Source organism: Schistocerca gregaria, chromosome 1 (assembly GCF_023897955.1).
Source record: "Schistocerca gregaria isolate iqSchGreg1 chromosome 1, iqSchGreg1.2, whole genome shotgun sequence".
In the NCBI taxonomy this organism is placed as follows: Eukaryota; Metazoa; Arthropoda; class Insecta; order Orthoptera; family Acrididae; genus Schistocerca; species Schistocerca gregaria.
In genome coordinates this window covers 159,970,434-160,541,491 of record NC_064920.1, presented here as the reverse complement: position 1 = coordinate 160,541,491, position 571,058 = coordinate 159,970,434, and the positions used below count along the sequence as shown (strand labels likewise).

The window sequence follows — 571,058 nt, the reverse complement described above, 5'->3', positions numbered from 1 at the left end:
TTGGTTCTGCTCGTTTACGGAAGTCTTGGAAAGTCTCCCAGTTATGACGGAGGGGGTGCAGTACTCAGCGCTCCCAACCTTGCAGTCAGCATCTGCTCGCCGAGCACGTTTGCTGTGAAGCCCTGGCTTAGACACTTTCAAGTGGCGGAATACAAGGATCTTGTATTACTATCACTTACCAAGAACTTAGAAGCTCCACAATCAGAATAAATACTAACCTGTCAAAAGAACAGTAATATATTGGTATCTTAGAATTAACATCGAAGGAAAGTGAAACTTTCATGTACATGTAGAACTCGTCTGCCAGAGAGGCATTAAAATCCTAAAGCAACAACTGGCAAAAAACTTTTCAGCTGCCAGTAAGTGCAAAAAGAACATACCACAAAGCAAACTCACTCGCTGTTGTGGGCTACTGCTCGAGTGTCTGCCAGAAAGTTAAAGACAGCACAGGTTCTACGGAGAGTACAGAGGAGTGTACTCCTGTGCGTTACAGGAGTGCTGAGGTGCTGAGGGTGATATTAGGCTTGTTATCTCTAGAGTTAGCAGTAAGAAAGAGAAGTGCACAATACAGGCTAAAAAAGGGTGAATGTTACGAGTATAAGGTAAAAGAGATACTTGGCACATGAGTCTTATCGAATAAGGGAATAAAGGAATGCATTAACAGAGAAAGGCAAGAAGTCTGGGACAGGGAAGAAACATGGAGGAGAACCCATTAGTTCCTTCCCAATACAAAAGAAGAAAGGAGTATGTCATACCTCCACCCGACTGAGAGAGCTATACACTACCTGTCGGGACATTGTCCATATCCCAGTATATCATACCTCCACCCGACTGAGAGAGCTATACACTACCTGTCGGGACATTGTCCATATCCCAGTTGCTTACTAAGGTATCGCAACGCACAACAGACACCTGTGATCATGTCGTACGGGAAGTGCCATCAGACATGTCATAGACAAGAACAGATACGCCTTTGGTAATACAACGGTCTATAACGTAATACGTAATGAGAAACCGTGGTATAAGCTGATCTTGCTGACAGCTAAAACAAAAAATTATGAACTGAAAGCCTACGTGGCTGCGAGACAACCAAAAATAGGCCATACATCATGGTAACGAGACGCGCCACGGCAGTACATCCATCTACAGTAAGGAGACGAGCCTCAGGGAGGACCAGGAAGGATTCCCTGAGAACCTGGCAGCCAACTCCCAATCCCTTCACCTTGGGTGGATCAGCAGCACAGACTCTTTGAATCCCGAGCGGTACCTAAGCCTGTCGGGAGCTAACCATCCAGACAAATGAAACCCTGCCTTGATCTGATACCAAGTACAGTAGTGTAGTACGGTGTAGTGTTGTGTAGTGCTGTGTAGTGTAGTTTTGTGTAATAGTGCTGTCCAAAAGTATTAATTGCAAAATTTGTGATCTGCTAAAACAACATAGTGTAGCAGACCAGTAGCGTGTGCCTTGTGGATTCCGAATGAACATATATCTGTGCGCCAGATGGCCAAATGGCAGTACGTAGTCTTTCCTATTCCTTTTCATTGTTATTATCCTTTTTGTATAGATCTTCTACGTAGATTTTTTTCCCTTAATCACCATAATGGTTAGTTATACTGACACATTCAGAATTATGTCAAAACACTATCTAATCTGAAACTTCCTGGCAGACTAAAACTGAGTGCCGGACCGAGACTCGAGCTCAGGACCTTGCTTTTAGCGGGCAAGTGCTCCACCAACTGAGCTACCCAAGCACGAATCACGCCCTGTCCTCACAGCTTTACTTCTGCTAGTACCTCGTCTCCTACCTTCCAAACTTTCCAGAAGCTCTCCTGCGAACCTTGCAGAACTAGCACTCCTGAAAGAAAGGATATTGCGGAGAGATGGCTTATCCACAGCCTGGGGCATGTTTCCAGAATGAGATTTTCACTCTGCAGAGGAGTGTGCGTTTGCACTTGCCCGCGAAAGGCAAAGGTCCCGAGTTCGAGTCTCGGTCCGGCACACAGTTTTAATCAGCCATGAAGTTTCATATCAGCGCAGACTCCGCTCCAGAGTGAAAATCTCATTATCTAATCTGCATCTACAATAGATACTCGCAAGCCGCCGTGCGGTGCAGTCAGCTTCAAATGCCGGTCCTCTAAATTTTCTGAAGAGTGTTTCTCGAAAAGAACGCCGCCTTCCCTCCAGTGATTCCCATTTGATTTCCCGAAGCATATCCGTAACACGTACGTGTTGTTCAAACCTACCGGTGACAAATCTAGCAGCCTGTCTGTGAATTAATTCAGTGTCTTCCTTCAATCTGAGCTCGCACTGATCCCAAACATTCGAGCAATATTCAAAAACAGACCACTGTCCTATATGTGGTCTCCTTAACAGGTAAATCACTCTTTCCTAGAATTCTCTCAATAAACGGAAATCGACCATTCGCCTACCCTATCACAGTACTCACATGCTCCTTCCGTTTCATATCGCTTTGCAACGTTCCGACCAGATATTTAAACGACGTGTCTATGGCAAGCAAGACACTAGTAATACTGTATCCGAACGTTACGGATTTGTTCGTCCTACTCATCCGCTTTAACTTGCATTTTTCTACGTTTAGAGTTAACTGCCATCCATCACACCAACTGGTAATTTTGTCTAAGTCGTATCTTCCTGCAGTCACTCAGCTTTGATGTCCTACTGTACTCCACAGCATCATCAGCATAAAACCGCAGATTGCTGCCCGCCTTGTCCACCAAATAATTTATGTTTGTAGAGGACAACAGCGTTCCTATCACACTCACCTCCTGGGACACTCCAAAACGATACCCTTGACCCTGGTGAACGGTCCGCCCCGATAGCTGAGTGGTAAGTACGACGGACTGTCATGCTAAGGGTCAGGGTTCGATCCCCGGCTGTGTCAGAGATTTTCTCTGCTAAGGGGATAGGTTTTATGTTGTCTTCATCATCATCTCATCCCCATCGCCGCCCAAGTGGCCGAAGTGGCGTCAACTCAAAATACTTGCACCAGACGACCGGTCTACCAGACGAGAGGCCCTCGCCAAACAACGTTTCATTTCTGATGAACACTAGCCGTCGAGGACTACATATAGGGTTCTACTACTTATGAAGTTTTCGAGGCTCTCACATATCTAAGAGCTTATGTTCTGTATTCATGCCAATCCAAGTGCAATCTTCAGTCTGTTCTTGTACACTACTGGCCATTAAAATTGCTACACCACGAAGATGACGTGCTACACACGCGAAATTTAACGGACAGGAAGAAGATGCTGTGATATGCAAATGATTAGCTTTTCAGAGTATTCACACAAGGTTGGCGCCGATGGCGACACCTACAACGAGCTGACATGACGAAAGTTTCCAACCGATTTCTCATACACAAACAGCAGTTGACCGGCGTTGCCTGGTGAAACGTTGTTGTGATGCCTCGTGTAAGGAGGAGAAACGTGTACCGTCACTTTTCCGGCTTTGATTAAGGTCGGATTGTAGCCTATCGCGATTGCGGTTTATCGTATCGCGACAAACTACTCGCGTTGGTCGAATTCCTGTTAGCAGAATATGGAATCGGTGGGTTCAGGAGGGTAATACGGAACGCCGTGCAGGATCCCAACGGCCTCGTATCACTAGCAGTCGAGATGACAGGCATTTTATCCACACGGCTGTAACGGATCGTCCAGCCACGTTTTGATCCCTGAGTCAACAGATGGGGACGTTTGCAAGAGAACAACCATATGCACAAACAGTTAGACGACGTTTGCAGCAGCATGGACTATTAGCTCGGAGGCCATGGCTGCGATTACCCTTGACGCTGTATCACAGACAGGAGCGCCTGCGATGGTGTACTCAACGACGAACCTGGGTGCACGATTGACAAAACGTCATTTTTTCGGATGCATCCAGGTTCTGTTTACAGCATCGTAATGGTCGCATCCGTGTTTGGCGTCATCGCGGTGAACGCACACTGGAAATGTGTATCCGTCATCGCCATACTGGCGTATCACCCGGCGTGATGGTATTGGGTGCAATTGGTTACACGTCTCGGTCACCTCTTGTTCACATTGACGGCACTTTGAACAGTGGACGTTACATTTCAGATGTGTTACGACCCGTAGCTCTACCCTTCATTCTATCCCTGCGAAACCCTACATTCAAGAGGATAATGCACGACCGCATGTTGCAGGTCCTGTACGGGCCTTTCTGGATACAGAAAATGTTCGACTGTTGCCCTGGCCAGCACATTCTCCAGATCTCTCACCAACTGAAAACGTCTGATCAATGGTGGCCGAGCAACTGGCTCGTCACAATACGCCAGTGACTACTCTTGATGAACTATGGTATCGTGTTGAAGGTGCACGGGCAGCTGTACCTGTACACGCCATCCAAGCTCTGTTTGACTGAATGCCCAGGCGTATCAAGGCCGTTATTACGGCCAGAGGTGGTTGTTCTGGGTACTGATTTCTCAGGATCTATGCACCCAAACTGCGTGAAAATGTAATCACATGTGAGCTCTAGTACAATACATTTGTCCAATGAATACCCGTTTATCATGTGCACTACTTCTTGGTGTAGCAATTTTAATGGCTAGTAGTGTATATAGAAAACAGACTAAAATAACTTAGAAAATAAATAAGCAATTACCTTTCACTCGCTCATTAAATGTACCGACAAATTGCGATACAATATACATCTTTTGACAGACCTGCTTCCTCAGCCAAGGTCACTAATACGTACCCCTCGGTAGCGCTCTACTTGGAGGGAAGGAGGTTAGAATCCGGTAATCGATGAAATTTTCATTGCCAGTCTTTAGCCGGCAAGTGGAGGAGACGTGATGGAGTCAAGTTGCAGATCACCAGTCTTTGCGCCAATGTCGTTGATTAAATTGCCATCTTCGCAGTGTCTCATGAAGTGAGGCCATGTGACACTGTTGACCGTGACCCGAACTTCAGAAAGAGACGTTTAACTCGGCGGCGCTCTTGGTGTTCATTGCAACACAAACTCAAAACGCATCCAGTATAATCACAATAGATTCCATGGCCAACACCTGTACTTCACCTGCACATGCGGAAAGCCTTTCGATAACTAGCACGTGCACCTCAGCGCTGTTTTTGGCTCTCCGATTTTCAGCCTGGTCATGTGGCTAGAGAGGTCAAGTTACAATATGCACAAAAGGCTGCCATCTTCAGTTCCTGCCTAATCACGTATTTGGGAATAAACAGCCATGCGTTTGTGACAAGCGAGGAGTTATAAATGTCATTGCTGCTTGTTTCACTTGCAGCAATTTAAGCTGTACTCTTAGGTTCCTGCCTAACCACACTTCTGAAACCGTTACACATTCGGAAAAAACGGCCAAATATTTGAGACAACTAAGAACACAAATATTATTGCTGGTCTCAGAATCTGAAAGAAACACTAAGAGGAAAAAAATAAGGGAGCACCCCTCAGGACAGAAATACTCTTCCTTCATCTCCGTTACTTGAGATCTGTAATGACGCGACCACGCTGAATAATGGCAATTGGGTACAGTATTATCATTCTACACCACTGGCCATTAAAATTGCTACACCAAGAAGAAATACAGATGATAAACGGGTATTCATTGGACAAATATGTTATTCTATAACTGACATGTGATTACATTTTCACGCAATTTGGGTGCATAGATCCTGAGAAATCAGTACCAAGAACAACCACCTCTGGCCGTAATAACGGCCTTGATACGCCTGGGCATTCAGTCAAACAGAACTTGGGTGGCGTGTACAGGTACAGCTGCCCATGCAGCTTCAACACGATAGCACAGTTCATCAAGAGTAGTCACTGGCGTATTGTGACGAGCCAGTTGCTCGGCCACCGCCGGCCAGACGTTTTCAGTTGGTGAGAGATCTGGAGAATGTGCTGGCCAGGGCAACAGTCGAACGTTTCTCATCCAGAAACACCCGTACAGGACCTGCATCATGCGGTCGTGCATTATCCTGCTGAAATGTAGCGTTTTGCAGGGATAGAATGAAGGATAGAGCCACGGGTCGTAACACATCTGAAATGTAACGTCCACTGTTCAAAGCGTCGTCAGTGCGAACAAGAGGTGACCGAGACGTGTAACCAATTGCACCCCATACCACCACGACGGGTGATACGCCAGTATGGCTATGACGAAAACACGCTTCCAATGTGCGTTCATCGCGATGTCGCCAAACACGGATTCGACCATCATGATGTTGTAAACAGAACCTGGATTCATCCGAAAAAATGACGTTTTGCCATTCGTGCATCCAGCTTCGTCCTTGAGTACACCATCGCAGGCGTTCCTGTCTGTGATGCAGCGTCAAGGGTAACCGCAGCCATTGTCTCCGATCTGATAGTCCATGCTGTTGCAGACGTGAACTGTTCGTGAAGATGGTTATTGTCTTGCAAACGTCCCCATCTGTTGACTCAGGGATCGAGACATACCTGCACGATGCGTTACAGCCATGCGAGTAAGATGCCTGTCACCTCGACTGCTTATGATTCGAGGCCGTTGGGATCCAGCACTGCGTTCCGTATTATCCTCCTGAACCCACCGATTCCATATTCTGCTAGCAGTCATTGGATCTCGACCAACGCGAGCAGTAATGTCGCGATACGATAAACCGCAATCGCGATAGGCTACAATCCGACCTTTATCAAAGTCGGAAAAGTGACGGTACACGTTTCTCCTCCTTACACGAGGCATCACAACAACGTTTCACCAGGCAGCGCCGGTCAACTGCTGTTTGTGTATGAGAAATCGGTTGGTAACTTTCGTCATGTCAGCACGTTGTAGGTGTCGCCACCGGCGCCAACCTTGTGTGAATGCTCTGAAAAGGTAATCTTTTATATATCACAGCATCTTCTTCCTGTCCGTTAAATTTCGCGTGTGTAGCACGTCATCTTCTTGGAGTAGCAATTTTAATGGCCAGTTGTGTATTATTATTGATCTTACGATTTAATGAAGGCCTTTACCGCCAATGCAGCATGAACTGAAATTCAAGGGTGACTTGTGTATGACAAATCTTCAGTGCACCAAAAACAACTGTGGGGTGTTTGAGCTGGCTACCGAGAGGCTTTGCTCAAGCATAGATTAGATTAGATTAGATTAGATTAATACTTGTTCCATAGATCATGAATACGACACTTCGTAATGATGTGGAACGTGTCAGGTGAGGTACGGGTGCTGCCTGTAGAGTTTCGTCTATACTCACTTAATACAAATACAGCATAACTCTCACATATCGGCAAAGTGGGAAATTGAGATACACACAATCTTATAAAAAATTACTGGACACGACTATGTAATGTGGAACTGACCACTAGATGTCACGATCGGCGGACCTGCCATCATAAAAAACAGGCAGGGGGTATTGCATTGTCAGCACAGAAGCACTAACAGTACAATGGGATTTCGTGTTATTCAAGAAAAACATGCAAAAGTTACTTTAAATATGTTTCGTTTCAGAAACCACTTGGAATAGGGGATATGTCCCTTTTTACGTTTTTGCTTCAAATATCGTTCCTTTCATGTCTGTGAATATTGACCATTCCTCTTGGGACAACCCGTATACATGGACTCTCATGTGTGTTAAAATAACTGTTACATTTAGTGTACTATCCACCCAACGCAATTAAAAGGTGCATAAAGGCTACAGACACGCCAACAAAAGCAACTGTAAATGCAAGAAACATAGAAGAAGACATAATAGCACACCTAACAAGAACACTCACACAGCAAGAAAACATGACAGCAACAGCACAAGAAGATGACGATCAGAACAGATCAAATAAGAAAAATAAGAATTAAGAGCTGAACTCGAATGGAGACATGCTCAGTCATGAAAGCGAGTAGCAAGCTGTTTCACTGTGCCAAGAATGCAGAGAACAGAGTGATGCCTCGAGTCGTCGTGTGGTCTGCTCCATGCGATTGCGTGCATGAGAACTAGTTGTCTTGGAGAGTACCAGTGAGGTAGTTTGCAATCCTATCCTGAAGATTGGTGGGGAGCAATGACCTAGCGGGCTACCTTGCAATCTGACCCGTGAGAGTGGTGGGGAACAGTGAACTAGTGAGACAGCCTGCGGTCCAATCGGTGAGGATGATGGGGAGTGCTGAGTTAATAGGCAGGGAATAATGCCTGGATCGCTTTGCGACACAGCTTTTATGGTCGCTGGCAACCCATTACAAGTGTGACGCTAAGTCAGAGTATAAGAACTAATAACTCACTCAAAACGTTTATTGAGTTTATGAAATTTTAGATATTCTTTTGAAATCAAGAACGGAAACATGTGTTTTCTGGATTAATGTATCGTTCTGAAGACGCTGACTTTCGTTTGCCTCAGTAGCCGCATGGTCAGCGTGGCAAACGGCGAATTAACGGGGCCCACGTTCGATTTCCAAAAAAGTCGAAATTTTTTTTTCCACTCACAGACTAGGAATTGTGTTGTGCTTACTTTCACATCGTCATAATTAGCATTATTATTGAAATGGCTTATTGGATATTGCCCGACATCCAATAAATGGAAAAAAACGGAGCTTTCTTTATTTTCTATTTTCATGGATGATGAAAGCTTCGGGTGCTAATAAGGTTGCAAATTCATATGTGCATGTGGTCTATAACACATTTTTTGTAGCTTGGGAAACGTTTTCTTAAGGATGTGACGTAGGGCGGCATTGCAACAGCCGAGCGCAGAATTTCCTTCCCGTTCATTACAGCTACCAGAAACGCATTTTAAAATCAGATGAGTTACCATCAGTTTTCTCCGAATAATCCACTCATTAGAAAGATCGCTCTCTGAATCAATTCAGGAGAATGCCTATCTCTAATATACGCAGCTGTTTTGTGATTTCTTGTTCTTTTTCTTTTTTTTTGCATTTTTCTCTTTTCTAACATATTAGAAACCCAATGAGAATGAGTGCGAATGTATGTGATGAAACTAAATAAGAGATTTTTTTTATTTTGATCTGTAACGGCCTTGACAATGGACTATCGTGGAATGCTTGTACCAAACGAAGAAGACACGTTCTTTCAATGATGCAATGCAACGGAGCGCAGACGTCAGCTATAAAAATCGGCACAGGGAACAGAAGGGGCTCTGGAGACAAGTAATGTGGAAAGTGGATCTTTTAAATCAGGAAAGGGCACTCTTCGTTGACCCACGTTCCTGGTTCACATATTTACTTAAGGTCGGGGACGGCCTTGTCACGCGAAGGGACAGCAGCGCTACTAGCTAATTTCAATGCTACGAATACGCATGTAGAGGTGGAATGTTTAGTGGTAGGATCCGTAGGAACTGAAAAGTTTAAGATTTTGTTGGACACAGGGGCGCAACTGTCAGTGGCTATGAGGAATACAATGGGACGAGGGAAGTTAGACCCACCACGTTGTAGGTTGCATGGAGTGGGGGATAAGGAGTTCACGCCTTTGGGGTCGGTGACAGTTGACTTTCGCATACGGAAAGTCCGATTTAATGCATGCATTGAGGTAGTACCATGGTTGAGCGAGGTCTACGACGTGATCCTAGGAGTAGATTTCTTGCATCAACATCATGCCAAAATTGACATTGGACAACGAACTGTGGAAATTGGTGGAATGTTATTTGAGCTAGGGGAAACTGTTGTCAATGCAGAGCTGTCGCGAGAGGCGTACAACGTAATGGACAAACCAACTGAAACGCGTACATTAGCATTAAGGCCTAATTCGCATGAGTGTGGATAATGAAGTGAGTGAGGATAATGAAGATTTGGGTTCACTGGGTTGTTTTGTGAAACGTAGTGTTGTACGCGTTCGGGAGGGGGAACGACGGGCGAGTAGTTCCCGTGAACGTGGATAATTTTAGCACTGTAGACGCGAATTTGAGGAAAGGAGGTTTAGTAGCAAATCTGGATGTGCCAGATGACGAAGACTGGTGTTCGAGAGGTAGGCGAAGCGATCAGCCACTAACTGCCGATAGAACTGCATTGCGTGACAGAATTAAGCATTTGAAAGGAGGAAAAAGAGAGCACATGGAAGAATAATGGTGTGAATTTAAGGATTCGTTTTTTTCCACAAGGGCCGTTGGCAGTAACTCCATTAGTTCAACATAGGTTACCAATAGGGAACGAAGCAACTGTTTACCGTAAACCATACAGAATACAGAGGTATTTGCAGCAGATTGTGGAGGATTTCATTGCTCAGCAGCTTTCGGACAGTATTATAGAGCACAGTAGTACCTGCTGGGGGGCAGGTATTGTCGTTGTGCCTAAAAAATCTGCGGATGGAACTAAGAAATACAGGTTCTGTTGTGAGTACCGATACCTCAATAATAAGACAGTAACGGACGCATGCCCATTCCAAATATATCAGAGACTTTGGATCACTTAGGACTGTGCCAGCGCTTTTCTACGATGGATTTGACAAGTGGTTATCATCAGTTAGAGGTAGCTCCAAAGGATCATCCAAAAATTGCTTTCTCTACACCGGGAGGCCATTACCAGTACATTAGAATGCCATTCGGCTTGAAAAACGCTCTGCAACGTTTCAGACGTTTCTAGACAGCGTCTTGAGGGGTTTGAAACCACGGCAGTGTCTTGTCTATTTGGATGACATTATAGTGTTTTCAAGTAGTATGGAGCAACATAGACAGCGGTTAAGGGAAGTCTTTGTGAGGTTAAGAGCAGCTCGTTTGACGTTGAGCCTAGAGAAGTGTCAGTTTGCATTAGAAGAAGTAATATATTTGGGTCATATTATCAGTAAGGACGGCGAGCGAACAGATCCGAGGTTGGTACAGGCTGTAAGGGATTTTCGGGAACCAAAAACAGTTAAGGACGTGCAGTCATTCATCAGACTTTGCAATTTCTGTCGAAAGTTCGTGAAGGGTTTTGCAGATTTTGCACAGCCGTTGACGCGATTCTTACGAAAGGGTGTGAAATCTGAGTGGACAGTAGAGCGTCAAAAAGCGTTTGACAAGCTGAGAGAAGTAATAAATTAAGTCAGGTTCTTGTGTTTCCATATTTTGAAAAGCAGTTTATACTTGCATGCGATGCGATGAATCAGCGTTAGGGTGTGTTCCTAGTCAGGAAGTTGATGGGAAAGAACATTGTAGCGCAACGCTACTTTTTAAGAATTTTTGTAAAGAACTATACCCCTTGTAATTGTTTGTCAAGATCGTTCTCAGAATATAGTTAACTTCTACCAGATTAAATGCATTAAGAATTTTCTATCCCAAAATCATTCACGTAAATGCTTTACGGAATTTATTGTTATCTTAAAAGAAAAGTCTAAACTGAGCTTCAGCTTTTATCAAATCTAAATTAACTTCAACTTAAAGAATTCCAGTCACAAAGTATTATGAAACTCCACCAGCAGCTTATAATTATGTTAAAGAGAAGTAAGTATATTCATTCCACAGTTTGCTGTAGCAGTCAGATGGCGATCCAGTATAAATAATTAAAGGTAAGAATCAGTCTTAATAATTTCAGGTAACGACTGAGGGCCACGGCGACAACACATTTTATGTTTCGTCGTAATAATCAGCAGGTAGTCTTGACAGAGCAGCAGTTAAAAGATTTTAAGAGACGCAGCGTTCAGTCAGCAAGCAAACGTTCATCCAATATTAGATGGGAAGGTTTCAACATCCTGTAGCCTATGTGTCTAGGCAGTTGAATGCAGCAGAGAAGAATTACTCAACAACTGAGAGGGAGATGCTTATCGTAATCTATGGAATCATATATTTTAAATGTTATTTATATGGGAGAAGATTTCTGGCAGTGACAGATCATGCTGCATTGAAGTGGTTGTTGGGGTGGAAGGATCCGTCCACTGCTCGTTAGATTGGCTGTGAGGTTTAGTGAATTCAACTACGAGGTGGTGCACAAGCCTGGGAAGAAGCACGGTAATGCGGATGCACTAAGTAGGAAGGTGGCAAAAGTAGTAGTAATAGGTTATGACCTAGCAATATGTCAAAAATTACAGGACGCCGACAACGATTGTAAATTGTATCGGACACAGCCACAATTTAATATGTACGACGGTCTTCTACGCAGGGAAACAAAGTTAGGGCCAAGGGTAGTAGTGCCAGCGAAGTTGAGGGATGAGGTTTTAAAGGAAGCACATGATCACGTGTTATCCGGTCATGGAGGGTGTAGAGCGACGAACAGGAGAGTGGCGGAGAGCTATTGGTGGAAAGGTAGGAAAGGAGATGTGGATCGGTATGTCAACAATTGTATTCCATGTGCGCAGAGAGCAGATTTGACTCGGAAACAGATACAGCTACAACGATTACCGGAAGCGACATGTCCATTTTCATTTCTGGGGACTGATCTCTTGGGACCTTTTAGGCGAACACCATTAGGGAACAGATTCGTTCTCACAATAATAGACCATTTTTCGAGATATGTGGAAATGGTGGCTATGCCAAATCAACAGGCAGCAAAGGTCGCGCAAGCGTTAGTAAATAACTGGATTTTTGAAGTTTGGTGTACCAGAGACAATAATTATTGACCAAGGGGCCAACTTCATGTCGGATTTAATGAAGGAGTTGTGTAAATTGTTGAACGTAAAAAAGTTGAGGACGAGCGCGTTGCACCCACAGGCCAACGGAAGGACAGAACGGGTACACAGAACAATAGGGAAGATGCTGAGTTTTTATGTGAATTCTCATCATCATCAGTGAGACGAGTATTTGAAGCATATTGTATGCGCATACAATGCAAAAGTCCATACAAATACCGGTTTGTCTCCATATGAGGTAGTGTACGGACTAAAAATGCAGTCACCATTTGATTTAGTGAAGCTACAGAAAGGAAGACTGGTGAATCTGTACGTCAATTCGCGAGAACAATTCGGGATGTTTGTAAACGGGTACAAAAAGTGAATACAAAGGCTTTGGAAAGGCAGGAAGACGCAGTAAAGCGGAAAGGAAGTTAACCGCAGTATGAAGTGGGGCAATGGGTAATGCTGTCCAGCCCCTATACGCAAAAAGGGAAAACGAAGAAGTTCCTCACGAGGTATCAAGGGCCATACCAAGTTGTTGAAACCAAATGTCGCGTTAATGTTAAGCTTCAGCTGCCAGCTAGAGCAACGATAGTACACATTTGGCAGTTACGGCCATTTAAGGGTTGCCCGGATGTGATTCCAGGCGTGTCACAGGAAGGAAAGAGGAAAGAGAGTGAAGAGAGGTGCTACGTACAGAGAAAATCACGAAGATAGAGTACAGCATGAAGTACCGTATGCTTTGCGATCTAGAAAGTTGTAGAGTACTTGTAGTTTTTTTGTTTTCTTGTTATGTATCTTTGGGTTTGTGTAGGTTCATTGTGTTTTTATGTGTTGTATGTGTTTTCCAGTGTTGTAAGCCTGCTAGAGGCAGCAGGGAGGGAGGAAGGGTGATGGTGGTCCCCGTTCTGAAGTCACTGAAAAGGGAAGTGTAGCTTCTGACGTATGTGGAGATATAAATGCGTCGGAGTAAAGCCGCAATAAATATGTTTTGAACGATGTCAGAGTCGTACTATTTCTTGTTTAAATTTTTAGTTATCGACAGTAAAGTCGAGTTTATTGCACCAGTTCATATAATGTAAATTTAAGGATGAAATTAGTCAGGCGATCGGTGTTGAGTTTGGATCAAAAATAGGGAATGTTGGAGGAAAATCTGTGAAGCTACAAATATGGGACACGTGCACGGTGCAGCTATTCTTAGCCAGGGGGTGAGGAATAAACTGTCCAATGGACATCGTGGAGCCAAAATTGAGCTTGCAATGGGTCAGGATGCATTGGATCTTCTCCACCTACAAGAATTTGGTAGTAGAGCCAGGTCTGTTGAGATCCGTAAACCAGTTCGTTTTAGAGCAAGAAGGCGCATATCAGCCGAACAGCTTGTTCAACATGTCGCGCAGTATAGGGAAAGACAATGGAAAATAACGATCATTTAAACCACCTCTGTGCCAAGTGTCATCGTAGCCTTTGTTGTGTGTTGTTTTCTTTCTGATCAGGCGGAGAGCCAATTCCCAGAGGGATATGAGGATAGTCCAGGTTCCAGTAGATTGGATACCGAGGGTGTAGGTAAGAGGTTGAACGAGCGTTCAGCGGAGTAGTCATCCATTAAAAAATTTTTTTATGATTTTCCCCTCATGTCATATCCTTAGGAGCACTCGACCATGTCTAAGTTTTCTAATAGTAAGTAAGCATGTCATACATGCCAATCCAAACAGGTTTAAGAGTTAGTTATAGGACGACCCAGAGATCGGGTCTTTCCGAAGAGGGGAAAATGTAGTGGCACCACTGTTTAGGAAGGGAAAGTTAGTTTTGTGAGATATTCGAGTTACAGCCAGATGCAGGCCGGATTGCAGTAAGTTACGCATACCAGCAGTTGAGAAAGGAAATAGAGGCCATGGGGGTTTATAACTGCTGGGGAGGGCGCACACAGCACTTTCCATGGTGCAAGTCACTGGTAGAAGAGGGCCACTGGACAACCTAAGTGTTATGCGTACGTGATGTGAGGCGATACACTTGGCAAAACAGAGGCGCACAGCCGAGTATAAATAGGGGCCCTTTTCTAATAATATTCATTCAAGTGTGGCAGCTCTTCAAAATGGTTCAAATGGCTCTGAGCACTATGGGACTTAACATCAATTGTCATCAGTCCCCTAGAACTTAGAATTACTTAAACCTAACTAACCTAAGGACATCACACAACACCCAGTCATCACGAGGCAGAGAAAATCCCTGACCCCGCCGGTAATCGAACCCGGGAACCTTGGCGCGGGAAGCACGCTACCGCACGACCACGAGCTGCGGACTGTGGCAGCTCTCCTGGACGGCGAGGCGTGTCACACTGCCGGGCTACTCACAGCAATAAATGGGCGACGGCATCCCAGTCCACGGTGGGTCGTTGGTTCGACCCTCTGAGGCTGATGTAGGGACCACAGCCAGCCAGCGGCGGGCCACTCTTTGACTCGTTACCGCGGGTAGTCGTCTCGGCTCCCCACACATGCCGGAGACTTCCGAAGAGAGGGTCCCAGATTCCGACACCGGATCGCGGGCGGTCGTTGCTGCCGCATTCTCAAGTTAGGCCAGCGAGGAAGAAGCAGCCATGGGGCTGACCTACGGCTCCAGGGGGAGCAGCGCGAACAGGGATGGCGGGTGCTGAGTCGGCTGCTGGCGCAGCCATCCTGACGTAATCAGTACTCTGCAGCTGGCGTACAAGGCCAGCACAACACAGCGTTGCATTGCACAGGCCTCTGGGTGTCTCCTCAGCATTGCGGGGCCCTCTGACGCAGACCGAGGTGAACAGAGCACTGTAGTGGAAACAAATAAATCATTTAGAAAGTTCCCGCCGAGTTTTAATACGGCACCTCCTGGCACCCACAAACTGCATTTGGCGTCTTCCCGCTACATTTGGTCATCCTGATACATTCGTTTGCAGAAGCCACCCACAACAAGTCAAAAAATGAATTGTCATGTCAACGTAAAACACCACTTGTGCGATGGCCTGCAAAAGCCCTTCAGCGTGAACGTCAGTGTCTGCAGTGGCACCAGCGTGGCAGCATATGCAAATCAGGCGCCTCATGTGCCCTCTCCAGGAAGGCTACGCAGCAACAGCATTCTCTCCGCCCCTGGCATAACGGACGCCGACGACAGCGCTCGGGTGCCACCAGTTCTTCAGTGCGACAGCTCAGCTCCACGGGTTTCAGCGAGGTGGCGCAGTGGTTAGCACAGTGGACTCGCATTCGGGAGGACGACGGTTCAATCCCGCGTCCTGCCATCCTGATTTAGGTTTTCCGTGATTTCTCTAAATCACTCCAGGCAAATGCCGCAATGGTTCCTTTGAAAGGGCACGGCCGACTTCCTTCCCCGTCCTTCCCTAATGCGATAAGACCGATGACCTCACTGTCTGGTCTTCCCCAAACAACCCAACCCCCAACCCTCCACGGGCTTCAGCTGTCAATGTCTGCGAGAACCAGTGTAGATAGAAAGATAGTTTGCTGTTGAGTTGAGAAAAGATTTTATTCAGACACTGGGAATGTTTGTTACATTCTATACGACTGTTTCTCAAAAGATAAGTAAATGTGTTTCACTACTGAATGATAGTACTGTCTACTGACATTACGTAGTGTGCCCAGCTTCCCTGGTCTGTCTCCTGCTTCCTAGTCTACGAATTACTGTTATGACCACCCGAGGTATAACATGAGTAGCTTTTTCTAAGGCTAATTATTGTTCCACATTTCAGGTTATATTTTTCCAAATCAGTAAATAGCAAGTACTACACACTTTTAAAAATATCCTATTTGTTAATTCATGGTATAATCTAATTCTTCAAATCAATAAATATGTTGTTCTACACACTTTTAAAAGTACCCTATGCGTTAATTCATGGTGTAATATAATTCCTTTCCAAATTCGTTCCAATTCCGTCCAGCCGTTTATGAAAGAGCAATAAACAAACTTACACACAAACTTTCGTATTTATAATATATTTCGGTCTCGTAAACAGAAAATTAAATTTTAACTTTTTTTTTCGAGTTGATACTTAAAACGCTACGCCTACCTCCCGTATGTGGAAAAAAAGGGAAATGGAACACCTGTAGACCGCCACAAGCACGCGATGTAGGGTGGCTAGTAGCCAGAGAGAAAGAGAGAGGAGGAAAGCTGGGAAAATGTATGCAACGGCGGCTGCCCAAGTCGTTGCGTGGTTTGCTGGAAATCGTGTCAGCTGCGCTCACAGCAGTTCTCAGAACGACCTCTTCGCGTCACTCAACCGTAAGGCACGCGGCTCACAGTACGTTGCTCCCCCACCCCCCCTTCCTCTCCCCCCCACCCCCTTGTATGTGATATCCTGCCATCACGCAGTCAACCGACCCATTCTTGCCAGATACGCTGCGACAAAAGAGAGGAAGAATAGAGTTATTAGAGACGATACTCATTCGTGGTCATTAGAGGCGCAGCAAAACATCGGATTGTAGAAGAACAATGGGAAGGTAATCGACCGTGTTTCGAAAGGGACCATCCCGTCACTCGCCTTTAGCTAGGGCCATTCACTCCAGCACTCTACAAGGAACGATATTTCTTATCTCTTGCTCCAGGCAGCCGGCCGGGGTGGCCGAGCGGTTCTAGGCGCTACAGTCTGGAACCGCGCTACCGCTACGGTCGCAGGTTCGAATCCTGCCTAGGGCATGGATGTGTTTGATGTCCTTAAGTTATTTACGTTTAAATAGTTCTAATTCTAGGGGACTGATGACCTCAGAAGTTAAGTCCCATAGTGCTCAGAGCCATTTGAACCATTTTTTTGCTCCAGGCAGCACGGACTCCTGTTATGACCGGGTACAATTCAATTCACAAACCAATGGCAGTTTCGGTTGGTAAATTTCTGCTTCTAAGGACATTTGTGAGCTGTTACCCAAGCGAAAGTTGAGATGTATGAAAACTGCACCAAGTAAATTTTGCACCCAACCAGAAATCTGTGAAATTTTCACTCAGTATATCTGGAGACTACCTGCTCGCTACGTCACGGTCTACTTGCCCAAAATGGTTCAAATGGCTCTAAGCACTATGGGGCTTAACATCTGAGGTCATCAGTCCCCTAAACTTAGAACTACTTAAACCTAACTAATCGAAGGACATCACACACATCCATGCCCAAGGCAGGATTCGAACCTGCGACCGTAGCAGCAGCGCGGTTCCGTACTGAAGCTCCTAGAACCGTTCGGCCACAGCGGCCAGCGGCCTACTTGCGCCCCGTGTCCTCGCTTATCCGACTGCTGTGGAGTATTGTGCAGTCGTGGGCGAGCCACGTCGACGCCGCCATGCAAATGACCAACGTAAACACAATATCGTACTGCCGAAAGAAGAGGAAGGACGCCTCCAGCCGTCTACATAACTTCCTACCATATTACCTCTTACATACGCATATGGTATTGGCTCTACTGGTTTTCAAGTTTATTTCCTTATTTTCCGTCTTTTGTGATGGATACATCTACATGATTGATCTTAAATTCAAGCTTAAGTTGCTGGTAGAGGGCTCATCAAACCACCTTCAAGCTACTCCTTTACAGTTTCACTCTCGAATAGCGCGCCAGAAAAACGGACAGCTAAATCTTGGCTTGCGAGCTCTGCTTCCTCTTATTTTGTCACGGTGATCATTCCTCCGTATATAGGTGGGCGTCAGTAAAATGTTTTCTCAATCGAGGGAAAAAGTTGGAGATCAAAATTTCGCGAAAACATCTCGTCGCAACGAAGGACGCCTTTGTTTTAATAATCGCCACCCCAAGTCGCGTTTCATATCCGTGCCACATTCTCCCCTATTTAGCCATAATGAGCGACGAGCTGCATTTCTTTGAACTTTCTCGCTGTCCTCCATCAATGCTATGTGATAAGGACCCCATACTGCGCAGCAGTAGGACAAGCGCAATGCAGGCAGTTTCTTTAGTACACCTATTGCAGGCTCCCAGGTAGATGCCATTTTCCTTGACTTCCGGAAGGCGTGTGATACAGTTCCGCAATGTCGCCTGATAGACAGAGTAAGAGTCTACGGAATATCAGACCAGCTGTGTCGCTGCATTGAAGAGTTTTTAGCAAACAGAGCACAGCATGTTGTTCTCAATGGCGAGACGTCTACAGACGTTGAAGTAAGATCTGGCGTGCCACAGGGGAGTGTTATGGGACCATTGCTTTTCACAATATATATAAATGGCCTAGTAGATAGTGTCGGAAGTTCCATGCGGCTTTTCGCGGATGATGCTGTAGTATACAGAGAAGTTGCAGCGTTAGAACACTGCAGTGAAATGCAGGAAGATCTGCAGCGGATAAGCACTTGGTGCAGGGAGTGGCAATTGACCCTTAACGTAGACAAATGTAATGTATTGCGAATACGTAGAAAGAAGGATCCTTTATTGTATGATTATATGATAACGGAACAAACACTGGTAGCAGTTACTTCCGTAAAATGTCTGGGAGTATGCATGTGGAACGATTTGAAATGGAATGATCATATAAAATTAATTTTTGGTAAGGTGGGTACCAGGTTGATATTCATTGGTAGAGTCCTTAGAAAATATAGTCCATCAACAAAGGAGGTGGCTTACAAAACACTCGTTCGACCTACACCTGAGTATTGCTCATCAGTGTGGGATCCGTACCAGATCGGGTTGATGGAGGAGATAGAGAAGATCCAAAGAACAGCAGCGCGTTTCGTCACAGGGTTGTTTGGTAAGCGTGATAGCGCTACGGAGATGTTTACCAAACTCAAGTGGCATACTCTGCAAGAGAGGCGCTCTGCATCGCGGTGTAGCTTGCTGTCCAGGTTTCGAGAGGGTTCGTTTCTGGATAAGGTATCGAATATATTGCTCCCACCAACTTATTCCTCCCGAGGAGATCACGAATGTAAAATTAGAGAAATTCGAGCGCGCACGGAGGCTTTCCGGCAGTCGTTCTTCCCGCGAACCATACGCGACTGGAACAGGAAAGGGAGGTAATTACAGTGGCACGTAAAGTGCCCTCCGCCATACACCGTTGGGTGGCTTGCGGAGTATAAATGTAGATGTATATGTATTGAATCTTAGAAATGTTTTGACAGTAAAACGCAGTCTTTGGTTCAATTCCCTACAACATTATCTATGTGATCGTTCCACTCGGGCATGGATGTGTGTGATGTCCTTAGGTTCGTTAGGTTTAAGTAGTTCTAAGTTCTAGGGTACTGATGACCTCAGATGTTAAGTCCCATAGTGTTCAGAGCCATTTGAACCATTTTTGATCATTCCTGTTAAGTTCATATGTCTTATCTCTAGATATTTAGCTGAATTGATAGCCTTTAGCTTTGCGTGATTTATTATGTAACCGAAATTTAACTGATTCCTTTTAGTACTCATGTGGTTGATTTCACACTTTTCATTATTTAGAGTCCATTGACACTTTTCACACCATACAGATACTTTGTTAAATCATTTTGCAATTATTTTTAATCTTCTGATCATCTTATTATATGGTACCTGACACCATCATCTGCGAAAAAAATCTAAGAAGCCTGTTCAGATTGTCTCCTAAATCATTTATATAGATTAGGAACAGTCAAGGTCCTATAACACTTCCTTGGGGAGCGCCAGATATCACTTCCATTTTACTCGATGTCTCTCTGTCAGTTACTACGAACTGTGACCTTTCTGTCAGGAAATCACGAATCTATTGGCACAGCTGAGGCAATACTCCATAAGCAACCAATTCGAAGTCGCTTGTGAGAAACAGTATCAAATGCCTTTTCGTAATCTAGAAATATGCAATAAATTTGACGCCCCCTGTTGATATTATTTCGTAATAGTTGTGTTTCACAAGAATTATGTGGCAATTTTTCAATCAATCGCTTTCTTGCGGGCAATTCGAACACAGTACATGTTTCAACATCCTACTGCAAATCGACGTCAGTGATACACGTCAGTAGCCCAGCGGATTATTCATATTTCCATTGTTAAGTATTGGTTGTGACCTGTGCAACTTTCCATTACGGATGTTTCGTTGAGCGGGCGGTTGTGTATCACTGCTAAATATGGAGCCATTACGTCAGTGTACTTTGAAAGGAATCTAACCGGTGTACAGTCTGGACTTGAAGCCTCGCCTTTATTAAATTATTTGAGTTGTTTCGCTTTACCGAGGATATCTACTTATTCATGTTGGCAGCAGTCATGATCCGAATTCTGGAATATTTATTTTGTCTTCATTGGTGAAGGAATTTTGGAGAACCGAATTTAGCAAATCCTTTTTAGTGGCACTATCATCAGTAACATTATCATCCATACTCTGTAATAATATGAAAAATCGTTATGCTTTATAAAATAAAATAATTATTCTTTTCTTACGTAAGTTAGAGGTTACATGACTTGTGATGACTACTCGGTTCTTTTAACATAAAATTTTATAATGTTCATGTATCTTCCACTTCGCAATAACGACTATGCTCTGCAGAATTTTCCACGAATATTGCTCTTACATAATTCTCACACCACTGCAAAGAGAGGAGATATCAGTGTCAGAGGTGTTGGTAAACAGCTGAAATCGCTAAAACTTAACAAACATTCATCACTCGATGAAATCCCTATCAAATTCTTTACCAGATTGAAAGGTTTTTTTTATCAAAAATTGTACTGGTGTAAGTTTTGCTATAAAGAATTGTATTTATTACTAGCCTGGTGATGTACGGAAATGTGTAAATCTCTGTCTCTTACAATATTATCGTTAGCTATACTTTTTTTCTAAAAATTGCAAGGCAATCTAGTGAAACTTTGTTGTTGTCATGAAATCTGGTATGTAGCAGTACAAACTGTATCATGAAAACTCTTATTCCGACATGCCAGTATTCAAATCTTTTCTGAAATCTCCTACTATCAGACATGTCAGTATTCTGATAGACAACGAAAACAGAAATTAATTATTCTTTATATAAATCATAAAAAATGAATTCTGTAATATCTGACTGCGATTATTTCAAAATATTCAACAACGTTTCCTAACAATAGTACCGCAATGCTCCTCCACCCAACAGACAACTTACCTCGTCTTACCGCTGCAGCTGCATATATATATATAGTATCCAGGAATGCGTGACAATAATTCAGCCGGCTGCGGTGGTCTCGCGGTTCTAGGCGCGCAGTCCGGAACCGTGCGACTACTACAGTCGCAGGTTCGAATCCTGCCTCGGGCATGGATGTGTGTGATGTCTTTAGGTTAGTTAGGTTTAAGTAGTTCTAAGTTCTAGGGGACTAATGACCACAGCAGTTGAGTCCCATAGTGCTCAGAGCCATTTGAGCCATTTGAACCAATAATTCAGAAGAAATACTGTGATCCATGCAGAGTGCAATGCATGGTCACACCTACTGATTTGATTTTATTTTAATGGAAATTAAATGATCGGGGGGGGGGGAGGGGCAACAAGCCTTAAGCAGTGATGAATTCCTCTCAGTTGATCAGCCGAGTGTTGGCGTCGTCATGGCGCAACATTTCGATGAGTTTCGTACCCATCATCCTCAAGCGAGATGTCGGGATGCTGCGTTGCACATATCTGTATAGTTATTTTACCGCTCTCCTCTTCTGCAGGCGGGCCAATCACGCGCCTCCGGAAACGGATGCCGAGCGCAGCGACCGGAGGTGGGGGACCACGGTGTGGCTCTGATGCGGGCGTCGAGTCCTGTGGTTGCTGTCGATTCTCTCCGCAGACGACACCACCTTCACAATGAAGCGTTCCTGACGTATCTTCTCAATTGCGGATCTTCGCCCCCCCTACCTTTTACAAATCCCTTCAAATCCTAGAACGCCAATCGCTCCGCCTAGCCTATCGCATCAGTCTCCCATCCCCCACACGGGTCCTCTATGACCTTATTCCGTTCCCGCACCTCCTCCTTTTCCTCAAACGGATACGGATCCTCTACACCTCCTGCAAACTTGATCCCCCTCACCTGCTTGTCTCTCTCATTCTCTCCCAACCCCATCTGCTGCCGCGCCTGCATTCCCACATCCCACCTGCTCTCCATGTCTCCACTCTCCATACCCTCGCCCAAGGCGGCTTCCACCAGCTCCCTCTCCCTGATGATGTCCTCATCCCCTCCATCTACCCCTCCTACTAACTTTGATCCTACTCTACCGCACCCTGTGTTTTTTTCCCAAGAGCACCCTCTCTCCCTTCTCTCCCTCCTCCCTTTCTCCCTCCTCCCCCCGGGCTTTCCCTACTGTTGTGTACATAGTTCCGCGTAGTCAGCGCATACACAACTTTCCCAATAGAGCGCGCCCCGCTAAGCACAACGTGATGGCGCTGTCTAAGAGATGGATCAAATTCTACTTCTGCCGATGGGCGTATTAATAAGCAGCCAATGAGACTGCTGCTGATGTAGAACCTTTTCTTCTCGCAGATCACACTCACGCAGTGATACCTGAACGCTCGAGGTATTATAATTAGTGTACAGACCTCCGATTAGTCAGTGTGCGTTAGTCTGCGTTTGTCTGCATTAGTCTATAGTCAAGTTTCAGTCTGCGCCTAATAATATAACCATATTCCTGTACATAGCCATGAAGATAAATGAATAGACACTTTGTCAAGTATCAGAGATGTGTGAGAATAAGATTAACGTACAAAGACAAAAGGAAATTCAGATTGTCAATTGTAAACAACATCCAGAATGACATTACGTAATGTCTATGTTTTTTATTATTTTAATAAATGTGTGTGAAAATTAATCAAGTTCTGTTTGAAGTTGGTCACCATCAATCTGCTACTCTAAGCGTGCAAGTGGCAATTCTATCGTCTGACCTAACGGCAGAAGATAAACACGCCACGATAAACGAGACATATTGCTGACACTCGCCTACTTCGCTAGAGCGACAAGTCAAATAATCTGATGGTGCGTGTACCAAAGGTGTTACAGTACTCACACCACACCTACCCCCTACCTTCTTTCCTCCCCCTCCCATCTCCTCTGCCACTGGCATCTACACCCTTCACTCTCCCATCCTTTGTCCCCTTTTGACAGGTCCCCGGGCTCGTTCACGTATTGTGAACTTTAGCGCGCCAGAGATCATCGCCTATTGTTTGCATGTGCCGTTGTGTTCGTGTTCCAGTGATTCATCGTTCGTGCTCCATAGTTGGCGTGTGCCATCTCTGTCGTCTCTGTGCGTGTCCACGTTTCTGAACGTTTTTATTTTGGACACTGCACCCGTGAACCCCTCCGTGTGTTTTAATTTTGTATATGTTTGTATATCCACCATGTCTGTTCTGCAATTGTCACCTTTTCTATCATTAGTCATATCTGTGGCCGAAGTGCGGCGTAGTACGCCGCTGCTTGCTTACTTATATCAGGTGTGAAAATAATCAATAAAGGGCAAACAACGACGGCATGTACTCATGTCAGTTTTATATTCAGACAGACTGTAAGTAATGTACATTAATCTTCAATTTTTATAATTCTTAATTAAATGTTTGTATAATTATCTATATACACCCTGTGCTTAATTTTTGTATTTTTGTGTTTAGGTAACTTTTGCAGTTTACTTGAAAATGGCCATAAGGCCGAAAAGCCAATAGCAACAATAAGTATTTTATACAGTCAACGGCGACTATGATGTCTTTTAAGAAATACTGTTATGGTCCATCACACTGGCTTCCCCCTCACTTCTCACAATATCATTTCTGCTGATCAGCAACAATCACACCACCCTCCATCCACTCGACGTGCTAGGGAACAACCCAGCCATACCCAAACGGTTCAAATGGCTCTGAGCACTATGGGACACAACATCTGAGGTCATCAGTCCCCTAAACTTAGAACTATTTAAACCTAACTAACCTAAGGACATCACACACATCCCTGCCCGAGGCAGGATTCGAACCTGCGACCGTAGCAGCAGCGCGGCTCCAGACTGAGGTGCCTAGAACTGCTTGACCACAGCGGCTGGCTAGCCATGCTCAACTTATGCTGTGGTCACAGTGGCACCGATATCGACGTATTCCGCTGACGACCGAAGTCGGCCGAAGACGGCCAATCTTTTCAAATCAGTATGCCACTACGTGCGTGGTCACAATGAAGCCACCTCATCGCACGAAGGCACAGATATCGCATGACGATCGGTAATATTCAGGTGATTTTGTTTTCTTTATCCGTATTAGCGGCCACAGCACGAAACTTGGACTGTGAGAAAATGATAAGTTTATTCAAAGAAGGTGTTGGTGGCATCGTGATGACGAAAAATGTCATAATCACCATGTTGTTGTTGTTGCTGTTGTCTTCAATCCTGAGACTGGTTTGATGCAGCTCTCCATGCTACTCTATCCTGTGCAAGCATCTTCATCTCCCAGTACCTACTGCAACCTACATCCTTTTGAATCTGCTTAGTGTATTCATCTCTTGGTCTCCCTCTACGATTTTTACCCTCCACGCTGCCCTCCAATACTAAATTGATGTCTCAGCATATTCCCTACCAACCAATGCCTTCTTCTAGTCGTGCCACAAATTTCGCTTTCCTCCAATTCTATTCAATACCTCCTCATTAGTTATGTGATCTACCCATCTAATCTTCAGCATTCTTCTGTAGCACCACATTTCGAAAGCTTCTATTCTCTTCTTGTCCAAACTGTTTATCGTCCATGTTTCACTTCCATACATGGCTACACTCCATACAAATACTTTCAGAAATGACTTCCTGACACTTAAATCTATACTCGATGTTAACAAATTTCTCTTCTTCAGAAACGCTTTCCTTGCCATTGCCAGTCTACATTTTATATCCTCTCTAATCCGACCATCATCAGTTATTTTGCTCCCCAAATAGCAAAACTCCTTTACTACTTTAAGAGTCTCGTTTCCTAATCTAATTCCCTCAGCATCACCCGACTTCATTCGACTACATTCCATTATCCTCGTTTTGCTTTTGTTGATGTTCATCTTATATCCTCCTTTCAAGACACTGTCCATTCCATTCAACTGCTCTTCCAAGTCCTTTGCTGTCTCTGGCAGAATTACAATGTCATCGGCTAACCTCAAAGTTTTTATTTCTTCTCCATGGATTTTAATACCTACTCCGAATTTTTCATTTGTTTCCTTTACTGCTTGCTCAATATACAGATTGAATAACATCGGGGAGAGGCTGCAACCCTGTCTTACTCCCTTCCCAACCACTGCTTCCCTTTCATGTCCCTCTTATAACTGCCATCTGGTTTCTGTACAAATTGTAAATAGCCTTTCGCTCCCTGTATTTTACCCCTGCCACCTTTAGAATTTGAAAGAGAGTATTCCAGTCAACATTGTCAAAAGCTTTCTCTGAGTCTACAAATGTTAGAAACGTAGGTTTGTCTTTCCTTAATCTTTCTTCTAAGATAAGTCGTAAGGTCAGTATTGCCTCACGTGTTCCAGTATTTCTACGGAATCCAAACTGATCTTCCCCGAGGTCGGCTTCCACTACTTTTTCCATTCATCTGTAAAGAATTCGAGTTAGTATTTTGCAGCTGTGGCTTATTAAACTGATTGTTCGGTAATTTTCACATCTGTCTACACCTGCTTTCTTTGGGATTGGAATTATTATATTCTTCATGAAGTCTGAGGGTATTTCACCATATGGTTCGGAATGTATGGACTAAAACTGCAGGTTTATTAGAACCCGCAAGTATGCAAAATCTTTATTGGAACTTATCGGTGTGAATTATAAATTCTAAAAATAATTTGTTCAAGTGAGGAGGGCGGCGTATCTTATGCTTAAAGGTACTGGGGTTTGCCAAGTGAACGGTAGCTGTCTACCGACTATTATTACTGTTTACTGGCGTTTTTATGCCAACAAGGTGGTGATTCTGAAATAAGAAATGTGGTGTACGTATTTCCACTTTTCAGAACTTTACACTGATGAGCCAAAGCATTACGACCACTCGTTTATCAGCTTATTTTTCCGTCTTTGGAACGAAACACATCACAGTCTGCCTATCAGGGAGCCGACAGTTTGCTGTTCAGTTTACGGAGGTATGTGGCAATAGGTGTCTACTATGCACAGGTAAATAACGGGCCTCTGATTTGCGCACGTGGTGATGGCGCCCGATAGCGACCCAGATGGCTTTCACATAAGGCGAATTTTGTCTCTGAGACTTCAACTTGAATTCACTAGAATGCTCCTCAAGCCACTGGTAGCACGATCCTGGCTCCGAGAAACGGACAATTATACTGCATCGCTGTTGGGAAAGACATCAATCAGGAAGGGATGCAGGTGGTTCGCAGCTATCAACGTGTCTTCAATTACCGTCACAGGCCTCATGCAAGCACAAGAGAATGTCTCCCATAACATAAATGCTCCCACCAGCCTGAGTCTGCGGCGCGCTGTACCTTTCGAGCCACTGTTCACCTCGAGGACGGCGATTGTGGAGACCACCAATGTGCAGCAAAAACGTGATTCACCTGAAGAACCGACACGTTTCCATTGATCGACGATCGAATCCCAATGGTTCCGTATCCACTGCAGTCGTAATTGACGATGTTGTTGGGTCAACATGTGAACATGTAGGGGTAGTATGCTGCGGAGCTTCATATTCAACAACATACGATTAACGTTGTGCTCCGAAACGCTTGTGGGTGCACCGGCATTATGCTCTGTCGGCAGAGATGCCACAGATCAGCATCTCTCCTCGTTTACAGAGCAGACATGCCTCCAAACCCCACGTTCTGCGAAGAGTCGTGGACGTCCAACCATTTAGCGCCTAATGGTAGTTTCACTGTCCTATCTTTTTCCGTAGATGCTCACGACAATAGCACATGAATATTCGACCATCTTCGCATTTTGAGGGTACTCGTTCAGAAGCTCTGCGTAATAGTAATATCCCCTCAGTCAAATCGCTTATCTCAGTGGATTTTCTCCATTTGTAGCCCATATCTTCGCTAGGGTAATCCCCCATCCGTACCTGGTCCTCTTACATACATTTGTTACCGTGCCGTGAGCCCGCAAAGCCATAAGGCGGCACCGCAGTGGGCAATGGCCATGATGTTTTGGCTTATCAGTGTAGGTGTCCAGGGTATCTAATTCTAAATTTTATGCTTGTCTTTCACACATATGCTGACTGACAGCCATTAAAGGTTAATCGACATATGTCTGCACAACTTCAAATAAGTTCAGCAGAACAGTGTGTTTGTATCCAGAATGAGATTTTCACTCTGAAGCGGAGTGTGCGCTGATATGAAACTTCCTGGCACATTAAAACTGTGTGGCGGACCGAGACTCGAACTCGAGACCTTATCTGGAAACATCCCCCAGGCTGCGGCTAAGCCATGTCTCCGCAATATCCTTTCAGGGGTGCTAGTCCTGCATGGTTCGCAGGAGAGCTTCTGTAAAGCTTGGAAGGCAGGAGACGAGGTACTGGCAAAACTGAAGCTGTGAGGACGGGGCGTGAGTCGTGCTTGGGTAGCTCAGTTGGTAGAGCGCTTGCCCGCGGAAGGCAAAGGTCCCGAGTTCGAGTCTCGATAGGGACACAGTTTTAATCTGCCTGGAAGTTTCAGTGTGTTTGTAACTTGCTTTTCAAGGTCACCACAAATCATCTGGAGTATTTGCTGTCTGCACAAACTAAGTTATAACGGCGTCATGGCTGATGGGAGAGACTGTAAATTGGAAAGGCCTTTACGGTCACTCCCATGAGACACAGGCCTGAGTGTTAGCTTGCGCGGACAGTAAAGCCAAAGATTCATACGAGCAACATTTCTGGATAACGATAACTAATTTCGACAGGTGCGACATTAAAAGATGCAGGAGTCGTGCTTCGGTAGCTCAGATGGCAGAGCACGCCCGCGAAATGCAAAGGTCCCGAGTTCCAGTCTCGGTCGGACACACAGTTTAAATCTGCCGGGAAGTTTTAGGAGAGACATTTTGATATTTGACATCTGGTGATTATCTCTTTCCAATATTTAGGCCTATACCATGTTCTGAAAAGTACAGTTTCGAAGTTTTTGGGTGATATATTAGACGTTGTTATATACGTAATTTGGGACGTTTCTGCAGCAGATTTTTGGAATATCAGGTAACGATTCGTTCTGATACTTCATTTATGGGATATTGCAAGATATTTTTATTAATAATTATAATAAGCAGTTTCGTTTCTTCCAAAAGAACGGGTGGTTTCACTGTGAAACCATCGGGATATAACTACCTTCACAGGTAAATATCAGGGCAGATTTTTTTTCTTGATAGATCGTCAGTATGGATAGTAGACCACTGTCAAGAAGCAACCAGCGATTTAGAGTGTGTGATCTCAGCACTGATATGCTAATGGACATACTAGCAGAAATTCCTAGTGATCCAGAGTCGAATGCTTCAGACATTGAAAAGTGAATCGGATGAAAATGGTTCCAATTGCTCTGAGCACTAAGGGACTTAACTTCTGAGGACATCAGTCCCCTAGAAGTTAGAACTGCTTAAACCTAACTAACCTAAGGACATCACACACATCCACGCCCGAGGCAAGATTCGAAACTGCGACCATGGCGGACGCGCGGTTCCAGACTGTAGCGCCTAGAACAGCTCGGCCACCCTGCCTGGCTGAATCGGATGAAATTGAGCAACAACCACGAGTTACTGTACCTGATGAGAACATAGTTCAACGCCCAGGCAATGTGGGTGAAAGTGTTTCTGTTGAGAGTGACTCTATTCGCGTTAGTGAAGTCAACAACGACAGTGATGTGTGTGATGATAATGTAGAACTAATAAAGCATATAGAGTGGATGCAAGACATACATACAAAAGAAACTATTGAATTTTCACATTAGTGGTTCAAATACTCTTTCTGATAAAACAAGCCCCTCTGAAATATTTGGCTGCTTATTTGGTGATGATTTCGTACAAATTTATATGCGACTCAGAAACTTAAAGGTTCCACCACATTCAAACCAACTGATACAGAGGAAATGAAGAAATTTATTGCCATCAGTTTATGAACGGGGATCAAAAAATGTCCTTCATGTAGGTATTATTGGTCTTCTGACCCAGCTCTCTGTGATTCACACATTTCTGCTCTCATGCCTCGGAAAAGATTTTCATGGTTGCTACGCCATATACACACGAATGATAAAAATCAGCGGCCAAAAAAAGGAGATGAAGGGTATGATAAACTGTTCAAGATACGCCCACTGCTGACCTAACTAAGCAAGACCTACTCTGAAAGTTATTTGTCAACAGAACATCTTGCTGTGGATGAATCTATGATTCGATTCAAAGACAGGCCAAGCCTAAAGCAGTATATACCTCAGAAACCTATAAAACGTGGATACAAAGATTGGGTACTGGCAAATGAAACTGGCTACATTTCCAAATTTCAGATCTATACTGGGAAACTTGGGCAGGAGACAGAAGAGTGCTTCGGTTCCCGAGTTATAAAACATCTTAACTCCGAACTTCCAGAAAATTATCACAAGTTGTATTTTGATAATCATTTTACTTCTGTGGCCCTCATGCTTGATTCGAGAAAACAGGGAATATATGCCTGTGGAACGGTGAGAAAAGGGAGAGCTGAGTTCCCAAATGACTTTGAAAATGAGAAGCACATGTCCCGGGGAGAATGCAGCAGCCAAGTCATCGCAGCAGTGATTTGGAAAGATCGCAAAATCAGTACAGTTTCTTTCAAATTTCCACAATATTGAAAATGTATGCACAGCTTCTCGAAAATTCTATGATGGTAGCCGTGCAGAAATTTAATGCCCAGATGTAAAAGATTACAATGCTTATATTGGGCTTGTGGACAAATCTGAAGTGTTAAAATCAGTCTATGAGATTGATAGAAAGAGCAGAAAGCGGTGGCACAAAATTTTGTGGCACTTTCTTGATGTCACTGTTATAAATTCCTACATCATTTATAACGAACATTGCAATAACGAACAAATATCCTTGAAGCAGTTCAGACTCTCTGTAATTGCATCGACTCATAACCGCAAGAGGTCCCAGATCAAGCAGAACAGATTCAGGCCATTCGTTGCACCAGAAAAGCGCTATGAGAATGCGTCTCATATGCCAGAAAGAGCCACATGGAGTGGTTTAGGGCGCCATGTCACAGATTGCACGGCCCCTCCCGCTGGAGGTTCTAGTTCTCCATCGGGTATGGGTGTATGTGTTGTTCTTGCATAAGTTTAAGTAGTGTGTAAGTCTAGGGACCGATGACCTCAGCAGTTTGGTTCCTTAGGAATTCACACACGTTTGAACACTATTTTGCCAGAAAGAGAACCATCCCGACTAAGTGCAAGCTATAGTACTCCTAAAGTACCACATCACGCATGATCTAAGTGTTAAACATGAAATGTTAGTTTGTGTACAACAAAAACAATAAACTGTTTCACTGAATTTCACAAAAAAAATGTTGCCATTAAAACCATCTAAATTCACTTTGAATCCACCCAAAACATTTTATTATGGAATTCAAATTGTATTGTTTTTTTACCATATTATTGCTTTCTGTGACAATAAAGATGGATTTTGAAAGAAATTTCTATATTTTTCTTCCTATGTTTATTCTTGGGCCAAAGAGGTATTCTTAAAATGGAGTTTCATTGAAACTACATGTTTTCAAATATGAAAAGCGACGAATACAGCTTGTTGGCTTTAAATGTAGAGCCGCTTCTGACGCTAAACGGTGGTGGGTGAAGGAAAGTGGGATCACAAAGTAAAAGCGTTTCTAACTTTTATGACATGGCATACTTCATCTCCTATATTCGTAAAACTTGTCTGCTGATTCCAGTAACTGAGGGCAGAGTGTACAGTACTCGCCACATTCTTCTCGAGTCAGATACAGTTAATTTACATGCTTTAGGTACCTTTTTAATAGCAAGCTCCACATTGTAGCATTCGTCTCCCACCGAAGAGGCGACATGATATCCATACCAACATTGGAGCTTAAAATCTACGCTACTTCATACATAGAACTTATTCTAACATAACATAACGTCCTCGACGCCGTCAAAAATTGACGAAGGAGATCGGACGCACTGTGGCCAAACTGTCAGCCGATGTTGTCAGATGGCCTCTGGTGATGGCATCTGAAGCCCTTTGTTGGTGCCACTGCGAATGCAACCTTAAAGCCATGGTCACAGTGGCACCGATATTGGTGAATTCCACCACCGACCAGCATCAGCCGAAGATGGGCGACTTTTTCAAATTTGTACACCACTACGTTTGTGGCCACAATGCAGCCACCTCATGGCCCGAACGTACAGACATCAGACGACAATCTGTGACATTCAAATATTTGTTTTCTTCTGTCAAATTGGACGAGATTCTCACACTCGAATGTGGAATGTGAGAAGTTGTTAAGCTTAGTCCAAGAAGGGATTTTGTGATATCCTGAGGATAACAAATTTCATAATCGTGATACAGTTTGGAGTGTACAGACTGAAATTGCAGCTTTATTGGAAACCACAAGCAGGCAAACTCTTTATCGGAAATTTTATCCGTAAATTATAACCTGAAAAACTATTTGTTCAAGTGAGAAGGCTGGCGCACCTCATACTTACTGTCACAATAGTGGATCTGTTTTGGGTTGTAGCCAGTGGGCAGTAGCTGTTTACAAACAACTATTACTGCTTACTGGCGTTTTTATGCCAGTGGGGTAGTGATTCTGTTACATGAAATGGTTTGCAAATGTGGTTTAGATGATTCCATCTCTCAGTGCTTTATGTGTCCAACTATCTTATTCTAAAATTTATATTTGTCTTTCACATGTACGCTGAATGACAACCATTGATGGTTAACTGACGTAGTGGTAAGTCTGTTTTGGCGAATTTATTTGAAGTTGTGCCGAATCTTTGTAATCTTGAGTTCCAATGTCGGCACATAGTATCTCGTCTATGTAGCAGAACATTTCTCTCTTCATCTCAAATATTCATAAAATCTGTCTGGTTAATCCAGTAACTGAGGAAAGGATGTACAGTGCACGCCACTTTCCTTTTGAGACAGGTACAGCCCATTCATGTGGATTCAGAGTTTTTTAATACAGAAAGCCTCATAGCAGCTCTCGTCTCCAAGTGCAGGGGCATTGTGGCACCCATCATGCTGAAAATGTAGCGAAATGGGTGGTCCAGGGGTTCCAAACCCCCTGTCACCTAAATGAAATTACACATGACATGGTTGCCATGTAGTGAAACTGAAAGATATTTTGATTGCCAATCATATGATGAAGAAGGGATATGTGCTATCGATAGCCCACAAGGCCATTGACATATTTAAACTATAGATTTATCGATAGCACTATCAGGTATGGCCCATCCATATTTAAACCAAGACCAATTACCATACATTGTTGCTCTTAATGAAGATCAGTTGTAGTTTTGTTCAGTTCTTACTCGCAGTTTTTGTTTACTGATTTTGAGCTGTGCAGTATTGTGTTAGTTTTTAATTACGAGTAAGTTCGTAGCAGGAAAGAAGCGAAAACCGATTTTAATTCGTCCACAATCGTAATGGTAAGTTAAATATATGTGTGCATCGCTATAATAGCCTAATTATCTGCCTTAAGCAGTTTAATGTCAGCACTCTAGTCTTTATTTGGAGACTAATAGAACTTCAAGATTATAGTATTTCAGTATTTCCTAAGGCAGGTAAACATCATTATAAATAACATTAAATTAAGATCAGTGCATAAAAACACAGTTGGATTTGCCTGTGTTGTCCAAAAACTGTGTTGATCGAAAAAAATTCGCCAAACGGCGATGGTGGCATGACTTTAAAAAATTTACTCAGAATTATTCTTTCATTAGTAGCCCAAATGGCAAAATATCGCCCAATCTGGTCACCTGGGTTGTATCTAGTTGTAAAGCCAGTTCTGATATGTGACCATGGAGGAGGTTTTGTGGAGAGTGGAATGGACGTGTGACAACAGCACATTCTACAGTTGATTGGTTTCTAAAAGGTTTTTTTTTTTTTTTTTTTTTTTTTCCAGGATGCTTCAATTCGTCAGAGCCCAGAGCCGACTATGCCCTTCGTCCCTGTCTCACCCTCTGGCCTGCCCCCGTAACAGCCACAATCTATTTACACTTCTGTAATACTACAATAACTGAAGCTTTTTCAGATGTTCTATGATTATGACCAAAATGTAATGTTAATAAGTTGTAGAGCCAATGATATGAAACATTTTTTTTGTTACTTTTGCAACATTACTTATATTGATTTGGGGAATAGTTATTTCTTTCTCAGGGAGACAGTATTTAATTTTAACGATGGTTTCCGTAAGATGTTTACAATATGCATAGTTCAGCGAAATTTACATGAAAGGAGGCTATCGATCGTCATTTTGTGCTATGTATCTGTGCATAGAGATGGCTCAGTTGTGATATGGCTATGCATTACGATATCTTCAATTTTTACTTCAAGAATGATGTTCTACTACGAAATGTCTTATTCATAATATCCTTGGAACAGTCCAGCTGTCACAACTCTAACGTATTTATAAATAAATGTCATATAAATGACAATGTATATTTTACATCGCAGAGGAGTTAATTAGCATCGAAGACTGGATAATCATATTATCATGGATAAACACAAACTCATTCCTGAGATCGCAAGCATTAGAAGTGTAGTTGAAATCAATGTGTGAATCAATGTTAAGACCTAAAAACTGTAGCTACAGTTTCCATTTTGTTTCATACATAAATTTGCTTGCTATATTTCAAGCTGCCTGATGAAATAATTATTTAAAAATAAGTTCTTCATCACTTAAGAAAATTGAATAATTTTAATGAAATGAAGATACGTTGATGAAATTTCGGACTGAACTGAGAAACGTGGTTGCTTTGATCTGCTGAAGGAATTCTGATTTGATTTCAGATATGTCATAAATTTAAGCACAAGATTGTAGTATGAGAAAGATACCTGTTGTTAAAAGAAGTTTTAACCTATTTCACTTTAAAAGTTATTCAGCCCAACATTAAGATTTTTCTGCTTTTCAATAGTGAACTTATATTGGAAGACTGTGCTGTGATTTGTTAGCAAAGAGGTACTACATCATTTTTGGCAATAAGGTTAAGCTATCATATTGCCAAATAAGGAAATATTTAATTTACATATGTATTGTCACAGAAAAAGTTGAGTAGCACTGTGGTGTAGTGGTTGTGATACTAAACTATTGCATGGAGGATCGTGAGTTCAAAACTCACTGTACAACTTTAATTTCTATATTCGGTCCGAGTACATTCAAGAAGTATCCACAAATGTCAAGAATCATTGTACTGGAATGTTCTGTAACTGTATGTATACTGTATGTGTTCTGGCCGGAGGACGTTGGCTATGTGCTCTTGTATGTGCATGTGCTGAATAAACCTTCATTAAGTTAAGTTAGTGTTCGTCATTCAGCTAATTACACCTTCTTCTACGTGACATTATTCTGATGGATGGGCTGGGTACCGGAACTTGTTATAGCGCACATTATCGACGACACAGTTTGTCCCATCATGCCACGACAGAGCCGCCGTTTACTTGGCGAGAAACCCGAGTTCGAGCCATATTCAACAGATCACAATCTACCGGAGGCAGAACAAGAAGAGGACGGTACGAGGACAGCAACTGTGTGCCACCACATGAGACATCCTTCCTAGTTCTCTGGTGACGGTGGCCAAGATCCAGACAAGTGACTGAGGGTATATCAGTGTAGAACCAGATTTAACAAATGGGATGACACAGTGTGTTTGGCTAACCTATTTTTCTACTTGAAGGGCACTGCCAAGCGATGGTATGAGAACAACGAGGAGAAATTCACAAGCTGGGAAGTATTCCCGGCGGAACTGCGGAGGTATTTCGGCGACACACAACGACAGAAGTGCAAGGCTGAATATAAATTAAAGTGTGCCCCACAGCGTCCAGGGGAAACTACAGCATCCTACATTCAAGACATCTTGGAGCTGTGTAAAATAGTGGATCCTAGGACGAAGGAGGAAGATAAGGTTGCGCATCTCATGAAGGGTGTTGCTGAGGACATGTATCAAGCCCTAATACTGAAGGAATTTCGACAGCAGACGCCGTTATAAAATGGTGCCAGTACATCGAGACAACGCATAAAAAAAGAATTACACGCAAGAAGTTTGAACAGCTTCCAACTGTCGTATCGATGTCTTTGATGGAGGAAACAACTGATTTCACAAGTGTCCTTCGTCAGATAGTGAGAGAGGAAGTTCAGAAGGCACTTGGATTGCACAGCGAGCAAAAAACGGAGGCGCTTCAAGATGTTATAAGGGAGGAAGTGAAACAGACATTGAACTTCGTCCTTCATTCCCCTTTAAAACGGTGAAAAAGTCGAGACCCAGGCGACGTTACGTTCCTACAACGCCGCATGAGTAACCTGTTTAAAACCAAGGTAGACTGACGTCTGGAGGACCCAGGATAACCAGGCAGCATGTTTTCACTGTGGACGATTGGGACATGTGGTGCGCTATTGTAGAGAAAAGCGGCGGGTATTTGATGACGGCCGCGCCAGGACACAGCAGACCGATCTTAGCCAACGTCAACTCCGGGACGACGAAGATGAACAAGAAGATGTGGGTGCAGGACGACGTAGGTCACCATTGCCACAAGTTAGCAGCTGGAGAGGACGTTCCCCAACACGCCGATCAAGGTCTCCATCGCCGTTTAGAAGCTCCAGCCGATCACCTAGCCGCCGCAACCAGGAAAACTAATGGGTGCGACCTTCCTTGGAAGTGTGGCCGCCAAAGAGAAAAATCCTCCGTCGTCGATCACTATAAAAGTGATAGGAAACTACGTCGATATCATCACAGATGGTCGACCAGCCCAATCTTGTGTGGACTCTGGGGCATCATATTCAGTCATTTCAGAGAAGTACCGTCGCCCCATTGCAGGAAACTGTATTCGTCGACAGCAAAACATCTCTGTTGAAGGTGTCTAATGGGAAACATGTAAAATCTACAGGAAGATGTACCACTCATTTGGGTATAAGTGGCCAAACACAGCCCTTAGAATTCATCATATTAGAAGACTGTAGTCTTGATATCATTCTCGGATGGGACTTTTTGAAAGCTTCTCAGGCAATTATAGATTGTGGTTGATCGAAGATGCTAGGCGAGACGAGATACTGTTGACAGGAAGATGCACATCCAAGTGTGTGGAGACTATGTGTACTGGTTGAAGTGATCATTCCTGCAGTCAGCGCTAGAAAGGTAACTGTCATGTGTCATGCCATGCATCAACCCCTGGATCTTGTAGTAGAATGCAAGAGAAGCATACCACTGGAGAATAACTTGGTCATCCCGGCCTCTGTCGTCTCATTTAAGAACGGATTCGGTGAATTGTGGATAGTTAACTGTCTCCGAGAACTGCAGATCCTTCCAAGATGCATGTGCATAGCAAACGCTGAGACGTTAATTGCAGAACAGCTGAGCGTCATAGAAACCTCCCATACCGAGTCTGTGGGCGAAATTAGCGCTACCACTACGAGACAAGATCTTCTAGCTTGACTGTCACCAAATCTCACTAAGGAACAACAGAAGAAGCTACTTGTCATTCTTCAAGAGTTCTCTGAATACTTCAATCCACAGGTGAAGAGCAAATTAGACAAATCGACGGTGAAGCACCGCATTAGCACTGGAGACCATCAACCAGTAAGCCAGACAGCATACCGTGTGTCAGCAACGGAAAGTCGAATAATTTGCGACAAGGTAGAGATAATGATGAAGAATGACATCATTTAGCCTTCGCAGAGCCCATCGTTGTCAGCAGTTGTCCTTGTCAGGAAGAAGGATGGCAGTTGACGCTTGTGTTTTGATTACAGGAAGCTTAATAAGATAACTAAAAAGGACATTTACCCTCTTCCACAAGTTGATGATACACTAGATTGTCTGAATGGGGCTACGTTTTTCTCAACAATGGACATGTACTCAGGATATTGGCAAATCGAAGTAGATGACGCTGATCATGATGAAACTGCATTCATCAACCCTTAGGGCCTGTATGAGTTTAAGGTAATGCCGTTTTGTTTGTGTAATGCACCAGCAACTTTTTAACAGGCGATGGATAATCTTCTACATCACCTGAAGTAGACGATGTGTCTTTGTTATTTAGATGACATTATAGTGTTCTCAGAGACATTTTATGAACATATAAAAAGACTGAGGGCCATTCTTAAGTGTCTCTGACAAGGTGGACTGAAACTTAATCCAAGAAAGTGTCTCTTTGGAGCAAAAGAAATCAAAATACTTGGACACCTTATGTCAAACAAAGGTGTGCAGCCAGACCCAGAAAAGGTGAGAGCTATAACGGAATTTCCTATACCTAAAAGTATTACAGATATGAGAAGCTTCCTCGGATTATGTTCTTATTACTGTCGTTTTATCAAAGACATTGTATAAAAGCCAGGCCTCTTCAAGAGTTGTTAAAAGGTGATGCTAAATTTATCTGGGGTGGTGCTCAACAAGATACTTTCGAAGTGCTGCAAAAAGCTCTGAGGACTGATCCTGTACTTGGTCTATATGATGATAGAGCACCTACAGAACTACACACAGATGCCAGATCGGTGCTGTTCTGGTGCAAATTTCGGATGGCAAAGAGAAGGTTATAACCTATGCTTCTAGGACACTTACAAAAGCCAAGAGAAACTACTCAACTACAGAAAGAGAATATCTTGCTGTGACCTGGGCCATGTGCAAATTTCGACACTATCTTTATGGGAGGCCATTCACAGTTATTGCAGACCATCATTCACTTTGTTGGTTGACAGGTCTTAAGGATCCAACAGGACAACTCACCAGGTGGTCACTATATCTTCCAGCGTATGACATTGCCATAGTGTACAAAAGTGGTAGAAAACACCAAATTGCCGACTGTCTCTCAAGAAACTTTGTGTAAGACCGTCAAGACTTTGATGAAGATAGTGATTGTCTCGCTGCATTCCAGGATCTCTCTGCTCAGCAGAAGAAGGACGCCAGATATTTAAAATTTTGCTTGCCTTAAATCAGCCAGAGGATGTGAAAGGACAATTTAAGGTAGTTAATGGATTGCTTTGCAAGAAAAAATTTTTTCCATTTGGAATGAGGTGGCTACCAGTGATTCCTAAACACATGCACTTAGATGTTCTACAGAAATCCCATGACACACATGAAGCTGGACATTTAGGATTTATTAAGTAATATGATAGAATCCACAAGAGATTTTTCTGGCCAGGTTTATTTACGAGTGTCCGTCACTATGTGTCACACTGTTGAGAGTGCCAGAGGAGAAAGGCAGTTCCTCAGAAACCATCTGGCCGACTCATACCAATTCCCCAGCCGAAACGCCTTTCCAGCGTGTTGGGATTGACCTCCTTGGACGATTTCCAATGTCTGCTAGTGGCAATAGATGGATTATTGTTTGCACTGATTATCTGACACGCTATTCCATTACAAAAGCCGTGAAAACAGCCGAAGCATCCGAGGTAGCCAAATTCATCATGGAAGACATTTAAACATGGTGCTCCAAAGTTGTTAATTACGGATCGAGGATAAGTTTTCTAACCGAACCTTGTAACAGAGATAAATCGTAGGCACAACATTACTCATCACATGACGACTGCCTACCATCCACAAGCTAACAGGCTCACTGAACGCCTTAATAAGACCTCGTCCGACATGCTATCAAATGGTTCAAATGGCTCTAAGCACTATGGGACTTAACATCTGAAGTCATCAATCCCCTAGACTTAGAACTACTTAAACCTACCTAAGGACATCACACACATCCAAGCCCGAGGCAGGATTCGAACCTGCAACCACAACAGCATCGCAGTTCCGGACTGAACGACATGCTATCAATGTTCATCAGTGTTGAGCAGAGCAACTACGATGAGGTGCTATCTTTCGTGGTGTTTGCCTACAAAACCGCCAAACAAGACACCACAGGATTTACGCCATTTTTCCTGGTGAATGGGTGTAGGGCGACTACGATGATGGACACTGTGTTTCCATTACATCCTGATGACGTGGATGACGACTACATCGGCCAGGTGTTAACCAGAGCTGAGGAAGCTCGGCAGTTAGCTCATCTCCGCACACTGCAGGCTCAAGAAAACGATCGCCTAATGTATGACACGAGCCACCGCCCTGTTGTCTACCAGCCTAGTGACCTCTTCTGGATCTTCACTCCTGTTTGGAAGGTTGGTCTCTCTGAGAAGCACCTAATACGCTACTTTGGACCTTACAAGGTTGTAAGACGGTTGTCTGATGTTACTTATGGAGATGAAGATTTCGACCCAGACACAAGATGACAAAAGATCAGATATACAGTCCAAGACCTTCGAATGAAGCCCTACAAGTATCCTGCAACCCAGGGTAAATTCGAAGCTCCAACGACAGGCAACTAGAGGAGAGATGACGTATAGCGTAGCGGCAAAACATGTTCTGAGAAGATCACCGTCAGGGCGAGCATCAGTCATTGGGAGACAGAGTATGCAGGGCCGATGACTCGTTTCCGGACTAGGAGTACATAACACCAAGGCACTGTTCTCTTAAGGAGGGAGGACAGTTGCAGAAGAAGCTGAATAGCATCGTGATTTAGTGATTATGATACTGACATGTTGCATGGAGGATCATGATTTCAAAACTCACTGGGACTGTACGATTTTAATTTCTATATTCGGTTCGAGTACTTTCTAGAAGTATCCACAAATGTCAGGAATCACTGTACTGGAATGTTCTGTAGCTGTATATTATTGTTGGTGTTCTGACCAGAGGCAGTTCGCTCTGTGCTCTTGTATAAGCAAGTGCTCTGAATAAACCTTCGTTAAGTGAAGTTAGTATTGGTCATTCAGCTAATTACACCTGCTTACTTTCTTGAATAATGGCCTCTACAAAAGAAATATGTAAAACTAAAAAACAAATAAATATGGTTTCAGAATAAAAAAAGATATGAGTCTTTTTAAAGTCCTCTTTAACAAATCAGACCCAACTTTGACAAAATCCTGGCTACATCCTTGGTCATGCCCACAGATTGTTAAAAAACACTGAAGTGCCAAAAAACTGGCTTGAACGTAGTGTTATAGTCGGCACACGAGTGACGGGGCACAGCATTTCCAATGTAGTGATGAAGTGGGGATTTTCCCATACGTCCATTCCACGAGTGTACCGTAAATGTCAGGAAGCATCAAATCTCCGACATGGCTGCGGCCGGAAAAAGATCCTGCAAGAATAGGACAAACGACGACTGAAGGGAATCGTTCAATGTCACAGAAGTGGAACTCTTCTGAAAAACTGCTGCAGATTTCAATGCTGGGTCTTCAACAAATGTCAGCGTGCGAGCTATTGAGTGAAACATCATCGATATCGACTTTCGGATCCGAAGGCCCACTAATGAACTCTTGATGACTGCATGACACATAGCCTGATCCACCGCCTGGGCCTATCAACACCAACATTGGGCTGTTGATGACTGGAAACATGTTGCCTGGTCTAACGAGTCTCGTTTCAAATTTTATCGAACAGATGAACGTCTACAGGTATGGAGACAACCTCATGAACCTGTAGGACCTCCATGTCAGCAGGGGACTCTTCAAGCTGGTGGAGGCTCTCTAATGATGTAGGGTGTGTGCAGTTGGAGTGATATAGGACACCTAATGCGTTTACATAAGACTCTGACAAGTGACACATACGTAAGCATCAGTATTGGAACAACCTGTGTTCTAGCGGAAAGTACTGTCACAGACACACCCTCAATGACATCAATCAAGATGGTGGATTTTGGCGGGAAGAAGGTCAATTGGGGTACCTCCACTAACCTACCCCCCCCCAACCCCCCAGGAAATGGTGGGAAGTTCAAATTCCAACATGATAATGCGTCACACCTAAGAAAATCGCGGGAAGATAGCTCACGTATGCTTTCGCTACCAATCTAAGAAAATTGTGGGAAAGAAGGGACACTTGTACTAACCTCAGCCACCGGACCGCCACTTCCTCCTATGAACTGCCGAAAAGTTTGGATTCTGATAGTAAAGAAAGGTCACTTCCGCTTTCGCTACCAACATAAGAAAATTGTTGCAAACGAAGCTCACCACCGCCACTAACCTAAGTCACCAGGCCGCCACCTCTTCCTAGGGGTTGATGGTAAAAGGACTCAGCCTGCACTAGGCTGATGGAGAGAGAAAGGAATGTACTTTATTTATTTGGGGGGGGGGGCAATTTATTTAGGGATGGAGTATATTTTTCACAGACTGTGGCATGTCCCACAGCATACAGACCTGCAAACTACTGTATAAGACTCCAGACACTTTTTAATTGTAAACAGTAAAAAATAACCCATTGCACAGCCTACAGACATGCGAAACACTCGTAAATAATCCAATACATTTACGGCCATATAGCCAAACAGCTCTTAAATAATAATAATCCATCTAAGAGACTCTGCTTGCTAATCATCAACTGTCTAAATCATACACCAGCCTTTATTTAAAGAATTAGAGGAAGCATCACCACCCAGTGTATTCGCCACTGATTCCAGAGCCGAACTGACTTAGTTCATACCTATGCCACTAGAGGACGCTGTAGTGACGTCAGGTGATGACGCAAGTACCGTAATCTAAGATGGCGCCACCTAGTGCGTTCACCACGAGCTCCAGACCACAACTGTCTTAGTACAGTTCGTCGCCACCAGAGAACGCCTCCGTGACACCAGCTGATGACGCAGGTACAGTTATTCCTGATGGCGGCAAACAGTGCGTTCTCCATGAGGTCTAGTACTCAGTACCACCAGCAGAGGACGCTGTCATCCTTTCCTTTTCGTGATGTAAACCAAGATAGTGAGGGAACATTGTGTGAAAACCACTTAGCTCGCTCTGGGCTGCTGGGGAGAGTAAGGATGGAGTGCACTCAATTTATTTTCAAACAACTTATTTAATCACAGAATATATCTATTTAACGACAGATCCATATATGCGATCATGACATAACATCTCGTTCTGTGTTCTAAAATTGATTGTAAATGTAGCACAGCTACCACCACCAAGCCCAAATGCATTGATCGGGACGTGTTGTATAGCACTGCACACGACTGTATCCAGTCACCTCCACATTTGGAGAACGTTTGCTCTGCTTTCTGTATGTCTGTGTATAGGCACGCCTCTTGGACAGTTCCCAAGATAGATAGAATTGCGAAAAGTGACGAGGGAATAGGTATATATTGACCGAATGTAGAGTCTAATGCAGTGAAATTGAGGAAATACTTTGTTATCTTCTGGTTGGCGCCAAACTATTTGTATATGGAACCAAGTATGCTGCTACATGAGGAATCCCGGAACACGTGGACATCAAAACGAAGGGAATAAGGCAGGCAGTTAAATTTTTCCCATTGAGGATGCATTACACTGTATGTCTATGGAGGCACCAGTGATTCCGGATGCAACAGTCACGTGACATAGCCTGCGCTCTACTCGTCTAAAGCTACGTGTTCTGTATGTTTTTAAAACACTGTCTCTTGCGATCGTTAACGGCAAACTTGTTGGCCATCAGAGGACTTCCGTCTCATGACTGAAGAAACTTGACACACTCCTCTAAAGTAGCTTAGATTTATGCGATCGTCCCTGTCACATCTTATGTGTAAAATCGAGACTTCAGGGTCATAACTAACTTAGCGGTAAGAGCTTGTGATGCGCTGCAATGTGTACACATTTGCCCGACTGATGCGACGTTTACAGAGTTAGTGACGGAATAACCTGTAATTTTCACATGTCGGACGCTGCTGCTATTCGTTTATCTGTTTCCTTGTAGGATGTATCCCCCGCTAGTAACTACCACTTTATGTAGGAACCATGGGCAGATGTGAACAGTGGACACTACATATCTTCGCAAAGCTACAGGGTATTTCAAAAATGACCGGTATATTTGAAACGGCAATAAAAACTAAACGAGCAGCGATAGAAATACACCGTTTGTTGCAATATGCTTGGGACAACAGTATATTTTCAGGCAGACAAACTTTCGAAATTACAGTAGTTACAATTGTCAACAAGATGGCGCTGCGGTCTGGGAAACTCTATAGTACGATATTTTCCACATATCCACCATGCGTAGCAATAATATGGCGTAGTCTCTGAATGAAATTACCCGAAACCTTTGACAACGTGTCTGGCTGAATGGCTTCACATGCAGATGAAATGTACTGCTTCAGCTGTTCAATTGTTTCTGGATTCTGGCGATACACCTGGTCTTTCAAGTGTCCCCACAGCAAGAAGTCACAGGGGTTCATGTCTGGCGAATAGGGAGGCCAATCCACGCCGCTTCCTGTATGTTTCAGATAGCCCAAAGCAACACACGATCATCGAAATATTCATTCAGGAAATTAAAGACGTCGGCCGTGCGATGTGGCCGGGCACCATCTTGCATAAACCACAGAAAAATCCTCTGTTCTAAGGAATAAACCATGTTGTCCACAGCACACTTGCACGTTGTGAACAGCACACGCTTACAGCAGAAAGACGATGTACAGAATGGCGCACCCACAGACTACGTTGTCTTCTATATCTTTCACAACACTTGCAGCGCCATCTGTTGTTGAAAATTTTAACTACTGTAATTTCGAAAGTTTGTCCGCCTGAAAATGTACTGTTGTCCCAAGCATATTGCAACAAACGGTGTATTTCTGTCGCTGCTCGTTTAGTTTTTATTGCCGTTTCAAATATACCGGTCACTTTTGAAACACCCTGTATATTGCGCTCCTATCATGCAAAGCAAATGTTTTACGATTCGATAAGATAGTTCAGCGTAGAGAAACTCTGAAGAAGGATGTATGTCTGATAGGCCAGAAAGGTATTCAATCAAACATTATAGCCCGTTTTTAATTGCAGAACGTTGTAGTCTTAAGAGTGGGTGTGTTTATGTTCTCTATATTACCAATACCTTCCATGTACAGGCTCTAGAACAATAATTTAGAATTGATAACTTAGATGATTTAGGTAAAAATGTGTCCAACTCAATTGACCTTGAACCTCATTGCTTATCAAAATAAGTCTTTTCTTGTTCTTCTTAATTGTATGCTATTACATTATGGCACTTTGAAATCTGTTACTATATATCGATAAGAAGTGCTAAGCTCTTCGACATGGTCACAACTCAAGAAATCTCGTGCACTTGGATGGGTTGGAACTTGGAAAGCTATATTCATTCACGAGGTGTGGAGTGTAGTGCTCTTCTTCTGATCGCTTGAAGATTAATTCTCTAACGGTGCTGCAGGGTGGGTTGGTCAATGATTGTATGAGGTTGGTCTTTTACTCTTAGATGGGGTGAATGCTCTGTGACTCCCATAGGCTGAGAGATAGATCGTAAATTAAACACTATGCTCGAGGTAATGAAAATATGTAGAGCACTGTCTCTTATACTTTGATCATTTACGTGTTCGAGAATTAAGAGTTAATGGACGTACTGCTCAGTCGTCTATCGATGTTCGCAATGACACTCGCACCGTGGAGAGGGCATGGTTTAGCTATGATACTGAAATTGGGCAAACATGCTGTCACATCATTGGCCGGTGCTGAACTTCGTGTAAAATTCTTTGCACTATCAAGTCAGTTGCTTAATATAACAGTACATCGACGGTGTCTTTTCCATCACATCTGCGCATTCGTTACCACATAATGATTGACTGACATAGCTTGTTTGAGTTGGGGAAGAAGTTTTGTGGATGGGTGACTTCTGAGGGTTGTTAGCAGCTAAACAGCGATAGTGTACACAAATGCAAAATTACCAGTAACTCTAAATGGAACGCCGAGCCATCATCTATTCCGTCAGGATGACATATGAATTTAAATGTAGAGGTCATGAATCACTTTCAGATGGTAGTTTGGAAACTTTCCACAATGCTGCCAAACTCTTCTACTTTCCTTATGTTGTAAGTGTGTTTTACTTAAAAATGATTCAGTGTTATGCTATCCGCTGTGAGAATATGATTTACATGGTGTGATCTCTAGTTTTCTGTGAGAGGTCGTGGATCAGAGCGTCTTAATGTCAGTTTATAATCTGACACGGAACTCGAAGTCGTGGCAGAAAACGAAATCTTTGGCAATGTAGAAAAGTGTGTTAAAAAACAGTGTATGAACAGGAGCAGAGGGAGCGTGTGATACAATACCTCGCTTAGAGTATAGGTGATGAAAGTTTAAAGTGGTCAATGCAGTGTGTGTATATTTAATATGATCGGCTCCACATAGGCAGCTGCGGTTTGATGTGTCGGACTTGGTGAACTGTTACGAATGCTGGGGTGGCTGCATGCTACACTGTTCTGGGCATGTATTGTGAAATGTCTTTCTTCGCGCTGAATGCCCACCATAGCTATACGTCATTGAACCCGCATCGACGCCTAGGTGACTTGTAAATAGGATGAGCTTTTATAGTTCATAATTTTTCAGTGTTGGTGTGGGTATTGAATAACGAAGATAGCATGTTGGGAATCTGCAGTACTTGTATCTAGTTTGGGTACGCACCACATTGCGCGCATTTCCACCGAATGTTCAAAACATGGTCCTGTTGCAGTAACTCAGCTCGATCTGTTTCTACGTGGATTACAGAAGGTGTTAGATATGACTTTCTCCGACTTAAATTGTAACTAGCACCAGTGGAAAGCTGTAGAAAAGTGTGCGAGTGGAGGATGTGTAGGGTTTGATTAAAACTGGGTTGTAATTTTACTGTAGCAGACATGTTCAAGGAAGGTGACTTGTTTAGAGATACGAGAGTGCGTGAAATATGATTGACTTGAGGGTGTGAGCCTATGCAAGTGTGTGTTAGAATGGACGTAATTTCTAACATATAGTGTAACCAGAATGAGATTTTCACTCTGCAGCGGGGTGTGCGCTGATATGAAACTTCCTGGCAGATTAAAACTGTGTACCCGACCGAGACTCGAACTCGCGACCTCTGCCTTTCGCGGGCAAGTGCTCTACCATCTGAGCTACTGAAGCACGACTCACGCCCGGTCCTCACAGCTTTACTTATGCCAGTATTTCGTCTCCTACCTTCCAAACTTTACAGAAGCTCTCCTGCGGATCTTGCAGAACTAGCACTCCTGAAAGAAAGTATACTGCAGAGACATGGCTTAGCCACAGCCTGGGGGATGTTTCCAGAATGAGATTTTCACTCTGCAGCGGAGTGTGCACTGATATGAAACTTTCTGGCAGATTAAAACTGTGTGTCCGACCGAGACTCGAACTCGGGATCTTTGACTTTTGCGGGCAAGAGAGCACTTGCCTACATCCACTCCACATGTCGTAGTTCACCAGCATCTATGGACCAAAGTCTTGCGTTTCTTACATCAAGGCGATCGGGTAATCGCTAGCACCAAGGCATTGGCCAGGAGTCATGTCCTTTTGGTTCGGGCTTACCAGGGACGTCACTCACATGGTTCAGAATTGCTGCACATGCGCCCAACACCTGTCCCGGCCCCCTCAAACTTTCCTCTCTTGGTCTATACTGGCGGGTCCCTGGGATCGCATTCATTTGGACTTCGCCGGACCCTTCCTCGGCTACCAATGGCTTCTTGTCGCCGATGCCTTTTCACATTTTCCATTCGTTATCCGTTGTACCAGCACCACTTCGGAAGTGACCCTCGCTGCTCTCTAGAAAGTTTTTTCCTCAGGAGGGTTGCCGCTAACAATTGTTACCGATAATGGCCCTCAACTCCGTAGCCAGGAATTCGCTATTTTTCGTTCTGCCAACGGCATCCAACACATCCTCACTCCGTCCTTTCACCCGCAATCGAATGGCGAGGCCGAACGCCTCGTCTGGACATTTAAAACCCAAATGACAAAATATGCCTCCGCCCACACTTTGGACGAGTCGCTGATGTCATTCCTCAGTTCCTATCGGTCGACGCCAATCGGCTCCCGTAGTCCGGCGGAACTTTTGCATGGCCGGCAACCTCGTACCTTTTTGCACCTCCTCCGGCCCGGACGCAAACAACGGGTTCCGACTGCACAGGCTCCCTTTGTTCCGGGATCCCTTATTTGGGCGCGAGCCTGAGAGCCGGATGGATTCAGGGGGTGATCGTCCGCATAGCCGAGAAAGTGGTCCGCCGGCACCGCAGCCAATTACAGCGCCAGTATCAGGCTTTTCCGACCGCCTCTTCTTTCCGGCAAGCTGCTCCACCACGTTCTTCCGGCCGCCCGGATGTGCTCCCTTCCACCCATGGTCGGCGTGCAGGGACGTCAAACCCCGTCCAGCAGCAACACCCGTCGTCTCCACAGCAGCTGCAGGCTCCTCTGCTGGCCCGACTGGCTGCGCCGTCCGCCATTGCTGACGATGCCCCCATGCCCTTGGCACCGCCGCCGCCGATGTCGCAGCCTAGCCAGCGATTCCTGCACGGTCTGCTTTCCGGGCAGCATCCTGCGAACGTCGATGAACCTATGCCCCTGGCGCCATCGCGGCCGGCTTCCCCACCTCTTCTGCGACGCACGCCACGCCATGCCCTACTCTGCAGGGGCGAGTTTTCACCGCCTCCTCCAAGAGGCCGCCAAGGCCAAGCAGGGTGACGTCGCCCTCCTCTCCACCCCCCCACCCCACCCCCAGGAAGGATGGTGTGTACTGTCTGACATCAGGTTCCCCTAAATGGCAGGCAGCACTGCATAACAGCCACGCTATGAGGGAAACAAACCAACAGCCAAACAGGCGAAGACATCAGGTAAACACACCGAAGATTCCAGTTGATTAATAGGAACCTTTCCTTGCAGAGGTTGCCGCGACATATCCGACCATGGATTCCTACACCGGGTTTCTGTTGGCTCCAGCTCACTATACAGGCAGACCTGTCTTCATCTGCTGCTAATGGCAACCGCTATAGCAGAGTCTCCGAGAAGATATCACTGAAGCCGCTATACTGCACCGCCGATCGACGTACCAGCCGACCGAGAGGGACCACATCTCTGGCTAGATCGACAGACATCTACATCTATTGTGAAGCCAGCTATTGTATTGTACAAGAAGTTACATTCAATAAACTGTTGGAGAACACAACAGTTGTTGTCTTGCAAACATTCCCATCTGTTGACTCAGGGATCGAGACATGGCTACACGATTCGTTACAGCTATGCAGATAAGATGCCTATCATCTTGACTGCTAGTGATACGAGGCCATTGGGATCTAGCACGGTGTTCCATATTACCCTCCTGAACCCACCGATTCCATATTCTGCTAACAGTCATTGGATCTCGACCAACGCGAGCAGTAATGTCGCGATACGATAAATCGCAATAACGATAGGCTACAATCCGTCCTTTATCAAAGTCAGAAACCCAATAGTACGCATTTCTCCTCCTTACACGAGGCATCACAACAAGATTTCACCAGGCAACGCCGGTCAACTGCTGTTTGTATATGAGAAATCGGTTGCAAACTTTCCTCATGTCAGCACGTTGTAGTTGCCGCCACCGACGGCAACCTTGTGTGAATGCTCTGAAAAGCTAATCATTTGCATATCATAGCATCTTCTTCCTGTCGGTTAAATTTCGCGTGTGTAGCACGTCATCTTCGTGGTGTAGCAATTTTAATGGCTAGTACTGTAATAAAGCCATTTTTTTGTCATGAATGAAACTTATTATTCGAACAACGAGGTGACTGCGTAAGTCCATGCAATGATTTCTTGAGGCGACGAACAGGCCCTGACCTGCCACCGAAATCTCCTGGCTGAGCTATGTATATTTTTGTGTCCAAGTCACCAAATAAAAATGCAATTCTAACGTCGAATTGACCAAGTTTCAAACTTTCTTCTGCTGCAGTTGCTATTGCAGCACGAATAGCATCATAACAAGCAACTGGACTAAAAGTTTCATCATGCTCAAGTCCCGCAAGTGAAACATTCCCCACACAACCAAACGATCAATCGATCCATCAGGTTTACAGTTAATATGAAGTACTCATAGATTATCAATAACACGGTTTCCTGTTGGCAGTTCTACCAAGTCGCAGGTATCATTTTCTTCAAATGCCTTCATTTCTTCTTTCATCACATTAAACCATTCATTGGAATTACTGCTTTTCATAGCTTCGTTGAAGTTTGTTGGTGCGAGCTCTTCATGGATTGCTTTTGTCAGGAAAACTAATGCATTTGCTTCTTGAGAGTGGTTAGGCTGATATCCTAATTTGAGTCACTAAATTTTACTGGGGAACGTATTTCGTGAACTGGACGTCGATTTCATAATTCATTCGAATATTCTTGCTCACTAGTTTCAATATGATCAACAGTAGATTCATTTTTCTCTCCTGTTACTTCAGGTACGGAATTAAATTCCAGTTCAACTGAATTTCTAGTTTTACATAGCTTTTCTGGTTGAAAATCATCATTGGTGATTTCATCACACGATGTTTTGATGGAATCCACACTTTGTAACCATCTTTGTCATTTACGTAGCCAATGAAATTACCAGGTATAGCCTTTTCATCAAACTTAGAACGAAATTTCTTTGTGAAATTTTGACCCAAATATTCGTAGATAGCTAAAACTGTTAAACACTTTGCCAGTCCACAATTCGAAAGATGTTTTACCTTCAACACTTGACTTCCCAGTACGACTGAGTAGAAAAATGGCTGTGTCACATGCATGAGCCCAAAATGATTTAGGTAACTTGCTAGACGTTAATATCGAGCGAGCTAATTGAACTATATGTCGATTTGCTTGTTCAGCAACACCATTTTGCTCAGGAGTATCTGGACACGTAAGGCGAAACTCAATACCACAGTCCCGTAGCCCAGTAGCTACTGTGTTACAATTACCCTCTCCTCCACAGCCAGACCGCAATACTTTTACCTTCTCTTTCCACTAACGACGGACACTGACGTGTACCATCTACAATGGAATAAAGAGAATGTTCCTTTAAATAAAGTTGAATGTGCCATTTCCATGTTTCCCACTGAATTTCATTTGTCAATTTACGAATGTCTGTACGACTAATATCGTCACTCAACTGAAGCGTTGTGATCGCCATTCCAAAAGTTTTGCATTCTCACGAATATCCTAGTAAATGGAAGAATATTCTGGTGAAGTAATACTGTAACTCTCAGAGCTTGAAGCGTTCAAACCTGGGCCCATAACATGTCGTGGGTGAATTTTTTAGCAAGAACACAACACTTTTAGGAATAGTGATCTTCTTCCTTTAATACCTAAAAGATGACTCATAGCAACAACAGAAACTTCATAGAGTAAAATCATGGTGAATAAAAGAAACTCTTAGAAGCAAGTAAATTCACAACACAGCACCAAGCACCACCATATGAGAGGAGAGGAAACACAGTTCCGATTTTTTACTTTACCATAACCATTTTACATGTAAAAGATATGTTTTTATGAGGTTTTTACATGAGTCACTTCTATGTTTCACACGTTTGCAAATTGGTTCAAATTCTGTAAAAATGTGGACAAATACAGAGAATTAATGGTCGTTCTATTGTTCTGTGAAAGCTTTATCCATTGCCACGATATAGCGGTCTATAGTTGCACATAAAATGCATTTAAAATCCGGTTTACGTGAATCCCACATCCTGAGACGGTTTAAAGTAATACAGGTGATAACAAAAAATATTGCTACAGTAGTTATAAGAAGCATTTGCAAAAATGTTTCACAGTTCACATTTTATATGCGAAAAATCACGCATTTCCATATTAAACTGTGTTTCATAAAATGTGTTGCTTTTTAAGTGCTGCATGTGGGTAGAATTTAAAAAACCGGTTATTGCAGTTGAGTATCGTTTAGTTGGTTATACATTAAATATTTTACTCGCCAGTGGCTCAAAAGCATCGAAACATCTTTAGACTTGCAAAACAATGCATGTAGCAAACCAGAGTTATGAGCAGCCCTGAACAAAATTATATACTGTCTAATTGAGCATTTAAAGCTTTATCTATAACCATACAGAAAACTAAATACCCCAAAAATCGCTATAAAAATAACTCTCGGAAAGAGGGTATCTCATTTACAATCAATTAAAAAAATGTTTTACTGTGTTTTCTTCAAAAACTAGCATGCTCTCTTGCAGAAAATTTATTTTCAGAAAAACAAGCTTAAATACTCCAATTTTCGTACAGGACTGAAAATTTGATAGCATTTTGTCTCGCATCATTGACTCACAGCTGTTCTGCTCATTTTAACTATTTACACTCATACTTAATTCGGACTTGTTGTTGCACTATTTTGTGCCAAAATTGTTCAAATCAGTGTTTCTACTAATAGTTTCTTAATTTTCAATTTTTATTAAAGAATAGTTTAAACAAACAATACAAGAATTTTAAATTAAGAAATAAGAACAAGATAGACGACTTTCAGGAGTTTATAACGAAATGTATTCCAAAACTAAACCCTTTTACATCCCTAACTCTCTACAAGAGATGCAATTTTCATTCTGGTCTTATATATTTAATCAAATTATGACACAGCAGGAGTAACAGATCTTTATGGAAAGTTAAGTGCAGAATTAAAAACAATCAAAAGACTGAGGACGAAATTGGAGAAGCAATGCAGAGGAAATGGAATATGGGATACCATAGCTGTAACATATTTGGATGGGTGATTCTTAAGGAGAAGTATCTAAGTCACTGTTTATAGTTTTGTGAGAAACAAAATAAACTTATTTTTTCTTATGTGGCATTAAATACTGTTTTGGTAAAATTACAAATTAAAAATGTACATAGGCCTACAATTAGGCACATTTTCGACGTGTAATGCCCAATAGGAAACCAGAAAAATTTGTTTTATCTTATTGACTTAGCGACCTTCCAACACTCAACAAAATTTCAAGTATGGTTTTGGTGCAAATAATGCAGTTTTTTTATTAAATAATAAGTAATATCTGCTATCTGTTAGCTCATAATATAGACACAAACCTTTAATAGTCAACTGATATTATTACTTTACAAAGACTTGTTTTACTGAACATTATTCATTACTGTCAAGAGAAACTTAAACTACAGGCCACTGTGAAAGTTGATCAAAAAAGCCTTTCTGTTTTCTGCAGTACGTGATATAACTTTCTTTTGCTATTTTACATGGGCATTCTTCCTTGTGGATAATGTTTGAAACTGGGTAAAGATACTACGCTAGTGTTCTTCAGAGTAAAGGTATTCAGTGTTAGAAAACCACCTAATCTTATGTCTTCACTTGTTTTTATAATACCTTTATGTTTATAATACCTTTAAGTTTTTATGTTCACGAGAGTACTCCAGATAATGATATTTGGAAATACTAAATTGGAATCTTTCATTTGTTGGAAGGTATCTGGTTTCAAGAGAGACAGGACTTCTTATAATGAATAGATCTCCAAGTAGAAGACCTGATGATCATGTTGGTCTTGGCTGGCATCATTGTCCCTGGACTTTTTTTTCGCCGTTAGTTATAAGCTCACTACTTCATGAGGAGTGTAGATAGTGTCACATTTCCTAATGGGACATTCTATTATACTGAATTTGTAAAAATGTCCGTGTAAAGGGAAAAACTGTTTAATCGTTTTAAACCTGCAAATATCGGTTAGATCAACACTAACTCTTGACAATGTATGGTACTTGCTTTGTCCAGGACAATTATCGGAAAATAGGTGTTTTTATGTAGTCCAACAAGAATAAAGCAAATTCAACAGGTCCTTTGTGGACCTGGCTTTCATGGTAGATGTTGTAATGGGCTAAATATGTTTTAGTATTAAAAAGACAACACAAACAGTCACTAAGTAATAAATTTTCTGAACAGGAATCTTCAACAAACTTATATGTTGTATATAATCAAATACAAGACCTAAGATATTTTCATTTTCTTTACTCTTTTTAGTCATTTCATTAAGGGCATATTTGCAATGTTAAACTCAAATGTTGGCAAAATAAATTTTGCAGTATCCCGTAAATGAGGACTATGCATTCACACCTTTTTTTCCTTAAAAAACCAACATGTGGCAGTTCGTGGTTTTCTGATCTTTAAGTTAAAATTTTCTTTGAAATATGCATTAATAAACACATACTTGGTATCTGAAACAGGATGTTTTACCTCATACAATTCATACGTTTTTTGACAGTCAGTTTAGATGGCAAACATTGAAGTTTGTATCAGATTCATAGTGCATTTTGTACCCAGGAAATGAGTTTATATATTCACATATCCTCAAACGTTTTCTTGCATGTCATAATTGTCATATGGTAATGTCTTTCCAGAAGTAACTGTCTAATATGTTTAATACGAGTCTCAGTCACATCATAGAGCTTAAAACAAAAGCCACCCCCTCTCAACAAACTTTTATCTTTCTTTCACGAAGAATTAACAGAGCATAGTACACAGTGAACAAAAAATTACATTACTGACAATTTTGTAGAAATTAATTCTTATGGTACGAAATGTTTGTCTTTGTTTAAAAGAACATTTTGCTGCCAACATTTTTTAATAAAAAATACTTTGGCAACTATTTAACAAATGAATTTATCGTTTTAGTAAATGATGTACACAGTAAATGATAGTACACAGTGAAACAGTTATGATTTCTTACATTACTAATATCTGAATGGCTTAGATCACACACTAAACAATAATATAAATATTAAATATAATTATGACCGTTAGGTTACAATATGTTTTTCTGAGGGAAAATATCAAATTTACCAAAAGTGATTGGACATAACTCCGTCATCTCTTGGTAACCATAGGAAACACTGAAGGCAAAATCATCATAATGTTCTTGTGTGATACACAAACTATTTCTTCTGCTTCTGGGAACACAGAACCAGTTATGGCTTTTACTTTTTCGAATGTATGAGACTTCATATTTATCACCAGCAAGTAGCTTCAACACTTAAGCAACAAAAATCGAATCAACTATAGTCACCACTCACATCATGGTTCAAATACAGAAGATATAGTGATAAATTCTCCTCTGATTCATTAGATGACAAATCGTCCCAATTTCTTTGTTCATCACTATTGCTGGAGCCCCTTTCAGTTTCACATCGCTTAGTTTTCTGTTTTTTGGCTCTCTTCACATTTCTTTTCTCTTTTCCTTCTAACTTTACCCTTTTCCTTAAAGCTTTTTTTCCCCTTCATTTGCACCCTTCTCATGTGTTAAAGTCAATATGATGCTTCCTCCTTGGGAAGTTCCCAGTTGCTTTCTTAGTAGGAGCTTTTGGGAAATCATGAAACTCCTTCAGTGAGAAATATGATTTGCTGGTGCTAGTATCATCAGTGTATAAACTTCTACTGAGTGATTCAGCATTTTGCACATCATTTTCCTGAGTGCTTGTCAGGGCACATGGCTATCTAAATCCAATAGTTCTACTGGATTAGACACACCATCAGAATTTAGAGAGTTGTCTGAAACTGCAATATAAGGAAAACCAACTCACTGAAGATCTTGGCATAAATGGATAAATTCCACATTTTCTAAACCCAGAAGTTTCATTTGTTGGTGTCACTGCCTTAAGATAATTTTTACCAGCACATTCTTTAACTTCGTAAACTATCATAGGCCTGAATTTCTCAGTGTCCATGAATGTACACTGTTTCACTGTGTATTGTAGTAAACAAGTGTTTCACTGTGTACTAAAGACACTGTAAACTAAAAAATTAGTTGAGATTCGTAACCTACATATCTACCGCATCTAAAACTCATTAGTATATCATTAAATGCGTATATTAGGCCCCAAGAGAGAAAATTCCTCTTTGCTGCAAGTATTATGTAAAACATAAAACCTTTAAATGGATATTAACTAAAATTTCTGACTAGCAGAAAGATTCAATAACATACACACCATTACAATCAAAGATGTCTCTCATAAAGGTCAACACCAAGGAGGTGTGGTCAACACATAGTGATACCAACATGAAGCAAAAATATTACTAAAAACAGCTTAAATGGAATTTCACTGTGTAACATGTTTCACTGTGTATTACTCTCCCCCACATGGATTTAAAGAAGACCATAATTCCTCATATGATGTAGCTTAACATGAGTCACTTCTATCATCCATCCAAAACTTGTTTATCTTTACATTGCAAATCAGCATGTAAAGAGCTGTATACCAAGGCTTTATCTATGTCTAACACTTTGTGAAGCAGTTTCTTTCTGTCCTAAAACCAAATAAAGAGATATTTAGGTGTAGGTAATGTATAAGATTGAAATGAGAGGTGATTATTTTTGTTCCCAGTAGTAAACAAACAGCCACATAGCTACAGACATTTACCACAAGAGACAAATTTTCTGTCTCCATACTAACCTGTTCATTGGGATAAACCACCTATTAGCCTATTACCCAATCATTTATCGCCACAACAAACAAAAGAAGCAAATAGAACCAACAGCAGAAAACAATTTGCATTGTAACCAACTCTTGAGAGTTGAAAGGGACCAGAGTCACTGACGGTTTTTGCTTATGACACTTACTTCAGAAAAGACCCTGGATGTAGCGTGTATAAAGAAAGCTTGACTGAGGCGCATTTTGACAGTCGAACGTGTGTAAACCCCAACAGATAGCGAAAATGATCTCAAAAAAATATGACTTAGTTATCACCCACTCATTTGTCTGTCTCCATGACTATTCGCAAATATCTACATCTACATTTACACTCCACAAGCCACCCAACGGTGTATGTCACCAGTCGTTATGCCCTGTAACCTGCGAAGTAAATTAATATGTGAAAACTACCATCACTTAACGAGCCACAGTGTCGACAATTTGGATCGTTTTTCCAGCCCCTTACAGAATGTTTGCAGTTTTCTTTTGCAAGGCTTGTTGTGAACATAGGTCACGGAATAATTCTCTACGATGAGTTAATGTGCTGAGCTGAAATATTCATTGCGCGACCGAAGCCGCTTGTCGCTAAAATTTCTTTCCTAGTCCGAACTATGGCGGGTCAGCAGTGAAGAGAAACTGTGTCGGGCGAAGGCACGAGATTTAGTTGAGTTATTGCATACACGGACATATGCGCCAATGCTTGGATAGTTTCCTCAGCAGAGTTAAAGCAGACTACCTGTCGTGTCGTCGTAAAAACATACTTAAATGTTCTGTGTGTATTTGAGCTACTAATATTATGATGAAAAATCTTATGACATTGTAAGATGATCCCTGGTTAATTCAGGAAGATATCTGTGCAGACAGATCGTTGCGCGTGGACCGGCTCCACTTTACACCATCCCACACACCCGTTTACATTCTGAGGGCGAAGGATTTCATGCCCGTTTAATGACTTACTAAACGGGTAGTCGTAGACAAATTGTTACTTTAAAAAAGTTGGTTTAAATAGTGTTAGCGTAACAGCATTCCTTTCCTCTTATGTAACATATTTTATAGTGATTCTATCCTTTACCCAGCTTTTACATGACAACTTACAATTTGCCAGGATGGTCTTATCCAACGACCTATATAAACAACATATGTATCGCCTTGGTCTTATCTAATTCATTGCCTGTGACCAACAAGATTGGCTGCCCTGCTTAAGGAAAACAAAAGCGAAAATGTCATCAAAGTACTTCAAAGGCCAAAATCTCTGAAGGACCTGTGGGATATGACGGCGTAACAATATGAGAATTGTTTATTTACAGTAGTTCTTGAACAGTTATTAAAAATGAAGACTAGATTTAGTACGTTCGATATCGTATCAATTGCCACTGAACTTCAAAGGTAGTTTCGTCGTTTTGTGTATTAATTTGTGTGTGACAGAATTCCAATGTAGGATGTATTGATAAAGTTTTATCCGCAAATTTTGTGTTTTAGGTTGATTGGCATGCGTGTGGCACAGGTATATGATATAGATAACAAGACATTTCTTATCAAGTTGCAAAGACCCGAGGAGAAATGTGTTCTGCTTTTGGAATCTGGGAACCGTATACATACGACGGGCTTCGAGTGGCCAAAAAATGTAGCTCCTTCGGGTTTCAGCATGAAGGTAGTGTTCACTTTAAATTAATTTCTTCCTTCACGCCCCCTCCTCCCTCTCTCTTCCTAATAAACAAGTGAAATGACTTAATTTTTCTGTAGATGCGCAAGCACCTGCGCAACAAGAGACTAGAACATTTGAAACAACTTGGCATGGACAGAATACTGGATCTTCAGTTTGGAACAGAACAAGCAGCGTACCATATCATCCTTGAAATGTATGACCGAGGCAATATCGTGTTAACAGACTGCGACATGACAATTTTGTACATTCTACGTCGTCATGTGGAGAATGAAGATGTAAAGTAAGAGTTATATCTGAACTACCACTTCTTTTAGAATCATAGATTGTTTTACTTTTAAGATATTCATATTAAGCTAGACCCTTTACACTCTGAAGGCGACTTCTGGGTATGTTTTAGCAGTATTACTATGCCTGTGTATAAGCGTTTTTCACAGTGCGTTTGACATACTAAAGCCAGTTGGTGTATGTTTGGTTACCATTTATTACTGAGTTTCCTCAAATCGAAGTAAGATGTGTGATTCATGAGAATTATTTCAGTAGAAAATCACGACGATTGTTTTAATTTCTGTAAGACTTTTACACAAAACTAATGAATGCTATAGAAGAGTTGTTATAAATTATGTTGTACATTGTGTAGCAGTGGGCTCAGACCAGATACATTTTGGATTAGACTGGAGAATGGCACTATCCTCATTTGTTGTCCCTAGACTACACTAGTTCATGCCAGAACACATCACTTTGTTGTATTTTTGTTGTGCTTGTTTGATGATTTAAGGCATCATTACTACTAACAAACTATAACTTGACATCTTATTTGTGGGGAGAGGCGAGGGTGCTTGGGATTTCCTGTGGGAAGAGGGAGAGGTTGGTAATGAGCTGTGCCTACATGCACTCCAAGTACCCAGTGCAGATAACATAAAGATGTGTTTGGAGCTTCCAGAAGCTCCTGAAAATCGTCTTTCTTTTCCAAACCGGACCAGCAACCACATCACCACCACTCATTTTCGAAGAAATCACAATGAAAATATCGCCATGAAACGCAGACAGCACAGCTCAGCAGCAAATCAGATGACACTGCTGTCAACACTGGCTAAATGTGCTACACAGTTGGCAACGAACATCTGCAGATACCTACAGCACCAAATCTCCCAACGTCTACTGTTGGGAGTCCATATGCCAATTTATAGTTCCCACATAGTGCTCTTATGTATTGTGATTACTATCTTTGCTCACTTTTGTGTTGTCGCTGAGTGTTGTTTACATTCTGTGTAGTATTATACGCAACCCATGCTCGAGTATAAATGTAAAGGCTCATTTGAAGAATGTGGATGAACCACATATTGTACTTATAAAACGGTGCTAACAGTATAGACAAATGTAAATAGAAGATCCCATGTAACATACATCCAATTTTTGTTGATTACAGAGATACAGCTGTTACAATGTACCCAAACAAATACAGAAGGTGTTACGCAAAGGAATATTATTAAGTTCAAAATTGTTTTTCTTAAATTTCACCTCTAATTTCAATGTACTACAGATTTCTCATAACAACTCCATGTGTGTCCGCGGCTCGTGGTCTAGTGGCTAGTGTCACTGCCTCTCTATGACTGTGTCCCAGGTTCGATTCCCGGCCGAGTTGGGTATTTTCTCTACCCAGGGACTGGGTGTTTGTGTTATGCTCATCATTTCATCATCATCACCATCATTTGCCAGATTGGAGTGTGTAAAATTTGATACTCATTATGGGCGCTGATGAGCTCGCAGTTGAGCGTCTCGCGAACCAAATATCATCACACATCCATATATAGCTCCTCTGAAGTCATTTGATGTTCTTTTATGAAGGCAACACTATTAATAATCTTAATGATCAGTTCTTCTCTTGTTTTATTTTCTCTTTGTAGACTTCACTTTTCAGCCACCTCCACTGGCAAATCCCTCTAGAGGGTTGAGGTACAGGACCTTAGTGGTCAAGAAAAGTGACCATTTCTGCCAATCTGTCTCTCAGAGAATGTGCAGGGCCCCCAGATTTTAGATTAGATTAAATTCAGGTGACCACAGGTGATAAATTCAGCTATGTAAACTCGATCACAACTTCACTGCTTGAACTTCAGAACAAAAATGACAGTTGATAAATACACCCATAATAAATGAAATGAAAATATCTCTCTTACCAATAAAATGATATGCTATATGGAGTCTTTTATTTAAATTAGCATTTACTACCATATCCTAAAATATTTAATTTTTCTACGGAAACACACTGTATCTGTTTAAGAATGATCAGTAGATACATCATTCAATTTAAATCATAATTCACTTCTCTGAAATTTATGAGGCTCTCAACATCATTTGAAATTTTGAACATATTATTAACTTTTATTTATTTATTTTTAATCTCTCTACGTATTTATATAAGGTAAACTCTGAGTCTATATGCACTATTACTGATACACAATTTTATAGATAATTTTTATCATGTGATTACTGTTATTGAATATATTCTGGTGTTATGATTACAAAGTGTGGAAGAAAGGAGCTCTTCACAGCTCACAAACTGCTGTGCAGAGAAAAGCATTGTGGGAGGAGGGGGAGGGGGGGGGGGGTTAAGAATAAGCTCTGCTCACCCCAGACAGTGCTGATTCTACTGTGGGGCTGTGTGTTTCAGACACATTTCACTCTGCAAACCATTGTGAAGTGCCTGGCAGAGTGTACTTTCCATAGTACTATTTATTAAGCCTTTTTGCCATTCCATTTGCATATAGAGCACAAGAACAATGATTGCCTTTGTGCATGCTGTTAGTTTAATATGGTCTTCACAGTCCCTATGGCAGCAATGTAGGGGGTCGTACAAAAGTAGAATTGATACACAGTAGTGATGAATGACTGTTGACATGCTTATTCCACATGATGATACTAATTATGTAGGGAAAATATAAATCACTACTTACCATAAGGATGACACATTAAGTTGCAGACACCACAGTTAAGACACTTACACATAAGCTTTTGGCCACAGCTTTTGTCATAAAAAGAAAGCGAAACACACACCATTCATTCACACGACCCAGTACAGCTCATGCACACATGACCAGCAACTCGTGGTAGCTTGGGCCCAGGCTGCTGGAGATAGCTGTCGCACGCGCACACGTGTGTGTGTGTGTGTGTGTGTGTGTGTGTGTGTGTGTGTGTGTGTGTGTATGTGTGTGTGTTCCCCCGTTGTAGACTGTGACATGTGTAAGAGTGTTTTAATTGTGCCTGTCTGCAACTTAACGTGTTACCTTTATGGTATGTGGCAATCTGTCTTTTTCCTACAGTGCTGATATTTCTGCCAGGAATTTTGATTGTTTAATGGTACTAATTGTTGCAGATATCATGTCAGTTCTCATAAACAGCATTTGGTTGCATTGTTAATTATTTGGGTCTTGTGAACAACCCCAGTAGTCAGTATGTTCCTTGAAATTTTTTTTTCATATTTTACACACAGGGAGCTGTGATATTTTTCGTCTCTAAGTTTCAGATATAGATGTTGGTTTGATGTTGTGTTTATAATATTTCTTTTGTGTTTTGTAGGCAGTAGCTTAGATGATTTTGTTTACTAGATAAATATAGCTCAATGGAAATGATGATGCATTGAGGAGGAACATTCTTTTGAATAGTGTGATATGCTAGACCTATACATGTTGGTCCTTTTTTTTTTTGTGAGGTTGTGGAGACGGGGTGAACTGTAGCATTGCCCAAGATCTAAGTAGGATTGGAAGGAAGTAGGTTTGGAATTTGGTTATGAATTTGCAACACCAGTGCATGTGTTATGACTGCATTTCATATACATCGCAGATTTCAGTTACATTTGCATCCTTGAAAAACCTCATTTTCACACTGTGATCTGATCATCTTAAGTTTTTAATATGTTAGAGGCATTAATAACAACAAAATTCCCATCTCAAAATCCACTAATCCCTTGGGGACCCTATTAAGAAGTTGTCAGACATTATTTTGGTAATATTTTTGTGTGGTTTGTGACGTCATCCGTTGGTCACTTCTTAAGGCTAATATCTCCACCGTGATCATGAGATCATTACTCTATCAGCATGGTGTCAAGTTATTGCTTATCCCAATTATTTTTGTAGCTTTGGTGATGTATCTTTACTTATCTCTGTATTGAAAGTAGGTAGTTCTTATCAATGTACAAATACTGATCTACTCTCTCTGATGTCCCCCTTCATCTTCGTCGAACCTCATCCTAATTACAGGTTGCTCTCTATCATTCTGAATGACTTGCCCTTCATTTTTAACTTTACCCACTCTATCGCTGTCTGCTTCATGATAAAGAAACTGTTAGTTTCAAAAACAAGATAATCTGTACCTTTTACATGGAGCTATCAGTAGTAGTACATGTTTCATCTCCTGAAAGTGTGTGTCGCTACCAAAACTGTGTCATAATTTACTAACTGATCTTCCCTCCTCTTTTGCTGAAGCATCTTACCCCGTTACCCCCATTTCTGATTTCGTTAAATATAATTGTCGCCATTTCCTTATGTAAGAACACCAGAAAAACAGTTTTGTTCTGGAAGCTGAGTATGTGATATTATGCATGAAATTTTTGCTCTCATGTACAATTTACACTGGTCAAAGCAATTAAGCAAGCACTCAGGAGTTTATCAAATGTTTTGGGAAGTATAGTAGAGCCACTTTGTATGAAAAACACAGAGCTGGTCACCAAAATAAGTGGCTTGTGAGAGTTTGTTGATTACTGGTAATTAAAATGATGATGACTTTTGACACTTCTGCACAGAGGAAGCATTGGGAGGCACTGCAGCTGGCTCACACCAAATGTTCCTCACTGACTTTAGGTGCATAGTGGTTAGTGGGTTATCAGTGAAGCATTGTTAAATATTAAATGAATGACAATACTGACCAAAGTACTGCAGTCGATAACTATTTTTATAAATACTCAAGTTAATGGTGTAAGCGGCATGATTCCTAGGTAAGGATCATCGGGTCAACGGAAGCGTCCGATTCCAACCGTCTGCTTTGAACCCTTGACATAAGGGTGTTATGGTGTGTGACGTCATTACGGTGAGGAGTTTATGAGTTGGTAGTTTTTGTAGATGATGTCTTGTTGTGTTTGATGATGCCCTGTGTGTGTGTCTGTGTGAGTGTGTGTGTGTGTGTGTGTGTGTGTGTGTGTGTGTGTGTGTGTTTTTCTTTGTTTGTTTTGTTTGCCTTAGTTGTAGGTGTAGGTTTTATCGTATCAATAGCCATGGTTGACCTGTACAGGTCAAGGAAAATGACCGATTCCAATTTTTGTAGTTTTATATGTAGGTATTGGTGTTCATAGGCACCATATTGGAGTCGCTTAGAATAGCCATTTCTGCCATGTTGATGACGTCATGGGTCAAAGCAGACGGTTGGAATCTATGACACTTCCGTGATCATGGATTAGCACTACCCTCTTGTTCGGAGACAGACCTGGCTGGAGCTGGAGCTGGTGTTGACCTTCACGGGTACATGTTTCATCAACTGTGTTCTTTGTATGGCTACTATGAGGCTTTGTATGTAATAGCTTCTTCCATCAGCATTTACTCCTCATTAACATTAAACTGCATGTTTAGTTATTGTTGCTTGCCACATAACTTTTCACCTAGGCCCATCTATTAGGACTGAAATGGGTGTGGTATGCAGGAAGCCTGATTATGCTACATTCCTTTGCTGTAACCAGTTCGTCGACTTAGTAACGTGGTATTTTTGACTTGTACAGTTCTACGAGTTGCATTAATTCTGCCTTATTCATATGAGGTTCAGTTTTCTCAAGTGGGATATTTCTGCATACATAGAGAAAAATACCTGCTTTCCTCCAGTGCGTTACCAGAACTTTGTTCAATACAACACTGTGGCATAGCACATTGTCAGTTACTATCATTGAATTTGGGGAAATATTTTGTAGCAGCAAATTGGAAAACCACCCTGTGAAATCTGTGGTGCTTATTCCCTTATGACAGTAATTCTTTCTTCTGGAATGAAACAGAAATAAAGAGCTTGGAACAATGACACAAACCGAACCATCGTGAAGGACGATTTTGCTGCCATCCTTACATACCATTGCTTTTGTTTTGTCTTTGGCTGTGTGGTCTTTCCAGCCTTTTAACAATGTGACATGCATTAGCTCATGTCTCCAAAAGCCACACAATGTCATTTGATTTAAATACTACTCACAGCAGGCAGCTATCGATGTCTGCAGGCCAGTGTGTTGCTTCTCTCGATGATAACAATCTGAGATGAATACTTTTCATGCTGGGAATCAAGCTTGTAATGACAGTTTAAAAGAGACAACTTACTACCATGAAATAAATATTATTTGCTACTATAACGAAGCTTTCTTAATGTGGTGCACTCCTTGTACTGATAACAACTACAGTTCAAACGTGCATCCAGCCATTGTGATCTAGGTTTTCCATAATTTCCCTAAATCGCTTAAGGCAAATGCCGGGATGGTTCCTCTGAAAGGGCATGGCCACTTCCTTCTCCATCCTTCCCTAATCCGATGGGACCAATAACCTTGCTGTTTGGTCCCCTATCCTAAATCAACCAGCCAACCAATATGAATCCTATATGTGTCTGTGTGTTCAATCCCAGTGAAATGCGTCTATCTTGGCTTTCTGTCTGTTGTAACTTTTTTTCTTTGCAAGTGTTTGCAGGAAAGAATAACCTGATGCTGCTTCATCATTCTTGTCTTCCTTCATTTTCTTCTCCTTTCCAATTTACAGCACCATAGGCCTAACAATTTTAAGTGTAGTGGCTTTTCTATCCATCACTCTTGAAACATCTAAACCTTTGCACTCCATGTCAAATCACTGTGTACAGAGCACACAAATTGTGGCCTTGTCTGCAGATTGAAATTCCCCTTCCAACTATTGATACCTTTCAAGCAGTGAATGTGTTCTCATTTGACCACTTTTATGACAAATCTCATTTAGACGCATATCATATTGCTACTACAGAAACTCTAATACACACATTCACAGAAAGCTTTAACACAGTTGAAACACCCCAACAAACAAAGAAGAAAATAAAAAAGAAAAGAAGCACCACACTTCACAACAAGAGAAGAGGAAAACAGAAGCAACTGATGTTTAACTTCACAGAATGCACTATATCCGCCGATCTGTTACTGGCATAGGAGGAAAGATGGGCTCATCATTGGTGTCGCCTGGGCGACAGCTTTGTGTCACTTCCACCAGACCAAACTGTCAAAAGTCCTAGTTATTTTAGTCGACAATAACTATGGCATGTCTGTTGCATCACATTACCACTTCATTGACAGCGTTATAAACTAATTTCCATTATACTGTATTCTGTAATCTCATGAGCCATTAGTTGGTTAAATACTGGTCAGTTCCCATGTGGTATGGAAAATGGCATTTGACAGTATCATAGTATGATTTCATGGATGTAGACTTGATTTCAAGAAAACTGAGGTAAAAAAAAGGTAGAATCTCCTGTGAGCAGCTTTTTGAAATAAATGACTGAGTTTAGGATGTTACATCTGATCGCCAGTTGAGATCAAGTGCAACTTTGTATAAGAGAGGAGTGTTATAGAATTTTAGTCAGAGCCTATTAGAATCATCCTCCTAACTCATCTTATGTGATTAGATTAGAGATTAGATTCAGTTTTCGTTCCATAGACCCAAAAAATGAGATGATTCTCATGGGTGTGGAACATGTCAAAAAGTATGACATAAAACATTTGAATATAATACTTACTACCCTGATGATTTGTCTGGAGATAGTTGAAAATAAGTTATACAATGCAGTAAGCTGGGACAGCTAATATTTTTTACAGAATTAACACACTGTCAGAATGAAACACTGTTATGCACTATTAATACAGTTATCATCCGCAAAATACCTAATCCTGAGCATTGTGACCAAGTGTTTTCAAAACTGAAATCTAACATATTTTTACTTAAGCTGATTTAACAGTCTCTGTTAAGATATCCATCTATGGAGCAGAAGGAGTTGCCTATCAAAAATTCTTTCAAACTTTGTTTAGACCGTGCTTTATCTGAAACCAAGTTTTTAGTGGTTGCTGGCAATTTATTAAAAATGTGTGTTCCTGAATATTGGCCTCCTTTTTGGACCAAGGTAAGGCCTTCATGTAGATTCTTCTTATTCCCAGTGTTGACACTGTGTACTGAGCTATTGTTTGGAAATAGAGATGTATTACTGGCAACAAATTTCGTTAAGGAATAAATATACTGAGAAGCAGTGGTTAGAATACAAAGTTCCTTGAACAGGTTTCTACAAGATGTTCTCAAATTTACACCACAAATGATTATCATTTTGCATCCTAAAAACTTTTGCTCGGTTTGATGAGTTGCCCCAAAATATGATCCCATACGACTTATATAATGAAAGTAAGGAAAGTATGCAAGTTTTTTTTAATATTTATATCTCCTACATCTTACATCATGCTCATGGCAAATACAGACTCGTTTAGGCATTTAAGCAATGCTGTGATACGCCCTTCCCAACTGAATTTATTATCGAGTTGTAATCCCAGAAATTTAACACTGTCAACCTCTTCAATCTGCATGTCTTCATACGTTGTAGTCATGCTGGAAGGAAATCTCTTACAGGTTCTGAACTGCATATAGTGGGTCTTCTCAAAGTTTAATGACAAAGAATTAGCTTTAAACCACTTATAAATGTCAGTGAAAATTTGATTGGCAGCTATTTCTAAATCTGTTACTTACTGCAATGTTTGTATCATCCTGCAAACAAAACAAACTTAGTATCTGGCAATGTAACAGATGAGAGGTCATTAATATACACAAGAAAAAGCAATGGAACCTTGAGGAACACCACGGGTAATTAATTCCCAATCAGATGAAGACTGACTGCTTACTGCACAGCTATTTCGCAACGACACCCTTTGTTTCCTGTTAGATAGATAAGACGCAAACCATTTTGCAGCATTGCCAGTGACACAATAATACTCTAATTTACTTGGGAGAATGCTGTGGTTCACACAGTCAAGGGCTTTTGGCAGGTCACAGAAAATGGAAGTAGTCTGTAATTTTTTATCTAATGAATTAAGTACATTCTCACTGTAAGTGTAAATAGCTTTCTGTGTATCAGAACCCTTCAGAACTCCAAACTGTGACTTGGAAAATATATTATTTGCAGTCAGATGCTTAAGGAGACACTTGATAACAACCTTTTCAAATATTTTTGAGAAAGCCGGCAAAAGTGAAATTGATCGATAGTTTGATGGTATCTCTCTATCCCCCTTCTTGTAAAGAGGCTTAACTTCGACACATTTTAGCCAGTCTGGAAATGTTCTGCTGATAAGAGATTGATTACACAAATAACTTAAGATAGAACTTAACTCACATGAGCACTCTTTGATTAACTTTGTTGTTATCATACCCACTGGAATACTTAAATTTTTAAGGATTTTTTGATGGATGCTACTTCATTGGGAGATGTGAGTGTCATTTCCATTTTACTGAAGTTATTTTTAAAGACTGGTCTCAGATACTCCATTGCACTGTTCACTGAAGCTGATAACCCCAAGATGTCAGTAACAGAAATGTAGTAGTTGTTTGAGAGGTTTGCAACACTAACTGTACTTGTTAACAAAGTTTCATTTATTTTTAGAGCTATCTGTTCCTCTTCCTTTTTGGCCCCACCTGTCCCTGTCTTCACAATATCCCATACAGTTTTTATTTTGTTACCTGATGTAATTATCTTTTTCTCATAATAAAACTGCTTTGATTTCTGGATTACTTGCTTCAATATTTACAATTTTAACCTCAGAGCTGTTCCTAGATAGTAGATAGTGTCTCCTTTTTGTCCCTCATGATATCTTTATTCCTTGTGTAATCCATGGTTTATTTTTTGACTTGTGTGTTAGTTGAGTTACCTTTAGGGGAAAACAATTCTGGAAAGTGGAGGCAGCTTTATTAATGAATGCTTTGTATTTTCCATTTGAGTCAAATGTATTGTAAACAACTATCCAGTCCATGCCTTTGAGCAATTTCCTGAACCTCTCAATTTTTTACTTATTTATTACCCTCCTGTACTCAGATTTAATAGATTTTTTATACTGACAAGTTTCAACATTTAACACAAGATGCTGCATGTCATGATCAGATAGCCCATTTACTATTGGTTTTGTAATATGATTTTTTTTCCCTAGATTTGTCTACAAAGATATTATCAGTAGCAGTCTCAGAGCATTTACATATCCTAGTAGCAGAGTTCACAGTAGGAACTAAATTGAATGATAGTGTTACTGACTGCAGTAATTGTTCACTGGCAGAGATTCTCAATACATCCATATTAAAACCCCAGCAACCACCATTTCCTTGTTTTTTGCTTCGAGATGGGACAGCAGAGCTTCCAGGCTTTTTATAAAGAGGTTAAAATTTCCTGAAGGAGATCTGTATATATTTACTATTATAAAGGACTTATTATGAAATACTACTTCTGTTGCACAAGCTTCTAAGTGCTGCTCTGAGCAAAATTTATTATTATCAATATTCTTGAAATCAAAACAGTTTCTGACAAATATGGCAACTCCTCGTTTCTCCATATTTCCTCTACAGAAATAAGAAGCTAACTTGAATCATGTAACATTTAACATATCTATACCAGTGGTCACATGATGTTCAGAGAGACAGATTATATCTACTGGTTTGCTCAACTGTAATTCTTCAACACAAATAAGCACCTCATTAAGCTTACCCCTTAGTCCTTGGATATTCTGATGCAGTAGTGATAGCTGATTTTGTGCACTGGCTGAATTACAACTGAATGAACCTGCAGCAGGCCTAAATGTGGATGACGGAGGTACATTTGAACACCTTTCTTTCCACAAAAGCAAACTGGTGCTTTTCATTTATTATGATGTTGTTCTACCAAGAACTGACGGAAGATTCTGTTAATATGACCTTTCTTTCCCTATATGAATCATTTTTCGTAGCCACCATGCCACATAAACTGTAATGTACAGAAATATTTTATCACATTTATGGTAATATAGATCTTGAATCTTTTTTTACACCCCTGTATGAGAGTACTCCTTCATTTTAGGATCTGCAGAACTCAGTATGTGAATGACTGAATGAAAAGTGCTGCACTTAGTGGCACAAAAGGACCAGTGCTTAATATTTTTAAATATTGTTTGGAAAAAATAGAAGTATTCATTTTGATGTCTTCAGACATTTATATTAAATTTCCTACTATCCCATTTACCTACATTGACAAAAAGAAAAGGTAGAATCATCTATGAGCAGCTTTTTGAAATAAAGGACTAAGTTTAGTATGTTACATCTCATCACCAGTCAAGATCAAGTAGGCCTACAACCTTGTGTAAGACAGGTGTTTTGGTGTGGCTATAACAAAGGTGCCTACCACTGACACGCCACTCACAGTCAAGTGGACAATTGCTAGGGATCTTGTTCTCACAGAGGAGACAGCATCTGTGGGAGAGGATAGTAATTTGAGGTACCTTTAGTGAATGTGGTATGTGTATATAGGTAGCTCTCCCAGCACACTCATTCGCTGCAGCTCTGGCAGCAGTCCAGATGATTTCCAGCTGCATTTAACTCATTTGTAGTGATATGAAATGAAGTCGTAAGTACAGCAGGTAGTAGACCAGTTCATTGGTAAGGTACAGGGAAAATAAAATAAGTGTCCAAAATATACTGCTTTCCCAAAGTGTGTGTGACTCATACCAAATAGGACTATAGTGCTGTGCACATTAAGAAGGCAGATAGTGGGGCGATGCACTGTGCAAGGACCAGTGCATCACGTGATGATCCAGCCAGTAGCATTATTCTGCCACATCTGTCCATAGCATTTACTTCAGGATATGTGTAGAGTATTGCACTGATTTTAGTTTTGGTATGTATATAACAAAGCTTATTAAATGTATCAAAAAAGAGCAGCACAAATGGTCACTGGTTTGACCTAAGGAGAGGGTGTGCTACTACATTTGGGAATCCACGGATGGAAGATGGCACTCTTTTCATGGGACACTATGAAGAAAATAACTGGCATTTGAAACTGACTGCAGAGCTATTCTACTGCTGCCAATGCACATTTCATGCAAGGAACACCAATATAAGAGAAATTAGGACTAGTATGGAGCCATAAAGATAGGTGTTTTTCTCTTGCTCTGTTTGTGAGTGGAAAATAAAAGAAAATGAGTATTAGTTGTGTAAGGTACCATCCACCATGTTCCATAATGTGACTTGTGGAGTGTGTATGCAGATGTAGGTACATCAAAGGACACTGATATTTTCTGCGATGTGAATTATGGGGTCCTGCCCACTCGTCTCGTGTAGGGTGCCTAAAGGGTGCTATGCACTCGGAATGCTGTACAACGATTCAAGCAAATCACATTAATAGTTTTTATTGCAATAAAGAAGATAGAGTTACAAGAATGTGTCGCAAGCGATGGGCGACAGGCAGAAAGTGTCTTTCTCGATATACTGTGTCCATACAAGTAGTGGATATTGATAAGTAATAACTGCTATTGTAGTGCTCTCCTAGTGCAGGTCTAGTAGTATGCAGCCGAGGCTGGCAGTAGCGGTGCTTGTATTCCCTTCTTGTAGAGGCCGCTCCTGTCATGGTGCGGTCCTTGTCAGCGGGCTACTGACTGATGTCGCCTCACAGCCTTCTCTGCTCTTGCATTCTTCGTCATTGTGCGGGCGCTTGTGGTTACACCGGTACATGAATAACAATGCCATTTTAAGAAAACTGTAATGTAGTCACAAGTAATGATTCAAGTCAAGTTGCTCTAGCGGGAAACAAAGAGTAATAGTGTGGAAAACCCATGAATGAAGCTGTCAGCAGTTGTCAGTTAAAAATGGTATTGTTGCATCAAACAATGAAAACTATAGCATGGAAAGTCAACAATGTAGAAAAAGATAGATTGCTATTTACCATAAAGGTGACACATTAAGTTGCAGGCAGGCACAATTAAAAGACACTTACACGTAAATTTTTGGCCACAGAGAGAGGAAGAAAGGATGCGTCAATTTATCTTAACCTATGTTAAAGATTTTCTGAGGTCACAAATGTTTTTGTCCCCTCTCAGTGAATTAAACAGTTGATAATACATGCTTAATTTTAAATAAATCCTGTTCTCTTTTTGTGTATCATTTATGGCACCAAATACTGGGAAGTGCTGTTTGCCTTAATAGTTTTAGAAGTTTTATGTAATGACCAACATTTGAAGTGAAACATGCATTACACCCAAAGTGTTTCCTTAAATGACTCAAAAAACTTTTGTGGGCATTTCCTGCACACTTTAAAGCAAACGGCACATTGTGTATAACAATATTGTTTTTATACGTAGAACAGTTACATGAAACAGCAAAGAAGGTACAAGAGGAATTTTGTTGCAGATGATGATTTCAGAATATAAAGAAATGTAAGCACATACTGAATGACTAAGGTAAAAAAGCGTTAAATCTGGAGATGCTCTTTTCACTGACTGACGCATCACAGCAGTTTGAACTAACAGTATTTCCTCTAGAAAGTTTTACTACTCAATTACCCAACACAAGATACTTTGAAACTGGTAGCATATATACTTAAGACATGGTCCTTTGTACCAAATATAGAGGTTGATTTTAAAACAAGCAGCCATCTTGAGTTGTTTGGCCCCAGTTTCTTTTTCATGGTCTCTTCAGTAACTACTGTGGTCATTTGATACACTACTAATCTTATTACAACAACACAGCTAAGGACTCACTTATGTTTTTTCTTAAACAATCGCCTTCTAGCTTACTGTGATGCATTACTATTTTTTTCACAGAAAGTAGATACTCATGTAGAGAATACTTGGGGAGTGCACATGAGGGTTTTTTAGGCTAGGTGGTTGCCTGAGGTACTCCGATGAACACACACCAGTCGATATTAAATCAGGGAAGTCAGACAGCATTCAGAGAAAAGACACTTCAACTGTCAATATTTTATCAGTAAATAGCAAAGTATTTATAACAAAGTTCCCAAATTTACTGCTCTCCAGGAAAATTCTTAAGCTCAAATTATTCTCGGGACTGAGCGCTGACTGAAACCCGAAGGGGAAAGCTTGGAGATATTTAGCAAGTCAGACTTTATCAACAAAGTCAGTATAGAAATGGGAATTAGCAATCATGGTGTCATTGTTGCAACTATTGTTACAAAAGTTAATAAAACAGTTAAGAAGGCTAGGTCAGTGTTTCTGCTAGAAAGAACAGATAAGCAGTCGTTAGTGTCCCACTTAGACAGTGAATTGACATTACTTTGTTCCAGTAAGGTGAACATAGATGAACTGTGGGCAAAGTTTAAGGAGAATTATGTGCCTAGTAAGTGAATTAAGGACAGAAAAGATCCACCATGGCTTAATAAAGTGAGGAAGCAAAGGCTATTGCAGTCTCAGTTCAAAAGAGAACACGCAGATGAGAAGCAGCAAAGATTAGTAGAGATTCATGCATCTGTGAAATGATGTGTATGAAGCATACAACTGCTACCACCATCATACCTTAGCAAAAGATGTGGCAGAGAACACGAGAAAATTCTGGTCCTATGTAAGATTGCTAATTGAGTCTAAGGCTTCCATCTAGTTACTTGTTGACCAGTCTGGCGTGGTAACTGAAGGTAGTAAAACAAAAGCTGAAGTTTCAAATTTCACATTCAAGAAATTGTTTACACGAGAGAAGCATACAAACAAACCGTTGTTAGACCATAAAACAGACTCCTATATGGACAACATAGTAATAAGCATCCCTGGTGTAGAGAAACAGCAGGAGGAGTTCAAAACAAATGTCATCAGGTCCAGATGGCATCTAAGTTCAGTTTTTCAAAGAGTAATGTATAGCACTGGTCCCTTATTTAGCTTGCATTTATCATGAATGTCTCACCCAGCACAAAGTCCCAAGCAACTGGGAAAAAAAGCACACGGGCTCTTGTGTGTAACAAGGATGAAAGAACACACCCACAAAATTACAGACCAATATCTATAACATTGGTTTGCATCAGTATTCTTGAACATATTCTCAGTTTGATTGTAATAAATTTTTGTGAGATTTAGAAACTTACATCCACAAATCAACATGGTTTTAGAAAGCATTGCTCATGCAAAACTCAGCTTTCCCTTTTCTCACCTGATATACTATGAACTATGGATGATGGATAACAGGCAGATTCCATATTTCTAGATTTCTGGATAGTGATTGACACTGTGCCCTATTGCAGGCTTTTAAAGAAGGTACGAGCATATGGAATAGGTTCACAGGTATGTGAGTGGCCCAAAGGCTTCTTAATTTATAGAATTCAGTATGTTGTCCTTGATGGCAAGTGTTCATCAGAGACAAGGGTATTGTTAAGAGTGCCCCAAGGAAGTGTGATAGGACCACTGTTTTTCTCTACATACATAAATGATTTGACGGACAGGGTGGACAGCAATCTGGGGTTATTTGCCGATGATGCTGTGGTGTACGGTAAGATGTCAAAGTTGTCTGACTGTTGGAGTGTACAACATGATTCGGACACAATTTCTAGTTTGTATGATGAGTGGCAGTTAGCTCTAAATGTAGAAAACTAAGTTAATGCAACTGAGGAGGAAAAACAAACCCACAACAGTTGGATATAGCATTAGTAGTGTCTTGCTTGACACAATCACATCATTTAAATATCTGCGTGTAACATTGCATAGTGGTATGAAATGGAACAAGTGTGTGAGGATTGTGGTAGGAAAGGTGAATGGTCGACTTTGATTTATTGGGAGGATTCTAGGAAAGTGAGGTTCATTATGACTCGATTGTTTGGGATCTGTACCAGGTCAGATTAAAGAAAGACATCAAAGCAGTTCAGAGGCAGGCTGCTAGATTTATTAATGGTATGTTCAAATGAAATGCAAGTGTTATGAAGATGCTTTGAGGAATCCCTGGAAGAAAGACGATATCCTTTTTAAGGAACACTATTGAGAAAATGTAGGTAGCCAGCATTTGATGCTGACTACAAAACAATTCTGTTGGCTCCACCATACATTGTACATAAGGACCACAAAGATAAGATACCAGAAATTAGGGCTATATAGACAGGCATATAGAGAGTCGTTTTTCCCTTATTCTATTTGCTAGTGGGACAGGAAAGAAAATGACTAATAGTGGTATGGGGTACCATTTTCCATGCTTCGTAAGGTGGATTGCAAAGATAAGATACCAGAAATTAGGGCTATATAGACAGGCATATAGAGAGTCGTTATTCCCTCATTCTATTTGCTAGTGGGACAGGAAAGAAAATGACTAATAGTGGTATGGGGTACCATTTTCCATGCTTCGTAAGGTGGATTGCAGAATATTGATGTAGATGTACCCTTGTGCATAAACAGCAAAGATTTCCTACCAAACCAATTTTTGAAATTAACTCATGCTGCTGGCACTTCATAATTTTGATTTGAAATGTGCACCTATAAACTCCAGCAAATATTAGATATTTGGTGGCCTGATCATCTGACAATAAATTCTATATTAATTTATCATAATTGTAAATTCTTTTGATTATTTGAATTAGTATTAGTTTCTGTACTCACTTCTGCAATTTCATACTCTTGATTGGTCTCTTAGGGACTTCACTATCATGTACATTTGTACCTTAACTATGTAATTGTTTTTATGCACTTTCAACTTTTACTTTCTCTCAAACATTTTGCAGATTTGCGATAAAGGAAAAATACCCAATGAACAGGGCACGAACTCATGAAGGAGCACCATCTCTAGAAAAACTTCAATCAGTATTTGCATCAGCCAAAGAGGGTGATAATCTAAAAAAGATATTGAACACAAACCTTGGTAAGTACTACATAAATGTGGTAATGATTCTATAATGAGGGTGTTGGTAGGAACTATCAGTTCCATAATTTTGTTATATGTTTATGTGAAAGAAATATAATTTTGACAAGTTTCAGATACTTGCAAAGATTTTTGCAATTTAATAGTGTTTCACATTACTTATTTCATAATAAATTAGTGTTATGATTTACAGTTACTGTAAATAAGTAACATATCCTGTCATATTAGTTCTCTCATTTAATTGGAGTGTGTTTGCCTTTATCATAAATTAACGCTACTCTCAAATTTTCTTTGTGCCTATAACCTGAAAAATGCTATGGAGAAACAGTAAAACTTGTACCAACTTTTTGCCATTGTAATAGATATCTCATTTATGGTTATAAATCACTTGTTGTTTTCGTTGTTGTGGTCTTCAGTCCTGAGACTGTTTGGATGCAGCTCTCCATGCTACTCTATCCTGTGCAAGCTTCTTCATCTCCCAGTTCCTACTGCAGCCTACATCCTTCTGAATCTGCTTAATGTATTCATCTCTTGGTCTCCCTGTACGATTTTTACCCTCCACGCTGCCCTCCAATGCTAAATTTGTGATCCCTTGATGCCTCAAAACATGTCCTACCAACCGATCCCTTCTTCTAGTCAAGTTGTGCCACAAGCTCCTTTTCTCCCCAATTCTATTCAATACCTCCTCATTAGTTATGTGATCTACCCATCTAATCTTCAGCATTCTTGTGTAGCACCACATTTCGAAAGCTTCTATTCTCTTCTTGTCAAAACTATTTATCGTCCACGTTTCACTTCCATACAGGGCTACATTCCATACAAATACTTTCAGAAACGACTTCCTGACATTTAAATCTATACTCAATGTTAACAAATTTTTCTTCTTCAGAAACGCTTTCCTTCCCATTGCCAGTCTCCATTTTATATCCTCTCTACTTCGACCATCATCAGTTATTTTGCTCCCCAAATAGCAAAGCTCCTTTACTACTTTAAGTGTCTCATTTCCTAATCTAATTGCCTCAGCATCACTCGACTTAATTTGATTCCATTCCATTATCCTCGTCTCGCTTTTGTTGATGTTCATCTTATATCCTCTTTTCAAGACACTGTCCATTCCATTCAACTGCTCTTCCAAGTCCTTTGCTGTCTTTGACAGAATTACAATGTCATCGGCGAACCTCAAACTTTTTATTTCTTCTCCATGGATTTTAATACCTACTCCGAACTTTTCTTTTGTTTCCTTTATTGCTTGCTCAATATACAGATTGAATAACATCGGTGATAGGCTACAACCCTGTCTCACTCCCTTCCCAACGACTGCTTGCGTTTCATACCCCTCAACTCTTATAACTGCCATCTGCTTGCTGTATAAATTGTAAATTGCTTACGTTCCAAAAAACTGCTGGTAATATTTGTAGCTTATCAAACTCGTAAATTAGAAGAGAATCAGCAAACTCAGTATAAAGGTATTTGTTTTCTGTTGTGTTAAATACTGTTCCAGGCATAAGTTGTTTGTTGACTGATATGTAAAATATTGTACCAGTTACAATGCAGCCCCAATGTGTTTGCTGTTCTCAGGCAGGAGATGAGTTGGTTGCTATTTGTGAGCAGTTGGTAATCGTCCTGACTTCCTATCATGCAGTTTAGAGACTGTTGTGAATGGGTGTGTTGGTAGTAAAAATGGCAACATTAAGTTTCTCAATAAGATCCTGAATGTGGGCTTTCCACAACAATCTGTGATCTGGACACCTAGAAATTGTAACTGTTCAGTTTCACTAAGCACATGCCCAGTCTGTGAAATTAAAACATCGGGTTTTGTTGAATTGTGTGTTAGAAACAGTAAAAACTGAGTCTTATTATGATTTAGCATTAGTTTATTTTCTACAGGCTATGAACTTAGTCATGAACAGCACTATTTGAAACAGTACCATTGTTGCACACAACATCCTTTACTACCAAGCTAGTGTCATCAGCAAACAGAAATAGTTTAGAACCACTTGTAATACTAGAGGGCATATCATTTATATAAATAAGGAAGAGTAGTTGCCCCACCACTGATCTCGGCAGCACCCCTCATTTGACTGTGCCCCACTCAGACCTCACATAATAGCCATTCTCAACACTGTGAATAATGACATTTTGCTGTATTTTGTTAAAGTAAGAGGTGAACCAATTGTGAGCTACTCCCCGTATTCTCCAATGGTCCAACTTCTGGAGCAATATTTTGTGATCACACCCAAACACGTTAGTTAAATCAAAGAAGATGCTTAGCAATTGAAACCTTTTTTTTAATCCACCCAGTACCTCACAGAGAAAAGAGAATATAGCATTTTCAATTGTTAAACCACTTTTAAAACCGAACTGTACAGTTGATAGCAAATTATGTGACATAAAATGATCAATTATCCTAAGATACACTGCCTTTAGCAAACACTGATGACATATAAATAGGTCTAAAATTGTCTACATTACCCTTTTTCCCTTTTTATAAAGCGGCTTTACTACTGTGTACTTTAGTTGTTCAGGAAACTTACCATTCTTAAAGGAAAAATTACAAATATGGTCAAGTAAGGGCTAACATGTGTAGCACAGTACTTTAATATTCTGCTTGGTTCTCCATCAAATCCATTAATATCTGTAGTCTCCAGTGATTTAATTATTGACTCAGTCTCCTCCTTTTTCTGTATCAAAGAGGAGTATTTCAGACATCAGTCTCAGAAAGGCATTTTCCAAGAGAGTTGTATGATTTCCTGTAGAAACAAAGTTTTTATTTAATTCACCAGCAATGCTCAGAAAGTGATTGCTAAATACTATACATATATCTGACTTATCAGTAACAGAAATATATTTGCTGCAAACTGACTTTATATCACCGGCCAGGGTGACCGATCAGTTCTAGGCGCTTCCGTCTGGAACCGCACGACCACTACGGTCGCAGGTTCGAATCCTGCCTCGGGCATGGATGTTTGTGATGTCCTTAGGTTAGTTAGGTTTAAGTAGCTCTAAGTTCTAGGGGACTGATCTCCTGAGATGTTAAGTCTCATAGTGCTCAGAGCCATTTGAACCATTTTTGACTTTATATCGTCAACTTTGTGCTGCAGACCAGACACTTCCCCCACAACTGACCATACAGCCAAAAGTTTCCTAATTGTATTGTAATCATTGGAGGAGACTTTAATCATGCAATGATCAATTGAGATTATTATAATTTTGTTAGTGGTGGGTATGACAGGACATCCTGTGGAACAGTACTAAATGCCTTAAGAAAACTACCTGTTATAGGTAGTTCCGAACCCCACTCATGATGCAAATATAATAAATCTAATGGCAACAAACAGACCTGACCTGTTAGAGGAAGTCCACGTCGAAACTGTTATCAGTGATGGTGAGTCAGTTGTAGCAACAATGAATACCACAGTACAAAGGGGCAACTAAAACAAACAGAAAGGTGTATGTTTTCAGCAAACTAGACGGAGAAGCAGAAATGTCATATCTCACTGAGGGACTTGAAACTTTTAGCTTATGACGGGAGCTTGTAGAGGGACTATGGCTCCAATTTAAAAGAATAGTTGCCTGTGTACTGGATAGATATGTACCCAGTAGAACATTTTATGATGGGTGAGATGCAGTCACTGTAAAGAAACTGGGGGGGGGGGGGGGGGGGGGACATCAAGGTCATTAGTAGAAACGCAGCCCGGAGCCCAAACTTAGATCCAGGTAAAGATGGAGAAGGAAATCAGCCATGTCTTCTCAAAGAAACCATCCCAGTATTTACCACAAGTGACTTATGGAAATCATGAAAGCCTAAATCAGGATGGCTGGATGTGGGTTTGAACTGGCATCTTCCTGAACATGAGTCCAGTGAGTTACCCAATGCACTAGCCTGCTAAAAAAAAAAAAAAAAAAAAAAAAAAAAAAAAAAAAAAAAAACAGATGTTATCCTGGATGGAGGGTCACCAACAGATGTAGAGGTAACTGCCCCCAGTGATGTGTGTTGGGTCCCCCTGCTGTTTGTGTTGTATATTATTGATCTTGTGGACAATATTAATAGTAATGCCAGACTTCTCACAGATGATGCAGTTATCTACAATGAAATGCAGTCTGAATGAAATGGTACAGATATTCATTCAGACTTTGATAAGATTTCAAAGAGCTGCAAAGATTGGCAACTTGCTTTAAATATTCAGAAATGTAAAATTCTCCATTTCAGAAAATAAAAGAAACATAGTATCCTAAGAATGTAGTATGAGAGTCGCAGTTGGAATCTGTAAACTCTTTCAAATACCTGGGTATGACACTTTATAGGGGTATGAAATGGAATTAACACATAGGCTCAGTCTTCCATAAAGCAGATATCAAACTTCAGTTTATTGATAGAATATTACAGAAATGAAATCAGTCTAGAAAGGAAAACTAAACTCCGTCCGAACAGGCCATGAAGGCCCAATTTTACCGACCAGCCGGTGTGCCATCCCCTCAGCACACTGTATTTCAGTTTACGAGACTGGAGACACTACTTCTCAATCAAGTAGTTCTTCGGTTTGCCTCACAATGGTTGAGTGCACCCCACTTGCCATCAGCTCTAGGCAGACCAGATGGTCACCCATCGAAGTGCTAGCCCTGCCCAACAGCACTTAACTTCAGTGATCTGACAGCAACTGGTGTTACCACTATAGCAAGGTTGTTGGCAATTTATATACGAGATTGCTTACAAATCACTCATGTGACCCACGATAGAATATTGCTCAAGTATGTGGGACCTGACCTGTACCAAATAGTACTAGCAGGGGATTTTGAATGTATACAGAAAAGGGCATCATGAATAGCCACAGGTTTGTTTGACATGCAAGAGAGTGTCATAGAGATGATGACAAAACTGAACTGGCAGGCTCTTGAAGATGGATGGAAACTATCCCGAACAAAATTTCAAGAATTGGCTTTAAATGACTAGGAATATACTACAACCCTCTCCATATCACACCCATAGGGAGCATGAGGAAAAGATTTGATTACTTACGGCATGTACAGTCATCGAACAATGGTTCTTTCTGTGCTCCAAATGTGAATGGAATGGGGAAAAAGCCCTAAAAATTGGTAAAGTAGGACATAACCTCTGCCATGCACTTCACAGTGTATGGATATAGTTGTAGATAGGCAATATTTGCAGATACTAATTTCATTTCCTTTTTGTGACCATTAAAGTAAACATAACATGTGATTGAACTGGGGAGGGTGATAAACCAAATGAAAACACAACTTCTAGTGCAGTGCTCAGATATTATCTTCAATTTATGCAATGTTAGTGGTGGTATTCACCCTAGCTTTTGTTATTCAGCTGCCTTGTGATGGTTGTGCATTGGCACATTCAGTATTGATAGAAAGTGTTGTTGACAGTGTTCACTATGTGTGTGATATCCATATGACTTTTCTTTCTAGAGGTTTTTGTGTGTCATGTAAGTTGTACTGAATAATAGCAAATTTAAAACGTCTGTGAGACTGGCTTCTGCTCTTCCAACCCAGTATTAAGTGGCTCACCAACACATACTGGTCTGTTAACAGGGAACAAGGTGGCACATAGGCTAGGGCACTGGATTGACATTTGGAAGGAGCAGTGTTAACACCATGGCCGTTTGATTATTTAGATTTAGGTTTTCCTGGGTTTCCTTAAACTGATGTAGGTGAATCCAGCATATTTCTTTGGAAAACAGCGTTGCCAATTGCCTCCCAATTTGTTCTTATCTGAGATTGTGTGTCATCTGTAAAAGACTGCACGCCATTAAAACCTAGTCTTTTTTTTCCTTTTTAGCCTGTTACCTTCCACTTGGTTTTAATTTATGCTCCTCTTTGTTCATGGTTTCTCTTCCACAGCATTTCTTCCCCCAGTGTTCTGTAAGGATTCTGCATTATAAATCCCTCCCTCCGTGCGTGTGTGGAGGGGGGGGGGGGGGGAGGAGAGGCTGCACATTATAATCTGCTATTTTATCCCTTTTTTAATCCTAATTTCTTTTTATGTCCTTTTTACCCCTAATTATCTATTAATGTTCCCCAAATTTTTACAGTTTTCTATTGTTTTTATTTCTACCTGTCTGCCTCCATAGCCAAGTGGTCACTGTGTCAGACTGTCTTATGGGGGACCTAAATTTGATTCCCAGTACTGCCAGGGATTTTTCCTTTGTGAAAGGACTGGACTGGGCTGAATGTAGCCTCCTGATGCCAGTTGAGGCCCTACCTGATTGAGAGGTAACAGCCCACCTTTTTTTTACCTATCTTCTTGAACTACAGACCTTCCCACACCCAATTAACAGTCTCTGCACCATGTCAAGCCACACATTCAGGGATATATGGCATATTTAAGTGGAGATGCAATGTCTCCGTATCCTGTACTTCTCTCCCAACTCTCCAGAGTCAGCCAACAGAAAGAATCAAATGATTTCAAATGGTTCATCTGCATAGAGGCTTACAGATTTGGACATTCCAACAGAGATGTACCCTGGACGTTATACAAATTTAGTTCCATTGCTAGCTGTGTCATTGTGAAGCAGAAATACAAAACACAAAAAAATATGAAAGCTCACTCATCCACTTGGTTAGTCTAAAACATGCTGTAAAGTTTACTGACATCAGGCATCCTTATCATTCATTATACAGTACTTCTGCTCTATATGTAGATCAGAACTATTCACAGAGAGGTGATAGCATGAGATTTGCTGTGCAAAAGCTCATTGCTAATAGAACAATACTTGTTGCTGAACCAGTTCACATCTCGTAAATTCGAATGCTAAAAGTACCTATATACCCTGACAAAATTTGTAAATGCAGTTTGCATTTCCACGTAGGAAATTATGTCCAATCTTCACTGCATCAGAAAATTGTGTTACAGTAGTAAATTGTGCAGCCGCAGCTATCTGGCTACATACTTGTTAAAGTGGTAGTAAAAATAATTTAAAAGTAATAATTTCACACCACTTTAGCTTGATAGATTTATTCAGTACCTGTATAGAAGTTAAAATTAAATACATTTGCATGTTTCTCAAAGTAAGTGTTGATCTTGTCATTAAGACAATTCCTGTGTCAGTCTTTTCTTTGATAATAGAGTCCGTATGTTTGAAGTAGTGTTTGTTTGAACTATAACTTTCAAAATAATCATCATGTATTTGTTTAGAATATGGACCAGCAGTCATTGAGCACGTACTACTTAGAGGTGGCTTTTCCAGTGGATGTAAATTTGGGAAAAATTTCAGTGTGACAGAGGATTTGCCAAAGCTTTGTGAAGCACTCACTGAAGCTGAAAAGCTTATGGAAAATGCTGCTAGGCAAGTTTCAAAGGTAGAACTGATTTTTCATTCTTGCTTTGATTATTGTGAATTCACAGAATTTTCAAAATTTGTTTTTCCATGAAGTGGTGTTTCTATGTGTATTATTTACAACTGTGCAGGGATACATTCTTCAAAAGAAAGAAAAACGTCCGCTACCAGATGGAGGCGAAGAGGACTTTTTTACAAATATAGAATTTCATCCAATGATATTTGAGCAGCATAGTAATCAGCCGCATAAGGAATTTCCTACCTTTGATGCTGCAGTTGATGAATTTTTCTCTACACTGGAAGGTCAAAAGATTGATATGAAAGCCTTGCAGATGGTGAGAATGTTGTCTGCATCTTATTAGTGTTTTTTGAAATTATTAAAGTTTGCACAATAAGCATGAAACAATTTGTTGATACTATAACCCTGTATGTAAATACTTGGCTAAGCGCAGTTGCACCAGGCCCCCGACACACTACACTTCAAATATTTTACAAATGGCATTTGCACAGGCTTGCTGTGTGGGCCACTTGACTTGTGCACACAGCACATCATCTGCTACACCATCTACCGAAGGTCTCCTCTTTATAAGCGCAGTGCAGCAGGCACTTGCTCTTATATTGTGTTCACACTTATTGTCAGCAACTGCTTGTATCAGTACTGTGATTGTTTCTGTGTTTGTATTCTGAGCTGCTGTTTGCTTGTAAGTGGAAGAAGAATGAACTAAGATTCTTTGTGGTCATGCTGCTGCTTGTGACTTACAGTATGATAAAGTTGATAGGAGAATATGACTGCATATGTATCCATGAAGTAAACTGGGTATAATGTGAATACTGTTAAACTTTATGCACTGTTCTGAGTTTGAGTATTTAAGAAATTCATAGTTATATTGATACTCATAATGTTCTTTTGAACCTCAAAGAAAATTGGTATACATGATGCAGGTTGGTAATTGTATAAATGTATTCTTCTGTCTTTATGTTTCTAACTACTTTAGCTCTCTGGCAACATTTTATTGTTATTATTATTATTGGTCACAGTAACTGATACACCACTTCTGTACCCCCATTACCCACTCCTGCTGACATCACTACTTATGCCAAAAGGGGCTACAGCAGTTGGAGAGAAAGGTGGCTGTGTGTGTGTGTGTGTGAGAGAGAGAGAGAGAGAGAGAGAGAGAGAGAGAGAGAGAGAGAGAGAGAGAGAGAGAAGGGGGAGTGAGGGGCAAGATTGTTTTTTCTTTCATCTGACAAAGAACTTTAGAATCTTCTCCTAAAGGTAAACATCCAGTAATCTAATATTAAATGTGCCTGTCTACTGCTCAGCGCCACCTCCATGTGCTGAGTAATATTCTATCCTAATTCATCACAAGTTATTCCTTCTTGGGTTTCCATTGTTTTATTTTTCCTAGTAGTCTCTCTTCCATCTTACAACCCAGTATTCTTTCCCTTTATTTCTGTTCACTGTTCTATTACACTACTCATTGTCTGTCTTTTATTAGTTGTAATTTTTAAGACAGTTCTATGTGCTTTTTATCCTTCACTATGAATCCCTGCTCCTTCCATCTGTGGCAAAACATGGAAAATTTCCCTATCTGTAACCAGAATCCGGTCCCACATACTGATCCAGCATTATTGCCTCACTCGTGGAATCCCTCCCAGATAGCCTTACCACAAAATCATCCATCTCCAGCTGTAATCCAGCCTTCCATGATGACCTCTATTTTTTCAAATTTCATCAGACTATAAACCTCACCAACCTAGTCCTGCAAAACCATATTACTAAAACCTAGCCTTCTTGCACTGTCCCTGCTCCAGCTGTAAAATGCTCCTCTTCTGGAAGGCGGACATCCTACAGCCCATCTCCCAGATTAACATTCTTACTCTCCAGGACCTACAGGAACATGCACACCACCACCTCGAAAAACTGTCCAATCTGTTCCCCTTGTACAAATCTTGGATGATCACTGCCCATCATCATCATCAAAAGAGCCTCCATCCAACCTCCCCCACACTCCTTCATAGTCACCAAATCCTGGGTTACTGACCTACTACATTTGCCACACTCTCAGAAACTTCCGCCTGTCACACTACAAAACCCAGAGCCCAAACTGATCCATAAACAATTACGAACCTGTCTTCCAAAAGACTAAGTAGCAGGCCTTTCCAAAGGCCTCAACATTTCCTGCCCCTGCTCCAAAGTCCAATCATAATGGGCATATTAAAGATCCTCTCTCCTTCTCCTGATCTCTACAATGGAAACACTTTTCCATCACCAACCCTACCACTCAGACTCATCCCAAAACCAGCCCTGCTGTAATATGTGATCCACCCTGCTGCCACTGAACCATCAATTGATAACTTTCCAGAATTTCCAAACCTTAAATATTACCTTGTCATCATTCCCCCAAAACCCTCAACATGAATACTAGCCTTACACCCACTGAAAGAACCACAATCCACCACATTAAAACTCTTCACAACCTTACAATCCTACCTGCCAACAAAGGCTCCACCACTGTTATGAACTGCAAGGATTGCATAGCTGAGGGCCCACATCAGCTGTCAGACAGATACACCTACTAGCCCTCCAATAGTGGCCCCATTCCAGAAGTCCAGCATGATGTCCAGTCCTCCTTCAAAACTGTAAGTCCCCTCTCCCATGAATTTCTCTCACTCCTCATCCCTGCTCTCATGCTTCCTAAAATACACAAACCCAGCCACCCAGGATATGTTCCTTTACCATCTGGCACTCTGCTCACCACTCTCTATGCCCCCTCTTGGTTCTACAGAAGAATGTTGGAAATTATGTGGAATGATAAGATAGAGAAATGAAGTCGTTCTCCAGAGAATTGGCAAGGAAAGGAATATATGGAAAAAAAAACTGGCAAGGAGGGGGGTCATTATGGTAAGACGTCTGTTAAGACATCACAGAATAACTTCCATGGTACAAGAGGGAACTGTAGAGGATAAAAACTGTATAGAGGAAGACAGAAAATCCAGCGAATAATTGAGGAAGTAGTTGCATGGCCTCACCACCATTGAACACTACCTTTCTCAGTGCCCGACAGACTCCAAGCCTACAACTTGCTGGTCATCATGACCAGCTATATCTTCACCCATAATTACATCTTCCTTGAAGGCATCGCCTACAAACAACTGGGAACCAGCTTTACACCATCCTGTGTCAACTTATTTATGGGCCATCTAGAGGAAGCCTTCCTAGCCACACAGAATCCCAGACCCCCACACACAGTTCGGACACACTGATATGTTCATTATCTGCAACTAGGGTAAGGATGCCCTATCCATATTCCTCCAAAATCACAGTACCTTCTCTCCCGGTCATTTCACCTGGGCCTTGTCAATAATTCACCTTCCTCACTGTCGATATATGAGAGGGGACCCAAAAGTAACCTGAATCGTAATGCTGCACATCGTGTACTTGTAGTAGCAGGTTGTGCCGCCAGAGGGTCGTAGCAGGAGCTCTGCTGAGTCATTCTGCCATGTGACGTCACCCAACAGTGAGAAGTGTGGCTTCTTTGGCAGTTCTTTGAGTGTGCATGCAGTGCAGACGTGACACAAGGAAGTGGCTTGTTCTTACGAACAATGTGCGGCAGTGAAGTTTTGTTTCTTGCTTGGCAAGAACGCAGCAGAAACTGTTGCGATGTTTCAGGCTGCCTACAAAGACCATGCTCTTAGTAAAACACAAGTTTACGAATGGTTTTCTCGGTTTAAAAAGGGAGATATGTTAGTTGAGGATCAGCCCCGTTCCGGTCTTCCTTCAACTACTCAAAGAAAAGACAACAACGGCAAAATCCGTGATCTCATCAGTGAAGATCGACGCAGGACAATCGACCAACTCGTGAACTTGTCTGGGTTGTCCTGGAGCTCAATTCAGCACATCTTGACCATCGATTAGGGGATACCGGAAATCAAAGGGATCGGCGCCTTCAAGCCTGTCTCGAAATTAAGGACATGTTCGAAGATGATCCACATTTTTTCAACAAAATCATTACAGGTGATGAGTCGTGCTATGGGTATGATCCAGAAAGTAAACAACAGTCATCACAATGGAAGTCACCTGGCTCACCTCGACCAATAAAAGCTCAACAAGTGAAATCGAATGTGAAAATGGTGTTGATCTGGTTTTTTTTTTTTTTTGACATCAAAGGGATCATGCACTCTGAATTTGTCCCTGAAAACAAGGCAGTAAACCAACAATTCTATTTGGAGGTTATGAAATGGCTTCGCAGAAGTTTGTCGTGAAAACGCCCGGCTTTGTGGGATTCTGGAGTGTGGTTCCTGCATCACGACAACGCTCCCGCACACACGGCTCTCAGCGTTCGCCAGTTTTTGGCCTCAACGAAGATGACTACCTTGACCCACACACACTATTCGCCGGATTTAGCAGCCTTGGACTTCTTCCTACTCCCGAGGATGAAAAGAGACTTGAGAGCGAAGCGTTTTGCGGATTTGGAAGACGTAAAATGCAATGTCATGAAAGTGCTAGCAGGTATCAAAGAGGCCGAATTTAAAAGGTGCTTCGAACACTGGAATGAACATTGGGACAAGTGTATTAATGCTAATGGAGAGTACTTCGAAGGAGATTAAGGTTGTATTTGAAAACTATAAAGTATATGCTTTCTAGAAAGAAATTCCGGTTATTTTTGGGTCCTGCCTCGTACACGTTCCGGATGGCTCCATCAATACCGCTGTCCACATCAAACTTAACAACCACCAGCAGTACCTCCTTTTCAACAGATTCTAACCATTCCACACCAAGAAGTTCCTTCCATACAGCCCCACCCATCGTCATCAATGACCAGTCACAAAGGCAAAGGAATACCACACTGTGACTTGGCGTCATCCAGGGCTGGGGCAACTGAATCACATTCTCTCTAGTATTTTGACTACCTCTGTTTGTGCCTCGAAATGAGGCATATGCTCCCACAATGTTGTTCTGCCATGCACTGTGAACCTACACAATATTCTGGTTCTGGTCCATCCCTGTTTCATTCTTCCTGCCAACCCCTTCAACTATGGCCCTTGTCCTTACAAAATACCGAAATACAAGACCTTAGCAATACATCCTCCCACTACCACTTACTACCTTCATGTCCTAGAAATTTCCTACAAGGCAGAGTCACTTGTGAAAGCAGGCACTTAGTCTACCAACTTATCTGCAGACACTGTGCAGTGTTCTCTTGGACATGGAGAAACAGCAATGTGTCCTCATGAATGGCCACTGCCAAATAGTGGCGAAAAGACAGCTTGACCACCAGTTGCCGAGCATGCCATGCAACACGATGTGGTTGGCTTCAATGACTGCATCACAGTTCGAGCCATCAGCTTTTCTAAATGGTGGTAGTTCTCTACGTAATGTATCCTTTGTTCCCATGACCCCCCCCCCCCCCCCCCCTGCTCTCAGCCTTCGTGAATGATGATCGAGTTTAGGCTCATTCTGTGCACCTAAATCACATATTCTGCAACACCCAGTGAACATTCAGTACTATTCTGTCCAGTATGCTCACATGGTTGAAGCCAATGCAAGCATTAAGCTTGATAATTGAGAGTTACATTGTGAATTTTTATTCCATTTGTTGCAACTTGCCATTGCTGATGGTGGTAGTAAGTGAAAATTGTACATAAGTAAGCAAGAGACGTAATTTGGAGGATACGTGCTTTCTTCAAGTGCAAAGCATTTGTATTTGTGTACTGCAACTGTCATTTGTAGCTGGCAACACTGTATCCCCATCTGTGCCTCGGCCTGTGTAAACCATCATTGTTTTGTGAAACTGGCTATAGTCCCTCTTCTCCACTCTACCAGCCTCTACTCCCTTCCCTGCTCATGCTTCAGCCTTAATCATGCCTCCTATTCATCTCTCCCCTCCTCTCCCCCCACCCCAGTGCACCTGCATCGCTCTTCTCCCTTTCTCTTTCTCTGCTAGCCTTATCTGGACCTCTCCCACACCCCCCTCCCCCCTGCAACCAAGCACAGCCTCATGATTCTGCTCTGCTATCCCTCCCCCTCCCATCCCCATATCATTCATATATTCCCACCATCCAGTGAGGGGTGTGTGTGTGTGTGTGTGTGTGTGTGTGTGTGTGTGTGTGTGTGTGTGTGTGTGTGTGTGTGTGTGTGTGTGTACGCGCGCGCGCGCCCACGTTCGTTCGGGCGTGCGTATTCATCTGACAAAAGACTTTGTGTCAAAGCCAAATAACATCCATAAGCCTATTTTCAAATATGTCTGTCACTACTCGGCACCTCCTCAGTGTGGTTGGTAATAATCTGTCCCATTTCATATTAAAAGTAGATTAAGGAAGGACTTCTCATGTTTACTAAACTTCTAATCAGCATTATCTAGGATACAGATAACATTGCTAACATAACCCTCCTGCCCCCTCCCCCCACCCACCCTCATACCATCACACACCCCAACAGCCATTCTTTCCAGTTTTTGCAATATTCTAAAAGTTTAGATTTTTTTTAATTCGTTAGGGTCATTATAACAAAGTTACATTATAACAGAATGTTTAAAAACATTAGATGAAAAACGATGTAATGCACTTAATAATATGTAATACCCAAATGCAAATTGCTAATAATGAGTAAGGAATGGAAGTTTGACAGCCATAGCTTGTCATAAAGAACCATTGCAGTTTTTAAAAAAAACTAAATTTGTGTTGGGTGGATCACGTAAGAATTCTGAGTCATTGCTGTATGTATGAACCTTCTGAAATCTCAGTAAATAAATCTTTAAGAATTCCTGCAGAGAATTGAAGGGGGCATGGTGGGGGAAAACCATGTAATTGGCCTTGAAAATGCAAGGTTTCTTTCTGACTACCTTCAGCTCTTGCACAGGGCAAAACCATGTAATTGTCCTTGAAAATGCAAGGTTTCTTTCTGACTATCTTCAGCTGTCGCAAAAACCTCGTAAAATACTTTTCAGAGTAATAGAGAAGAGAGTGTTACTCACAGGTAGATGATTTCTCTGCCTTGTGTTCACTGAGTGCCGCAGCTGTTTGTTAAATAGTGGTTTACACCACTTTTTTTCTAAGAAAGACTGTTGATGGCCTACATGGCATTGTTTTCTAAGAGGCTGCAAATAACATAAGTGGGAACTTCCTGGCAGATTAAAAGTGTGTGTTGGACCAAGACTCGAACTCGGGACCTTTGCCTTTCGCGGGCAAGTGCTCTGCCAACTGAGCTACCCAAGCATGGCTCTGGACTTGTCTTCACCTATCTTCCAAACTTTCTTCCAGAAGTACTAGTTGTGCAAGATTTGCAGGAGAGCTTGTGTGAAGTTTGGAAGGCAGGAGATGAGATACTGCCAGAAGTAAAGCTTTGAGGATAGATCGTGAGTCGTGCTTGGGTTGCTCAGTTGGCAGAGCACTTGTCCGCAAAAGGCAAAGGTCCCAAGTTCGATTCTCGGTCGGGCACACAGTTTTAATATGCCAGGAAGTTTCATTTCACCACAAACTCCACTGCAGAGGGAAAATTCCGTTATGGGAACATAATCGGGGTCTGTGTTTTGGTTTTATGCTAACTCCTTGTCCGTGTTAAGTAGGAGACAGAGTTGATAAGTGCTTTACATTATGGAAACTGAAATTTCTTTCGCAAGGAACAGCTGTCTGTAGTGTCTGTAATGGAGCAGAACTCACTTTCATGTAACACACTACAAACTAGAACAGAACACAGTGTTCAATAATTACACTTTGTCAGCCTCATTTACACTATGTGCTGTTTAATAATTTGGTAGCAGTAATGCTTACAGTCCAAAGTCTTTTTAATTTTTTACTCCAGGAAGAAGGAACACAGAGAAGTGAGTAGATGGTGCATACTATGTTAATAAATTGTGCTGTAAATGCCACACTCTTTCTCATTTGAGCTTGAAATTTGTGAATCAATTGCAGGAGCGAGAAGCTATGAAGAAATTAGCAAATGTAAGAAAGGACCACGATCAAAGACTTCAAGCGCTCGAGCAAACACAAGAACTGGATAAGCAGCGGGCTGAGCTGATAACCCGCAACCAACAGTTGGTTGATGATGCTATCATGGCTATTCGTGCCGCACTGGCCAATCAGATGTCGTGGCCAGACATACAGGCCATGGTAACAGAACTCCAAAACCGTCAGCATCCTGTTGCATGTGCAATTAAAGGACTCAAACTTCAAATTAATCATATCACACTGCATCTCAGGTAAACTAAAAGTATTTCCGTATATTTATTGTTTTTTTGTTGTTGGGCATGGTCCATAAAAATTAAACATTTTGTAGGTGAACTTTTTTAAATATCTGTTCTAATGTCCTTTAAATTTTTAATTCTGTTGACATTGTGGTTTCAGTGATCCATATGCTGATGAGGATTACTCAGATGATGAAAGTAGGGATGAAGTTCTTAAACCAATGACAATTGATGTTGATTTGGATCTGTCTGCATATTCCAATGCAAGGAGGTGACAATAAACATTCTTATGGTTTGTAACAGATATACAAGATGAAACTGCATATTTGAATCACAAAATTCCCGTCTTACAGGTACTATGAACAGAAAAGAAATGCTGCCAAAAAGCAACAGAAAACCATTGAGTCTCATAGCAAGGCCCTGAAGTCTGCTGAGAGGAAAACAAAACAAACTCTTAAGGAAGTTCAAGCAATGGTAAACATCAGTAAAGCACGAAAAGTGTATTGGTTTGAAAAATTCCACTGGTTTATTAGCTCCGAGAACTATTTGGGTAAGTGATGTAGAGGGAATATTGCAATAAGAGAAATTCCAGGCCAGAAACAATAAAGAAAAATGAGGAAAGACAACACTTACCTGTAGGTGACTGATGTTCATCACGCAGGTACACTTAAAGTAGAAAATCTATAACATTCTTGTAAGATCTTAAATGACAAAAAAGCATCAAAGTGAGTGTGTAACATACATCTTCAGTATTGTTCCAAGACTTACTTTAGTGCTGTAATTGTTTTAGGTGGTACTGTTTGACTGCAGTTCTTATATAGTACAGGGTGAGTCGCTAACTATTGCCACCAAGAATAACTCTGAAAGTATGATAGAAGCTGAAAAGTTGTGGGACAAAAGCTGCAGTGGACAATGGGCGTCATAATATGATGGTTTTTTGTTGCTATGTGGGGTCACTTCAGAGATATGAAGGTCAACTTTGTTGTTTTATATGGGATGCTATAGTTTGGTACTTATTTTCTGATAACAGCTATTGAGATGAATCCAATTATGTGTCTTTGAAGGTCACAAAGGGGGTATGAACGTCTATTTACAGAAGGTGTTCACAGTGATGACCATTGGTATCAATGCAGTGCTGCAATCTTCTTATTATGAATTGAATGGTATTCCTTATCACATCGGCACTTATCAGAGCACATGCTCTGACACTACTCTCTCTCATATCTTCAGGTGTAGGTGGAACATCTTTATAAGCAATGTGTTTTACGAATCCCCACAAGAAAAAATCCAGAGGCGTCAAGTTTGGCGAATGAGCCAGCCACGACACATCTCCTCCATGTCCAATCCAATGATTTGGGAATTGTCTGTGCAACTCATTTCTAGTCATCAGAGAAAAAGGTGCCGGCCATCCATCGTGTTGATACCGCATTCTGTTCCTTGTTTCTAAAGGTATTTCCTCCAATAACAGACCTAATGTTTCTTGCAGTAATGTGGTGTACTTCCTACCATTAAGATTTCCTTCAGTGAAATAGGGGCCTATAATTCTGTCCTCCAGAATCCCACACCATACATTCACCAAGCACAGTTTTTGGTGTGCACCTTGCCGCAGCCATTATGGATTTTCAGTTGCCCAATAATGCATGTTATGCAAATTAACATTTCCGTGGTTTGTGAATGTAGCCTCGTCAGTTAATAAAATCAAATTAATAAATGTATCATCCCTCTGAATCTGAATTTGAGTCCATCGCCAGAATTCAGTGTGACGCATACAATCCATACCAGTTAACTGTAGGTGGAGACTGATATGGTAAAGAATATTTATGGGGATACAGAACATGGACAACACTACTCTGGCTTATGCAAGATTCCCTTGCGATTTGATGCGAACTGACTCAAGGATCTCGAACCACAGTGGCAAGAGTACCAATTTCACTTTCCTTTGCCGGATATGTTTCCAATGTATTAAAGATCCAGTTGTTCTCAATTTATTGTACACACATTTTATGTGTAGGGTGAGTATGTTGAGGATATCTTTCAGCTTATAAGTCTCTAGCTCTCACTGAATTTTGTTGGCATTCTCCGTGAATGAGAAGCATGTCGACCTGCTCTTTGAAGGAATACATCATTCACATTTACCTGATTCGACAATACTAGTCATACTGTTCCTATTAGTGTTGTATTGCAAAACCGTTAAATGGTGTTTACATGTCAATGGCACATTAGATGGATATGCTGTATTCAGCAAATATTTGCTATTCGCATGATATACAAGAGAGAATTGTCTGAGCATGTGCTTTGACAAGTGCCGATGTGATAAGGAATATCACTCAATCCATGATAGGAAGATTGCAGCACTGCATCGATACCAATGGTCATCACTTCGAACACCTTCTGTAAATAGACGTTCATGCCACCTTTTTGACCTTTGTTGACCTTCAAAGATCTTACTGCTATACGTCATTGGACTCACCTCTATAGCTGCTATCAGAAAATTAAAAAAAAAAAAAGGTTGACCTTCATATCTCTGATGCGACCCCACCTAGCAACAAAAACCAACGTCATATTATAGCCCCCATTGTCCAATACATCATTTCTCCCACAAATTTTTCAGCTACTATGATACTTTCAGAGATGTCCTAGGTGGCAATAGTTAGTGACTCACCCTGTATAGCAACACCCTGAAGAACTAGATATAGTAAGAATGTGCTTCAGCCTCCTGGTTATCCAGTTCTTGTCTTTGCTCATGCACACAACATCTCTAATTGTGGTACTTTTTTGCTAATTTCTTCATAGCTTCTTGCTCCTGCAAGATATAATAAGAGAGTGCTAACTTAAATGTAGTTACACTGACAAGGCCACCTAGTAGTAATCTTAGTCAAATAAAGTGAAGCTCCTTCACTGTTGCCACCAGAAAATTACATAAAAGATGGTGATTTATGGTTCCAGCAGAATCCTTTAAAACATCTATCTTGGCATAAACCACTAAACAAAAAAAAGGTCTTGCAACTGTGGGAGAAATAAAGTCTCGAAGGCACTGGAAAGAGGTGTACCCATTGTCACTGTGTGACAATTATGAGGAACTTTGGATGGACAAGGGAAACTGGAGGAGACTCATATATGAGGTCTGTTCAAAAAATTCTGGAACATTCGTAATTTCGTGCCAATGGAGTGTTGGGGCGAAATGCGGTTTGCACCCCTGCACACGCCTGTGTTTGATATATAACTGCCAGAAGTTTCATTGTTGTATGTGTGTGAGTTATTGTTCAGTGCTGTATTGAGTAGGACATTGCATCACACAGCAAATTTCGAGATGGTGGAGGTTGAGGAGCAACGCTTGTGCGTTAAATTTTGTGTGAAACTCAAAAAAACCTTTAAGAGACACACCAAATTATGCAGGGAGTCTATGGTGATGAGTGCTGAAGCCATACTTATTGTAACGAATGGTTCACACAGTTTAAAAATGGCCAGATAGAAGTTAAAGATGATTCTCGTTCAGGATGCCCTTCGGCATCTACTGCCAATACTCATGTCAGCAACATCATCAAAACTGTGTGTACCAATTGAAGACTGACTGACTGAGAGATTGCAGAAGAATGTAACTTTTCAGTTGGATCATGTCATAAAATCTTGACACAGCATCTTGAAATGCATCGTGTTGCTGCCAAGTTCATCCCATGGCTCATGAGTCTGTGAAGAGCTTTTGGATCACGCAAATGAGAATGAGATGTTCCTTAAGAGAATCATAACTGGTGGTGAGATGTGGGTCTACGCTTATGATGTTGAGAGCAAGGTTCAATCTTTACAGTGGGTCGGAAAAGGTTCTCCAAGATGAAAAAGCTCGTCAAGTCAGGTCAAATGTCAAGGCCATGCTGATAGTTTTCTTTCACTTTGAAGGATTAGTTCATCATGAATTAGTGCCACAAGGATAAACTGTTAAACGATGGTACTATCGGGATGTGTTTCGATGCCTGAAAGAAAATGGTCTAGAATGTGGTGAAACAATTCATTCCTCTTGCATCGTGATAATACAATCATACATTCCTCCCTTTTGGTGCATGACTGTTGCACAAAAATTGAAATCACTGTGCTGCCTCATCCTCCGTACTCTCCAGACCTGGTCCCAGTGAATTCTTTTTATGTCCAGAGTTAAAAATGCCATTGAAAGAGCAAAGATTTGCAATGATAGATGAGATAAAAGAAAATTGGCAGGTGGCACTTTGCACAAACCGGTAAGAGGTGTACCAAGATTTCTTCCAGAAGAGGAAATAGTGTTGAGAGTAGTGTGTCAATTGTGGAGGAGAGTATTTTTAAGGAGACCATGCACAATGAGTAAAAGGTAGGCATAGAAATATTTTGTGATCAAAGTTCCAGAATTTTTACAATAGACCTCGTACATCATCTCCCAGTTTTCTGGAGATGTAGACTGATTATAAACAACATAGTCGAAACGCGGGTTCTGTGAAGTACACGGACAGTTGTATTAGTTTTTCTGACATCTTCCACATCCTAGATAATGTCCACTCTTCGGATCTAATCTAATAAGAACTACTGTAGAGTACCACATGGATCTGCAAATCAGTTTATACACAAATCTTGCCTTGACATGATATCAATGCTGCCTAAAATCCTTCTAACCTCAGGTACACTTAATAGACTTTAAAATATCCTTAATGGTACCAAAGTTCCCAATGGCTTTAATGCATATAAGCCAGTCCACACTGTAAAAATGGTGCTCTGCACCATACCAGATAGCTCAACCCGAATTCACTGAAAAGCATATGGTTTCATGGGAAGAGCTACCTTTGATAGCATTTGAGTGATCTTTTTAAGGGCCTGTATGTTTTGTGTGCCAGGTGAGGTGGCTCAGTGGTTAAGGCACTGGACATGCATTCAGGAGACTCAGAGTTCAAATCTCCATCTGGCCAAACAATACACATTTTCTGTGGTTTCCTGAAACTGAGTAAGGAAAATGTTGGGATGGTTCCTTTGGAAAGGCCACCACAGTTTCCTTCACCAATTCAAGTTTTTTCTCTGTCTTTAAAGACACCCATCCCCTTTTCTCTCTCTCTCTCTCTCTCTCTCTCTCTCTCTCTCTCTCTCTCTCTGTGTGTGTGTGTGTGTGTGTGTGTGTGTGTGTGTGTGTGTGTGTGTGTGTGTGTGGCAGGGGGTGTTACATTTACTGAGGGGACTGTGCCAGAATGAAGTGTTACGTCGTGTGAACTATGGATGTACTTGGATAAAATTTCACCGTCACTCTTAATTCTTATTAATCCTGACTTTCAGCCTTTTTGTTGTGAGTGATCTGAATGACTGTGCATTTCCTTTTCATTGCAAACATCTTGACTTTTGCATTTTCTTCTGTGCTAGTTGATAAGATGTTGTCTTCATCTGCTAAATGACCTAAACCATTTCTCCAGAAACATTCATTTATTGACTCTTATTTAAAACCATAAAATATTTCATAACAATTCTTGTTGATAGATGATTTCTGTAGTTCCCATGACATGATGCCGATTGTCACGATACTTATTGCTCTGTGCCAAACAACGCATCTGCGAAGTGGGACAACACTGCACAGCATAAATCAGCAGCCACAGCAAAGCTTGATAAAGCTGCTATCGTGATCCTGTCTTTCAGAAATGCTGCGTCCATCTGCACAAGATTTTATGCACAAATGAGATAAGATTCCCAAATAGTAGGCAAGTGTAAATTGACTATTTAAACTAAAGAATATCTTTATAGTGCCAATCATCATATATATATATATATATATATATATATATATATATATATATATATAGAAACTTCCACATGGGAAAAATATATTAAAAACAAAGATTCCAAGACTTACCAAGTGGGAAAGCGCCGGCAGACAGGCACATGAACAAAACACACAAACACACACACAGAATTACGAGCTTTCGCAACTGGCAGTTGCTTCGTCAGGAAAGAGGGAAGGATATATATATATAATAGACATTGTGCAACATATCAGTTTACCAGAGTGCAAGTTACACCGCAGAAAGTGTGTGTGTGTGTGTGTGTGTGTGTGTGAGAAAGAGAGAGAGAGAGAGAGAGAGAGAGAGAGAGAGATTGATTGTTGGAAGCACCGCTGGAGTTAAAACATTGTCATTGCAACTACAGTCTCCTTTTTTGCCAATATTAGTGACTTGCCCTGGCTTTGCAAGGGTGTCACTAAGAAACAGTGGCCTGATGACGTGTAAAAAAAAATAATAATAATTATCCAGAATGAGATTTTCACTCTGCAGCGGAGTGTGCGCTGATATGAAACTTCCTGGCAGATTAAAACTGTGTGCCCGACCGAGACTCGAACTCGGGACCTTTGCCTTTCGCGGGCAAGTGCTCTACCAACTGAGCTACTGAAGCACGACTCACGTCCGGTACTCGCAGCTTTACTTCTGCCAGTATCCGTCTCCTACCTTCCAAACTTTACAGAAGCTCTTCTGCGAACCTTGCAGAACTAGCACTCCTGAAAGAAAGGATATTGCGGAGACATGGCTTAGCCACAGCCTGGGGGATGTTTCCAGAATGAGATTTTCACTCTGCAGCGGAGTGTGCGCTGATATGAAACTTTGGAAGGTAGGAGACGGATACTGGCAGAAGTAAAGCTGTGAGTACCGGACGTGAGTCGTGCTTCGGTAGCTCAGTTGGTAGAGCACTTGCCCGCGAAAGGCAAAGGTCCCGAGTTCGAGTCTCGGTCGGGCACACAGTTTTAATCTGCCAGGAAGTTTCAATAATAATAATAATTATTATTATTATAAATTGTATATACAAACCTTCCCTTTGAATCTAGCTGTCTACGTGGTAAAATATTTGAAAATCTCTACAGTAGTTCCTGAGGTTAGTCTTCACATAGACAAACAAAAGCAGCAGGGGACTTTAGTAAAGTGTATAGATACCATAACTGTACGCAGGTGAGTAGGATGGGTAAATAACAGTGACCATGTTTCTTCACCCCCCGGACTATAGTATCTTCTTTTGAGAAGATTGCTGCTTCATTGTAGGATCAGAACAATACATCCACATTTCTTTGGCTGTTCTGATTGTGCACATTAAGTTTGACTCACTTTGAATTACTTGTCGTGCTCTTCAAAAGAAAGGATATACTTTGTCTCATGCTCTTTTTATGTACTTGAAACCATTGACATCTACCATACGATAGTTCAAAGATACTATGTATTTCACAGACTGCCTGCCCCAAGTCTTCACAGGTAAATTCAATTGTGATTATTGCGCCCTGTGCCTATTTGTTCGAAAAAATTTTTAAAGTGGTTAATCCACATAAAGGTTATCCCTTGACCTAAAGATGCCTCACCAAGATCCAACAGTAGTTAGCTTCAGCTTGAACACCTTCTTCAGCTTGAACACCTTTAGTACAGATCCCTTTCTTAGGTGAAGTAACACTTAGCGACAGGTGCCTATTGGCAAAAGTTAGTACCACTACCAGTTGAGGCATATTATTTAGATCCACGGAAATGCCTAATAACACCTGTTTAATGCAGCCAGTCATCACCACCTACTTTCATATTGTCATAATACAAGCTGTTACTTGTGCCTCTACTCCCTTCCTGTTTCATTCATGGTGTCCAACTGATCTTTGACACCATTTTGATGGCTGCCTCTTTCTCCTTCATATCTGCCTGTGCACAGTTGTCTAGGTATATGCTACTTTTTGACTTTTCAACCATTCCTAAAAAGTGGAATTTTGTATGTATATCCCACAAAAAACTCCTTTATGTGGGAAGTACAGAATGTGAGACATTTGGCTGCCACATTAGGAAAGATTTATTTGTTATAGCATTAACCTGCTCATAAAAATTTCATTGTCCTTTTGATTTTAAAGTTGGAAAACTACTTATAAAGTTTATTTAATTATTACGAAAAGTTCTCTTTCTCAATCCTGTATGGCAGAAAATTCTGCACAAGCAAACAAAAAGAATAATTTGACTGAAAACTAAGATAATCCAGTTTCTTTTCTCTTTCTCTCTTATTTCAGTCATTGGAGGTCGTGATCCAAAGCAGAATGAACTGATTGTGAAACGTTATATGAGACAAGGTGACATATATGTTCATGCAGATGTGCAGGGAGCAAGTAGTATTGTTATCAAAAATCCGTCTGGGCAGCCAGTGCCCCCGAAAACCCTCAATGAGGCTGGCATCATGGCAATGTGCTACAGGTAAGTGGACAGTCCTGTCATAGTTTATTTTGTTGTAATTTCAGAATAAGAATAGTAAATCAATACAGCTTGTCACACATTATGGATAATGTTGTAAAAATGAACATTTTATATGTCAAATAATAATTGGAATGCTTTAAATATTTAATAAGGAAACATACACATTTATGATTTCTACCAGGGAAGCATTGAACCAGTAATCAAAAATGTGTAGCCATGGGACTGTCAGAATTGGAGAAAGAAATTTTGTTATTTTTTTTTCTTAATCTTCAAAATTGTTACTGTAGAAAATTGAACCTTGATTGTATACATGATAAGAAAACTTAATATGAAGCTAGGGGACAAAAGTTGGTTGTTCAGTTCTGTGGAAAGCTCAGTTACTTACCTACCAAAAGTATGGGAATAAATAAAATCTTGATATAAAAAATAATTGTATGCAAACCGTTTCAGAGCCAGCGTAGCAGTTTTTCAATGCAGTACATGACAGAAAACAAACTTAGATAACAAGACAATCTTCATCCATTCACTACAGAAATTGTTCTACTCAAAAATTGTTCACCGTTTTATACTGCAATAAGTGCTGGCAGATCTCCACACTTTTGTATTTGTTCTCTGCTGTAAACTCAGAACTAAAGATTTAATCATGAATCCATAGAAAACAGCATATTCACTTTGAACTTATTGATTCATATGCACCATCTATAGAGCTTGTTGAATCTTCCCATTAGCATGGGATGTTGACGACCATCCTAGTACATTGTTATTTATAAAGTGACTTTTTAGGTTCTTTTTTTCTTTTTCACTCATTCACAGTTCTGTGAAATAGAACAAAGTTCCTGTATTGTCAAAAGCTTTGAAAGCATTTGTCTTAATTTTTTAGTAACATAGGAATCAGTTTTTACCTTAAATTTATGTTTCACTATAGACTTATACTAGGGTTATGATTTTCTCTCTCTGTTGTAATATTTTTTCATTTAATTATCTTCCTATGTTGTCTCAGGTAATTCTTCTAGGTCATTATTTATTTAAAATCAAAGATGATGTAACTTACCAAACGAAAGTGTTGGTATGTTGATAGACACACAAATAAACACACACACACACACACACACACACACACACACACACACACACACTAAATTCAAGCTTTCGCAACCAAAGGTTGCTTCATCAGGAAAGAAGAAAGGAGAGGGAAAGACAAAAGGATGTGGGTTTTAAGGGAGAGGGTAAGGAGTCATTCCAATCCCGGGAGCGGAAAGAGTTACCTTAGAGGGAAAAAGGGACAGGTATACACTCGTAACACACTCACATATCCATCCGCACATATACAGACACGGATGGACTTCTTCCGCGGGGAAATTTAATGCCCTCAGATTTCTCAGCAGCACCTTCTCGTCACAGACCACACAGCTATTCAGTGATTCTACAAAGCTTTGATTTTATCCTGCCTGGACTAAGGATTTGTCACTTATGTGTCAGCAGCACTATCAGTATTGAGCTTGTGCTTGACAGTGGTAAGTGGTCAGCAACTGGAAATTTCCATGTTAGTTCTGTATACAGCCTACTGGTGGAAGCTTGTACCCCACCACTGGGCTCAAACACCAGCAACTCTTGACGAACTATGTGGTCACAGTCTGTCACGGGTTTTCCCATGTGTTGTTACACGATTCTGTTCCACAACCACTTGCTCAGACTGTTCATAAATAGCCCAGAAATTGTTAGACCAGCTGGGATATGGTTGAAACTCTATACAAGGGCCTCCAACTGCCCACTTCTGTCTGTGTTTATGGAGTTCCCTTGGTGTACCTTCCTTCTCCCTCTCTCCCCCTACCCAGTCCAATAATTCAGTTGGACCACTTCTGTGCCACTAAGAAAATTACTGATCCCACCATTATCAGACCCATATTCCACATGCATCTACATAGGCGGATCAGTGATATAGTTGATTATGCATTTGCACACACGAGGGGCACGAACACTGCAGAGTTGGTGACCCTATCACAGCCTTTCCAGTATGTTAATCTCACCGCAAACATCTTCCTGATTTGTAGCGACTCTATGAGCTGCTTACATGGTATATCTCAGTGCTACCCCATAAATGTTTTGGTTTCTGACATCCAAGACCTCTTAGTTGACCTCCGCAGCTCTGGTGTGGCAGAAACATTCATCTGGACAATGAGCTACTTGAGTATTCTGGGTAATGAACTTCTTGACAAATTTAGCTAAAGAAGCAACCACAGGAAACAAACATGAATATGGAGTGCAGTGCACAGACTTATGATTTCAACTGCAGCATCAAATTTGAAAACCTGAGATACTGAATGTTAGGCTACACAAACTTTATCAAGCTGAGAGGTATTAAATGGACCAAGAAAGCATGGCATACTTCTCTCCAGGTCTGTTGGGAAGATGCCAGCGTACCATGCTGTATGCGTATCAGCCACTCTAGACATACCCACGAGTTTCTTGTGTGTCAAGAGGAGTCCAGTTAATGCATCTGTGGCGATCAACTCATGATAGCCCATCATCTTGCAGAGAGCACCCAGCTGGCTTACCTTAGACAAGTCACCAACCAGTCTACCTCCAGATACTTGCAGTGAGACAGCAGCTAACAAAGTCATATGTTTCTTGAGGGAAGGTGTATTTACCAATAAAATTTAATGCCTCTCAATATTCAATATCAGGGGTGGATGCGGAGGGACATTTATCTTTCTAGCATGTGTCCTGAGCGGCCTCTAACTACATCCTACCCATGCACTGTCATGCATCCTAAAATTTTTCTGTACTTATTTTATTTATCTCACTGTTTGAAGACTGTGCAGATTAGAGAACTAATTAGCTTATGTTCCCCATCCAATTTTAGTAGTACGGACTGTAGTGACCTTCCTTGGGGTGTCCTCGCAACGACTGGCTTCAATTTTTAGCTGTCTGGGTTTTATCTCACTTTTAACCATCTGACTTCAGCAACTGTCAAGTTAATTTTTAATCATGGCAATATGGTCACCAGCCCTGGAGCTGTGAGTTCTCCTTTTCTTGTTCCACACCATTTCATGTGCAATGAGAGACTGACAACAAAGATGTCTAATCCCTTCAAATCCATATCATCATTATTATCTGAAAGATATCATATTAATGATGTTGTAACTTTCTTTGCACACTTTGTGGTTCTTTAGTGGATACAGGAGTGAGAAACAGATCCAGTTCATTGACAGAGAATGCAAATATTAATTTAATCTACATCTAATATCAAATTATGAAAGTCATAAGTAACTTTGTTTGCTTTAGTTGTAACGTCAGTCGTTAACAGTAGATTTGAATGTTGAAATATATACAGATACAAAGGTTTACAATTCAGTCAGTATTCAATATAATGAATATTCCATAGATGACGAACCCTGACCGCAATGAAAGTTTGTAAATGTTATGAAATGGCAAACACACAAAAAAAGATATCTTTGCATCGATGTTTGAATTTAAGTAGACCCACTGCTGAAGCTCAGAAGAGGGGATGCTTGCACATTATTTGTAGCAGTGCAAGCATTCATAGCAGCACCCCTTGCTGTGGTGGTGGCGGCCGTAGACATCGTGGCGGCGTGATTGGCGGTGTGCGTTTTAAAGTGCAGCCAATGGATGGTGGCTGATACTGCCAATGGAACAATTTAACTGCCTTTGTTATACCCTAGTGCAGATGAACTTTGCAAACAAATTGAAGAATTTAATACAGCAAGTTTGAAAGATGGACTAAAAATAAATTATAAAATAATCTGCAATCCAGCATGCATTGGCACTGAAGTCCTAGAATCAGTTGAGAGTTTTTGTATTTAGGGCAGTTAAAGGCAACTGAATGGACAGCAGAGTAAAAAAGACCAAGGGTGATTATGGTTAACTAAACGGGGTTTTTAAAATTAAGCGTCCAATGTCTCTGAAACAAAGTTCATTACAATCAGTGTAGATTCCAGCACCAGTATCCATTTTTGGCAGTGAGACATGAACACACTGTTTGTTCAGTTATCATTCAAGAGATGTGAATTGAAAATTACTAGAAGAGACAGGAAAACAGTCAAATGGATCAGGGAGTAATCTGGAATGCAAGCAGTAATAGCATAACAACTGTAATAAAAATTAAACAGAAATATTTGGAACAAGGACTTAGATAAATGGATGGAAAATAGTCCAAGGAAATACTTTACTGGGTTCAGAGAGGCAATGGAAGACAGAGACAGTGATATGATGAAAGGTATATAAATGTAATAATAATAATAATTCAGAATTAAAGTGACTGAGTGTAACTGGAAACTATAATGTATGGAAAAATCCAGTGGAGTTATTTATTTAGCAGTATACATCAAATGGTTGATGATGATAAACACAATGATGCTATTAATTTAAAAGCAAATACTATTTGCATTGATATTTCAATGAATGACGACAATGTTTGGCAATGCAGTTTACCTGCAGTCCCACCTCCCAAAATGTTTGTCATTCCTGTGACAATGAACTCTAGTGTTCTCACTGTTAAGTGCTAAACAGTTGTCAGATAAATTATATTTAAAATAGGAAGTAGCTTTGGTGGAAAGGAGAGAAACTATTTTAGCTGTGGATCACTCATGCCTTTGTGTAGGTACATCTGAATTGTTTTATCATCCATTTTGTTAAAGATGTAAGGTCATGCCCTAAGTTTTATTTCTTGTTCTTTAGTGTAGCATGGGATGCAAAGGTTGTGACCAGTGCTTGGTGGGTACATAGTGACCAAGTTTCTAAAACAGCACCAACTGGAGAATATCTGACGACTGGAGCCTTCATGATACGTGGAAAGAAGAACTTCTTGCCACCTTCCCATCTAATCATGGGCTTTAGCTTCCTTTTTAAACTTGAAGACGATTCCATACAACGGTACAGTTTAAAATTAGTAATATTTTATTCAGCTTTTGAATCTGATGTTAATAATTGGAATGTGTAGTTTACTCTTCAGTTGTGTAAGATATTTGTTGCAGTAATATACAAAAATGAGGAAAACCAACCACTCTTGCACATTATTATGCACACACAAAGATAATACAGGGCGAGTCAATTGCTCCTACTGTTTTATGCAAACCACAATACTACATCTGGCTTTAAGAAACCAGGCATGAGATTTTCATATTCTTTCGCTTGCTACGTGCAGCCCATGTCCTACAGAAAAAATGAACAGGACCTTATTCTTTGGGGTTGTAATGGGATACATTTTATCTAGGGGCTATAGTTTTCGAGTTATTCAAGCCTTATAACAAACCCCTATTCCCACAGTCAGCCCCCACCAGTCAGCATTTCTAGCATGCTGTTCATGGCATTCCCTCCTACCACTGTACAACGTAAACTTGAAGTTTGTTACTGAAAATTTGTTACTGCATTAAAATTTGTTACTGCATGAATTATTTCCCACCTTCAACCTTTATTGCTCTTCATTGATTGGCCTTATTATGCCAACAGCTTAGTCAAGCACTTACAAATTGTAAAACTGACTTTTGTGTAAATTTTACCCAACAGTTTTGTGAATTTTAACAGAATAAAATAGATAATTACCTCATTGTATTCATGAGGCCTTCTGGCTACAAAACTACTGTGCTTCTAAGATTTAAGTTTGGATCAAATTATCATTGTGATTAGTTTTAGTGTAAAATTTACAAAAGTTGTTTTTCTTTCATTACCTTAGGGGCACATTTAAATTAATTACATTAACAAAATAGCTGGCTGTGCAGGGCAGCATAATAGCCCAATCAGTTAGAGACCAAAAAAAGTCATATATCAGGAATAGTTCGTGTAGTTGAAAATTTTTGTGCTGTGGTTGGAGGGAGTGCTACAAACAACATACTAGGAATCCTGACTGATGAGGGATGATTGTGGGAATGGAGATGCGTTTGAATGTCATTTTTATATTTTTTCCTGAATAATTCAAAAACCGTGGCCTGCAGCAAAAACATATCTCAGTACAAAATTTAACTAAATAGCATTTCGTACAAAAATGTCCTGCTCTTTTTTTCTGTAGGGCCAGTAGTTTGGGCATAATGAGCAAGAGAATATGAAAATTATGAACGTCAAGTTTCAATTCCAAGTACAACATTACTAAGCGCTGTGCATTTCAAAATACAATCATCAGACAGAAGCTGTGGAATGAAGTGTACAAGAAATTAATGACAGAAGTGTACATCTAAGTATTCCAATATACAGTAATTTCAAATAGTATCGTACACTACTGGCCATTAAAATTGCCATACCACAAAGATGACGTGCAACAGACGTGAAATTTAACCGACAGTTAGAAGATGCTGTGATATGCAAATGATTAGCCTAGCTTTTCAGAGCATTCACACAGGGTTGGTGCCAGTGGCGACACCTACAACGTGCTGACATGAGGAAAGTTTCCAACCGATTTCTCATACACAAACAGCAGTTGACCGGCGTTGCCTGGTGAAATCTTGTTGTGATGCCTCGTGTAAGGAGGAGAAATGCGTACTATCGGGTTTCCGACTTTGATGAAGGTCGGATTGTAGCCTATTGCGATTGCAGTTTATCGTATCGCGACATTGCTGCTCGCATTGGTCGAGATCCAAAGACTGTTAGCAGAATATGAAATTGGTGGGATCAGGAGGGTAATACGGAACGCCATGCTGGATCCGAACGGCCTCCTATCACTAGCAGTCGAGATGACAGGCATCTAATCCGCATGGCTGTAACGGATCGTGCAGCCACGTCTTGATCCCTGAGTCAACTGATGGCGACGTTTGCAAGACGACAACCATCTGCAAGAACAGTTAGACGACATTTGCAGCAGCATTGACTATCAGCTTGGAGACCATGGCTGTGGTTACCCTTGACGCTGCATCACAGACAGGAGCGCCTGCGATTGTGTACTCATTTCGAATTACTATATATTAAAATACTTAGGTGCACACTTATGTATATCTTCTGTCATTAATTTCTTGAACACTTCATTCCACGGCTTCTGCCTGCTGAAATTTTGAAATGCATAACACTTAATAAAGAATTGTGCGATAAAGATCTGGTTATATTTCAGAGTTGTGTCAAATTTGAAAATACATTTGTTATTAGAATAAAACAAACTGTTGCTTCTGTATATGAATAAAAGAAATGTGTTCAGTGTATTCTTTGCTCTTACTGTCATTCAGTGCTGTTGTTTAATCTCCCTTTACCTTAATAACTACAGACCTCATGTGTTCTTGTATTTCTTCCTATTTCCTCCAACATTCCATACTATTTTTAGCTAATATGTCTCGTGTCTCCCTCTGTCCTAATTGTGTATGCTGTCAGCATACGAATATTTGAAAATTACTGGTGGATGTTTCTTCTCATTTGTGCAGCATCTCGCTTGGTGTTCCCCTCCCCCCCTTCTTGGGGCTTACAGAAATGTATACTTGTCATTATAAGGTGGTGGTTCTTGATACCTTCTTCACTTCTTACGAACTTATCTCAACAGTAGGCCAACCCCCATTCAGCATTTATGTTACTTTTCATAGTGATTGCTCATAAAGACATTTTTAGATGAATGTCCAAGAAACTCATTTCTAAGCTCTGAGCAAAGCAGTTTGTATGACAGAACTTGTTCATGGTTACATTATTAAATATTTATGTGAGCTTCTACATCATACAATGTGAAAATAATAGAAACTGTAGACAAATCTGTCTGTGTGTATTCATTTGCCAAGCTTAAAAATAACATTGTTTATGGAAGCAGCAGTTTGTCTCAGACGTATAAAAATCAGTTTTCATAAATTAACATATGTTTTATGGCTGTGCAGTTAGCATGATGTTTTATTATTTAATAACAGCATCTGTCATAACAGCACAGTTTTATTTGATAATGATATCTCAGATAAAGATTTATGCATGTGATGTTCATTTTATCAGGTTAATTAATAAAATATACTGCTTTTCATAGGCATAAAGATGAAAGGAAAGTCCGAAATGTTGAAGACGATGCTATATCAGCAGTAACAGATATCTCAGCAGAGCAGGACCAAGAGATAGAACTGGTTGATAGCGATGATGAAGGTATGAGTGGGATTTCTATCCTCTCAAAACTGATGTACTTATTTGTGAAAGTTAAAGCTGCTGCTTCCACATAATTTTCTCTTTTCTTTCTTTTTTTATATTCTTCTACCTCCTTTCTTTACATATTTATTCCATTAATTCGTTTCTTTCCCTTTATAGATATTCTATCAGTTTTCAGTTACTTGACTATAATTTTGCCTGTGACTGTTTTAACTCTTATTGCTACCCTCTTTAAAGAAAATAAATAACTTTTTTTATAGTCCATAATGTACTATTTATATGTTGAACATTCTTTATTTCAAAAGTTACTTCCATACACTGTACTTGATTTGAGATTCTGATGAACTAGCTCTACTTAACAACTGTGCCCTCTTTCCATATCTTTTCTGGTTGCTCACTTCTTTGTAGTTTCCTTGAAATGCAAGTCCTAGTACCAGCTTTTGTGTGTTTTTGTTAAGTATTCATGAGCAATTGAATAGAGACATACACAAAGCAATGTACAGGACCTCCTCCCACCCTGATGACAACCACAGTACATTGTCAAATGAATTCCATAAGATACCAAATGTGTTGGGAAGGTGTCCTGTTATATGACAAGCTCTACCATGTCCTTTGTGCGGCTCAACATAAAATACCAAACTACAGATGCAGAGGTCTCAGGTTCGATCCCTGGTCACTCTGATAGTGTTTCTATTTTTACTTTTTTTTGTCTGGCAGTATTTGTTGAGGTAAAAAATGCTGAGTTGCCCTGCGGTTTAGAGTCCACATTAAACCATAGGTTCACTTATAACGGGCTGGGTAAATCAGTTCAGAACTTGAACGAAGGAAAGGGTATGCCACCTTCTAAAATACGTGCCTAGTAAAGCACTGTGGTGTTTAAACCAACCTTTCAGTTGATGACAAATTTACCTTTTTATCACATCCAAGGACTGTTCCTTAAACATTTCTAACACAATTTGGGAATGATGTGGTGGTGCATTTCTTGCTGAAGGTACAGAGACGATGAGACTTCTCAGTTCCCTATCTAAATCTTAGGTGGTCATGCCAGTTTTTATACAGGGTGTATATGACTCGGGACAACTGAGAGATCCGGGAAAATCCAGGAATTTTTTCATCCGGCAGAAAAACGGGAAAAACCTGGGAATATTTTAGTAGTCCAGGATATTTTTTTTGTTTTGGTTTTCAGTTAAATTTTGGTAATTTTGACTGGTAAGAAATAACGCTCTAACAAAGGATATTACTGCATCCCGCTACTGCAGAATAATACTGCACCAATAAAACATGAACGAGAGAAAAAACTAAAATAAAACCTAAGATGTGAAGGAAATGCGCCATGTACGCAACAAAACACAGTGCTCATATATGCATCTGCCAGTAGCAAAATGTGTCAAAGGCTTTAGGAAGACTGTGCAATGCTTCATAACAAGAAATTGCCTCCAGTGGGCATGACGTCCCAACTGTTTACGTTAGATTCGTGTGTGCAGTTGCGAGCGGGCCCATACACATGCGCAGTTGAGTCGCACATGTGCATACTCCTGCTTCTGGCCACAAAAGTGTGACTGTTAGCTGTATAAGCAAGATGTGACCCGGAAAAATTTTACTGGTGTGCGCAAGCTGCCATATCCACTGGGAGCAAACTGGGGTATCTGTCCCGGGCAGCAATTTTAGTCAAGCATTAATCGCCTTGCTGAACAATGAAGTTATTTTTGTCTGTTTACTAAAGAAATATGGTTTTATTTATCTTTTCCGCTGATGCAGTCAATTTATTTGAAACGAAGTGTTTAATTTTACACTATTGGCTAGTTTCAACTTTTCGCTGCATTTCAAAAGAGCATGCTTTTATGTTCTAGCACGTATCGCATTATGCCATAATAAAGAACAAAAAATGAGATAATACAGTACTCGTGCTCCAAGAAAATTTACAACCAAATCTGGACATACGAAGGTGCACTTTAAGCCGAATTAGGCATTTTAGTATGGTTCACGAAATTCCTCTGATGTCTTGTTTCTTTTATGACATAATATAAGATCTTTTAATGTTTTACACGTACGAACATATGGGCTTCCTGCGTCATAGTAGCTGCGCAAGCACGGTGAAGCCTGTTATCTGGCGCTCTCTGGCAACTGCTGAAACAAACCTCTTTCTAACAGGTCGCGGGAAAATATTGCGAATTATTGATTAAAAAGCATTACTTTCAAAGTAAATTTCCTTTTACGCAAGATGAACTAAGTGCAGAAATGTGTGATGAATTTCTTACATCACAGAGCCTTTGACTGTAATAAAAAAATCAACTATTTGATGATGACCATTTAGTAAAATATTTGAGCCCAGACGATCAGACATTCATGTCGGTATTAAAAATTTTACTGGCACGTTTGTGTGACGTATCTTAAAGTGTAACACTCGCAAGAAAGATCAACATGGTACTTGAAAGTTTAGCTTCTCTTGCAGCTTATTAATCATCAAGACCATTATTATATGTGAAAGCCCTGCTTTTCTTGTTGCAACACCATGTGTATTAATTTACACCATTAACTTTTCCTATTTGCGAGTATGTGCCACTTGTCAGTAATAATGCTATAAGCTGACTACATCACGTGTCTTAAGCTTTGAATGTCCGCTGTATCGGCTGGCGAGATCGCGTGACATGAGCTATGACTGGCTTATAAAATCGCATCGCAATCTCGCTTTCAATGCTTCGGAAAGTAGCATGCGGTGTTTGGTGGAATTCGAATGTATACTTTCGTAATAATTTCGCAGCTTATGGTCTCGCGGTAGCGTTCCCGAGCACGGGGTCCCAGGTTCGATTCCGGGCAGGGTCATGGATTTTTCCTGCCTCCAGATGACTGGGTGTTGTTGTGTCGTCGTCATCATCATCATCATCATCATCATCATCATCATCATCATCATCAACATTCATCCCCATTACAGTCGGAGGAAGGCAATGGCAAACCACCTCCACTAGGACCTTGCCTAGTAAGGCGGCGCGGGTCTCCCGCGTCGCTCCCCTACGCTCTGTAAAGAAGTATGGGACTCATCATCATCACTTTCGTAATACCAAAATGTGCAGTGTACGTGGCCTTTTTTTCTGAGTTTCGACTTATAAATGGCGAGAAATTCTACGCCGGTGTATAAAACCAATACCGTTCAAAGTATTGTAAGTTTTACAGTTTCGAGAAAAATTATACTGTCACTTAACACGGAAAAAGTGTATTTTCACCCGGAAGAACGTGTGTTTTTGCCGCGCGGGATTAGCCGAGTGGTGTAAGGGCGATGCAGTCATGGACTGTGCAGCTGGTTCCGGCGGAGTTTCGAGTCCTCCCTCGGGCGTGTGTGTGTGTGTGTGTGTGTGTGTGTGTGTGTGTGTGTGTGTGTGTGTGTGTGTGTGTGTCCTTAGGATAATTTAGGTTAAGTAGTGTGTAAGCTTAGGGACTGATGACCTTAGCAGTTAAGTCCCATAAGATTTCACACACATTTGAACATTTGAATGTGTGTTTTTAACCGGGATATCTGGGAATTCTTTTTGCTTGTCCACGTATACACGTTGTTATAGCACGAGTAGGGGCGTGGTGTACTTTGTACACCACTTGTAGCCTTTATGTCACCAAGGTAAACATGTATCATCAAAAATGTTGTGTACTCATTGTTTAATTAAACAATGATACAATGAACTTATGTTATTGAGTTAAATCATTGTTTACTCAAACAAAAATAAAATAAACTTCCATTGTACCACTCTGTTGCCATGTACAAGTGTTACCCCACAGTAATGACCCTCTCGGAATATTAAACAGTGTAGTTGCATCAGATGCCTGCACAATGCTACTAATTATCTAATTATCTAGTAGACAACTAGTCATTGTGGGATTGTGCTGCTAGTTTGGAATCTGGTCATTTTCTTGCACATTGCAAAATATTTCTCACCAATCTCCCTGTTTGTTTTGTATTACTGCAGCTCAATTGTACATATGACAACATAACTTATCATTGTGTTAGCTGAAGCAATGGAAAGGAGTAGATATGGGCTTTCAGTTGTAAAACAAAAGTGGAACAGTACATAACAGTGTTGTTTGTGGTTGGTACACTTTATACATCAGTGCTCCCGCTTGAGGGTTAATCCCACATAAAATTCTCCATGTGAGAATAATTCAACCATTTGCCAGTACAGTGCCTGTTAGTGTGGAAGACACATTGTTTCATTTGATTTTTGAAGTTCTTGTACCCTGCCATTATTGTTAGTTGCGCTCTTTTTTTTTATTGTCTGAGCCATGCCCGGCTCGCATTGATGCTGTTTGTTCTTTGATATTTTGTCACAATCGATTGACTACTTATTTCTCCCTGAGTTACTATCATAACAAGTTGCTGATTTGCCTCCATCAGTGGCAGCAGCAGCACTTATTGATACTAGTAGTGTGGTACCATCTTTAGAGTGACCACTATATTTCTGTGTGTGGCAGTCGGTCAGATGTGACAGAGCAGCGAGGAAGTCTCTGCAGTGCGAGGTCAGGCCGCGACTGCTGGCAGCATGCATGCGCGGTCGGATTGTGAGGCGCTAGCTGCGAGAGCTACAAAGTTCGTTGCCCACCGAATCTGGACACTGAAGTTGAGTGATCAGTTAACATGTTATAAAACCTCAACTGCTGTGTCATCTCTTCGTTCATTGTCGGTTGTTGCTTCCTGGGATGTTCCGGCTAGCAGCAATGTATGGTGTGTTGAAGTCGGCCAAATTTTGCAGCCATCTTCCTGTATGGTCTTTAACTATTAAATTGGTTGTTACTTACCAATGAAGTGCACCAGCGGTTTTTTCTGCCTTGTGGCCGTTAACGCCCCAGTTACCTGCCTTGGTCATTAGCATAGTTTTCTGGCAGTGTGTTTTTCCTCACTGTGTTAATGCTGTCCAGCACGGCGTGCAGTTTGACAGCCTTTTAGTTGTTTTTCATTTTTTTCTTAACGGTGGTTTTGTGCCTAGGCTGTTCTTAGACGCCAATTTGGAAGACGTAGTGCTGCTGTTATCTTCATCCTTGGCTCATACTTTCCATTGTTGGTTCTTCAGTCGTACCTGGGTCGAGTTGCCATCCGACTATTTAATTTTACTCTTGGCTGCCTGTCTCACTCCACCTTACGCTAGAGCTACTTCCACAGGCCGACCCTCGGAACACTTCTGAGCACCACTGTTCTGTTGTTTTTAGATTGTGATTATCCTTTTAGTTTGAGGTACTGTGCGAGGCCTTCAACCAACTTAAATTAAAAATTTGAAGATTGATTTGTTTTATAACTAAAATTTTGAAAGTTTGTTCCATCTGAAATTCTTGTTATCCAGGCCCTAAACCACTGAGCTGTTCAATGTTTTTTGAGTGGCCTTCAGTCGAGTATTTACATGAAATAATTTTTTTTTTTTTTTTTTTTTTTTTTTTTTTTTTAAGTAAGGTCTTCAGCTACATGTATTCTTTAAAGCAATTTTTTTTTATAATTTGTGTTCAGGCCTTTAGCCGTTCTTGTTTTTGGTGTGGTTTTGGGCCTTTAGCCCAGGAGGTATTGCAAGTTTTCTTAACTAGGCCTTCAGGCATATTGTTTTAATTTGATCCTTTTAAGGCAATGTGTAATTAAGTGGTTCTTAGGAAAATAAAAGTTTGTGTGTTTTGTGCCACTAACACTAACAGTAACTGAGTACGGCCCCCTCCACAACCATAACCTGATCCGCTCTATCACGCGAAACCAAATTTCACTGTCATTAATATTCATGGATCAGTGTCCACAAAAAAGATCTTTTTTGGTACAATTTTACAAATTTTTAAGTATGGTCATTAGTACAGTACTTCACAATAATTGACACTGTTAAAATCTTCTGTCAGGTGAGAACAATGGGAAAGCTCTTGGAGTCTCTGAACATAGCATATCACAGAAACCTGTTCATATGTGCCAGTTGGGGAGGTGGGATTACTGGTTTCAAGAACTGCAAGTAACAGTCTGAAGGTCATGTCTCCGCTAATGCACAGCCGTGGCCTGTGGGTTTTGCAGAATACGTTGGAAGCATCAATGGCCCATCATTAAAATACACTCCTGTGTAGCCATCTATTTCATTAATTCCTCAAGAAGCTAATCCAATTGTTGTAATGTGCAGGCATCCAGTAACTTGTTGTTGTTGTTGTTGTTGTTGTTGTTGTCTTCAGTCCTGAGACTGGTTTGATGCAGCTCTCCATGCTACTCTATCCTGTGCAAGCTGCTTCATCTCCCAGTACCTACTGCAACCTACATCCTTCTGAATCTGCTTTGTGTACTCATCTTTCGGTCTCCCTCTACGATTTTTACCCTCCACGCTGCCCTCCAATGCTAAATTTGTGATCCCTTGATGCCTCAAAACATGTCCTACCAACCGATCCCTTCTTCTAGTCAAGTTGTGCCACAAACTTCTCTTCTCCCCAATCCTATTCAATACCTCCTCATTAGTTACGTGCTCTACCCACCTTATCTTCAATATTCTTCTGTAGCACCACATTTCGAAAGCTTCTATTCTCTTCTTGTCCAAACTAGTTATCGTCCATGTTTCACTTCCATACATGGCTACACTCCAAACAAATACTTTCAGAAACGACTTCCTGATACATAAATCTATATTCGATGTTAACAAATTTCTCTTCTTCAGAAACGCTTTTCCTTGCCATTGCCAGTCTACATTTTATATCCTCTCTACTTCGACCATCATCAGTTATTTTACTTCCTAAATAGCAAAACTCCTTTACTACTTTAAGTGTCTCATTTCCTAATCTAATTCCCTCAGCATCACCCGATTTAATTTGACTACATTCCATTATCCTCGTTTTGCTTTTGTTAATGTTCATCTTATATCCTCCTTTCAAGACACTGTCCATTCCGTTCAACTGCTCTTCCAAGTCCTTTGCCGTCTCTGACAGAATTACAATGTCATCGGCGAACCTCAGAGTTTTTACTTCCTCTCCATGAATTTTAATACCTACTCCAAATTTTTCTTTTGTTTCCTTTACTGCTTGCTCAATATACAGATTGAATAACATCGGGGAGAGGCTACAACCCTGTCTCACTCCTTTCCCAACCACTGCTTCCCTTTCATGCCCCTCGACTCTTATGACTGCCATCTGGTTTCTGTACAAATTATAAATAGCCTTTCGCTCCCTGTATTTTACCCCTGCCACCTTTAGAATTTGAAAAAGAGTATTCCAGTCAACATTGTCAAAAGCTTTCTCTAAGTCTACAAATGCTAGAAACGTAGGTTTGCCTTTTCTTAATCTTTCTTCTAAGATAAGTCGTAAGGTCAGTATTGCCTCATGTGTTCCAACATTTCGACGGAATCCAAACTGATCCTCCCCGAGGTCTGCATCTACCAGTTTTTCCATTCGTCTGTAAAGAATTCGCGTTAGTATTTTGCAGCCGTGGCTTATTAAACTGATAGTTCGGTAATTTTCACATCTGTCAGCACCTGCTTTCTTTGGCATTGGAATTATTATATTCTTCTTGAAGTCTGAGGGTATTTTGCCTGTCTCATACATCTTGCTCACCAGCTGGTAGAGTTTTGTCAGGACTGGTTGTCCCAAGGCCGTCAGTAGTTCTAATGGAATGTTGTCTACTCCGGGGGCCTTGTTTCGACTCAGGTCTTTCAGTGCTCTGTCAAACTCTTCACGCAGTATCGTATCTCCCATTTCATCTTCATCTACATCCTCTTCCATTTCCATAATATTGTCCTCAAGTACATTGCCCTTGTATAAACCTTCTATATACTCCTTCCACCTTTCTGTCTTCCCTTCTTTGCTTAGAACTGGGCTGCCATCTGAGCTCTTGATATTCATACACATGGTTCTCTTCTCTCCAAAGGTCTCTTTAATTTTCCTGTAGGCAGTATCTATCTTACCCCTAGTGAGATAAGCTTCTACATCCTTACATTTGTCCTCTAGCCATCCCTGTTTAGCCATTTTGCACTTCCTGTCGATCTCGTTTTTGAGACGTTTGTATTCCTTTTTGCCTGCTTCATTTACTGCATTTTTATATTTTCTCCTTTCATCAATTAAATTCAATATTTCTTCTGTTACCCAAGGATTTCTAGCAGCCCTCGTCTTTGTACCTACTTTATCCTCTGCTGCCTTCACTACTACATCCCTCAGAGCTACCCATTCTTCTTCTACTGTATTTTTTTCCCCTATTCCTGTCAATTGTTCCCTTATGCTCTCCCTGAAACTCTGTACAACCTCTGGTTCTTTCAGTTTATTCCAGTAACTTACAAATGAAATACCTTTCCCCATGTTTTCATTTGTCCAGAAGTGATCTAAACGCTGTTTTGCTGTCTTTAGTTTATTTAAACAAGTGTTCATCATGAACCATATTAATCATGGAGCTAACAGAGATTGCAGCTGCATGCAAAGGGACGTGTCATCTATGTTGGATTTTAAACTGAACAATTTAAAACAATATACAAACTGTTCAAGTTGATAGTCTTCTACAGTATATGCAGAACCATTCACTGGTTTCCAACAAACTTTCAAAACATACAATTCTCCCTCAGCTGATTTGAATTTTCAGATCATTTAACATAAAATGTGAAAGTGGTGGCAGTTTTCTTTGTAAAAATCAAGGCCAAATCAAACAACCACCACTCTTTGTATTTACATTCATATGAAATTATAATTTGCTGTAATATAAATTGACTACTTATGTCTGTTCTAAAAATGATCCATGATACTGAATGAAAAGTCAACAAGCCAGAAGTTTATTTAAAAGTGGGTTAACACTCTAACATGCATTTGATTTTCCTGTACTACTCCCTTTCTTAGTGCTGTCTCCTTACTGGAGGTTGCTGACCACCATGGAGTACGTCTTCTCTCTTCTTGGCCATTCTAATCAATGAGGTAGGATCTGGGCCATTGAGCCACTTACGGGGATTCTGCTGTCAAAATACTCTTCTCTGACCAGATTCGCATTTTTAGTTTTCTTTGATGGTGATTTTTTTGAAATTGGACCTCTCATTTCCAAAAAATGAGTCCGAAACCCCTTCTTTCCTGCATTTTATTGTGACTGGCTTCAAATCATTAAAAAAAAAAGTGCCTAAAATCTGTGCTTTAGTGTGTTTGATGTGACTGACTTCAAATTGTTCAACTGTTTGGTGTAGTATGTCTTGACTGGTCACATGATCTACAGGTGGGGGTCTTTAACATGTGCCCACATTCATTTCGGATACCTTGAGCTCATTCATGGATGAAGTTTCTGCCAGTATCTCATCTCCTACCTGCCAGACTAAACAGAAGCTCTCCTGCAAACCTTGCAAAACTAGCACTCCTGGAAGGAAGGATAGTGCAGAGACATGGCTTAGGCAGAGCCTGGCAGAGGTTTCCATAATGAATTTTCACTCTGCAGTAGAATATGCACTCATATGAAACTTCCTGGCAGATTAAAACTGTGTGCTGGGCCAAGACTCGAACTCAGGACCTTCGCTTTCATGGAGTGATCTACCAAAGTACACAGCTTTATTTCTGCCAGTACCTTGTCTCTTATCTTCCCAAAAGCTCTCCTGTGGAACTTGCAGAACTAGCAGTCCTGGAAGGAAGGTTAGTGTGGTGACATGGCTTAGCCACAGCCTGGGGGATGTTTCCAGAATTAACTTTCACCCTGCAGCAGAGTGTGTGCTAATATAAAACTTCCTGCCAAATTAAAACTGTGTGCCGGAGTGAGACTTGAACTCAGGACCTTTGCCTTTTGTGGGCAAGTGCTCTACTGGAATAGTGTATTATCAACAAGTTCGAGGATCAGTAAAAGCCCTGTGTGTGGCTGAGATGTTATAATAACTCTGTCAGAAAAGATACACTCAGTAGTTATGTATTTCATGTGCACCTACATGATGACATTATGTGAACTAAAAATATGTACCAATCTATGGATGTATTACTTTATTTACACTAGTGGGATTAATAAATGATACAATAGAGAAAATTTTGAAGGTATTGATTGAAGTACTTCACGGATTTTCAAAGAATTATGCATTTCTTCTGTGCTGGTCATATGTGCATTCAAAACATCACATGGCAGCTGTTTGTTGACGGACATATTTCTGACAATGACAAAGCTTGTTTAAAGCCATAGGATATCACTCTGGGCTTTCTGTGGCCTTCTGGCCCAAGAATTTTGCATATGAAATGATAGAAATATGAATGGTGTATTCATAAGTTTCTCTCTCTCACTGTATTTAATGATGCTCTTCATATATTGGTGACGATGAGTTGCAGATAGGCACAACGAAAATACTTTTACAATGAGGCCTTCGCCAACAATAGACAAGACACACACACACACACACACACACACACACACACACACACACACACACACCTGCAGTCTCAGGCAACTGAAATCACCACTGGTTTCAGTTGCCTGCGACTGCAGTCATGTGTGTGTGTGTGTGTGTGTGTGTGTGTGTGTGTTGTCTATTGTTAATGAAGGCCTTAATGGGCAAAAGCTTTATTTGTGACAGTTTTTTTGTTGTCCAATCTGTAACTCAGTATCTCCACTACGTGATGTGTAGCAACCTTCCTTTTCGTAATATTGTTACATTCCTTCCTGGATTTTCCATTGTATGATTTAGTGACACTCCTCTATAGATTATCACTTGCTATCAAGCTCAGTGTTTTTCCCCCCCTCCACATTACACTATACTTGTGTTCAATAGGAGTGGGGTCCAAAGCCCTGTCTGGCCATCTAGATTTAGGTTTACCTAGATCACCTAAAGCTAGTGCCAGGATGTTTCCTATGAAACAGCAACTGCCTTCCCTAATCTGAATATGTGCTCATACTCGAATGTCTTCATTGTTGATGGTGCATTAAACCCTAATCTTTCATCCATTAACATTGTATTCATTTGAAACTTCCTGGCAGAATAGAATTGTGTGTTGGACCAGAACTTGAACCCAGGAACTTTGTCTTTTGCAGGCAATTGCTCAACTGACAGCTATGTGAGCATGGTTCATGTCCCCATGCCACATCTTTACTTCTGTCAGTACCACATTTCCTACTTCCAGACTTAACAGAAGTTCCCTGCGGTATCTTGTGGGATTCATTTCACTCAGAAATATGACTTTGCATCTTCAGAACATTCTTGGTTATCCTTGTTTTCTCCCCTCCAACTCTCTCCTGTCTTTAGTCAAATGAAGGACTCCCTAGTTCTGAAAGTCGGAATCCCTCTCCCTCTCTTTTGTGCTATTGATGGAAGCGTATCTGTTCTCCACTCCATAAGTTGAATTTTTTCCATCAAGATTTTAGTGGTCTTTTTTCTTTGTGATTTCTGCATGTTGTGTGTTATTGTAGGAGATGGTGACAAGTCTCATGAGAAACATGATGAAGCAGTTTCCCAGGAAAACAATGAAGATGCAGAAGACCTACAGGCTGATGAAAGCACAAAAGAGATGGAAGCTGTTGAAGCAGCCCAAGGAGATATGAATGATAGTGATGCACCAAATGAGGAAGATAATGCAGAGGGGCAACCAATGTTTCCTGATGTGGAACTCAAAATTGAGCACAGTCTTAACAGGCAAGCAAAAGGGATTAACACAATGAAAGTGTCATAGTTATCAGCAAAGTTGACTTTAATTACTTTAATCACTATTTCAGATTGAATCTTCATGTAGTAAATAAACCTCAGAATGGGGTAAATGATACAGATGATCAGAAAATGGCTAGCAGGCATCAAAACAGAAAGCAGAAACCAACACAACAGAAAAATGAAGGTAAACCAAAAACTAAAAAATGCAACTGTTCTTTCTTATGTACTACTACTAAGACGGTATGACTCATCCCTATGAAAATAAAGTAGTATTATTATGTACAAGTGTAGTATTAATAGTTATCATTAATCTCTGTAATTTTTGTCACAAGTTAGTTGCATTTGATCCATGTAATGTTGAAGTAATTATCATTATTGTGTAGTTGCTGAAGATTCTGACTCAAAATCTGGTAGCAAGTCTCAGCAACAGTTGAAACGAGGACAGAGAGCAAAACTGAAGAAAATTAAAGAAAAGTATAAGGATCAGGACGAAGAAGAAAGAAAGCTACGCATGGAAATTTTGCAAGTATGTATTATCCTACTTCCAGAATTACATTAGTGATTTACAGTGATGTATCTTTTACACACATTCTGCACATAAATTCTCTTAATATGTTTTTCAGTCAGCGGGCTCTCCAAAGGACAGCAAAAAGGGTAAAAAATCTGCAAAGGATGCTAAAGGAAAGAATCAGAAAAGTAAAGGCACTAACGGAGTTGTAGCTTCTGCTGAACGGCAGCAAGCCGAACAGAAGAGTCGGCCACGCCCGGCACCAAAGCCTAGCAATCAGGAGCATGGTGGGGATGAATCTGATGGTGGAGGTGGAGGTGCAGCGGAAGAAGTGGAAGTGACGGCAGCAGCTGAAGTGGACATGTTGGATTCTCTCACTGGTTGCCCCCTTCCAGAAGATGAACTACTATTTGCAGTACCTGTTGTAGCGCCGTACACTACACTACTTAACTACAAGTCAGTATCTATTAAGCATTTTATCAAAACTAAAATAAAAAATTAAAATTAAAAATATTTTCAATAGAGGAGAACTTCTTATAAGTTACCAAAACAGAACAGTACTACAGGCTTGTAACTTAAAGAAACACAATTGAACCTGTACCTTTCACCCTGCATAAAAAGTAGGGGCTAGATATGAAACAGAAAAATAGCGTGGGGAAACAAAGAGGGGAGTGATTAATGTGGTTTAAGTTTGAGAAGGTAGTGTGAGCGAAAAGCGTGTTGGAGCCAGTCTCTGTTTCCAGAGTTAAGGAACTTTAATATATAGATGACTTAAATGGTGAGAGGCCTCAACTGTTTAGTACAGATCATTTGTGTGTTTAAACTACGGTGACTTTGACCATGCTTGGTCGTACAGTACTCTCATACAGTTCTTGACCCGTAGTACTCAGCAAAGTAGTTGCTTATCCCATTTACTGAAATCAATAGACTTGAAGTTAGCATTGCCAAAATTTATTGCCAGCTGTGGGCACACAATGAATGATGTTTCATAGGAGACTGTAGTAAGACATTTTTTTGAAAAACTGAAGACTGACTAATCACAAATTCAAGATTGATGTTCTCTTCTTCTCCTTTATTAATTTGAGTTCACAGAATCTTCTATCTAGTGTATTCCGTGAAGCTGTGGGTGGCAATGAGGACACACTGTTGTGCCACCACTGAAGTCATAGCATTGGCTGCTGTGCCTCCAACAGTACCCTCAGTCCAACGAATGCCTGAAACAGAAGAAACAAAAATACAAACGGAGACAAATGTATACAATACATAATAAAAACATGGGTTTGCAGAATAACATCTTTTATAACATTAATCAGTACAAGAATAACACCATAACATGACATGTTTATTCATTCATACACAACACAGGGAGCATAAATTTTAAAATTTCTTCACCCTTTCTGTGTTACTGCTTATTGAACTTTTTGTCTCTCTGGGTCCAAAGTTTAAGAGTAGCTTTTTTCACTCTTCAACAGATGTACTTGCTTTGTTTCTTATTCCTTTTTTCTAATGCATAAGTGTTGAAAATTTGGAAATATAAAGGCTCAACTTGTGATACATAAGAGGCCTTGCGAGAATAGCAGAGTTTACATTGGCGAGACACGTTACATTGTTAAAAACAAGTACTATGAACGTGGCTGTGGCTGCTGTTAAGCAACTTGTTGTCATAACGCTGCCAATACTGGTACTGTGTATCCCTGTTGATTATTTTGTTCTCTACATGTATTTCAACTGCTTCTTTAATGAATGCTAAAGGATCTTGATCTCTAAAGAATTCATACTCTACTCTGTATCTAACGGTTGGCAAAAGCAGGTTGTTTTTTCCCCCCTCGCTGATCTAGTCTGGTGTGTTGTCTTTGTTCATATCATTCTTCTTAAAATATGTAACATGTTTGGATAGTTCATGATTCTCCATTCCAACAAAGTGTCTTATACTAGTGGCCCCCCTTAGTCCAAGATTGTCTTTTACACAATTTGGTAACAGGAGACACATTTCATTCTGCATTTCTTGAAGGGAAAACACATGCACGCGCGCTCACACACACACACACACACACACACACACACACACACACGAAGTACAAAGCAGGAAGGCTATTCTAGTTGAGTTTTCCATGTTATGTAAATGCCTACAATGTTTGATACTTTTGAATTGAAATGCACAGTGAATTTTCTTCTCAGAATAGCCATCTGAGCAAGTCTAGAAAAAGATAAGTCCTCAGGATATTTTGTTATGTAGTTCCAGTAGAGCTTGGGCTTGTACCCCAACAATATTTTCAGTGCCTTGTGTAATTTTCCATACTTTATGCATTACAGTGAGACAGATAAAATGAAAAACTGGTCAGTAAAATCACACTGTTTTATTTATAGTCTTAACTATATTTGCAGGTTCAAAGTAAAAATAACACCAGGAACAGGAAAGAGAGGAAAGGCTGCCAAAACTGCGCTCAATGTGTTTCTCAAAGATCATACCACAACTGCAAGAGAGAAGGATTTAATAAAAAGTGTTAAGGATGAAGACCTGTCCAGAAATATACCAGGAAAAGTTAAGATTTCGGCACCACAGTTGCAAAAACTGCGTAAATGATATTTTGTGAACTCTTTTCTGTATGTACATTGTACACGATCATATAGGAGAAAATTCTGATTTTACGTGTTAGAATTGTAAAAGGAAAATGAGATTATGACACTAAAATTGTTATGCGTACTGTTGGAGAGGAATAATGTCTTTCATTGGGTATAAGTTTTGGAAAACTTGAGCTTATATATATGCTGTGCTTCATAATGAAAATAAAGATTTTTTTTTTCTAAATGTGTTTTACTGTTGCTTTTCTTATATAGTAACATTTCAAGCACTATGACAAAGCCCTTTGCTGTACAACTAATAAATTTGAAACACCAAGCAAGAACAACATTACTTCCCCCACTTACTTGATACCAGCTAAATGGTAGAAACGGAGCATAAGAAAAGTTAGCCACCCTAAAAGACTAATGACTTAAATTGTCCGACAGTACTTTACCACTTTGGCCATGTGACTTTATGCCCTGTTGGTGGGGAGCAGTCCTGACTGCAACCTTATGTACACAGTAAAATATGCCATAAGGCACATACCTCAAAATTCTCACACACTACTGCAGAGATTGTGTCACTCTTTCAGAAAGAAACAAGATATGAATGAAGTGTTATGTCAAACATTTAAGTATAGAGCTTCAAGAGCCACTCAACAGGACAGGGGTTGTTACAATGCATCACCCCTCACATGGTAGGGTCTACCCCTGAATATTCCATGTAAGAGGTTACCTGCATGAAAAATTCAGGGTGGCCAGAGCATTGTCTATTCAATCCCTGTGATTTACAATATTTCCATTCCCCCTTTTTAAGGTAAATGTCTCCTAGAGACAGTTGCTAAAGCACTATATAAATAGCTGCAATAATGAGTGGAGGAACAGAAAATAGCAGATTGGGCAGCTACACATGGTAAAAAAATCAAAATGCTTGTGACTTTTTCATCAGAAGATGTGTAACCTGTTAAATGAGAAAGATGAGCTTCTCATATAACTACAGGAAATTAAAAAATCGAAAGGTAATTCTACAGATGTGTTACTTGTGTCATAAGACAACCCCATTAATATAGGGTTTTTCTGTACATTTCAGCAACAAATCACCCTAGTCTATTTGGTTTGGCTGAAAAGGCGAAAAGTAATCTTCATAGAATTGAAAAAGGTCATGCAGCCATCATTTTCAGAGACAAATTACTGGACAAACAATGGGAAGAAGTATACCAAGGACACACAGTAGAACTGAAATTTATAATTATTTCCTTAAATATTCTTGCATCACTAATTCTGTCAAAACAAGTCACAATCCTTTTGAGGCTCTGTACATTATTTCAAAATTGTGTTACCGACATGGTATTTGTAGTACATTGATTTTGTAAGGTGATAGAATAGCAAGGGATTGCCACTGTCTCTGTGCTTGGGTGTGGTAGTACATACAAGTACAAGGTACATTGTAGGGAGAGTTATTGTCAGTTATATATTTCATCCATTAGAGTAGTGGTCCTGTTTAGTCAATTTTAACAGCAAGATTTTACTCATTCATCTGTTATACTCCATTCACCTTCCCATCGTTTATCTGTACCACACTAGTGTATTCCTCAAGAAAATTTAAAACAGCCAGAAGGGTGATTTTTCTTTCAGCACAATTTCTGCAAATCCCATTGCTTGGTACGTGCCAACGCTAATTTATCACACCTTCCCTCGGGATTGGCGTAATAAGATCTGAAGTAAGCTAAAGATGCAATACCTACAAAAATGAAATACATAATAGAGAGAATCTCGGTATACTGAAATTTTGAATAAATTAATGTTTCGTCTTGTTCTTGAAAACTACATTGCTCTTGAAATCCGCCACCTTATGACAATGTGATGACCCTGAAGGGAAAAAATGAAACACTTCAGATAATTCTATATTGACAAGTTTATACAGGGTGTTACAAAAAGGTGCAGCCAAACTTTCAGGAAACATTCCTCACACACAAAGAAAGAAAATATGTTATGTGGACATGTGTCCGGAAACGCTTACTTTCCATGTTAGAGCTCATTTTATTACTTCTCTTCAAATCACATTAATCATGGAATGGAAGCACACAGCAACAGAATGTACCAGCGTGACTTCAAACACTTTGTTACAGGAAATGTTCAAGATGTCCTCCCTTAGCGAGGATACATGCATCCACCCTCCTTCGCATGGAATCCCTGATGCGCTGATGCAGTCCTGCAGAATGGCGTACTGTATCACAGCCGTCCACAATACGGGCACGTAGAGTCTCTACATTTGGTACTGGGGTTGCGTAGACAAGAGCTTTCAAATGCCCCCGTAAATGAAAGTCAAGAGGGTTGAGGTCAGGAGAGCGTGGGGGCCATGGAATTGGTCCGCCTCTACCAATCCATCGGTCACCGAATGTGTTTTTGAGAAGTGTACGAACACTTCAACTGAAATGTGCTGGAGCTCCATCGTGCACGAACCACAGGTTGTTTCGTACTTGTAAAGGCACATGTTCTAGTAGCACAGGTAGAGTATCCCGTATGAAATCATGATAACGTGCTCCATTGAGCGTAGGTGGAAGAAACTAAAATGAGCTCTAACATGGAAATTAAGCATTTTCGGACACATGTCCACATAACATCTTTTCTTTATTTGTGTGTGAGGAATGTTTCCTGAAAGTGTGGCCGCACCTTTTTGTAACACCCTGTAGACACCAGCCTGCCAAAATGTGTAATAACAGATTTAGAAAATTTGACGCTTCCTTAAAGCTACAGTGATTAATTTTGTATTGACTAAAAGATAGTGTCACTCAGATAAATCTTACAATAACTACAACTGGAAGCTAGTGCATGGGATATAGCACAGCATTTAGCTATACAGGGAGTGACAGTGTTAGTGGTGCATGGCCATCGCACAGCAGGGGAAGTGCTGTTATTCATTCGCCTACTCTGACATAAATTTAAGAACATTTTGCAGAAGTCAACACAGATTCCATAAACAATGATCTTGTGCAACTTGAGTCTCTACCCGTGAGATCCAGTGCAGCTTTGACCACACCCCAAGAAAGTATTATAGGCCAGTTACTCTGCACAGCATAATAAATGACATGGTGGATGATATAGCAAACTCTAAGAGGTTGTTTTTGTGTTGTGCTGTCATACTGAAGGTTGTCAACACCAGGAATTTTTTTGCAGAATGCAAGAACACCTGGTGCAAGGACTGGGAGCTGATCGTCAAAATGAACTAATGTAAATAGTAATAAAGATCCATTATTGTTTGATTCTATGATTGGCACTAAATCACTGAAAATAGTCTGATTTGATTTAAAGTGCACACAAAAAGAGAGAGAGAGAGTGGAAAGACATGCTAGACTGAAGTGCAATGGTGAATCTAGAGGTAATGTGGTTCACTCATTCAGCCAGTTCTTGAGTAATGCTCATAAGCTTGAGATCATCACAGAAACACTCGTCACCTCCATTGACAGAAATTACAAGATGGTCATTGTGCATCACAGCCAGGGCTACTGTTAATGTTCTGAGGAAACACATTCTGCGGACAATAAAGCAACACATTAATTCATCCCCGATTTACCCCATGAATTGTTCATGATTGTTGGATCAGAAAAATTTTGAGCCCATACTGAGGCTACAGTCAGTCATTCCTGAGCACCATTTGTAAACATATCTGGAAAGGTACCCAGAGTAATACACGCCACACTGTAAGGTGGCTATGCAATAGTACTGTAGATGTAAGTGCATATACCTTAATTACAGCCTCACATGCCTTACAAAATACTCTGCCTATGCCTTTCATGCTTGAAGACTGCAATGTCACTTAGAGGACAGAAGAAGAAATATTAATACCCGAAGTGCACTTGTCAACAGGCATCTGAAGCAGCCATCCCTTTTAAAAACTGTTGAGGGTTTGTATATGCTCTGGTGGAGAAGTGAATCAGAATGAGTCAGAAGCAACTCAAAGGTATTAGAATCCCTTTATTAATTTATTACAAACTCAAATCTTCATCTGGCAGTTATCATAAAGTGAGCCTCAATCAATCGACCCTGTGGCATCGAAGTATTGAAGTAAGGTAGAGGCTGCTGGTATGCTCAGTGTGGCCCAAGTATGGATGGTGAAAATTGGCCACTTAAAACTGATAAGGTATTTTAGATCTGAGCAACTGGTGTTCATTTGGTCTCAGTTATAACAGATGTTTTATTTTTATTTTTTACTAATAACTGGGAGAAAAAACAAAATATCAATTAGTCATAGCAGCAGTGCTAAATTATTGGTTTTTAAATAAATCTTCTTTAAAAATGCCTTATTTTTATTCATAAAATTTCCATTGCGTTACTAGGGAAAATGGGTAAAGTGGCAAGTGATATTTTAATACTAATGCAGACAGAAATGAGCAACAAACATAATTATGGCATAATAATTGGTACAGAGTTGCTGGGACAATAATGTACCTGTTACCATGTGGCATAGCCTATTGGATGGTGTGTGTATACATATAGGGTGTTATATTTGTTCCACCTGGTCTATATGGTAGTTTCTCCCTGTCGTCGTAAGACATTAATTGCATTACAGAATGGCACCATCCATACTCTGTAAGCATTTTATGAAGTGCGGTATCAATGAAGTACAATACCTCATTTGCTTTAAAAGATTAAGAATGGAGGGAGTCACAACAAACTTTTGATGCCATATAAGGAGAAAACTTAAAACTGTAAAGAAAGTAGCTGATCTGTTGCCTGTCTCTACATAATATGTCTATATCTGCTTGTAGGTTTTGAAACTGGACATATTAACATCAAAAATAGAGTTCTTCAAACTCAGTTTTCATCCTTTGGCACAAAATCAATAGGAGAATACTGGGGAATTATTGTAGTATTCAGCCACTTATCATTTTTCAAGAAAAGCAGCAAATGGTGAATGGGCTAAGTTCGCTCCTATTTGCTTGCCTTTGTCTTGAAACTGAGGGAGTCAAAATTTTTCAATTTTTATTCAATTTCTGCATTTATTACTGGAAGTCATAGGAATAAAAAACCAAAAATTGGTTATTTCAGAAACCGATTATCTGGAGAGGTTTTAGCACGCAGTTTACACTGCCCACGAAAAAAAGATATAACCAAAAACCGGTTGTTTGTGCGATAACTGCCATCCCTAGGCCCAGGCATGGCACAATCTTGCATTGTCTCGGCTGAGCTGCATTGGGACTGGTGGGACAGGCTGTCACCACTTGCTGACTAAGGAACACACTCCCAGCTGTGTCAAGTGTCGAACACAGGTGTCCAGGGAGTGACCACTGGACCAGTGGCTGGTTGGTGATGCTGATGCCCAGCACTGATCAGGGGCCCAGTAGCTCAGTGCCCAGGAGAGCTTCAGTTTGACCTGCGGCCCATCGGGCAGCGGCTGGAGGAAGAGGAGGTGGCTCCCGCTGTGACAGAGGACGGAACTGTTCCAGGCAGGGTTCAATAACCTTCCTCAAAATCACCCTCTCCAAACCTTCCAGGAATTTATGACTTCCAGCCTTGCTTCTCAATCCTTCTTTAAAAAAACCTTAATCCTACTCCCAACATCACCACTGCTGAAGCCCAAGCTATCCGTGATCTGAAGGCTGACCGATCCATCGTCATTCTTCCAGCGGACAAGGGTTCCATGACCGTGGTACTTGATCATCGGGAGTATGTGGCTGAGGGTATGCGTCAGCTTGCAGACAACACCACGTACAAAGTTTGCCAAGATGATCCCATTCCTGATGTCCAGGCGAAGCTTCAAGGAATTCTCAGAACCTTAGGCCCGCTACAAAACCTTTGACCTGACTCCATCAACCTCCTGACCCCACTGACACCCCACACCCCTACCTTCTACCTTCTTCCTAAAATTCACAAACCCAATCATCCCGGCCGCCCCATTGTAGCTGGATACCAAGCCCCCACAGAACGAATCTCTGCCTACGGAGATCAACACCTTCAACCCATTACGTGCAGTCTCCCATCCTTCATCAAAGACACCAACCACTTTCTCGAACACCTGGAATCCTTACCCAGTCTGTTACCCCTGGAAACCATCCTTGTAACCATTGATGCCACTTCCTTATACACAAATATTCCGCACATCCAGGGCCTCGCTGCGATGGAGCACTTTCTTTCACGCCGATCACCTGCCACCCTACCTAAAACCTCTTTCCTCATTACCTTAGCCAGCTTCATCCTGACCCACAACTTCTTCACTTTTGAAGGTCAGACATACCAGCAATTAAAGGGAACAGCCATGGGTACCAGGATGGCCCCCTCATACGCCAACCTATTCATGGGTCACTTAGAGGAAGCCTTCTTGGTTACCCAGGCCTGCCAAGCCAAAGTTTGGTACAGATTTATTGATGACATCTTCATGATCTGGATTCACAGTGAAGAAGAACTCCAGAATTTCCTCTCCAACCTCAGCTCCTTTGGTTCCATCAGATTCACCTGGTCCTACTCCAGATCCCATGCCACTTTCCTTGACGTTGACCCCCATCTGTCCAATTGCCAGCTTCACACGTCCATCCACATCAAACCCACCAACAAGCAACAGTACCTCCATTATGACAGCTGCCACCCATTCCACATCAAACGGTCCCTTCCCTACAGCCTAGGGCTTCATGGCAAACGAATCTGCTCCAGTCCGGAATCCCTGAACCATTACACCAACAACCTGAACACAGCTTTCGCATCCCACAACTACCCTGCCAACCTGGTACAGAAGCAAATGACCAGAGCCACTTCCTCAAATCCAGAACCTCCCACAGAAGAACCACAAAAGTGCCCCACTTGTGACAGGGTACTTTCCGGAACTGGATCAGACTCTGAATGTGGCACTCCAGCAGGGATACAACTTCCTAAAATCCTGCCCTGAAATGAGATCCATCCTTCATGAAATCCTCCCCACTTCACCAAGAGTGTCTTTCTGCCATCCACCTAACCTTCGTAACCTCTTAGTTCATCCCTATAAAATCCCCAAACCACCTTCCCTACCTTCTGGCTCCTACCCTTGTAACCGCCCCGGTGTAAAACCTGTCCCATGCACACTCCCACCACCACCTACTCCAGTCCTGCAACCCGGAAGGTGTACACGATCAAAGGCAGGGCCACGTGTGAAAGCACCCACGTGATTTACCAACTGACCTGCCTACACTGTGAAGCTTTCTATGTGGGAATGACAAGCAACAAACTGTCCATTTGCATGAATGGACACAGGCAGACAGTGTTTGTTGGTAATGAGGATCACCCTGTGGTTAAACATGCCTTGGTGCACGGCCAGCACATCTTGGCACAGTGTTACACTGTCCGGGTTATGTGGATACTTCCCACTAACACCAACCTGTCAAAACTCCGGAGATGGGAACTTGCCCTTCAGTATATCCTCTCTTCTCGATATATGCCAGGCCTCAACCTCCGCTAATTTCAAGTTGTCGCCGCTCATACCTCACCTGTCTTTCAACAACATCTTTGCCTCTGTACTTCCGCCTTCGACTGACATCTCTGCCCAAACTCTTTGCCTTTACAAATGTCTGCTTGTGTCTGTGTATGTGCGGATGGATATGTGTGTGTGTGTGCGAGTGTATACCTGTCCTTTTTTCCCTGTAAGGTAAGTCTTTCCGCTCCCGGGATTGGAATGACTCCTTACCCTCTCCCTTAAAACCCACATCCTTTCGTCTTTCCCTCTTCTTCCCTGAAGAAGCAACTGTTGGTTGCGAAAGCTTGAATTTTTGTGTATGTTTGTGTTTGTTTGTGTGTCTATTGACCTGCCAGCGCTTTTGTTTGGTAAGCCACATCATCTTTGTTTTTAGATATATTTTTCCCTGGTGGAATGTTTCCCTCTATTATATTTTTGTCTTTACAATATTTAGATTTGATCAGTTCAGTTAGTCAACTACTAGCAACCCCTTTCACACAACACCATATACCAACAGGTGATAATCTACCAGTCTATAGGAAACCACACAGAATAAGGAAATACCTATACCCACTAGTAGACAAATTTATACATCAACAATTATGTGAGGGCATTATCGAACATAGTGATAACCCAGGGCCAGCAAATATTGTTATTGTACCTAAAAAGTCAACTGACAGTACTCGAAAATATTGATTTTATTGTGACTAAAATTATTTGAACGCATGAACCACAACAGATGCATATTCACAAATACATTAGATAACCTAGGTGGCTGACTTTCCTTGCACATACCATGTACAATGTGAAATCTGACAGTTAACTCTTTGCCACTAGTCACACACATCACACATTTTTAGAGATGTTACTCTGTTTTATTGATCTATAGCAAAGGACACCACCATCTGATTCTTATTTTGACATTGGCTTACCAATGATCTGAGCCTATTTCACTTCTGAAGATGACAGTTTCAATTGTCAAAACCGATAAAGTAAATGAAATAAAGGATTTCTTGCACAGCTGGTTACTGAGTTTACCTTTGTTGTAATATTATGCAGCTGCTAAACTACAGCTATGAACAAAATCACAATCTATGAAGATGTAAGCATTTTTCAACAATTGATCTAAGAAGTGGTTATCACAAACTGGAAGTGTTTTGTAAAGACAGACTCAGACAGCTTTTACAACAACTTCAGGTCATTACCGATATCAAAGAATGCCATTTGGATTGAAAAATGCTCCGGTTACATTCCAGCATCTACAGATGAGACACTTCCTGAATTAAACCCAAGAATCTATATGGTATGTCTTGACAATATAACCATGTATTTGAGAACAATAGAAGACCATATTAAATGCATGGATGAAGTATTCAGTAGACTGAGGGCAGCACACCTTACACTTAGTATGCAGACACGCCATTTTGCTAAGAACAAGTATTATCTTGGGCACATGATCAGTCAACTTTGAGTGAGGATGACTTCTTGACTTACTTCTGCTGTACCTGATTTTCTGACATGGCAGACTAACAAACAGTTACAAATCATTTAATAGATTGTGAAATTATCATCATTAAGTTTGAGATGGGATTTGCTGAAACTGCACAGTTTAACTAAGTTGTTATGAAAAGACGTTAGTTTTCAGAGTACAACACAGTCTCAAAAAGCATTCAAGCAACTCAGGGATATATTAATATCAGATCCTATCATAATATTCCCTGACTTTGAACAGAAATTCATACTTTAATGTGATGCTTCCAACAATTCTTTGGGTTACATTTTAAGCCAGAATGTTGATGGGAAAGAACATCTGCTGGCATATACCTCCAGACAATTGAATAAGACTCAAACTAATTATTCAATAAATCAAAGAGCACAGTTATTCAGAGAATCTATTATTTTCATTGCTATTTGTGTGGTCAGAAATTCAAAGTGATACAGACCACATGTCTTTAAAATGTCTATTAGGGTTGAGAGATCTATCAAGTCGATTAATAAGATGGATGTTAAAATTAAGTGAATTGGACTGTGAAGTAATTCATAAGCCAGGAGTCAAAATACGAATGCTGATACCCTAAGCTGGAAGATAGCAGTTCTAGAAGTAGTAGGTGGAAACCAGGCAGATTCAATGAAGGCACAATCAGCTGACAGTGAGTGTCAGTTGTTTAGAACACAACCTCACTTTGAAACAAAAGAAGGTTTGCTATGCATGTCTATAAACGCATTGTAGCTCCTGCAGTGCTGAGAAAGGAAGTGTTATGTCAAGCACACAACCACATCTTATTAGGTCATGGAAGGAAAAGAACAACTGATAAACATGCAGCTGAAAGATTTCAGTGGAAAATGTGTCACAATGGTGTAGAAGAGTATGTAGGAAACTGCATCCCATGAGCACAATGAGCAGATTGGAGGCATCAGGAAATTCAGTTACAGAGCTATCAGAAACTGACAAACCATTTTCCATTATAGGATTGGATATTTCAGGACTTTGTAATAGAACATAATTGGGCAATAAATATGTCCTCACAATATTAGATCATTTTTCACAATATTTAGTTATGGTAGCCATCCCAGATCAGGAGGTGAGTATGGTAGCAAAGATCATGGTAAACAACTGGTTATCGAAATTTGGCATGCCAGAAACCATTATTACACACCATGGAACTAACTATGTACCTGAGCTAATGAAACAGTTAAGACACTGAAAATTAAGAAGATACATACAAGTCCATTCCATCCACAAATGAAGGACAGACAGAAAGATTCCACCATGCTTTAACCAAAATGTTAAACCATTACATAAATGTACAGCATTCAGATTGGGGTAAATATTTAAGTTTTGTCATCTGTGCATATAACTCAAACGGTTTCTCACTGAATTAGGTAATACATGAGCTAAAATGTTGTCGCCTTTTGATGTAGTTCAACCTGGACTGGTTCACAGTATGAATTAGTGAAAACTTTTGTGAAGAAATTGAGATAAATTTGGTAAAAGGGTAAAAAAGCAAGCCAACACACAAGCTTTAGAGAATGAAGAACATATTGGTCAACGGGTGAGTAAACTGCCACAATACAGAAGAGAACAGTGGATATTACTAGCTAATCCGTATACCCCAAAGCGAAAACTGAAAAAGTTTTTAACTAAGTGTCATGGACGTTACCAAGTTATAGAAATGATTTTGCCAGTCAACATAAAATTACAGTTGCCAACAAGAGCCTCTATAGTCCATGTAAGTAGAATCAAACTGTTTACAGGCGAGATTGATGTATTGCCACATATTTCTTCAACAGTTAGGAAAGAAGAAGAATTACCAAGGAAAAAGGAACATCAGAAAATGTAAATTATGCACTTAGGTCTAGGAAATAGCATAAAGTTTATGTAAAATGCCTATATGGTGTTTGTTACTTAGGTTAGTCTTAATTTTTGTTGCTTGTCATGTTCTGTGTTTATCTACTTGTATGAAGGAGGGAGAGGATTTGTACTGACCCTACTTCCTTTTCTCTCAGAAATTTGAGTTGCAACAGTTAACAGAAGTTATTAATGTTAATACATAAGAAATGAGGTTGGTTAGCTGCAGGAGGGAAGCTGTTAAAAACTACTTTTGGAACAGCAGATAATGAAGATACCGAGAATTTAAATAGCATAACTGTAAATGTACAAGAGTTAGCAGAAAGTACAAAATCAAAAGCAGACTGGCTCACAACAAGCATAGGAAACATGGAGCAGGGAATGCTGAATGTTACCTAACAACAGAATTAGAACAATATGCAGAACACCAGGGATTTCTTAAATAGTGATCTAGAGAAAATACAAAAGCCATTATGTGAACTAGATGAGAAATTGGTAACAGAAAGCATAGAGAGACTTTCCAGAAGGACTACCACATCTCATGCCTATAAACAGTGTGCTATCTCCTGGTATACTTTTCCTTGAGGATATACTTGAAAAAAGGACTTAATATTTTTTCTATAATACTTGAAAAACATTGACATTTTTTTATGTGATGTGCCTCAAGTGAAAAGGACATAGACAAAAAGTACATTTATTATCTGTGTAGACAATGATTAAAGAAGACAATGTACTCATATACTCTGTTCATTTTCATTTGTCTGATAAAATAGATGACATTGTACCTTTTGGTGTAGTACAGCTGCCCTAGAAAGATGCACTCTTCCTTCTCCCTGTTAAGAAGTGTGTAGTAAGTGTAAAAATCATTAATTTATTTAAATCTTTTCAGGTTGTAATATGTTATTTGTTATTACTGAAACCATCTTTTATTTGTAGGAGAGTTGTGCCCTTTCCTGCAGCTATTAAGAGTTTCATTAGTTACAATCTTACACTATTTTTGTCCGCCATTATGGTCGCTACAGCTATCTTTGGTAATTATGGATCTCCTAGCCCATTTATTACTGAGAAAACTAATTTAGACTATGTGTTTATGAAAATATTAAAGGGTCTCTGTCACTATTTTCATTTAATGATGCAAATTTTGCCTTACTGGGCCACAAATATTGAGTATGTTAGTTTTCACGTAGGTACATGCACACCAACCCTAAAGTTTCACCCCTCTTCAGCTGAGTGACATTACATTGAAATAAAAAGAGGAAACTATACATAAAAAGGGCAGAAAAAGGGAGACATAAAAACGTAATAAATGGTAAATGGAGACAATGGAGGTTAAAATATACACTGGTACCGGGGTGTTCGTCATTGGGGGGAAGGGGGGGGGGGGAGGCCAACATAAAGCTGGTGAGTCGCAGAACACTTAAAATACAATGGAGTCACACATACAAGTTAAAAGTTGGCCACAGTACAAAAACACAGAACAAGAGACACAAAAAACCACTGTAAGCGATGGAGCACACATGAAGAATAAAAGCTGCAAGGGGGGACATGCCTAGGGTGAAGGGTCCTGAGAGGAGGGATAAAGAGGGGAGAGGAAGGTGCAGTGGGGGAGGGGTGCTGGAAGGGGGTGGGAGGAAAAAAAAGGGGGGTGCACCAATAGGCAGGAGACAGATGGGGCTGGATATGGAGAGGGCAGGCACACCAGGAGGGAGCACAGACACAGAAGGGGGGCACGGAAAAGGGAGGGGGGTGTAGGAGGGAGAAAAACCATTCAGGAGAAGGAAGGAGGAGGGGAGAGGGTGCCCTGAGGAGTATAAAGGGGGAAGGTGGGGTTAGAGTTGGTATGAGGGTAGAGACAAGGTTGAAGCTCATTATCCGTGGGGGCGGGGGGTGGGGGGAGGGTAAGTGCTGATAAGTTGTGTTGGGAAAGGAGGAAGAGGGGGGTGTGGAGATGGAGAGAGGGTGCGACACAACAGTAAAGGTGCAGCAATGGGCTGAGCGTAAAGAGGATAGAAGACATCAGGGGATGCAGAGAATCGAGTCAGCGGATGATGTACAGGGCACGGATGTGCAAGATGTGGGAAGGAGATGAGGTCGTAGAGGATTTGAATGCGGGAAAGAAGGCAGATACCGAAGGCAAGGTGGAGTTCATATCGTTTTGGAGTGCTTTATAGAATCTGGGAGGGGCGGCAATCCAAGCAATGCTGACATAACAAAGGAGGGGGCAGATCAAGGATTTGTAGGCATGAAGGATGGTGGAAGGATGCACTTCCCATGTCTGGCCGGACAGGAGTTTCACAAGGTGGACTCTGTTGTGGGCTTTGTGTTGGATCGTAAGGAGATGGGGAGTCTAGGTGAGACGACGGTCGAGGGTGAGGCCAAGGTATTTCAGGGTAGAAGTGAGGTGAATAGGATGACAATAAATGGTGAGATAAAAATTGAGGAGCTGGAAGGAGCGGGTGGTATGACCTATGATGATTGCTGGGTCTTGGAAGAGTTGATGTGAAGGAGCCACGGTTTGCCCCAGGAGGTAAACTGGTCGAGGTGGATTTGAAGAGTATGTTGTGGCCGTTGAAGGGTAGTATAAAATTCCAGGAAGGTGGTGTCATCAGCAAATTGGAGGAGGTGAACAGGCAAGGGAGGTTTGGGCATATCTGCAGTATACAGGAGATAAAGGAGAGGGGAAAAGACATAGCCCTGGGGTACGCTGGTGATGGTATAGAAAGTATGGGAGTTGGTGTTGTGGATAGTGACATAGGAGGGATGATAGGAGAGGAAGGAAGCAACAAGATGGACGAAACTGGTGGGCAGAGCATAGGTCTGGAGCTTAAAGAGGAGCCCAGAATGTCAGACATGGTTGTAAGCATTCTGGAGGTTGAGTTAAACAAAGATAGTGGAGTGACGGGAGTTAAGTTGGAGAGAAAGAAGCTTGGTAAGGTTAAGGAGCTGGTCATCAGCTGAGAAGGAGGGCTGGAAGCCATGCTGGGTAAGAGTAAGGAGGTGGTGCTGATTAAGGTGGTGATGAATATGGCAGGAGAGGATGGACTCGAAGACCTTAATGAACATTGAGGTGAGGCAGATGTGATGATAGGAAGAGGTGTCAGAGGGAGGTTTATTGGGTTTTGGGAACAGCAGGACACAGGAAGTCTTCCACAGGTTAGGGTAAAAGCTCTTGGAGAGAAGGATATTTTACAGGGTAACAAGGGCAGCCAGGAAGGACAGGGCCGGGGGGGGGGGGGGGGGGGCAATTCCTTGAGGTGACGGTAGGTGGCACCATCATGACCAGGGGCAGTGTTGCATTGGGAGCAGAGGACTAGTTTGTGCAGTGATGGGAGTGCTTATGTCTGAGGGTGGTAACTGATCAAAGTACCGAAAACTAGGGACGAGTGGCAGGACAGAGGTATCAGTGTGTTCAAGGATGGTAGGGAAGAGGAAGTAATCAAAATGGAGATCGTCAGGAATGGAGAAGACCTCAGAGAGGTAGGAAGCAAAATGGATAAGAGAATAATGTGGGGTGGGATGGCTATCATAAGGCAGTGGAAGGCAGACCAGTACTTGGAGGAGTTGACAGGGAGGGTGGAGTTGAGACACGTACATGTCTGGTGCCAGCCCCAGCTTTCTTTGTTGTGAGGAGGTTGCGGATATGTCATTGTAATTGCCAGTGGCAGAGGAGTCTATCCCAATCACAGGTGCAGAGGAAGGAGCAGTAGAGCCTGCGGGTTTCACGGAGAAGAAGGACAGCCTGTGGAGGAAGTGTAGGTCAGTGAGGGTGGATGTGTTGGTAGGAATGTGGGCCTCCACATCGTCAGTGATGGTTTGCTGGAGAAAGGAAAAGATATGGGTGGCATCAGTGGGATGGTGAAAGGTAAGGGCATGGCTTTCGACCTGTGAGGCAATGGATTCCCAGTTTGCATCCTAGTCATTATGGCGGTAATCATGAATGGACTTTGGAGGGGCAGCAGGGTGGGAGGCAGGAGGGGGGTGATGGGTGGAGGAGATGGTGAGAAGGATGGGGAGGTGGTCACTACCAATGAGGTCGAGGAAATGACCAAGGAGGTTGGAGGAAGTGAGTACAAGATCCGGGGTGGTGTTACTTTCAGAACAGGTGTGCTGTGGCAGAGGAACGAGATCACTGTGGAGGGTGGCTAGGAACTGATGCCACCGCCAAAGGGTGACAGGGTCATGGCTGTGGATGTTGAGGTCGGTGGTAATCACATACGGAGAGAAGGTACGTTCACCATGGGAAATGAAATCATAGGGGAGAGGAGCTGTGGGATGGGCATAGATATGGCACAGGTGATAGTGAGGGAGGGAAAAAAGATGCTGAGGAAAAGACTTTTGGTCGGGCCATTGAGCAGGGGTTGTGGCTGGACAGGGATATGCTTGAGGTCCCCAATAGCAACTCCACCTCTTGTGTAGGGGAAGGAAGTTGTCAGTGCTGCGAAGGAGATAGGGAGAGGTGCAGACAACATGGTGTGGGAGGCAGGTTTCATTAAGGATGAAGGAGTAGACCTGGTGCTGGGACGGGACATGCATGAAGAGGTATTTGTTGGCAGGGAGGGAGTGAATGTTTAGATATAGGAGATGATACTGTCGATACACCTGGAGGTGAGAGGAGGGGAGGGAGTGGAGGGAGGAGGAGAGAGGGACTTAAATGAGGGTGTCTATGTGGGTGAATGTAAATTGGGGTCTGGTTGTGGGAGTAGGTGGTGTAGGTATTCAAATGTAAAATGGAGCAGACAGCAAGGAAGATCTGCTGGAGGGTGTGGGGGTGTTGGAAGGGGTGGTTGGTTGATTTGGGGGAAGGGACCAAACAGCAAGGTCATTGGTCCCATTGGATTAGGGAAGTGTGGGGAAGGAAGTCGGCTGTGCTCTTTCAAAGGAATCATCCCAGCATTTGCTTGAAGCAATTTAGGGAAATCACGGAGAACCTAATCAGGATGGGCGGATGCAGGTTTGAACTGTTGTCCTCCTGAATGCAAGTCCTGTGTGCTAACCACTGCGCCACCTGGAAGTGGAGCATACTCTGCAGGATGATAGTCAGGAACCGGATGATGTCATCAGCTGTAGGAGGAGGGTGGAGGGTTTGTTGGGGTGGGTGGGCTCATTGGTGGGACGAATGGGGACAGTGAGCTCAAGGTTGGTGGGTGGGAGTTTGGCTTTGCATTAGGAGGAGTACGTGGGGTGGGGTTCATTGAAGATGTTGCAGGAAGGAGGAGAATCAAGGTTAGGACACTGTTTGAGGAAGTGGGAGGCTTTACAGTGGGGGCAGGTGGGGAGAGGGGGGGGGGGGGGAGGGGTTCGTGCAGTTTTAGGTGAGGTGGTCATTGTAGAGGAGACAGCATTGGCAGCAGTAGGGTTTAGGAAGGGAATAGGACAGGTCAACGGGGTGTTGATGGTTGAAAATCAGGGCTCCCTGAGTGAGGAGGTGATCTATGGAGGAGGTGCACTTTGTAAATACATGCATGAGGAAGGTAGGGCTGGAGTAGTTGTAGAAACGGTGGGCTGAGCTTATTTACAGGACAGGGTGGGCATACAGTTCCACCAACACCTCTGCCTCCATTTTGTGATCTCGGCAGTGAGGGTTGGAGGACGATGAGGGGGTTGGGGCTAATGAGGAGAGGAGGAGGTAAGGAAAGGTGTGAGGGATGCATGTGGGCCAAAAGCGATGCAGGGAACTTTCCAGAGGAGATCAGTGTCGAAAGAGGGAGAGGAGGATTTGGTGAGAACAGAGTCTCTCCGGGGGTAAGTTGGGCAATGGGGGGCACTGGGGATGTACTTACGGATTTTGAGGGTGAGGGTGTGGGCGTCGAGGAATTTAGGATGGGGTTGGCAAGGACAAAGATATACAGGGTGGGAGCTGTGAGAGGGCAGTGTCTGGAGGGGGAGGAGGGATCAGAAGGAGGAGGGGCGGGTGGTGGTTCCTTTGAGGAGGGAGTGGAGGCAAGGCCGCCACTTCGGTGCTTGGGAGGTTTTTTGGCGAGAGTGACCTAGGAGGAGGGACTGGTTAGATTTGGAGGTGCTGGGAGGTGGCCCCCTCGTGTGAGGCGGAGGCACTTTGAATGGTGGTTGTGCACTTGGTGGTGGCGAATGTGGTGCGATGGGTGGTGACTCTGGCATGGGAAGCAGGAATAATCATAGCAGGATGAATGGGGAGTGAGAGAAAGTCTTTTCAACATGTGGTAGCGGCGGGAGGGGTGGGGGCAGGAGCAGGAGCAAGGGGAGAGGGAGGGAGAATGGGAGGGGCAGGAGGAGGAGGAGGAGGAGGAGGATGAGGAGGAGCAGGCACAAGAGCAGCATATGGGTGGGGATACAGGGGTAGGGAGTAGATAGGTAGATATAAGGGGAGGAGACTATGAAGAGGGCAGGTGAACTAGATGGGAGAAGCCCAGAGGAGGCACTCTAGGAGGTAAGGTGGGTGCAGGTGAAGGGTGGGTGTAAATGATGATGGTAGTGAGGGTGTCCACAGTGGAATGAGCTGTCTACCAATGACAGATGTTGCCACAGCAGGGAAAGAGAAAAAAATGGGGGAGAGGAGATGGCAGTGAGCACTGGGCAGCAGTGGCGGTGGCGGCAGTGGCGGCGGCTAGCACCAGGCGGTGGCAGTGATCACCAGGCAGCAACGAGCACCGGGCAGTGTTGGCGGCTGTGAACACCAGGTGGTGGTAGTGGCAAGTACCAGGTGGCACTGGACAGCAGGAGAAGATGGCAGACAGACACCAGCAGTAGACGGCGGACGGATGGCAGCAGTAGACAGCAGTGGCAGACAACAGTGGCAGATGGCAACAGGGGCCTCTTCCAAAAATGACGATTTTGCCCTGAGGGTAGCCCAAGCAGCAGAACCTTCCGATTTGGAAGTTGTAGGTCTCCAACGCACAGGATCATCCGATCTTGTTCATATGTTGTTTTTGCTTTCGTGTGCACTACTGTATCTGCATGCTAATGTAACTTCAATAAAAGGAAATAATTATAATCAATTATTTAGCACACCAAAGTGTTGGGAGTAATAAGTTTGTGTTAACGTTTTTACAGTTCAAAAGAGTGTAAGAAGATCTGTAATAAAAATAATTAATTGTATCTGTTTAAAAGACAATTTCATACAACACGTGTGTGTCTACACACACACACACACACACACACACACACACACACACACACACACACAGAGAGAGAGAGAGAGAGAGAGAGAGAGAGAGAGAGAGAGAGAGAGAGAGAGGCTCTCCATAATGTGGGGCCAGATAAGTCATAAGTTAACAAAATCAAATTATCTAATAAATTGGAATTGGCCACTTATACTAAACCATATCACAGCATTATTCAGAGAAGCTATCAGAGGTGAGCACAAATATCCATGTGTTTGCTTTCAGATCATTTACCAATAAGCTTATGCTACATGCGCACAGCTTATTTTCTTTAACTGGCTATAGATAACACAGCATGACTTATGTGGGAAATATCAGCTGCAACACAGTCTTCAACTCTTGCAGAAAATTTTATGAGTAACCCGATAACCAATTTTGTGCAAGTATTTGTGTGTCTAGTTATAAGTTTTTTGTGTGTGAAATTTAATAATAGTTAATCAAAAGCAAAAGGAAATCCTTGGCACTGAGCAGAATGACAGTGTACAGGAACAGGTAGGTTAATGATTCAGACTTTACCAACAACTGCAATTCCAAAATGGGAAGCAGAAACCCAAAGTATAAATAAAAGTATTCTGGATTCCTAAAAGGAAGTAGTAGACAAAGGAATACATTTATACTACATCCAGTAGTGAAAATGTTATCAATATTTCTGTGCAGGGGGCAGCATCAGCTGATTCTCTAAACAGAATGTAGCAGGAACAGATTAATTACTACCATGTTACAAACACTGGATGCAAGAGAAAAAGAGCGTAAAGAGCGACAGGCTCTTAGGGAAAAACAACTCCTGATCGAGTTTGAAAAGGAATGGGATAGGGCCAGTTGTACAATCTCTGCCTAGCAGCCCATTAAATTCAATTCTCGGAAGAGCATGAAAAATGAGTTGTACAAACCTGGAATAATGTCTAACCAGGGAATAGACTCAAAGTAACTTTAACCACAGATTCCTGGATGGTTAGCGAGCTTAAACAGGGAATAACTTTTCAGGATGTTAGGATAGTGACAGATGCAGACAGCGATGATGAGATTTTGGTTGAACCGTTCATGAGAATGAGGAAGGAAAAGAGAGAGGGACAATGCCAATTCTGAATTTATATCCAGATTTTGCTTATCAAAGGAAGCAGTACTTCGCCTGTCAATCTCGTACATGAGAAACTGGAGCATATGACAGACAGGTGAGGCTATCTCTCTGTTTTCTTAAATAATACTTTTTATTTGGAGTAATATGCATTCGATTTCAGTAATTCATGAATCCCGTCAGATTATTTTTGTAAATAAGGCACATTAAAATGGCAATTCATACAAAAATAGTCTTGTTTATCTGGCATATGCTACAGTTGCTGCAGTAGCAAAAAGCACTGCTCTGTTTTATTTATCAGACAGTGCCCTAATAGACTTAACCAAAACAAAAACCCACATCAGTTATGTGTACTATTTGCATGAAGAGCTTTTTCTGTTCTTGATGAAACATCAATTTTTCGTGTTGGAAAACGTTTTGATAAAAGATTAATGCTGAGTTTCATCATAGCAGAAAATATTGTTTCACTATGTTTTCTGTTGGGAATGCCCCTTTTCACAAACACCGCAATAATTTTCTGCCTTTTATTAAAAAATTTAGAATCACAGGCCATAAATGCCTCAGAGCAAGAATATCGTCTTCCACCCACAATTATTCACTGAAGCCCATGAACTATTTGTTCTCACTCTACTAAGTTTAGCACAGTATGATTAAGAGAAAAGTTAGCTTTTTTTAAAGTGATGCATAGCCAGCTATAGAACATAGCTGTTGTTTCTTAGATATTAGTATTATCCACATAAGCCTACCTATATTTACCATAAGATAATAGAAATTTAACAGGAATCTAGTTCCAGAATGAGATTTTCACTCTGCAACAGAGTATTCTCTGATATAAAACTTCCTAGCAGATTAAAACTGTGTACCAGACTGAGACTCGAACTCAAGACCTTTGTCTTTCATGGGCAAGTGTTCTACTATCTGAGCTACTCACGCATGATTCACGACCCACCCTCACAGCTTCAGTTCTGCCAGTACCTAGTCTCCTACCTTCCAAACTTCACAAAAGCTCTTCTGCGAACCTTGCAGAACTAGCACTCCTGGAAGGAAGGGTATTGTGGAGACATGGCTTAGCCATGGCTCAGCCACAGGTTCGCAGATGAGCTTCTGAGAAGTTTGGAATGTAGGAGACCAGGTACTGGCAGGACTGAAGCTGTGAGGGTGGGTCACGAGTCGTGCTTGAGAAGCTCAGATGGTAGAGCACTTGTCTGCGAAAGGCAAAGGACCCAAGTTTGAATTTCGGTCCGGCACACAATTTTAATCTGCAGGAAGTTTCAGGAATCTAGTTATTGAATCTGCATAGTTGTTGCAAGCAGAAGGACTGGAATGTTTTTAATTTTCCTTGAATATTAAGCTATTTTCAGACTTCTCCTTCACATAAAACTGTAGCTAGTTGAAGGCAACTTAAACTGAAATTATTGTACTTTTGTGAAGTACTGTTTCTCTGAAATTGATGACTTATCATGATTGTTTAATATAATAACAATTTTGATAGCACACTAATGTCTCTAGTTCACTCAGCCAAATCTATAGTAGAAAATATTGTTCACTCTTTTCCCCCATTGGGACAATAACAATCTCTCCTTTAGTAAATGCTTCATAGCAACAATATTGTTCACCACCTAGCTTTACTCCCATAAATATGTAAATTATTTGTGTTTACTCAAGCTAAGTTTAATACAGTAACATTAACAGATTCATATTGTTTTTTTATTTTTTTTTAAAAAAAAGGAAAGCTATAGCAGATAGCTGTTGTATTTGTCAGTCACTTGTATTATCCAGATAACCGCATTCATATGTATCATAAAATAATTCTCTTTGTGTTACAAGAACATGTTACACACAGATAATTTACTCACAGTTACAACACATGCGCGCGCGCGCCCACCCACCCACCCACCCACCCACACACACACACACACACACACACACACACACACACACAGTTATAATACGCTAGCAAGAATATAGCTTTATTTTATCGCAAATCTGATGTAAGTGTGGATACTGATCAAGCTAGACTGCATATTAAAATACAATTTGCAGAAGTGAAAATAAGTGTGCAATACCACTATTACATTGGTACATCCAATTAAATGGAATACAATCAGGAAATGGATATGGATACAAATTAAAAAAGTGTTATTACTTTATAAACAGAGATATTCTCATGTTATTATGTCTCTAGCAGATTTAAAAGATCATATTAGAGAAAATGTTATTCTTTGTCCAGCAAGGGGGGCACAAATGAACATCCAGTCATGCAAAGTACAGTTGTTCTTAGGAAAAATGGAAGCCATAGAGTTCAAGAAACAGTTTTAGCTCTTCTGCCAAAATTCCAGAAAATTGGAACAGAAAAACAATTTCACTTTCCAGTTACCCACGGGCACAACAACACTTAATGTGTTCCAACCAGTGTTGTATTGACCAGGGGAACAACCACACATATTACCTAAATAAAACCTAACCTTTTTTAATGATGATTTAGATTTCACTTTGCTACAATCCCTCATAAAATGGTCAAATTTGAGTCTATCAAATAATTCAACATGAGTTATAATTCCACAAGAAACATATACAAACCACAATTATTTTCATTGTATCAGCATCAAGCATAAATTTGGTTCTAGCGTTCATTTGTACAATTTCCTTTTGCATAAAGTTTAAGATGTCTCATTCAAATAAGTCAAAACGTACACCAAATACCTATGGAATGGGTACAAACCAGTAATAAGTAAAGTGATATAGTGTATGCAACAAGGACACAATGACAAAATAGCTTAATTAAGCTAATATTCAATGCTTAGATTGAGAAGTAATTCAGAAAACAGTACTAATTAGTTGTAAATGAAAGAAAGGGAAAATTCAGGACAAACTTTTTTAAAGAGGAGGTATTTGTTATGGCACAGAATAGTAAGAGGTAGAAATCAGGAAAAATTACTAAAAGAAAAATTACAAAAACTCATTCACATTGCCACAGGCAAAATCAAGTCATGCCAAAGACAGAGGCAGAACCAGGAAGCAAGCCAATATTTCGCAAGTGGGTCAGGTCATTGACACATTACAACACTGTCTGTCAAGTGAGGATAGACATTCTGCGGAAAGGAGACTGCAACACAAAACCAAAGGAAGAGAGGAAAGCATATTCATTACCTCATAAGGCATGTCACAAGAAACTCTACCTCTTTCACAAAAGCACATAGCAAGGAACTACCACAGCATTAACAGCCTGTAAAGTGAATATAACAGAATAAGGAGGACACATGCCATCATTATAAACCAAGCATTGCATCGTGATCTCTCACCAGCTCCCTTTAAATAACATTGCTCTCCAACTCTTGTGACGTGTTGGTCACTGATACTGATGGCATTCACAGTAGTAGCACTTGATGCCATGATTATGATATTGTACTGAATGTATGTCCTAGATGCTAAGGCACAGTCTATGAACTAGCCTCAGATGTACTCGAGATGATGACCTTCACCTGATGAACTTCATGCTGCTCACCATCTACCGATGGAGGTACTGACTGTCTTCTGACAACACCATATAGCAGGGTGCTGCCAGCACTGAACTTCAAAAGAAGCCATCAACAGGGCCTCTTGGGATCCATGTTCCCATTCAACACTCAGGCATCTCCAAGTGCTGAAACCTACCATCTGGTATGGAGGAGATCAACCGATCATATGACTACCAACACAATGAACATCACAGATGAGTCATCAATTCTCCCTGTTATTGTGTCTTGGGTGCATTCTTGCAACTGAAAATTTGATTTTGTACGTTCTTGGTGACTAAATAACTAGTGAATATTTGGCTGTTGCTATGAATATCTTTTTAATTTATCCCATTCTTCTATATCACACTGACATCACAATTTCCATTTCAGAACACTAATTCACATTGACATTGAGAAACTTAGAAATATACCTGCATTTCCATCAGAAGCATTCCCACTACTGCTAACATTCTGCAGTACTCACAATATTCCAAAGAGTTTACAAAACAAAAGAGCTTAAGAACTTTCTTGACCAAAGAAGAATCTTCACTAAAATATATAATTATTTTGTAAATGAATCCAGAAATAAATTAATAATTAGTGTTAGATTGTGCAAATAATAATATGAATTTTGAATGTGCCAGAAATTTCATAATTTCAAATATTTTTAATAGAAGAGTAATTTCAAATATTTTTAAAAGATGAGTAATTTTAACTGTACATACAGAGTACTAACAAATTAATTTCTTTTTACATATTTTAGCCTGAACCATAACACATTGTATACAAAATCATAGGAAGTTCATTCAGTTAAATAGCTGAGAATGTTCACCTATACCAGATTCAAGAGTTTACATGGTAACAGTTATTTCTATATATAAAAAAGGTAATGTTAGAGGAAGGTGTCCCATTACAATATCTCCCTCACAAAATTTGGAAACAATATGTTCACAATATTTTGTGACAGGCTATAAGGTTTGCCAAACAGTGTACAAACTGATGCTCAGTATAGAATATAGATGTATAGAAGTATCTGATATGTAAGTTATTACAGAAAATATAAGAAAACTATTTACTATACAAGTCATAATCTATAAATATATCAGGATATGGCATTCGGATTTTCAGATCTGTGGAATATACTGTCAAAAGACAAAAAATACAAAATCAAAACTATAACATTACACCACTAAACTATAGAAATAATTACAGAGACAATGTAAATTACTAGAACCATAAATTTTAAATTAACACCCATACAATCAAACCTTCAAAATCTTCAAAAGAGAAGAGGAAAATTTCAGAGCCTAAGTGTATGATGAGTGAGCTGCCTCAAAAAACTCACGATGACAGGTACGAACCAGAAGATTAAATCATGAGTAGGAATCAGTCAGCCACATAAACCATAGTATTTAAAGATATGTTGACTCTTGCAAACAAAATAATGGAAAAATATTAAGGCCTAAGTTTACAACATGGGGATCGACCCCTGAAGCCAAACCTCACCGGGTACAAACCAGCAAGAAATGTTTCAACACAACAAAATGGATAAAGCTCATAATCATCTCAATAAGTTCAATCATATGCAAAGAGTAATTGTAAGAAGCATCTAGTCTCAATCAATGGTTGTACACTCTCCTTGAGTACACAGTACATGCAGGAACACTCGCAATTTTTTTTTTTGATTATGGTTTTAGGGCATAAAACTGCTACGGTCATAAGCATCCATTCTGTGACTTAATGAAGGGTAAAAAACTGAAAATTAAATTAGCAGCAATGGGAGTGAAACTCAAGAAGAAGGGAAACTAAAAACGGAAGGATATCTTAGAAAATTGCTGTTGAAGGGGTTTGTTTTCCCCGAAAAGAGCTTTAAATGACCAATGTCATCTAACTAACACCGATAAACTCAAGGACATGATTGGCCGAGTGCATGACATCTGCTAAAAGGTAAGAAATACCAGGCAACAGCTGTAAATGGTTGCTTACAGATTTAAACATGGGCACTGAAGTGAAAGGTGACTCAAAAGATGTTGATGGCTAAAAATACAGGGCCCAATCAGGAGTCTAGTTACAATTACCTCCTCATGATGGCGAGCCCAGGAGGAAAAGGTCCAAGCACAGGTAAGAGGTTTTATGTCCTGTAATTTATTATCGGTAAGTGCAGACCAATGTGTGTGCTGTAGAAGAGCAACACAGTGACATAAAACACTCTGTAGATTGGCAGAGGGAACCATGCGAACAGCAGGCCGACGAAGAGAGACTACAGCCTTTGCTGCTATATCGACTGCCTTGTTTCCGCAGATACCACAATGCCCTAGGATCCAGAGGGATGCCATGGGGAGCCCCCCAATGTGGAGGCAGTCCTGAATCAGTGGACCAGAGGGTGGATGAGATAAAGAGCTTGGAGGTTGAGAAGAGAGCTGAGCGAATCCGAGCATATAATATGCTGTATCCCTTATGGCGATGGATGTATTGGAGAGGCTGGAGAACAGCATAAAGCTCTGCAGTAAAAACCGAACACTAGTTGGGAAGCTGAAATCTAATAGGGGTGTTGCCAACAAAATAGGCACTCCCAACACCAACAGTGGTCTTTGAGCTGTCAGTGTAAATAAATGTGGCATCCTCCATTTGTACACATAGAGCAGCAGCTGCCTGATGATAAACTATAGGGGGTAGGGGTACTATATTTGGGAAGCTTACAAAGGTCACAGAGAAGGCAGGTCTGGGAGCAAAGCCAAGGTGGCGCCATTCTCCTATTTGTCAAGAAAGTTTTAGGAAATTGGAAGGAAAGGGAATGTAGCAATTGACAGAAGTGGACTCCCAGTGGTAGTAGAGAGGAAGGGCGGCATGCATACCCTAAATCCAAGGATGCATTGAAAAAAGGGCATGGGTAGGATGAGCAGGTATGGAAGACAGATGACTAGTTAACAACTCAGAGGGACAGCTCACAAATTGGACAGCAGAGGTTCAGCAGTCTCAGCATAAACACTTCCCACGGGGCTGGTGTAAAAATCTCCAGAAACTAAACACAATCCACTTTGGTGGACAGAGTCTAGACGCCAAAGAATTTATGGTGTGGAAAGGAGTAAACTGTGCTTCCATAGTCCAATTTCGAGTGCACTTAGGCATGGTATAAGTGGAGGAGGACCATTCAGTCTGTTCCCCAGGAGGTACCACTCAGAACATGGAGGGTGTTGAGGGATCGCAGACAGTGAGACGAAAGATATGAAATGTGGGAAGACAGTTTTCCATCAAACATAAGTCCCAAGAATTTGATGGCATCCACAAACCAAAGATCAACAGGACCTAGATACTCCATACAATGCCAAAAATTTACACAGACAGTCTTTCTGGGAGAAAATCTGAAGCCGGTTTCGATGCTCAATGAGTGAAGGCAATCGAGACATTCTTGAAGATGTCATTCAAGAAGGCTGGTCCATAGAGAGCTGTAGTAGATTGTAAAACCATTGACAAAGAGGGAGCTCGAGACATTGGGAAGGAGACAATCCATAATTGGATTTATGATTATAGCAAACAGTAAAAAAAAACTTAGCACAGAGCTGTGGGGCACCCTGTTGCCTTTGGAGAAAGTATGGGAGAGAGTAGTGTTCATCCGCACCTTAAATGTGCGTACTGTCATAAATTCATGGTTGAAAAGGGGTAGTCAACCTTGAAAGCCCCAAGAGAACAGTGTGCGAAGGATGCTTGTCCTCCAACAGGCATCATATGCCCTCTCTAGATCAAAAAACATAGCGACCGTTTGGGGTTTCCTGAGAAAATTGTTCATGATAGAAGTGGAGAGAGCAACAAGATGGTCAACTGAGGAATGATGTTTTCAGAAACTGCACTGGGTAGATGTTAAAAGTTTCGGAACTCCAGCCACCAGCCTAAAAGGCAATTTACCATTCGCTCCAAAACCTTACATGCACTACTCATGAGAGAGATTGGGCGATAGCTAGAGAGGAGATGTTTGTCCTTTCGAGGTTTCGAAACAGGAATGATGATAGCTCCCCTCCATCTTCAGGGACAGGTATCGTCAGTCCAAATACGATTACAAAGGCGAAGGAGGTAACACAGACTGTGGTATGATAAATGCAGCAGCATTTGGACATGGATGCCATCCGGTCCTGGGGTGGAAGAGTGAGAGGAAGAGAGTGCATGTTGGAGTTCCCGTATAGAAAAAATGGTATTTATAGCTTTCACGATTTTGAGAGAGAAAGCAAGGAGTCACACTTTTGCTGCTTGTTTCATTAGAAGAAAGGCTGGTGGGTAATTTGAAGAGCTCAAACTCTCAGCAAATAGTTGACCCAATGAGTTATAAATTGTGCTTAGGTCCACCATGGTATCTTGCGCGACAGCCCAGAGATCAGGGAGAAACTATATGTGTCAGATAATCACCGAATTAGACTCAAAACTATAAATGAGGGAAAGAAGGTGTTAAAAGAGCTCGTAAAGTCCCAGCTTGCCTTCTTGCAATGGCATCATGCATGTAACTGCTAACAGCCGATACAGTTGTCCAACATAGGATGATGGCGGAAAACGCAAAGAGCATGTCTCCACTCCAGTATTGCGTCACAGTCCGCCTTGTTCCACCAAGGAACTGGGGGGCACCGGGGCAAAGGAGAGGTGCAAGGTATTGAACATTCTGTGGCTGTAAGAATAGCTTCCGTAACACGAGTGACCTGATCGTAGATGCTAGGAAATTGACTGACATCAAATGTTGCTAGAGAGGAGAAAAGTGTCCAAATGTCTTGGGAAAACTGCCAGTGTCTTGGGTGCATAGATGGCTGTAATCAAAGGATACATGGAAAATGGTCATTTGAGTGTGTATCAGCAAGAGCAAACCATTCAAAGTGCTGAGCTAGCCAAACAGTACTGACCAAAAGGTCAAAATGAGAGTAGGTTGACATAGAGGCAGACAAAAATGTAGGTTGTGCAGAGTTGAGGCAAACAAGATCCACTTGGAGGAAGAAGTCAATCAATAGGGAGCCCCTCTGACAAGGATCAGAGATCCCCAAAGCAGGTGGTGGGTGTTGAAGTCCCCAACTAGCAAATAGGGGGGTGGGAGCTGATGAAGGAGATTGGCTCTTGCCACTGGTGTGGACGATGGAATGTATATGGTTCAAAGAGAGAATATGTATCCAGAAAGGAAAAGACGTACAGCAACAGCTTGGAAGGAACTGTGTAAGGGGATTGGGTGATAATGGATAGTATCAGGAAGAAGAATCAGAAGTCCCCATGTGCCGGAAGCCGGCAACCGAGGGGAGATGAAACCGGACTAATTGGAAGTGAGGGAAGACAAAGTGAACAATGGGGACATAGCTTTACTTCCTGAAGGTAGAAGATGACTGGGGAGTAGGATCATAAGAGGATCGACAATTCATCACAATTGGAGTGAACTCTGCAGATATTCCAATGAATAATTGACATAGGGTGAACAGAAAATGAAAAAATCTCATCACAGTTGCTGTCAACTCAGTGAACACTGAGAGCCGGTGGCAAACAACATGGAACAGCTTTCAACCAAAGGCAGAAGATCCTGATCCATAGGTTGTTCAGTGGCAGCTCCTGCCGCCAGTGATCAGCTGATTGATCAGCCAACAGTGGGGCATCTCGGCAACACAGAAGACGGCTGAGGTGGCTACTGCTGGATGGCGCTGTAGAAGGGACATGCCATGGCATGGGAGGAGAGGAACTTTGTTTCTTGTGAGCCTTCTTGGGTGCAGGATGCTGAGATGATGGAGGAGTTGATGGTTGTGAGGTCTCGGTATGTAAAAAATCTTCATGAGTAGGCTTGTTTCTGGAAGTTGGGACATTCTATTTTGGGGACTGTGATTTAGCAGGAGCCAATGAAGATTGATCCTTAGAGTGAGCGGGTGACAGTAGGGAGCTCGAATAGGTGATCTTTGGGCTGGCTGATCTGACAACCATGGCACTAAAGGTGAGGCCACAACTCTGCATGGCTACCTCCTTAGTAGATCAAGGAGAGGCGAGGACCATGCTTTATTTACCCACTGGGAGCACAGTGGGCTTCCTACTGGTGAATCACTTATGAGCAGCAAAGGCAGACAATGTTTCTTTCACTCAGATTTCCTGAATAATTCATTCATCTTTAAAAATAGGACAATCTCTAGAGGAAGCAGCTTGGTCGCACATACAGTTGATGCAGTGAAGGGATGGGGGTGACAATCACCCTCATGGGTATCCCTGCCACAGGTAAAACATTTGGCCATATTGGAACATTACCGGCTGGTATGATTAAACCTCTGACACCGATAGCAACGCATAGGGTTGAAATTATCTCATATCCCTCTTTAATGTTTGATGGAAGTTTAACTCTGTCAAACGTCAAGACGAGAATGTGGGTGAGTACCAATTCCTTTTCAACCCTTTTCATTATTTGATGTATGGCTGTTACTCCCTGGTCAGACAGGTAGTTTGAATGTTCTCATTTGACAATCTATCAATTGATTGGATATAAACCACAACGCGTGATGAGTTTAACATTCGATGTGCTTCCACCAAGACTGGGTAGGTGTGTAGCAGTGTAGTTGAAAGCAACTTTTGTGCCTGGAGGACACTGCTTGTTTCTAACAACAAAGTGCCATTTTGTAACCGTGTACGAGACTTTACAGGACCTGCAATTGTGTCGACACCTTTCTGTATAATGAAAGGGTTTACTGTTGACAAGTCTTGACCTTCATCAGATCAAGAAGCAACTAGGAACCTTGGCACTGAGGGAAGAATTTTTGGAGGCTGAGACTCATCTAGCTTTCTTTTGTGGGCAGAAGTTGTAGAAGTAGAAGAAATCATTGCGAAGGTATCCCCTATGATTACCAGCGTCTCTGATGGCGTTCTCCTTCCTAGTGGGGGCTCTTTCTGAGGGCACTCCCACCTTAGGTGATTGTTCACACCTCAGGTCACACCTCCCAAGAAACAGAGGGAGGGACCACGGCACGTTCAGAAGGTACTAGCTTGGGTAATCACCCCTCCCTGGGCCTGATCTTTACCAGGGGGTACGTATGGGTTCTACTTGTCTACCTGGGGTGGGGAATTACGCATTACCCCATCATTGGCTATGCATGGGAATGTGTGGGTTGGCCTTCGGACACGCCCTGGGATGAAAGAAAGAGAAAGGGAGGAACAAAGAAAGGGAGAAATGAGAAGAATTATCAAATGCTGCAGTGGAGAAGAAGGTAAAGGGAAGAATCAAGAAAAAGAGAAGGACAAAGTAAGGACAGAGACTTTACGTTATAGAGATAGAATAAGAGAAACCACATCATACATTACCAAGCATCCTTCTCCAGACATAGACACAAAACATACTCCCAAAGAGAGGGAGAAGAGGAAAGGAAGGGACAGGGGGTAGGGGGGGGGGGGGGGGGTTAGGGGAAGGATCAAGACAAGGAAGGGATGTGGAAAGAGAAGGTATGCAGCTCAGATAGGAAGGAGAGCTGCACCAGCTCGGGGACCCATTCTTGCCCCACACACGTATCCACAAAAGAGTTGTGAACCCCCTAGGCGACACAATTGCTATGACCAGGGGTACCCAAAACAGTGCTAAGCATGAGTCTGCCCACAACTCAAGTTCCAATAAGATACAATATTGCAATACTAAAGATAAATACAGGTAAATAGAGTTGTAAATTAGCTTTGAATGATGACACAATCCAGTAACTTGAGAACCAAAATCAGTGTATGAAAGCAGACAAATATACAACTTGTTGTATTATCTACACTAGTGAATGTCTTCCATACTGTTTGCTAATTGTTCGTACAAACTAACCTATGTATTTAAAGACCTAGAAGATTCACTTACAGTTCACACACACCCAAACGCACACACACACACACACACACACACACACACACACACACACACACAGATATCAGTCACAACACAGAGACAGTTGACAGATAGATATTCAAGTATGTTGCCCAGCACCCACAACCTCTTGCAAGTTGACTGGTCCAGCAGGGTACAGCCATACAGCAGTGCGGGAATTGGATCTGCCCATATCTTTCAGTTTCCTCCTTAGAGTTCTCATCACATGCTCCAATGGATAGGTAACTGCCTGTCTAGGATTCTCATCAAATCCTCAAATATTGTTTTGTGTACTAATTATGCTATTCAATATGTCCTTTAGTAACTTTTAAAGTCAGTTATGTGGGATTTATGTCAGGTGAAATTAAAAAGTGTTCACATATGAAATTAATAAACAGAGTTATATGCAACAAAAAGAATGGTTTATCAATTTCTAAAGCACACACCTATTACAGAACACAACTATATAGTGAGTAATGGATTTTAACTCAGTCAATAGATAAGACAAACTTAAGAAATCACATCATCTTACATATTAAATTCCAGACAAATAAAACACACTTATCTAGTCTTATGCGTATATAGATAGATTTACACACAGTCAATGGATAAGATAGAACTCTAGAAACTATGCGATCTTATATACTACATTTGTGGCAAACAAAACACAATTATATAGTCTTAAAAATCTACAAACATAGTGAATATTTTATTCTAGACTAGGTATCATTATGCTTTCATGTTCATATAGCTTGTCCTCTATACTAAATGTTAACAGTACTTGACATTTTACATACTTGCTTTGTTTACCACTAGCTCAACTTATCGTTACAAGTGCAATGGACATTTCCACAAAATTCTTACTATACTGGAGCTCATCTCTAAACTGTTCAGATATACCACAAAATCAAACAGCTCCCTTCCCACTGATCAATCTTGATCTTAATGTAAGGACATACAAAATCTGAATCATCATCTCTGTTATTAGACACTTCATGTAAAAGAGCACTTTCAGTTGCATCAAATGCTACATTTATACTGTTTTTGTAGGATTTTGGCAATTTTACTAGTATCATAGCATTACTGTGGTTACACATGTTGTCATGAAAAGATTGAACACACTGAACGGATTCGGTATCATAACTAACATCACTTACTGCAGAAGGAACACAAAATATATTACTGTCAAAATTACATTTCCTACTGAAAATGAAATGAGCATTTGGTGTCATTGTCTGAGAGGCCCCTTACGTGGCAGGTCTGGCTACCTTGGTGCAGGTCTTATTACATTTGATGCCACATTGGGCAACATGCATGTTGGATGGGGATGAAATGATGATGAGGACAACACAACACCCAGTCCCTGAGCAGAGAAAATCCCTGACTCAGCCGGGAATCGAATCCAGGCCCCTTAGGACTGTAGTCTGTCATGCTGACCACATAGCTATCGAGGCGGACACATTGCCTACTTAGATATTCTTTCACTTCATTCCACCAATGTGGATACAAATTTTGACTAACTACAGATAACTTATTACTGAATGGACATTTATCTATGTTATCATCAATTTGGTTCCAAACAAATTTCAAAAAGTTTTCATCTTTATTCTCTAAGCTTACAGATAACTAACCTTTACTGTTTGGATTATTACTCTGCATAATATTAATGAAAAACTGCTTTGACTGGTCTGGTATTCCATGGCTCTTACTTACATCATCACAAACATCACTAACCTATTCACAAATAACTCTAAAACATCGTTATTCTTAAACTCCACAATTACCTGATACTCATCATCATCATCATCATCATCATCATCATTATATTCTTCCAAAATTATTTCAACAACAACGTCATTAACAACACAAGTCTCATCACCATCAAAGTCACAACTCTCACCTACATTCATTTGCAATAAGCTACCAGTCTCAGACTTACCAACCTCAGTTATTATGAAGCTCTCATTCTCGTCTACATCAAAAATATCACCTAATTCAAATCCATTACAGTCATCACCTGTTTTACATATATCATAATACTATTTTCTGACCAAGAGATGAAATCATTAGTACACATTACATAAAAATTCTCATTACTCTCACATTCTGTTTGTGATTAGTATCTACATCATTATAATTAAACATAGTATTCCAAAACTTTTGATCAACATAAATGAGAAATCTGATGTTCCTTCTGTTCAACCTCAGGTACCTGTGTCGCATTATTAGTACTGTTATTATTGTCTAATTGTAAGTGTAAATTGGGGGCCTTGTACTTGTTGTGTTTCCTTGCCCCAAAACTGTGGACCTTCATTGAGGCAGACTGCCTTTTCCCGAATGGCCACCTCTATGATTGTTTCTCCTATTAAATTGCCCATGGAAATCCCTATTATTCCTGTTCTGCTAATGTTCAAATTTTCTGTCTCTAATACCATTTTGACCCTGATAGAAATTACCACTATCTCTGCTTCTGTAGTTATTCTCATTGTGATCTCTATCATTACAATTGTTATGGTACATGCTTCTTTCTAATATCCTACCCAGCATGTTAACATATTGCAAAAATTGTTCAAGGCAACTGTCAGGTCTGTGTACTAAATCCCACTGCAGTGTCTCTGGTAATCTCCATTTTAGTTCATCAGTCAATGTCTCCTTGTCAAATGAAAAAGAAAGAAAGAGAAATCTATGTGAATTGCACAGAAAACATAGTTTTGGAGTATGTATTTTCTGCTTTGAAGATGTGTGTGTTTCACTGCACGTGCTCTCGCAGTAGTTTTCTGAAGCGTGGAGCCAACTGCAGATTGGTGTTGTCTACCCTCATAAGCACTGTGTGAAAGGCTTGGCGGTCAGTTTCTATGTGCTTCTTATGCCATATATGGAGACACAGCTGGTCTGACTCAGAGTTTTTAGTTCCTTCCACCTGAGAGGAGTAAAGTGCAGAACCTATAGAAGCATGATCTGCCATATAGCGATCATGTTAGAATACATCTGGGCGCAAACTTCTTGTAATCCAGTTTTACAAATTTTCTGCAAGTTAATGCTAATGCATTCCTAAATGCAAATTAATGCTTAATTAAATAGAATACTTAAATAATATACTTAAATATCATTATAAATAGCTATATATAATTTGAATATAATTATGCCCTTAGATTTTGAAACTAAGTGGCATTATTTCCATATTGGTATATTTCACAACAGAATTATTGGTACAGAACAAAAAAACTAACATATTCACCACCTATTGAGTATCTGTTTTCCAAACAACAGTGTAGTATTCCTGTTTATACTTGTTATGTTCGTGTAATACAGTTCTGTACAAACACGTTGTAGTTATTATAAGGTCAGGTAGTTGACTGTATATAGCTGTGTGCACAGTGTTATCTGTAAGGGAAAATTCAGTTGACTGTGAAAACAGCAAACATGAACAAAACAAATGAGTTATTAAAAATGCTATTTAGTGCCAAGGCTCTCAGTGAAAAAATTCAGATAAAAACATTATGTAGGCCACTCCTGAATCTAAATCTGCAGCAGCAAACAAAAAATTGATGCCATAAGTTCAATCCAGAAATTTACCAAAAGAGCAAATGGATTTGTGGCTGTGGAGAAAGCACCACCATTTTTTGTTTTTCTTGTTTGTTACTTGGGAGAGACTTTCGTTGGTGTAAGACCGGAATAACTTATATTGGGTATATATGGTCTAAAATGAAGTACATGAAATGTCAAAGTGATGTATGAATAAAGTGCTTAGTGTTTCATTTCTATGCAAAAACAACATTTAGCTGAAACTAGAAGACTGTTCAGAACAAACTACTGCAATAAATGTTGGAAGTGTACCATGATGAAGTACATAAAGAAATAAAACATGCCAATTATGTTGCAGTAATAGAGTATGAACCACAGATCTGTCTTGCGAATTTCAGTTGGTTATTGTTTTGCGTTATGTTGTTGAGGGAAAACCTGTTGAAAGATTTTGGAACTTTGTTAATCTAGAAAGTCAGAATGCTCATACTATAGCTGAGAGTATTCTGAAAGAAATTGAACTATGACCAAGCAAAACGAAAAGCTCAGAGCTATGATGGTGCAAACTTTATGAGTGGCATGTCGAGTGGAGTTCAGAAATTAATTAAAGACAAATACAAAATACAAACTAAACCATTGTTATGTGCATCAGTTCAACCTTATTATGTCTATGACAGCATCTGTTTATCGCAAATCCTGCATCTTTTTTGCACATCTATTAGATATGTCTTCTTTCTCTCCTAACTCGCCCAGAGATCAAAAGTGTTGCAAAGCATTAATCTAAAAAGCTTGCCCTGTGTGTGTGTGTGTGTGTGTGTGTGTGTGTGTGTGTGTAGCACAAACGGAATTACCATTCGCAAGTGGTAACAGATGTTTTCGAAAACAGAGAAGACCTTATTACTGTTATGGAAGTCATAGAAACAAGTGAGAGCATAAAACTATCTTCTACTACTGAAAAGGCTGGTTCTTTCAAACAAAGGCTGTAAGATAATGAATTCATTTTCTGGCTTTCATTTTTCAATATGATAGTGCCTCATACAGATGTACTTTATAATCATCTGCATAAGAAGAAGATAATAGAACTGACCAAAACAAAACAAGACATTCAGAACTTTAAAGCGGTAATGCAAAACATCAGAGATGACATTGACTCCATCCTTAATGAGATTAGTTTTGAAAATGACAAAACAATGGCTGCCAAGATGGGCATAAAAAAAGAGATGTTGGAAGTGTGCAATGCCATCCTTTCTGAAATAAATTACGTTTCCAGTTCACTGGTCACTTCATTGCAGGCAACTCATTTGACGTAAATCTGTTTCACAAACACATCACAAGTTTTCCAGCCAAATACCTTGAAATTACAGACACATATACATTTCTGGAAAAAAGAAAGTTGAAGGGTAAGCTTTAAGTGTTCTATGCTAGGTCTGTGTTGAGAGCAGTTTCGGGTGCAGTTTATTTCTTTCGCTGATTCTAGAGGATGAACTTTATGAGACATTCGATGAGACTGTTAAAGTTTTGAAACTGCTGGCCACGATGCCTCTCTCAACATCAGAGGCTGAGCGGTGCTTTTCAGTGCTCAAGAGAATAAAAACATTCCTACAAAATGAGTGCCTTAGGGGCGCTATCCTGTGAAAAGTCATTCGTGAGTAAAAATTGAAGATTTCAATTTGAGATTGCCAGATTTGTTTGCCAATTGGAGGGAGCGATAAATGAATTTCCAATAACATTCATACTAATTATTTTGAAGCTGTCTTCCCAAAGTCATGGAGTTGCTCCTTTTGGTGAATACAGTGTTTTTAGTTTTGAATGTTGGTAATTTGATTAAATTTGCTTCGCAAAATCCAGATTACAAGTTTGAATAATTTATACAGGTTCTATTACTTCTTGTACTAGCACTCATGTTGTAGTGGACACTTTTCTGGCAGGCAACTAAAACAAACAGTGAGGTCTGGCTGTCTAGAGGAGAAGAGCGGAGTCGGGGGACAAATCGTGCCTTGCTCTCACAGGGCTGGCAGCCTATGTCAGTGTTCTGTGCTGTGGAAGGCAGAACCTATGTAATAATGGAAATATGGATCACTGATTCCATCTGGTGTTGTAAGAGTCATATTCGAATCCTGTGACAGGGCAAGATTGCTCTCTGCACTTGATTCAAAATAAGAATAGGAAACAACCAGCAAGCACAACTCAAAGTAAAGCGGAGCACATAAATCATTCCGTAATAGCTAGAGCACAACTGCTAGCTCAGGTTGGCAGTGTCATTAACATGGAAGTTCAGAGCCAATCTCCACCAGTATCTTAAGCAACCACACCTCAAAATGACCGCCACTTAGAAGTGCCACGTAAGAGTGGCCACAGAGATGCTGTGAGCAGTGAAGAACTGTGCTGTTGATGTGTGTGCATGCACATGCATTTGTATGTGTGAGAGAGATTTTCAGAGTTAGTGTTAGGTTTTGTATCTCACACAGGCAAGCAAAAAAGATAGCTAAAGCAAGAGCTCTCTTTTCTCGCTCTTATACAAATGCTTGCTATCATATTCGCCAGGAAAATATCAAAGTGTTACTGTGCATAAGAAGGACGCTGTTGTAATAAGTGTTTATTTCTGATTCCCTGTAGTTTGATATAATATCTTATGAAATGTATGAATTATTGATAAAATTCCAAAATAAGTTCGATACTACCAAACTAAGTTTTGTTTTGGCACTGCCAATGGAATGAATCAGTGGCCACCACTGCCCAAGACAAGAGCTTCACCTTCAAGACATTTTTTTTTTTAAATCATCATCACTTATTCCTGACACAAAACTATCTCTACAGTGCTGTAGAAAATCCAGTGGATGTAAATTGTCTGATGGAAAACTTTTGATTGGAATTTTGGACCATGCAATACCATCATTTGAATACAGATAGTTGTGAATGCAATTTTCCTGAACTACTGAAATTTTTTGATCTAAAACATTTCCATTAGTTAGCATACTGTTTTCAACATTTAGCATACTGTTTTCAACATTTAAAATTTTTTGATCTAAACTACTACAATTCTGTTCCATTTTTTCCTCTACGACCTTCTGTTGAACTCTGCAGTCATTAACATTCTTTTCCTGTTGTGAAGATTGTGCAATTAACTCATTTTCCAAAACAATAAATTTACTTTCTGATACATAAACCTGATTACATAGTTGGTCTATTTGGTATTGTACTCTGTCCTTTAGTTAATTGTTTTCAGTTTTCAGTTCATTTAATTGTCCTTGTAATGAAGTAAATTTTTTGGTTAACTGATCATTAACTGCACTAAATTCACTATTATCATCATTTTTATTTATGTTAGCTGATCATTAACTGCACTAAATTTGGTGTTGTTGTCTATCTTCATTTCCTCTAATTTTACTAAAATCAACTGCAAAATATCAGTTTTCACTGTTTCTTTGGTGACTATGCTGTCACTTGGTTCAAACATGTCTAGGCTTCCTCCTACAGATTTCACTTCATTGCCACTACCCTCGTCTCTATTCATTTTCCTAGCAGTCACACGAGTCCAACCAAAAAAAAAAAATTCACAGATAGTTTGAACTTATCTTTCTTCTTACTGATGTCCCTTGTCACATTTGTAAAATACTCTTTCAATTCATCTGGTCCGTCATTGTGGCTGTTATCTCATCACTGTTGATCTGACTTTGTAGAGCAGCTCTTGGGTCTTCTTTCATCAAGTGATTGAAGTTTATTTACATAAAAATACACAAATAAGTGTCCTTTCTTTTTCTGCAACGGACAACTTCATTATCAGTCAACAGAACACAGCTGATACTCACACTTGTAATCTTACCCTCCTACACATCACCATTAAAATTCTCTGTTTCTAAAAGTTTCGAAAGCTTCAAGAGGCACAAGATATACAAAAGAAAAACTTTTTACTTATCTTCATTATCTCATTGTTGTTGGCCCCTGTTATTGTGTCTAGGGGTGTATTCTTGCAGCAGAAATTTTGATTTTGTAGGTTCTTTATACTAAATAACTGATGAAGATTTGCCTGTTGTTATGAATATCTTTTTAATTTACCCCATTCTTCTATATCACACTAACTTCACAATCTCCATTTCAGAACACTAATTCACATTGTTGTTGACAAATTTAGAAATATACACGCATTTCCATTAAAGGCATGTCCACTACTACTAACATTCTGCAGTACTCACAATATTTCAAAGAGTTTACAAAACGAAAGAACTTACAAACTTTCTTGACCAAAGAAGAATCTTCACTAAAATTTATCATTATTTTGTAAATGACTACAGAAATAAATTGAATAATTACTGTTAGATTGTGAAATTAATAATATGTATTTTAAATGTGACAGAAATTTATTATTTCAAATATTTTTAAAAGAAGAGTAAGCACAACTATATGCACACAGTATTAACAAATTAATTTCCTTTTACATATTTTAGCATGACACATAACACATAGTATACAAAATCATATGAAGTTCATTCAGTTGAGAATGTTCACCTATACCAGATTCGAGAGTATACATGGTATCGGTCATTTCTAGATAAAAAAAAAGGTAATGTTAGAGGAGGGTGTCCCATTACACATTCCAGCAGCCAGCCGTAGACCACTTCATGCTTAGCAATGGCCATGCCTGCTCTCCGGCATACTGTCATCCACCAGGGTCACTAAACCTTGCCTGGACATGCAACCACTGAGCTTACTAGACAGATGTCAGCTGGAATTCAACATGTAGCTGAATGAGCAAGAGCCGAGCCTGGTGGGGAAGAACACTGACTTGTAAACATCAAAAATAAATGATTGGATTCTAATAATATTTTACTAGCATCAGGTTCCCAACAGCTATGCTGACTTCACACAGAGGTTCACACAGCTTGGCTATCTGGAACTCTAACGGTCAGTTATTTTGTTTTAGTTCTAAACATGAAGTGCAGTCTTATGTTTACCACCAGGGTGAGTTCTATATTCACTAAGATGTGGGAAAGCATTCACTGTACATTGAGAATTTTTGTCAACAGCCAGCCCGTATTTCTGCCAATACTTATTAAAAAACCATGAAATGAGTGAACTGACATATAAATTTGAACAGGAACCATTGCTTATCAACACAGATATATGGGTGATGAACACTTTGACAGTTTGTTATGACTCCCTTCGACATATGTGACATGACAGTGAATGTTAATTTTTTAGAGGCTCCATCTTTATGGATCAAAAATCATACGTGAGGAATATCATTATTTTTGTGAATCGATTAAGTGACATCACATGATGTGTAAAATTTTCTCTTTTTCTCTAACCAAAGAAGATTCACTTCAACCCCTTTGGATTGAATGGTATTCCTAACATACATAACAACGAGAAATCCATCCAGCTATTCTAATGGAAATGACCATTTTGCACATTCCAGTTTCCACTCCTTCTATTAATTCCAACATTAGTAGAAACTGTTTCCCCCTTTGGTCCATCAGGAGCTTCAGTCTCAGTACCAACAAGCAAATTACTGAGAAATCATTTTTTATTTGAATTACAGTGACTTTTAGCATCTACATGCCTCAATTTTCCATAATTTAGCTAAAACTATACTCTGTTCATCATTGTTACCTTGAAAAATGCCAACAAAAGCAGCTGTGGCTGTACAACCATGAACCATTGTGGCAGAATTGCTGCTGCTACCTTTTCTATTACCATAACAATATGGTTACCCTTTGGATGAGGCGGCCCATATAGCTAAGAGAAATGAACATTATTCATGGAGTGTACTCGTCTGCAATGAAAATTGAGAAAACAAAAATATACATTGTCAAATGATAAAGGAGTGCCATATCATTGTGGCCTCACCATTATGTAGCCACACTTCTGGCTGTGACACCACTGGCACTCTCATCCTTGCCAACTGTGGCAATGTTTTCACCCTACATCCTACATCTGTTGCACCCGCTTCAACCTTGCAATGGCCGTGTCCCAGGCTGTGCTGAGCTGCACACTGCCATCCTCATTGAGTGTGTTTGTCAGATATTTTTGTTTCTACTGCAGCTTTTATAATGCTATTCCAAAATCCCTCTGTTGTCATAATGACAGATGTTTTGTCGAATAGAATTTGGTTTCGATTTTCTAAAGCGTGTTCTGCCACATCTGATTTTTCAGGATTGTGTGGGTGAAAGCATCTCTTGTGTTCCATCTGGTGCTGCTCCACAGTGCATACTGTTTGACCAATGCTGTAGCAGCCACACTGATGTGCTATTTTACACAATCCAGGCATTCTAAGCCCCAGATTGTCCTTCACAAGCCTCATGAGCTGTTGTATTTTTGATGAGAACCTGAATATTGATGATCTTTCCTGACACTGTGCCACAGAAAGGCAAAAATGCAAGTCTATTACTCTCTTCTTTGGTGGTATTCTTCCTGCATGTCTCACTATAAATAGCCTGTGACACCTGGTGGTGATTGTAGCCATTTTTCTGGAAGACTTTTCAAAGGTGGCTTAGTTCTAGTTGCAGTTTATCAGTGTCTGAGATGGCTTTAGCATGGTGGGCAAGGATGTTCAGAGTACCACATTTTTGTGACAGATGATGGGGGCTAAGGACGTGTAGATACCAATTTGTATGTGTAGGTTTCCTGTAGCCCATAAAGTGTAGGTGGTCTCAGTGCTAAGATAGGGAATTCTTAATAATGGCCTCTTCTAGTAATGACTGTTTTACGAGCTCTGATGTCTTCCTCATTATTCCTGATGTTGGGTTCCATGACACTTTCTGATAGGTATCAACCTCGAAAATCTGCAGAATTTTAGTGTCGTAGTCAGATTTACTCAGAATGATGGATGTTTGCCCTTTTCCACTGGTAAAACTACAATGAGGAGGTCATTGTGAAGTGCTTGAAGTCGATTGTGTACAGCTCTAGTCAAGTTAGGTGGTGGTGGTTTAGATTTTGAAATAATCCAGCAAGTTTCAAGATGAATTTATCTGCACTCTCACAAGGCATCTTGTGAGTAGGTTGTTCAACTCCACTTATAATATTACAGATAAGGCACTAGTGCAAAGTTAAGATTTTTTTTAACAGCTGTTAGGGTATCTGCATTGGTATCTCTCTCCATCATCTTGATGACAGTTCATCCAGTTGATTTTTGTTCTGCACCATGCTATTGTTGAGATATCCAGATGAATTGTCCCTTTTGTTTCACTGGGGTCTCATTTTGCGACAATGCTTGTTGTGCTGTAGTAGCCACATTGTACTATTCTAGTACCAAGAGTATCTCTGTCAGTTGCAGGTGGATAGCCAGTAGCTTGCGACTGTTTGAATCCAGCTGCCTCCTAGAGAAAAGTAATCTTTCCCATTGCAGTGTAGAGCTCGAACAATGATAAATCCTTCTGGCTGCCAAAGTGTTCATGTGATGAATAACAATGGCAAATTGTGGAATTGCATTCTCATCATGGAAGCCTAGCAGGCAGGCTACAGAGCTTAGTAGGTTAGCTTTCTTAACTCGCAGCTTTCCCAGGCATTGCTGCACCACATTTCCTCTGTGTAGATGTACAAAATATTTGAATGCATGGTCTTGTGGCAAGATGAATTAACAAAATCTTCTAGGGCTTCCAGCCACACCAGGTGGTTAAAATCCCTTGGCCTTTCGACCAAGCTCTCCTTGGCCGTTGTCAACTTGTAAGTGACTGCTTTGTCATCACGGCCTCACCATTATATAGCCATGCTGCTGGCTGTGGCATCACTGGCTCGCTCTTCCTCGCCAACTGTGGCAATGTTTTTGTCCTGCATCCGCTGCACCTGCTTCAGCCACACAATGGCTGTGCTGAGCTGCAAACCGCTGTCGTTGTTCATGATGTTTTCAGATATTTTTATTTCTATCCTTCTTTTATGACACTATCCCAAAACCCCTCTGTCCTCACAATGATAGATGTTTTGTTGAACAGAATTCGATGTTAATTTTTTTAAAGTTTGTTCTGCCACAGCTTATTTTTCAGGATAGCGTAGGCTTTTTCTGGAGAGACACACATGAAAATCACCACTGAACAAGAAACTTGCATTTTTGCCTTTCTGTGGCACAGTGTCAAGAAAGATTAGCCAAGTCTTGAAGAGATACATCATCTCATCAGTATTCAAGCCCCCAGCAAAAATATGGCAGCTCATGAGGCCTGTGAAGGACTATCTAGGGCTTAGGATGCCTGGAATGTACAAAATATCATGTCAGTGTGGTTACTATGTCAGCCAAACATTATGCACTGTGGAATAATGCCAGATGGAACAGAAGAGGTGCTTATGCCTACACTATCCTGAAACATCAGCTGTGGCAGAACATGCTTTAGAAAATCAACACTGAATTCCATCCAGCAAAACATCTGTTGCTATGAGGATGGAGGGATTTTGGGACAGAATCATAACAAAGCAGCAGAAATAAACATATCTGAAAACATCATCACCAAGGATGGCTGCTTGCAACTCAACACGGCCTAAGACATGGCCATTACGAGTTTGAAGTAAGCATGGTGGATGCAGGATGAAAACATTTCCTTAGTTGACAAGGAAGAGGGCAGCAGTGATGTCACAGCCAGTAGCATGGCTATATAATGGCAAGGCCACAGTGACATAGCAGTCATTTACCACTTTTCAATGATGGAGGAGAGCTCAATCAAAAGCTAGTAGGATTTCAATAACCTGAAATGACTGGAAGCTTGAGAAGATTTCATTAATTCATGTCACCATGAGACCATGCATTAATACAAAATATACAGTCTCAGAAACATATTATTTCCTACCATTTCCAGTTCTGAGTATACATGAAGATTTATTGGTTTCTTCGTCATTGCCTGCTGATCCATCCAAGCTCCCTGCTGTACTTAGTTTTATCTCACAATCAGAATCCTTTGTACTCTTCTTCAGATTCCACTTCTTCAGTATTATTTATCAAAGCCCACATCTGCTCATTCGTGAGACTGTGACAATGAGTGAAACTACACTACTTCACAGTACCTGCTTGTTCTGTTTATATGAAGTTTTATTCCACTAAAAGATGTCATACAGTTTTAGATCTGGATTGCAGCAGCAGACCCAATAAAAGTTGCCAAAAATGTCTAGCAGTTGGCACCACATGGTATACAAAATGGAATAAAAATGTCATGTTGGCAATTCTAGGTATTTCTTTTTTTTTTCCTTCTCAAAACCTATGTAACTTCTGGTGTTTACTTTTAATTCAAAATGAACTAAGCTAAGAAACATTAAAAGTCATAAACCTTCATGCAACTCCTAAAACAACTAGAAAAAGGAGAGAAGTTTAAATTTTGCTATGGGACAAAAATGTCCCATCAGTGATTCTAGGGTTAAGGATATTCATCTGTGATTTTGCACATCACTTCTTTTACCTTTTCTATACTCACGAATTACCTACAATTTTTTCCAGTTGCTTGAGACTTTGTGTGGGCAAGAGATTCACGATAAGTTCAAGCTAAGTAAAGGGCCAATGCAGTAGAGTACTTTTTGTAAAATTGAATTGGGATTCCACCAGGATCTGGTGATTTATTTGGTTTCAGCTCTTTTAGTTGTTTCTTTATGCTAGGGAAGCCTATTAGTATGTCCTCTATAGGGGAGCCTGAATGATGGTCAATTATTCCTACAATTCCCCTGCATGAACAGTTTCTTAAATGTGAAATTTAAAACTCCAGCTTTCGTTTTGCTATCTTCTGTTGGCACACTAGACTAGTCCATGAGGAACTGGAGAGAATCCTTTGACTCACTTAGCGATTTTACATGGACCAGAATTTTCTCATGTTATCTGCACAATCTTTTGCTAAGGTCTGACTGTGGTAGCTGTTGTATGCTTTACTCATTGATCTTTCTGCAGATGCATGAATCTCTGCTAACTTCTGCCTGTTGTCATTTGTGTGTTCTTTTTTTAACTGAGAGTATTTTCTGAATTTTGTTGCTAAACTAAAATGGGTCTTTTCAAAGCTTAATCCATCTACTTGGTAAATACTTCTCCAGAGCAAGATTTATAGTCCATTTAAACTTTACTCATAATTCCTCTATGTTCATCATAAGGGAAATAAATAGTGTCCACTCAGTGTCTATGTGAGATACTAACAACTCCTTATCTGCTCTTTCTAACAAAAATCATATCCTAGTCTCCTCGATTGATTTATTGGCCTGAATAAACATTGTCACACTGGTGACATCATGATCACTAATCACTGTCTATACTCAAACTATCAATAAGTTCAGGCCTCTTTGTAACTAAAATGTCTAGAATATTTCCATTGTGTCTGGGATGTCAAACTAGCTGCTGAAGACAGTTTCTGTGGAAAGTACCATTCTGGAAGAGGGATGTGTTGACTTGGGTCATATATAAGTTTCTGTTTTGTCTAGTAAAGTTTTCATGAATATCACAGTACTTTTTTAAAATCTACTGTCCTTATCTATTACTTTATTTAAAAGAATATGAAAGTTTTCATAATGCAGTAACATGGTACAAGAGGGATATCAAATATCTTAAAACAGTGCTTTACATAAGTCTCTGTTTGCATTCAAACATGATTTTACTTGCCGTTTTCTGTAATTTGAATATGCTGATAGCTGCTTTAGAATTATCCCATAATTTTAAGATGAGAATAAAATTAGGCATGATATGCTCTTTCCTATTTTCCTATTACAGCAGGATATTAGTGAGCAAAGAAGGTCACAAGTCTAGCTCAATTTTGCCTCAAGCATTTCTTTATGCTTATTTCATTTTACACTGCTTTGCAGCCATAATCCAAAGAATTTGGTTTCTGTACTATCACCAACTGGTTCATTGTTGATAGAGAGCAATGAGGTGTAGAAACAATTGTTCAGAAAATTCTGAAATTTGAGTGTGATATCGATTTTTCTCTCTCTCGCTAGTGTTTGAAAGCTGTTTTTTTGTGCCCAGTTACGAAGTTATTTTGTGGTAGTGTTTACTGATTGCTGTAATTCTTCCCCTTTGAATACAATTGTGATGGAATGTGCAAATACAATCATTTTAAGATCATCATCATGAAGCTTACATCATTTATGTACAGGAGGAACAGAAGGGATCTCATTACTGACCTTGTGGTACATTGTATTTAATTAGTAAGATCATCATCATGAAGCTTACATCATTTATGTACAGGAGGAACAGAAGGGATCTCATTACTGACCTTGGGGTAAATTGTATTTAATTAGAGTATAGTATGATTATTATTAATAAATAGTTTAAAGGTTGACATTAATGTGCTTGATGCAAACTGGCTGCTTACAATTGCTCAGAAAGGAACTGATACTACTGTTGGACAAACCTCACATACCATCATTTTCAAGCTTTGACAGCAGAATTTATGATTCACCATGTCTAAAGCTTTAGCTATGCTATGCTGCTTCATGTCCATAATTTTATTGCAGTCATAAATGGCAGTTATTGTTCACCTGTCGTTCCTGATTCTATGATGTTCATTACAGAGGATTTTATTTTTATTTACGTATTCCATTACTTTTACAAACATGACTTTATCTAAATTTTTGAAATGAAAGAGAGAATTGTGACAGGCCTGTAGTTATTTATATTATCTCTCCCGCCTTTTTTATGAATTGGAATTATCTTGGGTACTTCCAGTACACCAATAAAAGTGCCTGGTTGAAGTGAGCAGTCAGATAAGTTCTTTAAGAGTGTTGCAGGGACACAAACATGGGCTGCAAAAATTTGGAATTTTTTAATCCTTTCACTGCTTTCACTACATAACCTTGTGTGACAGTACTGACATGCACTATCTAGATATTCTTATTTTATCCTGACTGTATCATATTATCCACAATATTGGTGAAAAAGTTGTTAAATAAGTTGTCTAGATCTAAGGGTATTTTTTTCCTGTGATAGTGTTATATTTTTGCATGGTGCTTGTTTCACCAGTTTCTTTTTTTATTATGCTCGTAAATGACAATTAACTAGACATCTACTAAATAACAACAACTAAATAAATGACAACTAACAAGCTGCAAATACACTTCTCGGGTTTCATGCTGGATCATATTGTGTAACTTGCACAAAATTTCATTGATGCAACTGATCGACATCATCAGCTGATGGTAGCTGCTGCTGTCACCACTGCAAGGCAGGACTGATGATAATCGCATGGCAGCGTCGAAATTTATCATGCTGGGGGCAGGGAATATGTGTGTGTGGGAAGACACCTATAGTCGGAGGAAAGTGGTGCTCCTAGTGCCCCCTGCTGGGAACTGCAGGATGGCCATCCTTGCATGGGCTATGAGCAAAGGCTGTTCTGCTGGACCTCCTGTGGTTAAAAGCTGAATTACATCTTAGTAGTGCACTGCATTGCATGACGAATCAGAAGTTTTCATTTTCCTTGTTTTGATTTAATGGCAGCCAGTGCTGGATTCTAGGCGGCACTTAGTTGAAAGCCTGCATCCTTGTTGATCAGATTGTCCTCCATACGAAGATGTATTGGCCTCCTTAACAACACAATCCCAGAGATATGACACTGGGGATAAAATTTCAGTTTTTTCATAAAACATATGATGTTCCATGTCCAGACAATGCTCCGCTACTGCAAATTTATCAGGTTGCCCCAAACGTGTATGACAATGGTGTTCGACACAACATTCTTGCACAGTTTGGCATGTCTGCCCAATATAAAATTTTCCACACTGTCATGGAATTTTCTGGCAAAACATCTTACTGCACTGTTGGTACCTCTTATAGGAAAGTGTGATCACCATATCCAGAATTCAGAGGACTTCATAGGACACCTGAAGACACTTAAGCTACAAGCGTCGGATATGTCGGTTAGCTTCAACGTTGTATCTTTATTTGTGAAATTACCTCTACAAGACTCATTAGAGCTTACCAGCAGTCAGTTTGAGAAAGACATTGTGGCATTATTTAAACATGTGCCAACTTATTACCAGTACTTTGAACATGTGGATGGTGTCACCATGAGAAGTCCTCTGCCTCCCACGGTGGCCAGCTATTTTATGGAATACTTTGAGGAAAAAGCACTGCAATAGGCAAGTCTCAAACATTCCTGCTTCTGGCGATATGTAGGCGATACTTTTGTATTGTGACCCCACAGAACAGAGACATTACCTGTGTTTCTCCTGCATCTGAACTCACTCCATCCTAATACACAATTCACAATGTAAATGGAAAAGGATGGCATTTTACCATTCCTGGAAGTCACAGTCAGATGAAAAGCTGATGTTAGACTGGGATGTAGCGTCTATCACAAATCAACTCATATGGAACGATATTTGCAGGCCACCAGTTATCATAGCCCTGCACAATGCGATAGTGTCTTATGCTCTTTGGTGCATAGAGCACATGTGGTCTCAGATGCTGACAGTCTGCCTGGTGAGCTACAGCACCTAAAAATGGTATTCCAACAGAATGGCTATTCCGATATGCAGATACACCATGCATTCTGTTCTAAGCAAATTTAAAGTAAGGGTGTAAATTAAGATATGGAGGCAGCCACTACAACAGCATTCTTGGCCTATTTTGGTGGCATGTCTTCAAGAATAGACAGAAATCTCAAAAGGCACAATATCAAGTGTGTTTTTTGGTCATTAGCAAAACTGAGGAATTTATCGTGCTAAGGAAACATGATAAAATCCCATGCCAATGTGGAAAATCTTATACTGTGCAGACATGCTGAACTGTGCAAGAACATTGTGTTGAACACCATTGTCACACATGCCTGGGGCTACCTGATAAATCTGCAGTAGTGGAGCATTGCCTGGACACGGGACATCGTATGTTTTATGAAAAGACTGAAATTTTATCCCCAGCATCAAATTTCTGGGACTGTCTTGTTAAGGAGGCCACACATATCCGTATGGTGGACAATCTTATCAACAGGGATGCAGGCTTTCAACTAAACACTGCCTGGAATCCAGCACTGGTTGCCATTAAATCAAAACAGGGAAACAAGAACTTCCAATTCATTATGCAACGCAGTGCACTATTGAGATTTAATTCGGCCTTTAACCACGGGAGCATTTGGCAGCACAGTCATTTCCAATAGCACACGCACAGATGGCCTTTCTGTGGCTCCCAGCAGGGGGGCACCAGGAGCACTGCTTTCCTCCAACTACGAGTGTCTTCCCAAGCACATACATTCCCTGCTCCTGGCATGATAAATTTTGATGCCACCATGCAATTATCATCAGTTGTGCCTTGCAGCAGTGACAGCAGCAGCTATCACCACCTGATGATGTCGAGCAGTTGCACTGATGAAATATTGTGCAAGTTACACAATATGATCTGACGGCAAACCTGAGAAGCGTATTTGGAACAGATCCATCGGGAAAGCATGAAAAGTCACAACTAAGAAGCTGTCGGTCTGCACGAAAGGCCATTGCCGAACTGTGGCCAAGAGACAGCTGGACCACGCAGTTGTTGAACCTGGTGCCCAATATGATGTGCTTCATAGCCAATGACTGCTACACAGCCTGATTCTTCCTACCAACAACAGCAGATGGGAACTCTCCAGACTGTGTATTCTTCATCCAGTAACCACCACCCTGGCCTCAACCTTCACTAGTCCGAGTTCTCCATGTGCTTCCCTGCTCCTGCTCCAGCTCCTTGCATGCGTTCTATTCCACCAATGTATCAACAAGTTGTTTCACCTTCTCTACCTCTCTCCTCTCCCTTTTCTCCTCCCCATTCTGCTCCTCTTCCCTCACTCCCCAAACACAATGTCTCCATTCTTCACCTAGCAGCTGTACCCTGTACCAACCATGTTCCTACAAGCAGAAAACAACAATCCGCCAACCCTACCCTGCTATTCCCCTCCCTCCATGCTGTCTCCTTACTCCCAAAATCCATCCCAGATTGGTGCTCACATCAGATGCACTTGCAGTCCACAGTCAGGGCACAGCAGCCATGTGTCTGAGAGTTGTGCTTGTGTGAAAGCATGTCTGCTTTCTTTTACTGAAGAAGGCCTTTTGGCTGAAAACTTATGTGATTAGTAGTTTTCTCATTGTGCTTGTCTGCGACTCAGGGCTTCCTCTATGTGGTGTGTAGCAATCTGTTCTTTTCGTAACATTGTTCTTATTCCATGCTGTATTCTCCATTGTATGATTTTCTCTAAATAAGTCTGCTTTCCTCCCATAATTTCCTCTCCCTGCTGGATGAAAGAACATCTGGTCCATACTTAATCAGTTTTGATTCCTATTCCTTTCCCCAGATAAGCAGTATTTTTCTTTTCTATCCTTTATTGAATATCAGATGCAACCCCAGATGTAACTGAAAATTTTAAAGAAATTTTCAGCTCATCGGAAGAGACATTAATCATCCAACAATCAATTGGTATAATTACAGTGGTGGGCATGACAAGACATGCTGTGAAAGAATGCTACGTGTTTTCTCTAAAAGTGATTTGGAACAGACAATCATTTTGTGAATGTTGCAGTTCTTATTTCCGTGCTTGCCTAGAAAATTGAAAAGAAATTCCGCCATATGCAACACACTTTTGTAGTTTTGTTTTCACCCAGACATGTTTCATCACTTTTTGTGGTGTCTTCGGTGGGTTTATTTGTTAATTTTCCTTCTGCAAATTGTTATACATTAAATTTTAAAGAGAAACTTTTGGTATAAAATATTTACATTTGTAAAATGAGTGATTATTGAGTTTGCATGCAGTACAGAGATGAGACATGTATCACTGAATTAGTGCATTCTACGTATGTTGTATATTGATGATATATGTCTAAAGTTTCTAGTTATATAGTACATTTGGAAATAAAGTTGCATATGCATTTGTTTACATACTTCACATGAAGATATTGGATATTTGTGCCAGTAGCTCCGTGTAACAACAAAAGCACAAGAAATAAGCATGTTACCCTGACACAAACAAAGTACAAATACACTGAGCTACCCAAGCACAACTCACGCCCCGTCCTCAAAGCTTTACTTCTGCCAGTACCTCGTCTCCTACCTTCCAGACTTAACAGAAGCTCTCTTGCGAACCTTGCAGAAATAGCACTCCCAAAAGAAAGGATATTGTAGAGACATGGCTTAGCCACAGCCTAGGGGATGTTTCCAGAATGAGATTTTCACTCTGCACCGGAGTGTGCGCTGATATGAAACTTCCTGGCAGATTAAAACTGTGTGCCGGACCGACACTCAAACTTGGGACCTTTGCCTTTCACGGGCAAGTGCTCTACTGACTGAGCTATCCAAGCACGACTCACGCCCCATCCTCACAGCTTTACTTCTGCCAGTACCTCGTCTACCTTCCAAACTTAACAGATCCTTAAAATGTCCCGAGTTCGAGTCTCGGTCCAGCACACAGTTTTAATCTGCCAGGAAGTTTCATATCAGCGCACACTCTGCTGCAGAGTGAAAATCTCATTCTGAAAGTACAAACACACTTTATTAGATCATGTGGCGATTTTTGTGAATTTGCAGTGGTGCTTGATAAGTGAAGGTCAGACTCCGTGACGTTAGATTCAAGTATTGCTGTCAGATTGACTCTAAAGACTTTTTTTTCATTTTTAATAAAATAAGTTGGTATTCTATCACCCGAGACTCTCACACTTGCCTTTTCATCATTCACAGTTGATTGTACGCATGTTAGAAACTGTGACTGGCAGAGAAGAAAGCCAATGGCCACACCATGACAGCTTCAGAAGACATGCGGTAAGCAAACCTCCACCTGTTGAGTTACGGAAATTGTAAAAAGCTTGCTGAACCTTCTTGTTTTGAGTTGGTCAGTGGAGACCTCCACATGCAATAATTTGCAAAGAACTTGTGCTGCTAGCATGTTCAGCTGCTAGCATGTCATGGCAGGAACATTCCAAATTTCATCCTAATTAGTTAGGAAGAGGTAGGAACTGCTATGAACCCTCACAAAACTAAAAAAAATTATGGTCATATAAAATGTTGTCAGCGGCACCAAAGTTACTGTGCAGACACTCATGGATGACACAGAAAATGAAATTAAGGGTAGAAAACAAAATCAGCAGTGCAAAACTCCTGTTTAAAATGTTCCTTTACAAATGGGAGATACAGAAGTAGTTTTGCAGTTTCATTCTTGCATCACTGCAAAGATAAATGATTTAGATTTTAGCATCAGCAGTGCTGAGAAACAGCTGAAATCATCACAATTGAACAAGCCACTGGAACCGAATGAAATCCTTGTCAGATTTTATATAGAATTTGCAGCTGTGCTGGACCCTCTTTTAACTGTAACACATACCATACAACCCTCAACAACAAAAAAATGTGCTCAGTAGCTGGAAGAAGGCATGGGTCACATCCATCTATAAGGAAAGTAACAAAACCATCCACAAAACTATACTTCAAAAACACTGACATCCATTTTCTGTTGAATGTTATAACACATTTTAACATAATATCTTCAACTTCTGTAGTCCCGTCATCCTCAGTAGTGTATAATATTACAACACGTTGATAATTTTTACTTTTGGAATGTCAAAACAAGTGTTCGGTTTCTAGAGCTGTGAAATCCGAAAAACAAAATTTCAAATAGCAATTATAAAAAGAACGGTGCTAAAAATGGAACAAAAGCACAACATGTAAAACATCATCCACGAAACCAGCCAATGAAGATGCCTTGGCAAAGAATGAAGGCGAAATGCATATGGCACAAAAATTGTGTTTCAATCAGTTGTTATTACATGGATGAAAAATTAAAAATTGTCAACATACCATAACATAATGAGATATCTTGAAGATAAGGACCACCTCCATGCCATTCAGCATGGACTCCAAAAACATTGGTCATGTGAACCCTACTCACACTTTTGTCGCAACATCCTGCAAGCCATGGATGAATGCAGTCATGTAGATACAGTACTACTTGTCTCACAAAAAGCATTTAAGTCAGTACCACACCAACACTTATTAACAAAGTATCATAGTATGGGTTATCAAACAAAATTTGTGACTGGACTGGGGGATTTTAGAAGGGAAGGTCACAGAATGTTATCCTGGGTAGAGAGCCATCGGCAATGTGGAAGAAGGTTTAGATGCAGATCGCTGAAGTGAACTGGTACCTTTGTTGTTATTGTTGGATACTTCTGAACTAACAGACAATATTGATAGTAACATTGGGCTTTTGCAGATGATTCAGTTACAGTATCTATAATGAAGTACTGTCTGAAAATACCTGTACAAATATTCAGTCTTATAAGATTTCAAAGTGGTGCAACTTTGGTGAACTGCTTTCAGTGTTTGGAAACGTAAAATTGTGCACCTCAAAGGACACAGAAAAGTAGTATACTGTGACTACAATACCAATGAGTCGCAGCTACAACCAGTCAGCTCATAAAATACCTGAGTGTAACAATTTAAAGCGATATCAAATGGAATTATTATCTAGGCTCATTTCCATGTAAAGCAGGTGGCAGACTTTGGTTCACTTGTAAAATACACCAAAATGCACTCAGTCTATAAATGAGATTACTTACAATGCACTTGCGCATCCAATCTTAAAATAATGCTGAAGTGTGAAGGACTAGAACAGCACTAACAGGGATTATTAAATTTGTTCACAGATGACCAGCAAGAATGGTCATAGGTTTGTTTCATTCAAGAGTGTGTCACAAAAATGCTGAAGAACATGAATTCCAGACAATTAAAGATAGACAGACACATATCCTACAAAAACCTACTTACAAAGATTCAAGTACCAATATTAAATCAAAAATCTCGGTTTACGCTTCAGACCCACACATATGGTTTCAATATGAACTGTGAAGAAAAGATTAGACTAATTAACACTTGCACAGAAGCATTTAAACAATGGAATGGAAAGAAATCAAACATTGGAAAATCCAGAATGGAATGTAACAATATTATGAGAAGGGAAGTTGCAACTCCCCATATAGCGGAGATGCTGAGTCACATATAGGCACAACAAAAAGATTTTCACACTTAAAGTTTTCGACCAATGGTCTTTGTCAACACACACACACACACACACACACACACACACAAGTCTAGTCGTGTGTGAGAATTGCATTTGTGTGAATGTGTGTGTGTGTGTGTATTGTTAACAAAGGCCATTGGCCGAAAGCTTTAAGTGTGAAAATCTTTTTGTTGTGCCTATCTGCGACTCACCATCTTCACTATATGGTGAGTGGCAACTTCCCTTCTCATAATATTTAATGGAAAGAAATCCTAGTTATCATGGGAAACAACCTCTGTGATATCCTTCACAGTAGTTTGTATTATGCATCTATAAGGTTGTCAAAAACAGTCTGAAAAGCTTGTATGAGTGTGCAGTTTATGTTGTGCTGAGAAATAAGCATTTGGAAAAAAATTTGACATGTGCCATTTCCGAGTTATTTAGCACTGAAGTTAACCAAACATGCCATTGTGTGCACAAATTCAAATGGCCTGCAAGAGACGATGTCACCAAATGTATTCTTTGTATGGTTTCCTAAAACTGAATAAGAGAACAATACAAAATTTGGACATGGGACAGTAGTAAAGATCAAATCCAAGCTACAGGCTGAGAGCAGTCTCGAGCATTATCAGCTGTGGTATGAGAACAACTGCCACTAATTGTATCTGGCAGGTCACTTGCATCAACACGTGTAATGGCTTCATTGGCTAACTTCAATGGTACTTAACTCAGGAAAAGTGCCATGTATTGAATTTTTTTCTTAACATTTATTCCTCAGCATGATCTACGCTGCAATAGCCTTACAAGCTTCTCCACTATTTCTAGCGCCCTGTAAATGTAGATACCTGTAAGCAGACAGATTAGTTCTTATGAAACAGAGGCGGTACCGAGCAATAGATAGGTACAATGTAAGCTAAGAAATCTCTCTCGAGCTTTCAAAATGCTAAAAATTTAATATTCCAATTCCCTTATAGTGATCGAGAGACCTAGCAACGAGCACGATCATGTAAGGGCTGTACCAGGCAAGATGATCACTGCTGATCAATAATAGGATTCATTTAGTTATTGTGATCTATAGATTCCACTATGAAGGATAATTTTCAATGATGTGGAACGGCTCAAGGTGTACATCAACAAACTAGAAGCAGCTGTTAATCTGTACACTGTATTAATAATGAACTATTATCCCAATGTTTTATACTACGTGAGCTCACATAGGGTAAATTTAACACAGGAAAGCTGTGAGTTTGCTGCTGTTTCCTCAGTTTCACTACATTGCTACCATTTACCTCCTACTGGGACCATAATACTAAACTGATTAGGCTGGCATTTATCAACATAATGTACGTTTGTAACCATAGAGCTTTTAAAGTAAATATGCCCCATACCATACAGCTAATATGGTTCTTTTATCATTGATTTTATTCAGTTAATTTGTAGTAGTAATGTTTAATACAACTTTTTAAACTTATATTTTTAATCTATAGGGGTTTCCAACCTCTTGCTTCATGTCTGAAGGGAGGCATGTGGAAGACATTTGTACCAGATATGGAACCTCACTGAAGGTTATGCATGGCAGCAAGGTTTACTGAAAAAATATTTCTCTCTGTAGTTTCTGTGTAAGTCACATTTAAAGTGAAGCTGATTTTTTGTTATTAGCTACAAACAAAATTAAGGCAATTAGGAGTTACAGTGTAGAAAATAATGTAATACCATTCACTGACTTCAAGTCAACACAGTGAAAAATACATATTTGTGCAGAATATGTTTAAATGAGTTGTTATCCAGCTGGACCACATGAAATTTTACATACGACATTTCATTTAATGTATGATCATCAATGTCTATTGCTAGCACTAAGTCATTTTTGTTGGTTCAAAATTGCACAATTTGAATCTGTAAGATTAAAACTAAAACAATAGTTGCAGGTGTTTATCCTATCATCAAGAGGCACATATTAAAATTCTCATACAGGTCTTTAACATAACTTGAAGATTCTTTATGCAGGCCAAGAACAGGATCAAACAACTACCAAACTCTGTGGAAATTTATATTTTTATGTTTCATCATTTTTAGTTTACTTTTATTCCTGCAGTGTAGTTTCTTGATGTAACTCCCTGCTTTGTGTTATGGAGGTAAAATTCCATTGATGCAAGACTGATTTCTGTAGTAACACTATTATTATAATCACCCAACTAGAATTTTGGGTCTGTAAAATCAAAAGTTCTTGGTTAAGTTATGCTGTTTAGTTCTGCCACAGCTTAATTTGTGATATCACAGAGATTTTTCTCTGTGGAGAACCCTTATAAAAGTTGAAGTCAGAGGCAGTTAACAAACAAGTTCTGCTCCGATAAATGAAACCAGATGACTTCATCTGGCAAGTATATTTTTTAAAAAGCAGCAGCAACAGCAACAACAACAACACCACACACACACACACACACACACACACACAGCAGCAGCAGCCAACTATCATACCTCACTGTAACTGTAGTAGGGTGGAAGTACATCTCTATGATCAACATCAAGGTCTCTACAAGATTCAAATCAGGTCACAGAAGTGGTGGCGGTGCATCCTTTCAGAAATTGCCTACATGGTGTGATGGTCGACTTACAGGTATTGTAGAGAAACTATGCACTGTTCTTAGATTTCATCCAAAGAATAATACTGGCATTACTGACAGCTCCAAAGATTGGAACACCAAATGTTGTAACATCTAGAATACAGAAGCTGGTACCTAAGGAAGAGTGTTATGATGGAGTGAATCACCTTGTCGAAAACATAATGTATTCCATGTGGTAAAGGCATGAAATTACTTGTGTAATGTGCAAAGAAAGGTTACATCCTGACAAATGTGTTGTGAAGTACCACACTTCAGATTATGTCTAAACTAAGAAAATGCAGTTCAGAAGAAAACATTTAGTTTCTACATTGCACAGTGTTCCAGTTTCTGTATTTAAATGCCTGTGTTTACAAAAAACGTAATTGTAAGTGCATTATATAGTATTTCTTCCATGTTCACTTCTGTGCTACACATTACTGCTCTCCATATGATGTATGAAATGGTACAGTGCCTAAACAAAGTACAATTTTTAAAATAAAACAATGGAAACACCAGGTAGGAATATCAACAGGGTAGGAAAAGATAGATTGCTGCTTATTGTAAAGAAGACATGCCAAATTGCAGACAAGGCACAATTAAAATACACTTATGTAAAGCTCTCGGTCACAGCCTTCTTCAGTAAGGAAGAGAGACACACCATTCACACACATAAGCAATCACACCTCCCACACACACAACCACCAACCCCAGCACCTCGGGATGGAATGCCAAATAAAATAAGAAGTAAAATCATGTTTATGCACCAAAACAAGTTACAGACTAAAATATTAAATAAAGCCAGAAAAAAAGATGTCTGGGCAATTATGTATTAAGCAATGCGAGGAAATCATGGGAAACCTAAAGTAGAGTAAGCAAATGCATATTTGAAATGTGGTGAGCCTCATCAGAGGGCATTATAAGTTTATTTTTCTCCTTCACACCAGTCCTACTATGCATAGGAAAGAGTATATACGTCGGCAAGAAAAAAAGATTCATTGTTTTTCCTGACTAAAATTACACCTTTTCTCAGGTGAAAACATACTATAACCCTGGTGAGAGCACTTTTTCCATGTTAAATGACAATATATTTTATCTCGGAGCAGTAAAAGTTACCAATCCTTTGAATGATGAAGGTTTTATACACTGGCATAGAAATTCTCGGCACTTTAGAAAACAAAAGATCTTGGATGCGCAGCAAGATGTACAATGCATATTTTCATATTACGGGTGTATAAACATGAATTCCACCGAATACAGCACAGTATCTTCTGAAGCTTTTGTCACTCAGTCATAGCTCATGTCATATGATCTCGCCAGCCAATGACAGCAGATATATATAGAGCATAGGACACGAGGTAATCAGTTAATAATAACATCACTGTTAAGAAGTGCAAACACACAAACAGGAAAAGTTAATGGTTTAAATTGATACACAGTATAGTTACTGCAGATATAATTCTTTGCTGAGTGTGTAGTCTGGCAGGATGCTAAGCATGCAGCTTAAATTGCAGCAGCTGAATATTTCTGACAAGCACGATTACCTGGCCGAATACACGTTCCATTGAGCACTTTGACATCTCCATCGAAAAGCCAATTACATGCGAAATTGCTCAAGAACTCACTTCAGACTTTTTTATGGAGGATAATTATACTTTCTCCATTGTTATTGGATAAATCATAGTCTATGAAAGAACTAAAATAAATGTGAAAAACTAACCTTGAAATTTAGTCTTTTTAGTATCTGTTACCATTTAACATATATCAAACACAAATACACCAGTAAAATTTTAAATAACGGCATAAATGGCTGGTCTTCTGGGCATGAAATTTTTCTAAGTGGCTGGTCTTCAGTGTTAAGTTTTGAATGAGAGTCTAATGCTTCGTGATTTAAGAAATTCATCGCACATTCTCACATGTAACCTAAGTCACCTTACGTAAAAGGAAATTTACTTTGAAAGTAATGCTTCTTGGACCACCATTTGTAATATTTTTCCACGACCTGATCGAAATGTAAACAGTTGTGACATTACACTCATCGAAATGAGGCCAATGAACAGTTTGTTGTAACAAAGGATTGAATAGTCCTCAACACATTTTGCATTCAGCATGTGCTTGTGTCTGCAAAATCTGTTTTTCTGTTGGAAATGGCGCATTTTCTTTGCAACTAAAGTTTTATTTTGGTGTTATTCTCTCGTTTATGTTTCATTGATGCAGTATTATTTGGCAGTAGAGGGATAAAGTAAAATTCCTTCTCAGAGTATCAGTCCTTACCAGTCAAAATTATGAATTTTTAACTGACATCTAAAACATAGAAAAATTTCCAGAACTCTAAAAATATTCCGTTTTCCCCAGATTTCTCCCTACTGAAAAAATTTCCGTGGTTTTCCCGGCTGGCCTGGCGAATAAACACCCTATAGAACCGAGTTCCATTTCTGTTATTACAAGTAATTTTTGCAAGGGCTGGAATGGGTAACACTCAGCCTCCCGTGACAGTTTGAGGAGTTACTTGAGCAACTACGAGATCTGGAAAGCTGACAACAGCTAGGAGAATGGTAAGCTGAGACAGAGTACAGCTGAGGTCATACTACAGACAGTCAGCATCATGTGGCCCTGTGGGCCTGATGGCTGAACTATTCTACTAACTGCCAATCTAGGTAGTCTTTGACTTCCAGTATTGATAAACATACCCTGTTATTGTGCAGGCCTTCTGTTCTCTAGAGCTCTTAGTCTCTCTACTTAATTTTCACTGCAGCTTAGAGATTCTTATGTATGATGTCTCTACCTCCAGTCTATTTCATAAACCTATAGGTGGTAATTAGGTGATGTTTTATTATGTAATTGGAGGTGGAGGGAGAGGAGAAAGGAAAGAAACTGAGGATGTCAGGTGCATCAGGACTTTGTGTGGAATCGACAAGCGAAAATGTGTGTCAGACTAGGATTCGAGCCTGCAATCTCCTGCAATACTGCATTGACCACTGCACCATCTGAACACAGAGTTGGGGTGATGTTATTGGAGTAAGAGGGACATACTAGTGTTAAAATATTCCTGGCATTTTCTAAGATAAACTAAAACTGGTTTTCGACAATGACATAATTATTTCTGAAAATTAGTTCAAAAATTATGATAGTAGAACAATTACACTGAATACAAAGAAACAAACAAGCACACATTACGTAGAAATGGGACATATTTTGTGCTCTGAACTAACTTGAAGTATGGTGGAATTAACATGATTTATGCCAAACAGAGAGCAATAAATAAAACATTTATCTTGCTGAATCCATAGGACTACGCCTGCATACCAGCTATGAAGTAATATTAAAGGAAGAAAGAAAGATATAGGTTTAACATTCTGCCACTCATTAGCTCATTTGTGATGGAACACAACTTTGATTGGGAAATGATAGGGAAGGAACTTGGCAATGACTTTTCAAAGGAAACTTTCCAGCATTTGCCTTAAGCATTTTAGGGAATTATGTACAGCCTAAATTTGGATTAAATTGCTACACAAATAAGAGTCTAGTGCCTTACCATGGTTCCAAGTTACTCAATTAGCAATAGTCATTAAAAATATACAGACAGTGGTTATTCCAGTATAAAAATGGCACTGCAGTGCTGGAAGTAAAAACTATTGATTTAAGGGGATTGACATCATTATATCAATAATATCAATGTCATAGTAGTTATGTGACTAATGGTACTCAATACTAAATAATAAAGTTATGTATTAGTTTTGGGTTTTTAAAACTACATCTTCTGTAAAAAGCAACGATTTTCTATTCTTGACTTAGGGAAACATATTTTGATATTGAAGTGTTAACTTAGTGGGTTTTGTTTTATTCCTGAAACTACATTACTTGTGAAGATGGAATGCACAGATTGGCTTGCTTTTTATAGCCTCAGTTTACGTTATGTTTTCTGCTGCACTGTATATCTTTGGTGTGCTTTCTTTGTTCGTTGTAATTATATAAATTGTTTTTTCCAACTTTCTCACTTCACTCTCATCTAGTGTCATGTTCTTACACACAGATATGAGATTCAGGGAAACACACACTTCAACAGAAGATATAAACCCAGCAAGATGATTGTGTTAAGTATTTACTATCTTTTTAATATTTCATAATGTAATATGTTGCATGGTGAAACACATGTTATTTTCTTAATTATACCGGGAGATATTTTAAAGGAGACAGGACTGTCAATATTCAATCCTTTGATTTGAGCAATGTTTCCTCTGTAAACACTAACGCATTTCACATTGGTACAACCTCTTCTAGATGCTGTCTCCTCTGAAGTTCTAGGATGAATAGTGAAAATACCATCTGAACTAGTAACTGTTTTGAGGCTTATGATCTAACCATCATCTTACTGTTTATTCTTGAATGCTGTCAATTATATTTATCACCTAAATAGCAACTTCGGTTCTGAAATGCCCACTCCTCTATGAATTTTATGTTGACTTAAGTATTGTCAACAAAGAGTTGAAAAAAATCCGAAACACCATAAGTGTTAAGAAACATTTTTGTGCTCAGTATGTTCATGTGTTATTTGCAGATTTGAGAAAGTTTAGTGATACTCCTCGAAATAAATAATGAACATACCAAAGGTTAAAAATGATCCCTTCTAAACAGCAAACTCTTCCCTCCCTCCCTCTTTTAAGGGTATGACATGTGACAGCCAACTGATAGTAAGGGCACCAGAGAGAGAGACAGAGGAGGGAGGGGGCTGGGGGAACGGGAGGGGATGAGCAGGAAACTAGGTCATTATTTTTCTAAAATATTTTAAGCAGTGAGATACAAACAATTAAAATATTTATTTCGTTTACATCAAATGAATTCACAGTTTCTCTCAATGCATCCGATATTCACATTTTGACTGCAAGCATTTCATAAACAGTTCGTGTAACAATCATTCAACTCTTATATTAACAATGAACTTTACACAATATTCACAGTCTATTAACAGTTTGTCATGATGCAAAAACACAGATTCTACTAACAGATGAAGCCTTCCCTGTCAGTTAAACACCTAATCAATCAATTGTAAGTAGCATCACACAGTATCACACACAGACTGTGTACCAAAATGGAGTTGCACTCTGTAACAGCCTCTCCAAATATATATATAGGTCAAATACACAGTACCATCATTTCCATTTAGTCTGGTAACACATGGAAAATGACATATTCAGCAACTAAAATCGAGGAGGAAGCCTTTTCAGTAGAATTTTTTTTTTTTTTAATTATGAAATGGCGAGTAGAAAAAAAGAAAGAAAACAGTAAATTTAACAAGCAAGTTCAACACTGTTATCATCATGATCATAGTGAAGCAAACAAAATGACAATATAGTGAATTTACTTAAATGCAACAGTATGGAGATCAGAATGACTTCACTCTGAGAACAAGTTTTATCTTGAATAGTTCAAGTTACTCGATATGTATTAAACATTCATTCATCCACAAAATGTGAACCAGAACCATGCTTTTACAACATCAAGTGTATGAAATAATCACAGAAAGCATATTTAAGTTTCAATCAAAATTTAAAATAGTCCCAATTTTATGCCCTATATCATCTTCTCCAAAAGAGCTTAATTAACTAACTGATCACAACTTAAGAAGGTAATTTCTTTGGAACTGTAACACTTAAGGTTTTTTGTACACTTGACATTTATCAACTGGATCACAAAAGAATGTCTTCCATCAATCAAAAAGCACTTAAAAAGTGTCCACACAACCTCACAACACAAAATCTCACACTGGGTAATAAGCTAATTCAGATAACACAGTATCACATTTATTCCATATATACGTGCACACACGACCCACAGCCTAAATGAAAGATTTTCAATTGGGAAAGAGAAACCTTTCCAAGTAAATTAGTCACATGGCAACAAATGAATCAAGCAAGATTCTTCCACTGGCATATTTTGCATTCGAGTAAGTATACAAACATAGCCTCATAAACTGTTCTACTAAGCTGTAATACTGAAATGCAAAAATTTTACTCAAGATCAGTTATAAATAAATCAACTGAGAAGACAGGCTGTCACATTTATTTGAATTTTCTCCACGATTGTTGACTGGGATTTGCTTACAATTTTATTCCAAAATGCCCTCTCATTCACAAAACTGTGAAACCATCTTCTCCATTTCCATGTCCTTGTAGACCTCTGCTGGTACATTTTCTTCGGTTGATTTCTTGTGTGTGTCATCTGTGCTACTCGTGGCTCCAAATGGAAGAAAACCTTGACTAGGAGTGCTGACTACAGGAGAGGCATCTTTTGATTCTGACACACTCTGCGCACTGGAGGTAGAAGGCGGTGAAAGTTCCAGGCAAGAATCTGCTAAATCTTCCAGTCCCTCTGGAGTTTTTAATTTATTTAATTCTTCCTTTAGCTGTCGAAAATGTCGCTGCAAAAACAAAACTGGTTTTCAAAGAGAAGTAATGACATATAGTAATTGCTTATAACTATAGTGGGGAAAAGACGAATGACTTTCATGTCCCACTGATGACCAGATCATTAGAGACCAAGCACTGACTGGGATAAGGCAATGATGAGCCAGGAAAAGTAGCATGTCCTTTTCCCTTAGGTCCCCCTTATTAACCTTCGTTGATTTTGGGAAATGCAGAACAACTAATCTGGATGGTCAGGCAGGACTTGAATCCTGCTTCCCCCCAAATGCAAGTGCACCACCTCCAAAGGTTTGACATGATTTCAAACGAGGAATGTGTATATATCTCGAAATGTAAAAGCCATAGGAGGAACAGAATAGGATTTACAATTTAATATATTGCTTGCCACATAGCTTACTGGATGACAAATTCAACATTTTTCTTTAATGGGTACTTAACACTGGTTAAGCCATAAGTGGTGATGTCATAGCACACATCTTTTTTTTTGTTTTGTTTTTAAGCCTCTTTTCCACAGTCACGATTACATAAGAAATATACATTATATACTACCTTTGATACCATATGCATTTCACTTTATTTTAAAGGGCCTACAAGTGAGGTTCCCCCCCCCCCCCCACCCCCACCTCATTTCTAAAGTTGTTCTACAAAATGGATGTGGCCTAAATACGGGTGTTATTACAGTTGTGAAAGATGCTATTGTTTGTTTATTTATTCGAATAATCCTTTTGGAAGATAAAATACATCAACATTTGGTTTTCCTTCTTTATGTTTAATTTTGGTTGCTCCAAGCCTTACTTTTTTTGTTGAAAGTGTTGTTATTTTTCTTCCTGGTCCACTTCCTTTCAATTGCAGACATCTTTCTTCCCTGAAATTCTGCCTTTTGAGTTGCTTCTCCAAAAAGTGTTTTGTTATCTATTGTGTATATTCTAATTCCAGTGTTTTTCATAGCTTTGTCAATTTCTGTGAACGATGGGGGTTTGGATCTGCAACTGTTTAGCAAGTTGACAATCTGTCTGGTTAGTCAGTTGTTAACCATTAAGTATGTGTGTCCACGTAGTCTTGCTTTCCTTATTACATCAGTTAGCTTTTCCATTTTCAAACAGAGCTGCCTGTTTGATCTTAATTTGTATTGAGCATTACTGTTACTTTTACATCCCAGCATTTCCCTTTGAATTCTTTCAACTTTCGCCAGATTTTCAAGATCCCCAAATCTTGCTAGTTTAAGTGCCCCATACACTGTTCCAGGCCTGTCCACTGTCTGTTTGTGTATTAGTTTTGTGTTCTAGGAAAAAGACTTTTTTGTAGTATATTTTTTTAACATATGGAATGTCCCTTCCACTTTATGTACTCTATTTTCCATTGGTATCTTCTCTTTTGTATTGTCATTGTCCATTCTCGAGTCAATATAAGGTAGTGGTCTATATAGCTGCGACAACACTGTGGCATTTCCATTGAGATGTTTACAAAACTGCCTTACATGAATGGTTGAGGCAGGCACGAGAAGCTAGGGCGTCCCCCCACTGGAACTGTCTGGGATCAATTTACACATACTCAACTATAGTTATTTAACACAGTTTGTTTTAGACACTGTGTTGTTAAGAACTTTAAGATTTTTGAGAGGATATCTGTGATGAACTGTGTTTTTCAAATGATATTTTTAGTCCTATTTTGTCTGCTTTTTTCTGTTATTCTGTGATTTGTTCTTATCACTATCCAGTGTGTCAGTAATTAATGCCATATTGTCTGCAAAAGCTAGACAGTTTATGGTGGTTTTATCTCGGTTTCTTCCTAGTTGAACACCCTTAGTATTGATGGTTTCCCTCCACCTTCTCTAATGCATAGTTGAAAAGTAAGAGGTGACAAACCATCTCCTTGTCTTAATCTTGACAATTTCACAAGGCTCTGACAGTGTCCCCATAAATATTAGTTCTGATGTTGCATTTGTTAAAGTTCCTTTAATAATTTCTGTTGTTTTATAATTGAGTCCAAATTCCTTTATAATGTTGATGAGTGCATTTCTATCAATTGAGTCACAGACCTTTCTGAAATCTATAAAAGTTATCACAATTTCAAGTTTCTGGTTTTCCACATTTCTATTCCATTCTTTACATTTAGTATTTGCTCTGCACAAGACCTTCCCTTTCTAAATCGTGTTTGATGTTATCCTTGTTATGTGTTGGGTATGCCTTTAGCTCTCTTTAAAAGTGACATGAACAATATTTTATACATTTCTGACAAGAAGGAGACTCCTCTGTAATTGTTGGCATCTGGTTTCTTTGCTCTTTATGTAGTAGATGTATAAATGCTTATATCCATTCTGGTGGGAAGCTGTTTTGTGTCCAAGTTTTATTAATGATTTATGTTACGCACAGGACAATGTTGTCACTAAGTTTCCATAATTCAGCGACTAAGCTGTCTTCTCTTGTCACTCTGTTATTTTAATTTTTCTTCGATTTCTCTCATTTCCTCTACTGTTGGTGGCTTTGGGTCTGGTTGTATTTGGATTATGTTATCAAAATTAAGTAGTTCTTTTGGTGGATTGCAGTTGTGTAGTTCTCTGAAGTAGTCTGTAAGTATTTTGCAGTACTCAGTTTTATGATATGCAGTCTTGCATATCATAAACGTGGTGGTGTGTACTTCCTCAAACTATTTCACGAATATTTTTTAAAAGCCCCCTTGTGTTGTTCTGGTTAAAATATGACTGATGTTAGTTGATCTTTCATATACTGTGCTCTGATGGTCCATAACCTGTATCATATTCAAGTCACTTTTATAGGACGTGGCAACTAAACAATTACAAACAGAGCTTGGCTTTAAGGGAACATGTTAAAATCATATATTCATGTACATGTGACACCAAGGGGATGGACGTAGAAACAAAAGCCAATTTTAATGCAACACAATGGCACTTATGACAATGGAAATGTAGTAACAGATAATGAATACACGGCCATAGCACAAGCCTTTTAAAATACAATCTTGGTTAACATTATGAGACTCACTTTGACAAACAGAAAACAGCAATGGAATTCAACCGATGGAAATAACAACATAATGAAGTGCACAAGTTGCTGAGGAGATAAAGTATTAGAAATGTTCCTCCTACTGGTCCATAAGCAATCAGGCTTTATAATGTGCTACACAGACCGAACTTTATCATATGAAAATGTATTTACAAAGAGTGATATACAAGTTTTTTTCTTTTTATATTGGGTTTAATGCTTCAATGGGATTGCAATCACTGAGCACTGGCTCATTTTTCGCTGAATAAGGAAACAAAATGGAGATGCCTTTGCTGGACGTGTAATACCAGTGTTGCAAGAGATGTAATCACATTGTTCACATGGCATGTCTGGACTTTTCACATGAATGACTTGGCCAATTTTCAAAGTCAGCAATGAAACAAGCAGAGAGAGAGACAAACACTTTTCTGGGGGTAAACAGGATGGATGTGGTTCCTTGACAAAATCTTCATTTTTGCCATTTAGGCATTTTTCAATCAAGATGTACAGATAATGAAAATTAAACATGAACTCAAAAGTAATAGTGCTCAACTTCCTGAAAGAAATGAGTACATAAGTATTTAATTCTTTAGGGGGCACAAATAACATGTAATTTGGAGGGCTAATGCACCCTCCTCATTTAGATGTATATTTCTTTTATGTATGAGAATTTTTTGCAGCATGAAGTTATTTCAGAGATGCTCTCCACACACTACAACTTTGCAACAGGTGTACAGACACAACTTTCAGGTGTGGCACCTATGGAGCTTGTCCCACCACTTTTTGTTAAAGCAAGCATCTGATTTAATTAATATTATTATATGTTGCATAATCATACATTCCAGTGTGTTTAAAAATTCTCTCTAAAAAATCAGTATCACACTGTAAGATCACAGTGATAGCAATTTTTGACAACCACAAAATACAAACTCGAAAATAACCCACACATTTATCTTGTGCTGAGAAAAAGGTAGACAATGTCCAAAACCCAGACAAATAATTCATACTCTAGTCATAAATAAATAATAATTACTGAACTCTGAAAGCAAACTGTCTCATATCGCCAGACAAAGAATTAAACAATGAAAATTTTGATATGACTAATTGTGCGATGAGCCTATTGGCTCCTTTGTAATTAAAGCCTAAACTCGATTCTCCATAATGAAACATATGACAATAAGATTCCACCTGCTTATAGCTAGCTGTTCTTTCTTTCCATTTGGCATGTTCCATCTGATTTCATTTTGTGGTTTCCCACACTCATATTGTAATTTTTGATGCAGGCTTTGGACTGCTACTGGATGGCTTAAAAACCCTTTTTTATTTATTTCCTTTTTTATTTTCTATTTTTATTCTTTTTAATTTACTCTTCTTGAAACACACACACTTATTGACATACCCTAGCATTCCCTTGGTGTGTGACGTTTATCAATACATGGCCCTATGCAAATAGCAACATCACAGTCTTTGCACCTTAAGCGTGTCATTTTCTGCTTTGAATTAACAATGTACATTAAACATTGTCTCTGGGGAATCTCCTTTCTCTCTGCTGCTACAAGGAATCATGACAATGCTATCAAAATGGAGTTTCTTGCTTTGGTGTCTATGGGATCTCAGTTTTACTTGTTTGCCCATGAAATAGAACATCTTCTTGCATCATTTAATTGTCTTTCAGATGCCTGTACAGAACTTTACATCATGTCTGTCTTATCACCAGCACCCTTTGACGTATTTTATTTCACTACACGACTGGGTTTAATGTATTTCGGCCTGTTGTATATTCCTTCTTCTCTCAGTTTCAAAAAGATCTGGTTCATCTATGGTTCAAAGCATTCAGATTTCTTTGTTGTCCATCCATTTTATGGCCAACAGTGTTCCAAAGAACCTGAATTGTATTTCCCCTTTTTTTTCAGTTTGTCAGGCAACAGTGGTAAATGTTTACTGTTTCTGTGTGCTGTTGCTATGGCATTGGTATATTTCTCATGGAACCATAGGAATAATTTGAGGCCTGAATATCAATTGTCTGCATAAACGGCGTTACCTTTGTTTAGGTATGGCAGTTACAAATGCATAACATCACCTGATTTTTCTCCAGTCAGCATTTATGGATTCTATTTCTATGGTAGCACAACTGTAGAGAACAAAATCTAGAATATAATAACTTTCTACATCACAAAGACTGATACCAAAATGACTACATTTCTTTGATATATACTACTTAAATCAGATATTTCCTTTGAAAGGTGGCAGACTTCCTTCATCTATTACTAAATTTTCACACTGGTCTATGGCCTCATGGAATTTTTTTTTCTGGAGTGTTCTACAATGAGCCATAGTTTCACAAGCATATCTTAAAATACAGCTGAATTGTCACGTAAGTGCAATAAATCCAGAATCAGTTTATGCTGGTCTGCGGACATTGTATGTGAAAATACTGACATTTGAAAGAAAGCATCTGTTGACCAACAGTAATTCACTTCTGCCTTTCTAATTCTCCGCTTAAGCAGAGATCGCATCAAGAAGCAATAAACTTCTGCAAGCTTTATATGCCTCCATCATGCTAACCTGCTCGGTAAAGTCATCATTTTTTCATTACGGAAGTCTAAGTGAAATGCTAAATAATCAAAGTCTTTTCTTACGTCGCTAAATGTCTTCAAAAAATTGTGGTGTTTAATCACAGAATGATTGTCTGACAATCATACATTATTTTTCATGATGAAGTTGTGCTTATCACTTAATCTTCTTTTCCCTCTTCATCAGAAGAATCTTCTGAAAAAGTTCCTCATGGTGTTGCAGAATCAGCAGTACTTCCGACACATCCAGATATTTGCCCAAAGAAAGGACCAAAATATCGACCAAAATATCAATACCATTTTCGTCACTACTATTTATGAGGATTTCCTTGTCCAATAAATTACATTCCAACACTGCAAAGCCAATGCGGGTAAATGTTGTCATTTCACCAACGTGCACAAATGCAATGCACAACTGATAAGAAGAATGAATCCATGAGAAGGTAAAAGCTGTAACACATTGCGTCATTATCATGAACAGCAGATAATGACAGCAGTGGTAGGATTGTTGAAAAGCGGACAACAGCAAGTCATGGTTCCATTGTGGTCGTTCATCTGCTCCCATGCTTGGGCATACAGGAATGCTGTTAATCAGCAGGACTCACTACCTGCCCAGTGTAAACAAATGCTTGTAGCTGTCTGGGCTTTCTACCTGCTTGGCAAAAATGGAAAGGATTAACATCACAACACAAACGGCTGTGTTTGGAGCTGTGAAGTGACCAGGAAGCATGGACTGCTGATGAATGAGTTGACTGTGTTCAGTGATGAATCATGGTTCTGCACTACCACAGATGACCACTGTCATCAAGTCTGGTGGCGACTTGGGAGATGTAGCATTCTTCTAATGTTTTGGAGAGGCATAATAGTGTTACTCCTGGTGTCATGGTATGGGCAGCCACCAGGTATGATTTCAGGACAGGGATGCTAGTTATCGAGAGAAATCTAATGGCACAATAGTATGCCACAGACGTCCTGCATACTCAAATTACCTCTCATGTGACTGTTGGGAACTGATACAAAGAGAATTATATTTTTGATTGATTTAATGATGATATATGTGATCTGAATTACTGTGAATGCCTTGTAATATAAGTTGTGTAACAGTGTATAAACAGCTTTGTGATATACTGGAATCATTACTTACTACCAACATCATGAAATAGGAACTGACCGCTGGATTTCAATACCAATTTCTATGTCATGATGTCAGTAGTAAGCAGTGGTGCCAGTACAACATGAATCTTTCTTTACAATCCCAAAACTTATATCACAAGGAGTTTATAATAAGTCAGATCACAACACTGCAGCAATCAAAGATATAAATGTCTTTGTCAATGTTAACTCTGTGGCACAGTGAACAGCTGTTAATGGTTACTTCTTTGGTGGTTTCAGTTACACCTGAGGCTGAAAGTGCACACAATCCAATGCAGTTGACACTCCCTATGATTTTGTGACCTGCATGCATTTGCAGCTTCATGACCATTAAAAGCTACTACTGCAGTGAAATTCATGCACCACAGGGTCCAAAGAGTGTGACAGTATCGTGGTGCCATTTTTATAACAGGACAATGTTCATACACTGATAATATATGCCCTCATGAACTGTCTGCACGATGCTGAGGTATTCCCATGGCCAACGAGATTCCCAGATCTGCTCCTGATACTATGTTAGGGAGACCAGCTTGGACATCAACTATGTCCCAGTGCCAGTACATCAACGATTAGTTACAATGGTCATGGACCAGTTTGCCACAGGAAAGGATTACAATGACTTTAAGACACCCTTCCTAAAAAAAAGGCATTGCATGCATCCAGGCCTGATGAGGGTGCAATGTAATACTGAAAATTGAGTTCAAAGTGCCAAGTCCTTGGTAAATTTGATTAGACTGTAATCACTGAAATAATATCACATACTCTCTCAGACTGTGAAGTTTCATTTTGTTTTCCATTCCTTCTGGGCACTTCAATTTTTTTTGTCAAACAGTGCACATCCGACATTCAAATCACATGTATTTTGCAAAATCTTAATAACAACAGTAAATGAAATAAAAAATATGTAGTGAAACTAAAAATCTGTGCTACACAGCAATTACAGGGTGGGCAGAGGCTGAGGCTTGTTTGATGAACTTGAGAGAAATCAAAGAGTACTTGCTGAGTTTAATGAACTACAAAAATCAATTTTATCAATGGCAGATGGGTACCTCAGTAGTATTGGGTGAACAAAAATTCGTCATTGGAGGGGACTGTCCTATTACAAAGAACTGTTTATTCAGTTTTATTTTTGTTGTTATTCAGAAGAAAGTGTAAGTTACTGCTTGGTTAAAACAAGTTTTCGTGAAAAACTTAGGTATAGTGGCAGGGCAAGGCATCACAGAAATTGGTATCTAATAGCATAAGCTTTACGAGTTTGTCTTCCTACAGTGATGCATAAAAAAACGATGATTTGGTAATGTTTGAAAACTACAAGCCCTTTGGTTGCTTATATGTAGTTAAGTCAACCAGCCACACGAGTGTGGCAACAGGAAGGGAACGAAATTCAGACTGTCATTTTCCTTGCATGAATTTCACCCTCAAACTGGGAAATTAAAAATTTTTCCCGTGGGAAAAGGAAACACCACTTCAAATTGAACTGAATAAACAGATCAGATGCACTCTGTCACAAAAATGCAAGGCTACGCATGACAAGGTCAGTTGCCACCTTCCACTGGCAAGCATTATGTTGAACATTCATCTAAGTCCTAGCTTAGAGAACAGCGATTTTCGTGGGACTTTTTTTAGTCTTCCATTAATATTTCATGAAAAAGTGACAATAGTAACTGATACATTTAGAATAAGTGGCTGTCGAGGTAGTGACAGATCGCTAGGATTTTTTGTGCCATTGTTGATAGACGACACAGAGAGAAACAAAGGTTGTCTGGGTATTCTGTTCAAATGTTTGTCTCTTGAGTATTAGCATCCCCCAAATTCATCCTGGAAATAGAACTCTTTACTCACTGTAGATAAGCATTTGCTAATGACCGAAAGACAATGATATTGAAATACAACAACAAATCCAGGGCTTAATCAGAGTACGTACAAATATCCAAATAGAAAAGTGCAGAACGTGGGGTCCCAAACAAGAGTTTAGTAAACAGTTATTTCAAATTGCCTCCATAAATCACAAAATATCGATTATATCATATAAGAATGAAGAGTACATAAATCAGCAACTCAGAATTAATAACAACGTATTTGTATACCGTATTTACTCGAATCTAAGCTGTGCTCTTTTTCTGGTTTTTGTAATGCAAAAAACCGCCTGTGGATTAGAATCAAGTGCAAAGTAAGCGGAAGTTCTGAAAAATGTTGGTAGATGCCGCCACAACTAACTTCTGCCGTCGAATATATGAGCACTACACAGGCATGCTTTGCAGGCACAGAGATAAATACTGGCACAAAACCTCTGCGTCAGCAAATAAATTAAAAGAAAAGGTAGAAGAATGTAAACATAATGCTGTGTATTCTTTTGTGTTTTCTGCCATCTCATTTAAATCCTGTCTGCCTAATAAACTACGAAACTAGAGTGAGACAACAGCAAACATGGAAGAATATACATATCATGTCATGTTTATATTCATATTATTCTTATGCTGAATAGTGATAGTCAGAAATGAAGCACAGCAACTGACTAGAGTTTTAAATCTAAGATGACTAATTTCTGTGCAGAATGTAATGTACTAAAGAGGCGTCTGCAAAGATTTTCAAACGGAGAAAATTTTTCGATAAACTCTCGTTCAGAATATCTTCTATTATACGCAGTATATTATTTGGTTCTTGTTGATCCATTATAAAAGAAAGCAGCAGTGTAAGTAACAACACGTAGCAGTCTCTTGCCTTTGTTTCACTTACGAGGCAATTCCTGTCCTTTTCTTTATTGTAAGCAGCGGTAGCGCGCACAAAAGCGAGCCATGCCACGAGTGGCTACAGGTCGTAAACACTCGTATCAGAATGTGACAAACAATGCATGACACAGTACAATAATACATTTTCAGCTTAGAGTGACGTAAACACCTATCACAAAGAGAACGGCACTTATCAGATCAAAGCACAATAAGCAATTGATTCAAACCAGACGAAGCACGTGAAAAAGGAAGGGTACCCATATAAATACGGACGGAGCGCCTGACACATAGCAATGGCTACTTGGTAAATCTTAACTGTTAAGCTTACGACTCGAACCAAACTACTGTAGCTGTATCTTCATCCATTCGACCTAAATTGTGTCTCATGTTACAATGGACCAACTTTGTTTCGATTTGGAGGTGCGGCCTAAGACTTTTCTCTCGTCTTGAATTTCGAGTCTCAAATTCCAGGTGCGGCTTAGATAAGGGAAAATTTTTTTCCCTTGATGTCGAGTCTCATTTTTCAGGTGCGGCTTAGATTCGAGTGCAGCTTGGATTCGAGTAAATACGGTAGATGACAACCATACCTTTAAAGCCATGGAGTTTAGCGAAATGGCTCTCCCTGTCCGCCTGTCTCCACACTGAGAATCCATATCAGCAATCCAGTTCTCAATTTGTTTCACAATTTCATGCCTCTTCATCCAAAAGTGTGTGTGTATGACCTGGAAAGGAATACCATATAAGAAATATACAGCTAGAGTAGAGAAGAAATTTAAAAAATTACTGCATCTTTTCATCAAGAAATACAACACGTACCTCTTTGAAGCAGGGACACGGATTTCGAATTTGTTCTAGCATGGCCCATTTCACAGTTGCTTGGCATATGTTCGAATTGTACTCCCTTGAGCTGTGGTTGCCCGATGGTGTACCTCTTGATCGCTCATAGCCAGGCTCATTGAAGTAGGGCTCCGGAACAAGAATTAGTGACTGTATGGACACTAACACCTACAACAAATTAAAACACTTACTAAACATTTGCAATAAAATTGGTGGATTATATAAAAATGTAAAAATCAACTGAAACTAAACCAACAGTTTATTTTAATGAACCATACAGGGGTTCAGAAAGATTACAATGAAACTGGGTGCAGTAAGATTGTTTCAGTTAACTAGTATCGTGTTCTGTAAAAAATGCAGAGAGTACACTGTAAGAATGTTTAACATGTTCATTTACGGTAGCTTTGCTCATAACGTACTCACTGCTTTTTAAAGTAAGTACACACTTGATAAAATGTTAAGAACAGAAGTAGACACATTGAAATATCAGCATATTATTCCCAAAAGGATAAGAAAATTAGAATTTGATTTTGCAAAACTATATACTAGGGTTTGCTTTAAAATTCATGTAACTCGTAGTAGTGTGAGTTGTTAACTGCCAAAGGTGATAGTACTAGTACAACGGTAACAGTACTAATACAAAGCTCCACACTACATGTGTAACTTGTGGGTTTCAGTCAACATTCATGCTTTGCTCAGAAGCTGCCAATAACGAAGCTAAAAGCTTACTACTTATGACGGCTACAATGACAGTGTCCACCAAACAACTTCAACTTCATGACTTAACTGTTTTTAGTGACTTTTTTCCCCACAATAAAAGAACTGGCATAATTTCACACTGAGTTAGGTGGTGCACTGAGAAAGCACTCTACTTGCATACTGAGGACTGAGCTTCAAATCAATTGACATGACTTTCAGAATTTTGTATAGAGTCTGCATTAAATTGAAATAAATTTAAATGCCGTCTCAACAGCTGAAGTGCAGTATTTCATATGAAAATTGGCAGATGTAGTATGTCACTGGTAACTATCTCAGGAACACATACATTATACTTTTTCTGTCACACATTTACTATATTGGACTGATATGGAGATAAGCTTGTTATATTAGTGACACCAACAAAACAAAAAAAAAAGTAGTCAGAAAAATATGCAAAGCTTATCCAAGGAACACTAATGACCCTGTTTATGAAGTTGAAGACACTCACTTTTGTGATAGAATCATTGACAAGGAGAGATCCCCCCGTGGTGGGATCGACTTTTTGAAAGCAACGGTACAGTTATGTAGGTTAAGATCCCAGAAATCACACACTACAGCCGTTCACCCTGGTGGGCCCTCATTTGTGAAAAATTGACGAAAAAAAATTGAGAAATTTGTGTGACACTCAATAGCATTAAAAAAGTTGCATCATAAAGTCCTGTTGTATGGTGCAGTGAATAGGACAGTAGCTTCACATTCATGAGATTGTGGGTTGACATCCACATATCACTTTCACAACACATACTTCTTATTTTGTTTGAATTTCGTTATATTTATAAACCCTTCTTCCATTTAAATCTTCATCAGCATTATTTTGTCCATAGTGCAATAGATATTTAGGTCATGTAGTAAATGTTTGTATGACGATTACCAGGGATAAAAAAGGGAACAACTGGTAATGAAAAATACATTTTTCACACCACTGCACAGTCAATATACATTACTTGGTCTTTTGTTTTTAACTAATAAATTGGAATTTTCAAATAATTGAGTATTATAATAGATAAATATAATTAAATTCATATTGGAAAAAAAGATATAAAGAAGAAAATGAAACAAATGAAGAAAGTTCATTCATTAAAATAATGTGACAAAGGAATAGAAATAAAGAAAACACATTTAAACCAAGTAACTGAATAAAAATAATGGACAGACATTTAGATCAAGATTTACAAATAAAACAATTTTTAAAAAAAAGTCTACTGCACATTACCAGATCTGAACCCATAACCTCTAGAATGTGAAGCTTTTATTGTCTCCATTACACCATGCAACCAGACTACAAAATGTGGCTTTTCAACCTTACAGAAAAACAGGCAAAATTCTGAATTTTTTTCGTCAATTACTTGCAACTTGCAACATGGGTGAATGGCTGGCTCCAGCACCATGTATTTGGTTTCAAAAAGTTGATGCCACCGCTGGGGTCCTCTCCTTGTGAGTTTAAAACTGAAGAGAGCATTCATTATCACAAAACTCGATGCAAACTAAGAACTTCTATCCTGAGACACTGGCTTTCAACTCCAACATAAAAGTTTTTAAATAACTATGCCAATCTGCTATGTCTTTGCCCTCTAATAATTCTCAAGAAAGCCCATTCTAACAAAGCAACATGACTTTTTGAATTAAATAATGATGACATTGGGTTTTAAGAACGTTGTTGTTGTTGTTGTCTTCAGTCCTGAGACTTGTTTGATGCAGCTCTCCATGCTACTCTATCCTGGGCAAGCTTCTTAATCTCCCAGTACCTACTGCAACCTACATCCTTCTGAATCTGCTTAGTGTATTCATCTCTTGGTCTCCCTCTATGATTTTTACCCTCTACATTAGTACCTAAACAGCCCTGCCTTCTTATGATTAAGCTTGCAATTCATCTGACCATCTCAGAAAATTATTCCGTGATTTGTGAAACAAAACTTTTTATGGAAATAGTATTATTACCTGTAGGAAACTTGATGTCTGCGCATTCCACTTTTCTTCAGGGCGCCCATGCCAAGTATTAAGAACACTCAGACACACTTTGCCATCATTGTATAGATTTGGATTAAACCTTATTGTGTGATGACCAGTGGTTTCCAGATTAATTAACATTGGTGAGTTTGGATAATCAGGAGGAAAGTAGACATCGAATTCAAAGCAGCCATTAGCATACGGTGTCTCTGCAGGGCCTGTTATCAGGACCTGTAAAATAAGCATTTTCAAGTTTTCATGATAAAAGACACTCTTTCCTAAATTTTTTAGTATATAGGACGTAAAGAAAATTATACTTTGCCCGTGCAAGTTTCTGCATGTCACACAGAAAAGTTGTGTTATTACATCATTTCAACTTTATTGCTGGACCAAAGTCAGTGCACCGTAATGGAAGCACTAATGCTGTACCTTGCCCTCACATGCAGCTGTCCCAAGATTATACTCTAACCGTACTTTGAACACAGGACAAGACCAACAAATATTACTATTTCTGATAACCAGTGTCTCAATCAATTTTTAAAAAGAGAAGAAGGATAGAGAGGAAAAAATGAAGAGGGGGGGGGGGGGGCGAGTAGAAGGGGGTCAGGGGTTGTAAGGGTTTAGTTTCAGTTTCAGTCACAGGTCTTTACTGTGAGCACAGTATTGTTGGAGGCACATGAATCTTTACCCTCAAGTGGGCACACCATTTTTCATAACACAGGTGGGTGCGTGGCGCACTTTGTACACACACATAGAATGGCTGTCTTTATGTCACAAAGGTAAACAATATAATCAAAACCACATTTCAATTTTAGTTTATTTAAACAATGAGAAAATAAACTTATGTAATATGTGTTAAACCACTGCTTTATTAAACAATAATGAAATAAATTTCAACTATAACACTCTGTTGCCAAGAACAGGCACTACAGAGTCAGTAATGATCCACTTGAAGCAGTGCAGTTGCGTCAGATCCCAGCCAGCTGCTTGTTCGATCATTAGTTATCTTGTAGACAACTGTCTCAATGTGGGATTATGTTGCTACTTCATAATCAGGGTAATTTTTTTGCACGGATTGTACATTTTTTCTCACCTAGCTCACTTTGTGTTTTATATTACTGCTGCTCACTTGAACGTATGAAAGCACAATTTATTGCTGTGTTATCTGAAGCAATAATGAAGAAATAGGTACGGGTTTTCAGTTGTGAAACAACAATGGAACCACACAAAATCATTTTAGTTTTGGTTGGTGCACTTTATACATAGAAGTGCCAGCTGAAGTGTTAAAGCTGCATAGGGATAGTAAAACAATTCAAAGCCTAGCAGGAACTATCCCAGGTTATACTTGGAGAGTGACTACGTGCCAACTAATAAAGCATAATTTAACAATAGATTACTACCTATCATAAAGATGACACTTCGAGTTACAGGCAGGCACAACGAAAAGACTGTTACACATTTAACTTTCACCCAAACGGCTCCTCAAAAAAGTAAACACACACACACACACACACACACACACACACACACACACACACTGCTACCATCTCTGGCATCTGGGACCAGAGAGCAACTGTCTTGTTGAATGGTTGCAGCAATCTGGAGGTGGTGGGTAAGGGGAAGGGATAACACGGTATGAGGAGGGTGGGCATGGGAAAGGGATAGCAGGATATGGATATGGGGGGGGGGGGGGGGGGGTTGAGAAAGAGCTGTCTGGCACAGTGTGCAAGGACTAGGAGAAGGCATGGAAAGTCTGCCACCAGGTGTAGCATCAGGAGGCTGCAGGGAGGGAGGGGACAGCGAGTGCAAAAGGAGAGGAGCAGTGAAGGGGAAAGGCAGGTGGATGTGTTGCCAGAGGGCTGTAAACAAAGATGTTAAGGGGATGTGAGTAGAAAGGAGGCGGTACACCAGAGGGGGCAAAAACGGTTGTGTGTGTGTGTGTGTGTGTGTGTGTGTGTGTGTGTGTGTGTGTGTGTGTGTGTGTGTGTGGACAGTAGGTTACCTTAGATTGGGGCCAGGATAATTTTGGGAGAGGAGAATGTGCTGTAAGGGTATCTCCTATTTGCACAGTTCAGAAAAGCTGGTGGTGGAGGGAAGGATTCAGCCACTGATATAAAGCATATGTTCAGCTGCATGTTGTGCCACTGGGTGGTCTATCTGTTCTTGGCCAGTTTGACAGTGGCCATTCATCCTGGTGGATACCTGGTTGGCATTCATACTGAATAAAAAGCTGTGCAATGATTGGAGCAGAACTGGTATATGACCGGGCTACATTCACAAGTGGTCCAACCTCCAATGGGACAGGATAAGCCTCTAGCTAAGTGGGTGGACTGGGCAGTCTTGCACCTGGGTCTTCCACAGGGATATGATCCCTGCGGCAAGGGTTAGGATTGCGAGTGGCATGGGGATGGACCGGAATGTTGTGGAAGTTTGTTGGGTGATAGAACACCATTTTTTTTTTGGAGGAGAGGAGGAAAGATCTTGGGTAGGATGTCCCTCATTTCAGAGAATGATGATAGCTAATCAAAACCCTGATGAAGACTAGGCTTCATTCTTTCTACTCCGGGGTGGTACAAGGTGATGAAGGAAGCACTCCCTTGTAGCTGGTTCTTGGAGGTGGAGGAGGATTGGAAGTGTGTGCCAAAATGGCGTGGGAGGTCCGTTTGCAGACTAGGTCTGATGGATAGTGCCCGTATGTGAAAGCTCTACTGAGACCCCTCAGCATACTCAGCAAGAGTGTCCTTGTCAATGCAGATATGCCATCTCCAGATGGTCAGGCTGTATGGGAGGGATTTTTTGGAGTGGAAAATATGACACCTGTTGAAATGTAGGTACTGTTGGTAGTTGGTGGGTTTAATGTGAACAGAGGAGTGGATGGAGTCATCAGGTAGGGTGGTCAATGCCCAGGAAAGTGGCATTTTGGGTTGAGGAGGACCAGATGAAGCAGATGGGAGTAAAAGTGTTGAGGTTGTGAAGGAAAGACCACATGATTTGTCTAGTTTGATAATGTCGCCATGAAGAAACTGTTCTACCTGAAGTAGACATAAATATTCAATTGTAAATATGACGTATTTGTTCATCAAATCGCCATCTGTGAAGGAGTGCAAGGACTTTTGCTCAAAGTAATGCAGTTTTGTAGCTCACCCAATCGACACTCTTATTTTTCTTGCTCTTATTTCTTTTCTTCAGAGAGGTTCCTTTTACATTTTAAAATATCTTTTACGTGATAGACGGGTTCAACTAAATTAAAGTATGATGGCAACTTGAATTCTACTGACAGTAATTTGTATACAATGTGGCCAGGTGGTTCAATAAACAGTCAACACAGCATCTACTAATGACAATATGAGACCCAGTAACTGAAGCCAGAGGTGCGTGACAACGAAAGACGGCACACACAGGTGGCACTTCACATACTTATCAGGGGATCCACTTTATTAAAATGTAAGGGGTTCTTTTCCTCTAAGTTTCAATATACTGTGAAGTGATTTCTGAATTACAGCAGATTTTGTCAGTTAAGATAGTGACAACATTATCCCATTCAGATATAAAACTTGTTCAGGTAATTTAGTACCAGTAAATTACCAAAAGATAAAATGAAAGCCAAATAATTTATCATTAATAACAAGTTACAATATCAATTTTTGACATCACTTTTGACATCATTATTCATTAGGAGATTGACAGAATGCCTCTCACAGATGGTAATGTTAGTTGAGAAACAATTGTAAATACGATGGTACTGAAATTAATAGAATTAAGACAGGCAATTTTAAACCAATCAACAGAAATTAAAGTGATGAGCAAAAAAATTACTCAGACAGATAGCTAATTATTGCATAGAATGGTCAAGGTAAGTTCTCAATTAAACTTGTACAGCAATTAGAAGATTATGTAGAATTGGTGAAAGAAAGACTGGAGTGAAGTGGAACATTTATACATGATTACATCCATACAAGATAGTATACTGAGTGGAGGTATTGGAAAAGTAACTGTTCGACACAATGGGTAACTTGGAATCAATAACAAATGAAATGTTTGTGAAGGGTCATCATTGGCCCAAAATTTATTTACATTAAAATGGAGAAACATGGTCAATATTGACTAATAAAGCATTTAGGTATACAAGTCAAATAAACATGTTGAAAATTGCATTTTTTCTAACCAGATATACACAAAATGAACACTGAAAACTATCAACTTATTTAGAACACATTATTTCAACTTTACTGACATCTATCTAAGATACATATTTACAAATACCCAACATACCTTCATTATATCAAGCCTGTCGGTGTCGCAACGAACAAACACAGAACTGCTGTACGAAAGTGGGAGTGACGTAGACAGTGTTACTGTCTCTTGCGCCAGTCGCTTCATGCGAGCTGGGTGACTTCTTTCTCCAGCAGACCTCACATTCGATTCAAAATGGTATGAGACTACAAACTGATATCCTCCTTCGCTACTTTCTGTTATCATTTCATATGTATCTGTAACATATAATGATAAAGTATTTAATGAGATTTTTTAAATCATATTCTCACATTTATATTAACTTCTAATGCATTTTCTACGTACAGTTCAGTTCTAAATTTAGAAAAAAATATTACTTGGGAAACGGGAGAGAAGAATAGTGCTTATGGAGACAATAAAGCAACCTTTATTTGAAACTTTTTTCTGTTAAATAGTTGTTATGTTATTTAGCTGACATTGTATATATTACTGTATTTATAGTATGTCTTACTTAGACTATGTACAATTTGGCATTGAATTGCCCTTGCATTTATTGTAAGTTTAAATTGAAACCTGTACAATTTGACACGTTCCATATCCTTGTGATTGACTCACTAACTGGATCTATGGAACATGAAATAAATAAATAAAGCACATAATCAGTATTTATGATTTTGCTTCTAAAACAGAGTGAGCAACACCCTAAGTTAGCAGTTTCAACAAAGGGAGCAACAGCCTAAGTTGGCACTTTATCATATCAAAAGAAAATTCAATAAAGAACACTATAATTATGAGACAGAATTGGTGTCCAGTACTTACATTTTGGAAGCAAAATATGCAGTATTCCTTATAGATATATGAAAAAGTGACACACTACCTAGCTTTCAGAACTAGTAGTCCCTTCGAGAGGGAGGGAGGGGTGGAGGGAAGAGGGGGGAGGGGTCCAGGGTGGTTACAAAGGGAGGCAGACCCTAGGATGTGGGTTACACCCAGCAGTGGTGAGAATCTCCACTGACACTGGGCACAAGAAACTCAGCCAATCTTCCATGAACCTGGAAGTAACTGCAAAGTCCTCACTTTTTAAGCATACTACTCCAAATGAGAACAGTTCTATGAATTACAGTAACAGATGTGTGTTCTGGTTAACTCCAGATAACAGGCATTAAATAACATTTGCAGCACACCAAGTGAAGTGTTTCGTTGTTAGAGAGAATTGACGAAATTTTGTGTCATAAAAGATAAAAACAGGAACAATGAAGAATTTTCCAAATTGATAAAAAATTTCATTGCACTGGCTCATTAATTTATGCTATAATTATTAAATGGGACAAGCAGTACACAAAAATAAGTAACATGGAACCGTATCTAAACGGCTAACTCCAGTGCAAGAGAAACTTAGGTTAAAGGTAAATGCATATTTACTATCTTTTCAGCATTAGTCGCATTGCCAACTTTAACTCCTAACTATCATTATAAATGCTATCACAGATCTCCGACACTTGACCATTGTGTTCCTCACGAGTGGTTACTAGCTTCTTCTAGTAGCCATGATCCACAGAAGGAATATACTTTTGGGGGGGGGGGGGTGCTTGAGATCTGCCCCCTCTCCCTTGCTCATGGCATGAATTCTTGAGTTTAGCGCATCATGGTTTATATTTGCAAATGCAGATTGGCATCCTGTTGCATATTTCTTCAAATTAGCGATAACAAATGGAAAAAGTGATACTGTACTGAAGAATGTAAGGTAGCAACCTCTTCAATTTAATTTAGTCTATGTCACGCCAGTTTACAGCTAAGCCATTGGCTGTCTTCTTGCAGTTTATCATGGTGTCTTCAAAAATTTTTATAGACAAAAAATCATTATAATTCGTTTTATCTACTGCTAACTGGTCCTTTGTTTTGCAGTAATGGATTACATTGTAACAGAGTTTGTTGGAGTTATTTGGCAGATAGCTGCATCCAGGTATGAAAAACTGCAAGTCAATAATACCCACTTTAATTGCAGAACTTTGTAGCACCTTCATCATTGTTATTTTGGTTTCGATTCTGATCAGTACATGAGTCTAAGTCAGAATATACTTGTGGTCTTTTGCATTGTTTGTTATGTGCTGTTTTAGGCATGTAGCTGCTTTTTGTGACATCAAAGAACCTTCTGTTTCTGGCCTCATATACATAAACCCTCTGTAGTTACCAAAATCATCACAGCGAAAATTATATACATAAAATTTCCATTTATCACATTAATTTGATTTTTTTAGCTTTATGCTATGTACGGGTTTTACTAAGATGCAATGCTCACATAAAATCAGTATTGAGGACGCTAAATGTAATACTTGAGATTAAATACGAAGAAGCAAATGTCATGGCAATACAAGTAAGAAAATTTGAGTTAGTTGCTTTGTCCTCCGAAAGCTGAAACATAACATTCAGTTGCTCTGCAAAGCGTTGTCACCTATCCATGCAAGAATTAATTAATGGAGCCAAAAATTGTGACCACAGAGGTTTTTATAATAAAAAGTAGAAATATTATAAACAATGGAGTTCATCAGTTTGGCCTCTGGGTGGCACAAATATCTCTCTGCTTTGGTCAATGTATCAGCTTTAGACCATCTGCTGATCAGATGTTCTACTCTGTCTGACCTTCCTTGGAATAGACCTGCATACACCCCCCCCCCCCCCCCCCCCCCCTCTCTCTCTCTCTCTCTCTCTCTCTCTCTCAAGATTGGTTAGTACCAGACTACTGGGGCCACAATATATGTTAAACACATACCAAATTGCAGTCTCCTCATTACTTCAAGGTACCTCTCCTCATGGGACCTTAAAGGAAGGTCTATATTACTTAAATGAGGCCCTTCTCTCACAACAGAACTCTCTTGGCCATCTTCCATTGTCAGTCTGTCTGTTGCAGCCTGAAAAACATAAAGAGACAATAATTTCAAAAAAGGTTATGCATAATAAAGAAATTTTTAATGACCACTACTCCTGTAGGCTTTTATTTTTAATGTTGCTATCCCACCAGCAATCTACTACAAACGGAAACATACTTGGTCATTATATTTCACTTGCAAGCAGTCATTCCTATCTTAAATACACTGAAGTACCAAAGAAACTGGTATAGGAATGCGCATTCCAATAAAGAGATACGTAAACACACAGAATACGCCACTGCGGTTGGCAACGCTTATATAAAAACAACAAGTGGCTGATGCAGTTGTTAGATCGGTTACTGCTGCTACAATGGCAGGTTATCAGGACTTAAGTGAGTCTAAACGTGGTGTTACAGTTGGCACACAAGCGATATGACACAGCACCTCTGAGGTAGTGATGAAGTGGGAATTTTTCCATACAATAATTTTCACAAGTGTACTGTGAATATCAGGAATCCAAAACATCAAATCTCCGACATCACTGCGGCCGGAAAAAGATCCTGCAAGAATGGGACCAACGATGACTTAAGTCATTCAACGTGACAGACATGCAACCCTTCCACAGATTGCTGCAGATTTCAATGCTGGGACATCAACAAATTCAGCGTGTCAACCATTCAACGAAACATCGTCAATATGGGATTTCAGAACCAAAGGCCCGCTCGTGTATCTATGATGACTGCATGACACAAAGCCTTACGCCTCACCTGGGCCCGTCAACACAGACACTGGATTGTTGGTGATTGGAAACATGTTGACTGGTCGGACGAGTCTAGTGTCAAATTGTATTGAGTGGATTGACATGTATGAGTATGGAGAAAATCTCATGAATCTATGGACCCTGCAAATTGGCGGGGGACCGTTCCATGCTGGTAGAGGCTCTGTAATGGAATAGGGCATGTGCAGTTGGAGTGATATGGGAACCCTGATATGTCTAAATACGACTGAGGCAAGTAACATGTCTGATCACCCGCATCTATTCATACCCATTGTGCATTCTGATGGACTTGGGCAATATAGTAGGACAATGTGACACCCTATACATCCGAAATTGCTAAAAATGGCTCCAGGAACTCTCTTCTGAGTTTAAACACTTCTGCTGGCCACCCAGCTCCCCAGACATGAACATCATTGAACTTATCTGGGATGCCTTGCAATGTACTGTTCAAAAAAGATCCCCACCCCTCGTACTCTTACAGATTTATAGGCAGCCCTGCAGGATTGATGGTGTTGGTTCCCTCCAGCATTACGTCATACATTAGTTGAGTCCATGCCACGTTGGGTTGTGGCACTGCATGCTTGCAGGGGTCTACATGATATTAGGCAGGTGTACCAACCAGTATCTTTGGCTCTTCAGCGTAATTTGCTGTTCCACTGTGAATAAATTGCTAAGATATCCAAAGATGAACAAAATGGTAACAAAGACTGACATTTCAAATTTAAGAGGAGTGTGTGCAGAGTAATAATGTGGCTCACATTGTTAACGCAGAAGATTACTAAAACAATGTTTATAATCAGTTACAAGGAAAGCATCAACACCTTGTCTATCTGTCAAATAAGGCTAAGTACACTGTTTCAGATAGTATACTCGCAGAATAACATCCCTCTTCCTCCGCATTCTTCTTCACTTTAAGGATAGTGGATTCTTTTAACCTACAAATGATGATAATAATAAAGCATTTTTATTCATTTTTTTTTTTACTTTTTTTGGAATCATTTCAGGCTGTGGCAGTTATTCTAAGATTTACTTCAAATTCAATACTTCGGTATAAACATGCCTTTCAACACTATCCTTGAGATAAATGATACCACAGCAACGCAGGGCCACTGAAAAGGTGGCTTTATTGTTATTAAGTATTCAACGACAAAGTTCCCTCTTGTATCAATTTTTTTAAAGATTCGAATTCAATTTTAGCTTCTCCAGTTTCACCCTAATATTCAATAATAGCTTAGTCCATAATTTTCTATCTGTTCTATTCCCTTCCCAGTGCAATTACATCTAGGGAATGGCAGCCAAAAAGTATTCTTTTTAAAAACTTTTGCTGGTTAACTCTGCCAGGACCAGGTGAAAATCTAACATTATTTTCTTATAAATCTCAAAACTCATCAAGAAAAATTTACTTTAATAAGTAAAATACATAGTATTAAAGGATGTGCAACAAGAGACGATATATTCACATGAGAGTTTATGCTCAGTACTTTGAGCTCAATTCATATTGAGACCAAATTTAAAACATACACATTTAAAAAATCTTTGTCTGGCCTGGAAACTGCGTCCTAGGCTCAACAACAGCAACAAATGTTTCCATTTTTGTGTCATTTATAAGAATACTGTCATGAAGTGATTTATGCAAATATGCAGAACACAAGCTAATGTTTTTGTTATTAAATAGCCTACACAATGAAAATAAAATCCCATTTACATATTTATACTTTTGCAAATTTAGCTGACTCACTTGGATTACAATAGTTTTCTATGATTAAATTTGTAATTAACCAAGTGTATTAGTAATTGAAGTCATGTTTGCTATTTATACTTTTTCAAACAATGGAAAATCCAGGATGGAATGTCAGTGTGGTTTCAGCTCTCTGAGACTGCAGATGTGTGTGCAAGTTGCGTTTACGTGTGTGTGTGTGTGTGTGTGTGTGTGTGTGTGTGTGTGTGTGTGTGTGTGTGTGTGTGTGTGTAGTGCCCTCAAAGGCCTTAATGGCCGAAAGCTTTAATTGTGTGAATCTTTTTGTTGTACCTATCGCGACTCAGCATCTCCGCTATATTGTTACTTATACTTTTACAGTTCATGCTGGAGATTCATCACTCCAAAATATAAAACTACATGGTACAACATGAGATACTTCAAAGTCAGTCCTCCTCCTCCTCCTACATCTCTGTAATCCTCACAACACATATGTCCCTCTCAGTCTGTCCCATCTTTTCCACAACCCCAATCAATCCCTCCTTCCTTCTGAGGGTAGAGCATAACCAAGTCCCACAGCTAGGAATAGTATTTTCAACTTTTAAGTGTTTCTATCACTAATACCTGGAATTTGGCCTCCAAAATGTAAGATCTGGCCAACCATTCTGTTAATTTTTATTAACAGTTCTTTCAGCTGATTTTTCCCATTTATACTATTGATAACTTCAGACTGTCCTTAGCATGAATAGTGAGTAATCCAAGCATACAACCATTTCAATTTTTAATTAATGGAAAATCCAGGATAGAATGTATCTTATGGAAAGGATACTTGCTACTCAGCATATAGCTGAGATGCTGAGTCGCAGATATGTATGACAAAAAGACTGCCATAAGTGAGCTTTTGGCCAACAAGGCCTTCAACGGAAATATACAATGCACACAAACACACACACACACACACACACACACACAACCATAGTTTCTGGCAGTTGAGGCCAGAATGCGAGCAGCAGAACATGACGGGAGAGGCAACTGGGCGATGGGGTCAGAAGGAAGCTGGAGGATGGAGGTTAGCAGGGTAGGGGTGGGGGACGGTAAAGTGCTGCTTGTGGGAGTGTACAGGGATGAGGTGGAGAGAGGGCAGGGCAGCTAGGTGCAGTTAGAAGGGAGAACGCACACAGGGGACGAGGTGCGGGAAACGGAAAGAGAGAAGTAAACGGACTGTGGGTGCATTGGTGGAAGAGAGGGCAACATAGTGCTGGAATGGGAACAGGAAAGGGCTACATGGGTAAGGACAACGACTAAAGAAGATTGAGGCCTGGAGGGTTACGGGAACATAGGATACATTGCAGGGAGATTTCCCACCTGCGAAATTCAGGAAAGCTGGTGTTGGTGGGACAGATTCAAATGGCACAGGATGTGAAACAGTCACTGAAATGAAGAACATCATGTTTGGCAGCATGCTCAGCAATGGGGTGGTCCAGTTCTTTCTTGGCCACAGTTTGTCAACGGCCATTCATGGGGACACACACCTTGCCGGTTGTCATGCCCATGTAGAATGCAGAACCTTGGTTGCAGCTTAGCTTGTAGATCACATGACTGGTTTCACAGGTAACCCTGCCTTTGATGTGATAGGTGATGCTTGTGATTGGACTGGAGTAGGTGGTACTGGGAGTATGTATGGAATAGGTCTTTTATCTAGTTCTATTACATGGATGTGAGCCATGAGGCAAGGGGCTTGGAGCGGCGGTTGTGTACATATGGATGAGGATATTGTGTAGGCTCAGTGTGCAGTGGAATATCACTGTGGGAGGGGAGGTAAGGATAATTAGTAGGACATTTTGTTGTGTTGGCAGAAGAGCCAACAACGTGTTACTAGAGGTGGCCGAAATGCACACATTTTAGCTCAAGCAGGCTGGCATGAGGAGGGAAGGACTATACTGACGTGAGGTCTGGAACATGACAAGGAATGAGAATTCAGAAAGCGGACGTAATTAGTTTGATACTTAACTTTAATCCATTAATGATGAACGTCGCTCTTGACGGTACATGATTCACAATATTATCTGTTCAGATTATAGTAACTGAATATGGCGCCTTTCTAGGTCATAGCAAATGACGTAGATGAAGGCTATGCTAAACTGTCGTCTCGGCAAATGAGAGCATATGTAGATAGTGAACTATCGCTAGCAAAGTCGGCTGTCCAACTGGGGTGAGTGATAGGGAGTCGCCCTAGACCTGACCTGCCCTGCCATGTGGCGGTGCTTGGTTTGCAATCACTGATAGTGGCGACACGCGGGTCCGACGTATACTAACGGATCACCGATGTATACTAACGGATCACGGCCGATTTAAAGGCTACCACTTAGCAAGTGTGGTGTCTGGTGGTGACACCACACATTTAGCATTTCGGGGCACAATGAGAGGTAGCCAAAAACCTGCCAGAGACTTGATTTAGCTGCTCCAGTCATGGGTGACACTGAACACAAGGAGACTGCTCCTCTGCGGCTGGATGGTGGGATGTTGGGAGGTGGTGGGTGACTGGAGAGATAAGCCATGGGAGATCTGTTTGTGTAGAAGTGAGACCTGCAGCATATTGCCACTGCAGATGCAACAGCCAGGCTGTTGGAAGGGACTTCTTGGTATAGAATGGGTGGCAGCTGCCAGAGTGATGGTACTGCTGGTGGTTGGTGAGTCTGATATGGACGGAGGTACTGATGTAGCCGTCTTTGAGGTGGAAGTCAACATCAGGAAGGAGGCTTGTTGGGTTGAGCAGGGCCAGGTGAAGTTAATGGGGGAGAAGCTGTTGAAGCTCTGGGCAAATGTGGATAGAGTGGCCTCACCCTTGATCCAGATCACGAAGATTTCATCAATGAATCTGAACTAGGTGAGTGGTTTGGGATTCTGGGTGTTTAGGGAGGATTCCTCTAGCGAGCCCATGAATAAGTTGGCAAAGAATAATGACATGCAGGTCCCCATAGCCGTACCCCAGGTCTGTTTGTTCAATAGCAGTAAGGCCATAGGCATTAGGAGTGTGAATGTAAAGGGAGGTGGCATCAATAGTGAGGTGCTGCGCAGCATATGGTAAACGTATAGGAATTGTGAAGAGTCGGTGGAGGAAATGGTTGGTATCTTGTATATAAGAGGGTAGCTTGTAGGTAAAATGGTGTTGGCTTACGAGAGCTGAGATTAACTTGGTCCCACTCAACCCAACAACCCACCTTCCTCGATGGCTGGTTGGTTCAAACGGAGAGGGGACCAAATAGCAAGGTCACCAGTCCCATTGGGTTAGGGAAGGATGGGGAAGGAAATCGGCTGTGCCCTTTCACATGAACCATCCCGGTATTTATCTGAAGTGATTTAGGGAAATCACGAAAAACCTTAATCAGGATGGCCAGATGCGTGGTTGAACCACTGCCCTCCCAATTGTGAATCCAGTGTGCTAACCGACGCCAACTCACTCAGTAAATTCCTCAATGTTGACCTCTGCCTCAGAGATGGCTACATCAGTACCTCCATTCATATCAAGCCTATCAACCACCAACATCACTTTCATTTTGACAGCTGCCACCAAGAATTCTCTGCCATACAGCTTAGTCACCTGTGACCATCGCATCTGCAGTGACAATTAGTCCCTCTTGAAATATACCAAAGGTCTCACTGAGGCTTTCACAGACAGTAATTACCCTTCCAACCTTGTACAAAAACATATCTCCTGTGCCTTATCTCTCCAGTCACCCACTACCTCCCAAAGTCCCACTGTGCACCCACAGAGGAGAAGTCTCCTCGTGACTCAATACCACCCAGGACTGGAGCAATTAAATCACATTCTCCACCAGGATTTCAAATAGCTCGTGTTGTGCCCCAAAATGAGAAATGTCCTACCCACTATCTGTCCCACCCCTTCCACAGTGGAATTCCGCCACCCACTGAACCCACACAGTATCCTCGTCCATTTGTACACAAGCCCTGCTCTTAACCCCTTGCCTCACGGCTCATATCCACGGGATACACCTAGACACAAGACCTGTCCAATACACCCCCACCACAACCTACTCCAGTCCAGTCACAAGCATCACCTATCCCATCAAAGACAGGGCTATGAGTGAAACAAGTCAGGTGATTTACAAGCTAAGCTGCAACCACTCACTATGTGGGCATGACAACCAACAAGGTCTGCAAGAATGCCCACCGACAATCTATGGCCAAGAAACAGTTGGACCACCCCATTACTGAGCACACTGCCCAACACGGCGTTCTTCATTTCAATAACTGCTTCACAGCCTGTGCCATCTAGATTCTTTCCAGTGACACCAGCTTTTCTGAATCACACAGGTGGGTACTCTCCCCCCAAAATATCCTACATTCCTGTAACCCTCCTGGTCTCAACCTTCTTTAGTCACTGTCCTTATCCATCTACCCTTACCTGTTCATAGGAACAGGAAGCACTATGTTGCCCTCTATAGCACCACCCTGCTCACAGTCGTTTTACTTCCCCTTTTTTTCTGCTATCCCTCCCCCTTACCTTCCGACTACACCTACCCTCTCTCTACCGCATTCCTGTATGCTCCACAAGTTGCAGTTTACATCCCTAACCCTCACCCTGCTATCCTTCCCCTCCCTGCCCCCGCCTCCTCCTTACCCCAATGCCCAGTTGGCTCTCTCACCATAAACTGCTGCTCACGGTCTGGCCTTAACAGCCAGACACTGTGTGCGTGTGTAGAGGTTTTGTCTATTTCCTATCAGCATCTCAGCATCTCCGTTTTAACTATTACATCTTTATCAGTTATACTCTTCAAAGAAATGTGTGTTCAAAATACATCTGATATGGGTCAAAATGTTCAGCATTGCCACCTGCATGCATGACTGAAGGGGTTGTAGATAAAATGAAGCAAGAGATTTGTCTCAGAAGTTGTCGATCATTCAATAGTGCTTAAGACTGTGACAACTATGCAAATCCAAATCATAAATCAAAGACTGATGACATCAAGTAAACTAAAACATTCATTCCTTAGAAATATATATGATGACGAAAATTGTATGTATGATCAACAGTGGCATACCTGTACAATATTAGCAGTTTCTTGAATGTCTGGAATTAAAAGTGCAAGACCTTCATCCTGTTCAACTTCTTCCTGCAGTTTTGCGTTACTTCGAGATTTTCCATTACCTTTCGATTTATTGAGCCTTTAAAATATAAAAAGATTGAAAATGTAAATCAAACAGTAGTTAAAGAAACAATACATCACAAAAATATCACAAGAGAGAGATGACAATCTACAAAGCAAGTGACTCTGAGACAACCTGCGAAGCAGGTGTCTCACAAGATAAATTACATATTAACTCCATCACTTTCATACAGTCCTGAGAGAAGTTTACAGTGTCTCCTACTATTACAGTATTTGTAGTTGGGTCGAACAAAGGATGTCTCCCCTTGTTCCTACCATATACAAGGGCATCTATACTATACGGAGAGGGAAGAGGGTGCAGCTATAATTACCCTTGCAAGAAACTTCTCTCTATTTCACAAACAAGTTTCAGTTGTTTCATAGCAGCATCCACAGAGAAATATTTAACTTCAACTGTTCATAAAGATATGTTTAACTGAATAAAACTAAAAGGTATTATCATATTAATCCTGAAGAACACAGATTGTGCACCAAAATATGTAAGGTTGAGAAACCAGTAACCAGTAAAACCAGAAATAAAGTAAATATTATAAATATTATACATAAATCTTAATGGAAGCAATGCTTGTAATAGCATTAAGAACGACTATAATTGAACTTCACAATGTTTATTAACTTTGTCAACAATAGCATAATAAGCAGATTGTTGAAAATGGTGGCAAAAATATGGAAGGTATTAGGAATTCCCTTACAAGACCGAAATTTATAAGAACACTATTTTCACAGGAAGCATTACATTTTACGAAGAATATATAACTGACTTCACTCCTTTACATTGATCTGCATTACCTGAGCACAGGCATTACATGAAAATAATGGTTTATCCAATATGAACTATAATAATTCATGCTTTGTGGAACACTGACACTATCAATATTTTTGAGATTTCAGCAATGCAATCACAGCTTTAATTGGAAAGAAGATAGTTTAAAAATAAATGGTACATAGGTGTTACCAGTGAATAAACTTCAACTGTCACGTAACTAAATGGGAAAACAAAAAATGACCAACTATCGAACTACAGCACCTGTATTATAAAGGAAGCTAAGAGCTATGATAGCCCAACAGACTTTGTCAATAGTTGTTAAATGTGTCAATAAAATGTTGTGCAGTATGAAGCAACACACCTGAAAAATTATTCTTTCAATAACAGTTCAATCTACAGTCTTAAGAGCATTAAGTTGGTTATAGTTTCCCACATTTGACAAACAATAAATTATTCGCTACTTACAAGATAGGAAAGGAATCATTGCAGAATAGATCTCAAAAACAAAAGAACCGCTATTACTTCATCAATCATACATAAATAGATGCAATTAATTTCCTCCACATTTGTAAACTTGCTTTTTTTTCCCATGTATGGCAAATGTTTTATTTAGTAGCTCATTCATAAATTAATGATAAACTAAGAGAGCAATTACTAACTTCAGGCGGGAGGCATATGTGTCAACACAAGTACGCATCTTGGTAAGGAGGCACACGACAGAGAGGTCATCATGCTGTCCGCCATCATGCGGCAGCAGCAGTGTCACCAGCTGAGGGCTCAGGGCCATGGCACGCAGGAGCTGTAGCACTGCACGGTACAACGGAATATGTCGCGCCATGTCCAACACTGAAACATATTAAAAACCATTTATAGGTAGCTGAACAGCAATAATAACAAGGTTCAATCCCAACACTATCACAAAAAATACCTATACCATTTGTCATATGATGCACATAAACCACACACACCAAGTTCGATAACTTTTCACTCATTACAACAAGGATCTTGGAATTTTAATAACATAACCAACACAGCAGAAGAAATTTTCCTTGATGGTTTCCACACCAATGCCCTAGCAATGTATTTGGTAGAACCAGACACGCACTCACTCGTAAAGTAAAGGGAGGGGGCACTGATGCATTACTCCATAAAATTCTTGTTTCACACAACTGTGTCAAGGTATAAATAATAATAATGTTCTCAGATTGAAAGTCCAATTATACCTTGAAAATCGCATGGCACCAAAAGGGTTAATGTAATAAATCTAGAAAGCCTTAAAACCCTGATATTCATTTTAAAACACTATGTACTTAAAAAGCACTACACGCTTGGGCTTTTTTTTTTTTTTTTTTTGTACTTGTTTACAAATGTGGCACATTTCATTGTGTTTCAATATTGGACAAATTACTGAAGCCGCAAAATGAAATTTGTTTACACACATTGCTCTTGACTTTTTTGTTGGTGCATTACGGTAGGCAGTTTATAGTGCACAGTTATTTTCCGAAACGAGAAATATACTTCCGAGTATGAAGTCTTTATTGCTCTCCTTCCCAACATGATGTTTAGTATTACTTTTGTGCTGTCATTCATATATTGTTAATAACAGGACATTTACACTTACAGAACCTCATACTTCTATAATACCTGAAATAAGAGAATTTATATATTTAGCAAAACTTATGTGACATCTATCAACTGTAAAAATAAAAACAATAATCAAATAAAACAACAGATAAATATCCAAGAGAAAAAGAAATTTGTCAATGCAAATAATTAGTCATAGGTTATAATTGTAACCTGAATCATTCCTCAGATACGCAGAGACTGCTGGCAAGAGACAAGACTGCTTGAGGAGGTCGTAGAACACCCGAGGTAGTTGTGGCTGTTCCTTTGTACCCCCTTGGTTTTCATCTTCATCTTCATCATCATCGTCATCGTCATCATCGTCATCATCTTTACTGGACAAGGATGTTGGAGCTTGACCACCAGGATTGATATAACTTGAGAAGACCTGTTCGAAAGATAAGATTTAAATAAACCAAAAAATGCAGTGCAATATCATAATGGCATTGCTCATAAAAATACTACCATGCCTAGCTGCAAAACTGATTTTAAAAAGAATCTAATTAAGCAAATTAGCAAATTATAAAACGTTAAGTTTCATGTCAATTATTTTTAATTTGAAACAGAAGCAAGTTGACTGCAGATTGCCATCAAACTATCTCCTATCTGACTGAAATTTTGCACAGATGTCCCTTAGAGACGAAAACTATGCTGGGCAAAATTTCAGCTCAAGATATAAAAAGTTCTTTCTTTGACAAGGCTTTGAGAAAAGGGATGCAAAATGTCTTGCAATCTTGGTGACAGTTTTGGCCAAATTTAAGATGAATTACAACTGAAAATAAGACAAATAATGCAAGAGAGATCTTCAATCTGTACTCAACCCAACATTAAAATTTCAGTGCTATGTCATTTTCCATTTTAAAGAGAGCAAACGATCTTCTGTGCCATTTGTAGCTGGGAGAGAGAGAGAGAGAGAGAGAGAGAGAGAGAGAGAGAGAGAGAGAGAGAGAGAGGGAGAGAGAGAGACCCGACATTTCATTTCACATCAGAAATCAGATATGAAACAGTCTCCAACTTCCACCTACCCACAAATTGCTAGAAATTTTTTGTGAAAAAATTGTGAGTCCACTGAGGTGGGTTATGGACACTGTAAATGAGGTATTTTCAGACCTTCAGGAACCACATTCAGTGACGTTCACCCAAAAACAGAAATTTTCACTTTGCCCTCACAACTGAAACTAAGATGCCCAGCTTCAACATGACTTAAAGGACTAGTCTGTTTATATATGGTAATCTGCTCACCACAAAACCAACAGTACGCCTGCCTTGAGCAGAAGTGGAAAAATATGTGGCATCTTTTGCACTAATGAAGGTGTATACGTGGATACGAAAAAAAATTTCTCAGATTTTTCTTGAATTACCCGGTTACAAATACACTTTCTCAAGTGATGATAAACTTTTTCCTGGATGAAAGTACATTTTTCCCATGTTAAGTGATGATCTACTATCCCTTAGGGCTGTAAAATTTATCAATCATTTGAATGCCGAAGGATTTATACACCAGCACAGAACTTTCTGGCACTTTAGGAAATGCATCCCAGCAAAAAACCCGCATTTTGTTAAGATCTTTGATGTGCAGCAACACACACACTGTATATTTTTTCTTATTACAAAAGTGTAAACACTAATTCCAATAATTACCATTACACCATGGTGGTTTCTTAAGTAATGAAAGTGAGAATCCAACACTCCTTTTTCACCCATTCATGTGATCTCACTTGATGACAACAGATATTCAGAGCATATGAAACGTATGTAGTCAGCCAATAGCAGCATCACTGCTAAGTAGCACTAACACAAATAGAAAACGTTAATGATTTAAAATCACCAAATAGCAGAGATTCTGGCTCACAGATAGGCACAACAAAACGAGTGTCAACCAGGTAAGCTTTCAGCCAAAAAGATGTTCATCAGAAATAGAACACACACACACACACACACACACACACACACACACACACACACACACGCACACACACACACCTATTTCGCGTAAAAGGAAATAAACTCTGAAAGCAAGGCTTCTAAAAAAAACCATTTGCAGTATTTTCTCACGACCCGTTACAAATGTTGTGACATTACATCCATCGAAATGAGGCCCAGGAGAAATATAGGTGTGTGTGTGTGTGTGTGTGTGTTTCTGATGAATGCCTTTTTTGCCAAAAGCTGACTCGGTGACAGTCTTTGTGTTATGCCTCTCTGCGACTCAGCATCTCCGCTATACATACGGTGACTAGCAGCTATTCTTTTCATAACACTATCATGTTCCTTCCTGGATTTTCCAGTGTTTTATTCTTTTTAAATTAATATACATACAGTATAGCCACATGAAAAGCTAAGCTTTCACATATACCGATTATCAACAATTTCTGCTGTTTTTACCGAGGGTGTTGTTAGGCAGAATCCCAAGAGTACCAGCTTAAATTGCAGCAGCTGAATATTTCTCATAAGCATAATTATAAATTTCATTGCTCTGTACTGGACATTTTGGTGGGTTACCTGGCTGAATACGTGTTCTGTCGAGCACTTTGATTGTTCCCACAGAACAGCCAGTTACTTTCATGTATATCAAACACAAATGCGCCAGAAAATTTTAAATAATGTCATAAATGGCTGGTCTTCTAGGCCCAAAATTTTTCTAGGTGGTTGATCCGCATTGTTTAGTTTTGAATGAGAATCTAATGCTCCAAGATTTAAGGAATTCTTCACACATTCTCATATCTAGCATAACTCATCCTGCATAAAATGAAGTAAAATTTGAAAGTAATGCTTCTAAAAACAATCGTTTGCATTATTTTCTCATGACCTGTTAGAAAGGTAAACAGTTGTGACGTCACATTCCTTGGTGGTGGTGGTTAGTGTTTAACGTCCCGTCGACGAGGTCATTAGAGACGGAGCACAAGCTCGGGCTAGGGAAGGATTGGGAAGGAAATCGGCCGTGCCCTTTCAAAGGAACCATCCCGGCATTTGCCTGAAACGATTTAGGGAAATCACGGAAAACCTAAATCAGGATGGCCGGAGACGGGATTGAACCGTCGTCCTCCCGAATGCGAGTCCAGTGTGCTAACCACTGCGCCACCTCACTTGGTCACATTCCTTGAAATGAGGTCCAGAAGAAAGATGTATTCAAAGCAGTTTGTTGTTCCGAAGTAGTGCATAGTCTGACACATTTTGCTGTCAGCATATGTTTGTGTGTGCTCTGTGTTATGTTGTTGTAAATTGTGCATTTTCTTTGCAACTTAAGTTTTATTTTGGTGTTATTCTCTTGTTTATGATTTATTGCTGCAGTACTATTCTGCAGTAACAGACTAAAGTAAAATTTTTGATTATAATATCAGTTCTTACCAATTAAAATTACAAAAATTTAACTGAAAAGTGAAGTAATGAAAAATTACTGGAATTATAAAACATTCCCAAGATTTTCACGGATTTATCTTGGAAGAAAAAAATTCCCAAGGTTTTTCTGGATATCCTGAGGTGTGTACACCCTGACTAACTAATGATAGAGACAAAAGTACTGTTCTTAGTCAAATTTGGAGGGAGGGGGGGAGGGGAGGGGAAATCCCCGAGAATTATAAATATGATAAGGGAGATGGTCTCAGGAAGCACCTGATAAATTAATGCTGAGTAGGGGAGGGAGAGGGCCAGTAAACCACAATAATGACTTTTCTTTCCTGTCAGCCGAGCTACATACCAGCCATTAGAGGTAGTTTAAATGCAGTTTTTAAACATCAATAACTTATATGAAATAACAATCATATTATTAACACACTTTGAAATATTAAGTATTATAGAATTTTTGATTTATAAAACTCAATGAAATTAAATTTCAGTTCTATGTTAAACATGCATAATTCCTTAAGATTTTATGAGATTCTTGAAATTCACTTATTTTTTCAGGTAAAATGCAATTCCCTGAAAATTTAATGCCTCACTGCTACTCTGCACTTCTTACATCCAACAAAGCCTGTTCACTAATGATAAAATAAATTATTTAATTTTATTTATCTTCATGATTACAGCCTATTATCTGAAAATATAAAATACGCCACACAACTGACATTTTCTTGGATAGTAATAAATGATGTATTAACTATCTATTTCTGATTCTTAATTTTCTTTCAAGAAAGAAAAAACTATAACTGCTTCTACTACTACAAATCTACAATGAAACCCTTAACCATTTACCCAATTACTAATACTACCACAAGAACTACAGAATTTGTTCTCCATTCATTTATTTTAGTACATATAACTTGTAGATGGTTGTTTCTGCTACTGGATCCACCCTGATACTATCCATCACCTGGGCACAGGGCAGCACGTCAGCAGCACTTTCCTCCAACAGCACGTAATTCCACCCACCATCAGTTACGTCTTAAAGTCCACACTTCCACGATTACTTGCACCAACGCAACATAGATTCTTGCGACAGTATTTCATTCGGTGGTCACTGGCATCTGTTATCTTTTCTCCACCTGCAGAGTATGTTGTCTAGCGTGGACAGCAGCATGCTGACTTATGGATGAATGCCTCGTGAAGTCTTCCTTAGCCTGCCTGGATACTATGGCTACAGTATCATCCAAGATGCATCACTTTGACTCCCTCCTTAGAGCTACTTTGGGGTCCAACATCCTTAATACCTGATGTCCATTACCCATTGCATCGTAGAATGTGCAGTCCCACAATGTGTGTTCTGGTGAGCCCACACTACCGCAGGCATAATTATCATTCATCTGTCTGCTGATTTTGTATAGGTATGTAGCATAATAGACACGGCCAGTGACATTACGTGTCAATCCCCTTGGCGGGTTAAGAAATCTCATTTTTTATCTCTTCTTGATATTAAGGAGAAATTCATATGTTCTAGTGCTTGTGCCTGAAATGCCCCATTCATTTTACCACAGCTGTAATATGTGATCTTTTATTGCCTTTTTTGAATTGGCCTCAATTACAAGCATCCTTCATACTTCAATTTGATTGCATTTCTTTAACCAGTAAAATGCTGCCCTTTTCTTAATTTCCAAGTCCTGCAAGCATACTCCTAGAATTACTAACGAAGCATCATTTCGGGTAGTGCAGTATGTGCTTGTTAATCTTAAAAACACTGCTAAAATGACCTGTCAGATGTTTTTCTTTAATCCCAGAAATACGTCCACAAGGAAACTTTCACTCAGCTGAAGAGTGAAACTTCCATCCACATTAAATCTTTGTTCCAAATACAAACACAGAACATTGCATTCCAGGGAAATGCTCTTATTGATTAAGCAAGTGTAGCTTCTGGGTGTGTGTGCTGGTTTGGCACAAAATTTTAATCAGACATTAAGTTCCAACTCAATCGTCACTCAGAGAGAGAATGAATTATAAATGTATAACATTCTACGTACTAATAAACCATACTTTATGAAAACACTAGCAAACAGGAAGCTTTCAGCATTAATATAAAAAGAAAAGTAATTTGTTTTGTACTGAACAACAGAGAAAATGAATACAAAATGCTTAGTATCCATTTTTGTTTACCCCTACTCTCCACCATGCACAATTTATTTACCTGCAGTAACACAGTGACATGTTCCTCTTCGCTCCGCTGGCGCAGGAGAGCTTGTTCAACATTCCATGACTGTGCAGTGCTCCCTGTTCCAAAACCTGTTCCCTTTGCCCAATACAAGTGAGATTTGTCATCAGACTTCCCTCCACGAACATGGGTTTCACCACCAGTTGCTGAAGCTTTTGTTGCTGCTAACACCAACTACAAAAAGATAACAATACAGAAGTAGAAAAATGTTCATTAATTTAAATTAATAAGTGCAGATATGAAACCAATCAAAAGGCAATTACACTGTGACAAGGCAGTGTGGACCAAAATACTCAGTAAATATCTCTAAACAGCCTTTGAAATTTTGTCAGTGGTTTTCAGGTTCACCCTGTATATGTAATACTCCTATGACACATTTCAGGTTAACCCTGTATATGTAATACTCCTAAGACACTTGAGTTCGTACCACAACAGGAGTGTGCTGTATATTAACTGCAAAATGTTCTTTCTACTACATGCATAGTAAAATTTCACAATGAATGATGGAGACATAAGAATGTTGTCACCTGTTATGAACTGGTGAATGGAGGCCAAGTCTTGCACTATCAAGCAATTGGGACGAGTTTGTGTGATTGCAAAGGTGAAAAGATCACATAGAAAGAGAGAACAGAAAAACTGCACTGTCTCCCTATCACAAAAGATAATTGACTAACATATTTACGAACTGAACACTACCAGGCCAACAAGAGAAAATTATTCCAGGAGTGCTAGTCCCACAAGGTATGCATCAGAAATTTTGTTAAGTATCTGTGCAATATACTTTCTTTCAGAAGTGTTAGTCCCATAAGTTATACAGAACTTCTGTGAAGTTTTTAAAGGTAGGAAAGCTATACTAGCAGAAGTAAAGCTATGAGGACAGGTCACACTTGCAAACCTGTCAGTGGAGCACTTCCCTGTGAGCGACAGAGGTCTTGGATTCATTTCCTAGTTTGGAACAGAGTTTGAATTGGCCAAGATGCCTTAGTGTCATCTTCGTATGAAAGGAGAGACTATTACTGTAGGGCTTTTCGAGACAGTTACTGTAGGCCTTTCCCTGGAAGGTGAAGGATCTCACGTTAACGTCAGAAGAGGAACACAGTTTAAACTGAGACACAAACCCTGCACAGTCACTGAACAACAATTTGAGATAGCTGCTAATGAATTAGAAATGCTAACAAGTTATAATCATCTTGTGTGTGTACTGATCATGTAGTGGTAGCATGAATACCTTTTTCAATAACCTGACCAAAATTCAACACAAGTCTCAACAATAAAATCAGTATAATTTTGTAAGGAGACACACACACATAAAAAGTTACAGATGAACTGAGTAGCATCCTCAAACACCTTTTGCTGTTTGCAGTGCAGCAAGGGTAACAAAAGATCTTGTGGCCACATATACGGGTAAGAAAAAGTGTGATGTAGCTATAAGCAGACTGGAGAAAAATTTATTTGTGTAAAGAATACAGGCAACAACTATTATTTATTTTTTGTGAGTAACAAAAATATTTATTCCAAATATTATTTATTTGCATGAATAAAAAGTCATTCATTACCTGTGAATAACTAGTGATACAAATAATATATAAATTAAAAATTCAGGGCCATTTTTTGGCTACAGTTATCATTTATTAAACAAATGTACTTTTGTTGTTTTCAAATTACTTTTCAGACCAACTCTCTCTTTGCAAAATATGTTTTGCACATGCAAAGAAGAGTGGTATATTATATCTATCAAAATCAACTTTATTTCAGGACACCAATACAGGACATTCAAATCATGATCTAATTCATTTAAAAATGAGATTCAATTTTGCCCCATCTTTTGGCAAATAACTCTGCTGTGATTCCACATTAGCTACACCTCCCAAATTGCATTCAAAGATGAAAAAAATACATTTTCTTTTGTCGTCATACATGACTTTAAACTCTTGAGCTGATTTCTTCAACATTTCTTTGGCTATTATATGTCTTGGTCACGGACAGCAATAATGACAAACTATTTGTTTTTATTTTGTGTAAAACACTGCTGGAACAGTTGCAGTTGGTATAGAGAGGAAAAAGTATCCTAATCATATCTTGGCACTTTTTTTATTAAAAAGTTGCCAGCACGCTGCAATCTATATACTCAAGCCTACTGTATCTTCCAAAATTTTTCAATGTCAAAGTTCTGTGTAACTGCATAGATCATCATTGAATTGATAAACTATTCCATTTTTTATTGGAAAAGCTACTCAGAGCTAGCCCTGAAACATTTTCAAGCAAATTTTTAGGAGACCTTAGATTTAAAGTTAAGTCATTAGCAATCACAAGTTCTTACTTTGTACTGAGCAACGTGGCGAGGTGGTTAGCAAACTGGACTCTCCTTCAGGACGACGGTGGTTCAATCCCGTGTCTGACCATCCTGATTTAGGTTTTCCGTGATTTTCCTAAATTGCTCCAGGCAAATGCTGGGATGGTTCCTTTGAAAGGGCACAGCTGACTTACTTTCTCGCCCTTCCCTAATCCAATGACACTGATGACCTCGCTGTCTGGTCTCCTCCCCCAAGCAAACCAACCCTCTTACTTTTTTTCACTTTTTTCATAACAATACAAACCAAAATAAAATGCATAATTATATCAATGGGATACTCATATCAGAGTGTGTTAGCTATCTTGATACAATGCAGGAAGGTATTTTAGATTGAGAGTTTCTGTCAGTAAAGTACTTCTACATGCTAGCAGGTGAGGGGAAAAGTATAGGCAAGTGCAGAGTTAGATGACTTGGGCTGTGTCAGTAGTGTAACTGCTAAGTCCATCCGCATATGAAGTATTGTTATATTACACATATTATGGTGTGAAGCAAGTAATGCTGTGCTTAATCTACAGGTTGCTTTACCAGGCACTGTTCTATTGGAGGTGGTATGCCCTTGCCTTCCTCTGATCTGTGAACCAACATATTTAGCATGTTACAGGGGGTTTATAGTTCTACATGTACTCTGAAATGGGGTGTAACTTGATTTGGCATTCTTATCAATGTTAAGAGGTGACAACAGTGACAAGTAACAGAAAAAAATCATAGAACTGATGGGGTTAAACCCCAGACTGTTATCTTTGTATTCTGGAACTCAATCCACTGAGTCACTGATACAGACTCCTCTCAAAACCATTAAAACTTGTTATTCATTATTTAAGTTACAAGTAATAAACCGCAAATAATTATCTGTATTTGCAGAGAGGACTAATCATTTTCTTTGCAAATAACTTATTTGTGAATAAATTTGTTTGAACAATATAGCTAGTAATTCTGTGTGTGTGTGTTTGTGTGTTTTGTTCATGTGCCTGTCTGCCGGCGCTTTCCCGCTTGGTAAGTCTTGGAATCTTTGTTTTTAATATATTTGAATAATTATTTAGATAAATGTGTATTCAAATAATTCCCATCTCTAGCTGTAAATGAGCAATGAAACCCCATTTCACACACACACACACACACACACACACACACACACACACAGCGCAAGAACTAAAGCTCAGCTGGGGTGAGGAGGGGGTTTGTGATGACTGGATTGGATGGGACGAGAAAGGAGGAGGGGAAGGGGGAGAAATGGTAGATAGCAAATTGGTTGGCTCGTTGGAAGAGAAGGGCAGCAAGGGAACACCTTGGCACAGGAAAGAGTTGTTGTCTGTGGCACACAATTCGCTGGAAAATAGATTGAAGGGGGAAAACAGAACAGAGGAAGGTGGATACTGTGAGAGGAGAGTGTGTGTGTCGAACAAGTGAAATGGTGGACTGGGGGAGGGGTGGAAGTATGTGGTTTTGGAACTAGACATGGGGAGACTGAGGCCAGGAGGATTGTGAGTCAAATAATATGTTTGTATGCATCAGTTCCACTTTTATAATTCAGAGACACTGGGAGAATGAAGGTTGTGAAGCGGCCACTGAAGTCGAGCACATTGTGCTTTGCAGAGAGCACCCACCACCAGCTGGGCAACTCTGCTCTAGGCTACAATTAAGTAGGTGCTATCAAATTCAGACAGATGGTTGACTGGTAGCAATGGCCACATAAAAGACCAACATGGCTGTTAGTGCTGTATTAGCTCTGAAGGAGGATATTGTTCGAAACCTTAGCAACATTTTCAATCTTTTTTTATGTGGCTACTGACCTCTAAATGCTTCATTTATATGGTGAGCAGTTACCTTTGCTCCTTCCATTATTTGTATCCCACTCTGGTCTGTAAAAGACTTAAGTTTCAAAATGCAAGATTTTTCATGAGAACTAGCCCAAAGTTGTAACGAAGTGCAGGTGCAAACTAATGTAAATGATGAATTTTCTGAGTTTTTAACATTATTTAAACTGTTTGTGTGTGTGTGTGTGTGTGTGTGTGTGTGTGTGTGTGTGTGTGTGTGTGTTTTCTGAATCCTGTACGTTTCCAGGTTTACTAAATACTTGATGGTTTTTCAGTATTGGAGCCACCTGTCATCCACAAACACACACAGTATTTCATCTTGACATCTGCCATACGTCTTAGCTGAACAGTCTAATGAACAATATCGGCTGCAATCCCAGAACTTCCATCAGGAAGTATGTGTTGTTTCTTCTTTGTTGTGACAGACTGACTCGCCTCACTGTAAGTACTGCAACTTACATTCTCTCTCTGAACTTCTCTGTGATAAAATCAGGAGAATGGCCACACAACAAGTTGTCACATTATAAAAAAGAAAACATGAAACAGTTACCTCGTGCTGCACTCCTGGAAGCGTGATATCCTGTGACTGATGAGTGAAGATGGCAAGACATCCAAGCAGAAGATGGATTGCACCTATTTCTATTGTTGTTCGCCTTAACAGAGCACCACCAGTTGTTGCAAGTGGAGTGGAATCAAAAAGCTGCCGCAGCACTTGGAAAGGTAACGTATGCAAGTGGTTCGCTACTGGGGAACTAAAGATGTCACCTACACAAACATAGACATTATGTCACTTCACATTCATATAGGAATTCCTTTTAAAATCATTCCCTTCCCCAGGACTTACAAATACAAAAACTAACCTCCTTCTCCATCATCAGTAACACCAAGAGCAAGTCGTAGCAAACACTGTGCTTTCTTCTTATCTTTTAGTAAGACCTCAGCATATCCTGGTAGCCGCAGGAAGAGACCGAAGGCTGCGAGTGAATGCGGAGGTACAGATGGTGGTGGCAAAGCAGTTGTTCGCCCTCCGGCTCCTCCTGGCGATGAACTGCCACCAGGCATGCTTTCATCAAGGTCCTGTACCACATGAACAAAAAATTCCCAATCAATACAAGAACTCATTTTCGACCTAAATGCTTCACAACATGAATAAAAACTAATTTTGCCACTCTTTTTAGAAACACGATTGGCCACTAGCAATGCCAATTATTAGTTGTTAATTGACTTAAGCTCAATACTATAATATTAGGGTGTTTTATGGAAAGATTGAAAGAATAAGTGTGTATGTAAGAAAATTAAAATGTGGAATTAATTTTCAATAAACTGTTTGTACAGTACACTAATACAGGTAATAAATGTGGAAAAGACTGTATGTTTCTACAATAAAGCACAAGACTATTTCTTTTGCTTGTCCTCCCTGTTATGCTAGTAAGTGAAGTTAACGACAAATACCTTACTCATGTGAGGTTCTTGTGCTTTATGTATTTAACATATTTTTATTTTATTTATTTTTAAATATAAACTCTGTCTTTCACAACTCCAGTGCTGCTAAGGTATACTGTTTTTGACAACTAGGCATGTTTGAGAAGACCATATGAAAACAAAAATCTCCTCCTGATCTCAGGGAATCCAATTCTTCTTCAAATAATAAAGATTATTGGACAGTCAGACAACAACAAATGACCATCTTTAGATCTGTTCTACACCATGTACTAATGTGTCAGTAGGTTTTGTACAGTAAAGCCAGTTGCAACTGTGTGTACAAAGTGGTCCATTTTACACCATATTTTAGTTCTATGTGACGATGCTTTGCTTAGTGTATTTATATGTTTCGAAAGTGACATTATGGCTTTATAACATCAGGACATGGTGTAGAACAGATCTGAAGATGGTCATTACTGACTGAAACTGGTCGTCATCAAAGGAATTGAGGGGAGGGGAGGGGGGTACCTAGATCACTGTTTATATTCGCGACTATGTCGCAGCTGGGGAACCTATGTAAATATACAGCTGTTACTTTATTTTATTATTGCATACGCATAATTTACTGCAAATCCCTGACATATTAGTGGTATTTTAAAGATGTTATAAAGTGTTTTATTTGTTCTCTTCTAATAAAAAATGCAGAAAAGTGGTAAATATTTTTCTTTGCCATGTGATCTGTATTTTCAGTAACTTTCACTTTTAATTTTATGCAGATTATGTTGTTTCTACGGTATCGGTAAGCCTTTCATACTGTTCAAAGTCTTAAGGATAAATGTTCATGCACATACACCTTCCTTAATTCAGTAAATTTTTCTATGAGTTCAGCATTACCGTTATTACAGAAATATTTTAAGCACATTCATGCTGATAATGTCTGTTGCAAAAAAAAGGTAGGTACCTATAAAAGATGAAATGTTTCTTCACTAAGGACATTAGTATAAACTGTGTTTTTTGCATGTTGTTCTTAGTCAAATATATTTTAGACAATATTGCATAACTATCAATATTAATAGTGCTATAATTCTTGTAACTTCATCAACAACAGCTGGGGTCCACTTATCAAATCATAGCCCCTGCTCCTAAAGTCAAAATATTTTTATGCATCTCTACCATTTTTCTTTACGTCCTCATCAAAACCAACTCCAACCACTGGTCCTGTGTTAGTGAAATTTTGTCATTTCAGCCTATATTAAGTGCTTCTGGAGAAGAAATATAGCCTCTTTCCCGCAAATTAGACAGACTTGTATGTTTTGACATTACTTTATTCTGCTGTAGACTCATAAAAAGATAGTAAAACTTGTTTTCCTTTTCACATTACACCAAATGTCATAATTAGTCCACCTAGCCATGCTAAACATTTTAACACTTAATGGAGCTTACTGCTATCTAAAGGTGTTCCATGAAATGAATGCTGGAATAGAATAAAAGAAGTCATCCGCACAGCTGCAACTAATAATCTATGGAGAGTGAAGAGAGGCACAAAGAAGTGGTTTTCCGAATAAAAAAAAAAAAAAGGTAGATACAACGATGAAAAATGCACCACATTGTAGAGCCTATCAAAGAATTTTTTTTATCATCAATACACCTCTACATGTGAAACATTTGTAGCATGAATAATATTGAGTCTATATTAAATTTCTTGCCATGGTTCTATGTAACACTTCCTCTGTTATTGTTGTAATCACATTAATGATACCATGTCGCAACGTAGGATTATTGTCCAGTTTGTTTGGATACACACGGTCCTTCACGAATCCCCACATGAAGAAATCAAGCGGCATAATGTCGAATGAACGTGGTGTCCAGGCAATGGGTCCTCAGCATCCGATCCAATGATTGGGAAATTTCCTATCCAGGAACTTGTGAACAGCTGTTCACCAATGTGGCGGAGCTCCATCTTGTTGAAAAATGATGTTCGGTTGCAAGTCTTTTATCGGAGGCCACACAGACTACTCCAACATGTCCAGATACACTGATCCACTCAACTGTTTGTTCCGCATAGAAGAACGGTCCAACAACCTGTCATGCATTAGCCTGCACCAGACGTTTAGTTCAGGGCTACCATGAACATGTTGAATGACAATATGCGGATTTTACGAACCCTAAATCCGAACATTATGCCTATTAACCCTTCCTGATAGATGAAAGGTTGGCTCATCTGAGTACAAACATCTTTCCAGGAAGCTGGCATCCATATCAATACGCTGCAGCATATCCGCAGCAAATTGTCGTCGGCTTGATTTGTCATTCAGTGTCAGATGTTGCAGAATTTGCACTTTGTAAGCACACATACGAAGACGCTGGTGAACTACACGATGCAATGTTGACCGAGGTACATCAAGGTGCCTAGATGCTTGATGAACTGACGTATGCGGGCTTCTGAGAAACATTTGCCTGATGTCCTCCACTGTCTCTTCTGAAACTCTGTAACGTGAACTGCCAGAATGTTTCACAGAACACTTCCTGTTGCTAGTAAGTTGCTATACCATTCCTTAACTGTTTTCACATCAGGTGGATCACATTCATACACACGACAATAATTTCTTTGCACAGTAATCGGCGATTTTGTTTCTGCAAAATACACAGCTGCATGCGTGCTCTGCTGTGGAGTCGCCATTTTCAATTCATGCAACCATGCTGCACTCTGGCGACGATACCTGGCACTACTGTTGCAGGAATATAAATTCTTTGAGATGCTCTACAATGTTATGCATTTTGCACTGCCGTATCTACTGTGGTTTTTCTCTCCTGGGTCCTTGAAATCAGGGAGGCCTGAGTGGGACACCCTGTAAGGTGATGAAGGATAAGGACTGCAATGTGATTACTGCACCATGCAAAATTTTATCAAGAAGCAAGGAATATTTTGACACACTGGTGAATTGTTCTGATTCAGAATCACCAACTACAAACACCCACAGCAGCCCTAATAATGAGCTAATTCCAGAACCAACGAATGAATAGGCACATGGAGGTATCAAACACCTAAAACGTGGCAAGACTACTGGGAGTGATGGAATTTCAGCCAAGATACTAAAATATGGAGGAAAAGCATCGCACAGATGTTAGTATCATCAGATGAAAGTAATCTGGAAAACAGAGACCATACCAACAGAATGGAGAGTGTGAGTAATAGTCCTGTTATATAAAACATGAGACAATGAAGACTTCAGAAACTATGTGGGAATATAATTAGCTAACAGCCTGTAAGACTTGTTTACTGGTAAACTGCTTGAATCCATACACAGAAAATGTGTTTAGTGATTACCAAAAAATGGTTTTCCCAGAAAATGACCCAGTACTGACAATATATTTGTTATCAAAACAATAAATGAAAATGTATGGGAATTTAACAAAAGACACAGTACTTGTTCATTGATTTTGTCCATTCACAGGCAAAGGCTGCGGAATGTAATGACATCCTTGTGATTTCCAAATTAAATTTGTAAATCTTTGGGAAATGTATATGAATAAAAACATAAGAAGGTTTTTGATAAATAGAATAAAATCCTACCATTTTAAAAATAAAACTGAACTAAGAGGCGGAGATGCCCTGTCACTTATTCTCTTTAGGGTAGCTTGAAGATGGTTGTGAGGAAACTTCAACTAGTAACTGATGGGATACTCCAAAGAAATACAGTTACGTTTTTAGTGCGTGCAGATGATATGATGCTCACTGGAAAAATTTAAATAAAGATAAAACACTTATTTGTGGAGGTCATCAAAGAACCCTCTAGATTAGCCTAAAAGTAAATGACCAGAAAACAATAGATATGACATTTCAAAGACGTTGAGATGAACAACATGCTCAATTGCATCAAATAATCATGAAACATACTTAATGCACTGAATAGTTGAAATTCCTCAGTGCAATGACAGACAGACAAAATCGGAGACAAGTAGAAGTGGAAATGAGATTGCAATATGCTAATAGAGCCTCCTACTCCATTCAAAAACTTTTAGGATCTAAACAACTGATAAGGAAAGCTAAAATGAAGCAATGCATATCAACGATGTAAATTCCTGAACGTATAATACAGAAAATAAAGGAATGGCAACTATTCACCTAGAGCTGACTGACGTGTGGTTCATAGAAACACGCAAAAGCAAACACAATGTATACTATCTTTCAAGCTATTGCTTGTTCTATAGTAAAAGTACACACATTCACACACAGAACAACACAGACATCAAAATGCACACAGCCGTCATCCAAGAAAGCTTCAATCGGCAGGCCACCTGATGAGAATGAAAGAGGATCCTGGAGTACAAGGATAAATGAAATTAAAACAATATGCAACAGGTTTGGTGCCACACAACATTTCCATTTCAATTGTCAGGAAACAGCGTAAGGTAGAAGCATTTGGAAGCAACAAGTGAGATTGGCATGGGTGTCTCCCTTAGAAGCAAGGGAGAAAGAAAGAAAAATGAACTAGGGAGAAAGAAAGAAAAATGAACTATCTCAGTAAAGATAAATACAACATTCAAAAAATATTGATGGGAAGGTGTCTCACACGCAGTGCACATTTCACAGCATAGGGTGGCATATGCTATGAAACACATTTGATGGGTTATTTCACAAACAAAATGTAGGATATCACAGACCATCACAGCTAATAGTGATCATACTATCTTCTGGGTTTGATGAAATCAATATTAAGAAAATATTTAGTTCACAGTTGGATAAAATAAATACATGGAGAAGCCCAACATCTATAATGATTAATGAGTTTATCAGAATCTTTTGTAACTATATATACAAGACAATTTATACTTGCTATCAAGTTCATAACTGCTTAATCACAAAAAATCATCATATAAATGGCATAACAAAGTATTAGTCATAATTTTTACCTCATAGATGTCATCCACTTTGACCCACTCAGCATCTATTTGGTCTGGCGTTGAAGCTGGAACTTTGTCAGGGGCAGCATACCGCAAAGTGTCTGGATAAACAAGTGGAAGGTGCTGTGCTAGTAGGGCAAGTCCCCCCATTTCAGTAAACACCTGCAATGGAGTAGCCAGCCCAGGCAGTTGCAACAGACGTTCTGTCTCGGCTTCCACTGTATTACCTGGAAAAGAACAAAATAGTTTTAACATTATTTGTATATGTGGCCTAGAAACAGAAACCCAAAAAACACTGACTATATATAAACACTTAATTTATAAGTGATTTATTTCATTATTTCAGAGCATCAGTGCAAGATTGAGTCACAAATTTATTTAATCTGTAATGATGGCGGCAATGCACAGCACAATACACCGACTGGCTCAGCAGGATATTAATTAATTCTTCTAACAAACTGTGCTTCAATCACTAAGTCAGCCAGGAGAAACAGTTCCATCTCATTTCCTTTGTAGAACTCTTAATCAAGCAAGAAGTTTTACAAGGCTCTGACTTCCACTGATATCAAGCCCGTGATGACCGCAAATGTGATGTTCGACATAACAATAAATTTTGATGACACTACTTGTCTCACATTTTCCAACCTTTAGTTTGCAGCACTGTTAGGTTACAAGTGCAAAACAATACTTCTCAACAATACAAATGGAGAACCTGTTCTATATGTCTCCCTACCGTATCTCCAATCATTCATGCCATACGTGTCTCCACACTATTCATGAATTACATAATTTTATTTTCTTAGTGTTTTCAATTATCTTCAGATTCTTTCGAGTTTCACATCCTGACAAGAAAACTACGGTATGAAAGTCTTTCACTGGCAAGCTAATAACTTTTCGCATTACCCCTTGTATATTTTCTGGAAATGAGGAAAGCAGATTGCATTGTGGTAATGACATGGTGTAGATCAGTTTAGGCAAGGCTACACAGGATCTGAACAGAGACAGAGAAATTCAAACACACATCTCACACCATTCTTTAAGGACCATATAACATTAAGGGCACTATGTCTCCTAACAACTGCCTGGAGTGCAACTGCGTTACTATTTTGAGGATATTTGCTATGTTGTTATACATAATTTACTTAATTTCTATATGAAGTGTGGTGCAGTTAGATAGCAGGGTAGGGATGGGGGAAGATGCTGTGCTGCCTTTATGAACATGTAGAGATGTGAAGGGGACAGAACAGGGCTGCTAACTACAGTGTTAGGAAGCTGTGCTGGAGTGTGTGAGGGGGAGGGAGATGAGTGAAGTAGAGAAGAGGAAAGGATCTGTAGGTCCATTGGCAGGATAGAAGGCATGTGTACAATATAGTGAGAGGCACAGAAGGGGATAGGCAGGTGGAGGGCAGGGACTGGTGAAGATTCAGGTCGGGGGGGGGGGGGGGGGTTATGGAAACAATGATATGTTGTAGGAGTAGTCCCCATCTGCACAATTCAGAAAAGCTGGTGATGGCATGGGCTGTGAAGGAGTCATTAAAGTCAAGCGCATCATGTTGGGTATGTACACTAAGCAATCATTTGCTTGGCTTGCATGGTCCCATAGAACTTAAGAAATAAAAAATAACCAAATTTCATACACTGGTTGATGGAAATGCTCCAAACACAATGTGCTTCAATTTAATGGCTGCTTCACAGTCTGTGCCATTCTTCACATCAACACTGGCTTTTCCGAACTATGCAGGTGGTAACTCTCCGTATACAAATCCTTTGTTCCCATAACCCCCTTAGCCACAACCTTTGCTAGTCCTTGTCCTCCACCTGTCTGTCTCCTTTCCTACTCTCACCACAATATTACCAACATGGCTTTTATCCTGCCAATGCCACTAAAAGTCCTTTCCTCTCTTTCACTTCACTTCCTTCTACCTTCCCCCCCCCCCCCCCCCCCCCCTTCCTGCATATACCCACAGGCAGCACTGGCATCTTCCCCCACCTCTACCCTGCTGTCACTCCCCCTCCCTGCCCCATATCGCCTCCTCACCTCCACAATCAACCTGAGTAGATTGCTGCTCATGTCAGACACAGTCTGGCCCCAGCACCAAGAGGTAGCGGGCAAATGTGTACGAGTTGTGCTTGCGTGAACGTGTACGTATTTTGTACTTTGGAAGGAGGACTTGGGCTGAAAGCTTAAATATGTTAGTCGTCTTTCTCATTGTGCCAATCTGCAACTCAATGCCACCTGTGAGTGGTAAGTAGCCTTCTATTATCTCTATTTATTCTATTGTTCAACAAAAATTACCAATTTTTGAAAATATAACTGGATAAATAAGAGGAGAAACACATACCTATATAAAAGTTATGGAAAAGTGCAAGCTTTTGGGGCCAGTGGCTCCTCCTTCTGGCTGAAGAGCAAGGAAAAGGAATGAATGAAAAGGACTTGTGAGGTTTAGGAAATGGGAAGCGTCACAGAAATGTCACCCAATACTCTGGGCCAGGACAGCCTTACCAGACCTACTCACCTCATCCATTAAGTCTCCACTGAGCCAGGTTTCTGTGTGACTTTTCCCTAACTCTGATCATTTACTAAATCTCACCATCCCTCTTCCTTTCCTTTCAACCCTTCTGCCAGGAGGAGCAGTCACAAGCTCCAGAAGCTTGCACATTTCCATAATATACATGCATTTTATCCTGCTGCACACTTGGTGAGTAGATTTTTTTTTATCTTTCCACATTGTCCCCCCCCCCAAACACACACACACACACACACACACACACACACACACACACACACACACACACACACACACAAAATATCATACCTTTTGCATTTTTCTCTGTAGTCTTTGGAAAGTGATGAAGTTTGAGTTTAAGACATGGTGTGCTAAGTGAATCACCATTCTCAAGCACAAGTGTGAGCAACTGAGAAACCTGCAGCTGCGATGGCAGTGGGACTCCCGGGCATGCCTCGTGCTCCAGGAACTTTTGTGGCTGTACAGGAGACACGGAGGTTGTCTGGGAGGATGCCTGTGATGAATCTGGAAGGAAGAAAGCACACAATATTAGGCTCAGAACTATAAACTAAGTAACCGAAACTGGTAAAACATATAGTAGTGCAAATATTTCCCATACATCTAGATTAACTTTATTATTGAACATAAAAAATACATACTTGGACATGAAATGCTGATGTTTACATTCCACTTCACTGACACCATACTACACACTACACAAGATCTTGGCTTACCTGCTAAACTTGATGATCTCGATTTCTTGCCAGATATGCTGCGTGTTGCAGCAGCAACAGTGTTCCTTGCGTCTTTTGTTCTTTTGTCCTTGGCAGAGACACCAGCTTGTACAGACAGTTGATCAACCATATAGATACCTAATTCCCAAAGCTCTTTCTTCGAACCAATAAGACCTCCTGAAACTGGTGTTGCAGTTCCCCCACTCTCTGGCGATTTTCCTTCATTTACAACGGGTAACAGGCTCCCTGCAACTAAAGGTTAGGGCTTTTGATCAAAACATACAGCAAAGATATACCATTTTCTGTAGTACACTTTACGCACAGCTGATAAAACAAACAAAATGTAATTTGAAAATGAGCAGCACATTGTTAATAACTGTGTTACACTAATAATTTCAAAACAAAATTAGAAATGGAAACTTGTTATCTCTTTGTGATACAGTTAAACTTGCTCAAATCGGCACATATATAATTCAGAAATCTACCCAAACTGTACAAGTATTTCAGTCCCAATGCATTCAGTGCACTTTAATATGCTGATTTTTTTGTATAAAGCTGAACAGGCCTAACATGGATATGGAAAGCAAATCTTAGAACATACTTAATAATTCACTTTATAATGTGGAAAAGAGCCTATACAGTACTACTGTATTACAGTTCATTAGTTATTCACGACCCTACAAGGACGTTACTTTTAACACCTCTGTTAAGTGGTGTAAAACCAAGAAAAGTGATCCAACACATCTCGGTGCTGCTGGTGTGGACATAAAACTGAGACACACTGTGCAACAATGAATAAGTTGCACTCAGTGTCAGTACAGTACATCAAAAGAAACAGTTCGCTTCTTGGCACTCTGTCTGTCAGCTTTCTCATTTTCCTCATTACTGATGCACGCCAGCGCATACAGGAACATTGTTGCGCATCTACCAACACACTGCTGTTAGGTGTGCAGTGAAAGAGGTGGGTATCATTCTGTTAAACAATGGTTTTACCCGGTAAGATCATTATTTTCTACCAGTTTCAGTTGACTAGTAGCACTTTAAGAGATAAAATAACATGATGTTGAACAAATGGTATGCATCGTTAACACTTAACAAAAAAATTAATGTGATCGAGGTGAGTGAGAAAGACAAACTCTCTGTGTGTGGAATTATGTTGTGTTTCAAATGCAGTGAAACACAAAATTTATGAGACTTTAAGAAACAAGGATAAGATTCGGGATGAATATATGAAAAAGACCGGGCAGATGAAACAAAAGGCTAGAAAGACCAAAAATGAAGAAATTAATGAAATAGTGTGGGAATGTGCAGGCAAAAAACTTTCCTTTACCTGGACCCATGCTGCATAGTGAGGCTCTGAAAGTCACTAAAAAGCTTGGAATTAAGGATGGCTTGACAGTTTCGAAGCAAGGCACATCATCTGGAATTAAGTGTGTTGGGAAGCTAAGGATGTGCAGGAAAGTGTAGTAACATAAGAGAGGACAATACTGTCCAACTTAATTGTGAACTATGAGCTTAAAGACATGTTCAATGCCAATGAAATGGGACTGTTTTACTGCGCACTGCCTTCAGAATCGCTAACAATTCCAGGTAAAAAGTGCACCGGCAGAAAAAATGTCCATGGAAAGACTCATTGTACTGCTGTGTGGAAACATGTGATACGGAGAAGCCACTGGCGATTGGAAAGGCAGCAAAACCGCATTGTTTCAAAAACATACATGTCAGTATGCTTCCAGTCACTTGGTGATGCAATAAAAAGACGTGGATGGCGAGTGGTTTTATGGAAGAATGGCTGGGCTCTTTGAATGTCACAATGAGAAAAGGAAATCAACAAGTTCTCCTTTTCCTAGACACTGCAACCTGCCACCCAAAAGTAATGTTATCAAATATGAAATTGACTTAGTTCCCTCCAGGTTCAACCAGCCTCACACAACCCATAGACCAGGGGGTTATTTACACATGCAAGTGTCATTATAGGAGATTACTGATGCAGTATCTTATTCTTAGTGGTGAAGAAGCCGAAAGTGTGTTTGCTCTTGCACAGTCAGTTTCTGTCGTGGATGCAGTAAATTGAATTGGCTTGGAAGAAAAGGAAATAAAACCCAAAACTGTCACCAAGTGCTTCAACAAAGCTGGGTTTGGGCAACTCAATCTACTTTCACTTCCACAACATATTTAATAGAAATTCGCAACACAGAGGATGATGATGATTAAGAAGAAACAAAAGAAGAAGACCAGGAGTAAAATTATGTCCCTAGAAAAATTAATTCGCCTGAAGAAGCCATTGCATGCATGAACGATGTTATCCAATTTGCAGCACACACAAATTCTCCCAACTTGTTGGAACTACTGTATGGTGCAAATAATTGCTAAGCAAAAATAATTTTGAACAGGAAATTAAAACAAGTTTTCCTCCTTGATATGTAGTGAAACAAGTGGAATGTAAAGCAAATAAACCTGGGAATAATATGTACATACAATAACACTGTGCAACAATGAAAATTTAAATTGAATGAAACTAGCAAATTCCTATCAATTCTAATGTGCAGATTGCAAATATCATGAAGACAATTCAAAATTAGCTCTAGTTTTCATTTTACGCTGTGTATTATGGTGAAATAATTATACACGGATTTTTACGTTAAGTTTATAATCAAATATTATAATGGTTTGTCAGATTCATAATAACTAGTAACAATGGATTATATTATTGTCCCTGGTTTTACTTGTGTGCAATATTTTGGATACCAATTTAGTGATTTTTTGCCTCCCTCGTCTTCAACTTCAGTGACTTTATTAACGCATGTAATCATTTTTGCACATTTGTTTCCATATTAACTACCAGCTGTTCAGTTGACTGCTATTGAATTGAACAAAAATGCCAGAAGATTGTGTTAACGGTGCTGACACATTTTGCTATGTGTGTGGAGAAGTGACATCTGCTTCACAAAAACAGCAAATAACTCCATTGATTAAAAAAGCTTACAGTTGTTATTTTGGGTGCAAAATAGGTGACCAGGATAAACCCTGGACTGCACATGTGATCTGCAACACTTGTGCCAGCAATCTCAGGAATTGGATGCATGTAAAAGGACATTCAATGCCCTTTGCAGGTGCCCATGATCTGGCATGAGCCAACTAACCATGTCAGTGACTGCTACTTTTGTGTGGTTCCTTCTATCAAGAAGGGAATATTTAAGAAGAAGAAGCAGACAGTGATCTAGACTAACATCCCACCTGCCATATCCAGTTCTACATGAAGGAGGATTGCCGATACCTGGACCACCAACGGATTACAAGATTACTTCTGATGGGGATTCTGAATGTCCTGAACCTGTACATCACAAGATCCAGAGATTCTTCCAAATGTATCAGCTGATGTTCCACAAACATTGTCTCAAAATGAGTTAAGTGATCTCATTAGAGATTTGGGCTCTCTAATGCCAAGGCTGAGATTTTAACATCAAGACTGCAGCAGCACAATTTTACTGGAAAGCAAATGTAAATGTTTCATTCTACCGCAGAAGAGAGCAACAATTCACTCATTTTTTTAACATGCAAGATAGTCTTGTGGCATGTGTAGACATAAATAGTCTAATAGAGTCTCCCAGAATTAATTATAATCCTGATGAGTGGAGACTCTTTATTGATTCATCAAAGCTGATCTTAAAAGCAGTGCTTTTACATATTGGTAATGAGCTTCCTTCTATTCCACTTGGGCCTAGTGTGCATATGAAAGAGTCATACCAAAACTTGAAAATTTTACTTGAAGCCATCAAGTATAATGACTCTCAATGGCAGATTTGTGGTGACTTGAAAGTAGTTACACTGCTATTAGGTATGCAGTTAGGGAGAATATTACGAGTGAACCTGTAGTAGACCCTAAAAACATTCTGCTCCTGCCCTTGCACATCAAGTTGGGTCTCATGAAAAACTTTGCTAAGGGAATGAACAAAGATGGTGACATATTTAAGGCCTTCAAGCAAAAATTCCCTTACTTTCGTGATAGTATAGTAAAGGAGGGCATCTTTGTAGGCCCACAGATTTGAGAGCTTTTTGGAGACTGTACTTTTGATGGAATCATACAAGATGATAAGAAGCAAGCACGGGAATGTTTGACAACAGCCTGTTTACAGTTCTTAGGGAACAAACGAGCAATGAATTATAAGGAGATTGTAGACAACATGTTGTCATCTAATAAAAACTTAGTTGCAAGATGTCATTGAAAATGCATTTCTCACATAGCCATATTGACTTCTTATCTAAAGATTGTGGTGCCATAAGTGATGAACATGGGGAGCGATTTCATCAAGATATTGCCATATTTGAGAAGAGGTATGCTGAAAAGTGGAGCCCTAATTATTTTAGCAGATTACTGCTGGACTGTCATAAGGGATGTTCCCGAGTATGGGTATAAAAGTCAAGCACAGCGAAAACGGTTATCATCTGAATTTATCTCTGAACAAAATATGTAATTGTATATACTGTACATATGGACATTTAACATCTTTAATCCTTTATATACATTTGTGACCAGATAATTTATATATTTTCTTTTGTGCTTTACATAGTTCTGATACAAAGTAGACTTACAAAATATTTTCATTCATATAATATTATCTTCATTTTTTCTTAACATTTTACTTTTGTACCTCCAGAATTGCACTGAAATTTATCAATGCATAGCCCGTAACATAATTCAGGTAATTATTCACTTAATATTTGTTACGCTGAATCTGGGAACATGAATGTATATTTGGTTAGTGAGTTATTTATACCAAAATTTAGATCACTTTTTTTTGAAAAGCGAGAGCTAGATACTTATGAAGATGATGATTTTTTATCATTTTATACTGAAATAAACATAACTAACTCAAAATCATGCAATTTACACACTTTCACTTCAAATTTGTTGTTCAGTGTAATAAACGAATTTAAAGTTTGAGCAAAAATATATGCCATGTTATTTATCAATTAGACAGATTAGTGTAATAGTCCAGTGTTTTATTGTCCAATATACAGTAAATGAATATTTACTGTACTGGAGTGAAGGTACATAAATACAGTATATGCATGATTAAAATTTTTTACTGTACTTGTGTGCATGATACCTGACAAATTTTACATAGCCCAGTGAGTTTTTTGTAATCTGGAAACTTGTCCAATTTGGAAAATTATTTTAGTCACAGGTTGTCACATGTTGAGCAAGTTTTACTGTAGCCTGTGGTCCTAATGGTAATTCGCACAGTGGGAAGACATTGCATAAACACAAAGAAAAAAATTGTTGCTTTCTGACCCTATATATCATTGATTATAGTCTTCTAGAGAAAGTTTTACAAACAATAAATATTAGTTCTATCTCAATGTGTCCATACTACCAGCAGTATTTATCTACCTTTTTCCCCCCTTTTCTGTACAACTTCACAGCATCTTAATTTCACAATACATTTGACTGTTTTGAAATTCTAGAGCCTAATTCTTGCTCAGTTTACTAATGTACAGAAACAATCATATGGTTCATTATTTCCTATGATATAATAACTCTTAACTTTACATTGATTTTCACCCTTTATAATCCTGTCATCAAATGCCATAAGAAACTGTATAGCTTTAGTGCGAACTGTAGTTTTCTGAGAAGCAGCACTACCTACTGTATCATACACTATGTTACAATTTTTATATAAATATATAAAAATGAAAGCTTATTAGAAAAAGATTTCTCAGATCTGTAAACGACTGCAAGAACAAAAATAAGAACATACACAATTATCTCTAATCCTGCCTCACAAAATAAAAACATATAAAAGAATGTAACAACATGTCTTGCATACCTAATATACTCTTGAGTATTTCCCCACATGTTGTCTGTGTACTGAAATAAAACAGCTGCTGCTGATGACCAACACCATATCGTGGGTGATATGGTGCACTAGTTGACAGACGCACACGCTGCACAGAGTAATCCGATTTGATAAATAAAAGTATCTTCTCATTCTCCAATAGCAACTGTAGGATTAAGCGGCGTGTGAAACCAGAGATGCCATGCAAGAATGATACATCTGTGAAAAAAATTTGTATCAACATAACGCAAAATTTTTGAAGTGACTATGAAAAACAGTACATGGAATGGAAATTGTATTTTTAATTTTATTGCTGTAACTTCCTCTTCAGCACAAAGCACGATTTCTGTTCTGCACACATTAATAAGGTTACACATTAAAATAAGAATTATTTTTAACTAATTAGATATATTTAACAAAGTACAAACACTTTCAAGAGAGTGCCCTGCACCTCAAATTCACATCACAATCAACAGCCCTTTTGGCTGCAGAAACTTTACCGGAAATCACTTTATAATCCATTTTTCATAAAACACAATATCACAAATAGTATAGTTTTCGAGTCTAAAAAATAAAAGTAATTATTTTTCAGACTAGCAAAGAAGTGTGTGAGTTTTGCTGAATTTGCAATACTGATGCCAATTCTTGTAGATTACTTTCTCCCTGGTTTGAGATTATGAAAGTGTCATTTGTGACCTGTGACTATACAGAAGTAAGTGCCATCTTCTTCTGCTTAACAGAAGCAAGGAATTGTTGCCTGACAATCTTTGAGCAATAATGGCTTTTTTCCTTATGTTTTCTAAACACATATTTTGAAGCATTCTGACTTAACACCCCCCCCCCCCCCCCCCCCCAAACTGCCCACCACTTTTTTTGCTGCCTTATAATTCTGTATTATTACGATTGTTTACTGCTGTGGAACAATTATATATCGCACCTCATAACCTATCTTCATATTTTAGTATTTCGTCTGTTTATATTTTGACTGATATATGCTGTCTCACAAATGCTTTACAAGTGCACTGAACTGCTCTCTTGTGGAAGCTTTCTATCTGACTTGTTATCGATGTTGCATTCGGACAAAGTATGTGATCAAATACTGTTGTGTGTGTGTGTGTGTGTGTGTGTGTGTGTGTGTGTGTGTGTGTGTGAAAGAGAGAGACAGAGAGAGAGAGAGAGAGAGAGAGAGAGAGCTCACTTAATACATACCTTGAATTGTCTTCTGTTCGTTGATAACATCACACAGTACTTTGGACAGAAGCCTTTGGTTTGATGGGTGGCACCAGCAACATTGGGACAAGAACTTTATTGTTGCAGATTCCAGCGCAGCATATGATTCACTTCGCAGTTCACATCTGTGATATGAAGATGAAATAATTAGTCAAAGGAAAGGTGGAGATTCAGCATGAAAGAAGCAACTTCAATATAATAATAATAATAATAATAATAATAATAATAATAATAATAATAATTACATTGACTCAGGATATGTGTATTAAATTCCTTACAGGAATGTATTAAAACAAAAGTGTGTTGAAATCTTAAGCACTGTAACTAACAAATAAATATACCACAACTGAGTACTATGAAAACAAGTGTTACCTTTTAGGTATCCTCGAGCTAGTAGAATCCACACCACAACTTTTTGTGCAAAGTAAATGAAGCAAGGGCAGCCAGAAAACAGAACCTTCTGACGAGCCCAACCAGTCACGCATTTTGCCTTCAGAGCATACTTCAGCAAAAAATTTTAATATCACTGTTATAGTGTCTACCTGCAGCATGTGAAGTCCATCTAAAGGATGACAAAGAAAGAAGTAGAGGTATATACAGGAAACAGCATTAAACAGGTTACTACACAATACAGGGTGGCGAACGAAATGTGTTACCAATTGTTTCTTTCACAATTTACGATGCACATTAGATATCCCGCTGGGATCTCTACAGCAGTACCAGCAGAGCTTGGAAAAACAAATGAGTTACGAAATGACGTGTAATTCACGATACTGCCGCTAGGAGACTAGTAAGCAGCAATGGCTGACAATGGAAGACTGACGACACAGCAACGATTGGCAATTGTGTTACTTTTTCATGAAACGAAAAGCCTTGTTGTGACTCAGAGGCGTTTTCGACAACAGTTTAACACACGATGGGTTCCTTGCAAGAAGATCAGCCACATTTGTACGATAAATTTGTACAGGAAGGAACAGTATTGGAAGTGAAGTGGTTTCGGCCTAAGCCTGTTTGTTCACTGGAGAATATTGAAGCGATACGAGTTGCTGTACAGAGAAGTCCTGGGAAATTGTGTAGAATAGCAGCAGTGTAACTGGGAATATCCAGACGCTCCGTTCAATGCATTCTGAAAAGTGACCAATGCATTCTGAAAAGTGACCTCCATATGTACCCATACAAGATGACCTGTGCACAGAAACTCGCTGAAGAACACAAGCAGCAGAGACTATGGTTTGCTCAGTGGGCGGAGGATAAGGAAGAAACTCTCAACAACGTTTGGTTTTCAGATGAGGCGCATTTTCATTTAGACGGTGTGGTTAACAAACAAAATGCACGCCTTTTGGTCCACTGAAAACCCACAAATGCTTCATGAACGACAACATTATGCTCCGAGGATTACAGCGTGGGCAGCAATTTCCAGTCACGGACTTATTGGACCCTTTTTCTTTGAAGAAACTGAACGGCGAGCGTTATTTGAGCATGCTTTGCAATAGCTTCATTCCACAGCTTCTTGCTACTGGGTTGCCCTTCAACACGCAGTGGTTCATGCAAGATGGAGCAAGGCCACATACTGCAAACACTGTGTTGGAGTTTTTACACGAGCATTTCGACATGCGGATCATTTCACTCAGGTTTCCAGGTTACTTCAATGATGGATAAAATTGACCCCCAATAGTCCAGACCTCAATCCATGTGAATTTTTTCTTTAGGGGGCACCTAAAGGAAAAAAAATTTCCCGAAATGTCCATGTTATTTAATGAAGCTCAGAAGACCTATTCTTCAAGCTTGCAGTGAAATTACGGAAGACATGCGCCATAGGATAATCACTAACTTCAGTGTTCGTTTGAAAGAAGTTAGGAAATGAAATGGTGGACATATTGAGCATATGCTGAGATAGAACAAATCTCCTTGGACGGCTCTTCATTGTAGTGTAAGTTCCTTTCAGATTGTATTCACATTAAAGTTTATATTCAAAAACAAAATGGTAATACATTTCGTGCGCCACCCTGTAGGTACATAGTTCTGTACTGGTTCATTATGAGCAACTACATAAATATCTAAGAGATTGTAAAGCACTGTGAACACTCAGAAAGAGTGGTAGGTAGGATATATAATATTCGGAAATCGTGTTTGACTGCAAGACATAAGAAATACTTGTAGTGTGACTACACAAGGACGTGAATAAATTTAACTTATATCTTAAAGTATTGTTATACAGACACTACAAAAAGTTTCAGGCTGAACGTATTGACGAGAGTACATGTTATTCAATTAAAGAATTTACAACCTCTTGCATTAGATGCTTCATGCTAAATTATATGGCAGCAGAGAGTTCTAAATACAAGAAGCATTTTGTGGTTTCATTAAAATCATTAGGAATTTATTTGCCAACTTCTAATTTTACTTCACAATAAAACAGATCTATGAACAGAAACACTGAGGAGCTAGTTTTTACTGATTGCAATACCTTTCCTTTTCCTCTAAATGTCTAAAGTAACCAACGAAAAACATGTATCCGTAATGCCGGAAAATGAATGTTTAGTTAGGACACAAATTTAAAAAAAACTTACTTATTAATTTACTTACAACCATACAATTTCAAGACACATTTCTTAGTGGAATTAATCAACATTTCAAACTTATATCAGGCAGGAACTACAGATTAGACAAAATGCAGATTTTTTCAGCAAATCGCACAGAAGAAACTTCTCAGATTGTGAGCTGCTAATGAAGTAATATTGACACATTTTTCCAACACTTCTTCAGATAAAGTAAAGATGATAAATAGGAAACTATCCAAATGTTTCATCAAGACAATGCAGTCACTTGGGCGATGACCCCCGCAAGATTTATTTACTACTTACTAGATGTTACAATTTTTTGTTGATGGCATGAGAAGCATAGAAATTTCTTTTCTTGACAACTATTTTTATCATACTCAGTGTGTCTTGGTTTAGTGCCTAATCATAATATATACTCATCACTTATATTTATACAGGATGTTTTATTTAGAGGATACATTATAAATGTGCTTGAGCAATGAAGTGAGTTATTCGTATTGTTGTTTCGCACTTAAATACATTTATAGTGATACTGCTTTCAGCCTATGCGTTTTTGTCTATAATTCTTAAACAAAACTCATTCTTTATTCATATGATTATCTTTATAAAAGGGACAGTCAAACCTAGACAGATGGAAAAAGGTAATTAAACCTTTTTTGCTTCCAAAGCAATTGCCATAATCATTAATAAACTGTTAACACATTTATCATGCTGTGAGACAAAGATGTTTATTCCTTGATGGAAAAGTATTTGTAGTTGTCTTCCAAACAATGCACCTCTTCATCTGAAGCAAGTCAAAGCCATGAATGTCTTTCTTCAGGGCTCCCAAACCATGGAAATAGTAAGGGAAGAGACCGGGCTGTATTGAGGATGCATAAGGATGTGTGCAATTTCCATATTTTTGGAACCCTGAAGGAAGACATTTGGGGCCATCGATTTGCTCTGGACTACGAGGAGCATGCCTATAGGACAGTCACAGTTCTACATCTACATCTACGTCTACATCCATAGTCCGCAAGCCACCTGACGGTGTGTGGCAGAGGGTACCCTGAGTACCTCTATCGGTTCTCCCTTCTATTCCAGTCTCGTATTGTTCGTGGAATGAAGGATTGTCGGTATGCTTCTGTGTGGGCTCTAATCTCTCTGATTTTATCCTCATGGTCTCTTCATGAGATATACGCCGGAGGGAGCAAAATACTTCTTGACTCTTCGATGAAGGTAGGTTCTCGAAACTTCAACAAAAGCCCGTACTGAGCTACTGAATGTCTCTCCTCAGAGTCTTCCACTGGAGTTTATCTATCATCTCTGTAACCCTTTCGCGATTACTAAATGATCCTGTAACGACACGCGCTGCTTTCCGTTGGATCTTCTCTATCTCTTCTATCAACCCTATCTGGTACGGGTCCCACACTGCTGAGCAGTATTCAAGCAGTGGCAAACAAGTGTACTGTAACCTACTGCCTTTGTTTTCGGATTGCATTTCCTTGGGATTCTTTCAATGAATCTCAGTCTGGCATCTGCTTTACCGACGATCAACTTTATATGATAATTCCATTTTAAATCACTCCTAATGCGAACTCCCATATAATTTATGGAATTAACTGCTTCCAGTTGCTGACCTGTTATTTTGTAGCTAAATGATAAGGGGTCTATCTTTCTATGTATTCGCAGCACATTACACTTTTCTACATTGAGATTCAATTGCCATTCCCTGCACCATGCGTCAATTCACTGCAGATCCTCCTGCATTTCAGTACAATTTTTCATTGTTGCAACCTCTCGATACATCACAGCATCATATGTAAAAAGCCTCAGTGAACTGCCGATGTCATCCACCAGGTCATTTATGTATATTGTGAATAGCAACGGACCTATGACACTCCCCTGCGGCACACCTGAAATCACTCTTACTTCGGAAGACTTCTCTCCACTGAGAATGACATGCTGTGTTCTGTTATCTAGGAACTCCTCAAGCCAATCACACAGTTGGTCTGATAGTCCATATGCTCTTACTTTGTTCATTAAACGACTGTAAGGAACTGTATCGAACAAATAATCTTACAATTTTATATGATAATTAATTGAAACCCTCAGCTGGCAACAGGTGTTGTTCATATACCTCGATAGAGACAGCTTGAAATGTGTGCCCCGACCGGGACTCGAACCCGGGATCTTCTGCTTACATGGCAGATGCTCTATCCATCTGAGCCACCGAGGCAACTGCAAAACACTTTTCCATGAAGCCTCTGACTACCTTACATCGCAGTGAGACAACAATGAACAGCTTACTTACTTTGTTTCCATCTGTCTCATTTTCATTCCTTGCATGTACCACAAGAAATACAAGTAACATTAAAGAATAATTAGAGGTAAAATAAGAAAATCTTGCAGAAGTATGTGCAATGAGGTGAAAACCAGAACAAACTGCTGGATAATAATTATGGTAGGATGGTTGACTACAATTTTTGACAATGAAGGATAATCATGTCATCAGTACTGCTTTCAAGTGGTCACCACTGTCAAAATATTCTCAATAATGACCCTGTGTTTGAGAGTCCTGTTTAAACTTCAAGGAAAAATAGGACATTTACATTCCATCTTGTTCTGTCTATTGTAATCCAACTTTACTTGCATGAATAGCCACTGCCAAACTATGAAAGATGCCAAACATGCTGCACACACAACACAAGTGACTTCAACAGCTGCTTCACAATCCGGGCCACTTGGATACTTCTTTCCAGCACAACTATCTCTGAAGTAACAACAAGGAAAACTCTCCATTGCACGCCACTCAGATTTAATGGCAAGATGGCCCTGTGGATAGCCCGCAAAAAACTGAAGACAGATCAAGCATGAGAACAGGAAGGAAGTGAACTGAACTCTGAAGAAAAAGTGAAGAAACACTGAAATAGTCCACAGACTACAATATAGAGCTACCTGACAGAACAAAGGTGTTATGGTTAAGTGGTCACCGTGTCGAACTACCAAGCATGTGAGCCTTATTTGAAACATCCTTGTCTCATTTATTTTTATATACTTTTTCCCCCCAACAACATTTGAACTGCGAATCTGGTCACTGGAATCTTTGTTCTCTTTCTTTAGCCTTGGCAGATGTCTTATTATACACTGGTTATAGAATATGAGTCATGTGGTAAGAATAAGTTACCATTGCAAGTAAACATGATGATTAGCGAGAGCAGATGAGATACCACATATATGTCTCACAGAAATGAAAAAACAAATGCGTGTGAACTATGCTACAACAAAGGAATTCAAGAGTCAAACCTTCCGAAATGGAACACAACTTCAGAAATGTTAAAAACGTAAGTTTAGAAAGAGCACAGAGGAAGTGTGTGATTGTGAAACAGTTGCATAATTTGTTGCAGATTATGTGAAAAACTATTGTGTTGTCATCATTACCTCGGGAGTGATCATGTTCATATTCATAAGAACACCTAAATTGCGCAAGGAGGCATATCTCACTCACTCGGCATGCATACAAATGAGGTGCATTGGTAAGAGATTCCTCTCATATGACACACATACTGTCACTAATGTCATTTATGACACACCAGACATGTTTTCTGTGGAGGACTTGGTTGACTTGTCACCTTGTCATCAAACATTTGCGGTTATTTTACGCATTGCTCCATCTAGGAATTTCCATTATTTTATAATCCAACTTAAAGACTTCTATAACAGTTGCAAGTTGTAAGTTGTGATCACAGTTTATTTACACCATAGGCTAAATTGTTGTATCTGCCAAATGAAATGATTTGAGTGGTAACTCACTCAAACAGCAAAAGGGGAGGCAAAAGGGGAGGGGCATGAGACAATATTACAGTATTTACTCAATTACATGATGGTTTTTTTCCCCCAAATTTGTCATTAAAAAAACTATAGGGTCTTATATTTGCATTTAAACTATTGCTGCTGAGGTCAATGTTTTTACACTGATTGATAGACTGATGTAGTGGCCACCTTACATTTACAGGTGAAGTTCAGGCTACTAGGGTCACATGTGTTCTATTTGAACAGGCATACAATAAAAGTTCTCATACATGTATGGAGACCGTACACAAATGTTAATACAGTAGAACCCCTCTAATCCGACCTTGGATGGTCCATCACTCCGGTTAGTCTGATGATGCTTAGGCTCGTGAGCCCGTGCCGACTTGTCACTGACTGGACGCCTGTCAGGCCATTGTTGCGGTGTCTGTCGCTGTGCTTATTGTTATACTGTACATTATTGGGCAGTTTTATTCTTTGTTGGGACTAAAAAATGTCGTCGTTTGCTTTATTCCCTGTCCTCTACAATACTTATTATCGTAGATTCATTGCGTGTACAGTTGTCTGTTTTTCAACATGTCTGAATTCAAACGTAAACACACAGCTCTTTCACTAAACGAAAAATCACAGTGCTACAATGGCTGGATGAAGGATAACACTCCAGAAAATTGCAAAGGAATGTCTTTTAGTTCTTAAATCGTTTAATTTTTTTGGTACTAAATGTCTGTTTATATTTTGTGCAATAAATAGTAGATTTTTTGGATAATCCGACCTTTTTTTCGTTCCGACCATGGTTCCGGTCCGGAAGGTGACGGATTAGAGGGGTTCTACTGTAGTGATTTTTCAGTGAAGTTAACGGTGAAAATGTTGCCCTTCAAAAACATTACTTGATTTTATACATTAGTCAATATTTAACTTGATTGTAAAGAGACTGTAGTGATTTACCAAATGAGTCGTAAATGAAAAATTCGTTTGCTGTTCACATATTAAAATACCGGGTAAGACAGTTACAGAAATTTCATCACCTTTAGAACAGGATGGGTACATTCAGATGAATCAAGAAAGAAAAATAATCCAGAATTAAATATCTAAATAATGAAATAAACCATAATAAACCGACAAATTCTTATCATGCAAATAACAAATTCTTATCATGTGAATAAATTGCAGCAGAGAGACTTAACCATGGAGATAGTATGGAGATAATATAACAAGACATTCCTAGATCGCGGGATGAGCAAATGTTTTAGAATTTTACACAACTGTGATTGTGATCTCTTATTTATGTATTAGTTGGTAGCGGTACATATTATCGGCACCACTGAAGATATTGCAGCCTGTGTCCACAGATGCTCAAGCACAGCATTACAGAAGAGTTGGAGGGGGAACAGTGATACCGGCTGAGAACTAGGACAAGTGCGGGGAGGTGAGTAGTGAGTGTGCTGCTAACCATGGGAACCTATATGATGTACTTAGGCTTTTGATGAACATCTGCCATGTTTAAACTGCAGTTTGCCTGGATCTATTTGAATTGGCCTTAAAATTGGACAGATACACAAAAATGGTATACATTTGTGCATAAGATGTAAAAGTCTACATGAGGCCAGTAGCATATTTCCATGTTTCCTGCAAGAATGTTGTTACTTGCTGAGAGGTATGGTGGGAATGATAGGGGGTGTGTCAGCTGCTGTACTATGCAGCCATTGAGAGAATGACAGGTACATGATTGATATGTTTGGAAACAAAAGAACATTGTAACATTCTCACACCCATAAGGTAGCAAAATTCAAGGAGGAGGTGGGAACAGCTGAGTTCTCAGGTTCCACTGTAACTACAACCTCAGATATCGCAGTGTGTTTGGTAAGAAAAGTGAAATTGACAGTTAGGATATAAATTTAACAACTGTTTTATTAGGATGATGATTAAAAATGGTGATACCACAGTAAACCATTTCTGTGTGTTTATTTTTCACATATTATCAACATGCACACAATCAATAAATGGCCTACATTTAAAATAGATACAATACTAACTTTTAGGCAGATATTTAATGTCAATAAAACTCTCTGTAATTCTGACTGGTCAGAATATGTTAGAAATAAATTTTTCTCAAGATGCCTCTTAAAAGAAAATAAATATGGAGGGGAACAGGGGGGGGGGGGGGGGGGGGGGACGACGACACACCATTACATTCACGAAGTATACTTAGGTCAAGAGGGTAATATATTCTGTGAAAAACGGAGTGGGCTACAGTTATTACCAAGAAATTGCTGCTGAATGCCGAATACACTACGAGTTATTTGATGGTGATCTGAACTGAAATTACAAATACAACAGAGTAAGAGTTATTAACTGTGAATTATGAATTTAAACAGAAATACTGCAAAGCGCCATTCTCAACAATGACAAAAAATATAACCTGTTTGGAGTTAGACTTCAAGAAGTACAAATTTCCTCGTTATAGTTTTAGGAAAACAGTTATATATAAGCGAACAAGAAAATTCCAAGATTTGCATATTTTACAACGTAACTTAAGTGGTTAGCAGATAGATCTAAACTTCTTAGTGAATACTTTTTTGGATAATATAAATAAATAAACAAATAAAAATAAACTACTCACAGAAATAATAATAAAAACAACTGTACCTTGAGGAAAACTGGTTGCATTATTGCAGCAGGAAGTCCCATCATCCATATCTGAGACCAATGAACTAGGATCACGAAACCCGGCCTTTCTTGACGATGACTGAGTCCCTTTGTCTGCATTGTCACTTAGCTGCTGTTCCTCTTGATGACAGAAATCTGGTGAATACATGAAAAATATAAGTCTGCCAGCTTTTGCAACAGTTGCCAACAGAAGTAAGATCCTGTGGATAATTAGGCTGTATTGTTTTCCTCTCATACTACTTCAACAACTCTAGTGTTTCAACTACTTCACTGGAATCTTTTGGGGATATCTAATGCCCACAGGTAACCGTACACTGTCAAAATCCAGTGCTGCATTCACATATAAACAGATATTCTCCTGCAGTGTTTCTAAGGTGGGGAATTACTGAGTGCAAGTTCCTCAGGCTTTGATTAGCAGGCTGATGTTTTGGTTAAGGACTGACAGTAGGCAGTACAAGAATGACAGCCTTACAGAGCAGAAAAATAGATCTTCATCCAATGAGTTATAAATACGTGTTAATGTCAGTTGGCTTCCTGTATACTCTGTGTTCCAGAGTACTTTTAAGGTCTTTCCAATCTTTTGTAACCAACACATCTAGGAACAAAACATCTTTCTCACTCTCCATCTCCAAAGGAAAGTTAATTTCAGGGGGGACAACATTAAAAAAAAAAAAGTGAAATCCAAGCAGTTTTTTTACATCATAGGAAAAACAAAATTATCCGCATAATGGAGATGACAGGCCGGATATAACTCAGCACTGGTTATTGCATGTCGTCCAAAATGCTTCTTTACTGCACACATTGTGCACATGCAGGACGTGCTCGGCTATCCCTGGCCGCATGCAGTATGATTATGTATGCTACAACATAGTTCCCCAACTGCCTGTCGTCAGCTATTTGTCCACCCGAGCCTGTGGGTGCTTGGCTGCCTGCAGGCAGGCTCTCTAGTTGGACCCACCTATACAACTGGGTAGTTTGTAAAAATATGATTTGATATCAAGGATATTTTTTTAAGGGCACTAAATCTCTACATAATGTGTGCAATACTTCACAAATAAGTCTATTTTCCTGTCAAGGTGTTTCAGCTTCTCTGATATACATATGATATCTCTCATCCGCAACAAGTTTCAGCAGATCTCCTTCTTTGTGTATCTTTGGTTGTATGTATACTAGGGCAAAACAGGGAATGTGGGCCACCAGAATCTTGATTTTATAACTAAACATTTTTAAGCCTTGTAACATATTTTTTTCTTCAATTTTATAATAATCTATACCAAAAAGTCATTTCTTTGCTGCTTCAGTCACTTATTTTAAACGTCACTGTTCATATCAATAGTTGTGCTACCATAATCAAATAGATTAAGATGTTTTACACTGCAGAATTCAACTGTGATATCCACATGTGTTGTCCATTTGGTGGACAGGGATGTAGCAAGAAGTTTGTGTGCCATTTTGCACTAGTGAATAAACATCAGCGTAATTTACAATAGTAAAAGAAGTAATGTACATAGAATCTAATCTCCTGTTTATCTAAATATACTATGTGATCAGACGTATCCGGACACCCACAACAACATACGTTTTTCATAGTACGTGCATTGTGCTGCCACCTACTGCCAAGTACTCCACACCAGCGACCTCATTAGTCATTAGACAGAGTGAGAGAGCAGAAAGGGGCACTCCGCAGAACTCACAGACTTCAAACGTGGTCATGTGATTGGGGGTCACTTGTGTTATACATCTGCACACGAGATTTCCACACTCTTAAACATCCCTAGGTACACTGTTTCCAATATGATAGTAAATTGTAAACATGAAGGGACACATACAGCACAAAAGCGTACAGGTCGACCTCATTTGTTGCCTGACAGAGACCACCAACAGTTGAAGAGGGTCGTAATGTGTAATAGGCAGACATCTATCCAGACCATCACACAAGAATTCCAAACAGCATCAGGATCCACTGCAAGCACTATGACAGTTAGGTGAGAGGTGAGAAAACTTGGATTTCATGGTAGAGTGGCTCCTCATAAGTCACACATCATGCCGGTAAATGCCAAATGACATCTTGCTTGGTGTAAGGAACAGAAACATTGGACGATTGAACAATGGAAAAACGTTGTGTGGAGTGACGAATCAGGGGACTTGCACCCCTTGTTGTTTTGCATTGCACTATCACAGCACAGGCCTAAATTCATGTTTTGAGCACCTTCTAGCTTCCCACTGTTGAAGAGCAGTTCAGGGATGGTGATTGCATCTTTCAACACGATCAAGCACCTGTTCATAATGCATGGCCTTTGGCAGTGTGGTTACACGACAATAACATCCCTGTAATGTACTGGCTTGCATAGAGTCCTGACCTGAATCCTATAGAACACCTTTGGGATGTTTAGGAACTCTGACTTTGTGCCAGACCTCACCGACCAACATCGATACCTCTCTTCACTGCAGCACTCTATGAAGAATGGGCTGCCATTCCCCAAGAAACCTTCCAGCACCTGATTCAACATATGCCTACTAGAGTGGAACCTGTCATCAAGGCTAAGGATGAGTAAACACCATATTGAATTCCAGTATTACCAATGGAGGGCACCACGAACTTGTAAGTAATTTTCAGCCAGGTGTTCAGATACTTTTGATCACATAGTGTATATTTCAGTTGACAGTATGTGAAGCCCAAGCCAAAGTTGTTACATCTTCCCCTATTATTCTGCAGTATCCATTACCATCACCATGGTGTCTTTCCACTGGACAGTTGTATTTTGTGCAAATTTCTTTAAACATTTTGACTCAGTACTGAGCTAAAATCATCTTGACTATTATGTGGATGAAATATCAGTTACATGGCTACATCATATAAAAGTCATGTACATTCCAAAATTTATTTACTGGCATCTGATCTGAAGACACACTGGAAGTATACAGGACGCCCAACAACACAGAAATGGTTAGTCGTTACTTCCCATCCACCAATCAGCTCAAGCAACGCTAAACATGGTGTCTTTCAAGCTTTCTGTATTACAAACAATGAAAACTTTGAATCTTTAAGTGTCTACTTAAGGGACACATTAATGCTAAAGGTTATGACAACAATGTTACAGATAGCAACTTCCAAAGGTGTTGTTCTAAAATCTGGAGCCTTCTTCCTACTTGCTAAGGGTATCATATGTCTGCAGGGTAATGAACAGTGTTGGTAAAATTTCAGAGAAACTGTATAAAAGCGACATTTCTTCAGTCAATATGAAGCAGAGGACATTCTATGGCCTAGCATGGAACCCTTCATCTTCACACAGTCATATTTCTTGAAGTGATCTGAGATTGTGGTAATGAGTACGACGCAAAGAATGAAATCCACGAAGTCACAGAGATCTCTAACAAATAACTTCATCTCTGCAGAGATGATGACTACAGGCTACCAGATTTGTGGCTTATGGCCACCAAGGAAGTACCTACCAGGACAACATGTGAAAGAAACAAACTATCTAAGACATCTGCAGTGACATGAAATTGAACTATGGCATTCCTGTTTTTACCAGTACAGTTTGGCTTTAGAAGTTGTTTAACAACTGCAAATGTTATATTCTCTTTTCTCTGTGAGGTATGGGGTGGGTTAAACAAAAGGTTTCAAACACTTGGCATATTTTTTTATTTAACTAAGGCATTTGATTGTGTTGATCACAAAATATTACTCCAGAAGGTGGACCATTATGGAATACAGGGAGTAGCTCACAATTGGTTCACCCCTTACTTTAGCAACAAGAAGCAAAAGATCATTATTCATAATGTTGATAACGGCTGTGATGTGGGGTCTGAGTGGGGTACTGTCAAGTGGAGGGTGCCCCAGGGATCAATGTTGGGGCCACTCCTGTTCCTTATTTATATACATGATATGCCCTCTAGTATTAAGGGTAAATCTAAAATATTTCTATTAGCTGATGAGACTAGCTTGGTAGTAATAGATGTGTGCAACATTGGCTCAGTTTCAAACAGTGGAGTACATGATCTAAGTTCATGGCCTGTAGAAAATAAACTAATGCTAAACCACAGTATGACTCAGTTTTTACAGTTTCTAACACACAATTCAACAAAATCTGACGTTTTAATTTCACTGAATGGGCATTTGGTTAGTGAAAATGAAAAGTTCAAATTTCTAGGTGATCAGATAGGTAATAAGCTGTCGTGGGCAGTCCACGTTCAGGAGTGATTGTTCGACACAAAAATTAGTTTACTTTGCTTATTTTCATTCACTTATGTTATATGGTATTATATTTTGGGGTAACTCTTCCCATTCAAAAAGGATATTTTTGGCTCAGAAACCGCCAGTTCATGCAATAAGTGGTGCAAGTTCATGAACTTCTTGTTGACCCCTGTTAACAAGTCTGGGTATTTTGACATTGGCCTCTCAATATATATATATTTCTTACTGTCATTTCTTGTTAACAATATTAACTTATTCCTAAGAATATGCAGCTTTCACTCAGTTACTACTCAGCTAAAATCAAACCTGCATTTGTATTGGAGTTCCTTAACACTTGTGCAAAAAGGTGTGCAGTATACTGCTGCACCCATTTTCAATAAGCTACCACTCGAATTCAAAATCTTAGCAGTAATCCATGTGCTTTCAAATTGAAACTGAAAAGTATCCTCCTTCAATTCTGTCAAGGAGTTCCTTGAAAAATTTACCTGATTCTTATTGTATTGTTGATTGCGTTTACTTAACCTTATGGACTGACTTTTTTTGGCTTCATAAACATTTATTTTTATCTGTTATTACTTTTATGTAGTAATTTCATGTACTGACATGTTCCATGGCCTTGGAGATTTGCTCCTCAATTTGGTTCTACGGAACTTGATGTGGTTATTTAAAAAAAACTTCTGCAACACCAGAATGACAGCAAAGAAGGTGTACATTGCAGAGTTATTAATTTTAGAAGCATATGAATTGTTTTATTTTCATGGTGCTATATTTGATCTTTTCTACATTTTAGTAGTATTTTTTCATATATAGAAGAAGTATGAGTTTCTATTTTGTTTTCAGTTGTTATTTATTTGTTATGTTTGCACATATTGGTCCATGTATGACAGTGCACCATACCAATATCCTTCAAAAAGGCGCACACGAAAATCTAAGTTTTCATGCAGTCATATCACGGGTTCCATTGATCACAGATATGAGGTGCCAAGTGTTTTGAATAAGCTTTGGCCTAGCAACTAACTGTATATCTATTGGAATAATGGGCATACTGTAGCTATCCTACAGTACAGAGTCAAAATTTAAACATGACACATTTCCCCGCCCAGGCAAAGTGAGCAAATTGGTCGGTTCTTTTGCATTGGGTGTGGTCTAGGGTGGGCCTTCGATAGCTTATAAAACCACCATTTGTTGATGGGCAGTTCCTGAGAAAACACCAAAAACCGATAATTTTTTGGTACCAAAAATACCAAGTGTGGAAGTGGCCACTTCTATAATTTCTATTCATGGCATGTCGTCACAATTTTTACCACATGTTTGTTCTCAAGATGATGTTTTAGGAGAACCTTGAAACTTTTTTTTAATATCATTATCCCATTACTGAGATCGAGAGGTTGAACATTACAATACTTATGAGCATAAAATATGCTTGTAATATCTCGTCTGTGGCATAAATATAGTCTTAACTGACACAGTGGAAACATGGTAAGGGTTCTGGGGTCACCAAACTATGTTTTTAGTTCCCATGTTTTCACTTTATGGTGCACTGTCTCTGTATGATGGCCACTGTAGGTGTAGTTTAAAAGTGTTGCACATTTTTAAGTGAATTATTGTACAGCAGACTTGCACTGGGCGAGAGAATTTTGTGTCAACTGTACTGATTCATTGTTTACATGTATATCGAAGAATGTAACTGTGTCTAAGTATATAAATAAACTATCAAAACTTTAGTGTTTTGTTGTTGTGGTCTTCAGTCCTGAGACTGGTTTGATGCAGCTCTCCATGCTACTATATCCTGTGCAAGCTGCTTCATCTCCCAGTACCTACTGCAACCTACATCCTTCTGAATCTGTTTAGTGTATTCATCTCTTGGTCTCCCTCTATGATTTTTACCCTCCACACTGCCCTCCAATACTAAATTGGTGATCCCTTGATGCCTCAGAACATGTCCTACCAACCGATCCCTTCTTCTAGTCAAGTTGTGCCACAAACTTCTCTTCTCCCCAATCCTCTTCAATACCTCCTCATTAGTTATGTGATCTACCCATCTAATCTTCAGCATTCTTCTGTAGCACCACATTTCGAAAGCTTCTATTCTCTTCTTGTAAAAAACTATTTATCGTCCATGTTTCACTTCCATACATGGCTACACTCCATACAAATACTTTCAGAAATGACTTCCTGACACTTAAATCTATACTCGATGTTAACAAATTTCTCTTCTTCAGAAACGCTTTCCTCGCCATTGCCAGTCCGCATTTTATATCCTCTCTACTTCTACCATCATCAGTTATTTTGCTCCCCAAATAGCAAAACTCCTTTACTACTTTAAGTGTCTCATTTCCTAATCTAATTCCCTCAGCATCACCCAACTTAATTTGACTACATTCCATTATCCTCGTTTTGCTTTTGTTGATGTTCATCTTATATCATCCTTTCAAGACACTATCCATTCCGTTCAACTGCTCTTCAAGTCCTTTGCTGTCTCTGACAGAATTACAATGTCATCGGCGAACCTCAAAGTTTTTATTTCTTCTCCATGGATTTTAATACCTACTCCGAATTTTTCTTTTGTTTCCTTTACTGCTTGCTCAATATACAGATTGAATAACATTGGGGAGAGGCTACAACCCTGTCTCACTCCCTTCCCAACCACGGGTTCCCTTTCATGGCCCTCGACTCATAACTACCATATGGTTTCTGTACAAATTTTAAGTAGCCTTTCGCTCCCTGTATTTTACCCCTGCCACCTTAAGAATTTGGAAGAGAGTATTCCAGTCAACATCGTCAAAAGCTTTCTCTAAGTCTACGAATGCTAGAAACGTAGGTTTGCCTTTCCTTAATCTTTCTTCTAAGATAAGTCATAAGGTCAGTATTGCCTCAAGTGTTCCAACATTTCTACGGAATCCAAACTGATCTTCACCGAGGTCAGCTTCTACTAGTTTTTCCATTCGCCTGTAAAGAATTCGTGTTAGTATTTTGCAGCTGTAGCTTATTAAACTGATAGTTCGGTAATTTTCACATGTCAACACTTGCTTTATTTGGGATTGGAATTATTATATTCTTCTTGAAGTCTGCGGGTATTTCGCCTGTTTCATACATCTTGTTCACCAGATGGTAGAGTTTTGTCAGGACTGGCTCTCCCAAGGCCATCAGTAGTTCCAATGGAATGTTGTCTACACCGGGGGCCTTGTTTCGACTCAGGTCTTTCAGTGCTCTGTCAAACTCTTCACGCAGCATCGTATCTCCCATTTTATCTTCATCCACATCCTCTTCCATTTCCATAATATTGTCCTGAAGTACATCGCCCTTGTATAGACCCTCTATATACTCCTTCTGTGGTGTCACCGCCAGACACCACACTTGCTAGGTGGTAGCCTTTAAATCGGCCGCGGTCCGTTAGTATACGTCAACCCGCATGTTGCCATTATCAGTGACAGCAGACCGAGTGCCGCCACATGGCAGGTCTAGAGATACTTCCTAGCACTCGCCCCAGTTGTACAGCCGACTTTGCTAGCGATGATTCACTGACAAATTACGCTCTCATTTGCCGAGACGATAGTTAGCATAGCCTTCAGCTACGGTATTTGCTATGACCTAGCAAGGTGCCAGTATCCGTAGTATTGATATTGTGAATCATGTACCATAAAGAGCGACGTTCTCCATGAATGCATTAAAGTTAAGTATTCAACCAGCTACGTCCGTTTTTCTCAATTCTAATTCCCTTGTCATGTTCCAGAACTCACGCCAGCCTGCGTGAGCTGAGACGCGTGCATTTCGGCCTCCTTTAGAAAAACACGGTTGGCTCTCCTGCCAACCACAACATTGGCGACGAGGCAAATCAATGTTGCCCCGATTTACTTGTGTAATGGCTTTGCCACAATCTCCAGATGTATTGTCCGAATTTTGTCGCTTACAGAATCAGGAGTCAGCAGACGCAGGCCTTACTGGATGCCCTTGGACAGCTCGTCCAGGGTCAACGTGCGATGCAAAACGATGCGGCAGCAGCCGCTTCACCGCTAACGCAGCCACAACACGCTGTTGCACCAACATTTCGACCTTTTGATGCTGCACTGGAAAGCTGGACAGAGTGGTCATGCCAATTTGGATTCCATCTTGCCGCATACAGAATTCAAGGTAACGAGCGGTAGCCTTTCCTCCTTTCTTCAGTAGGAGTGCCCACATACCGTGTGATAATCAAATTATTTCCCCGACGCGACGTCGCAACTCTGTCCTATGAAGAAATTTTGTCTGCATTAGATGCATATTTCAAAGAATCAGTCAATGTAGTTGCCAAACGGTATACCTTCTTTCGTACAAAACGTACTAGGGATTGTGCTTTTGAGTGTCAATGTGGACTCCCTTATTCAGATACTATGGTTCGTGATGCAATGGCACAGAACGTTTCTGATGTTCGTATAAGGGAACAGATTTTGAAACTAGTCAATCCCTCCCTTCACCAAGTGATGGGCATATTGGATCGGCAGGACACACTTGACTTTGCTCAGGAATCATTTGAAACTTCGCCAGCAGTGTGTCAGGTTAACCGGCCCGCTGGGCGAGTTGCACGGAACAGTAAAAAGTCCTCACGCCTGGTCGCGCCGCTGCCGCCAGGCTCTCAGCCACGTGCACCGCACCGGCAAGCAAACGCAGTGGTCAAATCATGCCCGCGGTGTGCTACTAAACATTCCCGTGAGAACTGCCTGTCACGCCAAGCTATTTGCTTTTATTGTAATAAAAATGGACATGTTCAGAGTGTTTGCCAGAAAAAGCTCAGATCAGAAGCTCAAACCCGTTCCAGGCCCTTTGCTCCGCGCCGGAATCGGAATCGAACCAAGAATACTCAGGCTCGCGAACTTTCGCCCATGGAAATTCATGTAGTTCATTCCACTCCGCTCAGTGCCCCTCCCTCTAACAGTGACTGTGTTCGTCCCAAAAATAGTGTGCATCGACATCACCGGAACTCCCGTCAAGTCGCAAGTGATTATGTACCAGTGTCAGTTCACGTTGCATGAGACAGTCGCTCTTGTCGTCAGCAGAACAATAAATTTTTTGTAGACTTGGACATTAACGGCAAAGTGATACCATTCCAGATCGATACCGGAGCTGCAGTTTCACTGATCAATCAAGACACTTACAAACTGCTGTGTACACCTCCGTTGCGTGCCACACATGTTAAATTAAGTAGTTATTTAGGTCACAGTATCCCTGTGTTAGGACAGTGCCGCCTTCTTGCAACGTACAAAGGACAAACAAAACTTGTGTCATTTTACGTCCTTCGTTCTTCTTCTGCAGTGAACTTGTTTGGTTTCGATTTATTTCAGTTGTTTAACTTGTCTATAGTCAATCAGGTCCTATCAGTGAACCAGACTGTGCCTTCAGACAGTGTTTCTCGTCTATGTGAAGAATTTGCAGACATTTTTGCAGTGGGCCTAGGTTGCGCTCAGAACTAAAAAGCACATTTGGAACTGAAAATAAACGCGCAACCGAAATTTGTCAGAGCGCGCAATGTTCCCCACGCACTGCGTGATGAGGTCACAAAAACATTACACGAATTGGAATCACAAGGTGTACTTGAACGTGTGCAGGCTTCTCTCTGTGCATCACCCTTAGTAATTTAGCCAAAACCTTCCGGAAAGTTGAGACTTTGTGTGGACTTCAAGGCAACAGTGAATCCACACCTAGTGATTGCAACTTTTCATTTGCCCCGCCCGGAAGATCTTTTTGACAAACTGTGCCCGGGTAAATATTTTTCGAAGTTGGACCTCGCAGATGCGTACTTGCAAATACCGGTGGACGAAGAATCCCAGAGCGTTTTGGTGGTTAACACGCATCTTGGGTTGTATCAATTCAAATGACTGCCATTCGGGTGTGCATCCGCCCCTGCATTGTTTCAGCAATATCTACAAACTGTTTGTGCGTCGGTGCCTACTGCAGCAAATTATCTGGACGATATTGTGATCTCTGGAAAGACGTAAGAAAAACATTTGGCCAATCTCAGAACATTATTTCATTTCAGGTCTTGAGACAAAATGGTCTTCGCTTGCGGAAGGACAAATGTGTGTTTTCTGCTCGGGACTTGCCATACCTGGGACACGTACTCAATGCCCAAGGCATACATCCCAGTCCAACGCACCTTAGTGCCATACAAGACTTGCCTTTGCCGCAGAATTTGAAGCAGCTACAGAGTGTGCTAGGAAAAATCAACTATTATCATAAATATGTTCTACACGCCTCTTCCATTTCAGCTCCGCTTCATCGCTTACGCCGTAAGGGTGTTCCGTTCGTCTGGACGACGGAATGCGAACGCACCATTCACCAGTTGAAATAGGCGTTGCTTTCCAATACTTGCCTTACGCCATTCGATCTCCAGAAGCCCCTCTTGTTGATGGTGGATGCATCGGATTTCGGGATCGGTGCTGTACTTGCGCACAAAGATGGATCGCACGATCGCCCTATTGCCTTTGCGTCCAAATTGCTCTTATCTGCTTAAAGAAATTATTCATAGATAGAGAAAGAAGCATTGGCTCTTGTGTTTGGTGTTACAAAGTTTCATGATTTCTTGTATGGTCATCACTTTACCATAATCACGGACCACAAACCTTTGACATCGCTTTTTCATCCGACCAAGCCCGTACCTCCACGTACAGCGCAGAAATTCATTCGCTGGTCTATTTTCCTCTCCCCACTACGATATCTTGTATCGGTCCACTGCTAAGCACGGAAGCGCCAATGCGTTGTCCCGCTTGCCTCTTGCTGAGGATAGGGCATTCGATTCCTCCGAACTTGCTTGCAAGTTCATTGATGCGGAAACCGATGATGTGGTCGAATCATTTCCGATTGATTTTTGTCGTGTAGCTACAGACACAGCTGCCAACCCTGTCCTTGCTCCCGTTCTGCGTTTTGTTGCTATGCAATGGCCCTTATCAAAGTCAGGGATCGGGGACCCATTGGTTCGCCGATTTTTTGCTCACAAGGAGAGACTTTTTGTACGACGTGGTGTTTTGCTGTTGCGTTCTGATAATGATCAGTCCAGGGCCGTGGTACCACATTCGTTACAGTCCTCTGTCTTACAGCTTCTCCACAAAGGACATTCTGGAATGCTCGATGGTTGGTAGTGGTAGATTTATTCAGTAATTTTCCTTTTGTTGCCCGGATGTCTTCCACGACGTCATCTGCTACCTTCCAAGAGTTATCCGCTATCTTTTGCATTGAAGGTCTTCCACAGACTATTGTTTCCGACAATGGCCCACAATTCATGTCAGCAGAATTTCAGTCATTCTGCAAGGCCAATGGTATTCAACATCTGACGTCCGCGCCGTTTTCGCCACAGTCAAACGGTGCCACTGAACGATTGGTCAGGACTTTCAAGTCACAGATGTTGAAGTTGAAAGGGTCGCATTCTCGGGATGACGCGTTCTTGCTCTTGTTGTCCTCGTATCGCTCTCAGCCCCGAGATGGTCGCTCGCTGGCTGAGTTGCTCCACAGTCGTCATCATTGAACCTTGATATCTTTGCTACATCCGCTGCATCAGGTTCCTGTGCAGAAGCAGACGCCATCTTTCGCTCCCGGCGACGTTGTCTACTATCGCCAATATAGAGGTTCACGGCGTTGGCTCGAAGGGCGCATTCTTCGCTGCCTCGGACGTGCTATGTATCTGGTTTTGGGGGCCTCTGGTGAGGTGCGTCGGCATCTCAATCAGCTGTGCCTCTGTCGTTGCACGGGATCTGCTGCTCGCCGTCTGCTTTCAGTGACGGTGCCGTCCGATCAGCGCCCCGGGGACCCATCTACTGGCTCACCTCAGCCCCAGGTGTTACTGGCGCTGCCTTCTATTTTGCCCCATGACGACGCGCCACCGCCACCGCCACCGCCGCCGCCGTAGCCGCCTGTTCTTCCGCCGGCGACACCCGCAATGGACGCGTCGCTGCAACCGTTGGGCGCCTTCCTGGATCACGCGCCGCCGATCGGTTCGCGTGACCAGTTGTACTCCGACATGGAACTCTTGCCTGCTCCGGACCATATGTCGTCTTCACCCGTCGGGTGCCCCGGCCCGATGGAGGTCTACCCTTCGGCCCCTCCTGTCTCTCTACAGGCGCATACACCTTATGTTGGCGTGCACCCTGGAGCAGGTTTTCATGCGTTTCCTAGCTCCCCACGGTCCAAATGGCAGGGTGCGAGTGGCACAGCCTGACCTGTTGTTAGGCTCCCCACCTCGTTGCATACGTCAACAAGCGATCATCCCAACGGCGGGCGGAAGCCTTATACCACAACCGTACGCCAATTTGCGGGGGAGGAATGTGGTGTCACCACCAGACAGCATCTATTAATATCTGAATATGAATTTTTCTATCGACATAGACAACAGAACTTTCTGATTAAGAGTTTTAATTAAGTGAGCATAGGTATGTTGTGCATTACACACTTAAGGCAGTTCTGCAGCTATATTCCAGTACTACAGCCTCTGAATGACATCTTGGTCTATTGCAAAAATATGAGCCAAGGGGGATGGGAGCAAGGGTGGGATAGGGATGGACAAGGATACTACATATTTTGAGTGGGCGGCAGAACACTTTGTGGGAGAGGTGAGGTGAACAGTGGATAGAATGTTCCCCATTTCAAAGCACCACGAGACATGTGAAACCCTGATGCAGAATAGAATTCAGCTGCTCCAGTCCTGAGTCAAGAGAGGACTGCTTCTTTCTAATTGTACGGTGGGTATGTGGGAGGTAATAGGGGACTAGGGGACTAGAGAGAGAGAGAGAGAGAGAGAGAGAGAGAGAGAGAGAGCTTGGGAGATGTGTTTCTGAACGCAATTGGGAGGATAATTTCGGTCTGTTCAGGGCTCATTGGGCGCCTTGGGATATTTGGAGAGGGACTGCTCATCACTAAAGATGTAATGGGCATGGGTAAGCTAGGCTGTATGGAAGAGAGTTCCTGATATTGAATAGATGGTAGCTGGTGAAGTGGATGCATTGTTGGTTGTTGGGAAATTTGAAGTCGACAGTGGTATTGGTGTTGTCATTCTTGAGGTGGATATCTACATCTAGGGAGGTGGCTGCTTCGGCTGAGGAGGAGCATGTGAAACGATTGAAGAAGGTGTTACGAGATTCTGGAGAAATTTGGATAGGGTGTCCTCATCCTACACGTGATCATGAATGTCATCAGCATACCTGAACCAGGGGAGGGGGGGGGGGGGGGGGTCTGGGATTCTAGATGGCTAGAAAGGATTCTCTAGATGGCCCATGAATAGATTAGCATAGGATGTTATGCCCTTCTAAAGGGTTTGTTTGTAGGTGATGCATTCAAAGGAGGTTAACCGAGTTGTTAAACATCGATTAGAATGAACAGGGACTGCGATTGCTGTGTTCGGATGAGGGCTGACCTGGCATCCCTTTGCTCACAGCTGCAATCGGCGCTGACTTCGGTCGCGCAGCTTGAGGCTGTTGCCAATGGGCACCACTGTGGGGAGCCAGACTCGGGTATCACGGGGATGTCAACCTCGTCCCGTCTGTCCCCAGATCGGTCTGCCGCTGTGGTTGCCCCGGTTGCTGCCCGCAGTGGGGCTGAGCCCTCGCCTGTGGTTGATTGGGAGGTCGTTCCAAGGTGTGGCAGGCAGCGAAAGGCGTCCCCGGAGGCTGATCAGAAAGCCTCCCCGGCGCATCTGACAAACCGGTTTCAGGCACTGTCTCTGGCTGAGCCAGATGCAGCTGCCGGCCCTGTTTCAGAGGATCATTCTCAGCCTTCAAGGTCCGGGCAATCGCAGAGGGTGGGCTTACTGGTAGTTGGGAGCTCCAATGTTAGGCGCATAATGGGGCCCCTTAGGGATACGGCGGCTAAGGAGGGGAAGAAATCCAGTGTGCACTCCGTGTGCATTCCGGGAGGAGTCATTCCTGATGTGGAAAGGGTCCTTCCGAATGCCATGAAGAGCACAGGGTGCAGCCAGCTGCAGGTGGTGGCACATGTCGGCACTAATGACGTGTGTCGCTTTGGATCTGAGGAAATTCTCTCTGGATTCCAGCGGCTATCTGATTTGGTGAAGGCTGCCGGTCTTGCTTACGAGATGAAGGCAGAGCTCACCATCTGCAGCATCGTTGACAGAACCGACTGCGGACCTTTGGTGCAGAGCCGGGTGGAGGGTCTGAATCAGAGGCTCAGACGGTTTTGCGACCGTATTGGCTGCAGATTCCTCGACTTGCGCCATAGGGTGGTGGGGTTTCGGGTTCCGCTGAATAGGTCAGGAGTTCACTACACTCAGCTGGCGGCTACATGGGTAGCGGAGGCTGTGTGGTGTGGACTGGGCGGTTTTTTAGGTTAGAAGACCTTGGGAAAGTGCGGGATGGGCTGCAATGTCAAAGGGTGCTTGGCAATTACAGGACGTGCTTGGATCAAGGAACAGTCGGAATTATAGTTGTAAATTGTTGTAGTTGCGCTGGAAAAGTCCCTGAGCTTCAAGCGCTAATAGAAAGCACAGAAGCTGATATCGTTATAGGTACAGAAAGCTGGCTAAAGCCTGAAATAAGTTCTGCAGAAATTTTTACGAAGTCTCAGACGGTGTTCAGGAAAGATACATTAGGCAGAATTGGTGGTGGAGTGTTTGTGTCTGTCAGTAGTGGTTTATCTTGTAGTGAAGTCGAAGTAGATACTCCGTGCGAATTGGTGTGGGTGGAGGTTATACTTAACAGCCGAATTAAGTTAATAATTGGCTCCTTCTACCGACCCCCAGACTCCGATGATACAGTTGCGGAACAGTTCAGAGAAAGTTTGAGTCTCCTAACAAATAAATACCCCACTCATACGGTTATAGTTGGTGGGGACTTCAACCTACCCTCGGTATGTTGGCAAAAATACTTGTTCAAAACCGGTGGTAGGCAGAAAACGTCTTCCGAGATTGTCCTAAATGCATTCTCCGAAAATTATTTCGAGCAGTTAGTCCACGAACCCACGCGAATTGTAAATGGTTGCGAAAACACACTTGACCTCTTGGCCACAAACAATCCAGAGCTGATAGAGAGCATCATGACTGATACAGGGATTAGTGATCACAAGGTCATTGTAGCTAGGCTCAATACCATTTCTTCCAAATCCATCAGAAACAAACGCAAAATAATTTTATTTAAAAAAGCGGATAAAGTGCCACTAGAAGCCTTCCTAAAAGACAATTTCCACTCCTTCCGAACTGACTATGCGAATGTAGACGAGATGTGGCTCAAATTCAAAGATATAGTAGCAACAGCAATTGAGATATTCATATCTCATAAATTGGTAAGAGATGGAACGGATCCCCCGTGGTACACAAAAAAGGTCCGAACGCTGTTGCAGAGGCAACAGAAAAAGCATGCGAAGTTCAGAAGAGCGCGAAATCCCGAAGATGGGCTAAAATTTACAGACGCGCGAAATTTGGCACATACTTTGATGCGAGATGCCTTTAATAGGTTCCACAACGAAACATTGTCTCGAAATTTGGAAGAAAATCCGAAGAAATTCTGATCGTATGTAAAGTACACAAGAGGCAAGACGCAGTCAATACCTTCGCTGCGCAGTGCCGATGGTACTGTTATCGACGACTGTGCCGCTAAAGCGGAGTTATTGAACGCAGTTTTCCGAAATTCCTTCACCACATGAGTTTCTTAGAAGTAGATACCTTAGGGGTTGCGAAGCAACTCAAATCGCTTGATACGGGCAAGTCTTCAGGTCCAGATTGTATACCGATTAGGTTCCTTTCAGATTACGCTGATACTATAGCTCCCTACTTAGCACTCATATACAACCGCTCGCTCACCGATAGATCTGTACCTACAGATTGGAAAATTGCGCAGGTCGCACCAGTGTTCAAGAAGGGTAGTAGGAGTAATCCATTTAACTACAGACCTATATCATTGACGTCGGTTTGCAGTAGGGTTTTGGAGCATATACTGTATTCAAACATTATGAATCATCTCGAAGGGAACGATCTATTGACACGTAATCAGCATGGCTTCAGAAAACATTGCTCTTGTGCAATGCAGCTAGCTCTTTATTCACACGAAGTAATGGCCGCTATCGACAGGGGATCTCAAGTTGATTCTGTATTTCTAGATTTCCGGAAAGCTTTTGACACCGTTCCTCACAAGCGACTTCTAATCAAGCTGCGGAGCTATGGGGTATCATCTCAGTTGTGCGACTGGATTCGTGATTTCCTGTCAGGAAGGTCGCAGTTCGTAGTAATAGACGGCAAATCATCGAGTAAAACTGAAGTGATATCAGGTGTTCCCCAGGGAAGCGTCCTGGGACCTCTACTGTTCCTGATCTATATAAATGACCTGGGTGACAATCTGAGCAGTTCTCTTAGGTTGTTCGCAGATGATGCTGTAATTTACCGTCTAGTAAGGTCATCCGAAGACCAGTATCAGTTGCAAAGCGATTTAGAAAAGATTGCTGTATGGTGTGTCAGGTGGCAGTTGACGCTAAATAACGAAAAGTGTGAGATGATCCACATGAATTCCAAAAGAAATCCGTTGGAATTTGATTACTCGATAAATAGTACAATTCTCAAGGCTGTCAATTCAACTAAGTACCTGGGTGTTAAAATTACGAACAACTTCAGTTGGAAGGACCACATAGATAATATTGTCGGGAAGGCGAGCCAAAGGTTGCGTTTCATTGGCAGGACACTTAGAAGATGCAACAAGTCCACTAAAGAGACAGCTTACACTACACTCGTTCGTCCTCTGTTAGAATATTGCTGCGCGGTGTGGGATCCTTACCAGGTGGGATTGACGGAGGACATCGAAAGGGTGCAAAAAAGGGCAGCTCGTTTTGTATTATCGCGTTATAGGGGAGAGAGTGTGGCAGATATGATACACGAGTTGGGATGGAAGTCATTACAGCATAGACGTTTTTCGTCGCGGCGAGACCTTTTTACAAAATTTCAGTCACCAACTTTCTCTTCCGAATGCGAAAATATTTTGTTGAGCCCAACCTACATAGGTAGGAATGATCATCAAAATAAAATAAGAGAAATCAGAGCTCGAACAGAAAGGTTTAGGTGTTCGTTTTTCCCGCTCGCTGTTCGGGAGTGGAATAGTAGAGAGATAGTATGATTGTGGTTCGATGAACCCTCTGCCAAGCACTTAAATGTGAATTGCAGAGTAGTCATGTAGATGTAGACTGTGGGTGAGGATACAGTTGGTCATGGTGGCCAGGAAGGAGGTTTAAGCTTTGAGGTCAGTCAGGCATTGGGAAAGATAGTGTTCAATAGTGTTAAGGCTATGGGCATTTGGAATGTTAGTGCACAGGGAAGTGGCATTGACATTTGTATGCAGGTCTCAGGCCTCCTGGTGGTAAAGGAACAGGAACTGTGGACAGATGGTATAGGAAATGATTAGTGTCACTTACATAAGTGGGTAGGTTACACGTAATGGGCTGAAGTGCTGGTTCACAAGGGCAGAGATTATATCTGTAGCAGCACAGTGACCAGTCATGATGGTATGTACCATGTGGTTGAGTTTATGTACTCTAGGAACCAGGTAGAAAGTAAGACTGTGGGGTTTGATGGGTATGAGGAGGGAGATAAGAGTGCCCAAAACTGTGGAAAACGAGATGGCACCAAACTCACAAAATTATATTGTTTCAATAGTTCTCATCCTGCCAAAACTCACAGATGCAAAAACTATTTAACTAGTATTTTATGTACACTTACCAAGAATTATACGTGTTAATACAGCAAGCAGCCCTGAATCCAGCAACTGCTGAATAGATGGTGGTGACTGACATGCCATGGCAAGAGTCATCAGCTGACTTTCACTACGCTGCATTTTGTCCATCTCATGTGCCATGATATGATTGTACCATTCTCCATTTTGTTTATCATCTGCTGACTCCAGGTTTGAGTCACTGACACTTGGTTTACTGAAGTAGGACTCCTTTCTGTAGTAAACATTTAACCACAGTAAAACATGTTAAAGAACAGGTGAATGCTATGGACAGGGGAAATAATCTGTGTTTGATAAAACATTGCAGATACAACTGGTGGTGAGAAGTGAATGAAGAAATGCATGATAACATGGAAAGCAAAATAAAGTAAATCTGCTGTTTAAATAGGATAAATTGATATTTAGTACCAAAAGGAAACTGTGGAAGTGCAAGGCAACCAAATGGCTCGTCAGTACTTACCTTCATAAGGTGAAATTCTAAGAATTGCTAGTAGCCATGTGCAGAAGTAGATACATATACCAAGTCAATGATAGATACATAAGAAGACTATTTAAACACACACACACACACACACACACACACACACACACACCACACACACACACACACACACACACCTAACTGAACTGCATCATTACACTGGCTGATTACTTTCACTAAGGACTTTCCATTAATGTATTTAAAAGTAGAAACACCTAATCCAGCTTTTGAAACTGTTAATTCCTCCCCCTGAAAAGGAAATTTGATAAATTCCAAAATGTTGGTCAGGAGCAGTAGCATTCAGATGCTAGGCTGGGAGGGCTCACCTTCAATGGTAAGTTAGCCCGCAAGACAAACTGTATATTGGCCACTTAATATTTGACTACCAGTGCAATAAAGAGTGCAGTAATTCTAACTAGCTCAATGAAATGATGATGCATCTATTGGACTGATTCATTTGTCTCAGTAATGAATGATATAAAACAAACAAACCTGTTATTCAGTTCTGTAGCCAACTGACGAATTCCTAGGTCAGACAATAATGTTCCAGTTCTCTGCAACAACATTGGAAATAAACTATGCCTGATGTAGCACATTGCACATAACAGAGTATCAATAGCTTTCTTCAGTGCAGAATGAGATGGCAGGCTCAGTGTCCACTTATACACTATCCTGAAATTGGAAAGCAACATTTTACATCAAATACATGGTACTACTCCGAGTTAAGCAGTTCATATCCTGTTCACTGGGAAAGGAAATTTCACTTACTGAAACAATTCTGGGGTCACCATTGAGTACAGATCATAATTTACTCTTCTTTCATGAGCAGCCCACAAGATAGCAGCAGCACTATGTACATAGGCTGATGATGGCGACCAAATTTCTGTACTGGAAAAGGACTGCTCTTGAGCCTGTCGAAAAAGACCAACACAGTATTGCTACTAAAAGAAACCGGTAAGCAAGATGTTACACAGCTTTGTACACTTAAAAAACACTGAATGAAGTGCGTATGAACTAGAACAAAGCTTTTACAAATTTGAGTTCCTAAAAAGGAGCATAACATACATGGAGTAAAGAGAACAATATTAATTGGGATACAATAGAAACTATGCAGTTATTTGAAGATTCGAACTCCCATGCTTCAAATTTCTGTCTGCAAGTGAGTTAATGTGTTAAATAACTGACTTATACCCATAAGCGAGAAAAAATTTAGAAAAGTTTCGAATTAATGTTTAAAATATGTTAGAAGTCAATAAATGCTCTGCTTGTCAAATACTGGAGCAATACAGTCTGGATATTTCGGAGTGCCATTAGTTACCCTGTTTCAAGACATGTACACAGTTTCTAACTGTAATACTCGTCTTACTGCATGAAAGATTTGACAGAAGTCTACACCTCTTAATGAGTAGACTGTGTCAGCATTTTAAATTTCTAAATTCAGTCAATAATAATAATATAATATATCGAATGTCAAATTTTTGCTGCCATTGGAAGGTACTGGATAGGCAACCTGCAATCGGGACAGGATGAACTAGCCACAGTTTGCTACCTACCACATGTCTACATCAACATATATATTCTGCAAGTCACTGTGCGGTGCATGGTGGAGGGTACCACATATCACTTCCAGTTGTTTCCTTTTCTGTTCCACTCATAAATAGAGCTAAGGATAAGCATCTACATCTACATCTACGTCCATACTCCGCAAGCCACCTGACGGTGTGTGGCGGAGGGTACCCCGAGTACCTCTATCGGTTCTCCCTTCTATTCCAATCTCGTATTGTTCGTGGAAAGAAGGATTGTCGGTATGCTTCTGTGTGGGCTCTAATCTCTCTGATTTTATCCTCATGGTCTCTTCGCGAGATATACGTAGGAGGGAGCAATATACTGCTTGACTCTTCGGTGAAGGTATGTTCTCTAAACTTTAACAAAAGCCCGTACCGAGCTACTGAGTGTCTCTCCTGCAGAGTCTTCCACTGGAGTTTATCTATCATCTGCGTAACGCTTTCGCGATTACTAAATGATCCTGTAACGAAGCGTGCTGCACTCCGTTGGATCTTCTCAATCTCTTCTATCAACCCTATCTGGTACGGGTCCCACACTGTTGAGCAGTATTCAAGCAGTGGGCGGACAAGCGTACTGTAACCTACTGCCTTTGTTTTCGGATTGCATTTCCTTCGGATTCTTCCAATGAATCTCAGTCTGGCATCTGCTTTACCGATGATCAACTTTATATGATAATTCCATTTTAAATCACTCTTAATGCGTACTCCCATATAATTTATGGAATTAACTGCTTCCAGTTGCTGACCTGTTATTTTGTAGCTAAATGATACGGGATCTATCTTTCTATGTACTCGCAGCACATTGAGATTCAATTGCCATGCCCTGCACCATGCGTCAATTCGCTGCAGATCCTCCTGCATTTCAGTACAATTTTTCATTGTTGCAACCTCTCGATACACCACAGCATCATCTGCAAAAAGCCTCAGTGAACTGCCGATGTCATCCACCAGGTCATTTATGTATATTGTGAATAGCAACGGTCCTATGACACTCCCCTGCAGCACACCTGAAATCACTCTTACTTCGGAAGACTTCTCTCCACTGAGAATGATATGCTGGGTTCTGTTATCTAGGAATTCCTCAATCCAATCACACAATTGGTCTGATAGTCCGTATGCTCTTACTTTGTTCATTAAACGACTGTGGGGAACTGTGTCAAACGCCTTGTGGAAGTCAAGAAACACGGCATCTACCTGTGAACCCGTGTCTATGGCCCTCTGAGTTTCGTGGACGAATAGCGCGAGCTGGGTTTCACACAACCGTCTTTTTCGTAACCCATGCTGATTCCTACAGAGTAGATTTCTAGTCTCCAGAAAAGTCATTATACTAGAACATAATACGTGTTACAAAATTCTACAACTGATCGACGTTAGAGATATAGGTCTATAGTTCTGCACATCTGTTCGACGTCCCTTCTTGAAAATGGGGATGACATGTGCCCTTTTCCAATTCTTTGGAACAGCTGTCTGAAAGTCTCCACAAGAGCCCTGATTTCACTCATCTTCATGGTCCTTACATGATATGTACACTAGCAGCAGAGCTAATCTGCAGTTGGCCTCAAACATTGGGTCTCCAAATTTCCACAACAGTACCTCACGAAAAGAGCGTCATCTTCCCTCCAGGGATTCCTATTTCAGCTCATGAAGCATCTTCATAGTGCTTGCATGCTGATCAAACCTAGAGGTAACAAATTTAAAAGCACACTTTTAAATTCCTTCGACGTCTTCCTTTAATCCGAGCTGGTAGAGATCTGTAACATTCTAGCAGTACCCAATAATGGGCCGCTCTAACATTATATACACCGCCTCATTTATAGATAAGCAAAGTATTCTCAAAAAAGTTTGAGCATTCATTTTTTCCTACTGCCAACCTGACATGCTCATTCTATTTCATATTGCACTGCAACATTATGCCTAGATATTTAGTCAATGTGACTGTCTCAAGGAGTACAATAATAATGCTGCACTCTAACATTAAAGGATTGTTTTTCCTACTCATCTGCATTTTTGTAGAGTTATAGCAAGCCGCCATTCATCATGCAAAATAGAAATTCTAAGTTTCTTGTATCTTCCTACAGTCACTCAAGGACACCATCTTCCTGCACAACAGAGCACCAACAACAAACAGTAGTGAACTGCTGTTCACCCTGTCAGTCACATCATTCATGTTTATAGAGAATAAATAGTGATCCTATTACACTTCCGTGGGGCACTCCTGATGACAGCCCTGCCTCTGATGAATACTCACTGAGTAGGACAACATACTGGGTCCTATTACTTAAGAAGTTTTCGAGTCACTCACACATCTGGGAACTTATTCCACATGCTCGCATCTTTGTCAGTGTCTGTAGTGAGGCAATGTTTCAAACAATTTCTGGAAATCCAGGAATACAGAATCTGTCCACTGCCCTTTATCCATAGTTTTCACGATATTGTGTGGGAAAAGGGCATGCCGAGTTTGACAGAAGCGATACTTTCTGAAGCCATGATGATTTGAGGACAGAAGCTTTTCTGTCTCAAGCAATTTTATTATATTCAAACTTGGAACATGCTAAAGAATTCTGAAGCAAACCAACATTACAGATATTGGTCTGTAGTTATGTAGGTGTATTTTTTTACCTTTCTTATATGCAGGAGGCACCTCCACCAGGTGAGAGATTCACGACACGTGAAGCTAAAAGGTCATGTTGGAGTGTACTCTTTGTAAAACCAAACTAGGATTCTATTTGGCACTGACAACCCACTTGTTTTCAACTCATTCAGTTCCTTCTCTACACCAGTGATGCCTATGTCAAATTATGTTTGTACTATCCTCCTGTGGAAATAATTGATTAAACATAAAATATAAAACTTCAGATTTTCTTTGGTTGTCTTTTACTGGCTTCCCATAGTTGTCAACGAGTGACTGGCTAGCTGTCTCTTGGCCGTAGTTCGTTGGTTGCCATTCATGCAGACAGATAGCTTGTTGGTTGTTATGCTCATGCAGAATGCAGCACATTGGTTGAAGATTAGCTTATTGATCATGACTTGTTTCACAGGTAGCCCTGCCTTTGATGGGTTAGGTGTTGCTTGTGACCGGACTGGAGTAGATGGTGGTGGGAGGATGTATGGAACATGCCTTGCATCTAGATCTATTACAGGGATATGAGCCATGAGGCAGGTGTTCTGTGCCTTATCTCTCCAGTCACACACCACATCCCAAAGCCCCACTGTCCAGCCACAGAGAAGCATTCTCCTTGTGACTCAGTACCACCCAGGCCTGGAGTAACTGAATCACATTCTCTGCCAGTGCTTCGACTGCCTCTCGTCATGCCCTGAAATAAGGAATGTTCTGTCCACTATCCTTCCCACCCCTCCCACAATGGTATTCCATCATCCACTGAAGCTACACAGTCCCCTCATCCATTCCTACAAAATCCCTGCTCCCAACCCTTTGCCTCATGGCTCACATCCCTATGATAGATCTAGATGTAAGACCTATCCCATACATCCTCCCACCACCACCTGCTAAAGTCTGGTGACAAGCATTGCCTATACCATCAAAGGCAGAACTACCTGTGAAACCAATCATGTGATTTATAAGCTAAGCTGCAACCAAAGTGCTGCATTCTATGTCGGTATGACAACCAAAAGCCTGTCTGTCTGCATGAATGGCCACTTACAAACTGTGTCCAAGGAACGGCTGGACCACCCAGTTGCTGAGCACACTATCCAAAACAACATTCTGCAGTTTAATGACTGCTTCACATCCTGTGCCACCTGGATCCTTCTTACCAACAGCAGCTTTTCTGAATTGCACTGGTGGGAACTATTTTTGCCTCCTGGCCTCAACTTCATCAGTCATTGTTCTTCAGCCACCTATCCCCTCCCCTGCTCCCGCTCCACAGCCTTCTATTCCACATCATGAGCACCCACAGTCTTTTTACTTGTCTCCCCCCTCCCCCCTCTCTCTACCTTCTGTCAAACCTCCCATCAAGTGCAGTTGTTCACTGTCTGGCTCCAGCAGTCAGAGACAGTGCTCAAGTGTCTATGGGCTGCATTTGTGCGAATGTGTGCTCAAAATATACCCTAATGAAGTACTCAGTGCTGGTGGTACATCATTCCTCACGTAGAGAACTGTACAATGCACACTGGGGAGCAGTATTTCCCAATACAGCGTAAAGCAGAGATTCTACTATCATCGTGGTAGAAAACAATCAATGATAACTCATTTGGAAAGATGCTTTTCTGCCAATAAGCATCCCCAATGCATATTTAGATGAGCATATTGCAGCTGCAGGTATGTTTCACTGTGTGTGCATACAACAACATTCACGAGGAAGTATATTGTCTATCACTGTCTAACAGATGAGTTACCAGTCATCACATCCACTTTTGCAGTCTGTTTCTACAATTTAGTACTCTAGCAGTTCCCTATGGCTCTCATCTATCTATCCATCTATCCTAGCTGCATCACTTGGGCAGCTTCAGAAGCCATATGGATTTGTTGTAATGAAATGTGATATTTTACATTCATTTATTCATTGCAGTTTGACTCATCAAAATTTATTTTGCACTTTTCCAATGTTGTGAGCCCAGACGCAGTTTACTGTGGGAGCACCAAGCACCTGATGGACAGCATACAGACCACATGTTCTCGCGGGATGTGCACGGCAATGGAACTGCCTTCCAATACGTACACACATTGTGTCGCAAAGTATTTCCTTTGCTTTGCTGTCCTGCCCTGCCATCCGTTGGCTTTGATCTGGGCTTATATCATTGCTGTACTGCCATTTTGATTGGGGGAAAAAATTACTGCTGACTTTTCACACACACACACACACACACACACACACACACACACACACACACACACACACACACACGACTTGTGATAATAATCTCAAAATTATTATGCACTGTCCTAGTGTTGTGAGACAAATTTCTATAAACCATTACATGATAACATAAAAAACACAATGGAATCACACATAGCAAGAATCTTATTCATAGTGCTGAACACTTGTTAATTGAAACAATTTATCCTGTATAAATTAATGTAAAATGTGAGGAATTCTTGGAAGGGGTGATTTAAGGATAATGGTGGAGGATCACATACAGTGTTCTTAACTTCACATCTAAAGCACTCTACCCTCTTGAACTATCTGTATTATCTAAGGGTCTCACTTTCAGCCCTAAACCTGCATTTGATCATGCTGCTTTGGTGAAGGGCCTACTTTCCTTCACATGTAATATCAATTGGAAATATCACTTTACAACCAAATCCCAAAACCTTTCCAATAGCAAGCCTGATGCTGAACCCTGCCTTGAACAGTTCAGTTCACGATCCCAACTTGATCCAGCACCACTACCTAATAATTATCCCTTACATGCCTTCAAAGAATTCCTCACATCCAGCAATGCTTCACAACCCTTCCTCAGGTCCCTACAACCTGTCCCCTGCAGAACTCCAGGCTCTAAGTTCCCAAAAAGCAAGTGACTATCATTAGCCTCCCAGCAGACAAAGGATCTACCACTGACCGAAAGGAGTATGTTAGTGAAATCCTATGCCAGCTCTCCGACATCTCTACACACAGCAACAGTCACCAAGGTCCCATTCCTGTGATTCAAACTGACCTGCAATCCCTCCCTAAAACCTCAGGCTCCTCACAAGAACTAACACCTCGATCCACAGACCTTCTCACCCCACTCAAACCATGCACCCTCACCTTTTACCTTCATCCTAAGACCCACAAACCTAATCATTCGGGTCATCCTATAGTTTCTGTCTTCAGAGTACCCACCAAACATATGCCTTAGTTGATCAGCACCTGAAACCCGTAATACAAAGAACCCGCATATCAAAGATACCGACCATTTCCCAGATCGTCTGAAATCTGTGCCCGTCCCATTCCCACCACACACCTTGTGTGTCCCATTGATGCCACCTTCCTCTATACTAACATTTCCCATGTACATGGTCGGTCTGCTGCTGAAGATTTCCTAAATCAGCATCCACCTGATTTCAAACCTGTGACATCCTTCCTATTCATCTTAATCAACTTTATACTTACCAACAACAACTACATGTTGGGGAGGGAGGGAGGGGGGGGGGGGGGTGGACAGACTTATAGACAGATCAGGGGTACAGCCATGGGAACCAGGATGGCTTCTTCCTATGCCAATCTTTTCATGGGTCATTTGGAGGGGGCTTGCCTGGGATCCATAAGTCTTCAGCCCCTGCTTTGGTTTAAATACATTCATGACATCTTTACCAAATGGACTCTTGGTGAGACCGACCTGTTATAATTCCTGGAATCTCTGAATAAATTTCACATGGTCCTATTCTGAATCCCATGCCACTTTCCTTGATGTTGATCTCGTCCTCACTAAAGGCCAACTACACACTTCTGTCCACATTAAACCTACCAACAAACAACAGTACTTACATTTTGACAGTTGGAATCCTTCCCAAGTCAAACAATCCCTCCCATAGAGCCTTGGCATTCAAGGCAAACATACAGCAATAAACCACCATTCTCACCTCAGCCTTCACTATACGTAATTACCCCAACAGCCTAGTTCAAAAGCAGATTTCCCGGGCCATCACATCCAATCCTGGTACTGCTAATACCTCCAAACACAACTTTGGAGCACGCCACTGGTGACTCAATATTATTCTGGTCTGGAATGCATTAATCAGCTACTTCAACAGGGCCATAACTTCCTAAAATCATGCCTTGAAATGAGATCCATTCTGTCTTAAATCTTGCCCACTACACCTAGGATAGCTTTTCATTGCACTCCCAATCTCCACAATATTCTTGTAAGATCCTGTGCTGCTCCTGCACCCATCTCCCTACCCTATGGCTCCTATTCCTGTGATCATCCCCAATGCAAGACTTGCCCAGTGCATCCTCCTACCACCACCTACAGCAGCCCTGTCATTGGCAAAACATATACCATCAAAGGGAGAGCAACCTGTGAAACAACACACATCGTACACCAGCTGTTATGTAAACACTATTTGGCCTTTTACATTGGCATGACTACCACCAAATTATCAATTAAGATGAATAGGCATAGGAATAGGGTGTATACTGGCAACATGTTATTGCCAAGCATACTCTACAACATAACAATTGTGATCTTGGTGCCTGTTTCACCACACGTGACATCTGGATTCTTTCGACACACACCAGTTTCTCTCTTTCACCCCTCTACCTTCCCCTTCGACCCTTCTGCCTTCACTGGCTCCGAAAGTTTGCCTAATTATAACCCTCTTTATGTGGCACTTCTGCTGTCGCTTGGTGAGTAGTTTTTTATCCATCCCATTAAAACACAGAGGATGTTACGTATTTTATTATTCACGATACATGATTCATCACATTCGACAACGTACTCCGGCTAAAGCTTCTTCCAAGCAGAAGGGAGTTTTCTCTTGGTAATCCCTTCCCACCCCTTTTCGATCATCTTGATGCACGCAATGATCTTGAACTGGTATTTCCAAAACTCTCAGACACATTTAACCTACAATTCAGGACTTTACACTTTGTGAAAGCTTGCAGAGTTTCTGAATGGTAAACAGGCAGTAGCTTAATTGTCAAATCATGGCTTCCATTGGCACAGAATAGCAGTGTGAGATGGTCTTTCATTGGCTTGAGAGTGGGCAATATTATCCTCTGCTGTTATAAAGGTATCCTTTAGCATATTTTTTCAGATCAGACCCACCTCATCACAACTAAAAACCCATTGCAGCAGATAACACTCAGAATCTAAGATCATCTTTAAGTTGCTGATGAAATTCTCTGCTGCCTTTGAGTTGGAGCTGGCTGCTTCACCATGCCTCGCAAACCTGTGTATGCTGGTTCTTTTAAGGAGCAACCTTTCAACATCATGCAGAATATGAAACCGTTGCACAGCTACTCTTATCACTCCCTTTGAAGCACCTATATCCTTAATCCTGTCCTTGTTCTTGAGGACAGTGCAAATAGTTGATGCACACTGACTGTACAATGAAGGGCCAAAGACAGGCATGCATATTCAAATACAGAGATATGTAAATAGGCAGAATACAGCGCTGTGGTCAGCAACACCTATATAAGACAACAAATGTCTGGCACAGTTGTTAGGTTGCTTACTGCTGCTACAATGGCAGGTTATCCAGATTCAAGTGAGTCTCAGTGTGGTGTTATTGTCGGTGCACAAGCAATGGAATATAGCATCTCCAAGATAGCGATGAAGTGGGGACTTTCCCATATGACCATTTCACAAGTATACCACGAATATCAGGAGTCTGGCTGACATCGCTGCGGCCAGAAAAAGATCCTGCAAGAATGAGACCAATGAGGACTGAAGAGAATTGTTTACCATGACAGAAATGCAAAACTTCCACAGATTGCTGCAGGTTTCAATTCTATGCCATCAACAAGAGTCGGTGTGCGAATCATTCAACAAAACATCATCAATACAGGATTTAGGAGTCAAAAGCCCACTCGTGTACCCTCGATGACCGCATGACACAAAGCTTTACGCCTGGACTGAGCCCATCAACACCAATAATGGACTGTTGATGACTGGAAACAGGTTGACTAGTCGGACAAGTATTGTTTCAAATTTTATCGAATGGATGGACATGTACTGGTATAGAGTCAACCTCATGAACCCATTAACCCTGCACGTCAGCAGGGGACTGTTCAAAGTGGTGGAGACACTGTAATGGTGTGGAGCATGTGCAGTTGGATTGATATGGGAGCCCTGATACGTCTAGATACGACGCTCAGAAGTGACATGTACTTAAGCATCCTTTTTGACCACCTGCATCTATTCATATCCACTGTGCATTCTGACGGACTTGGGCAATTCCGGCAGGATAATATGAGACACCACACATTCAGAATCGCTACAGAGTCGCTTCAGGCACATTCTTCAGAGTTTAAACATTTCCGCTGGGCATCAAACTCTCCAGACACGAACATTATTGAGTATATCTGGTATGCCTTGCAACAAGATGTTCAGAAGAGATCTCCACCCCCTCGTACTCTTACGGATTTATGGACAGCCCTGCAGGATTCATGGTGTCAATATCCTCCAGCACTACTTCAGACATCAGTCAAGTCCATGCTAAGTCATGTTGCAGCACTTCTGCATGCTCGTAGGAGCCCTACACTATATTAGGCAGTTGTACCAGTTTCTTTGGCTCTTCAGTGTATGTGCATGCTAAATCTGCAATGCTCACATCTCATTTGCGTTTTTCAATGATTTTACATTTCGTTTCTAAGGTAATTTTCTCTCTCTTATAGTAGTCTTTTTGTGACTTTCTCATTTGGGGGCATTTAAAAAAAAAAAAAAAAAAACCCACACAAACCCACACACCTGTGTGCATACAAGTTCAGAAAACTGTGAGATCACAAGCTGTGCTAAGATGGTAGCAGAAAGAATGCTAAACCCAGACTGCAGTATGCACTAAAGACACTGTCATGTGTCACTGCTGACAATGAAAGGTATACGTATTGTTGAACATTCGCCCTCCGCGTGCACAGGTGTTAATATCATACTAAATCGTTGTCACTCATTATGCAAATATCTTTTTTAAGAATTTGTTTTGCTTGTTACATGAATTGCACATTATGGGAGGTGCTCATTAACTGAGGTTCCAATGTAAATCCACTTCAATACTTCAACAATCAGTCTTATTTTTAACAGAGAAAGTAGCTAGAAGAGATTAATGTTTTCTGAAACATTAAATTTTATCAATTGTTTTAACAACTCTTCAGAAGTTGTCTGTCTACGAGTCTGTAATCTTCAAAAAGTTACACAATATGAGAAGAAATATAATCCAAAAACCTACAGACCACTGCACAGCACTTTCTGAGCAACCACCACCAAAGGTAGCAGACTTTTCCGGAAACTGATACACAGAAAATGGGTAACAAGAGTACATCACAATTTATGATCGTGTTTTGATATTGCGAAAATCACCATTTACTGTATTACTTCATCCTATCATTCCTCTACAGCCTTTATGGTTTCTTCAAAGTGGTCATATATTCAAAAACAATAGTGTATATTGTCATGCCTTCTGTATTTCAGAACAGAAATACTGCTGTCTGATGCAAGTTGTAATAATGGAACTCACCTTAGGGATCAACTTGCTTTCTAATTATTTCAAAATACTGTGATCAAGTACCTTGCCCAGGACATCATCATCATCAGATTATGGGAAGTAGGCCTTCTATAAATCTCCCCCCCCCCCCCCCAACCTTTCTGTGTGTACATTTTTTGTAGAATGTTCCGCATTATCTGTTCTTGGCTTATTATTTCATGCGCATTTAGAATAACTTGTTATTGCATTTACTATCCTTAACTATTGACTTTCACTATCCTTCACTATTGACTACAGTCTGAAACACGAGTTTTCTGATTTGGAGAAACCATATGAATACCTATGCACATTATCAAATCAACAGTACCAATTTCAGTCACAATGAAAAGAGTTCTCTTAATGACAATGTTACTGCTTAGTTAATATAAATTTAAACAAATAATATTAGTCATAAACAAATCAATTTCTTTTAGCACTATCAATTTTCAGAAAACGCTCATAGGTAAAACAAATCTTGCCTTCTGGGGATAGGGTTCTTCACCGATACAATTAACTGTTAAGCTGAAAAAATGGGCAACCTCTACATACCTGTATAGCAGCTGATGCAGTTTCTTGCAACCACAAAAGCAAAGCCTTCACTCTATCCTTTGTTGCACTGTCTTGTATTGTGCACATCTGATACAACAATTCCACAACAGAGTCAACAACTGTTGAACTTAATGTGGAGGAGTGACTTATGGAAAGAGACCCTGTAAAAAATAAACTGAATGTAAATTTTAGTTGTAAAATTAAGGACAACTTCTTAAGCACATGTTGAAACAAAAATATAAACTTCGATTACTGGCTGAGGAAAGTCAGTATAACGAACATCCACGACTTCTAACTAACATGTGGTCTTAAAAGCTCAGTTCTCTTTCACCATGCCCCACTTCTCTCAAACACAGATCCACAATCTTACAACAACTAATGCAGGCAAACGTTTAGTATTAATACAATTACTCTTAATATAATGAAGGGAATCAGCAGAGACGTTCAAAAATCAAACCACAAAAGAAATACTTTCTCTATAAGTAATCTCAGAGAAAATTACTTTAAAGGGTCTGAAATGACAAATGAGGAGGATCATAATTCTTGTGTCCACTGTTTCATTTAGCCCCTGTAAATATAATGCAAATACATCATCTTGTTGAACTTTTTTTTTATAGCTAAGTAATGGAAAGTCTCTGTTTTGTTAAAGTGGAACAATCATTAGTTTAACTCACAATATTTGCAGGCAATGGTAGCACAAACACACAAAATGAATTTAGCATACAAATTAGCTACTGACATCTTCAATAAGAACAAAATTTCTACAAAAGGAAAAGTGAAAAATTACCATAACAGCATCTACCCTGAGGCCTTACATGCAGCAGAGAGTTGAACCTAGTAAGAACAGGAATACTGAAAGTTTGTGAAATGAAAGATCATCAGAAGGATACTCGGATCTACACTATGTGATCAAACGTATCCGGACACCTGGGTGAAAATGACCTACAAGTTCGTGGCACCCTCCATCGGTAATACAGGAATTCAATATGATCTTAGACCACCCTGAGCCTTGATGACAGCTTCCTCTCTCGTAGGCATATGTTCAATCAGGTGCTGGAAGGTTTCTTGGGGAACGGCACCCCATTCTTCACAGAGTGCTGCACTGAGGAGAGGTATCTATGTTGGTTGGCGAGGACTGGCACGAAGTCGGTGTTCCGAAATAATCCCAAAGGTGTTCTATAGGATTTAGGTCAGGACTCTATGCAAGCCAGTCCATTACAGGGATGTTATTGTCGTGTAACCACACTGCCAAAGGCCACGCATTATGAACAGGTGCTTGAGTGTGTTGAAAGATGCAATCACCATCCCTGAACTGCTCTTCAACAGTGGCAAGCCAGAAGGTGCTCAAAACATCAATTTAGGCCTGTGCTGTGATAGTGCCATGCAAAATAACAAGGAGTGCAAGCTTCCTCCATGAAAGAAACAACCACACCATAAAACCACTGCTTCCAAATTTTACCGTGGACACTACACATGCTGGCAGATGACGTTCACTGGGCATACGCCATACCCACATCCTGCCATCAGATCGCCACAATGTGTACCGTGATTCGTCACTCCACACAACATTTTTTACACTATACAATCATTCAATGTTTACGCTCCTTACACCAAGCGAAGTGTAGTTTGGCATTTACCAGCGTTATGTGTGGCTTATGAGCAGCCGCTCGACCATGAAATCCGAGTTTTCTCACCTCCCACCTAACTGTTATAGTACTTGGAGTGGATCCTGATGCAGTTTGGAATTCCTGTGTGATGGTCTGGATAGATGTCTGCCTATTACACATTACGAGCCTCTTCAACTGTGGGCAGTCTCTGTCAATCAACAGACGAGATCGGCCTGTACGCTTTTGTGCTGTAAGTGTCCCTTCACATTTCCACTTCATTATCACATAGGAAACAGTGGACCTAAAGATGTTTAGGAGTGTGGAAATCTCACGTACAGACGTATCACACAAGTGACACTCAATCGCCTGACCACGTTCAAAGTCCGTGAGTTCCGCGGAATGCCCATTCTACTCTTTCATGATGTCTAATACTACTGGGGTCACTGATACGGAGTACCTGGCAGTAGGTGGCAGCACAATGCACCTAATATGAAAAACTTATATTTTTGGGGGTGTCTGGATACTGTTGATCACATAGTGTACCAACGAAACTCTTCAATAATTTCAGACTGCTGAAAAGTACAGCAGGATTGGATGGATCAAAGTTTTGCATTTGCTTTCTCTGAAATGGGATTTATGTAGCCAATCTGCATTAAACTGCTCCAGCTGGATACTCTTAGATGTCTGCCAGTTGTAACCTGTTGCAGTGACTGATCAATGATGATGTAATCGACTAATATTGGCTCTCTTCATTCAGATTACATCACAAAATGGTATTAACAAAATATCTGCTAATTTGTTTAAGGAAACTGTAAACTTACATGGAGACAAGACAGGCTGGTAAGTACTTTTTGCTTCATTGTGAGGTAAGCCTTTCAGAGTACTTCTTGTAAATGGTTCTACTGATGTGATCAATGCAAACCTTACATCAGGATTAGCATAAAAGTTAATAAAGGTTAATGGACATTTATTTACTTTGTGACTTTCAATTGTGTTTATGGGTATTTTGAATGGTATGTTTTATGGGAACACATCACAAGTAATAAATAGCTGTCCACAACAACCAGTGATGGTTGCACCTACAGGACACTAAGTCTCTTAACTGACCCATTTCCAACTGCCAGGCAGTTTGCAATTGGAGCTAAATATTGCTGATCTTGAGGTCTCTACAAACATCATATTATTCAATATTAAAACATAAGAATTACATCATAATCAGTTAACAAAGAAACAATCCAGATTTTGCGTGAAGTTTAATTGTGAATAATAACTACAATAATAATTTTTACAGAGATGGGAAACACTGATGTGATCTAATGTATGAGGTATTGGTTTGGTGAGGTTGAGAAGGAAGAGCAGTTTACTCAGACTCTAGGTCGAGTGGACCTGGCCATTGTCAAGACCAGAGGAGAAAAAAAAATGAAGGGAGCAGCATCAGAAAGAGGAGCAGATAAAAAAAAAATTGTTGTTTAGAAAGCACAATGTCCCCTTCATATACTGAGATGTAAAGTAGTGAAGGAGATGGGGGAACACACACACACACACACACACACACACACACACACACACACACACACACACACACACAGAGAGAGAGAGAGAGAGAGAGAGAGAGAGAGAGAGAGACTTGCAAGTACTGTGGGCCACAAAACCCTTACTGTAACTATGTAAGGGGCACATGTTCAAAAATATCGTGCTGTGAAACAAATTATTATCCGATATCTTCAGCCTCAATGCCAGCTAGACTTGGCTCAGACAAACTAAGTTCAATAAGGGTCTCCGCTCTCCATTTCGGAAGGGAATGAAAGTTGAGTTTCAAAAATGAGGAAAAAATTAGAACAGCAAATAGTGAGGGGCAAGCCACAGAGGGCCCAGCAGTCTGTGCACCTCTGCTGTAGAACATGTTCAGCAAGTGGCTATGGCTGGCCCAAGGCCATTTCTCTGTCCATTTATGTACTTAACTAGTTTAGTGGTGGACATTCTTATACAAAAATCCATCCAAAGAACAAATGTTAGTTGGTAAACAACATGTGCCATTTTACATGTTCCTCTGCCTTTGCTGATGTAGGAGATTAGTGTGGCTGTTGCAGGTGGTAGTGGGTGGGTGTGGACAGGGTGTTTAACGTCCCATCAACAACAAGGTCATTAGAGACGGAGCCCAAGCTTAGGATGGGGAAGGAAATTGGCCATGCCCTTTCAAAGGAACCATCCCAGCATTTGCCTGAAGCGATTTACGGACATCACAGAAAAACTAAATCAGGGTAGCTGGATGGGGTATGAACCGTCGTCCTCCTGAGTGCGATAACCACTGAGTCACCTCACTCGGTCTGTTGTGGGGAGATCTCAAAGTATTGTACACTAATTAAACTACACATTTTCATAGTACACAAATGTAAATATGAAAACCACCAAATATTGCACTTTACTTTTTTCATACGCTTAGACCAACATGGTACCTCATTGTTTTCCGCTTTCAGCCACTGAGCAGTGGTACAGATCAGGCTCGCCATAGACTTCATTTCACAAAATAATATTGAGTAAATATTCTGTTCTACTACCAAAACATTTCTGAGGGACATAATGTGTCTTGTGCTGCAAAGAGTCAGCTGAAGGGAACCAGGCAAGTGCCATGTTATTTTGTTTGCTTTTGATGCTGTAGTGTCATATTTGTCGGTTTTTGTTTTTACATTTATGTCTTACAAAATGATACAGTGTAACCGACGTATAATTAGAGATCTCTCCAAAATGCAATGTCTTCAGAATGAATTCCTACAAGAAGAGTTTTGGTAAATACGAAAATAATATTGAGTCATCAGTGGATAAAATTGTTACATCCATTCCAAGTTAAAATGGTTTGAAGATGGATTGAGTTTTATGGGAAAAGGCATTTTTAAGGCTGAAACTAGCAAACTTTTGAAAAAAATGAAGCAACACACTTCAGGCAGAGATGAAGGAAAAGTGAAATGCATTGGGTTGCACCGAAACTAGGCTGCTAACACTTACAGCGTCCGTGTGTGTTCACAGCAGTAGGATCTTGTTTCAAAAGAAGGTAAATAATGATGAACTCGATTAATGACGACATGCTAAAGAGCCTGGAATGGTAAGTCTCTCCAGTGTAAATATTCTGAAGGGTGTGGTGGTATGTGTTTCTATTCAAGGTAATTTCCCCATTTCCTTTTTACTGTGTAGATGAAAGATGGTCATACAAAAACCTTAATTTATGGTGGTAGTGGTACAGGGAAGACAGCATACTGTGCACACAGTTTTTTTATTCATGCACAGATATGAAATGCTAATGTAAGTACTTTATAGCCACAAGGCATGACTGAAGGTGAGTGTTTTACTGGTGGGAAGGAATCATTTACACACTGACGCTGTCACTTGGAGTTGCTATGGACATCAAAGGAGAAGAGGTTAGGATAACAATGGCTATTTTTCCGAAAATAAAATCAAAATAAGACTGTATGGAATTTCTTAATTAATTAATTCTAGACCTTGGGATACTAACAATCTGTCTATTGATGAGTTTTGTTATTAAGGGCTTAACTGTGAATATGTTATGAACACTGTTAAATACAGAAGCAGATAGTGGGTAGCCAACATAATCTTCGATTATCATATTGCTTTCATGTAGAGGGCGAAGCAGCTCAATACAAGTGGCACAGCATAGAAGGACCACAACTTCGAGGAGCGACACGAGTGCATAAACAGAAGATTAAAAAAAAAAAAAGGTAATTATGAACAGAGACTGACAGATCTCAGTATCCTCAAGTACTCTCCAGTAGTGAATACCAGTGAAAGCATTTTGTGTGGTGACCATGAAATGAAAGAAAAAGGGCACTGTGATAAGGTTGTGGTGATACAAAGAAGAAGTTCACCACAAAATCATCAGGAAATACAATGTTTCTATGGGCAACAAATGTAAACAGGGTTAAAGAGAAGAGACATACCTGAAATACGTTATCACAATAAGTGAGGAAGATATTATTTTGTGATAACCATATAATTAGATAACAACAAAATAAACAGAGCAAAGAAGATCTGTTGGAGAGAGTAACCTTTCAACATTAAAAGTGGTTATCATATGTCAATGCTGGCTCAGCACTGACTAAGATTTAATAAGTCATTTAAACAGAAGTCTGTGGATGGTTTCAACATTTACAAGACTGTGAACTGTTCCTGGTGGCAACACTCCACCAACTCACAGTCTGTCGGCACGGTGGTTAAGTGCACCAACAGCACAGACTACAGCTATGAGACACCTGATGCAGGTGTTGTGTCGCATCACACACACAAGAAGGCATGAGCTTCGTGTTGCTGCACAGTATACAACAAACTAGGGGAGTTGCACTATGTACAGTTGACAGCTGTGTGCACTGCTTCACATTGTGACTATGGCATTATTACATTCTTGTTTAAAGGGATACAACATTTATTCAAAATAGTTAGTGTTATTGAGTGCATAATCTCAACACTGTAGTATATGCCTATCACTATGAGTATGAATACAAAAATGTTAAGTGAGATTTTGGATACACTGAAACAGCTCAATCAATTAGATGAACTGTCTCACAATATAAGAACAATGTTGACTAATAGACTACTAGGACAGCATATGACAACACTCAAAACAGACAGAACTCAAAAAGAATGAGATTTTCACTCTGCAGCAGAGTGTGAGCTGATATGAAACTTCCTGACAGATTAAAACTGTGTGCCAGACCGAGACTCGAACTCGGGACCTTTGCATTTCGCGGGCATGTGCTCTACCAACTGAGCTACTCAAGCACGACTCAACGACAGGTCCTCACAGCTTCAATTCTGCCAGTACCTCATCTCCTACCTTCCAAACTTTACAGAAGCTCTGCTGCGAACCTTGCAGAACTAGCACTCCAAGAAGTATTAACATAAATGAGATTTGTGATGTCAAAAGGTGTAATATAATTGATAGGTATACCTTCATTTTCAACATAATACTTAAAATAAATGCAGTACAATGAAAATAAAGAACACAATTTAAAAATATTGAACCATCAGAAAATAACACTGAAATTTGCATTAATAACACACACAACTGGACAAAAAATAACACTCAAACTTGTTGGTTGGTTTTATAAGAACTGAGGTACATGCGAGTTTCAATGAAGTAAGGGTCAACATAAAGGAAGTTTGGCTTCCAATGTGAAGTATGACCACGTGAATGAGTCAAGAAAAGGAGTTAAGCTGTTGCAGAAAGTGGATTAGTCGTAGAATGAGATCTCATCAATAGTGACATGGATGGCTCCTGGTGGGTGAGTCCTAGGTGTGTGTGGTATCTTCCCTGTAGAATGGAAATATGTTTTGATGATTATTTATTTCTGATTTCTGCTACCAGTCACTTTTTATGTTTAATCCAACATAATACAATGCGTTTCAAACATGTTCTATTCATATTCAGGTGTTTATACATTACATACATACAGAGAAATGTTACTTAAAAAGAAACAGTCTAAAACTAGATTAATCTAGAACTGTTTGTCCATTGTTTGTTACTGTAACGGCTGGTGTGGCATTTTGAGGGGAGGACGAGGGCAGTGTATGGCTAGAAATCGGAATCAGTGATGTCTTCTTCTGGTTCTCTTCCTTGTGGTTGACTATGTATGATATCACAGCCTGTATAGGATGCAGATAGATTTGCATCAGTTATGTGTCACGAAAATAGTGTGAAAGGCTTTTATATGTTTGATGAATCGGAAATATTTCTCTACTAGTGCTAATATGCCTTTGGAAGGGGTTTTGAAGCCTGCTATAATGGGACAACATGTACGATTTTTGTGAATTTTGGAAAGTAGACAGAAGGGAGGGACACCTTGGTAATGAGGGCAAAAGAATTCCCAGAACAACCTCTCTGGCCATCACATGGTAGCAAGTTCACAAGCCCCTACTGAACTCATTTCACTCCCCGGATTGCTTAATTTCACTACTTATTTCACTTACCATTTCTCTTCAGCTCAATCCACAATTACTTCTCAGTTTGCGATACCTTATCTGGAATGAAACTGGCACATTACTTACTAATGTAATATCTTTGATCTTTTACTCCGCTCATTCTCACAAGTGGGCCCGACTCAACATGGGCATCTCAGTAACTTTGTTTTCCTCCTCAGACTTATTCCTATTTTTTCACTGAAGAGACAACTAAGAGTTGTGAAAGCTAGAAACAGTTTTCTCACTTTTAAATGTGTCTCCATCAATACTGGTATTTTGCACCCTGACAGGTAATGGCCTGCCATTTGTTTCCTTGTAACTTTAAAGTTTTCTCCAGTGAATTTGTTTAATAAACTGACCTTGCAAAAAAGCTGCTGCCCCATTCCGGAGCAGGGTGTTGATCTGCTTCAGGCCTAGGTCACGAGAGTGAAGACCTAATCGGATCAGAACCCTCTCCAGGCTGGGAGTGAAGAGTGAAGGTGCAGGTGCCGGCACCAGGAGCAAGCCACAGCAAGCTTCAGGCAGCCCCTCCACTTCTGCAGCAGATGCAACCACTCCGCGTGCCAAGGGTGAGCCTATCATCGGCAGACACAGGCAGTGGTGCAAGAGCCGCAGCCAGCCTAAACTGAAACCATAAATTATGTTACTATACATTAAATTATACACACCTCCTGAAGACAAACAACAGAAAATCGAGGATGGAGTAATGACAATATTATGAAAAGGACAGATTGCTACTCGCCATACAGTGAAAATGCTGAGTCACAGATAGACACAATAAAAAGACTGCTAAACACATAAGCTTTCGCCCAAAAAGCCCCTTCTCCTGAATTAGACACACACACACACACACACACACACACACACACACACACACACAAAACTGCCACCTCCACACACATGACCATGCCTCTGGCTGCTGAGGCCAGACTGCGAACTATACTATACACGATAGGAGACGCAATCTGGGTGGTGGGGGTAAGGAGGAGGCTGGAGGGATAGCAAGGTAGGGGTGGGGGACAGTAAAGAGCTTCTTGTGGAAGCATACAGGGATGAGGTGGAAAAAGCTATGGCAGTTAGGTGCAGTCAGGAGGTAAGACAGAGGGTGCATGGGGGGCGGGGTGGAAAAGAAGGGAAGTAAAAGGACTGTGGATGCATTGGAGGAATAAAAGGCTGTGTAGTGCTGGAATTCCACTATATACTGAGTAGCAACCTATTCTTTTCATTATGGAGCAGAAGTAGCATTGTGGGTTACAGTTTTAACCGTATAAACATCATCATGACATTTATACTCAGTTCAAAATTATTTTAGCCTTCACAGTTGCACAAAAAGTTTTGGGTGAGGCTCTCATGGGTGGCACAGTACACACTCTGTGAACCTCATGAGACCTGGAGCTCCAGCAAACAACAGTGTTTGCCAAATCCTCATAATCATCACTGATGGTGCGATACATGAGATATTATGATTGAACCGCAAGTAGGAAAATTCACCACTCTGTAAGTTATAAACCTTAAAGAAGCAGGTGTCTTTCAAGGCAGTCTCAGATTGTCATTTACTGTTCAGTACAACCTGGTTTCTCAATATGGACATTTGTATAGCCTTATGCTGTTGGTAGAGAGCGAAGATATAACCACATGACAGATTAGAAATAGTGATCTGTCCCTATAATGAAACACAGCATGTGACCGTTTAGCATGAGTGGACCATTATGTGTCACATTAAATTCAAATTATCTTATATTTGAGGCCTCTGACAGTTCCAGTTTAAAGCATATGAAAATATTATTTAATCTTCAGTTTCTGTTTGTGTAATATATACACCTAATCTCAATAGCAAGAAAGATTGTCACTTGTCAAAAATTTGTCATCATGAAATGGATTTTTGATAGCTCCCTGTAAATCACATTAAAAATATGTTTCTCTACAGAAACCTGAAATGAAAACACATTACAAGACCCACAGAAAACATTAGTCCCAGTTCCATACCTACACCCTGAATGCTTTGTGAGTTTTAATGAGTCGAATAAAGCATAATAATATTCTTGTGTCTTATGCAAGTAGTGGCAACTTGTCCCCCATGTGTCCTTCCAAACACTAGATCGCGTGTTAATTTTGTGTGAATTAATAAAAAGAAGAAAGTGCAGATGCAGACAAATACAGCTATATGAATGAATGTGTGTGCGTGCGTGTGTGTGTGTGTGGGGGGGGGGGGGGGGGGGGGGTCGCGCTTTCTTTTCTGATGAAACCTAATGTAAAAGAGTCTTTTCGTTGTCCCTGTTTGCAACTTGACGTGTCATCTTTCCGGTAAGTAGCAATCTATATTTTCCTTATATTGCCGATATTACAAATCAATAAGAGCTATAGGTTAACAGAAATCAGAGGTAAACAACAGGAGTGTGAAGTGTATGATGGGACAAGAACTGACTTTTAAACAATAATTATCAAATTGGGACAACAATTATCAAATGTAAGACAGGCATTATAGTATTAACAGCTGACAAGCAAGAGGGCAAAAGAAGAAGAACAAGGAGGAGGAGGAGGAGATTTTGCCAAGAGCAACTAGTAAAAAAGTATGAGGAAAAAAACTTGTTATCAAGTATGAGAAAAGAAAAGCATCAGCGATTGTGAATGAGATAGAGGAGTAACAATATCAATAGAGAGCCATGTACTGTCCATTCTGTGGTCACCCACAGAACAGACCTCTGTTTCTGTGGACCAACACTTCCAAACTGTTGTCTGTAACCTTACACCCTACATTCAAGGCACTGCTCATTTCTTTCACTGCCTCTCCACAGTTCCTGTTTCATTACCACCAGACTCCTCATTGGCCACTGGACATGCGACACTCTTGCACACCACCATCTCCCATGCCCTTGGTTTTGCGGTTATGGAAAACTACCTTTCCCAGAACCATTTTCATACTAAACCCGCCACCTCTTTTCAGAACATATATTGAATTTTTTCAGAATATATATTGAAATGTAACGGGGAGATTAAGCAGTTTTGGCAAACTCCTTATATAATTAATATTATTCTGACACTTGACCATTGACATGGATACCAGTATTTTGGGTCCAGTATAGATTTCCAATCAATCAGATGTAACAACCATCCGGCCCCAGTTCGTCTAAGATATCCATCTGTTTTGCCATGTTGAACAGTATTAACAGCTTTTTCATGAGTGTTAAAAACAAGCACACACATCAACATAAACATGATGACATTGCTGAATCAATACTTGATAGCTGAGCAATATCTCCTGAGTCCTGAAACCACTTTTGACTACAAACTGAGAGTCTCCAGCACTTTCCTCACATGTACGGTATATTTTCAATTGCTGTATTTAAAGGAATAACTTGAGCGCATAACTCACTAAGCTCATCATTCTGGAGTCACGGTAACATTCTGCATTGGGCTTTTTGGGAAATGGACTGGTCACATGGTATAATTCTGCTTCGAAAGATACTATTGAATAAACCAATTGGTATGGAAAGAGAGAGTTCATCCTTGAATAGCTTTTGTACTTCAACATCCGTTTTGTCAGACCCTTAATCCTTCCCATTATCAATATTGTTATGGCACGCTCTACTTCTGCTCTTGCGATAACCATATCTTCACTCTCACAGACACCATGATAACTCTGTTGTCACTGAATTGTTTTTCAATCTGTTCCTTTGCCTCACACAGTAGGAAGTTGCCATTTTTGTTTATGAGGAGCCTACTTTCTCTGCTTTCCCTGTTGTAGATCCTTGCTGCCTGCCTTACTTCCTCATGCATTCTGAAGGAGTCACGCTTTGCAATCAGTTCATCTATTTCTCGAAATGCCTTTATTTTCTGATAAAAAGAAATATCCATTAGCTGTAAATTTTCTTTACAATAATAAAGTAAACTTTTTTTTAATCAGACTTTGAATGTTACTTTGTGCTTCTTAATGTTCAACTCTACTCCCAATTAGACAACAAGATGATTTGCCATGGTTTTTTCTCGAACGTTCCATTCTACACTGACATTAAAATCTCTTCCATGATAGAAACAATTGTGTAAGTTCTTAAAATTTTTGTATGGTTAGCAGAAGTATCATTAAAATAGTAAATAGGCTGTATTTGGGTATAAGTGCATTTGAGTAACTTTATCAGGTCATCCAAAGCATGTGCACTGCATCCGATGATGCTGTAGGTTATCACAGATTATGATGCAGCTGATACTTTTTAATCTTCCATTATATTTGAAGTAAATAAAAAATGGGTTAAGTGGAACTTTGCAATTCTTCCAATAAGATCCTTTAACCACATCTTTAACGATCAAGGAGTAACCACCAGCAAAGTCAATCAATGTAATCAAGGTGGCCAGTTTGAGACCTTCTATGGTTAAAAGAAGTCACAGTTTAGTTACTAGTTCTTCAATAATTTTTTCCAGTGTCTAATCAGTGCAAATCCATTGCTAAAATTGATTGTACTTGAAGGTCACTCTTTTCTAATTCAAATGCACCTTACAGGTTTTTTCAGATCATCTGCTCTGGACTTTCTATCTGTGACTGATTTATAGCTTTCTTATTACAAACTACAGATGAGTTTTTAGGCATCATCATTTAATCTTCATTTACTAGGCTGTGTGTCAACGTAAGTTTTTCATTCTTATGTATTTTCACACAGAAGCTTTGTGTGAATCTCTTGCAAATACAGTAACAGCACTTTGGACATAATTCACAAATTGTTGGAAATCTAAGTCCATGTCCATTTCAGTTTCGATCATCAGCAAACATTTCTTTCACTTTACACAGTAAAGGTACATCTGCATCTCAGTTTCTTTGCATTTATTTGAATTAACACTTTTTTTTTTTTTTTTTTTTTTTTTTTTTTTTTTTTTTTTTTTTTTTTTTTTTTTGCCTGGATCGATTTGACTAAAGTACTAAATCTACAAAAATTTCTATAAGTTTTTACCTTACTTTTTTTGGAAGCTTCTTTCCATGCTTACTTATCGCATATACCAAGATTCCTTATTTCCCCTTCAATTCTTTGTTGCTTTTGTCACTTTATTTAAACAGAAAATTCTCCCTTGGTCTTTTTAAAGTACCAGCTCTGAGTAATTCTGCTTTAGGTTTCTCCATTTCACCAGGATCAAATCTGCAACTGTTGCAATTTCTTTTATATATCATCTTCAACCTTATCCATCTTTCGTCGTGTAAAGCCTCCCCCCCCCCCCCCCCCCCCTGAATCAAATCACTGTAATTTCAATGGCGATAATACAACAGCCTTAAGATTATAAACAGATCTCCAAAAACTTTGGTTCCATCAGCTGCATTTCATTAAGATGAAATTAACATCTGTGCAGAAGGAATTTTCATTTCATAGCAGAATGTGTGCCGATTTGAAACTACCTGGAAAATTAAAACTGTGTGCCAGACCAGGACACATGCCTGGAATCTTTCGCCTACTGCACATGCTCTACTGACTCCGCTATCTAGGCAGGGCTCGCAAACCACCCTCACAGCCTTACTTCCGCATTAGTAGTTCTTCAGTTATCTTCACAGCAGTTCTTCTGAATATCTTGCAAGGTGAGTACCCCTGGAAGAAAGGATATTGTGGGTTCTGGACAAATGGCTTAACAATACTGAGGGGTTTTAACATTTGTGAAGTTTTCTTTTAGAAAAAAGTCTTTTCTGCACTATTTGTGTTCTATTACTACAGCATAACTATCTAAATCTTTATGTTTGTGTAAGAGCAGTACCTCACAATGAACACAAATCTGTGCAACTTCATCGAAGCATAAACCAGCTAACTGATTAAGCTGGTCTTGTTCTAAGGAATATTGTTTTGCAGATTTTAGGTATTTATGGACTTTGCAAAAAAAAAAAAAAAAAAAAAAAAAAAAAAAAAAAAAAAAAAAAACACACCCACACCAGAGAATTGTTAATGCTTTGAAAGCTGCAAGGATTTAATGGCCCTTTGTTGATATCACTACCACAAATACACAGCTGACATGACCACAACAGGTTTCAGGTCACTACAATGCAGTCCAGTAACCTCTCTTGAAATTTTAGTCACTGTTCAGTATAATTCAATACTTCACTGAAGCTATGTAAGACAATAATAATTCAAACAGGTTTTTAAAGGAGACTAAGAACAGAAATTTTATTGATCACTAAATAAACAAACTGTATGTAACCTGTTCACTGCTGTTGGCATGTATATACATCCTACTACATCATCCCCCAAGTGTTGTGGATGTGTATATGCACACCGCTTGGATTCTTCTGCAATGCTACGGTCGTCTGAATGCAGCCTCAGCTGCGATCTCTCACAACTGTTGACAAGTTACTTCCATATATCAGTGAATATAAATCTTTCGAGTATTTATCATACAAGATGTGTGTCTCATTGCATGCTACCATTAGCATAAAACCTCGTTTCAATATCTTGGATCGTTTATGAGCTACGATGATTGTTAAGACCAAATATTTCATGATATGCAAGAATGTGAACGGATGCATCGAGCACAACTGTCCTTTAGAAACACAATCCAACAACTCAAGAATGAAATGAGATATTGTTCTGCTCTCAATTTTAACTAAAACTTCTATATCTTATTTATATTTCATTCACTGAAATGTATGAGCTAAAATCAACCATAAGCAAAATTTCGTGCAATGCTTTTTTACCTCTGTGAACTACTTAAAATTTCGTGCAATGCTTTATTTAAAGTGATGTAACCCAGTAAGTACGGCATAACAAAGAGAAATTCAGTTCATTATCGAGTGAACAGTTTTCAAAAAGTCAGTATTTCAAATTAGCCGGAATGCTGTCTCTCAGCACAGGCACTAGCATTTGGCAAGCACTACAGCCATAATAAGAGCAGCCTCAGCACAGAACACAAAGAGCTCACCTATAGCAATGAAAGGGTTAAATCTACGATAAAACCAACAAATAAAGCCAAATTTTTGCACCTAACTAAAACGATATACAATCAAAAATAGATGTATCTGGCAGCCTTTAAAGTGTCTTTTTGGTTGTCTTAACAGCTATAAAAATAAGATGTAAATTTTAAGACACAATTTCAAATACAGTAAACTCTTGATTACCCACAGCAATTGGGGACTTGAAAATCACGGATGATCAAATTTCATGCATATTCCATAATTATAGCACACAGAAATGCATTTGGATTGTCCAAAAATATAAATTAATTTCAATATCACAATTAAAATCAGTAACTAATGTTTATAATAGATACTACTTTAACATCACAGTACATGTGAAAATTTGGTACTTACTATGAATAGAGTACAATCCAATCTCACATTAACTTACACTACTTTGAAATAAAATACTATACATCTCTTGCAGTGTTTGAGGAGCACATTGCTTTCTACAGTAGTGTTGTAATATGAGATTATCGCTCGGTCGTAACTACTCCCAGGTTGATGGAAAATTTTCAGTAGGGGGTTGGGGGAGAAAGGGGAGAGAGGTGCGAGAAATAGACAGTGGATAATCGAAAGTATATTGTATAGGGTAGCAATGGTGCATTTGATAGTTTTGGGAAAGCACATCATAGTGAATACATTTGTAGGTAAGTTCATGATTGACTAACTTCCTGACAGGCAGGCAGACAGACAAAGTTCTGAAAATGATAATTGTTTTAGTGTCTCGTACTCACTGCCTATTCACTGCTAAAACATGAGGAAAAGTGGTCGTGAGAAAATTTGTTTTATTCATTCAAAGTAGTGTCAAGATGCACCTTACAGAATCTCACCTCTTATTACACCAGGAACAACATATTGCCAAATTTTAGGATTTAATATCACTATTCCCTTACCTAAGAAAGGAACCCTCATGAAACTGGCCCTAGTACATACACCAAGTTATACATGGAGCTGCAACTCGGTGTAAGTCGATGCAAGTCGCTTAGATATATTTTGTACACATTTTACCAAAATCAAAGATGGTCAATATAGAATGCCCGAGTCACTCTTTGGCGAGTATCCCAGTTTAGACCCTAATGCACTGAGCAACTTTTTTGTTTCCCTTGAGACTCCTAATTCAAATAATACCTTGAAAATATTATTCTTGTTTATTATTTGCATGCAGCTTCCCTTTTTACAACAATAAAGGAATATTATTCTTTTCTCTCACTTAAGTTTTTACCAGTACATCAACAGCACAGATGTTAGAAAAATACCAATCCACTATTCTGCTGTCATATCAATTTTCTGGTACAACTATTACTTTGTCTTCTTTCTTTGAATTCTTTCCCTAACAGTATTTAAGTATTCTTATTGTACGAAACTAATAACAAACTTGACATGAAAAGTTAAAGCTTGCCAAGGTTATGCAATACAAAAGAAGAAGTAGCAGCAGACACAAATGTTTTCACAATGAATATATAAAAATTATGTTCTTAACACAAGATGACTAAAATAACAAAGTCTGACATGACCCAAAGAAAGTGTGGAGGTAGGGAGGGGGGCACTGAAGAGGGGGGGGGGGGGGGGGGGGGGGGGACTACGATATAATGAAGTGACGGAATATTATTGGAAGATAAAAAAAATTCATACTGGATTATATAGAGAAGGCTCAAGTACCTTGATTTTGTGAGTTGTTCCTCATCTGGCACATCCATGTTCACTGTACGGAAAGCAGTTTCCCCAAAAGTAGTTGAACCAAGCAAGCGAATTTGTGAGAGTCCGATGTTTGAGGAATCGTGAGGTTTGTAAAGTCGAAGCAGCACACTGGTGACAATTTCTGGTTGTGGCAGATGAAGTCGTATAAATGTGAGCCCGCTGGTGGGAACTGGGGGACACACAGGCACTAGACCGACACTGCAGTCGCGGCATACTTCCACTGCTACTGCTGAAGGGCACGCTGAGAAAATAACCATCAACATTATAAGATGATGTGTATTATAACTTACACAATGACAATTATGTTTCTTGATATTAACCTTCAGTAAGTGAGCTCAAAAGATTAAAGGGGATATAAGACAATAAACAGAGAACACATCCATGTGCATATTATTAGAACATTTACACCAAGTACAAATAATATTAAGTTATGAGCTGCTGCAACACTATCAAGTGCAAAACAACAAAACTGGATAAGAAAATTTTAACATTACGTAAGCTGTTAATAAAAGTTTCATTAGTGGTCTGTCAAACTGTATAGCACAAAATCAATATAAGAATCAAACACTGGATATAACAAATACAATAACTACTTGGCTACCCCACACAATCACTTTTCTTTTTTCTCCTTTCGAAATTTTAAAAGAGAAAGCACATTTGACATAAATTATCTGCTAATTCGTTTGGTTCAAAGGGGACCACTCATCAAAATGCAGAAGTGTTGAGTTGTCAATAGACACACACACAAACAAGCTAGCTATCAGATTTGTGCTGAACACGCACACACACATTCGGATGCACATATGTCCTTATATGATGCTGGCTAGACTAACAATGCCATTGCTATTTTTCAACAGGTAGAATGGTTGTGGTGGCAGTAGTCCCAGGTAAGGTAGGTAGAGGGAGAGACAGTAGGAGGCAGCGAATGGGAAATTGGGTGTGGGTGGCTAGTGGCCCAGAGGGAGGTGGCCAGTATGCCAGCAACAAATATGGGAGGGAAGGGCGGAAGGTACATGGTCTGGCACCACCGCAATGGTCGGTGGGAAGCGGCACATGCTGAAGGCAAAGTGGGAACGTGAATTGGGAGGGGAGACAGGATGGAGGAAAGGGAAAATGTTGGGTGAAAGGTACAGGGACAGGGGGTTACACTATTCTCATTCTATTAAAAAAAAAAATCTACAACTAAAATTGAGATGCCTATATGCTTTCACACATATCATTTTATCAAGATGGCCTGGCAATATGTATATAGAGGGAGGGAAGGGGAGGGGAGGGGAGGGGAGGGCAGGGCAGCATTATCTTCTTACAGTCTTCAGTGAAGCATGGTTACTGAATTAACAAACAACAATCCAAATGTTTCACAACACCTTTCTTGCACATATCTTAACAGAAATGACTGGACACCTTGTGACACCATCCCACTGACAAAAGTAACCCACTATAGTTCACTTCAGTTTATTTTTCCTCTTACAAATTCTAAGAGACTAGCTTTACTCTAAGACACAGTGAATCATGTAAATAATTTTGGAGTAAAAGTAACAATTTGCCGAATAGCAGAAGTGCTGAGACATTGGTAGGCATCCAAACAAGATTGAACATACACACACAGTGTGTGTACGGCTACACGATGACAGCTGAATACACAATGCTGCAATTATTTTTACACTCGCAACTTCATCTGTACACCACAGCCACGATGCAACATGTTCTAGAAATTATTTATGTTCAAGTACCACTTGTCTTATTTCCTCACTATTCCATTAGCAAGTGATTCAAAGGAAGGACAACTATCAAAACATCTCCACCGAAGGCTGGATCCACTTTCCTTATGTAATCGCCATTATTCAAGTTGCATATGGAAGGAAGGGATTAATTTCATTTGCTTTGGGTAGTCTGCTCCTGGAAGCTTTAATACTACTTCCTTCATAGGGGAGCTGATATCCCCAAAACCTATGCAATTTGGTACCGAACTGTGCCTTTATAATACTCATTCATTAGAAATTTTATATTGCTCAGGACAGTTATGCCGAAGAATTTATATTACATTTACCAAATATTCTGTCAGTACTTGGAGGAACATAGACATGTTAAAGAATGGAAACACACAGTATCAGTATTCTACAAATAGTATAGACTGTATTGTATGTTAACTGGGGGCCTAGAAACGATGGAAAGGCTCCGTCCCCACTGCAGCCGCAATAGTCCACAACTCCACGATGATTACAGCAGTCCACTTCATCCTTCCGCCGCCCCACAGTGAACCACTCTTTCAGGTTTATTGTGTGAGTCGGCCCCCGGTGGACCATCTCAGAGAATGTCTCACACCAGACCAGTGTGGTAGAGTAATGGTGGTGTATGTATACATGGAGAATTTGTTTGGGCAGCAATCGCTGACATAATGTAGCTCAGGCGGAATAAGGGGAACCAGACTGCATTCGCTGAGGCAGATGGACAACTGCCTAAAACCCATCCACAGACTAGCCGGCTCACTGGACCTCGACACAAGTCTGCCGGGCAGATTCGTGTCGGGGACCAGACACTCCTTCCCAGCCCGGAAAGCCATGCATTAGACTGCATGGCGGGCGGGCATTTATAGTATAGTTTATTGTGAACTAGCTTTTAGCTTTTTAGCCTTAAGTTGTCTGAGGGTGGCCTAAAAAGCCAACAGCTGGTCCTTGTGGAAATTCAATAATATGTAAAAACACTGTGTATTTCAGTTCTTTAGTGTCTAAATTACATTATTGGATATTGTACAAAATAAAATTTGGACAGTAACCAAGTAGCAGACTTACTAGCAAGTGATGTTAAATGGGGCTGCAGCTGTACCTCCTTTAACAGAACAGCACACGGTAATGTGAGAGTAAGCTCCACCCAGCTTTCTTCAGGGTAAAAGTGATACGACCACGCAGGTGTCCGAGCACGTCGGTGAGGTGGTGCCGACTGGATCAGCACATCAGCTGGCTGTGCCGTTAGATTACTGGCACTGATGTTACCTGTCGAAGAAAAAGCACTCCCACATCACAAGAATTTTTATAGATTGCTCCCTTAACATCGATAACACCTTGAATTAGCTCAAGAGTAATGTCAGTATGTGTAATAAAATCAGTGTTCCGATTTACCTAAAGGTGCGAAGTTGAGTAAGCCTTCATAGGTTTCAATAGGGTTTGACAGTTTTTTGCCGGTACTTGTACTTGCTGATGGAATATGACTGAAATGTTGCATAACCACTGATACCATACTTGGATGAGAGTTTATTAAAGCCTGGTTGCTTTTGACCAAATTTTCACATATTACCTGCAGAAAATTTCAAGAATATCAACACAACTATGACACGATTTTTAAAAAAAGCTGAACTCAAAATCTATGAACAAATCTTCAGTAATTGCATCCTGACCAAAATTAACACACGTAACATCTGTTTTACACATTTCTATCTTCACACATATAAGTAATGACACATTAACACAACTGTAGCATAAAATTAATGAACAAGGAAAAATTGAGAAAACCATCTGAGCTCCAAACTTTCATTGCTTCAAACACTATTACCTGAAGTCGCCGTTACAGTGAAAACTAATATGTAAACAAGTGTCAAGATCATGCTTACTCAGAATGCAGACTTCTGTCTGAAAATAGACAGTTCACAAATTCAGTGTAGTACCTAGGCAAAGTCTAACTGACTATTCATAGTATAAACTGGACTTTTAAATGCTCTAAAAGCTTTATCTTTGTGCATGTTGTACAGTGACCTCAAAACTTCTTAACTGTACATAATTAAAATTCATACAATGAAAGTGAGAGACACCTTCAAAACTAGGCTCATTCAAACACATACCTCAATGTGGAAACTATTTATCAAAGAGATTCCCTTTACAACTACCACATCACAATTACTCTTTATCATACCTTAATTCCGCCCATATTATTGAATTCGTTAAGTGCTTCTTCTGAATCGAGCACGTGAAGAATGAACCACAGGAGGGGTTCTGAGAGCTGCATAACACCAATAGTCCCAACACTTGGCTTACTATTGCACGCTGAAAACAATAAGGAAGGGAAGTAAGAGCAGAGACAACGTGCAAAATAATGTCAAACGTTAATGAAATACGCTAACTGCCATAAAAAGCAAAGCAATAATGGAAGCACAAAGCCATACGTTATTCAAATGCTTAGAGCTGCCTTGCTGTGTGTGTGTGTGTGTGTGTGTGTGTGTGTGTGGGGGGGCTAGAAACTCAACGTAGTATACTTACAGGATAGGAAATCGTAGAGTGTCTGCAACATTAGCGTCGGCTTTGTCGCCTTTCGAGCAAGCATGAGCAGTAACTGGAAGACTGCATCCCCAACAGACAAAGGTTCTAGGTCACCAAAAGCAGTTGCAGAAATTTGTTCTCCTGCTGAGGCATTCATGGCGGGAGATGCACCTGCCGAACCCAGGAGCATTGCCAGAGTCGATCCAGAGCAGCCCGCTAAAGAACTCAGCAGTCGCATTACTGTTGTTTGTTGCTCCAGCACTGTAATTAGCACAACATCCTTAACAAACTTATCTTTTAATACTCCAGTACTGCTTTTACATTACCAACATAAATTATTACCATATTTTACAAATGACCATTATTCATATTAAAACCGCATTGACACCATTCTATTCATAACCAAGCTCTTTTCCACTCACAAGTAAAGTTACCCAAAACATACAGCTAAAACCAAATAAAACTGATTTTTAAATAAGATGCACCTGCTCTACCACTCACAAATGTAATTTACCTGTAAAACTAGGCATTTCTGTGAAATCAAAATTTAAAGATTAAGTAATCTAAGGACTTAAGTCCAAGTCATTGAAGAAACAATATCGTGTAACAGACACTTATTACCAGCATATTCATAAGACTCGTAAAATTATTTTTTGACAAAAAGTTAAGCGTCCGATTGAAATATTATACATTACATTAATACATACAGTATTTACAGAGTTAGATTCCCCCTAACAAAAGTTGTCTTGTTACTATAGATTATTCACTTATTCGCCATCGAAAGTGCAAATGTCGAATACCCAGAGAAGTGATTAAAGAACAATGGAGTGGAGCAGTGTTCACACTTAACGCTGTAGGCATGTAACTGCCCAATATTCTCTGACACGATTAATCGAGTGCAAAATAACAATGTAAAAGAAAACTAAGAATTACAGCTAGGATGAACTGATGTAAATTCACAGCTTAGGAAAAAATGAAAAGAAATTTGCAGCAGCACAACAGAATGGGACATTTCACTAGAATAGCTGCAAGCAGTAACAAAGAGCACCCTTGGACCAGTGAACACTGCTGCCTGGGATAAGTCTGATGAAGTTTCATGAAAACAGATTTGTTTTAGGAAAACGATGGATCAATAAACAACAGCAACTCTCCAGGTCCTGATCTGATTCAAGCATTGTATTACATTATACTGACTCAAGAAACAACTAACCTCCAGATGTATTGCAAGAAAACCTGTAATGTGAGTATATTTTGTCATGATAAAAGGGTAGTATGACTATCTGGTTAGTGATGGCACTGTGTATGCAACAATTAAATTTCACCATACATGTTACATTTAATCATTTAAAACCTTGTCAGTGATGATATTCTTTCTTCAGTCACCTGCTTACATGGAGATAATTTACCCACTTACATATTTGATACAAAATTCATCTTTGATCATGGATTTATTGCCCCTTTATTTTAATGTACAATATCAGTACCAAAGATGAAAATTCTTGTCAAAGACGCTTGCCGGTATCATACACCCATTGCAAGCCAGAAATGGGTGAAAAAACTTACATCATTGATAATGTTTTAACTCATTAAAATAAATCATACATCGTAAAACATGACACTTGCATACACAACACTAGTATTAATAAACTACTTACACAGCAACTATCATGACCATGGAAAAATAAACAATGGATTAAACCAATATTATTGAAGAAGTATCAATACGCTGGAAAGGTTTAACAACCTAATATAGTTTCATCTCTCCGAGCTAATCAACTCACGCTTACAAAGTCGACATAACTGCATCCATGAGTAAGTTTTTAGAATGGTGCATATTGTTCCGCTCTAGGGTAGATCAAAAGGCACAGCCAATTCGCTGCCTCATTCCTGCTGTGTGCATTTACATGGCAGGAGAGAAGCTTGAACAGTGTGCTTTGTTTGTGAATGTACGTGTGCTGTTCATGAATACTTAAGGAGTAACAGCGACCACCTTTCTAACGTAAGAGGTAGAAACCTGAGAAAAGTGCCAAAGTGAGTCATAATGGAGATAGGCTTTTTGTGTACACAGAGGTAAACACCAAATCCGGCTGTCTCTTAAAGTGAGTAAGATCCAAGTGACATGAAACTGGAAAAAAGACCGAACAAGCACAAGTAGGACTTGTGCTCAGAGGTTTCAACACAAACTTAATTATGTATAAACATAGTTCATCAATCCTGGGAAACAAGAACCTCAATTATATTTTCGTGTTATCAATAGCAATTCTGGCAAGATGTTGGACCCACAAATTCCAAGACTTTCAAGAATTTTCTTTTCATTTTAACTTCTAAGTTGAAATTTTTTGTGAAATTTTCACATTCGCTATTGAAATTTTTCATTTATTTTATTAATTTTGGTGTTATATTAACATGCTATGCTCAGTGGCAATTGCAGATGTATTGACTTTGCCTATCCTCTGATCAGTGAGTTTGTGATTATCAAAAATCCACATTTTTTATTGCACTGACATACAAGCCTAAATTTGAACTTTATATCATTTCGATTCCTGAGAAAAAATGATCTTAACAAACAAACAGATGGATAACAAAATGAGCTTATAAGGGTTCTATTTTTACAGATAAAGGTATGAAACCCTAAAAATGTTGTTTTCCGGTAATGATGAAACCATGATGATGTAGATGGGCTTCAGGGAATCCTGTAAAAGTTACTAGGGAAACAGAAAAAAAACAATCATGGAAACATATCTTGAAAACAGTAAGAATGCGTTTGTCTGACGGAATTTCCCTCTTTTTTAGGTACCAGTGCTCACTGAGAAGGCACGCAATATAGTCTACGCATTACTGGAAGATGCTGTTAACAAGTGAGGTTTCTCGTTAGCCGTTGCAACTATCATGTTGATATGCGTTAGCCGTTGCAACTATCAGGTTGATATGCAAAGTGCCCTAGACTACAGTAAATATACATAATCAGGATAATGAAACATTTTGGAAATTGTCCAGAACAATAAACAATTTCAAAAAGAAATTACAACTACAACTCACCTGTGTCTGCAGCACAAGGAACTTTTGGCTCTTGCTCTGGTTGCGAACTCTGCTGCTGCATAAAAGACTGTTGAGTCTCTGTCCCCCTCTGTCCTGTTTCACTCTCAGGCAATTGGTTCTCACCTGTATCCATACTTTCTTCAGAATGCCTGGGTATCTGGAAAGAGATGATAAAAGATTGCACTTCTTTTCCAGGAACTTCCTCTGGTCATACAAGATGAAAATGATGCTGCAAAAATTATTCAGCTCATTCCCTTTTTTTATTTTTTGCGAAATTTATACAGGTCAGATATCCAAGATATTCAGCATGCAAGACCCATGAAAGCTCAAACTCACTAGGTGATATATATAACAAAGATTCCAAGACTTACCAAGCGGGAAAGCGCCGGTAGACACGCACAATAAAATAACACACAAACACACACACAAAATTTCGAGCTTTCGCAACCGGCGGCTGCTTCGTCAGGAAAGAGGGAAGGAAAAGGAAAGATGAAAGGATGTGGGTTTTAAGGGAGAGGGTAAGGAGTCATTCCAATCCCAGGATGTGGGACATACTTATAGGCCAAAGGGCATGAAACAAGTGAAATTCAAATCGACATGCATAACATGTATGGGAATGACTGTATGGACTGTAGCAATATTTACAGGTGGTGTGCATGTTTCCAAGACAGCCATGTGAACCCTAAGTGATTTGCCATGCTCCAGGTGGCTGGTAACAGCTGCAACCCGAAAACATGTCACTGAGGCAACAATTTTGAATGACCAACATGGGCAACTATGAACATTATCGTGACAGACAACCACAAGGGCAAAGGAATGATGGCAGGCTTGAATCTTTTTGTGTGTCATGCCGCAGAAGGACATGACTTTCCAAAATGAATCGTCAATGTTGACAAGTCAAGGGGTGTACCACTGCATGTCCAAGGCTGAGCAGATCTTTGGGAGTGGAAACATGTTGGTTCTCCAGCCCGAAAAAAATTCAAGGTGACTCGCACTGCTAAGAAAGTGCTTGTGACAGCGTTCTGGGATATGCATGGTGTGTTATCGGTGGACTTATGAACATGGGACCACCGTAAATGGTACAGTCTACAGTAAAACTTTGGTTAAGTTGCATCGTGCCCTTCACAACAAATGTCACAACATTAATGCTGTTGATGTCAAACTTCTCCATAACAATGCTTGCCTCCCAGGTGACTACTATTGTTTATTAAAAAATCACCAAATTTGTGTGTGTGTGTGTGTGGGGGGGGGGGGGGTTCCAGTAACCACCATAGAGTCTGGAACTTCAGCTGTTGGACTTTCATCTGTTTGGCCCCATGAAGAAATTCCTGGCCGGCCGACACTTCGAGACACATGTGGAAGTGAAATCAGCAGTCCACCAATGGCTATACCCCAGCCAAATGGACTTACACAAACAGGACACATACTGAAACTGGCACCAGAATGGCAGTAATGTGTTGGAATGTTGGTAACTATGTAGAAAAGTAGGTAAAAGATATAAGCTCATTTGTGATTCTTTTTTATTTTGTTATCTATTAAACCTTTTGGTAGTAAAATTATTGAGTGTTACTTTCTGATCTTCCCACGTTGTTGTTGTTGTTGTGGTCTTCAGACCAGAGATTGATTTGATGCAGCTCTCCATGCTACTCTATCCTGTTCAAGCTTCATCCTCTCCAAATAACTACTGCAGGCAACATCGTTCTGAATCTGCTTAGTGTATTCATCTCTTGGTCACTCTCTACAATTTTTACCCTCCACGCTGCTCTCCAATACTAAACTGGTGATCCCTTGACGTCTCAGAACACATCCTACCAAACGATCCCTTCTTCTATTCAGGTTGTGTCACAAATTCCACTTCTCCCCAATTCTATTCAGTACATTATCATTAGTTACGTGATCTACCCATCTAATCTTCAGCATTCATCTGCAGAACCATATTTCGAAAGCTTCTACTCTCTTCTTGTCTACACTATTTATTGTCCATGTTTCACTTCCAAACATGGTTACACTCCATACAAATACTTTCGAAAAGACTTCCTGACACTTAAATCTATACTTGATGTTAAATTTCTTTTCTTCAGAAATGCTTTCACTGCCATAGCCAGTCTACATTTTATATCCTCTCTACATTGACCATAACCAGTTATTTTGCTCCCCAAATAGCAAAACTCCTTTACTGCTTTAAGTGTCTTGTTTCCTAATCTAATTTCCTCAGCATCACCCATTTAATTCGACTACATTCCATTATTTTCGATTTGTGTTTGTTGTTGTTGGTCATCTTCAAAAGTTTTTATTTCTTCTCCATGGATTTTATTTCCTACTCCAAATTTCTCTTTTATTTCCTTTACTGCTTGCTCAATATACAGATTGAATAACATCGGAAATAGACTACACCCTGTCTCACTTCCTTCCCAACTACTGCTTCCCTTTCATGTCCCTTGACTCTTAGAACTGCCATCTGGTTTCTGTGCAAATTGTAAATAGCCTTTTGCTTCCTGTATTTTACCCCTGCCACCTTCAGAATTTGAAAGAGTATTCCAGGCAATATTGTCAAAAGCTTTCTCAAAGTCTATAAAGACTAGAAATGTAGGTTTGCCTTTCCTTGATCTATCTTCTAAGATAATTCACAAGGTAATTATTGCCTCATGTGTTCCAAAATTTCTACAGAATCCGAACTGATCTTCGCTGAGGTCGGCTTCTAGCAGTCTTTCCATTTGCCTGTAAAGAATCGGTGTTAGTATTTTGAAGCTGTGACTTATTAAACTGATAGTTCGGTAATTTTCACCTATGCCAACACCAGCTTTCTTTGGGACTGGAATTATTTTATTCTTCTTGAAGTCTGACAGTATTTTGCCTGTTGCCTGCTCACCAGATGGTAGAGTTTTGTCTGGGGTGGCTCTCCCAACACTATCAGTAGTTCTAATGGAATGTTGTCAACTCCTGGGGCCTTGTTTCGACTTAGGTCTTTCATTGTCCTGTCAAACTCTTCATGCAGTATCGTATCTCCCATTTCATCTTCATCTACTTCCTCTTCCATTTCCATAATATTGCCCTCAAGTACGCCGCCTTCGTCTAGACCCTCAATATATTCCATCCACCTTTCTGCTTTTCCTTCTTTGCTTGGAACTGGTTTTCCTTCTGAGCTCTTGATATTCATACAAGTGGTTCTTTTTTCTCCAAAGGTCTCTTTAATTTTCCTGTAGGCTGTATCTGTCTTAACCCTAGTGGTATATGCCTCTACATCCTTACATTTGTCCTCTACCCATCCATGATTAGCCATTTTGCACTTCCTATCAATCTCATTTTTGAGACGTTTGTATTCCTTTTTGCTTGCTTCATTTACTGCATTTTTGTATTTTCTCCTTTCATCAATTAAATTCAATATTTCTTCTGTTAATCAAGGATTTCTACTAGCCCTCATCTTTTTACCTACTTGATCATCAGCTGCCTTCACTACTTCATCTCTCAAAGCTACCCAATCTTCTCCTACTGTATTTCTTTCCCCCATTCCTGTTAATTGTTCCCTTATGGTCTCCCTGAAACTCTGTACAACCTCTGGTTTAATCAGTTTATCCAGGTCCCATCTCCTTAAATTCCCACCTTTTTGCAGTTTCTTCAGTTTTAATCTACAGTTCATAACCAATAGATTGTGGTCAGAGTCCACACCTGCCCGTGGAAAAGTCTTACAATTTAAAATATGGTTCCTAAATCTCTGTCTTGCCATTATATAAATCTATCTGAAACCTCCCAGTGCGTCCAGGCTTCTTAAACATGTACAACCTTCTTTCACGATTCTTAAACCAAGTGTTTGGTATGATGAAGTTATGCTCAGTGCAAAATTTTACCAGGCAGCTTCCTGTTTCATTTCTTACCCCCATTTCATGTCCACCTACTATGATTCCTTCTCTTCCTTTTCCTACTACTGAATTCCAGTCTCCCATGATTATTAAATTTTCGTCTCCCTTCACTATCTGAATAATTTCTTTTCTCCCATCACGCATTTCTTCAATCTCTTCGTCATCTGTGGAGCTAGTTGGCATATAAACTTGTACTACAGTGGGAGGTGTGGGCTTAGAGCCCATCTTAGCTACAATAATGCATTCACTATGCTGATCATAATAGCTTATCCACACTCCTACTTTTTTTCGTTATGAAAGCCACTCCTGTGTTCCCTCTATTTAATTTTGCATTTATAGCCCTGTATTCACCTGACCAGAAGTCTTGTTCCTCCTGCCATCAAACTTCACTAATTCCCATTATATCTAACTTTTAATCTATCCATTTCCCTTTTTAAGTTTTCTAACCTACCTGCCCATGTGAGGGATCTGACATCCCATGTTCCAATAAGAATGTCAGTTTACTTTCTCCTGATAACGACGTCCTCCTGAGTAGTCCCCGCCCGGAGATCTTAATGGGGGGACTATTTTACCTCTGGAATATTTTACCCAAGAGGATGCCATCATCATTCGACTAGAGCTGCATGACCTCAGGAAAAATTATGGCTGTAGTTTCCCCTTGCTTTCAGCCGTTCACAATACCAGCACAGCAAGGCCGATTTCGTTAGTGTTACAAGGCTACCTCAGTTAATCATCCAGGCAGTTGCCCCTGCAACTACTGAATGTTGTGGTTGCACTTACAGTACGGCTATCTGTATCACTGAGACACGCAAGCCTCCTCACTCATAGCAAGGTCTGTGGTTCCCTTTTATGTCTTTAATATCTGTGGTGAGATATTTGCGAAAGATTTAGATGCAGAAAAATATGTATGATTCTGTAGCAATATCACAAGTTTTTTTTTCAGTTTTACATATTGTGAACGAGATGAATGTTATGGTGGCCCAAAGCAGCCAAATCAACAGTTCAAGGAAACACAACAGACGGGTGAGTCACCTGTCGCCCTTCATTCAAATAAAGCTTTACAGTGCCACAAATTGGACACAAGTAGAACAATGTGAAGTGACATGGTCAAAGCACATTGGACTGAACCCTGGTAGAAAAACAGTGGCTACACGTTATTTCTCAAAGGCTTTAGTAAATGAATCAATTAAGAACAGCTTGTAACAGTGCTTCAAAATGACCACAAGATACTGAAAGAATATGATACAGATATGCTATATAAATGTATAAACAAAGAAGTATCAAAGCAAGAGCTGTCTTTGTTTCAGATACAAGTTCAGAGCACATACATTGCACTGTAAATATTAATATTTCTCACCTGTTGGTTATAAAACGGAAATGTCAGTGATATGTTTTATAGCACAATTTCATGTATCAATCTTACGGGCAAATGTCATTAAATGTGTACAGTTAATGAAGCACTAGTTTTGCATAGGTAGGTCTAATGACTTATGTCATCGTGAACTGTGAAATAAATAGAAGTGTTAATTAGATAAAGTTTCCTCTAAAATTTATTTAAGAACCTGTCTTTGCCTTAAGTAATACAGTCAGGGAAGAATGTGATACAATTTACAAAAAGAGGGATATTGAATTCAGATTTGTTCATTCTGGGTGAGAATTTTAAATTTTAGATATTTTCTGGTTGTTCTTGATTGTGTAACTTAGCTAAAGAATGAATTTAAGCAGTTGTTGGCAAACACACATGGCTCTCACATCCAAAAATCACTCTCTTTATACATGTGATCAATATTTTGGAGTCAATTAGAAGCCTGTTTTCCTCTAATGTGGCTAGTGCAATACCTTAAGTGCAAACTGCATCCAGCAAGGCTCTGCTTTAGCGTCAGATGTGAAATACGTAAACTAAAACTTGATAATATCAAAGTGAACGATTCAAATACGAGAACTGTCCTATGCAACAACCAGTATCCCCTTGATAAGTTCTCTTATATGTATATCTGTTTCCATCTGTGGCTGGGTCACATATCAAAAGAACTGACTTAGTTATAGCTTTTTTTTTTACTGGCAACTGCCATTCACAATAAGCAGTCCATATAATATAACATTAGTAACATGTCTGATGATTAAAACAAACTTATGTTACTACATGCAAATCACGTAGTAGCTGATAACTATATGTGTAGGTTACACTCAATAAAGCTCTACAATTATTTTGCAATAGTACTGGCTATCCTTCTGCCATCGTGTTTCTTCCAACTCTCCTGTTGAGATACTGTGTGTCCTTGCTTTATGCTCAGGAAATCCGTAGTTATACACTGGTAAATACAGATTGTCATTCCAACACACCCTATACTCACAACACCCAGGCTCCACTCTTTGCTGGTTCCTGTTCTCCACTTCCCCCACTCCTTTTGTTTTCACTCTTCACCAGTTTCCATTCACATTATTTTAATTCAAAGGTGTCTGGTGTATGAATCTTTATTCACACAGTTCTCTCAGTAGTCCAGCTCTCCCTATAACCTACACTAACTTCAGCCTTCCCCAATCCTCACCACCTATAGAACAAGTGAAATATCTTGTGAACCCTGCCTGCAGGTGTCACATTCCTATCTCTTCCTTGCTGTTCCTCATTATATTAAATCTTGCTGCTCCCTTCATTTCACTGCATATTACCCTTCCCTCTTCCTCCATCCTGTTCCACCCAACACTACCCCTTACCTCATTCTGACCACAATTTCTGGACAATTCCCCCCCCCCCCCCCCCTCTCTCTCTCTCTCTCTCTCTCTCTCTGTGGGGGGGGAGGTGGGGTTGCAGTTGCAAAACAAGATGGAAGTTGTAATTTAAGCCATAAAAAACAATGCACACCTGTCCCCCCCCCCCCCAAAACACACACACACACACACACACACACACACACACACACACACACACACACACACACACACAATTTAATTAACAAACATATCTGTTGAAGACAGCTATCACATAAGTTTATTTTGTTAATACTGTGTTTTAACTTTTCTTGTAATGTAAGAAACACAGTTAAACAATATCTATACATCCAGGAAAATACTTTAACTTGATATACAATCGTAATGAGTGTAAAGTACAATTTAATTATTTCTGGAAGTATGCAAGAATTTATGGATCTTCACCGATTTCTTGTCTCTTGTCTCTCCTAAGTTAGTTCTTAATTTTGAACTAACAAGCCTGTAGGTGGAGAACATTTTCTCAATGGGTGCAGTGCTGTTAGAGCAAGAAGGTGTTTCATGAAAGTAATAAATCCTGTTCGTAAGTTTCCTTTTCTTTTTTTTCTGTTTTCAGCTCCTTTATATTTGACCATTTGTTTGCATCAGAAAAAATAGCGGCAGGAAAACAGTCATAACCAGCAATTCTAAAAGACACAACACTTGCCATCCATTCTGGATGCAATCTATGAGCCAGTTTTCTGCACTTCCTTCTTCTTCAGCTGTTAATAATCTCTTTCTGAATCTTGGGTGTAACTTATAAGCAAGATAGTGAAAGTGTTCTAGAACTTGTTCCTTTCATTTTTTTTTTTTACTTTATTCTTATACGGTTTTAAATTGGTACTTTCTAAAAGATCGATCCGTAACTCGACAGTATGTGCTGTCTGGTCGAAGAAAGTCCGGGACTAAACAAACCTCTGACAGTTGTCGGAGAAAATAAATGGCATCTTCATAAATTATAACATTATCCAATACTTTGCTGAGGTTAGCAATGACTTCTTGAAGAATCTGTTACAATTTCTACATATTTAGAATAATTATTGATACAGGTACATAGGCAATTATCCTGGTAATTCCATCCAGCAGGATTTGGAAGCTGTGGCATCACACCATTCTTTTCCTTTGACCAATCACGCTATTCATGGAGGTTCTGAAAGTGCTTATGAACTTCACCAACATGCTTTAATACTCTAGTAGGTGTTATTTCTTCTTTTAGTAGATTAATATAATGATCCAAATACCCGCATGTTAACAACTCACACATATTGTTTTAAAGATGTTACATTTTTAGTATTTTATTGTCATTATCAGTGCAAACAGCAAATACTTTTTTCTGAAAATTATCTTCAGACTTAACTGCATTTTTCAAAGACTCTGCACAATATTTAGCTGTCTGTTGGATGGTTTCACAATCAATTGTGTTTACCAGACATGCTTGTTGGCGTATGGGTATTGGTTGCTACAATTCATAATATGGATTCAGTGCCTGAACAAAACACGAATTTCTACTACTACATGGTCTTTGCAAGCATGTGCTTTAAAAAAGGTTGTGATAACTGTGCATGGCTTTGGCTGCCAAAAAGAGAAAATTCCATTTACTAATTTTAGGCTGTTTAATTAATCATTGTTTTCTATTAATAAAGAAGTTGTAGGATGAGATAGTCTTTTGAATAAATTAAATATAGGAATCTAAATTGAACTATGTGTCAATACAGAAAAATTCTAAAGAGCCTAATAAAACCCGTAAAAAGACAATTTAACCCACAAGTTTTTTTAATACCTGGGATTTTCTCAACCCTGGTAAGCACGCTCTCAAGAACAGTTTCTGAAGCTAAGCTAGTTCAATGCCTCCACTAACACACACACACACACACACACACACACACACACACACACACACACACACACACAACAGAAAAGTATGATGCATAATGATTTCCAATTCTCACATACCTCATTATTGTTGGATAATGGTGTCTGCACTATGTGACAGCATAACTTTAGAAGATTACACAATAAAGCATCCCAAGTAGCTGGTCTACTTTGTTTTGATTCACTTCCTAGTACTGATGCAAAAAGGCCTCCAAAACATGAAGAAGCATCATTAGTGCCAATCGAAGGTTCCGATATACTTCTGCAACGCACCTTCTCTGAGCTCAAAATGTAATTGTATGCCAAATTTGCTGCAAAATTATAAACCAGAGAGGAACATACTGAGTAGAAATAATTACTTCCCTCCCAACAAAAACATATTCTATTTTAGAATAAAATCTTTTTGTGTACGATTAATAATATAATTTCAAACTTCAAATGTAAAATGTGACTGGTATTTCTTATTTACAGAAAATGACAATGCATCATGATGATGAAAAATATGTCAAGTCTTATTTGCTTACACATAAAAGGCAAACTGTCTTAAGAAAACAGAGTGACCGCCTTTTGTAATTTTTTTTTATTATATATTTCAGCTAGAACCATAGAAGTGGTATCATTACCATTTTTGACTTACTTCCAAGTCATTATTACATGATTTGAACACTTTATGTTTACTAAAGTGCGCGTCATTTATGTTGGCGGCAGAGTTTAGGTTCGTTCTGCGCATCTGATGTCATGAAACACAGTCAGCCAATGAACAGAGAACGACATTGCCAGATCTCAACTGCAGAGCAGGGCACGGACAAGTGTCTTCAGTTTTAGAAACATTCAGTCATAAATAAAGTAATAGAACAAAAGCAATGTCTTGAAAGCAGACTTTCTTTTATAGAAAGTTTGGAAAAAGCATTCTTTATACCAATTGCTTCATATTCTATTAATTAATTAAACCAAACAAGCAATAAGACTCCTAATTCAGGCGATAGCAAAGAATGGTGTTTGTATCAACCTCACGAACCGCTTTTTCTCAATAAAGAATAGCGGTAATTGTTTATTTCCTATTGTACTTCGACGAAGTGTGAGTAATTCATAATCATACCAACAGTGTTTGTCAGTATTTTGCGTGACTTGTTAGAAACCTCATGGAGTTACGTTGAAGGACTAGCTGCGTTAGCGTAACGGGTAAGGCGTAGGGTCGGTAAGTGAAAGGTGAAGAGTACAAACCTTGTGCGATGCTTAATATTTTATTTATTTTAAAACAATATCGAAGTGTCTTACTTCAACAATTTTATGAAATTTTTTAATTTCTAGTGCTTTGTCTCTTCATTAACCCTTTCGCTGCTGCAGACACGTGCTCCCCGCATTCCACGCTGTGCGCGATTTTGTTATCACTGCACTGCTGGCCTGGGCAGACACATGGTGTTCCCACAGCTTTGACACACTTATTCCATTTCACAAAAAACTATTTGGCCCAAAAATTAGATTTTTACACATCTTCTTGACTAATACCGTCCCCCCATAAATGACTTTTAATTTTTTTTCAATGTTCAACCCAGTTATTGTGCAGCATTAAATGTAGTAAACCATTGCATGAAATTTTGAAGAGTTTGCAGAGGTAAAAGTCCATAGCATAAACTTTTGTATGGTCGATTTCAGTTACCACAATGTTGAGAATGAAATGTGGGCAAGATACCTAAATTTCATATAAAATTTACTGTATAACAATATCTCATTTAATTTAAGTACCACATAGGTGTCGTATGTAATATTGAGAAATGTTTTGTCTTTCGCGACTGTAATAAAAGTTTTATTTACACCGGGCGCGTTTGGCTTTATTTTAAAGCACTTCAACCAAAGAAAGGTATGGCACATACACAATGGTACTCATGTTCTTTTTCTTGTTTTTGTTCCACAGTCGCAGTTTTACAAATGGTATTGAAATATATTCCTCTTCTGCAACTGTGATAAGCGACTTAATTAGACCAGACGCGTTTCTCTCTTTTGAAGTATCTTCATTGGACTGTATTTTGTCTCCTCCATTGCCAAGTCACCTTTCGTAGTTTTGTGCTGCGGTAACACAATATTCAATGTTTGTGTCGGCTAATCAGTGTTTTAGCAAATAAATGCTGTTTGTGTGTGCCACACACAAAAATTATATTTGACATAGCTCAGAACACTTCACTGATAGACGGTATATTCAAGTCCTAATATTTTTGTAAGTCCACAGTTTTGTTTAATGTACTTTGTCTACTTCTTTTTGATTGATTGAAGTTCTTTAAAATAAAGCCAAACGTGCCCGGTGTAAATAAAACTTTTGTTACAGTCGCGAAAGACGGAATATTTCTTAATATTACATACGACATCTATGTGGTACTTAAATTAAATGAGATATTATTATACAGTAAATTTTATATGGAATTTAGGTATCTTGTCCACATTTCATTCTCAACACTGTGGCAACTGAAATCGACCATACGGAAATTATACTCTATGGACTTTTACCTCTGCAAACTCTTCAAAATTTCGTGCAATGGTTTAATATATTTACTGCTGCATAATAACTGCGTTGAACATCGAAACAAAATTAAGTCATTTATGGAGGGAAGATATCAGTCAAGAAGATGTGTAAAAATCTAATTTTTGGGCCAAATAGTTTTTGTGGAATCAAATGATAATAGTGTCAAAGCAGTCGGAACACCATGTGTCTGCACAGGCGAGCAGTGCAGTGAGCACAAAAGGTTTAATGCGGCCGTGGTGGCTTTACTCCATGAACTGCCCCCCCCCCCCCAACGTAAGCTTGCGAACTATGCTATACTATGGCGCTTCTTCTCTTGGCGCGTGCGTCATGTGCAACTGCCAACGCAGCAGTCTCCCGCGTCTGGGCGGGCATGCACGAGCCGCCAAGGTAACAGAGTTCAACTACAACTCAACAACTGAATAGGCCTGAAGAGGAACTCGCTACGTAATGTACTCCAAGCATCTGATGACAAATTGAAGTCAAAAACTGGTAATGATATCATGTGTAACCTGAGACTGAATATAAAATTTTAAAAAAATTACATTTTGTGGAAAACCAATGTACAATTAAACAATTTTCATATACAACTAGCCATTGGAATGGAAACCTTTAACATAGAGCAATAGTTAAAACATTAATATACTGCAAAACATTATCCAGTCACTAACAGAAGAAACATACACAATCACATAATTAACAAGTGGAAACAATAAAATGGGAAGTGCATCAGTTCGAACGAGGTAACTTCACTTCTAATATCGCGGCACACATTGCTACTGGTTTAAACATATATGACTGATTTAACAATCATCTCTCTCTCTCTCTGTGTGTGTGTGTGTGTGTGTAGAAATCAGGGAAGGGGGCAGGATGAAAGCGATCATTACTTGTATGATAGATTTCAGGATTTAAGTACATGCAGCATAATAGACCATTACTAACTTCTTTTGCTAGCCATCATAAAACATTTTGAAAGTGACAACCATTTAAACTTCTTTTGCTAGCCATCATAAAACATTTCGAAACTGACAACCATTTAAACTTATTTTCCTGCGCTAGGAAAAGTTCTTAAATCTTTTTGAAAAAGTCTCTAGCGCTCCTAATCTCTCAGATTCTATAACTCATTCCATAGTTATACATCAACAATGATAATTTCACTCTGTTCCAGTAGAAGTCGTTGTTTAATACATCCCACGATATTTCAAATGGGCACCTGCCAGTCATCTTCAAGTAAGTCACCGAAAACTCATGAAGACTTGATCCATTCCACAATATATATAGTTCTGCACATATTCTGTACATGCATCAAAATCAGGTTGACATACTGATCACACTTCCTGGCGGCAGCATCCTCAATGGTGGAACTGCGTAACTCAACTGTCCTTTGCAGTACCGTTCATCGGTAAATGCTCACATCGCATCTGTAACTTAGCTAACTTTATCAATAGATTGGGGCTCTCCGCCTAAGCAGTCCTGACCATAGTTTGATGTGGTACCACCTTTTACATAGGTCCCTTTTGTAGATTCTTTGACACTAATTGGCAAATAGTTTCAGGTGGGCTCACAGCTTTGGTTCAGCACACACTATACTGAACCTACCTTATGTTCAAACAAGAATATTCCGAACAGACTGATGGCACTGTCATGGACAGCCCTCTGTATCCCTTGATGGCCAAACTTTCTATGGAGGATTTCAAGGCAAGGGCACTTGAATCATCTGCCCTTAAATCAAACATATTTTGGAGGCATGTGGATAATGCTTTCGTAGTGTGGCCTCATGGAGAAGATAAATTGATGGAGTTTCATCACCACCTCAACTCCATTCATAACAACATTTGATTCAGTATGGCAGTAGAGAAAGGTGGATGTCTGCCTTTCTTGGACGTCTTGGTTAGACGAAAGAATGATATCTCTCAGGGGAATTCAGTTGATCATATACCCACTCATCCTGATTTGTATTTGAAAGCATCAAGTTATCATCTGTTGCAAGCTATGGTGGTGGTGGTGGTGGTGGTGGTGGTGGTGGTGGTGGTGGTGGTTAGTGTTTAACGTCTAGTCGACAATGAGGTCATTAGAGACGGAGCGCAAGCTCGGGTTAGGGAAGGATTGGGAAGGACATCGGCCGTACCCTTTCAAAGGAACCATCCCGGCATTTGCCTGAAACGATTTAGGGAAATCACGGAAAACCTAAATCAGGATGGCCGGAGACGGGATTGAACCGTTGTCCTCCCGAATGCGAGTCCAGTTGCAAGCTATGAGCATGCTTAAAACATTCATATGCAGGAATCACACTTCACACAATTAACAAACTATTTCAGGCTATTATGCCGTGGTCGAAGGGATTTCACTTTAAAATCCGAAGTTTCATCCCCAACTGTGGGAGACAATTTCAAGGCGTAGCTTTGTCGAATGTTCAATTCACACCTTGCAGTGAACCAGAGTGAGAATTTGACACTTGCCAAAGCTACAACCCCCTTGAAAATGTCCTCCGCAGATGGGGATGAAACGTCAGCTTCAAAAGTGAAATCCCTTCGACCATGGCATAATAGCCCAGAATATTTTATTAATTGTGACAATTCCAGCTGTGAAAGTTTACATTTTACAAAGAGTTCTCACTGTCTCAGAGTTGGATAGATTGCCTAAGGAGCTCGCCCACCTGAAAACAGTGTTCAGAAGAATGGATTTACCACCTAGCAAATTAACAGGACACTGAAAATTAAAACCAAGACTCAGGAAGTGCATAAAGAAGAGAACATGCCAGCAAACTCAGATTTTCTTCCTTTTTGTCAGCAACATTTCATTTAAAATAGCAAGATTCGTCTATAAATTTCAACTGAAAATGGTTTTGTCCCCTACCTACGACTGCAAATCTTTTGTAATTAGAGGAGGACAACTTGTAATTGCGGAAGGTCGGAATTTACAAACTACCTTGTCAGTGTGGCACGGCTTACATAGGACAGATCACTTATGGTGAAAGAATGTTGAACTGAACATCAACAATGTACTCGCCTTTAACAACTAAGCAAGTCTTCTACTGCTGCACACTGTATTTCCACTGAATATTCAATGGAGTATGATTCTGAACACAAAAACATCTTTTTGGGTCTGCATTATTGAAGAATTAGTGGAAATACACCTGGAGGAGAAGCTGATGAACTGCGACTGCAGCTAACAGTTGGACAGTGCACAGAACCCCATCATCTCCACAATTTGTTCTAATCGAAGACGACAGTGTGTGCCAATGGCCACAGCGAGTGGTAATGCAGAGTACAGCTGTTCCACAGTTCCACCAGTGATGACACTGCTGCCAGGAAGTGTGACCTGTCTATCAACCTGGTTCTGATGAATGTATGGAATACTCACTGCGTGCTGTATACTGTGTATTGCAGCAAGTCTTCATAAGTTTTTGATGGCTCACCTGAAGATGACTGGCAGATGCCTAGATGAGATACTGTGGGATGCATCAAACAACAAGCATCTGGAGGCCTTTAGTTTGTTTGAGCATTCAATTCAGAACTTAAAAGACATGAACTTCAACCCTTTTAATTCATTATAAGGTAATTAATCAACCCTTTCCATTCATTATAAGGTAATTAAATTAAGTACAAATGATGCTAAGAGATCTTGAGGAAGATAAAAAGAACAGTTTTAGAAAACATATTTTCACATTGCGTTTCTTGTTTATGCGTCATTCAGTTTACCACGTGATTATAAGATGTGAGCACTTACTGATAGGAAAACTGAGGAGATTCTCAAGGGAATCAGGAAGTGTAAGATGTAGAGGATGTGTGTCAAGCTGCTCTGTCATTTCTGCACAATTTTCTGTTTTCTTAAATTGTACATATTCTGTAACACATGGGGTCATCCAGAAAGTAAAGAAAATTTTGGCATAAATGAGTAAAAATGAAAGATTTTTCAACACCAAACTTTGTAAATAAAGTTACAGTACATTACCCTATCTTTCAATGTAGTCATCGTATCTGTCAAGGCACTTAATGTAACTTGGGACCAATTTTTCAATTCTCATGTTGTACTCCTCTACTGTCAAAGACATGAGCCAGCATGTCACTGCTTGTTTGAGATCTTCATCTTTTGCTAAATGTTTTCCACTCAACAATTCATTTAGTTTCGAGAATAGTGAAAATCACAGGGTGACAAGTCAGAGCTGTAAGAAGGATTTTAAAAAATGTCCCGTGTAAGTTTTTGCAGTGCTTGAGCTGATGCTAGAGGCCAGAAATTGTCATTAATGAAGAAAACCTTTGCCAACAACATTCCATATCAATGAAGACATGTTCCTTGCACTATCACCCTAAATATGCTTTATTTGCATATAAATTCCAATAGGCCAAATTTTTTTGCATTCTCACAACAAACAACACTACACACTTGGCATCTGGCAGGATTTTCAATGGGATCCGCTATTTTGAAAGGTTACAGAAAGTGGTATGAGCGCTCAGCAACAAAACTCGGCTCACAACGAGACGGGGGAACGAGCTAACTGGCACATTTGCAAACTGCAGTAGTAGGGAATCGATAGTGGGTGATGTACACAATCTTTCTTTCATATCTGGATGACCCTCATAATTTTGAACTTAAGGTCACTGATTAAAATACAAATTAAAGTTTCGGCAATTGTTGTGACCATGAGGAACACTGTAAGTCACATTTTAACAGTACTAACTATTTAAAGCTGCACGCAAGAAATTTTAATTTGTAAGTTGTGTTTCCTGTAGCTAACCACAAACTTAACAAAGAACACTTTTTTATGTCCATCAGACTCATGGATGCCGTCATTCTGTATGCATCACAAATGCATCCATATGTAGTGTAAATATGGAAAAAAGATGAACATCCACATATATAAAAGCAGAAAACATATGCAGAAATAAACAGATTTGGCAAAGATCGTCACAGGTACAAACAAGTGCTTGTGGCTTGTTACTGAATAATAGCCCAATTATAATACTAATTATAAAATGACTCAAAAATCACCCAGTGGATATATTTTTACAATCATCATAAGAGCCAGACTGAAGACCACAACAATGTAATAGTATGTGAAAATTTCAATACAGATTTATGAAAAGGATTTGTTGAAAGAAAAAATATGGAGCCTCCTGTCCATCATTATACATTCTAAACTCTGGGGATTTGAACTGCCTCTTCTTCAACACACCCCACATCATTTGCCTGGTCTTTATTTACACTAGCCCCTGTATGGTCTTCCTCCCACCCCCCTTTCTATGCCATACTACTTTATCCTTTCTTATGTCTTTGCACATGGTTTCTATTTTTTCTTTTTTTTTTAAATTTTCATATTTTCTCCTCCATCTTTCTTAGTGTTTTTCTCTTTTTTCCCATCATTTAGATTTTTACCTTTCCAATCGTTATGCTATTTTTCACCACATGTTTTATTTCTTTCTATTTCACATTTATATCTTTCCTATACACTTCCTTCCTGCAGTACAAAATTCAATGATATTTTTAAATTTCTCTCTCTCTGTCTAATGTTCCAGTTGCTCCTGTTCCAGCATACGGTAAGATGAAATTCTCTTCTGCCACAAGCATGGTTAGTATCGATATCTTTAGTTCCACTGAGTAGTTTTACAAGACTGAGATATTGTTGCAGACTTCAGAACATTCACATTTCTCTGATGCGAGTAATCTTTAAAATGAACTGAACAGAATTGCCAAGCTTGAACTGCCAGGAAGCAGTAACATGACATGAAAATGTAAAACACTTACATTCCAAATTATGTTCCCACAGACTGCATTATATTCTTGATACTCCAAAACCTTCATTATGTTGGAATGAGGTCACTTTCAATAAGATGTTAGCCAAAGCAGCATAATTTATTTCTGAACAGGCAATGAAAACTGCTCGTTATGTGACACATTACACATTTGTGGTAATTTGTGTATATTTTACATTATTGTTTTCTGTATTTCTCAATACTGACAATATATTATACAGATATACCTAAGTATTTCTGCATAAAAATGAAAATAATCAATTTTTGACAGCATAATGTAATTGGATAGATAAAAAAATCTACTCATCAAACGGTGGCAGGGGAATACACACACAAAAAAGATTTTATGCATACAAGCTTTCAGAGCCAGTAGCTCCTTCTACCAGCAGAGTGCTTAAGAGTAAGGAAGGGGATTAAGAAAACATACTGAAAAGATTGAGGGAAAGGATTAGAGTTCTGGAAGTCACCCAAAACCTCAGGTGAAGGAAGATTTACCAGACAGGATAAGAAGGGTATTTCCTTACCATTCTGTCCATCCAGTAAGTCTTTCCTGACCCAGGGTTCTGACTGACTTTTCCAAACTCTAATCCTTTTCCTTCACCCCTCTTGTTCCCCTTGAATCCTTCTGCTGGAAAAAGGAACCACTGGTTCTGAAAGCTTGCATACGGAAAACCTTTTTTTATATGTGTGTTCTCCTGACCCCGCTTATTATTTTTACAGAATGTTTGTTATCTAAGAAAGGGTTTCTGCAAATTCATTGCACGTAGCAATCTTGGTTAGCTCTCTAATGCAATAACTCTGTTAGTTACTTAAATACTGATGAAAATGCACTATGAGGCTCAGAGTTTTTGTGTTTTTGTAGTGGGAAATGAAATATGGCTCTTCAGGAACAAATTTTAATTATTGTTGATTCCATTTCACATATTGCAATTTTATCACGAAAGTAGCACTAGAAGCTGCATTTCATAACAACAACAGATTTATTGGATGTGATAAAGCGTTGAAATCTTACCAACACATTCGACAATGCTTATCGCTGTTGACAGGTTTACTGCAGTGAAGTTCAGATTTAATATCAAGTCTATTAATTCACACTGTGCATCAAGAGGTCCTTGGCGATTGGTGAGTGCACCTGTGGTTTGAACTAGCTTGTAAATCAGCTGCAAGAGCAGTTCCTTCAAAGAATTACCCAATCGGCTGCCAGGGCTGATAACATCACAACGGCTCTGCAGCCGAACAAGCAGCTCTCTCATTGCTCCACACACCGAGGGGCCTGCCTGCTGCAAAACCAAAATCATCTGATACCACCAACTTACACATACACAAGACAAACACATAGGTAGAACAGAAATTAGGCATCCAAAAGAAAGGCTTTGGTGTCCAACCACCTGTCAATTACATCAGAATCTACTCCCTAAGCATTTGTACATAACACTTTCACAGTTTACATTTTACAATTGGAATTATTTAGTACAGTTATCCTTCCAGCATTTCTTGCGATGAAAAAACACCCAAATATCTTATATGTACTAGCGTTGTCTCACACCTAATGATTTTCATCCAGTACACTTTGCAATACTTACAGTGCCTTTGTCCGATGAGACGTAACTCAGACTCGAACCAGAGAGGAAACGCAGTAACATCGGAAGAAACTGTGGATCTTCAACAATCACACCAGATGTAGCATGAAGAGATACTTCGACATCATCGAGTCCCATTGACCAAGCTTCACCACTCGGATTCTGAATTTGGGGCTGATTCGCCATCAGTATAAGACATTGGAATGCAAGGCACCAAACACGGAGTGATACCCCGGGTTGCTGGGCTAGTGCTGAAATCAGTCCTGATACAGCTCGAGTTGTCACACGTACAGCAGGAACAGCACCTGGGTCAAACAAGCCTGGTGCTCCACCCACAGGCTCAAAAGCACTATCACTGTTCAGCATCAGCCACAGCTGTAGCACCAGTTCTATGTTCATCCAAGATTTCTGTAAACCACACATCATAATTACATATACTGCAAAGAAATAGACACACAATGGAAAAATCATGACCCCCCCCCCCCCCCACACACACACACACACACACACACACACACACACACACACACAGCCACAGCCTCTGACCGCTGCAGTCTTTTACACAACATTGTCACAAAGAAATATACTTTATATAACAAAATGAAGACAGCCACAAAATTAATGAAAACAAAAAAGCTGTACAAATGAGAATTTATTGCCTCTGAAGTAAAATATTCTGCACTGGAAGGAATAATTGTTTGGTGAATGACATCAAAATTCTTTGAGATGAGAGTTGTCAGAGCTTTCACTACACATTTTTATCCTCCTCTAATTATATACTTTTACTCAGTTTTTATTTGCTTAAGCACCTAAGGATATCCTTAAGGTAAAAATTTTCTAAGAGGCAATAGTTCTCAATCTGACTTATCACCATAACAGAAAAACCATGCATACGGAATGAAAGGATGCATTCGTGAAATGTTTGTCATTAACATGCTGTATGAACCAGAGAGATATGGCCATCTTCCTTATACTTTTTTAAGCTCTTTAAGTGTAAGAAGTAGCAACAAATGTAACATTATAAAACTGTTTCACTTGCATCGACATGTGATACTGGTTATATTAGGGAAAGTAGACGAGTTACCTTAAGTTTGTATTTTTCAAATTGGCTTCTCCTCAACTGAACTTCAGACCATGTGAGATCTGTTACAGATTTCTGATCAGCATGCTGTAATCTCAGAAATGTTCAATGATCTCCAGTTGGAAAGATGTTGGACATCACACGAAGGCCTTCTGTTAACGTTCCAAAGGTTTACATTCTGAGATGCTTCAAGAAACATATTACTTCGTTACATCTGTTTCTCAGGAAACAATCATTTTGGGCTTACTGCGCTGTATAATGACAGTCATTACTGTGGTGCACTAACAAAATGGAATACGGAGGGAGGAAAATGGTATTTTTAGTGGTACATACCACTCCTTGGAAGGGACGTCAATCCTTGTGTCATCAATAATACTGACAAAAAAAGTAATTTATATAGGAAGAAACTGATAACACAAAATAATATGTCTAATGTAAAGGTGCCGATTTGTGTATTGTTTTATTTTTGTTTAACAAGTGGTGAGCCATACTGAGGGACAATACATGTCTTCAGAACAGGACGGTAGTTGAAATGACTTAGTGAGAGGAAATACATGTTCGGATGTTGCAAGAATTACTCTGTGGATCACTGCCCTGCCCTAGAGATGCTAAGATTTTTGAAGAACAATTTTATCAACAATCTTTACAATTTGAAATAGTACTCAGATGAACTTTTGATACTGATCCTGTATGCAGAAGCATTAATAAAAAAAGGTTCAAATGGCTTGAGCACCATGGGAATTAACTGCTGTGGTCATCAGTCACCTAGAACTTAGAACTACTTAAACGTAACTAACCTAAGGACATAACACACATCCATGCCCGAGGCAGGATTCGAACCTGCGACCGTAGCGGTCGCGCGGTTCCACACTGTAGCGCCTAGAACCACTCGGCCACTCCGGCCGACCAGAAGCATTAATACATCTGATTAGTATGAGTTGTCAATATACACATAGTACACGAAAATATCTCACATGTTAAGTTGCAAATGATGTGGAAAGTTTATACCTAAAATGTGACAAGAAGAGAACTTGAATTACTACTGTATACTGATGACATTTTGGAAGATCAATGTGGGGAAGTACATTATCAAACTATTGACATAAAGATATAACAACCACACACAGATCAATCAACAGCAACCACAAAATTTCTACACTGTGTACCCTTTGCTTCACTCTGTATATAACTTTCAGGGCACCTATGTAGATTTACTGTAAAATTCATTCAGAACATGAGTTCCAACTACAAAGCTGTGATTCTTACCTTGAAAACTAAATCTTTTTAAAACTCTCGAATAAAATGGGGCAGGCAGCCTCGGAAATCCCAAGTGTGCATTGTACAGAGGATGCCCATCCTCCAGCAGGTATGGTAAACCTTCTCCAAATCAAAAAACACAGCTACAGTCTATCTTTTTTCACAGAAAATTATTCTCAATGCGAGTTGCTAGAGTGACAAGATGATCAACTGCAGAGCAGTGCTTATGAAATCCATAAGGTGCATTATTTAGCAAATTTCGAGACTCAAGTGTCACCATAACAGCCAAGCACTGATCACGCATTCTATCACCTTGAAGACACTGCTGGCGAGGAAAACTGGGCGGTAGCTGGATAGAAGATGTTTGTCCTTACCAGACTTGGATATGGGGATAACAGTGGCTTCACAGCAATGACTAGGAAATGCACTGTCTGTCCAGATATGATCATGCATACGAGGGGGAAAATGCCTGCCATTAAGAGATAGGTGCTGCAACATCTGAATGTGAGTATCATTCGGTCCTGAAGCAGAGGATCGTGATGAGGTGAGAGCATGTTCGGGCACCTTATGGTAAAATAGTACTGTAGCCTTCGCGATTCTGTGAGAGGAAAGATATCTCCAAAGCCACCTCCATTTGTTTCAGAGGTAGGAAGGCAGGATGGTAATGAGTAGAGCACGACAACTCTTCAAAGTATCGAGTCAAGCTGTTGGAAACATCAATAGGGTCCACAATGACATCATTTGCTAGTCAGGCCAGGAATCAGGAGATTCTGGTAATCCAATGTAGGTTACCCCCAACAACAGAAGTGGGAGAGTAAAATGGGTAAAAGAACTAGTAAAAGAGATCCAACTAGTTTTTTTGGTGCCTCTGTGAATGCTACAAAACTTTGGTTGCAATTGTTTATAATGAATACAGTTCTCCTTTGTGGGATGGTCTTCAGAGACACAGAGAGCATGTCTCCATGTGCGAACCACGTCACGGCATTCCTAAGTCCACCAGGGACTGGGACATGTCACTGTAGGGAAGAGGTTCATGGTATGGAACATTCTGCAGTGGTAAGGATAACATTCACAAGGTACTCTACCTGATCATCACTGCTGTGGAAATATCGTTTGTTGAAGGTTGACAGTGAGTGAAGCCTTAAGACAGCTTTAGAAAACTGCCAGTTGGTCTTTTACACAGACGAGAGATGAGTTAGCAGATGAATTATGCACAAGGAATGGTCCCTCAAGTATGTGTCTGAGAGGACGGACCACTCTAGATGGTGGACATGCTATGCAGTAAAGAATGAGAGATTCAGGTGTGAGAAAGTGTGTTCACGATCTTGAAGAAATGTAGATTCACCAGGGCTGAGAGAAATGACAGTAAGCTGGCTGAGAATACCTACCAGGAGACAGCCATTTGGGCTGGTTCGTAGAGAGCCCCAAATGGTATGGTTGGCACTGAAGTTGCCGAGTAGCAAAAAAGCTAAATGAGCTGAGTGCCAACCTGCAGCACGTCTGTCCTGGTAACATCAGAAGACAGGGGTATGTAAATATTACAAAGAGAAAAGGGGAACTAGGGAGAGAAAGACAGACAGCAACCACCTGTAGCTGGGTGTTCAATGAAATGGTTTAACTATGAATGTCTTCCCAAATGAGCATCATGACTCGCCCATGAGCTGGAGCTTTTTTTTCCGAATTATGGACAAAAAATACTGGAATGAAGTGTTAAGATGTCAAAGTGGTCTGGAGAGCAAAATTTCATTTCATGGAGGAATAAAACAACAGAGCATGGCTATCGCAATAGCAACTGTAAGTCTGCCCTGTGAGGTTGGACGTCACAAATGTTTTATTGGAGAACAGCCACATTAGACGATAAAGAGATATTTATCTTATAAGGGGCATTTACTTCAGTGCCAAGTGTCAGAGATTTTGGCTGTGTACTACTAAAGAGTTTTGAGACTTAAGGGATCTGTTCCAGTATTTCTTCAGTGGTAACAACAGCCTCCCTAGGTCAGTCAGCTGGCTCCAAGGTGGAGAACTAGTCGGTGATTCACATCAATGAAATGGAAGTTGACCAAACAGAGATGCTGCACAGTATCACTGTTGTAAAGGATTGCTGTGTTGGAGAAGGGCAAGAACATTGGTCTTTGTTCGACTTCTCAGTACCTTCACATTTGTCAGATGTGGATCCAGACATATGCTGACTTCAGGGGTGCAAATGTCTTCTTGAGAGTATTACTTTTTAAATTTCCATTCTTCTGATTGCATCACATGCGACTTCACCAATATGGGTGAAGATTTTGTGGTAGATTGAACAACTTCAGTGGGTCGAGATGAGGACGTCACCTTAGCACTACACAATTTAGCAACTTTAGCACACAATTGGACATCACAGGTCTGCATGACCACATATTCATGGGCTATGACATAGCAACAGCAATATTGTGACTGCTAGATAGTGGTATGCAATGCTTTCGGCTAGCTAACATTTTGCAAACAACATGGACAGGTACCTTTTCCTTCACCCAGATCTCCTGAATGGCTCACTCAGTGAGGTACACAGTGCATTCACGAGATGAAGTGGCTTGGTTGCCAGTACAGATGGTGCAGAGGGGAGAAGAAAGTTGGCGATCTTCCTCATGAACAACCTTGCCGTAAGTTCCACATTGGGCTGCCTTCTTACAGGACTTGTGAGTAGGGTTATAATGCTGACATCGTGTTTGCTATGTAGGGTCTGACATTGATGAATCCATAGCCCACCTGGATGTTCAACGGGAGCTCCACTCAAGCAAGCATTCAGAAAAGATTGCAGATAGGCACCCAGTGGACTGGAGTTATGTCCTGATCAGATACATCATGTTGTACATCTTCCTCTGTCACACTGTGTATATGATACCACATGAAGAAGTCAGTCTGCACTGAACCTCCTCACAAACTTTAAATTTTTGGGCTCAAAAGGCACTGTCTGTCTCTGGAAGCAAAGTTCCATTGTTTAAGCAAGTGCAGGATTTTAATTGGCCTGCAACTGTCTTCGCACCTTTCTGAATGATGAAATGGATTAACTGTAGAAAACATCTGACGACCTGAGCATGACACCATGAGGCAGCAGGGTGCAACTGAAAAATTCATCAAGTCTTTGGCCTTATTCCCTTTCCGTTTATTAGATGGAGGTTATGTACATGGAGTTGACCTAAGCATTGTGGGTGAATCCCCCATGATTGCCAGCATCTCCAATGGCATGCTCCTTCCTTTGGGGGTTCCCACACAGGGGAGTACAACTGCCTTAGGTGACTGTACACAAGTCTGATCACACCTCCCAGCTCAAGACAGGAACCGATCTGCAATTGGGAAAGCAACAGCTCAGGCAATCACCTCTCCTTGGGCCTGGCCTTTCCCAGGGGGTATGCACAACCCTTACCTTTCGACCTGGGTGCTGGGAGTTGTGCACCCAGTTGCCCTTTACATGTTAAAAGCATGAGCCGGTATTCAAGCATGCAGAGGGATGAAGTTAGATGAAATGGGACACCTCAAATACCAAAGCAGAGAAAAGAAATCTGGACAAGAAAGAGAGAAACAGAAAAAAGTATACTTTCATAAGTTTTGGTTAGCCTACTTCACAGAAGACCTGGTTCCCAAGGGAGGGATGAAAGAATAGGAGGAGGAAAGATATGCGGCACAGAAAAGGGAGGAGTACTGCAACGGAAGGGGCTCCATGTGTGCCATGCACGTACTCACAAAAGAGTTATGGGAAGAGAAGGAGAAAAAACTTTTAGGTGCACTGGCGGGATCAACAATGTGTGTATTACTGTAATTGGAGCAGGGAAGGTGATAGGTAACTGGGAGACAGGGACTAGTCAAGCTTTAGGCCAGAGTGGTTACACACATGAAGGGAAAGTTCCCACTTGCACAATTCAGGAAAGCAGATGTGGGTATGAAGGATCTAGATGGCACCAGATGTGAAGCAGCCATTGGAGTGAGGCACACAATGTTGGGCTGCATGTTCAGCAACAGGATGGTCCAGCTCTTTCTGGGCCACAGTTTGGCGTGGCCATTCACGCAGACAGACAGATTGTTAGCTGCCACACTCATGTAGAAAGCAGTACAGATTGGCTAGTACATCACAACTGCTTGCAGATTAGCTAGTACAGCACAATTGCTTTCACAGGCAGCCATGTCTTTGATGGGATAAGTCATGCTTGTGACATGACTGGAATATTTATTTATTTATTTATTTAACCTGGCAAGATTAGGGCCATCAGGCCCTCTCTTACATCTAACCAGGCATTCTACTTATTTTACATTCATATGTTTTAGTAGGCATGTTAAACAACATCTAATACAAAAAGTGAGATAAACAATTAGAAAGGTACACCTGGAAAAATACATTATTGAAGAGAAAGATTTTAGATAGGAGTGCTGGCAGCAGGGAGTATGAGGGAGACTCATGGTGAAGGGAGGAGAAGAATAAAGAGACATGATGAAACATAATTAAGGAAAATATAAAGGAAAAGAAGACTGCGTGGCTAATAGAGATAGATGAAGAGGAAGGCATCTCAGGAGCAAGATAGGAGACGCTAGCTTTGCTATTTGACAGATGAGAGGATTGGCCTTGCACATTAATTTTGTGGAGAATTTTATGCGGATGATAATAGGAAATGCTTCAACTTCTTCTTAAAAGCAACAGGAGACTGAATTTTCCTCAAGTTAAGGGGCAGTTTGTTCCAGAGGCGGACAGCGGCAACTGAGAAGGAGTTTGCAAAAGTTTTTGTTTTGTGAGTGGGCACAGTTAGGATACCAGATAAGAGTGACCTCTTGTTTCGATTATGATGGCATGACAGGTTTATAATCTCTGAAGCTAGGTACTGGGGTGCTTGTGCGACGAGGAGTCGGTGAAGTAGACAGTGTGGTAGTCACGCAGTTTGTCCGGCCGCAGCCACCCTAGCTCAGAGTATGAAGCACTAACATGACCATATCGGCGAATGTTGCAGGTGTAAAGCACACAGGCATTCATGGTTAGCTCTAGCCATCTTTTGTTTTCACTACTCATGCATTGTTGAATCACATCACAATAGTGGAGGTTCGGTGAATGAGTGCTTGCACGAGCTGGCGTTTCAAGTCCTGTGGGAATATGTTCCGAAACTTTTTGAGAGCATAGATACAAGCAGACATCTTTCGGCACACTGCGACTCTATTCTCCGCCCAGTTGAGATGCTCGTCCAAAGTTACACCCAAGTTCTTCACTGTTTTCTGATATGGTATTGGAGTACCGTCGAGCAGAATAGGAGGTAGCTGTTCGCGGAAATCTGAACCTATTAATTTCTGATGGGTTATTAAGATTACTTGCGTCTTTTTTGCATTTAATTTAAGCCCCAGGTTTTTCGCCCATGTCACTACTGAAGACAGATCATCATTCATCAGAGCGATTGCAGTGCTTACATCTTCAGGTCTGACGCTTAGGTAGAGCTGGAGGTCGTCGGCATAGAAATGATGTTTACAGGAGGACAAAACCGACGAAATGTCGTTGACATATAAAGAAAACAGAAGTGGTCCTAAGACTGATCCTTGTGGCACTCCCGAAGAAACATGTATCCAGGAAGATTTTTCCTTTGCGCAGACAACACATTGCTGTCTGTCTTTTAAGTAGCTTTCAAACCATCTCATTGCACTAGCAGAGAAATTAAGCTGTTGCATTTTTCTGAGTAATATGTCAAAAGTTAACAGTGTCAAAAGCTTTGCTGAAGTCCAGTAGCGTCAATATTGTTGCCTTTCGATCGTCGATGGCATATTTCAGGTCATCAGTTACTTTAATTAGAGCAGTGTTTGTGCTGTGATGTTTACGGAAACCGGATTGAAATTTGTCATATAGACTGAATTCATGCAAGTGTTCAGTGATTGGTCATGAACAATATATTCAAGTGCTTTGGAAACAGCAGGCAGTATGCTAATTGGTCGGTAATCACTAGGCAGTTGCGGGTTTTCGATCTTAGGGATGGGTCGAATTATGCTTCTTTTCCATGCAGTGGGGTATATTCCGTTCACGAGGGAAAAATTAAATATGTCAGTTAAGACAGGTACTAAGATATCGGCAACATTCTTAATCATGGTTATACCAATACTGTCGTTGCCTATTGCATCAGAAGAGATTCTCATTATTGCTTTTCTTGCCGTATTTGTTGTTACACGTTTTAGATGGAAGGTATCGTTGTTAAGTTATCCTGTTTGGGGATTCTTGTGGACAGTAATTATCAGCCGTGCTGGTATTCAGAGGTGCAGAGAAGAATTCATTTAATTCGTTAGCTGACACATGAAAAGTAGTTTCCGATTTTGCCTTTCCGACCCCCAAGCTACGGAGATTCTTCCATAGAGTCGTGGGTGTCAGATCGCTGCATACAAGGGAGCGAGCGTGCCTGATTTTGGCATTGCGAATGCATTGTTTCACTCTGTTCCGTAGCTTTCTATATTCTTCGAAACGCTCGGGTTTCGGATCTGCCTTGAAACGCCTGTGGGCAGCATCCCTATTAGTCATCATTTGACGTAATTCAGCTGTCAGCCATGGAGCAGGAGATTTTCTTACACGGACTGTGCACACAGGTGCATGTTTGTCATAGATGGCAGTGAGTTTATCACCAAGTTCATTAATTTTGCCGTCGATTGTAGGTTCTCTGATTATTTGATGCCATGAGATTTCTGAGCAATTGGCTGTTAGAGCGTCAAGGTCAATACGTTTCATGTTCCTTCAAGTTATGTAACGCGATTTGATCCTTGGGGGCTGCACAGAGTAGGCCAGGGGTCGATGATTGACCAACATCTCTTACTTTGTCAGTCTGTTTCATTGCGATCACGTCTATAAGAGTATGACTGTGCGCCGTATGGTGTGTAGGTTGTAATGGAAGAATGTTCATGCTATTGCAACTAAACAATCTTCTTAGGTTTATCGTGGAGGGAGTGTCTCTTAGCAGGTCTATGTTCAAGTCACCCATTACGATGACATGTTCGTATTGACACTGAAGTGAATGTAATTCCGACTGGAAGGAACTCATCGAGCTTATTTTTGGCGGCTTGTACACGACGCCAGTCAAGAATTTCCGACTTTGTATATTTATTTCAATGAACATGAATTCAGCCTCTTTTTCTTCAGCAGGATTTGACGTACATAAGACTTTCGCTTTGAGATCTGTTCGTATATATGTGCCGACCCCGCCACCTCGCTTTTTTGATATGTCTGCCCTAAGAAATGTGTACCCTGGGAGATGAATAGATGCAGAGGATATGTGTGGTTTCAACCATGTTTCGGATAAGAGGATTACGTGGTAGTTTAGTTGGTTGAAAAGGAGGCTAAGTTCTTCGTAATGCGCAGGTAAAGACTGAATGTTGCAGTGAGCTGCTAAAAGCTCTGACGCGTTCCGCTGAGCAGCATGGAGTAGGGTGGCAGACTGGTTTGTCCCTTTGTTAGGCACTACCTGCCGTGAGGGGCACTGGCCGGTGTTTCCGCCAAGTGACATAATAGAGGGGTGTCCGAGATTTTGCGCGCCCTGTTTGTGACTCCGCGAGTGCAGAAAGAAAGGCGACTGCAAGAGATTTCCTGAGGTTGCGGGAGTATAGAAAATGGATTAGTGGTATTCGGTGCAGGGAGAATATGACCAAAATGGTGACGGCTGTGTGTCACTGAGTATCGTATGTCGTAAGAGGAGAAATGTAATTAGAGTATTTGAAACAGCTTAGGGTGGAAATAAGGGAAAGGGGAGTGATTTAAGAGGCCGATGCTGCCAGCGGAGAGAAGTAACCTTAATATTTAATAGATTATCGTAGGAAGCTAGAATTAAATTGAAATTTACTAGAGTGATACTGGTAGTGATTATCGTAGGAAGCTACAATTAGATTTAAATTTGCTAAAGTGATACTGATAGTGATTTTTGTTATGAGCAATTTAAACAGAAGAGATGGTTGGCTAATGAACTAAAGGAGAGGATAATAATTGCAATAGAACTATTACAGAATGGAAGAGAATAAACTGAGAAAATGAAAAAGTATTAGCAGTAACTAAAATTAAGCAATGGCTACAGCTACAGACACAAAAAATAGTAAAAGTTAATACAGTTACAAAAACAATTAGTTGAAGGAACAAATAATTAAAAAGTTAATACAATTACAAGACTATATCTGAGTATAGGACTGTTACAATTTGCAAATGGTGTTACGTTTGACTTTTGGCTCGAGTATGTTCACTTAATATTATTGAGTTCTGTCATGTTTGTGACTGTCTTCTTTCCAGCTGCAGTCTTAATGATTACTCTGCCATCCTGAGTCCACACATTCTGAAGACCGAAATGGGATATGGCACTGTTTAAAATCTTTAGCCGCTCGTGTGTCAGATCTTACCTTATTGTAAGCCCTGTCCTTGCTAACTTCTTCTTCTGGGTAAAGATCTCAGCCCTTTTTCGGTATGACACAAATTTAATTATTATTGGACGAGGTTTGGTAGCACCTGGTAGTTTTCGTCCCACCCGGTGGCTCCTGTCAATGTCTGCCTTGGTCACTTCAACGCCTAATTTTTCACGCGCAACCTGTATAAGCAGGTTGTCCGTGTCTTCTTCTTTATTTTCTGTTACTCCAAACAATCGTAGACTATTTCGCCTTTGGTACTGTTCTAGCTCGTCTGTTGCGGCAGATAGTTTCACTTCCAACTCTCGTGCCTTTTTCTCGTATTCAGACACAGACTTTTTTAGTGCTGTAATTTCGGCAGTATTGGCCTCAACAGTTTCACGCATTTTGGCCAATACTGCTGCCGTTACAGTATCTGATATAGTGCCTGCTATCAGATCGAGATTGTTTTTATCGCGGAGCGCAGCGTTTACCTCAGAGCGGACCAGCTCCGCCATACCGGGAGCCGCGGCCACACCTTCCTCCAGGAGCAGGCCCGCCACACCTGCGAGAGGATGTATGGGACAAGTCTTCCATCTTGATCTATTACAGGGATATGAACCATGTGGCAAGGGGTTGGCAGTATGGGTGGAGTAGAGAGAAACAAGGACAGTGTGTATCTTCAGTGGGAGCTGGAATACCACTGTGAGAGGGGTGGGGAGGATATTCCACACTTCAGGAACAACTGAATCACATTCACTGGCAGTGTTTCATCCACCTGGCTGGAAATAAAGGCTACACACTCCACTAGCTCCCTATCTCCTATCACATCAAAGGCAGAGCTACTTGTGATCTATTCATCATAAGAATAAACCTGTTGTAAACATCACACCACATATTCTTCCGCATTTGCTTGGATCTCATTGGATTTCATGTCATGTGGAGCAGAAGCAAAGCTGTGACCAGTACAGTCAAGTACGATCATAAGGATATGCTTTATGCTGTGTTAAATGCAAATAGACTGAGCGATAGCACTGGACAACAGCTTTACCGGCGCATTAAACTCTGACAGCACTGGCTAGCCTGTGGCCCAACTAAGCTGCAATGGTATGAGCAGCTGCAGTTCATATGTAAAAAGAGTCGAGCAAAGAAACAATATAGCTTCAAATGTCATTTAATTTTTAAAAGGAATGAAATAATATCTGGCAAAACTCCAGCACTACCACGTGCTTCTTATGTGACCAAGCAGAAATAATAAATTGCTCTGTCTTACCTACATAGTATTCTAATTATGAACAAGAGTGATGAAAATTCCTAACGCAAACACAGGGTAATTTTTCTGAGCGAGCTACATGGGATGCAAAAGCATACTGCAGGGATTTCACCGTACTGTTGAATACTGAAGCCAATGAAGGTATTAATTACAGTCACTTGTCAGGTAATCTCTTAGCTCCTTCCCTATCCAAATTCTAGAAATACATTTCAGTTCTGGGACTGTCACCTGCTATGCTGATAGCGTGTTGATGAATAACAGACTCCATGAAGCCACCCAGGCACCACATTTTCTCCTCTTCTGTCATAACGTGTCATTATGTATCCCGCTAGCATTCAGCAGTGACGTGAGATAGCTGCATGCGTTAGTTCCAGCACATCTACCATCTTAACAGTCTGTTATTTTTTGGATCAAATCCCTTTACTTGGTTCCAGTCAGATCAGTTCTGTTGGGTTCATATTGTAATGTGGTACAGTGGCAAATGTAAAAATGTAGCATTTGTACGGTGTGCTTAATGCTGTGAAAATGATTGTTTTCCATGTTTCTACGAGACTTATCTACATCTGTGGCATTAAACAATGCACATAACAACATAACCCAAATAAATTTTTTATTTTTGCCTTGAAAAACTAAATTATGTTTTCTTAATTTAAACAACCTTCATTACCAGTCTTTCATAAAATGTCAATAATTAAGAAGTTATCTTTGAAATAAAACAGGAATTTTGTGTGCAATATATAATTAGAAACATTATTAAAAAGAAAAAAAAGATGATGAATTTTACAATTATGACATGTAGGTATTTCAAACTGAATGGGGGGGGGGGGGGGGGGGAAGACTCAGGCGAGACTCGAACATGTGAACCATCAACTACAGTGTATCATCAATCTACTATGCTTGCGATACTACTATACATACAATGTGAGCTTGACTCTCAACAGCATCTAACACAGACCCTGGGAAAGCTTCAAAGCCAATTACATGTGAAAATTCATGAAAAACATTAAGAACAACCTATTTCTCGTCACATTTTAACTGTGCTCCACATGCGTGTTTCACAAACTATGGCACTGTAAGCAGCCTCAGCCATTTTCAAACTGTGAATTAACAGTGTGACAATCAGATACAACAGTGCAGGGGCTGTGACTGTACACGATTTTTGAAATAAAAGCTACATAGCTAAAGCATGATTAAGAAATATGTTGATGGCTGTTAATACATTTGAATATCTTAAAATTTCATTGAACGTATCTTAGTAATAATATATTTCATACAGAAGAAAGACTTACTTCAAAGAGCATAACACCACCAATGTATAGTGCTACGGCTTCTGACCAATCATCATGTTTGTGTTTGTTTGCATCAGGCTTTTTCTTATGATGAACTGAGTATACAGGCTAAGCTGCAACCTCTGTGCTCCATTCTACATGGGCATGGCAATCAACAAGCTGTCTGCCACATGAATGGCCATCTGTGGCCAAGTTGGTCCACCTAGTTGCTGAGACTGCTGCCCAACACAATGTTCTTCATTTCAGTGGCTGCTTCACAGCCTGTACACTCTTGATCCTTCCTATCAACACCACCTTTACTGAACTGCACAGGTGGGAATTCTCCCTGCTATATACCACATATTCCCAGACCCCCCTGGCCTCAACCTTGGTTAGTCACTGTCCTTCACCCACCTATCCCCTTCCATATCCACTCCAGCACTACACAGCCTTCCATTCCACAAACACACTCTCAGTCTTTTAACTTCTCTCCTTTTCTGTTCCCTTTGCCTCCCCCATCCCCTCCACATCTGTCTAGCCTCCAGACTGCACCTAGCTGCCCTATCTTCTTTCTACATCTACCCTGCATGCTCCCATGCCTATCCTGTTATCTCTTCCTACCCCCATCTCAGCCTCTTCCTTATCCCCACTACCCAGATTACTTCTCCCGTCATGCAGTCACTCGCATTCTGGCTTTGACAGCCAAAGACAGTGGTCCTATGTGTCTCCTTTCCAAAACATTGTTTATGTAAAGAACAGTCACAAATTATTATATAACATAGCATGTGAAAGCTTAACTTTTTTCACCAACTCACGAAAATGCCTCAGCTATGAATAGTTTTTGAATTACATTCCCATTTGCCCATCAACTCTCTCCCTCCCTCTCTCTCTCTCTCTCAGATTTTCACTGCATTTACCATTAGTAGAGCAGCAACTCTGACCACTGTATGATTTCCTGCACCGAAAAATGCTGTAGTGTCACAACATTGTTGACACTGTCAAATATACTGCACAATGACAGGTAAAGATGATTTTTTTTTAATACGATGAAATACTGCAAATGTATGGCAAGATGGCAATCTTTTTGGATCCTTACATCATATTTACATTTACATTATTATAAATAATTTGTGGAGAGCAAAAGCATACCTGTGTATGGAGCTCCGAAAAGACAGTGTCGAAACAACGGGAAAGCATTGCTAAGCTGCCAGGAAGCCCGTGATCTTCGTCAGGAGTCGCAGCCTGCTGCCACGGTAACAGCCCGTGCGCGTACAGATTACTCGCAGTGGCAGAGTTGTACGGTTGGCGAGCCGATTCTGGAGGAGCAATAACTGGAGCAGTGACACTGAGTGCCAAGTTGTGGGCACCCTGAGCAGCCAGCCTACGCAGGGCAACTTCTGCACAAGTTCCCACACCGAGTTCCAGTCGAGCATCCATAGCCACAGACAATGATGAAGAAGCCACTGTCCCAGTAATACCAGTTGCTGAAGCTGCACGATTCGCAACAGCAGTACTAGTGCGTTTTGCGAGACTCCTTCCACGCTCCAAAATGTCATCGAGGAACTCATCCAATTCACTGTCATCCGATTCCAGTAGTGATGGAAGTTGGAAACAGTTTCCAGTACCCTTGGAAGTTGAGGGCCCTGGGCGTAAACAATGACTATGTTAGAGAAAAACAAGCACGATAACCCAAAAAGTTATTGTAATTTGTAAACACAGTTATATAAATTGTTTACCATGACTGAAAAGAAATATTTGGTATTTTGGAATGAACTGTATAATTACAGTTTCTACATAACAAGACCCTTCATTTGCTACCACTAGCAGAGAAAATCTGCACAAGTAAGATGATGTCAAGAAGTATTCACCTGTTACTGATTGCGGTAACATTTGCTAGCAAACACTAGGAACTACCGAACTGGAGCACCCAACAGCTGTTTCTATTACTGTATTGTGTTCGATTTCTGTGTTCTACAACAAAGTGAGTAAAGAGAAATGGAAAAGGTGATATCTAATCCACAGCAAGGAAAATTTGCTGCAATGAAGAGGTGCTCCACCAAACCATACAGTCCAAATTAAAGAGCTGCTACTTATGCAAGCAAAAGACTGTCCACAGTTGGATGATGCTATACTGTAGCACATAGAACAGCTGCCAAAAGATTCAGTTTTTGTCTTTTTTTTCATACTCACAATCATTTCAAATCAGTTGTTATTAGGTCCAAATTATTCTGAAAGATGTACTCGACTACCTTTCGAGCATTTTCAGCGCATACATATGGACAAACAAAAAAAATTCCTGGATTTCCCAGTTAAAAATACACATTTTCCCAGGTGAAAATACCTATTTTCCCAGTGGAAAAAAAAACACATTTCATTTCCTGGTCAAAATACACTTTCTTCCATGTTAAGTAACAGTACACTTTCCCTTGAAACTATAAAATTAGTCAATCCTTTGAATGGTGAAGGTTTTATACTCTGGCATAGAACTTTTCAGCACTATAGGAACTGAAACCCAGGAAAAAAAACAGCACATTTTGGAAAAATCTTTGATGGGTCGCAACATGTACACTGCATATTTCAGTATTATGAAAGTATAAATACGACTTCCACCAAACACAACATGATAATTTCCGAAGCATTGAAATCGAGGCTGTGATGCGCATCTGTCTCAGCAAATCATAGCTCACATCATGTGACCTACCCAGCCGCCGACAGCAGATAATCAGAGCATACGACACGTGATGTAGTCAGCCAGTAGCAACATCACTGTTAAGTAGGACAAACATAAAAATAGGAGAAGTTACGGTTTAAATTAATATACATATTGTATAGGTACAAGGAAAGCTAAGCTTTCATGTAGAATATTGGACTTTTTGTGTGTGTTATCCTTTAAGATATATCAAACAGAAATGTGCCACTAAAATTTTAAATAATGACATAAATGTCCAGTCTTATGGGTCCAAAATTTTTCTAAGTGGTTGGTCCTGAAAGTGTTACGTTTCGAATGAGAATCAAATGCTCTGTGATTAAAAGAAATTCACTGTACATTCTCCCACACATTACAATTCACCTTGAATAAAAGAAAATTTACCTTGAAAGTAACATTTCTGAACCACCATTCACAACATTTTTTCTGTGACCTGTTAAAAATGTAAAAAGCTGTGATGCCGCATTCACCGAAAAAAGTTTATTGTTATAAAGTATTGCAAGGTATTCATCCTAAAGCTTTGACACAATTTGCTGTCGGAAAATGCTTGTGTGTGCTTTTTGTTTTGTTAATGTAAATGGCGCACTTTCCTTGCAGCTTAAATTTTATTTTGATGTTTTTCTCTTGTTTACCTTTTATTGCTGCAGTATTAGTCTGCAGTAGAGGCCCAAAGTACAATTATTTGTTAGAGTATCAGTTCTTACCAGTCAAGCTTACAAAACTATAATCAAATATTAAAACAGTGAAAAATATTCAGAATTCAAAAAAATTCACACTTTTTCCTGGTTTCCTCCTGGAAGAAAAGGTTCCCAGATTTCCCGGTTGTTCCACAATGTATTCAAACTGATTTTGTAAAGCTCAGTTGCACACTGGAACGACTCTTGTTCAATACTGACCTCCTTTTAAAATGCATTCACTGTTGAGTATGGTTCATCTGAGATATCATTGTATGACCAATATATTTGCTATTCAGGTAGCTTCACTATGCCTTATGAAATTATAGGTGACAAAAAAATTACATTCCTCACTTCTTGGCTGCCACTGTTCTGAACCAGAACTGCATCGAACTATTAATCTCTTCATCTGAGATATTAACTCATCACCCAGAAAGAGCTGAAAGACCTACAGAACATTGCCACCTAATGAGAGCATCTTAATGTGCATGGCTGCAGTACCCCATGAACGGAAATCGGTGTTAAGTGCTTTCACAGAACAGATACATTGAGGTCATGCCACTGCCAAACCTGTGACATGTGCAATGGTCTTCCACAGAACAAGCCATAATCATTGAATGAAAATATAAATAATTCACTTCCTGACTATGAAATGCACACACTTTATCTCCAAATGACTCACAATAACTAGCCTTTCTTTTCAAGTAGTAACAGTGGCACAAAATGAAAATACTGACAGTGGTTTTATAGGCAACTGCTGGGCTTTCCAAAATAAGAAATTTCATTGAATGATGCACAGAAAAATTATGGTGAGAATAGTTACTTCCATCTAACATTGCACTGCTATACTTTCATGGTAGAGTGATTTATTTTGTACAAACCTTAATAAACATAACATGAAATAATAATTTACTGCTTACAACAACATGAGTAAAAATGGGATAAACCATGATGTGTGTGTGTGTGTGTGTGTGTGTGTGTGTGTGTGTGTGTGTGTGTGTGTGTGATGAAATTGACCTCCTACTCACACTATTTCAAGTATTTATATTCACCTTATTTCTTTGTGACTAAGATGAATAATATGTCATTAGTAGCTATAAATACCTTCACTGAACACGTCAATTTTTAGTTCAATGACAGTTGGGACTACACAGAACAGTTATGCGATCAAATTTTAATGGCAGACATAAGGCAGTCTCCTTTTAGTCATCAATCAACTGAGGCACTCCTTCCTTAACAAAGACAACACTTCCTCAAGTAAACTAAGAAGCTAAAACACTACAAAAACAAAGAGGCAAGAATAAAAATTCTTTCACTCTGCCGAAGAAAGAACTACTGCCAGGTCACCAACTACATGGAAAATTGAACAAAATTTTGTACTTGTGTTTAAAAATGCAAATTTAATCTAGAATGACAGCAAGTAACACATGAAGGAGAAAATATAGATATTCCTGATCTGATTGCAAGAACATCTTCATTAATAAAGATGGGATTGTGAATGCTGTCAAATATTAGAGGCAAACTGTGAGATTCTGAGATGAAAAACAAATCATAAGATAATTTTTCTAATTTTAAATGAGTAAAAGGAAAATTTAAATATATCAATTCAGACTTTACAAAACAGGACAAGGAGTAAAATCTTACGTTCGAGATCCTAAAGTGAAGTGATTTAGAAGTAACTGCAGTTACGGTATGAGGACTGAAAAAGAATCTCTCCCCGGACAAAAATGTAAGACAAGCTAATATGTAAGCAACTAGCCCCAATTACTTTATTTATTTACATTTTATGGCCTCCATTGGACCACTCTAGCCAACTTTATACAAAGATTTTTTTCAGTTACCTGTCAGCCCAGTACTACTTCATTCTCTCAGATCTCATATTTTCATCATCAGAAATCACCATTCCTATTGTCTGTTTGTTGAGTCTCGTTTTCAGTCTGGTTTGTTAGTCTGTGAGGTTCCTGATTTTGTCAGTTTTGTTTCTTAGGTCTTCGTAGCTTATCCATCTCTTCCTTGATTTCTGTAATCCACTTATGCTGCACTTACTATTCTGCAATTTTTCCATTATTCTCCTGACGATCCTGTTCTCTGGTGTTCTGATTAGACGTCCGAAAAATGAAATGCATTTCTTCCTGATTGTCTTCATTACCGGTTCTATTTCCTTGTAGACTGTTTCATTTGTAGCTACTCTCCAGCGTCCATCTTTCTGGTATGATTTGCTGATGCATGTTCTGATGATGCTTCTATCTATTTTGAATATTTTGTCTATTTGTGCAGTGTTAGTTGTTTTGAAGACAGTTTCACTTGAGTATGTTATTTCTGGCTGAATGGCTGTTCTGTAGTGTTTTAATTTTGTTGTTATAAAACAGGCTCTTTTTGTTGTACGCGTTCTTGGTGATATATTGTGCTCGACTCAATTTGTTTATTCTGTTATGCCACGTTGGCTTTTCATTGAGGTTGTGTGTTATGATTTCTCCCAGATACTTAAATTTATTTACAGTTTTCATTTCTTGGTTTCCTATGGCAATTTTGTTTATGAGTTGTGGGTCATTTAACATGATGACTGTTTTTTCAAAGGATATTCCAAGACCAATTTTCTGTGCTATCTCCTATAGTGAGATAACTTATTGTTTGGTTTTCTGAATACTGCTGGACAAGAGAGGAGGGTAATTAGCAAATCCTAGATAGTTTAAACTTATGTTGTCTTTGGGTCTTCGAATTTGGATGTTCTTTCTGTTAATCTTGTACCATTACCCTCAATATGTATTCTAAAGCACAGTTGAATACCAGGGGTGCCAAGCAATCTCCTTGTCTTAAACGTGTTTTTATGATGAATGGCTCAGAGTGTTCCCCCCTGAACTTGACTTTTGATACAGTGTTGGTTAAGGTTAGTTCTATCAATCTGATTAATTTTGTATGGAGCCCGAAACTGCTTAAGATTTTTAACACTGAATGTCTACGGATACAGTCATACGCTTTTTTAAAAAGTCCACAAAGGTTAGTACAAGAGATTTATTTTGTTTCTTGTAATATGCAACGGCTAATTTCAAAGTGATGATCTGTTCTGCGCAGGTTCTCCGAGGTCTAAAGCCTCCTTGGTATTCACTTAATTCTTCATTCTGGAGAGAATCTTATGTGCAGTCTATGACAGAGATACCTCTGTAATTATCTGGGTTGCTTTTATCTACTTTTTTGTGGAGTGGGTAGATTATGGCTGTGGTCTCATGTTCCGGAAACTTTTCTGTTATCCAGATTTTTGTTAGGGCCATGTGTGAGGAAGTTCGAACTGTATCACTGGCATATTTCCATATTTCTGCAAAAACTTGGTCTTTTCCGCATGCCTCATAATTTTTCATCTCTCTGAGTGACGTTTCCATCTCTTGGATTGTTGGAGGATTTATGAGATCAGTTGGAGTCTTGATGGGTATGTGTGTATTAATTGCTAAAAGTTCCTGGGGTTCTTCACAACTCAAAAGTTTACTAAATGCTTTTGCCACGATTTTGGCATTTTCCTTGTCATTATGTGCCATTTTTCCATCTTCCCTTTCCGGTATTAACGTGGAAGGGGCAAATTTTTGTAATTGTCTTCCAAACATTTTGTAAAAGTCTCTGGAATTGGTTTTATGATAATTTTCTCCTACTGAGTCAATTAGATCTTTCTGTTATTGTCTCTTGGTTTTCCTGATAATTTGTGTGAACTTTTTCCTGATATTTTTGAGGTTGGTTGCATTTTCTCCTGTTTTGTGTGTTTTAAATTTTAACTATGCATTATGTCTTTCCTTACGAATTTTATCACACTCTGAGTTCCACCAGACATGGCCTTTATGTGGGTCCAATAGGGCTAAATTTTCTGCTTGTTGCCTGAGGATCTGAACCAGTTCTTCTAAATTATCTGTCAGTTTTGTGTGACTTCTCTATATTTATCATTTCTAATTAACTGGTGGGGATCGAAGTTTCTCTTTCGTTTATTGCATTTTGGTTTCTTTTTTAGTGGTGTAAACTTAATTTTGAATTTGACAATGCAATGGTCTGAACCTGTATCTACCCATCGTAATATTTTAACATCATAGATTTCTCTGTGGAAGAATTTGTCCATAAATACATGATCCAGCTGCCATTCTCCTTTTCTCCAATCATGATGTTTCCAAGTTTTACGCTTGTTTGGCCTCCTTTTGAGGTATGTGAACTTTGAGGTCAGTTTGTGTTCTCTACAGAGTTCAACAAGTCTTTGGCCATTCTTATTTGTTTGTTTAAGCGGAGCCCATTTCCCAATGATATCCCGGTACTTCTTTTCTCTTCCAAGTTGGGCACTGAAGTCGCCTAATAGGATCTTAACATTGTTAATATTTACTTGGTTTATTGTTTGGTCAAAGAGATTCCAAAACTTTTCCACTTCTCTCCTAGTCTGTGTTAGAAAATTCTTTTCATTAGCAGCGGCAATGGCATTACTGATGGTATAAATTTTGTTGGATGTTTTTAAACCCAAAGGTGCAATTCTAGGGAAGATGGCATGAAAATTGATAATCATACCTATTATTTTCACATTGACTATAAACCCAGTTCCAAATTAGGGACATTCTTTCATAACCCTTATTCCAGGTTTCCCATTGTAAATACTGTAGCCTTGTGATTCGAATGGTTCTTCTGTAGTATTTCTCATTTCCTGGAGTCCTGCTACTAAAATTTTCTGTTTATTTAGTTCATCCATCAAATTCTTTAGTTTTCCTACTTTAAGTAGAGAATTAATATTATGAGTTGCAATGTAGTTGATCTGATCTTGTTTGATCCTGTTCTTATGAACTGGCATAAGAATGGGCGATTGCCAATGCTCCGACTCATTGACGCCTTCTAGGTGGCTACCCACCGAATCCAAAGTAGCCTTCCCCTGCAATCTTGGACAGGGCGGTGGAAATTTTTTCCTAAAAGACCTTTCCATGGTTGACTTTCGAAGGTCGTTAACCTTGGGTGGAGAAAGCTCCGATTTACAACTAAGGCTGTTAACCGCAGGGGCACAACCCTAGATGTTCAGGGTTTTGGGTTGGCATTTCCTCCTAACCCACTAAAGTATGGTTTTCCCACCAATACTCGGGTGGCTGATTGCAATGGTTTCCCACTGGGCGATGGGGTCGCCATGTCCCTACTAGTCCCAATTATGAAAGCAATTTTCTCCTGAAGACAAAGGCAGAACAACTCTTAGATAGCAAACCCACACATCAATGTTAAAAGCTCTATTCAGGATTCAAAATCGGTAAAAAGGGAAGACCTGAAGCCCCTTCACAGACACAAAAACTAAAAGGGAAAAATAACAGTAATCAAGTTTAATTAGAAAAACAATAATTAATATAAACACATAATGGTGGTGGTGGTGGTTGGGGGGGCAGGGGAGGGTTGGTGGAAAGGGGGGGAGGGGCATGGAGTGAATTTGCAATGGCCTGTAGAGGTCCTTATAGATGGAGCAGAATGACCTGTCTGAAGAATGAAACTAAACAACATAACAATCACTGAAATGTGATTAACAGAGCATAGGTCTCACCCAAACAACAGTAACTGTTTTTTTCCCCACATCTTTCTATCAAAATGTGTTTTAATCGTTATTTTCTTCCCTCCAACACTTTGCCATACTGCCATTAGTTTATTTTTATTTATTTATTACCACTTCATGTTAATGAATGAAATTATTAAATACACTGCCTGACAAGCAATGAAGCACTCAGAAGGGTAGGAGGAAACAGAATGAAACTGCATGGGCTGAGAGAATATTACAAAGAACATGGCAGCATGAGTCCACTTGTCAGTATAATTATGTCCTCCCTCTGGTCTGGAAGCACGCACTGATTCGGTTGAGAAGGGCTTTCCTGAGGCATGTTAGCCCACAACCATCGTAACTGTGTCCTTGATATCGTGAATACTAACACTGCAGCAGAGTTTACATCAGACCTAGTCCCACACACGCTCCATTGGGGACATGTCTGGAGTAATGCTGCCATAGGAGTAACCTCACCATTATGCAGACATTTCATAGATGCACATGCCAATAATGGACAAGCATTGTCCTGATGAAAAATGGCATCATGATACTGTTGCATGAAAGGCAACACGTGAGGGTGCAGAATTTACTTCCACGATGTATCCCTTTGCAGTCAGCGATCCCCCGATCACTGTCAACCATAACCTGAAGTCACACCCAAAGGCTCCCCAATTCAAAACACCAGAAGTAACATCACTGTGCTTCTCATGAATATCGGGCATGGTACCTCTACCCAGGGTGCTGTTATACTTGCCAACAATGGCTGTCTGGAGTAGTGCAGAACTGTGATTAATCACTGAATACAAAGTGGTGCCATTCATCAACACTCCACACCTCCCAGCCACAGCACTACTCCAAATGCAGCCATCTGTGTAGTGATGTTAACGGCAGCCTACCCACGGGATGGTTCTCACCTAGGCCAGCTGCTGCCCTTCTCCAACCAATGGTGCGGTATGTCGTAGAATGTTGCAGGGAGTCAATTACTTTCTCATATAGCACGTGCAGATATGAACGAACTAAACTGTGCTTGGAGCACAATATGGTAATCCTCCCTCCTGGTCAGACATACTTGGCGAGAGTCTTGGCAAGGTGCATCCCTCACATTCCACGCAGTCCAACATCAGTCCACTGCCACATCGAAATAACTCAAAAAATATGGGTATTGCACAATTCTCAGAGGAGACTGACTACGAGACACCGTTCAAACTCTGTGAGACGCTCATAACGCTGTTTCACAAGTATGGGGCACCTCTGTGTCCTTCATAGTGATTGCTCAACATCTGACCCCTGTTAATGCCACTTATATATCCTAGCAGGTCTGATAACACTGAACACAGGCAACACTAATGCATTCTGGTGACCATTCTACAAGATGCAGAGAATTGCAATTCTAATCATTTATATACCAGCCGAAGGTGTGTAATATTATGAAGTTACACTGTGATACAGTTATGTCTTCTGGGAGTTTCCCTTTTTCCTCAGGCAGTGTATGATAAGAAAGCTACATATCTGGTATATCTAATAATTCTGAGTCACATATCTAATAATTGATGTAACTAAAGGTTTGTTTTCATACCACATATTTACTTAAAATAACTTCACAAAAATGACATTGGACTAATTTCAAAGTATAGCTATCTCGTTTTGTTGTTCTAGTGACCTAACATTCTTTGTCATTGCTCTATTTTTCATACAATCATTTTCTTTGTGAAAAAAAGGTAAAGTCACTTTGTTACTCTCATACGCAATGATTCATATACAAATTCCAAAACCAGTCATCTTTTGCATACATTCTCTGATATCTAAAGATTTATAATTTGTGAGGTTACGCCTATTTATATTTAAGACAAAAAGCTGGTGCCCAAAAGAAGCCACGAATATAAATCCACATCAAATGATATGAACTATTTAATAACACTCCCAACATATCAGAAACACTGCAGCAAAAATTACGGAATCTTAAAGAGCATCTGGAAGATCCTTTCTCCACAAATGCAAATGAATGAAAGTGGCAGATGTGCAACTGCTAAAGCCCTATAACTGGAGACAAGATCACAGCAAAGGGAGAATAAGTCTACCGACTACCGTCCTTGCTATCTTCACCTAAGTCTCCTGTAATACAGTAACTGTAAGTGTTAGGAGTGCACAGAATGAGAATTACATCCCTGAATACCTCATCTAAACTACACCACGCAACACAATTAAGAGGCACTTTTTTGAAACAATGTAACTGTCTCCCAATGCAACACAGAAGTTTGGCTCTAAGGTGCCTATAACCTTCCCCTGTAACGGTGCAAAAGCATGGCGTCCTGTTAACTTATTGCAGTGTTTCATCTTCAAATAAGAAGTAAGTTGTCATTAATCTTGAAAAATATGACTGGTGTAGTCTTTTGAGAAAATGATAGATGGTTTAACTGTGAGGACTGATGGAGCACTAAAATTAATACTGAGAATACTATTAACTGTAACAAAGATAAAGCGTTTACATTATTCTAAGTATAAATCATAAACCACAAATACTGTTTAAATGGAATTAAGTTTTTACCTCCAATTAAGTGTTGACACTTGCAAAAACAATAGTATGCTACATATCAGTTAATTCTGCCTCGATTTCAGATGGTATACAAATTTACTGTTCTATATGAAAGCACAAAAGAGACAAAGAAGGGTTCAAATACAATAAAAGAAGATTTTTATATATACCCACCAGCATTTCCACTTTCAGAGCTGTCATCTGCAGTAAACGCATCCTCCTGCTGAGACGTGCTGCTGCTAGCAGCTTCTGGATGAGATGGAGGAGGAGTAGCTTCGTGATCAGATATTACCAGCTCAGGATCAGTTTCACGAAATAAACGTGTTCCTTCAAGTATGTCCTGAAGCAAGCAGCTAATAGCATGGGATGCCCATGGACCACCCCATGAGGCTTTGTGCTGGTCATTCCACACAGCAAGATGTATAAGATGTAATAACTGTTCTTGAGTGACTAATTCTGATAATGATATTGCGGGTCGTGCAACAGCCACAATCCGAGCTATTACCTGAAACAGAAATTATCCATTTTTCTGATAATATACAAGAAAATACTATAAATACATGTAAAAATTCCTAAATGTGAGAGTTTCATCTCTGGATGACAAAGTTCACAAGTACAGAAGTTATAACCACATTTATGTATCTGCCTCTCAGCACCTGATTCCAAATTTGATTCTCTTGTATTACAACAATCACAATCAAACTGTTTCCCACAACAGAACATTTTTCAATAACATCTAGTATTACTTTGGCACTGCAAGTTTAGATCAGTTATACAGACAAAATGATCCATAATGTAAATTTGATCATTTTGTGGTCAAATAAGTACTCTATAGCCACACAGTCAATTCGTTGGGACATAATATATAGCTTAGTGTGAGGCAACAGATTTTCAATTTTAATTCGCATATAAAACCGTCAAATGATGTCTTGATTTAAAGGAAGCATTCAGAAAAAAGTTGCTTTATTCAACTAACAAAAGGATGAATCTGATGAAGGGAGGTATCACCCTTAAACTATTTACACCCTATCCATAAAGTGAGAGTAGTTTAAAATAAGAAAGGGAATCACTAGTGTGTAGTTAACGCCAACTCTTTCGCTGCTTTGGGCATGTACACATATCACGCTACACCACTCTCCACGTGCTGAGGATGCATATACATGCACCATTTGGTTTTCCCTGCAGGTTTATAGACACCTGTATATGTCCTGAGCAGCTAACCTCTCACTGATGAACTTCCATACCTCGGTAACTAAACAAGTTTCAAGTAATTTTGATATCTTACCTACATTTCACTTACTCTAATACATGAGCTAAAATCAAGCATACACTAAGTTTATGCACTACATTTTTACCTCTACAAAATCTTTAAAATTTTGCACAATGTTTTACTTAATTTGATGCAGCACAGTTACAATGGCATGTAATGAAAAGAAATTCTGTCCTTTTTGAGCAAAGTTATCAGACTGTAAGATGTGCAAAAATCAAAGTTCTCCAGCTAATTGTTTTCTCTGAATGGGATGGAAAGTAAATATTGGCTGGAATGTAATCTCTCAGAACAAGCACCAACAATTGGCGAGCAGTATAGTCAAAAGAAAAGGCATATTAGCACAGACTGTAGACTGCACGTCAGCAGCAGCAGCAGCAAAAGTGTTAAGGAAAAAAAAAAATTCTTGGTACTGCCAATTCACACATGTAAAAGTACAAGAAACTATCCTAGCATTTTAAAACTAAAAGTTCCTTGCTAAGGGAAGAAAGTGGGTTAAGTTACTAATGTTAATTAGGAAGACTCCAGGATGTGAGAACGAGGGGATTTTTCTCATCTTTGTCTATCCTCAATGATACTATAGGATGGACCATCTTAGGGACATGGAAAGAATACTGATATTTTACTCATATTAGTACTTTACAGTGGGCATTGTATTGAATGATCCTAGTAATGATTTATTGCATTTTTATTATTTACCAAAACTATTTAATTATGCCTGATGACAGCACTGCCAACAGTGCAGTAGAGCAGTAAAAAGTAAGCCAAACAAGCAAATAGAAAGCAATTTTGTCAACAAGATCTCGCTTGCTTGACCCACATTGCCAAAATATACATTTTCTTGATCCCAGAGCTTGTGCTATGGCAATATCTACAATAAAGTGTTCATCAACAACTAATTTTGCTGCTACAGCTGGCATCAGCAGCAGCAAACCAGTCGGGGAATCTTCTCCTGAAACAGTATCTGACTGTTGGAGTCATAATGGGATATTCAGAGGAAATAAAACAAGGAGAGATGGATCAGTCACCTCTTTGGAAGCTGCTCTGCCCAACTAGAAAGAAGGAATGAACCTTTCTTTGGTAACACCTGCCATCACTCTGGGCAAATAACATGAATAATTGAAATTTTTATTCCCTCAATTCTATCTGCTGGCAAACAAGTACAGGGTGATCAAAAAGTCAGTATAAATTTGAAAACTTAATAAACCACAGAATAATGTAGATAGAGGTAAAAATTGACACACCACACATGCTTGGAATGACATGGGGTTTTATTAGAACAAAAAAAAAGTGTTCACAAAATGTCCGACAGATGGCGCTGGACAGCAAAATGTCAGTAACTGCCACCGTGACGAAAAAGAGGTACACTGATATGTTACAGAATCGCATCATCCCCAGCCTGACTGATAAACACCTGCTGGAACATATGATGTTTATGCAGGATGGCGGTCCACCCCATATTGCTAGACGCGTGAAAGATCTCCTGCGCGCGTCGTTTGGCGATGATCGTGTGCTCAGCCGCCACTTTTGTCATGCTCGGCCTCCCAGGTCCCCAGACCTCAGTCCGTGCGATTATTGGCTTTGGGGTTACCTGAAGTTGCAAGTGTATCGTGATCGACCGACATCTCTAGGGATGCTGAAAGACAACATCTGATGCCAATGCCTCACCATATCTCCAGACATGCTTTACAGTGCTGTTCACAACACTATTCCTCGACTAAAGCTATTGTTGAGGAATGATGGTGGACATATTGAGGATTTCCTGTAAAGAACATCTTTGCTTTGTCTTACTTTGTTATGCTAATTATTGCTATTCTGATGAGATGAAGTACCATCTGTCGGAACATTTTTGAACTTTTGTATTTTTTTGATTCTAATAAAACCCCATGTCATTCCAAGCATATGTGTCAATTTTTACCTCTCTATCTACATTATTCCGTGATTTATTCAGTTTTCAAATTTATACTGACTTTTTGATCACCCGGTACATGACAATTTCAGTAACATAATTTCCTTCATAGTGTTTATTTTCAAACACCTTGTCAAAATCACATAACAAATTATTAGTGAAACAACTGGATAAAATGTTAACACATTCCAGTTGGGTCACAGTGATCAGCGCAGCGCCCAGACATTCTAAGCTTTCTCAACTTCTCTGTGTGGCTCCTGCTTATAAGATGGAGAAGGAAAGCAGGTTACTGTCCGTTTCAAAAATACTGTAATCTATTGCAAAATAACCATCAATTTCAGAACCAGATTCTTCAAGCAGCCTCAGAATTTCATCATCAGTCCAACTGTCCCCCATTTTACAACAACCTTTTGCACTCAAGACAACTATGGAAGCACACTGCAACGACCAATGTGTGGGTACGATCTTGTCCTTTTTCAAGTCACAGAGCACTTTGTGAAAGCAGGAACACCCATTTAGCAGCTCTCCGAAATAATAAAAGATGCAACAACTGACTTCAAGCTGTCACTGCTTGGAAATATCACATCATGAAATCAGGAAAGCTGCACTCTGAGATTCCTTGAGTGTCGACTGTTGGGGAAATCACTAGTTTCTCATAATTTCTACAGGCAGCAACTGGAAAGTATTAAAAGTTACTTTGTGGAGAAAGAATGGGAAGGTTTGCTACAATTTAATTTATTTACTTTTGGATATTATTCCGCTGTTTTTCTAATAATTTGTTGTCTTTATATGTTATTTCAAGTTCCAAATTTTTAAAAATTTAAATCTGTAATGAAAATAAAAATACTGCTTGACTTAATACTTGTATTATTCTATTTAATGCTTTCAAAAATCAACTACCTTGATTACAGATAGTTTTATGAAAGGGATAGTTTCTACCCACCACATAGTGGAGATGTCACAAAAAGGATGAAGTATGAGGAAACAAGATTAAATCTGAGGGAGTAGCCGGTAATGAAATGCCAAAAATGTTCTGTCAAAATTTCATTTTCTTGGTTACACCGAGAAGGTAATATGTTATCTTTCTACCTGTTATTCATTTATTTCCACTCTGGTATTCTGAATCTATGGATTTCACTAGTAATCATAACAATGCTCATCATTCGCAAACCCAATCAAACAGCGGTTGGCATTCATCCGTTTGGCCTTACTTCACTCAGCTCAAATAGCCCCTTTCGTCTGTAGGAAAGTGTTTCTATATGCGACGAGGATTCCCCTGACAGAGACTTAATGTACACTATGCACGCATTCACAAATTTACTTACGATTCATTTGGAAATCGGCTTAGAATGTGTTCAAAAATTGACAGGGATGCGTTTGAAAGTCATATGAATAATCGCTGCTGCGCATGCATGAATCTGACAGCTTGGGCGCTCCAGTAAAATTTTTCCCGGTAGCATCTAGCTGCGACTGCTTACACAGCCAACAGCAACATTTTGTAGCTAGAAGCAAGAGAAGGTACTACTCAACTGCGCATGTGCATGAATGCGCTCGTAACTGCTGAAACGAATCTAGTGTAAACAGTTGTGATGTCATGCTCATCAGAGGCAATTTGTAGTTGGCAGACACTTGTATGAGCACTGTGTTTTTTTGCCGTATATGGTGCATTCCCTTTGCAATTTAAGTTTTTTCTCTCGTTCATGTTTTATTGCTACAGTATTATTCTGCAGTAGCGGGATACAGTAATATCCTTAATTAGAGTATCGGTTCTTACCAGTCAAAACTACAAAAATTTAACTGAAAACAAAAACAATGAAAAATTCCCGGCATTCTAAAAAAAATTCACAGGTTTTCCCGGTTTTCTCCCGGATGAAAAAAATTCCTGTTTTTTTCCTAGATCTCCCAGGTTGTATACACCCTGTTTTACTGTGGGCCTACTCCCTACTCCCTCAGATTTCATCTTGTTTACCCATACTCCACTCTTTTTGTGACACGTCCGTTACATGGTGTAGCAACAATCCTTTTCATAATATTGTCATTGTTCCATCCTGGATATTCTGCTGTTTGATTGCAGATAGATTATAGGTGTCTCTCCACCCAATCATCATCATCATCATCATCATCATCATCATCATCATCGTCGTTGTCATAGGTGTAAAGGGAATCAAAACATTTTGGTTATCAACCCATTTCGTTGAAAATTCACTTAAAACAACATGAGAAAAATAAACTGTCAGCTTCAAGGTCTCTGACCTTGTCCTCAAGGTTGAAAATGAGCACGACATTAGTTCAGGTAACTAAAAATAGTTGTAGCCGATCAGTTAAGGATAAATCAAGAAGCACTGTCATAATCAATAAGACTGTATAGACTAGATAGCTAATTAGCTTAAGCAACTTGCTACTCACCATAAAGATGATGCATTGAGTTGCTGACAGGCACAACAAAAAAGACTGTTACACACTGAGCATTCAGTTGAAGCCTTCTTCAAAAAAGGAATGGAAACACACACACAGATTCACACAAGCAAACAAATCTCATGCATACACGGCCATGATCCCTAGCTGCCCAGTCAGAATTCAATTTTGTCATGTCAAACGCAAGCAGCAATACGTATGGGGAAAAAGGGGGGGGGGAGGGTATCAGTGTACGGGTGGGGAAGATGAGTCAGCACTGCTTGGCGGAGTGTGCAGGAACTAGATGGTAGCTGGACAAGACAGCCAGGCATAGTGTCAGGATTCTGTGGGGGTGGGGGTATAGATGGGGAGCAGTAAAAGAGAGGAGCAAAGAAGGTGAAAAGAATGGCAGGTGCTTTGGCACACACCAGAGCAGAATGAGGGTGAGGGGATGTGAACTGGAAAGAAGTGATACGACAGAGGGGGGTATAAACTGCTGGGTGGAGGGTGGAGGACAGTAGGTCGCCATAGGCTGAGGCTGGGGTGATTCCGGAGCGGAGACTCCTAACACAATCTATCTTTTTCATAATACAGTTAATAGTCCAACCTCGACTTTTCACTGTTTAACTAGCTTAAACAGTTACGTAAGTTAGAAAGGCATTTCCCCCACAACCAACTTTGATACTGGACATTAAAGTTCTTTAAATTTTGTAATAAAATCGCATTCACTCAGGAAATGTACGAATGTTAGCTGCTGTCCCATAATCCTCAAGAAGGAACGTAGACAAGTCGATGGCTGGTCTCTGACCAGCCAGCAGGAGACACAATGTGAGAATATGGGCTATTGTGACATGATTACCAGAGCTGCATCAGGGTAGGGTGCTACTGATGTAAAAGAAACTCACTGGTAAGTCCGCGGTGGCCAATAAGTAGTCAGCACCGCACAACGGGATCTCTACAAGATGCTTGGAGAAAAGTGTGCTACACCATGGTGGTCCCCTTGATTCCCCTCAGCTTGTGGAGGGTTGTCGTAGCCTGCCAGCCCATACCCCCGGTTTGCAAAATTTGATGTTGCAGTTGCACATGTGGGTCCATACCGAGTTCTCCAAGCTCATGTTTGTCCCTGTGGTTGTTTCTTTAGCTAATTTGTCAGCTTTTTATTTACCAAAATACTTATGTGGCTCAGCGCCCAGATGAGTACGGAGATTCTGAAGTGTTGGAGGTTAACCGATAGTCTTTGATGCTTAGTGACCAAAACATTTCTGGGACAACTCTGAGATATGCCTTTTAAGGAGCCCCTGTTATCACTACAGACCACAAAGACCTTTGCTGTGTGAGTTTTAAAGTATTGCAGAGAAACGACCAACTCTGCAGTGTATACACTTCATGCACTTACCAGAAAATACTACTTGTGTCCCCATGTAAGAGTGCCAAACCATAACTAATCCTTTCGTTAAGTTTCAATTTATCTGTGTACATGTGTGTCAAATTTGGTAATTGTGGAGAATCAAACTGAATAGGCATCTGAGAATGGTATGTCAGCATTTTCCTCAGAGCCACTGAAGAGGTCTATTCGAATCATAGGATAGGTACATACCACAGTGGGTGCCGAGAGGAAGCATTATGCACTCAGACAAGAGAAGGCAGTCCGAGATCTTGGCACAGTTTTTCCAATCAAACCCCAACTGGTCTAGTAATTTTTTGGCGAATCATAAACGTCTGGAACTACTGACTGTTACCACATAGTTCCCCACAAATTGTTGGTGCCTGACCCCCAGTGGCGAGGCACCAGCTTACACCAGGAGGCTACATACACGGCTTGTACTCAAAGCTACAGCTGCCAACTGCATGTCGCTGTGGTAGACAGGGCCTAACAAGCTCTGTAGTAATGGTGCTACCATCGTACGGGCAACACACCCACGGCCAGGAAAGAGAAAATCAAAGCTTTGTAGTACTGCAGAAGAACTGTGCTGTCTGCACAAAAAGGTGCTGCTCAGACATCTGAGGGTATTAAGTTTCCTCATGCATTTTGCTTTGAGCTGGCAGACATATGGTAATGATGCTAACTTACTGCCAAATAAAAGGACTAATAATTTGAAAGTTCCAACAACTTCATGTAAATGGACACCAAGGTAAAGTTTTGGATTAGGGTTCATAGTTCTCACTCAACAAAATGCTTGAAGCTGAAGCTTCAGCAGCATGAGCATCTCAGCTATATGACAAGAAGCGATTATCCTTTTCATAATACTGTTACATTCCATCCTAGATTTTCCATTGTCTGATTTTACAACTAACTAAGCATATAAATTCAATACAGCATCCAAGCACCAAAACACCGTTCACACTGTTCTACATGACCCAGTCACATTAATGTTACCATCACCTATTTTTGACGTTAATGTGCAATAACTGCTCACAGACAAGCGGCAGTACTAGTAGTACAGGGTATATAAAGTGTGCCAAGGGGAAACAAAACAGTTGTCGGCATACTGTGGAAATGGAGAGATTTATCTGACATCCAAAAGAGCGCGATCAATAGCTTTTGTGCCAAGTGTGGAAGTGTTTCCTAAATGGCTAAGTTTGTAAACTGTTCACATGTCGCCACTGGTTAGAATATAAAGTACATGGCTAAATGGTACAATTCAAAACTGGCACCGAGGATATTGTGGTGAACCACAGGCCATAAACGATAGGAGTGAATGACCGTTGCAGAGATGTGTACAGGTGAATAGATGTGCAACTGTTAAGCAAGTGACTGCCCACATGAACCAAGAGGCTACAAAAAGCTGGAATTTGCACCTAAGTGCCACAACTGGACGTTCACTGAGTGGCAACAGGTAGCCTCTTCAAATTAATCAAATTTTATGCTCTGTCAGACAGATGGCTGTTGACATGCACAGCATGAAACTGCTGAGAGCAAATGCCCTGCAAATATTGTCGGAGGGATCCAGGCCAGAGGATATATCGTTATTGTCTGAGGAATTTTCCGTGGCATTCCCTGGGTGATCTCGTCATTCTGGAAGGCACAGTGTATCAACACAAGTAAGTAACTATTGTTGGGGACCATTTCCAGCCATACATAGTTTGTTCTTTCCTCAGCACGGCAGCATCATGCAACATGTGACACAGCTCGCAGGGCACACGCGTGGTCCGAAAAGCACCAGGATGAGTTTACCAAACTCCCCGGATTTTAACAGAGTCGAGAATCTGTGCAACCATTTGAATCAGGCTGTTCGCACAGTGGATCCTTAAACGAGAAACGTGGCCATGGCACTGGAGTCAGCATAGCTTCACATTCCTGTCGGTACCTTCCAGACTTCCCTCACTTTCTTCCTCCATGTCTGCGATGTAGAGGTGGTTATTCAGGCTTTTGACAGGTGGTCAGAATGTGACTGGATTGTGTATGACAATTTTCATGAAAAAATTTACTTACATGATACATACCACATTCAAATTACTTACAATGAGAAAAAAGAGAGTTATTACTTATTTGTAATTTTTAATACTCACCTTGCAAGCAAGAAGGAACATATCAATATTACAAGTGAAGTCCATGCTAAGTACGAGTGACACAAGACCCCGAGCAACTGGTAGACATCGTTCCTGTGGCAATAACAGGACTGGATCACGAGGGTCGGAAGTAAGTGTTGTCGTCTCAGACTCCTCTCGCTCAGATCCTACTCGACTGCTACCACCTCCACTACCTCCGCTCCTCGTTTGTGATCCACGACTGTTAAACTGCTTTGACAGCAGTGAGCCATCCGTTCGACGTATCTGTAGTATGTCCTTGATATGCTGAAAAACAGATATACATCATCTTTCTTTTGGCCCAAAGCAGTTCTGATGCTCCTGTAACACTTTACTATTAAAAAAAAAAAAATACAATAAAATAGAAATTTAGTGAATCAATCTAAAGTTACCTTGGCAGAGTGTTGCTTCAAAGTTTTTTTAAAAAATTGTTCCTGCTGTTTCAAAGCAGCCTCTAACTTGCTGGAGAGATTAGCTGCCTGGCTAGACAGTGCAGAAAGAGCCTTAAAAATAAAATTAGTATATCAGGCTGTAACAGCACAAAGTAAAGGAAATGTAATATCACAGTCAAAATTGTAAAATAACAAGTACCTGTTTCGAGGCATGGTAAGTTTTATTAGAAAGTTCTATATCCTCTAAATGTTGTTTATGGTGCATCAGGCGTTTCTGTAACTTTCTTCTGTAGCTTCTGGAAGCATTGCTACGGGCTGAGCTAGCCATCTTTCGCTGCATCGCCATTTCTCCTTGTATGAAATCCCACCGTGACGGAGTAGCTGCTGCAGTTAAGACAACATTTCATTTTATTCCGCCAAGATATTGATTAATCTACTCAATTGCACAACTGTACTATCTGCAACACACAACTTTTCCATCAACAGCCCACGGTAACCCTAGTTACATTACATTTAGGCAATACTCCACAGTTCTAATCCACACTCCTATTGTGTTCTCTACATTTAAAAGCCAAAGTGCACATTATACGCACCTGCTTCCTTTTCCTTAGCCTTCTCTGTGGTTTCATCACCATTGGAACTACATACTGCCCCTGTACTACAGCTGGCATCTAGACAGACAGACAGAAACAGCAGCACCCATCCAATCTGAGAGAGATCCATCTCAGCTCGTAGAAATCCTGAGGCAGAATGCTGAGGAGAGGCAAGAGGTGACAGAAGGCGTGTCAGCATTGACAGAACGCTATCTAAGACTGACGATCGTGATGCTCCTCCAGCAAGTGACTTACGACCAAGGTAAGTCAACAGAATGAAGACCCTGAGCAATACAACAGATATCAGACAAAACCTTAAATCTTTCTATACCAACACATCACTCAAAATGAAGTACTGTAAAAGCAAAAGCAAGTTCATGAATTTCACTGTATGTGGTTTCATTTTTTATTACACATGAAAGTAAAATTTCCAGTTTATACCTATCCTGTGGGAAAACAGCTGTGTTCTGTGAACTATACAGACGGCTCAGAGTTGAGGCAAGAAAATCTCCCCACCATGGTTGCATGCCACACATTCGTGCCAAGAGTGTGCAAGCTGAAAGTTGGATGTGAGTGTCTTCTCGTACACAGAGCCAATGGAATAGTCTTTCACATACACTCTGATCAAATATATTGTACAAGGATACCGGAACCTAAAAGAGCAAATACCAAAATTACATTAGCAGGAAATTTTCATTAGGCAAAACACCATGCTTTCATTCTGCAGTAAATGTCTGAGAAGTTATTTACCCTTGGAACAGGGCCTATTTCATAGACAAGATACAAAAGAACATCAAGAAGACCTTCTCCCAGGACTCGCAATTTGTCTGTGCAGCAAGTTGCCAGTAATTTCTGAGTGTCTCGTATCTGTGGAAGGACAGCCAGTTTTCCTTGTGCTGTTTCAAGTCGTCTTATCACACTGCACACTAAATTTAGCTGATGCTGAAATGTCACACATTCCTGCAAAATAAACATAAAAACAGTATAGGAAGCATTAAGTCTATGAATATAAAATACAATAATGTTTGAAATTTGTACATTAAGTAATATTTTAATAAAAAGATTGTTTTGTGAGTTAAACAATTATTGAAACTTTAGTGTGTAGAAATGCAAACATTTAAGGGGAAGGCAGGAAACTCGATCACAGCTTCAGTTAAACAAATCCTTTCAGGTTACCTCCACATAGGACGCACAACTTACACAACATATTTTACAGTTCACCAGCTGCACGATTTTTTTTAGGTCAAAAAGATCTGATGAGTTGGGGAATATACACCTACAGGGTGTATACATGGAAAGGGAAAAAAAAAAAAAAAAATTCCCAGATTTCCCAGTTGAAAATACACTTTTTCCATGTTAAGTGACACTATACTTTTCCATAGCACTGTAAAACTTATAAATCCTTTGAACGTTTATAGTTTTATACACCAATGTAGAATTTCCCAGCACTTTAGAAAATTAAACGCGGGGGGAGGGGGGCATGATTTGAAAGGTAGTTGATGTGCACAAAATGTACACTGCATATTTTCGTGTTACGAAGGTATAACTTCGAATTCCACCAAACACCGCATGTTATTTTCCGAAGCATAAAAATTAAGATTGTGACACGCTTTTCTAAGCCAGTCATAGCTCATGTCACGTGATCTCGCCAGCTGATGACAGCATAGGACACGGGATGTAGTCAGCCAATAGCAAGATCACTCTTAAGTAGCGCGATCACACAAATAAGAAAAGTTAATCATTTAAATTAATATACATAGTGTTTCTACAAGAAAAACAAAGTTTTCACATATAATATTGGTCTCAAAGATTAATAAGCTGCAAGAGAAGCTAAGCTTCCACATATAATGTTGATCTTTTTTGCGCATGTTACACTTTAAGATACATCACACAAACGAGCCAGAAAATTTTTTAGCAACGACGTAAATGTCTGATCTTTCAGGCTCGAAATTGGTCTAGATGGTCGTCCTCAAAGAGTTGATTTTTAAATGAGAGTCAAACGTTCTGTGATTTAAGAAATTCATCACACATTCTCACACATAATTCATCTTGCATAAAAGGAAATTAACTTTGAAAGTAACGCTTTTCAAACCACCATTTACAATATTTTTCCATGACCTGTTAGAAATTGGTTTGTTTCAGCAGTTGCCAGAGAGCGCCAGATAACAGGCGTCGCTGCGCTTGCACAGCTACGATGACGCAAGAAGAGAACATGTTCGTACGTGTAAAACATTGAAAGATCTTGCATTATATCATAAAAGAAACAAGACATTAAAGGATACTTCAAGAGCATCAGAATTTCATGAACCATACTAAAATGCAAAATAATAATTCGTATGTCCAGAGTCGGATGTAAATTTTCGCGAGGACTTGTATTATCTCATATTTGGTTCTTTGTCATGGTATAATGCCATACGAGCTAGGAGGAGGAAAACGTGCACTTGAAATGCAGCGAACAGTTGAAACTAGTTAACAGTGTCAAATTAAACACTTTGTTTCAATAAATTGACTGCCTCAATACAAAAGATTAATAAAAGCCAAATCTCTTTAGCAAACTGACAAAAATAACTTCCTTGTTCTGCAAGGCGATCAATGCTTGACCGTCAAAAAGATGGAAATAAAATCTGAAACTAATAACATATTTTAGCCTTCCACAACTATGCAAAAGTATTTTAATTCATTTGATAGCTCCTGGCCACAGAAATACGTTTTGTTTTCCTTTAATGTGAGAGCAATAAATGAAGTGGAAACAGCAAAATCACTAAATGTAAAAACAGGTCACGTGGAGACTAACTGCCTCCCCACTACACCTCAGACTGTTCTGTGGATCAGACCTGGATCTCCAATATTTCCGAATCGGGGCAATATTAGACAGTGGTGCCCAGCCACACATCTGAGCCAAAACTGGGACAAGGTACTACACATACGTGACAACTGCACATGCACAAGAGCCCGCCCGCAACTGCTCAAACGAATCTAATGTAAACAGCTGTTACGTCATGCTTATTGGAGGCAATATGTTGTTATGGAAGCACTGCATAGTCTTCCTAAAGCTTTTGATACACTTTGCTGTTGGCAGACACTTGTACGAGCACTGTGTTTTCAGTATTATTCTGCAGAAGTGGGATACAGTAATATCCTTTGTTAGAGTATTGGTTCTTGCCAGTCAAAATCACAAAAATTTAACTGAAAACTAAAACAATGAAAAATTCCTGGAATTCTAAAAAATTCCCAGGTTTTTCTTGGTTTTTTCCTGGATGAAAAAATTCCTGGGTTTTTCCTGGATCTCCCGGTTGTCCCGGGTTGTATACACTCTGACCTAATGGTTAAGGCGTATCTGAAAGGCCAGTTTCTAAACAAGTCTTTAAAATGTGGGTTTATTAATGAAGAGTAACTACATGTTATTAAACTGGAGGAACAGAAGTAAGTGTTTTGTTGACAAAGTTTAGACTAGATAACAGCAGAAGTAGAAGTTCAAGGAAAAATAATTTCAGAAACAAAGATAATATCTGCACCACTTTCAACTACAATGTCAATAAAACAGCATCAAATAAAATTATCTCATATTCCAATTACTATTGCTATCTTTTCAAGGGAAGACAAATGGTACACTAAAAGTGTTTCTGTTTGTTTGTGATGTCAACCTTACTTTCTCTCACTTTGCATCGGAGAATAAGAAATAATCAGAACAGTGCCTAAAAATAATAATAATAAAGAAAAAATTAAGGAATCTGTAAGGGAAGGATACACACAAAGACAAAAATATGTTTCCCAGAAAGACTCCAGCACAAAACCTAAGCTATCCAAAGTAAAACTTCAAGCAAAGAGATGGTGTTAACTTAATTTGATTGTAAAATCATACCGTGCTGGAGATTACCACTCAAGGAGAAAGTACTTCTAAATACATGCATAAACATTTATATAGTATGTATTCTTCTGTGAGCGTTAGAAAAATTTTATTGTTAAGTCCGAGTGGGGTATGTTTTAAATCAATAGTGGGAAAAGAAAATGGAAGAATGGAAAAATAGTAGAAAATAGACTAGGGGGAAAGGAATGAAAGGGGAGATTGCCTGTTAGATTTTTGTGCACAGCTCAACCAATGCAAAACATTGTTTAAAAAACCATGAAAGAAGGTTGCATACGAGTTTCTACATGAGAAAAATAGTGAAAGTAAGAATATTTTCTGGTCAAATTGAGCCTGCAGGCTAGCTCTCGATGAGATGCAGGTGGATGAGTGTTTTTCCTCATCTTTTGTTATTTCCATCAGGAAATTTCCTATATCACAGTACATAAGAACATAAATTTCTACTGATATTGTTACATACTTACATGAAATGATGTCATTATTTTCTGTCCTTCCTGAGTTGGAAACAGTTTTTCAAATTCCCTGCCCCTCTGTAGGTAATGATACATATGTACAACATTAGGTATTTCTGATGTCAGCAATGGTGTCAAAAACTCTTGTAACTTAGCACATGCCAAACTGTATCTGCAATGTATATCTTCAAAGAGTGCTGACAACATACGCAGATGGGCCTACAAAAGATGACAAGATTTTTTAGTGTCAATGTATCAAATACTGAATGGTATACTGTATCTAAACTTAAATTATGGAGGTAAGGCTCACCTGTATATTATCTGATGAAACCTCTCTAACGTCATTGTTGTTTGCATAATTTTCTCCGGGTAAAATTATAATGTGACCATAGAAAGATCCAATGGGAATTTTGCACCTAGTTGTGCTCATACCATACCTTCCTATGGTCGTAATCTGGAAAAAGAGAGAGGAAAGACAGAAATGAAAATTTTTTACTTTTTAGATTAAGTATTATCCTGACAGTTGTGTGATGAGGAGCTGAACTTTCCACATGGTAAGTAGGAATCAAAACGGATTATATTTTCTCAATTTAATTTTTATTTCATGTTCTCTCTTCTTTCAACTTAATAAAAAAATCTGTAAGGATTTCATTTTGCTTTCTGTATTTACGTACACTGTATTAAAACTGGAATCTCCTTTCCCAATTCACAATGTTATTTTATTTTTTGGTAAGGTAGACACAGCTGCCCTTTTCATTGTATGTGTCTGTGACTTGACACCTCATATGTGGCAAGTAGCACCTTATCATTTCAACTGTTGTTATATAAAAATACTATTATATGGCATAATCTTCTGGAGCAATGAAGCTAAGATCAAAAAATCATTTATTGTACAGGAGCAAGCAGTAAGAATATGGCAACTGAAAAAAATTGCCTTCATGGACAGAGGGGTTCTTACACTTATATGCCAATACTTATACACCCTAATGGTATTTGTGGCTAATAACAAGGGTGAATTTAGAAGAATGACTATCTCAGTATTTCCATTACAACACACTGATGGTAATGACATAAGTTGTTTCCTATCTTGCTCAATATGTTTAAGCTTTGCTATAAGTGCAATAAGGGTCCACTATTAGAATATCTGGAGAGCTGTAAGTAATGAGAAGTGTGGTAATACACAAGTAGTTGCAACTAAGTTCTTATAAACATTTCTGATATGACTTATTTTCTGATAAAACTTACATGATTGATAAAGTTAAAAATTACTTTATAATTTAATATGCCTTAAATGTAGTGTTACTGGCAGAATTTTAAAGTGCAGAGCTTCAAAACCTCAATTAACATAACTGGAGCCACTTATTAAAATATCTAACAATGGAGGGAACTCTAAACTTAAGACAGGCACTTTTTCAAAGGTACTGGCAAATTAAACATTGCATGAAGTGTAAAAAAAAACACAATGTAGATGAAAAATTACCTGTCTACATCATTCAAACTAATTTTTAACGAAAACAATCAATTTTTGACAAAATAATTTAATTGGCTGGATAAAAAATCTGCTCACCAAGCTATGGCAGAGCATACACATAAATGAGGGTTATAATTAAGCAAGCTTTTGGAGCCAGTGGCACCTTCTTCAGGCAGAAGGGTTGAAGGGGAAGGAAGAGGAGTGAAGGAAAAGGACTGGAGAGGTCTAGGAAAAGGGGTAGATTTTGGGAAAGTCATAAAGAACCACGGGTCATGGGAAACTTACTGCGCAGGATTAGAAGGAAAGACTTTCCTTTTCATCCCGCACAGGGTGCATAGGAAAGGCGAAATATGGAACAAGTACAAAAACACAAGGTGAAGAAACAAAAAGTTAAAGATTTACTGATGACATTGCAGTTCTATAAGAGGCAGCAAATGATTTATTAGATCAGATGAAAGGAATTAGTAGTTTCTTTAAAAGAGATAAGATGAACATCTACAAAAGTAAAACAAGGGTAATCGGACATAGTCAAATTTAATCGAGTGATGCAGAAGGAATGGAATTAGGCAATGGGATGCAAAGTGGAATACATTTTTTGTCATTTCAAGAGCAAATAATTAACAATAGTAGAAGTCAAAAGGATATGAAATACAGACTTGCAATAGCAAGAAAACTTTGTCAAAAAAAGTTAACATCTAAGGCACGTTTCAATGCTACGAAGTCTCTCCTGAAGCTATTTGTCTGGAAGTGAAAATGATAAAGACTTTGCACAACAAGAAAATAGGAACTTTTGAAATGCGGTGCTATAGGAGAATCCTACGGATTAGATGTGCTGATCAAAGTAATAAGGCAGTATTAAATAAAATTGAAGAAAAAGAAATTTATGTAAGAATCTCACCAAATAAGGGGAACAACTGACAGGCATTGAGGAATTATCCATTATGTAAGGGAGGAAAAATAGTAGGGAGAGACCAAGGATTAACTACAATAAGCAAGTTAACATGTTGAACAAGTTGGTTATAATTAAATTAATGTTGTCCCAAGTGCTGCACTGCTGGCTGTATATATCACAGGATGCTGAAACATTGTAGGCATGTTCATTTGTTCATTAATTGGTTCGCACCACCAAGTGAAAATATCACACTGTAAGCAGTCAGAATGTGAAATGCCTCCTGTCTTAAAATCAGTATGCTTTTCGTCACTCTGTGCCATGTATTATTTCTCTTGTGAAGTGACTGTTGGTGTAAAGAGTTAAAAATGTTGTTTTCCATATGAAACACAGTGGGTATTGTGAAGAAAGACCATGCACTGTTGGTAAAGTTGTTTATCAGAGTGGCAGCAATAGCAGCACTGCACTGCGGAATATCGCCGACAGAAGCAACTACGAAGAGGCCCCATTCAATAAATGGGCTAAGAAATTTGATAAAGAAATCTGAAGAATCAGGAGGCGGGGGAGAGGGAGACGGGAGAGATGTAGTCCACACCCATGACAGTTGTTGATGAAGTTGCTGTAACTGTAGCCAACTGTGCAACATATGCCTCAAATCCTGCAGCCAGTGCTCGAGCTGTGTCACTGGAATTCTCTCTCCCCAGGTCAACAATTCAAAAGATTTTCTGGCTCATTTGACACTGGTATCCCTACCAGATTCACCATGTGCAAGAAGTGAACCCTCAAGATAGGCCATAATACCATGATTTCGCCCTACATTTTTTTGGCATTCATGGAAATGCATGACATGTGGCCAGAGAATACTCTTTAGGCAGATGAGGTGCATTTACTCTGCATGGTACTATGAATGCACAGAACTGTCGCATATGGGGTGTACTCCGCCACATGTTGTGTAGGAACATTCACTGTATTCAGCTATAGTGCCTCTCTGGCGTGGTTTCACAAGCTCCTTCATTCTCGGTTAGCTTTTATTTGAGGAGAGGACATCTCATGGGCCTATTAGGTGTACGGCGACATAGGCACATTATTAGGACCTCCTTGTGAAAAACACGATTCCAGCTTTGCAAAAACGCCATTATGTACTCGCCATTATTTTCATGCAAGATGGGGCAACACCACATGCTGCTTGCCAGTTGAAAGATTTGCTTTGAGAAACCCTTGGTAATGAGAACATCATCTCCAGGCGGCTTCAAGATGTGTGATCTTCCAGATCCCCCAACCTAAGTCCACGTGTCTTCTGGTTGTGGGGTATCTGAAAGATCACGTATCAGGGACACAACCAGACTCTTCCTGATCTGAAGGATAGCATACAATGACACATCACTCCGATTACACCAGATATGCTGAGAGCAGTTGTTGACCATGCCATGTTATGGATGTAGCGTGTTGCCGAATCAGGAGGCTGTAATGAAAACATGAAATGTATTTGCAATTAATATGGACAACAGTCATCTGTATAATGCAATGGCGACAATAAAAATTTGTGGCGAACCAGGAATCGAATCCAGATTTCCTGTTTAACACAAGTGGTTGCCTTACCAATAGACTATCCAAGCATAACTCACGCAAAGACCCAAACTTCCATATGTTGTCAAACATGTGTCTACAGTCTACACTCGTACATGCCTTCATTTCTGAAGGAACATTACACTGTACTTCTGAACAACACAGGTACTGCAATATTGTATTCGTCCGCAGAAACCAGGTAGTGACTTTCAATTAAAATCTCCCCTGTGTAACGGAATAAAAAAATTAATGTATGAGTGCAGGTTGTAGACATGTGACTGATGACATGTGGAAGTTTGGGTTTGGCTGTGAATCATGTTCAGATAGCCAAATGATAAAGCAACTGCTTGCAATAAGTGGAAAATCCGTGTTGGGGTCTCATTCCAAGCTCAAATTTTCATTGTCGTCACTCCATTATACAGCTGGTGGTTGTCCACATTCACAACAGTGAATACATTTCATGCACGCATGTCCGAAGCAACACTGTATTATACTTCTGAACAACACAGGCACTGCAATATCATACCATGAAAACACTGTAATTTGTAACCAAATATTAATAAACATGTCAGAACCACTGTTATCATCTGTTCGATCTTTCCTCTCCTTTTTTGGTACCCACACCTCATCCTGACTGCTTACACCACCATATTTTCACCTGATGGCAGAATGTGGAATAATTATTTTTTCCAGTGTACTCCACAAGAGTACCAATTAATGAACATACCTACAATGTTTCAGCTTCCTGCTATGTACACAGCCCAAACTACAGCACTCAGAACACTGTCAGTTTAATTATAAACATCCAGTAGGTTGAAGCAGCTATGCAGAGCTGAAGAGGCTTGCACGAAATTGAATAGTCCATCAAACTAATCTCTGGACTGAAGGCAACAACAATACAGTATCTAAGTTTATAGGACAGCCACAAATTGCAACCAAAATTTTTTATGACCGGATCACTCAATTTAACAAGAGCATCGCCAGGAACTGTCGAATTACAGATCAAAGTAGTTACACGATTACACTGTCACTGACATCACATTTTCTGACAACGATCTTGTTAAACTGAGCAAAACTCCAAATCACAAAGCAAAACAACACAAATCCTAATGAACTAAATAACATATGAAAAAAAAGAATAGGAAGCAAGAGATGAAAATACAATATATACTCTGCAAACAGATGGTACATATGAACTGGAAAAGCAAAAATCATCATGAACCTAAAAGAATTATTAAAAAAAAAAAAACATATCTATTAATGAGGTAAGATATACACTATATGCACTGCAGTCAAACAGCACACTTAAGATTACTCATCCAGTGGATGGTTTCTCCAGAGACATTCTGGATGTCTTTAATTACTCCTCATATAAAACAACAGTCACGCAATTTGAAACATGAACCATAGTTTGAAGTTGGCCGCATTCACAGAAAAGATTCCTTGCAAAAGCACATTTTGTTGTTCAGTTTAGAGACCCGTTCCAACCCTTATTCTCGGAAGATCAAAACCAGGAATGTACATAACTGATTGTACATGACAAGTTAAAGAGCTGTGTGCTCGACTGTGACTCTAATCCGAATCCCTGCTTTCCACACAAAGTACACTAGCAATTACATCAGTAGAGCACATCTCCCACACAGACTAACTAGTTAAAGGTTTTCACTTTCCTTCCACCATATACTCCTAGAAGAGAAACAGCGTAATTCTCCCCTTCTGCACTAACTTTTCTCTCCCACTTTTTGCTTTCTTTTTCTAGCCTTGTGGAAGCATCACTAATGCAAACAATAAGTAATCATTAAAAGAATCACATTATAAAAAGGACACAGTAATACAAGCTATAAGAAACAATGACTTACCATTAAGAGCAACCTTTGCTGAATTATTATGCAAACCAAGGCATATCTAATACGACTTATATTACACAGTTCAATGCAATACAAAACTTTAAATATGAAACTAAATATCAAACCCACAACAATTACCTTGAGAAAGCGACATATAGGAGGTGGCTGAAGGTCGCTCATGACAAGTGCCTTGCTGCCTATATCAGATGCCACCACAAGCCGCTGTCCATCAGATTCTTCACCACGGCACCAGATATCAACAGACAGTGAGACCAGATCTGAACATGCAGGAACCATAAGGTCTGTGAGGAGGACTGGGCAACCAAAATCCAAAACAACAAACCGTCTTGCACCAGAGTGCATCCGTTCTATCAGTAATGTCTGCTGTGGTGGTGCTGTGAGTAGTTGCTGCCAGGGAAGTGTTGCTGCAGACAAATCTTCACCCTGTGATCAAAAATATTAAGGAGTTTCAATGTAATGCTTCCTGCAAAGGGTAATATAAAATTCATGGCTATTATTCCTTGACTCCTACAGGTTAAGGCTTAAGATACGCTATTTCGTCCAGAAAATAATTTGTAATAAATGAAACTAAAGTCATAGAAAGAGTGAAGCAAGCAGAAATACATTTTGATAAACTGCAAGGCATACAAAATGGAATTGCATCATCTTCCCCTCTCTCCACTTTTTTCACTCTTCCTATGGCATTTGATATCTTGGGAAAGTTTTTAAGAGACACCCTTAGGTCTCTAACCAATCAGAAAACAGATCACACTTCCTGCTAACTGTGCTAACTGTTTTCCACAACAATGTGCGATTTTCAGAGAGAGAGAGAGAGAGAGAGAGAGAGAGAGAGAGAGAGAGAGAGGAGATTGTACCACTGAACATTTTATCATCAAGTTTGTATTGTGTAATTATGTGAATTATTTGAATAGCACTGTTTTTTAAACTGTTAATAAAATGTTATACACAGTGTTTACTTCACCGATGTATCCATTCTCTCTTCCTAAATTGGTTCTTGTTTGATAATCTCCTGAATCAATTGTTCTTTGGAAAAATAATGTATTGGTCAAGGTCCAACATCATTTTGGCAGTGGATGAAAAAGGCACAGCTAATGATCAAATGTTCATGTGCTTGCTAGACAATGCAACACCAGAAGCACAGATACAGTTCAATACTTTGTTTGATGTTATACACTGTTCAATCCTTGCTCTATATGGCAAGTTGTAGTGTCTCCCAAGATATTTCATTATCATACTGAAGATTACAGATAATACAATGGATACAATATTTTTCTTTCCTTCCCAATTAATTTTGTGCTACATCATATTTTTCAGGAGATTTTCATTTCTGATGCTTCAGGATAGCAACATCCCTTACCTTTGTTACATAATAGAAATAGAAAAAGGCACTAAGCCAACAACAGGTATTCTAGATATTGTTGGAAGTGCGAACCCCACATTTTTTTCTGAATATTACTTTATTTCTTACAATATGGTCAAATGTTAGTAGGGTTCAAATCACTGAGAATTACAGTTAAAAAGAGCCTTCATTACATTGAATTTTGATTTTTCAAACGATTTCATTCATATGAAGGCAGAGAGAAGGGAAATAAGACTCAGCTACCAGAATTTATGAAGGCATTGATAAAGTAGTGTTAGAATTTGGCCAAAACAAAGAAGAGTGTTGTGAAAACACATATGCTGAAAAAAAATTTCATAAGCCAGACACTCAATATGACTGGACAGCAGAGGGCAGGGGACACACCTAACCAATAAAGTGGAAAAAAAGTGTTAAGTGATGACTAATTAAATATAATATAAATGCGTAATAAAAGAATGCTCAATAGTCTTTGTGGTAAGATAATAAGAATTAACCAAAGGACTGTGCTGTCCGAGGACTCCCAACGTTTGCACTCACAATCAGTTTGAGCACTCTTGGAATCCTCCCACAATTAAATTAAAATAGTATGTACTGCCTGACTGACATGGAAGTACCTCAGCCCAAACATCAAAAACTAAATAAAAGCAACTTTAATATGTTGTTGTTGTTGTAGATGTGTTGGTGGTCTTCAGTCCAGAGACTGGTTTGATGCAGCTCTCCATGCTAATCTATCCAGTTCAAGGTTCTTCATCTCCAAATAACTACTGCAACCTACATCCATCTGAATCTGTTTAGTGTATTCATCTCTTGGCCTCCCTCTATGACTTTTACCCTCCAATACTAAATTGGTGATCTCTTGATGCCTCAGTATATACCCTACCAACTGATCCCTTATTCTAGTCAAGTTGCGCCACAAATTTCTCTTCTCTCCATATCTATTCAATACCTCCTCATTAGTTATGTGATCTACCCATATAATCCTCGGCATTCTTCTGTAGCACCACATTTCGAAAGCTTCTATTCTCTTCTTGTTTAAACTATTTATCGTCCATGTTTCACTTCCATGCATGGCTACACTCCATACAAATACTTTCAGAAACAACTTCCTGACACTTAAATCTATACTCTATGTTAACAAATTTCTTTTATCCAGAAATGCTTTCCTTTCCATTGCCAGTCTACGTTTTATATCCTTCCTCTCTACTTCGACCATCAATTATTTTGCTCCCCAAATTGCAAAACTCATTACTACTTTATGTGTCTCATTTCCTAATCTAATTCCCTCAGCATCACCTGATTTAATTTGACTACATTCCATTATTCTTGTTTTGCTTTTGTTGATGTTCATCTTATATCCTCCTTTCAAGAAGCTGTCCATTCCGTTCAGCTACTCTTCCAGGTCCTTTGCTGTCTCTGACAGAATTCAATGTCATCGGCAAACCTCAATTTTTTTTCCTTCTCTATGGATTTTATTAAAGACTCTGAATTTTTCTTTTGTTTCCTTTACTGCTTGCTCAATAGACAGATTGAATGACATCGGGGAGAGACTACAACCCTGTCTCACTCTCTTCCGAACCACTACTTCCCTTTCATGCCCCTCGACACTTATAACTGCCATATGGTTCCTGTACAAATTGTAAATAGCCTTTTGCTTCCTGTATTTTAGGCCTGCCACCTTCAGAATTTGAAACTGTATTCCAGTCAACATTGTCAAGAGTTTTCTCTAAGTCTACAAATGCTAGAAACGTAGGTTTGCCTTTCCTTAATCTATTTTATAAGATAAGTCGTAGGGTCAGTATTGCCTCACGTGTTCCAACATTTCTACGGAATCCAAACTGATCTTCCCCGAGGTCGGCTTCTACCAGTTTTTCCATTCGCCTGTAAAGAATTTGCATTAGTATTGTGTAGCCATGGCTTATTAAACTGATAGTTCGATAATTTTCACATCTGCCAACACCTGCTTTCTTTGGGATTGTAATTATTACGTTCTTCATGAAGCCTGAGAGTATTTCGCCTGTCTCATACATCTTGCTCACCAGATGGTAGGGTTTTATCAGGGCTTGCTCTCCCAGGGCTATCAGTAGTTCTAATAGAATGTTGGCTACTCCCGGGGCCTTGTTTCGGCTTAGGTCTTTCAGTGCTCTATCAAACTCTTCACGCAGTATCATATCTCCTATTTCATCTTCATCTACTTCCTCTTCCACTTCCACTTCCATAATATTGTCCTCAAGAACATCGCCCTTGTATAGATCCTCTATATACTCCTTCCACCTTTCTGCTTTCCCTTCTTTGCTTGGAACTGGGTTTCCATCTGAGCTCTTGATATTCACAGAAATGGTTCTCTTTTCTCCAAAGGTCTCTTTAATTTTCCTGTAGGCAGTATCTATCTTACCCCTAGTGATATGCGCCTCTACAGCTTTACATTTGTCCTGTAGCCATCCCCGCTTAGCCATTTTGCACTTCCTGTCGATCTCATTTTTGAGACGTTTGTATTCCTTTTTGCCTGCTTCATTTACTGCATTTTTATATTTTCTCCTTCCATCAATTAAATGCAATATCTCTTCTGTTACCCAAGGATTTCTATTAGGCCTCGTCTTTTTACCAACTTGATCCTCTGCTACCTTCACTATTTCGTCTCTCAAAGCTACCCATTCTTCTTCTACTGTATTTCTTTCTCCTATTCTTGGTCGTTCCCTAATGCTATCCCTAAAGCTCTGGACAACCTCTGGTTCTTTCAGTTCATCAAGGTCCCATCTCCTCAAATTCCCACCTTTTTGCAGTTTCTTCAGTTTTAATCTACAGTTCATACCAATAGATTGTGATGAGAGTCCACATCTGCCCCTGGAAATGTCTTACAATTTAAAACGTGGTTCAGAATCTCTGTCTTACCATTTTGTAATCTATCTGATAGCTTCTAGTATCTCCAGGCTTCTACCATGCAGACAACCTTCTTTCGTGATTCTTGAATCAAGTGTTAGGTATGATTCAGTTATGCTCTGTGCAAAATTCTACCAGACGGCTTACTCTTTCATTTCTTCCCCCCAATCCATCATCACCTACTACGTTTCCTTCTCTCCATTTCCCTACTATCGAATTCCAGTCACCCATGACTATTAAATTTTCATCTCCCTTCACTATCTTAATAATTTTTTTTATCTCATCATACATTTCATCCATCTCTTAGCCATTGCGGAGCTAGTTGGCATATAAACATGTACTACTGTGGTAGGCATAAGCTTCATATCTATCTTGGCCACAATAATGCAATCACTATGCTGTTTGTAGTAGCTTACCTGCATTCCTATTTTCCTATTCATTATTAAACCTACTCCTGCATTACCCCTATTTGATTTTGTATTTATAACCCTGTATTCACCTGACCAAAAGTCTTGTTCCTCTTGCCACCAAACTTCGGTAAGTCGCACTATATCCAACTTTAACCTATCCATTTCCGTTTTTAAATTTCCTAACCGACCTGCCCAAATAAGGGATCTAGAATGCCAGTTTTCTTTCTCCTGATAACAATGTCCTCCTGAGTAGTCCCCGCCCGGAGATCCGAATGGGGGACTATTTTACCCAAGAGGACACCATCATCATTTAACCATACATGCCCTCAGGAAAAATTATGGATGTAGTTTCCCCTAGCTTTCAGCAGTTCACAGTACCAGCACAGCAAGCCCGCTTTCGTTAATGTTACAAGGCCAGATTAGTCAATCATCCAGACTAATACCCTGCAACTACTGAAAAGGCTGCTGCTCCTCTTCAGGAACCACACATTTGTCTGGCCTCTCAATGGATACCCCTCCGTTGTGGTTGCACCTATGGTACGGCTACCTGTATCGCTGAGGCATGCAAGCCTCCCCACCAACGGCAAGGTCCATGGTTCATTGGGGGAGGGGAGGGGACGACTTTAATATATGGAGATGTATTGATTCTACAACTTATGAAGATGATTTATCTGTAGAACTCTACATTTATGTCAAATTACATTTTAAGATTAATAGATTAATAGATTTAGACATGGAACTGATTGTGGCAAAACACTGAATTATATGATCACTGTGACATTTTACGTTCGACTACTGCAGTAAATTTTTTGATCACTGTGACATTTTAAGTTCAACTACTACAGTGGGGACATCCACATGTTGCCCTTGTCAAATGTACATACTGTGCCTTTCTGGTGCATTTCAATCAATTGAAACTCGATTTTTGCTCACAATTATAAATAAGGGAGGAACTTATGAGAGAACAACGACTTACTTTGGGGAAATATGACACAGTAAGTATGGCACATGTTAACATGTACAACTGCACGCAAACATTTAGTTTCAGTGAGCCCTCATTTATGACTTGAGGATCTGCTGGTCATAACTGTCCACTACACAGTATGCTAGTCTCTCTCTCTCTCTCTCTCTCTCTCTCTCTCTCTCTCTCTCTCTCTCTCTATGTAAAACAAAAAACAGAAATGCTTCAGAGCGAACAGAGAGCAGTCCTCTCCAGCAGCAGTAATATTTATTTATTTATTTTTTTTATGACATGGTCCACCAGGCACCTCAATGATAACTGCACGATGACACCACAAAGAAAACAAGAAGACTTTAGTGGTCTTTCAGAAAAACTATGTACTCAAAATCACAGAATTAAATGTTACACTACTACTGATCAATATCAATGTTGATGTAGGTAGGGAATCAAATAAGATGAAGACCACTTACAAAAATTTTACACGATTGATTAGTCTCAGTGATTTATCAGTCCCAGTTAAACATTTTTATCGAACTTAACGTAAGCTTTATTTCTGAAACTTAAAAAGGGAAAAAAATATGGAATTAACATGTGTACACCCCAAAGATTACAAGGATGGTATCTATTATAGCACATAAGCATTCCTCAAACACTCACAAGTTAAAATCTCACAATCACTCTTTACTTTTGTTTTCCTAAAATCTGTAAAAAAAAAAAAATTCTAGTATCACAAAACAAAGCAGCTTTTTCATTGTTATAAGAAATCTATTACTGAAATTAGGTTTAGAAAAAAAATCAAAAAAAAATAAGGAATATCGTGCATTCTCCTACAGAGGATTGATGTGAGATGCTTTGATACACACATCACCACATAGAGACTAGAATGAAAACCTCTGGCTCTTTAAGTCATGATAGCTGAGTTATAATTCTCAGGCTTTTGACAGCTGTCAATGCCATCAACTCCAGGGGTTAAAATAATGACAGCCAGAAAGAACAAGGTCTCCTCCTCACGTGAACAAAGTAACACTAAGTAACAGAAATGCCACCCTCCCCCCCCCCCCCCACACACACACACACTTGTTTGTGTGTGGGGTGGGGGGGGAGGAGGAGGAGGAGGAGGAGATCTTTTAATTAGTGCTATTTTGTACACACGAGGAGGATACCTTGTTATTCCCGGATGTCAGTAGTTTTAATTCCTGTAGTTGTGTGTGTGTGTGTGTGTGTGTGTGTGTGTGAAAAGTGAAAGCTCAACAGCTACTGACATCTCTATGGTGTTATGTGTGTATGTGCACCACAAATCAGTCATCTATGGATGTCTAGTATTCTTTGTTCACTTTAATTTATTGTTTCCCCACAAATTTAAGCAATTTTTGAAAATTAGTTATTTTCCATACTACTGATTTTTCTTTAGACTTGTGAAAATGGTTTTTCCAAAACTAGACACAATAAGGGGATACAGTTCTTTAAATATTTTACACGACAGGCCTGTTCTCGCTTACTGCCATTATCAAGTGACGTTTGTCAGATATTTTGACAGTTCTTTACTGTGATCCTATTAAACTGTAAAAATATGTTTCATAAATACAAAAAGTAATATTCTTACCAAAACACGACAGATAAAATTTACTTTAGGTGCAATATCGTCATCACTTCCACATAGACATTATTTGGCAATAGCAATAATCCAAAAACAGGCCTGTCACTTAAAATATTTACAGAAATATATTACTTTAGACAAGTGTCTGAACAACAAACAATCTTCATCACTTCTATTCATTAGTTCTAATACTAAAATTGTTCTTAAGATTTCTAATATGTACAACACTTTTCAGTATCAGCATTTCAATGTAAGTTTAGCCTTAACTAGAAGTGGAATATAAAACATGCATCATAATAATAATAATGTATAAAGAGAAAGACTATGAAGAAGGAGATAATTCCATCATGCAACAAGGTTAGTTCCAGGCATCTTTTTAACTTTTGTTTATTTAAACCTTCTCATATGAAACTTACTGGCAATAATAAAAGTAAAATAAAGCTATAGATCGCTGCAATTTGGGAACTCACTAAAGGAACAGTAGATGATAATCAGGAACAACAACCTATTTACTGTCATATTTTAAGTGCCTATACCAGTGTACAATAAATGATTGATTGCAGCAACACTAGCTTACTTCAATTCGGACATGTTGTCCCACTTTTGGTGAAGACCAGGCTTACTCTTTCTTTCCCATTCAATGAAACATCAACCCCTCCCCCAAAAACCATCATCTATCCCTCCCAAGTTACTTGAACTCCCTTTTATGTGATGTTCTTCTTCCCTCTTTTCTGTTGCCCCTCTTTCCTGCACTGTTATCTGCTGTTTAGTATATGTAAGACTGTTTTTTAACGTTCACAGACTGGATATGTGCGTTTTATACATAATGAGTGTGCACATAAGGCATGGCAAAGAATGTGAGAGTTCAAGAGATGAGCTTGTCTTCACATACCAATTTTTGTGTATATGGTCTGTAATTTTCCATTATCATATCAGCTTTATTATTTTTAAATCTTTCACTTTTTACCCACGCTGGTACCTCTCTGAAACCACTAGATAACCTTCTTCAAATGTTAACTTACATCCTTGTAGAACAAGTGTATGGCCGTGGCCTGAGTGAGTGGGCTGAGGCAGCCGGTGTTGGAACAGGGTTTCCCCTGCAGCACGCAATACAAGCCTGTTGAGCGATGTGAAAGTGTTCTGGCAGCAAGCATTTTGGGAGGTGCATGCAGTTGGCAATAACAGTGTCCAACGGATCATGTACTTGCACCAGAAATTAGTTTGTGTTTCTTGTGCCTGCAATGAGCCACGAACATTGAAGAATTTATCACAGTGGTACAAGAAAGATCAGGAATTTTGCAATATAGTCATGCTCACTGAATAAACTGACTAGCATAAAAGTATTTTCTTCCAATATCAAATCAGTGAGCAATGTGTCCAACTCCATTGTTTTTTTAAACTCTGCAGAATTCTAGAACACACCATTGTACAACAAACTGCTACTCATGACACTACAGCATTGGCACACGTTCTGACATCATCAAGTGTTCTGCTCGTACACTCTGACTGGAGCCTAACATGACAGACTGAACCCACTTATACTAGGATGCAAAAGTAGAGAGATGAGATATACTCCTACAGCACTGTAGTTTTTATAAAATGTTTCAACTCTTCAAACACAACTGTTGGAGACTAGCTTAGTTACAATCAGAACCGGGCGCACAAGCTGACGTTACTTTGAAGTTTCAAGGCGGAGCGATCTAAAGGTGTTTCCTGTCCCTGTATTAAAGTACTCTGTTTGCTGCTGTGAAAACTACAAGCATACTGCGATTTCCCTAACAGTCGATGCTTGGAGAATTTCCGAGCACTGCTTTCCTGTGCAGCATTCATTCTTCTAGCACTTGGAAGAGCCACTAGATGGATATACCTGCTTTGTTTTTGCAGTGTGTTCCACTGTTGCCTCAATCGCAAAAGTTTGTTGCGAAGATGGGGATAATTTCACTGAAGAAGAAATTGTGATGTTGCTCAAAGAATCTGGATCAGAAATCAATGACTGTAGTCCTGGAAGACATGGTACACTTATGTTTATAGATCAGTCAATGCAAATAGGGATCATATTTACAATCACTGTAGCTTTGACTTGCATCTCTTATTTTGAAGGTAACAATAAGTGTCTTGAAAATGGAAATGAATTATCAGATGAATTAGAAAAATGTGAAGCTCCCATTCGACAGGGTAGAACACATCAATGGTAGGGGACTAAAAGCAACTCATTGCCCAGGTAAATGAACCATAGTTGATCCCAGCTACTTGTATTTAAAAGTGTGCTGAAAGCTGTTGGGGCCTGTTTATTGACAGGAATGGGAAAACTGAAACAAACTGCTATACAGGATCAATTATGTCTAAATTGGGGACATAAAATCAAACAGCCCCAGGTCACTTTGTGTCAGTCCATCTGCTGTGAAGCTACATGAAGTGCATCAGTTTTTTGTTACTATTATTCACATGAGCCTTGTGCAAAATCAATTATCACAGACTACTGGAGCAATGAGCTACTTTTAGATTCATCATTACATACAAAAATCTTGAAGAGAGACAGACTTAGATCAATTTACTTTATGCTTCATGTGATTAACAATGACAATTACAAGGGTGAGTCAAATGAAAACCTTAAATTTGTATTAACAAATTGAAATTTCACGGCATTATCCTGTAAGTTGGTAAGCGTGCTACAAATAGCATGCAGAATGGTCTGTAGGTGGGAGCATAGTGCAAATGCACACATACTGTCACAGTATCAGTATAAAGATGGCTGCCCCACTTGTGACATGCACCACGGAAGAACAGCGTTCTGTTATTCGGTTTTTGCGTAGTGAAGGGGTGAAACTTACTGAAATTCATCAACGAATGAAAGTTCAGTAGTGATGCATGTTTGTCACAGCAGCAAGTCTATGAATGGAGTATGAAGTTCACATATAATGTGACTTCAGTGCAAGAATCTCCTTGTCTAGGTCAGGCACAACGAGTTGTGATTCCACAGTACATTGCAGCAGTTGAAGCCATACTGAAGGAAAATTGCCGAGTGACACTGAATGACACTGCAGCATGTTTACAGATTAGTCATGGGTAAGCACACCACGTTGAGCATGATGTGCTCCAGTTTCAGAAGTCTCTGCAAGATGGGTGCCACGGCAGCTGATAGTTGAAATGTGAGAACAACATGTTGATGCTTGTGAAGAACGCGCTTTGCACGAGGAGATGGCTTCCTTACAAGAATCGTTACTGGGGACGAAACCTGGGTTCACTTCCAGCAACCGGAAATGAGGAGAGTGATCAAGGAATAACGCCATTCCTCGTCACCAAAACCAAAGAAGTTTCGAACATAACCATCAGCAGGGGAGGTTATGCTGACTCTCTTTTGTGATGAAAAAGGCATCATTTTGGAGCTTTACATGCCTAGAGAGGCCAATGTCACCAGTGCATCATACACAGATCTCCTACAAAATCATCTGCGGCCTGCAATTCAATCAAAGTGATGTGGATTGCTGTCAGCAGGTATCCTTTTGCAACATGGCAATACAAGGCCCCACACTGCCTATACAACAGTTGCAACAGTCACAGACCTGTATTTTGAGTGCCTTCCTCATTCACTATACTCACCAGACCTTGCCCCAAGTGATTTCCACATGTTTGGACCACTCAAAGACGCAATGGGAGGAAAGAAGTTCCGTTCTGATGAAGAGGTACGCCACGCAGAGCATGAGTGGTTGTGTGGACTACCAAAAGATTTTTTTTCTAAAGGAATTTATGCACTTTGTAAGTGCTGGAGGACTTGCACTGAGCATGGGGTAGATTATGTTGAAAAGTGATACTGCTTTGTACCACTTCTGCACGATAAATAATATTTAAAAAAATATTTAAGGTTTTCATTTGACTCACCCTCTTACATGTGTACGCGAAATCCAACCATGATGCTTTGTACAAAATCCAACCTTCTTGTGGTAACTTTATACTGACAGGCAAGAGCAGTTTTTAACCTGATCAGAATCTAACAGTTAATGAAAGTTTATGTCCTTTAAGAGGAAGAATTTGATGTACAGGCACCAAGAACATAAAAAACATATGGTATAAATTTTCATTCTTAGTAATTCCACAACACGCTATGTTTAGAAATGTGATGTGTATAATGGTGCAGGGAACAAAGATAATAATGCAGTTTCAGTATTCCTCCATCTGTACAACAGTTTTCTATGTAAGAGCCACATACTGTGCACAGGCTGGTTTTATACTAGTGTAAGGCTATTTGAAAGAACAGCAAGAGACTGTGGTCATGTGTGTATGGCTAGTGTTTGTGTGAATGTCTGTGTTTATGTTGTCTAATTCTGATGAAGGCCTTTTCGGTTGAAAGCTTATTTGTTTCACAATCTTTTTGTAGGGCCTATCTATGACTCAGCATCTCCACTATATGGTGAGTAGCAATCTACGCTTTCCATAATACTATCATTGTTCCATCCTGGGTTTTCCATTGTTTTCTTTGAAAGATAGACTGATGAGGGCAAGTGTGCTGTTGGCACAGCACTGAGGAACAGAAGAGGGCAGCCACTAGAATTCAGACAAAATAAACTAAGAAGAGGTCAAACAGTACTCTAGAGGGAAAAAAATCCCTGCTAGCACTTCACTGTAAAGACACTAGGGATGTGTTTGCCCTATATACAAAACACAGCATGACAAGTAGAGTCACCAACCAAAAATCCAAAGCTAAAATGGTAGAAAAGCTAACCCGATCTTATACTTGCTTATAATACAAATGAAACGAGTGTTGATCATGGAGATCAGCTGGTGATCTATTACTTTGAATGACAAAGAAAGAAGTGGTCGATGAAGGTATTTTTTCATATATTTTACGATGTGTTTGGTCAATTCTTACATTTTCTACAAAGAATTTAAGCCTGTATCTCACTAATGAACCAACCTGTTTAAATTCATGGGAAACAAATTCTCGAGAAAACAGGTGACGATTTTAATGAAAATGACAAGCAGAGAGACCAGATGGGGTGGGGGATGTCTGTAGAAGGTAAAGTAGGATTGTGTCTATCCGATTGCTTCAAGCAATATAATATAAAAGTGTATTTCAAACAACAATCAAACAATGGAAAATCCAGATGGAGTGTAACAATATTAGAGCCGGAAAGTTGCTACTCACCATACAGTTGACATTCTGAGTCGCAATAGGCACAACAAAAAGTTTCACACAGTTATAGCTTTCGGCCATTAAGGCCTTTGTCAGCAATAGACACACATACATACACACCCACACGCACACACACACACACACACACACACACACACACACACACACACACACACACACACACACTCACTCAACTTGCACACACGTATGCAACCTCAGACAACTGAAACCACGCTGCGAGCAGCAGCACCAGTGCATGATGGGAGTGGCGACTGGGCAGGGGTAAGGAGGAGGCTGGGGCGGGGAGGGGAACGGATAGTATGGTGGGGGCTTGCGAAGAGTGAAGTGCTGCAGTTTATATGGAGAGCAGGAGAAAAGTTGGAAAGGGGGGCGGGGGGGGGGGGGGGCAGCAGTGGAAAAACGAGAAATAAAAATAAAAAAGAAATTAAAAGACTGGGTGTGGCGGTGAAATGACAGCTGTGTAGTGCTGGAATGAGAACAGGGAGTGGGCTGGAATGGTGAGGACAGTTACTAACGAAGATTGAGGCCAGGGGGGGTTACAGGAACGCAGGATGTACTGCATGGAAAGTTCCCACCTGTGCAATTCAGAAAAGCTGGTGTTGATGGGAAGGATCCATATGGCACAGGCTGTGAATCAATCACCGAGATGAGGGATATCATGTTTGACAGTGTGTTCAGCAACAGGGTGGTCCACTTGCTTTTTTGGCCACAGTTTGTCAGTGGCCATTCATCTGGACAGACAGATTGTTGGGTTGTCAGGCCTACATAGAATGCAGCACAGCTGTTGCAGCTTAGCTTGTAAATCACATGACTGGTTTCACAGGTAGCCCTGCCTTTGATGGGATAGGTGATGTTAGTGACCAGACTGGAGTAAGTGGTGGTAGGAGGATGTATGGGACAGGTCTTGCACCTAGGTCTTTTACAGGGGTATGAGCCATGAGGTAAGGGATTGGGAGCAGGGGTTGTGTAAAGACAGAGAAGTATATTGTGCATGTTCAGTGGACGGCAGAATACCACTGTAGGAGGGGTGGGAAGGATAGTGGGCAGGACATTTCTCATTCCAGAGCACAACAAGAGGTAATCAAACCCTGGCGGAGAATGTAATTCAGTTTCTCCAGTCCCAGATGGTACTAAGTTACAATGGGAATGCTCCTCTCTAGCCGGACTGTGAGACTTTGGAAAGATTTGTTTTTGTACAAGGTTGGGAGGATAATTACAGTCAGTGAAGGCTTCAGTGAGACCTTCAGTATATTTTGAGAGGGACTGCTAGTCACTGCAGATGCGACGACCACGGGTGGCTTGGCTGTACAGAAGGGACTTCTTGGTATGGAATGGGTGGCAGCTGTCGAAGTGGAGGTATTGCTGGTGGTTAGTAGGTTTGATATGGATGGAAGTACTGATTTACCATCTCTGAGGTAGATGTCAACATCTAGGAAGGTGGCTTGTTGCATTGAGCAGGACCAGGTGAAGCAAATGGGGGAGATGTTGTTGAGGTTCTGGAGGAATGTGGATAGGGTGTCCTCACCTTCAATCCAGATAGCAAAGATGTCATGAATGAATCTGAACCAGGTGAGGGGTTTAGGATTCTTAGTTTTTAAGAAGAATTGCTCTAGATGGCCCATGAATAGGTTGGCATATGATGGTGCCATGTGGGTGCCCATAGCTGTACCATGGACTTGTTTGTAGGTAATGCCCTCAAAGGAGAAGTAATTGTGAGAGAGGGTATAGTTGGTCATGGCAACTAGGAAGGAAGTTGCTGGTTTGGAATCCATAGGCCATCTGGAAAGGTAGTGTTCAATAGCAGTAAGGCCATGGGCATTAGGAATGTTAAATGTACAGGCAGGTGGCATCAACAGTGACAAGCAGGGCATCGTGTGGTAAAGGGACAGGAACTGTGGAAAGTCGGTCGAGGAAATGGTTGGTATCTTTTGTAATAGGTTGAAGTGCTGGTCTATGAGAGCACAGATTCTCTCTGTGAGGGCGCAGTAACCGGCCACAATGGGTTGTCCTGGGTGGTTGGGTTTATGACGTTAGGGAGCATGTGGAAGGTGGGAGTGCGGGGAGTGGTAGCGGTAAGTAGACAGATGGACTCTGGGGAGAGGTTCTGGGATGGGCCTAAGGATTTGAGTAGTGACTGGAGATCCTGCTGGACTACTGGAATGGTGTCACCGTGGCAAGGTTTGTAGGTGGAAGTATCTGACAGCTGACGGAGTCCTTCCGCTAGATAAATCTTGCATTTCAAAATCAACGGTGGTGGAGCCTTTGTCTGCAGGTAGGATTATAAGGTCAAGATCAGTTTTTAGATAGTGGACTGTAGTTCTTTCGTGGATGTAAGGCTAGTTTGCATGTTGAGGGATCTGGGGAATGATGGCGAGGCAAAGTTCGAGGTTAAGAAATTCTGGAAAATTAACATGGGGTGGTTTGGAGGCAGTGGAGGTGGATCACAGTTGGATAGACGAGTGAAATGTATTTCACTCAGTGAAAACAGTGATATACATTCAATGAAGTACTTTTGTACATTTATTTTGTAATTATTATGTACTGCATTTACAAATTTATTCTCCATCTCTGAAACTTCTATTTTCAAAATATAATTATTCTGTAAATATGTGGAGAATTTCAAAACAGCTTAAATAAATGTGAAGGTAAAGGATGATGGTATATGTTTCAATAGAAAAGTTCTGCTTTTCTCCTTTACCTTATAAGCAGGAACCCTACAAGTAAATTGAAAAAGTGTATGACTTCTGGGTGATTACAATAGTCACTGTGGCCCTACTGCAATCTATTAACACACTGGAATTATTCGCTACCCACAGCCACTTAACATGATAGAATGTTTTGAAGAAATACGGCAGATATTTTCCAAAGTGATGACATGCTAAAGTTATTCAGTGCATGCATTCACAACAATGATTCGCTTAAATTCAATTCTGGCAGTGACCGTGTTCCTTTGGAAGATGCCAATGAGTTAATAAATACGATTCCATACACAGCCTTCGAAATACCCCACTTCCTATGAACGCTATTCCAAATTAAAACATTTTGAAGATGGCTTCATTTTTGATGAAAATGGAATTTTTGATAATGACACCAGCAAGTTTTTGAACCACATGAAGAGACAAACATGTCAAGGCAGAAGTACATGAAACACTGGGTAGGACCTATGACCACAGATTAGAGCATGTCACAGCTCACAGCAACTGGTTCTCATTTCAACCCTAAGACGACGATGATGATGATCTCCCACAATACTGACATGACAAATAGTCTGTCAATGTGAATATTATTACCAAAAACAAAGATTCCAAGACTTACCAAGCGGGAAAGCGCCGGTAGACAGGCACAATAAAATAACACACAAACACACACACAAAATTTCTAGCTTTCTTCAGGAAAGAGGGAAAGACGAAAGGATGTGGGTTTTAAGGGAGAGGGTAAGGAGTCATTCCAATCCCGGGAGCGGAAAGACTTACCTTAGGGGGAAATACTCGCACGCACGCACGCACACACACACACACACACACGCACGCACGCACGCACACACACACACACACACACGCACACACACACGCACACACACACACACACGCAGACATATTTAAAGGCAAAGAGTTTGGGCAGAGATGTCAGTCGAGGCGGAAGTGCAGAGGCAAAGATGATGTTGAATGACAGGTGAGGTATGAGTGGCGGCAACTTGAAATTAGCGGAGATTGAGGCCTGGTGGATAACGAGAAGAGAGGATATATTGAAGGGCAAGTTCCCATCTCCGGAGTTCGGATAGATTGGTGTTGGTGGGAAGTATCCAGATAATCTGGACAGTGTAACACTGTGCCAAGATGTGTTGGCTGTGCACCAAGGCATGTTTAGCCACAGGGTTATCCTCATTACCAACAAACACTGTCTGTCTGTGTCCATTCATGCGAATGGACAGTTTGTTGCTGGTCATTCCCACATAGAAAGCATCACAGTGTAGGCAGGTCAGTTGGTAAATCACGTGGGTGCTTTCACACGTGGCTCTGCCTTTGATCGTGTACACCTTCCGAGTTACAGGACTGGAGTAGGCGGTGGTGGGAGGGTGCATAGGACAGGTTTTACACCAGGGGCGGTTACAAGGGTAGGAGCCAGAGGGTAGGGAAGGTGGTTTGGGGATTTCATAGGGATGAACCAAGAGGTTACGAAGGTTAGGTGGACGGAGGAAAGACACACTTGGTGGAGTGGGGAGGATTTCATGAAGGATGAATCTCATTTCGGGGCAGGATTTTAGGAAGTCGTATCCCTGCTGGAGAGACACATTCAGAGTCTGATTGCAGATTACTAGTGTACAAATTCCTTCAGGTTTTAATGGAAAAGCACAGCTCCAAGCCAACCAGAAATGTAGGTACTATCAAATAAACGCAGCCTATTAAACTTGATAACCAACTGTTGAGTCCTCCAACTACCCCTGCCGGACAGACATCCCTTCTAGCTCTTTTGTATTTTGGGTTGCATGCCCTGCACTTGAGGCTGCAAACAGAACAAGCCTCAGCGGCCATTCACAGAGGTTGCCTACAGCAGATAGACTACTTTGCCACACCCACCAGAGATGACAGCCCCAGATTACAATGACACTGCAGAGATCATTATCTCCAACAGTAGCAGCCAATCATGCGGTTCTGGTGTAGCAATCTGCACAGTGCTTATAACCTGTGACACGAGGGCTGCCAAGGCAGTTGCAATTCTACTCTGGATCAAATTTCAATTGCAGTTACGAAGTTAACAGCAAGTTCTGTAGATTATCGAGATGCGAGACTGGAAGACATTGTACTAATAAACTGACTTGTACTTGGCCTGATTTATTTGTGTAGTAGTTATAAAACACTGCATTGGCACTGTTGTTGATAGTGACACAGATCAACAGTGGTGCAGACAGTATCATGACTCGACACCTACGGTTCAGTCATTATTATGAGATGTATCAACTTCATTTCTTAATGTACTTGGAAAATTTATGGACAGCCATGCAAGCAGTTAAACGTCAGTAAACATTATCTGGACCTCACTGGCAAGGTGTTTCAGGTAGCAAAGTTATTTGGTACACAGTACATTCCCTGTGTTTTCTATATTCTTGTGTTGTCCAATACTTATTTGGTGGACATGTTGCACTTGAATTGTGACACTTGTGGTCTTATTATGTGCTTATGAATCCTCATTGTGCATTTTGCTGGTGGTCAATGCATCTGTGGAAAAACTGAATGTTACTAAGGACTTCTTGTTGCACAAGTTGGAGGACCGGGACTAACAACACACACACACACACAGAGACATTCAGTAAATAACACCAGTATTCCACCCATTTGATCAGAGACACGAACAATGGACCAGTCACATGGACAAACTTTAACAACATTTTATTGTACACAGAACTTCAGGTGATGTAACTAAACATGGATTTCTCATCTAATGCTGGTGCTTATGTGTATGGAATGGTTCAGCAACTTTTCCCAGATAAAGACCAGTGTGAATCGGGTTATTCAGATGTTAAGGACAAGTGAATATTTTCAAAGTAAACTTCTGGCTTTGGTCGCATTCTGCAAACTTTATCAAGCTTATAACAAGCCTGGCCAATTGTTTAAAGACTAGGATTCTGTATTGCAAGGCCTTACTCGCAATTGCCATTTCAAATGTGAAAACAAAGATTATGCTCTTTCCTATGCAGATAGTGCTGAGAGAGAGAGAGAGATGTTAATTGTTCGTGCTCCAGATGCAGAATAGTGGTTCATGGACAAATAATTCAAATTCACTAATTTATCTAAACCTCTTACCAACAGTGACACTTATGCCTTAATTGGGTCTCCAAAGTTGTTTAAGTTGCATGGAACTCTGAAAAGTTACAATAAGCGGACAGTGTAAATCAAAGGTCGTTGTCAAGTATAAAAACAATCGAGTGCAAGCTCTACTTTTAGTGACTCAACTGTTACAGAGGCCAGTATTTTGGGGCTAGATCCCTTTCAGTGCCAGTGTTTCAGGGTTCATGATTGGGATGCCCACATCTGGATCATGGATGTGGATTTGGGTAGTGCGCCATTGCCTTCTTCCCTGCCTGGACCAAAGCCATGGAGCACGCTCCATCTCCAATCCATTGGACCCTTCTAGGAATGTATTGGCTCATTCTGCAGCACACCCAAATGGGCTACCCCTATGTGGTACAGATTCACAAATGGGAATGTCCATCACAGCTGGGTTATTACAGTGGATTTTTGTTAGGAAAAGTTTTCCTTGTGCCATTGTGATGGATCATGGTGTCCACTCTTATGACTTTAGAATTCATCTCCTCCTGTACGACTCAAGGCGCGTACAGCACAACAACACATTTAGAGATTAAGGGACAGCTGAACATTACCAATTTAATACGAATCACACCCCCTATACGGCTCTACATCACTTTTGGATTTAGCTTAAATGCTTCTATCATTTTTGTGGCATTTGAAGAGTGTTGTTACAGCTTTCACCACTGAGTATGAATGGATGTTAATCTTGAGCTAGAATTTCAATTTGTGTATAGTGTAGCATGGCATTTTAATCCACATGCCACATTTTACCAGTTACACAATGTTTGACTGACTGCTACACAAAAGGAATTTTAAAAATATTTGAGTCGCTATACAAAAGATAATAAAGAAATTTGGCTAAGAAATTATTGGTTTCAACACACTTCAAAAATACTGTATTTTAAACAACATCTACTTTGATCTGTTCTCAACATAATTTGCTGAGCGGTGGTCACATGAAAGGAAGTAATTCAACAGATACAGTGAGGAGTAGCTTAGTAACAGCATTATTCAACTTGTGTAGCTTGTAGGACATCCTACACATATCCAGTGTATGAAAACTATCTGACAACTTATTGGGCGATAATGAGTATTGTCAGCTGTCCAGCAAATTCTGTACAATTCTGGGCATCTATGTGTGAACAGATCTTTAATATACAATACATCTCAAGATAACATATACAAGGCCACTTCCTGCATATTTCCCACAAATATACTCTCATTTTCTGTACTTTCACTAGATTTTTATGTCTTTTTTTAAAACTGAAAAATCCCTCAATCACAGTGTGACATGCAAATCTATAAGCAAAATTTGGATAGCTATCAATAAAATTTGATGAACACAAAGATAAAATTTCCTGGTGCAAAAGAGTTTTTGTATAGGCATACAGGTGAAATGCTACAACAGCTGACTGCAAAGACTAAAACAATGTCGCAAAGGGAGAGACTCCTAAATTAAATGAAAATGTGGGGTCAATTGAAGAAACAGGACTACATACTCTACCAAAGAATAAGAAAAGTATTTAAGAAATCAAATGTCACCTACTAATCAAATAATCTTGAAGAGATTCAAACCTTGTTAACATCCTGCTTATTTTCTGTCACATTCTCCTTTCTCATCCCATGTAAGAGTATTGGACCAGAAAATTCAGATGACTGCAGCGAGGAGGAGCTAGACCCATCATTCAAGCTTGAGGTGCTTGGCCCTACACTGCCCATGATACTAAATGACTTTGCCTTCGCTTTGACTTTTGCCAGTTCCTTATCCAATGCATAAAACATAAGTCCCAGTTTATGTTGAGTATCAGTAAGTTTCATTTCTGTAGGGATTGCTTGGTAAAATGTATCATCTTTCTTCATATCTTCATAGAATGATATCTAATGGGAGAAAACATTAAGATAATAAAAGTTCCAAAACTTGGTAACATTATATGTACAATGTCATCCAGTGACCTTCCTGTATTTATGCTTTGAAAATTATGAAAAAAATTACAGTACTTTTTACATAGGAATATGATATCACATACTTGAAATTAAATTAAACCTTACTGTAATAAGATTAAGTAAACTGTAGATAATATATAATGTTTGCTCAAACATACTGTGGCAATCAGCAAACAAAACCACACACACACACACACACACACACACACACACACACACACACACACACAGTATTCTTATCTACTACAAATTCTTTTTGGACAGTCGAAAAAAGTAAATGTCATGTAGTTGAGACGATTTCAAAGAAAACAACTCATCTACAGTTTGCAGACAGTGATGTTCCAACTGATCTGTTTGCCTCAAATAATTAAAAGCTTTAATGTATCTGTGGTTTCTATTTATTCATTCCAATGATGTGGTAATCAACAGCTGGCTGAAGATCACAGTTTGTCCGTAAATTGCAGTGCAGTTCAAAACCTCTGTTAGGAGAGTAATGGTTGCAGAATGTAGGTGTCTAGATCCATGTCCCAGTCTATCACAAAGTTTATCTTTTCAGTGCAGAGAACACACTAGTAAATAATAAGAATTACATGCCTTCATCATTTATACCCAAATCATCACACATTGCACCATTTGAAATATATTTTTGAGGATGAAAAGCAAAAAACATGACAATGTTTGCAAAAATGTGTATGTCTTACATCCAGCTGGTAACAAAATGCAAATTCACACACACAAATACTTGCTTTCTTTACTTATATTAAACTTATACTAACTTATCTCAGATACTTTTGACGTGTCAGTTCACTAATCTGAAACAGTTTGTAAATGTGTTTGCAAACTTGTCTGACTTTATCATTGAAAGGAGAGATCACTTAAGAAAATGGCAAAATCACAAGGAAACTGTGTGGCTGGTAAATCAGGTCAAAAAATCCAACACCGCCAATAGATGCGTTTAAAAGTGAAAAAAACTATTACTTAGCTCTTGCGAGTAGTAATTCCTTCTTCAGCAAGGAAAACAGATAGGTAGCTAAAGGTTACAAACGTAGGCTTGTCACTCACATTCTCAGATGAGAGGGACCCACATGTTTTGATTATGATGTTGTTGTAACAAGAGGGTAACAACCTAAGGTCTCAATGACTTGCTCCTACTTTCCAAACATTTCTCTTTTTTCTCACTGAGGAAGGAACGGTTCTAAAAGCCAAATATTTTTCTTCTACTTTTAAATGTATCTACTGCTGGTACTAGAATGTCACCTTCTGAAGGTAAATACTGAAATTCATTCTGCGTATCTATTTTGGCCTACTGAAGCATGTAATGACCTACTGAATGCTCATTTCATGATGGCAATGGAGGCAGCCAGCTAAGCTCGATACTGACAAATCTAACGCAGGAAGGACTCCGTGAAGCATTTATTCAAGAATTTCACTGGGGGGGGGGAACCATTTCAGGCTCAGTCTAATTATTTTTCACTATTTTCATTAATAATTTCACTAAATTTTATTTCCACTTTTCAGCATTAAAAATTAAAGCAAAAATTACTCATTGTTTATTTCTAGTGAAACATCTTCCATTTTTACATAAATTCATAAAGCTTGAAACTTATACATGTGAAAAAAACACATATATCAATGCATAAATGTTTGGAAAACATTTATCATGCCACTTTAATTAGCATGGTCTAGCCTATGCACATAATCTACAAATCAGTCTGAGAAAGAGTGGAATAGCACGACTTCTATATTATTGGGAGTCTGAGCTATTCTCCTGGAAGTCACAGCTGTTCTCCTGCCAGACATTGTATTACAATATGTCAAAAATGACCTCTCCCTTATCAACATTACTGACTGGGATCCACAAAGCCATCACTGCAACTTCCATCGAATGCCCATATCCTGATTTCAAGGAAAGAGTAGCAGCAATCACATCAACATCTCTACCTTCTCTTCAAAAACTAGCAACTAAATCCCTAAACACTGGATGTGGTATATTCTGATGTTGAAAGTTCTTGTTGAATGGAAATATCCTTATTAGTTGAGAGATTTCAAACCTGTTAAAAATAACCTTTCATTATGTTCCTTGGATCAAACAATCTACCAATAGAAGAAATGACAATATTTCCTGTGTCACACTTCATTAATTGGTTCAGTTTCATCAGGCTTGTTCTACCTGTAGATTGGAACATTAAATGTACTTGCTTTTGCTTCAGCAGGTTTATCTGTGGCTATCTCAGGCCGAAATTGCATATTCTAGCAATTTAAAGCTCTTTGATATGTCAGTACACTTTAATGATATCATGGAGCTCTCTAATGTCAGCAGTAAATTGCAACATTTAGAGCAATCTTTGACAAGAAAATAGCTGGGCATTGAATTTTTTGTACTTCATTACAGTTCAGGACTTCCAAATCGTTCATAGCAACACTCTCCTCTTCATCAGTTTCAACAAATTCTACTATATCATTGAGATATTGTCCAAGGTACTCGGTACTTTTAAACCACGAGTTCCACCTGGTGATGGCAGGATTATGGGAAATATTAGTTTTTGTGGGTTCATCTTCATATTACTGATTTAAATTGAATGTATGCATGCTTTCTTTCTCAGTTATTAAGGAATGTGTGTTTTGGCTGCAGAGCACAATGGTTAAAACCACCAAGTTTCACTGCCCACGCACTGCTCACCAAATTTAATTTATGAGCATAGCACTGCATGTGTACTAACTCTTATAAAACTAAAACCCTAACTGCATTTATACCCATGCCTTTCTCTGGCACTCAGTTCCCACAATGCACTATATGCACATTAAGTATCTTTCTAATAATTAATTAATTAATCACAAAAATATTTTCATAAAAATTCTTTTTCTTGAACGAAAGCTTGGCATATTAATAAACTGAAGCACAAGAACAGATCATAAAATATAAGACTGGATGCCCCAGCAATCAGCAAAAATTTTCAACATGCAATATATTGCCGGATCAAAGAACGCACTGGATGTTGTTGAATGTCTTACTTCCTTGCACAGGAAATGAAGTTAGCAATATTCGACACAAACTAAGATAGCAATATACATCAAAGTGGTGCATAATCAACTGTCATCAATATCCAGATTTCACTGCCAAAATTCAATTTGAATTTCCACCATTAACTTTGTGATACGGTTCCACACATCTTCGTTGATTATTTCATGATTTTGCTTCAAAGTAAATAGTTTCATGTTTTAAGCCAAATCTGCAAAATTTCATACAAATTTTGTAACTTTGCACTTTGCAAAAAACAAGTGCCTCTAACTACTACTCATATAAGTTAATTATAGTAATCATTTGAAACAGGCTCCTGTAAATTTCAAGGCAGGTGAACAATCTAGTAAACATTGAAGTTGCACCGTGTTTCAATTGGGAAAGCAGTTCTTAAATAGTTGTTAGCTGATTGTTTTGAACCCTGTTGTCATGAGTATGCTATGGCGGACAAAAAGTGTATAGGCCAATGTAGATGTTCTCAGAGCTTAATGTCTATAATTGTATTAATAGGGTTTAGTGTTTTGTCTGTTTAAATGGTTAATTATGGAAAGCATTTGTAGAGGGACTAGGTAAGACAAAGAGGATCTTTGTTTCATCACATCAGATGTCTAGTCAGTGCCACACAAAATGGCACAAGCTAATATTTCTGGCTGAAACATATACCTAATTACACATGATTTTCACATTGCTGTTCATAGATGTCTGAATGGGAATGTAGCCTAATTCCTTGCAACCCAGAATAGTCTTCCATCATATATAATGATCAAATATTAAATGTAATCATCTTAAATTTGTTGAAAATTTGTTTTATACACATGACACTGCGATAAGTAAGAGAAGGAAATTTTTGTGCAGACTAAGCCTGTCACCACCTCACACTGCTCATGATAATAATTTAAAACTAAGAACTTACTAAACAATGTCATCTCTTGGTACACTGCAATATTTTTGCAAGTTCTTAGTGGCAATAAACCTTCAACTGTGTGCACTGTTTCCCATATTTCACTTTAACCATGTTCAAGATTTTATTTATAATTAACTCATACTTACAAATTCATTGTCTGCCTTTTTAGTCCCACTGTTTGATACAATAAAGTTAGTAACATCAAAATTCCCCATATTTCCAGCGGGAATTGGCATTGTAAATCCAGATGAACCTGAAGAATAAAAAAAACAACCAATGTTAAAGTTTTATTTCAGCTTTTATATCTGTTTTACTAAATTAAAAACAGGCTCTTCAGCAATACTTGCCTTGGTCTATTTTTTCCATTTTTGTACCATCACTTGCTGCGTGGCATGTGAAATGCAGAGGTTCCACTTCAAGCAGTCCTTTCAAATAGTGATTTGATGATAATCCCTTCAGCCGTAATTGTGTAAACTTCGAATCTGGTCCTTGACCTCCAACTATAAAAAAGAGAGAAAATAATTACTCCATGAAGTGCTATGAAGCATAATACAACAAAGTTGGACTTGAATTTTGAATTAACTAGGGAAAAAAAATATTTTTAAAATTAGTCCTGTTGTTATAATTTCTTTTACTGGTTGTTTTCCAATAATGACATTGTAGCATTTCATAAATTTAAATATTAAATAACTGTACAATACCTCAATCACCTGGCTTGTATTAGCAGCTGGCGATGGGGTCAAATAACACTGAGGTATAGTTTACAGAACTGACAGTGACAAAGAATCATTGGGAACAGGTCTGATTCAGACTCGGATATTTTTTACATTTTTCAGAGTCCTGGGTATGTAGCCAAACACAGTTTCCTACACATATTGTATTGTGCATTCACCTCTCAGCAGTCAGCAAATCAATAGGCTATTTTCCCACCTTAATAGTATGGTTTGGATTGTTGTTACTCTTTGATTACAACATTTATATAGCATTTACGGCCAATATTCTCACAAAATATCTTTTATTTTTATGTAATTAAAGCTTAAAAATCAAGATCTGGTCATGTGATCGAAATCTTTCAATTATTGGCGGATGCTCTGGTGATGGCACAGATTATGAGTAAGATCTATGTGTGTCTTATAGGAGTGTTAGCTGAAGTTACAAGGCTTTTACATACTTTTTCTGCAAACAGTTAAGCTATTTAGTGATGGAAAACACAGTTACAACTTTTAAGTGACAACAGAAAGGAATTTTGTGAAAACTGATAGTGGAAACTTTGAAAACGTTGATGCGTTTAAGCTCCATCCATTTGAGCGCAACATGTTCAACAAAGAACATTCTTTTCCCTGCTCCCCACAACACCGTTAAACTCACTCAAAACTAAGGAATTGTAGAACTTTTTGTGCAAATGTGCCCTTATATTGTAACTAGATTGCTGACTATCAATTGTGAGCTACGACCCAAAGCACAATAAAATTATTCTTGGCAGAACTTGATGCCGATTTCCTCTGTAGAAGACACTCAGCAGAGGTACTGTACACAGGAGTAGTTTGGTATTGCAACAGATAGCGCATCTGACTGCTGATGAAGAAGTCACGTGTTCAAATTCTGGAAGGGTCTCATATATTTTTAAAAAGTTTTACATGAAATACAAAATTAGCAGTAGCAAGGACTGACTGTAACAAATGTTTTGATTGTGGGAAGTTTTATGTATAGCTTCACATTCGTCTTACTCTGAGACATGAACAACAGAGCTTAAATGCACTTACTTTGCAGACAAACAACTCACTTTTTTGAAAGGCATTGTTAGTAGTGAAGATATTACCATATGCACCAGTACAACGAAGTGTAGGATGATGGGGTTATGTGGAGAGATGTGAAGTGTGTACAACATGCAGGTGACACGAACATAAGGGCCGAGATGTTTGTGAGTGAAAACTAAAGTTAGTGTCTGAAGGAGACTTACTTCATATTCATGTAAGATGATGTAGCTGCAAAAGTTTAAACAATAAGGATCCTAGCTGGACAGTGCAAAGATAAAAAAAAATGTTTTCTAATGAAGTGGTCACATTAACCAGAAAATACATTTCTGAACGTGGCGTGTATGAAAACCAATTGCAAACGTAAGCACATGTAAACAGCAAGGAAACACAATAATATTCTGTTTATGATTGGTGTGTTGAAGTTTTGAAACTGTGATTTGTTTTTTATGTAAAAGGACTGTAGGGTTGTTTTATAAATAATTTAAAATGTTCTTTCAGGTTAGATTCGAGCCTGCGATCTATGGACATCATCTTACAAAATTCAGCTACACCGAGCTCCTGAATAATTGAGGTGTAGCTGGGAAAAATGGCAATTTTCACTAGGAGTTTAATTTTGTTGAATGGCACTATACTTTACAGTAACAGTGGGAGAGCATATCTTGGAGGTAAGTTAATGTTAACCTTACAATGCAACACATTTGTAATTAAGCTAGTGAACTTGTTTGTCAACATTTTGGCAATTTGCCAGTACAATGTAACCACATTTTACACATGTTCTCATTCTCTGCAACACTCAAAAACAACTTTTCAGTAGATTTTATACATGTATTTGTACAGAATGGTACTACACACTATTTGTAACCCATTTTCCAAAACACAAATTCCAAAATAAGACATCACTGTGAATTACAGTTATGAAAGTAGGAACAGCGAGCTAGCCAGTGCTGTCACAGGCATCACATGACTCAAATGGATGTTTTAGCATGCTTTCGAATTATTTTAATTTCATTTCCATTTGTATAAAAGAATATTGAAATTCAAGAGGAAAAAAAGCTTGTTAGAGGAATAAAATTACATAATTAATCATTTGTGACAACATCCAAAAAACAGTCAAGTACCTTATTATGTGTCCATTAAACATGGCTCCCCACACTCCATGAACTAGCTCATAAAAAAGGATCTCTGCAAAAATGCTAGATCTTCAACACAAGTGCATGTTTAACCATCTGTCAGCAATTATAAAACAACAAATAGGTGCCCACAAGCAATCATGGAGAGATAGTGTTGCTGCTGCAGCCATACAGCGAATGCGGACCTGAGGTTGGCCAGACGTACCCACTATCAAGTCTGGGTTACCTCATAGGTAGCAAAGCACATGAATGTTCATCCTTCTGTTGTTTATAGACAGTGGTATCAATTTCTAACAGTAAGGTTAGCCAAGACATAAGACGTCCAACTCCCCCCCCCTTTCACTCATGTTGTTTCCCCAACGACTGATGTTGACCGCTCACATTAATGGTAGACTTCACGAAAATGGCGCACTACTCTCTTCACAGATAAAAATGGTTTTGTTTGCAAAGCGACTATAGTGAATATGTTTCAATTTCAACTGAAATTATAGCCCATACTGACCACCAAGCAATCCAATAACCCTACACTGTTTGGCCATACAAGGATAGTTTTGTAAAGGAATATCTTTAACAGCTAACAATTCAGCATATGAAGTGACCTCAAGAATGTCACTTCAACTTCAAGAACTGCATTCATGATTTTTGGAGTGTACAGGCATAATCATTAACCAATCCCTAATTAAGTGCACGATATATTGCTGTTCCATATAATTATATTCTGTATTTTGCTGTACCTCTCTGATAATTCTGTAAAACAGGAATAACACACAGTATATAATACGAATTCAGTTCTGAATTAATTACCTGACGTCGTAAGCAGCTCTCGCAAATCCAGAACATCTGCTGAGAATGCAGCTGCTGAGGCTGCTGGAGTGCTGGCAGACGAAGTACCACCACCACCGCCTCCTCCTGCTCCACCGCCACCTCCAGCCCCACCACCATTTCCTCCGCTGCCTCCGCCACCACCTCCACTTCCTGCACCTCCACCGCCACCACCATTGCCACCTACAGCATTGCCCATTTCACCACTCACAACTGTAGCATAAGTGATTGGTACTGACGAAAATTTAGCAGGTGGTGGTGGTTCTGTGTCAAACAATTCTGGTTCAAATGGTGTGCTATAGAGCCCAAACCTAGGAGGACAGAAAAAAATTAACAAAGGTCAATACAATGAGTCATACTAAAATTTTTAAATTAACTAATCACCAAGAGTAACTACTGTCAGCCATTAAAGTGCAATTTTTGACATGTAATTCTTCAGGCTTTCCCAGTGATCTGTCAGCATCTCGAAGTGTCACGTATTCTGCTAGATATCAGTGTCATTTGTACACAATTTATCTGGCGTTACATGACACTCCTCATCGAGGGGACGTGTCCAGTCTTTACACCTAAGGCCTTCCTTCTCCATGGTTGGTTCCCGGCATTTCGTTCTCAGTCTGCTCCCACAACAAGTGTCCTTTGGCATTCCCTCTTCGATCTGTTGTACCAGGCCAAGTGCTGGCATTCTGTTTTCGGTCCAGTGTGGTTCTAGGTGTTTCCCTTGCAGTCCATTCCCAACAGAAGCATCCTGCAACATTCCATTTACAATCTGGTGCATCTGGTACTCTGTCTAGTGTCTGTTCCCCATGTCCGCACTCCCAGGTCCTCTTTTTGTGGAGTTCTACTGCTGCCACTGTTGCATTCTCAGCAACTTGAGTGTAGGATCCAAGACTATCGAGTCGGTACCAGAGTCATGATTGAACAGGTTTTCTGTCACCTTTATCTCTACAGACTCTCTTGTAACACTGGCTCCATATCTGTGGGGTGTGTATGAGAACCCTGGTTTCATCGACATTCATGGAATGATTGATTTCCAGACAGTGTTTGGAAATGGCTGATTTAGTTGCCTGTGTTAGTTAGGTGGGCTTCTGATGTCCTTTGCACCTGACGCCTCCTGGCCTAGTTGATTGAGCAATGTACAACATGCCACATTGACAAGGTATTTCATAAATTCAAACAATGCAAACGCCAGGTTGGAATATCAACAATCTCAGAAAAGATGATTGCTACTTAACGGAACGACGACATTAAGTTGCAGACAGGCAATTAAAAGACACTAACACACAAGCTTTTGGCCACAGCCTTCATCAGAAAGAGAAACACACACCATTCATTCACACAGATGGTGGAAACCGTTGGGCGAAGGATGTGAGGACAGTAAGTTACTGTAGGTTGGGACAATTATGGGAATGGAGCAAGTGTTGTAACATAATTCCATCTGCATAATCCAAAAAAGCTGGTTGTGGAGGAAAGGATCCAGATTATCCATGTTGTGAAGCAACCAATGAAATCAAGCAAGTTATGTTTAGCTGCATGTGGTGCCACAGGATGATTTACTTTGCTCTTGGCCATAATTTGGCAGCAGCCATTTGTCCTGGTGGACATCTGGTTGGTAGTCACAGCAATATAAAAAAAATCTGTGAGACCCTCAGCATACAGGACAAGGGAATTCTCATCAGTGCAGATACAATGTCCCCAGGCGGTTAGACTGAATGGGAGGGATTTTTTGGTGTGGAAGGGATGACAGCTGTTAAAATGCAGGTACTGTTGGTGGCTTCATGTGAGCAGAGGCGAGGATGGTGTCATCAGAGTGGAGAAAGTCCATGTCCAGGAAGGTGGCACTTTGGGTGAGGAACACCAAGTGATCCTCCCCTCCACCACCAATTTTTACAAACTGCTGCAGAGATAGGAGTAACCCTTACAAACCATTCTCCCTCCTGTAATCATCTCAGCCTCAACCTAAGGTAATACATTGTCCCCGTATCCTCTACCCAACAGTTTCCACTCCCTTGACCCATCACCTCCTCCTCATTCTTATCTCCCACCATCTTTGATTGCTGCCCTCTGCCAATGCACCTGCCCATCTTTCCCCACTCCTATCCTTCTTCATTCAGTTTTTTCTACCTCTCTGCCCCACAACCTCCTGACACTGAGCGTGTTGGCATTCTAGTCCCTGCACTTTCCACCAGACAGCGTTCCTTTCTCTATCCGCCCATACAATGCTAACCTTTCCTGTTCGCTGCCCCCTCCGGACTGCTGCTAGCATTCCACGTAACAATTGCATTGTGGAGTATGTAATGGAGTTGGTTGTCATGTGTGCATGAGATGCGTTTGTGTATGTGAATGAATGGTGTTTCACTTGCTGAAGAAGAATGTGGCCAAAGCTTATGTGTAAGTGTCTTTTAATTGTACTTGTCTTCAACTTAACATGACATCTGAACAGTAAATAGTAATCTATCTATTCCTACATTATTTCATAAATTCCTTGTTTTTTGTAGTCTACAGGTCATTTTCACATTTCCCAGTAGTCCTCTCATTTGGGTAGGTGGACAGAACACTCACTATTTTATGCTTCCTGAGAGTGCTGCTGAGTTTTGCACAAACAGATTCCACACAGGGCAGGTATGCCACCTCTTTGCTTCGCCTTGCTCTTCTTCTAGACTGTATGGTGGAGTGGCTGGTTGAAGGGCCTTCTGAATCTGTTTGGCGGTGCATCCATTTCTGCAGAACACTTATCTTAGATGCTATATTCCTGCTGCCAAAATACGTTGGTCTGACAAGATGTGTACATTGTGGACCAATGTCTTCAGAACTCCATTCTTCTGTGCTGTGTGATGACAGCTGCTGGCTGTAGGTTTGCAATACATCTGGCCATACATCTGGTATTCTTTTGGCAAGTACATCCAGAAATGGCAGCCGGTCATCATTTTCCAGTTCCATAGTGAACTTAGTATTTGAATGGCATGAGTTAAGGTATTCCAGAAACTCACTGAGTATATTCTGACTGAGCCCAGATCACAAAGGTATCATCCACATACCTGAAGAAGCAAGTGGGTTTGTATATAGCCAGCTCTAATGCTACCTCCTCAAATATCTCCATGAATATATTGGCAACCATTGGAGACAGAAGGCTGCCCATGGGTACACCTTCTGTCTGTTCATAATATTGGCACTCACACAGAAAATAAGATTCGGTCGCACATGGACAGGTGTACTGGACAGAAGACAAAACTTTAGCATTTGGCCCGGTGCACCAAACCGCAGAGGGAATGTGTAAGAACACTTCTAGAGGGAGCAGAACATAGAGGAAAATGTTAGAACCACGCTGGACCGAAAACTAGAACATTGACAGTGTGCAGGACTGAAGACAGAATGCCAGTGTTCAGCCTGGCACAGTTAACTGAAGAGGGCATGCTTAAGAAAGCTTCCAGTGGGAGTGGACTGCAGAGGAAACACCTAGAAATGTCCTGGACTAACAATGGAACTTCAGCATGCGGAATGGTGTGCAGGACCACAGAAGGAATGTGTACGAATGCTTCTAGTACGAGCAGGCTAGACACACAACACTTGGAGCCGACAGAGGAGGGAGGTGACTTTAGGTATAAATAATGGACCCGTTCCACTCGAAAATTAGTCTCAAGTCGCACCCAATGAAGATAATGAGTCATGATGTCAAAATATTGTGCACAAATGATGCTCCTATCCAGCAGAATACCCAATACATTAAACAAGAACACACAACTTGTAGAGGACTGTTGACAGGACACTTTCAACTTCAATACTCTCAATAAAGCTCTAAAAGTGCCAAGTTTTTAACTGCACCAAAGCTAAGTTAAATCTCAATATTTCAATGACTACCTCCACTGAGATCTTTCAGGACGAATTCATTTAAAGTCTACTTCCATCAACAGAATGCCATACCATCATCAGCCGTGAAGATAGCATTACATTAGCAGCCATAAATGACGAAACCAGATTATTAAAACCAAGAAGTACAGAATGCTATATTGCTATGGACAGGAAGATTTTGCGGAAACAATAATCCAAAAAGTACACAAAATTGGCAGTTTTCAGCGACGAGGATTTTTATGAAATGTTGCAAAATTTTCTAGCACAAAAATGTTATGTATCTCAGATGAGGCATTTACTCAAGCCCATAACTGATAGTTACTGAAATCTGAAATAAAATTTTGACTTCTTTTCTCCTCAATGCTAACGTACCTGTATAATCTTATAATGACACTTCATTTCCCATGTACCACACTATGATACGACAACAAAAGAAAACACTTTACTTCCATCATCAAATTTCCCAACACTTTTGAATATAGCATACGAAAAGTGACACATATTGTAGACATCTTCTATGTGCTGTGTTAATTAAACTGCATACTTTATTAGTACACAAGTATCAGTAAGAAAACTGCCAAATACAGCATTTTTTGCAAACACATATCATGTTCTCTACTTGGTTTACTTGTATCAACTAATCACAATATATGACATGTGATATCAGACAGAAAAATCATGTTGCACAAATAATACAACTGATTGCTTCTTATGGAATCATATTCATTGGTTTTGCCAACTCACGACCAACACAACACTCACAGCAAAGTAAAAATAATATTGGAGCAAACAATCACAGTAATCTGTTGTACTGCCAGAAACATGTTTGCACGGCATTCTCTACTGTGATTCACCGACAGAAACAAACCAAGCAAGTGCCATGCTGATTTATGTGTGTACTATGAAAATATGTAATTTAATTGATGCCACATTGTTAGTAGTACAAGTTGCTGCATGAAAACATTGAGGAAGGCACTGTTGCTGAATAAAACTAATATATCTCTTCCAAATTAAAATATTTCTTCATTACTGTGGGAAAAGGAATGTTTGGTGATGAAACCAACATGCTGCTGAAAACATGGTGAGCAAACTGCTTCGGGCAAGGGTGAAGGATAAAACTAAAACACACTGGATTGCGCCTTCAAATTAGGCTAACAACTCTTATGGCCTCAGATCTTTGCATGTCATGTGTTCACATGCTTCAAAAATAAGCAACCAGAAAATAATAATAAAAAAACACCAAACACAGAATCTGGCAAAAATAACACAGAAAGTGTCATAAAGTGATTTTTTCTGCCTCTGTGTATTGCTACTGATTTGACCCAAATGTGATCTCACAAGAAAATCAAAGCTTTTAATCTGAGAATGCCAGTGCAGAGGAATTCTCGCAATAATTATTTTGTTGAATACTCTTATAACAATACAATGGTTTTAAAACTGCTTGTCTTAAAATTTTCCTTTATTGGCAATGGTTAATATTCATAGTATATTTTATTTTTATACTGGGAGTGTTATAGTGACTTTCCAAAATAAACAAACCTGGTACGAAGCAAGAGATGGAAAGGATTTGTGCGGGTGTTCATCTCCTGTGCCACTTGCTGGAGCAGAGTGACGCATTGTTGGGCAGCGGCTCCAGTGTTATCAAAGGGTAACACTCTTGTCAGTAACAACAGGAACCAGCGGAGTGCTCCCGCAGTCTGACAGCAGCTTATGACAGGTAACCAGTCTATAAGTGCTTGTAACACTGATGTGTCAAACCTCGCATTTCCACCATCAGAAGCATTTTTCATACCTCTGGAAAAAGAAGTCAATATTATTATAGACAAATAAATAAAATAACATAAACAATGCATCACTCATTACCCTACTGAGAGAGAGAGAGAGAGAGAGAGAGAGAGAGAGAGAGAGAGAGACGAACTTTACGCACAGCAAAAGATAACATGAAGTGATAACATGAAGTTTATACAAGTATGAGATACCACGAATTTTGAGACAAAGGTCAAAGGAAAAATGTCAACATGTAAAAATGACCTGTTTTCCATTATTTTATTGTACTAGTGATTTTTCCTTATTACAACGCATGTAGTAACTTTCATTTGTCATTTTTGTTTTTCTCTTATTGATTACTAATGGAGCTATTTTTAATTGTACAGGTATAAAAGTGCATAAGCAGTCTTGTGTTGTAGCCTACAGCACATGCAAAAGTTTCATCTGTTTGCTATAAAACAAGGACATATTAAAGAGTTTTAAAACAGTACATGAGCAATGCACAGAAGCCAACAAAAGCACTAACAGTGCTACAAAGAAAATAAGACAGTACACAGAAAGTAACTTTTTGTACTATATATTTAGCGTTAGTATACATAATTCTACACATACAGAAACAAGTTTTGTTTCTCTAATAATGAAAAAAATTGAATACTTCAACTCAGAAACAGACCAGATCACAAATGTCTTTCACTTGTTAGATTATTCATTCACACACCACTTGTAGAACATGTCTGACAGTATCTACATTATTTTAAATTACAATACTAAACAAGTCCTGCCAGTATTTCTTCATCCTTTTGCTGACTCCTCTGTTCTGCCCTTCTGCGAAGAAACTCTTTTCTTTACTGGCGCCTCCCCAATCTTACATAATCATCTATTATTTAAATTTCTCTGTTTTGAATACAGTCTCCTCTTCAACTCTTACCTTGGTAAGAACAGCTCATAATCCTTAAACCATTTTCGCTCTGTTTTAAAAGGCTGAAATTTTTTTTTGTTAGTCTAGTGGTCTACATTCTTACAAAATGTCTTTGTAACTCAAACGTTATTTTCTTCCTCACTCCTATGGCTAATCTCTCTGGTACAGTTCTACGTGAGTCCCAACAAGTGTGCCCCGCATTTCATATGAAGAGCCAGAAATGAGTTTGGGATGGAATCAATATCAAACTTCTGCACCTGCAGTCTGATAATCATCCCTAAAGCCAACAAGTTACGACATTTCCAAATTATTTTTAACAAAGAACACCTTCTACAGTACTAAAAATTGTTATCGTGTGTAAAAAGTGTGTGACAAAACAACTGAGAATACAAGATATGTGCCCCTTTCTGTGAGGGAATGATTAATTCTTATTCTCAACCAACTGTGAATGATATCTGCGAGCCAGAAAACTATCTATCTGAAATTAAACAACTATTAATCAATCATTCACACTGATCAAAAGCCACAAACAAAATGTTGTATTGCAGACACTTTAACACCAAGCAGGAACGAATACTTACTCGCTGCAAATGATAATCAACTTCACACATTTGCGTGCAACACTGCGCCCAGAAAGTAAGAGGCAGCTCTGTACCAATCGGCTAAGGTACTTTTCAACCATATACACAAACTCCAGTTGCTGGGTGTGACTTTCAATTCTTCCACGGGCGCTCCGCAACCTTGACAGTCGCACAGATGCTACCCATGCCAGTACATCTAGAGCTAAGCTTTGAGCAGTAGTCGTCCGATCTGGGCCCTCGAGGAACACAACATGCAGAAGTCGCTCCACAAACTGATTTGATTCCAGCATTGCACAGCGCTGACTCCTGCAAAATGTTAGACAGCAAGGAAAAAGAAAATCAACATGACTAATTCAATTATATTTACATATGGAGCAGTTATTATATTTCGTGATTGGCGGTCAGGTGGACAGTAAACTAGGATTACCAAATGGAGCACAGCACATTAATTCTATTGAATTCTCACTGTCACTTCTACTGCTGAGAAAATGAACGAAGTACAGTCACATGTCATCAGACAACATGTAGTAAATGGATTATAATAGGGACGGAACTGGAAAATGTGTCATCTATTTTTGGCAAAATTCACTTCCATTTTTTGCAAAACTCATGCCCATTTTTGTTGAAATTCACATCTTTTCTTAATGATTAGATGCACAAATTTAAAAGGTTGTCACACTAAATGAGTAACAATAAACAAAGCCTCAGAGCTTTGAAATTTACATTTAGCAAAAAAAGGTTTGATTGTGAACTTTGTGACTGCTTTTGCCAAGTCAACAACACCTTTTTCTTCCAAAAATGGCCTGTTTTCTTCAATTGGCTGTACTTTGGATCCTGCGAGGCAGCAGGTACTCACTTTCATATTGTTTTCGTGCTTACTGTCAGCAATTACTTGTATCAGTACCTGGATCGTTTCCAGTTCATGTCTTTATTCTCATCTGTTGTTCACTTGTTTGTGGAAGAAAAATAAACTTTGGTTCATTGTGGATATGCTGCTGTTTACATCTTACAGTATTATACAATTGATGACGAGGTTGGTTTTCCCTTCCGCATACTCAGTCTATTTGGTTGTTCCTTTGGTTGTTCTGCCCATGGAGGCAGTGCTCCTTGAGCAACAATAGGCTCTTACAGTTGCTACAATGAACTTATCGGCCACATTGACTACTCAAGCTTCCACGCCATTGGCATACTCACCACCCATTCTCCCCTTATGACAATGCTGCTGAAAACTTGGAGGCAATTGGCTTCCATAAAACCTCCTCACTTTTGCTGTGATTGATGCAAACATGTGTGAGACTTTGTACCTTTCTTACATTTCTCCACAGATCAACCAGTTGTTGTCCCAGTTACCCCCACTCTAGGAATCTGAGTCACTTATTTGACGAAATGTGTAGGTTATTGTAAATGCTGGCATGTCACCACAACACATGTAGCATTCTCTCATCATTATAGCAGCCCCACCAATCCTATAGGACTTGTATGGCCAAACCAACACTCATCATGATTCCTATGCAGATTCTATGGCCTGTGCACCAACATTTGGTTGGCTCCTGACAAAGAGGTGTATCAACACTCACCACAGTGTGAGATCCATCTCTGGTTGAAGCATTAAATATTTATTGCTGCTGGTGACCAGACCCAGGCTTGGTGTGAGATCACCATGGTGGCTCCTGGTCCTGGTCACCAGGCATCAGTCATTTCTCGGGATCAGGGATGACATGGCAACCATAGAAACAGGGCTTTCTGAGACACGCTGGGCAGAAACATACCAAACAACCACAACAACAACAACAGCAGCAGCAGCAGCAGCAGCAGCAACGACAGCACTCTGCACTTCCTTCTTATCTATACTGTTTTGTGTAATACGACAAGGCCGTGTGCCCTAAGCACTGGGCAACTTGCAAGAACAATAGGAAAAAGAAGGACATGTAGTGTCTGTATGCCATTCCCAACCCCCCTCCTGTGAACATGGACAGGGATGTCAATTGTGTGTCTTCAGTGCTTACAAATCATGACAAACTGTTTATCAGAGTGTGAGTGATGGAAAAAGTGCTCAGACAGCAAGTGAACTCAGTTGCAGTTGCGAGTTTACTGAACTCAAAAACTTATGTGGATTTGGGATTTCTGGCATTGTCTCCAGGTACTCGACATTTGGCATATTACAGTTTTGAGACAATTTAAGTTTCCCACTATGTATAAATCTGTGGTTTGTTCCTTGATTTTTTTTAAAATTATTGTTATACTGGAGATTCTGACAAAGAATATTTGTTTGGTCTAGACGCTTTCAACACTTTTGGTTTCTCTATCTCGGATACTGTGCACTTCGTTTCTGACCATGGCCCTTTTAGATTTCGTGTGTTCGAGTTCTCCTCTCTCTTCTCGAATGGGTTAGGTTGTGCCACTAACTTTGCGGCCCATGTTACCATGAAACCTATGGCACAGGTGTGCTTTTTCTGTGCTTGCCTTATTCCAGTGGCTTTGCATGATCTACATCTACAGCTACACGATTCCTCTGCAATTCACAATTATGTGCCAGGCAGAGGGTTCATCGAAGAGCCTTCAATCTATTTCTCTACCATTCCACTCTCGAAAAATGTGCAGGAAAAACAAGCAATAAGATATTTTTGTATGAGCTCTGGTTTGTCTTATTTCATCATAATTATCATTTCTCCCTCAGACAGGCACAAGAACAAAACACACAAACACACACACAGAATTACTAGCTTTCGCAACCGATGGTTGCTTCTTCAGGAAGGAGAGGGAAAGACGAAAGGATGTGGGTTTTAAGGGAGAGGGTAAGGAGTCATTCCAATCCCGGGAGCGGAAAGACTTCCCTTAGGGGGAAAAAAGGACAGGTGTGTGTGCGCGCGAGTGTACACCTGTCCTTTTTTTCCCCCTAAGGGAAGTCTTTCCGCTCCCGGGATTGGAATGACTCCTTACCCTCTCCCTTAAAACCCACATCCTTTCGTCTTTCCCTCTCCTTCCTGAAGAAGCAACCATCGGTTGCGAAAGCTAGTAATTCTGTGTGTTTTGTTCTTGTGCCTGTGTGCCGGCGTTTTCCCGCTTGGTAAGTCTTGGAATCTTTGTTTTTAGTATATTTTTCCCATGTGGAAGTTTCTTTCTATTTTATTTTTATCATTTCTCCCTACGTAGGTGAACACCAACAGACTATTTCCGCAATCAGAGCAGAAAGCTGGTGGTTCAAATTTTATGAGAAGATCTGGCTGAAATGAAAAACGGCTTTGCTTTAATGATTGCCACCCCAATTCACATATCATGTCCATAGCACACTCTCCCCTACTTCGTGATAATACAAAAGGAGCTGCCCTTCTTTGAACTTTTTCAATGCTCTTTTTTGAACTTTCTCAATGTCCTTTATCGGTCCCATCTGATGTGGATCCTACATCGTACAGCAATATTCCACCAGAGGGTGGACATGCGTGGTGTAAGCAGTCTCTTGCACTTTCTGTGTGTTCTGCCGATTAATCACAGTCTTTACCCATAACACTATCTATGTGATCATTCCAGATTCAGTTATTTGTAATTTTAGTTGTTAAGTATTTAGCTGAATTTGCAGCTTTTAGATACGTGTGATTTACTGCACAACCAAAATTAGAGAACTGCTTTTGGTATTCATATGGGTGACTTCACATTTTTCATTAATTAGAACCAATTGGCACTTTTTGCAACATACAGAGGCCTTGCTTAAATCATTTTGCAGTTGGTTTTGATCATCTGATGACTTTACAAGACAGTAAATGACTGCTTCATCTGCAAACAATCTAAGAGGGTTGCTCAGATTGTCTCCTATGTCGTCAAATGAAATCCCAACTTGGACAGGCTGACATCATTGGGGGTTATACAGCCTATTAAATCGATTGTTTAAAAAACGACTGGTCAGCTTCACCTCCGCAATGACTCTGAAGTTTTAGTTAATGATCCATCTATCATTAACATCTACCCTTTGGCCCGCCCAGACAACTTGTTAAGTTAACTCGACTGGGACCAGTTTTCTCCACAACTGATTTATCTGAAGCCTATTTATAGGTTCCACTCCTACTCACCACTTCCGGCCCAGAATCTCCTACCGCTGCGGCCATCATCGCCAGCAGTGGTCACAACAGAGGCAGTGGATGTTTCAACTGTCGTCCCATGCCCACATCAACAGTATGTCCTCTCCCCAAGGGGGAGGAGTGCTATAACCTGCCTGCTGTGGGCCACGTGACTCATGCACACAGCACAGAATCTGCTGCACCCTCTCTTCTTTACAAGTACAATGCAGCAGGCATTTTCTCTCATATTGTGTTCATATTTATTGTCAGGAAACTGCTTCTATCAGTACCGAGATTGTTTCTATGTTTGTGTCAAACTTTCCTGTTGTTCACTTGAACATGGAAAAAGAATAAATTTTTATTCACTGCAGCCATGCTGTTGTTCTTGTGTCACAGAACAACACAGTTTGATTTGAGTAGTGTTGTACCATTCTGTTGTACACAGCGATATGGTCAATGTCACAGTATATTACATTTATCAATGAATGAAACTGCGCAGCAGTCAGGAAATATTAACCTTGTGAACAAATCTTAAACCAACTTTGGGTGTTTATGAAGTGCAGGCAAATGCTGAATGCTAACATTAGTTAGCAAAAAACTGCAGGGCTCACATAAATAAATAATTACATTTCCTTTGTTTTTATACCTCTCTTAATGCTTTTATAGTATAAATGTACTTGTTACAGGTACTGGAAATGTGAAGTATGATGTGCAACAAATAACAAGCACTCCTATCACAGCAACAACATTTATATATGGAATCCATCTTTTTTTTTTCCTTTTTCTTTATTTCCTCTGACAGATAATTTTTCCACGCACACAGGATGAGTGACAGCATAACATTGTATAACATTACGTAATTATCACTATTTTTTGTTTATAAAAACAAATACATTTTGTGTTTGCTGTATTTTTGATATTTACAACAGGCTGACAAAACATGTCATCTGTTAATCCTTACAAAAACTCCCACTCTGTTCCTTTAGAGAAATGACAGAAGACCAAACACATGTCTCTCAAGGTGACATCTACTACAATTCTAGGAGTGGGGGTAAAGCGGGCAGGTGAGGGTAAGGCGGGTGGGGTGGAGAGCCATGTGGAAGGAATAGAAATAAAACAGACTAATACAATTTTATTACTCATTTTTATCTCCTCCACACCAATCTACATATTCTAACCTTTATTGTCTTCTGCAATTGCTTCTCTCTCTAATGGCCCATTCCATACCAAATTAAAAAGTCCTGATACCTCCTTAGCACATGTTTCTCTACTTCTAAAGGTTTTTTTTTTCTCTATAAATCCTTCCAAGAATATTTTTCCTAACCGCTCTTCAATGGTTCACTTATTTTGTATATCCTAATTTAACATCGCATTTAAATTCTATTCTGATTTTTCCAAGGCCCATGTATGATTTCCACAGAATTATATTTCGTAATGTAGAAATTTGTCTTTGCAAATGTTTGATCTTACTTCCTAAATTTTTGCTTTTCTCCTCTAATGTTAACTGCTCCTCAGACAACTGTTTTTCTTGATCCAACGACTTTTATTACTTTTACTTTTCTTCTTCTTCTGCTAACATTTTGTTATAAAAGACTGGTGACCAGCAGGAAGTATGTTTCCCTATTGTTTGCTGTTTATAGGTCAATGCAGATAACAATTACAAGTCAAATGTTTTTAAATGCCGATTTTTAGTTTTTATCTCTTAATCATGACCCCATTTTTAGGTCAGAATCTTAACTATTTCATTTTTCTGGCTCTCTGAAGCACATTCCCATGACAACTGATAATCATGTTTTTGTTTCTCTTCTTGCTAATAGCCACAATTTTATTTTTTGGTTTTCTGAAGTCCAAATATTGGCTAGAGACAATAACTCTATTTAGAAAGAACTGACAGAATTCTATGTTATCTGCGTAACAGATGTTATTCAACCTTTTATCTGTCATCATTTTGTATTTCGATGTCATCTGAAATACGACCATCAACCTTCAATGGAGCTTTTAGTTTCAGTACAGTTCTTCAGTTATGCTGATTTGTTCACTGTAGTGCCCTATGAGTTTAAACTGATTATTAAGGATACAGTGCTTAAAAGTGGCTAGTGCCTTCTTGAAATATATAATGCATACAATTTCTTGTCAAGACTTTTTTGTAACAAGACCTGAATAGAAAACAAGGTGTCCTTTGTTCCAATATCTGCCTTAAACCAAAATATTTCACTGATGTTCACCTCTATATTCCTCTGTAGATGCCAGTGTTGTATTCTCAAGAACACTTTCAGAGCATGATATTAAGTTCACTGATTTGTCATTTATACCTTAATAATAGTTAGTCTTATGTATATTATACTTTTTACATATAAATTTTCTGTTTTCAAGCTAAGAATCCCTGTGTGTTATCTACAAGAATAACCTTTTGTCATTCTTTCATTTTTTTCTCTATTTTCTTCACAATCTCTTCCTTTTAAATATTGTTTAAACAATAGTGGCACTACAAAAACTTTTTCTTACTTTTGTACATTAACTGATATTTCTTGACTACTCACTTTTATTATGTCAAGTTGTTCCTCACCAATATTTTAAATTATTTGTATGCATCTATACTTGAATATAAGATGCTGATGACTCAAGTCAAAAGAGGAACCAGAAACTGGTAAAATTGATATAGCAACCAGAAACTGTCCAGAAAACAAATGTAATAAGTCTCTGATGGGCAGGAGATGGGGCTTGTACAACTGAATACAGTGCTTGTTCGAAGACAAAAAGAAATACAACTACTTGGTAGACTAAGGAAATGATGGACAGACAAAACCATGAAAGTCCTACTACCGATTATGGTTGAATGGAACTGGATGCAGCCAACCCCATTCTGAGGTCAGTGGCAAAGGCTCTTCAAAATCAGCAAAGGGTAGATAAATATACAGATAATTCCCTATAAACCCACAAACAAATGATTTCATTTAAGATATCACTACTGTGTATGGGTTAAGTATGGAAGAGGAATCAGACCTACTTTCACGAAAATAGTTGTGACCTAAAAGGTTAATTCATAATGATCAGTGGCAACAACTAATATTATTACAGTTTTGTAAAGAGTCTAACTAAGTGCTTAACCTGTGCTGCTATCATGGTTGGGGATCTTACAATATTAGACACGACTTCACAAGCACTATACAAAGGGAGAAAATGATAACATGAATCAGCATATCAAACCTTTGGCTGACTTTTCCCCCCCATTTGAAACATACAGTTTAATGAACAACAGAAGTTACTGAAATAGTGCATTAACTGCACTGCAAAGAGTGAAGTTTCAACTTACCGTTCATTAGGAATGTTGGTTTGCTTGGTTTTTCTAATTGTAATGGAAACTTCATGCAGCCAGTCGCATCCCAAATAATACTCCATTTTCTTAGAAACTGCAGTAACAAGTCTGTCAACAGTGTTCCGGGGCACTTGCACATAGTAATCCACTGAGGAATCTGAAGTTTTGCTTTTTGAACTTCCATCCAACCTACTCTTTTTTGAAGCTGACCCTTTTTCTTCACTCCCTCGGCTTTTAGAGCCCTTCAGACAAAAAAATAAAAAAACAACGTCTTTCAATATCACTGAAGCAATAATAAAAATACATAAAGCAAATATTCATTAAACACTACATTTCATTTAAGAAACAATAACTTGTTTTCATCAGTTCAATTACATAACATATCCACAGTTGCCAATTCACTGGCATTGCTCAATTATCATAACCTTACATTAGAGAGAAAAAGTGCGCAAACGTACTTCTTAGTGTAAAATAGAGTAATTTTATTTACGTATTTCTTACTCCCATTTCCACCCTATCGTCTGCGATGAAATGTTAACCCACTGACTTATTAATATTTTTCCCCGTAGTTGACCCCATATTTACTATTTAAATTTACAAAAATCTGCATATTTTGTCTTGCACACTTCTAGCAAAATTATACAATTTTTTTCATAGGAATTCTTTGTAAATCTATCCTTTCTATTAAGACATTTCTCACACTCATACCATGTATCACTTTTATTCTTTCTTGCTTTGAGCACTACACAATTTCTGAAGAGCAATTTCTTGATGGGACTGGGAGTGGAAGGAGGGGGGGAGGGGGGGGGGGATAAACCTATGAAACCGGGAAATGATTTCTTGTAACTCATTAATTATCAATAGAAATTCAATGTTTTGTACACCACTTAATAGATTGACTTCTCAGCTTTCCAATGGTATATAACATGTCATGCCATTTATTACCAGAGAAGAAGAAACACTAAGAAGTTATAGCTGCTCAGCCCATTTCACAATCAGAAATGTAATAACAGACTTGAAACTTGCGATTGGCTGTGAGCCAGCTATATAATCCAATGGGTAATTTGGCAGTTACTAATCAGCACACTAATCCTAAAAAACTGTGGATTCAATACTGATACTGGTCTTCTTGATTATTTTTACATGTTACCATCTTGATAATACACCCACCCTCATGGAATTTTCTGGCATTTATTTGTATGCGTATAACATTTCATTTAAATTTCTACACAGCTGTTATAGAGTTCCTTCCCGCACCCTCGTTCCAAAGCAGCTCATCTCCCCGCCCCCCTGCACCCCCCCCCCCCCTGCATTCTTTCCCAGATAACAACTCACATGTGACCTATGGATTCCACATCCAACATCTTCAATTTTGTTCAAATTAGTACAAAATTTATAAGGGGCATTCGAATGAAGCCCGGTCACTAGTATGAAGTAACAGTAACAATTTTATTAACTCAAACACACATGAAAGTGATACAGTGAAAGGTCGGGACTGTACGGAGGATGTTCCAGTGTTTCCCATCGAAACTGCTTAGTCTTCATCTACTGGCGGAATATGGGTGGGCATTGTCATGCAGAAGGATAACGCCACTGGACAACATGCCTTGGCGTTTTGACTTGATGGCTTGTCTCAGGTTCTGTAAAGTGGCTTGATAACGCTGGGCATTGATGGTGGTTCCCCATTCCAGTAACTCGACAAGCTGTGGGCCCTTCCGGCCAAAAAAGGACATCATGATCTTAGCAGAGCTGGTGTGCATGGCCTTTGATTTTTTTGGAGGTGGTGAAGTCTCGTGTTTCCACTGCTTGCTCTGACACTTACTTTCCAGTTCAAAATGGTGACACCATGCATCGTCGTCCGTGATAATACGTGACAGAAAGCTGTATTCCTCCTCATGATAATGTTGCACTTAACTCAAAGTCTGCACCATTGAAGTATTGCGCTGTTTGGCGGTCAGTTGGTGGGAAACCTGCCACATACAGAGTTTTCGAAAGTTCAAGTGTTGGTGCATTATGGTGCTAATACCCAGTAACCAATGGATCTCGTCCACGGTGATACTGCAGATGTCCAAGACTAACGCGATCACTTCTGCAACAATTTCCGGTGTGATGACACGATGAGCCTGTCCAGGATGAGCATCGTCTTCCAGTGACTGGCGCCCCTCAACAAATTGTTTCTGCCATTCCACAACACTTTAATGACTCAAACTGTACTCACCATTCACAGCCTTCATCTGTGGATACCTTTCATAGCCTTCATCCACTGATACCTTTCACAACCTCCAACTCCCTCCACCGCCAAATTTTGAATCACTCCTTGTTCCAGCTTACTCGCCTGCATGTTTGGTAATGGATGATAACTTGTGTGACCACCTTCTCTAAGGCATGAAACCACATAGGGGCTATGAAACCTCAAACAGTTCACACACGTCAGTCTCTCTACCAATAGATGGTGCCACCATACCTGCAGTTACATGGTGCCACCTTACATGTAAGGCAAAGGTAGATGCACTAACCAGGTTTCATTTGAATGAACCTCATATATAAGGGACATGTATGAACTTCTGCCTAGTATCAACTCCAACTATCACTTTGTGCAGGTACTGGAGCTATTTTCACAAGTGCCACTTTCTTCAGAACAGGAAACATGAAAAATCCTCAATTTTGGGAAGCCATTGCGTCTTACTGTGACGGAGATTTTCCAACTGTGTAGTACTTAATATGTGTCCATTTTAGAGTGTTATAGGTTTTTTTTAAAAATTATATTTGCTTTCAATTGATTCAGTTCAATATTACTTTATGTGTGTATTTGAATGTTTTTGTATGGTATTTGCAAATGTATTCTTATGTTGTATTTTTATGCAATATAACTGCAAAATGTTGTAGTTTGTGTAAATGAAGTACTGTGCCTTTTGGGACAAAATTATATCTATGTTATTAAATGTACACTCTGGTTACTTAATATAGAAACTTGCCAATTTGAAAGATTCATAATACATAAACCATCTTTTATTCATGGCGGTGATTTTCAGAAACTATAGTATATATTTTTGAGAATAAAATGCAGTTGTCAGCTGTCAACACAGATTGACAACTTAAGTAACTGAAGTACATACAATATGTACTTTTTGGACATATCATGGCATTATGCTTCTGTGAAGCAGATATTGTCAATTGTTAAAATAACATTACATAAATTTTTGTAGTATACTTCACATAAATGTACAGCCAAGGTCTAAAGACTTTTAATAAGTCTAATTTTGTAGGCTTCTGAGGATGAAACCGGAAAGGTGTAATAAAAATATATTTACAACTGACAAGATAAATCACTGTAACTCTATTTCTGGTGATTCACAATGTAACACTGACGTTTCACGGATCTGCTTAAACACAGACACTGTCCAGTAATTAACACACACATCATTTATATGATTTATTATTATTATTACTGCAACAGAACTCCAGGTTGGAGTATCAACTATACAAGAAAAAGATAGATTGCTACTTACCATAAAGATGACATGTTTACGTTGCAGACAGGAGCAATGAAAAGACACACATTTGCTTTCAGTAGCAGCCTTCATGAGAATACACACACACACACACACACACACACACACACACACACACACACACACACACACACACACACAATTCAGTCACAGAAGCAAGCACACCTCGCATATACATGACGTGACTTACGTAGAACAGAAGGAGGGGAGTGGGAAGGGGAAATGATAACGAAGTGTGGGTGGAGGGAGAGAAGAACACATTTTGGCAGAGCGTGCAGGGATTAGACTGCCAACAGGCACAGCCTTGCGAGGCTGTGGGAAAACGAGGTGGGGACGGGTGGGGGTGGGGGTGGGGGTGGGGAGGGGAATGGGAATTAAACAAGGAGAGGAATGAAAAGGGGAAAGGTGGGCACATGTGTAGGCAGAGGGCAGCACACAAAGAGAATTGGAGACGAGAATAGGGAGGAAATGACAGGACAGAGGAGGATGGAAACTGTTGGATGGAGATTGTAGGGAGAGTAGGTTACCGTAGGTTGAGGCCAGGATAATTTTGCGAGTGGAGAACGTGTTTAAAGGTTAACTCCCACCTGCGCAGTTCAGGAAAACTGATGGGGGACAACCTGCGCCATCTAGATCCTCCCATTTACCACCCACTTTTCTGAACTGTGCAGATGGGTGTTAGCGGTACAACACATTCTCCGTTCACGAAATTAGTCCGGCCTCGATCTACAGTAACCTACTGTCTCCACACCATTCACCCAATAGTTTTCACCCATCTCCCCTTATCCTATCACTTCCTCCCTATGCGTGTCTCCCACCTTGTTTGTGTGCCGCCCTCTGCCAATGCACCCACCCACCTTTCCTGCTCCTCTTCTTTTTCACTCCGTCTCCACACCTCCCTTTCCCACAACCTCCTGACACTGCACTTGTCAGCATTCTAATCCCTGCATACTCCCCCACACAGAGTTCCTCTCTCACCCCACTTATACACTACTATCCCTTTCACTTCCCGCCTCTCTCCAGATTGCTGCTTCCATTCCACATGTTAGCTGCATTCCAGTCCTGTGTGTGTGTGTGTGTGTGTGTGTGTGTGTGTGTGTGTTTCCTTTTATGACGAAGACTGTGGCCAAAAGCTAATATGTAAGTGTCTTTTCGTTGTTCCTGTCTGCAACTTAACATGTCATCTTCACGGTAGGTAGCGATCTATCTTTACCTTATGTTGTTGTTACTACTGTAATTTAAGTCTGTACTCAGAGGAACATACAATGTACTTATAGGATAGTTAGGACTGTCCCATGACCTCATACAATTACGATTCAGCAACTTGCAGTCCATTCACAACATTGCACAGAATATGAATGTAGCACTAATGAAGATCAGAAATCAATGCCCATGGCAATGTCTCTCTTTAAAAATGGCAGACAGACATTGCAGTGAGAAATGATGGTTTTGGTGCCTTTTATTCATGTTATAAAATGGGGAAAAATTTTCACAGAAGTTTGAAGACAGATTGTCCCATGAACATTATTTTCTGAACTTCAATTACGTTATGTCTGTACTCTGCACAAAACACTGTGTCAGGATGGCAGATTGCATGATCTAAGTATTAGGATGGGAACAATAACACGCAAAACTTTTTTCACTCATTTTGAGCTCTGAAGAACGTTATTCTTGTGAAAATGGCTCTTTTTACCTACATCAAGTTAAAAATGGAAATGAAATTTGATAGAAGTTCATGCGCGATTCCGAGGAACTTTCTGTTCAAATTTCAAACAAAACAAAATTGAAGCTGGCTGAGTTTGGAGCATCTTCCACATTCAGAAAATTGTCATAGTATGACCCATGAGTGCCAAATTTCATTTCTCTATGAATTCCACAGGTCTGGTAGAACAAATCTCTCTCTCTCTCTCTCTCTAAACACACACACACACACACACACACACACACACACTTGTGAAAATTGCAACACAGAAAAAAGGCATGCTATTACAATGACATTTATACCACAGATGGTCATTTTAATACGCAAATGGTTAGAATTTCAGAAAGGTATATGCACTCCGACCATGAAAACTGAGTACGGGATGAAGCCATCACATGCTGCAATCAAAGCCTCTGGATGTCGTGACAGGGAATAAAAAAAGGCTCTCTGGATGTGCTGCTATCATACACACTGTCACATCGCTTGTAGGCATGTCCACAAAGTACTGACATTGGTTGCAGGAGTGCCAGTATGAACAAGTTGTTGCCAGACCACATGCCAGGCTTGTTCAATGGGCGATATGTCAGGTGAATGTGCAGGCCAAGAACACAGTGGTATCAGTCACTTTTTGAGGAAGACTCGCACATTTCTCACAGCATGTAACCATGTTTTATTCTCTTGAAATATGGCATGTGGAGCTTTAAAGGAGGGGCAGTGACTAACTCTAAAGCCTGTCTCATGTAGTGGTTGTTGCCCAGATTGCCCTGAATACATAGAAAGCAAGTTTGCATGTTATAATCAATAGTGCCCCAAACCTTCACACTTTGCTTTTGTCCACTATGCTGCTCAACAACATGGTCTATCCAACAGCATTAACTCTGGTAGCATCTAACACATTTACGACCTTCACTGAAGGGTAAGCTGAAGAAGGACTCATAAAAAAACACTAAATTTAACCACTCAATATGCCAGTGTCCACTTCAAATGGCTATAGCTGTCTAAAGCATTGGTGGTTTCTGAACAATGGAAGCTGATGCTATGGCACATGTGCACTCAGCAGACAGCGTCGAAACATCAATACAAACATGTTATTACCTGTTTTCAAGATCTTGTTAACTTATGAATATCCATGTCATTTGTTTGACATAATATATACATTGCTCTTAGTCAAATTTGCAACACCCAGAAGAAGTGGTCAGAATCACTCCCAAATTGAAGGATTTGTAGAACAGTGGAACCATAATAAGTAATTAAAATTACAGATGTAACTCTTCTGTCAGTTGCAGCCATACGGGCAAGATAGCGATCATCCCAGTCTGTGGTCACATTGCATGGTCCAGTACGTTTGTCAGTGTGTACAGCTCTCTTCTATCCACTGGTTCTATATACATCACTCTTGTAACAGTGGGTCCTGTATGAACCACAATGTCACTTTATGACAAATTCTTTTTCCAGAGCCCAACCATTCTGCCTCGTTTGAACACATTCACGTGCTGATATTGCAGCCTCTGACGTCGTCAAGGCCTATCGCCAATTACTTCCACATTTTCACTTTGACAGGTCTGCACCAAATGAGCCTAGCATAACACCAGGCTGCTTTCTCACACAACAGGAGGTGCTGCTGGGCCTACTTGCACATCATCTGTCTCTGCAATTTTAATCACTTATTATGGCTCCAATGTGTTACATATCCTTTGGTTTTGGAGTGGTTCTACCATTCCTTATGCGTGTTGTAATTTTCATGGGCAGCAGTGTACATATTACATCAAATTATATGAATATCTTCATCTACATCTACATGTCTACTCTGCAAATCACACGGAAGTGCCTGGCTGAGAGTTCATCGAACCACCTTCACAATAATTCTCTATTATTCCATACTCTAACATCACTTTGATTTGCTTTATTTTGTTATGATTATCGTTTCTCCATATGTAGGTCAGTATCAACAAAATATTTTCGCATTCGGAGGAGAAAGTTGCGAGTGAAATTTCTGTGTGAAGAGCCCACACCACAATGAGAAATACCATTGTTTTAATAATGTCAACTCCAAAACTTGTATCATGTCCATGACACCCTATACCCTATTCTCAATAATACAAAACGTGCTGCCCTTCTTTGTACTTTCTCGATGTAATCCTTTAATCTTACCTGGTAAGAATCCCACTCAGTGCAGCAGTATTGCAAATGAGGATGGACAAGTGTTGTGTAGGCTGTAGGCAGTCTCTTCAGTAGATCTGTTGCACCTTCCAAGTGATCTACCCACAAATCGTTGTCTTTGGTAGCCTTCCCTACAACATTTTCGATGGGTTCTTTCCCATTTACATTGTTCGTAATCATAATTCCGAGGCATTTAGTTAAATTTACAACCTTTAGATTTCATGGATCTATTGTGTAAGCGAAGTTTAACGGATTCCTTTCAGCTTGCATGTGAGTGACCTCACACTTTTCATTATACAGGATCCATTGCCAATGTCCACACCATCCAGATATGTTATCTAAATTGGTTTGTAATTGGTTTTGATCTTCCAGTGACTTTACTAGGTGATAAACTACAGCATCATCTGCAAACAACCTAAGATAGGTGCTCAGATTGCCCCCTGGATTTTTAATATAGATAAAGAATAGCAGAGGGTCTACAACATTACGTTAGGGAATGCCAAAAATCACTTTTGTTTTACTCCACGACTTTCTGTGAATTACTACAAACTGTGACCCCTCTGACAGGAAAGCATGAATCCAGTTACATAACTGAGACCACATTCCATAAGCATGTAATATGATTACAAGCCACTTGCGAGATATGGTGTCAAAAGCCTCCTGGCAATCTAGAAATACAGAATCTATTTCAAATCGCTTGCCAATAGCACTCAACACTTCATGTGAATAAACAGTTAGTTGTGTTTCACAAGAACAATGTTTCCTAAATCCATGTTGACTGTGTGTGTGAATAGACTGTTCTCTTCAACGTAACTCATAATGTTAGAACACTATATATGTTCCAAAACCTTGCTGCATTTCAACGTTAATGACATGGTCCTATAATTTAGGGGATCACTCCCATTGCCTTTCTTGAATATTGGTGTGACCTGTGCAACTTTCCAGTCTTTGTGTATGGATCTTTGGCAAACAAGCTGTTGTGTACGATTGTTAGGTATGGAACTATTGCATCAGCAAGGTCTCAAAGTAGCCTAACAAGAATACAACCTGGAGTGGAAGACCTGCTTTTATTAAGTGAGTTCTGTTGCTTCACTGCTCCGGGGATATCTACTAAGTTACTCATGTTGACAGCTGCTCTTGATTCGATTCTGGAATATTTATTGCACCTTCTTTGGTGAAGGAATTTCATAAGGTTGTGTTTATTTAGTAGCTCTGCTTTAGTAGCACTGTCATTGATAGTTTTTTCCACTGCTATCGCGCATTGATTGTCCTTATGCTTCACTGTTAACAACATTTAAAAAATGTGTGACACGATCCAGCATTATTGTACCATTATGGTCATTAAAATTGTTTCAATGCTGTATTTTATAGTATTTACAGTTTACACTGTGAGATCCAAATTCAGATCACCAATACAAAAATTTGCAAATACATTTAAATCTATGCCAACTTGTACTTACTGTATCTTTAACTATCTCCTTTTCTGTGGCCACAGCTTTTATGTGCACTAGAAAAGTGCGGCCTCGCACTCTAAATAACTTGGGACTTGTCAGTGTGATTGTTCCACCCTGTTCTGATAGGTCAAGGCACTGTGACAAGATTACAGGGCCACATAATACCTCACAGTTGTGGTCCCTCATGTACTCCTCTGATGTAACTGGATTTTCAGTCTTCCCTTGAACAACACAAACAGAAAATATTACAAATTAAAATTGCGACAATACTTGATTTTTACAATGTGGGATTAAAATACATGACTCAAATACCACAGCCATTAAGAAGCTCATTCAGCACATGCAAAAACACAGATATCAACCATCAATTATAACAATTCTCTAATGATATCAAAATCCATTGGCTAAAATAACTGTCAAAATGAAATAAAATTAAAGAATAAACTATTAGTTTTTCAAAGTAGCAAAACATACTGTCTTGTCTTTCTGATGTAATTTCAGACATACCTTTCACTTCATCACACTGCATACCAATGTTGAAATCTATTCCTTCATCTACTTGTGGCATCATGGTTTTCTCTTTCCTTCCAATCCCAGTTGCATTCTGTTTCAGGAGAGTTACTTGTATATTTGGTGGATTTGAACATGGAGAATGAAGGGAAAATTTCAGATCAACATGGCCAATGCAGCAACTACGTGGGAGTGTTATTTCAAACACATGTTCATCCCATGTGGTACTAACAAAGAAAAAAAATACCCAATTGGTGATTATATTCTGCAATAGTGCATGTCTATTATCTACATATAAACATAAAACTTCACAAATCAATAACAAACAAAGAATCCTACACATTTGGAATAATTTTTTTCCTGGTATATGACTGCATTGTTAAGTTATGATGTTCACAAATAATCTAACATTTGCAAAGTGTGCTTCAACAAGGTTGTATATTTACTACTGACCAGTGGCACTTCAGCTGTTATACACTGATATTTATATAGGCCTATTTTCACTTGTCAAGAAGAGTATATAATTTATGTTCAAATAGATGGAAGGACTGGTGACAAGATGCTTGCCCCCTTTTCCCTTGTGTAACAGTTAATCCTCTTTCTTTTTTGTTCCAATAACCTCTAATTTTCTCTAAGTGTCAGTTTGTTTCTTCTGTACATTGCGCTCCTGTTTTATTTTTTTCTGTATTTAGATAATTCCAAGTTTCATACCTCTTACAGCCTCTGTTATTTCTGATTCTTGAATTGACTTCCCAAAAGTTTGTCATTACATCTGATATTTTCCAGTTGTTCTGTGATATTTCTCCGTTATTTCTAATTTTCCAACCACCCTTTGTAACATACACATAATTTTTCTACTAACGCTTATTTCTAGTGTGTCTAATGCATTTACCTTCTAATCCATTGTTAACCTCACACGCATATAAGAAATACAGGTTGAAGCAACATGGTTTCACACTCCTACGTATTTATTTCTTATACTAGATAATGTTTACTAAACCGTTTGCTCTTTCCATTTTGATCATTCATTCATGTGTTACAGAATTTTCAAATGCATTTCCTAACACTATTTCACCAAGGTATTTGAACCTTGATCTTATCTATGTCACCTATTTCTATTACTGCATACTTGAGTGTATTTTTATTGCCACTTCCTTTTATATTTCTGGCTGGATCTTTTACCAACAGTAATTTTTTGCCTCTTAGTGCCCAATCTGTAACAAGCCACTTCTGTAACCTGGTAAAGCTTCCACAAAGCCCTATGCTACAACACAGTGCACTGTGTCTCTTTGGCCCCTATGTTTAACACTGCACCTGAGGGTGAAGCCCTGCAAGTACATTCAACCCATGGGCCTCCTGTAATTGCCACTGATATTTATATTGGCAGCTTATTACACTTTATTGTGATGCTCTGCCAAATCCGAAACTGACAACAGCTCCCTCCAGAAACACACTTTAACATACAACACTACAATTGTTCTTAAGAAATGAAAAACACGCTATGAAAATAAATAGCTCTTAAAGACGTAGAAATGAAATATCAATATGAAATTTTTAAGACTTACGCATCATTCTGCAATCTCCAGGACCGCGTAAGCTGCAGGTCATCACCCTGCTGCAAATGTTGAGGATGCCTGCGCTGTTTCTGTGCCTGCATTATCTCACTCCAACAGGGTGGCACTGCAGCTGCATAGCAAGGTGTTAAGTTTTCAAATAAAGTCAGCTCGTAGAGCTGTTGCAGGTCCGACATACTGAGCTCCGTTTTATTTGCCAGTAACTGGCTGCTGCCGGAACTGAAAAATACAGGGATAATACACTTTAAAACAACACTACTAGAAAAACTGGAAAGCAGAAGATATCAGCAGTAATTGATAGATCACTGATGATAAGAAGGTTTTCATTTACAAACACAAACGAAATTTGAAAAAGAACCTAACATGAAAAGAGCTTTCAAAGCATGCTAAAGTTTTGCTGTTGCATCTACGATATTATACTGTAACAACATAAAATGAAAAAAAGTTCAGCTGATAGTGACGGTGTTGTGTGCTGATATTTTCAGTGGAATAATAAAACAGCCCACCAGGTTAGAGTTCTTGTTTCACGACAGCATTTCAATATTCATGAACATCAAAAGAATTAGTAGTCTTGTGTCATAATGTCATAAGTGTTACGACAGATCCCTTTCTGTAGTTGAGGCTGACAATGCACACTCAACTCTGCGATAGTCAGTTGGTGTAGTAAATTTTCATACTCAGTACTGGGTCAGCAAGACCAAAACTCTCCATGTCTCTTGGAGTGAGGACATTTGGCACTGTTGATGGAGATCTGACCCTCAGCAAGGACATTAACTTCAGTGGTTCCCTTCAAGCCAGTCAGAAGATTAGGCTATATGGCAGCAACGGGTTTCACCCTCTTCCCCACAAAAAGACTTGCACTAAATAGTACACACACTCATTAAGTCACTTACACTAGATAGATAATGCCTAGTACACAACATTCACACTTTTTGAAGGGAAGCTGTCATGCTGTGCAAATAAATAAAATCTTCCAATTATGTAGCTGAAATGCCCTTCAAGGTCACCCCCTCATCAATGCCAAATGGCTTTATGTACTTTACAGAAATGTGGAATGATTTAAAAATCAAATAAAAATCTGACAGTAATAGAGAAATTATAGCTTTGTCAACACCCTCAAACAATTTAGTACTTTATCTGTCCTTAGCAACCACAACAGTAGTTGTTAAAAAAAAAAATATAGCTACCAGTTGCACAAAAGAAATTTTACTTCTTGGCCAGTTTCAAGCACTTGTGTCCTCCTTCAGAAAAATATACCACAAATAAGTACAAGATGGGTAAGAATATTACAATTTTGCAAGTATAAAAATTTGAAGGTAAAGGTTAGTTGGTTGGTTGGTTAGTTGGAGGGGATGCTGGGAGGAGGACCAAACAGCGAGGTCATCTGTCCCATCAGATTAGGGAAGGACGTGGAAGGAAGTTGGCCGTGCCCTTTCAAAAGAACCATCCCAGTTTTTGCTAGAAGTGATTTAGGGAAATCACAGAAAACCTAAATTAGGATGCCTGGACGCGGGTTTGAATTGTTGTCCTCCCAAATGCGAGTACAGTGTGCTAACCACTGCACCACCTCACTCGGTAAGGCAGGTAAGATGAAGAGATGGTACATACCAAGAATTACATCACCATCAGTGAGTGTCAAAAATAAACAGGTGTATGCAACTTGATACTGTAGTCCGAAAAAAATACAAGAACCATGTTTAATACAATAATAAAATGTGCCATTGCAAAAAGAGCTTATAAGTGCTCACACATGGATAATAGTGCATGTACAAATATGGTATAAGGAAATCAATCAACAATTGCAGACATTTATGCAAGAACAGGAGCTAAGCAGCTAATGACAAGTGTATCTTGAGGTTGGTCTCAGAGTAGGGGTAAAAGTAACACAAAATAATAAAACAAAAATCTTACGTAACTGCAGTTGCCATGAAATACAAATTAAAAATAAGTGCACATTACCAGCATATTAACTAATATATAAAATCCTACATATTAATGATAAATAAAATAAGTTAATACAAATGGCATGTGGCAATATGGATGGGAAATTTTCTTCCCTACATGCAGACGGTTAGTTATAGGCCCTATTAATTTTCATAGGTAGGACATAGTTATTCGGTAGGTTACAGTCACTGCTACAACTGTGACTGCAGGTACATTCAGTAAGTTTCAGTCAGTAAGTTGCAATCAGTGTGTTAGTTTCAATAGTTTTCAGAAAGTTGTTGGACTTTGCTACGTACAGCCAGTAAATCATTAGTTACACACTACAGTTTGGCCATACAGTGTTGCATTTAGTTGCTGTTGGCCATATACAGTTATATTTAAACAGCTGTTCACAGCTATAGTAAGTCAACCTTTTACTGTTTGGTACATTTGTTACATATAGTTAACTTTATCTTTTTTTTACACAGCTTTTTTAGTATAAGTTGATCATCGATAGTTACAGGTTGTGCGTCATCAACAGTTACAAGCAATGATCTATTTTCAGTTGCGATTGGTTAGCCACTTACGTTAGCATTTATTATTACAGACACTAAGCCATCCACAACTTACAAGATAATTTTGCTTCAGGTGGTTAGTTATATACAAGCAATCAGCTACACACATTCTTTTCTTTCTGACATCAGTATTTACAGTTAACAAGCACATCACCCATACTGTTTCAGCTAGTCAAATCTATTACACTTAATGCATACAATTAGTGTGAAAGGAACTATATAATTATTTCATGAAACATATTTAGGACCGTGTGTACATTCTTGAACTAGTTATTTCACTGTATCAGAAGTATACAACTGTGCCCACATTTATATTATCCTATAGTTATTTTTGACCATTTTGGCTACTGATCCAGAAATGTTTCTCTACTTACTTCAGTTATCGCTTTTGGCCCCTTGGTGCATTTTGCATGTTGTTTGCATACCCATATTTCATGCTAATGATGTGTCTACACCAGTTCAGTGACCTTTTATAAAGCTTACCACATAACTCCTATGAATGTCACTATTTATAACTGTTTAGCGACCGTATTCACAACCATGCTTGTATTCTAGTACTAGTTGTTTCGCTGTAACGGAAGTATACAATTGTGCCGTCACTTCCTCTCCTCTACAGTTATTTTCTGACTCATCAGATTAGCTACTGATTGAGAAATTCTCTCCACTTACTCCAGTTTCAGCTTCCAGCCTTATGATATACTTCACACTTTGTTTCTACTGACAGGTTCCCTGCTAGCAAACTTCTGATTTCACTGTATCTGTTTCAGCAATAAGTTGCTTAACTTCCCATCCATAGTGCCACACATATCATTTGTATTAACTTATTTTACATATCGTTAATATGTAGGATTTTATATATTAGTTAATTGGATGGTTATGTGCACGTACATACTGAAACATAACAGCTAGGACCTTAACACTTCTTTAAAGTTCGTTATCAGCAATTTTTCATTCACATTAATTAGTTGAACAGCTAACAGCATGTCAACAACAATCCTAAGCATAACCAGATATGGGCAATATCAGTAATACTACACTTTAGGCATTGTGATCATGAAATAAATCTACACAATGTATTCCTTATATCTCAAGTAGACACCGTAATTGGCTGAAATGTTTAAAACTATTCTATTCTCTTAATATTGCTAAAATTCTCCTACCATCATTGTTGATAACACATGTAAAACAGAAATGATTTGAAAGTATTTAAAATTAGTAAATTCAGTTACAATTATTATCCACGACACACAGTTAAAAATTAATGTAATTCAAAAAACAAAGAACAAAATTCAATTAAAATAAGATTTTAACTCTGTAAGCACAAATCATTATCTTATCTGTCAGATTCAATTTTGAAAATATCGAATTACTGAAAAGAAGCACATTTTAATTAAAGCTACCTAGGAAACCTGTTAGGAAGAATTTATATGATATATCTTACGAATAATCCACTAAAATGTACTGGTCTGACCTTGGCACCCACAGCTAAAGCTTACTGGATTAACAGTCTTTTTGTTGTGCCTATCTGTGGCTCAACATCTCAATTATATGATGGGTAACGATCTACCCTTTTCATAATATTGTCATTAAAATGTTATATGTACCATTATATTTATGTATCTCACTATGTTCACTGTGAATGAAATTGCTCTGTAGCAAAATTCATGTTATGTAATGTCATTTTATTTTATGACTTGTTCAGTGTTATTTAATGTACTGTTATCTGTCAAAATTCATTGTAATCTCTAATTTTCTGTTTTTAACAATTTTGTCATTGTAGCAAAATGTGCAAAAGACCTACGTCAGTTTCACTTGAAGTATCAATGCGGCACCTGTGCCAATCAATTTAGCAAACATGTAATCAATTCTAAAAGGCACACACTGTGCCAACTTTGTACAGTTGTACCTCAAAATAAACAAGACAGAAACTCAAAATTGTATGTGGCACAAATTGATATGGCCATTACTACCCACTTGGTCAAAGTTTGTAAACCAAGACTTCGGCTTATTCAGAACAGCAGCAAGATCAACTTTTTGCAGCAGACAACATAGGTTTAAATATTTGATAGCAGTCGAAGAACATTTTATGGGGGCACTTCTCAATATTTGTTTCTGTTTTATGGCAACTACAGTGGTGTAAATTTCTGCTCTATTATTTTATCTTCCTTTTACTCAGACTGCGAGATCAACCTAAAGTTACGCAACTCATTAGCCGACTTGCTCCACTCCTTGCATGATCTCTGCACTTGTTTGGTTTCCTTTATCATATTTGTACATGTTCTTTTCACATAAACACATTTTATTATTGTATTACATACTGTTCTCGTAGTTTTTTAGAAGTACAGTAAAATGCTGCATACACTTGTTGTTGCTTTGTTTTGTTTTTTTTTTTCACTCACTAATAATGCAGTAATTCTAAGTAAATTTTTATACTTCTTAAATTTAATATTATTAGCTAGGTAGTACTTTTTTATGGTATATTTTTCTGCACAGTCTTCTGAAGAAGGGCACTAAGCACCTGAAACCAGTGAATAAATAAAATTTCTTTTGCGGAATTGCATGGATTTCCCAAGCGCAATTCCCTGATATTTCCAGACAAGTTTTAGCATTTTCCCCTTACAATGTTTGGATTCAAGGGTAAGTACAGACATAAGCTGAAAAACAAATTTAAGGACTTCTTTTGTAATTAACTGTTTTTAGGTGGAGAAAGAGCTAAATGGTATGTGTGTTTCATTAAGACCACCGATTTATTTCAATAAAACAACACACATTTGGTGACAAAAATACACATTTCATTGGAGTCTGAAGACAGATTTAAAATACCTTCACTGACTTCAGAAAAAACCTTAGAAAAAATAGGCCTCTTGAAAGAAGTGTACAAGGCAGGGTAGAGATGTGTAAACCAACACTACAGGTGACTGCCAATAAAATGTTGGTTCTACTATGTTCTTTATTGTTGGTTATTACCCACTGTGTTATGTCTATTATTTTACAGGTATTGTTTGGTATTTCTTTCATGAAATACATAAGTACATAGTGTACAAACTGACAATGACTGCCACAATTTTATGCTCGTTATTGTCCATTCTTTGTAATATATAAACTCTTTCAAAGTGCCAAAATGTACTAGAAGAAATAAAATGTCTGTAAAACGCCACACTGTACAGTACTTCCAGTGACACAGTCGCAATACCTGAACTCCATTGCCTGTTGCCTCTGGGCTGCCAAGGAGCACCACAGTCCTGGGTCCATGGATAAACCATAAAAATCTTCCACATTATGCCACACACAAACAGACCTGGCCTGCGAGCAGACTGGTGAGATTAGATCCAATGGGCAGGGCCTGTATATTAGTGGGAAATGATGGGCTTCAGATTGGCAGGCCCAATCCGTTAGAGATACCCCACAAAAATGGCCTGTGGTTCTGGCCCTTCATAGAAGTCCACTTGTACAACTAGCTATTCACGTGTCACAGACACCATGTTGATGAAATGAGACTGTAGTGCAACAGATAACTTGCACAAATACTCTGAGAATCAATACTAATGAAGATAGGTAGCACATAGAAAAGACAATCACACTCTCACAACTAAATTTTTGGCCAGAGCCTTTGTCAGAAAACGAAACACACACACACACACACACACACACACACACACACACACACACACACTCACTCACTTTGACACAACTCATGCAAAAATGATTGCCACTCCCATCTGCTGTGTCAACAGTCTCTGAGAATCAGATCCAAACAAACGACTCCTCATATGTCCCTGCCTCTCACTGACAGCTGCTCGGCTAGCGGCAAGAAGTGACTGCAAGCTGAGAGGGATGGTAGAAAGGAAAGAAGCAGTAAGAATGAGAGAGTAGGAAAGCGGGCTCATGTACTCAGCTGCGCCCAGCCAGCAAAGATGCATGACATCTCAGTAAACAATTTAATCTGCTGACACAAAAATTAATTTTCTCCAGTGTTTTTTTTTCCTCCAAATTTCCCTGATTTACCAAACACATTTGAAATTCCCTGATTTCAAGAATTTGTGGCAACCCTGAACTGATTTTTTTCAAAAATTTCAACAACAAACGACCCCAAAAATAATTACAATAAATCATAATAATAAGTAACAGAGTTAAGCCAAAACAATGACAGCTTGTAACAAACCTGGATGATGCGAATCCAGTGGGGGAGGGTGCTCGAACAGGTTCTGCAACATCAGCAGCTGGTGCTGCACTAGAAGGTCCTGCGGCATCTTGCATGCTAAATGTTGACCTCAGCTGTGTAGCAGAGGTACTAGGCATCATATAACTTTCCGATTGATCATCTTCACATTCCTCTGTGAAGCCTTCATCACTCATCACAAAGAAATGGATACTTCCTTTCTCTGTGCAAACACACAGCCTTTCCAGACCTTAATAGCATAAACAAAAGATCAAGTTTCGAAACAAAACACACATACCCACAATAAAAAAGAAACAGTACAACAACAGTTTTGTATTGACACAAATATGAATGGAAACATAAGTATATATGTGAATGTGAATGCACATGAACCTGAGAGCAAGCACATTCGTCGTCAAGGTTCTGGTCGACTACCGTAAGAGGGCCCTGGTCTGTGTTTGTAAAGAGGGTGCATGAGCAGTAACAATGAGAGCAGAGGCAAGTCGTCAGGGGATAAGGACCACTCACAGGTGCAATTTTGGGCTGAGCTGCCAGCGTTGATGGTCGTGTACATGAGGTGTGCTCACTTTTGTGAATGAATGGTGTGTGTTTTTCTCACTTTCCCTGATGAAGGCCATGGCCGGAAGTGTCTTTTTTAATTGTGGCTGTCTGCAACTTAATGTGTCATCTTTACAATAAGCAGCAATTTCTCTTTTCCTACATTGTTCTGTTAAAATACGTTTCACTGCAATGAATCCATAGAAATTGCAATAACTGCAATCTCTGTAAACGCATAAAAGGTTTGGATTTATTAATATAACTCTATAGGTGATACAGAATCTGTCCCAAAGGCCTTTCTTTCCCCAAATGGATCGAGATGTTGCACCATGGACAGCAGTACGAATGGTAACAGACTGGAAACAGTTTTGGGGAAGTGAAACTTTATGAATAACCAAACAGTAAGAGCCTTTGAGAGTGAGTATGTGAAGTGTCCACACAGATTTTCATACCTAGAAACATACAGTGCAAATAGTTTCAACACGAAAAACGAGATTAAAAGCACTACTCTTTCCTTTTATCACTCTGTGAACTCTCCACTATTTGCAAGTATAGATGTAGACAAAAAGTCCTTACTGTCAGTCATCTTTCCTAAATCACCCCACATTACTCCACCTACAGCAATTCATACAATACTATGCGTTTAAATGACTGTGCAAATAATGCTGATGGCTCTGACACAGTTTGTAGCTAATGCAGTCGTATGCAGTGAGATTGTAGCATTACAAAATTGTTGAACAATGCAGGAGAACTGCAGATCAACACTTTTAGCAAAGACAGACAGCTGGCCAACAGAAACCAACTCATTACATTAACAAGTATGTAAAAAGCCTGGCAGCTTTACAACACCATTGATGAGTAATCACTGGAAAATCAGACACAGCCATAAAATACGCAAAGGTATTCATCCAAAGTAACTTAAGATGAAACAACCATACAAATCTAGTTGTCAAAGGTACAGATTCACTGGACAAGTAATGTGGATAGAGGTTACTTACAAAAATATTTTCCTATCTATCATATTGTCTGCCAATCTGGAAAACATACGAAGCCGGTTCAGTGGAAGAGAGATAAAATTCAAATGACAGTATCACACTTCACTGCTGGTTTGTTTCTGCAGAGCATCAAAGAAATGTTCGGCAGTCACTAGTGGATGGTATTACAAGACAACTGCCGTGATCATATGTAGAAAAGTAAGTAAGTAAGTAAGTAACAGTAATGGAAATTTCTGGATGGAGCAATACATAAAATGGAGCACAGAAACACATAAGAGGAAACAGCATTCACACTATCTTTCGAATAATGCTCCTTTTCTAGCCCAAGTACAAGTCTTGCCATGATCACAAGAATATGTGTTGGGTGAATGTGTGTACTTGTGCTAGAAAAAGAGGTACTGCTCAATAGTTAGTGTGAATGCTGTTTCTTGTTACATGTTTCTGTGCTCCACATGTTACTCTTCTACAGGTGAATCGTTGACTTTCCCTTATTTTACATGAAGTAGGATGTGTGTAAGTCACTTAACAATCAACAAACACTGAGAATGGGCATTGAGGAGGCCGAGTTGGAAAGACCTATGTTGATCAATGTTGTTGTTGCTACTGGGAATTACAGATATTAAATTCAATGTCCCTCGTGTAACAATGTCAATCGGAGAAAGGAGCCAGCTTTGAGCTTTTCAAATAGTATTTGTTACAGTTTAAAACTAACATGAACTAACAAATGTTTCATGTAAATGATACAAACCATTTTGCCAAAGAAGAGACCATAACGCCTGCCTGGGGTACAGGAAGCACACACTTTTACAATGAGGCTACAGTGCCTACTCACACTGTGTTATTGTTTGCCCAAAATGATTAGTGCACATACTAATTTGTCTAATTACTTCCAGTTTCCACCAGTTTAGAACTACAAAGTTGTGAGGTCACGAGGAAAAATTAAATGGTTTAGAATTTAAAAAAAGCAGCTTTCAAAGAAAGCACAGTTCTTGGAAGCGTAAAATCCAGTATACGCTTTGTATATTGCCATCAACAAAATAAATACTAGTTCACCTAAATGAAACTATAAAAAAATATGGTTAACTTACTGTTGCAGTAAGCTGCCGAAACATATCTGGTACCGCTCTTCTCAGGCACAGCAACTGCAACTGTCCTCAAGTTAACAAGACTGGCAATTCTCACACTCCCATCTCTGCAAATCAGTGCTGCCAATCCCTGAGGCATACCCTTGACTGGACTACTGGGAATTTCTGGTCTCGAACTCTCATCCCGTTCTGCCAATGGAAGCAACGTAACTTCGGTGGGGCATTCTCCTATGTCACTTAACAATCGAACAGCCACTGGTTCTTCATCCAGTCGAATCGCTTCTCCTGCACTTCCACTTAGGTCAAGTGAGTAGACCAACAGTGCTCCTGCAACTGATGCGCTGTCCTTGCCACGAGTGCTGCTCCTGGTTGTGCTACCTCTGGCTGTGTAAGAAGGGTCATGTCTCGGCCCATCAGGTGGTTCTTTTGGCAACTGCAATCAATATTACACAGTTACTTTTCAGATGACTTCATTCCTCTGAAAGCTTTGGCAACACACTCCTACACAACGTGCCCAACTAACAGCACATATGTTATAGAGAATAATAATATAAATTCCAAGATGGGAACACTAAATACAATGAGGATAAAAAACTCTGTGTCTGCAGTCAAATGATTTATGGTGCAAAGATATACTGGCACAGGGACTTAACTAGTTTTAAAGTTACCACTCTCTTCCTAGAACAAGAACACAAATTCATATACAGGCACCCAAACACCTCCTCTTGCAGCCATCATGGCACTGTCTGATAAGAAACTAGTGTGTTTCGTGTCAGTGTGAAGGGATGGTACTTAAACTATAAAAAGAACAGTTACCTTTCCTCATTTTCATTTATCGTCCGTTATATGGGTTGAATAATAAGACATCATTATAGTTTTCAGAATGAATCATGTAATGAACTGATGTAAAGAAGTGCATTAAGCGACTCTCTCTCTCTCTCTCTCTCTCTCTCTCTCTGTCTGTGTGTGTGTGTGTGTGTGTGTGTGTGTGTGTGTGTGTGTGTGTGCGCGCGCGCTTTGTTTTATTTATCAATGTCAGAAATACAGACAAAGATACATAGATCACTTTTATGACAAATTACATTCACGTAATTACAACAATGCAATGCTGAGAAGAAACAAAAAAAGAATGGAAATAATTTCTTCAAATGACAACAAAAAATGACAGACCGCAACGTAACTAATAAACATTGCTGAAATAAACTGCACAATTTAATACTATCCATCTAGTGATGGACAACATCTATAGCACTTTTATTCATTAGCACCTATTAACATTTTGTACAAAATGACCTGTATGTAGTGGTAGTCTGATCACAATCTCACACAGCTGATTTTATATTGGAAATCCAACTTACCATATTTCCCTTGTATTTATGAACACACGAGTGCAGCCTATTCAAGATTTTTCCCATGTACCACAGACAGACATGTTGAGGTGAAATGATAAAGTGTTTGTTTCAGCAATGTAAGCAAGTCTTTCCGCTTGTATCTAATGCAAACTGCGCCAGCCTAAAGCTTGGGTGAACAGAGGCACTTTAGGAAGCTGTTTGCAAATTTCGATTTGGTATTAATACAGGGTGTTAAAATAAAAAAATTATCCAATATATCAGGTGACAATCGTATGCATCAAAACAAGAAAAAAAGTCTCACAACACTGGGTCCTATAAAGCATACCTTCTGACATATTACCACTGACATATTACCACTTGTTCAGAGGAGGTGCTCAACATTATGTCCATTCATTTCAATGCTTGTCTCTGCACTTTGGTGTAAGAACTCACACGCTCTTTGAATTTGCCCTGGTTGGTTCTAAACGTGCTGAGATGCACAGAAGATACAATTATATGATGTCTGCATATCATTTATTTCAGTGGCATAGACCAGTTACTTCATGCGTCCCCATAACCAGAAGTCTCGTGGATTTAGATTTGGGGAACATGCAGGCCAAGGTATGGCACCTCCACGGCCTATCCATCGGTTTACAAATGTACTCATCAGGTGCCAATGCACAATGCAGAGACAATGTGCAGATGCATCATCTTGCAAGAACCATATCTGTAGTCCATCCTGACACGACACGTCCTCCAGAAAGATAAGCAATACATTCTTCAGAAACCATGATTATGAGCCCCGGTTAATCTCTGTGATAGCACATATGGCCTTGGTAACCTATCACCAAGAATGCTACCCATACACTGATTGAGAATCGATCCTGATGCCTTGTTTTATGAACCGAAAGGGGACTTTCATCAACCCAAACATGCTGATTATGGAAATTTACAATGCTATCTCCTGTAAAACCTGCCTCAAAAGTAAACAAAATGTTGGAGGAAAATTGTGGATCTGCACCACACTGCTGGAAGAACCACTGGCAGAAATACACTCTGGCAGGATGGTCTTGTGCCCTAAGTGCCTGAATGTGCTGAACATAATACAGATACAACAATTGCTCATGAAGTACTGCCCAGAACAGAGGATGACTAACACCTTCAGCTACTGCTATTTGTCGCAGAATGGTACCAAGGTTGTTGTCCACTGCACCTAGAGCACACTTCTATGTTACGTCATGCGAACTGAATGAGCTCTTCCACTGTCTACTTTGATGGGAGCTACGGAACCTGCTTCCCCAAGACACTGGAACAATTGGCTTAACATCTTGAAAGATTGTATCCTGTGTGCTGGAAATATTTCAGTGAACAGGTTATGGGCTCCCAGATTAATTCCATCTGCTGAACCATAGCAGTAAATCATATCCATCATTTTGGATGTGGAATAAACAGCCTCCATTGCTAGGTTGTGTCAGAGTATCTACAAGAGAGATAACATGTAGTGCACCACGAACAGCACAATAACATGTACTTTAAACATGACCTGTAAGTAGGCCAAACATCAAGGTAAGCACCTGAAGGTAGCAGAAATGTACACGGGCAGAAACAGATGTAACAGGACTACAGAACAATCACACAATGTAAATGAAACAACTCACTGCAGACCTCTGAGCCAACAAATGTTCGCACTAATACTGTACAGCAATATCCCAGCACACTGTTATGCCTCGTATGACAACATTGTGCAACAATGGTGCTCGAATCTGCAACGGCATGTTCATATGTTCATGATGCTGTCCTATCTCACATTATTCCACACAAGGGGTTGTAATTAACGTTACTTATCAGGTAGTCATTTGTAGTAGGACAAGCAATGAATTACCATGGATGACATCACAAGAGTAACTCCTATGAATATGTGTTCATGCGTCACATGTCAGAACATACGCTTTGTAGGACCAAACAATGGAAAACCCAGGATGGAATGTCGGAAAGGGAGCTTTCGGCCAACATGGGCTTTGCCGAAAATATACACACACACACACACACACACACACACACACACACACACACAAACACACACACACAAATCACAGTTTCTGGCTGCTGAGCAGAAGCTGATTTGTAGCCCAGATGGATTAATTTTTGGGAATACTTTTGAACTGTACTAATAATTTTGTCTTAAGATTCTGGGTTCTTCTCCTTAATAGTGATGGTCTCATCAAAATTAGCATAGCTAACCTCTTTGAAGTTGTATTTGCTCCAAAATTTAACAGTCTAAGGCAGAACAGCTGTTGTAACATAAATGAAACTGAGCAATGGAAAGTCTAGGATGAAACAGCAAATTGCTGCTTCACGGCCACTGTGCCCACCTATGACAGTCTCTGTACCTGACATCGGATGGGCAGCAATCAAGCTTGTAGTGAGATGGGGAGGGGGAGGGAGGGAGGGAGGGGAGTTGGGAAGGATGAGGGAGGGAGGGGAGGAGGGGAGGGGAGGGGAGGGGAGGAGGGGAGGGGGATGGGATAGCTGGGTCGGGATGAGGGTAGATGCACATGCTGCCTGTGGAAGCATGGAGGATGTATTGGGGCCAGAAGAGGGGTGCTAGTTGTAGCATCAGGTGGGTGCTGGAGGAAACAAAACAAGTAGAGAACAGGAAGCAGGATTTATGTCATTTAAGTGTAGTACTGGAGTGGAATCAGGGAAGGGGATAGGCACGTGGAGTACAAGCTAGTGAAGGATGAGGCCAGAGCAGGTTACAGGTGTGAAGGATAAGTTGTAGAGTGTATTCCTACCTGGACAATTCAGAAAAGCAGGAGATAGTGGAAAGAATCCAGACAGTACAGGCTGTGAGGCAGTAATTAGAATGAACCACATTGTGCTGGGCACCATGTTCAATAACTGAGTGATCCAGCCACCTCCTGACCAGTTTGTCAGGTGCCATTCATGCAACACACTGCTTGTTAGTTGTTATGCCCACACAGAATACAGCACTGTGTTTCCATAAAGTCGGTAGATTAGATGGTTCTTTTTAACAAGTTTCCCTGCCTTTGTTTTATTTTGTTTAGTTTTAGGGTGCAAAAACAACTAGGGTCATACGCATTCATGTCAAAAATATAGAACACGAAGACAGAGAAGAGTTAAAAACAACTACACGTCAATCCCAATCAACATAAGAGAAAACAGCTAAAAACAGGGACATGGAGAAAGGTCTATAACATACACCATAGAGAAATGGAGCTCCAGAAATAAAATTTAAATTGCCTTCACCATATTGCTATGGTGGACAAAAAGTAAAATTGGTCAACAGCCCAAGTGTCGTTTGCTGAAATGGCCAATGACTCGTATGGCAAACCCAAATGGGAATGTGGAAGGTTAAAAAAATGGGCATTCCATTAGGAAATGGTAGGCACTTAAGAGTTGGGCACAAAGTGGTGAGGGAGCGCCACTTAACAAATGGCAATGGCTAAAAAAGGCAGTGCCCAATATGCAATCTAGGTGAAATGACCACCTCGCAGCATGAGGTCCGAGAGGAGATCGACCAAACAACTGGGGGAAGCTTAATAACCTGTAGATCATTCCCATGATGGAGGGAACAGAGGGGATTACTAAGTGACACCACCTCCTGATAGATGGCGGCACAGAGATCATCAGAGGGAATATAAGAACTAGTGGGCTGAGGTACTAGGTCTGCAAACTTGGCAGCAGAGTCAGCAGCCGCGTTTCCTGGCAGATCAACATGACCAGGAACCCACATAAACCTCACAGTGGCTTCATCAAGTGCGAGCAAGTGACAGATTTCCTGGACTGTTGCACTAAGGGATGGCAAGTGTACAGTGCACAGAGGCTTTGAAAGGTGCTGAGAGTGTCTGAGCAGATGACACAATTGAAAAGCCTATGTTGCTGGATGTACTCCGTGGCTTGATACAAGGCAAAGAGCTCTGCTGTAAATGCTGAGCAGTGTGCTGGAACGGGATACCAAAAACCGTCAGTGCCAATGATAAGGGTACACCCAATGCCATGGTCAGTCCGAAAGCCATCAGTGCACACAGAGGTACAATTGCAAAGGTCCATGCAAATATCATGAAACTGAAGGCGATAGAGCGAGGCTAGAGTAGTGTCCTTCATAAACAAATGAAGGCCAAGGTGAACACGGGCTGCCACACAAAGCCAATGTGGTGAAAGGTTTAGATGAAAATGATTTGGGTTAAGGGGGAGCTCGACATCATGGTCATCAGCACCCTGACGAAAAATCAACATGCTAGTGTCATGGGTGGGGATGAAGGCTGTCCCCACATGCGGAGCAGTTTATAATGTGAAACTTCCTGGCAGATTAAAACTGTGTGCCCAACCGAGACTCGAACTCGGGACCTTTGCCTTTCGCGAGCAAGTGCTCTACCATCTCAGCTACCAAAGCACGATCCACGCCCGGTCCCTCACAGCTTTACTTCTGCCAGTATCTCGTCTCCTACTTTCGCGGGAGAGCTTGTTATGTTTTGAAGGTAGGAGACGAGATACTGGCAGAAGTAAGGCTGTGAGGACCGGGCGTGAGTCATCCTTCGGTAGCTCAGATGGTAGAGCACTTGCCCGCGAAAAGCAAAGGTCCCAAGTTCGAGTCTCTGTCGGGCACACAGTTTTAATCTGCCAGGAAGTTTCATATCAGCGCACACTCCGCTGCAAAGTGGAAATCTCATTCTGGAGTTTATAATGTGTTAAAGTGTGAAAAGTCTACACCCACTAGGAAAGTTGCAGGTAACATGAAGTTAATTTGCCGGATCAAGAGCCAAATGCGTACTCTAGGAGGTAACAGAGAAGAGGGATGCGCCCCATACTGGCAGTCAAAGTAGCCTTTGAAGGAGGCGGCATAGTATGTGGCCACGCATGGCAGACAGATGGCATGCATACCTTCCAATGAAAAAGTCACAGTGGTAGGAAAGCAGTAGTTCAGCAGCTTCTGCAAACAGAGTCTCAAGCGGGTTAGCGTAAAAGGCGCCAGTGGCCAAATGGATGCCACGATGGTGGATAGTACTGAGATGGCGTAAGAAGGATGGATGTGCAGATGCGTAAACAAAGCACCCATAGTCTAGTTTCGAACAAACAAGGGACCGGTCCAAATGGAGGAGATTGGTTCGATCTGCACCTCAGGAAGTACCATTCAAGACACACAAGGACTCTGAGGTAAGGCAAGACATGTGCGATGTCCAAGAGTGTTTCCTATCAAGCATGAACCCCCAGGAATTTCACAGTTTCAAGGAACGGAAGAGTAACAGACCCACAATGTAAAGATGGTGGGAGAAACCAATTGTGTCGCCAGAAATTCATACAAACGGTTTTGTCAGTGCAAAAATGAAAGCCATTCTCAATGCTCCATGAGTAAAGACGATAGAGATATCACTGGAGACGCTGCTCAATGAGACAGGTCCGTGGAGAACTGCACCTCAACTACACATCAACAAAAAGGGAGCTGGAGATGCCTGACGGTAGACAGGCCATTATTGGGTTAATGGTGATAGCAAAGAGGATGATGCTGAGGATGGAAACCAGAGGCGCACCAGTTTCCTGGATAAAGGTGTCCGACAAGGCAGAATCAACAATGGACCTTGAAAACTCGGATCTGTAACAAATTCCTCAAGGAAATGGGGCAGGTGAGCACCGAAGCCCCACGTGTAGAGTGTACGGAGGAGAGGTGTCAGACTTTCTCCAAATCGAAAAACATGACCACAGTCTGGGATTTCCGCAGAAAACCATTCACGACATGGATGGACAAAGTGATGAGATGGTCAACTGCAGAACACTGCACTTGAAATCCACACTTGCAGTGGTTGGTAAATTGCATGACTCGAGCCACCATACCAGTCGGGCATGAGTCATATGTTCCATCATGTTGTAAACACAGCTAGTGAGAGAGATGGTGTGGTAGCTAGATGGAAGGTGTTTGTCCCTACCAGGTTTAAATATGGGTATGACAGTGGCTTCCCGCCAGCATCTGGGAAATATGCCCTCTGCCCAGATGTGGTTATGTGTATTAGGCAGAAAGTGCTTGCCCACAAAAGAAAAGTGCTACAACATCTGAGTGTGAACAGCGTCTGGCCCTGGGGCAGAGGATAATGATGAAGTGAGAGCATGATCTAGCTCCCTCACAGTAAAGGTGGCATTGTAGTAATGACAGTTCTGAGAAGAGAAGTGTATCGCCTGAGCTGCCTCTGCTCATTTCCAATAGAGACTGCAACAGATTGCAAAATTGTCAACGAAAAGGGAGCCGGAAGTGCTCAGTGGGTTCCTGAATAAAGGTGTCTCACAATGCAGAACCCATACACACCCTGAAAACTCGGTCTTTTATTGGATATCTGAAGGAAACAGTGCATGCGGCCATGGAAGCCTCACGTGCGGAGAGTATGGAGGATACTAGTCCTCCAGCAGGCGCTTTAGGCTTTCTCCAAATTGAAAAACGGCCACAGTCTGATAGTTTCACAGGAAACCTTGCACGACATGAGTTGGCAAAGTGACGAGATGGTCAACCGCAGAATGGGGTACTCAAAATCCACACTGTGCAGTTGTTAGTAAACCACAAGACTCGAGCCACCATCCCATCTGGGCATGAATCATACATTCCACCACCTCGCAAACACAGCTGGTGAGAGAAATGGGGCAGTAGCTAGAAGGAAGGTGCTTGTCCTTACCGGGCTTAGGTATGGGTATGACACTGGCTTCACACAAGCATCTGGGAAACGTGCCCTCTACCCAGACACGGTTTTATGTACGGAGTGAAAGTGCTACCCTGCAACAGAAAGGTGCTGCAATGTCTAAATGTGAACACTGCCCGGTCCTGGGGCAGAGGACAGGGATGAAGTGTAGCATGATCTAGCTACCTCATAGTAAAGGCAACATTGTCACATTCGTGATTCTGAGAAGAGAAAGGTATCTTACGAGCCTTCCCCACTCGTTTCCAATGAAGGAAGGCACTGTGATGGTGGGACGAGCTCCAAATTTCCGCAAAATTGCGGCCCAAGGTGTTGGAGAGAGCAACAGAGTCCACAATGACATCATCTGTTACTGTCAAGCCAGAAATTGGTGAATAGATCTTGGCCCACACAACAGAGGGGGGGGGGGGGGGGGGGGGTTGGAGTTGTTAAAAGAATTAGTGAACGATATCCAGTCAGCTTTTTTGCAATCCCGTAAAACACAATGACACTGTGCACGCATTTGTTTATAATGAATGCAGTTTGCCATTGTGGGATGACAGTAAAAAGTGCGGTGAGAACGTCTCCAAGCGCGATTTGTGTCGCGGCATGCCTCAGATCATCATGGGACTGGGACAGAGTGTGGTAAAGAGGAAGTGCAAGGAATGGAAAATTTTGCAGAGGTAAGAATAACATTTGTAAGATATTCCACCTGGTCATCAGAATTGGTGAAATATTGTTGGCCTTAGTAGGCTGCCATTTGGGTGTGCACATGGGTCGGGTAGGAATCAGCATAAGAACAGCACACGGGAAATGGTTGCTTGAATAGGTGTCGGACAGAATGGACCATTCAAGACAATGGGAGGCTGGGCAGTGCAGAAGGATAGGTCCAAATGAGAATAGGTGTGCGAGGAGTCTGAAAAAAATGTGGGTGCTCCTTTGTTAAGGTAGAATAGATTAAGTTGATTAAGAATATCAGCCAAGAGGGCACCTCTCTGACAGATTCTGGGAGAACCGCAAAAGGGATGGTGCGAGTTAAAGTCACTGAGCAGCAGAAATAGATGTGGTAGCTGGCCAGTAAGCTGGAGGAATTCTGCCCTGGTGACATCAAGTGACAGAGGGAAAGAGATGGAACAACAGAAAATGGTCAAGTGAGGAAGGAAAAGTGAACTGCAACAGCTTGAATATGGGTAGTCAGGGAGATGCACTGACTATGATCATCATCCGATATGAGCAGCACAATTCCCCCATGGAATGGAAGCTGACCTTGAGGGAAGGTCAAAACAGACCAGGAAGAAATGTGAAAGCTCAAAGCAGTCGCGATGATGCAATTTTGTTTCCTGACGGCAGAGAACAAATGGACATTGCGATTCTAAAAGCAACCATAAGTCCTCTTTCTTGGATTGAAGGCCGTGAACGTTCCATTGGAGGAAAGTCATGATGAGGAAAAACTGAAGGGGTGTCACCTCGCGGGCAGCCGAGAGCCAGCCTACAAAGACTCGCTGCTACAGGGCGCAGAGGTAGAAGGATACTACTCCACGAAATCCACAAAAGCGTCAGCTTTCTTGTGCTGTCGGCCTGCAGAGTCCAAGGCAGAGAAATGGTTGGCGGTGCACACCACTGACACAGAGGCCAGCTGGAAGAAGGTATCATGTGGCGACACTGTAAAAGAGGATCTTAGAGTCGGCGAAGGAGAAGAGTATTTGCCATTGTTGGACTTCTTTGAGCCTTTCCAGTTAGCAGAGGAAGACTCAGGTGTTAGTTAGCTGGAGGGATGTAAGAAGTCTTGACAGGAGTATCCCATCTGTCCTCTATGGCCTGCTGATTTTGTAGCGGGTGATTTCACTCCGTTAGGCAAGAGTTTGATGGCTTGTTGCACAGTTGGATGAGGGGACAGTGATGCTGCCATGACAGTGGGGCGTTTCACAAACTCAGAGCTGAATTTAAGGTCACCTGTTTGCGTGACATGTCCTTCATGGAGGGAGATGTAGCAAGAACAGTACAATAAGTGCCAAACAGTAGAACACAGGCTTTGCGACTAGCCAATAATTTACATGCAACCGGGTAATTCAGATATCCTGGACAGCCCGGTCATTGAGATACACAGGACAATCTCGAGATGCGGCAGCATGGTCGCCATTGAAGTTCATACAGCGGGGAGGAGCCGGCGGACAACTGCCCTCATGCGCATCCCTACCACAGGTGACACATTTGGCTGGGTGTCGACAAGAAATTTTGAGTGTGGTTGAAACGATGACACTGGTAGCAGCATATTGGGTTCAAAATGTATGGTCGGACTGTGATAACATCATAGCCTGTTTTGATCTTTGACAGAAACACCACTCTATCGAAAATGAGAAAAAGAGTGCACGTGGGGACTAAGGATGCATCTACCTTTTTCATCATCTGATGGACGGCAAAGACACCCTGATCAGAGAGGTATGTTTGGATTTCAGCCTTGGTCTGACTGCTGAGCAGCCTAATGTAAGTAACATCACAGGAAGAGTTCAGAGTTGTAGGGACCTTGACACGAACAGGATAGCAGCAGAGAAGAGAAGTGGCAAGCAGTTGTGCTTGAGAACCAGAAGTAGTCTCCAAAAGCAAAATGCCATTCCGCAAATGACAACAGGATTTCACAGGGCCAACAATTGCATCAACACCTTTCTGAATAAGAAACTGATTTACCGTCGCGAAGGATTGACCATCTTCAGTACATGAAACCACGAGGAACTGTGATGCAGTTGGAAGGGTCTTTGAATCGCTAGCCTCATTCCATTTATGTTTTGTGTCTACAAAGATGATTGGCTCACTGTGAGAAAATCCCCCATGATTGTCAGCATCTCCGATGGTGCGTTCCTACTGGGGGATCCCTTCACAAGGGGGGTGTACCCACCTAATGTGATTGTACACACCTCAGGCCACAACTTCCGAACACCTGACAGAGGGACCATTCAGCAATATGGATAGGTTGCAGCTAAGACAATCATCCTTCCCTGGACCTGGACTGTACCAGGGGGTTTGCAGAAACCCTACCTGTCAACCTGAGGCTGGGAGTTATGTGTTACCCAGTCACCTGTTATGCTTCAGACACATGGGCCAGCCTGCAGGAGTACACAGGGAGGAAGAAGAAAAGGAGCAGTCTTAAATGCCAAAGTAGAGAAGCATAAAAGGTGAACAAAGAAAGGAAAAGGGAATGAAAAACAGTGGTGAGACTGTTCTTTTGTCAGCTACAAACAATGTGAAACATTCCCAAAAACACACCAGACATGTTCCCCACAATAGAGGGGAAAAAGAATAGCAAAAAGACAGACATGTTGACATGCAGCATGGAAGGGAAAAGATGCTGCAAAAGCTGGGCCCCAGTGTAGCCAAGCACAAACCTGCCAAAGTGTTCCGAGCACCCTGGGGGGTTGGGGGTGTCTCCCTGCCTTTGATGCAAGGGAGACACCAGTGAGGACTGGAGTAGGTGGTGCTGACAGTATGTTTGAGACAGGTCTTGCATCTAGATCTGCAGCAGTGATATGAGCCATGAAGCAAGGAATTGACAGCAGGGGTTGGGTAGGGACAGATAAGGATATTGTGTACATTGGATGGGTGGCAGAGTACCACTGTGGGTGGGGTGGAGAGGATATTTCTCTTTTCAGGGCACGATGAGTAGTCGAATTACTGGTCGAAAGTGGGATTGAGTTGCTTCAGTCCATGGTTGTACTTTAAATGAGAGTAGTGACTCTTTGCAGCCGGACACTGAATATGTGGGAGATGGTAGGTGACTGGTGAGACAAGGCACTCGACATCTGTTTTTGCGCATGGTTTGGAGGATAATTTTGGTCTGGAAAGGCCTCAGTGAGGTCCTCAGCATATCTGGAGGTGGGCTGCTAGTCATTTTAAATACTGCTACCCCAAGTGTTAGTGTATTGAAAGGACGGCAGTGTTTTGAAAGGAGGACGTAAGATAAGCATCATCAAAAGCAAAACAAAGATCTTGGAATGTAGTCAAATTAAATTAGGTGATGCTGAGGGAATTAGATTAGGAAATGAGACACTTAAAGTAGTAAATGAGTTTTGCTACTTTGGGAAGCAAAATAACTGATGATGGTCTATGTACAGAGGATATAAAATGTAAAATGGCTATGGCAAGGAAAGCCTTTTTGAAGAAGAGAAATTTGTTAGCATCTAGTATAGATTTGAGTATCAGGAAGTCCTTTCTGAAAGTATTTGTATGGAGTGTGGCCATGTATGGAAGTGAAACATGGACGATAATTAGTTTAGACAAGAAGAGAATAGAAGCTTTCGAAATGTGGTGCTACAGAAGAATGCTGAAGATTAGATGGGTAGATTGCGTAACTAATGAGGTGGTACTGAATAGAATTGGGGAGAAGAGGAATTTGTGGGACAACTTGACTAGAAGAAGGAATCGGTTGGTAGGACATGTTCCGAGGCATCAAGGGATCACCAATTTAGTATTGAAGGGCAGCATGGAAGGTAAAAATCATAGAGGAAGATCAAGAAATGAATATACTAAGCAGATTCAGAAGGATGTAGGTTGCAACAGTTACTTGGGGATGAAAAAGCTTGCACAGGATAGAAGCATGGAGGGCTGCATCAAACCATTCTCAGGACTGAAGACCACAACAACAATACAAGATGAATCTTCTGTAGCAAAATAACTCCTAAGTTACAGCAATTAGTGAATTCAAATAACATCAGCCGCCAAGGACCAATACCATCATTTGGTTGCTAAAATAAACACAGAACTTTATCAAACTAAGTGTGAAAAGAGTTTAGATTACAGTTTGTACGTCTTTTCATGAATCTGGTTGCCTGCTAGAAGATCAGTAGCAGCTATCTCACTTATCCTTTATCACAGAAAGTACTATTTGTAATGGACTGGAGCACATGCCGACTGTATAAAAGACCATCATCCAGTTCTGGTTCAAGACATGAACGGGATTTTTCTCAGGGCAATGACTACTGATGTCACAAATCTCAAGAACAGATTACCAACCATCCAATATTATAAAAACAGGCCCAAATCAAAACACCATGCACACTTTAATTGGGAAGGACCTACATAGGATTATGGTTGTTCCAACATACATAAAGAGGTTAATACACAGTTCTGTTGGATGATTCACACTAGAACCTAGGGAGAAATCATTTTCTATGACAATAATGCATAATATGTAACTGCAGGAATCTTTAAGTCCCAGATATTACCTGCACTAAGAATATGAGAGAGCCTCTCTGCAAATGATCTGTGGGCAACCACTTCCTCACAAATTCTTAAAGATACAAAGGGTCTGCAAACATGGATCAAGCCAAATATCAGAATAATTCACACACATATGAATGATAATGGAGATATGTCTCAATGGCTGTCACTTCTCAATTCGCCCATGCTCCTCTTACCTGTTCTAATTTTGCGATTTGATTCAGGAAACATTCTTTTGAATGAATTCATTGTTTCATTGCTTTTAGCGACATACTGTGTCTGTCATAAGCAGCTGATTTACAATATATTTTTTCTGTGTAAAAGAGCTCAAGAGACGACACTGATTATAGAATAAAACTTATACTGGAGCTCCATCTTACAACCGTACAGAAAATTAAATCCCCCCCCCCAAATGAGTAATCTCATTTAGAGAAGTACTTCTACATTAACAAGCAGAAGTTTTGTTCATTTAAGCTCAACCCTTATGGAGAAATTGCTCACTAACAAGGGGACCTTGCAGTCTCAGAAATACAGTTCAGGATGAGACTTCACACATTGCTAGTATACCTCAAGGGCGTCCACTAATAAAAGTCTTAAAAGCGCACTGTCCACAAAATTCCTAAAAAAATGGGGGGGGGGGGGGGGGCTCTAAAGTTTTAAATGTAGCTTCTATGCACAGCACATATGGGTCATAAGTAGCACAGAATAGATAAGTGAAGCAGCTCAGTCGTCAGTGTGCTAGACTATTATGTGGTCGATCTGGGTTCAATCCTGCCTACCTGCCAATATGGTTTCATTTTGTTTTTTAAATTGTTTTAAAAATTAGAACAACTTTTAAATAAAACTGATGACCTAAAGTATTGTCATTTAAATTGTAAAGAATTTTATTTTTTTATGAGATGGCTATCACAGGCTACTTAAGATGTGAATTACACTCATCAATACTATCTTTTTAAAAAGTTGAATAATTTCAATTCACGTTTTTTGAGGTGAATTGAAGCATTAATTACTGTCATTACTATGTTTATACAAAATTTGGCAAAGTTATAAGCTGTGGAAAGGTTATAAATATTAGAAGTAAATTTGAGAGACCGGTGTGAGCGTAATTCACATTTTAAATAGCTGTTACAGCCATTTCATAAACAAAACAAATTATTTATGATTTAATTGATAATGCTTTAGGTCATTAACTTTATTTAACACTTGTTCTAATTTTTAATACAATTAAAAAAACAACATGAAATCATACCAGTAGGTAGGTATGATCGAAAACAGATCAGCTGCATGGCTGTCTAGCACACTACTAACTAAGCTGCTTCACTTATCTAATGCTTTGCTACTTATGACTCATATATGCTGAGCGTATAAATGACATTTAAAACCTCAGGGCCCTTTTTTCGGAATTTTTTGGATAGTATGCTTTAAGACTTGTATGAGTGAACACACTTGAGTTATGCTACTAATGCTACTATGCAAAGTCTCATCCCAAACTGAATTTCCAAGACCAGAAGGTCACCTTGTACAACTGTGTGTGTGTTCGCAGTATGTACAAAAGTATTTTGACGTCACTCGTATACAATTCTTAGAAGATCTGTCAGCGAGAAAAAACTTTTACTTAATAAATCTACATTCTACATGTGAGAGTTGGAACTTAAATAGTGGCAACTATTTATTCACAACTGATACAAAATAGTTACATGTTTGCACCTGTAACTGTCCTTCATAATAGTCAACAGCGTTGTGTAGAACCCATTGCCAGCATTGAGGAAGGTGTAGTATACTGTTAGCAAAGCCTGTTCTGTTGATGGTGCGAATGGAGCGGTCTACTGCCTGTCAAATCTCTGGAACAGCTCTGAAGCGAATGTCACGAATTGGTTCCTTCATCTTCAGGATCAAATCAAAGTCACAAGGACTTCAGTCCGGGGAGTACGGTGGATGGTACAGTACTTCCCAGTCACATTGACCGAACAGAGTAGCCACAGCTTGCGCCGTATGCGCCCGCTCATTGTCGTGCAAAATGATGGGTGGGTTGCGCAGAGCCGCTTCTTTCACAAAGCTGGTCGCAGGTGATGCTTCAAAAAAGAGTAGTAATACTGTGCACTGACGGTCTGCCATGGAGGAACGTAATGCGTTAGGATAACACCATCACAGTCGTAAACGAGGAATCACTATAAACTTAGACTGCTCCATTCGCACCATCAACGGAACAGGCTCTGCTAACGTCATCTGTAGGGAAATTCATGCAACAAACCTCAATATCAACATCCATTTTACTATCACTTTCATCAGTTGCAGGTGCCTTCCCATCAACTGCTCCTGTTGTACAGACAACAACAAAAATGTGACCACCATCTAATGTCGGATGTATACTTGTGATAGTGAGGTTGCCAGCATTGCGCAACCTTTGTGGTATGGGTAAGCACTGGATGGCAACTGGTTCCCGGTGAGTCTCTGCCACAGGCGGTACACTCACATTACCAGAGTTTCCATCACTACCACCAAGCATTTCTTTTTTTGAGATACTTCTAACCTGTGGAAAGACAGAATATTAGAAGCATGTTATCATTTTTACAAATGCTTGTTATTTTTATTAGGATATAGGTCTTGTTTTACTTACTACAGTCAAAAATTAATAGCTTTCATCAAATCTATTCCACTTCCAAATTATGTTTAAATTGTGATAATGAAACTATTCATTGCACAGTCAACTGGTATTCTGACAAACTGTTCTGTACCTGGATCAAAATAACTGTTTACACAGTTGCTACTACTGCAACAACCAACCAGAGAATGTACTTAGTCCAGGGTGTATATGTGGGCAAGGAAAAAAAACTTCCCGGATTTCCCAGTTAAAAATACACCTTCCCCAGGTGAAAATACACTTTTTACGTGTTAAGTGACAGTATACTTTTCATCGGAACTGTAAAACTTATCAATTCTTTGAAAATGAAACTCAGGGGAAAAAACAAGTTTTAGACAGACCTTTGATGTGCAGCAATATGTACACGGCATATTTTCGTATTATGAAAGTATAATTTCGAATTCCACCAAACACCGTATGTTACTTTCCGAAGCATTGAAATCGAGTTTGCGATGTGCTTTTGTACGCCAGTCATAGCTCATGTCACGTAATCTTGCCAGCTGATGACAGCGGATATGCAGAGCATAGGACACGTGATGCAGTCAGCCAATAGCAATGTCACTGTTAAGTAGCACGAACACACAAATAGGAAAAGAAAAGCTACTAGAAAATAAAAGCTTTCACATGTAATATTGGTCTCTAAGATTAATAAGCTGCAAGAGAAGGTAAGAATTCACATACAATGTTTATCTTTTTACACGTGTTACACTTTAACATACATCACACAAATGTGCCAATAAACACAGTCATCCTCAAAGAGTTGATTTTTAAATGAGAGTCAAACGCTCTGTGATTTAAGAAATTCATCGTACAGTCTCGCACACAGTTCATCTTGCATAAAAGGAAGTTTACTTTGAAAGTAACGCTTTTCAAACAACATTCCAGATAATAGGCATCGTTGCACTTGCGCAACTATGATGATGCAGGAAGCCTGTAGGTTAGTATGTGTAAAACATTAAAAGATCTTAGATTATGTCATAAAAGAAATGCGACATTAGAGAATACTCCAAGATCATCGGAATATCATGAACCATGCTAAAATGCATAATTCGGCTTAAAGTGCACATTCATGTGTCCAGATTCAGAAGTATATTTTCTTGGAGCACCAGCATTGTATTATCTTATGTTTGGCTCTTTATTATGGGATAATGCCATATGTGCTAGAAGATGAAAATATGCACTTGAAATGCAGTTAACAGTTGAAACTAGGCAACAGTGTGGAATGAAACTCTTCATTTCAAATAAATTGACTGCCTCAACGGAAACCGACAAAAATAACTTCATTGATCTGCAAGCTGATTATTGCTTGACTGTCAAAAAGGTGGAAATAAAATCTGAAACTAATAACGTATTTTAGCCTTCTATAATTACATGAATGTATTTTAATTTCACTTGGTAGCTCCCGGCCACAGATATCCGTCTTGTTTTCATTTGACGTGAGAGCAATAAATGAAGAGCAAACAGCAAAATCGCTAAACGTAAAAACAGAAATTACACACCTCCCCACAACAACTCAGACTGCTCCGTGCATCGAGTCCTGCATCCATGATATTTGCAAACCAGGGAAATACTAAATAGAGGCACCCCACTGTAGTGCTTCGAGAATTTCTGCGAAAATTCTAGAACCACTCGGCCGTCTACTGTCTCAAACATATGATAATTTAAATATAAGTGGGAGAGTGGAATCACATCTACTGCACCACCTGTTTCTGCGTGCAGGTTGGGAGTTTGTTATGAGAAGACCGTAAGAGTGGCGGTCCACTGAAGACAACAAGAGTTTGATGCTAGCACCACAGATGCTGTGTGAAAGAACACAGAGTAATTATATGCTATTCTTTGCCGTGTTAGTGGATGTGATTATTGCAAAAAAGAAAAACAAACAATTGACTACAAAAACTTTCTGGAAGATTAAAACTGTGTGCTGGACCGAGACTCGAACTCGGGACCTTTGCCTTTCACGTGCCAGTGCTCTAGCATCTGAGCTACCCAAGCACTACTCACGCCCGGTACTCACAGCTTTACTTCTGCCAGTACCTCGTCTCCTACCTTCCAAACTTTACAGAAGCTCTCCTGCGAACCTTGCAGAACTAGCACTCCTGAAAGAAAGGATACTGCGGAGACATGGCTTAGCCACAGCCTGGGGGATGTTTCCAGAATGAGATTTTCACCCTGCAGCGGAGTGTGCGCTGATATGAAACTTCCTGGCAGATTAAGTCCCGAGTTTGAGTCTCGGTCTGGCACACAGTTTTAATCTGCCAGGAAGTTTCATATCAGCGCACACTCCGCTGCAGGGTGAAAATCTCATTCTGGAAATTGACTACAGACTTTTACCTTACTTCATGTCTTGGCTCTGAACGAGGTAAGATGCATGGGATGTTCACAAATGATTTGGTTGTCAAGCAAATGCAATTATGAACGTGTTTAATTGAGTCTAATGTTTGATGACTAAGTTGATTTGCAGAAGTTTAAATGTTTGTACGAGAAAAGGTAAAGTTGTTTCCTGTGAAAGTTAAAAATATATCCTAATTGAACTGAAAGTATTCTGCGAGTACCCAATTATTTCAAGAGTAGAGAAATAGTCAAACAAATTCCTATAACCAGCAATAGTCTTCGGAGAAGAAGCTTTTGGGAGAGCGATGTAGCTGATTATCCAGAGAAGAGGATTGGCTACATCACATAAGTCAACTGATGAGAGTGAGGTCTGAATTGTGAATGCAATCTATTTTAGCACCGCTTCTCGTGTCGTCAAAACTTTAGACCACCTCCCTCAAGAATTTGAGGCAGGATGCCAAAAATTTAAAAAATCGACTTTTCAAAAATTTGTTCATTTTGCAGCACACATCTTTCTGAAGAGTCTGATACATAAAACGTGTGTTCGAGGAAATGTAAGACATGTTATTTGATCTTAAGTGTGTCAGTGCAGTGCCACACCTCTTTACACACCATTCTTCTACCACATGTCACTGTATCTCGTTCTGTGGAATTCAAACATGTAATATTTTGTAATGGATGCCATAAAATTATATTCAGGACAGTGGAAATTAAAATGTCCTGTGGTGCCTGTCCTGTTCCCAGTCGGTCTGTCTGACATCTTTGGGATCATTTGTAACCGGGAGAACAAGAACTCTTCAGAAAATTTGCACTCTTTATTGCCTATTAGCTAATAAATTCCTGTTCTGTGTGTCATAAAATTAAGTATAGGATACATAAAACTAGTAAAGACAAGAGACAAGTAAGATCGAACACATTTCTTCACTCCTTAAGCCCTAGCATTTTTTCCTCTCTACCTTTCTACAGCTTTACATGGCGTGCTTTCCTTTCTGGAAAAGAAGCTATTACCTCATCAAAGTTTGTCAAATGTTTTTCTACGTGAAAAAATGAAATGTCATTGTGTAACACTGAAAAGGGTGTTACTCGTACAAGTGGTGCCCAAGACTGGTGTGGTTTCTCGATCTGATTACGTGTATTTCGTCACTGTCTGCTAGACAGAACGAAAGTCTGTCTAATATTGCAGCAATTGTAACAGACACTAAATGAAAAAGACTGGTTTGACACAAAGGGTCATTTTTATAATGACAGCATATAATTCACGAAGTACCAATATCAAATGCCTATTACGTTTACTACAAGCAAAACACTTTATGTTAGGAAATAGTTTCACAGTTCATTCATACACTCCAGTTTCTCCAGCATGAGATTAAAAAGTAGTAGTACAAAATTTTTATATAAATTTGGAACCGTCATATTCTTCTATAATGTGTGTGGTGCCCCCGTTTCTTCTCCTTCCTCGTTCTAACAATCAATCTTGTCATCACTAATTCTGTAACTATTCCTACTAGTGTCAAAACTTATTCTCCGGTTAACTTCAGTAATCTTTAGAGGTGGCAAAAAATAACGTAACTGATAGAAATAACCGGTTACTGAGAAGTAACAGTTACTGCGATAACCATTCCTCTGATTCTGGCAGGTATTTCAATAACTGTCTAGTGTCAACAGTGGCTCATGCCATCTGTTGACCGAAGATCGTACTGCACATTTGGAAGGCGTTCTATAGGCCATGGGAATAACTGTGAGACTGCGCGCCATCTGTTGATAAGAACTGTGTACTATTTCGTGGGCCTTCGTTACTTTAAGCACAAACAATTAAATAAAGTTAATGTCCGAGCGGTGGCTGATAGGAACTGCAGTACAGGCATTAACAAGTACAGTCGATCCCTTGAGCCACCGCATTATGTGTTAATTTAGCTTGGACGGGTAGTACAAGGAGAGTTACCATAAGGAATTCGAGCGACTATGGAAATAACTGTCGGAGATTGGTATTCTCCTCTGGCAGTTATCGTTATTGGCTCCCAGTTCTCGTTCTCTGGCAATTATCGGGCTACCAATACAGGTAACCTGGAAGTTGGTAACGGAATAACTGCTTGTCTGTGTTCCTGACACAGTGGCTCCAGTCTTAGACCCCGGTGATATTTCCATAAACGATAGTTACTGGAGCGAACAAATATTTTCATACTTCTTCAGAAATAGCCGCTGGCCGTCGCGAATGACGTCAGAAAGTGTAACATAATACATTTGAATATAATAATTATTATCCTCATCATTTGTCAGAAGATTGTCAAAATATGTCAATATATTACAGTAACTGCTAATATTTACAGAATTGATACACTTCCAGAATAAAACACATTTACGCACTTTTAATAAATTTATTATTCACAGAATGCCCGATCAAGACTGTTGCGACCAAGTGCTGTCATGAAATATAGCAGAATTCTTACTTAAGCTGGTCTATCAGTCTCTGTTAAGGTATTCATCTAAAGAGTAGAAGGAGGGGTCAATGGAAGCGTCCGATTCCACCCATCTGCTTTGACGTACAGCTGTTGTGGTGTGTGAATGTCATTACGGCACGGTGTTTATGAGTTGGTTTTTGCGTGCGTGTGTGCGTGTGTGTGTGTGTGTGTGTGTGTGTGTGTGTGTGTGTGTGTGTGGTGGGGGGGGGGGGGGAGGGGGGTTACCGATCTAGTATGCAGTGCCGGAATTTGCTGATGGTAATTAATTTTTTTTCTAGTTGTGAAGTTTTGTGTATTTATGGAGTATTGAATGTGTTTTAATTTATGTAGGGATGTTTGATTTGTGGATTTTTGGGGTTGTGGTTTCAGTTTTATTTTTCACAGTTGTAGGTGTTGGTTTTTTGGAATTAGTAGTTGTGGTGGACCTATATAGGTCACCGGAAATGACCGATTCCCATTTTCATAGTTGTAGGTGTTGATGTTTCGGTATCGTCATCTGAGGCTGACCTATGTAGATCAAGGGAAATGTCCAATTTTCGAGCTTTTAATTGTGGGTACTGGTGTTTTGGTATATGGTTGACTTATATTGTTCAAGGGAAGTGTCCAATTCCTGCGTATTTTGTTGGTGTAGTGGAATGCTATATATTTTTTTCTTTCTTTTTGTTCTTCATTTTGTGTTTTGGGATCATGGTGTGTTTTTTTTACTAGCTTGTCCTCATCCTAAAACCCTAACTTCCCGCAGTTGTCCCGTTGGTTTGACTGTATTTTTGATGGGAGATATTATTGTATTATTTATATGTATCTTCGTGTTTGTTGCCATGTGTATGTACTGACGCCATAGACACACTTATAACAGCCATTTCCGGCATACTGATAACGTCATTGGTCAAAGTGCACGGTTGGAATCAGACACTTCTGTATCAAAAAAGTCTTTCAAACACTCTGTAAACCGTGCTTTATTTGAAACCATGTTTTTAATGCTTGCTGATTTGCTGGCAGTTTATTGAAAATGCATGTTTCTGAATATTGGACCCCTTTTGTGCCAAGGTAAGTGATTTTAGGTCTTTAAGTAGATTGCTGTTCCTATTTCTGGTACTGATACTATGCATTGAGCTATTGGTTGGAAATACTTGTAACAAATTTCATTAAGACATAAATACATTAGAAAGCAGTTGTTAGAACACAAAGATCCTTGAACAGGTTCCTACATGATGTTCTTGAATTTATACCACAAACGATTTTTATTACACGCCTTTACATGCGAAAAATTTTTGCTCCGTTTGATGAGTTACCACAGAATATGATCCCTTATGAAATAATAGAATGAAAACATAAATATAGAAAAGCTTACATGTCTCCTACATCTAACATCATTCGCACTGTAAATACAGACTTGTTCAGGCGCTTCATCAATTCTTTGGTATGCCCTTCCCAACTGAATTTATTATCGAGTTGTAATTCCAGAAATGTAACACTGTCAACCTTTTCAATCTGCATGTCTTCACGTTATAAACATGCTGTAGCTGGAGAAATCGAGCCATTTCCAAATCTCACATAAAACTTGGATAACGCACTCACACTTTGCCCAATAGGACTATCTTGTACAGCACAGGAGTAAACGAATCCATCACATTACATATATTTTTTGTTGTATTACAAGGCTATACACTTATTATATTAAGTGAGCAGCAAAGGAAATTAAGCTTCGAATTTAACCTACAGTATTCAGTTTACATATTACTTCATACTTATAAACGCACATTGTTAACATTTTACTTAAACAGTGCTGTGGCGAAGTTCCATGTACTTTCTGTTGCAGCTGCGAAGATAATATTTCTAATAGCGACCGATAACCTACATGCATATGATGTGAAACACTAATAATCGTTCTAACATCAACTAAAATGTACCCAGAGGTAATTAGGTAAGGTTATGACACGATTCATACAATATTCCTGCCATTTCACACTAGTCGCAGTTATACTGATAACTAAACTGATGGATCTACATCTACATCCATACTCCGCAAGCCACCTGACAGTGTGTGTCGCTATTTAACTGTAGCCCCGTCGGAGTATTCAGTATTCGCTAGCGAAAAAAACTTGAGTTATTAATAACCGTTAAAAACAATGGTTATCAAAGAATAACTGGAACTGTGATAACCGTTACTCCAGAATAACCGTTTGGCCCATCTCTACTAACATTGCCACAATCACTGGTTTAGTTATCCCACGTTTATTCTTTGGTTAGGCGTTATTACGCGTTCGTACAAAGTGTTTTCAGTGGTACTCCCAGAATAGAACTTAAGTGGCTGTTAGCTGGGGACTGTACAGCTGGGCCTTACTAGTGTAGCATTCTGGCCAAAAATTTTCTTTCAAAATTTCATTTTCTCCTAGGAATTATAACAACACTGATCATTCACAAACCCTGTCAACCAAATAACAGCAATTGGCATTCACCCGTTCAGCTTCATCCCACTCCCGTTCGGCTTTATCCCACTCAACTCATATGGCCCCGTCCCCTTTTGTCTGCAGGAAAGTTTATTTCTAGATGTGGCAGGCAATGCGAGCAAAAAGGGCAATTCCCCTGGTCAAGATTTCACATACACTATGCACACATTCAAAAATCAACTTAGAATGTGTTCAAAAATGTTCAAAAACCAACAAGGACGCATTTCAAAATCATATGAATAATCAATAGACCAACGTGCACTGGATGCTAGGCACTTTGTAAAACAAGGTTTTTCTCCTCAAGGATGTGAATTTTGACGCCCCCCCCCCCCGAATCTGCCGCCTCCTAGATCCGGGCCTGTTGCGCATGCGTGAATCTGGCAGCCTGGGCGCACCAGTAAAATTTTATCGGGTAGCATCTGGCTGCTTGCTACTACTGCTTCTATAATTAACAGCCACACTTCTGTCTCTAGACAGACGCGGGAGAAGGTACTACTCATACGCTACTCAACTTCAAGGGCGCATGAGCTCGCTTGCAACTGCTCAAATTAATCTAATTTTAACAGTTGTGATATCACGCTCATCGGCGGCAATTTGTTGTTATGACGCATTGCATAGTCTACCTAAAGCCTTTGACACGTTTTGCTGTTGGCAGATGCTTGTATGAACACTGTGTTTTGTTGTTGTATATGGCGCACTTCCTTTGCAACTTAAGTTCCCCCCACCCTCATTCATGTTTTATATCTGCAGTATTATTCTGCAGTGGCGAGATACAGTAATATCCTTTGATGGAGTGAGTACTGGCTCCTACCAGTCAAAATTACAAAAATTTAACTGAAAAATAAAACAATGAAAAACTCCTGGAATTCTAAAAAATTCCCGGATTTTTCCCGGCTTTCTCCCAGAAGAAAAAAATTCCTGCGTTTTCCCCAGATCTCCCAGGTTGTATACACCCTGCTAGTCACCTCTTCTATTCTATTCTACATTGTCAAATCACTCTGCTATGCCCACAGTGATTACTACTCATTTGTAGATGACACATGTAATGTTACTGTTACGATTCACTTATGTTCTGTGCTTTGTTACTCCACACTTCTTGTTTATTTTACACAACAAAATATCTGAAGCTTGCTGGGAAAGAGGGCAGAAATGTTTGGTTCCTAAATGTAAATTTCTGTATTCTGTTCATGTTTTGCTTGGTCAGACACACGAGCTGATGTGTGGGCATATTTCGAGAAGTGCCCGTTGGGGCAGATCTACTGTTTTCAATGGGTATCCTAAAGAACTGCAGATGCTTTTATGATTGCAAAAATACTGTAGTGAAAGTTTGCAAAGAAGGATAAATACTGTGTTAAACAGGAAGGGCCTGGTCCATCTAAGCTACTGCTACTGATACAGTGGACATGAAGGTGGGGCAACGACAGAGCAACGACTAATGAGTCCGAACACTACTTCCCAAGGAAACGATTTGAATGCAGATCAAGGATTACGTGGTAACAAATAATAAAAGCTTTACTGAGGTAGCTGTACCACAAATAAAGCCAGAGAAGTGGAATAATGTTGTATTTCACAAAAAAATGGTTGTTAAAAAAGCTGGAAAACAAAGTGAGGATAGAAAATAATACTGAAGACATAATTATGTCCCTAGGCAATTCTGGTCACTCTTCTATAGCTTAAAGCCTAGATAATGACACTAGTGAGGAAGACAATGACTGAACTGGATGGAATTTGCTCTTTGCCATAATTTGGACTCCAGTGTTTGGAAGTATGGTTTCTGTTTCAAATTTTGAAAAATTGCCCTCTACTGCACTTAGTGTTGTGGGCTGGGTATATTCCCAGTGGGAGGCAACTTATAAAATGGAAATATTGCGGAGTATATTTCTTTGGCCTAGGAAGATTTCCATAAATTTTTAGATTTTGAATGTTTTAACACTTATTAACAGCTAAAGGATCTTAAAACTAGATTAACTAAGCAAATTCATACATTTTAATCCAAGATTTATCATTCCATGCAGCAATTTCTTTGTGAATTCCATGCAAATCATCATTTACCATAAGACTGACGGAAAAGTAATTTAGGCCTACTATTTATAGGTAAGTTGAAACCCCAGGCAAAATTCTCAATCGGCCATCATCTGTGGTATTTTTTAATTTTTCCAAATGAATGACTAAAGGTGTTTCACTTTCAGAATTCAAAGACTCCTAATTTCCTGTAATGAATTATGATTTTATTTTCCAAAATACTGTTACCACTTTCACTTTTAGAATCGTTAATTAATATTTTACCATGTTCTATATCAACATTATATTTTCAAGTAAATCATATATCATTCACTGTTGCAAAATGGTCAAGAAAAAAGGGGCAGTTTGGGACTTCATTAATATTATAGGAAACGGTAATGTTTGTACGTATTGTACTCAAGAATACAAGCAAGATATTCAGTTAAAATGGAAAAGGACATAAAAAAGTGCTTCAAATGCCCTGCAGGACTGAAACATATTCTCACTGTCAGTAAACCTACACCTAGACCACCAGCCACAGAGGGTATCAACCAACCACTGACAGTGGATGCACATTCAAATGTAGGCCAGACTACCCAAGGTCAAGCTTTTTTAAACCTCGGCTGGTTTAAGTTCAGCTACATCTCCTTTCAACTCACCAGCACCAGCACCACCTCCATCAAAGCTTATGCCAAGTCCCCTATCTGAACACTCTTCTAGTTTGGGATCTGCAACTATACCAATTTACAGCCCAGGTTCATCAAGAGGAATAACAGCATTTGTGGATAATATAAATTCAAGTTTAAATCATTTAAGGCCTACTGTTCTTCAATACAAAAATGGGTGATTTATGGTAGTCTTTTTTGTAGCCTGTTCTATTGTTGGCCTAAATTGTTTTTGTAATGCTAAACAGTAAGAATATTGTATTTATTCCACTGTATTAAGAAGGCAAATTACAAACAAACAGCCAAACTGTAAACTCTAATGATTTTTCTTAATCCTATCCGAACCTCAGTTATATGAAATTGGCTGACAATCCAGATTATCACAAAGTCAAACACATTTTTAGTCTCATGCAATCTCTGTCCCCGTGTTTCATTATTGTTTGAGTTAGACAGTGCAAATTTCATTATTGTTCAAGTTGAACAGACTACATTTCATTATCGTTTGAGTTAATCGCCCATTGCAGGGCCACTGTGCTGTGTCACATCTGTGCTTGGAAATGTCAAAGTGCAAGAGAGTGGTGTCATCACTTAAAGATAAATAAATATTGACTCATTAATAATAATAATAATAATAATAATAATAATAATAATAATAATAAATGGGAGGGGCAGGAGAAATTGGTTGTAAGTTAGCCGATAAGTATGGTGTAGGTACCTCCGCGATAAACGGATAAACAGTATTAAGAAAGATGGTTTCAATTATTAAGTACACCTGCAAACTTTATAGTGAAGACAGGAGCAAACATCGAAAACTGATTAAGAAATTGAAAAATGAAATTTTGGAAGAAGCTTTGTATTGTTGGTTTTTACAAAAACCATCATCTAACCATTACGTCTTAACTGCAGAAAGATAACCGTATGACAACATTCCTGAAAGATACCAAATGTGGGTGTTATGAGTTATCCTTCCAGAGTTAACAATACAAAAATCTCTTCTCTGCATACATTCAATTATACAGATTTTAGGTTATCCAATGACTTACGACAACAATCTGTCTGGATAATTGAGTCTCCATTGTCTTTCAAAGAAATCGCATACAAAAATAGCCCTAAAATAGTTGACCAACTGAACAAAAGAAATATGTGCCGAAGTATTGAAACAATCTGCGTTACGGGGAGGTTAATGACATTTAATGTACACAAAAAAGTCTGCCAATGCATGGTAACCATTTTCAATACGTATAGTAATTCTTAAATTGTTTTAATTTTCTAATTTTAAGTAAAGTGATAGTTTTGTATGACTGAATGAGTATACTATTTATGCATGTATCCTGGACATACTGTAAACATTACTGAGCATACAGTTACATAATTTAAGAAACAGCCATCAAGCTTTGTAGTCTTTCAACAGATATCTTCAACTTGGCAGCCTGACAGTTTGATATCACAAAAAACATCTTAAGAGATGGATTTGAGCTGAGAAAACCAAAATAGTTCCTATAACATATCACATGTTTCTTTGCCTGCATTAGCACTAACATTAGCACTAACTACTGCAAATTGCATGCTTCATAAGTGTATGAATATGTTTTCTGTTATTCCATATGAAACATAATGAATGTAATTTATATTTTCCATTTTCCAAATATGGATATTATTAAAGTGGACCTCTGTTTATCTGCTTTTCTTGGCACCAGTGTGATCCACAAATAAAAACAATGTATCAAGTACAGTGCGACCTCCTGAATGTGACTTGATAATTGGGAGTCCTCTGCAAGGAATGGTTTATGTGGTAACATGGTAGAATGTCCGTATGTATGTCAGACACAAAGTGAGGAAGAATCAAGTCGGTCAGACATTTGACTCTAAACATGGCATCCTCGGGAGCAACACAGAGGGGATCAGAAGTAGTTCGTCATCACAGGCAGTACAACTTCTAGGATGAAAAAGTCTTCACGGAACAGTGTCAATGTACACAAACTCCTCCAACACATTCAGTGTTCATTTGTGAGAAAAATCTTCTGTAATGTGGAAGAAACAGCCTGGGATCAGCTGAAAGATAAGGTGACAAAAGGAGCTTTAACACACATTAAGTATGTTGTTTTCTTCACTGTGTCACTTACAGTATGTTACCATTTTTACATTCCTGGTATTAACATTTTCCTGCGGATGACATTATATCATGCCCTTCAAATTCACTTTGTTCGGAATCTTGATTCCCAGCCACTTCTGCATTATCACAATTATAAATTTCCTGCCTTTTATAAATAATGAAACAATGTTAATGGAGAGAAAAAAGTGTAACTGAGATGTAATCATGCAGGAAAGGCATTTTCTTTCAAGTAGTGTTTACAAACATTGCATAATCCAATGATCCCTGGTCTCCTTAGTTCTGAATCAAAATGAGTTGTAAAAGACTGGACAATTGATGCCACTAATTATTTGCCTATTAACATAGTCAACCTAAAAATTACTATACTGTGTGTAGTGTTGTTCATATTTGGGTTAACAAATGAAGTGCTGACAAAATGTTGGGTTGGGCTAAAACATCAGTATCAGCCCAAAAAGAAGGAAAGTTAGTAACAATAAACTAGAGCTAGGTCAGCACCTTTACAAACTAAAGTGTAACTATTTCAGATGTAGCAACTATTGTGAAAAAAAAAAAAAGAGTATGAACTATAAGTCAGTTTTTTGGGACACATAGCAAGTTCTGAAGTCGTGGTTCGGTAGAAAACTAATAAAAAAAAGGCTAGACAGTTGAAACACAATCACAACCTCACACATTTTGGACTTCCTTTGGAATATGCCCCAACTTTCAAGATGTCAGTCAGGATGGCATCTGACAGCACACTACAATTTAACTACATATTCCACTGTAAAACATAAACTATGCGACTATATTTCATTATGCCACTGTGTATCTAAATACATTTAGCTTCACGATAACATTTATGGAACGGAATTCTGTCACGAAGATACCATATTACGTATACAGTCAACATCATTCATTACCAACAGCCATCCTACATTCATATATAAAACTTGTAATCCTTTTCAAACTCCTGATAAATAGCACCAAAACTTTCAAATGTATTTACGAACCAGGAAACCAGATAAAAATTCAATTCACCCAAATAAACTGAAATAAATTAGGGATTTTTTTCATCAAAAGTCTGGACTGTCAATGTCATCATGAAATGTAAGATTTATGTATATGCTGAAAAATTAATTTCCCACCATGTATATTTTTTCACAAATTACGCTGGTTTTTCAAGTCAATCGAAAAATGTAAATGAAGGATTGCACTCTGAGCTATCTACATCATTTAGCCTAAAGCAAATGAAAATGCTCCATCAAGTAACACCATTCATTTATATGTAACTGACAGAGTGTGTCTAGCAGCAGAATAGCCGATTTGCAAGGACTCAATAAAATTAGTAACCTTCCACCAAAGTCTTAGCTGTGTTGTGCCACTACATAAGTAATGTCAAAGATTATATCCTTCTGTGGCACATAACTTCATGCAGAGCCACATCCAATAGGATCAGGTTATCCAGGGTAAAATTATGACACTCCCTGAACACTACTGGAAGCCATTCATTCATAACTTTCTTCCTCTGTACAGCATCCTCAACAAGTACCAGTTACCATCCAACCACATGTTTTTCCTGGATATTTTGAGAGAGCAACACTATAATTACTTGTGAAAGTACTATCCTTCCCTAGTTTTATGAGTAGAACTATGTTGGTCCCTTCACAAATCATAAAAACAGCTCCTGTGATTTCAACTCAAAAGATGAAAGAGGAGCTCTTGAAATTTTATACAACTAACACACAGCAGTGCATTACAGCATCTAGACCTAGGGCTGCACTCTTAGCAACAGACAAAGGTTTTTTTTCCAGTTTTCACAGATGGAAATGGGGCACTGATAAAAGGTTTGTTTTTATGGAGAGAATATGAAACAAAAATTAAAATCCAGTTTAGTCAAAGTTCCTAACACATTAACCACGAGCATACTGTTTACATTCTGTTTACTTTTGAATGTGTTATGCTAAGCTGCCAATAAAGTAAATGCTCACAACTGCAATGCATTCTTCCTCCATTCAGCAAGTCATCGAGACTGTTACACTACTGGTTTTAACAGCACTGTCTTAGCAGTTAATGTCTGTACTTTAGATTGTTATTTGTTTTCCTGGCATCAAAAGGCCAAAGCCTCTAGAAAAACTAAAGGAAGATTGGGGTTTATATTCCTTTGAAAATGCTATAGCCAGGTTGTATACGCAAACAAGGATAAAGAATTCCTATATTTTTCCCAGATCTCCTGGTTCAAAACGCACTTTCCCAGGTGAAAATACATTTTTTCTGAGTCAAGTGACAGTCTTATCAGTCTTTTGAATGGTTAAGATCTTTTACACCAGCAAAGAACTTCCCAACATTTTAGGAAATGAACCACAGAAAAGAAACACATTTTGGTCTTTGATGTACAACAACACGTGCACTGCATAATTTCATATTACAAAAGTATATTCGAATTCCACCAAACAAAGTACGTTAGTTTCAACAGCATTGAAATCGAGACTGCGACGCGCCTTTTGTAAGCCAACCGTAGCTCAGGTCACATGATCTCGCCAACCGATGATAGCATATATTCAGAGCATAGGACATGTGATGTAGTCACCCAACAGCAACATCACTGTTAAGTAAGGCAAACACACAAATAGGAAAAGTTAATGGATTAAATTAATATGATCAGAGTAGCTACAAGAAAAGGTAAGTTTTTACATATAATACTAGTCTTTTAGTTGCGCGCGTTTCACTTTAAGATACATCAGAGAAATGTGCCAGTAAAACTTTAAATAATGACATAAATGTCTGGTATTCTGGGCTCAAAATTCTTCTAAGTGGCTGGCCCTCAAAGTGTCAAGCTTTAAATAAGAATCAAACACTCCGTGATTTAAGAAATTCAAAGCACATTTGCAGACTTATCATTATTCATCTTGCATAAAATGAAATTTACTTTCAAGGTAACACTTTTCAAACCAGCATTCACAATACTTTCCCGAGATCCTGCTAGAAGTGATTTCAGCAGCTGTCAAAGAGTGCCTGACAACAGGCATTGCTGTGCGTGCACAGCTATGATGACATAGGAAGCCCATATGCTCATACGTATATAGCATTAAGAGAAATTACATTATGTCAAACGAAAGTGGGCATCAAAGAATACTCCAAGAGCATTGAAATTTCGTAAATCATACAAAAATGCGTAATTTGCCTTAAAGCGCACGTTCATATATCCAGATTTACAAAGAAGAGGCCCCAACCTGATATTAACCTTTTCAGTGTGGTTTTCGGATGAAAATCTTCTTGGAGTAGCAGTACTGCATTATCTCATATTTTGTTCTTTATTATGGCATAATGCCGTACGTGCCAGAAGACAAAAACATGCACCTGAAATTCAGCAAACAGTTGGCACCAGCCACCAGTGTTTCAAATAAATTGACTGCTTCTGCAGAAAAAGAGTACTTAAAGGCAAATTTCTTTTGCAAACTGACAAAAATAAATTCATTGTTCTCCAAGGCAATTAATGCCTGACTAGAAACCCTAGAAATAAAATAAAATCAGAAAACAAACTAATAACATAATTTAGCCTTCCATAATTATGTGAATAAACTTCAGTTCAACTGATAGTTCCCAGCCACACAGAAATCCATGTTGTTTTCATTTGACGTGAAAAATGTAAACAAAAAGGAAACAGCAAAATCACTGAATACAAACATGGGTCACTTGGAAATTATCCCCCTTTCCACTATAGCCCAGACTGCTCTGCACATGTGCGAATCTGGCAGCTTGGGCGCACCAGAAAAATTTTTCCGGTAGCATCAGGCTGCTTGTTGCTACAGCCGCATTTCATGTAACCAGAAGTGGCAGAAGGTACTGCTCATATGGTACTCAACTGCAAGTGCACAAGAGCCCACTGGCAAACGAACCTAATGTAAACTGTTGTGATTTCATGCTCATCTGAAGCAGTTTGTTGTTAAGTATTGCACTGTCTTCATCCTAAAGCCTTTGACACACTTTGCTGTTGGCACACGATCATGTTTTGTTGTTGTTAATGGCGCATTTCCTTTGCAACTTAAGCTTTATTTTGTCCCACCCGTCACCGTTTATGTTTTACTGCTGCAGTATTATTCTACAGTTGCAGGCTAAAGAAAAATTCTTTGTTAGAGTATCAGTTCTTACCAGACAAAACAATAAAAATTTTACAGAAAACTAAAACAATGAAAATTTCACAGAATTATAAAAATTCCCCAGGTTACTACCAGTTTTCTCTAGGATGAAAATTTTCCAGGTTTCTTCTGAATTTCCAGGGGTATGTACACCCTGTATACATTTACATCAGTATAGCAAAAAAAACTTTAAGTACCAACATAAAAAACACAAAATTATCTTGCGCACCCAAGTTCAGCTATGAAACTGTTTCAGTGTGTAGTACTGGCCCACAAGGTGACCACTTCATCAGGTGCTTCATAGCCCACGTCAAGATAAACCGGATTCTCTGTAGTATTAGGCTTATAGTCTAAGACCACAGTTATCAATCTCATTTCAATTAAAGTGGTATTTGATTACTATGTAGAATTTTTAACTAGGCTTTAAATGTGCAAAGCAAATTGTTGCCAACTATATACAAGTTATTTAAAATGAAGTCATTATTTTTATAAACAACTACAAATGCCATGATTCAAACGAAAGGATATTCCAATACTGTCTCTAGTTACAAATAGTGCTATGGAAATATAGATGTAGACACAGGCGAACATTCAGGTTTTGAAGCCGCATTTATAAACCTTCTTTTTCATGTGAAAGTTATTCACACGTAATAAAAGGGTACTTAAATAAGATATTTTATGACATAAATGCATCATCGAGCCATATTTTCATATCTCAAGGGCACGGTAATTAATAAAAATGAGTGCTCACCTTTATGATGACAGGTGATGAGCTACCTTCAGATGTGGATGGATATTTTGACATATCTAGACCTCCATTAACATTGCTGAAAGTTACATTCAACATAGAACTGTCACACGCAGTGCCACCACCACTACCACTTGCACCTTGTGATGAGCCAGATGGAATCACAGGAGGACCGTATAAACCTGCACCTGATGGCGCTGAACCAGAGAGAAACTCTACACTTTCCAGGCAGTCTGGTGGAGTGTCCATAACAACATCTGCTACAAGGTCATCAACACCAGGTACATCAAACATAAATTTTGACAAAAATATCTCTTGATAAACACCATCCTGGCGAGTGCCTGAAGATGTACTTGTTCCAGTGCCAGAAACAGCCTTTTTCGAACTACCACCACCTGCAATTCCCTGATTTTGTCCTCCTCCACCACTACTCCCACTTCCATCATCTGCAGTACTATCTCCCTCACATCCAGCAGAACCTCCATAATGATGAAAATTATACACTACAAGGAATGGACACCTTCCATGAGAACAGGAACTAACTGAATGACCTGCTGGTGACTCAGCACTATCCCTCACTTTCATTATATCCAGAGATGCGCTTGCCAGGTTACTCGCTTCATTCACGTCATTCATTGCACGCACTAATGAGGAACAACAACCCCCACTTCCCCACACATCACTTGTATTGGGTGAACTTCTTGATCCAACACTAATCCCTGCGATGAAAGAAGGTCGGAGGCGGTTGCTCATGCTGTTGGTAGCCTTCGAATGTTGCTTGGGACCGGCATGGTTACAACTTTGCTGATGTTGCGGCCCACCGACAATTGACAGTGCTGTAATTTCCAAATCCAAGTCTTCACACACCATGGGCAGTGAAAATATGTTGTCTGAAATATTCCAGAAAAAGTACATGTTAATTTAACAATACTCTAATGATAGTATTTAATGTCAATGGATAGTATCATACAGTAATAACCACCACAATTTACACAAATTTTCTAGGATGCAAGTTAAATATGTGCTTCTAATCAAACTAACACCTGCGTAGACAAAATGCCTCTCAAAACTGATGCAACTTTAAAAAATGATCACATCCTTTCGTCTTTCCCTCTTCTTCCCTCTTTCCTGAAAAAGCAACCGTTGGTTGCGAAAGCTTGAATTTTTTGTGTACGTTTGTGTATCTATCGACCTGCCACACTTACCAAGTGGGAAAGAGCCGGTAGACAGGCACAATAAAATAACACTCAAACAAACCTGTCCTTTTTTCCCCCTATGGTAAGTCTTTCCGCTCCCGGGATTGGAATGACTCCTTACCCTCTCCCTTAAAACCCACATCCTTTCGTCTTTCCCTCTCCTCCCCTCTTTCCTGAAGAAGCAACCGTTGGTTGCGAAAGCTAGAATTTTGTGTGTATGTTTGTGTGTCTATCGACCTGCCAGCACTTTCGTTTGGTAAGTCACATCAGCTTTGTTTTTATATATATTATTTTGCCCATATCGTTTACATGACTATTACCATTGTTGCTCCAGTTAAAATCGTATGTTCATTCAACTGAGACAGTTGCTGACCTACAAACCCAAAGCAGCAGCAGTAGCAGGCCTCGAATGAGCAAATTAAACTACACGAGAAAAACAAACATTTCAATAATGCTGGTAGTCTACCTCAAGCACATAGCCAATAAATTAAAACAACTTTACTACTCATCAGGAACCAATCATGTTCATGTAATCTAAAGCAAAACCTGTTTGTACAAAATGAAATAACTCATGTTAGTACAAAACACTTGCATGGTGTACAATAGGGACACCACTGTTAAACAACAAAATAAAATATTTCTAGGATTGTAAAATGAAATCATTATGCATATAGTAATACTACTGAAATTCTGATACTATAATTGAGATGTGTGTCATGCTTAGGTTGATGGCATTCTGATACACACCACCACCAGATTAGCTTTAGGTTAGAAATTTCCTATCTTTCATCAAGACTTATATATTCATTTTGTATCATAAGAGCTTCTTTTTAACATGGGTCAGTTTAGACACTGACTTAGTTCCAAGTAAGTTACTGTGTACTACCACCTTGATAATCCAACTTCTTTCTGACCTACAATTTTGCAGTTTGCTAATGACTCTGATGAACATTACAATTCAAATAGTCACATGATATTATTTTGCAAATATAAATTAAAAATATAAGATACAGTGGCTGTTAGTAGAACAAAATAAGCTGTCGCTGGTAGGAATATAACTGAAAACACAAGTGATATAATTCTACTTCACACTCGTTAAGGGAAAAATTTAAGTATACTTTGGAAATGGTTACACCTGTTTACAATCAACACATTAGATAACTTTTTTTGTTCTCTAGAGAAAGTGGTTTAGACCCAAAGATATGGCATAAGGATATGTTCCAAAGATTCAACATTTCACAAATCTCCTGCTTACAAGTCCTTTATCATAATAGAGAAGACACGTTAGACAAAAATTTTGGGGCTATGAAAGGCAGTTGATCAAACCCAGACACACTGAATGCGAACAACAACAACAACAACAAAAACAACAATGTAAGTTAATGTCCAAAGTTCATGAGACAATGGCCAATACAGCATTACGAGAATTTATGGACTGTTTGAAGAGATGAACTTGACAGGGTAAGAAAATTATTAGTTTCTCCATAACTGGTGGGTACTCTTACCGTGCAGCTGAAAATTCAATTGATGAAAAGCGACTCCAGTTGCATGCTTACAGGGTTACAATTACTAAACAATGGAAGAGCCTGGATGGAATGTAACAATATTATGAAAAGGAAAGTTGCCATTCACCATACAGCAGAGATGCTGAGTCGCTGTTAGGAGGGGGGAGGGTTTGGGGGGGGAAACAACCTGCCACAAATGAAGTAAGGCATCCGTCAAAAACAAAAAAACACACACATATGTGCGCGCGCGCACGTAATAGGACTGCAGTCTCAGGCAACTGAAGCCACACTCAGCAACTCAGCATCTCCATTATATGGTGAGGGGTTACAATTACTGCTACTGAACAATATATAATAGAATCATCATAACTTCTGAACGGTTTGCGTTAGGACATTCAAACTGCATGTTTGGCCACGGGGCATGATGGGAATTAGTACATGCATGCATCATTTGGTTTCGAGAAGAAGCCAACTTTCATTTGGATGGGTTCATCAACAAGCAAAATTGGGGCATTTGGGGGTCTGAAAATCTGCATTACGCAATTGAGAAGTCTCTTCAACCTCAACGGATGACTGTGTGGTATGCAATGTCCAGTTGTCCAATCACAGAATAATCAGTGCAATATTCCTTGATGGCAGGGTGACTACTAAATAGTACTTGGAGGTTTTGGAAGATGATTTCATCCCCATTATCCAAAGTGACCATGACTTCAACAAGACATGGTTCATGCAAGACATAGCTCAACCCCTTCGAAGCAGGAGTGTGTTTGATGTGCTCAAGCAGCACTTTGGGGATCGCATTCTGGCTCTCAGGTGCCCACAGGCCACTGGTATTGACCTCAACTGGCCGCCATATTCTCCAGATCTGAACACATGTGATTTCTTTTGTGGGTCAATATTAAAGACAAGGTGTACAGCAATAGCCCCAAAACAGCATCGATGTTCCGACACTTCAGCAGCTCATACAGTCGCTATTCATCTGCACCCCATCATTGCCAAGGATGGCAGGCACATCGAACTTGTCAAGCTGTAAATCCGAATACCTGTAGTAATGTTTCCCAGTTGAATCAAGAGTATGAACGCCATAGTTAGTAATTAATTTTTTTTCGTATAGTTCAATAATTGTCACCCTGTTTGTACTGTATTCAAATTCACAACTTAATCAGGAACTAAAAACAACATAATACCTTGATCACTAATGCAGGTATTGTGGACATTCTGGTTATTAAATACACACAGTATGATATCATTATAGGGGAACAACACCTCCAAACAAAATGCCAGAATTGGTATTTCAGTTATATCAATATTGTGCAACCAGAAACGAGTGGCAAAAGCAAGCAGACGACCTAAACGAGTGGCAAAAGCAAGCAGACGACCTAAACGAGTGGCAAAAGCAAGCAGACGACCTAAACGAGTGGCAAAAGCAAGCAGACGACCTAAACGAGTGGCAAAAGCAAGCAGACGACCTAAACGAGTGGCAAAAGCAAGCAGACGACCTAAACGAGTGGCAAAAGCAAGCAGACGACCTAAACGAGGGGCAAAAGCAAGCAGACGACCTAAACGAGGGGCAAAAGCAAGCAGACGACCTAACTCCACATGTTGCACATTATCACTCCCGTCAAACGAATCAGCAAGGCTGAGAGGGTGGCAAAAGCAGTAGGCAAGCTCACTGGCTTCTAAAATGGGTCCCAGGCACAGTAGCATCCATGGAGAGCACACTCCACCCACCTGCAACCATCGGGAATTAACACGGGTAGCAGAAGTTTACTTTAACACAGAGCACCTGTGGAAGTTCAAAATCTGTGCAAAATAGCCACCATCAACCTGGAAACAGCCAGGCTTAATATTCCAATAACATCTTTTAAGGAAACCAGGCTATCAGATGAAGTTCTGACACTGACCTCCGCTGCCAACTCGAAGGTTCAGTTTTACAAATGTCACAGCAAAGTGATGCAGATAGTTCATCTTGGGGATTGTCTATACATTCTAGGCGATTTCATTTCCTATACTGGATGTGATTCTGCTGCTCGGCCAGAGTCCCTAGGCAATACGTGGAATAGGCAAGACGAATGGAACCATTTACAGCAACTAATTTTGTGTCAAATACCAACTGTGTGTCACTTACAACGGCAATACGAGGCGAACATTGGCATTGATTACATCATTTTATCTTGCACGACAGATCTCTACCATTTTCTCTACACACCTCCCTTCCATAAAAAAATGGCTCTGAGCACTATGGGACTCAACTGCTGTGGTCATCAGTCCCCTAGAACTTAGAACTACTTAAACCTAACTAACCTAAGGACATCACACACATCCATGCCCGAGGCAGGATTCGAACCTGCGACCGTAGCAGTCACACGGTTCCGGACTGCGCGCCTAGTACCGCGAGACCACCGCGGCCGGCTTCCTTCCATAGTGTTGGGTTTTTTTTTTTTTTTTTTAGTATATCATTATGTATATAACTTTTTAATCCAGGCAACTTTTACTTTCTTAAACATTTGGCACTGCTTCACAACAGCAGCATGTAAGATATACATAGTTTACTGAAGTTATGCTGTGCACAGGTAAGATTTGTTTTTCATGTCCTATTATGAAAAATATTGTCATGTCGTAACCACAAGTCCAAACCCATGAGGAGGGCTGTCAACGAAGTGCACTGCTTAGCAGTACAAGCATGTTTACTACGAAAATCAAAGTACAGCCAGAATAAAACTGAACACCTGGATGGAGAGTACTGCTGCTTATACAAACATCAAATACATAATGCAGACTATACAAACATTACAAAATAAAAAAAATCAGGAAACTTTAGTGAAACATTTAAGACTGAATGACAAATAATTCCTGGCTGCCAGGTTTGAACCAGTGATCAGCACACACCAGCCAGTGATGCTAACCAATACACCGTGCTGCATGCAATACAGCTCACAACACTACTTCCTTTCTAATGTTCTCTTTAGAGCCAACTACAACACACTGAATCCAAATCTTGTCAACAGTCCTCTGTATGGCTGTGCTAGTGGATCCTCATAATCTGCTTGTGTTGTCACATTCTCTTCTCTATGATGAGCGTCGAAGCTTCACAATCGACGAGCGTGTTTTCAGTTTCCCTGAAGGAGGAGCCTCCACCATCAATCTGCACCTCAGGACTGCAGTAGGGCCACATATGAAGGGCACTGATGACATTACAGTGCTTCTGCCTTCTTGACAAAGGATCATAATCCTCAACTTCGAATGCGGAGTCCAATCAGCAAAACAGGAGCCTTTCAGCAACAGTTTATGACAGTCCCACTGTCCACAGAATCTTACAGATCCATAGCACATCTCCCACGCAGTGTAACAAGGGCCAGTGCTCGGTGTTATTGCGCTCTCACTCTTTCTCCAGAATGTGTATGTGAAAAAGCGTGTCGCCTCTTCGGTCCTGGTGAGAGATGCTTCATGTAATCAATCACTTTTGTATCACAGAGAATAGTCTTCTTTAAGCTGACAATGATAAGCATTTGACATTTCAAAAATGAAAGCCCTGAGTCAACTAGTGCCCAGACGAGTTGGCTGTCAATGACGACATGAATTATGACATTATCCAACATTTTGGATTTGCATCCATGGCACCCTCACTTCCACAGACGCTTGGCTTGCTTAATTTTCCTGGATTTATGGGATAGTTAAGCAGCTGGTACCTCTGTACAGCAACAGGGAATGGCTATGACATTTTGAGGGGTGACCTCGTCCAGAGTACAGTGATAGGCTTCATCCCAAAGATTGCAGTTGACTGGCATGAATATAATTATTGTGATGGTTGACATCTGGTGGTGTAGTAGTCACTGAACATTTGTCTTCTTTCTCTGCACTAATGCAGGGGTCCACAGTGGAAACACACTGGGCATTTTGTTCTTTATCATCCAGAGGAAGAGTCCGGTGTACCTGCCACATTGTCGTTTGATGGTTGCGATATAATTGCAAGTCGGCCTAGTCCATTCTTCCTAGCACATTTGAGTGATGGCAAAGGTTAGTGCTAAAGACTGATACACTACTTCTTAAACATTCTCTATTACCTACTGACTCAGTCGATAACTGTGGCTGCGTTGTCCTGTTTACTATGTGGCATAATATATATTGTATCTCTTCTCTTACCACCTGGCATATGAGAGGGGTTAGGTCACGATAGATTTCCACCACTCCCACAGGGACCACACATGGGAGTCAATCTTACTTCTTACATCTGACTCAATTCTGATACATTTCCTCTACACACCGACACTGCTTAAGTTTCTCGGTTGTTTTGACATACTTTACCAAAAGAGCTTGGTACATGTCTTCCGTGACCCCTTTAACGAAGGGTGAGTTTTTGTTAACTTCTATTACATTTAAATTCACGATGGGGATGAAAGGACATTATGTATTTCAAACTATGTCATTTCCTCATTGTACTGGGTTCTATTCTTTAATTGTTCTGTCTTCTGGTAAAACAACTTTGCTGACTGTTAACAAATCTTTCCTTCAGTTTAGTCTGAAATTTGTCACAGCTACCATGCTGCTCTTCACTGTTATCAAATCACAGCTGGGCTTTGCCTCGCAAGTAAAAATATCCATTTACCAAGTACATATTGTCATCACACCCTGTGTATTCCGCAAATTGGCCAAATCTTTTCAGCCATTTCACTGGATACTGACCAGCATCTAGAGAAACAATGATGGCTGCCTGATGTGCAGCTGACTTTCTGCTGTTTTCGAATCTCAATATCTGAATATACTGAATACACTGAACCTTGGAACGAAGTACTGTTTGTATTCCAGTTCCTGTCCGTGTAGACAAAGGCATTTTTGTCGTCTCTCTGGAGCCAAAATGATGATGATATTTTGAAGTGCCCAACATATCCACCAAACAATGTCACATCATGAAATTTCCTGGCAGATGAAAACTGCGTGCACGTGGGCAAGTGCTAGAGCACTTACCCACTAAAGGCAAAAGTCCCGAGTTCAAGTCTCGGTCCGCCACACAGTTTTAATCTGCCAGGAAGTTTCATATCAGCACACACTCCGCTGCAGAGTAAAAATTTCATTCTGCAATGTCACATAATAACCACAATCCAATCAAAATCTAAAAGCATGTTCATCAGTGAAGTACAACACTTAGCACTGAAAGTATGTTTTTATGAACACAAATGTACAATGAGAACAGAACATAACTCTATGGAAAGAGAGAACTACTTCCTACACTAACATCAAATATTCCACGATATAAAAACATTACAAATGTAAGAAATTTCAAGACCCTTTGAGGAAGGATAAATACTGAATAACCAATAACTGCTCAGCACACCAGCCAGCAAAGCTAGCCACTACATCACACTGTATGCAACCCAGGCAGAGGCAATATTGTTGTTGTTGTCGTTGTCATTATTATTATTATTATTATTTATCCATTGTATTATGCATCTACAATGAGTGTTTCAGACCCACTCAGAAAAGGCATACACATCAAAGCCGAAAGCTCGTCATGGACTTAAATGAATCATAAATCTCTAATTGGAGCAATCTTTCATTAAAGTGTAACAAAGAAAGTGTAATTAATGAAAATATGATACACATGTGATACCAAGACCCTACATTTCATATCTCACTTATCTGCTTATCTGATAGTAGAACTGAAGCTTTAAAAGGATTTAAAAAGCTGAATGAATCACCATTACAGAAATTGAGCAGATTTTGGCAGGAACATCTACTTAGTCAGCTATAAAAAATAAAAGGTGTGTCACACCCAACCAACAGGCCTTTCTGACTCCTTCCCAGGGCAGCAATTCTGTCATCGTTAAACAATAAACTAGTAGTTGAAGACCACAGTACGGCAAGGTATCTGTTCTTTTATTATCATCTATGACAGAGGGCTGTGGAATAAGTACAAAATACATGGCAGGTTGCACAATAGATATAAAGCAACATGAAACAATGGATAACAACAACAACATTAAAAAGTAGCTACCATTACTGTTTTAATTCACAGGAAAAAGGGTGAGTTAGGGATACTCACTACACACCAAGAAAGCTCTACAGTCACCAAACACCAGCTAATTATATAATTAATTAATGAAATATGTAAAACTATATAGTACGATCTTTTAAGATTTAAAGCCAGTAAACTAGAAACTCCCCTTCATTCAGTGTCATAAAAATGTGGCAAATAATATGATGTGTAGCTAGATGTTTACATACTGCAGAAAAATTTGCAAAATACTTAAAGAAATACTGTCATGCTTGAACTATAACCAGTAGAATTCATCTGCCCATTAAGATCACGTCATGCATATACATTATGTGGAACCATAGTAGGTTAGTCTCGAATTATTCTATAAATTTGGCAATGATATATACTACAAACTCCAATCTACTAATTATCCATGACAACAACAAACATCGAATGGAGAAATGTTATTTAAAAATTCTGTGGAAGTGACAGAATACAATCATACAATCTGTAATAATAATAATTATTATTATTAGAAATCGAGGGAAAATCAGAGTCAGAAATCAATAAAAGAATTAGTAGTGGACGGAGGGTCATTGGGATGCTTAACTCAGTCTTATGGAGCAGGAATGTAATGAGCAGAACTAAAAAATTAATATACAAATCCATATTAGAGAGTGTGGTTCTGTATAGAACAGAAACCTGGACAATTAACATGAAGCACATTAAAAAATTACAAACTCTAGAGATGGATTTTTGGAGAAGATCGGCAAGAATCTCCAGGAAAGAAAAGGTAAGGAACACCAAAATAATAAGTAGAATGGAAATAAAAGAAAGAATATATGACATAATGGATAGGAAGAAATTACATTGCTACAGGCATGGACGACGAATGGAGAAAACCAGAATACCAAAATTGATACTGGATTGGGAACCGGAGGGGAGAAGAAAAAGAGGATGACCTATGACCATCTGGCTCCAAAATGTACAGCACACAATGAGGAGAATGGGCGCAGAGGAAGAAAACACACAAGATCGAAACACCTGGATAAATATTTTGAGAATATAGTTTAAGAACGTTGATTGTTTGTATTGTAATTTCCAAGTAAATTATTATGTTGGAGATAATCCTCTGTAATGAGGAAAGCTTAAAATAATAAATAAATTATTATTATTATTATTATTATTATTATTATTATTATTATTATTATTATTATTATTATTACACAGAAATTACAAGAATGGTGAAAAAGGAAGCTCCTCCCCCCACCCATCCACTCAATACATTCAGCTGCAAGTTGGTGTTTGCCAACCCTGATGTTGTCAGTCTAACCAGTAATATTTGAGAAAGGATGACCATATAAACATGTACCTCTAAAATAAATAAATGAATAAACAGAGTGTTCATTACCAATAGTCATGTCTGTCATTGGTATTTCCACATCACTCCTACTTGCTCCTTCCTTTGGTTTTTCTGACCAGGCCTCTCTGCATTTTAAGTCAGTACAGCTAATTGTTTCACCACAGCTTCTCATAATTACAGGTTCTGATAATGAGATGTAAAACACCGCTTCTTTCTGGAAAAGAATCACAAAACAGTAACATTACAATTACATGAAGAGTAACTCATATTTCATACAGGTAAAATCTATGAAAGGACATGCAGTCACCTTTTATGGTTCAATCAACTGCTGAAATTTCTTCAACATCCCTAGAGTAGTAAGTTGTAGGACAAACATACGAATGTTAACTAAAGATTTAAATTGAATGAAAGGTTTACATAAAATTATGTTCAACATTGAGTGCTATAATTCAATATACAAGGCAAATCTGAACTCTAACAAAATTTCAGATATATTTTCTGAGTATTTTGCTAAAAAGAACCCATGATCTCTGGCAGTTTATTACAAGGTAATAATGTAATTAGAATGTATTCAGTCTGTTACCCTAATTACTTCTGTTTCTGTGAAAATTCTTTCATAAGAGTAAAGAAAAAAAACTTGTAATATGCAATCAACAAATGGTAAAACACAAACAAAGGATAATACAACAACTTTCAGGCAAAACAAACAAGGTACAGAACCAAACCATACTGAATGCAAACATAAGCAAAGAATAAAGTGGACATTATAGCGGTCAACAGAAAATGGCATAAGTGAACAAAACACGTTTGTTTCCATATAACACACAGTGCATACTGTCAATATTCACACTGGTTCTGAAGATATTTTCAAGGAAATACAGATACAAATATAAATGAGGCTACCAGCACAACAGTGGCCTAACCCACATTTTTGGAAAAAATGAGATATTCACACAGAACATCACTTTATGCCCTATCATTAGATCCTACAATTACCGAACATGTATTCAGACACCAGGTACAATGTGACAGCGTCAGATTTTGCTTATGCACTGTGCAGTGTCATACAAAACGGGGCGCAATAATGACCGATGCCACATTGGCCATTATTGCGCCATGTATGCACAGAAAGCAGGCCCGTGGGACAGCGTACCATACGTCATACAGCATGTGACGGCTGATGGAGGACACAGCTACAGTATAGACTCACAGTATTGTGGTCGACCCACTGCTGAACTGTGTGTGTACTACAAAACAACATGTGCAGTAGACCTGGTAACGATGTCGAAACTGCATTGCAAGGTAATGATGGTGTTATGTTCCCTCGTTGGACTCATATGATTTGATGTGGACACCGGTGCAGATAAGGAACATTTCCATTTCAGACCTATTAGGATCGGACACTATTACCGCCTCAGACGTGGAATGTGCACCTGGCCGATTCAGCCAGCATGCAAGTGGTATAGCAGATGAGTTGTGCATGATGTCAGCAGAACCCAATCTACCTGGTTCATCGAAGGGGCATCATAGTACTGATACCGTAATTGCACCACAACAAGGAAGAAAACGGATCCAGAAAGCACACCTGAGGCCCAGAACATCCAAAAAGAAAAGCGACTGAAAGGGGAAGAATACATTAGCGACTGAAAGGGGAAGAATACATTAATGTGAAAGGAAATGTAGTGCCAAGAAAATGTCCCACACTCTAAGCATGCATGTGTCGGAAGGAATGTGGTCGACATTTTTCACCTGAACCCCACCAACATCTATTTGACTCATTCTATGCATTATGTAGTTTCGACTTCCAATCAGCATACATTTTTGCTATGGTGAATGTAGCCCTTATGCAACACACATATTCCTATGGTACTACAGAGTTGTGACAAGTAATAACATGCCTATATCATTTCCAGAGTGAAAAGGGCGTGGACGTGAAGGTGTGTAAAACGTTCTTTACAAACATTTTGCAGATATCATACGATTGAATTACATGTGTTCTTTTGCACAAAGTGCAGCACCAGACCCCACTCATCAATAAGCGAAGCACATGCACTGCTAAGAACAAAACACCAATTGCAAAGACAGTTATGGTAGAGAGCTTCATAAAACGGTTTCCAGCATATCTGAGCCATTACGCATGAATGAATGAAACAGTGGTTCAGAAGTATTTGTCACCATACTTGAGCATGGGAAAATTATACCATTTATATAAATCCGAGCACAATGATCTGGTCTCGAGCTACATGTTTGGTCAGATAATTAATACAAGATTTGATCTGTCCTTTCATCCCCCTGTAAGTGATTCCTGCCGTAAATGTGACCTCTATAACATCAAACATGTTGCAGTCGACACCACAGAAGAGAAGGGTAAATGGGAATGTGAAAGAGAGTAAGATCAACAACAGGCCAAGAGCGCACGACGGGAACGCATTGCAATGCAGCAAAAGGGAGGCACCAGGACAATGATATGACTGTGACTGCCTTTGATTTGATGAGGACTTTACCGACACTGGCACTTACAACAGGTATCTGTTACTACAAGGAGCAATTGTGGACATACTGCCTTGGAATACACGACCTATGTACCAAGAGAGCTACCATGTATGTACGGAGTGAAGGCAAAGCATCCCGAGAACCGCAAGAATTCGATCATGGCTCATGCATTACATTAAACATAACATCCAAACAAAGGGACTGATTATGTACATGAATCAATCTGGCGGGAAAATCTGAATAGAAAAATGGCCGTACTGTGTCAATTCATGGTTCTCCACGCAGACTTCACACTGGAAGTAATCCACCACAAATTCCTAGTCAGTGGGCATTCATACCTATCATGTGACCAGAACTTTGGTATCATTGTGAAGAACAGGAAATTTCACCTGAACATATACACACACCCTCTGACTGGGTGAATTTCATTATCACTGTACGAAAACAAACCTTCACCACTATACCGATTACAAGCAATGATTTCATGTCCACAGCATGTTTAGAGAGAAACATACGTAAGCATAAAATGTCAACACAAAATATGAGGGTGCAATGGTTCCATCTTCAGTGGCTTCAGTATAAAGCATCCTCTCCTCATTTCATGTTTTATAAGTACTTCAATGAGCCAGATGTCCCGTTTGCCGATGTCAGTAATGAGGGTCGAAAGTAATTGAGACCCTGGACATACTATATCCCAATGGGCACACTATTAGCGCGATGAAAAGACTGATTTAATGACCTTGCTGCAATTCATACGCCGCCCCCCCCCCCCCCCCCCCCCAGTGTACCACAGTTATTACCGTAACTTGAAGACATCTGCACAGACTTGTGGCGACACCATACCTGTAAATGACGATACGGATGATGAACCATTAACGCCTCATGTGTATCTTGTCCAATGTTTGAATACAGTGAGTAAAGCAATAGCAGCCTCTCCAATATGTTTTGTGTATTACAGTCAAGTGCACCAAAACAAAAGTGACCTCACCCACACAAAAAACAGTCTACAAACACTATTATGGTTAACTCCACATATAGCTGATTACCAGACACCATACCATGTTACGTATATCACAATCATTGCTATACGCTGCAATCACTGCCTTACACATCAATTCTGCAAACGTCAATACCTTCCGGTGGCTATTCCCACAAACCAGTAATACTTAGTAAGTGTTGCTCAACAACCTCCGAAATATTGTTGGTGTATTTCTAGTTCACTTAGTAACAGCACCACTAGCAAATCTGTATATCAATAAATTTATCAACTACATCCTACATGCTTTTCTTCTGCAGCCTGTTTCTTTCTCAAGTTTTATTATTAGTGTATATTTTAATTTTTCCTTGGTTATTTCCTCATATCCCACCACTCCCCCTTCTTTAAGAATTATTTATCTGTTAGTCTCCGTGTGTACTTTTGTTATTTCTTACGAATCACCAGTAACCGCCCCCCCCCCCCAAAAAAAAAAAAAAAAAAAAAATTAGTAAGACATTTTTGCCCCAGTTTTAGATGTTAATGATTCTTACCAGCAAATTGTTTCATGTGAATAGAGTATTTGACAGTTTCTGGAAATCACCTTAAATGTTTAATTTTGTTATTTTATGCTCATAACATGTTTCCTTTTCTCTTGAATTTCTGTACTTTTTTTAAAAAATCAAATAATTAGAAAGTCCGCTACAACATTACATTTGAGTCACGTGATGCCTATAACATCACTGGCTAGATTCTGCTCCTACTGTCATAAAGCTCATTCACAATTATATCTGTCTGTATACCATACCTCACCATCCTACAACTTGATGTGTTGTTAGTCTGGTGATACCTTTATCACTAGCAATGCTTTCCAAAAAAGCATTTGTGTGTACTCAAATTAAATGCATTTATTAACAGTTGTCCATTTCTCCAGCTAAAATTAATGCAAAGCTATATATAGTACATTCCACCACTGAAACAACTGCAAAATTATTTCTTGCTAACACTATTTTTGAGTTCTGTGTAACACTTTTAAAAACTTTATGACCCTGAAACATAAAATAATCTGCTTTGTAGTCAAATGCATTATCAATTACACTACATATCGCAACAACATCCGTATCTCTGCTGGGTTGTCTTATAGAAGAGGAAATCAGCATTAAAATTTGCCAAGAATTTTATTGTGCTTCTGGTCATAGTTCTTGACAGAATCGGCAATCTAGGTATAAGATACAGATCCAGTTGCAAAAGATCTACAACTCGCACTATCTTGTCAAATGATGACTTTGAAAGCTATTGCATTTTCTTTCTTTTTTGTGTACCTATCGACAGCACAACCCTTTTGCTTTTCAGTGAGTAGCCTCCTTTACGCCAAACATGTTCAACATTTACAACTTTTCATAAACCTGATTGTCAATTTTCCTGTTTATTTCCTGTAGCAACTTTTCAACTGTTCTTACAAGAAATTCACACAGCTGAAAAATCTGAGGTAGTTACTTGTGGATTAACATAGGAATTTTACATCAGTGACCAGACTGCTGGCCTACAGACACTCCTCATACCCCACACATATCTTTATTATTCATGTCAACTGGAGAACAGAAGGCCAAATTTCTGTCCATGGCTCAAGCAAGTTCTTCATTGGACAAGATGAAAGCTTCTTGCCATTATCATATTGCTGGGTGATCATGATGTGAGAAGTATGTTTAATTTTCTCCAATTCTCATAAGGCATGTATTACACGCAATGAGAAGTTCTCAAGTTCCCTAATACACAAGTTCCCATCTCCCATCCCTAATAGGTACAACACATACAGCGTTATAGTGTGGTGTGCCGTGTTTACAAAATATGAATGTTAATGCTGAGTCATCGTGAAATTCCCATGTTGTAAAAAATGTTCCAAATTTAATGAGAGAGAAGTCTGCGAACACCTGTTACCTTGTACAAGTATTATCTTTTCATGCGATCATATCATGTGGTGTAATGATCTTGTTTGCAAATCTATTTGATTCTTTAAATGTGGTCATTAACATGCTACGTATCATCATACTGACATAAACTACAAGCGGGGACGCTGATACTTTTTTAAGAGCGCTGCTTTCTCAAACGTTAACAATTTACATATGGAACTTTCATCTCATTTATCATTTGCCTGTAATTTCCAGATACAGTAGCTCCCTTCCCTAGATAAGTTGATATTTTAGCCAATAGAGGCTCAGCCGTTACACATAAAGTTAAGGTGTCATAGCACACAGATGAACACAAATTGTGTGCTGTGTTTTACCTTAAGTTGACGGGTAGTATTCCAAATGGTTACAAGGCCATGGCATGTGGCAGTGGCAACCAAATCTGGCACTGAGGAAGTGCTGATGCAAACAACTTCTTCATCCCGGCTGTCTGCTACTGAAACAGCAGGAGCTGTTGCATATGTTACCGACAATGGCACATTTTGTGTATATTCGCCTTTGACAAAAGGACAGGATGGGGAATGCCGCTCATGTTCTGACCTGCAATAAATCAGAATAATAAAAAAAAAAATTATGAATGAGAAAAATTCACAACCAAATCTCCAAAAAGCATCAATTATCCACTAACAAGCAGTACAGAATAAATCTCTTATCAGGAACGAAGTGTGATAAGGACAGATAAAATATTTATACAGGGTGTAAATGATAACTGTTTGCAATGTACCACAGTGGTGTAGGAGATTCAATTTTGAATTCCCAAAGACAGAGACTTAACAGTGCTTCTATATTTTTAACAGGAAGGATAATTTAAGGCACTGTCAACATTTAGAACACAAACATAGAACTAGCCTTGATGGGAGACGGAAGGAGCTGGCTGTAGAATCTTAACATCACAGTGTCTGCCTGAAACAAATTTAGGGAAATCTAGATTATGATGCTTACGTGGGGATTTAAAATCTGCATCTTCTAAATATGAGTCCGTGTATCAAGTACTGTTCTACTTAGATCTGTGTTACATCACAAATTAACAATAAGGGGAGTTAATAAATAGAAGACCATATAGTGTAAATAAATAACTGAGCAAAACTAAAGCTAGGGTAGAACGAGTAAGTAAATTGAAATATCTTGGAGAAATTAGACATCAGAATGGACTAGAAAAATTTGCAGTAAATGAAGGCGTCAACAAAATGGAGATAGCATACGGTTTGGCAACAAATACAGGATGTTTGAAAAAGAACTCCCTAGTTTTAATGTGTCCTAGAATCTGTAAAAAGTCACATACACTATTCTAGTTTGTGGTGTTTGATTCATCAACTCTCCAAGTTTGGCTCCCCTGCAGTTGGCAGGTACACTTGACCCTGAGACGGCACCAGTGCTGCTGACTTTCTACACGATGATGATGATGTCAATTTTTTTAAAAAAGATTCTCTTTTCTGATGAAGCTACATTTCTTGTCATTGAAACAGTCAGTCATCATAACTGCAGAATCTGCGGGCAGAGCATCCACATGAAGTTATTCAGCATCAACACGACTTTCCCAAAGTTAACGTCTGGTGCGATTTTATGGAAAATCGTGTGAATGGTCCTTTCATTTTTTGTAGAAAAAACAATAAACGGGGACGTTTACTGTGACATACTGACAGAGTATGTCTTTCGCCAAATCGACAATACTGAGGTGGGAAAGAGGCTTGTGTTTTTCCAACAAGATGGTGTCCCACCTCATTGCAGTAACCATGTGCATGCGGCTCTCGGCATGCGCTGCCCAGGACAGGCAGGACTGGCCCAATACCTTGGCCACCACAAAGCCCAGACTTAACCCCACTGGACTTTTTCTTTTGGTGTCACATAAAAAATGTTGTGTACAGTGAAAAGCTCATACAAATCAATCATTTACGGGAAAGAATCATTGTGGCGGCTGGGACAGTTACACCTGAAATGTTGGTGAATATGTGACGAGAAGTGGAATATTTCTTGACGCGTTCAGGGCAACAAATGGATCCCACACTGACGTCTACTACTATTAAACAAAACTTGAAGGAATTCTCTTTCATGATATGTACTCATTGATGTAATTTTTCATTAATTTCCCCATTACATTTATACTTAGAACTAGGGTGTTGTTTTTCAAAGAGCCTGTATTTACAACAAAGAATGCACATGTAGAAAAACAGAATTAAATACTCTACCACACTCATATGACCATAATGTTGATACCTAAAATGAACTATACACTGAACAGAACAGATGCCTTGGTTAGTAGGAAAGTGGATGGATCATTAGGGCATTCCATCTATTTTAAGCCCGCCCACCAACACACACACAGACACACACACACACACACACACGCTATAAAGCTGACATTGTGAACTAGCAGTCTCCAGAGGCGGACACTCATCTGAAGATGGCTGAACAGCTGCCAGTCAAAATACTGTGGCAAAAAGTCAACATGATCTGGCAGCAATCCCAAACCCTCATTTAATATTCTGTACACCGGGAAAACTTCAAGATTCACAGAATGTAAGTATTTGAAAGATGGATTATTAGAAAAATAATGGGTGTAATATGAGCTATGGGTGGCTGGAAAGTGAGAAGTAATGAGGAAATCTATAAAAATACAGAGAAAATATAAGAAGTAATGGCTACAACAAGATTAACATGGTTTGAACACCTCTGCCTAATACATGAGAATAGGCCAATGAAACAAATATTCCTGATTGGAACAAATATTTCTGTCTTTCTGGGAAAAGAAATCAACAACAGCATGGATTACAGAAATAAGGAAAGAACTAGAAAGAACAACATCAAAGACTCAGAAATAACAAACATTTTTGAATAAAATACTATCCTCCGTTCATTGTAAGGATAAACCTCATGTAAACATCACGCTATGTATTCTTCTGCATTTGCTGGAACATCATAGGATTTTATTTCACATGGAGCAGAAGCCAAGCTGTCCTGAGTACAGTCAAGTACGATAATGAGGATACGTTTTATGTGTACATCGACTCAGCGATAATACGAGACAACAGCTTTCCTGGTGAATATAACTTGGAAAGCACTGGCCAGTCACCTGGCCCAACTAACCTCTAATGATGTGAACAGTTGTAAAAAAAAGACACAAAAAGAGAGAACAAAGAACAATGTAGCCTTGAATATCATTTAATTTTTGAACAGAAGAAAATAATGGTAAAACTTAGGTGATGCGCTTCTTATGTGATCTGCTGGAAAATGTAACATGCATTTGATGTTAGCTAACATAGTACTGTAATTAAAAATGACATTGATGAGAATTCCTGTCTTTAACAAAGGTAATTTTTCTGCATGAGCTATGTGCAGCACAAAAATGCACTGCTGGGATTTCACCATGTAGTTAAAGATTGAGGCCACTGAAGACATTACAATCAGTCATCTGGCAACTTCCGAGCTTATCCCTTATCAGACTCTGACACGTCAGTGCTGCTACGTTGATAATGAGGCAATCAGCAATAGAATCTCAAGCCACCATAAAGTCCACATTTCTCCCTCCTCTTTTATGATGTGCTGTTCTGCATTTCGCCATTACTCGGCAGCGATGTGTCACAAAGTTTTGTGCCTTGTGATTTTTTGTGACATATTCCTTAACTTGGCTCCAGATCAGTTCTATTGGGTTCAGATTGCAGTATTATGTTGATGACTGTAAAAATGCAGCATTTGTACAGGGTGCTCGATTCCGTGAAAAGATTGTTTTCCATGTTTCTATGACTGTTAGCACTCTGGCTCGTGAGAGACCACATTTATCCTGTAAAACAATGGGCATATTCAGACAAAGACTATCTGATTTTTCAATTTTCTCCAAAAAATTAATTGTGTAATGTTTTTTAAACTTCAAAATATTTAACACTCTTTTGTAATTTATCGATAATTAAGATGTGCAGTTGCAATGAAAACCGGAATTCTGCACGTGTTATATAATTACAAACTAAAAGTCATGCATCTCTCTTGGACGGGGGAGGGGGGGGGGGGGGGGGGTAGATGATGGTTAAGTATGAGTTAATTACGACATATTTCATAAATTTCATATTTAAATGATTTAGATATTCAAACCAAACAAAAAGAAATTTTAGATCGTGCCGGGTTTCAAACCGCCGCCCACCAGTCCACTCTATTATTAGCCCATGACGCTATCAATTACGCAACAAATATAATTAAAATACCATCTTGTATATTTATTATATCCTGTTTCTCGATAAACGTCAAAGCTGATTTTTCTCTGTAATGTTGCGAAAAACATCAAGAACAACTTGTCTCTAGCCATTAACGGTGTTCCAAGAAGCAGGAACCACAGTCATCCATTTTCGCAGTACATATTAACAGCGGAACAATCAGAGCACAAGTAGCACTTACAGAGACCATGACCGTGTACGATTTTTTAAATAAAAATTACATAGTTAAAGTATGATTAAGAAAAACTTTGATGGCTGTCAATACATCAGGATGTCTTAAAGTTTCATTTACAGCGACACAGTAATAAGATAGCTAATACATCAGTTGGACCTACTTCCAAGAGCGGAACAACACCAGTGTATGAGAGTTATGACTGATGACCAATCATCACACTTGTGTTCGTTTACATCAGGTTTATTCTTATAAATAACAGAGTACAAATTCACAAAGATTTCAGTGCTGAAGAAATAAGAAATCAGGAACAGTATGGACTGAAGAAACGAAAAGACAGAGTGGTGAGAAAAACAGCGAGTTCTGGAAAAATACGAAACAACAACAAAGAAAGGAGAGTAATTTCAGCTGTTACACGATCCTAGTTGGTCAAAATTAATATGAAAAAATAGGATAATAATATATCTAAAAACAAAGATGATGTGACCACACAAAAGCGCTGGCAGGTCAATAGACACACAAACAAACACAAACATAAACACAAAATTCAAGCTTTCACAACCAACGGTTGCTTCTTCAGGAAAGAGGGAAGGAGAGGGAAAGACGAAAGGATGTGGGTTTTAAGGGAGATGGTAAGGAGTCATTCCAATCCCGGGAGCGGAAAGACTTACCTTAGGGGGGAAAAAAGGACAGGTATGCACTGGTGCGCGCACACACACACACACACACACATCAATCTGCCTTTACAAATGTGTGTGTGTGTGTGTGTGTGTGTGTGTGTGTGTGTGTGTGTGTGCGTGCGTGCGTGTGCGCGCGCGAGCGAGTGTATACCTGTCCTTTTTCCCCCCCTAAGGTAAGTCTTTCCGCTCCCGGAATTGGAATGACTCCTGACCCTCTCCCTTAAAACCCACATCCTTTTGTCTTTCCCTCTCCTTCCCTCTTTCCTGAAGAAGCAACCGCTGGTTGCAAAAGCTGGAATTGTGTATGTTTGTGTGCCTATCGACCTGCCAGCGCTTTTGTTTGGTAAGTCACATCATCTTTGTTTTTAGATATATTTTTCCCACGTGGAATGTTTCCCTCTATTATATTCATATCATAAATAGGATAATAAGATAGATGATGGACAGCACTTAAAATAAGAAGGAAGGAATAATTCCAGAAACATCAAATAGAACACATTAGTGAACCTACTGATTAGCTGAACCATCCACTATCAACATTATCCCCAAATAAATTTTAAGAAGCAAGAAAATTTTTTAACAAATGCCTAAATTCTTTCTTGTTGACTAATTTAGATACAAGTTACAGTACAAGCAATGGCTACTTTTTGTATGGAAGATAAAGTTAATCTGTTAAAATTTAGAATATTAAGTACAGCATACATTAAGCAGCTATCAACGAGAAAGAAAACTATTTCTTACTTACAAGGAAGTCGTAACACATTCCATATAAACTACAAGTTGATATCCCATAAACAATTGCTTCAGCAATTACAACTTTTAGTGAATACTTCCAACCAGACAACCTCCAATGTTGCACAATATAGCCCCTCAACAGTGAATTAATAAAGAGGAAAGCACAGTGAGCAGCCAAGAATATTTGTGCTAAACTTTTCAACATATTAATTTATGGTTGGATTTAGGAGAGCATCTAAATTTCAGAGTAAGTTCACACAGGTAAAAAAAGTATCCATGCTGGATTTGTGTGTATCATAAATTCAAGCAGCAGTGATAAAGCATATTCAGAATATGAGACTGTAAATTATGTAGCTCACCAGGGCTCATCCGTTGGCTCCCAACAAACAAGACAAACATTACATGTGAAACACATTGCTCGGTCATCACCAGTCGAATTTGGCTGATGGTAGAAGCCTGCTTGTGCCATCTGGTCAGGTAATGCCCATCTGCAAGAAATAAAATATATTTTAATATTTACAGCTTTTTTTAAAAAAATTCTACACCACAATGAAAGACAAATTCACAAATTATCTTCATACCAAAAATGGAAAGAGGAAACATTTTAAAAGATTAAAATTTGACACTTTTAAAAACTGTTGTTACAAAAAAGTAACACTTTTATTAGAAACCATGAATGGAAAATAAACAACGCAACTCTATGCCATCACCGTGAAGAGAAAGAGAAAGGGGTCAACTGGACAACAGTATAGCCCCACTTTTATGTTTCCGAATTAACGTTTTCCTGCTGTTTACGACATTTTTTATCGCTCCCATTAAATTTTCTATGTCCACAGTGTTAACTCACACCTGATTTTGTGCCAACATATTTTTAATTTTTCTGCGATTTACACAGTATGATTAAAGGTCCATGGTAAAAAAGAAAATTGACATAAAATGATGCTGGCATGACGTTGGCTATCAAGTAGTGTTTACAAACATTACATGATTAAGTTTCATGACATTAGGGAGGCTGAACCATTAAACAGACAAAAGTTCAAACAATTAGTGCCATATCTCCTGTGCAAATAGGTGTGGTGACCGGTGGGAGTAACTTTGTTCATTCAAAACTGCAAATAAAGATATCACGACCAATCACAACCATTTCCAAGACACTCTCCTGTGCATGCACAGTTTTGTGATTGTTGTGATTGGTTGTCACACCTTTTTTGATCCACGTATAGCGTGCTTCGTCATTTGGCCACTTGTAGTGCAAGTTCGCACTTTCATTCACATTGCACTGTTCAAATGCTTTTGGTTTAAAAACAGCACCGATTAATTATTTTTTCATGCTGATCAAAACGTCTTTCGAGAATTCATTCCCATTGTTGGATGCAGGCAAACAAACAATGTGAGTGATAGTTTGCGAGTGTGTGGTTTTCTACTTAAATGAGGAGGCACAGCACTACGCAAACAAACAATGTGAGTGATAGTTTGCGAGTGTGTGGTTTTCTACTTAAATGAGGACACACAGCACCTGATAACCTAAGAAAGACATATGTAAATACCACACAAAATAGTTACTTAAATATTTGCACTTGCCAATGAGAAAAAAATTCTAAAAACACTTCGAGCTATGCATGAAAAATACATAACTGGTGCAGTGTTTCACTACTATTTAAATAATAAATGACATCTTCAGGCTTTCCAAAAACATGTATTATGATGTATGAAACAGAGTCAAACGTTTCTACTTCCCAGACAGTTATCAGTTCCCTTTACATCAGCGATGTTTATTAGATAATAAACCCTTATTAGATAATAAAGTAGTCCTTGACAAATATTTGATGCCAATTATGTACATACAGATAAAGTGCAAAAATGCAAAGGGGGTATCCTATACATAACTTTTATGGCATAAAACATAATTTCCCACATTTTATATTTTTCCATATTTCACACCACTTTTTTTGAAGTCCCTCAAAAAGCGCAAAAGCAAGATTTCACTGTAATAGATGTCAGCTTTTTAAGATGATGTAACTTCTGATGTATATGTGTGCAAAAAGAAAATATTTCGTGGCTCAAATGGCTCTGAGCATTATGGGACTTAGTTGCTGTGGTCATTAGTCCCCTAGAACTTAGAACTACTTAAACCTAACTAACCTAAGGACATCACACACATCCATGCCCGAGGTAAGATTCGAACCTGCGACCATAGCGGTCACGCGGTTCCAGACTATAGCGCCTATAACCGCACGGCCACTCCGGCTGGTAAATATTTTGTGTCCATTATATACTGAAATACAGGTTCGTGGTGACATGCTTATGTGTAGAGTAGCCCAGTCCCTAGGTTAGGTTGATAGTTAACAATTCGCTTGCAAGTTTGTGAAACCCATGAATGCAAACAAAATCTTAGTTATGATAACATACTGGTCTGATGTATAGCCAGAGGTCTAATTTAGCTCAAAAGGTGACACTGGAGTGGTTGTATGTGGGCAAAAAGAAACAAAAATTCTGGCAAATCTCATGCGTAGGAATACAAATAAATTACATTGCAGTAAAAGATCGCAGTATGTTATGTGCCGATAAAAGGTCTGATAAAATGCACATAATTTTTCCAGCTGAAATATCAAACTCAGTCATGGAGGTAAACATCACACACAGATTCCACAACATTATAAAGGAACTGTAATGAAATACTTTCCCCAGCATTTTGGTGGGACTCCGTCAATTATAAATGGGACAAAGATAAATCTCACAATGCGGTTCGACAAAGTTAGTATTACAGAAGACAGGATTAAGAAAACATGAACTCTGACCACAGAGCTGTGTACAAAACTATGTGAGGAAACATGGCAATGAAAATGCATGTGGTCTTAATACACACCTATGTGATCTGTCTGGCTCAGTGTAATTGCCTCATTCTCTCATTTCCTGACTACTGGGCATGAGAGAATTAGTTACTTGTGCTAGAACTGGAATATTAGAAAAAAATTTACACACCTGAAACCATATACAATCTTTTAGGTTAGACAAACACCTCAATAGCTCCAATTACCGATTTATAGTGTGCACGGAGTGTGAATATCTTGCTCACATTAATTAGTGAGAGGAACATTAGTCCTTGTCAATCAGACAAAAAATGTATCAATAGTGCAAGAATTTCCAGTTCGTTAACATTAATAAATGCCTATGTGGAAGCTATGTGAAATAAGAGGTGAACAGCAATGAATTATGAGTTCTTGAATTCGCCGGATAAGTCATAAGGTCAGTACTGGATCATGTGTTCCCATCTACATTTATAATCCAGATAAATATTCCTCAAGGTCAGCTTCTCCAAGTCTTCTCATTCTTCCGTAAATATTTTTTTAAAGGAATTACACACACACACACACACACACCTCAGATCTGAACAACAACTTCTAATTTCATTTTTACATTGTTTATAAAATTGGAATCTATTACATGTGAGATATAAACAGAGCATGGCATAAATAAATATAGGAATCAGTCCATCATCAATTAAGTGTATCACAAAACACTAAGAAAAATGAATACTGCAACTGAAATGTAACTCCAGCAAACATTTAGGAGAATCAACAGCCACAATGTGTGTGTGCTGTGGTTGAACAAACATTACGAAAAAGAACGGTCATAGATCTTGCAGACTGACAGTTCACACAGTCCAAATTACCAGCAAAAGCAGACTGCTGAGCACAAATCCAGGAGTCAATATGCTACTGCTCTTCTTCTTAAGGCTGACTGCTGACTGTTTACATATCACATGAAACAATCAAAACAAATCCCAACCATTCAATGTAAGAAATTGGAAAATCACTTGAACCAGGACCAAATATGGAAGACAAAACACGATTTTAAGATGATGATGAAAAATGTGGGCACTGAGTAGTACTTCCAGTGGAATACAGTTCACTCCTTCAATCCACAAAAACAATTACAAATTACAGAGAAAAGAAAATAGCTAGTTGGAAAAATGTATACTATTTTGTTTTAAGTTTTTCCCTCCCTCCAAACTGCTATAATGCCATGGAACAAGACACTATATTAGATAATTAACTATACAGTAGTAGTAGTAATGATGATGAAATAACAAAAACAATGTGTGTGTGTGTGTGTGTGTGTGTGTGTGTGTGTGTGTGTGTGTGCACGCGTGAGTGGGCGCGCGAGCGCGTGCGCGCAATTTGAATCCGTAGGACTTTAACATTTATACTTACTTGTAATTCATATGAGGCCATTTCACAAAGGTGTCTCGACGCGCTGCCTCGCTGAACATCAACGCACGGTCCGTCACAGGTGGGCTCTCTGCGGCTAAGGCCGGGGGCACAAGCAAGCAATTCAATCGTTCGCTCACCGCTGAAGCAATTGACAATGCAGGTATGTGCTTGTTCTGGCGCTTCAGTTCTTGCACCATACCCGCACACACAAGCTTTAGAGCACAATGTGGCAGTTCGAGGCATACTGAATTCCACTGAAACAGTTACACAGAACTTGCTAGGTAATTTGTTTCTGCTGTTCAACATACACTTATACCTAAATTACAATTAATACCAATAATAGAAATTCCTTTATAACACATTAATGACACTAATATCCTCACACTCTTATTTTGATTTTGTTGTTTCAATGAACAAGACAGGTATGGTATTGTGGTCAGAAAGAGAGCGCTAGAAAACAGCAGCTGCTTTTATGATAACTGTTCCAGTTGACAATCATTTCCAAGATTGAAATCCTCCTGAAAAACCACGTACTGCTCTTTATAAATAGGGCAGTATCTTCTAGAACACACCTTCATACTACACCATTAAAAATACGCTGTTATTTTTCCTGTGTGCCCATTTGGGAATCTTTCACTTGAACTCAGTTGTTGGAATGTGCATAAGGAAACAACTAGGGACTACTCTATGACTTATCAATTAGAATTCTGCTCTCAAGACTAGCTGGGAAAAAAGGTTGATCCAGGCAGTGTCACGCCATATATACTCCAATTAAAATTATTCTGGGACCAACAAATTGCAGTGGCGAAAGGCAGTGCTGACACCATGCAACCCAGCCATGCTTCACAAGTCACTGGGGGTAACTACAAAACAGCAACACAACAAGCACATGGCAGTCGAGAAGAAACTATAGTTGGCTGGCTCTACAAGAAACCTCAGTCACAAAGTAACTTTAACCATAGTACAGACAAGCCTAATATAACTGGGTTGTGGCAGCTGCCCCCACAGATTGTCGTAACAGTGGACTTGCAACTTTTCTCTTCCATTGGAGGAATCAATGAGAAACTAGTGCTAAATAAACATTGTCATGATGTGATGCATATGAAATTACATAACGGCATGATGGAACATATTGTGCAGAATACTGTCATATAAAATAGAATATTTCATAAAATTTAAACTTTACTCCTAGGTACCTACTTAATCAACACATTGAAAATCTGGACATTCTGGAAATACCCTACAAAGTCTTGTTAATGATCATAGCGCTACCGTACCGATCAGTTCATCATCACAGACAGTTTTGCTCCAGTCATAATTGTTGGCTTCAACAACTCATACCACACTATAACATTGGAATACAAACTATATCCCAAGAAATCTGATCGTATTCTGAGAAACACATGATACAAGTAACGAGTATCAAAACCAGTAGCCAAGTTATACTCCACAACAGCCAGGCCAATCATCATCAATCTCACACTCTATGTCAAAAACATAGGTAAACAACTTCTTTATTCCATCAAAACAAATTATTAGATTCAACAATCTCCACTGGCCATAAACTGTCACCCTATTGGCTATGACCAATGGAAACAAATTGCCAGTAACAGCACATAGTGGAAGAGCTGCCAAACATCCTAAGCGCAGTTTAACCCAGATCATCTGCTAACTATCATTTTGTCTTAATAGCCATCTGACCCCCAACAGTGCACAGCACACAATGAGGTCAAGGGATTCTCCTCGTACCTCCCCTGCCCCCCCCCCCCCTTTGAACAGATTAATGTCCTACCTTCAGAATCTACGTGGACACGTCCCAAAATCCCTGCTCTTAGACAGACAATGTTCCTCAACTATGGTTGCTAACCAATGCACACAGTTCACAGACCCAAAACGTAGGGAAACCTGACCATCCTCCCTCAAGAACTCAAGGGGGACAAAATCCTTTCCCAGGCACAACTGGTCAAGTTCGTTGAAATACCAACCCTGCAGAACATGGAAGCATGCTTGGCTTTATCAATGTGCAATAAATGTGGCAAGCATCACCTCCAACCTATGGGGTGTTATGGCTTGCCACACATTCATAGCTATACACTATGTTACTGGTACTGGTCTGTTATTGTCTCAAGAGCTACCTGAAACCAGATATGAATAAATTATACAGCATTCCTATCATGGACCGCAGTGAGTATAGTGAGCACTGCTCTATAAAACACACAAGTAACAACAATGACACTGCTCCCGTGAACTGAAAACTAAGCTTCACCCTACCTTTTGTGCTTTTGTCCCTTTTTTTGGTTTTGCTTGCCCCTCCTTTATTTTCTTTGCCAATTCCTGCAGTACTTCTGCCGTTTGATCTACTCCAGGTAGCTCTATACACCGAAGGCTTTGTTGTAATAAAATGGCCTGCAATATAAAGCAGAAAGGTGATTAAACTATTACATTTTCTTCAACATATTATTTTTAACATAACAACAATTTAAGATTTTACCTCTGATAAGAGTAGCTCAATTTTAACTATGTCATCTGGTTTCATAAGAGGAGTTTGGAGGATGGAGTCAAGAAACATAACTCCATTGTAATCTCTTCTAACACCCAATCCTCTTCCATCAGTGAACAGGATTTTGTCATGTCCATGCAAGTACGTTCCACAAAGGTTACCTCCAGGCTTGGCTGATAAGACGAGAAGCAGTTACATAAATAAATGAGTAATTAAATTTAAACTGACTATAATTATGCAAAGTCTAATGTAGCAAGAGCAATGAACATACAAGAAAGTTTGTACTAAGATGCACAGTAGGAAGAGGGCACTTGTCAATTAGTGTCATTCACCAGAGCTTATCCACTACATGCATTTCCACATTTAATGCCATTCTTTTTTCTTTGAGCTATTTCAGAGAGAGAGAGAGAGGGGGGGGATTGGGGGAGCACACTGATACAAACACATTTACATTCTGAATAACTCATGAAATAGGATTTTAATGGAAAAGTACGACACAACTCTCTTTCTCTTTAGAAGCAGGTGTATCACAGAAATATCAACATAAAGCAAAATCAGAAATTCAAAATTAAATTTTAACTTTTTCAGTAAGATTTGCAGCTAAGACGACATGTACAATCAACAATCGCTGCACACAACACAAATGTGAATTTCCTGAGAAGCTCCCCATAATTTTACTCTATGACATAACACTGCCTAAACATTCATTATGATCTTTAACAGACCAAAGCGTATATATGGAGCAACAGGCACCGAGACACAATCACTCTGTCTCAAGTGACTAACTGATTTAACTCTGATTCAATAAGTCACTAAATGTAATATCATGTTTCACGTGTGCTATCTCTTAACAATTTGTGTTATCTGATATATTGCTCATGGGAAAAGACCTGCTGCTGCGATCTCATAGGAAATATAGCAGCAATTATACTGGTTTACTGTTTGTCATAAATTTCAGAATACACAGTCACATTAAAAATTCTAAAACTTTCAAAATCTCAGCAAATCCTATAGATAATTTCAAATAAGAAATTATAAGCATGCATAGAATTTCAGATGAGGTGATACACCAGAAGATACATAATTCTCTGCCAGAACAGTAAACTCTGGCCAGATTGTACGAAAATGAGTAAAAATTGACAGGTGTAAGCCACAACTTTACTTTCAGCTGTTCTGAAAGGAATACAACCAATGGTGTTTTATTACTTTACAATCTCCTGTTCGCAGCAATAGCAAAATAAAAAAATTCCAGTGACTGTCATCTTTTGCATGGTGGTACTATTCATATTTTGTACAACACTAATTAAAATGTCAGGCATTTACCTTTAACTATCAGAATTTTTGTATCAAAATCTCAATCGGGGATACCCAACACAGTAAAATTACATTTACATATATCTGACTGTTGCAAAACATGAAAACCATATACAACATTTAAAGTTGTCAAAAAAAAAAAAAAATAAATAAATAAATAAAAAAAAAAAAAGATTTCTTCAGATACAAATGAAGCAACAATGCATAAAAAATTAACTTCCTACCAAACTATACAATGGCGAGACAGGAACACCTAATCATAAGAGAAATGATAACAATATAAATTTCCTGTAAAATTCATTCAAGCAACTCCATGACAATACTGTCAAAACTCGACACCTTGCTAATACAAACAAATCCCTAAAACATTGACAAAGAAATTATTAGAACACTGTGATAGAAAAAACTGCAAATTTTGTTCATATGTTAACCAACTATTTGGCATGGATTCAAACAGAAAAAAATGGATTATATGTTTCCCTATTTGATGACAAATCCCGTACAAAAAAGATAAGCTTTATGAAGGAGCAACATTTACAACCACAACATGTAAGACAACAATACAATGCTGGGGCCTAAGACATGCAGAATAAAACAGATGGCAATATGATAGACTTTCCAAGAGTAAACCCAATGTCTAACAGTTACAGAGAGAACTAGAGCAGAGATATAACGGAACTGCATTACCAGACAAAATTACCTCAGTTTCTGCATTCTACAACCTTTACGTCGTCCTCTGTCACTACAAAGCTTCATAATTTAAAAATTTGGTGATGTGTTGGACAATGGCAATAACTCAAACAAAAACAGAAATAATCGTCTAATTGTAAATATTAATGTTAGTCTCACTTTTCCAACAAACGTGTACAATGACACATCCAATAATGTCATCCACTTTGATAGTAGTGTTACCAAGTATACTGATGCAATGGTTTTCCATTATTGACGTTACAGTTTCACAAACACCGTTTTTGGGAATTTCCAATACTCTAGGAGCAAATTATGGTAATGTAAATGACAATCTGGAGAGAGGTTGCAACTTACGTCGCAGGCCTAATGTATGATGAAACATACGTGAGGTCACCCATAAAATAAACGGATAGGGAACACCTGAACCGCTAATTTAAAGACAAATAAAAATTACGTAACTGGCAAAACATCACGTTATTTTATTTCCTGCTTTACACAAGTGAATGGAGCGAATCAAAACGTTGTGTATCTGAGAACAAAGCAAGTCACATATTTGAAGACTAACCAGGGAAACTTTTGGTGTACCAGGCACTTAAAGTGATGAAAAAACAAAATGTCATTAATATTATGGAAGAAAGCTTAGTACTAGTCGGTTTCGAAAGCAACCATTACTGGTTGTCATTCGTGTCCCATGATCTCACATGGTTTCGAGGTGTCACCGATTACAGGTCATGGTGCAATACTTAAAAATTATACAACCTCAACAAATTTCTTAAAGAAATATCTTCAAGCAACCAGAATGTTTTCACTTCTACGAGAAATAGAGCAAAGGAAACTTGCTTACCAACATGTATGAAAACAACACAACAAATGACTCTTCTGGCATCAAATACGCTCGTTAAATCAAGTGTCTATCTTTACTGAGGGCTACGAAACTGTTTCACTGGTTGTAATGCAAAGGAATTATGAAGGCAAAACACTCAGCTGTAGCGCAACACATTCTGAACCGGAGCAAGTCAACGTGTGACATACCTGAAAGCGAGCTCCTCTGCAAAATTACTCCAGAATTGACGTCGAGCACTTTAACTTCTGAATCTCTAGTAAGAACAAAAATAATATTCAGGTGTGGGTGATATATAATACTTTTTGAGTCTGTTTCCACATTCAAATAGCCGTCTTCTTTTAACTTCCACGGATCGTCATCAGCCATTTTGCATCTCCAATCCTCGCCCCCGCACTACGTTAGTCATGTGATGTTATGTTCAGTATAGATTCCAATTCTTCGAACGAGAGTCAGAGCTGTAAACGACAACAACACGTCTCTAGCAGATGTACCGAACAGCAATAAATTAAAGTAATTACAACCACAAAATTACATACGTAACGTCACAATGGTCTGACATTGGTTATGAATTTGTAAACAAAGATAACATACACAAACACTGACAATTTTATACTGGAAGATCTTCCAAATACTCTCATTGCAGCGATCGTAATTTTTGGTTCTTCAAGCCGCATAGCTTATTACGATGGCGCCGCAAATTGGGCTAACAGTTGCCAAACAGGTGAGAAAAAACTTCCAAAAATAGGAGTTCCCACGCCTATGATGCTGTGAAGAAACAGCTTTCACTGACATCCAAAAAAATATCATGAACAAATCGAAAGGCTGTTAACGAAGAGACAAAGTATACTCCATGGATGTGTGAATCAAAATCCAATGGTCAGAAAAAATTAATGACTAAGTGAAGCAAGCAGTAGATATTGAATTAAGAATAAACTGTTCTAAAATTATTTATAAATCCAACTGATCATTGGTTAGCAACTTGGCGTGTGCAATATTTTCGATGTTACCAGATAGAGGAAAAAACTTATATTTTAGATTAAAGATAAATACCTTTATCGACGGTATTTCGTGTCTGTAACCCAGTTAATAGTACTGATAGGCGGAAATTACAACTGTGACTGAGCATAAGCTCAGTGTCGACAAGGGCGTGGACTTAGGCGAACCAGCTGACACTGGTAAAGTTTTAGGTGATACTTTATGTGTCAGTTATCCACGAACAGACCAAACACTATATCAGGAAACAACGGAGATTCATCATCAGGATTCCACGCTTCCCGGTGTCATCTGTGAGCAGCACCACTGCAAACCAATGTCAGTGAGCATCCTCCTTGTCGACAACAAATGTCTCAACAACAGTCAGGAAACTGAAACAGGAATCCGCTATGCTCCACATCGTACAGGTAGCAAGACACCAAAATGTACATACTACCTCATCTCCTCAGCTTCAGACTGTAAGCAGCGAACCAGCACCTCATGAAACTGTTATTGATACTGTTGAAGGTAGTTTTCGCCATCACACTTCCAAGATAAGTCTTCAAAAACACAATGAAAACTTGAGTAAGGAGAAAATATATCCAGAGACTGATGAGGAACCTTCCTATGTGTTTATAGAAGGTTGTAGCCAAAACATTGGGAGACTGCCTCCTATTGTCTTTGCAAGCTCTTATATAGTGAGCCGGCTAGTGTGGCCGAAAGGTTCTAGGCGCTTAAGTCTGGAACCGCGCGATCGTTATGGTCGCAGGTTCGAATCCTGCCACGGGCATGGATGTGTGTGATGTCCTTAGGTTTCCACAGAAATAAACTTCTTCCAGTTAGGATGTCACCTGTTGGGTAAACATTATCTGTAGAGTCATGCTGTTTTACAGGCTCTACATCCTACCACACCATAATTTATAAGTGTGTCTACCAACTCTCTTCATGAGTAATGTTCCATCTTTAACTATGTGTCATGCACAATACAATGAATTATAGTAATGAATATTAAATATCATACAAACTCGCGGCATTGAGCTTTCCTTTTTTTGTTAAAGATCCATTCACGTATTTTTTAACAATTAAATCACGCAACGTACATTGAGTCTTGGATCATGCTATCATGACTGCCATTTGGTTGCAACTCGTGAATGTATTAATAAGATAATGTAGAATTAATGTTGGTGAGCCAAAATAGGTCCGATCAGGACAAGGCCTAGAAAACAAAAGGTGCCTCTCATTCTTCCAGTCATCTGACGATCAAAAATCTTCAAATGTTTCCAGTGGCTGCATATAATATTTATACAGCTGTAGACTATATCTATAGCGGGCTGTGTGATAGTGGCACATTATAGGTTTTGTGGAAGAAAATCTGGCGAGGTTTAACTTCTATTTTATACACGTATGTGTTGACCATACCTGGTAAATACTTGGACAAAACACCATAAAGTTCCTTACATCCTTCAGGTGTGGCAGGTGTGGTTTCTGATAACTTATTACTAATTAAAGTTTTCAAGTCCTCAAACTCGGAATCAAGTGCATATGTCTCTGTATCAACATCATCAGTGTCATGTAATAACTGAATCTTGTACACTACACAATATTTATCAAGATCCTGGTATCAAGGTCAATTAAAATTTCATTGCCCGTATCTCTAAGTATACATTTACGTTGGGAGAAGTCAATAGTGCCCTCCTTCTCGCACAATATGTCTAAACCTAAAATCCAATTACTAACCAGGTTTTGCACGTCAAGGAATGGCCATTGTACGATTCTTTGACTGTAACAAATACCTTTATCTTAGCCATAGAAGACTTATTGCCTATGGCAGTTAAAATTTTACAGTTCTGGACAGAATATTCTGGTACCGGTTCAAAGTCACAGATTTTCTAGTGAAAATCATAGGACAAGACACTAATTTTTGTATCCTGCCTGGAGGGCAGCACGTGGGTCTGCTTCTGTAAACTAAAGGGTAGGCGGAATGTAGGAAGCGAGTAGGAGCAGGTGAGGTAAAAATCTTGGTACTGCTTTTAACATAAAAATACATTTAATAGAGAATATTAGTCAATGACATGTATGTAACTTTTGGTAAAGATGAGCACATAGGTGCGAAGCTGGATGTATCAAAGCTCACACAGACAAATTCTGTAGTGGCTCCCCCACGATGAAGATGAAACAATGTTGGTTGGTCGTCAGCTCGCGAACAAACGGGCTGAATCTGGAGCGGCGCTCGTAGAGCTGCTCAGCGCGAGCTAGAGGGCGCTGTCGTCGGTGTCGGTGCCATAGTGCCAACAAAAGAACTTGTACCTACGCCATGGCATCGCAGCTATCGATACCACATCCCTCCCCCCTGAAACGACACACAATTGTTGAGTAGGGATTCCGACGGCAGGTGGAGGGACCCAGTGGGAGCGTAACTGAGGGGGCGGACAGCGAAGCTGCCGTGGCGTACTGCCCACTGACGACACCGAATGGCTCGTGAGGGGGCAAGGAAAACGCCTAGTGGAAAACCTGCCTAGGCCGCGCACCGCCACTGGATATGATCGGATGAGGAGAGGGTGCAACAACCTCCATGGGCGATGGCGACAGCGGTGTCGTGACAGCAGCCTCAGTGTTAATCGGTTCTGGCAGCTCAGAGGAACACGGCGGCGACGACGGCGGCGGGAGGTGGGGCCGTGGCGGTGGCGATAGGCGCCCGCCTGTTGCAGGACCCTTCGACCATAAATACTATCTATGGTCGAAGAGGAGACCGGACCGGCAGCGGCGGCGGTGGCGTCCGCAGGAGCGCCCGTGGCGTTGGTGGGAGTGGAGGAGGTGCTGTCGGCGTAGTCGTGGGCTGAGGCAGCGGAACCTGCATGGCATCCAATGCCGCCGGAAAACAACCAGCGGCAGAAAACCGAGTACGGCACGAAAAGATCTGGTATCTGGTTGATGTCACTTGACAGTGCCGGAGTGACCAGACATGACAAATAAGGTGCGCCCAAGCTGGCGAAGAATGCGCCCCTGCTCGCAGCTCTGCCTGCCAGAGAAAATGCAATAGATCATCTGATCATGTGGCGAAAAGCCAAAACGAGGTGAAGCAGTGGGTGCGCATAGCGGCGGGTGCAATAGCTGCAGGAGCGACCGATAGGCGCATCCATGTAGCAATTCCGCCGGGGAATGGGTGCCTCGCGGCTGTTAGCGATATGAAGCAAGGAAAGTCCAGAGTGCGAGCTCGAGAGAGTGCGTGGTATGCAACTAGCAACATACGTAAAAAGCGTTCAGCCTCGCCGTTCGACTGGAGGTGGAATGGCGCTGAGGTCAGATGGCTGCACAGAACTCTTCAAACTCGGAGGGCCATTGTTGGAAACAATAACTTCAGGAAGGCCCTCAATGCAAAAAAAAAAGATGTCAAAGCCCGAATAGTACTGGCAGATGTAGTAGAAGACATAGGTACAACAAAAGGAAAGTTGCTGTAGTGATTAATGACTATCAACCATAGGGTGTTCCAGAAAGGACCCACAAAATCAATATGACAGCGCTGCCGAGGCGCAGTAGGAGTCGACCACGCAAAGAAGCGCTGGTGGGGAGCAGATTAATGCTCCGCACAAGAGCGACAATTGGCAAGCAAATTCTAAATTTGTTTATCAATGCCAACCCAAGTGCAGTGATGCTTCATCCGCACGATACCCCAATGACCAGCATGCAGTAAGAGAGGGATTTGCGACTGCAACGAACAAGATACACCCACACGAGACTGATCATTGTCAGTTTGTAGCAAGATAACACCGTGGTATACAGACGAGTTGTGACGTTGCGCAAAGTAATGTCGAAAGAGTGGATCAAGAATCTGCGTAGCAGATGGAGGCCATTGAGCACGAATAGAGTATACTTCAAAACAATCTGCAGAGCAGCATCGCCGCCGTCGCGGAAGCAATACGACGAAAATCTACCTGAAAACCATCAGCTAATTTCTTATCTTGCGAATCACGAAACATGCATGACAATTCAGAAGAATCAAACATTTCGTCAGGATCGATAGGGAGACGAGTCAAAGCACCAGCATTGCCATGCAGGGCCGTAGGCCGAAACAAGATTTCGTATTTGTATTTAGACAATAACAAAGACCAATGTTGCAACTTTTGTGCAGTACGGGCCAGAACAGGCTTTGACAGGTGCAAAATGACGTCAAAGGCTTATGATCGGTGACCAAATAGAACTTTCGCCGTACAAAAAATCATGAAACTTTGTCACTCCATATACAATAGGTAAAGCTTCTTTCAAAAGCGATCGGGCGATCGACAGAATTAATGTGGTGCGAGAGAACGGCTCCGATGCTGTGAGAAGATGCATCGACAGCCAAAACAACTGGTTTGGAGGGATCGAAAGGCATCAAACTGCGATCACTCAACAAAGTAGAATTGAGTTTGTGGAAAGCAGCGTCACATTCCGAAGACCAAACAAAACGAACGTTCTTACACTGAAGGTGATGCAAAGGCGCTGCAATCTGCACTGCATTTGGTATAAACCAAATATAATATGTAGTTTTGCCCAATGCAGACTAAAGTTCTTTCAAGTTCCTGGGTGCTGGCAAGTCTCTAACTGCACGGAGATGTGATGGTGAGGGCTGGATACCCTGTCCATTAATCATATGTCCTAAATACTGAATCTAAGTGTGAAGTACTGTAAAAGTACAGTAAAGAAGGCACGCAAATTCTGCAAATGTTCATCAGGGGTTCGACCAGTATCAACCATATCGTCCAGATAGTTTGAGCAACCAGGGACATTGGCACACAAATGTTGCAAGTAAGATTGAAAAATAGCAGGATCCAAAGCATAACCAAATGGAAGGTGGCAAAACTTCAACAAGCCAAGGTGGGTGTTGATCACAAAATAGCGCTCCGACCGTTCGTCGAGCGGAATTTTAATCAACGCACAAACAGCCGATGGGTTCACATTCCATTACGCTACCGACTGCGCTACGCATTCAGTATCGTAATGTCTTTCAACTGCATTATATACGACGCTGAGAAAAAATCAAAGCCGATCTTCGTATATTCATGAAAAGCATTCAGAACAGCCTATTTCTCAGCACGTTTTAACCGTGTTCCATGCACGTGTTTCACTATGCAGCCTCAGCCATTTTCATACTGCACATTAACAGCACTGCAGAAGCTGTGACTGTGCACGATTTTTAAAATAAAAACTACGTATCTAAAGAGTGATTAATAAAAAACGTTGATGGCTGTTAATACATTTGAATATCTTAAAGTTTCATTTAAAGTAACTTTGTAATAAGATATCTAAAACATAAGTGGAACCTACTACCAAGAGTGTAACATCACCAGTGTACGTGTACTACGGCTTCTAATCAATCATCGCATTTGTGTTTGAATACATCAGGTTTATTCTTATGATGAACAGAGTATAGCACATGTTAATGCGGCAGTGCGATGCATGCAATCGTCACATGAGGCACGGGCTAGAGCTAAATTATGTACAATATCTCTGTTTCGGTGGTCAGTGTGTATGCTGTTCATATTTTGCTACCTGTTCCAGTGTAGAACTGACACCCTAGTTCTTTGTGAGACTGCAGCAGAACTGTATGCGCTGTTGTAATACATGCATTTAGACTGGCGATAGTCGCTTTAGATTAGATTAGATTTGTTTTTCGTTCCATAGATCCGTGTTGAGGAGATCCTCGTAATGTGGAACATGTCACTTTTTTTAAAGCTGAAATAACAATACTAATAGTATGAATATATACAATACATCATTTGTTTCTATTAAAAAATTCGTCAGTGGAGTAAAAGGAGTTGGCCACTAGTAAATCTTTCAGGCTAATTTTGAACTGATCTTTATTTTTAACTAAAATTTTTATGTTTGCTGGCAAATTATTGAAGATGAGTGTTCCTGAGTAGTGGACCCCTTTTTTAACTAAAGTAAGTGCTTTTAAGTTCTTGTGCAGATCATTTTTGTTCCTGGTTTTGTATGTATGAACTGAGCTGTTTGTTGGAAAAAGAGATATATTAATTAGGACAAATTTCATTAAGGAGTAAATGTACTGAGAGGCAGTAGTTAGTATACCCAGTTCTTTGAAGACGTTTCTACAAGACGTCCATGATTTCACTCCACAAATAATACTTATTACACGCTTTTGGCCTCTGAAAACTTTTGTTTGACTTGAAGAGTTACCCCAAAATATTATACCATATGACATTATGCAATGAAAGTAGGCAAAGTATGCACGCTTTTTCACTTTTATGTCGCCTACATCTGCTAACACTCGAATTGAAAATACAGACTTGTTAAGGCGTTTCTGCAGTTCTATGGTGTGGTCCTCCCAACTGAATTTATTATCAAGTTGTAATCCCAGGAATTTAAGACAGTCGACCTCTTCTATCTGCTCTTTTTCGTACTTTATGCATATTCTGGGGGGAAACCTCTTACAGGTTCTGAATTGCATATAGTGAGTCTTTTCGAAGCTTAATGTCAGTGAGTTGGCTTTAAACCATTTATTAATATCCATGAAAATATCATTAGCAGATCTTTCTAGAACTAAACTCGACAAACTATTTATTGCAATACTTGTGTCATCTGCAAACAAAACGAACTCTGATTCTTGCAGTGTAACTGATGAGAGATCACTAATGTACAGAAGAAAAAGCAATAGCCCTAGGATGGATCCTTGTGGGACACCACATGTAATTTCTTCCCATTCTGATCATGACTGATGACTCAATTCACTTGTCCCTTGCACTGACACCCTTTGTTTCCTGTTAGCAAGGTATGACTTGAACCATTTTGCAGCACTGGTTGTGACACCATAGAATTCTAATTTATTTAAAAGGATGTTGTGGTGTACACAATCGAATGCCTTTGACAAATCACAGAAAACACCCGCTGCTTGTAACTTGTTATTTAATAAATTAAGTACATTTTCACTGTAGGTGTAAATAGCCTTTTTCGATATCAGAACCTTTCAGAAATCCACCGAGCGAGGTGGCGCAGTGGTTAGCACACTGGACTCACATTCGAGAGGAAGATGGTTCAATCCCACCTCCCGCCATCCTGATTTAGGTTTTCCGTGATTTCGCTAAATCGTTTCAGGCAAATGCCGGGATGGTTCCTTTGAAAGGGCACGGCCGATTTCCTTTCCAATCCTTCCCTAACCGGAGCTTGCGCTCCGTCTCTAATGACCTCGTTGCCGACAGGATGTTAAACACTAACCACCACCACCAGAAACCCAAACTGTGTTCTTGATAACATGTTATTTGTTGTGAGATGGTTGAGAAGCTGCCTGTACATTACTTTTTCTAAAATTTTTGAGAATTCTGGCAAAAGTGAAATCGGTCTGTAGTTTGTCGGCATCTCTTCATCCCCTTTCTTGAATAGAGGCATAACATCTGCATATTTCAGCCAGTCAGGAAATGTCCCAGTTATAATTGACTGGTTACACAAGTAACTTAGAATTGTACTAAACTCACAAGAACATGCCTTAATTAACTTTGTTGATATTTCATCGTAGCCACTAGAATGCTTTGTTTTTATAGATTTTTTTTATGGAAGTTATTTCTTTTGGTGAAGTGAGTGACATATTCATGTATCTGAAGCTATTTGTAAAGGCTAGTTTCAGATATTCAAGGGCATTATTTACTGATCCTGACAATTCCATTCTATCAGTAACAGATATAAAGTACTTGTTAAATAGGTTTGCCACACTATGCCCATCGGTTACTAATGTGTCATCTACCCTTAGTGCTATTTGCTCCTGTTCCTTTCTGATTCTACCGGTCTCCTCTTTCACTATATCCCATATTGTTTTGATTTTGTTCCCTGACATTGCTATCTTCTTCTCGTAGTTCATTTGTTTAGATGTCTGAATTACGTTTTTTAATATTTTACAGTATTTCTTGTATTTAGCTAAATCATCAGCATTTGAGCTATTCTTGGTCGACAGATACATTTTCCTTTTTGTCTTACAGGAAATCTTTATTCATTGTGTGATCCATGGTTTTATTATAGACCTCTGTTTAATTTGAGTAACTTTTAGAGAAAAACAGTTTTCAAACATGGTACTGACATTGTTGATGAATGTGTTATAATTTTCATTCATGTCATGAGCACTATAAACTTCTTTCCAATTCATATCTTTGAGCAGTTTTCTAAAACACTCAGTTTTTGGTTGATTGAATACTCTCCTGTACTCAGATTTAGCAGTCTTGATAATCTGCTTAGAATTTACATCTAATACAAGGAGCTGCATGTTATGATCTGATAGTCCATTTATTACAGGTTCTATGTTATGATTTTGTTCCTTTGATTTGTCTATAAAAATGTTATTAATGGCTGTCCTTGAGGATTTAGTGATTGTAGTTGGAAAGGTTACAGTGTGAGTTAGATAGAAAGACAACATTACTAACTGCAGTAAATGTTTACTACAAGATTGCATTAGAAAATGTGTATTAAAGTCACCAGCAATCAGAATTTTTTTCTTCCTGTTAAATAACCCAAAAGAGCTTCTAGATGATTTATGAATAGATTCTAACTTCCTGCAGGTGTTCGGTAAATAGTTACTATTATATAGGATCTGTTATGGAACTCTACTTCTGTTGCACATGCTTCTAGATGCTGCTCTAAACAGAATTTATTAATGTCAATGTTCTTGAATTTATGGCAGTTTTTAATAAATGTGGCAACTACTCTTCCATTCCTATCTACTCTGCGAAAGTAGGAAGCTAGCTTAGATCCTGAAATGTCTAACATATCAAGAACTACTATGAGCTACATTGTTGTTATGCATTGTACACTGTGTATGTCCATAATACAATAAATATGCATTTCTGGCGTTTTGTTCACTATCTCAATATATCACTACCTCAATATATCTGATTTTGCTTATCAAAGGAAGCTGTACTTCATCTTTTCAATCTGGTACTTGAGAATCTGGAGCATATGACGGACAGCCAGTCGTAGATACAGAAAAAGTCAAGGAGGGAGCGCTAAAGATATCTGGAGCTACCTTTACTTTTACTGTAATAAAAAAATGCAACGTTTAAGAAAGTTCTATTAAACTACTCGAGAAATTGATGGAATCGAGTCTACTGACGACAGAAAGGAACAAACAGCATGTGGGCTGACTGGGAACAGTAGCGTGGGTAGCAATGTGGTAGGCTCCGCATGCCCCTCTCCCCCCCCCCCCCCCCCCCGTATGTATCCACTACTGCGGACATTTGAGACTATTTTTGTTTTTTAAATAATGCTGTTTATTTACAATAATATACATTTCACGTCAGTACTTAACGAATTCTGTCGTGTTGTTTATGTAAATCAAGCACATTAAATTGCCAATTCGTGAAACAGTAGTCTTTTTTATCAGCCATATGCTACAATTCCTGCAGTAGTGGAACCAACTGTTTCACTTCATTTAGCAGACAGACTTTTGTAAAATCTGATTTTTTAGGCTTTTATGCTTGCTCTGAGTTTCTGTAGTTGCTTTGAACATTGCTCCAGAATGGCAGTGTCCTCAGACAAACAGTTTTCAAATGTGAAGCAATAACAGATTTTCTGACAATTCGCACTTTTTGAGAATTGGATTTTTTATGCTAGCATTAAGCTGCTGAAGTTGCCTTGAACATTGCCCCTGAACAACAATATCTTCAGGCAAGCAGTATTCAAATAGGAAGCAGAAACAGATTTCTGCCAGCTTCCGGTTTTTGAAAAATCGATTTTTTTCTGCTTGGTCTGAGTTGCCGTAGTTGCTCCAGAACAAAGACATCCTTAGACAAACAGTTTTCAAATGGGAAGCAAAACAATTACTCTCTCAACCCCCACATTTTGAGACATCTAATTTTTTTATGCTTGCTCTGAGTTGCTGTAGTTGCTCTGAACATTGCTTCAGAACAATAATATTATTGGACAAATAGTGTTTAAATGGGTACCAAAACCACCCGTCAATTTTTGAAAAAATGGCATTTTTTACGCTTATTCAGAGTTACTACAATTGTTCTGAACAACAGTGCCAGCAAATAAATTATACTGAAATAGGAGGTAACAAAAGTGAGGGATTTTTGTATAGGTGGTAAAGGGAAAAAATACTTTAGAAAGCTGCAATCCTATTCCAAAATGGCAACCCTCTGAATTAAATCTTAAGCAGAAGTTAAGTGAGAGATATCATGAGCTTTCACTCAATTTGTATTGGTTACTGTCTCACTGATGAGGGAAAAGTATCAGTGTAAGAGCATGCAGGAAAGGCTACGTGCAGGTAGTCAATTATCTTCACATTAAAAAAATTACATTTTTATGTTATTTTAATATACATATTTTTGAAATTGTTGTGTTCGTTTTAGTTTTTATAAGTGAAATAATTTTTCATTTTTTTGGCTTCCTTCAATCAGTTACATATGTCTGTGGCGTTAAAGAAGTAATTATCTCCTCCTTAACTGTGCATTTTTGTTTGTTTTCTTTCTTTAAATTTTTTACATTTTTCACATGTTGTCATTTTCAACTTATTTATATTTATAGCAATATATATTTCACTGAAATAGAATAATCGTAATAACTTTAATGTTAAACGAAAAGTGAAGTGTGTTCAGTTTATTTCTTTTATCCTTTTGAATAACTATTCAACTCAGTTTCAGAAAAATGTAATGATTGACTTTAGTTGCTATGTTAAAACCTACATTAATGTTACTGTAATCATTTACTTATGTTATCCTTGCTAATTTCCTTATTGTCTGTAATTGGTAATGTTTTCTGAAAGTTGTGTCACTTTCTTAAGGTGCCAGTTTCAGTAAAACAAGAATTAATGCATTGTGTTGGTGTTATGCTGTGTCTACATCCTGACATTAACACAAAAGACTGGTTGATCAAGTGGTCTTCAGTTATACATGTAGATCTCATATTGTTATCGTTAATTTCATACCAGTCTTCACCAAATTTAATAATGGGAGTATAATAACCTATTGATTTTACACTACAGCCTATGTAGTAATTAACCATACCTACCAAAGGGTATGTAGAACTGCTGAAAGTCATAGTGTACGGAAATGTTTTGATGCTCATTGTGACGTTTGTATCTTCTATGTGCTCCAGAAACAAATGCAGGTGGTATTTGACACTTACCTCGAGTTGTCAGTTACAACTCGGACATATTTTTCGCGTCTCTCTAGTATTTCTGAGCTCGATAGCTTCTGATAATTTTTCGTATCCCTGTTTGCTAATGTTTTAAAGTCTAAGAGTAGTAGTTTGGCCTTAGTACTCTCTCCCTCTTTCTCTCTCACATCTGATACATTTTTCTGTCAGATCCCCATTGCACTCATCTTTAAAATCCCATTCGCACAAATTACAAATATTTGAATTGGCTTCAATGATATATACCTGTATTTCCTTGCTTAAATATCATAAGTACATGCGATAGCCAGTACTGCCCAATACTGTCAAATCCACAAGTATTAGTCACAACAAATCTTTGGCCTTTGTCTCTAATAGACTCCACGATTTTACCATTCAGTAGAATACTGGTGTAGACCTATCTAGTTTTACAAGATGTCGCCATCCCTAACTCAGACATGAATGTAAGTATGTACACTTAATGTTTTGGCGCCATTTAAATTGCGCCAATTGTCTTCAAGTGTTAACTCATGTAAGTCTCCTATCAATGAGTCCACTCCATCTTCCACAATACAGTTTCCTGGGTGTTCTGTTATCACCTCTGATTTCTTCACCTCAGAGTCTGGTAATGCGAATTCGTTCATTTTTTCTAGAGATTATGTAACATTAAACGTGCATTCGATGAGGTACTGACTGACATTTCCACTTCATGCTGTTAATGGTAACCAATACTGGGCTGGTCAGCGTTTATACAGTCATTTTTTTCTCCTTTGGCCAAAGACCTGATAAAATTTCAAATGATTATTTACGAATTTGTTAATTCCCACTGTACGAATCTCATTTTGTAACAAGTTATGTTTCAAATCATTGAACTCACCCTCTGCTGCAGATGAGGTGACATTTAAAGTCCCAAATTGAGATGTGTGTATCATAACACAATAATAAAGGGGAAAATTATGAAAGATTGCTTCGATTCGTCGCACTGTAGCTAGACATAATAGGGATTGATATCATAATCTGTCTGTGCTAAGTGCCCACATTCGGCTTCTCTTAAGACCACCTTACCTAACGAATCTGACCATGCAACAATTCCGGATTTGTTATCATGTCTGTTGTTTTTGTCATCGAAACACTCAAGTGTTTCAGTCTCTTACTCATTTTTGATGGCATTTTCTTCGGTTTCATCTATCTTGGAAATGTCCAGTTCTCCTCACATTATGCAGCACAGTTTCTTAAATACTTTCTCAGCCAAACAGAGATACTCGTCTCAGTGTATAACATACATCTGGCTACTAGAAAATATGATGGCAGATTTCACTACTCCTTGAAAGTCATTGAAGTCCCTGACCGTAGTGAGAAAAACCATTATCCAAATTGTGCACACAAGACGATGGAGGGTTTTTATCTCCTTCCAACTACAAATTATATTAACGTAATGGGACACATCCAGGCGTAGAAAACGTGGTGGCAGCGCATTCGACAGCCGACCAAACAACTAAAACATAACGATAAATAATATTTCAGATCTTGACAGTCTCCAAACGCCCTTACAATAGAACCCATCAATACTTTGTCGAAATCGCTTCCAGCTTGTTTTGGCACTAGAAATTTTATAATGTGCTTGCAACCTACGCGAATAATCTCATTAAATCAGTTTTGTATCGACTTTTTATTTTGAGATTCCCTCAATACTTGAAAAACGGACAGTTTGGAATCTGGGGATTCTGTGACGATATGATAAAGATAGATGTGTGAACTCAGTTCTCCCGTTGGTTTCCTCAGGTTTTGTACTAATGAGTCCGTCCCATCTATACAAATGTATTACAGATATTCTTTGATCACAGCAATTGTTCATTCATCCAATAATAGACGTGAAATAGATCTAGAACAATCGAATGAACTTCACTGGCATGAAATTCATACTTCATGACTCTGAAATTTTCAATCGGATTGCATCCAGTCATCCGAAAAATTACATTTTGCCTTACACAAAACTGAAATTGTTGGTAATTGCAGAGGTTCAGGGTCCCCAAATTTCATAACTTCATTTTCCTCGTTTCTGCACCAGCTGCAGGGTAAGATACTGTGGTCTACCATATGTGTTGAAACGCCAATTTTTTGTTTTCTTTTAATTGACGCTTCTTATTATCCATAAAAAATTTTCAAATGTGTATGAATTCCTGAGGGCCCAAAATGTTGAGGTCATCGGTCCCTAGACTTACACACTACTTAAACCAAATTAAAGTAATGTATACTAAGAACAACACACACACCCATGCCCGAGCGAGGACTCGACACTCCAGCAGGAGGTGCCGCGCAATCCGTGATATGACGTGGGCACTCCGGGTGGCTATGCATAAAAGACCCACTGTGATCTCAATTTACACTCCACACTCACGTTTTACATCTCCTAAGTGAGATAGGACATGGTATCGTCGTTTGCTCCCATAGTTTATCATACAGGGTATCTGTCCATACTTTTCGCAACAAAACAAGCGCACTTTGAGATCGCTCTTTTTCCGAAAACTATGCCTCTAGGCACATGATGACCTAGGTTTTATATTGTTGAGTCAGCTGGAAGGAAATCTGACTTTTTGATTTGAAATTTTCCGATGTCACACTACTTTTGATGTCACCGAATGTTTCGCTGTTAATTTTGATGCTGTGGAATTCAAGAACTTTGGACTAAGTATTATGTCATGATGTCGATTTTTCGCAGAATTGTGTAAATATTTTTAGGGCTTATAAATACCAGAATTGCTGATTACAGCACAGTCGTGGAATGTAATGCGCCATTTTCCTACACCTCTGTTATACTGGTGTATTTATAATGCATATAGATTAATTATGGCTCAAAGACGCATAAATCACAGCCTATTAGTTGTTTTCCTATTCCTACGTTAACACACAATCTCCAAATTATCAGTACGATTGCACGTACAATATTTTGTATTTTACTTATCCCAGAATGAGATTTTCACTCTGCAGCAGACTGTGCACTGATATGAAACTTCCTTGGCAAATTAAAACTGTGTTAGAATGTGACTCGAAATTGGGACCTTTATCTTTCATGGGCAAGTGCTCTACCACCGAGTACACAAGTACGACTCACGACCTGTACTCACAGATTCACTTCCATCAGTACCTCATCTCCTACCTTCCAAACTTCACAGAATGACTTCTGTAAAACTTGCAGAACTAGCACTTCTGGAAGAAAGGATATTGTGGAGACATGGCTTTGCCACAGCCTGGGGCATGTTTACAGTCTGAATTTTTCACGCTGGAGGGGAGTGTGCGCTGATATGAAACTTCCTGATGCATAAAAACTGTGCGCCCGACCGAGACTTGCACGCAAAAGGCAAAGGTTCCAAGTTCGAAACTCGGTCTGACACACAGTTTTAATCTTCCAGAAAGTTTCATATCAGCACACACTCTGTTGCAGAGTGAAAATCTATACCTTAACTACAATATGTGTGCAAGCAGGCATCTTTATGTCATAAATTCTACATCAAACAAACCTTGTAGTTAAATCTTTTCCCAGTTTGCAAGTTGATACAGTCAATGATAGGAAACTGCAACATTTATGGTATCTGATGTGAAGAAGCAAACCAAATGCGTTCTTACTTGATAAACTATTGTTTTATCCACTGATAGCTTTATCTCCATAATTATATTTTTTGTATTTTTACACTATATAAACCTCTATAATTTTATTCATTCTTCTTTTTCTTTGTCTGCCTTTTATTTTACTTTTTCTTTCATAAGTCATCTCATAGTCCTTTTATGTGTAACACAAATATAATTTGTCATAGATGGAAATATTACATCTACAAATTATAATACTTTTACAGTTCTTTAAGTATGTCCGATTGCACATTGCCACTGTAATATCTTCTTTGTCAGGCAGTAATAAGCAAGTGTTAAAAATGGTAAAGTTAATTGTATCTGCTCAATACTATGCAGTGCATTAATTAAAGTTTTGCTGTTGGAAGGACACAGCACAGGACCATTTTCATCCACACATCTTAAAATATTGATTATTCGATTTAGTGTTAACTCGATTTCCTCCAAAGGAAATTAATTGGCTGTTACTTACTAATCAGTGAGTGGGTGCTGATGAACATGCTGCTGTTTTATAAGCAGGTTGTCCATGAAATGTGTTACTTTAGTTTCAGTGTTAAGTAGTGGCATTAAAATTGTATTGGAATTTGTACTTAAAGATGCAGTTTCTATTTTTAATGCAATGCACAAACAGTGAGACACTGTCTGTTATTGATCTTATTACTTTCCAACAATGTACATTATTCTTCCTGACACACCTCCTAAAACATAAGGCATAAAAACATGTGTGAACAATCTATAGGTGACTACATTAATGGTAAACACTTTTGATAATCATCCCAAGTTATTATTCAGGACAATACAAAGTAAAAGATCAGCCAGTACACCTAGGGCTACCTATGTCTGTATTTCAAGACAGAACTAGAGAGAAATTAATGGGAGGGAGCTTCTTCACTCATCAAACATCTACTGTTTTAACAACTGACATATAATTTTGTACTTATCGATACTTCTATCTGAATCTATTCACTTACCTAAGTATTATTTACTTTTGTCCCTTATCGAAGTGTCTATTTTCTTTTTTATCTTATGCTTGGATGGATACATTTCGTTATGACAGTATGGATAAACAAAAAAATTTCACATTATTTGACTTCTTATGTTCAACCCTCAACATAAACTAGTCTAACTTATTGCATAAGCATAGACAGAAAGATCTTTTATTACATTATTAAACGAATACAAAGCAATAACTGGAAGCAGTTACTTCCATCAATTATTTAGGAGTATATGTTTAGTGTGATTTGAAGTGGAATGACCACATAAATTAATCACATGCAAGGCAGATGCCTCACTTAAATGCATTGAAAGAATCCTTGTGAAATTTAGTCTATCAAGAATAGCGGCAGCTTACAAAACAGTTGTTCGACCAATGCTTGAATTACTCATCAGTCTGGGATCCATACCATTTAGGCTTGATAGAGGAAATCGAGAAAATCCTAAGAAAAGCAGCTTGTTTCGTTACATGTTCATTTAGGAAGTGTATAAGCGTCATAGAGATCCTCAGCCTTTTCCAGTGGCTGACACTGAAGGAAAGGTATGCTGCAGTACGGCATGGTTTACTGTTAATGTTCTGAGAACATACATTCCTGCAAGAGTCAACTAATATAGTGCTTCTTCCTATTATATCTCGTGAAAAAAGCATGAATATAAAGTCTGAGAGATTTGGATACACACAGAGGCTTAGCACCAATCTTTCTTCCCACAAACCATCCATGACTGGCACAGTAGAAAGGGGAAGCAACAAAAAGTATACACAGCCACAAGAAGGAGTTCAGAAGCATACGTAAATGTACTGGCCCACAGAGTTCGCTCAGGCCGTTGCATTAACGTCACAAACCTGCACAAGTACCGAAGCACAATTTCTACTAGAAAATGTATGTGAAAGATTGCATTTCCAATTTTTCTCTCGGGTTTTAAGATTTAATGTGCAGTGGTATCCAATGAAAAACTACAAAGATTCTAGTGCTGTTGCCTGCTACAAATATTCATCCTGCACTGATTCACATTTTCATCCATTCAATCAGTTCCACCTATGTTATAGTTATATTCTGTCAGGATGGATGGTGTTTCCTTGACCATCGAGAGTATGTTTAACGTTAGTTACTGGGTTGGTACCTTTGTATTTGGTGCAGCATAAACAATGTAGCTGTCATGCTATTTATAAAGAATCAGGTCATTTTGGTTTCATTTAGGTGAATGACTAGGGCTTCTTTCATATATCTCTATTTTTTCTTCTATGGAAGGAGGCAGTTTTGTGTGATATCATTTATTCCCACAGTCCCATGCTACAAAAACCTTGTTCTCTATAAAAAAAATTAACAAATTAAAACTAATAAAACACTTGTCAAATTGATAGAAAAATGATTAAAATGCTCCCATTAGCGATTAGTGTTACTTTTATGTAACAATGTAAATGTAGGCTGAGTCCATGTGATACAAGTATCATTACACCAGTTTTAATAAATGACACATGAATGTTATTTTATTGAACTATTTACAGTTTTTGACATTGAAGGACACAATATTTTGACTGTTATTCTTACTCTGATCCATGGTGTAATGAAATTCTTGCAGTAGAATGAAATGTTTAAATTCTATTGCTAATTGTTACCAGAAGCAGACTGTTTGTCAAAACTACTAATACAAGACAGAAAGAACAGATGATTAAAAATCCTTAAACAAACATAACAGGATTACAGAAGTTCATTGTTGTCCAAATAATCAATAAATGTCCTGTCCTTTTACGTATATCATCAATGCAACACTGGATACTAATGGGTCAATTTCCTACTTACCCATAGGACAATTGACCTGTTGCCACAATGATGCCTTAGGACTGTCTGGAAACCATGAATATTTTTAATGTCCTGGTAACTTCTGGATTTCCTGCCATTTTATACTTGGGGCAATTAACCTATGTGAGAGAGGTGAGCGAAGTCTGACAACATTGCATGACATCGTCCCTGATGTCCTACAGGGAGGAGGGAAATCTGGCAATAGTGCAGGCTATCTCAGGATACCCTTAGCTACACTATTTAGAAACAGTTTTGAATTAATTACTTCTCAACAACTCAACTTTTGTATGTAGATTCTCTTAGTTATGTCAAACTGAAGCACCCCAGCAGTCTTATGTGGCAGTTCCATATAATACCATGAATGTCAATTAGTTTGATGTTCAAAACAAATAAGTTCTAACTTATAAAATTGTAATTTTTCCAAAACAGCTAGTCAGATTATGAAGAGTGAAACGCCATTCAATTTGTCTCTTTTATAACTATGATGCTAGCAGTAGAAATTACTATAATTCCATTGCAATTTCTGAAGTTGATACTGGTATCTCTTATAAACCCTTGAAAAATACTCCAAAGTTCTTGGTGCAGTTGTTTCACTTTTTTGGTGAAAACAGAATTATGTTGCATTACACAAACGACTGAGTTGAACAGCTTAGATGAATAACCAGATAATAGTAGTCTGTGTAAAGTTGAAGTGCATTAGCTAATGACAGCAGTTGATGAGTGTAAAAGGAAGAGAAGTGGCTCTTTTTAAAGTATATATTTTTCTCCTAAAAGACATATATAAAATAACTTTAAAGTTTTTACAATAATTATCTTTTTGCGTAGGTTAGTGATTGTTGCAGCTGGATGTTAGTGTATGACATGTGAAAATACAATTTGTTAAATGTAACATACATAGCTGATTACATTACATAATTGTAAACGGCAAAGAACGGCTATTATCAATCATTTCTTTGAAATTCAGAGACAAAACGAATAATCAAAGAGTTTACATGCACATAAAACGTAGTAGAGGATTACTGTCCTCATCTTGTTCCATCTCTAATCCTACATTGTGTGCGCCCGAAATGAGTTGTGACAGGAGGTTTTCGAGAAGGCATAGTTTGCAGTGGTGAAAGACTAGGTACATCCAGTGTCCTGAAGGAATCGCATGTAGGTAGCAAGAAATTTCTGTCATTTGACTGTTGACTGTTCATTTATTGAGGAACAGAAGTGATGATGATGAATGCAGGTCACAGAAATATATCATCCGTTCAGTACACCGTACTGTGTGTTAATGGTATCTCATTGTGCACCATGCCACCCGTATTATGTATCTTCCACATGTATTCAGATTCTGTAATACAACTGGTCTACACATACGAAATCAGAAATATGTTTGTTCAATGATGACATGTCACACACAGGTCAGGTATATTTTAATATATCAACATGCAACTGAGAATGTCTCCAAAGGCAGAAATCATAGTTGTATAAAATAAATTCACAATTAACAGCCAAATGGCGGAAATCTTTCAAAACATTCTACACGATTGTGGTACCCCATGAATAAAAGATCACTCTGTGTTAGCTGCTGTTCCTGAACCGGTGTGAATCTCAGCCGTGGAAAGGCTGGCTTAAGTCTGTCGACGGATATTGTTTTTTCCTGGTGTGCCAGTACTGTGTATGGACCATTATGTTGTGCTTGGTGAGGTTTCTGAAGGGCATCGTATTGGATTAAAGCCTTTGTAGTGCTTCAAGCTATTTGAAATGGATGGTCACTGTATGGAACATTATTTTGAAACAGCTGGACAGAGTTTGGGAATCTGCAAGTCTAAATGTTGCACAAAGGTGAGGATTTCAACAATATTGTTTCACGTGTCAGAGACCATTTGAGGTCTTACTTGAAAGCCGATCGGAAGGCTAGTAGGACAGTGGGACTGTCAGTCCAATGTTCCGTGGCGTAGCATCTGTGTCAGGCCTTTATTCGGCAATGGGATGGATGCATTCCATGACATCGTCAGCGGCGGAATTGAAGGCACAGGTTCGAATTCGGTTCATGCTAAGCAGTGTTTATAGTGCTTTAGAGACATAAGACTCGAACTACACTCATGCTCTTAAATTAAGGATAGTGCTGATACATGGTGAAACAACGCTCTGGTGGACGGTTTGCGAATTTAAATCGTCTCGGGGTATGGCCATGCATTGCATTTGACCTGCAGTCGTCGCACGGTGGCAGAAGTCCACATACGCAGAGGTGTGTTGGTGCAAGTCAGAGTATGATGCAGCGAGGCATGTGCAGACGTTTTCAGACATGCTAATGGTGACTGTGTGTTGAAATGGCTCAAAGAACACATATTGATGACGCTATGAAGGGTAGAATACTAGAGCGACTGGAGGCTGGTCGGACACAGCAGGTCGTAGCACAGGCCCTCTGTGTGATTTCAAGATTATGGCAACGATTCCAGCAGACAGGAAACGTGTCCAGGCGCTGTAGGAAGGGACGTCCACAGTGTACAACACCACAAGAAAACCGATATCTCAACATCAGTGCTCGCAAATGGCCACGGAGTACTGCAGGTAGTCTTACTTGGGACATTACTGCAGGCACTGGAACAGTTGTCTTCAGACATACAGTCTACAGACGACTGAACAGACATGGTTTATACGCCTGGAGACCTGCAAGGTGCATTCCACTGACCTTGGTCATAGGAGAGCCCGTAAAGCCAGGTGTCAAGGAGACATTATATGGTCATTGGAACAGTGGTCCCAGGTTATGTTCATGGACGATTCCAGGTATAGTCTGAACATGATTCTCACCGAGTTTGCATCTGGCTTGAACCAGGAACCAGACACCAACCCCTTAATATTCTTGAAAGGGATCTGTATGGAGGCCGTGGTTTGATGGTGTGGGGTGGGATTATGATTGGTGCATGTACACCCCTGCATGTCTTTGACAGAGGAACTGAAACAGGTCAGATGTATTGGGACGTCATTTTGCACCAGTATGTCTTCCTTTTCAGGGGTGCAGTGGGTCTCACCTTCCTCCTGATGGATGATAACGCACGGCCCCACCGTGCTGCCACCGTGGAGGAGTACTTTGAAACAGAAGGTATCCGGCGAATGGAGTGGCCTGCCTGTTCTCCAGACCTAAACCCCATCGAGCACGTCTGGGATGCTCTCTGCCAACGTATCACTGCACGTCTTCAAACCCCTAGGACACTTCAGGAGATCCGAAAGGCACTGGTACAAGAATGGGAGGCTATACCCCAGCAGCTGCTCGACCACCTGATCCAGAGTATGGCAACCCATTGTGCGGCCTGTGTACATGTGCATGGTGATTACATCCCATATTGATGTCGGTGTACATGCGCAGGAAACAGTGGCGTTTTGTAGCACATGTGTTTTGGATCTGTTTTGCAACTGTGGACTTACAGACCTGTGTCGTGTGTGTTCCCTATGTGCCTGTGTTATTAGCTCCAGTTCTGTGTAGTGTCATGTTGTGTGGCACCACATTCTGCAATTATTTATGAGCTTGAGTGTATTTGCCCTGATCAGTAGTGATATGGAGAGGGACGCCAGAGTGTGGAATCCAGTCACGAAAGGAAGTCGTCGCTACAGTGCTGCTGTTATATCTCTCATTGGATGGGCTTCAGGGATTACTATTTCCCTTTGGATGGTAGTGAAAGTGCTATAATGTCGATGTGGACATGCTCAAACCGTTTATTCAATGGGATGTAGGAACCGAGAGGATCTGTAAAGTGCTGAGTTATTTTGTTTCATTGACAAGCACTGCACTTGGTGACAAAGTGCCATGCGATCCCTCTGGAAACATGGCGAAACAAATGCCTATTTCACTAGTTGTATAGCAACGCTTTCTCCTGTATGAGAGGCTGCGGAGAAAGTAAATTTCCTGCTGTCAGCAATCTGCTGTAACGAATGGTCGATCTTGTGATGCAGTATAGTGATACTTTGTAGTGAGGTATCATAATATGTTGGAGGTGTAAACTTGATGATATTACAGTTTTTTGTGTCCTTCCTAGAAGTTGTTAGGGGCTATGAAGTCAACACCTCCACAATTGCATCAATGTGATTTAGTATATTTGCTGTTCAATTGTGCTCGCCATCAGCGTATGGAATACCCATAGTAAATATTGCAATGACGTCCAAATGGTGCAACTCGCGTGGTAATGCCTTGTCTGCCACTAATGGAAGACAAACATTAGTGGCGTGTCATTTGTGATCAGAGTAAAATGTCTACCTTCAACCATGTGTCTAAACTATTTGATTGAGGTATAAGCTGTGTGCAGCTCACACTCATACATTGACCAATTTGCTTGTGGAGGAGAGAATTTTTAGAAGTTTTTACTCAAAAGAGTCTAGAGGTTATGCTTATTCGAGACATGCTGCCACAGGACGGTAGATCCACAACTGTACAGTACTGAGGAAACGGAATATTTTTTTTTCGTCCATCTCAGCTGCATTTGCATAAAGTTAATCTGTAGTACTTACTGGTTATGTTCTGAGACGGACGCCCATTCTCAAACTACACATCTGACTATTACCCATAGTTATTCATACATTATGTTGCTAAAAGGCAGGAACAGCTTCTCTATACTTATATATATTTTGTTGTACTGAAGCTGTTCATGCCTTTTGGCAGCATATTGTATTAGTAATTACTGTTAATAACAAGATGTGTGGTTCGAGAATGTGACAGCTCAAAACCGGTAACCACTACTGCTGAATTTCACATCAGGACAACTAAGACAGAAACAATAAACAATATCCAGTTTCCTTTCCTTTTCCACGATATCTCACAGGAGCTTTATACTTGTGATTCGTTGACGGTGTACTGCATGGGCTCTTGGAGGATATGCCTCTCCATGTGCATCAAAACATACGGTTCCAACACGATGACACACCAACTCATTTGTCATCTACCGTTTGAGACAACCTTGATCAAAGGTGTGGGCAGCAGCGGATAGGTCGTGGTGGCCTGATTGCTTGGCCTGCACATTCTCCCAATTTGAACTCACTAGACACCTACATGTGGGGCTGCATGAAACCCTTTATTTTGGAGACTGCTGTGGCATCTGAGGAGTCTTAATGGTGTGCGTTGTTGCTGCAGTGGATGCTTGTGGACCACAACATGGTACGAAATGTCGTATCTGTGTTGAAGTTGGTGGATGTCACATCACGCCCTATTTGTAAGTGGACCCAGATGAAAAGCAGTAGGAGTCTGACAGGATCTTGTGTTGTGGTATTTTGCATGTAGCAGGGAGACAGTATCTTTCTGGGTACGAGTTCCTACACTAAACTTTATAGTGTTGGTCCCCACTACATGTCATCAAAGTCTTTATAGTTTATGCTCTGTATATCAATAATTTATTTAAAGTTTGGAGACAGCACGTATAATCAAAGAACTTATATTGCACATAAAATGTGAGAGGAGATTTGTTGTCCACATATGCTTCACACGCATAAGTAGCAATTGTTGCTTCTGCATGTTACTGTGTGGCTTGAGTCGTTCCCCTTCCCAGAAGGCAGTCGTTCATGATCGAATGAGGTAAATACATGCCAGCAGGGCGTTCTCTAGATTTATACACAAGCATTATTTATAAGAAAATACATTGCATAATTTTATACACACAAGTTTTCCCACATTAGTTGTAGGTACATGGATGTTTAATTTTACGCGCTTTGTGCAGAATCTATTAATTAAATAGATTCTTTATTGTACACAATTAACAGGATGATGATACATTAAATTAGTTTACAACAGTGAGCTTACATCCGGAAGAGATCTCTTTCAGCCAACTCATCTGCTGTGGAAAGGACGATTAAAAATAAAATCAGTCAATTTTAGTATGTACACATTTAGTAAATAAACTTTTAATCACTGTAGTGCGGCAATACTGTTTAACCTCATTAGTCCAAAATTTCTCACTACAAACTCATGCTTAATGTGAAAAAAAATTGCTCCAGGCAGAAATACATTAGATCTAGTAGTAAAATTTATCATTTAACAAGAATATAGGTTAAGACGAATTATGAACTCTTTTTCAGGCCCAAGCAGTATTAAATTTAATTTTAAGACAAATTTTCAATGTTACAATAGCTTTTTCCGAAATGAGCTGAAGAAATGTAGCTACAGAGCTAACTGCCCATTGCTGACTCGTTTCTAACGTAGGTCGGAAGACGCAACTATCAGTGTGTACGATACATTCAACCAAAGATTATAAAAGAATATTTTACAGATATTTGCGTTTTGTCGTGCATAATGAAAATATAATAAGAGCTAATACCTCCAATGACAAAAAACTGGTTCCTCTTGAGAACTGACTCAATGGAATAATCGTTATAAGTAATGACAATTATCGAATTTTTCGAGTAAGATCAATGAATTTATGCATTATAGGCTAGACGAAAACATCTGAATCAGAGATATATATTCCAAGATAGTATGTTCGATGTGTTGAATTTGTTGGTTACATATTTCCCTAGACCATTACTTTCGTCTTAGAGCTGCTACAAATATTTGCTCTAATCCTGATTCGCCTTAGAAAACATCATAAGTCAATATGCTTACATAGTATTTATTACAACATTTATATACCACGAATGGAGACTATGAAAGAATAGCTCACCAAAGTAAAGAAAGGGATATTTTACATCGAAAACGAATGGGAACGCTGCACTATATGTAGATAACTAACATTTTGCAAAAGTATAACATGAACAAATAGAAATATATCTCGATGTACACCAAACTCACAGAGGATTAAAAACGATAAAAGCACAAATACAGAGAGGTCAGTCATCACACATAGCAGTTTTCCAGCTATTGCAAACTGATATTTGCATGTAATGTTTTTTGCAAACAATTCACTAACACTCTTTCGTAACACAAAGGCAATCACTGTTACTTCACCAGTGCCTGCGTAATGGCGGGTTCTATTACATATTACGTTTGATCATTTGTGTTGTGCTGCAGTGTCAGTTACGCCATGTATGTTTTATTGTTGTTGTTATCGGTTTGTTGAACACAAAGTTGAATTTTTTATATTGCTCAATGGATGAGGAGAATTTTCCTGGCACATCATCTATTACTTTTTCAACGCCTCAAGGTCATGTAACAGGATCGCATAAGTTTAATAAGTACCATATTTTAAATGTCAATCTTCTCTTGGTCATGAAATATCGGTATCAGAACCGGTTTACTTTAATGTCATATTCTTTGGCAGAAAATTGTACCACATGTGAATATCAATGACTCTGCAAAAAGAAAGCACTTCCATGAATTATTGCTTGTATTAGTCGAATCTCCACCACAGCAGTCGTGCGTCATGACAGGAAAGTTGTGCAAGTTGGCGTGCGCTAGCTCGAGTGCGCGCGCATGTAAATGTGTGTGTGTGCGTATTTGCGTTCATGTGTTTAGCTTGCACTGAATAAGATGGCGCAAATTAGACGTATTTGTTTCACTCCTTCCACCGCTCTGTTGTTCATCTGCCTTCTGCACCTCACACCCCCTGCACCATAGTGATCTTAAGACTGAACAGCATATAAAATATGGCCTGCTTTGACGTTCCACATCATCAAGGAGGCCCCTGAAACAATTTGGATTCTCCGGGTTTGGTTTAAAGATTAATTTAAAAAAATTAAATATTTGTTTAATTAACGTCTTTAATGTTGTAGTTTTGAATAAGTTCGAAATATTCTCAATACTAATTTTACTTCATTTGTGTTACTGTGTAAAGTAAAGCGCTGGCACGCCGTCGTGAACAATAGATCAGAGAGGGCTGCGTGAAGGCGTCAGCCAGTTGCACGCCGACCAAGCCCTCTCCAGAATGACAACGTAACAACAGCGGCCTCTGTTTGAAGAGGACATAAGCTCCGCATCCGACTGGCCGCGGCCAAGTCGAAGAGATGCTTCAAGACTAGCGACCTAAATAGAAGCTTTAACTGTATTGCTTCACTTGTATTAGAACTGTTATACTGAAGAAACTTGTTTATTTCGTATGTCACCCTTTGCTTGCCACACATCTATGGTTAGATTAGATTAGATTAGATTAATACTTGTTCCATAGATCATGAATACGACACTTCGTAATGGTGTGGAACGTGTCAGGTTAATAAAAGATGTCTGTACAAGATATTACATTACACAAAATGTTGCATGTCACTAATGTTTAAGTTAGTTTTTTTCCCCTCCCTTAATTTATATCTAAAAATTTAGCCAATGAGTAGAAGTAGTTGTCATCTAGAAATTCTTTTAATTTATTTTTAAGTATTGGTTGACTATCTATTCTCAAAGTTAAGTATTGTCATTTACTTTTAGTTATAAAACTCATTAACATGATTTGTTGGAATTGTTTGTCTAGCGATCCAAGAAAGCAGGTTTCCTACAGACGACACAATTGACGACTAGGCTGGATTTAACATTTGCCGACGAGAAGGTCATTGGATCACATAGCAGCAGCACAGTGCCTGGCTGTCACAGTTTCTCGTGGTCTCTTGTATTTTGCTGGTGTCTTAATTATACCTTGTTTTTTTCATTGCAGGGGTGTGTTCACTTGCTTTAACAGTATCTCTTATAGTGTTTTTGCTATTCAGTGTCTTCAGGTGGGTGTTTCGGAAATTTTCTTTGCCTGTGTGCTTGTTTACGTTGTTTGCCTTGTCTGTTTATCGCATTTGCCTCCTCCAAAATGACCAACCCACCTCTCCAATACCCTACTCAGGCGCTAAAGCTGCAAGCGATAGATGCAACACAGCTACACAGCCATTTCAGTTTCAGACCTAGCAAACTGCAATGCTGCTAAACACGGAACAGCAGCTACTGCCCAACGCTGCGCACCCAACAGAACAACAAGCACTACATGTAGCTTCGAGTGCCATACCACCTTTTCGCCAGTTTAACGACAAAGAAGTGTGGTTCGAGTGTTTGCAACAGTTTCAAGCCCTCGTAATTGCCCACAACATACCAGATACTGTGAAACTAAATTACTTTTTGTCAGAGGTAGGAAGTGCAGTGTTTCGCCTCATTCAGAAATTATTCCCTAACGGCACTCCGAGTGAACTTTCTTATGATCAGGTTGCAGAGTCGCTAACTATTATCACCAACAAGTGAATGTGGTGTCAGATAGGTACCAAGCCTTCCATTGCAAGAAAAGACCCACACAAAATTATCGCCAGTGGGTTACAGATTAGCAGGGTATGACGAGAAAATTCAAATTCAGATGTGCTTGTGGTGCTTTGTATTTCGATGTTATGTTGCGTGATGCAATTATGTACAATGTAACTGATCAGACTTAGAGTACAGATTTTGAAACAGTCCTATTCATCGTTTCACATGTAGTGCAAGTAGTAGATCAGTATGATTCAGGTGCCATGTTGGCCTGTAAATTTGAGCAGCCGCCAATTTGTTGGGTTGAGTCATACCTTGCTTATGACTGGCCCAGTAGGCAGCAACAGCCCGTTTGCATTACACCACCTAAACAGTTCTCTACACAGGTGAGCAGAATAATTGGTGCTCTGTGTTACGCTTGTGGCAAGAAAAGTCACATACAGTCCATGCAATAAAACAAACATAAGAATTCTACTCACTCACAAAAGTCTAGTCACAAGGCCCATGTAATCAATGCTGTATATTTAAAGACTGCTTTAGGCATGAGCAAATCTAGCAAGCAAATGGTTTCTTCACTGTCATGCAAGTTCAACCAACATTCACATATTAGTGGAAAACGTGTGAAATTTCAGTTGGACACGGGTGCCACTGATACACTGCTGAATTGCATCACAATTGAACCTTTAGGTTCCCCACGGCTGTCTAAAACTAGCACTCACCTGACACTTTGTAATGGACTAGACATTCCTGTCCTCAGCAAGTGTACTTTGCCTGCCATGTATTGCTCACTTACGTGAACTGAGACTTTCACTGTGCTACAATCACACGATGGTGAGAACATACTTGGACTTGATTCGTTTGATGTATTTGATTTCACAATTCGGGACAATGTGCTGTCAGTGGCTGCATTCAATGCCAAAGACAGTGTAGCTAATTTGCTGAAAGAATTCCCCAGAACTCTTTTCGGAAGTTTTAGGAATGGGTAACAATTTTGTTGGACATATTACTAAGAAAGACAATACCCAGCCGAAATTTTCCTGGGCCACAACAGTTCCCATTGCATTACGGGATAAAGTCACTGCTTAACTTGAAGAATTGCAAGATAGCGAAGCTCTTGCGCCATTAGCCTGCGTGTTGACTTCAAGTCTACAGTCAGCCCACATACTGTGATTGATGCTTATCCATTGCCATGCCCAGATTATCTCAAGGACAAATTAGGCGCTAGTTGCTACTTTTCGAAAACTGATTTGCGCAACACATATCTTCAAATACCAACAGATGAAGAATCTCAAAATGTGTGTGTTTTCAAAACTCACTTGGGCTTGTTTAAATATTTGCGTTTTCTCTTTGGCAGTGTTTCCGCACCCACCATTTTCCTACTGTATTTGGAACAGCTGACTGCTGAAGTCCCAAACTGTTCAAATGATATTGTCAAAGCAGGTTGTATACCTGAAGAGCACATTGCAAATTTGCGTGCTTCGTTTCGTATGTTACATAATGCAGGACTAAATTGTAGACTGGACAAGTGAGCTTTTTTAAAACTTGTGTTGCAGTATCTTGATCATGTCATACACAGTCAAGGTGTACATTCTCTTCAGTCACATTTGTTAGCCATACGGGACCTGCCATTTCCTCGCAATGTCACAGAATTTCAGTCAGTTTTAGGGAAAATGAACTATTGTATTCGGTTCATACCGAATTCTGCACAACTCCATTGCATCGCATGTGTCGCAAGTACGAGTCTTTGTGTGGACAGATAAGTGCCTAGTAACTTTTCAAAAACTTAAGATGCATTGCTCAGAGGTCGATGTTCGGTTCACTTCGATCCTGAAAAACCAATAGTGTTGCAAGTTGACACTCCCTCTTACGGAATCGGTGCAGTGCTTTCTCACAGATTTGGTGATAAAGATAGGCCTATTGCTTTTGCATCAAAAGTGTTGTATAAAGCTCTGTGTAACTACTCACAAGTCGAGAAGAAGATATAGACTATTGTGTATGGTATCCCCAAATTCTACCACTTTTTGTATGACAGAAAATTCTATTGTACAAACCTCCCACAAATTACAAAGATGGGCTTTGTTGGTGTCTCAATACCGGTACGGGATTCTGTATCATCCGGCAGCTCAACATGGCAATGCGGACGCAATTTCACGTCTTCTGATTGGCTCTGATACAGACTTTGTCGTTACTGCTGCATCTTGTTGTCACTTCGCTGCTTAGGATTCTGAATTGCTTCAATCCTTTCCTCTGAACTATTGGAAAATTGCACAGGCCATGGAAGCTGATTTAGATTTGAACATTTAGCTAAGATACATTCACACATTTTTACCCTACGCTTCTGAATACTTTCCAGAAATCCTCGATATTAATTTTACTTCATTTGTTTTACGGCATGAAGTCAAGCGCCGGCAACGCCAGTCGGGAACGACAGAGCAGAGAGGGCTGGTCGAAGGTGTCAACCAATTGCATGCTGACTGACCACTCTCGAGGACAACAACGTGACAGCAGTGCCTCGCATGACTGGTCGCGGCCCAGTCGAAGAGAAGCTTCCAGACTAGCGACCTAAATAGAAGCATTGACTGTGTCACTTCTCTATGCATTATAATTATTATACTGAAGAATCTAGTTTATTTCGTATGTCCTCCTTTGCTTGCGACAGATCTATGTAATTCTCAAAGTTCAGTATTGTCATTTACTTTTCGTAATAAAACTCATTAATACAATTTGATGAATCGTTTCTCTAGCTGTTGGAGAAAGCAGCTTTCCTAGAAACCTCACAATTGACAACTAGGCAGGATTTAACAATTTTATAAACTGAACACATTATCTGCTGGAGGTCCAGGAAATAGAAGAAATACATACCCAAGATCTTAATAAGTCTGTGCAGATAGAGGAAATTTTGGCGACAACCTTGCTGAATGTGAACGAAAACAAATTTTTAAATTGGGCCCATTTAAACCACAAGGACGGTTTCCAAAGAGTCCAGAAACAAAGCAATGTTTTTCAGCCTATCATTACTCATATTTCACTAAGACTGGTATACAAATTTCAAGGCCATATCTATGTTATTCTAAAATTTTAAACAAACCATATTGTTACTTTTGTTGGTTGTTTGCAGATTGTCACAGCAAATCATACTCATCTGTGTGTGTTAAGAGTGTTTCAGTTAGGAGCAATTTCTAACAATGTATATGCCACCATGAAAATCACAGCAGCCTATTAACATCTCTATCTTTTAATAACTGGTTACAAACTAATACCATCGATACTTTACTGCAAAGTGAATTCAATAGTAAAATTACCTTCTGATGAAATTTATTGCATCATGTTATTAACGTCATAATTATTTTCGCTTCATGCAGTTTACCATTAGCAGGCCATAATTCTGAATCTCTTCATGCCAATTTTATGTTTACTTTCGAATTATGATTCTATTTTAAAAGAATTTCTCTTTAAGCCAATAGGTGAAATAAATTACTTGAGCCCCATCACTCAGAATGGAATTGTTAATTTACTTGTTACCACAATTAGAGAAGATATTGATTTAGAAATTTAAAAAACTCAATTTTTGGCGATGGATACAACTCAAGACCTGTCAAAAGCTGACCTACTTCCTGTAGTTTTTCTATACGTTTTGATAGCAGAAAATGATGATGATGTGGCTAAAGAAATAAAAATTTGCAAGTCCTGTTTGGGATTTATATCAGTAGCTGACTGAAGTGTAGAAGGGCTTTAAACTGAAAATTCTAATGTTATAAAATTATATGTAATTCATTTGTCCAAATGTAGAGGGCATGGTTACGATGGAGCAAATGTTACTTTCGGTGCACATGGAGAATTACAAGCCCTTACAAAAGAACATGCACCACATGCCGATTATATTTATCGTGACACACAAACATTAAATTAAATTTTAAATGATGCTGTGAAACGTCTTCCTTAAGTGACAATTATTTTGATAATTTGGAAAAATATATACCATTTATGGCAATAGTAAAAAACGCTGGTCAATGATGAGTAACGATGAATATTTAAAATATAATATTATCCTTTAAAGGGTATGCCCTACTTGATGGTCCTCAAAACACAACACTTTATTGGCTATAAAGAAAAATTATTCATTAATAATGAAAACTTTGTACTAGATAAATTTAATTTCCACCAAAAAAGACGAGTGTGAAGAATGAAAAAGTGTAATTAATATCTCAGAGAACTACCATTTTATAGTGTTTGTTGCCTTTTTAAATTCATTATTCGAAATCATTAATTCAGTTTCTAAGGCTCTACAGCACGAAAATGACTTACAGAAAGCTAGTATTTTACAAGCAGAAGAATGGGACCAAACAACTGTTTTCAAAACTAAAAGATGGAAGATGATGATGCGATATTTTGATGAGTTATCAGAAGGTGAGACAATTTTAGACCCAGAATCGTACTTCAAAGTCAGTGTGTACTTTTGCTTTCAGATATATTAATTCCTCAAACTAAACACAGATTTCAAAGCCTCTGTGACCTTAGTAATACATTCGAAGTGTTACAACTAGAGAAACACTTATCATTGCCACATGAAATAAGGAAAAAGGAAGTGGTAAAAATGACTGTTAAATAAAGTAAAGACATATATTTTGATCTGTATGAACAACTAATTTATTTGAAAACGTGTTTAAAAATTGAAATTCAGAAAATACATTTCATCGAGGAACTCAGGGAATTTCTACTGATTAAATTCAATAGCCTTGTATCCAGTTTTCCCGAGGTAAAAACAGCATGTTTGCTATTTTTGACACTTCTTGTAACAACTGCAACAGCTGAAAGAAGTTTTTCGAAATTGAAACTGGCCAAAAACTGTCTTTAGACTTCAATGAGACAAGGACTGCTTTCAGACTTGTTAGTGCTGTCTATAGAGGCAGAACATCAATAAATATTTATTTTGTTCAAAATGAGAGTGTTGTTTCTTTTGTGAAAAATCTATACCTTCCATTTGAAATTCACCACGTTCATTTGAAAGGGTCCTCCAACATATTTTAATACAGCTCCCATCTAAGGCAAGCTACACCACTGCGAGGAATGACTGCTAGTCAGACACATGGATGGTATTTGTAGTATCAGTTAGCATGCTGTCCGTGTGTAGAATGGAGAAGGCGCACAATCTACCTGTGTTTGTCTGAGGGCCCATTGTGATGGCCTGGAGGCTCGGCATGAGCGTTTCCGAAACAGCACGACTTTTTGGGTGTTCGTGGAGTGCTGTGGTGCATGTATTTAAAAAAAGGCGAAACCGAGGAGAAACCACATACAGATGTCGTGGGGTTGGGCAGCCGCCCCTCATTACAAATGTCAGATTTCGTAGGCTGGCAGACTGATAAATGAGGACAGGCGACGAACTGTGGTGAAGCTAACATCAAACTTTAATGCTGGACAGAGTACAAGTGTGTCAGAACACACAGTGCACTGAGCACTCCTAACAATGGGCCTCCACAGCTGATGACCCATGCATGTGCCAATGTTAACACCACAACATCGGAAAGTAAGACTGAAAGGGAATTGTATCTATAAGCACAGTGGCAGAGAGTAGCATGATCTGACGAGTCCTGATACCTTTGTCATCATGCTGATGGGAGAGCACGAATCTGTCGTCTGCCAAAGGAACAACTCCTTCACTCCTGTATTTGAGATGGAAACAAGGTGGCGCTGGCTCCATTATGTTCTGGAAAACATACACATTGAAGCATTAGTTGAAGAATGTCATCCCTTTTTATGTGTGAAATATTTCAGAGCATTTTCCTTATATGAATGTATGCTTCTTTATTAAATAAATATTTCAAGTTGTCTATGAAAAATGTAATCGATCGTGTATGAACAGTAAACTCAACAACATAAGAGAAATCAGCAATGTCTGCAACGAATTAGAGGAATTGTATTTTCATACAGCTAATTGAATCTCCCCACTTCTCTTGTATCCATTGGACTCCCCACACGTATTTTGTGTAAGTATCTCTGCAGTAGATATAGATTTGGTTTATAATTAAATATGTTAAAAACGATTTACATATTTATTATCACTTATAGGTAAAAGTTCTCCATGCAGTTGTTCATTTGTTCATGAATTATGATTTTATAATATTCGTTTCAGAATAGCCAGCCAGAACCATGAGTCAAGCACATCATGGCAAGGAGACACAATATGCTGTGTGCAATTCGTATTCAGCCACTGTTTTCATTCTGCCATAAGCAGCTCATGTCTCTGAAATTATTTGCAGATCATTTAACAGTGACTTGAGATTATTTTGATTAAGCATAAATTATGTGTGATCTGGCCACTGTCTTCAGACTGTGAATCGGCTGCTCTCGCTTCTGTCAAATACAAGTCCCACAAAAGTAATGGTTGTGTTAAATTATAATGGCTAGTAAATGGTAAAAAGTTCAGGAGTCAAATTTATACAGAAATCATTGCATTCTTTTCAGATGCATGTGAGATGTAGTTGGAAGAATTTTCACCACCATCAACTATGACCATTGCTCCATTGATCAGTGACAAAAGAACTAAATTTTTTTAGCAGTGTGACTTTTACAAATTTCGCTCTTTTATTCAAATATGGAGAGTAAAAAAAGTACATTTCCTTTCCTGTCAACAAGGCAAATAGAACTGTGAGTTCATTGGTAATTAACTGTGTAGCCACAATGATGGGAAAGGAATATGTGTGGTGTAGCTGTAGAAGATCTTGGACTCTCATATCGTTTCTGCATAACAATAACAGTAAAATCAGATATGGAAAGAACTTTAAACTGTTGGCCTATAAAAGACAATTATCAACAATCCAAAGGCAAGAACTAGCAAACCAAAGGTGGACTGAAGTACATAGAAAAACTAATTTTTATGGGAAATTCTCTCAGTTCTCAGCATTATTTAAAATTTACTTTCAAAAATGGTTCAAATGGCTATGAGCACTACGGGACTTAACTTCTGAGGTCATTAGTCCCCCAGAACATAGAACTACTTAAACCTAACTAACCTAAGGACATCACACACATCCAAGGCAGAGGCAGGATTCGAACCAGCAACCGTGCGGTGGCGTGGTTCCAGACTGTAGCGTCTAGAGCCGCTCGGCCACTCTAGCTGGCAAATATATTTCCAAAGCTACCCATTTCAGTTGTAACATCTCAGCAAAACATGTATTAGAAAACCATCCCATATCCTGAAGTGCATCAGTTCTGTTTTGTTTTTCAATTTATTGATAAGGTAAGTATTGTTTTTCTAGTATAAATAGTATATTTGACTTGGAATCACGAAGATATAAATCAAGAAAAACAATCCTAGAAAAAAGAGTCATAGAGCCCCAGAGATCTGACACATTGAGGGTCAAACTGAAACAGGTGATAGTGTGTCCACAACTTATTATATCGACAGGGGGAAACAGTGTTCAGATTTAGATATTCGTTGTATTATGCTCATATACTGCATAACAACAATATACCTAATAGAAATTGTTCAAACGACAACCATCAGACTCAGTGCATGTATTGCAGTGGTGCATGAAGTTCTGCTGCACTCTCCCAAAGGTACCAAGTGTCTGTATCTGGAACAGGTAGTGGGTGATAAACAGCATACCCTCGATCACCAAACAGAGATGCTGTACACAACTTAGATCATAACACATGTGTAATGTGACGATTGAATGTATCATACCATTAATTAACCTGTGGCACATAGACATCACTATTCCTGGTGTCAGCCGTAAATTGCGTCAGATAGCTTGTGATGTGTCCATGGTGAGGTCTTTTATTGCGCACAGTGTGTGATGCATAGTCAAAGATGGAACATTAGTCGTCATGAGAATTGACATACACAGATTTACTGTGTGATGCAGAAGAAAGTATCACTCTTAATGCAGCACCAGTACACAGAGAACACTTTTCCAGCAGTTGTCATCCTAACCAAAAGAAGTTCATCCCTGTGGATACCAACTTTCTAGAGATGCGCTCGCTCACTCCACAAAGAGTCAGTCAAGCTTCATGCTGAAGACATGTAAAAACATCAGAATTTCAGGAGACGATGTTGGATTATGTGGCCAACCACCCAGCAATAAACATCCATCAACTTCCCTGTGTACTGTACACTTTGAATGATATAGTGTAGGGAGTATTGGTGGAACAGGTACTACACCCCTATCACAAAGACTGTGTGCAAGCACTGGGACCAACATATTCTGAGGCCTGCATTCACTTCTGACAATGCATTATCCACTGCAGTGCTGCAGAGCCGTACTTTGTACAGTTCGAATTGTTCATGGATGAGGCCTAATTCACCCACGATAGCGTTTTCAACAGCCATGTCTGGAGTGAGGACAATCCAAATGCCATCCACGTCAGTGACCATCGGCAACAATTCTCTGTTAACATCTGGGCAGGCATTGTCCAAGACCAACTAGTAGGACCTACCTCCCTGTTTGACTGGTACATGTTACCTGGGATGCTACGAGACATGCTACCATGGTTCTTCAAGGCTGTACCCCTTTTTATCTGAGAAAGGATGTGGTTTCAACACGATGGTGCACCAGCCTACTTAACTGTTAAAGGCCATGAGCACCTGCACAACACGTACCCTCATCTTTGGGTTGTAAGACGAGATCACGTCCCATGGCCAGCAGATCGTCATATCTCATACCCCTGGACTTTTTCCTCTGGGACTACATAAAGATATTGATTAAACTCTTTTATAATAAATGGTCCTAACCTCATACAGATGTTTATTGATTTACTAGTTAACTGTGTAAAAATGTTTATTTATTTACTGGTTAACAGTATAAAGATGTTTATTTATTTGCTGGTATTGGAACTGTTTAATTTTTAAAAAAAATAACCTTTTGTTATAACCACTGACTTTCCAATGGAAACAACGTAAAATGTTTCAAAAAGATTTCAAGGCGTTGGTGTATGAAAACCCTGTAGAAACTGATGAAGATCTGCTGGCTAGAGTCCAGGCTCCTTGTACCACAGACACCAGGGTTCTTTGAGAGAGTGTGACAGAGCCCATGCACTGATGCCATGCATGTATTGTGATGGCAGTCGTCATATCGAACAATTACTATGAACTATGTTGTTTTCATGCAGTGTACACTGTGTACATCCATAACACAATTAATACACATTTCCGACCATTGGTTCCTCATCTCAACATAACAGGATGTGGACCTACTATCACCTGTTTCAATTGTCCCAAACATTTTGGTTAAACATAGGTTATACCTAATGAATTTAAAAGTTCACACTTTCAAAATTAATATAATATCAATAATAATCTATTTTGGTTAATTATCTTCAGTGAGATATAATCAAACCTTAGCTGTATTACTTTGCAGATACAGTCACTTTCATAACAATCCAGACAACCTATTAGGATAAAGAACCTTATCAGTGTACTTTATGTATCAGCTATCACAGTTGCTTGATTTGTTACTATAGTAGAATGCCACACAATGTATAAAAGTACCCTTCAAACAGGAAAGATATCGATATCAAACAATGAATGCACATCAGGCTAATATATACAAATGAGAAATTCTTCTGATTTGGTTTTGCAGAGTTTAACGATCCAATAAATTCTCCTCTATAGCAGTACAATGAATTACTACATTTCTGAGCATTGTACACAGCCATGTACAGCTTTTAGGCATCAAAAATGAATGAAAAAAGAAGATTAAAATGTCTCATATCATGCTAGACAAATAATAAACGAAATTCGATCATTGATGTGATGTAAAAGGTTTTAGAAAATTCCATGCTTCAAAGATCAATAACTGTTTCAAATGTGTTAATATTCATGAAAAAAATCAAATTATCATTTTGATATTACACTGATGGTGATGTGGACGAATATTTTTATGTAGCATAATGAATGGAAGGATCTAATGTCATTTAACTGCCTTTCCTTCAACTCCATCAGTTTATACAGTATGTACATTGGCAGAAACTTTAACAGTTCTTAGATAAGTTTATCATATCTCTCAGGCGTGGCAGGTACCTGCTAACAGGTCATCAGCAAATAGTATGACTCTGTCAGTAGCATCAGGTGCTAATACCACATGAAAGGCAGAGATAAATACACTGGAATTTGTGCTTAATCTAAAAGTGAGATTATTCTGCCAGCAAAGTTAAATCCATTATACATGTGTGATTCTTCAGGCAGCAGAATCTGCCAGTATGACCCTCTTCAGTCAATGCTTGACATCTAGATCTAAATCTACATACTTATTCTGCACCCTACCACATGGTGCGTGGCGAAGGGTAACCTGTAAGACTATTAGTCATTTCCTTTTCTGTTGCACTAGTGAATAGAGGGAGGGAAAAACGACTATCTATACACTTCCATACGAGCCCTATTGTCTCTAATCTTATCTTTATGGTCCTTATGTGGAATGTATTTTGGTGGCAGTTGAATCGCTCTACAGTTAGCCGCAAATGTCGCTTCTTTAAATCTTCTCAATAATACTCCTCGAAAATAATGTCACTTCCCTCCAGTGATTCCCACCTGAGTTCCCAAAGTGTCTATGTAATACTTGCATGTTGTTGAAACCTAACACTAACAAATCTAGCAGCCCTCCTCTGAATTAAGTTTAAGTCTTTAATCCCAAATACTCGACCAATACTTAACAATGGGTTGCTCTAGTTTCTATATGCAGTCTACTTTACAGATGAAGCACACTTCCTAAAATTCCCCTAATAAAAGAAAGTCGTCATTTTTGCTTTCCTAATACAATCCTTATGTGCTCATTTCACTTCACATTGCTTTGCAACGCTATACCTAGATATTTAATTGTTGTGGTTGTGTCAGACAGCAAATACTAATGCTTTACTCGAACATTATAGGTTTGTTTTTCCTACTCGTCTGCACTAACTTACCATTTTGTACATTTCGAACTGGTTGCCATTCATGGCACCAACTAGAAATTTTGTCTAAGTCATCTTTTATCTACTACAGTCACCTTCCCATACACCACAGCATATCAGCAAACTGTCTCAGACTGCTGCTTACCCTGTGTGCCAGATCATTATCTATACAGAAAGTAACCCTCCTGATGCCACCTTCGTCTCTGATGAACACTCGCTGTTGAGGACACCATACAGAGCTTTGGGAACCTATTCTGTATGCTTGTGCTTTTGTTGATAGTCAACATTGTGTACCATGTTAAATGCTTTATTGCACTCTAGGAATATGGATTCCCCTGTTGCCCTTCATCTATGGTTCAGAGGATATCAAGTGAGAAAAGAAAAAGTTGAGTTTTGCACAAACAATGTTTTCTAAAACAGTGTGCAGATTTGTAGAGAGAAGCTTTTCCCTCTCAAGGAAATTTATTATATAAGAACTGAGAATATGTTCAATGATTCTGTAGAAAATCAATGTTAAAGATATTGGTCTGTAATTCTGCAGGTCTGTTCTTTTACTCTACTGATATGCAGGAGTCACCTGCGCTTTTCTTTCAGGCGCATGAGACTTTGTGTTTGGCGAGAGATTCGCAATAAATGCAAGCTAAGTGAGAGGCAAATGCTATATAGTACTCTTTGTAAAGACGAATTGGGATTCCACCAGGACATGGCGACTTGTTTGCTTTCAAGTCTTTCAGTAGTTTCTCTACACTAGGGTTGCATATTACTATGTCTTGGTATTCTTCACACCATGAAATCTCTGAATTCTCTTTGCAAGACTTTTCAGCCGAATCACAACTGGAACCAGCATTTAGCATTGGACTTTACTAGGGGCTCTCATTGTTTTCAGTAACGCCCCAGGAAATCATTTCTCAGATCGCTTTCACAATTGATGTTTGCTTGATTGAGGGAACATTGTAAGAAGTGTGGAAGGAGAAAATATGTCAATTTTGCATTCATGTCCTCAAAAACAGTGATATAGGTTCTTAACACCTGCTCTAGTTAAAAGTGCTGTGAAGCACGAAGACAGTAAGAGTCCTGAACTTTCTCACGAATGATGCAGGGACATTTGGATTAAAAGAGTTCTCCCATTATTTGCTAGTACTTGTGAGCTCACCAAGGAATCATACTTTCGATCCCTGACAAAACTAACCGCATCCCATTACTAGAGTGATTAAATCCACAGTGACATAATGATGACTTTAGTTTGCCAGCTTAGAGTTCGATCACTGTGTCCCCCTCGTACAACAAATCAGAACCTTGACTTGTGTCAGTGGTCAGACAGTCTACAATGAAATTCGTTGCATAACACCATCACTTCCCTGATTTGATCTGCAGTAAAGTGGGATGTTTGACAGGTTTGGCTTTTGCGCTACCTGCACCAACACTCTTACATCCACTACAGTGAATGTCAGTGTATCTTGGTGCTCACTGATACTTTTATACAGACCAGTAGGTACGCCGCTTAGCTGCACTCTGGTGTGAAGAATTACCATCATAGGGAAGCTACTAATGAGGTTTTACTGGACATAACTCTCCATGTGCTCTTCACATCAGATGTGCTACCAGCATAGCTCATTCAACATGCTCACAATATCGTTATATCTTACCAAATACAGCCTGGATCCGCGTGACCGCTACGGTCGCAGGTTCGAATCCTACCTCGGGCATGGTTGTGTGTGATGTCCTTAGGTTAGTTAGGTTTAAGTAGTTCTAAGTTGTAGGGGACTGATGACCTCAGATGTTAAATCCCATAGTGTTCAGAGCCATTTGAACCATTTGCGAAATGAATAGTACATTGTACACTCCTAGTGTTCTCTGAGACCAGTCTCAATTAATTACTTGAGTTATTGCGAGCAGTGTCATAGAGGATTTCTATAGTGATGACCTCCTGTTCACAGCTCCTGGACCACTGTTCTTATCTGCCATTGTGTCGGTTTTCCCATTGATGGTGCAGTTGGTAACAATTTCGTTTCGATTGCACCTATTGTCACTATCGCGATTTTCGTTACTGTTTTCATTCAACTGTGATTATGCGACCACAAATGGTTACTTGGTCTATTAGTCGTGCGACCGACTATTGTGGTTCGACTGTGAAGGGATGCATGCTATGGGCAGCCCTATCATATTTATGAATCAAATCTATGATCTCTACCACAGACAAGAATGCATTCACATCTTCGTGTCGCATGTTAATTATTCACGTATTTGAACAGGAATTTTCTCTTTCTATATGTGAAGAACATCGATGTCCATTATGGCCATTTGTTTTATTGGTACATTTCATAAAACAGCTCCTGAGGCTACCTTGGCACTCATTATACTAGTCAGGATTAAATACCTCTTTTTGCAGGTGTTCCTGAATACCTGTTCATCAGTACTTGGACAGGACGACCTCTTAAAGTTTTCAGAGGTTTGGTATGGCTTTGCACATCTGTTGTCCAGAGAGCTGGATCATCCTGCAAAAATCCACTAACGAAATTGATTTTTCGATTGTGTTCCAAGAATGACACAAAACTCCCTTGAAAATTTGAATAAATACCATAGACTGTACACATTTCTTATCTCTAATAAATGTGTCAGCCTTTTGGTTGTTAATAATATTCTCCTCCTTTCACATGTCAACAATTTAGGGGTTTGTACTTAGCGTAAACTATTGGTTATTGCATTAGGACACTCTTACAGGCTCACAACACAATAATGCAATCTGGACCAGACATGATGGCAAAATTGTTGGTATAGTTGTCTGTCTCAGTAATATGATTTTTCTGAATAATGGCCAGTTTGACTACATTTATCTCTTTAACTTTTGATTCGCACCACTGTTTAAATTTTAGAAGTCACAGAGTCTTTAATTTTCTCAGTATGTTTACTAAGATTTCGCACATGATCAGTGCACAGATTTTTAATTTAACTGAATTGTTCAGTGGCATTCAGACTTGCACAGTTACCAATTTCATTTTTTTAAAGTTTGGAGCATAGTTAACTCTTCCCCAACTGTTCTTCTTTCCAACCGGAAAACTATTGTTTGATAGTATCACTAATTTGTTTATCTCTCTCCATAAGCCTCTTGTCTGTTTCGTCTTTCACAGATTTTTGATGATAATGCTCTCTTGCACTTTGGAAGATTCCTCAGTTTTCATTAATAGTTCTTTCTTTGTCTCATCTTCAGAGGCTAGAACAGTTTTCATAGCTATGGTTAATGTTTCTAATTTTCTTAACGTATCGTCCATTTGGCCAGCAGAGTTCACTGTGCAATGTGTTTGCCTTGGGATTTCGTGATGTATTAATATTAAAATTAATTACCCACACAAATTGATAAACAACTACTAATTTTCCAATCTACAAAAATTGATACTACCAACAATAAAGCTTCTTCTGTTACCAAATGTCACATAATGGCTACCGATTGACACAAAAACAAATTTTCTTCCTCTACAGGTCTAGTGTACAAAACTACTGCCTTATATTTAATCTTGTAAATGGCTATCAACAGCAGGAATGTAATCTGAAAATTTAAAAAGATTCTGCACAAAAATAGTTAAAAATCTGCCACTGTTCTGTGCAGTGGTTCAACTGTTAATAAAATGAATATCATGATGTTTTACATTTCAGTGATGAAACCCATCGTTATCATCTGAATCGCCATGGAATTTTTCTTTCTCTCGCTGTGCTTTGTATAATTCCTTTCTCTCAATTGCATTTGTAGTTACAGGTTTTTGTTGCATGTAACAGAGAAAGATGCATGTATTAATACACAGTAATTGAGATCTGTCACAGTCGCCTATGTAACCTCTGTTTTATATACAGTGAATTTAAATATACTTTTAAAAATAAGAATAATAATGAACTATATAGCTCAGTTATCTTCAAAAGATATAATCAAATCTCAACTGTGTTACTACTGCAGTTATATTAGTCCAGACAACCTACGAGCATAAAGAATCTCATTAGAATAAATTACATATTTGCTCTTGCAGTTGCTTTGTCAGTTAATATGCGGAATGTCACACAATGTATAAAAATAATATTTCAACAGAAAACATCTCTCTGCAGAAAGCTAACACAGGAGGAACACACAACTGCAGACTTATATGACTATTACCCTAGAAAAGAGTAGAATCAATTATGAATCAGAGATTGATGAGCTACTTTAATAAGTAAGAACATCACAATTATGGTTGCAAGCTGGTAAAGTACAGAATCAGTAACAGCAGAATTTACAAAACTGGCACTTGGTACTTTTGACTAGAATGAGTGTATCAAATGCATACTTGTAGAAAGGGCCATATTTAGGGCGTGTGACACCCCTGTGCAGTAATTTATTTTACACCCCCGGTTCCTAAACTTCAGTATTACTATTAGTTTATGGACTACCAACAATAAAGCTGAACAGTTATTAACTTCAGTTCTAAATTTTACTGAAATATTTAAATAAAATATAAAATAAAGCACATGTGCATAATACATATTCAAAAATAATACAATGACTACTACCTCTCAATACGCGCTTTAACTTCAGTTGCCAAAGGAACAGGAAACTTGGAAACACTGTATAGCAAAAACACAAAGAAAATTATTACAGTTTAATACCCTACACCAAACTCGTTTCACTGAAATGTGAAATTTAGTCATCCCCAAAAGCAAGATGCAATACCATTTAACTGACCTTTTCCAAATTACAACGAACTTAGAGAAATGTCTTCCTCCTCACTTCTGCAAATTCGTTTATCTGCTGCTGAAAACACAGACCGACTGTCAGACCTGATCCTATGGCTATTACCCCAAGATTGACCAGTCGTTCTTGATTTTCTTTTGTCTGCAGGTAGTTCTTAAGTGTTTTAAAACAAAAAAGGACCTTTGAGCTGAACATTTTGTTGCTGGAGTACAGATGTAAATCTTGAGCGCTGTGTACTCATCTGGATAGGGGTCATCAATTTTCTTTCAACAACACTCTACAGGGAAATGAAAGAGAGGACACATTGTCACCATCTTCTTTCGTCATATGCAGCTTTTAAAACATATACATTCTTCAACAAAGTAGTGCTCTATGCCAGATTTATAGATGGCTGTAAGTTTCTCTAAAGCATCATATATTTGGAGAGCTCCTTGTACAGTGACATTTGAGAGAAATGTAGACATTAACTCTCTTCTGTAATTCATGCTGAAGAGTTTGTATAATCTTAGTATACGACATTTTCATTTTTCTCAAAAAACCAACACGATGTGATGTTCTTTCCTTCTTCAGAATATTCTGACTCAGATGATTGATCAAAGAATCTCTTGAGTTTCGTTTTTAGATTCTCAGCAGCTGGAGGAGGTAGAACTGATTCTAAATTCCTGATCTCCATAGGTTTCTTTTCAGCTGAATCTTTGTGAAATGAAAAAGATGTTTGAAACTCAGATAAAAACATTGTAAGAGAGTCATACAATTCAACAGAAGCAGATATATCTGCATTCCCACCTTCCAGTTTTTTCATTGCTTTACCAAACTTTTGCAGAATACAACCCCACACTGAAGTCATGAAAGCTACTTAATGCTCCTTTACTTTTTAAGAAAACTGTACCAACCTAGTTTTCTGAATTTGTTCTTAAAGTAGAAAACACAACTTAAATCTGAATTAAGTTTCTTACAAGCATTCTCACGTGCATACCACCCTGATTAGACAATGACTTCAGTGTCATACTAGCAAGATCAAACAATGTTTCCAGGATGTTCCATCTGCCTATAGAATCTGCAAAAAAATTGTTCAAACCTTGAATTAACTCAAAGAACTGTATTGCAGCTGTGCATCATTGTGCAGCTCGTGAACTAACTAGATTCAGTGAGGAAGCTAAACATGGAACGAAGAAAATTAGGGAGTTTCGGTCCTTCAGTCTTACTTGCAAGCCTGAATATGCGCCAGACATGTTGGCAGCATTATCATATCACTGACCGCTACAGTTGTCAAATTTCAGTCCATGTCTTTATAAAAAATTCGAAACTGTTTCAGAAAGCTTCTCCCCAGTGTGACCTGAACTTTTTATGAAGCACAAGAATCTTTTAGCTGAGAGCCCATCTTCCGTTATGTATCTAATTATTATACTTAACTAGTCATTATGGTATATATCCAGCACTGAACATGTTGTTGTTGTGGTCTTAAGTCCAGAAACTGGTTTGATGCAGCTCTCCATGCTACTCTATCCTGTACAAGCTTCTTCATCTCCCAGTACCTACTGCAACCTACATTCTCCCAAATCTGTTTAGTGTATTAATCTCTTGGTCTCCCTCTACTATTTTTACCCTCCACACTTCCCTTCAATAGTAAACTAATGATCCCTTGATGTCTCAGAAAATGCTCTACCAACCGATCCCTTCTTCTAGCCAAGTTGTGCTACAAACTCCTCTTCTCCCCAATTCTATTCCAAACCTCCTCATTTGTTATGTGTTCTACCCATCTAAACTTCAGCATTCTTCTGTAACACCACATTTCGAAAGCTTCTATTCTCTTCTTGCCTAAACTATTTATCGTCCACTTTTCACTTCCATACAAGGCTACACTCCATAGAAATACTTTCAGAAATGACTTCCTGACACTTAAATGTATACTCGATGTTAACGAATTTCTCTTCTTCAGAAACACTTTCCTTGCCACTGAGAGTCTACATTTTATATCCTCTCTGCTTCGACCATCGTCAGTTATTTTGTTCCCCAAATAGCAAAACTCATTTACTACTTTAAGTGTTTCATTTCCTACTCTAATTCCTGCAGCTTCAGCCGATTTAATTCGACTACTTTCCATTATCCTCGTTTTGCTTTTGTTGATGTTCATCTTATATCCTCCTTTCAAGACACCGTCCAATCTGTTCAGATGTTCTTCCAGGTCTCTGATGTCTCTGACAGAATTACAATGTCATCGGCGAACCTCAAAGTTGTTATTTCTTCTCCATGGATTTTAATTCCTACTCCAAATTTTTCTTTTGTTTCCCTTACTGCTTGCTCAATATACAGATTAAATAACATCGGGGATAGGCTACAACCCTGTCTCACTCCCTTCCCAACCACTGCTTCCCTTTCACGCCCCTCGACTCTTATAACTGCCATTTGGTTTCTGTAAATATTGTAAATAACCTTTCGTTCCCAGTATTTTACCCCTCCCACCTTCAAAATTTGAAATAGAGGATTCCAGTCAACGTTGTCAAAAGCTTTCTCTAAGTCTACAAATGCTAGAAATGTAGGTTTTCCTTTCCTTAATCTATTTACCAAGATACGTTGTAGGGGGAGTATTGCCTCACGTGTTCCAACATTTCTAACGGAATCCAAAATGATTTTCCTCGAGGTCGTCTTCTATCAGTTTTTCCATTCGTCTGTGAAGAATTCGTGTTATTATTTTGCAGCCACGGCTTATTAAACTGACAGTTCGGTAACTTTCACATACGTCAACACCTGCTTTCTTTGTGATTGGAATTATTATATTCTTTTTGATGTCTGAGGGTATTTCGCCTGTCTCGTACATCTTGCTCACAAGATGGTAGAGTTTTGTCATGCCTAGGTCTCCCAAGGCTGTCTATATATCTAATGGAATGTTTTCTATTCACGGGGCCTTGTCTCGACTTAGGTCTTTCAGTGTTCTGTCAAACTCTTCATGCAGTATAATATCTCCTATTTCATCTTCAACTACATTCTCTTCCATTTCTATAATATTGTCCTCAAAGACATCGCCCTTGTATAGACCCTCTATATACTCCTTTCGGCTTTCCCTTATTTGCTTACAACTGGGCTTCCATCTGAGCTCTTGATTTTCATACAAGTGCTTCTCTTTTCTCCAATAGTCTCTTTAATTTTCCCTCCGCCACACACCGTCAGGTGGCTTGCAGAGTATGGATGTAGATGTAGATGTAGATGTAGGCAGCATGTATCTTACCCCTAGTGATATGCGCCTCTACATCCTTACATTCGTCCGCTAACCATCCATGCTTACCCATTTTGCACTTCCTGTCGATCTCATTTTTGAGACGTTTGTATTCCTTTTTGCCTGCTTCATTTACTGCATTTTTATATTTTTTCCTTTCATCAATTAAATTCAATATCTATTCTGTTACCCAAGGATTTGTATTAGCCCTCGTGTTTTTACCTACTTGATCAATACTAAGATTGAATTCTTTTGGGTCACTAACCTCTCCATAAAATTATTAAATCTTCATAAGTTGCTGGTGACAAGTATGAAATAAATCCTTTGTCATGGATACCAAACCTTGTGACATTGTTAGCCAAAAAGGAATCATACGCCACAGTTAATTTCAGAAACATCAAGAAATTGCCATTTTTCACAGAGCCAAACACCATTTTGTCTCCATGAAACGATAGGCTCGTAGAAGCTAGCTTCTTTATTGGTGAAACTACTCTTTTTAGCACATTTTTTCATTATGTCATTTCATGTTCATACTGGATGAGCAACTGTTTGTCAATTCTATTCATTTTATTTCCTCTATTTTTCAGATTTAAAAAGCAGTCTCTGTGAAAGGTAGAAGGTTTCTGTTCAGCTATCCAGTCACTGAAACTAGATGTTGCACACTGGGATGCACCACCGAATAATTTACAGCATGCATAGAACATTGATCCTTGGCTAGGAGAATATACAATATATTCAGACTATACAAGTTCCTCATTCACGAAAACCCTTTGAAACAATAATTTTTACTTTAAAATCGTTGAACTCATTGACATATCACAATGAGGAAATAGAAAAATTAGCACTTTCATTCTTATCAGCACCACTTTTAACTAAATAGTCCAATGTCTGATCATTGTTTTCCCAATAAAATGGGTCGTTACTGGGAACAGGAAAAATCTCTGGTTTATAGTGTGGAGTCTAGACATTCTTCCAGTACTCTGAAAGTTAGAACATATGCATTCTGTTTGTGGTTTAGAATTCAAATTTCATCTGCCTTACAGAGTTAGACAGTTAATTACTACTGTTTTGATTTGAACTTCACTTTTACCACTAAAATATGAATCCTATCGCGGCATTTTGTCTTAAATTTTACTATCCTTCAGTCTTATTTCTTCAGCTTTCTCTCGATATGTAGCACCACTTAACCTAGACTGGCCATCCATATCGCCACAGTGAAATGAAAAAAAAAATCTTCTTTGTAGAGTGTTGGAAACTGACCATACAATGGACTTTGTACTATCAAGCCTAATGTGGCTGAAGGACATGCTGAAAAAAAAGAAACGAACGGATAGGCCCGAGTTTTACAAATTATCTCTTTTGGCCTCAGCAGTACCATTTAAAAGACCTTTTTTATACCAAAACCTGATTTTATTAGCATTTTCTGACTTCCAAAATCGCTCGAATTTTTCGTTTGTCATCCATTTCAGACTCTTTAATTAAAACAGAAAGGACCAAATAAAATAACAACTTAACAATGCACTCACCTTGACCAGCTGATATGCAGCTGCTGAAACAAAGAACGCAGGGTTGCCAAGAGGGCTGCTCTCTATGTGTGTTCATTGTTCATTGTGAGCGTTTTTAGGCATCATTATTGAAGAGTGGTTCCCTTAATTTATTCAGTATTGTAACTATGACTCTAGATGTATTAGAAGCACCAAAAGATGTATAACACATTTTGAAAGACAATGCAGCGTTGTCGCCGCCACCTGCTTGCTAAAGCCTTGGGAAAGTACAGTATACACAATAAATTTATCCTCGTTTTATTACAGAGAAGTATTATTATGATATTAGTTAAGTAGGTCAGATAGTCGACACGCTGAACAGTCACGAGTCCGATAGTCAAGAGTCAACTGTATCTTGGTTATAACAAATGCAACAGAATCAACATCACTATGACCATTTAGTACTCGAATTATTTACTTTGTTGAGAACAATGTGAAACATTGAGTTGTGTACAATGGCTACATAACCACGAATGGATGAAGTATTGAACAACATGCCACATGCAAGATGTCATAAGCTACATGATTATGTGGAGAGTAAGGGTAGGCCCTACAGAGAACGGCTTGCCCATGCACTCAAGAATGCTCTGTTGGCCACTGCAGATGGCTGTGGTCAAACAGAGCATGGGCAGGATGCAGCGATCCAGTTGGCGAATGGCGCTCATTGCGAACGAGACAGCTACTGTCCAGTAAACATGAGTAGCAGCTCCCATGACGATCAACTGTGCCTTTATTTCCACTGCTTCTAGGGAACATGGAAGATGAAAGTGTGAAATAACACTACACAACAAGTTGACAGGGGATTTATAGATCTTTGAAAGGAACTATAGTCTTGTGAAGACTGTTTCTTCCGTTACTTTCGAATGTCTCATGAACAACTGAAAAGTTGTACAATGTGAGTTAACCAAAAATTTCAAAAATTGAAATGGGCTAGATAGCTGAGGGAAGCTCGTTATTTATGATGTTAATTGATTCTTCTGTCGCTGCTTGGTAGAACATTACTTATGATAGAACATTATTTATGGTATAAATAATTTATTTCACTTAATTATTTACTGTAAGTATATATTTTCAGAAATAGTAATAATCATGAAACATGGAACTATATAAATAAAATATGAACTGAAAAATATTGACAACACTGTGTACCAACAAGCGTGAGGTACAGGTCAATCGTCAGTCATCTAAACTGTAACAAATTTTTACCTTCTCATACATTCTTCTGACGCTAGAGCAGTCATTCAGAGCAGTCATTGGAAGATTCCTCTGGTTCCAAAATTGCAATGATCACTTCGTTTTGCAATGCAGTATGAGCATTAAATTGCGACACCATGTGCTAAGTGACACTAGGGCTCCAGGGGATAGGTGTGGTGGTGTATCATCGTTTAATCTCTCAAGCTGAATCTCTTCAAATACTGTGCCAACTGTATTTTTAAATGAGTTTGTATTTGAGCTAGGAATGTCTTGAACGAGTGTGCATCACATAAAAATAAGGTACCATTTGATCAAGCCCATGCTTCTCTCTACTGTTACGCTCTCTGGTGTGTTGATAATTTGTTACTGCAGGTGCATCTTCATTTATTGCTTTTTGGATTTTTCGCCTGATGAACTGACATTATGGATTCAACTATGCTTCTTCCTCTCAATCCCCATCGTCAGGAAATGGTTGTTCTGAGTCTTCAAGATTTGATGACGTATGAGGTGGTGACAGTGTGTCAGGAAGAAACTATGAATGACCTGTCTGTGCCAATTCTGATACTTCTGGACTTGACCTGTTACTCCCTTATAAATTTTAGGTATTTGCTGTATGGGTATTGTAGATTCTTCTGTTTTGCTCAAACGATATCACCTTCGAATCAAGCTGTTTGCAAATTATTTTATTTCATATGATCCATCATTACTAACAAATAGTACATTTTATTCCAGATATTTGGCCACTGGTGATTCACACCACATCATTGCTTTTTTTAACTTTGCATGGAGAGGACATCTTCAGTTTAATCAAATATTTGTGTCAAGAACTCTACAACGTTTGACGAGCACTGTATTTACCTTTGCCAGAAAAGGAAATCTAGAAGAAAATTGAGGTGGGACTAATGGGATGGTTACAGTTTCCTAACTGCACTGACAGCATACATGTGAAGCATGTTAGACGGAAGTATCCTAAAAACGGTCGCTCAAATTATTTTCGTTACAGAATCTTGTTTTCAACTTTTCTGCTTACAGTTATGGATGATGATTACAAATCCGTGGTTATTGATGGAGGCAGCCATGGCAGACACTGTGACAGCACAAGTTTTTAAAACTTGGCATTTTTCCACGAAAATGTGTTTTGGTTCCAAAACTATTGCCAGGCATAAATATGCCCATCCCTTGTATGGTGACAGGTGACCAAGGGCTTAAATTAAAAACCTACATGGTGACCCCTTCCCCCAAATTAGCAGGTTTGGAAGACACTTCGAAAGCAGTTTTCAATAAACAAATATGCAGGTGCCATCATGTGGTGACAAATAGCTTCAGTGTACTTGCTCAAAAGGATGAGTCTTTTTAAGGCCAGCAGATGTACAATCGATACTGCAGAAGCTGTGGTCAAAGCAGCATATTTGTAGCTTAAATTGCACTACAGGGACACTACTTGGTTGTGCAAGAACACTATTACCGTACTGTACACTACAATATTCGTATGGCACTATATCATGCAACTGCATGTTTATTTATGAACACAGAAAACATCTATGTGATATAAACTTGCCTCAGTTTTCTTCCTTGTTGCCATATTTTTACATCACATCTTTATAATCACACAGTCTCGTAAACTCACAAAACGACTGGGAGAGTGGTGTGCTTACCACATGCCCCTCCATATCCGCATCCGGTGGCGACTGTGGGCTGAGGATAAAATGGCTGTCGGTCGGTGCCATTGGGCCTTCATGGTATGTTCGGATGGAATTTAGTTTAGTTTCTATAATCACAGTGTCGTATATTGTGCAAAAATACATTTGCATGCATCAGCCCTGTCAGTCTTTCTGTTTCTGCCACTGTCTTGCACACACTTGCCCGCCACATACTATGTAGAAAATCGCAAACCGCCAGATGCATGCCGCTGGCAAGGGCGGTCTAGCACGTGCGCCCTTTTCCTACCTGACTGGGATGGCGTGGTAGCATAATGTGTAGCACGTAGACCACTGTGTGTTCCCATGCAGGTTACGTGCACTCTGTTTGACAGAGCCTTAATCCACTTGTACATAGAAGAATTGTGCAGATGATCTAGTCGTAAAATACAATTTTCATGACAGGTAGAAATATTTTTGTCAATGCTTTGTCAATAAATTTTAGAATACCTGAATGCTGATGCAATATTTAAACATTAAAATTATACTTTAAAAAATTCCTCAGTGACAACATTTTGCCACCCTCACATTTTGCCCCCATGTGGATCTGCACATGTTGCTCCTGCCTAAAGAGGAATGAGAGGTCTAGCTAATGACTAGCTTCAGTTGTGCCTCACAAATCAGAAATAACAAAAATATCAAGTAAGGCTGAACATTGAGTGAAACACATATCACAGTCAAGTTATGTTTATATATAGTCCTCAGGATTAGCATTTAGGATTAACACTGATCCTGGTATACATGAATGACTTTGCCATCAATGTTCGCAATAAAAAAACGTCTTTACTGATAACAGCAACATTACAGTAATTCATTGTTATGTCTGCAAGTCGCCGGATACCAGTGCACACGTCAGAGAAACAGGTGAGAAAAGTTGATGATGCATGGAAGGAAGATGGCCTACAGTCAGGTCTCAAACCCACACTGCAGTCAAGCAACAAGACAGACAAACAGTGGACCAAACACAAGAGCGAAACTGTAGCACTCTTTGGGACATGTCCAAAAGAATAAATTCCATCTTCATATAGATAAGGCTTACTGGCCGATAATCTTCATCACTGTGCATGCACTCACATTGCCCAAACTCTTGCGGGAATCGGTAGATTTACTGCCGCAAGAAATGTGTATAGTGGGCAGGGCCACTACAAACGTTGTGTGTGGACACTAAGTTGGGAACGTGGGTCTCACAGGGAGGGTGCCAGAGATAAGTTCCTGCAGTCGGACTATTTTCCGTGTCCTTGGTGGCTCAGTCTTATATACTGTCCGTCATGTAACCCAGAGATCCTGGGCTCGAGTCCCGGTCGGGGCGCAAATTTTCAACTGTCCCCTGTAAGCAGCTAAAGATCTGATTTAATTGTAATTTCATTCTTCGAGAGCTGCAAGATCACCAATGGTACATATAAAACAAAACAGAGCTGACACCTTCATTTTATATAAATAAGAACATATGCATGTGAACCAATTTTCATTTAACAACGCTTTAAGTGAAAAATTCAGCTCTAATGATAGAGGAAAATACAGTTTTTATGACATTAATAATTAAATGTGCAAGAGAAAAACTTAATGGGTAAGGTAACAAGTCTCTGATTATTCCCATATAAATATTGTTTGAAGTGTCTGTGAGTAGATATTTTCGCTATAAAATAAAATGTTAATGTTTTAAAATTTTATTTTTCTTCTTAGCACTGCACCATACAAAATCTGACCAAGAACATACCATGTGAGGTTTGCTTTGTTCTTTAAGGATCTTTATTGTTGTTAGTTTCTAAATTTTCGTGCTATACTCCAACTTTTTTGTATCACGGATGGCAACTCATAACCTCATATTGACCTGTCTGTACTGGTTTAAGCGAATTAACATGAAGGGACGTGACGAACAGCGTGAAAACTCCCTGACGGGAAGGTTCCGTGGCGTGACGGCCTTAAATCAAATCTTGCATTTTTGTGATCCTATATTCTTCTGAAAGGCTAGCTTTATACGTTGGTTAAAGATGCAACGACTTCCCGGAACACACTATAAAACAAGTCTACAACACGTTTGGCGTCGTTGTTGATTTCAGAAAAACCATTCGGTAAGCAGTTGAATAAATTACAGGGATCACACTTCGAAAAACTTACTTTCGTTGCTAATTGAAATTATCTGTAATTTTTTAAAAAATGTATCTAGCTATGAATTGATTTCTGATGAAAAGGACATAAATCTTTACACGTTCGATGTTTACCATATTTTCTAACATTTCCCCAAAATGAATTGTTGGAAAACTGTCTTTAGTATTAATTTTTATACGGCTTCGCATAATACATTGTTGTGGTAATGATTTAGGAAAGTATCTTGTAATAAAATATATACTGTGACACAGTCTTTAGCTTATTTAACGCGCAGTTTTATTAGTTACATTTCTTTCGTAAATGACTGCATTTTATAGAATCTTTGAACTGTACCTCATGAGCTAAGATTTTCCGCCGTTGGCTATAGAGTTGTGATTCGTTGTTATTAAAATCTTACTAGGTCTCAAAGCTTGGGAAATATTTGGTGCAACTAAGTGCTGGACGTTTTCTTACTAACGTTGCATTGATAGCGGAAAAAAATAAGCGGACATAGCACTGTAATACATTGTCTGTTTACTTAGAGGAAGATGGCGTCAGACGAGGAGGGTACGGTGGCAACCGATGCTGGTAAGAGAAGAAATTGCATATACTGTTTAAAGTACAGCAGAGTCGTCTTTGCCTAATGTTTGTCATCTAGCAATCATTATCATCACGACTTTAATGCAAGGCTTCTAGATTTTCTGTGCTGTTACGTAATTTTCGGTGAATTCGTTCATGTTATTAACTATTTTCTCTACACAATTGTCATTGTGACATTTTGTTGTGTGGTAGCAGCACGTGGAACACGGGCATCAAAAACACCATCTTCAAAAAAGAGTCGTACTAAGAAGATGAAGTCTAGTTCTGGGTCTAGGTCAACCCGATCCAGAAAGGCAGCTGTCCATGCAGATTCTGATGATGATGCCGTGGAGGTAAGATTGCAGTCTTCACTTTTTTGTCAGAAATATATAAATGAACTTACAAAATTGTGTGCAGACATTTTAACAAACTGTAGATGAAGATGGCAAACCTGTATGTGTTTTGGTTATGGTGGCAGTTGCAGTTGCGTTGCCCCAGGTGTAAGTTAGGTTTAAAGATAATTTGGTTGAGTTGCCGAAGCAAATGAATGTGACTACCACATAGAATTACCCATACCGCCCGTACAGTTTTTAGCCTTTAGTGGAGGAAGCTTGTGATTGGCTCGTAGTACACTGGCTACTGGGACAAGTCCTGCCTCCATGTCTTAGAGCAGCCAGCTCATGGCTTCTAAAAGAGACAAACGTGTAAGGCTTGATGCGTTGCAGAACTGACAAGGAGGCTGATGGCTAATCACTACAGTAACCAGCTATAGCCTCTAAGCTCATATTTATAAACAAAATGCTAGCAAACACTACACACAACACTGCACATGCAGCAACACTTTATTCACATTGGTTACTTATTGTTATTGTGCACAGAACTGTTGTGTAGCTAGTGTTGGCAATGAGTGTAAATATTCTGGGGTGGCATGAAGTTGGCTGACCTTCCATGAAGTATATGACCAGTAATGTTGACTTAATTACACACTGCTTGTCATGTTTAATGTACTTTCCATCTTAAAACGAAAAACTGCATGGTAAATGCAGGAGCTGTGTTGGATAATGGATGTGTCTCAAATTACTCTGGTGCATAATATGCATATAAACTACAAAAAATTGAAGGATAGTCCACAACTTAATTTTAAAAAAAATTCAAGGATGGTCCACTACTTGATTTCTACTGGTCTATGCAGTGTCTAATATTGTGCAACATGTAGAAGCATGGTGTTGTACAGTTGCTGTTCTTACGTATGTTGATATTGCAGAAGTCTGTGGTAGGCTTATTGTGAGAGACATTTAATTTATATGTATCTGTAGAGAGATAAATCTGAAATAATAAACCTACATTAAATATGAATTCATCATGATACTTCGCGTGTACATGTTTTAGTATATGGTACAGGTCACTGAAATTTGTTGAAATGGGTTTTGCAAGAAGGAAATTAGTTGGTTCTTGTGGGCTGTAGTAGAATAGGACATACAGAATACATATTTCAATTTTTACCCTATGGCGTACTCAAACTGAATAGGTGTCTCCTCCCATCATAATTTATATTCATGTGTATAACACAGTACTATATGTTGAACAAGCAGTACTTGAGATATGATACATCTTGAAGATTCATTTTGTGTGTTATTGTAATACTGTAATATTTTGTACCTGGTATATATACCCAGAAAATACTGGAAAAGCCTGAAATTTTTCATTGTTTTAGATTTCAGGTAAATTTATGTAATTTTGGCTAGTAAGCACTGATGCTCTAACAAAGAATTTTATTTTACCCAGCTACTGCAGCAGTAAAACATAAACAAGCTTTAGTCACAAAGAAAATGTGCCATTTTCAATTAAAACCACAGTGTGTGCTGAAGCGCCTCCCGATGGCAAAATGTCAGACTATGAAGTACCTCATAACAGCAAACTGCTTTAAATGCCTGGCCTCATTTCAGTGATTGTGAAGTCACAACTGTTTACATTTCTAACACGTCTTGGGAAAATGTCTCGAGTGATGGTCTGAGAAGTGTTACTTTCAAAGTAAATCTCCTTTTATTCAAAATGAATGAGAATATGCCAAAAAAATTTAAATCACAGAGTGTTAGACTCTGATTCAAAACTTTGAGGACCACCCACCTAGAAAAGGTTTAGGCCCAGAAGCCCAGGTATTCATTTCAAATGTTACTGGCATGTTTGTGTTAGATATATCTTGTAGGATAAAACACGCCACAAAAGATAAAAGCTCCGTCATTTTTCATATTGGTTTTAGTTATTTCATAGATTACAGAATAGGAAATGATGATGGCAAAAAGCATAATAATCCTTCAAAAGTTTGAAGTGAATTCTTGAGCAGTTTCATATGTAATTGGTAACTGGCTTTTCTATGGAAAAGTCAATGTACTAAACAGAACAGGCATTCAGCCAGGTAGCCCACATAATTTGCGGTGCAGAGCTGTGGAATTTATAATAGTGTTTATCAGAAACATTTAGCTGGTGCAGTTTTATCTGTGCTCTTGGAGACCTGCCTAACCATAACCTTGGGGTGGGGGACTGATAGTAAAAGTCAAAAGCTTAACATTTCTTCTAGCTATACTGCAGAGATATTAAGTTAAACCATTAACTTTTTCTATTTATGCATTTGCAGTATTAAGTGATGTTACTGTTTGCTGACTACATCATGTATCATATGCTATAATATGCACTGTAAATGTTGAGGTGCATAAAAAAAAAACCTTCCTGGCCAATGGGTTTCATTTCCTAAAGTGCTGGTAAGTTCAATGTCAGTGTATAAAACATTCACCATTCAAAGCAATGCAGCTCTGAGGGAAAGTATATTGTCACTTAAAGTAGAAAAGAAGGTACTTTCACCAGGTGTATAGTGCATTTCTAACTGGGAAATGTGGGGAGATTTTTGTTTTCTTTCCCACGTACATACCCTGTGTATGTTCTGGATTTTTATATTATTTATGATTTTGGAACTACTTTAATACAGAGTTGGGTGGGGCAGGGGAGCCTATATTGAAATTTTTGACTGCTTGGTAATGACTGCTTTTGAGGAGTGCTGTGCAGTACTGTATAATACACTGAAGAGCCAAAGAAACTGGAAACCTGCCTAATATCGTCTAGGGCTCCTGCAAGCATGCAGAAACGTCGCAACACGACATGGCATGACTCAATTAATGTCTGAAGTAGTGCTGGAGGGAATTGACATAATGAATCGTGCAGGGCTGTCCATAAATCCAGCACATTGCAAGGCATCCCAGATAAGTTCAATAATGTTCATGTCAGGGGAGTTTGGTGACCATCAGAAGTGTTTAAACTTGCAAGAGTTCCTGGAACCACTCTCTGGGGTGTTAAATCGTCCTGCTGGAATTGCCCAAATTTGTCGGAATACACAATGGACATGAACGGCTGCAGGTAATCAGACAGGATTCTTACGTATGTGTCACCTGTCAGTCGCATCTAGACGTATCTGGGGTCCCATATCACTCCAACTGCACACACCCCACATTATTACATAGCCTCCACCAGCTTGAAAAATTTCACTGCTGACATGCAGGGTCCATGGATTCACAAGGTTTTGTCTATACCCATATGCGTCCATCTGCGTTTCCTGTCACCAACAGTCCAATGTCTGTGTTGACGGGCTCAAGTGAGGCGTAAAGCTTTGTGTCGTGTAGTCATCAAGGGTACACGGGTGGGCCTTCGGCTCCGAAGGCCCATATCGCTGATGTTTCGTTAAGAGTGCACGCTGACTCTTGTTGAAGTTCATCATTGGAATCTGCAGCAATTTGTGGAAGTGTCACACTCAGTCATGTTGTATGATTCTCTTCAATCGTTGTTGGTCTGCTTCTTGCGGGATATTTTTCTGGCTGCAGCAAAGTTGGAGATTTGATGTTTTAGTGGATTCGTGATATTCCCGCTACACTTGTGAAATAGTCGTACAGGAAAATCCCCATGTAATTGCTACCTCAGAGACGATGAGTTCCATTGCTCGTGCATTGACCATAACACCACATTCAAACTCGCTTAAATCTCGATAACCTGCCATTGTGGCAGCAGTAACCAATCTAACAGCTGTGCCAAACACTTGTTGTCTTATGTAGGTGTTGCCACCTGCAGTGCTGTATTCTGCCTGTTTACATATCTCTGTATCTGAATATGCATTCATGTACCAGTTTCTTTGATGCTTCAGTGTATAACAATACAAAGGAAATTTATAATGCCCAACAGCCTCTTATATTTGCAGCCTCCTTGACAAATGTTGCAACAAAGACAATGCAGATCCAGTAAATGAGATTAGCATAACCCCTTCCAAGAAATTTACTGCAGACCTGGCTAGACAATCCGCAGGAATCTTCTTTTGCAGTCCGATGATGAGCTGCACGCCAATTTAGAGCGGTGAGGAGTAAATTTGTCCGGTGTGTCCACCATGGTCCAAAGGATAATCAGGTTGCCACCAGTGCCTTCATCTCAGCCTTTGAGGCTGATACATTGCCTGAGAATGTCAAGGTGATGGTCTACCGGTGTGATGTAAAGCCCTATATTCATCCCCAGATGTGGTGCTTTAACTGCTGGGAGTTCGGCCATGTCTTCCCTCTGTACTTAGTGTCACATACCGAGATTTCGGATGCCCATCACATCCCAATACTCCATGTGCCCCACCTCCCATCTGTGTCAACTGCGGAGAGCACCATTCGCCTTGCTCGCCTGACTGCAGGATTCTCCAGAAAGAAAGGAAAATCCGAGTAAAAGACCCTGTACAGACTGACCTACACTGAGGTTAAGAGAAAATTTGAACGCCTGCATCCAATGCGTGTGACATCGTTTTACACTGCTGCTACGACAGTTCTGGCACCATCAGCTCCACCAACACAGGTCACCTTTCAGAGCCGGAAGACTACCCCTTCCCCCCTTTATGGTGGGGGGGCATTTCCCTCCCTGTTGCTCCTGCACCACCTAGTTTGGTAGCAACATTCCCCCCTCCCAACCATCAGGGATGTCCGTGCCCTCTTCAAAGCCGGAGAAGCGTAAGTCTTCTTTGGCTTCTCTTGCTAGGAAGGGTTCCCTTGGGTCACGCCCTTCCCACGTTTCTTCTAGTGGGAAAGGCGACACCTGCCAGTGGCTTAAGAGCTCAGAAACAGCTGGTCATAGGGCTTAACACTTGTCCTCAGTCCCGGAGACTGAGCCAGTGAAGTCCTCCCAGCCAGGGAAACCCAAGAGTCAGCGAGAGAAATCCAAAAAGAAAACCCCAAGACCAAGGAAATTGCGGTGGCACCCACATCAACGTTACCTATAAGCTCTGCGGCTGAGTATGGGTTGGAGATTTTGGTGTCTGCTGAGGACCTAGATCTCACCAGACTGCTCGGGCAATAAATCGGTGGCAGCAGGTGACACATTTCAGTGTAGCTCATGGTAGTTACTCGGTCATTGATTATCAATTAGCAGCCCAGGACCTCTGCCAGCTATCCACTGGAGAGCACATGACGACCTGTGTGGTAGTGACCACTTCCCCATCTTCCTGTCACTGCCCCTGCATCAGGTGCACGGACGCCTGCCCAATGGGCTTTGAACAAGGCAGACTGGGGAACTTTCACGTCTGCTGTCACCACGGAATCTCCCCCACACGGTAACATTGATGTGATGGTTGAGAAGGTGACTAAAACAATTGTTTCTGTGGCAGAAAACGCGATCCCTCTCTCTTTAGGGTGCCCGAGGCGTAGGGCAGTCCCTTGGTGGTTGCTGAAGCAATTAAAGGAGTGTCGGCTAGCTCTACAGCAGCGTAAGTGGCACCCTTCCGTGGAACACATCATAGCCTTTAAACAGCTCCGTGCTTGTGTTCGCTGCCTTATCAAACGATGGAAGGAGTGTTGGGAGAGATATGTCTCCACCATTGGGTGCCACATGTTGCCTTCCTAAGTCTGGGCAAAGATCAAATGTCTTTTCAGGTACCAGGCTCCAACAGCTGTCCCCAGTGTTACTATAAATGGAGAGTTATGTACCAACGCAAACGTGATTACTGAGCTCGAGCCTCTGTCGGACAATTACCCCCAACCTTTCGCACACTCAAATGGCAGCTGGAAGGGAATGTCCCCTCATTCACTACATGCTGCATTGAATCCTATAAATGTCCCATTTACAGATTGGGAGCTCCTCAGTGCTCCTTGCACGTTGCCCCGGCACAGCTTCTGGGTCTGATCGCATCCCCAGCAGATGATTAAACATCTCTCATCTGACTATAAGAGACATCATCTTGTCATCTTCAACCAGATCTGGTGCGATGGCATCTTTCCATTGCAGTGGCGGGCAAGCACCATAATTCCGGTACTCAAACCCAGTTAAAACGCGCTTGACGTGGATAACTATCAGCCTCGCCAACATTCTTTGTAAGCTGGTGGAATGTATGGTATGTCGGTGGTTGTGTTGGGTCAGGTCCTGGAGTCACGTGGCTTGCTGGCTCCATGTCAGGGCAGCTTCCGCCAGGGTTGCTCTACCACTGATAATCTTGTGTCTATCAAGTCTGCCATCCAAACCACCTTTTCCAGACAGCAACATCTGATTGCCATCTTCTTTGACATGTGTAAAGCATACGACACCACTTGGCGTCGTCATATCCTTGCCACATTGTATGAGTGAGGTGTCTGGGGACCACTCCCTATTTTTATCCAAAACTTCCTGTCGCTCCGTACTTCCCGTGTCCAAGTTGGTTACTCCCATAGTTTCATCCATATCCTGGAGAATGGAGTCCCGCTGGGCTCTGTATTGAGTTATTGAGTCTCTCTATTTTTAGTGGCCATTAGCAGTCCAGCAGCAGCACTTTACCTTAATGACAATCCATTCACTGTAGTGGAGACATATCAATTCCTAGGACTGGTTTTCGACGCTTGATTGACTTCGCTCCCTCATCTTCGTCAGCTTAAGCAGATGTGCTGGCAGCACCTGAATGCCCTCTGTAGCATGAGCAACACCAATTGGGGTGCAGATAGCTCTAAGCTGCTGCAGCTCTACAAAGACCTTCTGTAATCCTGAATTGACTATGGAAGTGTGGTTTATTGCATTGCATTTGCTTGACCCTGTGCAACACTGTGGGATTCGATTAGCAACAGGAGCTTCTAGATTGCGTATTTCTAGATTTCCGGAAAGCTTTTGACACAGTTCCTCACAGGCGACTTCTAATCAAGCTGCGGGCCTATGGGGTATCGTCTCAGTTGTGCGACTGGATTTGTGATTTCCTGTCAGGAAGGTCACAGTTCGTAGTAATAGACGGAAAATCATCGAGTAAAACTGAAGTGATATCAGGTCTTCCCCAGGGAAGTGTCCGGGGACCTCTGCTGTTCCTGATCTATATAAATGACCTGAGTGACAATCTGAGCAGTTCTTAGGTTGTTCGCAGATGATGCTGTAATTTACTGTCTAGTAAGGTCATCCGAAGACCAGTATCGGTTGCAAAGCGTTTTAGAAAAGATTGCTGTATGGTGTGGCAGTTGACACTAAATAACGAAAAGTGTGAGGTGATCCACGTGAGATCCAAAAGAAATCCGTTGGAATTTGATTACTCGATAAGTAGTACAATTCTCAAGGCTGTCAATTCAACTAAGTACCTGGGTGTTAAAATTACAAACAACTTCAGTTGGAAAGACCAAATAGATAATATTGTGGGGAAGGCGAGCCAAAGGTTGTGTTTCATTGGCAGGACACTTAGAAGATGCAACAAGTCCACTAAAGAGACAGCTTACACTAAACTGGTTCGTCCTGTTAGAATATTGCTGCACGGTGTGAGGTCCTTACCAGGGGGGATTGACGGAGGACATAGAAAGGGTGCAAAAAAAGGGCAGCTCCTTTTGTATTATCATGTAATAGCGGAGAGAGTGTGGCAGATATGATACGCGAGTTGGGATGGAAGTCATTAAAGCAAAGACGTTTTGCATCACGGCGAGATCTATTTACGAAATTTCACTCACCAACTTTCTCTTCCGAATGCGAAAATATTTTGTTGAGCCCAACCTACATAGGTAGGAATGATCATCAAAATAAAATAAGAGAAATCAGAGCTCGAACAGAAAGCTTTAGGTGTTCATTTTTCCCGCAAGCTGTTCGGGAGTGGAATGGTAGAGAGATAGTATGATTGTGGTTTGATGAACCCTCTGCCAAGCACTTAAATGTGAATTGCAGAGTAATCATGTAGATGTAGGAAGAGTTTGGTGACCAGCGTACTGGTGGAGGCTGGTGTCCCTCCGCTGCAGATCAGACGTGTGCAACTGCTCACCAGTTACGCAGCACACATTCATAGTTCTCCTGAGCATCTGAATTACAGTCTCGCCTTTTCCCACATCGGTGGCCCATATCGGGGCTAACGATTGTGGTTTGTGTGCAGTCCCTTCTCTCCGAACTGGAGTCCTTCCCCTTACCACCTCTACTTGCGGTCTGTTCATGTATACCTCCATGGTGTGTGCCTCGGCTGCAGCTTCGTCTGGACCTTTTGCATGGCCCTAAGGACTCCGTTAACCCCGCCACTCCCAGCTGTCACTTCTTCTCAATTCTTGGCATGTTCCGGGGCTCTGAATTGGTTTACACTGGCGGCTCAATGGCTGATAGTCATGTAGGCTTCACATGTGTTCATGGAGGACATATTGAGCAGCACTCCTTGCCAGTTAGCTGCAGTGTTTTCACTGCTGAGCTGGCGGCCATATCTCATGCCCTTGAGCACATCCGCTCATGCCCTGGTGAGTCATTTCTCCTGTGTACTGATTCATTAAGCAGTGTACAAGCTATCAACTGGTGCTACCCTCGCCACCCTCTGGTAGCGTCCATTCAGGAGTCCATCTATGCCCTGGAACAGTCCTGCCGTTCCATGGTTTTTGTGTGGACCTCGGGATACGTTGGAATCCCCGGCAACGAACTTGCCGACAGGTTGGCTAAACAGGCGGCGTGGAAACAGCTTCTAGGGGTAGGCATCTCCGAAGCTGACCAGTGTTCTTACTCCACAGGGTTTTCTGGCTTTTGAGACGGAATGGCATAACAGCTCGCACAACAAACTGTGTGTCATTAAGGAGACTATGAATGTGTGGAAGTCTTCCATGCAGGTCTCTCGCAGGGAATCAGTTGTTCTCTGCTGGCTCCGCATTGGCCATACGCGGCTAATGCATGGTTACCTACTCTGTCGCGAGGACCCACCTGTGTCGCTGTGGTTCCCAAATGACAGTCGTCCACCTCTTGCTGGACTGCCCACTTTTAGGCGCCCTGTGCCAGACTTCTAACTTTCTCAACACCCTGCCTTCGGCATTGGGCAACAATGCCTGCTCAGCAGCTTTAGTTTTATGCTTTATCTTGGAGAGTAGGTTTTATACTTCTATCTATGTTTTAGCCCATGTCCTTTGTCCCTCTTTGTCCTCCGTCCTAGTGCTTTTAGGGTGGAGGTTTTAATGTATTGCAGAGTGGCTAGCTTTCCCTTTTTATTCACATGGTTGGTCTGCAACTGTAATCTGCTTTCATGTTTTACTCTCTTCTGTTTCTAGTGTCTCTGTTTTCTTGTCCTCTTTTGTTCCTTTCAGTGTTCGTTGCCTTCCCTTCATTCTTGTGGCTTTTCCTTTCTTTCCGTTTTGTGTTATATGTTTCACCTGTTTTTATTCTCACACTTGTGGCCTTGTTTTATTATAGACAAGGGACCGATGACCTTGTAGCTCGGTCCCTTCTCCCAGCTTTAAACAAACCTATCTATCTTCTCCAAGTCCCTGTTTTTAGCTGTCTTTCCTTCCTTTGCTAGGGCTTAACATATAATTGTTTTTAACTTTTTTGTGGTCTACAATTCAGACTTACGCGCATAGAAGTGTAGTTGTTTTTGTGTCCTAAAACAAAGCAAACACTGGTTCCTGTTAGATCACCGAAGTTCCACAGCGTTGGATGTGGCTAGTACTTCTATTGCTGACTGTATGGGTACGTGGCATGCTGTTCACAATTTTTCTTGTCCTTATTACACCAGAATGGACAAGAGGAGTTGGTGGTGTAAAGTACCTTATCACCAGTCCTTGTGCCAGTGTTTCCTGAAAACACACACACACCACACAATTAGTCATCTACACACAACAAATGCACTTATACACACAGCTCTTTACTTCATGAAGAAAAGGTGCCTTCGGGTGCGAAGGACAAGGAAAATGTTTCCAATTAGACAGCTGAACGTGCTCTTCGGGGTCTCCCAACCATTCATGCTACATCACTTGACTTTTAATGAAGCCACTTACCACCTGTTTATAGTAAATCTTCCAAGGTGGGTGTAATATGTCTGATGGAATGGTACCTATCATGTTAGTCTAGAACAGTAATCTGCTGTAATGTATTGCTCAACTTGCTTTGAAATATCTAAAGTAGTTCCATAACTCATAGCTGAATTACTTCTGTTGCAGAGGAGACATTTTCAAGCCTCTGGGCCTTTCCATATATACTGAGGCTGGGGTAATGCATTTGATGTGTCATATTGTAAAAAGTATTTCTGCCAGTGATAGTAAAGACAGTGAAATCCGCATTGTCTAATACATATTAACAGCATGTTTACCTTAGGACAGGCCCTTTGTGGCACAAGCCCCTTGGAATGGTAAACTGTGGAGAGCTCCACCTGTTGAACTCCTTAAACAATAGCTCACGTAACAACTGCAAATAAATACACATGTAATAAACTGAAAATAACTGCACTGTATGTAGGTGCGCTCTGTTTTTGTTTACTCACCTGGATAGGAACTATTGGTGAGGTACAATCTGTTTTGTGAAAAGCGAGCAGTAGTGATAGTGGGGAAGGTAGCCTTTCTGGAAGAATGCTATAGCTACACTACAGAATGGCTGAGTCAGTTTACCCTCTAAAGTGTGTAGAGATATATGTAGTTTATGTTCATATTTTTCTTGCGTTTGTGGTATTAGTTACTCGTGTGTGTTCCATGTAGTGAGAATACAGTTAGTGGAAAATGAACACCCCACCCGCCATGTTCATGTAGTGTCCCCCCATTGACTCATAAGGTGTGTTGTGGAAGACCAGTGTAACTTTGTAAATTACCATGTAGTTGCATTTTGTGTGCAGTGGGAGTAGATTGTGGAGAATTGCCTACCCCCTGTTCAGTTCGTAGACCTTTGATGGAGGGAACTGCACGACCTGTGTGGTGACGACATGCCTTCCCTTGCGCTTCTACTGTCCACCTCTACCCCGTCCCCCTCCCTGTGGCAACCACAAAAACACAATTTCATTTAATAAGGCTAAACTGCACTTAGATTTCATATACACTTTTAATGTTTGTCATGAACCCACTTTATTTAATAGTAAACATTAATTTTATACCATTAAGGCAGTATTTTTATTAATTTTCCAAATTTTTCATCTGCTGCAACATGGAAACTGTTAGAGCAAAAAATGAATAAGACCTTATGTAAAGGTTTCTTTCTTTTGTAGGAAATTTATTGTAGTTTAATTTTGTTCTGGGAAACATTTATGCTAGAGTCTGCAGTGTTAGTTATTTCAGAAGAATGTAAAGTGACTTTTAAACACCCCAGCACCCCAGTGTTCACACCCAACTTGTTGGAATTTTTAGTATCCTGTTCATGGGCCTCCCCTACCACTCTACAAAAATGGTAAGACAACACAAAATTTTCCCCCTAATTTTCTGTTGTTGACTGCACTGCTTTGTATAGATTAAAAAAGAACCTTATTTTTATAACAGGAGACAGAGGAGAAAATTGGAGATGAGGATGAAATTGCTCCTGCCATTGTGACAGAAGTGCCAGAAGCTGTTGTTGAAGAAAGCATTGTAGAAGAAAATGGAGTTGTCTTCAATGATGCTGATGGCAACTGTATTGTTGAAGAAATATGCACAGAAGTGCAAGAACCTGATGATGAGTGTTCCCAACATGAAATTTTTCCCTCTTCAGGAAAGAATGGTAGGTGTATGTGCAAACTTTAGTTTTAAGTATTATGCCGTTTCACATCAGTAACTAAGCATTTCATCCTGTGCTGTTGAAATTGTGTAGTAATCGACAGAAAGGCGATCCCTGTCATCTGACACCACTGTTGTCAGCGTTTGACTGCAAAGCCTAAATGTCTGCAGACGAAAAGTCATCTTCAGAGCAGCAATAACAGTAAGGCTTTCCCATAGAAATGTATGCAAAATCATGTTGCATGATTGGTTGAGTTAGAATTGCACAGCAACTGCACCAAGCCTTCTACAAATGTTGTCTTCTTTTGCTGGCTCTACTATATCTACTATTCTGCGCCAGAGATGAAGTAATGTGAACATCATACTTTGGGAATGAGAATGGAAGTGAATCAAGTGTAAATTTGATTAAAGTGTGGGTGCATAACAGTGACTGAAATGTCATGAGAAATTTCATGCTGAGAGTTGCCAGTATTCTACAGTAATGAATGCCAGGCAAGTGATGAGAATTTATCTGAAAAGAATCTAGGAAAATAAATCACAAATTAGTCAGAACAGTAAAAGATAACTGAAATGTCAATGTTTAACATTTTCATATTTAGAAAGCACTGAGTTGCATCAAGCATATGGAAAAAATTGTGGCCAACTGGAGCTCTAATACAACCTTTGTGTTTCATCTCTTGTGTGTGGCTTTAGCATGTTATCAGTAATTTATTGTTAATTGAGAATGATGATAATGTAACTCAAACTAGTTGTTAAGTAAAATTGAAAGCTAATAATGTGGATAAATTAGACTGGCATAAAGTTGTTGGGTTGGTTAATGCAAATGATAGCTAATAAGGCAATAGATGCAAGATAATATGGCAGCAGTAACTTTGTAGTTGAGATAAAGATCCCAAGTGTAGTAGTAGAGTTGAGGAAGTGAGTGTTTGAAGTTCAGCTTGACTTGCCAAAAAATTTACTAAGAGGCCTTGATGGCAAACAAGAAAATATAACCAACCTTTCAACAGGACAGTACACATGCTCACAAAAGTTACCAGATTTGATTACCTATTTACATGTCTATAAGAATAAGCTCACACAAGAGTTTGTGCAATTTCTGTGCTACATTTGTTTGGTACTGACCAAAAGCAAATACACAATTTGTCAGTGATGTTTGGGCTGCCTCAAAAAGAGTGAAACAGTTAATATGGACTGATCTCTTGCAGTGAGCAAGACAATGGCCCACCACTGGACACAGAAATATGACAATAATATTGTATAGAAGACAGTGGCCCTTACAACAACAAAAAAGGGGGCAGTCAGCTGGAAAAGTTGGTCAGCTGTTTCTTATATGTGCAAGGTATAATTTTTATGAATTACCTTGTAAAGAGTAATGTAATAACTGGTGAATATTAAGTAAATATTCTGGGCAAATTGATTACAAAATATTTACTAAGAGGCCTTGATTGGCAAACAAGAAAATATGAATAACCTTCCAACAGGACAGTACACATGCTCACAAAGGTTACCAGATTTGATACACCTATTTACATGTCTAAAAGATTTTTGGTTGGAAAAGTCTTCTGATCATATGAAAATGTCATCGTAACACTATGGTGAGCAATAAAAACCATACCGAATCACATTTTCAAGATGGAACCTATTCACTGGAAAAAAAAGTTACACTGACTGCAGTGATCAAAAGAGGGTCCTGTTCAGAAAAGAATGCTTTTTGCATATTGTCAGGTGGGCAAATTTTATCCTTGGCCTTATTTATTCCACGCACTGTGTGCTGTACATTAATAAGTCGAGAAAGTCTTACTTGCTGACTGATTCATTGGGAAGTAGCTTCCTGCTTGTTTGTAAATAAGCAGAATTATGCTTCACCTCTTCCTACTTACAAGAGGGTATTTTTCTTAACCCTACACAGATGTAAAACTGTTTTAACTTGATTCTCACCAATAAATTACATTAACATTTGTCTTTTTGAAATTCTTGCTGTGCTATAACTGTCCAAAGTAATTATGTTTATACATGGGCATAGTTTAGAAGTTGTAATATACAGTGGAATAGAAGTCCACCGTCCTCGTCTATTTTATTAATTATTCATATGTTTTCTGCAAACGTTGGTAGATCATAAACAGAAAACTACTGGTTTATTTTCTACTTTCTAAAAGTTTTTCACTTTCCGCCAACTATATCTGAGCCATTCTATGCAAAGTGGTCTAATTTCGGGAAGTTTTACTTTTTCTAGTTTAATATTTGCAGAGCTACAGTCATTTGTTTGACGCACAGTGCACCGATCAACCTGTGAGATTTTGGCAATTTTCAGTCATATCTCTGGCAATATTACCTTGCAAGAAAGAAGACTAAGTCATCTTATACAACTTTTTATGCTCTCTTAAACAAAAGAATAAAATTTCTGAGCAATTTTCATGTCGATAGGCTGAAGCAAAGTTGGCCGAAAAAATAGTCGCTTGGAAAAAATGACATTTAGCATTTTATATCTCTGGTTGTAATTATGGGATAAATCTAAAACATTGCATATAGTAACTTACTAATATACGGTCTGAGAATATATAATTTCATTCTCTTACTGGTTTCCAATAGTTTATCAACTAAAGGCAAAGTTAACGGGTTTTCGAAAAAAAGCTGCCAAAATGAGGTTTTTTTACCCACTTGTGAAAGTCTCCTCCAAACTTTTAAAAAAGAACATGTTTTCAACCACGTAAAAACTAGATCTGATTTTGCATATAAGACCTAAAAAAGACAAGTTGGAGGTGCTTTGAAGACCGGTGCATATTCTGCTGGTACTCAAATTGCATCTGACATCTTTTATTATGTTCTATAATTGTTTAATGATGTCTGTCATAGGTATCAATTGTCCTGATGACTATGAAATGTGCTTGACTCAGAAAAACTGGAAAAAAGTAGCTTTTCTGACATTTCTACATCATTCGCCCATACAAAATTCTTATTATAAAGAATGACATGGAATAAGGAAACCAATAAAAACAATTACTTTCTCATTTTTGTGGCTTTAATTATTTGAGCCAATCACATTTGAAAAGTATAACCTTTTGGGTTCTGTCTTGTCAACATTTCTTCCCAAACATATACCATCAGTGACATCATCTGACTGGCAGTATAGTTTCCCTCATGACATTCTACACAAAATTAATGAAACCTCTAAAAAATTCAAGTAGCTTGAAGTAAACACCAGCTTAGGATTCTAAGAGAGATCTCTTCTAGCTTTTACCACTGGCACTTATAAAAATCAGTTATCAGGCTTGCGATCCAGAGTAAAGAAACACTTATTTTGGGAACTTGCAGTAAAGAAAGCTGTCTAAGGCCACTATTGGACAGCTATTGTGCTTGACACCAATAGTGATGGGGGTGCTGGTTTTTCTCACTTTTAAAGGAAACAGCATTATTTAAGCTACCATGGAGCATAGTAATAAATTTGTAAAATGTTTCATCACTTCACTAGTGTTCCAAATAAATCACAAACTATGTTATCATTAAGTACGCTATATCTTAAACTGGACTCAAACTAGCACCTCAATAGCATTACATAAAGACATACTAAAAATGATCTATAACACGAATCCATTCCAGAGTGTCAAGTAGACTGCTATAAACTTCAACAAAGTTTGCGGTGTGACAAAGTAAAACCTGATGGCTATTTATATAATGTATGCTGCAGCTGTTTTGCAACAGCTTCACTACCATGAACTCCACTGCCTTGGTATTGCACATTTAAGGCCAGGTTCTAGCCTAGCAAAAAATAGGGTAAGTTTGGATTTCTATTTTTCATGGGGACAGTAAAGACATAAAAAGGATTTGTTTGAGGATTATGGTTGGTCAAACTTTAAAATTTATTCTAGATTTTCAATAAAGCAATGGTGTTCATAATCTGGGTTTTATCCAGGGCCTGAGAGTTTTGAGGTGCACACATTGCGTGCAGTGTAGCCCATCAGGAGTTGTCTGAAATAAAAAATGAATACCATCAGTCGATGCATTAAATTTATGGAAGCTTATTCCTGACCACAATGAAATAACTAAATTTAATGAGATGGTGCTAACTTTAATTTTAGTTCGATTTTGGGAATTCATTTCACTCTTCATGGCTTTACAAAAAATAGTTAATATTAACAAATTTCATATATTATAGGTATAAGCTCCCACGGAAAGGGTTTACTTTTCGGGGGTCAAAGGTAGAAGTTAGTTGGTTGAACTGTTCTTATTTTATACTGCACACAGTTTTGAAAAACCTGTTTCAAGTTTAGGGAAAACTTTTGTATGTGTTATTAGTTCAGTTAGCATAAAACTACGTGTGGTCATATATTTTTGATGTCACTGAATGCAAATCAGAAGTTAATTTTCAAAATTGCTAAAACAATATGGCAGACAAAAAAATGTTTAGACCAAATTTGACCAAAATATGATGAAAAAAGGTGTTTTTGTTATGTTTAGTCTGAAATATCAGTTTTTCCTTTGACTTGAATTGTTTGTGGAAAGCATTTCCCTTGTGCTTCTTGGTGAGAGAAGCCAATCTGGAATATGTTTGCATGCATACTGCAATATAAATCATCCAGCTAAGATTGTCCCACGGCAACCGTGACACTGTTTGAAACAAAGGGCTGTAGAAACTATTATAACTCTAAGATTAAAAAACCTTTTCATCTCGGCATTATAGACACATATACACATTGAAAATTAATTTAAAAAACTGAATTTTCGACCATTTTGAATGAGAACCTGGCCCTAAATTGTGAAGTTTATAACCAGTTTGTTTCTTAGTTACAGCAGAACAACAGACTGAAATGCCACAATGAGTTATGACAGACCCCTCTCTTTTTAAGTTTGTTGAGTTATTCACACTTTATTTTGCTTCATAGTTGTCAAAGTTTTTAGTATTGCCTTCTGCAGATAGTACTAAACAATTGTAGAACGTAATAAAAGGTGTCAGATTTGAGTAACGGAAATATGTGCCATTTTCAATGCACATCCACCATGTTGTTTTTTAGGACCTTACTTGCTCGCATTGCAAAACTAGATCTAGTTCTTACATGGTTGATCTTTCTAATGAAAAATGGTATAAAAGAATTTGCAGAAGACAGTTGGGTAAAAGTTGGTGAAAAACATCCCTTTTTGGCATTTTTTAGAAAAACGGAGCTTTGTCTCCCATTTATGAACTATTGGAAAGCAAGTTATTGTGTACAAAGTTTCAGATGTATCCCTCAATTATTTCTGGAGATACAAAAAGTGGAACTTTATTATTATTATTATTATTATTATTAAAGGACTTTGCTTTAAATTCTGCATATGAAAATTCCTCTTGAAATCTGGTTAATGTTGTTGTTTTGTTTAAGAGAGTGCAAGAAGTTGTAGATGATGGCATAGTTTTCTTTCAAGAAAATATTGCTGGAGATTTTGTCAGTTTTCGAAAACTCAGAGTGCCCTGTCGATAGCTGTACTGCAGGTTCAAACAAATGACTCAGTTTGTGGGAGTATTTAATTTAGGATCATTAAACTTTACCAGTGTTTGTTGGGAATGTGTACGAATGTTCAAACAAAATTTCGTCAAAATCCATGGTCCTGTGGGGAACATCTAGACCACTTGTCATTGAATGACTCATTTGTAACTAAAAAGTTGTGTGTGTGTGTGTGTGTGTGTGTGTGTGTGTGTGTGTGTGTGTGTAGTGGGAGAGGGAGGGGCAGTGAAGTGTTAATAAAAATTCTGTTTACACAAATCACATATGGCATAGCTTAAGTTAGAAGCTAGCTTTGTGCTGTAAAACAAATCGTCATTTTTTTAAATAATGATTTTGAGCCATTTTAAAAATTCAACTTCATTATTCTACTATTTACCTAATTGTGCCCTATCCCCATGTGTGTACCCAAATGTGGAGGGTTGATTATGTCCCCAGTAGTTACATTTCTCAAGGCAGTAACTATTCAGGTAGTTTGATAATGTATAGCAGCCTCTCATATGACTCACTAGGATTCTGCAAACATTTAGCATGTAACTCATGTCAGTAATTTAAATATATTTTATTTATGTGCACACTTTTATTCCAAATTGTTGGAATATTGTTGGCATTTGAAACACGAGTTAGTGGCTTCATTTACGCACATCTCTTCAGCTGCAGATTTGGACAGTTTAATAACCATATTGTTTCAATCCCATCTGTATAAATACATGAATATAACTACTTGAAGTAGTGGAACCACATAAGAGTTGCACTTAAAACATAGCCAGGTATTGGGAACTTGACCTTTCAATAGAATGTTTTGTTGCAGCTACTGAAGAGGCTGTTGTTCCAAAGACGGATGCTCCAGAACCTGTAAAGTCAGATGGTCCAGAACCTGCAAAGGGAGATGCTCCAGAACCTGCAAAGGTGGAAGTGCCTAAAGTTGCAAAGGCAGAAGATCCAGAACCTGCAAAGACAGAAGCTCCAGTGCCTTTGGAGGCAGATACTCTAGAGTCTGCAAAGGACGACACTCCAAAACCTTCAAAGTCGGAATTTTCAAAACATGGGAAGGCAGATGTTACAGAACCTGAGGATAACTTCCAGCTATCCTCAAAGAAGTCATCTACTCGTTCCACTTCAGATGTAAAGACTGAAAAGAAGTCATCTAGTCGTTCCACTTCAGATGTAAAGACCGAAAAGAAGTCATCTACTCGTTCCAATTCAGATATAAAAACTGAGAAAAAGTCATCTACTCGTTCCACCACAGAGATAAAGACTGAGAACTTGTCGAGTGATGAAGAGAGCCAAGGTGCACTCGATTCAAAAACCAATACTGACTCAAAACCTGATGTCGCTTCAGATAGGCCTGCTCACATAAAGTCTGAAGACGACAGCCCATCAGAATCAGATTCAAAGGTAACTTCTGCAGAAATTGCTAATAAGATTCAAAGTCTCAAGAAAGAGAGAGAGTCAACTAAAGAAACTTCTGACACTACTGCTGGTTTGCCAGTGGACAAGCAGCTGGAACCTGATTCTAAAGAAGAAAAAGTAAAAGAAGAGAAGGAGGTTAGTGATAGTTAGTTAAAAAAGGTCTACATATTCAGTGTATTTTAGTTATTATGAGGTATCTTTTAGGTTAAGGATTTGAAGTTGTGTGTGCCAATGTGAACTGCACAAGTATAGATACAGAAATCTTATCACCGGGAGGAGAGTACAAAAAGTTACTTATTTTTAATTGGTATTGTCTATTCATTGTTGGTGCAGTGTTCCCATTAGTTTTAGATGCCTAGTTTGCACAGAGAATAATTTTAGGATATTAATTCACTCATGTTGTTACTTCATGTCCACCTATCTTGAAAACTCTGTTTTCCAAATTTTGCAGTAGTTGTTGGAAGTCAGGCGCACAGTGTAATATCCAATGACGAAAATAAACGAGACTTCAAATTAATGTGACTTATACTCTAAAATACAATGAGTGTTCATATTAACACTCTTAATGTGGAGCACCACAATAATCTCATTGTGAAATGTCAAAACTGACAACTCTAGATACAAACACAGAATGAATAGCTGCTTGACAAATAAGATTTTTCTGTTGTAATTTGGCAACAGCAGTATTGTCACAGCATACTCTTTTCCATGCTGAACTCCCATCTCTAAGCCACGGCAGCACAGAATAACTGAATGACCAGTAGGTTCCACAATGTTGTAAAGCTGCAGCTGCTGCCCCTTTCTGAGGATGCACAGTGTCCATAACTGACCATTTAGACGCAATGACAAAAACTTCCATACAGTCTGCCATCCTAAATTTCTTGTCTAATAAAAATACCTTCAAATGTTGCAGTCACCACTCGTCCTTTAGGTAGATATAGGGCAACACATCACTTTAACAAAGTTATATGTTAAAATATAGCCATAAAACAAATTGGTTTTAAAAAATAAGAAAGCTGATGTTTATTACCAAATTATATGTAATACTACTTCCCTCAGACTAAGTGCTAGCACAGAGCTTACAAGCACTTAAATTCTGTGTCTGCGTCATTACTCTGCACTTAACATCCAAGTGTTTACCAGAGGTTTCACAGAACTACTTAAACTGCTTCTTGAACATTCAACTTTCGAATAGAAGAGCCTGTGTGGAAATACAAATATCTTAATCTTTCCTTGTGAGCTTTGATTTGTCTTATTTTAACAACATGACCATTTCTCCCTGTGTAGATGGGCCCAACAAAATATTTGTGCAGTTGGAGGAGAAAGAGGGTGATAATTGAAATTTTGTGAAAAGATCTCACGGCAGTGAAAAACGCCTTTGTTTTAGTGATTGCTTTCCCAGCTGACGTATCACATCTGTGAAGCTCTCTACACTGTTTCAAAATGATGAAAAATGAACTCCCCATATTTGAACGTTTTGATGTCCACCATCAACCTTATTGGTAAAGATCCCATATCGTGCAGCAACAGTGTAGAAGAGATGGGCCATTGTAGTGCAGGCAGTCTCTGCAGTAAATTTCTTGCATCCTCTAAGTGTTGTCAATAAAATGCAGTTTTTTTGCTCATTTTTAAGAAACATTTTCTGTGTGATGGTTCAAATTTAATTTGTTCGTAACTGTAAGCCCTATGTATTTAGTTTAATCAACAGTGTATAATTTTGTTTGTTTGTCATGTAACCAAAGTTAATAGAGTATTTTTAGTTTTCATATGGGTCTCACTATTCATTTATTACTCACGTCAGTGGCCACTATTTGCACCATGCAGACGACTTTTCCGCGTCATTTTTTAATTCATATTGGCGAATATGGATTGGGGGAGAGAAATATGGATTGGGGGAGAGAAATATGGATTGGGGGAGAGAAATATGGATTGGGGGAGAGAAATGAAAGAGGACGCTGCCTGGTAGAATTTTGCACAGAGCACAACTTAATCATAGCTAACACTTGGTTTAAGAATCATGAAAGGAGGTTGTACACATAGAAGAACCCTGGAGATACTAAAAGGTATCAGATAGATCATATAATGGTAAGACAGAGATTTTGGAACCAGGTTTTAAATTGTAAGACATTTCCAGGGGCAGATGTGGACTCTGACCAAAATCTATTGGGTATGACCTGTAGATTATAACTGAAGAAACTGCAAAAAGGTGGGAATTTAAGGAGATATGACCTGGATAAACTAAAAGAACCAGAGGTTGTACAGAGTTTCAGGGAGAGCATAAAGGAACAATTGATAGGAATGGAGGAAAGAAATACAGTAGAAGAAGAATGGGTAGCTTTGAGGGATGAAGTAGTGAAGGCAGCGGAGGATTAAGTGGGTAAAAAGACGAGGGCTAGTAGAAATCCTTGGGTAACAGAAGAAATATTGAATTTAATTGATGAAAGGAGAAAATATAAAAATGCAGTAAATCAAGCAGGCAAATAGGAATACAAACGTCTCAAAAATGAGATCGACAGGAAGTGCAAAATGGCTAAGCAGGGATGGCTAGAGGACAAATGTAAGGCTGTAGAGGCTTATCTCACTAGGGGTAAGATAGATACTGCCTACAGGAAAATTAGAGAGACCTTTGGAGATAAGAGAACCATTTGTATGAATATCAAGAGCTCAGATGGAAACCCAGTTCTAAGCAAAGAAGGGGAAGCAGAAAGGTGGAATGAGTATATAGAGGGTCCATACAAAGGCGATGTACTTGAGGACAATACTATGGAAATGGAGGAGGATGTGGAGGAGGATGAGATGGGAGATGCGATACTGCGTGAAGAGTTTGACAGAGCATTGAAAGACCCGAGTCGAAACAAGGCCCCCGGAGTAGACAACATTCCATTGGAACTACTGACCGCCTTGGGAGTGCCAGTCCTGACAAAACTTAATAATTCCAATCCCAAAGAAAGCAGGTGTTGACAAATGTGAAAATTACCGAACAGTCAGTCTAATAAGCCACAGCTGCAAAATACTAACACGAATTCTTTACAGACGAATGGAAAAGCTAGTAGAAGCCGACCTCGGGGAAGATCAGTTTGGATTCCGTAGAAATACTGGAACACGTGAGGCAATTCTGACCTTACAACTTATCTTGGAAGAAAGATTAAGGAAAGGCAAACCTACATTTCTAGCATTCGTAGACTTAGAGAAAGCTTTTGACAATGTTGACTGGAATACTCTCTTTCAAATTCTGAAGGTGGCAGGGGTAAACTACAGGGAGCGAAAGGCTATTTGCAATTTGTGCAGAAACCAGATGGCAGTTATGAGTCGAGGGACATGAAAGGGAAGCAGTGGTTAGGGAGTGAGACAGGGCTGTAGTCTCTCCCCGATGTTATTCAATCTGTATATTGAGCAAGGAGTGAAGGAAACAAAAGAAAAATTCGGAGTAGGTATTAAAATCCATGGAGAAGAAATAAAAACTTTGAGGTTCGCCGATGACATTGTAATTCTGTCAGAGACAGCAAAGGACTTGAAGAGCAGTTGAACGGAACGGATAGTGTCTTGAAAGGATGATATAAGATGAACATCAACAAAAGCAAAACGAGGATAATGGAATGTAGTCAAATTAAGTTGGGTGATGCTGAGGGAATTAGATTAGGAAATGAGACACTTAAAGTAGTAAAGGAGTTTTGCTATTTGGGGAGCAAAATAACTGATGATGGTAGAAGTAGAGAGGATATAAAATGCGGACTGGCAATGGCGAGGAAAGCGTTTCTGAAGAAGAGAAATTTGTTAACATCGAGTATAGATTTAAGTGTCAGGAAATCGTTTCTGAAAGTATTTGTATGGAGTGTAGCCATGTATGGAAGTGATACATGGACAATAAATAGTTTGGACAAGAAGAGAATAGAAGCTTTCGAAATGTGGTGCTACAGAAGAATGCTGAAGATTAAATGGGTAGATCACATAACTAATGAGGAGGTATTGAACAGGATTGGGGAGAAGAGAAGTTTGTGACACAACTTGACAAGTAGAAGGGATCGGTTGGTAGGACATGTTCTGAGGCATCAAGGGATCAATGTATTACTGGAGGGCAGTGTGGAGGGTAAAAATCGTAGAGGGAGGCCAAGAGATGAATACACTAAGCAGATTCAGAAGGATGTAGGTTGCAGTAGGTACTGGGAGATGAAGATGATTGCACAGGATAGTGGCATGGAGAGCTGCATCAAACCAGTCTCAGGACTGAGGACCACAACACCAACAACAACATTGATCATCTGATGACTTTTCTAGATGGTAAATGACAGCATCGTGTGCTGACAATCTGACGGCTGATCACATTGTGTACCAAATTGTTCGTATAGATTAGGAGTGCGGAGGGCCTGTAAAAGTTTCTTGGAGAACATCAGTTATCACTTACGTCTGACTCAGTCATTTCCTGTAAGCTATTATGAACTGTGTCCCTTCTGACAAGAAGTCACAAACTTACTTGCCCAAATCAGACGATCCTCCATAGGTGTGCAGTTTCACTGGAAGCCATTTGGTGTGAAAATTGTAAAAAGCCTTGTGGAAATCTAGTAGGAAGTTGAAATCAACTTTTGAGACATTGTGTTTATAGAACTTATTACATTGTGTAAGTAAAGGCTAGTTGTGCTTCACAATAGTAATTTTGTCTGAGTCTATTCTGACTGCCGACACACATTTTCTTAGTAATATTTTATAACATACAAACATAGTTATGTTCAAAAATTGTGGTATCAGTAACATGACATGTAATTCAATGGGTTACTTCTAACCCCCCCCCCCCCCCCCCCCTTCCTTTGGTGTTCCCTGTACATCTTGGTGTGACCTTGGAGGACTTTCCAGTCCTTGGCTATGGATTTTTCATTAAATGAGCAGTTGCATGTGATGGTTCAATATCAGATTATCAAATATCATGTGTTACTGGTCTCATAAAATGTGCTTATGATATTACAGAGTAAATTCCCTGCTGAGCCTGACACTGAAATGGTTTCCGAAGATGAACTACCAAACGAGACTTCAAAAGAACCTTTAGAGACAGAAGCAGTCTCTGATGAAGAGCTGCCAGAACCAACAGTCACCACAGACCTACCAGAGACTGAAGCTGTCTCAGAGGATGAATTTCCCCCAGAGAAAACAGAACGCAAAAGAAAAATAGACACGAATAAGAAAAGTGATGGTTCAGGTTTGTTCTCCAGTTTCACATATGTGTTGTATTATGATTGTCTATGAGTTTACACATTCCGTTTTCACTCTTATTACTCAGTTTTTTGGCTCCGTTATTAGAAGCTAAAATGATGCCTGTGAGAAGCACTTTTTATATATACTTCAGAAGAAATGCTGATTCACTCGTCATTTAGACAATGTGTACTGATTACATTGAGTCAAGTAGACATCTAATACTTCACACCACATACAGATTTTTAACCAATCTAACTCCACTTCCTAAATGAAGAGTAAATGAGCTTCACTTTTGCAGTAAATATAAGGAGTACTTGTTTGGATACATTTGATGTCTTACTACACTAACACTTCTTTTTGTGATAAATCGCATCACTAATTTTGTCTTCATTATCACACCTGTAAGGATTGTTGATTGTAAAACTTGACTGAGTGTTAATACAGGATGTATACGACCCGGGACAATTGGGAGATCCGGGAAAAACCCGGGAATTTTTTAGAATTCTGGGGATTTTTATTGTTTTAGCTTTCAGATAAATTTTTGTAACTTTGCCTGGTAAGAAACAATACTCTAAGAAAGAGTATTACTAGAAAGAGTATTACTGTATCTTGCTGCTGCAGAATAGTATTGCAACAATAAAACACAAACGAGAGAGAGAGGAAAAAAAACTTAAGTTGCAAAGGAAATGCACCATGCACCATGTACAAGAACAAAACACAGTGCTCATACAACTGTCTGCTAACAGCAAAATGTGTTAAAGGCATTAGGAAGACAATGCAATGTTTCACAACAAATTTCATCTGATGGGCGTGGCGCCACAACTGTTTACATTAGATTCGTTTGAGCAGTTGCAAGCGAGCTTATGCGCTTGTGCAGTTGAGTCGCATATGAGTAGTACTTTCTCCCACTTCTGGCTGCATAAGTGTTGCAACAGTTAGCTGTATAAGCAATAGCAGCAAGCAGCTAGATGCTTTCCGAAAAATTTTGCTGGTGCACGTAAGCTGCCAGATCCATGTATGTGCAACAGGCCCGGAACTAGGGGGCGGGGACAAACCGGGGTATCTGCCTGCATCGGCAGTTTTTTGGGGGGGAGGGGGGATGTCAAATTCATATTATCGAGGAAAAGGCCTTGTTTCACAAAGTGCCTAGCATCCAGTGCACGTTGGTCTATTGATTACTCATATGATTTTGAGCTCATCCCTGTTGGTTTTTGAACATTTTTGATCATATTCTAAGTTGATTTCTAAATGAATCGTAAATTGATTTTTAATGCGTGCATAGTGTGCGTGATACCTCTGGCAGAGGAATCCCTGTCACATCTAGAAATAAACTTTCCTGTAGACAAAATGGACAGGTATATACGAGCCGAGTGAATAAAGCTGAAAGGGTGTATGACAATCGCTGTTTATGTGGTTGACGGGGTTTGCAAGTTATCAGCGTTGTTATAATGACTAGCGAATTCCATAGATTCAGGCTACAAGAGCGGAAATAAACGACTAACAGGAATAACAGGCAACAAAGATTACGTATGGTCTTCTCCGTGTAACCCAAGAAAACGAAATTTTGACAAAAATGTTTTGGCCAGACCGTTATACAACTGAGGGCCAGTTATACAGTCCCTGGCTAGCAACCGCTAAAGTTCTATTTTGGGGGTAGCACGGAAAACACATTGTACGAACATGCAATAACTCCGAACTGGAGAATAAATGCGGGATAACTAAACCAGTGATTGTGGCAAGGTTAGTGAAGTTAACCTACCGAGCGAGGTGGCGCAGTGGTTAGCACACTGGACTCTCATTTGGGAGGACGACGGTTCAATCCCGTCTCCGGCCATCCTGATTTAGGTTTTCTGTGATTTCCCTAAATCGTTTCTGGCCAATGCCGGGATGGTTCCTTTGAAAGGGCACAGCCGATTTCCTTCCCAATCCTTCCCTAACCCGAGCTTGCGCTCCGTCTGTAATGACCTCATTGTCGACGGGACGATAAACACTACCCACTGAAGTTAACCAGAGGATAAATTTGACGCTGACAGGAATAGTTACAGAATTAGTGGTGACAAAATTGTTTGTTAGAATGAGGAAGGAGAAGAAACGGGGCTCACACAAAAAAATTTCGTACTACTACTTTTTGATCTCATGCTTTAGAAGCTAGAGTGTATGAATGAAATGTGAAGCTTTCTTAACATAAAACTTTTTGCTTGTAGTAGGCCTAATAGGCATTTGATATTGGTACTTCATGAATTATATTCTGTTGTGGTATAAATATGACCATTTGTGCCAAAACAGTCTCGTTTATTTTGTGTGTGTAACAATTGTTGCAATATTAGGTGGGCCTATTTTGTTTTGTCTAGCAGACAGTGACAAAATACACGTAATCAGATTGAGAAACCACACCAGCCTTGGGTACTATTTGTATTAACAGCTTTTTCTAGTATTAGACAAATGTTGATGAACTTTGATGAGGTAATAGATTCTTTTCCAGAAAGGAAAGTATCCCGTATAAAG

General features: G+C 39.6%; 3 protein-coding genes and 1 non-coding gene across 6 annotated transcripts in view; 2 read left to right on the top strand and 2 right to left on the bottom strand.

The window, feature by feature from the left end:
* The first annotated feature begins 56,804 nt into the window (after positions 1 to 56,804).
* On the top strand, positions 56,805 to 120,764 carry LOC126335442 (ribosome quality control complex subunit NEMF). Its single transcript, XM_049998729.1, has 17 exons — positions 56,805 to 57,028; positions 57,122 to 57,293; positions 57,386 to 57,588; positions 74,025 to 74,161; positions 81,324 to 81,487; positions 81,597 to 81,800; positions 89,380 to 89,666; positions 89,812 to 89,922; positions 90,005 to 90,201; positions 97,669 to 97,849; positions 102,548 to 102,742; positions 105,786 to 105,898; positions 117,219 to 117,441; positions 117,522 to 117,637; positions 117,837 to 117,979; positions 118,077 to 118,417; positions 120,347 to 120,764. The coding sequence occupies exons 1-17, from the start codon at positions 56,973 to 56,975 to the stop codon at positions 120,543 to 120,545; spliced, it is 3,042 nt and encodes a 1,013-aa protein (XP_049854686.1). The 5' UTR covers positions 56,805 to 56,972; the 3' UTR covers positions 120,546 to 120,764.
* A 59,880-nt stretch (positions 120,765 to 180,644) lies between these two features.
* LOC126335421 (baculoviral IAP repeat-containing protein 6-like) lies at positions 180,645 to 491,688 on the bottom strand. Of its 3 annotated transcripts, none has more exons than XM_049998701.1 (66): positions 491,611 to 491,688; positions 491,263 to 491,529; positions 488,218 to 488,399; positions 487,998 to 488,132; positions 485,727 to 485,980; positions 481,872 to 482,000; positions 476,041 to 476,263; positions 470,339 to 470,504; positions 460,256 to 461,142; positions 442,981 to 443,259; positions 427,511 to 427,940; positions 424,873 to 425,119; positions 418,204 to 418,431; positions 416,636 to 416,865; positions 416,135 to 416,349; positions 407,298 to 407,542; positions 399,933 to 400,238; positions 398,205 to 398,459; positions 392,802 to 393,130; positions 389,458 to 389,610; positions 389,257 to 389,363; positions 384,819 to 385,121; positions 365,197 to 365,502; positions 359,596 to 359,739; positions 359,298 to 359,504; positions 355,719 to 355,928; positions 355,410 to 355,621; positions 354,969 to 355,252; positions 354,575 to 354,759; positions 354,376 to 354,486; positions 353,966 to 354,250; positions 345,060 to 345,390; positions 334,594 to 335,087; positions 320,223 to 320,627; positions 319,652 to 319,919; positions 310,453 to 310,682; positions 301,898 to 302,054; positions 298,859 to 299,119; positions 298,515 to 298,645; positions 297,728 to 297,902; positions 297,401 to 297,601; positions 294,570 to 294,849; positions 286,351 to 286,616; positions 278,418 to 278,578; positions 266,949 to 267,091; positions 266,673 to 266,852; positions 265,687 to 265,913; positions 247,796 to 247,951; positions 239,172 to 239,361; positions 238,779 to 238,924; positions 237,561 to 237,788; positions 231,730 to 231,981; positions 231,305 to 231,520; positions 228,498 to 228,715; positions 223,022 to 223,238; positions 222,712 to 222,926; positions 217,971 to 218,168; positions 212,594 to 212,807; positions 211,456 to 211,642; positions 209,905 to 210,028; positions 202,271 to 202,409; positions 199,540 to 199,757; positions 195,259 to 195,498; positions 192,541 to 192,729; positions 192,312 to 192,446; positions 180,645 to 182,264 (listed from the first exon to the last, which is right to left on the bottom strand). In XM_049998701.1, exons 2-66 carry the CDS (start codon positions 491,438 to 491,440, stop codon positions 181,971 to 181,973), a joined length of 15,111 nt encoding a protein of 5,036 aa, XP_049854658.1. In that variant the 5' UTR covers positions 491,441 to 491,529; positions 491,611 to 491,688; the 3' UTR covers positions 180,645 to 181,970. The 3 variants fall into 3 exon arrangements, with proteins under 3 accessions (XP_049854658.1, XP_049854666.1, XP_049854674.1); XM_049998709.1 differs by having other exon boundaries at positions 354,575 to 354,756; positions 491,611 to 491,685; XM_049998717.1 differs by lacking the exon at positions 384,819 to 385,121 and having other exon boundaries at positions 491,611 to 491,685.
* Trnat-ugu (transfer RNA threonine (anticodon UGU)) lies at positions 243,505 to 243,578 on the bottom strand. Its single transcript has one exon. It is a non-coding gene; the product is annotated as a tRNA-Thr (tRNA).
* A 52,633-nt stretch (positions 491,689 to 544,321) lies between the features above and the next one.
* Positions 544,322 to 571,058, top strand: part of LOC126335414 (pre-mRNA-processing factor 39) — a 79,295-nt gene continuing 52,558 nt past the window's right edge. Inside the window, exons 1-5 of the mRNA XM_049998690.1 lie at positions 544,322 to 544,585; positions 544,790 to 544,929; positions 556,270 to 556,486; positions 562,768 to 563,504; positions 568,329 to 568,557. Of these exons, the coding sequence (XP_049854647.1) occupies positions 544,546 to 544,585; positions 544,790 to 544,929; positions 556,270 to 556,486; positions 562,768 to 563,504; positions 568,329 to 568,557 (1,363 nt within the window). The 5' untranslated portion in view covers positions 544,322 to 544,545. The remainder of the gene's footprint in view (positions 544,586 to 544,789; positions 544,930 to 556,269; positions 556,487 to 562,767; positions 563,505 to 568,328; positions 568,558 to 571,058) is intronic.

Bases quoted from the DNA above. Each gene is read 5' to 3' on its own strand.
- LOC126335442 (XM_049998729.1), top strand. From the start codon at position 56,973: ATGAAGACTAGATTTAGTACGTTCGATATCGTATCAATTGCCACTGAA. The intron at 105,899-117,218 runs GTATGAGTGGGA...GTGTTATTGTAG, and splicing joins GGTTGATAGCGATGATGAAG to GAGATGGTGACAAGTCTCAT. The intron at 117,442-117,521 runs GCAAGCAAAAGG...TCACTATTTCAG, and splicing joins ATTGAGCACAGTCTTAACAG to ATTGAATCTTCATGTAGTAA.
- LOC126335421 (XM_049998701.1), bottom strand. From the start codon at position 491,440: ATGGCTGATGACGATCCGTGGAAGTTAAAAGAAGACGGCTATTTGAAT. The intron at 320,628-334,593 runs GTATGCTTTTGC...TGTGGTTTACAG, and splicing joins TTTCGGAGCTCCATACACAG to AAATCTTGGATGAACATAGA. The intron at 218,169-222,711 runs GTAACTGTTTCA...ATCTTTTTGTAG, and splicing joins TTCCAGGAGTGCAGCACGAG to TTGGTGTTAGCAGCAACAAA.